General features: G+C 40.0%; 3 protein-coding genes and 1 pseudogene across 10 annotated transcripts; 2 read left to right on the forward strand and 2 right to left on the reverse strand.

Annotated features, from left to right (window-relative positions):
* The first annotated feature begins 182,674 nt into the window (after positions 1 to 182,674).
* ARHGAP28 (Rho GTPase activating protein 28) lies at positions 182,675 to 327,223 on the forward strand. Of its 7 annotated transcripts, none has more exons than XM_081149189.1 (19): positions 182,698 to 182,966; positions 234,472 to 234,563; positions 260,902 to 261,104; positions 265,263 to 265,480; positions 275,930 to 276,007; positions 282,763 to 282,852; positions 290,156 to 290,240; positions 290,941 to 291,083; positions 293,489 to 293,654; positions 293,760 to 293,851; positions 296,165 to 296,242; positions 301,930 to 302,092; positions 307,132 to 307,214; positions 309,532 to 309,729; positions 310,069 to 310,182; positions 314,368 to 314,424; positions 315,646 to 315,770; positions 320,573 to 320,637; positions 323,543 to 327,223. In XM_081149189.1, the coding sequence occupies exons 3-19, from the start codon at positions 260,936 to 260,938 to the stop codon at positions 323,635 to 323,637; spliced, it is 2,019 nt and encodes a 672-aa protein (XP_081005315.1). In that variant the 5' UTR covers positions 182,698 to 182,966; positions 234,472 to 234,563; positions 260,902 to 260,935; the 3' UTR covers positions 323,638 to 327,223. The 7 variants fall into 7 exon arrangements, with proteins under 7 accessions (XP_081005314.1, XP_081005318.1, XP_081005315.1 ...); XM_081149190.1 differs by lacking the exon at positions 182,698 to 182,966 and adding an exon at positions 225,733 to 225,978; XM_081149188.1 differs by lacking the exon at positions 234,472 to 234,563 and having other exon boundaries at positions 182,675 to 182,966.
* LOC308562722 (interferon-inducible double-stranded RNA-dependent protein kinase activator A pseudogene) lies at positions 219,887 to 220,837 on the reverse strand (annotated as a pseudogene). The gene has a single exon. The product of its transcript is annotated as an interferon-inducible double-stranded RNA-dependent protein kinase activator A pseudogene (transcript).
* A 24,652-nt stretch (positions 327,224 to 351,875) lies between the features above and the next one.
* On the reverse strand, positions 351,876 to 486,468 carry LAMA1 (laminin subunit alpha 1). The gene is made up of 63 exons (XM_081149847.1): positions 486,302 to 486,468; positions 462,647 to 462,817; positions 461,969 to 462,081; positions 439,575 to 439,817; positions 438,436 to 438,615; positions 435,892 to 435,981; positions 434,849 to 434,966; positions 433,757 to 433,935; positions 432,956 to 433,061; positions 430,819 to 430,979; positions 429,798 to 429,938; positions 428,814 to 428,987; positions 427,314 to 427,415; positions 426,085 to 426,296; positions 425,221 to 425,332; positions 422,846 to 422,956; positions 416,690 to 416,817; positions 415,190 to 415,276; positions 414,250 to 414,461; positions 410,652 to 410,758; positions 410,178 to 410,355; positions 409,443 to 409,579; positions 408,517 to 408,753; positions 407,353 to 407,496; positions 406,659 to 406,838; positions 405,361 to 405,546; positions 404,714 to 404,841; positions 403,715 to 403,835; positions 402,266 to 402,403; positions 397,858 to 397,979; positions 395,277 to 395,363; positions 394,791 to 394,984; positions 393,726 to 393,868; positions 391,725 to 391,814; positions 389,912 to 390,023; positions 388,168 to 388,330; positions 386,286 to 386,496; positions 385,997 to 386,113; positions 385,711 to 385,874; positions 383,656 to 383,791; positions 382,895 to 382,988; positions 381,194 to 381,310; positions 379,700 to 379,882; positions 379,227 to 379,381; positions 377,486 to 377,629; positions 376,200 to 376,333; positions 374,975 to 375,125; positions 374,049 to 374,173; positions 370,843 to 370,993; positions 370,044 to 370,188; positions 369,407 to 369,548; positions 367,292 to 367,406; positions 366,937 to 367,098; positions 363,938 to 364,098; positions 363,045 to 363,230; positions 362,068 to 362,203; positions 360,597 to 360,709; positions 359,053 to 359,242; positions 358,352 to 358,510; positions 357,699 to 357,852; positions 355,823 to 355,956; positions 353,215 to 353,437; positions 351,876 to 352,403 (listed from the first exon to the last, which is right to left on the reverse strand). The coding sequence occupies exons 1-63, from the start codon at positions 486,372 to 486,374 to the stop codon at positions 352,243 to 352,245; spliced, it is 9,243 nt and encodes a 3,080-aa protein (XP_081005973.1). The 5' UTR covers positions 486,375 to 486,468; the 3' UTR covers positions 351,876 to 352,242.
* Positions 486,469 to 525,867: 39,399 nt separating this feature from the next.
* Positions 525,868 to 528,411, forward strand: LRRC30 (leucine rich repeat containing 30). Its single transcript, XM_081149238.1, has one exon. The coding sequence runs from the start codon at positions 526,823 to 526,825 to the stop codon at positions 527,726 to 527,728; it is 906 nt and encodes a 301-aa protein (XP_081005364.1). The 5' UTR covers positions 525,868 to 526,822; the 3' UTR covers positions 527,729 to 528,411.
* The last annotated feature ends 27,958 nt before the right edge of the window (positions 528,412 to 556,369 follow it).

Here is a 556,369-nt window from a genome sequence, read left to right on the forward strand (position 1 = left end):
ATAAGAAACAAAAGCAACAACTGTTACCATTGTAAAATTTTAATATTGTTCAAACTGTCATATCTATTAGAAAAAAATGGTGTTTCCCAGCACATCATGTGATTACTTACCTAGAAGATGAACAATGTCAGTAAAGAAAGGTGCTTTCTAATCACACCACATGGCCACAGACACATCTGTTAATTTATAAAATAATTATGCTGCTGGTAAAATCCCTGTGGCCTTGTTTTATTAATGAATACAGGTCAACTTAGGTGATTTTAAAGGAAAGAATAATAATCTAATAAACCAGCTTAATTTATTATTTCCGTCCAAATTGTCTTTTATCTTTGCAAAATATTGTTGTTTTTCCATAGTGGAAATCAGGAAATTATGTGTTCTGCTCTTTCAAATTAATTTTAACTTATATTTCCATGTGTCAGCATGGTTTTCACAGTTGACATTTTTATAGCTCTGCTTTACAAAATTAATTTTATTTCATATTTTCATGTATCAGGATGAGCCACATCAAGTTGACATTTTTATAGTTCTGTGGTAATCTTTTATAATAATATTTGTTTTGCTTAGCTATCCTCTGTTCTTAGACATTTGGGTTTCTCTGTTAGGTTTTTGTTTTTGCAAACATAAATAGCTTTACTATAAATATTTCTAAGTAAACAACTTTTAAATAAGCTCATTTCCTTGGAGAATGTTTTATAGAGTAGGATTATTGTGCCAAATCATATCCAACAGCTTCATAGTTCATCATGTTCTTTTGCCCAGAAAAACTCAAACGATTGAAAATATGACCAGAAACACTTAAAATCTATGTCGTTTAGACATTTAAAATGTATAAACGTTTAAAATGTATATCATTCTCAGATCCAACAGATCCAAAAACTGACATTTTATAATTTCTATTTATTTACTAAAATAGGTATATATTGATAGCTTAATGTTGCTAAAATTTATATTTACTACATAATGATAGATATGGGTTACTCTGTGTCATGATTTCTTATTTGTCGTTCCCTGTCATTGAATCCTCAGTTCAGTCCTTTAACCAATTATCAAGGAATTTGAGTGTTAGCTGTTATGAATTTCTCTAAATTATTTACATATTTTAGAAAGCAAGCTTTTTAAAAAGTTTATCAAATGTATCAAACACACAGAAATGTATTAAAAATATATAAAACATTCCTTAGAAACACCACATGGGGAAGAAATAAAATATAACTTATGCAGCCCTGGCTGGTATTGCTCGGTTGGTTGGCGCACCATCCCAGGAACCGAAAGGTGGTGGGTTCGATTTCCACCTTCCAGGGCATGTACCCAGATTGTGGGTTCCCAGTAGGGGCGTGTGAGGGAGGCAACTAATTAATATCTCTCTCTCTCTCTCTTTCTCTTTCCTCCCCTTCCACTCTTTCTGAAAAGCAATGGGAAAAAATATCCTCTGGTAAGGATTAAAAAAAAAAAAAAGCTTTAGGTGGCATTTTTGCATATATTATGTTTTAATTTTTCTTTGTTTAATGTTAAAATATGCTATTTAAATTTTATTCACTTTGAAACATGTATATCTAGTGTATTTATTTTAGCAGTTGTATATTATTCCAAATTACTTAGTTTTATCTCATTAAAGATTATGTCAATTTCTAATTATTTTAGATTACAAACCATAACTCAATGAAAATGTTCTTGCATCTTTTTTCATACATATATGTTTGTGTGTGTATACACACAAACTCACACTATGTATATACCTAAAATATAAATGTATATGTATGTACCTAGAAGTCACATGGTTGAGTTTCTATTATCTAATTGCTCTGCAAAATAGTGATATTTTTTCACCAATCTGTGAATTTTAATTTCCACAATTGCAATGATGCTGATTATCTTCCTGTCATTTGTCAGAACCCTTCCTTTATCACCAGCCTGCGATTTCTGTCATCTCTGACTTCCATATATATGGTTGTACTTTGGGACTCTTTCTTCTGGTTCACTGGTATAATGTTCTTTCACCAAGCTTTAGCTTTATTATAAGTCTGATACTTGATAGGATTCCCCCCTTCCCCTTTTGTTCTACTTCAAAAGTTTGATGTCAGTTCTTGGCCCTTGCTCGTCTGTGTGTGTGTAGATACTCACACACACGCACACATACTTTAGAATAAGTCTATCAAGTTCTAAAACAAAACTGTATTTATTTCATGCATCAGTCAGCCACCTTTCCCATTCTGAGTCCTTAGAGTGTCTTGGAGATTTGGGGAATGGCTCATGTCCTAAAGCCGGCAGGCGGCACGGTTCAGTTCTCAGATGCCAGGCTGTGTGTGTCCTGCTACCTGTCCAGGCCCTTCGCTCGCTACAATTCACAGATCGAGGGCAGGGCAGCCACCTTTTCTTCAGCCTCCTTTTGGGACGTGGGAGTCCCCCAGCCTGTGCTGGTCCCACTGCCTGCGAGAGCTCTCGGCCCTTCCCATACTCTCAGAAGCTGGACTCCTGGCCTAGCGCCACCTCCATCCAGACCTGGAACGAATTCAGTTTTCCTTCCTACGAGCCACTCCGAGTTGCTCTCAAAGTTTTGATGCGCTGCAGGTTTTTACTTGCTTATGAACCTGGATTTTCTTTGGTATTTTTTGAATTTTTTAATGTGTATGTTTTTTATCCACTTGTTGCTAAGCCTTTGAAATTAAGGGAATAATTCAGAGTATGAACTCAGTGCACTGTTGTGGAGACGGATAAAATTTTTGTTTTAATTGGGATATAAACGTATCAGTTTACTTATTTTGTTACATTTTACTTTATAATTTAATTTATCCAACAGGTTTTTCATCTTTGATGTTAAGCTCTGTTTTTCGATGCTCACTTTTATATACATCTCAGAACCTGAATTAACAGTAACTGAATTTTTTGTTGGTTTTATTGAGAATTTAGTTGTGTTTTTGAGTGTGTGTGTGAATTTTAATAAAGAGATAGTTGTAGTGTGCATGTGACCTTGGGAATGTTGCTTTATTTCTCTGTATTTCAGTTTCCTTTCTGTAAAACATGTATTAGAATACTGTCTTCTTCACAGAGTTATTGAGCTAATGTGTATAACTGAGTTATGTTAAATATAATGAACAGTGTTAGACACCTCATAATTTCTCTACATGTTTGTTGTTGTTGCTAACTCTACTAGTTATCTTAATTTAGTCTTTTCAGTCAGAGGTATGGTATTTGTCTCATTTTTGTTCTTATATTTCTTTTCCAATGAAGATTTGATTTTTTAAAACAAAATCTTATGTTCAAGTTGAAAAAAAATGTTAAACATTTGCTATGAATAGAATATCTTTTATTTTCTAGCTTTGTGTTACTTAGATAAATGAATACAATCCTGTTGAACATGTTTATTTTAATTTTTTTTACTATTTTGGGGGGAGTTTACAAATCTATATTCATATCATGATAATGATATGTACAATTTATTAGACTCTATGGATAGATGCCATACTAGGATTATATAGTAAACTATATTATTCAGATACTAAAACTTCTGTGTCAGTTAGGATTAGGTTTAAATTGTTAAGGCCAAAAATTCAAAAGAACAATGGCCTAAACAAGAGAGAAATTAATTTCTTTCCCATGCAACTGAAGACCAGAGTTGGGCTGTCCGAGGTTGTATGACAGCCCCTGACTTATTAGGGATGAGGCTTCTTCAGGCACATTAGTCTGCTATCCTCAACACATGGTTTCTACCTCATGGTTCAAGGGGGGTGCTTGGGGTGGGGGCCAGCCATCACTTCCAAATCCTTGTTGGGAAATTATTTTATAACTGATGCCTTTGTAACTGATGGCTCAAATAGTATTCCCTGCCCAAGCACCAAGTTCATTACTAAACACCAATAGACTGTACTCCAGCTTGGCTGTATACTTAAACAAAGAGAACATTCCCTGAATTCCTACTACATTGCTTCATGTACATTGCTTCATCTCATCTTTTCAGAAGCCCTTTCAGGTAGAGATTATTATCCCCATTTTACAGACAAAGAAGTAGAATTTAAGAGATCCAGAGATCACAAAATTCTCATGTGGTTGATACAGGATTCAAGACAGGCCTTGTGAGTCAAGGTGAGAGCACTTGAACTTTTAAAATGTAATATTATACAGGAGTTAGCTCATAAATAATACAGTGGGATATTTAATAAATGCTTGGAAACAAAGGAATTAATTTAAAATAATTTTTAAAAATACTACAGGTGATTATTTATATATGTTTACTAACTAAATTGCTGACATAGGTGTATATGTTTACTTGTTATATACTGAATTGTTTCTCCATAAAATTCATATGTTGAAGTCTTAACCCCCAGTACCTCAGAATGTGACTGTATTTGAGGATAGGGCCTTTACAGAGATAATTAGGGTAAAATGAGTTCACATAGGTGGGTTCTAACCCAATATGACCATTGTCCTTATAAGAAGAGGAGCTCAGGAAACAAACACACAGACCAACTGGAAACTGTGTGAGGACCCAATGAGCCAATTTGCAAACCAAGAAGAGAGTCCTTGGGAGAAACCAACCCTGCCAATATCTTCTCTACCTGTTTTATGCTCCCTGAGTTGCATTATCTGATGGACTTCCAGCCTCCAGAACTGCGACAAAACAAATTTTTGTTATTTAAGTCACCCAGTCAGTGGTATTTTGTTATAGCAACCCTGACATACTCATACATTACTTTTCATTAAAGTATCAGTCCCACTGCAAGAGCTTGGTAAATTCTCATTGCCTATGACCTAGCTCTTAACTTTCTGAATTTCCAAGTTTTCTTGTAGTGGTTTTAAGAAAACTTCCTCTAAGAAAATTAGGAGAATAAACATTCACAAAATGCTTATTTTGTGCTAGATACTATTGAATTACCATTTAATGAGAACTTACTATGTTTCATACACCCAGCTAAGCACTTTACATGAATTATTTCATTAAATGCTTCACATAAATCTGCAAATAAAGTGATCTGCCCAAAGTCCCTCAGCTAGAAAGTGATGCAGATTAGAAACAAGACAGTCTGCCTGCGCTGCCTCTGTGCTATGCTGCCCCTCCCCACCTGGGCTCTTCTGCGAGGGCCCTGGAGAGTCGCATTGGTGAGCACAGGGCTTTACCACTTCTGCCTCCTCCTGTGCTGCAGAGTTGACATGTCCTTGCACTGTGCATGCTTTTATACTGGCTGTGCTCCTTGCTCTCTTCAATGTTTCTTCCAGGTTCCTTCTTTCACAAAGATTTTCTTTCACTGGCTGGGCAGGGGAAAATGGGCTTTGCTATTTTTAAAAAGATGCATCTTGCATTCAAACTGTTGTTTCCTTGGCAGGAAACAGCCTTTACAGCACTTGAAATCCTTGAACTCTCTTCTTTCTTGCTACATACGGGTTACAATTATTCAAAATTAATAGTCTTTTGGAAGAATTCTTACTATTCTTCACCATCCTTGGCTCCTTACAGCATCTCCTCTTTTCTAACATTTGAATAGAATCCTCCCTCCCCTTTTTTGCAAGTTAATTTATGCTCCCTGAATTACATTATCTGATATGCTAATAACTGTTCCAGAAATGATACTATAGTACATGGTCCACTCCTCAGCCTTCAGAGCTGCATCACATCACTGATTATTTTTGAAAGTGGATGAAAACATCAAATAGCTCAATCTAGTTTACTTCTATGTATGAGAAAAATGACTCAATTTTGTTTTACTATAAACTTTGTTTTTAAAAATACCATTAAATGCTGATCATATCTTTTATAACTTATATGGACTTGGAATGTGTCTCAGAAGTGCTGTGAACGACATTTCTGAGGAATTTTATGTCAGTAGAACAATATGTGGCTGGCAAAGCATGCTAACAAATTGGGTTCTGTCCCTATTTTAAGTTTTTTCACCCCCACTACTATTTTGCTAGATATACTCAGACATGCCTTAAGCAACATTTCCTCATAAATAACACTCTAAATCTGGTATAAGAGACAGCATGGTATAGTAAAAAGAAGGTTAGCCAGGGGAAACAGAAGATCTTGATTTCTGAATTACCCTGGGCAAGACATTTAAGTTCTCTGATCCTCAATTTATCCTACAAAATTATAATTAAAAATTTAAAGGCTTTTCTAACTCTGTAGTGGATTCAATGTAAACAAAGCTAAAATTTTAAAAGAAACGCTAATAAATTATATGCATTTTGAAGAATGAAATATATATTAGTACAGGAAGAAAATAAAGATTACTTAGTAATCATTTGTACTGGTTGTTCTACTGAATTTTAAGGCACACACTATAAGAAATTTAAAATGGAACTTTTTCTTCTGTGAAAATATTCAATTTAACATGCACACTTAATAATTAATCATTAATTGTATGTGTTCTTTCCTAAATAATCCCTCAGTAATACGAAAGAAGGCACAGTGTAATGACTACTTTTTCTAAACGTGCAAATTACCATGCTTTCTCAAGCACCCAGCTAGCTCAGAGGGTATGATGTGGACGTGGTGGAGAACAAAGGTTCTGTCAATAATAAAAATATTATAAAAGAAGTAAACCTATTTCTGCTAGAAGAGAGAACTAGGAATACACCATATCAAAATGAAAACATGTGGCAGACTAATATTTGATATATTAATTCCCTTTGGGGCATCACTGCATATCTGTTCTTGTGTTCCCAGGACCTCCTTGTTAACTGCTGAATGTAGGTCTTTTGTGTTCCTGAGACTAGAAAGATCAAAGGTCTTAGTTTTTAAGAGGTGCAAGATAAACAAAATACTTGGTGCAGGTGTCAGTTGACAGAGTGCTTGAAGAGCAGTTTTTGTGCATGGTGGAGAGAAGTGCTCTTGAGGCTGACCAGGTAGGCTAAGGGAGCCCTGTGCCCACTGCCCCCCACTGAAGCCAGTTCAGCTCCAGAAAGTGTGTGCACTGGGTGGGTCCAATGAAAGAGTCCCTAGAAAATTCTGTGAGCACAAAGTAGAAATGACTTGTAAGGCTCAGGCAAGTCACTAAAACCAGCCAAATTTGAGATTCTCCCTTCACTCTGCAGCAGCTGTAGAGTGGTGGGGGCAGATCTAGGCTAAGACAAGCTTGGGACAGTGCCATGAAGGGCATGGGGGAGATCCTAAAGCTTCCCACCCCCAACAAAGGGGAATGAATGATATAAGGGAAGGCTGGGGCACCCAAAGGAGCCTTGGGGTCAGGTGGTGGAAGACTGCACCATGGAACTCTGGCTTCCACAGCGGGCTACAGAGCATTAAGCAGGTATCAACAGTGGTAGGTGCCAGTGGAAGGAGCAGCCCCAGCGGCCCCGGGAGGCGTGGATGATGGCTCGGCAGATGCCAGCACAAGACCAGGCTGAGCACGGCTGAGGACTTGTGCTGCCCCCGCCTGGAGTCCCTTCACCAACCCCCGCCATGACTCCGCAGCCGACCTCAAACGAAACGCGCCTTCAGGAAGGAGGCAAAATCATGAACTAACTAAAGTTTAAATCTGAAAACCAGAGAAATAACCACAATTTATGTAATTAGGCAGAATGATGCCTGGAAATGTAGGTTAAGTGTCATTATAGAAAAATAATGAAAGCCATACATGTGTACATACCTGCAAATGTGGAACGTAAACATTGTGCACACTGTACAAAGACACTGTACACTGTCTACACATCTCTGGAAGCAAAACTTTAGAACCTGGCTGACTATGTTAAGAGCAGAGTTTTGTCCAATGGTCACAACATCCATGACATAAAGAACATCTTTTTTTTAAATTCTTCCAGAACCGTTAACTAGATAGTCATTTCTCTCTAATTATAAATTGATAAATTAGTTTTAAAATTAGATTGTATTAGTTTACTAAGGTTGCTGTGACAAAGTACCACACACTGGGTGATCTAAACAGCAGAAATGTATCATCTCACAGTTCTGGAGACTAGAAGTCTGACATCAAGGTGTCAGCAGCAGGGATGGTTCCTTCTGAGGGCTTTGGGGGAAGAGTCTGTTCCAGGCCCCCCTCTTTGACTTAGGGATGGCCATCTTCTTCTGGGCCTCTTCACATTCCCCTTTTTATGAAAACACCTGTCCTACTGGATTAGGGCCCACCTGCTGACCTCCTCCTAACTTAACTACATTTGCAAGGGCCCTATTTCAAATAAGGTCACATTCTAAGATACTGGGGTTTAGGACGTCAGCATATGAATTTCAAGAGGACATGATTCAACCCATAGCAAAGATGATCTAGCTGATGATAATCAGGCTATCAAAAAAGGGTTTGTTGTATTTCCATGATTTCTGATGTATATATTCCACAAGGATGCACCAAAATTAATATCACAGAAAGGAAGGAAAAGTGGTATTGGTTTCTGGCTTAATTAAATTTAAGTGAGAAGCATATGATTTCTAATTTAATTTGCCATGAAAATAAAAATAATCATCAGTATGAAGGTATTTGTGTGTATTTTGGTGACTCTAAGATACTATCAATTTTAGTTACACCATTATTTTGTATACTACTAAAAAACAAAGAACTCTGACATACTAGGCAGTTTCAATTTTCTGGAAAAATCTTCCCGTGTATTTTCAGAACTTCGTCCTGGTCAAATTGCCATCCTATAGAAAACAGCACCCTCCTCCCCTCTTCCCCATGTGATATATGACGTGGTTGTTTACTTATTTGTTCTCTCTCTTTCTCTCTCCACTAGGATGTAGGTTACAGAAGATCAAGGACTTGGCCAATTTTGTTCACCAGCCCTTGAAGAAGGCCTGACACATAGTGGGCATTCAATAATTATTTTCTGAAATTTTAAATAAATGTTATATTTCAAATAGAAGCACATGTATGTGTATATGTACATATAAATGTATTGTGTACATGCACATTTTATTATGTACACTATGAATTGTATTGTGTACATAAATCAGTATTTATGTTTATATGGTTTTCCATTTAGATAGAATAACTACTTCTCTTTGGGAAGTTCAAGTTCAGTAAAATCGTCAAAATAATCATATTTCTTTGCTCACTTGATATTAGGCCTGTCTGTAGAGGAGAGTGAATTTCAGTGATTAAGCCAGATACAAGCTGTTCTTTCTCCCCCATTTCTTTGCCCTTGAGATGCACCACTGTTCACTGTTCCAGGGAGAGATGAGAGACTAGATGTTCCTGTGCATTTCAAGCCAGGAACCGGGGCTACGAGGCTTCATTTGGCCCTCAGACTGTGCTTTCCAGAGCTAATTTCTCCTTCAAAGTCTGAAGCAGTCTTTAACCAATCTCTGCAAAAATGGATGGGAGGAGGGGACAGGTCATGTGATTCACCCCAGTTTGCTGTCTCGGGGGTGCTCCATTTGGCATCACTGCTAATTTTAAAAGAAATGTAAGGAAAGAGCCCCATTGGTGATTTCAAAGGGAAATTGACACCACTGGTACTGAATACATAGCAATAATAACAACAATTCACATATTCATGACATGCTTATCACAACCCCAGCACTGTACTAAGTGCTAACACAGATCCTCTCATGACTCCTCAGAGCCATCCTCTAGCAGGCTGGATAATGGTCACCTAAAGACATCACCTGAAGCCTGGAACCTGTAAATGCTACTTTTCTTTGAAAAAGGACTCTTTGCAGGTGTGATTGAATTAAGGGTCTTGAGGTAGGGAGATTATTCGGGATTATCAGAGTGGGCTCTAAATGCAATCACAAGTGTACTAATGAGGGGAAGACAGAGAAAGATTAGACAACAGGTGGAAGAGGTGAGGCAATGTGACCATGGAGGCAGAGAAAGGAATACCAGCAGCCACCAAAATTGGAAGAGGCAAGGAAAGGACCCTTCCCTGAAGCCTCTGGAGGGAGCGTGGCTCTGCCAACACTCTGATTTGGAACTAGTGATAGTGATTTCAGACTCCTGGCACCCAGAACTGTAGGAAAATAAATTTGTCCCTTCGGCCACCAAGTTTGTGGTAATTTGTTACAATCGCGATGGAAACTAATATTAAGTAATTCTGTTAGTCCTATGAAGTGAGGACTAACAGATCTTCATTTTAAAAGGATAACTGGCCCACAGAGTGAGAGAAAATATTTGCAACTCATATATTTAATAAGTCATTAGGATCCAGAATACCTCACTTAAAGTCATCAAAAAGGTTCTTGGAACTGCAGCAAAATGACATATAAAGAGACCAGTTTTACCGCAGGCTAACTGGCATAGGCAAGAGTTAATTCCTAAGGCATCTCATCAAGGTTACAACGAAACAATGTTGAACAGAAAGCATGATTCAAGGACTTGCTGTGCTAAGCAATTCCACTTAAGTAAGGTACCTAGAGATCAACCGCACAGATACATGACGTAAAATGGTGCTTACCAGGGGCTGAGGGAGTGGGGAATGGAGACTGGTTTCATGGCACCGAGTTTCAGTTTGGGAAGATAAAAAAAGTTCCGGAGATGGCTGGTCGTGGTGGTTGCACAACGGGAACGTGCTTACTGCCGCTGAACCGCACCACAGGTTAAAAAGAGGACTCCTGGGCACAGAGAGCTTCGGTGAATCTTTACAAAATTAATAAATTCTAGAGCCAAAATTAGAAACCAAGTTTTCTGGTTTTAAGATCTGTGCTCTTAATTTCTAGGTTGTGGTTTTGAGCCAGACCATGAAGAAAATTTTTACCTTTTAAATTTCACTTCTAAACAATACTGAGTAGCGGAATTTCAGAACTGGTGGTGAAATTCTCCTCCAAATATTGCTAAGAACCAAAATGCAATCTCCCAGCCACCTAACAATTCAGGAAACAAAGCAGTGAGACTTAGGCTACATAGTTTCATATGTTCATCCAGAATATATTATTTTTACAATATGACCATGTCCACTTAATCATTAATTATGAAAACTAGAGACTGAGTTAAAATATCTAACTCAGTGGTCTTATCCTTTTGGAAGCAGGGGATACACCAATTTTAAAATGTTTTGAAAACCACTAGCTATTTCCTCAAATAAATGCTTGACTGCATATGCACAACACAATTTGCATTTGATGTTAAGAGGGCCACAGAGCCCTCAATCCCTCCCTGCATGGGTCCCCTATAGTCCTATGAACACCATAGTAAGAACCTTTGGTCTTCTGGTTCTGCAGATAAAGGGACATTTTCAACAAAATATATATCTACAAAAACAAATCTTTTTTTGAAAGCTGTGACCCAATATACTGAATGGCTGCATTACATTATAAAGAGCACTGGATTTAGAAGAATAAAAGTTTTAAAATGAGGCTCAGCTCGATGGCCCTTATGCTGACCACTTAGCCCTGGGTTTGTGTCTAAGCAAAGTCATGTATGTGAAAGGTTTTGTGAGTTGTAAAGCATAATACAACCTTGGCACTGTATTTAACTGTGTTCTAGCTTCATTACCAAGAAGAGACATAAACATGTTCTGCTTCTGGGAAGCCATGGAACAAACTAGCTATCTGTTTCAGGTAACGTGAAAAATTCAGTCCAATAAATATACATGTATTGCATATTTCAAAAATATTTTTTCTGAATTAGGTACATATTTGATATAAAGTGAGTGTTTTGGATTTGAATTAAACAGGATATTGAACCAGTTTTCCACTTTATTTTTTATCTATTGTTTCAGTGGCAATCCCATATATTAGAAATGCATTAACATTTATGTGTGACTCTGACATACCCTAATTCATCCTCTGATACACATAGAGTTTGTTTTTCTGTATAAACACTCATACACATACATACCAACTCACAAATATTTACTGGCTTGTAAAATATTACTAAGGCTAGGATTCACCAAATGTCAAAAGTAGGCCCCAGTTTCATTGATTCTTAAAGGAAAGTAAAAAGGAAGAATGAATTCACAGATAAAGCCAATATCGTGATAAACATAATCAAATTTACTTATTGTTTATTAACAGTTATAAATTATTATACTAAGAAGCATATAAAATCTTAGGCTAAACATTTTTTATAGTATATATTTTGCATACTTTTAGCGTTTTGTGTATAGATTATTGTATTATATATAATATAAACTTATACATCAAGACGATTTAAATTCTCCAAGGTCACTTTTATTTTTAGAAAAAATGTATAATGAGCATCTATTACCTTATGTGTATTTTTTAGAAACTGCAAGGATTTACTAAAGAACCCAATTTATAAGAAGATAACAATGATTGTAGTATGTTGGTATAACCATGTCTGGAGCAGTGCTACACTCGTGTAAGGAAGTCTGCAAATATGGCTGAATAAGTGAACAAGCTCTATTTACTTGGAGGTAGGATAGAAAAATAGTCAAGATTTTGGATCCTGGAGTCAAATGGCTCTGGTTAAAATTCCACCTCTATTGGTATTAGTTATGTGAACTTGAGCAAATTACCTAACATCTCTGTATCTTAATTTTCCTCTCTGGAGAGTGGGGCTAATAGTAAACCTGACTCTATAAAAAATGGAGCTATTCTGCCTGAAGATATTTCTCTCCCTATGGTCTCACCACCCTCCAGTGGACTGCATACATTTTTAGGGGTCTTGCTGCCTTTACCAGCATTCTCTCCAGGAACTGCTGATCTTTCTCTTTCGTCCCATCAGGTCTAAGGAAATCACTTCCTAGTTTTAGGAGTGTCTGCTGTAACTACAGTTGACCCTTGAACAATGCAAGGGTTAGGGGTGCGAACCCCCACAGTCAAAAATCCATGTATAACTTTGATGCTCCAAAAATGAACTACTAACAGCCTACTGTTAGTAGCTACCTAAAGCCTTACCAATAACATAAACAGTCATTTAACACATATTTTGTATGTTATATGTACTATATACTATATTCTTACAATAGAGTAAGCTAGATAAAAGAAAGTGTTATTAAGAAAATCATGAGGAAAAGTAAATACATTTTCATATTTATTGAAAAAATTGTGTAAAAGTAGACAGTGCAGCTCAAGCCCCTGTGGTTCAAGGGTCCACTGTACTTCCTCCACCCTAGGGAATCTTTATCCCTTGAGGGTTTGTTTTTTTGTTTTACAAAAGCAGCTAGCTTTGGAGCCTCCTGGGTTTTCTTCCCTGCCCCGCCTCCCCTGAGGCCATGAGCAGAGCTGGGCTTCTAGCTTGGCTGAGAAAATAGAAGGTGAATGTGGGGCTCCAAGCAGGAGGACACCATCAAGATATCTAGTCAAGTAGTTTTCTGCTTATTGGGAGGTGATTTGATGTTTTTTATCTGTCTGCCTCATTAGATTGTAAATTCCTTGAAGGCTGAACCCAAATCCATTTCCCCTTGGCCATTCATTGTAACCAGGCAGCGTGCACAGTAACAGGCAAGTGGTAGATACTCAATGAAGATTGAGAGAATAAATTAACTGCTAGAGCTGCACAGAGATCACTGTAAACCACTTATTTATCCAACTCTCTGCTAGAATGACACTTTAACCATCTGGAATTCATGCCCTCTCTCTAAATCTCATGAATTCTCCTATGTCCCTTTGCAGATTTTCCACAGGTTCTCTCTTAACTGTCAGGAAGTGTTATCTCAGAGCTTACCCTACCCTCCTTTTTAAAGATGCCTATTTCTTCTAATATGCCTTCTAGAAAAGGCTAATCACTAGTCAAAAACCTTTCTTATAGCTCTTTGTATACTTGAAAACACTCAGGTCATTCCTCTACCGACTTTTCCATACATCAAATAATTCAAACTCTAAATAATATTTTTTTCACAAACCTAAATTTTTATTACTTTGTCATTTGGCTGTTTTTTTTTTGTTTTTTGTGGTTTTTTTTTTCTGGTTTTGTAACAGGGTAGTAAGAAGCTAGGAAAATTCCAGGGCAGGAGGAATAGGGAAGCTGAGACAAGAAAATTAAACAAGGCCAAGTTTGGGCAGCTTGCAGCCAGTTTGCAGCAAGATCTTATGTTTCCCGACCAAGGACCCTTGAGAACAAATGGCTAATGTCTCTCCTCTCTAACCAGAGAATACATAGCTTAAATCACCCTGGAACTGCTAAGGCAGGAGGGGGGAAGGGGAAAGAAGGGAGAGTTTTATCTCACCTACTGAACAAAGAAGAAAGCTGTTTTGGGGAAGGGGGAGGGGGAGTTTTATCTTGCTCCTTAAACAGAGAAGCCAGCAGTCTAGGGGCTTGTCAAGATAAAAATCACCAAATGTTTCTCATAAATTCTGAGAAAGCCATAAACAAAGAAAAAGGGAAACCTTGAAAGCTAGTCTGTACCAAGATATCTGGCAGAGGAATTTAAAAACCTGTAGACAGAAAAGTGTAAAAAGGCAAACCTCTACCAGGAGGCTCTTCTCAGATTAGTTGAAAAGCCCATCTGTGCTTCATAAGCCAGATGTGTTTCGATAGATTTTCTTGCCTTGCTTCTTTGATGAATTTACTTGCTTTACTTCTTTAATAAATTCATTTTACTACCACCCTGCTGTCTAGAGTCACTCATTCGAAGTCTTTCTTACGAGACTGACAAGAACCGATGAGGGGACAGCATTCTCCCTTCAACTCAGGGGGCTGGCCTATAACACCTTTTCTGGTGTTTCTGGTCCCTTTAACAGTGTAAGTCAGTTTCTTCATGTTTCTCCCTAAATGCAGAGTCCAGAAGTGAACACAGCATCACTGCTGTCTGGCTGCACAACCTTTGCTCTGCATTCCTTCCATAAAGCGTACCAGCAGGTACTTAAAGCTGATGGTCTGGCTCAGGGGCTGTTAGATAGAAAAACCAAGACCGAATTCAAAGCCCAGCTCTGATACTTCCTTTCGTGTGAACTTGAGCAAGTGACTTAATGCTGTTCAGTAATCATAGCACTGACTTCAATGGGTTGTTGGGAGTCAATGAATTAATGCATTTAGAACAGTGGCTGGCCCAAAGTATGGGTTCAATAAATATTAATGATTATTTATTTTGTTGTCATTATTACTACTATAGCCTTTCAGTAACGGTGTACTCAAAAGAATTTTAAATATAATGAGTCATAGGAAGACTGCAGGAGGGGAGAAAGGAAGAGGTGGGTATGAAAAGAACACAAAGGTGAGTGCAGACTTTAAAGATTCTCACCTGCTTCGTTAGAGCGACTTTTATCACCAAGTCCAGCATGGTTCTGGTTCATGTGAGCTGTTCAGTACATATTCATTGGACTGGATTAATCTAACTTATCCTTTCACCATTTATATAACTTTATTCTCAGAAAGCAACTTTCTTTTTAATGCAAGTTTTCCCACTTACTAACCATGTGATTAAAGAAAATGTAATTGACACATCTGAGTTTCTGAGTCATTTATCAATTGGTTATAAAATTATAGAATCATGGGTTGAAGTGAAATTAAACTAGATAATGTTCTTGATATTTTGTATATGTTCAATAACATTCCTTGATATTATTGTTACACAAAACATGGCAGAGATATAGTGATGTCCCCAGGAAATGAACTTAGGCTGAGAGGGTAGCTCTCCAAAGAGCCTAGTAAGAACAGTTTATATATTCCTTAGCTGCACTGGCCTTAGTATTGAACAAATAATTTCAGGAGCCACTGAGAAATTCCAATTTGAGGAAAATGGTTCCTTCCTCCCTTCTTTCCTTCTTTTAGCAAGCAACAATTTTTAACCTATTAAATGACCACAGAATAAACTGTCTTCTTGGAGGGACTATTTCAGAGAAAGTTTCCTGGCGCATCCCCCAAGGGCAGCATTTTCTAGGCAATTTTGGGAAACTCCAGAATTGTTGCTAAAAGAATCATAACTCACAGTCCATCCGCAGGGGCTGCAGAGGCTGCAGGCTCCTGTTTGGTTGACGTCTATCTCCACGTGCACTCAGAGCTCAGCTCTCTGGAGTTAAATCTTCAGAAGCTGCATCCTGCCAGAGCACGACTGATTACAACATCGAGTGCCCAGGCCGCACAAAACCCCACAACTGATCACAGAGTGGCTGCAGGAGCCGGAGAGCAGCCTCCGGGGTTGTCGGCACCGTCCTCTCATGCTCTGCTGCAGAGAGCGTGGCAGGGCCACATGCCCGAGATCTGACATCGCAGCACCTGACCCAGGCTCCAGGGGAGCACAGGCCCGGGGCTCCTGGGGCCACTCAGAATCAGATGTTTCTTCCTGCAACACAGTGGAGATGCCCTTCATTTATGCTGTTTCTGTCTTATGTTAACTAGTTTGGGGTCCTGAAAAAATCCCACTTGTTTACTACTCTGCTCATATCCCTGGTTCAGAAAGAAAGCTACAGCATGAACACAGATGAGAGTGTCTGACGTGAAATACCAGCGACTAATGCAACACCACATCATAAGCTCCTTAATGACCAAAATCATCTCAAGAATAGAAGGAAAGTTCCATTTTAGAAGATGCTTAAATATTGGCACATCACATCAATGGAGTGAGCTTTTAAAAATAATAATCTAAATAGATACTGAAAAAGGAATTTGATCAATATCAGTACCTATTCCTAAAAAAGTCATGGATGATTAAGACTATGTAGTTTAAATCGTACTTGAAGGTAACCACTAGAACAGTCCCATACGTATCTGGAATGAATATCATGATTACTGTGTAATATTTTAGGTAGTTTTTGTTAATAACAAGAGGTCATGAAACAAAAATTAGATGCATAGGTGTAGAAAAGAAAAAGATAGAGTTCTTACACCTTGTAGATGTTGTAATTTTAAGCTTAGAAGTAGCAGAAGAATCAACTGAAAAATTATGAGAATTTTACAAATCCAAAGAAGTGATTACACCCAAAGTAAACATACTAAAATTAGTAGTGTTCATATATATCAGCAACGACCAATTTTTAAGAAATTGTAATTAAAAAAAATTTCCATTTAGAGTAGACCCTGACTAGCAGTATGCCTGAGCACAAAGTCTTAACAAAAATTGTTGCCCTAACATGGAGGTTTAGAGAGATGAGAATAAGTAAAGTGATATACATGAGGATGGGGCTCCTGGGTCACTACGAAAGCCTGGGAGACAAGACACTGGGAATCCCCAAGCCTGCAGGTAGTGTCGGAGCCCCTCAAACTTCCCAGCAGCTTCCCCTCAGGGCTTTGGCAATCTTGGGTTCCTCTATCCGGGCCTTTGATCAATCCAGATATCCTTGCTGCTGATGCCTCACCCCCCACTGTCTTCCTGCCTCTGCTCAGAGGTCACCTTTTCACTGAGCCTCACTCTGATCATTCCATTAAAATTACACAGCACCCCTCTTTTCATTTCCTCCATTGTACTTACCACCTACAAACACATTTACATAATTTAGTTATGTATTTGCTGTCTCCCCTTACAAATGTAAGCTCCACAGGGGGCAGGGATTATTTTAGTCCATATTGGTCACTGCTGCACAAATGAATCAAAATATGCATCCATTTAAAAGACAGAAAGAAAAACACTAAAATAACACATGCACTATGCCATGGTAATGAGGTTATGAGTGATTTTTTTTTTTTAACTTTCCAAACTTTTTGCAGTTTGGGTTATTGCCTTTTTTACTAAAATAAATTTTAATTTATTTTAAAAGGATTATTGTTCTGCCTAGCTAGCTCATTTCCCAAGTTGTTTTCTAGGGAAAAGAAATATGCAGGGAACAAACAGGCTCATTATACAGGTTAACAACAAAAACAAGCATACAATCTATTTTCATTAGGCCTCCTTTTTATTTCATTGTTTTAAATCAAATTACATGTTCTTAACTATGGCTGTCATCTGTGTGTTGAGACCATCTTTTTATCTTCATCTCTTAATTACCATCATTTTTTCAAATGGATCAAACTTTTCCATCATTTTTTCAAATGGATCAAACTTTTCCTATCTGAATTGAACACCTCCAGCTAATCCCAAACTGAAATTAGTTAATAAGATTAATTGCATTTCATCAAAATGTTTTTAAATGTATGCTCTTTTATTTCAAATTGAATCCCTTTTTACTATGACTATTAATGCCCAGTGAATTTTCTGTTTTAGTTTTATCACAGCTGCATGACCTATTGTTGTTATAAAGCTGACTCACTCTTACCACTTACACACATTTTTGAACTATTATATTTTTTAAATTGAGCTACTAACATTAAAATTATTTATTAAGTGGTAGTTTTAAGAAACCTTTGGGGTTTAGATCAGGTGCGACAGTTGATGATGACTACTAGTAACTCCTGAAGAAAAAGATCTAATCTTTGTGTGTATGAGGGTCAGTTCGGAACCCAGTCACCTAGTTGCTTGGAGGAATTCTTAATATTTACGGCATACTCTGGAATCCCTTTTTAAATGTGAGGACCCTTAACCTTATAGGTATTCCCATGAAAAGAGCCTTGAGGTCTATTTCTAGCCACCCTCCATCCTCAGTAAATATCAAGGCATTCCTAAGAAGGCAAATATTGACTACAGTGTGGTTCCCAAGAAAGACCCTAGAGAGTCTAAGTTTTTATTATAATTTGATGATTATGGCCTGGGAATAAACATTTACATGATACTACATTTAATTTTATTAAAATGCCCACGTATTCTCATTTCCACGTTTTCTAGAATTGTGTAAGATTTACTGCTAGGCAAAGCCTAAGCACTTTTCGAACTAGTGATCTCATAGCCTTCAGGAAAGGGCTTCTTAACCTTTCAGAAACACCAAACAATCCAAGTGGCAGGAAGCCCTTGAAGCCGTCAATTCCTGGACGATTGTTTGCACATTTCCATTCAGTGACCCAAACAAGCCTCACCAAGGCCATTTTGCAAGGTCTTAACTCCTTTCTGTGTTCTCTTCGCCCCCAAGAGCTCATGATGTGATTATCTGGCTAAGCAAGTTTGTCAAGAGATGCTCGCTTGGCTGCATTCCCACCAGCGAAGCTATCACACACTTATCCTAAAGCAACATCTAAACGTCCAAGATAGAAATGTCAGAGCACATGTGAAGATATTCTGCGTGATTAGGCCATGCCCTGATATCAGCGACCCACTATTACATTCTATGTCCGGACTAGACCTGTCGGCCCTGATTATACCTGTTACAGACTCTATGTGAGGGAGTACACAGGTGCGGGAAGTCTCCAAAGGGAGCTTTCATTGGAAATAGGCATCCATCTAGAAACTGCTCCTAAAAAATAGTTATTAGTGAACCCGGGAGATGGAATCTGTGGTTAAGGCTGCTAGTGTCTCCAGTTGTCCATTCTCTCTTCCTTTAGCCTCAATTTAAGCTGGGCCTGTGGCTACCAGCTAAAGACTACATTTCCTAGTTCCCTTGCAGACATGTGTGGCCGTGCAGCTAAATCCTGGCCAATGCAATGTGAGTTGAAGTGATGCCTGTGCACAGAAGTAGGAGCAAGGACACCACCGTGGACTATGAGTTCGAAGCCGTGTGTTGAGGAGAACAGAACAGCAAGGACTCTCGCTCCCCAATACCACAGAGGCACTTTTTATGATCTGGGTTATTTGCACTCACACTGTTACGTCAGCTAGACATACAGTCGTATCTTGTTGAAACCACTGTTGTTTTAGCCTTTGTCATAGCAGTCAGACTTGTATTCCAACTAGAACAAATTGAAGGCAAGGCCTGGAAAGGTAGAAAATTAGTCTTTCGAGCTGTTTTAGTTATGTAGACAAAAGAATAGAAGATAAACTAAGGTTAAAAATTAGAATTAAAAAAAAGTAAGGGAAGATCTCTTAGCTCAGGCTGCTATAACAAAATGCCACACACTGGGTGGCTTATTGACAACAGAAATTTATTTCTCACAGTTCTGGAGGCTGGGAAATCCAAAATCAAGGTCTTGGCTGTTTTAGTGTCTGGGGAGAGTCTTCTTTCTGATTTACATATTGCCATCTTCCTGCTGTATCCTCACATGAGAGAGAAAGAGAGAGAGAGAAAGAGAAAGGGGGGGGGGGAGAGTCAGCTCCCTGACCTCTTCTTATAAAGGGCACTAATCCCACTCATGAGGGCTCTACCTTTATGACCTAATTACTTCCCAAAAGTCCATCGTAAATACCAACGCATTTGAGGTTAGATTGGACATATAAATTGGCAGTTGTGGAGGGACACAAACATTCAGCCCATAGTAGATGATCAAGTTTAGAAAAATGTCAGAGCCAATTTTGTGAACACTGAAGATCTATTAGGGTGCTTTTTAAATACCCATCCAGGGACAACCACTTAATGGGACTGAGGTAAGATCTATGTCGTAGCTGGTGTCCCTTAGCTCTTGCCTCATGGAGTAGGACTATGGGTTTGTACGTTGGAATAAACTTAAATTCTTTTGTGTGTCATATGAGAACAAAGATGAATGGAGCTGAGTTATTAAGTCTATGGCTAAATAAAATATACAAGTCTTTAATCTTAATATTTAATAATGTGGATGATCTCAAGTCACTAGACTGCTGACTCACAATTGTACATGTTCTGTAAATAACACCCTCTTTGAATACTACACTAACACTCAAGTTTTGCATTTATTTTTGATTTACACAACCAGATCAGAAAAACTAATCAATGGATAGGGAACCCTAAACTTTAGTCACAGCAAAACATAAGTTATTTTCAGTTGTATTTTATGGGGGAGCTAATAATAATTTGTTAATTATCTTTCTAACTAGTTATATGATAAGATCTTCAGTGTGTAATCACAATCAATCTTTTTTTTTCCCTTCAATCTTTGTACTCTTGTAGAATCCTGTGGTGTTTACTTGTGAGTCATGTAAAGACTAAGAAAAAAGGTATTTTGTATCCCAATCAAAATGTTAATGAAAAAATTAATTAGAATAGAATGATAGCCAGATTCTTATTAGAATTGAGTCACTATACTAACCTTTGTGAAAATTAGAAACATAAGGTATATTCTCTTGAAATATCTTTCATAGAATAAAAAAGACTGACTTCTGAGCATATATTGTATTATTAAAATACGTGCTCTAGTTTTAGCTTTTTCTCTGTATTAAAGTTTCTCCTCCCTCAATTAAAAAATACTTTGTGTGCTAGTTCTATCGTTATATAGTTAACTCATATGATGGAGAAGAAAACTGATAGCACTTTTGGTCTCAAATGGGCATCATGACAATAAGTAGTGTGAAATCATTAAGCTCTGATCAAATTCCAATAAGTCTAATGTATAAAAAGGTAGTAACTAAGCACCCTTTTAGATCCTGAGAAGACAATGTGCCCAGAACTATTATTCCTAGAAAATGACAAAGTGTAGTATCTGCTCAGGGCAAGCTCTTCAGGACATCTACGGGTAAAACCTGTCATGTAAAGACATAAACCCAGAAAATCCTCATGAAACTGTAAGCAAGGAATTTTAAAAATTAAGTTCTACAGTAACGAGGTGAATGTTAGACAGACATAGGAAGCAGACATAGTGGAAGGACATCTGAGAACTTGAAGGCAGGGGAAATCTTCAAGATGGCACTGAAACTTGAAGGTGATAGCCTCTTAACTCTAGAGAGAACTATAACCCCACACTCCCCAGTCTGGCTAAGGAAGCAGTTTTGTAAAAATAATTCAGTGACAGCAGGCATTTTGCAGAAGGCATCTGCAGAGGGCATTCATATTTAGATAAAGTCACACCTCTTGAGCTGTATATATCGTATGACGTGTAAAACGCCATGGGAACTGAAACACTATGGTTATAGAAATTCTATGATAAAATCTGTATAGCTGGCCCAAATGTCTCTGAACTTTGGTGACTTAAATTGAAATAACTAAAGCCAGAGGGTAAACACAGTTTGTACTAAGAGGTGGTAGTCATTCAATGTGGACTAGATTGAGATGGATGTCAACCAGTAGGAGACAAGAAAGGAGACCAATAAACTCTACAGATCCAGGAAAGGGGAAAAGAAGTCCTGAACAGGTATTTCCCTGCCCATGTTGGCCTGAGGCTTTAGCAGTGCCCTAATAAGATGGAATGGGTGGCTCCAGGACAACACTGCCATGTTTACACATTTTACATACGTTATGATATCTCCCTCTATGTGTTTGTTACACATTGTAGATTAAGCTCAATTAATCCTTTAGTTTGCCCAAGGCTGTCTCACTTCAGGGGATGCCCTTTCCGATTTTATTAGGGTTGAATTTCTGTAGGAGGTAAAGCCATCCTTTTTATTTACTCAAAGATATCTTTACAGCAAATCCTTCTTCCCCCTCTGATGTCATCTACTCTCTGATGAATAATTCTTATCAGCAAAGAAATAGACTTAAATTTTTTTTCATCTTAAAACAAAAGAAAATAAAACCTTCCATTGACCCCAACTTCTCACACTACCTACAATTTCACTTCTTTATTCCCATCCAGCAAAACTCCATAAAAGTTTTCTAAATTCACTACCTCCAGCTTTTTCTCTCTATTCTCTCTCTCCTTTATTTTATAGAAGTTAAAGTTACATAACATAAACTTAACCATTTTAAATTGAAAAATTAAATGGCATTTGGTACATTCACAGTGTTGTGCAACCACCACTTCTATCTAGTTCCAAACTCTTTCATCACCAAAAAAACCCACCAAAAAACTGGTATCTTTTAAGGAGTCCTCCTCATCCTGAGTTACCCACTTCGCCATCTAGACCAGGAGCCCCTGTTTTCTTGCACAACTCCTGGAACCATTAGTGCTACTTCTGCTTCCCTGAGAGACAAATACCAAAATGAGATTAGATGTATAAAATACTTACTGAGTGGCGAGGGAGAAAGAGAAGGTGGCGAGCTGTCCAACCGTGGTACCAACCTGAGCCCTGTGAAGGAGAGAGGGAAGGAAGAAATTGAGAAGTATAATCACAGAATACAGTGCAAAGTTCCTGCTGGGCTGATGATGGAGAGCCCTCAGACAGAAGCTGCGTGGCAGAGAAATCATGCATTTCATAAGAATGGCCTGCACTAGAACCCCAGGCATGCTATTGGCAAGTGGGGTGCGGGAAGGGGAGGCAGCTATGCAGGCGGATCCAGAAGCCCTCAGTAAACCACACCCCCTGTAGCAGGAGATCTGAGCCTCACATCGCACAGCAGCCACACCTGTGCTTCCTGGAAATTGTATCTAAGTTACATGTAAATGGAAAGTTTATCTAAAGACTTAATAGATTGAATTTAAGAGTTTTGGTTTAGAATGGACCATTGGCAATGTTGTGGAACTGATATTCCATTAGTTTTGAAGGCTCATGACATCTGATGTATCTGCAATTAGTGTTGCTCATAACTGACTCTTGGGTTCAGGCAGTTACAGTCTCATCACTAAAGCACTGTCATCCTTGATCACAGTCTTTCTCACCAGTCACCTTCTACCCCCACCATCTCAGCCACCCATGACCACCATTTTAATATGAAATCTGTCATTTCTGAAACCGTGCCATCTTCAAAACACTTACTCAAATGATCATTCCCAGCCTCATGTATCCATTCATCAAGCACATTTCACAAGTGTTCTGCCTGGTTTGCTCCAGTGTCAATAATGTAACTGTTTTCAATCTCATCAAGAAATAAGTTGGGTGGAAAATGGTGCATGTTTCTCTAGCATTCACTATCTTTCAGGTTCTATTCTTGACATTGCAAATCTTATTTAATTTTTACAAAATCCTCTGAGGCAGGTGTGATTATCCTGATTGTACAGATAGTAAGTGCCAGAGCTAGATTTGAAACTGTGACTACTGACCCTGGAACTCATACCCAGCTAATAGAGACAGCCTGTCAAGGCAAGCAGAGGAATTTATACTAAATGCTGTAAGTTAAAAAAGGGACCAATGGGGATTTTTTTAAATGGGGAACTATTGTAATTCAAGTAGTATATTTTTAAAATTAGTCTGATGGTTAATGCAGGTAGGATTAAAGGAGGGGAGAACATAAGTCAGAGAGATCACTGAGAAGGCAAGCATAATTATCTGGAGGCTCATAATGGGGGCATGTGTAGCAGAGAACAAAAAGAAAGTTGCAGAATTTGGAAGGGGAAATTGATGTGAAGTTTTTTGCCTGACATACCAAGGCTATTGCAAGGGTTAACAGGTTCAAGAATGATTCCAGATTTTGAGGCTGGGAGACTGGGAGAACTGAGTTGACATAGAAAGGATGGTAAGAGGGTGGCCTGGGACACACGGGTTTTTAGTGGAGTCATGAATGTGAAGAGTGCTTCAGAAGCGGCTGCGGGAGAAGGCAGAGGGCCAGCAGCAAAGCTTCGGGGGGCTCCTCATTCGGAGGGCAGAGGGAGAAAGAGCTGAGCTGCCAAAGCAACACAAAGAGCCAACAGGGAGGACGGGAAGAGACAGACAGCGAAGGACCTAGAAGCTGAGTGTGTGGGGTTGAAGATTTTTACATCCTCTGGAGTATTTGAAATTAAGGACAGCATAGGCCATATTCAATTTAGCATGTTTGGCTGAATAATATCATTAATAATAGGGCTTTTTAAATGGAAATTTTTGAAATTAAGACATGTCCCACAGAAAGAAGGACTAGATGTGGTTCCACAATTAAGATAAAAAGGCCAGTAATTATAGAACAGCCAAATGGGTCTGCAGACAAAGGGAAGTCCTGCTCTGAAGAAAGGTGTTTGGAGTCCAGCCATACATTTTCTCTCATTCCTGAATGTATGGATACTTTTAGAACATCCTGTCCTCAGCCAGCAACCTTGACTCCCACCCACTTCCCTAAAATTGCAACTCTGGTGATAGCTACCTCTGAAATACTGGCTTTACTCCAGGACTGTGGCAAGCAAATATCTCTTGGTTTCTTTCCTTTGAAAATTGTAAGCTTTTATTTTTTTTAAGGTCTTAAAGCTCACACAATCCTTGCTGGTGTTTAAGCTGTCTCTACCGATGTTGTACTTTACAAATGTTTAGGCAAGAGCTCACTGGAGTTAAAAATCAGCTAAATGGATGTGCCAAGCACATTAAATATAATAAATAAGAAAAATGAAAACTTCACAGAACTGGAAATCGTTCATTAAGCAAGCTAATTGCCTAGAGCACAGTCAGCCAAAGGCCTCTGTGCTGCAAGAGCAGGCACTCTGTGATATTGTGACTTAAATGTGGTCTTTGTCCCCATGTCTGGCAGGGATCCTAAAACCCTTGGAATGTTGTAAATGATGAGAGCAATAAAGGTGTCTTAATATTCATAAAACACCCCTTTTAACCACACTTGAGCATTTCAGGGAGGTGACTTTGGAAAGCCCCTAAGGATGAGGGCTGGTTGCCAGGGGATCTAATGTGATTGGTGGGTTGGAACTTTAGTCCCGCCACCTGACCTTAGGGGAGGGAAGCAGAGATGGAAGTTGAGTCCAATGACCAATAATTTAATGAGGCATGTCTATGTAATGGAGCCTCCATAAAACCCCAAAAGGATGGATTTCAGAGAACTTCTGGGTTGGTGACCACATGGAGATCCAGTAAGAGTGACAGCTGAGAGAAGGCCTGGTCTTATCCATCTTTTCCATCTGGCTGTTTCTGAGTTATATCCTTTTATAGTAAACTAGTAATCTAGTAAGTAATGTTTCTCTGAATTTTGTAAACCACTCTAACAAATTAATTGACACTAAGAAAGGGGTGGTTGGAACCCATGATCTATAGCCAGTTGGTTAGAAGCACAGGTGACAACCTAGGCTTTCAACTGGTGTCTGAAGGTGGAAGGGGTATTTGGCAATCTTGTAGGACTGCACCCTTAACCTGAGGGATCTGACACTGTCTCCGAGTAGATAGTGTCAGAATGGAATTGAATTATAGAACGCCCACTTGGTGTCTGAGAATCGCTTGGTGGTATGGGACCAACCCCCAAACACACACTTTGGAATTGGGCGCAGAATTCATACTCAAAGACCAAGTCTCAAAGGCCACGCATGTCAACAATCCTATCACTATTTCTTGCACTGTGTTCTAATGCAAGGCACACAGTTATGGGTTTTACTCTTCTTGTAGTTTTACAGACAAGTATTTCCCAATCCACAATAAATTGGAAGTAGTTGCTTTTGTGTGTGTGGCTTTGGTTGACTGTGGGCAGGGTGGAGGCCTTTAGAGTCAGAAGCAAGAAAAAGACAGAGAAGCAGGGAAAAGCAGAGCAGACAGTGTGATAGTGAAGGGGAGATGAAAAACTCAAAGCGGAAACAGACCTAAAATAAGTAAGGCGGCCAGAGTCCTTTATGTCAGAACAGCCAAGGTGGACTGCCAGACAGGACCTCTGTTGCCCTGGAAGGTATTATTGCACAGGGCAAGACTAAAACTCAGCCTTAAAGACTCATTTAGGTTACATGCTATAATTTTCCTGACAAAAAAGATATACTATATTTAAGAAAGCTACCTGTTTAAAATGGTCAGCATTTTCCAAAAATATTTTGAGGCATAATTAAGTAGAATTTGGTGGCTAAATTTTTAATTAGCTTATCGTACCACCGCTAATATTGGATAAATGAAATTTTATTCTCATACAATTTCCCTGCTGTTTATAATAATGCTACACTGGGTAATTTGAAATAGATAAAAACTGAAGTTTTTGAACCTTGACATGAAAATTTCTTTTTAAATTAAATATGGCATATATATATTAATAAACAGATTATGCCTCTTAGGTCAATTTCTCTGCACATGGAATCAAAATTTCTCATTGATTTAGATATTGAGTTTATATGCTCAAAAGCATTTTTAAATATTTCATAAATAATAATAAAATAAAGAGAATAATCCAGCGTTTCTCAGAATTGGCAGCCAGGTGGTGTGGAACAACAGAGGGGACTTTAGGGGCTCTGGATCTAGTTTGGAGCTAGTCAAGGGCTGTTGCTGTGGCCTGGAAGAAGCCGCTTTGCCCCTCAGACTCTTGGCTTACTCGCTTATGAATGATTCATCTAGGTAGCTGCTTTGTTCATTTAGGAAGCATTTTGAGAGCTGCTAGGTCTCAGCCACGAAAAGCTAAGGTAAGGTCTTTAGCTTAATAGGTTATTGAAGAACCTTAGGACTATTTAGAACTTTTGGGATCAATAAAGCCAGAAATGAGTTCAAGACAAATGACCTGCAGATTTTAGTTGCAAAACGCTAAGGATTACAAAATTCACGCACTGCTTAACATCTACAGAAGAATCACATTTCATTTCTCCTACCTAAAATGCTAAGCTTAATTTAGCCTGGGGTCCATGCTGCCTCAGCACCACCTACTGGCTCTGGGGGGAATGGCCCACCAACCCCAGCCCAGCCTGGCGCATCACCTCACCAGGGGAGCCTCTTCCATCAGAGGCTCTGGTGGAAACGGAGCTGGAAGGTAGGGCCATTATGTTGTGGAAAGCTGGGAGGAACTCGAAGCCTGAAGGGTTAACACAGTTTCCCAGTCTGTCGGGACCTCACACAAACAAAACAATATGATTGCTCTAAGTATGAGAAGAATCATTGCTTTGTTGTGCATGTAATGTAGGTAACAACAATAAGATCACATACCCTAGAGGTGAAACTCCAACCCAGGCCTGTGACCCCACATCCTATAGATGTTTCCTCTAAGGAGATGCCTGGTAGAGGGTGTCTGAGGCTGGCACCAGCCCATACTCCCCTGTGTACCTGACATGGCAGAGAGCCCAGTATTGGCAAATGCCCAAAGAGTGCATGATTACCAGACAAACTAGGGCCCGGCCTGTGGGCCCCTCTTTTCTAATTCCTGAGGCCCTTCTTAGCACTTTACCAGGCTGTATATTAGCTTAGTGAATTTCTATCAGGACTGTATTTGGTTTGGCTTTGAAGAGAAAATGAAATACTTGTTCCCCCAGAAAGACATAAACTAAATAGTATTGTGTTGCCTGGGTTCCCCCAGGAAATAGAGCCTGAAACAAAGGCTTATGTGTGGGTGGTTTATTTCATGGGAAGGAGTGTGGTACAAGTCACAGAAAGCAGGGGCAGAGGGAAAGCTACTACAAAAACATGCTCTCCAACAGCTTCTCTGACTGCCACTGCTGCTCTGTCCAGCCAGGTCTTCTGAAACGCATTATAAAATGCATCTCAGAACTGTCTTCTGTAGGAAATTGAGGCTAGATCCCATGCTGCATCTCCTGCCATCTGGGTTGTGCAGGTACAAATACAGCGTGGGCCCTTTCCTCCATCCTGTACCACAGCCTCTGGCAGGCCCCAGGCAAGAAAGATGAGGTATGCACAGGTGTGAGACTGCACCTGCAAGAGGCAGCCAGGACTCTCAGAGAGGCGGCTTGGGAAGATCATGAAATGTATGCAAGAAGTGCCCAGTTCAAGTATGATCCTGTTTTGGGTCTGGAATAAAATATTTTGGACATGTCACAGATGATTTACAACCACCATCTAAGTTATTAAAACATTATTGATTGATTGGGTAGGTGGAAAAATGTAGAAGCTTAGCTGGGGCTGGAAATATGGGTGGGCCACATTTCAACTTGTATAGCTTAGAGGATCTCCAGTCACTTCTCATGATTGGTGTGCCACCGGATTCTGACGTTAGCAGTCTTGCTGAGAATAATCATATTATATTTAGAAATCCATTCTGGAAACAAAGGCTATGCATGAATGGTTCCTAAAAAACAGAGATTTATCACTTATTTGGCTAATTCTGTCTAAGGATCTGAAGAACATTTTACAATGGAGAGGGATTAATTAAATAATTAATAGTCTTCTCCATTTAGCATGAATAATTAAGAAGTCCAAAGGAAGTACAAGCTGAATTCCATTACAATGAAAGAATTCTAGGACAAACCCATGCCACATCAAAAGCAATATTCAATACAACCAAATTGTAGAATATGCAAACTATGTGAACATTCTTTTAGAATTTGTGATAACATGTTTTAACCCTATGCAAAAGTCACTGGATTTTTCAATATTGCCATTGAAGGGTACACTCTGTGACCTATTAATTTCTTTTTTTCTTTTTTTTTTTAATCCTCACCTGAGGATATTTTTTCCATTGCTTTTCCAGAGAGAGTGGAAGGGAGAGAGAGAGAAAGAGAAAGAGAAAGAAAGAGAGAAACATCAATGTGAGAGACACATCGATTGGGATTGGCTGCCTCCCGTGGGCCGGGGATTGAGTCTGCAACCGAGGTACGAGCCCTTGACCAGAATAGAACCCAAGACCCTTCAGTCTGTGGGCCAATGCTCTAATCACTGAGCAAAAACAGCTAGGGCTATTAATTTCTTGTCCAGGTGGAGAAGGTGTGTTATTCCAGGAGCAAATCAATCGCTTAATTGTTAGTGTTGCATATGGTGGGGAGGGAAATTCAAATTTACTGGCTTACTGGCTTATTTATCACACTCATTTCTGGAGATTATCACACTGGTCTTAAATGCGAATAAGACATTATAAATACAAAATACACTGAGATTTTTTTTATAATGAGCATCACCCCCCCCCCCCCCCGCTCCGTACAAGTTCTTCTTTGTAATTTAGTATCAAAAACTCCCTTCTACCTGAAAATATCACTTTAAATTGATATGCTGGAGGTGAAACACCACGAGAATGTTACTGGCAATTGGACTTTGGTTAAGCAACCTTGATATTGAGTTTTGGCTATGAAAGAATTCAGAGCCAAGACTCAAATACAAGCAAAAGTTTATTTAGAAAGTCACAGAGATAGAAGAAGTGAGCCATAGAAGAAATGGGCTTAGGAAACAAGTTACAAAGGCAAAAGAAGGACCCTTGGAGCTTAAGAGGAAAAGAAAGGCAAGAAGAACATACCTGGGGGAAGGAGGTGAGGAAAGGCATAGTCATGCTCCATAGAGTGAGAGAACCGCCCTGGGTCTTCCATCATGAGGGTTTTTATTTGGAGGACTTAGGGGAGGATTCCAATAGAATGTTCATTAGCTTTCCCGGTGTGTCCTTTCAGGGTTGTGATCTCTACTGATTGGTTAGGGCCAGGTCAGGGGTCATTAGTCAATGCAGCTGGTCCTGATGTCAGCTGTGGCATTGCTTGTCTGGTTTTGCTTCTTTTCGGGGCCTGGAGCTGAACACAACTGAGGCCTAGGTGTATTTGATACAGGTCAGAACCTCATTGTCCTGGGGGCTTAATGCTTAAGGGCTATTCTCTGGCCCCCTCTTTCGTTCTCCCTCTAAGGGGATCTAACGCGCATGACTAGCAACATACCAGGGGAGGAAAGGTCAGGGAAGGGTCTGAACCGCATGACCAGCAATATGGAAGGTCAGGGAGTCTAAACTGCATAACCAATCATATGCTAGGAGTGGAAATGTTAACCTGGGGGTGAGGTGCTTGTTTTCCCAATTTTGCCCCTTGCTAGGCATTCAGGGCTTTCTGCCTTTATGACTTTCTGTACCTGGCCCATCATTGTTCTGCTCATGTCTGTCTAATTGCCTACCATAGATATAGTGGGGGTCATGCATAGTCATTTGATTGCACCTCAGGACTTCAACATCTGCTATTAGCCCTCTATGAGTTTTCACATAAAGCACTAAGGCTGTCTCTCTCTCCTCAAGCACTTTTTCCTATAATGACTGTTTACTGCCTGTAGGCAACAAGAGTTTCTGGTGCATGGAATTCCAAGGCAAGTGCTTTGGCTAAAATCCAAATTAAAATCATGGTTTCTCTACAAATCACCTATAAAGATACAATTTAAATAGTTTCCTTTAATGTGTCTTAAATTAAGATGCATCTTAGATTTGAGGTGAATATTTAATATCATATTGTCTGGTGAACTTTGCAATTAATTCTATTATACAATCAAGAAAATACTGTACTAGGATAGAGCAACAACACACAGGTTATTGCATTTCGGAGGGTGCATAGAGGGAGTTTAAAAACAATGACATTTAAGGTTGTGCTTCTCAATGTTTTTCCCTCCAGCACACCTGCAGGATGTGACCAAGACTGTGGATGTGGTGGAAATTTAAAAAGTCTCCTAGGCTGGGTATTGGCTTTTTCTCCCCACTCTCTCACACACTTGTTGAACAACTACACTGCTGCACATAGGGCCTTAAACATTACAGTTTGTTCAAATTGCAGTTGATGAACCCTAAAAGCCAATCCTGGTCTAGGCACACAGTAGGCTCAATAAATTTTTTGTGAATGAATAACCATTTGAATGGATAACTATTCTAATGGGGGAAAATGAACAAACAAATGAATGAGCCAAATGACTACAGGTTGTGACTATCACTGAGTGATGAGAAAGTAATTAGGGAGGCCCCTGGAGAGGAGGGGAATCTTTTGGGAGAGGTAACAAGCCGAAACCCAAGGATTAGTATGCCACGGAGTGGGACAGCAGGTGTGTTCCAGGCAAAGGCCACAGGGAGAGTGGGTCTTTGAGGACAAAATGTTGGGCTGTTGTTGAGGAGGAAGATAAACAGTGAGGTTCATTTCAGGCGACCGGTGAGAGGAGAAAGGTAAGAGATGAGGCCTGGAGGAAGGTTAGAACCAGCTCGTGCTTAGCCCTGGAGGCCAGGCTACGGATGTTGGATTTTATTTCTAAAGGGATAGAAAATCACTGAAGGATTTTTAAGTCACTCCATGAACTACATGGCTGAAACTTTTTGACTTTCCCACCAGGGGTAATACACATATCACCACTTGAAAATCTCTGGTCTAAGCCAAAACTTGGTACCTAGCTCACTACTCACTAATGCTTAAGTATTATGATTCCTTTTTTTCCCCGCTCCTTTATGGCTTCAAAAAGAGATATCCTTAGCAACATCTTCCAGGCCTTAGCAACAACCCCTATATTTCCTCATAGCTCCAGGCTCTGTGATTTCATGTGATATCAAAACCCCTGTCTCCCTGTGCTTAAGGAGGGGGTTGCCTTCTTTTCTGAAAGATCATGATCCTCTCTCTCTCCCCCTTTGCCCACAACCCTCTCTCCATTCTCTTTTAAATGACTACTGAGCTAATCTGGAAAATCTGGAAAAGCAATTTCAATTTGCTTTACTAACTTCTTGGCTCTCTGCTCTATCTAGACCCCTATTCTCAAATGTGAAGCAGGGGGCCACCACTCGAGGGTCTCTATGCTAAATGCAATTCCACACCTCTCTTTCCCCAGACAGAATTTGCATTCCCGCCTTACTCTAGCCCTCACCTTTTGGGAGAACTCACAGCCACTTTTTGAAGACTGGACTGTCAAGACCTCCCTTAGCATCTCCATAGCAACGGCTATGCTGCACCTGCAATTTTTGAAATTGCCCTGGCTTAAAGTTCCCCCAAAGAGTTTTCTGAGAAAGCCTGGATCTCATCTCATGAAAAGAAACAAACAATCTTTTAGCAAGGCTTTCTGAATGTAGGTTTGCTTTCATATCATTCTCTTAATAGAATTAGGGTTAGTCCTACAGTGATTAATTTTAGCCTATCACAGTAAGTGTGATTAAAGCCAATGGCCAAGAAATAATGAAAAAGTTCTCATTCCATCTGAAAACATAGACTCTTTTCCTGGGTAGTACACAGGAGATTATATAAAAACTTTATTTCTTCTCCTCCAGTGAGGAAAGAGCTTCTCCAATACAAATAATGAAGAAATGAGTCGATCATACATGTGAAGTGTATGGCCTTTCGTGTTGTAACAAATCTTAAAAAACTGGGAGGCCAATGCAATGCTAGAAGTCAAAATTCTAATGACAGCAATGTTTCTGCATGTTGTTCAGTCACACTGAAATATCTCCACTTTGGTTTTCAAATGAAATGAGTTTCATCCCTTGAACTCCTATATATATACATCTCGTCCGACTGCCCATCTTTCAGCCATTCACTGTGATTCTTGTTGAGTAATCCTGGGTCACGTGCTCATCTCTGGTAAAAGACCCTGTTTGATTCTGAAGAAATCACATGGGCTGAGATCGAGCATGACTCAAAGGAAAATTGAAGTGCTGTTACTGGAAGGAGGGTTTAAAGCTGAGTTAAACAAACAACAGACATATACTACAGTACAACATCCAAAGACCAGTTTAGATAATTGCAGCTATTTTCTTTTAAAATATGTTTTTATTGATTTTAGAGAGAGAGGAAAGGAGAGGGAGAGAGGGATAGAAACATCGATTAGAGTGAAACATAGATCGGCTGCCTCCTGTATGTCCCTCACTGGGAACTGAGCCCGCAACCCAGGCATGTGCCTTGACCAGGAATCAATTCAGTGACCTCTTGGTTCATGGGTCGATGTTCAACCACTGAGCCACACCGGCTGGGCTGCTGCTGTTTTTATTGAGTGCCTCCTACATGCCAGGCATTGTCTAGGTATGGCATTTTAAACAAAAACTTTCATAACTGAAAGCTTTTCTGAAAGAAAAGATTTATTGAGCCATGCGCTAGCCAGGAAAGGACCAGGTCCCAGGGCATGCAGTCTGCACCACCAGCAGTGCTGGATGGGAAAGACAAACATGTTCACTGTCCTGGGGCTGAGGGGCCTTTCTTATACAATCAGTTTAGAAAGAAAGATGTAAGTAAGTTGTTTTGAAAGAATTTACATTGTCTATAGATAAGGTGAAGGGAATGAGGGGAGAGGAAGTGAAACGGGGCAAGTTCTGGGATAGGTGAATAGTCCATAAAGATGTGTTTGCTACTTTTAGATTGGCTGTGGGCAGCAGTACAGAAAGTTCTTGTGTAAGCAAGATCCTGTTTAAGCAAGATACGGAGGTGTCTGATGTTTGGCTATTTCCTCTAGATAAAAACTGAAATAGCCCCCTAAAGTTGATTCAAAGTTTCAACATACATTCAGGATTGTAAGCAGTCTTTAGTTTCTGCCAACAACTGTTAACTGCTTAACCTCCCTTGTCTCTCTCTCACATTATCTGGCCTGCTGTAATTAGAACAGCTCAGAATATTTCCCTTATCAAATATATATGTATCTTTATTTTATACTTTATCTATTTGATCATCTCTGGATACGTAATTCAGTAACACAAATATCTTCCTATTTTCCAAATATTCTAGATTACTACCTATTTGACCTAAAAACTTCATTACAGTAATTCAAAGAAGATCAAAACATCATATGATTAAGGGGAGAAAAAATGAGATAATTTAACTTAGAGTCTTACCTATCTCAAACCATCAAGTGATTAATCCAATGTTATAAAACTCCTGGACAATTTATATTCTTTTCTGGCATTGCCCATAAGGAAGTGCTTCCAAATGAATACTCAGTCCTACAAATTGCAGTACCGTAGATGTGCTGTGACCTGAATGTTTGTGTGCAAGATGATGGTATTAGGAGATAAGGCCTTTGGGAAGTGATTAGGTCATCAATGTAAATCCCTTATTAATGGGATTAGTTAATGAAAGAAGCCCCAGAAAGATTCCTAGCTACAGCAAAAAGACAGATGTCTAGGAAGTGGACCCTCATCAGTGAATCTGTCAACACCATGTTCTTGGACTTCCAGCCTCCAGAACTATGAGAAATAAATGCTTGTTGTTTACAAGCCACCCAGTCTGTGATATTTGGTAATTGTACCCTGAATGGACTAAGACAATGTGTTTTGTCTTCTTCAGGAGAAACTCCACAATTCATCAACCATGATGAGGTTTCTTTCATCTGCTTAGAGGATTCACGTTAAGCTCTCATATTCTTAAGCCAGTCTACCTCAAGCAGGTCACAGCCTTGCCTTTAATCACCAGGTCAATTTAGGATATTTTACCTCTCAGTTTCAGTCCCCCATCTATAAAATGAGAATAATTAATAGTAACTATTCCATGGGGCTGTAAAGCTTAACTGAATTAACAAAGCTAAATAATTTACAGTCATGCTTAGCACATAGTAAGTTGTCAATAAATATTATTATTTGTACAGTGAAGATGCTAGTAAGCTAATTTTGAAAGACCAGAGAGAATTTGTAATATATTGGAATGTAAAATTATGTCCAGAAGATGTGAATTCTAGACTTGCTTCTGCCCTGAATAATAATATCTCCTCTAGTTATATCATAGGTTCATTTTTAATCTATAAAAAATAATAAATTGAAAGAATTTTATAATATTTGTACTGCCAAGCAGCTGTATCTGTTAGAATTTGGTTTTGCTACAAATAAGAGAAACCTCCCCCAATAGTAACTAAAGTAAGAGGAAAATTAATTTCTTTCTCATGCAAAAGAAGTTTTGCAAATAAGCAGCCCTGGGCTGGTAAGATAGCTCTAAAGCACCAGGAACTGAGAAATGGCAGCTTTTAAAATCTTGATGCCACTGTGCAGGTGTAACCAAAACCAAGGTTTGGCTGCCTGCTGCCACAAAAGCCAAACTCATGAGACAGGTGTTGGTAAAAAAGGAAAGAGGTTTATTCAAGTGTCGGTCACCTGAGAAGATGGAGGACTCTTGTCCAAAGCCGTCTCTCCACCTCAGTACAGGCAGAAGTTTTTATAAGGAGGGAGAGGGAAAGCAGAACAAAGAAATCAAGAAGAGGGGATTGAAAAGTTCTCTATGTGCAGGCTAACACAGTCTATTCTGATAAGGACCTTGAAACTGGACAAATGATGGTTTGGTGTGCATCATTCTGGTCTTTGTCCTTCTGGTTTTATGTTATCCTGATTCCATGGTTGATGGTCAGCAAATCTCCTGGAACTGAAACGACTGAAGGTTGAAGTCTGCATCTTCTGTAGTTACTAGGATCCTTATACAAACATGCTGTTTATCTACAAGCTACATATTAGTCAGAGTCAACATTTACAGAAACAATGTTAAAAGAGTGGTGTGGTGGGTTACAATTCCCTGCTATTACACAGGAAGTGGCCCTTATCTTCATGTGCCAAGATGTGTGGAAGCCCCATATGACACATCTACTTATATCTTATTGTTGCAAAGGAAGATTAGACAGATAGTCTTGCAGTTAGATGGCAATATGCCCAGCTAAAAATCAAGACCCATTAATGAAAGACGAGATATAATTGTATTGCAGGCAATTGGCAGTCTCTGCCATAGCAGCTTTATTGTGTCCATATCTTTTACATACATGAGATTTTCCTCAAGAGTGAGTTTGTGTCCTCTTTCTTCTTTCTTCCCTTTCCTCCTTCTCCTCTTCCTCCTCCTTCATCTTCCCTAAACATTTTTAAAAAATATCATACGGTTATAAATTAGTTGGTCAGTGTTAGGGTGATAGTTTAGGGTGTAATCTATATTTTTAAAATCTTTTTCTTCTTGGAAACAAATGAGCTATTTCAGGATCAAAATCACTATTTTAATTTTATTAGAATTGTCTCTTTTGAAAAATCAAACCAACTGGCAGCAACTAAAGGTTTCAAATTTCAACTGATCACTTAAAAAACTCCCACTATTGGTCTCCACAGGGTCTAGGGGAACAGAGTTAATCAGAGCAAAATCCTCGCTGTTTCTGGCAAAGCAACTCAGTGGCATCGTCCTTACAGATCCAAGACAGCACACATTGCACCCAGAGTTTGCACAATTTCTCTTTTTGTATACTTTCTTAAAAAAAGGCCAAAGAAAAATGACATCATGTTTCAATAACCAAAAGAAAAAAAAGCAAAACAAAGACTTCCTGTCAAATGGTGATGCCAGCACAATGTGAATATACTTAATGCCACTGACTTTTACACACAAAAATAATTAAGATGGTACATTTTATATTAGGTGTTATTTTACCGCAATTTAAAAATTTTTAATTTTTTATTAAAATGTACGATTTTTAATTGAAGAAATTACTTTGCACTTCATCAAGCCTTATTCCTTTCTGGATTCCGATGTAATATTGTCATATAACTATTTGTGTGTGTGTTTGTCATATTTACACTCTGACTTAGTTCTGAAAGGATTGCTGGTGGCTCCATCACACTATGTAATAAATAACCAAAATATACCACACACAGAAGATGAATATGTGAAATTAAATAATTCAAAGGGTTCCAAATGACATCAAACTAAGCTTCATTTGACTTGTTAATGAGATAGACATGTAAGCCAAACTCTTAAAGGCTTACTATCTTCAAAATGTCAGTGTTCTACATCTTTATAGAGGTCACTAGCTCTTAGTCATAGTCCTAAGGTCTTCTAGAAGGCTAGTTTTCATTATATGAATGCACTGTGGGAAATCATGTCATTGAAGATGCATGCATTTAGTATTGTTGGTCACTTTCTAACCACAGATGAGTGGGTACAGTTACATATGTGTTTCTTGTCTCCCTCGACAAATTCCATGGATGAATAATTTTTTCTCATTAGAAAGTTAGACTGTTGATTATATCAGTGACATGAACTAAAATAAGAAAGAGATGAGAGTAAAAATGTGGTTTCATTATTGACCTAAAACATATTCATCCCAATATGGGATAGATGCATATTATAAAGGTTGTGCACATAGAAATGTTAACAGCACTATCAAAGTGTATGTACTAAATAAACACAGCTTCTACAAAAAAAACCAAAAAAACAAAAATCGCTGCCGGAAAAACAAGACAAGTTTCAAACCTGTGACATATTGCTGATAAAGTAAGAACAGCTTTATCCCAATGAAGCTTTTGACAATGTTTAAATCCTTGGAATTTTACAAAGAAATCTATTTTTAAGGTCTAAAAACTTGTCAAACCATAGCTGGATTCAAAATGTCATAAGGACACCTGGAGAGTGTGGCTCAGTAGTTGAGTGTTGACCCATGAACCTGGAGATCACGGTTCGATTCCATGGTCAGGGCAAATGCCTGGGGTTCTGGCTTGATCGCCAGTAGGGGGTGTGCAGGAGGCAGCCAATCAATGATTCTCTCTCATCCTTGATGTTTCTATCTCTCTCTCCTTCTCCCTCTCTCTCTGAAATCAATCAAAACATATTTTTTTAAAAATGTCGTAAGGAATAGTAAGCAATGTGTCATATTTTGCTTGAAATTTTTATTCTTACAATAAGGTTCTATGGAGAGCAGCCTTAAATAAAGAAAACTAAGAATGCCTATTAAGTCGTTCAATTTAGTGTATCTGCTGAAAGGATTATGTACTCCTGATATTTTATAGAATACTTCAGAGACATATTTGTTTATTTTATTTTGTTTTTCAGGGATATTTTTAAAGTGATAAAATAATTTTTAATGAAGAGTAATCTAATGCTCTACATATGATGAAACAAAAATATCTATGTAAGTTTTATATCAAACCTTACCTGGAAAAACTTAATAGCAGATAATTTGGGGGCTAAATCTTTTACTTTTCCAGGTACACACATTATTAGACGTTTTCCCCAGGCAATGCAATAATCCTTTAAAGATCTTCCTTAGTGACGACTGTGACAGGGCCTGGAATGCCTCCTTCTAAGATGAAATGTTTGTATCTTGTTACTTAATCAGGGAGAGCCTTTTTTTCAAAAAAAAAAAAATCATCCAGTCAAATAATTCTTACAAGTTATACACAATATGAAATCACTTCTAAGTAATAACCAGGATTTTAACTTGTCTTTAAGCTGCTGTTTCTGTGCTGATTTGGAAGATAATTCTGAACGGAGAATTATGTTAAAAAATCACAGTCTCTACACTTGTTTTACAGTTGAATTCCATTATGTTGGGACTCTTAAATATGACTACTTATAAACTAGTTACAAAATAGCAAAAACAACCATTCTTGTCTCCTGAGGTTCCTGTGAGGATTACATGAGATAATCCATGGAACACATTCCTGGCATGAGATAAATCTTCAACAATGTCCTGGCTTTTAGTATTGTTAAAGGTAGCACAGCCCCAATTCTTTGGTCCAGAACAACTACACATTCTGCACAAAAGACATAGATCAATGTTTTAAATTGTATTGAGGAGCCATCATGAGTGAAGGAATCCTGAGCTAAACACTGAATGAAAGTGGGACCTAGAGGGGTAAGCAGAACAAGGAATTAGGCTTTTGTGTTGAGGGCACGTGTGCTTTGTTTTACTTCGTTTGCTTTGTTTTTGTTTTTGTTTTTGTGGAGGCTTATGGATACAGTAGTCAAAGACCTGGCCCTATCTTGGGGGATAGATGGAGGAGTATAAGATTAAACCCCCTGCCCACGGCTCCTGTGTGGTGTAACAGATGACGAGGAAATTTTTCTCAGTTCTGACTGGGGACCTGGAGGTCAGCTAAGGACAGGACCATAGTCCATACAGTACGTGTCTCAAAATGGAACCGCGGGTACCAGCAGGGGCTCAGGATGCCAGAGATTGGCTATCCAGCAGCCAGGTGGGGACAGAGTTTTGCAAAAGGACAGTGTTGAACTCTGCCAAAGGGAACTACTGAAATCATCTATGCACAGAACAACTTAGTCTGCTGCGGATTCTACATGAGACCAACCCCGAAGGAGAAAGCAGATTTTCCCACTTCTTACCACCACCCAGCACTGAGAGTTCAGGGTCAGGGACTGAAACAACTTCAACTTGAAATAAGGAAGAGTGCATTTTTTGCCTACTCAACCTTATTACTGTAAAGTTTATATCTGTTGAACTAATAATTATTGAGCACTTACTTTGTGTCAAGAAAATGGGCTAGGCCATTATATATTATCTCATTTAGTCCTCACTAGCGCTATATAAGGTATACACTCTCACCCTCATTTATAGATGAGGACATTGAGGCCTAGAGATTTAAAAATTTGAGGGTGTTACACAGCTGGGAAGTAGCCCATCCGGAATTTAAACCTAGGCAGCCTCATGTTCTTAGCCCCTATAATTTTGTTTGCTCTTGCAGGCTTTTCAGGGAATCTGTATTAAAATAAACAAACACATAAACAAACAAACTGCCTAAATCTGACACCCTAAAGGGTTAAATCTTCAATGTGAAGGTGAATCAGAAATATATCTTCCCTTTCCTCCCCAGCACCCACTAAGGAAATTTGTCTCTTTCAAGTCTTGGTAGTTACTGAGAAGAAAAAACTCTTTCCACCCCACCTCCATATTTTATAGCTACAAATGGGACCTCCCACGTTTCCAGTCTGAGTTCATAGTATTGGTTTGGATCAACAAATCTCAAACCAGGAACTTGAAATTCAAGGGACTCAGAATTGGAAAAGAACCCAGACAATCAGCAGATAAACATAAACCCTCCGGAGGAGTTATCTTCATCCCAGTCTCCAAAGAACTTTGACACATAAAGATCTGAAAAACAGGAGCTCTAGCTCTTATCTAGCTATCTAACCAAAAACAAAGACATGAGGAAGATCACAGAAATAAACACAATCAAATCTGCAAAGATTTCAGGTATTATAATTAATAGATATAGAGTATTAAATGTGTTTAGTATGATAAAATATTAAACAAGGGTTTAAAATGTGTAAAGGGTACAGCAATCTTTGTATATCTGTCTATCTGTATGTATCTAAAACCCACACGAGTCCATGTTGATACTTTCGATTCTAGTCTTACACCCCAGGTTCATTCTAACCTTCTCCCCACTTCCCTTATTTGTAACTCATTTCTCTGACAGTGAGACACCAGGCTCTCATAGTCCACATTCTATTCACTTATTTTCTCAATTCCAGTATAGCCCTGAAATTGCTTTAGAATCTCTAACTCATACCCCAGTGAGAGAAAAGTGTTCTATCTTGAGGACAAGATTTGCATCCAACTCTTTAGTAAGGCTAAGCTTACAGTATACAGCCAGATACTCCTTTCCAAAGCGATTTAGTTTTCCCTCCACCTCTCAGTATGGTTCTTAATAATTTGTATTACTGTTAGGCTCAGTTGTCAGTTTGTATTCATTTGAGCTCTCGCACAGCCTGGTAGGGTTTAATTCCTTGCTTATTTTGGTACTACGTGAAACATTACCACGAACAAATTTTGTTCAAACCACAAACAAGGCAAAATTGACATTTCTCACCATTTTGTTCAACATTGTACTAGAGGTTTTAGCTGATATAATAAGGCCAGAAAAAGAAAGTTTATAAGGATTGTTAAAGAAAGAAAAAATGCTCATTAGTTTCAAATTATATTACTGTCTATGTGGAAAACTCAAAAGAATCTATAGATAGATTTTTACAGTTAATAAAAGTTTAATAGGATTATTGGCCAAAAAACCAAAATCGCCACAATATAAAAGCCAATGGTACGTCGAGACAAATGTTAACTAGATTTTTTATGATGATCATTTTGCAACATATACAAATATTGAATCATTATGTTGTACACCTGAAACTAATATAATGTTTTCTGTCAATTATACCTTAATTAAAAAACATACAATGGCCTGTCTATATTTTAGGGACAAATATGAAATATAATAAAAGTACCATTTCAAAACTATTAAAAATTAAACTACATAGAAATAAACCTAACAAAAGATTTGAAAGAACTTTATGAAAACTGTTTAAAACATTATTGAGACATGTAAAAGCAGATCCAAATAAATGGAGCTACAGTCTCTGTCAATAAATTGGTATACCTAACAGCATAAGCATATCAGTTCTGTCTAATATGACCTACAGATCCAATGTACTCCAGTCAAATTCCCAGTTTTTTTGAGGGGGCAGCAGTTCTTTGATGGAATTTGATGAGATGATTCTAAAGTAGACAATAAACAAAATTATAAAACACTTCTGAGAGAGAAGAGTAAAATGGGGGATTCGCCCTCCTACATATCAGCCTGTGATTTAAATCTAAAACTATTAAGAGTTTTGTATTTGCACAGGAAAAATCATCAAATGGAACAAAATATCAGCCTCAGAAACATACCCACATGTGTATAAAAACTTGAGTTATAGCAGAGCTGGCTTTGTGAATCAATCGGACAAGAATGGACTTTTTAATAAATGAAGCAGTGTCAAGTTATTATCCACATGGAAACAATGAAAACTGAATGTTATTTTTCATCAGACTCTAGGTAGATTAAAAACTTAAATGTGAAAGGCAAAACCATAAATTCATGGAAGACAGAAAGGCGTCTCCTTTTATAATCTCAGGGGAAGGAGTTTTAAAAATAGACAAAATATGATAAATCGTAAAGGGAAATATTGATGCATTTGACTACTTTATAATTTAAGAACTTCTGTTTATCACAAGACATCAAAAGAAAGTAAAAAGATAAGCCAAAGGAGAAGGGAGCCAAAGGGAAGATAGTTGCAATACATATAACCAACAAGGGGTTAGTATGACGGTCATACAAAGAACTCCTACAACCCTGTCACCAAAAGACAAATAAGCATCTAGTAAAATGAACCCAAAATGTGAGTCAGCTGTTCATAGAAGAGGACAAGCTGACCAACCACATTAGCAGTCAGGGAAATAAAAATGAAAACAATGAGGTGCTATTTCACAGCCACCTGATTGCCACAAATTTAAAAATTCAATAATGTCGGGTGTTAGGCCGGATGTGGAGCAACTAGAACCCTATCCCTGCCTGTAGGAGTATGGCTTGGCACGACCAATCTGGAAAACAACCTATCTTTTAAGTAAAAAATGTGCATCCCCATTGGCCAGGCCAGTCCTAGGTATATGCCCGTTAACTTTTGTACATATACTTCAAGGGCTACGTACAAGGAAATGTATAGCAAAAATATTCACAGTAATCTAAATCGTGGACAGTAATAGAATGTATGCATCAATGGTGGTTTAATCACCCAAGGGGATATCATAAAGCTGTGCAAATGAATGAGTTACAGCTACACACACACACACACCCCACACATGCATGGATTTGCTTTCATTTACATCAAGTGCTATAACATGTAAAATTATAAAACAGATTTTTTAAGGGATGAGTTGCATGAAAAAACTATAAAGAAAGTTAAAGCAATGATCAACACAAAATTCATGGGAGTGCTTATCTCTGAAGGAGGAGGGTAGGAGGTGAGACTACAGGAGCTTCTAAATCAAAGGCCAGGTTCTGGTTCCTACACGGTGCTAAATGCAGAGGTGTTCGCGGCACTGTTGCTCTGTGTACCGCACACGCACTGCAGAGTCATTTACATCCGCTGAGACTTAACACAGCATTAAAGTAAGTCTTTAGAGCCACATTGCGGAATGTCGCAGCAGCCTAGCACCCCTTGAAGGGACGGGCTCCCACTGCCGAGGGGGCTGGGAGGCTGCGCGCTGAGGGCGGCGACCGCGGGGGAACGGGGTAGGGGGGCTGCTCCCCTGGCGGACAGCGGGGGTACCGCGTCTGCATACAGTTTTGTTCCTGAGTTTTCTACAATGACAGTATGTTTTAACACTAATGTATGATTAAAATGCATTTTATACATTTGGGGAGAAGAAATTTGAGGACAATTTGAAAGAAAGAGAAAAAAGAGAGGGCGGGAGGAAGAAGAGAAAGGGGGAGGAAGGAAAAGGGGGAGCGAGGGAGGAAGGCAAGGAAACAAAAGGAGAAGGCAGGCCCGCGTGTCCCCAAGATGGGGACGGCGCGGGGGGCGCGGGAGGCGCGGGAGGCGCGGGAGGCGCGGGAGGCGCGGGAGGCGCGGGAGGCGCGGGAGGCGCGGGAGGCGCGGCAGGCGCCGCTGCTCCGCGGGGCGGCCGAGTCCCGGCCCTGCTGCGGGGATGGGGGACGCGGCGGTTTGCGCGGTGCCTGCGGGTAGCCGCCGGGAAGGGACCCCCAGAGGCCAGCTTCTCAGCCGAGCCACCTTTTTTACTTTCAAGGCGTTTCTTCAAAAAGTATGCTAATAAGCTGCTATGGCAAAAAAAAAAAAAAAAAAAGTGGAAACTTCCCCCTCTGTTATTAATTATTCACACGGTACGTTTTCCCAGAAACCGCGTCCTGGAGAGAGCGACCCGATCTGCCCCAGGGGCGCGGTGAAGCCGGCGTCCGCTTTCCTCCGCAGGCCTTCCCTCCTTGCGGAACGTCAGGCTCCGTCCCTTCTTCCTTCTCCTTGGCTGGCGAGGGTTCTCCCCTAAGGCAGTGATCAAATTCCCGAAGGAAATAAGTTTTAAAGGGACTTAAAAATGCAATGAACGTACAGTTTGGGTTTCAAGGCAGGGGAGACATCAATAAAGGCAGAAAGCCCATCTGTAGTCCGAACACTTTCATAAATAAAGAGAACAGCGTTGGAAGAGCAGAGACGCGCTGACCTTTCCCAAGGCGGTGTGAATGCGGGTCGTTCACCGCACGCAGACCTGGAACGCAGCGCCGCGCGGGCTCCTAGGCTTGGCGGCCATCGGCCCGCGGAGCCGGTTCCATTCGGCTGACTTCAGGACAGCGATCCAGCTTTGGAACAGTCACATCTGTTACGCAGTTATGACAGCTAATACGTTACTGCATGGGCTCTGCCTTTAATTTTTTCATAAGTCAAATTATGTGTGCTTTGTAAATTAAGTAATATGTAGTAGACATTTTAAGAATGCAAGTGGGGGGAAGGGACCATAAAGAGAGAAAAAAGAAAGAGGGATGGATACTGAGAAGGAAATCAAACATTCTGATTAAGTTTAAAACTGAAGCCTAGACTTTAACATAGCAAATAATTTTTGCTTAGCGATGCATCACTATTAAGCAACACACAAACACCTCTTGCTTCCCATTGGTCTCCAACTTGGGTTTCATATTAGAGTCAAAATAGAACAATTAAAGTGTGAAAAGAACTGTCTCATCGTTATTCACCATTGCACCTTGCATGAGCTCTTCCCTTGACCCATCTGTCATCCATCCATCCATCCATCCATCCATCCATCCATCCATCCATCCATCAGTTCATTCATTCGCTAAGTATTTATTGAGCACCTACTATGTGCCAGGTACTGTGCAAGCACTACATGTATAGTGGAGAGAGAGCAGCCTCATGTCTTGAATGTTTCTCTCCTTCCTCTTTCACCTCTTTACCAATCTCATACCCATTTTTCCCCAAGACCTTATCAAATACCTTTCCTGACCTGTGTTCCAACCTCCGCTCTCATCTACCAGCCCGCCAATATCACAACCCACATAATACCCAGCCCGAAATGTTCCACAGCAGTGCTCTGAGATACTGTTGCCTGGGAAGTTTTGGGGCACAGCACAAATGAGGGCTATATGTGCATTTCCACTGCCAAGGTAGAAGAAAAGCTTAAAGGCTTAAAGCTATTCCCCGCGGCCACAGCAGACAGAGAACACAGCCATTAGGATGGCTGACTGCACATGCCACAGATGGAAGGGGGGGTGGCCAATAGTTCTCGGCATGTGCTCACAGCAGAGACACAGCTGCAGCCTTCAATATGCAGCCCTTTCTGGGTTAAAAAGAAAGAACTGAAAACCGCCTGTGGTCAACCCTGAGTGCCCCGAAGTAAGATGCAGACATACCAGTGTCGGGCCTCACAGAGGGGATGCCAGTGGATGATTAGCACCCTGGAGAAGGGCTTCCACCAGTTCTAGTGACAGCAGCCTGGAGACAAGACACCAGCATTATCCATTATAACTCCCTGTGCATAAGGGTGTGTTGGTTTGCATTACAGATTATAGGTTTATTTATTCTAAGCAACCCCCTCTTCCATTTGCAGTAAGTCCCAAATTTAAAGAACATTTCTGGGTGTTAGACACCTGAACTGGAGGGACCCTTTGACTATTAAGAGTCAAAGTTCTGATACCCAGAGTGAGGATATCAGGTGAGCAATCTCCCTTACATAATTTTGTCTAAATGAACCAGGGTTCCATATCTGAGTGCTCTGGTCACTGTCAGGGGAATTTCCCATATGGAGCTTTGCATTATAGTTATTTATATATTTAGTATATTTCCCTGCAAACCTGCCAAACCCCACGTGGGCAGAACTACTTCAACTTCCTATCTTCCGTAGAGCTCAGTGCCCTAGTAATGGTGGTGATGATGATGATGGTGGTGGTGGTGCTGAAAGTCAATATATATAGTGCTCACTACTTACCAGGCATTGTTCTAAGTGTTTTACATTTTTTAATTCATTTAATCCTCATGATGACCTTCTGAGATAGATACTATAATTATCCCATTTTACAGATAAAGGAAGCTGAAGCATGAAGAGGTTAAATGCAGTACCCAGTTCCTGGTATGTTTTTGCTAGGTTGAATTAAATTTTACCCTTTTGAAATAGGCTGAGTGATAAGAGTCTTTATCTGATTTTGACATATGTAAAAATACATCCCTATATTAATTTTTACTGGTCTCAGACTTTAAATGGTTTTCTTCAGTGTGTCTCTGAATGCTGGCACTTGATGGTCTCAAAAGAATATGAAATAAAACTCTTGTACTACATATTTAGCTATGTTTGAGTACCTTTAATGGCTTTGGTTTATCATAATTAATAATGAAACTTCACTTTTGCTTTTCCATACTCTAAGCACATTTTATCTTGTGTTAGATGGCAGTTGTATTTTAACAAAAACCCTTAGTCTTTTTTCTATAATCTCTTCTTTCTTTTCTTTTTTCCCAGGGGCTGAGATTGCTAAATTGCTGTTCTTAAAATTGTCTGCATCTGTCACTTCCTAGTGTAATGCCATGAAAGGGGCCTCATATCACCTGTGAAGGTGAAAGCCAGGTTTGAATGCTCCAGCAACTTTGGGGAGGCCAAGTTGGTGGCTGCTGTAGATTAACTTGTCTTTGTGAGATAAATATGCAATGTGCCACAAGTTGATATATGATTCTGAGAAAATGTTAAGCCAGGTGGGGTGTTGAGTATGTACTCACATGTGTGTTTGTCTCTGCCATTATGTTTTCTCAGGTGTATAAAATTTGTACAGGACAAGGCAACTGGCCAAATAATGTTAGTAGATTTTTCATAAAGTTTTGTGATTTCTTTGTGCTACAGTCACAGGAGCTGCTAAGAAATGCATTTCTTTACTGTCCTGTGCATAAAAAATAGAAATAGCATATCAGCAGCCTTTTTATGCAGCTTGGTTTTGATTCAAGAGTTCAAAATGTCCTTATTTCAAACTAGCCTGAGGGAAGTCTGGCTAAAATCAAGACTTGGGAGACAAGTAACATGACACTAAACAAATTCTGAAGCTCACTGTTTATCTTTTTTCCATTTTGGATCCCATATGTGTACTTTTTTCTAGACTGTCTAGAATCAAGTTGATGATTTTTTGCCTTCAAGGATATTCTGTGAGCACGGTGCTTGCTGGCAACGCCACCCCAGAGAGCACGGGGCACTTTGACAGGAGCCAGGGCTGTGCAGAGCCAGCCTGATGGGGCTTATTAACCCAGTGCTCTTCAACTTGGCTGGAGGTGAGCCTTGAACTTTATACCAGAAAGCTTCCTATAATCCCAGGTGTAGAAAAATATTAGACTCCATTTTTAGAAATTAAAATATAAAGTAAATGTCTCAAAAAGAAAATTTAAAACAAACTTCTCTGTTTACCCTGATTTCATTTCTAGCATCCATAGATAGAGATGGAATGGTGGGGACGTGGGGACTTTTATTGGTTCCAAACAAACGGAGATCATCCTTTGGTAAATATCTTAGTGGCCCATATACACAGCAAGCAGGTTTTCTAAACCAGAAGATGTGACATATAGTGTGGGATGGAATTTACAAAACTGAAACTATGTTTAAAAGTCTAAGTAATGTGGTTTTTTGGCTTAGGTTCCCTTAGAGGCAGACCCTGAGACAAGGATTTAAACACAGTTATTTCAGAGGTGAAGCCAGGAAACACTGGTGGGGGAAGGGAGAAATGAAAGGAGGAAGGGAAGGGAGCCCATAAAGTTCTCAAGCCACTAGGAGGCAGCATAGAGCACGCACTGAAGTTGACCCAGCTGAGGGGCAAGACAGTGAAGGTTATTGATCCACCAGCTGCTGATCATCATTGGTTGAGGGTTATTTCAGGAGTTTATCTTCCCAGCACTCTGGCTTGCCCTGTGAGGAAGCTAAGAGCCGGTGTGTCCCTGCACTTAGGAAAAAAGTGCCTCGGGCATCATCACAGGTGTTTGCAGCAAGCAGCTTCGCTGAGCAGAGGTGAGCGAGGGGGTGAGGGCAGGGCACTGACCGTGGAGCTACCTGTGGTTACTGCACCCATAAGGCAAGCCATTGACCAGGTGAGAAAACTGTGCTTCATGAGGTTTTTCTTTTTTCTTCATTTACCTCCATGTGCTTTGTTTTTACTACATAAACAGCTCCTTAACCATGTCTGGTATTTAGATCAAACCAAGTTGTTGAATAAAAGAATTAATGAAAAAATTATTTCTGTGTAAGCTGAGATGACTTGACTTTGTTCTCTTGGTTTTCCCCTTTATTTCTACACGCAACTCAGAGGCGATACTGTGATGCACCTGCCTAACTGCTACCATGATAAGTATTTTGAAGCTCTCAGGGCCCTCTAAGTGAGCAGTGCCTTCTCATTCTGTGATAGTTGTAGAGGTACAGGAGGTGGCAGGACCTTCCTTCTTCAGGTCCTTGGAAAACCTGGTGCCACAGAGGAATCTATATCTCTTTGGCAGATTAGCATTTTGACAGATTAGCATTTCTCGCACCGAAGTTCAGGGCATATTATGCTCAGAACAGCTTTTTGGTGATGACTTTCAGATCTCATACAAACCTTTACTGGGAACCTACCGTGCACTGAGCCATGTTCCAGGTGCCTGCACGTTGGTAACAGTATCTGACCTTCGAGGGTGCCCTGGAATTTCTGTTCATGGGAGGGAGCATCATTCTCAGGGCCTCCCGATGCTGGCTGATAGTTTGGAGGGGTTTATGGAGACCTGAATCCAACAGGGCCCAAAGATGGGTAGTCCCAAAACATAATTTGTTTGTTTAGCACAGACTTTTAAAAAAATTGAATGACGTTGGGCAGAGCATGGTGCCTCCAATTTGCCACATTTCTTACCTCCATAGTGGGTGGGAGCCCAACACTTCACTTACTGAGCGTTCTGATCTGGCCTTGGGGCAGCTTCAGTTTGAACTCCCTGAATGACAGCTTCCCACAGCAGTATGTCCACCGCAATCTACAGAGGGATGGGCCCTGTTTGGGCCTCTGTCTCACACCATGAACACCCTCTTTCTCTGCTGAGAGTAAAGATGGGGAAACCTAGAGGATGGGTGGTAACGGGCCGGGTGGTGATGGGGAGAACCCTCTATTGCAGCTTCCTAGCTTCAGGACCCTGTGGTTCCAAGTTTCACATTTTTCACATTTTTTCTAAATCTTATAACTTCCGTCTTTCTTCCTCCCGTCATCCCCACACATAACTAATCTCCAGATGTACCTCTCAACCTCTAGTTCCTGAAATTCTCCCCTTTCTTTGGTCCTAAAATTTAACACCCAGTCTTTATAATGCTCGTGACTAGCACCCAAGCAGTAGATTTCCAATCACAAGCAAGAGGGCACTGGAGCATTCGTTTCTCTAATGTAGCCAACAGAGGAGGGGAGAAGTCACGTCTGGCTCTCTCTGTGTTGGAGAGTCAGGGATGGGAGACCTTTCTAAGGGAGTGTACCCCTCAGGGATGGGGGTTGGGGCATGGGAACAGAGCTGCCCTTCTTATCACTGGAATAAGACATACAGCTGTACCTTCATGCCAGGACCTTCACATCTCTTAGCAAAAGTATAACTGGTTGTGAAGCTGAGAAGTGAGAGGCAGCCGATAGGCAGTAGCAGCAACTAGAAGATAATTGTATGTGTGGCTGTCTGTGTTTAATGGAGTTGGATGTGAAGGAAGAGAAATGATTAATATAGGGGATATAGAGTTATAAGATGAAAATATGGTGCACACTTCATCTGAAAGTAGCAGGAAGTCACGCAAACCTGTGCTGATTGGATCCTGAATAGGGGGTGTTATTTATGCCTGCATAATAAGGAATAGTTTACTCTACACTTGAAACTTTCTAACCAGCAGGAGCTCGTCCCCAAATCTGCTAAGACAGCATTTCTTTTGGAGGGGAATATAAACCCCAGGATGGTGTCGTTAGAAGAGTGAGGATATTGAAACCCAATCCCCCCAGGACCTGTAACTGGGGAAAGCAATGATTGGGGCAAGCAATCCAAGTGGCACACACTGGTGCTTGAACAAATTGCCCAGAAACTGACTTGACTGCGTTTACTGCAGGCTAATTTAATCTCCTCAGAATTTCGCCTTCTTGGCAAAGCTGCCCCTCCCCTGAGGAAGAAAAGTGAATTTAAACAGCAGTTTCCACCAGGTTCACCAGCCTACCCACTCCAGGAAAAGCTGATTATCAGAAGTAGAGGGATTCGGTTTACATACTTGGCAAAGGGCTTGGTGCTTGGGTTGGCTCCCCTAACGCAGCCTTAGAGGAGACGGCCGCAGCAGAGAAAATGACAACCGGCTGCAGGCCGCCACCCACCCACCCTTGGGGAACTGAAGATGGTTCCTCAGACACTCAGCATGCTCCTCCAAGCTCTGCCAGCTGGGGGTGGCCAGGACCCTCTGTGGATGGTCACCTGAAGCAAGGTGGACCCCAGGCCCATCTGTAATCCTTCCAAGGTAACAGCTGCCTTTGTTTTCTTTATACACATAAGACGTCCAGAATTAACAGGCTCTGTCACATTCTCCCAGAAACTGACACAAAATTGTGAAGTGGCTGAGGGCTGTGAGCTGGAGTGTGGAAGCTGAGCTGATGATGGGTGATCCCCAAAGGCGCAGAAACTGAAGAACGGCAGTTGAAAAACGGTCGGGAGCTGATAAACTAGTTGAACACAGAGTTGTTTTAGAGAACACCTGCCTGCCTTCCTGTTTGCTTTCCAAAGAGAAACTATAAACCAATGGTAGTTCCTTGAAGATACATAGCTGCTTTGGAATATTATCTTTATTTTTTATTTTTGTTGAGGTATTATTGATAGTAGTTTCAATTGTACAACATAGCTAATATTCAATATTTGTATACACTGCAAAATGATCACCGCAATAAATCCAGTCAATAGCCATTCATAGCAATATTATTTTCCTTAGGATGAGAACTTTCAAGGTCCATTCTCCTAGCTACTTTCAAATATACAATAGCGTCATTAACTGTAGTCACTGTGCTGTACATTTCATCCCCATGACTTGTTCATTTTACAAGTGAAAATGTGTATCTTTTGACCCCCTTGACCCATTTGTTGCTAACTTGGTGTCTCTGGGGGATAGAAGTGTGGCGAGGGGAGCCCAGGAGCTTACTAGTCCACCATCTTGTTGACATCAATTCTGGATTTTTAAGAAATGTGCATTTTAGCAACAATAGATTCCCCTGACCAAAACCATCCCCTCTTTCACTAGAGAAAAGACATCTGATGAATTTCTTTGCCAGTCCCACCTGTCTCCAACAACAGACCAAGGAAGCAGGTAGCTCATCCTTCAAAGGTGCCTACCCAAACATGTCCCTTTCTTCCCATGCTACCTAAAATCACCATTATTATTTCCATACACATTTGTGAATGGGGAAAGAAACAAATTATTAGAGATGACACCAGCTAGGTAAAATATGAGCTACTCATTCTTTATGTATATATATCCCAATTATAGCAGATATTATTTACAAAATAAATCTTTTTTTTCCTGCTGAATAGACTCTCACCAACAGTACACTAATCATGTTCTTTCCCTTGCTCTTCCCACAGGAGGACAGTACAGTCCTGTCTTTCTTGACTTCTGCCCTGAACCTCCCCCTTAGGCCTTTTTTTGAAAGACTGGATTACAGTGGAGGGGGAGGACTTGAAGTTTGTAAGGGGGATTGTGACCTCACCCCAGAAGGTTGTTGGATCAGAACACAGAGGAAAAACTAAATGTGAAGTCCTAGGAGGGATGGAGGTCTGGGCCTCACCCCTAGGCCACTTGGTCAGGAGGTGCTGATGTGGAGGTCTGCAGTGGCCAGGCACTGACCACAGGACCCAGGGCCCATCTGTTCCTGAGGGTATATGGTCAGCATCACCAGCTCCTGCTTTGATGAACTACTTGGAGCCAAATGAGGGGCCTTTGAGCACTGACCGGATTGACAGGTAACCATCATTATTCTGGACCACTTGAATTCCCTGGCACCACAGGAGTGGAAAGGGAGCCACAAAATGATGAATATGTATTTTTCATCACCTTGGCAAGCAGAGGCTCACTGCTTACTATGATTTAATGTAGAAAATAAATTGTTCCTCGAGAATTGTGGAGCAATATATATGTAGATTTTTTTCAAAATGGAGCTATAAATATTGCTTTTTCATTTAATGCTATATTAAGATTATCATTTCATGACATTAAATATTATTTCAAAAGATTTTTATGACTACATAGTAGTTTATTGATAAATTGTCTTTTGAGAGAAGAATTTGATTATGCTATTTAAGAAGTGTGGGTGGAAAAGAGACTTCTCCAGCCTGAGAGAGCTTGTTGTGCAGTAACGTGGTGAATATATTAGAAGGATGACACTTGGTGCCATATTTGAGGCCCACACAGTCCACCTGTGTCTAAAGCTCTGGCTGTTTTTGTTACATCAGAGAATAGAATGTTTCGACCATATCTACACTAAAAAATCCCCACATCTATATAGCTATCTAGTGTATTCATTCACCCATTGGTGCATTCAAATTCATTAGTATTGTTGAAGCCTACAATATACCAAGCACTGAACACTAGATACAGCAGTGAACAAAAGAGAAAAATTCCTGCCTCATGAAGATTACATTAAGTGGGCAAGACCCATGAGGAAAACAAACCTGAAAATAAATCTACAGAGTGTTTAGATAGTAAAGAATGCTAAGGAGAAGGGGGTATAAAATGTGTGTGTGTGTGTGTGTGTGTGTGTGTGTGTGTGTGTGTGTGTGTGTGTGAAACTTAGATTGGGTGTCCAGGGAAGGCATCTCTGAGATGGTAGATTGAGTCAGGACTGGGAGCAGCAAGTTGGTCAGCTCTCTGACGGTGGGTATTCCAGGCAGAGGGAAAGCAAGTGCGAATCTCCTGCAAGAGGAGCCTGGTGGGTTTAGGGGGCAGGGAGAAGGGCAGTGTGGGCGCAGTTGGCAGAACAGAATGAGAGTTGTGGGCAATGAAGTTGCACCAGGGGTGGGTGGCCGGGGGCTGATTGTGTAGGACCTAGTTTAGGTTACTGTTAAAATGTTGACTTTAACACTGAATGACATGAGAAGTCAATGGAGGATTTTAAGCAAATGATATAGCTGTGATGTTGAGAATGACAGCAGGGGGACGACTGGGGTAGCGGGCGAGGGCAGAAGCAAAGAGATCAGTTAAGAAACAGTGCAATAACACTGCAGGGAAAGAGGCGGCTGGACCAGAGCGACAGCAGTGGCGGGCAAGGGGAGAGAGTGAACCACCATGTCCAGAGCCACTGGTCAGCTAAGCGAGATGAGAGCTGAGGACTTACCATTGAATTTGGAACCCTGGTCATCTTTGGTGACTTTAACTGTAGGAGGTCCGCTGGAGTGGTGGGCTCGAAATACTTAGGGAAGGGCAGTCAAGATAGACTGGATGAGGGGAATAAGAAAGGGCAGATGCCACTTTCGGGAAATTTGCTTTAAAGGGGAGGAATGAATTGGGGCAGTAATCAAGATAATTAGTGGGGTCAGGAGAGGTTTTGTTTTAAAATGAAATAAATGCATGTTTGTAATAATGGGAAGATTCAAAACTGATGATGAGAGAGAAAAAAACTGACGATGCAGGAGATTTTATATTAAGAAAAAGGTCTTCCCCAAACAATACTTACCCTTGTGACATACCATGCGATTCATTATGGCACTTCCCATGCGTCTCTAATTTGTTCTGTTCTATTCGGGTGTATGCTGGTCATGCCATACACACTTGGTTTCACAACTCAACGTGTTGTTTTAAAAAAAACATTGTATCCCACCATGCTGCCTAATTTAAGTTCTCTCCATCTTTTTTTGTGTGTGGCAATGTGTACCACATATGTACAGAGAAGCCTTTGCTTAGAAAAGTCAGGCTAGGACAGTTTACAGACACTTTGAGAAATTCAAGAATATTTTGTTTTACAGATTGTGTTTACACCCAAAACTCTGTAGCCCGTGTTACTCAAGCAGGACTTTTCAGTCCATGAAAGTGCGATCGTCCCTGCACTGAGTCCATTCATCCAAAGTCAACCATGTACACAGACTCAGGCTGATCTAAAAGAATAAGAAAATAATAAGAATTGATGAAATATTCATCTTTCTGGTAATATTGTTTGTGCTGTGCAGCCTTGATGTTTGCTTTCACCCTCCTAATATGAGTCTTTGACATTTTAACACACTAAAGTGACATTTAAAAATGAGTGGTCGAGTGAAGCTTCTTTTCCAGCAGTATGAGGTTTTCTTCATTTCATATGTGTGGGGATGTTAAGAAAGTTATTCCTAGAGTTAAAACAATAAAGAATGATGCACACATGAGACTATTAAATGACAGGTATGTTAAAAATTAAAAGCATTTTTAGAATACATCTTGCTTATACACACACGCACACCCCCCCCCCCCCAAATTATTCATAACTGGAGCCTGGCACATATACTGGAGGCACTCAGAGAAATGAATGGATGAAGAAACAGATGTATGAGTGAATCGGTGAAGCCAACATAACTTACCATCGTGGGACATTTGACTTAACTTTGTTAGCTTAGGTTTTCTTCCTTTTCTCCCCTTGAATATTTAAAAAAAATAATTTTCACCATTTGCAAATAGGGATATGATATGAATATATATTATGAAAATTAGCATAAACTTTAAATGAGAATAAGGTGTTTTTACAATGATAATGCTACCTTGCTACCTGTCTGCTTGGCTCCAAATCATCTGGTAAGCTTGCCTTGCGATAAGAACATTGTACGGGAACTCTTATCTGGGAGAAGACATAAAACATTCTTATTTAAATGGAGTTGAATATGGAAATGCAAAGATGTTAAACTTGAATAAACCAGGTTATCAAATGTGCATCAGCACTGTCATTCTTATTCTCATTCCTCCTCGTGTTGAAACATCAAGGTGATATTGCTTCAGAACAGAAAACGAAGTACAAAAATAAATATTGCATTTCTATGGGAATTCAAGGCTGCTAGCTAAGGGCTGATGAGATGTGCAGAGTGAACTTGCTTCTGATGTTTCAGAAGGTTTGGGTTGATGCCAACGGCCCATCATTGGTTGAGCACCTTAAATAATTTTCAAGTAAGGTCACATTCATAAGTTCTGGGGGTCAGGATGTGAACATACCTTTTTGGGGGCCACCATTCAACCCATTATATGTCTCAGGTAATAAGAAGTCTCCCTCTTTTATTCCTTCCTCCCTGACAGAGTGCAAAGATTTTCATCTTCAGACTGTGTAGCCTCATTATTGCATGATGTCTGGGTACCTCTAGGCAACATGCCCACGTCCCAGGCAGGAAGAATGGACAGGGATCGAGAAGACCAAAGGAAGCTGGCAAATGGAGATTATCCGTTTCATGGACGCTTTCCTGGAAGTCGTGACCAGTGACTCCAACTTCCATTTCATCCACTAGAGCTGGATCATATGGCCACCCCTTCCTATCGATGGTCTGGGAAATTTTACCTTCCCAGCCCCAGCAAGAGAGGAAGGCAAGGATACAAGCAATTGTGAATGGCTTGTGGATGGTCAGTCCTTCCTGGCTGCTGGCACTGTTAAATGGAGAACACCTATTGGCTCAAGACCTAGATTTTTTTAGGAACTGACCAAATGACATGCTGGAACTGGACTGGAACGCCCCCTTCCATATGTCAGCACTGTTTGGGTGTGACTATCCTACACTGATGCAGGGTTGTTGTGTAATATTTTCTGAATGTTGATGATACATGTCCTGAGTCTTTAGATTAAGGGGCACTAAAAGGGTTGGCAGATTTACAAATAATATGTAAGATGCCCAATTACATTTGAATTTCAGATAAATGATCAGTAAATTTTTAACAGAAATATGTCCCAAATGCTGCATCGCACATATTTGTACTAAACAATTATTCACTGTTAATCTGAAATTCAAATTTAACTGAACAGCTTACATTTTATCTGGCAACCATAGGTGTAAACTTCTATTCTGGTCCAGAGCACTCACCCAGGCACTGACTCCTCAAGGGTGGGATTATTGATTATGCTTATCATTGTAAAAGATAAACTTTAAAGTTGTCAACATTGATAGAAGCCTGTATGAGGCCTGTGCTTAGGTAGCAAGAGAGAAAAACCTAATCCTTTAACACAGAAATATTTAGAATTCAGAGATATGCCTATATAAATATATATATATATACATTTTTTTTATTGATTTCAGAGAGAGAAAGGGAGAGGGAGAGAGAGAGATAGAAACATCAATGATGAGTCATTGATTGACTGCCTCCTACACCCCCCTGCTGGGAATCAAGCCCCAAACCCGGGCATATGTCCTGACTGGGAATAGAACCATGATCTCCTGGATCATAGGTTGATGCTCAACTGCTAAGCCACACTGGCTGGGCCAGAGATATGCCTTTTAAACATTAGTCTTGTCCTTTGAGGGACCCTCCACAGCTGTCTGAGAAAGTTTATTCCATAAGGAAGATGATCTGTTCATCCATCCTATTTAAATATTCTTAGGCTGTGGCAGAAGGTTCAGGCTTATAGGTTTCTAGACTGTGAGCATAGTGTACGGGTGCTAAAGGCTCTCAGAATAGACCATTATAATTAATCTGTTCTAATTTTGCAACATCTTTAAAATCTTCTACTGGGAATTAAGGGCTGACCTTCAGGGTAAATAATTGTACAGAACTGCAGGCAAGCCTATTCTAATTGTTGTCATCCTTGGTCTTGGGACTCATTTTATCTAAAATACATTATTGGCATTTGTGGTGCTTTGCTACTGAAGAATGACTTTAACCCTGGCAGAGAAAGCCCCTGGAAAGAAGTATGAACTAATTTCATCTGCCGTGGGGCTCATTTAACAAATTAACTGTCTCCCCCTCACCCGTATGGGCTTTCACAGAGAGAGATGAGAAAAATGGGATAATCAATATTACTAGAAAGAAAAAATATATAAAATAAGACAAGAGCATTGTCTCACTAATTTGTGTGCTACATCAGGAGAAGGGAGCAATAAATCCTTCTCATTGATTTTAGAAAGTATGTAATTGAGGCCAGTGTTGATCATGAAATTGGCTTAAAAAAAAAGGAACCTGGGAAAAAGCACTTGCCTTGAAAATGAACTTGGGCAACTGTCAGTGTCAAGTCACTGCACAATTATAGGTCAGGAAGTGGGTACAAAATTGGATAGGAAATGAGAGATTTAACCTGCAGATATTGAATGTTCTGAAGGAAAAGATCACTTTGTATGTAAAATTACTGGCCCACAAATTTGACACTGATTGGATCAGATTTATATATCTGCTTCAAAACCCATATAAATTCCAGAGATGATTTCAAGAGTACACACTTCTACTTTCCAAATAATTTCTTTGTATTTTTATTAATTTTCATGTCACTCTTGCCCATTGATGTACTCTATAATGGCATTTACCTTTATCACCAAAATAGGACCTCCTCCAAATCTCTTCCTCAATGGATTTGTGTGCATTTACACTCTGTGACAACACTAGCTCTATTTGTGCTTGGAAAAGCCTCAACATAATAATGGCAGAGTGGGCAATCCATCTGTCATTGCTGCTCACCATGTCTGCCTACTAAAGGGTCATTTGACTTTTTTTCTCATTGCAGTGGCCACTGAAAAACTCCAGCTACTTAAACGTGGGATTTTTTTCATTGTAAGAAAAAAATGCATAAAAACTTCAAATGCAATTAGTTTAATACAGGCTTTTAGCTTTGAAATGTAATTCACAAAGAATATCATTGACTTTAAGAAGGGTACCTTTTTTTGTTTATTTCTATATTTTGTCAGTAATTGTATGTATTTTTTAGGTCATAATGAGTCTTCAACTTATTTTCATTTTGAAAATTTAATGCTAATCGTGAGCTAGCAGGGACTGGTCAACAGAGGCCCATTGAATATGCCACATCTAGTCGAAACTCATTGATTTTGAGGTTTTAAAATTCTCTCCAACATAGTAGACAGAAAAATATTTTGGGCTAGATATTTTTCTTTTTCCTCTAGCATCAGTCTAAATTCTTGGAAAGGGCAATAATCGACTAAGCTAGGGCAGCCAGCTAGGAGATTGTGACTTCAGAAAAAGCCCTTAGCTGAATGGCAAAAACAAACAAAATATTAATGCAGAAATAGTGAGGACTTTGACTGTAGTGACTGATTTCCTGGTGTGTGAGGGGCTCTACCTACTTTAAGGTCTTGGGTGTGCCAGACACAAGGGACAGCCAAATGTCTTACTCCATCTCATTTGCTTTGTGGCATGGTTTATAAAGGAGGGGATGGCAGGATCTAGAAGGGTGACCAGAGGAAGCTGAGGTGAGTAATCAATTATGTGTCAGAGCAGTCTTCTCATTACAACAACAACAGCAGTAGCAATGGTGGTGACTATTTATTGACTACCCAAAATGGGCCAGCCATTTTTAGACAGCGAAACTCAGGCTTTTAGAAGTAAAGTAACTTGACCAAGGTCATAGAGTCATTAACCTCCTGGTCTCTCTGACTTCATGTCAGTGTCAGGGGCATGAGCAGAAAGTTAACCAGTTTTAAAATACGATTCTGACCATTTCATCAGTGTTTCTGTTTGCTGTCCTCTCTACTACCACATATTCTTCACAGCATGTCCCCTGAACCTGGAGGGACATTAAGAGCACTCTCAATGGCTTAGTAGGTGTGCAGCTTGAATCCCCCATTGCATAAGATTGCGGCACATTCAGTAGTGTTATAGAAATAGTGTGACATTTGGATTTTGGAGATCCGGGTTTGAGACTTGGATATTGTTCAGTCCTTCTTCACTTTATTCAACAGATATTTATTGAGTGTCAAAAGCTAATTTATTATAAAGCTAATGAAAAGTTAACCTCTAGGACTCTTCATTTGTACAGGTCCTTTTCAAAGTCTTGGGAGAGACTCTGTCAAATGCATTCATGTTGTCATATATTTTTGTAAAAATTGCAATATGAAGATATTTTCACCATAATCAATTAAGACCACTGTTACTTTCTACTCAGATTTTCCCTTGTATTTTATAGGAATGCATTTCTTGAAATCTGGTTAAGGGAAAACTGATGGAAGATACACTTAGCTTGAGTTTCACGACTGTAAGTATGTAGTCCGCAGTCACTTCTGTGTGTGGTCAGGCTACTACTAACCATTCTAGGGCAGAAGGGTTTTTAGGAACAACCTTACTACATACTTCATCAATCTGTCCAAGGTTTTGGTATAAAAGTGCAAGACCAGAGGTTATCTTGAACTTGTCCCACAGTGCTTAACACCATAAGCATGTGGATAATAGAGGAGAAACCAGCCAGAGCTAGACTTTGGAGAATTCTTTTAATCACCAGATATGTAAAGTTGAAAGTAGAAATTCAGTTCTCATTTACTTCTAGTCAAAATGGAAGTCCTCTCTGGTCAGAAATATACTAAAAAAAAAAAATTAAAAAAAAAACGTGACAAATAAAATTATAAACACACAAACAATTTCTTCTTTTGATGAGAATTACATATACTAGATTTTATCAGAATCCTAGTTTTGTAGGATGCAAACCTCTACACTAAAGACAGTGAATTTGTGTGTGACATTGCAAGTTTTATGTCCATGAAATACGTTAAAAAGATGACATGAAAGTTCCTATCAGGCCATGATGATGAGGACATCAATGACAAACTTGAGTTTCATCAGCTCAAATAATATTTAAAATTTCCAAATTGACAACAATCCTAGTAACTTATGTGACATTGCCAGTAATGTGTTGTAAAGCTGAACTATCAATATAATCTAAACAATGAATCAATCACACAATCAATAACAAAAAAACAAAACTTTAATCAACTATGCCAGAGAAAAGACTGAATTACCTTTCAATTTTCTCTATAGAAAATATCATAAAATTATTGTCATAAAAGGAGATATTAAAGAAGATAGAGTCAAAATGTAAAGAAAACATAGATATGAGTAGTTAATAAATACATTATGTCACTTTTCTGAACTTGGTGATTTTTATGCTAGTTTTTGACTCTTTAAAAAATAATTTATTGTGATTTCTAATTCTAATTAAATATTCATTTTTATACCTAATATAGTATTTTTTTTTTTTTTTTAAAGAGGATCCTTCAGGATGTATATATAAGCTTTCAACTTCATGAACCTGGATCTAACCCTGTTGATCCGTCACTAAGACCATGAGTGACAGACACTGGGAATACAAAAATTATCTTCCCTTGCCCCCTTTCTGGAACTACATTCTGACAGGGTCCACTGTCAGACAGGGACAACTAAGTAAAATAGAACACTTGATAAGTTAGAAGATGATAAATGCTTAAGAGAAAAGTAAAGGAAGAAAAGAGAATGAAAGGGTATGGGGGTGGGCTTTACAATTTTTAGATACCAGGAGGAAAGACTTCACTAAGAAGGCAAAGACACCAAGAAAGGAGGGGGGAGAGGAAGGGCTATCAGGCAAAGTGGGTGTCAAGGCAGAGGAAAGGGCCAGGACAAACTCTGAGAAGTGAACTGGTGTGTTATAGTGCAGAGTATCTGGAAGACAGAGGTAGAGGGAGAGAGAGAGAGAGACAGACAGACAGACAGAAGCTGGAGAAATTATTTCAGAGAACCAAGGAGCAGGGACCCACAGACAGTGCAAGCAGGGCCTTTGGGCATTCTAGGGATCCTCGCTATTACTTAGAAAGGAAAATCATTGAAAGGTTTCAGACAACAGGTTGACATAATCTGTCATAAAATTTTAACAGAATCACTCTAGCTGCTGTTTTGAAAACAGACCAAAGACAATAAGTGAGGAAGACAAGTTGGAAACTATTGCAGTGACCTGGTGGGGAAAGATAATGGTGACACAGACCAGGGTGGCTGTGAAGCTGGAAAGAGATGACCAGACTCTGAATAGATTTGGAAGACAGAACTGATGGGGTTTGCTGACATAATAGCAAGGACTTGAGAGAAAGAAAGAAACCAAGGATGATTCCAGAATGTTTTGTCTGAGCAATTGGAAGCATAACATTGCCATTTATTGGAATGGGTAAGACTATGACAAAAGTAGGTTGCTCGGTTCTTATGTAAATTTTGAAGTGCTGTCAAGTGGGTGGTTGAATACCTAAGTTCAGGAGAGCCATGTGGGCTGGAGATATGAAAGGAAGCTTTCTACGTGTGTGTGTGGGAACCCTCTTGGTCAAGTTTGGAGAGGGACTAAAACAACAACAACAAAACTGAGCAGAATGCTAATTTTAGTTTCTGTCATTTCTCTAGTGCTCACCAAAGTTCTAAACATTTAACAAACATTAACTCTTTCATCATACTTTCCAAGTGACAATTAGTCCATTGTTTGTGTACTGTCTCAGGTTTCCAATAAACCAGTGAACTATTTGGAACTTCTCACACATTGTTGATTTCATCATCTTAAAATATTTCCAGACACATATGGTGTATGGAACTGCATGGAAGCCCAAACCTGAAATTGTTGTTATTGGTTGTCTTTTTAAATTTTTGTCTCTTCATTTCCTATACACACTGGAGGTTGGGAGTTTTATTTTTATGACTTTTCCTTTGCACAGTTGGTGTATACTAGCATTTAAAAAATATTTTTTAACAAAAAAAAATTGCAGAAGTTACACTGAATCTCTAACAGGATTATAACTTAGTTCTCTAGTACTTTTGCTGTTTTCCTAGAGCTCAATGCTAAATTGATTACTGACTAGCTCCTGAAGAAATCCCAGTCAAGAATTTGATATATGAGGAGAAATTTTCCAAAGTATGTGTCCTTGAAATAAGTTAGAACTCATGAATACGATACTTACATCTATATGTCATTATATAGCTCTACCTCTGGAAATATTTTAAGTAAGGTGGATTTCAGCAAGGGACATTTACCAAAAAAAAATAAAAATAAAAAATCAATTACTCAAAGAACTGTTTTGTTTTGTTTTTTCCATAATACAGTACTGCATTTGAGAATATTGCCTATTAAAATTTTCAGTAAGTACTTATGAATTCCTTTTAGGTTTTGACCCCCTAGTTGTTACTCTTTTTCTGATGAAATAGTATAATTCCTTTAAAAAAAGAAATCCATCAATCCTGCTTCTATTTTTATCTTGGATTCCAAGAAGCTAAGAGGAGAGTTAATGCCCAACTGCTTTTTTAACAACTAAACTTGGCTTTGAGATATAGTAGAAAATACCCATGCTTTGGAATCAGATATACCTGGCTTTGAATTCCATTCTAATGCTATTGTATGACATATTATTTAACTTTTCTAAGTCTCTATTTCTTACCTGTGAAATGGGAATGAAGTATCTTCCCCAGAGAATATTAAATTAATTAAAATATGTAAAGTATTTCCCATGGTATTTTACTAATTATTGTTCATTTCTCTTTCCATATAGATAACATCAATCTTTTCTTTTTATGTGAAGTTTATTTTACTATTTGTTGCATGTAATAGCCACTTGATAAATAGTTTTATACTAAATTATTTAAAGCTAACTCAAAACTTTATTGTACATAAGTAATAAATACAGCTCACGTTTATTGAGAGATTTCTCTGTTCCAGGCACTACACCAAGTACCTTATACGCATTCATTCATTCCATCCTTGGAATAACCCTGTGAGGTAAGTTCTATCACTTTCCCACTTTACAGATAATGGAATCTAGATCCAAAGCGTTGAGGAAGTAGCCCAGGGTCGTGGAAGCTGGTCAGGTTTGACGCCAAGCAGGCTGGCTTTGGAGATGGTGGCTGCCGTTACACACGATTCTACGACTGCCTTCCAATAGAGCGCATGCTGCCAATAAACACACTGTGAAGTTTTACACCTCATAAAAAACTTCACTTGTTTAAAGGCTCCGATGACGTTTATACATAGATTAGAAACTCTGGAAATCATTTTGGTAATTTCATTACTTTAATTTTCCAAATGGACAGGACTCTGCATTCCATGCTGGCCTACCCTAAACGAGAACCTTTGCTTCTCTGGATTTCAGGAATAAATGGGGCGTGTACTGGGGCTTCATTACAAGCAGGGCAATCAAGGGCTGCCCGGGTCCCTCGTCCCCTCCTCTCTGCTCTCAGCCACACGCTGCCTCTGAGCAGTTTCAGACGCCCCTCGCCAGCGTGACAGCCCCTCCATCTTCCGTGTCGCAAATCGAGTTCCGCTTGCCCTTTATTGCCTTTGGTCTTATTGAGTCATCACACACCCAGAGACAAAATACAAAAAGCACATTACTGCTGCATTTTTACTTGGATGGAATGAAATCCGTGAACAGGACTCCATAAATAAACATTTGTAACAAAGCCAGACACTGTCACAATTCAGAATCTACAGACCAAGGAACACGGGAGGGACGTGCCGAAGGGGAAAAAGCAGCGACCGATGGCACCAGGCTACGACTTAGTTGTGATAAGGGTTGTTGGGTTTCAAACAAGAAACTACCCTGACTGGTGGCTCCTCAGTATATCCTTGCACTTACAGCAAGTAAATCCTTCTTTTTTTTTCCCTTTCAAGCCACATAAAGAAGAATAATAAAGTGAATTTTTGGAATATGCTTCATTAAAAATTCATTGTTTAACCTGCAGGCAACGTGCACTGGAGAAGACTCACTCGATGTCAGAATCAGGATTGGGCTGGAAGAGCAAGTAGAAGGTTGTGCATTGGTCACCAAAGGTACACATTTTTAACCCCAAAGCAACTGTAACTCTCTTGGCCTATTCATCAGACAGTTAAGGTTGATCTCAATTTATCTGAGAACATTTTAGTGTTATGAAGTTCCCAGCCCTGGCCTCTGAAAGCAGCAAGCTAATGAGTGTCTTCAGGATTTTAATCCTGTACTGTTTCAATTTTCAAGTATATTGGACAAATTCTCTCATATCACCCGCAGAAGGGTGCAGAATCTGTATTGCCTCTTAATTATGCGCTTGCCGATCTCCCTAATCGAGATTCTAAGTAACTTGAGGCCAAGAAACTGCTGAGCCAATATTCGAATCTATTTCAGGACTTTCCTGAGCTCAATACATATCATTAGACTAAAATGCACTAAATAACTATTTACAATGCCTAAAAAGTTTTCTTTTGATGGGAAATATTATGATTTCCTTGACCCTCCTTCAAATTTATAAATGGTATCATTGTTACCAAAAGTAAGCTAGAATTTCTGTCTTGAACAGGAATGTATGCAAATGAGAATACGAATGACTTTTTAATTTCATGAAAAAAATGCACATTGCAACCATCAATTTGCATTGTAATTACAACAGAGACAATCCCTGGCAATGTAGAGAAAGGCTGATGAAACGGTTTTAGAGAAGGCTTTTATTTCCCTAAGCAGCCTATGTGGAGATTTAATCTGATTATTTAGGTTAGTTCTTACAGATGAGATTTTATAAAGACTTAGCAAAACCCATCCATCTTGCTATCCTTTACCTAAAGAATGTGAAAATAAAAATTTATTGCAGTTTAAAAATATTTTTTTTTAACTGCAAATCTTTTTTTTCTTTTTTTTAACAACACCCAAGGACCAAATCGCCTGTCTGTTAGAAATGATGCTACATCATCCTAATACTTTATGTAAAACTGATCTTAAAAATAACCACTAGATGGCAATGAATCAGCATAAAAATGTAGGTCTTGCAAGAAGACACCCATTAATAGTCCAAAGAAGCGAGAAGATAAATTGTTCATAGATGCTTAACACCGTCCCCTCCCTCAGCATCTGCACAGCCCTGAAGGACCCCAGACACCGTGGCTCAGCACATGGGCCTAGTGCATAGGGACGTGTGACAAGGGAGCAGCAGAGAGCCCCAGGCAGGGCGAAGTGAACACGAGCTCCGGAATCTCAAAGACCTGAGTTCGAATCTTTGCTCTATCACTTGCTAGGTATGGGATCTTGGATGAGTTGCTTGACTTTGCCGGGCCTCAGTTCCCCATCAATAAAACAGTAATATCAACACCTTATCATAGGGCATCATGAGGATCAAATGAGATGATCTACGTACAGCACCTTGTATGTGAAAAGTGCTTAATAAATGGCTATTACAGGGCCGTGATATGTTGAAACCCCTGGGGTAAGATTTATTTCAAAGTTAAGAATTTTAGCATTTTAAAAAAATAAAATAAAGCATAAATTATATTTGTGTTCAGTGGGTGATGGGCAACATTCTATGATCAAACACATTTATATTTCTGTAGAAAAATATGTTTATACTAAATGAACTAAATAATATATCTAATTATCAGTCCAGGCCAGGTTTTGTCACCAGTGAGTTAGAAAAATGCTTGATTTTCAGGGCTTTGGGAGTTTGGAAATTGTGGATAAGGGATTGTGGGTCTGAACTATTCTTTTATAAACCATTTCTTTGTGGTCCTAGATGCATGCTACAGAGTTTATTAGCATGAAGCCCCGAGTGAGGGGTGGTGGGAATGTTGAGCTGATCTCATTTGTTTCCATTGTAGTCCCCATCATTCCGGGTAAACTATGATGTCAACCACTCTCTCCTCAGGATTTTGTTTTCAGAACTTGCACCTGACAAAATGACTACAAAAAAACTGGGGAAATATATCATTTCTGTCCCCAAGCACGAGAACTCTTGATGTAGAAAAAGGCTTCTATTGGAGCAGGCATTACAAGCTCAAAATTGGAATGATAATATTTACCAAGTAAAGATATATTTTAAATTTTTCTTCCTGTCAAACTTTATTTTAAAAGCATTGATAGAAGTGTAGTGACATGTTCTGGGAAGGATATCACTTAAAGATATTGAAATCTTTTGGGGGGGAGATTGAAGTATGTAACATTTAAATTTCTCCTTAATATATTTTTAACAAAACCTTTTCAGGCAATCATTTTATTGGTGCTTATGCAGCCTCTCAGTGAATTGTCAACCCTCAAGGACAGAAACCAGCCTTTCTCTCATTTGTCTTTCTTTGTCATCGCCAGGAGGCTTTTAACTTGTGTAGAACTGTATTTGAAGATGTTAAATACATGAAGGCTTTCTTAGCTCTAAGTAAGAAAGATTCCTCCATCGTAGTTCAGATATTCTCAGGAAATAAGTTAGACACATTTGGGAGTTACATTAACTCTTTCAGAAAGCAAATATATCATATTCAGCCCAAGGAAATAAATTTATCTCCATGGCTTGAAAGCACTGGATGCACAGCTTATAAAATGAGCAAATCTGCCTAAATATGATCTGGAGGAAGATTTCTCCTGCATTCTGTGTACATATGATCTAAAACGAAAATTGATCCTAAATGGCAGTAGTGGGGGAAATTGTGTTCACAGGGCTGTATGTAAAGCTGCCTATGATGTTTCTGAATAAACAAAATTGGGCCATGTTGGCACTGTCCCTTTGGTACCCAATTCCACTCAACTTTCAGATGAGCAGAGTGGGACCAGCTCGAGGTTCCGCAGCTAATCCGTACGAAGGTCTTGGCCCTGTATCAAGTATCCAACTGCCAGTCCAGTGTGCTTTCCACGGCTCTGCCTCCTACAGATGAAAAGGCACAAAGACCGCTTCACTCCAGCTTGTCGGCATCCCCATGTGGTACCACTTAATGGCTTTGCAAGTGACTCTGCGGAGAATGTAAAATATGGTATGCTCTTGTTTCTTCTTTCTCTCAACTGGGTAAGTTAATATTCCAGAGGGAATTATTCAGGCATATGGAAGAATTATTAAAGGAAGTCTAGTTTGCTAAATCTCAGTGGGGATGGACTGTTTCAGAGGTTTTGCTTTATATGCTTCATGCAATTCCCGTGGCCACTTTTCAAGAGATTGGCTGACATTGGACGGGCGAATCAATGAACTCCTTATATCTGCAGACACACAGGACTTCCCTTGACCGTGACAACACACTTATGTTAGGGGTTCTTATTTAAGTTTGTCTGGTTTTTTACCATTAATTTGAAATTAAACTGTACAAATAAATATATCTTTTCGAAAAATTTTTTTGACTGTGCAAATACAACACAAAATGTCACATTTCTCACCCATTTGAGTGACTGGGTTAATTTTCCAGCATGAGCTACAGTAAAGATTGTGTGTCATGTCTAACTTGGTAAAATTCCGACTTGGTAGTTTGTCACAGTTTTTGCCATATTCAATTTTCTAGTTACTTTGTGAGGATTTTTCTAAATGACTTTTTTTAAAAAGTCAGTCAATGAGCATACAGTTAACATAAACAAAGATTTCATTGTCTTTCTTAGATGGGTAAATTTTGTTCACCATGTGGTTTGTTATTCTCAAAACAATTATCCTGAAAATCCATAATATTTTCTCCTATGGCTATTCTAAAGGCTTTTATCTTTTAGTTAACAACTGAAAATTTCTTTTTAAAATGCGTTTTGTGCAATATTTTTGTTTTCATACATTTAACATTTTCATTATGGAAAATTTCAACTATGTTCAATCGTGGAAACAATAAGCCATCATGTATTCATCATCTAGCTTCAATCATTATCAACTCCTGGCCAAGCTTTTTCCTCTGTGTTCCTCCCCAGTACCTGCCCCTCTGGATTATTTTAAAGCAAATTTCAGATGTCATATCATATCATCTGTGAATATTTCTCTATGTATCTTTTAAAAACAACAAGAACTTTCCTTTTTAAACATAAGCACAGTATCAATAACCACCACCTCTCCCCACCCCCACCAAAGAGGAATTCCATAATATTGTCAAATATCCAGTTAGTTTTCATATTTCCCTAATTGTACTATAAATGGTTTTTTGGTACTATAAATAGTTTGTTTCTTTGAATCAGGATCCAGCGAAGGTTCGTGCATAACAGTTGATGAATTGGTTATTGAAGTTTCTTTTTATTTTTAGGCTCTCCAAGTCTTCTCACCCACCCATTCTCTCATAAACAGGACTGCTTGTCCTCTACAGTTGTTCACAGTGTGCATTTGTCATTTAACATGTTTGTTCCTCTGTCACCTGTACTTTCTCTAAAATGGTAATTATATCTAGATGCTTGATTATATTCTAGTTTCTTTCTTTCTTTTTTTTATCCCCAGGAGTTCTTCACAGAGAGAACTTCCATGAGGAGACTGATACTGTCTGGTTGACTTTCTTTATATAATGTTAACTGCGTTGATGATCATTGCCTGGATACTTGGAAAGACAGGATGAATGCCTGATTCTTTGCTTTTGATTACTAGTGCATGAGTTGCTCCACTGTCCTCTAAACACCTACCAAACACTAAACATAGTTGATATGCTTCAGTCCTCTGTGTTATTAATCTCACTGATGCCCTATACTTAGCCAGTGTGGGAGCTTAGTTAATGTGGATCCTGAGTCCTTTTGATATGATCCTAGTGATACTTGATAGGTTCTTTTATATCTCGTTTGAACAGATGTTGGAAGACCTGATTCTTTTAGTGAGCTATGGTATTTAGAGACTACAATCTAGGTTCTGTGTGGACTCATTGCTACTGGATTAGTCATTGTTTCTAGGCTTTTCCGTAAACAGAACTAGGAAATATGTATTGTTTTTTTTGTTTTTGTTTTTTTTTTTAATTCTCACCAGAGAATATGTTTTATTAGAGAGGGGAAGGGAGAGAGAAAGGCAGAGAAAAGCATTGATGTGAGAGAGAAACATTGGCCGTTTGCCTACAGTACCCACCCTGATGACTGGGGACGAACCTGAAACCCAGGTATGTGCCCTGACTGGGAATCAAACCCATGAACTTTTGGTGAGGATGAAGATCCAACCAACTGAGCCACCCGGCCAGGCCTGTATTGCTTTCAAAGGCAAAATACATCAGGGGTTCATACTGATGTTTCAACTTTAAAGTCGGTAATGAATCAACCCTATGTCTTTATCTCATTTTTCCCACACCTAAAATCTCGGTGTTCAAGAATAGAATTACTCATTTACTTTATCTCACATTACACACAATCATCTCAATATCAATACCAATGCTCCCATCAACATTATGGTGACTAGAATGAGGTTTAATATTAAATTATTATTATTATTAGTTATTTTTCTTTTACTTGAAGTATAGCCAGCCCACTAGAGTCGCTCAAAGTAAATTATGTCACCAACTAAGCTCAGTTTAATGTCATATTATTTTAAGACTTACATTTATTGCTTTGAGCTAAATTTTGTTTAATCGCATTTATAAAATATCTACATGTTTCCTAGGTATATTTAAAGAAATCTAGCATCATTCTCTTCCCCTCCATCCTATTCCCCCCTTCCTAGAGGTAATCACTTAAACTGTTTTTGTTTTATTTGATAACTGTTTATTCTTTGTTTTTAAAATATAAGCAAACACTATATTTTATGTCAAATGTAAATATATCTCTTTCATGTTTTATTCACATTCACTCTTTAGTATATTTTTTTCCCCTAAATACTACAAATTAGAGCTTTTCTCCCTCCCCCACCCCTACCCCAATAAATAATCTTTTTTTTTAAAAAAAAAACCTCTATTGATTTCAGAGAGGAATGGAGAGGGAGAGAGAGAGAAACATCAATGATGAGAGAGTCATTGATCAACTGCCTCCTGCACAGCCCCCACTGGGGATCCAGCCCGCAACCTGGGCATCTGCCCTGACCAGGAATCGAACCACAATCTCCCAGATCCTAGGTCAATGCTCAACCGCTGAGCCACACCCGGCCGGGCTTTAGTGTATTTTTGATATTTAGAAAGGGGTGCATTTTTTTAAATCCTCACCTGAGGATGTTTTTCCATTGGTTTTTAGAGAGAGTGGAAAGGAGGGAGAGAGAGAAACATCAGTGTGAGAGAAACACATCAATTGGTTGCCTTCCCCACGGGCCCTGTCCAGGGATCGAGCCTGCAACCTAGGTACGTGCCCTTGACCAGAATCGAACGAGGTGCCCTTCAGTCTGAGGGTCGACAGTCTAACCACTGAGCCAAACCAGCTAGGAGTGCATTTTTTAAATGGGTGCCTCATACCTTTAATCTTTCTTTTGACTGTGGGTAAATTCTGAACAAAACCATTTTCCCATAATTCTCATGGCAGATGTATTAGTAGTTATTAATTACTGTAGGATTAATGTATGCTTTTCTGAAGAAATGTATCCATCCTATTAAGACAGTTCACTTAACAGCATGCCTTTCCTTCTGATGGGACAGCAAAAGTGAAACCAGTGGAAACATCTGGTACTTGCATCTGCATATTATTGAGGATTAAATAAGAGTTACTAGACTTAAAGGGAAAGCTACTGGATTTAAAGAAAAGCTGCTAATTTGTTTTCTCTATCATGCTTGTCACTGGCATACTTTTCTACTATTAACTGAAAAATGTACCATTTCCAGGAATCTTTTGGATGCTGCTTTCCTATTCCATCTTATCTTTACAACGTCCACTTTGATAATTTGCAAGGCAGAATTAATTTTTAATTGGTAATGTTGGTTACACGTAGGCCGCTTCATGAGGTCTTCAGCAGGCCACTGATGTATTCTCTTAGGATCACAACAACTATTAGAAAATAAGATTGGTAAAAGATTCACTGATGTAGCATCAGTTTGATGCATCATCTACAACCTTTTAGTCTTATTTAAATAGAGATTTTTTTTCCACCTTAAAAAATTGAGATGAAATTCATATAACATCAAATTAACCATTTAAAAGTATAAAATTCAGTGGTATTTTGTATATGGACACTGTTGCACAACTACCACATCTCTCTACTTCCAAATATTTTCATCACCCCCAAGGACATTCTATATCGGTTTAGCAGTCACTCTCCATCCCTCATAACCACCAGACCATTCTTATCTCTATGGATTTACCTATTCTGGATATTCCAGATAAGTGGAATCATACAATATGTGAACTTTATGCCTGGCTTTTTTCACTTAGCATAATGTTTTTGAGGTTGATCTAGGCCACAGCATGTATCATTACTTCATTTCTTTCTATGGCTGAATAATGATTCTTTGTATGGATATACCACATCTTGTTTATCCATTCATCCATTGATGACTTTGTTTCTACCTTTTGGCTATTGTGAATAGTGGTGCTGTAAACATCTGTGTACAAGTATTTATTTGAATACATATTTTCAGTCCTTCTGAGTAAAATTGCTGGATCATATGACAATTCTGTTTAACTTTTAGAGAAACTACCAAAATGTTTTCCACAGTAGTTACACCATTTTACACTCCCACCAGCTATGTATAAGGGTTCCAATTTCTTCACACCCTTGCCAACACTTGTAATTTTTATTGTTTTTAAAATATATAGCTACTTTAGTGGGTGTGAAAAAATAGATTTAAAAAATTTATTTACATTTCACATGCAAATACAAATATACACATAAAAATGAAAAATAACTGAAGTAAGAGTTTCGTAAAATAGTATAACATTCTGATATTTTTTATTCTCTCCTGGTATAATCTATCCTATTTCATTTTTATTAAAAAATGCTGGTTGCAACTCACTAAACTGATTTCATTACCCACTTCAGGGTCACAGTCCACTGATGAAAATCATTACACTGCTAGGTGCACAAATTTTTCCAGGAGCATTTTTTGTATTTACATAAAAAATAGGAGTAATTTTCTTTTGTGAGTACTAGAAGCAAATAAAATTTCCAGCAAATAAAATTCATAATTATAATTTATGCTATCAGCAAAGTATGTCTAGTAACTCAATATTATTGGAAGAGTCCTGGTCCAAAGGTTAGAAAGTTGGGGTTAATTCTGACTCTGAAACTTAATTGGCATCCTGGGACAAACAACTTCCCTGAAGTTCATTTTCTGCAGCTGATAAATGAAGATCACAATGAGCGGCACATCCAGCAGAGGCTTGTGATGAGGATTGGATATTAACATAATGGATGTGGTTATAGTTTGAAAGCAGTGAAATGCTATGAACAGTGGGTTGTTAGTTGTCAACCCAGGAGCCTGCTTGTAGAGCACTAGTCAATAACAATCAATAAATAGCACCAGCCAGGACAGCCACATTCATTGGCTACTTACTATTGCCAGGCATAGTCCTAAACTTTGTCTACATTAACTCATTTAGCCCTCATAACAGCCCTAGAAGGTAAGTACTGTTAACATTAGCCCATTTAACAAATGAGAAAATCAAGGTAACTTCAAATCCTCTAATAAGTGGCCGAATTAGGTTTGAACCCAGAAAGTCTGCTTCTTGTGCCTGAATGCTCAACCACTAATACTATACTCCCTATTTAATTAAGGCAAAAATCAGTTTATATTAGCATGTCCGAGCACTTATAAAGTTTCCTGTAGCATTAAGTATCTTTGCAAATTAAATGTTTACTTGAGAATGACCAGTGAAGAAAATAATGTACTCTTTTGGAACATTTTTGTGGAAACAAGAATGTAATCATCAAGTCACTGCAAGGAAGGATCGGATATCAGCTTTGATGCTCATAGATTAATGGAAGGTTTGTGTATATATATGTGTAGGGGTGTGTGTGTGTGTGTGTGTGTGTGTGCGCATTCACTCAGGCAGGCTTCAAAAAGACATGACCATCTCTCTAGTGGGGCTAAAGTGTGATCGTTCAGGAAGGTAAAGGAAACCCAAGGAGAGATGAGACTAGTGGCTTTGCTGTCACCGAGCCATGGCCTCTGAGTCCTGCCACACTGACCCCATGCTGACATTAAACATCCCATCCCCGGGAATGCTCCCCCTCGCCTGGCATCACGACAGGCTGCTCAGTCTGCCCGGCAGAGATAAGGTGAACTCAAGCCTTTGATCCCGGACACTGGCTAAGGGGCCCATCAGCTGAAGAGACTGATAATTCTCAGCTGGAGTGACCGGGGACACGGGGAAGCGCTTGCTTTGATTTACGTCAGATCGGTTTGATTTCCAGGTTCAGGTGAGTGAGGATAGATGTCGGAGGGAACATTCTGAGAGGTGAGCCACTAATCCGTGTCTTTCGGGCCAAAGCACGCGTCATCCCAAGGAGGTGCCCTCTCCTGGGTCCTCCCCGTGGCTGGACCTCACTGCTGGAGACCTTTCCGCGGAGTGCAGCCCGGGATGCTGTCCAAAATCTGTTTCTAATGAACTGTGCTGCCGGATTGAGCGCCAGCCAGGCTTCACTTAAGAACTGGGTGAACTGGGCTAATCAGAAACAGGCCCAGCGGCTCTGTCCGGCTGTTCGCAGCAAGGCGAGGGGAGCCCTGGCCTCGGGCTCCCGCGCTGCCTGGCGATGGCCGGGCTATGCTTGGCTCCGCCGCGGCTGGCAAAGGCCGCTGCTGCTGCACAGCTGGCCAAGGTTCTGTTGGTTTACGAATCGCCGTCTCTGTATTGTGTTGCTGAATTAAGAGGAACGGGTGGTTTTTAAAGGTTCATCGCTTTCATTATTAATGCGGGATGCCTTCCTGCTGACGAATCCAGATTTCTGTGAGTGCTCTTTGCAGATGCCGCCTTCCCTGCCATCCACGCTCAAGTGCAGCATGCGTCCGCTTTGCTGCAGGGCCCTCCGTGACCCAGCTGCCAGTGGGTGTTCTCTGAGTGCAGAGAGAAGCCACTGCCTTCATTGGCTTCCACCTGTGAACCTCTCTGTAGGTTGCAGAATACCTGGGTCTGAACAGAGAAGGTTCAGAATACCTTTTCTAGCTGGAAAACCCTCTCACAGTGGGGGGAGAAGAGTTCCCAGTCTCACTTCACAGACACCTGGAATTCATAAAGTCTGAGGACTTTTCTCATCTACTTTCCACTAAAAGCACAAGCATAAAAACCAAGGCTCTCAGAGAGATCAGGAGCTGGCCCTATGCACCAGGAATCCCTCCTGGACCTCTATCCCCTACCATGTCTCTTACAGCCCATTGGATATTTGGTCTGTGTTCTGTGCTTAATACTCATAGACTACACTGCATAAATTCTCAGATTGTTCAAAGATGAATGAAAAGTGGGCCGCCTTATGTGAACAGTTCATTCTGGATCCCTCCTTTTTTTCAGTATTTCTTTCTGTTTTTTTCCTCTCAAGCATATCTGCTTCAGGAAGTGTGCAGAGAAAAGAGCCTGGTGGGAAAATTGTACCAAGTGATAATGACATGTCCTGATGGAAAAAATTCTGGGGCAAGCAGATTTGGGGTTTTACTGTTAAGCTAACATTAGATTTCCTATCCTAACAAGATTTAAGCATCTTGTTTTTCTAAATGCTCTTTCATTTGTGTTACAACAAGGGAAAAAAATGACATCTAACCCTTTTATTCCTAAGAAAATAATCACCATCCTCCATGCTTTGCCAACAAGCCTTTTCTGTCCCATTTATTACAGGAGCTGCAGTATCTACAGTTTGGGAAAAGTACATCCTTAGCTGCAGTATTTGTTTTATTTTGCCTTGGACACTGTATGTGTGTGTTGTGTGCATGTGTGTCAGTTTAAGGTGAGGACATTATCAGAGAAGTAAGAAATCATCTCAACTGTTTGTAGGGAATGAGTTCTTCATTTTTATTCCCCAGACCTTTGATAATTTTGTGTTCATTTTGCATTAAAGTAGCAACAACCTACTATCTTTTAAATGTCTTCTGGATTAATTAATAGAAGATGAGATCTATTTAGGACTTAGTAGTAAATAGTTTTCTCTTAACTTAATCATCTTATAACCCTTTGACGGGTAGATCTGCTCACTTCAGTTGTGATTTTCCAAAGGGCATTTTTAGTTTATCTGTTAAAAACAAACAGAAAGAAAATAGGTAGAGGGAGGGGATGGGGTAGAAATGGAACAGAAGACGAGAGAGAAGCCTGCTTTTTTAACATATTCTGAAATAAAAGACAGAAAAACCATGCAAACCATCATTGTTTTCTGGGGCTGCATTTTCATGCTATCATAGGAAACAGCACACTGCAGGGAGGGCTCTGGTTTCTGTGGCTAAAGTCTCTATCTGCTACTTCTAGAAGTAGAAACACAAATGAGGTCTGATGTCCTTCTGGTTGAAAACTTAATGGAAAAAATATACATATAATTTTTGTGCATAGAAATAAACATCAACACAAACAACTGACTACACGTAAAACTGAGGTGATCTGAATAAGGTCGGTGGGTTGTATCAGGGTCAGTTCCCTGGTTGTGACATTGTGCCATGGTTTTAGCATTGGGGAAACTGCTTAATAAATACATGAGATCTTGCTGCGTTGTTTCTGATGGTTGCATGGGAATCTATAATTATCTCAAAATAAAAAGTTTAATTTTTAAAAATTTAGAAAAGTAAAGGAGAAAATACCATATGTTACTTTAAAATTAAAAAATTAACATTTGTATTTTGAAAATAATGTAATTAAAAGCTTTTAAAAGACAAAATGTACTTTTTTGCTGATTTTTAAATAAATTATTGGTATGTTATCATAGCACCTAAAAAAGTAAAGGAAACAGACACAGTATACTTCAATTTGTAAGTTCAGAGGCTGTTTTAGGTGGCTTAAACCAACAACCTAATGATAGAAATAGGAAGATAAGTGGTTACCTATTTTTATGTAATTTATGTTGAAGATGTATTTTTCCCTGATTGGCCACATCTAGGTAGAACTAAAAATTTGTAATTGTAGAATTAGATAAATCCGTTAGCCTTAATGGCTACAAAGAAGACCTTTGCCAATACAGAGAATGTGTTTGCTTTTCAGGGATGAGAAAGAACCCTAAGAGTAACTGTTAAGACTTCAGAATGCAATGTGGTGTGAGATGAAAGACAATCGTTACACATTTAACTGACCTTGTGGGCTACTGCAGTGGATGGAGTTTTTATAGGTACCTGCATATATAGTTATATAAAATAATTCAATTATCTCAAAGCAAAAAGTTTAAAAAGTATCATCTGAATAAGGCAATAAAGAGTCTGATAGTTTGTGGGATCTTTTTAAAAAATTCTCATCTGAGGATATGCTTATTGATTTTAGAGAGGGGGGAGAGTGAGAGAGAGAGAGAGAGAGATCAGTGTGAGAGAGAAACATCAACTGATTGCCCCTCATAAGTGCACAGACCAGTAACAAACCCACAGCCCTGACTGGGAATTGAACCCCAAACCCTTTGGTGCATGAGATGATGCTCCAACCAACTGAGCCACACTGGCCAGGGCTACAGCAATAGTTTCTAACCTTGATTGTATATTAGAACCACCTGTGGAGAATTTTAAAATTCTGATGCCCTGGCTTCCTTCAATTATAATTAAATCAGAACTTTGGTAAGGTAGAACCCAGGCACCTGTATTTTTAAAAACTACACAGGTAAGTCCAGTGTGCAGGCAAACCAGTGTATTGAATGTGTTTTTAAATCACCAAGGTACTTGTTAAAATGCAGATTCTGATTTAGAGATCTGGAGAGGGGCCCAAGACCGAATTTCTAATAAGCTCCATGGTGGTGGTGGTGGTGGTGGTGGTGCTGCTGCTGCTTTGTGGAGCTCCCATACATCCAAATAGGAGTGTTCTAGAAGAGAAAGAGATAGATGTGGAGAGGGCCTAACCCAAGAGAAGAGATGGAATGCCATGCACTGCTGGGGGATTGGCCTTGAGTAGGAGGAGGGACATTGGAACTGGACAAGAGAAGGTCGGGTTTGTATATTTGCTGGTCAAAAAGATTACAGAGTTCTGGCCTAGTGGTTTTGAACTGTCATAGTTTCCTTACACACATTTTTCTGGGTTTTTTTTAGAACTCTGCCATCTCAGAACAATCTCCTTCATAGTTCCTTCATAGGGACATCACCCTCCTTTGTAAAGGTTAAGGTCATGCACATGGGGGTTGGCAGGACCCTGGTAGATCATTTAGCCCGGATAGGCCCCATGTTACAGATGAGGCCCAGAGGGTCATCTTGTCACATGAGGGCAGGGTGAAACTGCTTATAAGGTTGGGGATTCTCTGAGCAGCTTTTTTTTTTTTTTAATATATCTTTATTGATTTCAGAGAGAGGAAAGGAGAGGGAGAGAAAGAGAGAGAGACAGAAACATCAATGATGAGAGAGTCATTGATCGGCTGTAGCCCACAGCCTGGGCATGTGCCCTGACCGGGAATCGAACCCTGATCTCCTGGATCCTAGGTTGATGCTCAACTGCTGAGCCACGCGTGGCTGGACTGAGCAACTTTTTTTTTTATTGTTGATTTTGAGAGAGATTAAAAACAATAGAGGGCGACACGGAGGAGAAAGAGTGTGGGCATCTTCCCTATGCGTGCCTAAAATAAGGCAGTCATGGCGGTCATCAATGGGATTTAAACAAGTCATCTAAACCTTGTGTAGATTTTGTCTACCAGTTTTGACGTTTTCTATGGCACATTCTAATACTGAAATTTGGAAAAGAATATCCTGGGTTAAGGAATGAGCCTAGTTCTTCCACCTCTGATGGGCCTTTCCTTCAGTGTTTACCACTACCTTTCAGAAACAATAGAGATCTCAAATAAGATAAGACTAACTCACCTGAGAAGATCTGAAAAGGAGCCTCTTTATGAAGCAGGTTAGTGCAAGTTCCATTGTTCTAACTGTGTAGGCAGAAGAAACCACTGAGATACAGTTGTTTTTTTCACTTTTGCCAGACAGGACCACATTGATATGCTGCAATATCAATAATTCACTCTTCTTGTGGATTAGGGAAGGGTGACTTCCATATCCTTTCTCAGTCTATTGTGAAACCTCAGTTTCTTTCTTGCTACCAGAGATAGCAAAGGTGATTCAATCACAGTCTGTAAGACTGACATTGTCTTCAATGACATCATGGGAACCTGGTAGATGGTGTTGTTGGCAACATTTGGACTTAACTGGTCAAGAAAAAGTACTTTTAGGTTGCTTACCTTTGGATGGCTTTCCTGTGTCTAAAGAAAGCCAGCTTTTGACACCCAAGTAAAATAAACTGTCCTAGTTCACACAGCAGCCATTTCACATGACAAAACTGTCTTCACAAAATGAAGTCTACTGACCTGTAGTTTTTCTGAGTGGTAGGATGAGATAAAGGAAAGAATTGAACTGGGGTCAGGTGAGGCAAGATTTAATTTCACCTGTGCCACTTGATAGTTTTAGACTCTTTTCCTGCTCATATCAACTTCCTCTATGGTTCACAGTTTACTCATTTGCCAAACTAAAAGAATAAATTGAGTTCTAAAATTATGTTTCTTTGTGGACTCTAGTTAAGCATGCTTTTTGATTCCTAGATTTAGGAATGCCTTTTGCATCTAAGGAAATTCATAATCCAAGCACCAGAAATGTAATAAAGAAAATGACCTTGCTAAGACAGAAGTCATCTATTTTCATTTTCTTTTTTATATTTGCAACTGGATAGACACAAAGTTCTGTGGATTCTTAGGTAGGGATACATCTGGTAATGAATTTGAGATTAATCTCTTTCAAGAAAACTCTGCCTTACAACATTTTACGTATATCTATACCCTCTTTCACTCTAGACTCAACTTTGAGTAAACACTGTGCTCTCAGCCAAGGATGAGTAAATCCAGCATTAGTCATAACTGTCTTACTTCACCCCTACAGAGGAAGCCCACGTCCTTTCTCCTCCAGGTTGCCTTATACTAATTTTAATCTTTTTGTTTTAGGGAGATTCTACCCAGCTTCAAAGGCTGCCAAAGTATCCCTGACCACACCCCAGAATAGCCAGAAAGGCTATTTCTTTAACAAGTTTCTGAAGAATCTATCTCTAAAGAGTATTGACTCCAAGAGCAATCAGGTATCAAATAACTCTGCTTGGAATTTTCTATAGCTGCAATCCAAGCCTGACTGTAATCAATCCATCCTAGACGTCCAGACAGACAGGCAACATCTCCATTTATCTATAGCCATGGAATGACATGTATTGAGGCCTCTTCATGTTCTGGCCATTGTATCAGGCATTTCATGTACATTTTATTGCTTAGTTCCTATAACAACATGGTGAATTAGGTGACATTACCACCTTCATCTTCTAGAAAGTTTAGGTAACTTGCCCAAGGCTCCTGAAGCATTTGCCTCTGGTTGCAGATGCTGTAGGCTTAACTACTTGGCACATGGTTATTTGCATTGAGGATTCACTGGTTAAGAGGATCTCAATGCTTTTACCTTAGAAGAAGGCGGTGAATGGTCTGCTTGCTTCATGCAGCTCCCAGAAAAAGGCACAAGAACACCCAAGGTGAAACTCAAGCTGAGCAACAAAGAGGAAAGAAATTAGAAGAAATGATTCCAGAAAGATATCTGATCATCATTGCAAACTTGTTCTGGCCTTTTGCTTTAAAAAACCATCTTTTTCAGAACACTTTTATGTTTGCAAGTTCCATGGTTGTTTGGTGACAAAACATTTTTTAAAAAGTCTTTGTAATGAAAAAATTTTAAAATATGTTCAAGACCTAGAAGGCAAACCTTCCATGTTCTGTTTAGTTTCTAGCATACTTGTTTGCAAAACAAGCTTCAGTCTGCACATACCTAATTTGGGCAGCCAGTCTTAGAAAACATTCTAAACTGAGCTGTCCCAGCTGCTTGTTTATAATTCTGCAAGAATCATGTTTGTGGATCACAACTTGCCAGGGGAACATGATATCACACATGGTATGAAAAGCAGGAAACCTTGAAAATAAAAATTTTAAAAACCTCATTTTCCCCCCTTTTTAAGTGTTTCTAAAAGATGAAAAATAGAAACAGAAAATATTTACTATTATCTCATTTGATTCTTCAACAATCTTAAGAATATTATTATCTCCATCCCCCAAGAACAAAAAGGTTTGGAGGCGCAGGGAAGAAGAGGCCCATGCTCTCTTCACCCGTGATTCTGGGTGCAGGCTGGGACCCAGTGCTGGCTCGCCCACACCACAGAGACGCAGGAGAACAACTGCTCTTTAAAACTCATGTGTGTTGGACACCTTAAAATATCCTTTTAAATTACTTAAATTATTTTGGCATAATAATTCCCAATTCTGTTGAAAACAAAAACTTTAAAATCTCTACACATGGCTGGATTACAGATAATCTACCTTTTTTTCTCAGTCCTTGGTAAAAATAAAATTAGAAATCTTGACTATGTGGGAGAGCATTGGTGCCTTATATACTTGCTTTAAACTTAGCATCTTTTTTGTTTTTAAATAGAATTTATAATTAAATTTATTGGGGTGACATTGGCTAATAGAATTATATAGGTTTCAAGTATAAAATTCTATGATACATCTTCTGTGTACTGCCTTATGTGTTTACCACCCAAAGTCAAACCTTCTTCTATCACCATATATATGTGTGTGTGTGTGTGTGTGTGTGTGTGTGTGTGTGTGTGTATCATCCTCACCTGAAGATATACTTTTTATTGATTTTAGAGAGCAGAAGGGAAGGAGGGAGGGAGAAAGAGAGAGAGATTAATATGAGAGAGAAAACATTAATCAGTTGCTTCCTATATGTGCCCTGACTGGGATTCGAACCTGCCACCTTTTGGTGTATGGGATGACATACAACCAATTGAACCACACTAGCCAGGGCCACCATATATATTTTTAGAGCAGTTTTAGGTTCACAACAAAGCTGAGCAGGATGTACGGAGTTCCCATGTACCCCCTCCATCCACACATGCACAGCCTCCATTATCAACATCCCCAACCAGAGTGGTACATTTGTTACAATAAACGAGCCTGCACTGACACATCGTTATCACCCAAAGTCCATAATTTACATTAGAGTTCACTCTTGGTGTTGTCCATTCTATGGGTTTGGACAAATGTGCAATGATGTGTCCACCATTAAAGTATCATACAGAGTAGTTCCACTGCCCTAAAAGTCCTCTGTACTCTGCGTACTCATCCACCCCACCCCTTACTCCTAGCAACCATGGATCTTTTTACTGTCTCCATAGTTTTGCCTTTTCAGAATGTCATATAGTTAGAATCATATGTTTTGTAGCATCCAAATTGATTTCTTCCACTAGTAACATGCATTTAAAGTCCCTCCATGGCTTTTCATGGAGCTCGGTAGCTCATCTCCTTTTAGTGCTGAATAATACTGCATTGTCTGGATGTACCACAGGTTCTCTATCCAGTCACCTACGAAAGGACATCTTGGTTGCTTCCTAATTTTAGCAATCATGAATGAAGTCGCTATAAACATCCATGTGCAGGTTTTTGTGTGGACACAATTTTTCAACTCATTTGAGTATATACCAAGGAGCACAATTGATGGATCATAGGGCAAGAACATGCTTAATTTTGTAAGAAACCACCAAACTGCCTTCCAGAGTGGCTGTCCATTTCACATTCTTATCAGCAATGAATGAAAATCCCAGCTGCTCCACAGCCTCACTGGCATTTGGTGGTGTCATTGTTCTGGATTTGGGCCATTCTAATAAGTATGTAATGGTGTCTCGTTGTTATTTTAATTTGCATTTTCTTTTTTATTGACTTTATTAGTGACATTGGTTAATAAAATTATGTATATTCCAGGTGTACAGTTCTATAAAACATCATCTGTATATTGTATTGTGTTTATCACCCCAGGTCAAGTTCCCACCCATGACCATTTATCCCCCTTGTGCCCTTTACCATTTTCTACTTCCCCACCTCCCTTCCTCCCTGGTAGTCACCGGGCTGTTGTCTGTGTCTAAGAGTTTTAGTTTTTGTTTTGGCTTAATCCCTTAACCTTTTCCATGCAACCCTGCCACCGCCCTCCCCTCTGACAGCTGTCAGTCTATTCTCTCTCTATGAGTCTGTTTCTGTTTTGTTTGTTAGCTTATTTTGTTCATTAGATTCCACATGTAAGTGAAATCATATGGTACTTTCTTTCTCTGACTGGCTTGTTTCACTTAGTGTAATACTCTCCAGGTCCATCCATGCTGTCTCAAAGTGTAAGATTTCCTTTTTTACGAGAGTAGTATTCCATTGTGTAGTCCACAGCTTTTTTATGCATTTCCCTGAGGGCATATGATGTGGAGCATCTTTTCATATGCTTATTTGTCAGTTGTCTATGTTTTGGGTGAGGTGACTTGTTCAGGACTTTTGCCCATTTTCGAATCAGGCCGTTAATTTTCTTATTGTTGAGTTTTACGAGCCTTTGTATATTTTGCATAATAATCCTTCATCAGATGTCTTTTGAAAATACTTTCTCCCAGTCTGTGGCTTGTCTTCTCCTTCTCCTGACAGTGTCCTTCGCAGAGCAGAAGTTTCAAACTTTAATATAATCTACCTTATCAATTGTTTCTTTCATGGATGGTGCCCTTGGTGTGGCATCTAAAAAGGTTAGGATTATTTTTTTAAACAACAAAATATGTATTTGTGATAGTCAAAATATATTCACGCAGCAGTCCATAAGCAGATTAGATTTAGAAATCATAATTTAAAATGTTTTCAGGCCCTCATAGTAAATTGGTTTTAATTTCAATAAGACATTAAATATGAATTGGCGGAAAGTGAATATTTATAACCCCTCTTTTGTGAGTTTCAGAAACTTGGCAGCAATGCCTCCTAATTCACTAGCTTTCTGAGTCTGAAGGTAAAGGTACTTTGAATTACCTAGCAGATGATCATATGAGGATGTGAAGTTGTGTCATACTTCACTAAGCCAGGAGCAGCAGCAGGAAGGCCACACAACAACTTGTCTAAATGTCTGACAGATTTGGAATTTTTCTTGCCACGGACATTTAAACATGTAATAGGTTCATTGTCTTAGTATCTGTCATACAGAAAGGCCCCTCGCTGCACTCCTGATGGTTATGCTGCAGAGAATGAGTCACATTCAGGGACGAGATGCCACAGAAGTTTTTCCACAGCACAATCTTCTGAAGCAGAGAGAGAGGTCCCCGGGGACCTGCCCATAAAGTTTGACTTTGTCTTCCCTCCATAACCCACTATCGCTGTTCTAGAGAATACCTCATAAATTGAGGGCAGTGTTAGGAAACTACTACAAAATAGAGCCAACAAACTAAATCCTTAGGGGTATGAAATATTAATGTGACAGGAATTTCTGTAATAAGAAACAATTTAATATTCCTTGTATTACATAAGCTAGGCTTTTACATAAATAACTCCGAGTTCCAGGCCTCCCCTCCCTACTCCCTTGTTGGAAAACTGCCCTGAGTTCTTTCCTATCAGCTCAGTCAAATTGCACAGGTCCTGGGTGAAATATATTTTTAAGGCAAGTTACAGCTTAGTTGGCCAAACTGCTTCAGAAGGGGGAAAAAAAATGGCGATTTGAAAGATTTCTGCCTGGGGGACCACCAAGCAGTTATTTCCCACTTATCACACAAATGCAATGGCAAACAAGTCAATATGTGTACCCAAAGTAAGACGGTGACCCTTGCCTTGGAGAGGGACATGTTTTCCAACTCCAGAATGACAATTTCCCTGTGGGATTAAATAAAAGTTGGGGAGACTCAGACTGTCAGAGTTTCCGTTAAGATTATTTTGACTGCAAATCTGACTTAAAATGGCTTAAATAAGGAAAGGTGTTTACTCAACTGGAAGTCCAGGATAGGATGGCTTCAAGGTCGTTTCATCCAGGGTCTGTGTCTTTTCAGTGGTTCCCTCCCTCTGGTGTTGCCTTCGGCTGGCTTCACTCACTGGGGGCAGAAATTGCTGTAATCGCCCCGGGCGTCATATCCATATACTACAGCATTCTGGGGGAGAGGCTTGTGCAAACTCTAGTGCCAGTTAGGTGACACACAGTGGGTCTGTCATGCACCAACTGACTTCAGCCTGAATTTCTTGAACCAGTCTTTGTCAAAAGGAGCCTAAGATGACCTTGCTTGAGCTAAAATAATGAGGGCCCCATCTCTAGTTCGGAGGATGGGTCAGTTTCCCTCTATCCACTGTCGTCTGTGTCCATGGGTTATGCATCTATGTTCTCTGGCTAATCCTTCTTCTTTCATCCAGTCCCAGAACACCATGTATATTTTTTTGGATTTGAAAGGCTTCTCAGAGGAATTGACTTCAGGAAGAGTAAAGCCAGCGTTGTCGGCAACTTTAGGCTTTAAGCGTAATTAGGAATATGTGTGTTCTGCCTGGCCGGCATGGCTCAGCTGTTGAGCATCAACCTATATGATCCAGGAGACCCTGGTTCAATTCCCAGTCAGGGCACGCGCCCGGGTTGCGGGCCCGACCCCCAGTAGGAGATGTGCGAAGGCAGCCAATCAATGACTCGATCATCATTGATGTTTCTCTCTCCCTCTCCCTTCCTCTATCTGAAATCAATAAAGATATACTTTAAAAAAACACACGTGTTCTGCTTCTCCTGTGCTACCTTTTTATTTGTGTACTACGACAAAGTCCTCTTCCTCCCCCCCCCCCCCCCCCGCAGCCAGTGCTGAAGTGACCTGCTCCACACAGGCACTGACCAGCTTGGAGCAGGTGGAACTGCCAACTCCTTGCCCAAGGCCCACTGTCTACGCCTCTTGCTTCCTCCTTGGGGTTTCTCAATGGATGCCTATGGCAACCTGCTGGGCAGTGTAGGGGAGTCAACTGCCAAGGGCCACAGTTCACCAATGGGGGATGGCAACCGAGCGCCATTCCCTTCTTGTTTATTCTCTGGGCGGACAGTTCAGAGCACATTTCATGAGGATCCTCAAAAAGTTGGAAGGGTTAAGCCCTATAGGTGTCCTGTATTACTTCCCCTGCTCCCCACTTTCACTCCCCTGCCCCTCACTTATGCTCCCTGGGGACCCTAAAGCCCAATAGCAATAAATAAATAATCTATATAAATATAGATGGTGTGGCAAAAGTAGGTTTATAGTGGTTCACATGGAAAATAATGCAATCATTAATAAATAATAATACAAGAATAAGCTCTGTTTCACATACTTACAACTATAAACCTACTTTTGCCCCACCCAGTATTGTTAATATACAGAGAAAGATTATTCATTAGCTTCTCTTCCAGTAAGCTTGCATGCAGTTTTTGTTCAACTAATTGTTTAGTAATTTTATTTACACTATTTATAAAAATAAATGATGCATGGTTGTTGTTGTTTTATGTTGTAATAAACTATTTCCTGAACACCTTTGAAATCTGGCAGAAAATATGAGCAAAGTTTGAGCTGTTGCAGTTACAGGTCCAAGAAAGACCCATTCTATTTCATCTGTATGGAAAAAACTGTGAGCAGAATTTTCCTTTATTTATAATTCATTTGTGGTTATTCCTTGGCCTTAGAAGCAACTCATTTGTTTTCAAAGCCTCTCTCAAGTCTAACATTTTGAGTGAGTACAGAAAGCATCTAGGCACATGGGAAAAAAGCTCCTTATCTTGAATGGTCATTAATGGAATCAAAACAGTGCCTAAAGTCTCCTTTATTAGAGCAAACAGTCATGAGCCACAATGATGGCAAACCAGCCTTGTTAGTCAGACTTTGTATTTCTCACTCTTGAGTCTTAGGAAATGTGAGCTAGTAAACACACAGAGGGAAATAATGATTCATTGTTGTTATTTCCATCATTCAAAACAGAAAAGTACTAACATTTAATGTTTCGTTAGATGCTTTTCTTTATTTTCCTGTTTGATAAATTAATAGAATGAAACAGTAATCAGGAGTGTCTCTACGGAGACAAGATCGCCCAGTAGTGATGAGAAGGGGCCTTTAACAGGAAGGTGGTACTCCTTTCAGAAGCAACTCTAGTAGACTCGTTGGATAGTCTCGTTCGGTTAGTGGCAACTTATAAAAAGCGTTAGTAGTTGCTGGGTCCTCTCAGGTTATGTTCTTCTCCTGGTCACCATCACCAGTACTGAGTTGGGATGGCAACTTAGGCTATAGCATAAGAGTGTAGAAAATTAAGCCTTAGGAGTGGATGGGAAGAAATTCTAGGGGTCAATGTTTTATAAAGTAAAATGTTTTGGTGTGACAAAGCAAAGTAGCATGTAATACATTCTCTACAATCAAATGTCAAATAGCAACCAAATAGTCAACCAATGGGAAGAACAAAAAGAAACTTCAGTATATGTTAAGTATTAACATTTTAATCCTAAAATCTTGCAACTTTACCTTGTCTTCTCCCAGCTTGCACAGTTGAATATATATCTTAAGTGTAGTTGATTTGTGGGAAAAAGCCAAAATCCACCGAAAATTCTGAAATTCTTATTTATTCATGAAGATCATCTATTCATATAATCTATTAACATCCGCATAATGAAACATACCTCTAGTCTACTTCCTTTTGACACTCGGTAATTTTGGCCGTCTCTTTCTGAAATAATCACGGAGTCAATTCTTTGCAAGCACCCTCCCTTCCCGTTTTCCCCTGAACCACCATGTTTATTTCATTTATGCTCCCTTTCCTGGGCCAGTACCTCTGCTTGCAGTCCCCAGGCAGCCTAGGTTCCACGCCATTGCAAGTTACTAATGCTCTCTGGGCCTTAGTTCCCTCATCTATAAAATGGAGCTAATAACAATAACAATAATAGCTACTTCATGGGTTATTAGGATTAACAGACATATAATAGCTCACATTTACTGAACATCTACTGTGTCAGGCATAGTCCTAAGTGCTTTACCTACATCACCTAGTTTATTCCTCATAACTATAGCATTTACCTCTAAAATAAAAGCCATTATTATCCCATTTAACACATGGGAAAATTGGCATTTAGAGAAGTGAACTAACTTACCCCCAATACGCGCAGCTAGAAGATGCTGCAGCTGAGATAATAATTCAGAAAATCTGACTCACAGGCCTTCCATCCTAATTATTATATTCCTATCATGAAACTATATTAAATTTGTAGCAGAGTAGTTTACACAGCACTTGCTCAGTAAATGCTTCATATTTATCTTCTTTCATAACTTTATCACATTTTTTAGACTTCAGTCTAGGCAGCAAGCAGGGAGGGCCACCTAAACGCTGCAGGCTATTCCAGGCCACCGTCTGGCCCTGATGGCACCCTGGCCATTCCTGGGGTAAGGCCTCTCCCTCTGTTCTCTTCGTTCATTGAGACGGGGGGCATCTCTCCGCTCTGCGCCCTGACTGCCTAGGAATTCAGTAGGAGCCTGGTGAAGAGGGAACTATGACTGTCTGGGTAAAGAAAACAGCTTTGATCTTTCTCTGTAGCAGTAGTTTTGTCCACATTTCTCTTTGAAGTAAGCCTCTGCCTGAGCATTTTCTGCCATGACCTTGTCAAGATCGGTGGTGATATTAGACGTAATAAAGACAATGGAGAGCTGTGGTAATATTTTTTTCTAACTAACTACAAACTCCTCAATATTTAACTAGTAAAGCGCTGTCAGATTCATTTCATTAAAAAACCCCACCCAACTGATATTTTAATAAATGTTTTCATAATGTTAATAAAAACAAAATTGATCTCGTCAAATATTTTATCTAAAATGCAAACGAATACATTTCTGAAAGTTCACATCTTTATCTACTTGGGGTCAGGATACTTCTTCAATGAGATCAGGATAATTTGTTTTAGGTGTTTTGCAGTTTCTGGTAATGATCCTTCCATGTTCTAACAGTTGTATTTTATACCCCATCTTAAAAAGAGCTGGGGGGCCCTGGCCAGTTTTGCCCAGTGGTTAGCGCGTCGGCCCATGGACTGAAGGGTCCGGGGTTCAGTTCTGGCCTAGGGCAGGTACCTCAGTTGCAGCCCTGGTGGGGCGTGAGCGGGAGGCAGTCACATGTGTCTCTCTCACATCGCTGTTTCTCTCTCTCTGTCTCCCTTCCACTGTCTGAAAAGCAATGTAAGAAAATATCCTTGGGTGAGGATTCAAAAAAAAAAAAAAAGAGCTGGGGGAACTGTGTCACTAGCAGGCAGAGTTGAGTACTGTCCTGTCCTCCCAGCTTCTTTCAGTTTGGTTGGAATAATTCAGAGGTACGGATAACTTGATAGATTTATTATTAACTCAGCCATTAGTCATTCTGATGCGTGACTCCACTGAGCTTCCTGGGAGCTGGGATTATCAAAAATGACTCAGAATAAATCTGGATGCAGTCAAGTCACAAAACCCGATCTCAGTTAGTGCACTTTTGCCTCCTTTCAGTCGGAAGGCGTGCACCATGTCCCCTCTCTCACCTCCATCATCTCCTGGCTCTGGGGTCAGCATCCAACTCAGTGGTCCTCAAAGTCAGCTGTTCGGATCCCAGTTGGAGTGCAAGAAAAAAATTACAACTGCTATTTATGATAACCTTAATCCTTTTAAAGTTTCATTTTTGTGTATATTTAACAATGTATATAATGTATTTTGAGAGTAATATATATTTACAGCATAGAAATAAATGTACATGTATTAAAGATGCTCAAAACATTTTTACCAAGGGGCGCATCCCCAATTAAAAAAACAAAGCAAAAACAAGACATGTTTTAAGCAATAGAGGATGTGTGAGAAGCTAGTGGTCAGCCAGAGAAAGCCAGAGGATTTTGACTGGCGAGATGTCGTATGTATTCCCCCCACCCCTGGGCTCAGACCTTTGCAAGTGAAAGCACTGAGGTATGGCAAGGGGACCCTGCGACCAGAAGCTGGGTCTGGGCACTTTAAGGAGTGAGGAGACTTCAGGGAAGAAAAAGGGCAATCCACCCAGTTTTTATCTTTTGAAAATGTAGCTGTGCTTCCATTTAATTTCCTCAAACAGAAGAAGGATGATATCTTTAGAGCAAATCTCCATCTTAGTACCATTGTTTTTATAAAAATTCTGAAATGGGTCAAATTCCCAAGCTTAATCTTTCCAGAAAGTCTCCCATGTTAGCATCACACTGTGGAGCATGCCTGGGAGGGGAGTGAAGAAACTGGAGACACCAAATCATTCTGTAATAATAATTTCGAAGCTTTTTTCTCTATATTTGATGCTAAGGGGAGGGGTGCCGACCACTTCCGAGGAAGACCTGGGGAGATGAGATCCCACGGGGTGTTCTCAGGTTCCCTTCTGCTAATCCTCCGTGAAGGTGTCTCTGTCTTCTGTATGTGGGGGAGGGCTCAGTGTGGCATGTGGAGTGGGATGGAGTGAGCTAGAGCAGGGTGTCCTTGGATGCACTGGCTTCTCCATATCTGTACAGATAAGTAGTTAATTGGCATACCCATTATTTCCCCAAGACACAGACTCTGAGCCACTTTTGCATTCCCTTCTTTCTATCCAGTCTCTTAACTTGCCCCAAATTTTATTACCCAAGACAAAATTGACTAAAAATCCTTACTTTATCTTTATTTTTCAATTAAAGTAAGATAACCTAAATACAATTCTTTCAAGGAAAAGATTTCTGTCCAAAGTGGAATTACCCAAGGTATATGAAACTGGCTTTTTTTTTTTAAGGATGGTTCAGTGTCCCAAGGCCAGATATTTTGAACCTTATTTCCAGTATCAAGCAGGAAGGAAATCTGCAGTTTAACCCTGAGTGAGAGGAAGGTTACGCAGTCTCAGAAGTTTTGAATTGGGATCGGGGCTATAATAATACAAATTACAAGCTATAGAAACACTTGCTTCAATTGTAAGGGGGAAATCCCAAGAGAAGAAGAGAGAGATGGGCTAGAATAGAGTGAAGAACGATTTCCTCCCGATTTGTTAGGCTATCAAAGCTCTCTAACATGAAATGGCAGGCACCCGATCGCAATTAGAGCCATTCACTGCTAGGAAGCTTGTATTATAGTTCAGGACATGAAGAAATGAATCTTGGTATAATACCATGCAAAGAAAAATTTAGAAGGCCTGCCAGCATTTCCAGACCATTAAATTTACATCTTACAAATGGACAAAGGGGAAAATGCTAATACAGAAAAGGCCATGGCTATAAACTTACTACTTGGGTTCACTGAGCCTCCTGCTTATTAAAGACACTTTTCATTTGGGAAGGATGATGGTCAGCTGATATTACTTCAAGTAAAGGAAGATTTATTATTGGGGTTCTGATCAATGCCTTTGAAATGCACTGGAAAACATACAATTCAAAAACAAAAACCCAATGCATGTGGCTTGGTATGACAGGGTGAGAAGACTCCGCCTGTTTAAACCTTCAGGTGCTCTGCCTGTAAGAGTGCAGGGAGTGTCTCATGGCCTTGGGAATGTGGAGGCTACGTGGCGAATTGGCTAGAGATGATTAAGTCAGGAGACAGTCCACGTGCCCTTTGCCTGTGGTGTAGATTTTATGTTCCTCCAACTCCTAAGGCTTTGATCTTTCTTCCATAGCTCCTGAAAATCATTCAGTATGTTTTGGGGAAACAGCCACCTTCTTTGGACAAAGACAGACTGGCTGAAGGGCAGAGTGATGATAGAATCTCCTCCCAGAAGTGGCTCTGTGCTTTCTGAGCCCCGCGTGGACCCCCTGAATAAGAAGGGCGCTGTCCATGAGAGGACAAGTCTCGAGGCAGGAGAAGATTTTACTCACCCTGTTCCATAATGTATGGCTGACTTCATAGCCATAAACTACGTTTAAAATTTCTAAGCTTCTTTCTCCATCAGTGGTTAGAAGTCCCATTATTTGGCCACATCTAGAAATAGGTATTTTGTTGTCCCTCACAACTATAAACAGGCCAGCCTGGGCCGGGGTGAACGCCAGGACGGGGTGGCCCTCTGTGAGTCACTATAGTGTAGAACAAAAGAAAGCAGCCATTGGAGCCACGCCCCTAGGAACCACGTCAATATTCCTCCCACATTCAACCTTTGCAGAAACGCAATCTGCCTGCTGACAAGCTAAGCAACTTAGCTGTGTGTCTTTACTGAACTTCTCTGTTCAGAACCTCCGAGCCATCCCTGATTCCTTCCTTCCTCACTGAAAAAGGATTTCTTGAGAGCATATAGGGTGGGGCAAAAGTTGGTCTATAATTGTTCATATGGAAAATAACACAACAGTAAATAAATAATAATACAAAAATAAACTGTGTTTCACGTACTCACAGCTGTAAACCTACTTTTACCCACCCTGTATTATGTAGGAAGCAACGTGCCAGTTGCAGGAAAGGCCACGTGCCCTAACACCAAGTGAATGGGACCATGTTACAGCTCATCCTATTGCCATCTGAGGCTCCAGATTACCAGGTGAGATGGGCAGGTCCTTGTTCCATGGGACACAGCCACAGCTGTATGGCTGAAAGTCATGGAGTGGTAAGAGCCCTAAAGCCTGGGCTCTTTCTATGCACACTGCCTGCTTTATCCCCACCTCCCATCAAGTCAGGCATCCAAGGTTGTCTAGTCACACAGCCTGAGTCTTCTTCGAGTCCATTCTCTCCCCGCTGCCAGTATTTAGTCTGGTCTCTCATAACTGATTCCATGGACTATTTCAGCACCTGCACCCTGTTCTCCTCCCTCTCCTTTCCTCCAACTCCCTGCACGCTGCTACTAAAGCAATCTTCCATCAGCACAGATTGAGAAGGCATTTCCTTTCTGCTTCCCTAATTTCTCCTGACTAAGGCCCAATTTATCATTCCAGCAGTAGCTGTGACTACCACGAGGTTCGCCACCCTGCCTCGTCAATTTTTAACCACATTCTATTTTTTCCCTTTCCCATGCCTTTCTTCATGCTGATCTTTATCCTGGAAATTCCAGCCTCTCATTTTTGGAAAAGCCTGCCTACTCTGTGTTAATGTGTAACCTCTGGTCTCCCAGAGTCCTTTGTACAGACCTCGAGTGCAGAGCTTAGCACACTGAATTGTAACTGTTGCTCACATTTCTGTTTCCCTGCTAGTACACTGCGAGAGCCCTAATATGAAGAACTTTCTATTACCAGCCCATGACAGAGCCCCTGGCATAGAGCGATGAGTATTCAGTGGGTGTTGGCCTGGTAAAGAATCTTCCAATGTGCTAACTATGAAGTCAAAACTCAGTCAAAACAGACAGTTTGCTGTTTTTATAACAAAGAGTGTTTTAAATGAGACTATTTCTTTTAAAAGCTTACCCTTTCCCAGTAACTGAGAAAAAGAGTGGTATGCAGCATAGAAAATCAACAGCGTATTTCCAGAAGAAGTAGAGTTATCCATCCTAGCACTTACACTATAAATATCACTTGAGTTTGGGCTTAATAAATTTATCTTTAATCAATAAAAAGCTGTTAGAAAAAATGGGATAAGTGACAGTATAAAATTTTAATTGCTTGAGATGTTTACCTTCTCTAGAATGGAAGCGAAATAATGAACGGAACAGAAGTGAATTCACTGGCCAGACAGTCAAGCTGTTTGTGGATATCAACACCAGAAGCCTCCAGGCAGTGGTGATAACCAGCTCTCCAGGAAAAAAAAGGAGCCCCGATTTGTAATAGCTGCCGGTTTCCATAGTGTAAATACTCCCACCATGGTCAACTTCAAGCTACCAAAGTGAAGTCACTGAAAACAGGGAGCTGGTGCGAGCCTACGCCAGCCCCAGGCCAATAGTGTATGGATTGGGAGGCACTCAGAGGAGGCAAATAAAAATGCCCAGAAGTCCTGCCTTTCTGAGTGCTGTTGTTATTTGTTTGTTTTGGTTAAGAAGATGGAGTTTAGTGTCAGACCAACCTCTGCCATAGAGGTTCGGTACTGGTCAAGTAGCGTGAACTCTCTAAACCTCAGTCTCTTCACCCACAGAGGAGACTGGTAACACTAGTAACGACCTTGTAGGGTTGTTGGAGAAATCATACTACATGAAAAGGGCTTTAAGTAGCATCTGGCACATGGTGGGCACTTAAGCAAATATCATCAGTTGATGTTGGTGATGATGTCAGTAACAGTCCTTTGTTCTCAGATGTGAGTGAGGAGAGCCATTTCCTTGGGATTCGGGTGCTTAGTTTTGGTGTTAGTGTCATTTACCAATTTCCTGGCTTATCCCTCTGGCTTCTGCAGACCCCAGTTCCTGTTTCTCAGACGGGTCCTTTGACCTCTGTGCTTCATTCTTCATCTTCACCTCATGGGTCTCTAGGGGCTGGTCAGTTGCAGACTTTGTATAACTCAGCGTCTTGCTGGACATGTTGTCTTAGTTTTCATTTTCACTTGGTTTTCAGGAGTATTCTAAGCACTTTATCAAAAATAAATAGATGATCATTTTTAATAATATAATTCTTGATTGTTGTTATCATTTTTAACAATATCTAATCTGATATAAAGTATGAAATTGTCCCCAAGGGTGAATTTAAGACCAAGTGCCATGTAACAAAGAACAGATCCCAACTATGAGTTTCTTTTGAACTTATAATAATGATGTTAAAAAATCAACCACTATTTTCTTAGTGCACAGCAGTTTATGTGTCATCAGATTTAATCTTTAAAACAACTCTATAAGGTAGGTATAATTACTCTCAGTTTATAGATAAGGGCACTGAGGCACACAGAGGTTAAGTATTTACTCTAAGTCACAAAACTTGTGGGAAGTTTAAAAGTTCAAAATGAGATCAGGACCCAGATGAATTTGCTTCCACAGCCCGAGCTCATGTCATCACTGTTCTACTTAGTCTCAATTTACAACTTTGTTTAACTAAATTTTTCTGAAATATGCTTAACATTATATTGATTCAGTTAATTACAGCTTGATGTAACACTAAAATCTTCTATCAGGATATTTTCCACTGAGTTTCAGTTTGTTCCCTAGCATTTTATTGCAGACAGAATTATCAAATAGCTCATTAATGATCTAAGGAATGACTAAGTGGCCAACGAGCTGTGAGCGAAAACTATAAAGGGTTTTAAACCATGTGCTCTATTGTCAAAAGACACCGGAGGTCTATGTCTTATCCATGACTTGGGTTGAAGATGCTGCAGGAGTGTTAGCCACGGTAGAAATGTAGGTTGCCTGAACGAGATGCTCCTGTGTTATGTAAACGATGCTTCATTAATTTGGGGCTGGAAGAGAGCATGGAAACTCAGAAATTGCCTGATGAAAGCACAGCAAGTCAGGTGTGAAGAGTCCGTTTGCGTTGCTGAAGGCAGCAGAACACAGCTATTGGCAACACTCTCCTGCCTTTGTCCAAGCCCCTGGGGAAAGGCCGGGGCAGCAGGAGGCCGGGGGCGACGTGCGCAGAGTCTGTGTCTTCTCCTGGCAAACGACAGAAAAGAGCCTCGGCTAGGAAACCTTAGCGGAAAAAAGAGCAGCTGTCCAACTAACCAGGTTTTTTTCTTTTATGTAAATTAAGCCATGCAGTCACATTTTTACCCATCTCTGACGGTTGGGGTGTCTGTGTCCGTCTGCCCGAGGACTTTGCGATCGCTGAGCTCCAGCTGCTCCTGCCTTCCCCTTGACTCTGCAGCCAAGCCCCTAATTAGAAATCCCTTCCCCGGTCTGCCTTGTTCCAGAAAACTCGGAGCTACTGCGTTCCCGACCCCACAGTGTTGTCTCATCATTTTGCTGTGTTGTCTCCTCTAGCCCTCTCAATAACCCAGTGAAGTAAGTATAATATCCCCTTGTACTCTGGGGAGAGATGAGATGCCAAGGGATTAAGGAGCTTGCTTCAGGCCGAGGAGCCAGTACCTGGCAGAGCTGAGACTTCGATCTCTGGAACGGAGCACCTGTGCACTTGTGTTTATAGGGATGCTCACTGCCTCCCACCAATTTTTTTTTTTACCTGACCACAGGCCAAAGGAGGCATTTCTCTTTATTTTATGACTTGCACAGAGTCCACATTCAATTTCATTTTTTGAATAATATTTTTGAGATTTATTATTTTGTTTTAAGATTTTTATTATTTATTTTCCAATTATAATTGGCAGTTGATATCATTATATATTAGTTTCAGATGTAGAGTATAGTGGTTAGACATTTATATAATTTACAATGTGATCCGTTTTATAAGTCTAGTACCCACCTGACACCATGCATAGTTATTATAATATTAATGACTATATTCAATCTTAATTTTTAAAACCCAACAATTTAGGATTTTATACCAATTTTTTCCTTTATTACCCTTTTCTATTATTTAATCTTTTTCTTTTCTTCTTTTTTAAACAAAAAATAAAACAGCATTATTTCATAGGTTTGACATTTTAATCAGTCTTTGATGATTGAGGTATTTGCATCTGTCCTAAGACTCTCAGCCCCAACTACTTACTACCAAGGAGAATTTGATAAAAAAGCAACGGGGATAAATCTCAAACTGAGAAAACATTCATAGTCCTTTAGTCACTTTCTGCATACATAGTTACTCCTGGAAAAGCCATCTTTTCGAATCTACTTCTCTCCAGATGTGGAGTTCATCCAGAAAAGAAGTTTTGGCCCTGCACACACAGAGGAGAGGTAACGGTGCAGCAACACAGAAACATTCTTGGAACTATCAAAGCTCACTGTTACTGTAGAGTACACATTGTTTCATACAAAGAAAACACACACGAGCCAGAAGAAAAAGAAAAAAGGTCATTATTGTACACGCATGAAAGGTAGTCAAAGCAGAAGGGGATTCTGCTGCATTTTCTACAGATTTCTATTGGCCACAAATGTAACTTCAAGGGTGGGTTGACTCAGTCTCGTTCTTTAATTTTAATTGGACTCTGATTTTTAAAGCTGAAGGGTTCAGCTGGATCCAGTTGAAAGAGGATACTGTAGACTAACGCCTTTATGGCAAAGGATTATTTGTACTGTATACAGCTTTATAAATGGACAATGTTATCAAAGCATAACGGATGCTTACTGTGACCTTTTTTGTTTAATCTTATACTGCTAAGCTCACAAGGATCTCTTTCTGCCCCCATGTTAAAGGAGAGGTCGAGACTCGCAGATAAGTTACTGGGGAGGTTCTCTACTTTTGTTTGCATTTTCTAAATGCCAGCAGTGTGCCCAATTCCAGGCTCAGAATGCTACTCAGAACTGAATGCTCCACAGCACTTGATGTCTGTGAATAACAAGACGGCCTCCAGTTGCTCGTGGCCAGTGAAAGTGGAGGCCAAGGACGGAGCCAAAGGATTCTAGAAGAATTATTCACTACCTGGGTGGAATTATACTTGGGTGACCTACTCGCTGTGGTACTCTGTCTGGTAGGTGTCCTACAAAGAGAAATTAAGTAAATCCAGTCCCTGCCACAGACAAAGTCATCATCTTCTTGTAACCCCAGTTGCTCACACTGCGTTTTGTTTGCTTCCTTTCTTGTGTTTCCATGTTGTACAATTTACAAGTTGGACCATGCATTCCTTTATTTATTTAACAAGCAGGTGTTGGGAACCTGATGTTGTATACCTCTTATAATCTCCCAGGGTTAAGTCCAAGGTCCCCATGATTTTCCATGCATCTGTGCATGCGTGTGAGTGCGTGCAGGGATGTGCATGTGGTGTTCACACAAATATTGGCAGTGCAAAGACAGCTTTGGAGCAGCTAAAGAGAGTGTTCAAGGCCACTAAACTCCTATCTTCAGGAAAGTGGATTTCCTCTACAAATAGGTAAGCAAAACAAATCTGAACTTCCAGAGCCTGAAGTGGGAGACAGCAACTTAGTTAAAAATTCAACCAGTTACCGTGTGCTTGTTTCCTAAGGGATGTGTGTTCCGGAAGAGAAAACATTAGCATCCTATCCATCAAAGTAGGGAACACATTGTTTTATCTCTTTCTCTAGAAGTTTCAGGAATTTCCATTATATCCTGTCGTAATTGAAACATCCTTCAAAGATAACCTGCCATGTGTTTCATCCTCTGTCTTATCTAGCATACATTCCTTATGCATATGCTTATATCAAGGAAGAAATATTTATTTAAAAATGATATTGTTTGGCAATCAACAATTTGGCATCAGTTGACAAATGCTCTCACTTAAAATATTTATAGCCAGAAAACCCCCCAATATTTCATAGCATCTACTTGGACTTCTGATAAATCTTAAGTACATGATTGCTACATGGCTGGTTGCCGAACCTAACGGACAGTGATCTGGTTTAACACACAGATTTCACAGTGATGATTGGAACTCCCCCAATCATGTGTACATCTGAGTTATGCTCTTTTGGGTGCCTCGTCAATATTTAGCCATCAGAAGCAAATTGAAGGATTTCAAGATGTCGGAGGCTTTGTAAGGCAAAAAAGTGACAAAATATCTATCCTATGCGAGGCAGAGTGACAAGTGCTATGGGATATCCAAAGTAACATGATGTGGTCCTTGCTCTCCAGGGATATTTAGTCTGTGTGGAAGCAAAAAGTACTAAGAAGGCGACAGGATCAAATGTGTTGTATGGACAATGAGTGCTTACAGGAGATCAGATAAAACAAGCCAAGGAGGACCTCTTTGGGGGTTGCAGGGGAGGGTCCATGTCCGTGGGATGGGAGGTTCCTAATGTTAAGGGATATTTTTTTAAAAGGTAAAACCATAACTCTCTTAAAAATATTTTATGAACACATATCCAATATTTTATTTCAATTATTAATGAGGGAATCATTAAAATGTAAAACAAACAAACAAACAAAAAAACAGAGTTCCCAGAGAGGATCCAAAGAACACATATAGGCAATAAAGAATGCTGAAATAAATCTGCTAGTAGATGCAAAATGTGTCCCTTCCCCAGGTGTAAAATCAATTGCATCTCCACCTGGGCAAAATTCCCTTGAATCATCTCTATGGGGGAAAAAAAAATCACCGTAATTACTATTAGTTTTGTATAATTTATAGTTATAAAGCAGCTCAAAGACCATGAAAGGCACAGACCCTACAGAATCAGATAACCCTGAGGAGTGTGCCTTGCCTTCCACTGGAGGGTTAACCAGTGTGACCATTAATTTTACGTGGCAACTTGAGCGGGCCATCAGGCTCCCAGGCATTTGATCAAACATTATTTTAGCTGTGTATGTTAAAGTGGTTCTGGATGGATTTGCATTTGATAGGAAGACAGTAAAGCAGATTGCCCTCCCTGATATGGGTGGGCCTCATCTCATCAGACCAGAATAGAACAATGGCTGAGTAAGATGAAACTCCTCCCACCTGACTGCTTCAAACTGGGTCATCACTCTCTCCCTGCCTCCAGACTTAACTGAAATGTCAGCTCTTCATTTGAACTGGAGCTGTACCTTGGACTCTCCTGGGTCTCCAGCTTGCCCGCTGACTGCAGATCCTGGATCTTTTCAGTGTTCATAGTTGCATGATTCAATTCCTTACTGTACTTGTATAATTTATGTTTCTCCGCAACCCTGACTAATACACCCCATAATCTTTTGTACCCATTTTGAAGTCTGATAATTTTCCCTGACCCTTGTACACTAATGAATGAGCAGGGAGGTGTGGAGGAGAGGCCCCTCCAATGTCACCATGGACACTAAGGGGAGAGGGAGATTCAGAGGCGTAGTTGGCATCCATTGCCTGGACTTCTCTTTTAGACAGTGGGCAGCCACCAGGAGACAGAGGCAGCCCAGGACCTCCGCTTTAGTGCTTCAGGATGAGAGAACCAGCTCTTTCTGCTAAAGGGCACAAACAGCTTCTGGTTATTTGAACACATTAAGCTTTATCACTTATTTGCACCTTGCCCAAGGTCAAACAGGCCCCTGAGTTCTTTTATCGGAGTCATTTCCTATTTAATAAAAGCTGAAGGCAAGACAATGAAGTGGGATTTGATGGGGGAGGGGAGTAGCTGCTTAGTATTTATCTACAAGGTTATAGGAAATTCTCTCACTTCATTTCTTGTGGCTGTCACAGCCACCCTACAGGGTTAGCAGCATTAGCCCCCATTTCAGAGGAGGAAGCAGATATAAAGTTCTTTTCCAAGGGCAAAGCTTGGAGAGTCAGGGATTGAACTCTGGGTTTTGTACTCAGACAAGGAGCCAGGATAGGAGAGCTGTTTGGGCCTCAGGCCAAGGCTGAGGAAGGCTCTGGGTGTTGGGGCTGCAGGTGGGGAATGATGAGGAAAGGCGGCGTGGCAGGTGCTGAGGACTTTACTCTGGCCTTGGCTTTGGTGCAAAGACACTGGGTGGCGCATGTAAGTGTGACTTCATCACTGGGGTGGCAGAGGGGCCAGTGGATCCATCAAAAGGCCCAAGAACTATTGTTGCTGCTTCCAGCTGCAGGGCAAGTTGCTTCATTTCTGAGCTTCTGTTACCTTATCTATGGAAGTACAGGTTTGGGCAGGAATACTTCTCAGGTATTTCCCTCAGTGGTGCTGTGCGACTAAGAAACTCAGAAGGTATTTGAGGACAGAAATGTGCAAATGAGACCAGCTTGTTACAAGCACTGGGGGAAATTTTTTTTTTAACATAAAATAAAAGTGTTGTAGATGGCAGGGACGGCACTAGGTGTTAGACCAGTGGGGTCAGACAAAACTTAGGTTCAGAAACCTCGGTACTTGAGTTCTGGCTAGGAAAAAATTTAAAGCCAAGACTCCAGCTATAAAAGAATATTTATTTATAGAATTATAGAGGTAGAAAAAGTAATCCCTAGATGAAATGGGCTTAGGAAATTAGTACTAGAGGTAAAGGAAGGGCCCTTGGAGCTTGGGTGTGAGGAAGCCAATGGTAATGTGCTTGCAGGGTGGGGAGGGGGGAGCTGGAAAGGGAAAGCCGCTGGAATGCTTCCAGGAGGGAGAGCTCACTGGGTCCTGGGTCCTAAAGGCTTTAAAGGTAGAGATTTGGGTGGAGGTCCCAGGGGAAGATCACAATAGAGTATTCAGCAGTTTTCCAGATGCATTTGTTAAGGGTTGTGGTCTCCTCCACTAGTTGATTGGCTGGCACCAGGGCAGGGGGTCATTATCTAATGCAGCTGGTCCTGAGGTCAGCTGTGGCTGGTTTTGTCACTTTTCTGGGTCTGGAGCTGAAATACAACTGAGGCCTACATGTTATCTCTAGCGAGGAAAGGTCAGGGGTTCAGCGATATGCTAGGGGAAGAAAGGCCACCCTGGGGGCAGGTGCCACCTTATAATTGTCCTTTGCTAGGCACCTGAGGCTTTCCACCCTGATGACCATCTATACCTAGCCCCTGGTCATCGCTCTGCTCATTCCTGGTCTAACTGCCTACCACAAAAGCAAGTTCCATCCAAAGAGAAACTCAGCTCACAGGTAAGTTTGCCAATTATCTCTGCCTGGTTAAATGCAATCCCTCCTTCAACTGCCCACTCTGGTTAATAAACATCAAATGTTATTATGCTTTTAGGTTGCAATTTGTTGTAAAACTTTTTAAGGGCATTTTTGACATTGGTCCTTTGTGTGACTGAGTCAAAGAGGCTGTGTCCCTCCTCTCTGGATGCCACCAATCTGGAGTATTTACTGTCCAGTTGTCTCCTCTCTGACCTGTGGGCAGCCCTGGTGTCACTAACTTGCCTTTGCTGTCACTGTAGGTTTGCTTAGACTTTTCCCTTTCATTGTTGATTACAAAACTCAGCTGGAGGCTGCTGAATGCAAACCTGTAGCTGAGCATAAAATGAAAGGAAAATGAGCCAGGAGGTGAGGTAAGCGCTTGAGGAAGCCAGGAGGTGAGGAAGCGCTTGGATCTGGGCTAGGTTAGAACCACACGTTCAGTAGTAAACCCTCCAGTCAGGCCAGGCCAGTGTCACATCATGTATGTTCCAGCCATCTCCCCTCCTTAATCAGCATTGGGTCTCTGTTCCCTCACTTCAGTGCTTATGGTATTGAGGCAGGATAGGCAGTGAATGTGTGGTAGGCAGTTTAATTTAGACATGTTAAGTTAGAGATGTCTGTTAGGAATCCCAGTAAGCATTTGGGAATATAATTCCAGAATTCAGAGGCAAAGTCTGGGCTTGAGATAAAAATTTAAGAATCGCCAGGGCCCTGGATTGATCACCTAGTTGGTTAGAGTATTGTTCCAATATGCTAAAGTTGCAGGTTCGATCCCCAGTCAGGGCCCATACATGAAACAACCAATGAATGCATAATACGTGGAACAACAAACCGATGTCTCTTTCTCTCTCTCTTTCTCCTCCCTTTCTCCCTTCCTTTCTCTCAAAATCAATAGATTTTTTTAAAAAGAATCACCAGCTTGTAGTTCATATTTAAAACCCTGGGGCTGGACAAGGTCACAGAGGGCATGAATGTAGATAGAGGAGAACACTGAGGACTGAGTTTGGGGTGCTCCAGAGTTTGGAATTTAGGAAGATGGGGAGGCTTCAGTAGGTGTCTGAGAAGTAACATTCAGTGAGGGCGGTCAGGAGATGAGAGAGCTTTCTGGAAGACAAATGAACAAAGTGTTTCAAGATAGGTACTCATCACCCCCAACCAATGCTGCTGGTAGATCAATAAATGGGGACTGAGAAGGGACCATTGGATTTTGCAATATGGAAACCACCAGCGGCCTTGATGAGAGCAGTCAGTGGTGTGGTGGGGGGAAAAGCCTGATTAAAGTTGGTTCAATAGAGAGAACGGGAAGGCTAGAAGTACAGGCAGAATACTGACAATTCTTTAAATCTATTTTGCTGTAAAGTGGAACAGAGAAACTGGGCATCAGTTGGAGAGAGATTTTTAAAATAATAGTATGCTGTTATGCTGATGGGGATAATTTTGGAAATGATGTCCTGGAGTAGATGAAAGGGTGGGGCCACAGTTGAGCACATGGGCCATTCTGTCATAGTATCAGAACAGAGGTGAGGGGTGTCAGAACAAGTGCTGTACATGGTAGATTTGGTCACAGAAGCATGTAGAAATTCTGTTCTAATTCTTTGTTTTGTTTTTCTGTTTGTTTTTCAAATAAAAAGCTGAGAGTGAGCAGTGGCCAGGAAATGGGACCAAAGTTCAGTAAAATAAGGTCCGTGTTCCCGTAGGATTACCATTGCACATGTGAGGCAAATCTGCAAACAGACTATTGCAATAGGGTGTGCAGAAGAGAAGCACTGGGTGCCCCGAGATTGTGTGGGGGTCGGCTAAAACCAGGGCACGTAGGGGAAAGCCCACCAGCCATGGTGGCATTGAATTCAATGGGGTTGGCTATGTTGGGGTTGAGTGGGGCATGGAGTTCCTGGAAGAGGGACCTGCTGAGGCTGAGCAAGCTCAGCGCTTCTAGAACCCAGCTGGTCCACCAAAGTCATGTTCCCACTAAACGAGAAAAACCAGGACTGTCACCATGGGGGTGCATTCTTTGCTACAAAAGGAACCAGCAGAGGGGGACTGTGGGGGCAGAAGCCCAGCACCTGGGATGTTAGCCTGGCTCTGTGTCTATGAGGCTGCATTTGTCCCAAATGGGGCACATGTTTCTAATTTGTCCACTCAGAGGGGAGCCTCTAATTGGTATGAAGTTGCTTCATAAGCTGGGAGAACCCAGCTGCATGTCATTAGCTCTTCAGTATACTTCAGCTTATTTCCTCTAAGAGCTGCAAACAGTTTTACTGAATACTGTATAAAACAAACAACATACTAAGCTCATTTAATCTGTGTAGCCAAGGTCTTAAGTGAGCCTAGCAAACCTTGGGCTGGGTTCTGCCTCCACAGCAGCTCAGGGTTTAGAATAGAGGGGAGCAAGGTCCTGAGCTGGAAATGGGAAGGCAGCCTGGCTCCCTCGGGACTGAAGGCCATGCCACCGTCTCCCGGTTCCTGCCTGGGCTGCAGGACGGGGAGTGTGAGCTAGCAAGGGACCCGAGCCTGCAGACGCGGTGTTTCAGGCCCGAAGCAGCAAGGCCAGGTCAACCCTCTCCCTGACCAGTGAAGACTGCGCAGGGTCCTTCAGGCCTGGGAATGGACACAGAGCGGGGGAGCTGAGCAGCCACCAGGAGGGAAGATTTAAGAGGGCCAGCACTGCACTGTAAATTTTCTGAGGTCAGGGACCAGGCAGTGGCACACAGTGGGTGCTCAAGAAATGTCTGTTGAGTGAATGAGTAAGTAAATGAATGGTGGCAGGAGTGGATAACAGATGGTCCCTAAGGAGAAGGCCTGAGCCTCCACAGGACACAGAGAGGGAGGGAGTGTGAGGTGTGGGAGCAGGAGGACGGGGACTGCCGCTTAGGGTGGGAAGTGTAAGGCTCCAGAAATTCTGACAGGCTGCTTACTGTCGTCTTCACCACCCGCGCCTTCTCTCTCAGGGTGGTATTGCTGGCAATGCAGTTATTACACTGCCAGCCAGCAAATAATTGAGTTGGTCAGAGCTTGAAAAGTTTGTTCTCTTACTAATTAAACTTTATGTATCTAGCTGTTCACTGAACATTATCCTAATATTGCTGCATGAACATTACCACCTTGTGTACTGTAAGTACCATTACATTGGCATTAGTACCTGCTAGGGGATATTTTGTGGTGTGTGCTGATAAACTCCCCAAACAGATGAACATGAGACATATGTGAGCACCCCATAAAACAAACCCTATTGGGTTTTCATTGAGCATTTGACATTCACAATTAAAATGATAATGTAACACCCTTTTGCACAACACATAAAGCTTGACAAGCACTATGAGAACTCCAACTTTTTATCTGCATCTGATGTAACTAGCAAAATATAACTATAATGTATTCAGTGTGGAAGTTAAAGTAAATTCCAGCTGTGGGATACCCTGCAGCTGAAATCCCGGGACAATCCTAGAAACTTCAAATATCAGTTTGTCGATATCACTTAAGAAAGAATATCTCAGGATTTACATTTATTTAGAGAGCTGAAAATCACCAGATAAGGTATGAGAGTAATAACAGTCCTTTAGAGGGGGAAAAAAGAAAAAAGAAAAAAAAAAAGCCAAACAAAATGCTCTGTATACTTGTAAATGTCAAGCATACACTATAAAATTTAATAATAATATCTATACAAACATGAACAAATGACATGTATCTTCAGAACACACTGAGAAGACAAGCTATTTCCTGTCTCTACTGTTAGAAATGGCTACAATACATGCCATACTAGCAGCTCTCTTCTCCACATAGACAGTTCCTTGGCTTGCTTGCTGGAGAGGCACCAAAAAGCAAGATTAGAAGGTTGCACAAAACTCCTCACCTGTCCAAAGCCCCAGCCCAACAGCCCCTTTAGGCAAAAAACCATTAATTATTTTCCAATCCATCAAATTTTCTGTTCTGCATTATAAAAAAATAATTAGGTGGTTACTTTCATATGGTTGAGGTTACTAAGGAATTTGGAATCACCAAATAATAATGTAATTTATAAAATATAATGAGGAGTCAACAGAAACTGCTTGTAATTTTTTCCAGCTAAAGGCTGGAAATTAAAGAAGCTTCCTTAGAATGGGCTCACACCCTGGAGAGCAGCAGCGTGAGCGTCAGATGGTGGACACCACACCGGCTCTCCCTGGCAGCCTGGAGAGGGTGGATAGAGTGGTTGGGTTTACAGTCCTCGCCTACACTTCAGTGGCACTATCTGTTCCCTGAAATCTCCAAAGGGGCTAAACATTTCCTGAAAGCATGATTTATTTTTCAAATATCAGACATGCAGCTAGAAAATAGTTTCTGGATGTATAATACAGTAGTTTGGGTTGGACAGAATCTTGTCTTCCTATTAAAAAATCATTTCTGAAATACAAGCTAACATAAAAATGGATAGTGCTCAGTAAACATGGTATATTGAAATCTGGGAAACTGGGTCTCCTGACTGCCTGCAAAGCACAGAAACTTCCCTCTGTGCCACCCAGTGCCTCTTTAATCCGCATGCTGTAGAGAAGCCAGAGTCATTTGGGGCAGCTGGCGGTTTAAAGCTCCAGCAGGAAAAGCAACAATTACCAAAACCCAATCTCCCACAAGAGGGCAAGTGAAACTGAGGATGGGAAGGAATCACCAGATAGAACAAAAGAGAGGAAATGGAGCATTTGTTGAGTTCTTACTGTGCGCCAGGGGCCTTACGTGCCTTTGTCTCATTTATCTCATAATAACTCTATGTGCTAGGTCTCATTACTCTCAATTTACTGATGGGGAAGATAGCTAGGAAAAGTTGAATATGTTGCCCAAAGTTATTCCTGCAGCTAGGTGAGTGGCTAGGTCTGGGGGTTTACTTTTATTAGTTACCCACAGGGTAGCCCATTCTGTCACCCATGTCAGCAGGGAAGAAAACCCTTTGCATATTTGGGGTTAGTGAGTACCTCCTCAGTACCAGGTATTGTGTTAGGCATCCAGTCTAAACAGGGAAGGCCCAGTCCCTGAAGAGGACAGGGGATTGCACAACTCTTTTCATCACAGCTGGGAACCTCTGAATAAGCCTCAGCTTTCCTCCTATAACTAGAACCATGTCCAAAGTCATCCAAACCTCATAGAAAGACAGCTGCCATATAGTGAGTCTAATTTGTATCAAGTATTATGAATCAAAAAAAAAATATATATATATGACTCTGAAAGAACAAATGCATGCAAAGATTGAACCACAGGACCATTTGGAATTTGCTACAGTACAGCAAAAATAACTCAGCATACCTTCACCCCGCACCTCAATACGCAGCACATGAATGTTCACAAGTTAATCTGCACCCCAGGACCTAACTTCCCGCCCAGCGTGGAAGCTTGGGAAAGCCAGAACCCAAAAAGTGGCACCATAAAAAGCTGGTTGTCTACATACGATATGGCAGAGAAAAGAAAACAGCTTCTGAAGTTACCACAGATACGGCCCAATTTCTGTTTTGGATAGCAGATTTGGTGATATGTGATATACTCAACACATTTCTCAATGATTTCTGGAGTTTTCTGCTGGCTGCCCTTAAAGCTCTGATTTCAAAGGGGAAAATCATTTCACCTTTTCAATTTTGTTTGTTCAGCCAGGCTAGGCAAGGGGATTGGTAGGTAACTTGACATTTACATTTTAACTGCTCATTATGCTAACAATTCCCCCATTGTTTTCCAGAATTACTGCAACCGCTTAGTTTCTAATCAATGTTTTTCCTCCAGGACTGTTTTCTCTTCCTATCTACTGAGAACTGATGTTGGTTTCTCTCAAGAAGATTCTGTTACCTCAGAGTCACCAAGGGCAATCCAGAGTTGTTCTTTTATGAGGCCTTTAGAAATGTTTTGATGATATTGCAATGGTTTCCTCCGATCAAAAGAATGAGGAGATGTGGTTGATGTGAAGTAAATATAAGACTGAAACCTGAAGATAGTTGTGTCTCTGAGCAGAGGCAGCCCTGCTGGGCCAGAGCCACTGCACACATGAGTATTCTGTTAGCTAAGGATTGTCATCCGAAGACTCCCCCCTCCCTGGCCTGTTTGGTTAACTGAGATGTCACTTACTTCCCCAAAAATGGGTCACCAAGGGAATCAGCAACAAGCAGTGTTATATTTCTTTTAGACAATGAGAAATGCCAGGAAGGAGAAGGCCACTTACATACACAGCATTCCTGTGGGGCCGAGTCCCCTCCTTCTCGGGCCCTGCCTGGCACAGGCACTTCCTGGCAGGCCTCCTGGGCAGCAGCTGCTCAGCCACCTGACAGCTGAGGGCTTAACTAGCAGCTACTTGTTTCCGCTACATCCAGAGGTGACAAGGACAACAATTCCCAAGGGCCAAGCGCCAAAGTAGAAAGAAAAGTGAATGAGAGCCACAGTTCTTGGGACAGCTAAGGCCTCCCTGGATCTCCAGAGCTGTCGACACCTCTTGAAGGGCACCAGACTGTTGGTTACCTGAGCTACTTGTTGGGGTCATAGAGTCTTGTCTTACCCCACCTGTCATATTTCAAGCAACTTGTGGGTATCATGCCATTTGTTTAACAACTATGTGTTGACTCCTTGTGCCTATACTGGGCTAGTGACACAAAGGAATAAGAAATAGTCCTTGTCCCAAAGAATATTCAGGTGGGTGAAGTCAATGCCAGAAGCTGGTAAACCATATACTGCAATGGCAGTTGGGGCGAGTACGAAGTGCTTAAAAACAGAGAGGGGTGTAGGAATCCTTGTGCCTTGGCCTTCACGGGGTTTGAGCAATGCGGGTGAGGCTGCTGCCAGCCGGGCATGGACCCAGGGCTGTCCTGGGGTGGGAGGAAGGCCAGCTGTGCCGTCACGTGGATGATGAGAGATGAGTTTTCATCTTAGCCACTGTGTGATCGACCTTGGGTGGCACTCGACAATTTGGTCTCCACTCTCTTACAAATGGAAACTTTTGTAACCTTGTAATCCCTCCCAGCTAAAAATGTTATGTTTTCATAAAACAGTTTTGTCTGTGTGGTATGTACAAATAATGTTGACATTTGTGTGGCTAGTGAGGGTGTGAGTGTAGTCTGAAAAGGGTCACAGTGTCACTTAGAGGTCCTTTCCTCACTTTTTGTTAATGACAGTAATGGTCACTGAGATCTTCCACTGAGATAGGGATTATACTAGCACTTGTTCACATGAAACACCTCTAATCCCCCCGTGATTCTGTGGGAAAGGCTCTATGACTATAATCCAGAGACCTGGATAGGTCAGCTCACTTGCCCAAGGTCACACAGCCACTGAGTGGCAGAGCTGGACTGGAGATGGAAGCAGCCAGAGCCTGGAGCCTCTCTTCTCACCCATCGCTTCCTGTGGCTTCCCAGGTTCATGTCTGCAGCCATGGATGGATGCTAATTCCCTGCACAATAAGCTTCACTCTGAAATAACATAAGAAGAAAGTTACTAATAGAGTTCCTTATAGGAGCTGAAATAAGGAACTAAAGAAAAGATGGAATCAGAGATCAGAAGACTGCTGGAGGGCATGAAGTCTTACTAGAATCAGTGAAGCAGTCCTGGGACTGCGCTGTGGCTTCAGATCTCAATTTGGAACAGCCATCTTGGTAGTGATGGGACGGGAGATTCAGGGATACTATAAAAGTCTGCATCCAGCTCTCCCCAAGTACTTATAGGCCTAAGAAAAGCATCCATCATCACTAACAACACTAAACAGGTGTGACTGCTGCAAGGCGTCACTAAGCATTCTGAAGGGATGTGAACTTCTTGGGTAAATCATTTTGCCTCAATTCAATTTATTAAATTTATTAAACATCTGTTGAGAATATAATATATTTTGGGTACTGTGATATGATTTCATATGTGCCATTTTATCCCCAAGTTAAATGGGAACTGAAGCATCAGTTTGAGTAGAATTTAGCTGACTCATATCTCTATTATCATGTGAATTATAATTACTACTGTTTAACATTTTTTTGAAGGAACTTTAGATATATTATGTCATCTTATCCCCAAGATAACTCTGTGAGGCCTGAATAATTATTCTCCTGTAGACGAGAAAACAAATAACCAACAATTAATTACTAATTAAATAAGTATTATTAATCTAATTATTTAATTATTCTTGATTTTTAATTATGAATAAAGTAAACTAAGTTCTTTTCCAAGGTCTTAACCCCAGTGAAGTGAAAAAGAGGGACTTTAAAACAAAAAACAGCCCTAGCCAGTTTTCTCAATGGTTAGAGCATTGGCCCACAGAGTTTGGTCAGTTTTAGCCTATCTAAGCATTTGGATGCAGCCACATGAGAGTATGCAACACAGAATTTGGAGGCTTAGAGAATTTATTTTTAAAAATCTGACAAGTTATTCCATCTGCAGACTGCATTCATTTTGGAAGTCACAGGGATGCTGCAGGTATTTGTTTTGTGTGTGCAACAAGACCTGCAGTCAGGACTGCTTGGGAGAGGAACAGTCCTGTGAGCTGACAGCGAGCCCTAGCAGATTAAAACCCATTCTAGTTAAAGATTTTTTTTTATTAGAAACAGAGAACTAAATTCAGCTATTTCATCAGCACTCTGTCCAGTAATGCTCACCAAGAAGCAGAAAACAAAATCGAGGAGGAAAATCTGTAAGTCATTATTTCATTTTGTCAGAATTTGAACATAGCACAAAGTTTCCGCATTAAGCTCAGTGACACTGTGGTGGTCTCTATGTCCTAAACAGCAGAGGGGCAAAGCTACACCACACACACACCATCCTTCCCAACAAAGAAATTCTGAGTCTAGTCTGTTCACCAGCATTGGAGTGAGGTTGTCACCACATAGTCTCAGGAGGTGAAAGCAGTTATATTTGGTGGGAACTGAAGCACAATATTCACCATGAGGACATGTGGGACATCAGAACATTGCAATACCCTCCTGAAATGGTCCCAATCCTTCAGTAAAGAAGAGCAACCTCAGTTCACAATCTAACAGGCAGTACTGGGCGGACCAAGGAGACTAGATTTAAGTAGAGATGCTTAACCTTGGGTGCACATCATAATAACCTAAGGTTTAAAAAATACGAATGCCTGAGTTTCACTCCTAGGGCCTCAGTTATCTGCCTTGTGTAATTAAGGTTCCAGACGGAAGCCGCCCATGTAACTGAGCAGATGGGAAGTCATGGTGACTGTCAAACTTTGGGAGCAAAACTGTCACAATATGCCAGTTAGACCGACAGGTGAATGAACCAGTCTCTGAGGGAGGTGTTCTGCCTTCATCCTTTCTATCAATACCCGTTAATATCATGATGGTTGTTGACTGTGCTGTTCAAGAAAATTATGGACAAAAGTAGCATTTTAAAAAATAATTTTCTTCTACCGAGCAAAGAATAAATGGAAACGGCAAAGGAAGGTGTGATGTAGTTACACAGAGTTTGAAGAAAACATTTGCTGAGCACTTGCTATGCACGAAAGCACCGGGAAAAGGCATCGGCAGGGCGCTGCCTCTGTCAGAGGGGCTCGTGGTTTATGAGAGGTGACGGACATCGACACACACACTTCCCACCTCATGCTCACCAGTGATCCAGGCTGGTGTGTGAAGATGGGTTGGTGGAAGTCTTCCAGATGGAGCAGATGCCCGAGCTAGGGCACAGAGGGGGAGCCAGCCGGGTGCAGGGCGCAAAAACACGGTCGGAGCCGTGGGACGGTGTGAACAGGAGAGGTGTGGCGTCGAGAAAGAGCTGGGGGACGTTTTCAGAAGTCCTAACAGTTCTCCAGATCTGTCGTGCACATGTTACTACTGGATCATCACTTGTGTGCTAACTAATGCCCAGAGAACATTAGGGCCAAGGTTGGTAGCCAAGCGCCCCCTCTTCTTACCATTCCCCACCGTCTCCCACCACCCTCCTAGACTGCACCCCTGGGGGCGCCCTTTTCTTCTCCCTGCTGCGAGAGCTGCACACCCCATGGCTGGCTCTGGGGACACAAAGTACACTCTCGGCAGGACGTCATAATTTAGCACGCTGTCACCAAGTCCACCTTGAGTGGGATTTTTGCAGCTTTCTTCTCTCTCTCTTTTCTGCTGTGGAGTAGAAGGGACAAGATCAAGGCCAGACAGTCCTGGGTTTGAGTTTCTCCTCCCCCACTTGTCCGCCTGGAGACTGTCCTCCCGGTACCCTGACTGTTCCGAGGCAGCGTGAGGGTGGCCCGGGCAGAGTGCACGGGGAGGGCCCGCAGTGACTCTGAGCTTGCCCTCCGTTCTCTTTGCTGCTCTCCAAGCCAGAGCCCATTCTCAGATGCCCCGGTCATTGTGCAGATAAAGTGTCCTGGGTCTAGCTTGTCCACACTTCTCCTTAGAATTCCCACTGAGGTACACGCCAGGCAGTGCAGCCTCAGTGACTTCACGCAAAGGAATTGCTCTGAGTCGGCCCCTTCTCATCAACACAATGTTCCCCCCACATTCGTTAAACTTTCAGCTGAAATGTGCCCTCCCTGGGAACTGCGTGTGTTCTTACTGACTGCATGAGCTTTCGGTCCAGTCTAAAGCAAATCACCCATTTTGTTCCCCCTGCTTTCTCTCAGAACTCCCTCCCTTCCCAGCTCTTGCCCTTGCCCCACTCGCCTTCACTAACTGGCTTAAACATCGTTCCTTTATACACCTTCCCCCCCCCACCGGTCCTCCCCCCCAACAGGAGCACCATCACTTTCCTTCCCCCAGGGCACCCGTGTGCCCCACGCTCCTTCCTCAGACGCGTGAGGGGAGAGATCCCGCAAGGCCTGCATGGAGGCAGACAATACCACCTCGGTTTCCCCATCCTTAGTCCTGGCACAATATCTGCCCCCCCTCCCCAGCAGAGGAGACCAGGGAAATCAATCTAGACAAATAAAACATCGTAACTGACTTGTTGAACTCACTTTATCCTTGGTCCTACTCTGTCATCTATTCTTAAAAGATTTTGCCATTCTGTGTCAAAAGATTTAGTGACTTTGGGCTAATTACTTGGGTCTAGGTAATTTCTTTTACAGTAAAGACAATAACATTCAATATAGTGAATCAAAATAATCTTAATACCCTTTCACTTGGCAGCTACAGGGCCATCACCATGATCTATGTGCTTTCCGTGTAAGTAAATAATGATAGGAAAACATTAGGAGTGTAGCTGGCAGCAATCATTCTGAGTGCTTATCCTGGAGCAATTTTTCACACGGAATAGTCAATTAGATTTCCAAAGGAAATGAGAAAATAGCGTTCTTCGTATTTGAAACTAAAGGCGTTGTATAATGGCTTTTTTCTTAATATTTTTCGAGTCACTTTCTCTTATCTTTTTAGGAAGGGAATAAGCAAGCCCCACCCCCACCCCAAAGGGAGAAAGCGCAAAAAGAGCCCATCTGTACATTTGTTTGTGGCAGACTTCATGATTTCCCAGGAGGCGATGACTTAGTGGCAGGCTATTGGCCTTCCTTGCATTTCTCTTCTGCCCGGCTCAAACTCTTTCTCCATGTTTCTGAGCCCCCAGCAGAGCTAGTTTCTTGAACAAACACTGTCTTCTTTCTTGTCCTTTCCCTCAGCCTCATCCTGTCCTCACCTTCCCATGCCCCCACCCTACTCACGAGCTCCCATCAGAAGCACTTAACCTCTCAATAAACACTGAGCAAAACTTAGGCTATGGCAGTGACTTTATTCCTCAGACTTCGATAGGGCCATTGTCTTTGTTTTGGTCCCCCCAGAAGCTTACCCTAAGACCGCCATGGTACAAGTAATTTATCTGGGAGATGATTCCAGGAAACACCATCAGAGGGACGGAGTAGTAAGATAGGAAAGAAATGGAACCAAGTAAAGGTTCATTATCAAGCAAATTATTATTGCAAGTCCACAGTCACAGATGTGATAGCTATTTATGCGGCTCCCAGAGCACCCCTAAAGAAAGAGTTATATTTGAGGCGTGAGGGGCAGAGATATTTATACAATAATTTTCACCAGCTATGCAGCCATTTATTGTTAATTCCCAACATTTCTAGCCTCTTTGTGGAGGTGGGAAAGTGGATTCCATTAGCTGTAGAAGACCCTCAGGCAATGGAATCCAGATGCTTGCAGCTGGAAGTCCAGCAAGTCTGCATTGAAACTGTAAAAACAGGAATGCATGGGCAGGCATGGCAGGGTCTGCTACAGCCACTGATGCCATTGGCCAGCCAGCGATGGCAAATGTTTTTCATTTGGAGTGTTAACTCCAGTCAACTGCTAGTGGCTTTGTTGAGGAAGATTCTGAGGTTGTGTTGAAGGACAGCAGGAGAGGGAGAGAGAGAGAGAGAGAGAGAGAGAGAGAGAGAGAGAGAGAGGGAGAAACCTATGGTCGACCAGAGGTCTCTGACAGGAAAGAGTTGGACAAAGACTGGTGATATCTTGCCTGATATTTGTTGTCCTGAATACTGCAGTTACTCCTGGAAGGGGTGGACAGAATCAGATCCCCTTAGGGCCACAGAAAAATGAAAATGCCAAAGGGGAAGTGATTTAGGACTCTCTTGAAAGAACCCCTGAAATCAATGCTCCTGCTGTCCTCAGAAAGCCTCGATTCTTCTTAGTGCCAGTGTTACTTATTACCGAGCTTCCTGACATTATCTGGGCTTTTGATATCATGCCTGGGCAGAAGTGGGAAAACTCTCCTAAGAAAGAAACCAAATGAATTAGCTTAAGTAATTGCAAATTTTAGATGAAGATGGAATATTTTGTGCAATTTTTTAAAGTTTAAATCTACATTTTTTCCTAGAGTGAGTATTAATTAATGTATTTATTTAAGAAGTTCCTTGCAAGTATCTGTTATAGGCTAGCCATTATTATATGCTCTTTGGAAAATAAAAAGATGGGTGAAGCATAGTCCAGGCCTCAGAAATCCCATAATCTAGGGAAAGGGCGATACACATCTTATCAGGATAGCCTAAGAGAGCATGGTAGTTAAGAGCACAGAATCTCTGGGCCCTAATCTTGAGCCTGACACTTACCACCTGGGGGACCTGGAGGCATTTATTTAATCTCTTTATGCCTCAGTGTCCTCATTGCTACCTACCTCATGGGGCTGTTTCAGAAACTGTATCTGGTAATACCTGTAAAATTAGAATAGCGTCTGATGCATGGCCAATCTGTGTCCACTCTGCTGTTCCTATGAGAGCACAGGTTAGGAGTATTTCATTTCCTGTCCTGGAGAATCAAGAAGACTCGAGAGAGGGGCTGGTACTTAACTGGGCACTGCTAGCTGAACAGGACCTCACCAATGGGAAGGGGCAAGGGCTCCTCCAGGCAAAAGGAAGCCACTTGCAAAGGGCAGAGGAGGAAAGTAGGGAGTCAGGGAGCAGCTGCCACTATCGGCCACACAGAGGGAGGGAGGAGAGAAAGTCACACTTTCTTTTTCTGCCAAGCAATGAACACGATCAAAACTATATTTAAAAATTTTACTCTGACAAAAGAATCTATGAGTATGTATGAATTGCTATAAAATTCCCTCACCCCTTTCTCTCTAGGTTTACCAAATAAGCATTCAATGTAAAATAAAATCATACCAGCTCAAATTTCCTGAGTGCCTTAGCCCAGCCTGATTCCATGCAGCAGCAGTGCAGGCATCCGTCCATAATATCTCAGACCGGCTGGGAGCCACTCTGGACCCAGCTCCTCTGGGAGGCCACTCGCAGCTTAGAGCTCATGCAGCCAGATGGGGCAAAATGCCACATGAGAGTGAGGACTCCAGATGCTTTTTGTCTACAAATGTGTGCAGAAAAATCAGCAGTTTCCACTAAGGCAGCTCTGGAAAGCCAACTAAACCCACCTCTTTGAGCCTGATTAACAAATTATTGCTTGCACCAACTTTGGATACATTGAGTCCAGGAAAACAAAAGTTTTGTTGAAATTGATCTTTAACTTTGCATAGCACAGCTTGCAGGGGGCATTTGAAGGACAAGGTGAGGGAAGGGAGCAAGGGTTTGTAAAATATGTATATCAATCCCACAGGAAGATTTCTCTGCTGTCCTAACCTAAAATAAGCAATTAATGCCAGAATTCTACACTATTCTGTTCCAGCTGAAAGGATTCTTTGACATGGTCTAGTTCAGTTCCTGCACTGTCATGTGGGGGAACTGGGGACCCCTGAGGGAAGGCAACTCAGCTCCCATCTGGCAGCAAGTTATTGGCAGATCCAGACTAGAGTCTGGTTGGTAAATATGGGGAAGAAGTTACTCTTTTAATTGATTAAACAACACTGAGAGGTAACAAACCGACTTCATCATTATTCTCACAAAGTTATAGATCAGCATTGGCAAATGGAAAATACTGCGAGCCACTTAGGTGACTTTGTTTTCTAGAAGCCACAATGAAGAAGTAAAAAGAACAGGTAAAATTAATTTTAATATTATAGTCTACATTTCATTAACTCGATATGTCTAAGACGTTACTTAAATATGTAATCAATCTAAAATTATTAATGAGATATTTTACACACTTTTTTGTGCTAAGTCTTTGAAGTTGGGGGTATTTGACACTTATGGCACATTTCAGTTTGGATGAGCTACATCTCAAGTGCCCACTAGCCACCTGTGGCTGGTGGTTTCCACCGTGGACAGCACAGGTAGAGACAATGTAGCTTCAGCTATTCCCTTGTGAGAGGTTTACAGATATTTATTCATTTATTCACTGAATACAGGGTGTGGTCCTACTTTGTGTTTCTCTCTGGATATGAAACAAACACACATTTCTTGCTTTCGGGGACCTAAGAGTTCAGTGAAGGAATCCGACAATAAATTGGCAAACATATATATGCAAGGTATGCACATATACAAAATTAGTTTTGCACTGAGGGAGATACTGAAAAGGAAATGAGCAGGGTGGTATTAGACATCAATAAACAAGCAGGGTGCTCCTTTAGATCATGAAGTCTGGGATCACTGCCCTAAGGATACAACAGCTAAGCCCCAACCTGAGGGAGAAGAAGCCCGTTGTTTGAAGAGCCATCCAGGGGAAAGCATTCCAGCCTGAGCCAAGGATCTTAAGGAGAGAACTAGAAAAAGACCAATATGGCTAGCGTGAAGTGAGGGGGAAGCACAGGTGTTTTCAACTAGGCTTGTTTACATGTTAGAGACAATTATTCTATTTCATGCATTGTTCATTTTTCTGCTGAAAATAGGAAATAGTTATGCCTTGATGGAAGTGTGAGGTCTGATTAGGAGGAGCAGAACAATGGCACAAGGCCAGGGGCAATTCCAAAGGAGAGTGGGCAGCTTGGCCCAGTCCAAGACTAAAGCTATCCTTAAAAGTATCAAGGATCTAAACATAAAGAGGTGAACATCAATCGTGCGGTGCTCTACTGGGGCATGCCTCCTCCCCCTATGAGAAGCCCCACCTTTCAGCACTAGAGTAAAACACCAGGGAAGTAATGCTTTGGGGTTGCCTGGGAAAGCACTCCCCAGATCTTTGCTCCTATTAGTCCAGAATCCTCTCCTCTCAGGACCAGGAAAGGCTGTAGGCAAACTTCTAGGGCAGTTGCTTATCATTAGGAACAACCACAATGAGGTCATTTCAGAGAAATGAATTGTCCTAACCTCCAGAGAAAAAGATCTCACATTTCTTTGAATAATGGCTTCTAGTAGTTTAAGTCTTTTCCAGGAAACCACCCTTGTCTGATCACTCCCTCCCACCTGAGTTTAGCAGCACTACTGAGTGCTCTGAAGGCAGAGTAGGTGCTTTAAAGGGATCTGGGAGTGGGCGGACACACAAGGCCACAGTATAAGCCCCTCTGCTTGTTCTCAGTAGAACCAGTGGAAATGCATATTAAGTGACTTTCACTTTCTCTAGAGAAGCGTTCACATTTTCTCTCTTCTTTTAGCCCTTCTATGACTCTCTGTGGAATTGTCTAACTGTCTTTATGTTCTCCTTAACTTCTTCAGCTGTGGAGAGCAGAACACACTGCTGGAAATTCCCATCAGCAGAGGCAAAACACTGGGAGGTGGACGGACTTCACTATTGAACAACACAAAAGGGTCATGCCTTCAAAATATCCCCTGTAACCTCCCAGACACTAAAATGACACAGGATGAAATATACATTAGGCCATGATTAGGTATAGGACTTAAGTTTGATTCAGGCAATCAGATTACCCAGTAGGACTCCAGAAGGTGAGGGTAGTCAGCTGAAAGGACAGGCAAGTTTTCACAGGGGGCGAGAGGTGAAGGAAGAAAAGGGGATGCCAAGAGCAGATGCAAGGCCTCCAACAGAGAGCCAGGAGGGGCAGCCCTGTGAAGAATACAGAATGGGGTATTTAGGAAGCATGAAGGCTGAGAGAATCTAAGGTAAATTGCCAAAAAGAGCCAAAAGTCAGCAAGATTTTATAGAGTTAAGGCAAACCTCACCCACTTCACAGTTTTCCCTAAAGCCAGCCTGCAAGAAATGCAAACCTCTTGTTATGTCTGAGATGCAGCCTCGTTTGCATCAATGCATTGCCCATCCATCACTCACATGTACTTATGAGCATCCACCATCAAGTGCTGGGGATGTCACCATGTCTTGACTTACACTTTTGGATGTATCTGGTTAATTTAGACCATCTTTCAACATGCCTTATCTTTTACCATTTTCGTTTCCATTCACTAAGCTAACTCCTGCTTTCCATGTTGCATGATCCTGTTCTGATGTCTCAATATTTTTTTGAAGATTGAGGTGAAAACCAAACATGATATTGAAAGCTTGAGTTTATTTAGCGTCTATTTTCAGCTTTTTCATCTAGTCTAAAGGATGGGGAATTGACCCCTTGCTCTTCTCATGCTGCTTATCAGAATGGTGATCAGAGAAGATGCAGGGACTAACATTGATTCAGCATCTGCTACTGTGCCGAGCACTTTACTTAAATTATTTTGTTTGTATCTTATAACAACTCAATTTTATTTTATGGGTAGAGAGACTCAAGTTCAGAGAGCTAAAGTCACTTATCTAATTAAGCATGGACAGCTGATAAGGAAAAGAGTCAAAACTAGACCCAAATCTTCCTTACCCACGAAACCAAGTTCTTCCCACCAATGTGCAGGGGTTTTCTACTAATTTTAAAACATGATGCTGGTTAAGAATACACATTGTGGGTCTGGACAGCATGGGTTTGAATTCCGACCCTGCCATTTACTAGCTGTATAAACTTGTGCAAGTAACTTCATTCTTCTGTGTCTCGGTGGCATTATCTATAAAATGGGGTTGCAAATAGTGCCTTTCTTACATAGGCTGTGGGTAAAATAAATGAGCTAATATTGTAAAGCCCTTAGACTGCCACCTGGTACATAGGAAATGATCAATAAGCATTAACTGCTATAATTTCTAGTAGCACATTAATGAAAACAGTGGTTAATGTAGAAGTATCCCATGATTTTATTTTCAAAAGCATTTCTATATTAACTATCTACAATAGTCAGTTTTTTGCCTTGTGCCTTAAAGTCATCATGTATTTATTTTATGCCAAAATTCTTATTAATCAAAATGTGCTTCACCACTTAATTCCCAATATAAAAGGATAGTTAAGAAAAATATGCTGTAGTTACTTAGTGGTATATTAAGCAATTTAAAATGATGACAAAAGGACTATACGCCCAAATGAAGACATACCTTTAAAATAATAAGTGAAAAAAAGGAAGAGTGTAAAATTATGCAAATACTATGACGATATGCCTATAAAAAATAGACTGAAGGAAAATACCAAGATTATAATAGACTTTATATTAGTAACCTGAAACTACAGGTGTTTTTCCTTTTTTCTAACATTTTTGTTATCTGGTTTGATTACTTTATACATTATAATAAAATAATGTGCCATTCCAGTGCTTTCCAAAATATGTGAAAAAGAGATCAAAACATCTGTATATAACCTGTTATAATAATTTTAATTTCACGTGTATGTGAGAGGGTGAGTTTTGTATTAAGCATGTTCAGGAACATCACATAAAATGAATACAAACCTTTTAGAAAGAATAAGAATCTAAGTCTTTCATAAAAAAATAAATTTCCTTTAATGGCTAAAATTGACTGTCTGTGCTAAGAAAACACTAGAGGAGCCAGGAGGAAATCTGAGGCTTCTCACATTTCCACTGTGGAAGTATTTCTGACAGATAGAGGCTTCCTCTCCTTTCCCCTTTCAAGCCTGCAGGAACTTTGCCCAAATCAGGGCCAATGTGCTGATGTGACCCCTCAGCCTACTCCCTTTCCCCACAGTGGGGTCTCTTTGGCTGTATTTGCCCCTAGTGCTTCAGCAGTGTCCCCAGCTGGTCCCAAGATCTGGGCAGGCTCTCACTTCTGCGGTTCCCTCCCCTCCCCTCACTCTCCCCTGTCCTGACATTAGTAGATCAGTTCACGGTTGTTATTGGAAACTGGTGAAAATGTCTACTGCCATTGCTGGGCCAACCAGTCACAGAGAAACTTAAGGCAACTCACGGTGGCCGGTCATTGCCCAGCGTGGTGCCAGCAGGAGCTCCAGCATCTGGTTGTCCAGCTTGAATTCACAGCTTCCCTGCTTAGCAGCTGGCTGATCTGAGGTGTCAGTTCAGCTCCTTAAACCTCAGTCCCTTGTCCGTGAAGCTGGGATGATGACACCTGTCTTATGGAGTTCCTGCGAGGAACCATCAACTACCATACAAAGTACTGGTGTGGTCAGTGCTCAATGTAAGTCAGCTACAGTTAGTACTTTTTAATGAAAGTTTTGCCTCAAGTGTTGCCCTGAGGTATTTGCCTCAGTAACTCTTTTCTGAATCCCTCTTTAGCCTTGAAGCCAGTTGCAGCCCTTCCTTCCCTCCCACCCTCTTCTTTCCCTCCACTTCCACTAGACAGTGTTATTCTATAAAGGCAGGAGAAAGTGGGCCTGATAAACTTCAGAACTTTAATATCTAGAGAAGGGCACAGCCACCTACCCAGAGCCTAGAGAGAGCCACCATCGGGTCCCGAGTCTCCATTTTCATCCTGCGAGACCCAGAGGAATTTCTCTGCAACAAAGTGGTGGACCTGAGACACAAACCATACTGTTCAACAGCACCAAGTCCACATGTATCCCAAATACACACACACACACACACACACATTTCATTCTTTTTTCTTTCCCTCTCTTTTTAAGAGGATTGACGGATGTGCCAAAGAATGGATTAGGTATCAGTAAGGGAGAAATGAGGGTCACGCCAGTTGCTCCTGAATCCCAGTGCCTCTCGATCAGTCACCACCTGAGACATCTGTGGCTGCCCAGGGCAGAGTCTCCTTGTTCCTTTGTCGTCCGTGCAGCTCCCACTTCTGAGGTGCAAGGAGCACCCACACTCCTGTGTGAGAGCAGGAGGGCAAAGTCCTCTCTGGATCTTCTAGAAGGAAATTTCTTAAGAAATTCACTATAAATCATTGTAAACTGTATTATATTTTCAATTTAATTTCAGCTACCTGTTCCACAAAGGGAAAAGAAATGTTAAACACATGCAATTCAGTGAAATAATGTGATAAAAATAGAACAGAGACCACCAGGCACTGTATAAAGAGGAAAAAGGCTCACTTCATTGGAGCGGCTCTTGGGATTTGCGGGTGTATATTTTTTCTTCTCACACCAGAATTACCCTCAAAGGTCTTTCCTGCCAACAACTCTTCTCCCCTGACAGTTCTCCATGGCCCCTCTCGCTTACTGGCCTCTTTGAAAACACAGCTCTTCCAGCCTTGAGCTCTGTCCCAGCCTTCCAGATGCTCTGTGTGGCTCAATCCTAGCAAACATGAGCACATAGAAAAGCAAGCCCCTGGAAGTTATTTGTTTTAGTAAAATAGGTGGATAGGAAGGAACTTTTCTGTCCAGTATGGAATCTAAGAGGTATCTGACGACTGGGAGGGGAGCTGGGGGCCATGGGGAAGCGAGCCTGCTGCCTTCTGTTCCTTCCCCACCTCTCCTCTCACCTTGAAAGGTACCTCACACTAGAGCCTGTGTTCACCAATTTGGACAGGTCATGCGGGAGAAGGTAATGTTTTCCGAGAATGGGGAGAGTTAAGCAACCCAGAAGGGGACATTGAATGAAGAGGTTGCATTCCAAAACGTCATTGTGATTTCCGAGCATTGTGCTATAAATGGTATTTAGGGCCTGGCTAAACTACTTAACTCTTATTACTGGGAATTAGGTCTTATCACTCAAATGTGTGGACCTGCGAATAAAGGACAGAAAAAAGAAATTTCAGCACATGGGATATCACAGAATATTCGAACCCATCCACTCCTGTGCAGTTTCCTGAATCAGGACCAACTCTGCTCAAAATGTGAATGTACCTGAAGTTCCTCATTGGGATCCATCTGCCTCTATTTCTGAGCCGATTTCTACCTGTCTCCATTTTTGCCCACAGTCTGCAGAGCCTGAGTCCCACAGAACAGCCCCTCCCCCAGAACCAGCTCCCCCAGGGTGGGCCATGCCACACCTCACACTTGAGTGATCCATTTCTCAAAAGTCCACTAATTTCATCCCGGTGTTTGAGGAAAAACAGCTGATTAATTCAATCCATCCAAATATACAAATGACTGACAACTACTTAACGCTTCAAAGACTACATGCACTTTTGGGCAGTTTGATTACTGGCCGGTGAAACCCTTTTGGTATGGATCGAGAGGGGAAATGTGTCACCAGGAAGCTAACTCGATGGCAGGCCTGCTGTGGCTGGAAATACCTCGGACCTCTTCTGTTGTCCTCCCTTCCTCCACTGTTGAGTCTGCAGCTTCTTCCCCAACTCCAGGTTGTTCCCAACCTGGTTCTGCTGGTACGTGGCCATGGGTACAGTTGCTATTATGGCCATTATTTTGTAAGCACCACCTGTCATCTCCCTGAGCTTCAGTTTCTTCCTCTGTAAAATGCAGTTTAATATTGTTTACCAAAGTAGGCGGTAGATAAATGTTAGTTCCATTCTGCAATAAGCCCTGTGTTATCAAGCCAAGGAATTACTTTCACCACATGGGAGGTACTCAGAGCTCTTAGGCGAAACATGCCTTTGTAAAATAATCTTAGTGGACTAACATGGTTTTTGCCTGACAGCATCTATTCCCACTTTTTCTGAACCCACCATAAGTTCCCTTCTCCCCCCACCTACCCATGCTCACATGTACCACAGTCTACTGTGGTTTGCATAGAACTGGCCTTCCCATTCCTTTCTAAAGATGAGCGTATGATCCAAGCAGCGTATTCTATGCCTCTGGGCATATTTTTGCTAAAGCCAACTATCAAACAGAAGAGAGCCAATGCTTCTGAGGTTTGCAAGGCCCTTAAATGTCAAATTGTGTAGGCTTGTGTTCTATCAAGGCAAGTGGAAATTTTGCATTCCACTTAAAAATATAACCATGGTGTTTTTAATTATAAAAACATTTTAAGTTATATTGCCTTAATTTCTCCACCCTCCCACATTTTTGAGGAAAGTTGATGCCATTTATCCTGCGGATTGCTTCATATCCCGGAGGTGCATGTAACTAAATTTGAGAAGCACACACTAAAAGAAAGCAAAACAAGACAACAGGCAGTGATCTCAGCCCCGGGAATGTCAACCATCAGAGAATTCTGTCCTGCTGCTGCTACGTAGCAGTCAATGTAAATGTGCAAATTTACTTTAAAAGGGATACATTTAAAGCCACATCCTGTAGCTATGGCCCCTGCAATGACATCAGTGTGGACATGCAGGCCCTGTACATAGAGCACCTGTTCTGAGACAGTGATGGCAGAGAGAGAGAGCAGAGTCCATGTTCCAGGAGGGAATGCTGGGGATTGTCATTAGAAATACAGAATTGCTTAAGAAAATATTTCTTTTAGTCTGTTTTAATCTTTCCAGTGTTCAAAACAAAAAAAGGAGCAATACATAAATGAGGACAAAGAATGATTAATTTTAAAAGTTAGAGCTCTGCCTTTTTCTAGCAGTCATCTCATTTCTTGGGTAGTTGCCTACTTGGCCTCCATCCCTCTTTTTGGTTTGTTTTCAGTCTTCTCTCCCTAATCTGCCCCTTCTCTGTGGGGAGTTCATGCCTTGACTAGCCAAACACAAGGAAGAGGAGGTGGAGGTGGAGGAAGTCATGTTCCTCTCTAGAAGGGTCCATGAATTTAACTTCCTTTTGCATTTTAAAAACTACGGCTGGATTTGCAAACCTTTGTAAGGTTGGGAAGTTTTCCACTGGCAATCACAATATTTGATTGCCATGCAGTAAACACACACCAGTAGCAAATGTTAACAACCAAATGTAATTCTATTAACTGTGATGTTTCAACTAAATAAATTAAAAAGTAGGGGAAGATGGAGTTAGAAAGAGTTTTGGGGGATCATTAATTACATGATAACCCTAAGAAGAGGCTTGCTTACATCTAAGAATCATTCAAGAGAGAGCTATAGTTTTGGCCAAAAGACAGAAAGATTTGGAAAAAATATATTAACTTCAAATCCTTTATTTAAAATGGAATAAATCATACTTGACATTTGGAAACTGCTGCTCTGGCAAAAAACAAAGGTACTAAGGTCTCAAAAATGTAAGGTTGAGATAAATGTGAAGACTTCCTATGAATGTGAAGCATCATTTAGAAACTTGGAGCAAAAACTCAGCTTCTTGGAAGATGCTTGGTAAAAAAAATATTTTTCTTGGCATGATGTGTTTCATTTTTCTTAGGGAAAAATTAGAAAAAAAGAAAAGAAAAGGCTGAGAAGGGCCAGTTTGGAGCAGAGGCTGAAATAAAAAATAATAAACATTCCAAGCACTTTTCTTTTTCATTTCAACCAAGTGGGAGGGAGTAAGCAAAGAAAAATGAAACAATAATTTAATCAGAAATTATTTGGTTTAAAGCAGAAGCCCTATGGATGCTAAGCAAAGGGCTTCAGATTGTGGAGTAACCTTCATGAACGATAGAGTGAGCATGACACTGAGTACTGGGGACGATATCAAAAGCCTAAGCTGCCCAAATCCTGAACTGAAGAATAAAGATGTACCAATTTCTAAATCAGCAAAAGGGCTCCGAGAGGCAGCTGAGCCTAAATTCCCTAATGTCTGGTTTACAGGGTAATCTTCTCCAGAATTTCTCTGGAAGGAGGTGGGGGTGAAAACCCTACGCCAGTCACGTATCTGCTTGCTTATATGCAAACACAAATACCCCAGTATTCCTAGATAGAATCAAAGAAACTACAAAATGTCTACAAAATCACGGCCGGCTGTTTCCCCTTCAAGTTTTCCGTTTCCACAGAAGTCAGAGCCTGTCAGGTTTGGGCCACAGCAAGTTTCTAGAATGAAACTGTAAACCTAACAATGGAAGTTAGTAACAGAAGCTCTGACAGAACTCCAACTATCGTGCTCAGAACCAGCAGTTCTGGTAAAGCCCACAGACGGTTTCAGGATAAAGCCTTGTTTTTAACATCTTTTCATTTGACTTGAGACTGAATGTTCATCCATTCCTTATTAAATTGAAAAATGAAATGATTTCAAATAGCAGTATTATAGATATCATCGGGTGTTAAATTTTCTCAGACAAATCTCTCTCTTCAGTTTAAACCTGGATCCCAACATGCTTATTACTTTAATTTAAGGAGTCTCCAAATGCCAGTGATTTTCTGAGCTCCACTTAGACTGCCACACCCTCTGAAGAGCCAGGAATGGCTTTGTCTGACCACAACATCCATCTAGTCTGTAGCATGCTTCAAAAACACGCGTTTGATGTTCCTAAACACGGAGCCATCAAATAAAACATCATGCAGCAGGGAACCTAATGTCTGTCTTTCCAGACGAATAGACGGATGTATAAAACTTTGATTATCTGGAGTCTAAGTAACAAGAAAGTGCAAATAACTGAACACTTTTCTGTGTACAGAGTAAAAAGCCAAGGGCAATAAAACACAAGAATTTGAGGTGTTAGTCAAAAGACTATTTGTAGTTCATGTTTCAGGCTTGGCAAACATTCAGGTCATCTTCCAGGTCTCCTTGCTCACCTCTATTTACCCACAGATGTCAGGCCCTGCACAGGGCATTTTCACAAATGCTCTCTCAGTTATCACTCCCAAATAACTCTATAAACTAAGTACAATCATTGTGGGGTCCAAACTCCAGTTTGTTTCCCAGGTCAGTGCTGTGACTGGGAGCCTTACTTCTCAGGTAATGTGCTCTGTGAGGGTATGGACTACTTCAAGGGTATGGACTACATCAAGGTTTTCATTTTTAAAAAGCTTTTTCTTTTAATGTAAAAATATCACTATCTTCAACATATCTCCCATTTATCTATCAAGACAATTTGTTAAGCTATATTTTCTGAAGTTTATATGAAAATAATGACATCAAATTTGCACCCAATGTTAAAAAGAAAAAATATATTCAATATAAAGCAAATCCAATAACTTTCTTTTTTTTAATGATTGATTTGAGAGAGAGAGAGAGAGAGAGAGAGAGAACATCGATTTGTTGTTCCACTTATATAAGCATTCATTGGTTGATTCTTGTATGTGCCCTGACCGGGGGTTCGAACCCTATAATGTTAGTGTATTGGGAGGATGCTTTAACCAAATGAGCTACCCAGCCAGGGCTTCTATTATAATTTTCTATCTGAAACAATGAAACCTATTACGACTGTGCCCTGAAACTCTGTACCACAAAAGAAATATGCGGTCGTCACCAATCAACCAGACTAGAAGATAAACAGAAGAAAAGAAGAAATTTTAAAAAAAAAAAAGAAAGGGAAAGAAGTTTGTACTAAAGTAGGATGTATTTACAGATCCCCTCTTGCCAAAATATCAAGTATGGCAGGTCTTCGAATAATACCATTTTGTTCAACGTTATTTCATTATAAATTTGATGAAATGTATAAGAATTTAACTCTTTATATCAATTACACTTAGCTTATTATGGTAAAAGTACTTTCATTATATGTTGTTTGACTTAAAATTGCAGAACCTATCTATGACATAGGTGAATACTTAATGTATTCATCTCTTCAGGAATATATCATCTATTAATCCCCCCAATCCGTGTGGAGCTCCTTATGGTGTATTTAGGCAGGTTAAATATTGAGATGAGAATTTAGAGGCACACTGCACTAAGATTTTCTGCCCCGACTCATTGATTGGAGGGTTGAGAATCTAGTAACAAGAGACATAATGTCAGCAGATATTCCAACGGACCTCAGCATATCCTTTCTGGAAGCTTCGAACTGCCAGGAGAAATTCATGGCAGAGATGGCTAAGGAAATCAGGGGTTTTTAGAGTCATAGTTAACATGAATGCGGCTGTACAAAAGTAGATGGGAAGGTGTCAGGGTAAGTCATTGGAAATCCTGTTAGAGCTGCCCTGTGACAAGGGTTCTTCATGGCACCTGTTCTGCACCGCACCTGCCACCACTCAGCAGTTAGAAGGGAAACGCTCCTGAGCAGCGAACATGCTACTAAAGCTCGTGATGAAGTAGATCCTTTCGGGGGTTCTAGGCTGCGTCCTGTGGCTTTCTCAGTTGTTAGGGTGCTCTGGTTTCATCACTTGAGTGCCATTTTATTAAAGATCTTGTGAAGAAAATCCTTTCTTTGAAATGTTTCCATCACATATTGAATTAGTATTGAGGACTGCCCTGGAGCGAGCACAGCGCTGACTTTACGGCGGGCTTGGCTGTGCCGCCCCGGCCCGCATGCTGCGGGGCCCGGTGAGCGTGGGAAGTGCTGTTTATCTGACCTGTTGTGGGGTGTAAAAGAGGGTTGAGGGGTCTCCTTGTGAGAGCAAGCTTTTAACTGCGGTAATTCAAGTAAGATAACTCTTGAAACTCCTTTGGTCTAAAGGTCAAGTTCAGTCTGCTGTATTGTTTCTTTCAATAAAACGCTTGAAAAGTCCGTCCTGCAGCGGACTGTGAGCTGTACATTAAGTTGTCTTTAGACTTTGGGATTCCTAATGAATAAGATACTAAGAACAATGCTCATATATCAAGTTTTCTCAAAATATTCAATAGATTTAGCCTACTTAGCCTTTGCTTTAGTAGGATGGCCCCAGGAATCAAAATCACTCCGTATGAAGCCATGATGAAAAGTCGGCTCCTCTGTCTGTAGTGTCACTGAATTCCCACGAAAGCTGCGTTCATTTTCTCTGCTTGGGGCAGTTATGACACCGCTCGTGGCTGAAGAAAGTCTCATAATGGAGCTGTGAAGGCCCTGTTTAAAGAGCACCCTTTTCAACAGGGACTCTGAACACTGTCAGTCACAGTATTCATCCAGTGTGACCAAAAATCTCAATTTTCTTTTATAAGGATCTTCAGTTTTTCCCTATAAAATGTCTTCCTCTTCCTCAAAAAGATAAAAACTATTTGCCTGCCTTCTATGCACCAAATGTTTTACTTTCATCATCTCTGTTATCTTCTTACAAAGACTATGAGTTGTCATTACTGTTAATTTACACATTCTAAGAATGAGAAAAGGTTACAATGCCAGTTCTTTGTAATTCTGTTTTCTGGCATATTGTCCTTTTTACATAGTAAAATATGGTATTTGGGGGGATACCATTACTTTGTGCATCAATCTGAATTTAGAATCATTTCTATTTAAGGTAAATTTGATTTAATTATATATATATATAAAAAAAAGGTGTGTGGTCTGCGAGTGCGGACAGGACACAGCCTGCATGATTCCCATTCAGTCTGGCATTGTGGTGTGGCAAAGTTTCTAGTGCAAGTATAAACTCTAGTTCAAAGACTACCAAAGAATTGAATCACTGTGCGACGATGTTGAAAATGCTACAGGTAAAGCTGCATTGGAAATTCCTTTTTGAAAAAATTGAGATATAATTGACATACAACATCATATTAGTTTAGGTATACAACATAATGATTTGATATTTGTATGTGTTGTGAAATGATCACCAGGATAAGTCTACTTAACATCTGTCACATTACATAGTTATAAAAATTTTTTTCTTGTGAAAAGTTTTGAGATTTACTCTCTTAGCAACTTTCAAATGTGCAACATGGTATTATTAATTATAGTCACCATACTGTACATTATATCCTTCTGGCATTTATTTTGTAACTGGAAGTGTATCCCTTTTGACTCCCTTCACTCATTTCTCCCACCCTGCCTTTGGCAACCACCAATCTGTTCTCTGTATCAATGAGCTTGGTATTGTGTATGTGTTAGATTTTACATATAAGTGAGCTCATATGTAATTTTCCTTTCTCTGTCTGACATTTCACTTAGTGGAGTGCCCCTGAGGTCCATCCAAGTTGTTGCAAATGGCATGATTTCATTCTTTTTTATAGCAGAATAATATTCCATTGTGCATATACACCACAATTTATTTACTGATATATATTTAGGTTGTTTCTACATCTTGGCTACTGTAAATAACGCTGCAATGAACATGGGGGTGATCAATCTTTTTGAGTTAGTGTTTTGCTTATTTATTTACTTTTAATATAAAGACCCAGAAGTGAAGTGCTGGATCATATGGTAGTTTTATTTTTAATTTTTTTGCAGTAACTCCATACTGTTTTCTATAGAGGCTACACCAATTTACATTCCCACCAAAAGTGCACAAGAGTTTTTCTCTCTCTACATTCTCTCCAAAATAGCTCAGCCTTAATATTACTGGCAAGGAGTGACCCATCTGGGGTCTTTACTGAGTGTCTTGAGTGATCACTGAATACTCTATGCTCTGGCTATTTAGATCGAGAACTGCTCTCCAACATGAGTGAGATCTGTTCAATTTACCTAGTTATTTTTTGCCCACCTTTGTAGAGAATCGTTCTATGCAGGCACGACCCAGTATTCAGCAAAGACTCTGGAGTACATCTGTGCAGATTTGTGAAACTGTTTTTATGTAGCTCTACCCTTTTGGGGGGCTCTGCCCTTCAACCCCAGCTGTCCCAGGCTCCCAAGACTCTGACTTCATCTCATCAGCTCAGTGGGCCACCATGAACCCTGTGTTTGGGAAATTGATTCTAGACAGAAATATGGGGCGATTTCAGGGCTTACTTTGTTTGTTTGCCTACTCTCAGGGATCATAGTCCTGAGCTGGCTTTTGTCCAATGTCTGAAAACAATTATTTCACATACTTTGTGCAGCTTTTAATTGTTGTAAGTTTGGTCCTGGTTATTTTGTTTTGCCTGGCTCTGAAAGTTTAAGATATTCTTATACTGTTGAGATTTAAATTTGTAATCATAATTAGATCTTTCACATTTTGTCTTAAGGTTGAATCTAAAAAGTGATAAACCAAATGTTATTTAGCATATTAAAAATTATATAAACTTTATTCACTGTAGAATTAGAATGTGGTTATATCCATGCATCATATAGAAAACGAAGTGTAAATGCAGTGCTGTGCAACTTAAGTTTCACAGGTCAAAAGAGAATCTTCCAAGCAGTTCATAATAATCACATTTGAATTTCTTTCTAGCATTATCCGTTTCTGCTGGTCATAGTCATCTACGGCTTTTATAGGGGTATATCCCACATTGTCCTCTTTTTTGGATTCTTTCTTTATCTTGCTGGAGTTCTGTTGGGGGACCACCTGCTGTGACATTTGTACATGCCTTGTTATAGCCTTTGACCGAGACTGTCTCTTCAAGGACATTTGTGCAGTAACATGAGTGCCTTCCTCTGAGGCAGAGGGCAGACTTGTTTCCTGATGGGGCAGGCACGGCCCAGTATTCAGCAAAGGCTCAGGAGCACATCCATGCATCTTTGTGAATTATTTAGTCTATGACTTGTTCTCAGTTTTACTCAGAGATCTGATTTTTCTTTGTAGTGAATTATTCTTAAGCTACATATTCCTCTTCTCCCTTCTCTATTAATTTTGTTCCATTCAGTTATATCTTTCACATATTTCTTAATATTTCTGGATCACTGTTGGTAAACTTATGGTTGCATAGCTTTACAAATATCTTATTAGTAATTTCAGAGGAACGCTGGGTGGGCTTAGATATGAGCACTCTGTCTGCCATCTGTAGTGGGAAGCCTCCGCTGTCATTCTCAAAGCTGATCAATTTATTCTTAATGGTTCCTATTTGTCTACTTGGCTCTTTATTTAAGAATATCTTAATGTAATAAATGTTGTTGAGGGATTGTTGGGTAGAATCTGTTTCCCTTCATAAATATTCTTGCCTCCTTTCCTGGGATTTCAGGATGAACCAGAAAAAAAAAAGAAGAAGAAGAAGAAGAAAAAGACACAAACAGCAAAGGAATACTTTTGTTAATTGACCATCTGTCTTTGTGTCTTGAGGCACATGTTTTTAAACTGTCACATCAGTATTCTATGGGTGCATCTTCCACTTTTAAACATCATTTAAGCTTTTTAATTTTAACTACTTGAGTGTGTTTTCTGCTTTTGTCTTATCTTTTCATCCTAAATATGAGAAAAACACCAAGTGACATGTGAAGAAAACCATGACCAGTTTATAAGAGGAATATATAGGATCATTTTATGTGCATTTATTTTCTATTTCCTTGTATTTATCTTATTTTGATGTTCTTTGAAGCTGGATTAACTATGTCCTCTGAACTTGGGGATTTCTACCAGATGAGCTATTTAACTAATCCACAATCCTGTATAGAACATTTTGAATGAATAAATCATCCCAGAAGTTAACCTGGCAAATTAAAAGAGATTTTTGTTATCAGGAGCTTGTGCCTAAAATTATCTTTAGTTGATAAATAACATTCCAAAATAGCTAAACCTGCAGTTGGTTATCTGAGCCTTTATAGTCTCCCGAAGTAGCAAACATGATCCAAAAAGGAAGGCAGGAATTGGAGAGAAGCCTCATGCTTGATAAACAATATTTGGAATAACTCTGTACTCTTTTAAGTGATTCAAAAACAATGTTACAGGAATTCACTCTCTGAATATATTTGGGCAGTTATTTAAAGAATAAATTTTAAAGAATACATTTTATTTCCAATACATATGTTCTTGATTTTGTGTTGGTGTGTGGTTTTTTTTTTATCTCTATAGGTCTAAATGAGATGGTACATTCTGAATTAGAATGACCCACTTTGGATTACTGTTGAATATGTGGAGACGCCAAAACTTCTTCATAAGTTCTAAATGATGGCATAGTACAGAATTCCACTACGGAGCTATCATACTTAAGAAATCATTTCCATTTCTCTTTCCTTCATCTCTGTGAATTATTTTTCTGCATGAATGCATTATTCCCTAATTAAGGACATTTCCATTTTTCTCTTTTCTTACCTAAAGGCTGTTAAAATCAACTGAGCTACTTAATTATTTAGTTAAGAGAAAATACCCTAATTGGAAAGCATCGTTCTTCTGCCGCCAATTTTAGAATTTAGAATTTCATAGCTGTGGCTTAGGAGAAATTTAGCAGAAGAACCTCAAGGTGCTAATTATAAGGTTATATAATTTACATAGATTTACATATACATTCCAATTTCTTGAAACTTGATCTAGTGCAAACTGAAGAGGGCAATTACAGGGGTACTTTAGGATTTTCCTCGTGTGATCAATCCGAGCATATCTTTTTTTTCAAAATGTGTATAAGTTTGTTCTAATGAAAAATATCTCAAAAGGACATGAATATTATTATTATTTAGCATTCATGAGACTACATGGGATAAGTCTTTAGTGGTAAGAATTGGAGTCCAGTGGTTTTACATTTGTCGGGGCAAGGAATCTTTGGGAAACACAGAGGCCTGAGCCTGCCCTCCAGGCTTCGGGTTTAGTTATTTTAGAGTAGGGTCTAGGCCTCTGTTCTTTCAAAGCTGCCTGCATCATTCTTCTGAGCAGTCAGGTGGAGTCAACAATAGGGCACTGATGTGATGCATATCGCATTTTAAAAACCACTGCAACCACAATATAGTAATTGAGCTATTATAAACAAATTTCAGCAAGGGAAATATTGTAAGCATTTTTAAAATTAATGAGCCCCTTGGAAAATCCTTATTATAACAAAGATGAAATCCAAATTGCCACTATATCTTTTTCCTTCCTTCCTTCTCTTTCTCCCTCCCTCCCTCCCTCCCTCCCTCCCTCCCTCCCTCCCTCCCTCCCTCCCTTCTACCTTCCTCCTTCCCTCCCTTTCTGTCATCTTTTGGTAGTATTCAAAATGATGTCGTCTTCTTAGCTATCCTAGGTCATTAGGAAGAAATGTCCGTAGTTTTTAATGTTTTTATTTTTTATATGTCTTTATGCAAAAATCTAAGTAAATCCTCCTACGTTCTCACATATACTAAATGGATGCAATGTTATTTCTATACACAAAAGTTAAAGTCTATAATACTTAGTATCGAGCCGATGAAACCCTGGAATGCTAAGGGATTCCTAAATTTGTGTCTTTTCATCATTCTCATTAAATTGATTTTTCATGAATAGAGTGGTCTGAGATCTGTAGTAATGTCTGGTGTTAGTCACAATCACATAGTCATTTTTTAATATTAATACTTCTAATCACTAATTAATAAACTATATCAAATACCAGTTTATACTTGGCTCAATCCCAGGACAACTGGGAGTTCTGAGTGCCACCAGGGCACATGTCCAATGTCCTGAATTTCTGGAAATCAAATTTGCCCATTTTTAATTTGGTTATATAGATATAGATGTATCTAGATTTAATAAAGGAAAAAGCACTAAGTTTATCACACTTGCACTTATATTAAATCTTCATACTCAGGTGATTACAGCACAGTTCCTTTACTGACTTGATGTACATGTGTGATAGAAAGCCACTGGTATGAGTCCACTGCTGATTGCAATGAACTGATCTTCAAATTAAACACATCCAGATAAAAAGAAATCATAAAGTTAGATTTAAGTACCCTTTACCAAGATTAAGTATCTAGCCCTTTCACATAGATAAGAAGAAACTGTATATTCTTCTGAATGAGAAGAATGGAAAATTATGGAGACGGCATGTACAGTGAATGTGTTATTTGAACTTTTATAAGTTTTAAAAATGGCTTATGTCAAAATAAGCTTCTGCAGTCATTAAAAACTTATTCTAGAATAGTAACCTTCAGGAGAGTTTTAACATTCTTCTAACATTTCTAGTTTTTCTCTTAAAAATTATGCCTAAAAAAAATTTCCTCTACAAATGTTATCAGGGAAAAAAACAGTAAAATAATTCTAGCCTCCACTTGAAAGCATGCCAGTTAGTCCACTGTGTCTATTGAATGCCAGGTGGCTAATTGTACTCAGAGTAGTTTATTTTGCCAGCACTGGACTGCTTTTCTACATGATCATTTTGCTACCAAATTTTGCATTTGCTAATGGACAAATTATGAATATAAATTGGAAATTTATGCTGTGTCAAATTAACCCTAAATGTAAAACTACATGTTTTTATTTGGATGTACATCCATATCTTACTTTCATAGATATAAAATTATTGAATTAAGACAAAATGTGTACATAAAGTCTATCTCAGTGTGTCATCATTTCTCACATATGACACCAGTGTACCAGTGGCCTTTGAAGAATGCACCTATAGCAATTAAACCAACTCTTCATTCTATGTTACATTTCCTGAAGTGTGTTTCATGGAATTTTAAAATGTCCTATGTAGCAAACAAAAGATAAAGGAGAAAAGGAGGATCTGGCCATGTAAGTTTGGGAAATATTGTCTTAGAGTTTTAAAATACAGTGGTTTTTAACTCCTTTGATGGGAAAAATATTCTTTGTGAATTTCCAAGGGGGCATCAAAATATGTAGCATTTCCCAAATGTATTTGACCATGTGGGACCTACGAAAAATACCGATTAATGAACCAAACTACACATTTGTTAAGATAATGTTCATCCCCATCTCCATGTTATCATAATTATTATTTTTAACTTATACCATAAGCTTGCCTGCATTCCAGTAGTGATAGAGATTTTTACTTATCTCCTAAGTATATATGCGAAGACAGTCTCAGCTGTTTAAAGCAGACAGCTAACTTTCCAGAGACTTTTCTGGAAGTTGGTACAACCCCAACTTGGACACACCACACAGAGTCTAGCAGTGAGCTGGTTATATGAGGTGGGTCTCATTAAGTCTATGGAGCCATCAAGGCTACAGAGTTGAGCCCATTTACATATTTTCGTTCAAGCCACTTCTATGCCACAACATATTATAATCTATTGATAACTCTTACTAGATACAGCTTGAGGAAGCAGCTATAACCATGCATATAGCCCTTTGAATAGGACCTACTTAGAAATTAATTTTTAGGCAGATATAATTTTCCATTATATCAGCCAAAGGATATTTCTGAGATTTTTCTGGGATTTTTCTGCCCCATTAACCACTCTCAAATACAACTTACCAAATCCAGGTTTTATCTGTACTGCTTCCAGCTCCTGATGAAGATAAGGTTCTTCTCCCCCTGAGCAATCCAGGACCCTTGGGCTGATAGGGTTCCTGTGGTCCCAGGGGTGGGCACAGAGGGCCTTTCTCACATCAGGCTTTCCAGAGATAAATGGGTGACTGTTTTCAAGGCTTATCTTGATGCCTTTTTTAAAGTCAACTTTATTGAGATATAATTTATATACAGTAAATGCACCCACTTCTATGGGTTTTGACAACTCATACAGCCATGTGATCACCATCACAATTAAGATCTAGAACATTTCTATCACACTTGTTCCCCATTGTCATCAGTCTTCTCAACCCCTGGCCCATTGTAACAACTGTTTTCTCTTCCTATAATTTAGCCTTTTCCAGAAAATTCTATAAATAAAATAATACAGTACGTACTCTTCTGGGTCTGATTTCTTTTACTCAGCATATTTTTAAAAATTTGAGGATCACCGATGTTGTTGCATATTTCAACAGTTCATTTATTCTTTAGTGCTGAGTAGTTTTCCATTGCGTGGATGCACTACAATTTGTTTACCCATTTACTTGATGGACATTTGAGACTTTTCCAGTTTAGAGCTGTTATTAACAACACTGCTGTGAACATCAGTGTTCAAACCTCAGTGTTGCCCTATGTTTTCACTTCTTTGGAGTGAGTGGATAGCAGTGGTGAAATTGCAGGTTTGTATGGTTAAGAGTGAATTTAATGTTTTTTAAAATTGCCACATTTCCAAAATGACATACCCCTTTCTATTCCCATTAGCAATGTATATTGCTCCACTGGAGCAAGTATTAATAAATAATTTTTATTAATACTTATTATTTTCAATATTTTTCATTTAAACTTGTATTTCTGGATGACTAATTTAGCATTTTTCATTGCTTTAACATTATTTTTATTTTATGTTGACCAAAATTTACTTTTAAATGTTCAGTGCTAAAGAACATTAGGAGGAAAACATCATGAGCTCAAATGTATTTTAGTTTAAAAAAAAAAGTGACCCTTAAATATGTAGAATTATTAAAAAGCTCAGCTCTCACCTTTTGCTAGCTATTTTGGCCTTGTCACTAGATGGAATTTCTAACCTCCTGCTATGAAGTGCAGGGTCCCTCCCCAGTCAGGAGGGGGGAATGCTGTTTGAGGAGAATAACATTTTATTTCACCAAAGCCTATCTGTCTCCAGTGGGCAAGTCTGGGAGACTGGCAAGTGCCTGTCCAATATTCAGCCTCTTCTTGCTTTATAAGAGAATTCTACTTTTGTTCAGTCTGGGGAAGTGTCCAATGAAAAGACTACATTTCCCAGACTTCCTTGTGGCAAGGTGCAGCCAATTGGTTGGCTCTGGCCCACAAGAGGTACCATGAAATGTTGGATGGGACCTCCAGGGGGCTGCTGAAAGGAAGCTGATCTTTTTGCCTTCCTGCCTCCCGCCTTCTCATTGCCTGGCTGGCAGAAGTGATGCCTAAAGCTTCAGCAGCCTGGTGAGGCTCTTGAGGATAGAAGTGATAAGGTAAAGATGCAGATAGAAGCAGAAAGAAGAAACCTGTGGAGATGCCTTCCTGACCCGATTTGCTTAACTTAACCTCCATGATGTGAGGACAGTTTTATGATGGAATAATGCTTATACACTACAATTTGGGATTTTCTCTTTTCTTCAGCCTGAACTAATCCTAAGTGCTACTGCCAGCAGAGCAGAGGCATAAGCCCTGCTGCCAGCTACAATGCCCCTCTACCTCCCCAAGAAGTATGGCCAACAGTGACGAAAGCCGGCCAGAGCAGCTGGAAGCAGCAACTAGCAATATCCACTTAGAGCATAGTAAGTAGGTCCTGGCCTGTTGGCTAATCTAGTTTATTCTAGCAGAGAGCTTTTTTTCAGACAATATGTTCAAGAGCATTCTGGCCATCTGAAAAATAATTAAGTCTTAGACTTATTTCATTGGATCCTTCTCTTGTCTCCAGTGACAACTTAATTGTCACTCTAGGTGAAGGTGAATGGAACGATAGTGGTAAAGTAAAGTAAGGTAAAATCATAAAAAGATGGCAAAATAAGTTAAAAGTACTATTTTATATAATATCCTATGCCTATAATAGATAATTTTATATACTGTTGTTTGCTAAGATGACTTGAGGCTAGTGAAAACACACACAAGTACGCTTATTTTGGAATTGATTCTGTTCCAGTAGAATAGCCATAAGTAGCCACGATTTCTGTCTTCTTTTCCACCTTCAGCACTTTTTGATCTTACGTGGGCAGAGCATCCTATCTGCATTAGACTGTGAGAACGGGCACAGTTCTTCACCTCTCCTTATATGCAGGCCCTGGCTGCCTGCTGTTGCGCCTGGGGCCCCGGTGGCAGCCAGCCAGCCTCTGGAAGCGAGCTGCCTACCTCGCAGCTGACTTCAGACACATGAGGAACCATCCAGATGAGCCCACAGGGCTGACTCACAGAATCACGATCTACATAAACGGTGATTGTTTTAAGCCACTGACTTCTGGGGTTGTTATTCCGAGAAGCTAACTGATACTTATTCCTGCGAATATTTGAAATGGAATTTTCCATGTGCCCCTTTTTCTTCTCTAAATGTGAAAGGAAAAAAAAGGAGTCTTTGCAGAACAAAATTTCTTCCCACTAAGGCATCATGTTTGGGCAACAAAACAATGGCAGGGATGAAGGGTCTTTTCTGTGTTCACCTTAAGGCCATCAGACTAACTGCATTTTAATTTTATTGTGCTGAAGCAAATGCCTGGCTATCACTGTATTTCTCCTTTCTTTATAAATGAGGTTTTATCGTTTTTTTAATGCCCTGGTAGGCTTTGCCATGAGCACACAAATCCAAAGTGAACTGCCAGTGCTTTAGGCACCTGGCCTATGAGGCCTCAGAGTAAATCACTCATTATCCCCCATCACCACCCCGTGGAAACTGATTATCTCCAGCCGCCCATTTAACAGCCACAGGCTCAGATGTGGGCTCACTCCCAACGCAGAAAGAGAGCGACTGCCTTTATTTTCAAGCTTCAAAGTCGGTTTTTGAAACGTGCTTGTCTTCATGAAATTCTTGAGGTTTTTGTGGGTAAGTGCAGGTATAGGCTCATTAAATTATTTGTTTTCTGCTGTCTCACCTCCTCATGCAGAGAACTGACTGGCTGTGGAGGGCGTATTACATGTAGGCAGATTAGGGGCCTCTGCAGGAGGCACATTTAATGGTGCTATGAAAACTTCTCTCTCAAGTAGCTGTCTCTTGCTGGCACCATGCCTGGATTCGCTCCATCAGCTCATTATTTCTTCTGATCGGAGAGGGTTTTTGTAGTGTTTAAGAGTTCCTCACTGGAGTAAATCTCCCTGCTATAACTTAGCGCATCAGCAGGAATTAGCTGAGAGCTAGTCAGGAGACAGACCCTTGAAGAGTAGGATGGAGGATGGGTCCTGAGAGAGGCAGGTGGTGCCATGGCATGTATCTCACTGTGTTTGGGGTACCCCGTTCTACACCGTAGAGCTATTCTCTGGAAGGCTCTGCCAGCTACTAGCTGCTGCCTCTGGGTCTCACATTCAGCAGATGACTGTTTTTGTTCTTCGAGATCTTAGTGTTCCCCCATCATGACTTTGGAAACAGCTTTATTTCATTCCGGAGTTTGTGTTCCAGTCGTAGGATTGCGTAAGGATTCTTAGAGGTCATCTCTTTTGATGCGGCCTCCATCCTGATGTTACAAACCAGGAGTGGGGGTCATAGAGCAGAAGTGAGTCCCCCAGAGTCTGAGCCTCCCCACCAGCTACCTTGCTCCTTTCCTTAAACACACACAGAACACACACATGGAGAATCCTGGGGTTGGGAGGAATCCAGTTTGGGATTTAGAGGAAAAGAAAGAAAGGGGGGGGGGGAGAGAAAGGAGAGAAAAGGAGGGAAGGAGAAAAGAAATGAAAAATGGACAGAAAGAAGGAAGGAAAACACACGATTCAATGGGTGAAAGGCCTTAGGAGTAAAGATATTTGCCAGATCCTCAGATCCTCAAATCCGGTGGAGGCCGCTGCTCTGGGTCATGGCAACAGCCCACCAGCAGGTCAGGATGGGGTGGGGTTTGCACTCTAGCTGCAGGCTTGTCAGGCTACGACAAATGGAGCCATAGTCTCCATTTCCTTTCCCTTATATTAGGAATGGAAATCTCAGGGGCCACGGTGGAAAATGATGTGATTCTCCCCACTGGAACCTACGAACCTTAGACTCCTGTCGTTGGCTATTGTGGGGGCCCGCGCAGCCCGTGGCAGGTAACGAAGGACACTCTGGAAGGAGGAACTCAATGGGATATAAAGAAACTGCCTCAGTTTGGATTTTCTGAAGCAGGGCCTGAGATGGGGGCAGGCTGCAGGCGGTTCATGCAGAGAAGTGTCAGGAGAGGAAGAGCCAATGATCAGCTACGCTCAGTCCCTGGACCAGGAGCTGCAGAAAGCACCTCAAATTTCCCATCTGAAGGCCCTGAAGGGGGCACTTACACACCCAGGTAGGCCCCCACCCCATACGCACACACACTGCCAGGCAGCCCTTGAAAAAAAGCCTAGAATCCAAGGCCTTAAGGCAAGAAGCAGTGAGTTTTACAGTAAGTGGTGGAGCTGGAAGCTTCCATCCGCCACAGAGCAGGTAAGGCCGGCGGGCCAAGTGGAAGGGGCGCCTGAGGCCTGGAAGCGGACTGAACCTCAGCCAGGGGATGAGTGCAGGCTCTTCCCTGCACCTAGGCGGGCTCTGGTCGCAGACACATCTTAACTCCCCATCCTTCCTCCAGTATGAAAGCTATAAAGCAGGCTGTACATTGGTGTGGAATAGGCAAGAGGGCAATTAGGATCTTGAAAACTTACAAACAAACGCCTAGTTAGAAAATGACTGTCCCCAGGAATGTTCTTTGGGTTTGACTGTATTGACAGATGCTGATTCTAGAATGTAGAGTCTAGCCAGGCCTGGGAATGCCCTGCCACCCCGCACTCATACCCACTGCCCCTCCGGTGCCAGGCCCAGCGAGAGTGGCCTCTGCTAGTGTGGCCTGTGCCTGGAGAATTCCCACTCATCTCACAGGTCACCCTATGAGCCTCATATGAAATTTAGTTTTTCCTTAAGAGACAAAACAATGAAGTTAAACATCCAGGCTTGATGCCAGACTGTCAGCTTCGGCTCCTACCTCTGCTGGGTTGCTTTGCCAGCCCTGCGAACTGGCAAAGCAACCTGTTTCCAATTCAGCATCCACAAAACAGGGATAACAATACAGGAAAACCTACCTAGGGTTGTTGAGAGGTTCAATGAATAAGTATGTACATATAGCACAACAGTTCCCAGCACTCATAAAAAATTTGCTAAGCAGTTGTGATGATGCCCTAATTTTTTAGGCAGACTTAGTCTTATCTCTGTAATCCACCAGTATTCCCACTTCTTTCTTAGCATTTAACTTACTGTATTGAGGTTGTTTGCCTGCCTCTCTCCCTGCCATACTCTGCACCCTTGAGAGAAGACTGTTCTTTCTCTTTCTTTCAATCTTCAGAAGCTAACACAGTACAGTTCTGCACCATTGAACCATGAAGATACATTTTAAGAAATACATCATTGAGTGATTTTTGTCATGTGAACGTCATAGGGTGACTGACAGGAACCTAGATGGGATAGCCTACTACACACCTAGGCTACATGGTTTAGCCTATCGCTCCTAGGATATAACACTGTACAGCATGTACTGAATACTGAATGCAATTGTAACACAGCGGTAAGCATTTGTGTCATCTATTGTGCTATGATGTTAGGATGGCTATGATGTTGCTGGAGATCAGCGAGAGTTTCCACGGGTGTGCAGCAAGAATTTTGAAAACATGCAAAGGAGGCACTGACCACTTTTCCCTTAGATTGTCAAATTAGAAAATGACAACAGCCAACACAACAATAGCTGTACAGTGTGAATGAATCAGAATTATACTTATTTTTGTCAGATCAGCAAAAAATATGTTGTTTTGGTGTACCGCAGAATTTTAGTAATTAGCTTATGAGTGCCATGAGAGGAAAGGTTCGAAATTGCTGTGCTAGGTGATAGAATTTTTTTAAGCTCCATTATAATCTTATGAGACCACCGTCATATATGCAGCCTGCCGTTTACTGAAATGTCCTTTTGCTGCGCATGACTATACTTAACACATAATAGGTCCTGTAGAATGTTTGAGTAAATAAGTGATTCAGCAGTTTCATAGTACTTATCTCTAGCGTAAAGTCCAATTTTTAAACATGCATTCAGACTCCTTCAGAATATGACTGTAACATCACTTTTTAGTCCCCTTTGCAACCTACCCACCTCCACATTTTATATTCCATCTGTAAAAATGTCATGTGCTATTCGGTACCGTAATTTGCACATGCTGTTCCCACTCTCGTATAAAATATCTTTCCCCTCTTGCTCTGGTGGTGAATTTCTTTACTTCCTAAGGCCTTCCTTGAATGTCACCACTCCTGTGAGTTCTACCACAAGACTCCAAGTCCCCAGTCCGAATATATTGCTTTTTTAATGTGTTCTTCTAGTCCTTTGTTCTTTAGCCCACCACTTGTGAAAATAAATTGTGGTTGGTCACATGCACGTCTCTCTCCCTCCTTTGGTTCCTCCTGGGATGAGAGCATCTAGACTGCCAGCTATTTTATAAATATTTGTTGAAGGTTAATGCCTGTGACTTTGCTGCTTTGGGTGATGTTTAGATTTCTGTCTGCCACATCTACTCAGGGTCCTGCAGGTTATTTCTCCAGCCAAGCTAATCAAAAGCATTCAATGGTACTAACTAGGTGGTCTGTGCCTGGTGGAGTCACAGATCATTAAACTTCACCCTGGTATCCCGTGAGCTGTTTAATAGGCCAGGCCTTTGCAGGGAGCTCCTTTTGTTGTTCGTCTCTGTTCTGTCTCCTCAAACTTGAGCCAATGGATCTGAAACATACTTACTCATAGGGCTGATATGTGCTGGAAACACGTGTAACATCCTTATTGAAGTTCTCTTTAACTTAACCCAACTATTTTTATTTATTTATTTTGGGGTGGGAAAAATAGTAACTTTATTTTCACTAACCTCAAACTAAAATTTATAACTTTATTCAAATTTGAATGCAGACAACAAAGCACTGTAATATTAGAAGTTCCTGCGATGTTACCAAGATAAATCACAGATATTTTCATATCACATCACACATGTGGCAGATGTACGCTTATCACTACCTCAAAATTATATAAGGTAGTTAATTGGCCCCATTTATTTGTATATGTTGTTCTTCCTCATTTATTTTCACAGAGGAGAAGATTGTGACATTTGTTAAGAAAATGTAGGTTCTTGTAGATAATTCTGTTTTTGATTTCTGGATGGATCCTAACACTGCCTTGAAAAAATAAGTAGATTTTAGTGGATTGATATTAATCTGAGATGTTTTGTCTTTGTGCGTACATGGGCGCTGATATTTAGAGCCAGGATTGAGGATAGAGAAAGAGGAGGAGCAGTGAATAAACACCCCCTAATGCAGGGCAGGAACCCCAACATGCCCACTGAGCTCTGCTAGCTGCCTGTTCTGCTCAGTCATCGTGTGTGAGAGGCCAGAACACCCAACAGGTCCCAGCAACTCGGTTCTCCAGCAGCTGTTTCTCTTGACTTTTGGGTGTCCCCCTCCTCCCTCCAAGCCTAAATTCTGCATCGAAGTATCTTCTGGGTTATTATTTTCTTGATTGAGCTTAGTCGTGTGAAACCAAAGAAGAAACAGGCAATCCTCTCCCACGGTCTCTGAGGCCCAAGACTTTCAGACGTGTCTTAGATCTAATCACTAAAGCCACATACATTCACATAAGCACGTGAAGAAATGGCTTTACCTAAGACGCGAATGTAAGCACCACTTAGTGCCTGGCATTTCAAAACTAGGTTTTTAAGTGTTAAAGCTTTGTACTAAGAAATATGTGGATTTAAGCATTACTTTGCATTGATATCGATGTTAAAATGAGTTGGTAAGTCTTAACTTCAAGTATAAAAATGAGGAACATACCATAATTTAAAATTAATATCTACAACATGAGACAGATGGATGCAATATGTTTGTTTTATAACAACTTGCATAACTTGCAACCAGGATACATCACGCTGCAGTTCCTGAGCTCTATAGTTACAGATAATCTTAGAGGCATCATTATTATGTGAAATGACAGAAACATGACCTTTTAAATGGTCATAGCAACAACAGATTGCTTTTCTAGAGAGCTGGCTGTCTAGAGAGATAGCTTCTGTGCAGTCTCCTTCAGATCCTACCTTAACACCACTGGGTGGATATTATTAGTCCTAAATTACAAATGAGGAAATGGAGCTTCAGAGAACAATTAAGTAACTGTCCAAGTTCACTAGCCGGTAAACAAATTAAAACTCAGATGTGTCTGGTTCCAAACCTTATGTAGGCACAAATATTTTACAATACCATCTTCTCTAGTAATTGCTCTCTGTTATTTATCACCTTGCTGCTAATTTCTAACCCCTCTGAGCAGTTAGACCAGTGTGTAAAGAGAGATAGCTGACTCAAAGGATATTCGGTTGTGTATGGACTCAATTAGCTAAACATACTTTGTCTTTGGTACTATTTCTTAAAGAAAATGTCTAAAGAGACGAACTTAAATGGGTGAACCCAAAAACATGGATTGTCAAGATTTATACTAAGCCATTCTCTCCTCATGCGTGGACTATTTTACTATAATCTCCTAATTGATTTATGTTTCTCCATGACCTCATCTCTGATCTGCTTTGTATTCTGCCTCCAGGTAACACTTCACAGAGCATGATGCTCTTCTCTTAAAAAACCTGTGGTTTAAAATTCAAAGTTCAGATCTCTCCCCCTCTGAATAACTAGAGTATGTTGTTTATACTACTCATGTGATACTTAACTTACACCATCTTGTGATTATGTACACAATTTATATTCCTTTACAGAATGTAAGCCCTTTAAGGACTGAGCCCTTAAGTATGTGGCCAAAGTAAACACTTCATACATAATTTATCAAACTTGGAACTTTCCACTAGGCAGCAGAAAATGCAGGATTTTTGTTCTGTGGCTGGCTTTTCAAATGAAATCAGCTCAGCCGTGCTGTACATTCCTGAATGCTGCAAATGCTTCTCATCACCTCATCCCGGTTACCACCCAGATCTCCCTCCCCTCCTCCCTTATTCCAACCCCCTATTCCTTGGGCTTTCCTTCCACAATCCCTTGACCCTCCCACTAAACCCTACATCTGGCCTTGCTAGATTTGATGGCACATTTGACCTCCATTTATGATTCTCCAACTCAGATTAGTGGCATCCTTGGAACCAGTCATTATAAACTGTCTTGTAACTTGTGCCAATAATTACAATCTGGTGACCATCACCTGAGCCAGCCCACCGACTCCCTGCCATGGAACATGAATCTAATATATTGTCCAAAACACTTAAGGTACTTTGAATTCACTATCCATTGATTACCAAGCTGCATTTTCTCATTATACGCACATATTTTCCTTAGAAAAAATACTTGGTGGCAAAATATGAATTCACAACTAAGAATTTAACCAATAATCACTCAGTTTTAAAAAGCTATGATATTTTCATTAAGATGACAGGACTCAAATCTAATTGTCAACTACACACATTTGCATGCTCTTTAGAGGAGCAGTTTAATTGAATAAAGGGCACTCAGAGAATACGTTAGGTAATGTCTAAAAGATTCCCAGGCCAATATTTTACATTTTAGAGCATGCAACCGTTAGTTATTCACACTTTGTTTCTTAGCATTTTTGAAGGAGTCCTTGTACTTTTAGAAATAAAAAAGAGAGAAGAAAAGAGGCAATGCCAATGGCATCCAGGACTTCAAGAGCATGGGGACCACAAGAGCTGCTGCGGGGGCTACGAGCAATTCTCAACACTCTAGATTCCCTGGTTGGTTCACATAGAGAATAGAAATTACAGGGAGGCACGCAAAGCCTGGTGTGAAAGGGTTACATAGCAAAGCCTCAGGTTGCCAGGCCCAGGGTCTATATCTGGTAGTGGGACTCAAAAAGTACTAGGACCAAGGAGTTTGTTTATTTGTTTTTAGGATTAATGAGTATATTTTTATTTACCTTTTTACAATAAGTATTTATTACACTTAATTTTTTTATTGTTCATCAGGAGCATATACATTGTCATTTGCTCTCTTGTTTTCTTGCTCTCTTTTAAATATTAATTAATTTTTAATTGAGATATAATTGGCACATAATATTTTATTAGTTTTTGTTTGCTTTGTTTTTTAGTTTTTAAACATTTGTATTAGTTTTAGGTGTACAACATAATTTTATATAGGTCAAATATTATTTAGTATAACTAAACTTACCACAGTAACTTTAGTTAGTTAACATCCATCACCACACATGGTTACAATTGTTTTCCCTTTGTAATGAGAACTTTTAAGGTCTACTCTCCTAGCAACTGTCAGATATACAATACAGTATTAAGTGGTCACCATGCTGTTCATTTCATCCCAGGACTTATTTATCTTATAACTAGAAGTTTTATACCGTTGACCATCTTCACCCATTTACTTTACTCAGAAAGTATTAGGACCAAAGAGTTTTACAGCAGAATCCAACTGGAAGATAGAGAATCTATCCTTGGGCGACACACAGCTCCTGCTAACGTTTTGCAGAGAGCAATTTGTTGGAAACAGATGCAACTAGGTTGGGATTTGCAGGGATTTGTGTAATCGCTTGTAGAGTCTTAGACAGCTGAAACTATATGAATGGTTGATGAAGTGCCTGTACCTCAAGTCTGAAGTCTGAGAAACTGCAGCAGGGGTGGAGAGATGTTTTTCTATCCCAAGACGCCAAGCAGGAGAGTATTCAGAGCAAGGTTGTTTGTAGAAACTCGCAGCTGGAGCTGATGAGGAAGGGGGAGGAAGCACTCAGGACAAAGGTAGGTCAGGTGACCAAGGTATAAGACACAGCGAGCAGATTGCCCAAGTGGGAATCGCTTCACAAAGAGCCAGTCGGGCTGAGCCACCGAGCACCTTTTTGTATACATACAACCCAGAAGATGATTCACAGCAGAAAGCTGGGGTCCATTTGATCAGGATGGTGGCAGCGTGCAGGGTGGAGGGTGTCCCAGTGGACATTATCTGGCAGGGTGCTTCTGTGACAGCTCACATTTCCCATCTCTGTGGATGTATCTTCATTCTTTAAAGAGCACCTTATGTGGAATCTGGCACCCAGTTCTCAGTAAGTAGCATCCCTACGGAATGGTGCTCACATAAGGCTGTTTAGATTTCAAGTCCCTCTAATTACATATATAGAATCAGGTTTCTGATTTATCTGTTAGCAAATCTGGCTATTGGAATCCACTCAGCCTCCACACCTTACATCCTGAGCTTTGGGCTGGTGAAGCAGACCTCTCTACCCTTACTTAGGTGGTGCTGTTGACTGAGAGGGGGGCTTTCCAGGGTAGGGCCTCTCTGCAGAGCCCATGCCCATATCCAGAGCAGGAGGCTCATTCAGTGGCAATTTCTTAACTGCCATCTGTGGGAGACAGTTGATGGGGTTTACTGGGCAGTGAGGCAACAAATAGGGGGAAAAGGAACTAAAAATTAGGAGTAGGGATTCAAGGACAGGGTTATAGCTGGGAAAGGGGGCAGAGCCTGGTCTGGTGCTCAGGCTGCTCTGGGGCAGGAGTGAGGGTGAGAGGCCTCTCTGGTGGAGGCACCGAGTCAGGCTAAGGACAGAGTAGAGTGGGGACTGTTCTCCAGAGCTCGTGCCGAGAGGTTGCACCAGGTATGGCATCATAGCCACCCTCTGCCTGACAGGACACATCCCAAAGTCATCAACGGTTCATCTCTACAACATCCTTGCTTACAAAAGTGGTAGCAGATTCACAGAATAAAAACGCTACTAAAAAAAGTGGGAGGCAGTGTAAAATTGCAAATAGAAACATTTCCTTCCCTTCTCCACTGGCTTGGAGGTTATTTGTTTTTAGACCAAAAGTCAGGAACATATAAATGACTCTTGAACATCTCCTATGTGTTGCTTCTTAGCTGATGTTAATACATTTCTACACCACTCCCCATTATATGAGATGCGGCGCCTCTTCCTTGCCATGTGTGTTTCCATCTGGTGACGGCAGGGCTCTGGCGGTGCCTGTGTGCACCAATTACCTTCCTAGTAGAAGATCTTGAGCAGCATTCTTGTCTCTGCTCCTAAGCTAAGCTTGGCAAAAATTTACATTGCTTTTTCCATCTTTCCCTCCCAATAATGAGGTTCCATAGGTCTGATCATTCAAATTAATAAACATCTCAAACTTCTATGGACCAGTCTCTCCCTAAACCATGAATTTTCCATGATAGGAGGGATTGAGAATAGAAGGGTGAAAAGTCAGATTTCTTAATGTGAATTTATTTTGCCCTGGTTTGGGTGAAATATCAAAACACCTGGTGGCAACAATATAGATTATTTATTTGCTTTATCTGATTTTTATAGGCTAATTTTAAAAGGGGGCATTTCTTCAATAATAATATGCATAATTCTTTGAAAGCAGGTTAGAAATTCAAGAGTACAAAGGAAATGTTTTAACCAATTCTCTTCCTAAAGAGTGAGGGACCAAAAGGAAAACTGAAACACAGCACCACAGGATCATAATCCTGGAAAGGAATCTAAACCTCGTGACCTGTCTGAGTTGGAGGTTCACTAGTAGCCTATATACCAATCCCCGGCCATCAGGTTGGAATCTATACCGAACAATGTTCTGTAGGAAGTCATCTGAATATAGGCAGGTGACTTCCACATCTTACTTCCTGAGCACCAGGTCTGCAGGTTTATCTACCCACTGGACAGCCCCACCTGGGGATCGCACATGCAGGTAGAACACACCATGCCCTCCATTGCAGTTAGTCTCCAAGGTCTAAGCCTGAAGCGAGTTATTTCTTTGCAAGCACATTTCCAGCCTCAAAAAGCCAGAGGAACCATTTACTAAGGGAGATATTGCAGGGAGTGGGTTGCATCCTCTAAATTTTGTCTTGACCTGCCCTTCAGTTTGTTGGTAGCTGGTCTCATCTGCCCGTCTCCACCCCTGCCTTCATTACCTCTCCAAGGCACATGCCCCATTTGCCCTGCCTACTGGCTCTCTATCTTATTTCATGACGTTTGGACCATATCCTTCCCCACAGAGAACCTGAATAGACTGGCAAACTGTCAATAGGATGCTCTTTGGTTTGATCCACAGCATCAGCCTCTATGTCATGTCCTTATGAACAGACTTTTTCCTTCATCTGTGCTTGGGATTGTGCCTAGTGACCTGGACCTGGAGAACTGGCTCATAAATGGTTGTCTTTTCCTTTCCTTCTCCCTCATGAGGGAATCCCAGTTCACTGGGGCACACAGCATGTTCTCAGTGAAACATCTGGTGAATAAACAAATGAGTGATCAAGCAAGTCAATGAAAGATAAGCCAGGGAGAAAAAAATTAATTTTCAGCAATAATGCATTCTGCAATTCATCCTTGCTACCTTTCAGCTCATTTGCTTTAACCTGAAATAACCAGAAAGCCTGGTTTTGCAGACAATGAACATCTTACTTTAAAGATATGTGAAGCTACGTTTGCAGGGAACATAGGAAAGTTGCTGGCTCTCAGAAGCTCATTCGCATACCTACAGACTAACACTTTCCTTTGAGAATTTGAAGCCCTTGAAGACTCAGTCCCCAGTGACTAGGAGCACGAGTTTATGGTGTGCCGTGTCCACTTTGTTTCCGCTGCCAGGAGCGCAGAGCCAAATTTGATTCAACTACAGCCACCATTATGAAGCAATTATTCTAACCATACGCAAAACCTCTTTCTTTGGCTTTGATTATTCAGTCCTCTATTATTAACTCTCTCATATATGTTTTTGTTTTGATCTTCCTCATTGTATTCAAAGAGATACACATTCAAATACGTTACCCAAGGACTTGCTTCAAAAGCGCTGAGGTCTGCACTCCTCCATGGCATTGTGCCATGGGATGGAATTAGACTCTGGGTTTTTGTCATTCTGTAATGCAGTCAGCCTTGAACACCAAAACTCCCCATGCTTACAAAACTCAATTCCCGACACTATCAAGTCTCATTTGGGGAGCAGGGACCACTTAGGAAACAACTTTCTCAGTCCGGGCAAGTCCCCAGAAAATAAATCATTAACATTAAAATGTTTTATATTAAATTGCTATATTACAAACAACCCATTAACAAGTAGAGCAAAAAGAAAGTCCAAAGTAACAAGCTAGTTAGTATGCCCTCTCTTCCTTTATTTCTAATTATCTCGACAAATTGCTGAGTCCTTAGAAACTCTCACTATCATTGTCTACACACTACGGAAAAGAGAAAACTTGTGGTTAGAACAATGTAGCCCTAGTTTAAAGCTAATGTAAACCAGAAGTTTAAAACTCCAATCATTTTAACAGTACTGAACTAATAAAGAGTTCTAACTTGGAATTGTACATCCCTCTAGGGAGCCATGGATTTCAGATGCTATTCCAAAGCCGAATTAGGTCTCATCACCATAGTCTCTCTACTCCCCTTTTCAGGTATGTGTTACCTAGGGCGTCTAGAGGCACATTAATGGTCCCCGAACAGATGGGCTTTCCCTTTATGTGTTCCTCTCCTCTTGGGCAAGAAAAGCACAACTGCATTGAACAATTTTGTGTAAGAGGTTCTTAAACACACCCGTAGCTTTCACCTGCTCTTCAGCAGGGAGCTGGAACCTAGAAGCAGCAGGCGTCTAGCCCATTAAGGACTAAGCACTGTTATTCAGACCCTTATCCATTCTGTGGTGCAGACATGCTCACTTATTAGCAATCATTACTATCTTTAGGAATATCTTACTTCACCCATTTCCTAGTTGGCTTTCCAGTCAGGAGTAGGTTAACTATTTTAACAAATATCCCCCTCCCCCCTAAAATATCAGCATTTCAAAGGAATACAAATGCTTATTTCCCACTCAAGTCGCAGGTCAATATGGAGAGGGAATGGGGTGTGTGGAATTGGCCTGGGGGTGTTTCCAGACTCTTTTCATCTCCCATCCTCTTCTAGGTCCTTGGTGTCCTCTCCTTTTGGTTGGAGGTTGGAGACTAAGACACAGCATGGAAACTTGTGTGGGAAGATTTTCTGGGTCAGGTCTGTAGGTGACATCCTTCATTCTGCCCAAGTACTCGGTCATGTGGACACATCCATGGGCAGCTAAGGCTGAGATAAGTCATCTGTTCTGAAGAAAAAGGAACTGGGGCTTGGGGAGAACACACAGCAGTCTCCCCCTCATATTTTATTACCCCCAATTTTCTGTCTTTGTTATATTAGCAATTTTTGGTGAATAGGTTATTTGCCAGGAATTTACCTTAGTAAGGAACAAGCTGTTCAGTTTGTTCTTTGATTCTGGTTTAAACCATGTTTCCAAAGTCTCTACCTTTGCCATCAATACCTACCAGGACCTGGGATTCACTTCAAGTTTTGTTTGCTTGTCTCTCTCACCCAGGTTCAAAGTGTCTTAATCAGAGGAACAACTCATATGCCTCTAGGAGTCAAGACGACAGAATGTAGTCGGATGAATGTAAGAAAAAACTAATTGCTGAGGCTGCTAAAAACAGGGAGTGCATCTCCCAGGGAAGGGAAGGGTGCTGAGCGGCTCCTGCCAAGTGTTCCCACGAAAGAGGTAGCCTGAGGTTGTAAGAGCTTCTACTAGTTTAAGAGACCCTGCAGTCCAGATTTTAAGTAAAATGCCTTCATTTGTAAGTGATGACCACTAATTAAACTACCTTTAAACCTCTGAGCAGGCCATTCAGAATATATCATTGAAGGGCCAGACTCAGCTATTTGGCTACCATTTTGCAATTTCCCTGTTAACTTTTCTGCCCCGTGAGTAAAGGTGAGGATTCAGGCGAACTCAGCACTGCCACAGGCCTTTACACGGAGCAGCAGTGAAGGACGCCTTCTGCTTCCTCACAGGCCCGGTATTAGGGGGAGGAGGGCACTCATCTCTGTAAGGGTGATTGAGGCTCAGAATTCTACATGTTGAACACTCTTGTTATTTCCTTGTAAAAGTTACAAATACCAGATGAACTTGAAAAAGTCAAAGGTCTTTTTCATGCACAAAAAGGAAAGGGATGGTGGATCAGACTTGGATGCTACTGAGTGGAAACTGATCTTTATGTGTGTGCGTAGGTGGGACATTCCTGTTCGTGCACAGTTAGAAAGCATGGCTATGCATCCATCATGTGTGAAAAGTGGTGGAAACTCTCCGGCCCCTGGGGGGAGAACTTGGTATTATACTGAGGGTATAATGAGGACAGCTCACGAGGAGACCGGTATAGAGGCCTCCAGGCTGCTTCAGCCAGCAGCTGGTGCTGGGCAGCTTAAGCCAGGTTAACCCCTGGGTCCCCGGACAATCCTGGGCTTCTCCCTGGAAAGAGTTCCGGCATCATCAGGGTCAGGGATGGCACAGGTAGGGAAGGAAGTTTAACTAAGTCCCAGCCCTCCTGTTTAACTCTGCAAATTACAGGACATGGTTATACAAACCTTACAACATCCAGGGTGATCTATGTAGGGTTACAAGTTAATCTAAGCTAACTTGTGAATTCTAAATAAAAGTTAGTTTGTATATTATATATATGTTATATATATACACACACATATATTCTATAAAAGTTAGTATCTCTCTCCCTCTCTACATATATATATATATATATAATATCTTTCTCTACATAAAAAAAATATATATGTATGGTTTAGGTTACAGTGTGTAGTGTGGTATGTGTGGTGTGTGGTGTGGTGTGTGTATGGGATAGTGTGGTGTGTGTGATGTGTGTGGTGTGGTGTGTGTGTGTATGTGTGTGCTCACATAGTCAACGGAGGTTGTCTATATATAAGGTGGCATACTTTTAACCAAATTAGCAAGAGTGCCTGGGAGACATACATAATTTTATACTATTTTGTTTTTATAATCATGTTAGGTGATGGTGAAAAATGAAAGGAAAGGAGGGTGGAAGAAAGGAACATCATCATCAATATAATGAAAAATATTACCTTAGAAACCACTTACTAGCCACAGAAAGACTAATAATAGAAATGAAAAAGGGAGAGGTGGGCGCACACCGTGAGGACTTCCCAGCAGTGATCTGGGTAGGCCTGTCATGGAAGGAGTTTCCACTTCTCTAAGCAACAAAGCAGTCCCAATGCCCTTCTTTAGGGATAGAAGGAGCCAGGAATCCCTCACCAAGCAGGAGGTTGGTGGAAATAACTTAATGAGCCCTTGCAGCACTGAGATTCTGGGACCACCGGGAGAGAATTTGCAGAAAGAGAAAAGGTTCAGTTACCGCATAAAGCAAGTCCCAAATTAAAAGGACATAGGAAAATATTCAAATAAACACATAAACCCGTAAAGGGAAGGATATGAATTAAGAGAGTGATAACAGATAGCAATTAATAGAAACTTGAGGTTAAAGGACACCAAAGGCTTTAAAGCTATAGAAGGAAAAGTCATAAAGTGTGTGTGTGTGTGTGTGTGTGTGTGTGTGTGAGGGAGGAGGAGGATTGCTTCTAGAAGCCCTTGCTATGTACAATAAGACTTTGCCGGAGGTCTGACCTTTGCACACTTTCAGCCGTATCCCTTCTTGCTCAGGGCCCACATCTGTTATTCCTACTTACTGTCCACAGCTCAGGTTTCCAGCCTAAGGCACGCTATATGCATTCAGTAACAGATGCAGTATTATGTGAATTCATTTGCTTAAAAGTTATTTCGTTTTTAACTCCTTGCTAGCACTTTCTTTTAAACATCATTTCTCATAAATTAAGTTTTGCACATACCTTATGTACCACGAACAAGTCTAATTCTGTAAATGTCTTCTCAATGACACAACTCCAATTTTAGAAATCCTTCCTTTTGTAAGAGATTAGTCTTAACAACAAAACAATAAAACTGCATTTTGTAACTAGCCACTTTCCAGAGCAAGTCTTTGAAATAGTGTTTTCAGTTTCTTCAACCTTATTATTTTTTTTCTATACTTAATTTTTTAAAGTATATTGTGAAATTTAGCGTAGGCCTGGCCCATGATGAAGTGAACCCTCAATAATTAAAATGTAAGTCATTAATCATAGTTTATTTATCTAATTTTGACCAACTACATTTTATTTTTTGTAAATAAAAATCTAAATATTTTAAATATCTATATATTTCTGAAGACTTTGAAAATTGCTTAACTTTCATTAGCTAATGATACAGATTTCTGGTAAATATATAAGAACATCATAATGGCAGAGATATTTCCTCTAAAACCCTCTGCAAGTAAAAGACAGGACTTTCCATGAACTCAGTAAGTTTGAAACAAAATCCCACTGACTTTTCTTTCAGAAGTTCTATTAACTTCATTTTTTGAGGCACTGGAAGGAGCCAAAAAAAACAAAGATAAACTAAAATTTAAGGTAAATCTTACATTCCTTTAGTTATATGCCAAATTTGATTAAGGCTAGTGAACTCTTCTAAAGGAATAGACAAATATAAAATGCCAAAGAACTGATTTGAAACAGAGAGTTCACTTTTTGTGCCCCATTAACACTACAATACACTTAGCACTGGGGGCCAGTCTCTGCTTATGGTTCTGAATATTCTACATGAACAATGAAAACGATCTGGAGAAGGACTCTCCTAAAGTACCCATGGTCCTCACACACAGGTGGAGTCCTTTTCAGTTGCCATTTAGGATCAAGAAGCCAAAGGAGAAAGCCAAGAACTGCGTATTCTCCCAGACCAAACCACCACCAGCAGCCACAACAATACAGTAGAAGCACATCAAAAAGAGGGGGGAGAGAGGGGACTAAGGGGCAAGGAGGGATAAGCAAAGCCTAGTTGAAACCGACCAAGGTGACCACACTTCCTCACGCTCTCCCCAGTGTGTGTGCTTCTGCTCACCTCTGAACCAGGGCATGTTTCCAGCCTACACAGGGACACACAAGCACAGGCAGAATGAACAATATTATGTCCATTGATTACAGAATGAAACAAGTTTTGTAAATTCCTTTTGGAGCAGTGGAAAACACATAGCAGTGAAATTCCTGCTTTATAGAAAATCCCTCCTGACGGGTCACCCCTGTCCAGTGCTGCAGATGTCACTGCCAGATCCCCTCAGTGAATAAAGAGGAAAATATAGGGCTAAGACACGTGGAAGACTGATGCGCATCTTCCAGTGAAATGCCCCTGCTCCTTCATCCACTCCCTCAAGCATTCCTTATTCCTTCATTCGGGAGATGTGCACGGATGTCTACGATATGTCCATCTCTTCTCAGAGCTGCAGGCATTATTCTGAAGAGTAAGGAGAAAACAAAAAGGGAAGGAAGAAGAGGAGAAGGAGAGGAATAAGAAGAAATGGCAGCGGACAAATAATTATTGAGCGCTTATTATATGTCAAGTACTATGCTGAGTGAATTGTCTGTATCGAACTGTCTGCTAGATGCATTATCTCATTGAATCCTCTCAACTCCTTCGACTAAATACTGTCATTTATTGCCACTTTTCAGATAAAACACGCTGGCTTTCACGCAGAGTAAATCACTCCAGGTCGGACGGCCAGTAGGTGACTGATGGTGTTTTCGAACCAGCGGCTGATGCAAGAGGCAACACCTTACTATATGGTACAGGGCACGGTCTCTGGGAACAACTGCCAGGGCTCAGGTTCTGGATCTGCTTCTCGCTGGCGGTGTGACCTTGGGGAAGATAACCGGCCTCTGGCCCAGTCTCCTATGGAGTTGTTCTAAGATTAGATTCGCTAGTGTGAGTAAAGCGCTCAGAATAGCACTTGGCACGTAGTATGCGCTACAGAGTGTTTTTCTTATTTCAAAGCCCATACTCATAACTGTCACTTTCCTGTGTCTAGCAGAGAATCGAGACCCCTGGATAAGCCATTACAATGCTGTGCGTTAAGGGCTCAGACGGGAGAAGTGCGGGCGCTAATGTAGCCTGGGAGCCACCCTCGGAGCCTCAGGGAATGCTCCCCAGAGCAGGTGGGATCTGAACGAAATTCCCGAAGAAGAGGGAACGAGCTGACTGAGGGTTCAGGGAGCTGGCATCTGTGATCAGGGAAGACTCATCGTTTCTGAGAAACACGAGATTTAAAAAAATCGATTCAAGGAATTATTGCAAGTCTTTACTAATATTTTCCTGGGTATTAAAGCAGAAAATAGCACACTTGACAAATATAGTGTAAATGACATTTACAAATATATTCTAATTATTGAATCTGGAATTAGCATCTCAGACATTGAGAATTTTATTTTATTTTTATTTATTTATTTTTTTAAATATATCTTTATTGATTTCAGAGAGAGGAAGGGAGAGGGAGAGAGAGAGATAGAAACATCAGTGATGAGAGAGTCATTGATCGGCTGCAGCCTGCAACCCGGGCACGTGCCCTGACCGGGAATCGAACCCTGATCGCCTGGATCCTACGTCGATGCTCAACTGCTGAGCCACGCCCGGCTGGACGACATCGAGAATTTTAAAAGTACTTCTGATAACTGTTGATTGGTATTAAACACTTAATACCCACCCTGTGTGTGCAGAATACACAGAAGTGTCCGCTTCTCCTTTTTCTGCTGCCTGCTAGTCCTTTTGTGTCCTTCCCGGTTTCTGACCCCTCTGCTCCCCACTGGCATTCCCCAGGGACCATATTTTTATTAGGTTTCAGTGATTGCATAAGCCTCTTTGTTATCTCAGTGTGTCTAGCAGCCTCAGTGATGCCCCCCGGGGAGGAAACACAGCTAAAAAAAGGAAAGCAAGAGGGAAAAATGCATATTCAGGAGAACATACCACAGCCTAGTTATCTTCTGTCCCATCCTGATGTGTGGTGAGATGTACTCAGCACTCCTGCCTGCTCTACACTCACCATTTTCTTACCTTCTATAAAAATGCCTCAATATTCAAAAGGTAGTATTTCCCTCCAAAACAAAACTAATTATATAATAAAATTAAAATAGAGTATGATGCCAATGAAGGCTATTTATGGACTCCAGCCTGGTCCTAGATGTAAAAACCCAGGCATGTGGAACCCATATTTTCTCACCTCTTAGCAAGAGAGGGCATTGTACCTAATCACTCAATTTGGGATTAGGCAATCCACAGACAAGCAAAGGGCGAAAGATAATGCTTGTGTTAGCCCTGGCCATAAATTCCCAACTGCTATAGGGGAAAAAATGAGGCATCTTCTCCCCTGTAACAGAAGAAAAGCAAATGCTAAGCATTTTTGTTACAAAATTTCAACTACACAAAATAAATTTTTAAGTTAAATTTAATTTTTTTCTTATAAAAAGACTTGTGCTTTTAAAAAATTCCTCAAGGAAAGAGAATTCCTTATGGATGCTGCCTAATTTTCTGTAAATTTAATTTACCAGTTCACCTGTGCTCTTGCTTTCTTATTTGTGGCAAGGCAGCAAGGCCAGAGGTGCACAATGTCATATTCAAGAGGACACTCCTGCTACCTGTGAGGTCTTTTAAGTGTGATCATGGTCATAATAGGTTGTGTGTTTTTTAAATTTCTACTTTCTATGGTTGCAGAGAAAAGCTTGTTTGCAAAGTCTGGACAGAGTCTCTGTTTCTTTTTCATGATCTTTCTATCCTTTTGCTCATTAGAACAGAAACTCATCTGAATCTCCCTTCTTTTGTTGGAACCTAGTAGTACACCTGCAAAATCACAGTATAATTTTGTGAGCTATATTTAAAAGCTAATTGCATCCTACTTGACTGATATTTTTTCCATTAGAAAACTAGAAATATCTCACAATATAAATATGAAAATGCTCCAGACCAAAATATATCATTGTTTTGGCCATATTTTTACTTGCAAGGCACTGTGCACTGAAATTGTATTCTTGATGTTTCCATCCTATTAATTCATGTCAGTACGAGCACTGAGGATAAAACCAGTATAACTGAGGAGGGTGGATAACGCATGATCCTTCCCTGCTCCGAACACCTTCAGAGTTGCTGCCCATATACTTGGTGAGTGTGTCACAGCCAATTCATGGGAGAACTGGGTGCCATATGTGGCCCAATCCAAGAAGCACAACTGGAAGATGTATATTCGGGGAGCAAATAATCAGTATCATTAAAATATCCATTATTATCTTTTGTGATCTACATTGCTGCTCTTAAAGAGTGCACTGATCCTATCTGAAATGGCCCCAGACTTCAATTTTCTGATTATGATACCTGCTTTGCAGCTTTGCTATTTCCTCTTGGGCTATCACAATGTCAACAGTCACTACTTTGTACTACTTTCAGTTTGACTTTTAAGAGTCTTTCTGAACCTGAGGTTCTTAATCTATTGGAGACTTTTAAGAGAAGGGCTGGTGTGCTGAGGATTTGTGACTTCTATTTTGATGCTCAGGAGCCTCTTTCACTTTGTTCCTGATTCTCAGTGGTCATCTGGATAGTTGAGGTTTTCAGATAAATGAGGAATTTGCTATACTAAACTGTAGTGTTTGAAATGGAAACTTTATGCCTCAGAGTAAGCAATTCTGAATATGAAATATGTTTCCTATTAAAATAATCTGGCTGTCTATATCTTAGACATACCACGGTTGAAATTAATTCTAATTCTTCTTTGACCAAAATCAAATGTTTTCACTATGAAAGCATCTCCCCAAAATAGCTTTCTTTTCACTTGATGCCAAGTGATTATTACCTTATTTCTAAAACCTTTTACAGTTCTCATGTTACAAGAATATGGCCATAGCAATATATAGCTCTTTATTTTTCAACACATCTGAACTTGATTTTAGCTAAAAACAAAGCACATATTTCAAGCAAATGAGCAAAACACTGACGCATATGAACAAAAGAACACTAAAATTATCATGGATATTCAATCAGTTTGTGATTATGGCAAAACATTTCCAGTATAATACATTTGTTGAACACATGCTTGGCAGTTTTCCAAAATAGTTTCATAGAAAATCAAGAGGGTAAGAACTCAAAGTGCTTTTTTACATAAGTTTCTGCTAAGCTACAACATGGAAATAATATAGTTGTAGAAATAGCAAGTAATAATTAGATATTTTATTTTCATTTCATTTTTTACCTTTAATGTAAATTTTAAAACTTTTGGTAGAAGTACCCAAATCAAAATTTACTGTAAAATATTCCTGGGCAAAGTGAAGTACAGGTACATCTCTGAGACATTATACATAGTCCATGCTGAAGACAATTCTTTCATTAAATCTCTTACTTTCTAGCAAGTTTGGTAATCCTGAACAAAATGAAGAACTAAATCAATTAGCCAGATATTTTTTCTGAAATAAAGGTAAATTTACTTTTTTCTGATTTCAACTATAATATATACTCATGGAGAAAATTCAAGCAATATAGTTAGTGTTCTGTAGATTAATAGTTTGATAAAATCCATGTCACAAAACAATCAACTGATTTTAAACTTGAGGAAGTTAGGCCACTCAGAGTTAAGCATCCTAAACATTTAGAACATCCTTCTAACCATCTCTCTATACGCATACATACATGGATAGAAGCACAGAAATAATTTCAAATGAATAGAATTATATGTGTTATTTCATAATCTGCTTTTAAATCAAGATGATATAGAGATCTTTCTCTGTCTATGAATGTAGATATAGGTCATCTATCAGAGTTACACAGTATTCTTATATACACTAGACCATAGTTTAATTAATTCTGAATTAATGAATTTTTAGCAAACTTCTAGGATTTATTATTTAAAAAACAAATACTGTGGTGAACATCTTGCAAATCTGACAACTTATTTTATGTGACATGTTCATAAAATTCCTTTTATGTGTTGAAAACCCATGGAGAGATCCAAGCAATGGTTTTTCGTTTCTCCTGAGAAGTGGATTGACTTTGTCCGTTGCCTATGATCTTTAACAACAACTGCAAGGATCTATGTTGTCCTTTCCAAAGTAGAAAATACATTTTTATTCCAAGAAACAGCATATAATGTTTCAAATTTCCCTCTGAAAAGCCCTTTTTTGTCTAGATGGATATTATTTTCCTTTTGTGTATGGTATTAAAATGATCTTGGAGAGAAGAAAAAGATACATTTTAGCCGATATAGTTCAGCTAAATAATGACGGCTTTGACTGTGCTTGTCTCCTAAGAAAGGACAGTCTTATATTTTAAGGAATTATGTTTGAAGCAGTAATGTTATCATCAGATAAACCTTTACTTCTCAGGAAGAAAAGGTTTTTCCTCTGGGTCTTGTTGTTAATAAAAATAAATCAAATATTTGGACTGTTTGCTTTTACTTGCTTTAAAAATAAAGAGTCAACAAAAATGTGAAGAAACATTTCTAAGATCATTGAGTGGTTTTAAGGACTAGAATGAAGGCTTTATGCTAAAGGAGTAAGTAGACACAATTATGCTGAATTGTTTTAAGAAGCTCCAAAGGGGAAAGAAAGACATTACTCTGAGACTGATGTAGAGAAGCCAAGAAGCATTTAGAGCTTCCAGCAAACAGGGACAAAATCAATAGGAAAAAGGGGTCTTTGTTTATAATGGAATTTGAAATTCAGAAGTAAAGATTAGTCAGTCTCTAGAGCTCCCCGAAGAATTGCTCAGTGAGTGAGTGAGTCAGATTTGGGGAGGCAGAGGAGAAGAGAGGGAGGAAGGAGGTGTCATAAATCACAGACAGTTTGAGTGAGAGAGGAAGCCGTGAGTAATTCCTTCAAGCAACTGCACTTTATGGTGGGAGACACTCATGAATATTATATAAGGATTTTTCAAGGTTTTTTCTCTTCCTTCAGGTCAGCTAAGTATTGCCTAATGCTCAGTGAAAATCCTTAGCCTTCACTTTACTGTAGCTCTCTCTTATTACATTAGACACCTACACAGAGGGCTTGAGTATGGACCTATTGTTTTGAGCTTATTCCTGAACGGTAGGAATAAGGGGATCTCTAAAATTCACCCAGACCTTCCATTTATGGAAATGGCCAGCTAGATTATTTAGATCAATCTTCCTGCAGAAAACAATGAGAATGGGGCTAGTGGACAGATTTTTCCATGGGAGAATAAGGGGGTGCTATATTGGGATGGTGCACACAGAGGCTTCTGGGGTTGTGGCAATGTTCTCTTTCTTGATCTAAAGTTTCCCAGGTAATAATTACATCTCTTGATGAATCTGGGTGGTGTTACTTGTTTTTGCTCTGTGCTGCATGTAATTCAGATGTCACAATGAAAATTAATTACCTAATTCAGCCATCAACCTTCAGGCAGGTAGCTGTTGCCCAATCAAGAAGCATTTTCCTTCTCTGTGAACAACAGTTTTGTCTTCCTTTAGGATCCAAACAGCACTCTCAAATCCCACTTCCTAGTGGCTTTAGAAATATTACATATTGAGTTGAAAGCTGTGGGGCCCAAGCTAAAATATTGAAAGGATTTCCATGAAAATTTTTGTCTAGAGCTTTAAAATTATGAGGGAGCCCATTAAAATCATTTGTAATAGGTATAGCCTCCAATTTTTCTACTACAACAATTTTGTTTTAGCAAAATTACTATTCCTCCAATACAACTGCTTTAAATTCTGCATTAGGAAGTTCTACTTTCTGAAAATTTCCCAAAAATCAAAAAGTAATGACATGTTTTGTTTTGTTTTAATTTTTTGTTTCAGTCCTCACCAGAGGATATTTTTCCATTGCTTTTATTTTTACTTATTTATTTTTACTTGATTAACCATATAGTGCCACTATTTGTATTTACATTTCAGTTAAAAATGCACAAGTCAAATAAATGTATAATGTGAATCCACAGTATTCATGGGGGAAAGATCAGAAAAAAATACAATTTTTGAAAAAAGTCTATAAACTCTGGAAAGTGAGAACTGGGTAATTTTATTTTTTATTATACTTTTTAGTAATTTTCAAATTTTCTATAACAAGCATGCATTTTAAAAAAACATTTCTTTTTTATTATAAAACAATACCTAATCATTGTAAAAAAAAAAAAAAAAATTGGAAAATGCAAGTAAGTATATGGAAAAAAGTAAAAATCATATCACCACCCCATCACCTTTCCTAGAGAAAACAGCTGTTAACACTTTGGTATATTTCATTTTCTTTTTTTCTGTGCACCCAGATGTGAATGTACGTGTGTTAAATGTGAGTTGATGTTGGGTGTTCAGTCATGTGTGCTGTTTTCTTCTCACTTGGTGAGCTTTCTAACTTATCCTTAATTTTAAAAACACCATGTTTAACGAAGACAGGATATTATAGCACATTCCTCTACTGCTAAACATTAAGTTTATCTTCAGGGTTTTTTTTGTTATAAATAATGATGTGATGAATAAAGTTGTATCTAAAGATTTAACCACGTATCAGATTCTTTCCCTGGGATAGATTACAGGAAGTGGGACATTTTTGGAAATAAGCCATCTTTGCCTTTTCCCAAACATCACAGTCCAGCACAAGCCTGCCTGTGTTTAAGGAAAGAAGCCAATGCCTGAGACAGGTGACTATCTAAGCCATCTTCCTCTTTCTGGGAGCAGGAAGGTGGCAGGCTGAGGACATCTTTCTCGGTAGCAGGAAAAGAAACACATGCAATGGTTATTTGGAATATGGGGAGAGTCCCAGGAGAGCGCTGTTTTTGCCCTTTTTGCTGAGAGAGGTATTCTGCTCTCCCTAGAGGGAGGGCACAGTGCAGTAGATGGAGCACCCTTAGAAAGAGAAGCCGCTTTATGGGTGTAATGTCAAAACAAAGCAGCAGCCCCCAGGGGAAGAGCATCTGAGCTGGTCCCACCTCCTGGCTGGGCCTAGAGGGAATGACCCCAGGCACCCTATGCCAAGGGACCTTATCACTCCTCCATCCCACCCTCCCACCTCATGCCGCCTCCACCCCAATCAGCACACTATCCGTAAGAAGAAGCTTCTTTCAAACTGTGGTGGATGCTGTGCTTTGATCATTCACACCAGTTTGCTAAAATAGCGGAGAAAACGGTTGGCTCTACTGAGAGCGCAGCTGCGGCGGGAAGGGATGGGCTAAGGGTGGGGAAGCCAACCTGTATCCAGGAGTACCTGACATGCCTCTCAAACTCATGTCCTCCTTTGTGTTTGGTACATTTCACACTGGAGGAAACAGTTCAGACCACATGCAAAGAAAAACGGAGAAACAGGGATCTTTCTTTATTTGGAATAAAAAAATTAAATAATTCTAACAAATCATTTAGAAAGTTTTGAGATTACCTTTCAACTTTCTGTCTGCAGTAAGATAGAAATCTATATGAAAGTCCTTTTAACTAATGAAGGGAGAAAATAAGATAATTTTTAAACACCCTTGAAATAAAATACTCAGTAACTAATCTTATTGAACATTATAGTTTATAAATGTATGCATGTTTGGATAATTTTCCTTTAATAAGCAGTTGCAAAATATTATATAAAATAAGTGCTTTCCAGTTTAGGCAAACTTCGCTCCCTGTAGAAACAGCAGCACTAAACTTTAGCATTAGACCATGTCATCAATTATAATAATAGATGTTGTAGATTTGTGAAAAAATGGCTTTTCTTTGAAGAGAGTGACAGATGTGCCAAATCATTGCAGGTTCTCTCTACACAGCTAAATTAAGAGACTGTCATCAATCATGTCCAATTTGTTGAAATGCTTTTTATGTCAGATTGGTATAGTACTAGCTTATTACAGTTACTGTCGGGATCTTCATTTTTAAAAAAAAATCAGATGTTCTTAGTAGAGAGCAGAGTAGCATTTGATATGAAAAGAATGAGTTTATCAGGCTAGCTGTGACAAATGAGCCACATTTAAATATATAAAAATTGGGAGGGGGGGGTGAAGCTTAAAATATGTCCAGAAGTAGGAAATGAGTTACAAATAATGAGCACCAAAAGAGAAAGAAAATTATTCACATTACTGTCCTATGGAGGAATATTATTCAGCCTTAAAAAGGAAAAAAATTCTGACACATGATACAATACGGATGAACCTTGAGGACATTATGCTAAATGAAGTAAGCCAGTCATGAAAAGACAGATATTGTATGATTCCACTTAGATGAGGTACCTGGAGTAGTCAGATTCACAGAAACAAAAAGTAAAACAGTGGTTGCCAGGAGCTGAGTTGAGAGGCAGGTGGGGAGTTTTATTTAATGGGCACAGGGTTTGTTTTGCAAGATACAAATGTTCTCTTGATTGGTTGTACAACAGTGTGAATGTACTCAACACTGCAGACTGTACATTTAGAAATGATTGAGATGGTAAAGTTTGTTATGTATATTTTACAACAATTAAATAAAAATATGCTATTGGTACTAATTACTAACTGTATTTTTTAAGAGGAAATCATAAACTGTTCATTCATGTATTTGATTTTCAAAATAATGCCATAAATTGGGAATTTATTATCTGTATTCTTTAGCTGAAAACTAAAGAGAAGCAGGGTTAACTGATTTGTTTAAAGTACAGAACTAGTTAGTGTCAGAACTGGGACTGGACCATACAGCATTTGCTTCTAAATCTGTAGCTCTGGTTGTATAATTAATTAATTAATTAATTAATTAATGCTATTCATATATGTGTATATCATGCATATCCATCAATTGTTACCACAGTGAATCATTCAGTTGAATTCAAAGAATATTTATTGATCTCTTAATAAACTTTATAGTTTTGTTTCTCTCTCTTAAACTCATTTCCCCCCTACAATGCTTGTAAATCTTATCTCTATGTTCTTAACAAAATGTACTACACAAGAAGTCAAAATTCTATTGCCTTCATTTATTGGCTGAGAATGCAGACAGATTCACTGACATGCCTAAAGTCGAGTGAGATAAAAGACAGCGGAAAGTGGAGAAGAGTTTAGTTCTGATTCTGTCCTCGGTTCTACGCACTATGTCCTTGGAAAGCTGAGTGGTTCAGGCTGTGAAAATGTGAAAAGCCAACATTCTTTTTCTCACGGAGTCCAAATAACCCATGACGATTTGTAACGTGGACTTGGGTTTGAGTGAATCCTCTAGTGTTGTCTCATGCTCACCCCTTGTGATCGTGTCACTTCTGTTTCCACTACACTGGCTGCCTGCGCTGTGCCTGTCTCTCCCTCAGGTCTGGCCCATGGTGGGGCTAAGATGGGCATAGTCCAGTACTTGCAGATGGGCTAAGCATGGAACTTCCCTTTGGTGGCCTGTCCTGCTACTTTATGCCAAATACCTTCTTGAGCATGCCCTGTGTGCCAGGCACTATGCTAAGTGTTTTGTATGTATCTCCTCACTATCCTTCATCATAATGTAATTATAATCCCTATTAAATAGGTTGACATTCACTTGCCCAGTTTGTCAAGTTGGGACGTGACAAGGCCAGGATCCAAACCCAGGCGGTATCACTCCTGAGTCCTGACACTTAACCATTGTGTGACTTGCTTTAAATTTCTGCCTGGAAGCCGTGTGATAATCACATCTTGTCAACCTCTAATAAGAATGCTGCTCTTTCTTCTGGTGCACACCTTTCTCCTTCTGCATCAATCATTGCTGGATAATGTTTAACCTGAGGCACAACTCAGGGACAGCTGCCATTTTCTAAGAAACCTCACAAACCTGGAACAATATTATAAACTGGTATTTGACCTCAGCCTTTGCAAGGCTCACTGTCAGCACCCAATGCTGTGCAGACTCGGCAAAGCAGTGAGAGAGAAATTGCCTGCATTTCAGCTCCTTTGCTTTAAGAACACAGTCACCTGTTTACATCCCACAATCTCTGTGTCTTTGAAAATGATGTCTGATAACGTTTGTAATCTGCTAAGGTGAAAGAGTCTCCCCGGTGTCAAAATATACAGGTGACACAGCTTTCTAAATCCCTTACTATGTTCTCAAACACACGGCATAGAAAAAGTTGAACAGGACCAAATATAATACAGAATGGGGCAAAAGTAGGTTTTCAGTTGTGAGTTGCAAAACACAGACTTTATTCTTGTATTATTATTTAACTATTGTATTATTTTCCGTATGAACAACTGTAAACCTACTTTTGCTCCAACCTGTACTATGCTCAGGTCTAGAGGGACGTATTTGAAAGTCACAACATAAGTGGGATTTAAGGCCATGGGACTGGGTGGCATCTCTTAAACATGGAGATACAGAAAAGTGAAGGACCTAGGATCAGACACTGGGGCTCCAATATTAAGAAGTCGAGCAAAAGAAGAAAAGCCAGCAAGGAAGGCGGCGAAGGTGAGCCAAGAGGCTGTTTCCAGCTTTTTAAAGAGGAAGGGGGGGGGGGGGATCAGCAGCATGAATGCCAGGGGAAGATTTAATGAGACCACAGAGAAGTGCTTGTTGAGTTTACGATATGGGGGTCATTGCCAACTTGACCAGTTTGGGTGGAATGGTGGAAATGGAAACCTAAATGGAGCGTGTTCAAGAGAGAAACTGGCTATTACAGACATTCTCCCAAGTCCTAAGAGGTGCTATGCTCCATCCCAGTTTGAGGCCTGGATCTACCTGGATCTCTTTCCTCTTTACTGTGCCCCCCCCCCACACACACACCATTGGTCCTTGGTAACTCATTCACATACTTTGTCCTGAACTCACACCACTTCCTCAGGAGAGGCTTTCTGGGTCATCCCACTGTATCTGCATGGAAAAGGTCTTCCTGTCACAATTTTCTTTCATAGTACATTTCACATTTTATAACTATGTAGTTATGGGGCCCCCCCTCCCCCACCATACGCACACTACACACATGCCTGACAGTAAGCTCCACGGAGATGGGATGATTTCACTTTGGCTCCTTATTGTATCCCTAGTGAGTAGCCCAAGGTCTAGCACATAGTATTTGCTCAACATCCAGCTCATTTATTTAACTCATTCGTTGAATCAATGAATAAATTAATATTACCTTTTAATACTGTGGATGAATGATATAGGCTTGTGGTATTTTTCTGTAGCTCATGTTTACATGTGATGTTTGGCAGCCAGCACAAAGCTCTATCAGGAACACTTTGGTTAACAGCTAATAAACATTTTCGTCTGAAAACCATTCAGCATCTTTTGCAAAACATTCTTGGTGAGGAGCTTCATAAGCCAATTCAGTTTGACATTGAGGAGGCACAGGCCCTTCCCAAGGGCTAGCGATCCAAAAGGCCAACCAAAAGCTCTTCTGAAGGTCCAGAATACATTCTTTGTGTTTCTTATTATTTATGAGTTGGGAGACCACTTAAATGCTTGTGAGCCTCAGGATTTTTATCTATAAAATGGAGACCATTGTCCTTATTTTGCCCACCAGAGTTTTTTAGTCAAATGAAATAAAACATGTGAGAACACTGAAAAATTCTAAAGCACTCTGACTATCTAAAATGTTATTACCATTATGATCCCTTTTCAATACAACTTCTATTACCCAAACGGAAAGATGCAAAGACCCTCCCTTGCTTTCCTCCCTTTTAAACTTGGTATCCTCTTAATGGCACTTACCATAAGAGTAGATGGCAATAATAACTTTTATCACTTGTTCAGGAGCCAAGCTCTCTAATATTTTTATGTGGTTCCTGTTCGTACGGTAATGCATGATCTGTTTCCTTTGTTCATTTACTTCTCGTGGGGAAAAAACAAGTCGTCTATGGACTTGGAATCTGTAAGCATGAAATGTGCCCTTCTTGCCAAATCTAAAAACATGAAACTTAAGGTGTTTCTTAAAATTACTTTGGGATTTGAAGTGAAGAATTTGAGCAAGACCAATATTTTACCTAACAAAAATCTGTAAATATGAAAAGCCTTTCTTTGAGCTACAAGAAATCTTTCTAGCTTATCTACATAATATCTAGAGTAAATAAAAAGTGATTTTCACAAACTATGCAGAAGGATCTATTTTATTATTATACATCTATCAATTTTCAAATGTGTCTATACAGGGTGTCCCAAAAAATGTACACACACTTTGAATGATTATAAAGTCAGTGTTTATTAACATAGAGTTCATTTTCAAAATTTAAACGAATCTACAGAAATGAATAATTTTGTTTGTTAATGCCTGTTTGCAAACTGATGACCATTCTGGTCCAGGCACTGCTGATGAGGCGAAGCAGTAGAACCACAAACATCAAGGATCATTTCATTCTGTATTTGCTCGCCCTCAATTAGTCAACTGTTGCGGGCTTTGTACCGTAAACTTTATCTTTTATGTATCCCCATAAAAAAAGTCTAGGGACACTTTAGGATAAAATTTCTTTGCTCAAAGCTTAGTCTGGCTTCACCCATTATTTCAAATCAGTTACACCTGAAAAGGAATGAAAATTAAGTGAGTTGTCAGCTGTTAAAGCATGTATATATTTTAGGGGGGGCACCCTACATATTAGCACCATACTTAGTGCAATGATTAGAGCATAGAGTATAGAGTATAGAGATCTTGGTGCGACTTTCTACTTTGCTGCTGTAAACGTGTGGCTATGTGCAAGTTATTAAATCTCAGCCTCCTCACCTTTAAATGTGAATGTTCTCTTAGAATGTTGTGAGGAGTAAATGAAATAAGATAGAAAAAATAATTTAGCTCATAGCAGTGATCAGTAAAGGTTTGTTATGATATCTATATTACATATTTAATTATAACATATTTATAATTTATTTAGTATTAATATATTAGTTATATAATTGTATCAATTAATATGCACATATCTTTTAGTGTTAATTAGTAATAGAATTAATATAATATTCACATATTATTATATGTTTTTAGTATCTCCCTCTTAGGGTTGAATTGTGTCCCCACTACCTAATTCATATGTTTAAGTCCTAACACTCAATACATTAGAATGTGACCTTATTTGGCAATATGATATTTACAGATGTAGACTAATTAAAATAAGGTCATTAGGATGGGCCCCAACCCAATATAACTGGTATCTTTATAAAAAGGGGCAATTTGAAGAATGACATGCTCACCGGAGAAAATCCATAGGAAGGAAGAGATCAGGGTGCTTTTTGTACAAACTAAGATTACTAGGAAACTACCAGAAGCTAAGCGAAAGGCATGAACATATCTCCCTCATAAACCCCAGAAGGAACCAATCCTGCTAGGAAACTTAATCTAGGGATTCTGGCCTCAGGAACCAACTATAAGAAAATGCATTTCTATTGTTTAATCTACTCAGTTTGTGGTACTTTGTTATGGCCGCCCTCGCAAACTAATATACTTCCCCACTGGAAAATGAGTAATCAGATAGACTTTAGGGGGCAACTACGTAGGCAGGGACACCAAGAGCATTCTCCTGCACTCCCTCCCATTGTCGGCTACCGAAATCCTACCGATCCTTCCAGGTCTAGGCCCAACCATTACCATGACAAAGACCTTCCCATTCTTCTTGTCAGAAGCAATTGCTTCCCCTTCTGTGCTCACAAAAGAGAGAGGCAAGTATTTTTCTCTAGTTCATCCTTTCCCCATACAATTCATTCTGCCAATGAAGCTACGTTATCTCACTTAGGAATCACCCTTATATCCTAATTAATCTTTCACCCCTGCCCCCTACCCGTTCAATTGTAAGGCTTTTGAGCACAAGGATGCTTAATTTATTCCGGGTGTGCCAGTTCCATTCCCTGCCAGCTAGTGCAGAGCACAATGCTTGCATGGGACATATAGTAGATGCTCAGTAAATATTTGAGAAACTGCACTGTGAGGGAACCTTTCAGAGAGAGAGGAACTAAAGTTATCTGGATCACCAAAGGTAAGTACCTAAAATATGTTTTTTTGTTGAGGTTTGTGGAAAGGGAACTTGTGGCCAAAAAGCAGCCAGGGGATATCAGGGAGTTCAGGGCACAGGGCCAAGCAAAGTCATTTTACCCAGTTGAGGTAGGGGATGGGATTGAATGTATAACGTTGGACAAATTATTTAACCTCTCTGTGCCTCAGTTTCTTTTTTAATGAAACTATGGTAATAGTAACTACCTTATAGGTTCATGATGTTAAATTAGTTAATATTTACAAAGTAATGAGAATAGTGCCTAGCTCACAGTAGGTATAAAATGTGTTAAGTAAAATTCTTCCCATAATTAACAATAAAAATATATTTGATGTAATTTCAGCTGTTCATTTTTTGGATAAGTATTAAATAGCTACATTATCATGTGGTTCTTGTTTTAGGGCCTGGTCTACTGGAAATTATGAAAATAACTAAACTCATTTGGTCTGAAAAGCTCTTTACATTCCCCAGCTCGGGTCTCAGAAAGGGCTGAGTGCTGCAGACCCTGGTTGCCTGAGAAGTTTCTGAGTATAACTAGGAAAACTCAATGAGGGGCAGTCGGAGAACACTGCACGTCTGCTTTAGTGACTCCAAGTGAACGGAGGCGGTGAGCCCCACCTCCCCTGAAGGCACGTGCTGTAGTTGGCTTGTGTGTCTATATGGCAGCGGGGTGGATACAGGAAAGCCAACTGTTTTGGAAAAATGGCAGGCACATGCCATAGGCATTTTCTCCACGCTGCTGTTTGCAGATATCAATATGTTATGGACATCTCTCCTTAGGAGGGTGTAGAGGAATTCTTTCTCCTTTTGTAGCTGCATAGTTCTCCATAGTGGTCTCAACCAGTCTGCTTTTGATGAACACTTGGGTTTTTCCTGTCTTTTTCTATTACAAATAGTGGTATAAATAATCGAGTTCTGCATATACCCTTTCATGCTTTTGCCAGTGTATCTTGGTTAGATTGTTAGACATTAAACTGCTCAGTTAGAAGATAAATGCATATGCAGTTTTGCTAGGAATTGCCATATTCCCCTCATCAGGATTGTACCATTTTGAATACATGTATGCCTGTTACCCCAAGGTCTCATTATCGTATTTCAGACGTTTTAATTTTTATTTTATTTATTTAATCCTCACCTGAGGATATTTTTTCCATTGCTTTTCAGAGAGAATGGAAAGGAGCGGGGGGAGAGAGAGAGAAACATCAATGTGAGAGAGACACATCAATTGGTTGCTTCCTGAACTCGCCCTGGCCAGGGCTGAGGATCGAGCCTGCGACGGAGGTATGTGCCCTTGGCTGGAATCGCACCCGGGGCCCTCCAGTTGGAGGGCCGACGCTCTAACCACTGAGCCAAACCAGCTGGGGTAGATTTCAGACTTTTTAATTGTTGTCAATCTGTGAGGCAAGAAATATCTGATCATAGTTTAATTTGTATTTCTCTTATGAGTGAGGTTCAACATTTTCTTGTATAGTTAAGAACTATTTGCAGTTCTGTGATTTACCTGTTAATATCTTTAGCTCATTTTTTTCTAATGGGTGTTGGCTTATTTCTTTTCTATTTTAGAAACTCTTTATAATCAGAATATTATCTTTTTTTGAGAGAAATTGCATATATTTTCCTCTCAGTTTGTCATTTGTTCTTTTGCTTTATTCATGGCACCTTTCCTATGTAAAAGTTTTTATTTTTAATATTTCATGTAAGAAAATTTATCAAGGTTTTCTCCTACTTTCTCTGAATTTTGAGTTATAGTTAGAAAATTTTTTACTACTACCAAATTACAAAGAAATTCATCCATGGTTTTTTCCAAGTACTTGTGTGTGGTGTAATTTTTTACACTTAATCTCTGATCCTTTTGGAATTTATCTTACACTATAAGCTAGGCACTGTGCTTTGGGCTAGTTGGAGAGTGACAGGGGTGGATTGGGGGAGGGGCTTGGGGGCAATGAAATAAGTACAAAGAAATATAAGATACCATTGCTGAATCAAAGTACTAATACTAGAAGAAGAATCAAAACAGTTCTTAAAAAGAATCAAATAAATGGATACCATGAGTCTGTGTGGTAAGAGAATATAGTAGGAAAAAAAAAATAGATTCTCTTCAAATAAGTGTATTGATTTACTTGAGGACACAAAGATATTCTTAAAAGAGAATGAGATAAAGTCTGACAAATACATTTATTGGATAAGATGATACAAAAGAGTTTTATTTCATGGGAGAGTCAAGAAAAGAATCTCATTCTAGAACTGCACTAGACCTGGGCTTTGAAGGATGAGTAGGAGCCCAGTGAAGCGAAGATAAAGAAGGAGGGTATTTCTAGCAAAGGGAGCGTTTACATGGCATAAAAGTACTTGCCAGAGTCCTGAAAAAGTGAAAGAGTTCCTTGACTTGGTGATTCATCATGTGTGGTGAGGTGGAAAGGATGAAAAAGAGAGAGGACTCAGTGATCCTGCTAGACCAAAGGTCGGAAAATGTTTTCTTAAATGTGTGGTGGGTGGGGAGAGATTAACCAAAGAATTTATATGCATATATGCATAACCCATGGACACAGACAGTACTGCGGTGAAGGCCTGGGCAGGGTGTGGGGAATAAAAAGGAGGACATCTGTAATACTTTCAGCAATAAAAGGGCTAAATCATAATATTTTAGGCTTGAAGGCCATATGATCTCTGCCACAATAACTCAGTTCTCTTGTAGCATGAAAGCAGCCACAGACAATCCTTAAACAATTGAGTGGGGTTGTGTTCCAGGAGGATTTATTTACAAAAAGAGGGGGCAGCCTGGATTTGGGCCCCATGCCATAGTTTGCCTGGCCCGGATTGGGATTGGAGAGCAGGTAGGGATATGGGGTGTTGGAAAAGCACCAAAGTCTAGGAAGTATGAGAAAAAGAGTGAAAGCAATATCCTTGTTTCTACATTTTAGCATCCTCAAAGTTCTAAAATGTCTAGCGTGGCGGTTTCCACTATGTTATTTTACAAAACCAGTATGTAAATTTGAGATCAGAATCCTCTCGACCTTCTATATTGAAAAACATGAGTTGTGGAAATCAGGTAAGAATGATCTCATTTTGCCTTGCCCTAGTGGGAGCAGTGAAAGCTATGTCTTCCAGAAACTTGGGTAATCTTATTTCAGTTACAAGGAAGTACCACCCTGTGCCAGAACTTTCTCAAAGTGGGGAATTTTGACATTAGAAATCAGCTGCTTAGTGTGGTAACTACCCAGGGGTGTCATTTTTTTTAAAGTTTCTTTATTTTTATTGTTGAAAATATTACATATATCCCCTTTTTACCCCCATTGATCCCTTCCACCCTGCATCCATCCCACCCCCAAGCCTTCTCCAGACCAGTGTCTGTGTCCATGGGTTATGCTTATAAACATATAAGTTCTTTGATGAATCTCTCCCCACCCACTCCCCCCTCCTCACCTGCCCTCTGAGATCCCTCAGTCTGTTCCATGCTTCTATGTCTCTGGATCCATTTTGTTCATCAGTTTATTTTGTTTATTGTATTCTACATATAAGTGAGATCATGTGGTACTTGACTTTCTCTGACTGGCTTATTTCACTTAGCATAATACTTTCTAGTTCCCTCCATGATGTCCCAAATGATAAAAGATCCTTCTTTTTTATAGCTGCATAGTATTCCATGGTGCAAATGAACCACGGCTTTTTTATCCACTCATCTACTGGTGTGCACTTGGGCTGTTTCCAGATCTTAGCTATTATAAATAATGCTGCTATGAACATAGGGGTGCATAAATTCTTTGTGATTGGTTTTTCGGGTTTCTTAGGATATATTCCTAGAAGTGGGTTCGCTGGGTCAAGTTGCAGGTCAATTTTTAATCTTTTGATGAAACTCCATACTGTTTTCCACAGTGGCTGCACCAGTCTGCAGTCCCACCAGCAGTGTACTAGGGTTCCCCTTTCTCCACACCTTCACCAGCACTTGTAGTTTGTTGATTTATTGACAGTAGCCATTCTGACAGGTGTGAAGTGATACCTCATTGTGGTTTTAATTTGCATCTCTCTGATGCTTAGCGACATTGAGCATTTTTTCTTATGTCTCTTGGCCATCTGCATGTCCTCTTTGGAGAAGTGTCTATTTAGATCCTTTGCCCATCTTTTAATTGGCTTGTTTGTCTTCCTTCTGTTAAGTTGTGTGAGTTCCTTATGTATTTTGGATATTAACCCTTTATCTGATGGGTCATTGGCAAATATGTTCTCCCATACGGTGGGCTCTCTTCATTTTGTTGATGGTTTCTTTTGCTGAGCAGAGGGTTTTTATTTTGATGCAGTCTCTGTTTATTTTCTCCTTCCTTTCTCTTGCCCTAGGAGATGTATCAGCAAACATATTGCTATGAGAGATGTCTGAGATTTTGCTGCCTATGTTTTCCTCTAGGATTTTTATGGTTTCATGTCTTACATTTAAATATTTTATCCATGTTGAATTTACTTTTGTGTATGGTATAACTTGGTGGTCTAGTTTCATTTTTTTGCATGTGCCCGTCCAATTTTCCCAGCACCATTTATTGAAGAGACTGTCTTTACTCCATTGTATGTTCTTGCCTCTTTGTCAAATATTAATTGACCATAATAGCATGGGTCAATTTCTGGGTTCTCTGTTCCGTTCCACTGGTCTATATGTCTGTTCTTGTGCCAGTACCAGGCTGTTTTGATTACTGTGGCTTTGTAGTATAACTTTATATCTGGTATTGTGATCCCTCCAACTTTGTTCTTCTTCCTCAAGGTTGCTGTGGCTATTTGGGTTGCTTTTTGGTTCCATATAAATTTTTGAAGTGTTTGTTCTAGATCTGGGAAATATGCTGATGGTATTTTAATCTGTATCATGAACAGTTTCTCCTTTACTTTTTAAATTTGAGAAATCAATAAAACAACCAAGGCCCATTTGTAATAGTGTGCTGATTACCCTGCTGTAAATACCCCCACCATGGCTAATTTTAAGCTACTGACATGATGTCATTGAATTCAGAGTTGGGAAGAGATTCACAGTAGCACACCATTATATTTTATTACCACTATACAGGAACAATAGATGTAAATCGCATCAAAGGCATAAAAATAGTAAAATGGAATAATTTATTTAATTGTAAGTTTATATAACTCAATGTTAGTGAATGCTCCAACAACTGGCTCACAAAGTTCCTAAAAATTTAATAACAACTTTTATGAGTCAGTACAAATCAGCTCCTGCACACCACCAGCACAAGTATGAGGACCTTATAGGCTGACTTAAAAAGGAGTGGGGAAGGGGCTGGGTGGAGGGGGGCAGAGAGGGGAAAATGGGGACATCTGTAATAGTGTCAACAATTAAAAAAGGAAGAAAAAAGGAGTGCATGGAATAAATCATATCATCCAGCCTAACTACACTGAGGTTCAAAACTAACATGAGATTGTGCAGCTTGGATAAATGATAAGAGAGAGGAACGGTAGAGACTTAAGTAAGTATAGCCCACTTAGCATACTCATCAAAAAAAAATTCTTGCCCCTCTTTACCAGAATCTTGATTTTAATAACCAGTCAGAATCCATGCAGAGGGGCATATTTAACTTGGATTTTTATGGAAACATCAAAAGCATTTCTTGAGAATGACTAAACCCACACTTTGTAATAAGATCCCTGTATCATTTAGAACATGTAGGAGGAAGCAGAGTGCATTTTTATACAGGTGTCTGGTTGTTCCTCGCTGAGGGATTGATGACAGTGCTTTATCTATTATGATTGAATGATCTTGCTGGCCCCAGTCACCTTTTCTGCTACATGCCCCAAATTGTTGCCCTAACTCAAAATCTTCTGTGTTTTGAGATGTCTGCTTCTTCCTTCAAAGTCCTGGGTACAGTCATTTCTTATGCATTTGCCTAAAGCCCACACTGAGCTGTGAGACTTGTCTTGTCTGCCCTGGGAGGGACTGAGCAAGTCTGCAGCTCTTTGAGACTTTCCCCAGGGTGTTTCATGCGGACAATGTCTCTGAGTCTGAGATTTTACTGGGGAAGGAGCAGTGTTCTACATTGCATCTGGGTTTTCTCAGTGTCTGGTTTTAAAGTATTTTGGTGGAAAATCTCTTCTTGATTGAGGTCTGTTCTGAAAACAGATCCTCCATAGCGGGACCATTTCCTGGGCAACACTAATAAACATACTATATAAACTTTGCTCATCTCCCTAGCATATGCATATAAAATACAAGTGCCTGGGATCATGTCACTTCTGATATTATGTGGGATTTACTGAGTCAAAACAAATGCCACAGAGAATCGGACCTCAGAGTTATCCAATTCATTTTTAATTTTTTTATAGTGGGGTAAAAGAATGGCTTATGATGATAGACTTCAGTCTGTGCCCCCTCAACATTTTCATTTCTTGACTGGTTTATCATCTTAATATTTCTTTCCATAAGACATTTTCCTCAACTTGGTAATTATTTAGACTGTCCTTTACTGGGCTTCCACCCAGCTCTATCGTGTTTCTCTCATTAGACGTCATGTTTCTGAGGTCGAACACTAGCTCTTCTGGTTCTAGGCTATCTAGTTTCATTTTAGCACCCATAGGCCTCATTTATAAGCATGGCATGTTTTTCTGCATAAAATGTTAAGACTAATCATGTGCAAAATTATAAGGCAGAAAACTCCTGGCTTCCATGCCTCACCATATAACATACCTTTAGACTATAAGCTTTTTAAGACAGAAATTTTATTTCATTTATCTTCATGCGGTGGGGTTTGCATTTCGAATACAGTCATAAGTCGAATCTACAAAAAAATGTACCTTTATTCATCTATCCTTGAACTCATCTTAGCTCTACCCTACCACATCAAGGATACATAGCATCTTCTTATTTAAAGAAATCTTTTTCAGGAAATCACTATATTCAGGATTTAAGCCTAGTCAATCAAAGTTTCAGCTTCCCTTCATGGTTCTTCTCCTCTGTGGTGGGTTCTTGTGTTCTGCTTGGTATCCAGAGGTTGTGTCTGAGCCCAGGAAATGTTATGTAACAGTGGGGCTGGTGCTGTCCTCCAATTGCTCATCTGCTTTACTCTTTGGTGGCAGTGGGGGTGGTTGTCTTCATTGTCCCCACTGCTAGTGGAACTCCTTATTCACTCTGCCAGCATAGGTAACGCTCCTTGGGGACTCTGACATTCCCCCCCCCCACCCCGCTCATCAGGTCCCCACCTCAGAACTCGCTGGCCCCCGGGATCCCCTATCGCCTGGCTAGATTCACTCTTTTACTCCTCAGCTTGGGCTATCAACTCTGAGACCCTCTGCCACCAGGTCATTTCCTCTGAGAGCTTGCCAGTCACTTCCTGCTGGGGCACCTGGGGAATTGGTGATCCCTTCCGTGCTCTCCACGACACTTTCTGGGAGGTGTGGGCCGTCTGAGATCCTCTGCAGGACTGCCTCATCCAGAGTTTCAGGTAAGGGATGGCACATAAGCTTCTCTGTCCTCAAATACTCAAGCCTAGCACTCATATCACCCTGTGTCCGAGATTTAACCCAGGAAGGGGCAGATTGCATAGCCCCTCTTGAATATAACTGTCTTCCCCATTTGCCGTCTCTCCCAAGCTCAGAGTTCTCAAGTCGCCTCTATTTGGAAGCAATGCTGCCCCTCTGTTTACATTACCATCTGCAGCTTTGCTTGTCATGGTTAAAAAATCTCCGCCTTCAGTCTTCCAAACTTTGGTTTTGATATTAATGGGAAATTTTTGAAATTTAGGAAACTCAAGTGCTGAACTCTAGTCATAGAAAACCTAGTTTTCCTGATTGATATAGCTGAAATGTCCTTCAAGAGCCAATCTCGAAAGTGAAAATCTGACACTTAAAGCTTTCCCATTTCTCTATTCTAACTATAACAACCTCTACCAGTTTCTGTATCTGCAATTATAAAATGTAACCTTACTGTGACTTCCTCTAAAAAGTAGAACTAAAAGTCATAGGAGAGCAGTGCCCATGACTCTCAAAAATATGATGCTATGTAATATGTTCTGGAGCTCTGCAGTGCAGCCTTGTTAGCGTGGCTTTGAAGACAGGAGTGTAAGGCTGCATTAAACAACAGTTGTTGTAATAAAACTTGCGTTGGAGGGAGAGGACAATTCTGATCTGCGCTCTGCCGCCTGCCAGCAATGAGACCTTGTTGCATTTCCTTTGGACGTTCGGTATGCTCCAATGGAGAATCCACTCTAAAGCAGTCGTAACCTTTGGCTGAAGAGAAAGAATATCATACTGGGAAATACAGAAAAGAAAGCATAGGGATGAATTTCATAATGTAATTTCACTATGTTTGTATCCTCAGACCCCAGAATGATGTCTGGCATATATGGTCTCAAGAAATGTATAAATTCATAAACATGTTTAATAAGTGAATCAGGAAATAAATAAGTACATGCATGAATAGAAGAATCACAACTATAGATAGTTTTTAACCCACCCCCAATACTGTAGTTGTACAGGTTGGAAGATAATTGGGGTGGTTTTTCCCTTCAGTGGCTACAGTGGGTGACCCCACCCAGGACTGCCCCGCACCGAGCATTCCTTTCCCCCAGGGGCTCCTAGAGGAGCAAAGCGGCCCAGAAGAGGGAAGTGGCTTGTTTGTCCGGTGTCTACAGAGGAGAACAGGTCCAAAGAAAAATGAGGAAGCTGCAGGGGAATAAATCATAAAAGAAACAGATTTCAGATGACTGCAGTTACCCGAAGGTTAGTTGCTATTAATCAAGTTACCTTTAGAATTACATTTCATTTGGGTCAGATTTGTGATCTGTAGATAACAGGAGCTCATCCGATTTAGGAAATATACCCCTTTTCCACCATTAGCAATTGAAATGAATTCAGAACAAAGGGCTTCTAAATTTTGTGAAGCACTGCGATTAAGGGTATAATCATTCTTTCTCAAGCATCTCATCATCTTCAGCCTCTTTTCACTCACTTGGAGGGGATCTTTCTAAAATCAGCCATGCCTCGAGTGACCATTTATTCCTGCATGTGATGGTGACGGGGCAGACACAATCAAGTCCATTCTTTCTCTGTGGAAAAGAACAAAACTCTTACTTGTTTTTAGGGAACAGACTAGCATGATTCTTAGAACCTAGTTTTCATTCCAAGTCCTCCAACTTGTTTGTAACCATAAACTCATTTATTCCCACCCACCAAGCACCACTCAGAATGAAGAAAATGGAATGAAGTAGTGAAAGAATTACTTTAAAATTAACAAGGGGACATCTGTAATACTTTCAACAATAAAGATAAATTAAAAAATAAAATAAATGTATACATTCAGTTATACGTCTCCAGACTTAGTTCAGGTCATGCAAGTCTATGGAATGGTGTAGTCCGGGCCCTATTTGAGGACCGATTAGCCAACATGGATTAGTGCCTTATTTTCATCACAAAACCACAGGTCCACTTGACTTGTAAACTTCAGGAAACAAGAACCTCCCTGTTCAGGGCCACATATCTGCAAAACCACAAGGTGGGCAAGTGCATTCTTTCTCTGGGCATTACTTCCTCTCACTGGTTGGGAGCCCTGCGTTTCTCCCCAGGCGGCTTACTGCCTTGTTCTTCTGTCATTAGGGAAAATCTTATGTGATTCCGTTCCTCTGCAGGTCAGGTGGGCCTCAATGCCTGGAATGACTGTCAACAAAGCAGGTAACTCATCTGTAGTAATGAGCTAGTGACACAGAGAGGGATTGATAGGATCTTGTTCTAAGCCCCCCCTTTCTCTAGAGTACCCTTCTTCTCATTCCCCACCAACTTTGGACACCTACTCGGGAGCTGGCCAGTTGTTACTCATTTTTTAAGACCCATCTCTAGCATTACCTCCTCTGGGAAGTGTTCTTTGATGACCTCCTACTCTGGCGCCAACCCCAGCCCCTGCAGGGAGCATGCTTTCAGGTTCTTATTAATTTCTATAGTCCCGGTGCTTAACATTGTGGGCACTAATGATGATTGTAGGTTCTTAGAATGGATGGATGAATAAATAAAGCCCTGGCGTAACTGCAGATTGTGGCACTGCAGAAAGTACCCCATAATGCAAGGCTTGATAGGCCAAGCTTCGTGTCCATGGCTGATCTGTTCCCTTCCCCCACTCTGCTCGGTCTATTAGTAGTGATTCACTTCCAATCAATACTGATTCAATTTACTTGTAGAAGTCACATATGTCACTAAGTTAAGTCACTTAAGTGACTCAGTTATGCTCATCACATAAATAACAAAAGTCTTGACCTGGCTGATAGGGTCTCATGGAGACAGTCTGCATAACCTGATTACCAAATTGATCATAGAGCACAGACAAGTTACTGAAGAAAAACAGGCCCTGATAGCTCTTTAAAAATAGATGCTTAGAAAGCAATAGGAACTCAGAGTTGTCTAAAAATTATGTGTCATGATGAGAGCATTTAGAAAATAAATATGTAGAATTTAATTAGTACAAATAGGTTTAAAAATATTTTAGGGTAGCAAGTCAAGATTTACACGTTACCTTTTTATGTACTTTTAAAATACTTGTCTCACTGAAGTATTTCCTCTTTATATTAAATCCAATTTTGCATTCATTCCCCCTCATTTTACCCAATCTTTCTAGAGGAATTGGGGGAAGCAGTGAATGTATTTAAGGTGGAGTTTTGATAGAATTAACACGTTCCCCTATGTAAGAACTGTGTTTTCATTTCCTGCAAGATGGGGCCAGTGACTATGGAACTTCAAACCCTCTTGCTGAGCGAATGGCAGTCAGAGGCTGCAAAGATTCCAGCCGCTGCAGCTGTTTTCCTGTTCTGGTATTAAACGATTTTCCTAGAAGCAATTTTGCCAGAGAAGCAGCCAAGGCAGAAGGGGCACTTTTCTTTGTCCATGGTAAGGTTTTGCATAAATGCTCTGTTTTCTTGCCTTTCTTCATGGAATTGAATTTGTTGGAATATTCCACACTTCATGATACTCACTGCCATGTCACTTACACTCTTGGCCAGAGTTTTCGAGGCCTTCTTAGGTCAGTTTATTTGAATTGAGTCTGACTCATTTCTCAATAAAGATTATGAAACACCTTTGGAATTCCTAAGATCAGGTTGTTTACTCCTGAGGGTTGAACTTAAATGATGCTTCCGGAAAGATCGAGGTAGAAGATGGGTGACAGAGGATAGTAAAAGAGAGAGAAGAGAACCAGCATCTATTGGGCATCTGTGGTATGCTTATCACTCTGACCGGTGTTTCAAAGATGCTACCTCATTTTACCTTCCAACAGCTATTTGAGGATGTTCCCCACTTTTCAAATTAGGATATTGAAACAGAGAGAAATTAAAGTAATGCAGACAAGTAGTAGCAAATTCATAATTCAAACTCCTACTCAACTCTGTCTGACCCTGTTTGGTGGTCTGTCATTCTGCCTCCTCTGTTTATTTGGAAAGAAACGAGTTTTTGTGCACCTGTAGTTCACATATGTTTACTACTCTCCAATGACTTATTTATGTGTATCTACTGACAAAATTACAAGGCAGATGAAATACTACTACATTAACCTTCAGCACATTCTAAGAGCAGGTGGTGAACTGCTCTCAGAGGTTAATGAAATAGATATACATTTTGAATAACTATAGTATTGTGCATTGAAAATACATGTAATTCTTTCAGTTACTACTATTTTCATCATTATTATATGCTAGTGATATCTATCCTTCAATATGCTAATTAGCTTTATGGAAAGCTGCCACATAAATCCTACCCATTTCATTACATTATAATGGAGGAATATATTTTGAATCTCAGCAAACCTTTCAGGAAAGAGAAATATAATACTTAAAAGCCTGGATCCAGGGAGCCAGTCTGCCTGGGTTTGAATCCCAGCTTTGCCATGTCCTAGGTGGGAAGGTTACAGCCGGTTTCTTCAACTGTAAAAGGAAGATGCTAACAGTAATGCTTGTCTGAGAAGGCTGCTGGGAGCATTGCATGAATTGGGGTTCTGATGCCTAGAACAGAACCAGGCACATGGTACATATTCAACGGGCATGGGCTGTTTTCTTTCTTTAACATGTGGAGAAACAAGTGTGTAGTTGAGCGACTAGCTCCCGTGTTGTCGGTGCAGTTGGTGTTCTCAGGTCTCCCATTCTCACTCCGGTGGTGGGCAGCGCAGTGACATCCAGAGCAGCACAGGGCAGGAAACTAGAATGTTCCTTCTACTCTAGCCCTACTCCAGCTGAACTGGAAATGCTACTTCTGTGCCTGAACGTCCACCGTCCATACAGGGGCAATTTCCAGATAAAGAATCTTTCCCAGCGGCCCGGTTACTCTGCCGCTGAACCAGCTGTCACAGTGTCGTGCTCTCATCCCCAGTCCAGCGGTTCCCAGCATGCCAACAATGTTCACAGACCACCAGAGCCACAGTCCACATCCATAATTCTGAAATCTAAAGAGCTCTTAAATTTGGACGCTTTTTTATAACTCATTTGACTGCAAAACTTGTTCAGACCTCAACTTACTTGGTGCCAAAACACCTGGACTGACATGAGTGTTTGTTGTATGTATTCACCCCTCAGTTCACTGCAGACATTCTGACGTTTCTGCCTATGGGATCTTGTGGGATACGCGTCAGTGAGGGTCTTGGCAGGAAGAGATGGGGCGCTCAGTAAAGGAACTATCCCGAAAGTTGTGGGTGGGGTGAGGGACCAATTAGGGATTTTGCAGGAGGGAAGATGGAGGGATTACTTGATGAACCCAGAGCTGTTACCACCCTAGATCTGAAGGGCCCGGCAGAGGTAGTATTACCGGAGTCTAGAGAGACCAGTATGGGAGAGAGGGCAGTCAGGAGCTATGGCCTCAGGGAAAAGGAACCAGCCAAGAGCAAAAGAGCAGAGAAGCAGCCCGGAAAATAAACACCAACCCTGGTTTTCTCTCCTCCCTCTAGATCCTCTGGCGGCACCTCTCTTTGGTTGCTGCCTTCCTGAAGCTAGAAGCAAGGGAGCTCATAATGCAGACAAGTAAGGTAGGGCACCAGGCCCGAGCAGGGTAGTGAGGGGGCAAGTGGGTCTGGAGGGCAAAAGGAGAATATTTTGCTCAGCGTAGTCTATAACATGTAATATATGCACTCTGCCATCTTTATGAAACCTGAGAACGAAGAATGCTTACAGAGTTGTATTTTATTAAGTTGTATTTTATTTAGCATATATCCACATTTAAAACATGTTAATACATACATGTGAAACACATTTTTTAAAGAATATATCTTTATTGATTTCAGAGAGAGGAAAGGAGAGGGAGAGAGAGATAGAAACATCAATGATGAGAGAGTCATTGATTGAGCCCACAACCCAGGCATGTGCCCTGACTGGGAATCGAACCCCGATCGCCTGGATCCTAGGTCGATGCTCAACCGCTGAGCCACGCCCGGCCGGGCAACATGTTTTGTTTTGTTTTTAGTTTGCAGCGCCATGTAGACTCATGAACCATGCATAATTCCTTGGCTACTCTGAAAGAACAGAAATATTGCACTAGAGAGTGCCATTTCATCCACTGATTCATTATTAGATTCATGTGCTCATTCATTCAACAAATATGCATTGTTGATTGCCTACTCTGCAAAACACCACGGGCTCTGGGGTATAATGACAAAAATATGACACTAGCCTTCCAATAGCTCACGATGTAGGGAAAGGCACTAATTTGTTGGAAAATAGTAGTACAATCCTGGGTTAGCAAATAGTTTTATCTCAAAGTTATCTTGCTCTGGGGGACTCTGTTTTGAGAAGGACTTTGTGGGCACATCTGGGCTCAGTGGAAAAAACCAGTCTGATCTAATCACTACGTGTGACATGGACAAGGAACAGAGTGTGTATGCACTGCACAGTTTTGGTGACTGCTTTAACCACATGGCAGAATGAGATTATTCCCACAACAGAGTAAGAGAAATTTCCACAGGAGGTCGGAGGGAGGGCTTACCTTGAATTAGGAATACCTAAAATGGCTTTATGGGGTTAGGTAGAGGGTTTTTAAGGATTTCCAGACAGGAAAATGACAGGTAGGAGCAAAGGAAAAGTAGTGCAGGACAGGCTAGTGTAAATGGGCCACAGGGCCCTGGTAGTGAACATTAATGAGAAGCTATTCTAATGAGTTCCCACTTTATTTTGTAGTAAGTGGGCTATACCTGAGGACTTTTGAGAAGGGGAGGTCCTACGTTTTAGGAAAATCACTACCAGCACTGTGAATAGGGGGAGGGTTTAAGGCCGAGGTGATTGAAAGTAACCTATGTAAAGGAAGGCTTGCCCTCACCAGGCAAGAGATGGTGATGTGAGAATAGAAACGGTAGCAGTGGGAATAGGAGGAATGGTTGGTAGTCATTTTGAGAAATGACAGATTTGATAATCCATTGGAGGGAGGAGTCAAAGTGACTCCAGGGTATGTAAAATGTGAATATACAAGAGAAAGAGGAGGGTTATTGAAGCTGGTGTGAGGGAGCACTGCTGTGGTGTTGGGTATCTTAAGGCAGAGTTATGCCAAAGTATTTTCAAGGAAGTACCCTGCAGGTATTTAAAATTGTGAGTCTGTAGTTCAGAAAGAAAAAAAAAATGCCAAGGAGAAATCCCATAGCCAGAAAATGTTCCACTACTATAATTCCTTATAGTAATTCCAAATTTCAAAAAGCTGTAAAAAGTACACATTTTTTAAAAAAAGTTTGGTGCCAAAACTTATTTGGTGACAAACTTGAGCTGAATAGACTTTATTCCCACTTAGGGTCAATTCTTTTTGCTAAAGAAATAATATGTTTAAACACAGGGTGCTGTCCCAAGTTATACCAGATGAAGGGTGTTCTATGTTAAATAGTGCATGCATCAAGTTACTTTTTTTTTTTTAAATGTATCTTTATTGATTTCAGAGAGAGGAAAGTAGAGGGAGAGAGAGAGAGAGATAGAAACATCAATGATGAGAGAGCCATTGATCAAGCCCACAACCCGGGCATGTGCCCTGACCGGGAATCGAACCCCGATCGCCTGGATCCTAGGTCAACGCTCAACAGCTGAGCCACGCCCGGCTGGGCAGGTTACTTTTTTAAATTAAAAAAATTATAAATTCTGAATTATATCTGGCCCCAAGGTTTTAGATGTGGCATTGTGGGACATGTGTCAATATTACACTATTACTTTATTTCACATTTTAAGAAAGTATTATCTTAGTTTTGATGTATTTGGCATTAGACACAGTAGGTAAACAGATGTCTCTTGGTGTCTTCAAGTTTTGGAGAATGAAGCGTTCTTTTCTGTGCCTTTTCCATACACTGATGCTTGGTAAGTTTCTTTATTCATAAAATTGAGATAATAATACCACCTACCTCACAGAGTTGTTTAAAGAGCTAATATACAGGACCCAAGACATGAGTATTTTGGTAAATGTTAGTTATTATCCCACCCTTTCTTTAATCAACAAAACATTTTCTAAAAAGCATTTTGGATGAAAAATGTTTTGCCTTCCTAACCTCTGAATTTGCAGTGAAAACAAATGTTCTCCTTGTTGGCTGTAAAGGAAGTAGCAGAGAGAGCCCTATTTCTTGAGAACCTAGGTGTAGTTGGTGCTCTTAACCCCATGAGAAGAATATGATTTTCCCCTTTCACAGACGCAGAAACAGATTCTGAGATGTGAAGTAGCATAACTGAGGTCATCCCTCAGTAAGGGGTAAACTAACCTCTCTTTCCACTCCCCTAGCTCCCAGGGGAGTGTAAGAGACTGCGGGTAACACACCTGTCAGCTGTGAAAGAGTTACCTGGGGCCTCTTTCTAGCCAGCTCCCCCCGTCCCCCCAAGGCCTCTGGAAATAAGCATTCAGCCCATCATAATTAAGTCTAATTTTCAGACCAGCTGAAAGCCCTTCTGTTAATTTGATCAGATTGGGAGGGGAAGGGATGTGGGAGTGAGGTCAGAGCCTGGTTGTGGCACTGCGGGCGAGGGAGGGACACGCTCTGCTTGCTGGAAGAGGGAATTACCTGCCCCAAAGGAAATCAGTTTATTGGAACTTGACTAATCCGGTTCTTCACTTTTTGATGTGGATGCTTTAAATGAGAGTCACATTTTCTTCCTGCCTTCCCCAGACCACAGCGGTCGCCCGGGCTCTCCCGGGCACGGCTCCTGTCCCTCGATCACCCCCAGCCACCCGGCAGGAAATGTTCCCGGCTACGGGCTAAGCCTCCCGCCGGAGAGGGGGCAGAGGTGGGGGAGGCGAGGAAAGGAAAAGAAACAAAGCACGAACAAACTTTCCTAGAGCCGCTAGCCGGAGCCCCGAAGGCTCCCGCCGGCTCCCAGTTTCCTAGACGGGCCCCCGCCCCGCCCCCGCGCCCGCGCCCGAGCGCCCCCACCCGCGGGGCTCCGGGGCGTGTTTCCAGCCTCAGCGGATCGCGCCGCGGCGGGCGGGGCCGGCCTCCCCGACGGCGAGCGACCCCCGGCGCGGCGCGGCGCGGAGCGGGCGCGGGGCCGGCCCTGCCTCCCCGCGGTGACGGGGTCGGGCGCCGGTCCCTGCTGGTCCCCGCCTTTGTTCTCGGGCGGGAGCTGAGACATGCGCGGCTGACGATGGAAGTGGAGGACTCGGGCGGCGTGGTGCTGACCGCCTACCACTCGTACGCTCGCTCGCAGCCGCCCAGCGCCGAGCCGCGCCGCGCGCCCCGCGCCGCCGCCAGCCACCCGGGCAGCAGGTACCGACGGCGCCGCGGAGGGAGCGGGCTTCCCTGGGCGCGGGGTTGGGGCGCGCGGCCGGGTTTCCTGCCGGGGCACAGCGCCGCCGCCGCTTGATTGCTGTGTCAAGTTTTGGGGGACGGGACGCGTGCGCCCGCTGTTTTATATTGTTCTCGACTGGAAGTGGGAAATGCAGTGTCGCCCGCAGAGGCTGAGGTCCTCGCCGAGCAGAGGTTAGCAGCGGAGCCCTGTTCTTAATGCAACTTGGTGAGAGCAGGCATATGCCTCACTTCTGCCAGCTTCGCCCACTGAGCTATCGGAGACTTTTAAAAAAAAGTCATTTAAAATGTAACACAAGCAGAAAGTGGGAAAAAAATTAAAATACATTATCCTGAATCCTCGAATACTATCCTGATCTTCAGTTATTCCATGCCACCTGGGCTAAAACGTACCAGAGGGAGAGATTCCAAAAAGTAAATCTCAGTAGACTTCTACAACAATTTTATTTACAGATTTTAAAAAAAGTTTAAATTGTATAAATGCATTGGTATCGTTATTTTATTATTGCTAATGTCGACTTTATTCTCTAAGTGCAATTATAACATTTCTTTAGGGTCAGAAGAGGCCTGTAACCATCTCATTATGTGCATTTTAGGCTTAATAAATCAGGAATCTGTGTTAAATTATTCTATCAGTCTCCATCTACTTGATGCAAGATCAAGGCCAATGAGACTTCCATTAACTAAACCAAAGATGTTAGACTTTTCCGAAGTTTCCGTAGGTAGACAAAAGCCGTACACTAATAAGTGAGATGGTTTGATATCTGACACCTAGTTAGGGGAAGTTTTACTTAATTTAGATGTGACTATTTGGCTGCTATGGATCCACTGATGGTTTTCTTTACAAGTAGGGAGTTTGAGTGGTGTGCTTTTTTTGCATATTTATTTTCAGTCATTATTTTTTCTCATACTTTTTAGTTATGTAATAATAATTACTTGTTTCCTGATTTAATTGACTTGGGAGGCTTTCAACAGATTGCGAGTTTTATTTCAAGGAATATCCTTTTGGCTAGTATCCTCGGCAAGAACAGAATACATTGGCATGAAACCTGTTTTGGGCTTGGCGAACAAAGAAAATATTGTTTCTTCCAAAAAGAGCAGGTTGAGTAAAATCTAATTTTTATATAAAGACAATGAGAAAATAACATTTTCCTTCCAGCTGTAGGGGTTGTGCACATTGTTTTAAAGGCTGTTTGAACATACAAACTTGTATTTGTCCTTAGGGTGTTTTCTAAGCATATTCATTGATTAATTACTCAAATTATGAGTACTACATAGATATAAGTGATTTGATGAGAAGCAGGGGGCCATATTTGTGCAGTTTTAGATGGTTCTGGTATGGCTGTCCTGTCTATAACTCCCAGCAGCTGTCTAGGAGCAATAGGCAGATTGTGCCATTTGGGCTATCTGAAACTACATCCGTTTCCAAAGCAAACTGGAGGGGAAGTTCCATTAACTCACCATGTGGTCTGTGGAATGATAATACGTGAGAGCAGAAGAGTTGTGTGGCCTTAGCTAGCTGGCGTTTTACCATACATGTTGCCAATTAGATTTATGTTGCTCCAAGTTTGCATTTCTGGTGACTGCCCTGCACCCTCTCTATAGGGACCTTTGTGCCACTCACCCTCTGATGCATGACATAGACGACCCCTGCCCCTGCTGCAACTAAATCACCAGAGAATAGCTTAATTCCTTGGTTCCCAGTAACAGTAATCAGAAAGAGGTTCCTGTATTTAGTGGAGCCAGAGGACACCATCAATCATGAGTCTGATAACAGAAATAATCAAGCCCAAGTTATTAACCTTTGACTCACTAACTACTGATCAATACTTCCTTTCAAGCCAAGGAGCAAGATCGTATTGTCCCACTTATGAAGAAAGCACTCTCTTTCAAGAACACCCTTTTCTTTAAATTGCTTACACATGTGTGTCATACTTGTGGAGTAGTGACCAGTATGGCACTAGGAAGCATGGACTAGTGTATCTAACTTTCTAAGTATCATTCTTTAGTCCTGAGTAGCATGGATTCAATTCAAAGCAAACCATCTCCTTGTTTTCCAATCTTCCACTCCATCTAACTTTATGTGCTTTCGGGGATTTTTTGGCCTATTTCTCCCACTAAAATATTCTCTCTCTCTTTCTTCTCTCTTCCTCTCTTTCTTGCTCTCCCTGTCTTCACTGTTCTCCTCTTCACTGTTGTATTGCACATGCCTAGAGCAGTGTCTGGCACATTGTAGTAGTTCAGTAAATATTTGTTGAATAAATGAATGAATTCCTACCAAGATTATAAAATGGCAAGATAAAATGGCAGGTTTTTGTTTTTTTTTAACAGCAGAAGGCAACCTTTTTGCATCTACTATGTGCCAGCAGCACATTAGGCATTAGGCCACAAAGGTAAATGAGACAAAGTCCCTGCCATGAGAATATGGCTCTTTACCTTTCAGACCAATGGAATTTTTAGAAAAAGATTGAAATAAGCAGCAACATTTCAAAATAAGCCTCAGCGGGGAGGGGGGCGAGGGGAGAGAAATGAAATGAAATGAAAGAAGAGAAAAGAAAGAAAATCAGAGGATCCAGCAATCCAGGCCTCTGCTGCTGCTGCTGAAGCTGAGTAATGGCTGCTCAGGTGCACGCTTCTCCCAGTTAATCTTCAACACTGAAGCAGGGTGTCCCTTGCAGTTTCTTTTGGGCCTGCCCATTTTTTTGATTAAAGTAAGTAGCCTATATAAAGCATACTTGCCAGTTACTCAGGCTTGGACTTAGACTTCACACATCACCTACACTATTTACTGCCATGTGGCCTTGGGCAACTTGCTTCAGCTGCTTATATAGTGTCTGACACCAAGGGAGCATCTGATAGTTGCTAACTGTATTACAACTCTCATTTTCGCCACAGTTGTTGATAGAAGGAGAGTACAACAGTTTTGGTACCAACCCTGCAAAGTTACTCATGCAGGAAAGAGACTCAAGAGTACTAATCATTTGTTGGGAGGAGAAATAATTCCTTTTTATCACAAACATCCTCTCCTTTACATTTTATCCTGCAAAGGAAAATGAGAATAAGAGATTATAAATTCTCAGTTCTGTTAAAACAAATGGTTGGGACTGTCTTTGGAATCATGTGATTTTTATATTGGCTAAGCTTCTACACCCTTATTCAGAATCCATAGTGAACATGTCCACATACATACAGAATAATTTCACTTACAAAATGAAACGTAGCTGAAGATAAAGCTGGACATCTTGTTTCAAAGATTTTCTAACTTATGTACGAATAATATTTACATTTTTCTGTGAAGGTATAGTGTTAATGGCCATGGATACTTATTGTGTTTATCTCATTATGCCATAAACTTCCTGAGAGAGGACAGAAATAGAAGCAAAGAACCAACTCTTCCTCAAAAACAAACACAGAAGCTACCAAGGTTATCCTAGGGATTCTAATTCGACAACAATGTGAAAACTTTTGTAAAGGGGATATTGCTTCCTCATACCGTAACTGTAATGAGAATGGTTATATTAAAATGGAAATGATGATTGGAAAGTAACTATTTTGCAGAAAAGACTAAATTTAGGAACTTTTAATGACATATCCATTGGTACTTTGAGCTTATGGACAGATATATATAATAAGCACACCAAATTCTGGGCACAGTAGTACTTTTTCTACAGGATTGAGGAATAATAAGGGACATAGGAGTCTTCAGAGAGAATAATATTTATCGGTCCCTCTGTGTTACGGTTGAAATCAGAGTTTGTGTCTCTGGTTTCTCTTTACAGTGGGCCCCCGCTGAGTGTAGGTGCCTCCCTGCGTAGCTCCTGGAAAACATCTGGCACACTTCCTTTGATCCTGTCATTTGGCCAAACATTTGGCCAGTTGCTTTGTCCATTTTTAACCTACTCAGTCCTCCTTGATCATTAATCCTTCATGTATCCACAAAATCGAGAGAACTTAGGGTGTTATAGAGTCACTTTCACGTGGATAAAGATGACAGCCTTTTCTTAACTTTTGATATAATATTAGACTTATGGAAAACTTGCAAAAGCAGCAGAGCGAGTTCAGTGTATCCTCTCCCAGCTTCTCCATAACCATAGTTCCATTATAAAACTGAAAAGTTAACACTATTACAATGCTGTTAACTAAACTATAGACTTTACCCTGGTTTCACCAGTTTTTCCACCGTCACCGGCATTTTTCTGTTGTAGGACTGAAGGTGGGATCCCACTCATGCTTCCCAAACCTCCTCCAATCTGTGACCGTCTGTCCTTGTCTTTTATGACCTTGGCACTTTTGGAGTACTGATTGGTCATTTCAAAGGAAGTCTCTCAATTTGGATTGGTCTGAGATCTTCTCAGGATTAAACTGAAGTTACGCATTTTGTGTGAGAACCCTGCAGAATGATGTTGGCTCTCAGTACATCATATGGGGGTACGTGATGTTGGAATGTCTCCCTAATGTTGATGTTCACTCTGATCACCTGGTTAAGGTGGTATCTGCCAGCTTTCCCTATTGAAAAACTACTATTTTCCCCTGTGTAATTAATACATGTCATGGGGGAGTGCTGTACACCTTTTAAAAGTCAACCGAATAAATATAAAAAGGCATCAATAGTCATTTAACCTACGTTTTATTTTTCACAGTTTTGCCACAAAGTACAATTAAATGGTTTGTTTATTTATTATTTATTTATTTATTTATTTCAGTTCTGAGTTCATGAAACCTATAAAAGTAAATTCTCTTAATTTTCAAAGTTTCATGATTTTTTTGGAAGGAAAATTTTATTATTGGATTAAGAGAAAAATAATCGCAAAGCCGCTAAGTGAAATTCTGCATTAAGGGGACAGTTGTTAAATCTCACTTTGCTGGGGACTGTTCCTGAGGCTTTCTGTTTTCTTAGAACTGTGTTTCTACCCAGTGGAAAACATTTTCCCCTCCTAGTGTTCCTAAGATGTTACTTGAACTTTTGCAAATGTGTTATAGTGAAAGCAAACATTCTCATTTGCATATAATCAAAATTTCTTCTCATTCCATTCTTAAACCAAACTTATTTCCTTTCTACAGTAATTTCCGTTCTGTTTCCTCAGTCGATGGTCTCTAGATATCAGTTCCAGCAAAGAATGGAAGTAAAATGTTATGTAGCAAAGGAAGGGAATAAAATGTTTCTCCAACAAACATTTTGGAAATAAAGTTTATCCATTTAAGCAATAGACTTTGTTTTCCTTTTAAGCCTCTTTGGATGAAAAGTCAGACATATCCTTAAATAGTGTAGAAAGGAACCTTTTCTTAATGCTCTTATTATTAAGGCACTGTGACTTATTGTGCTGTGGTAAAGGCACCTATTGAGATGTGTAAGCTTGCTTGCCTTACTAGTAAGGAGCTTATATTGGTGCATTGTTTTATTTCATATATAATTTAAATATTATCTATCATTGTTGTTTCTCTCCCCTTATTTTCAGGCAGCCCTGAAAGCCTGTGGCAGTACTCTGTTCTTTCTGATATGCTTATTTTTAACATGCTTTGTAATTTACTTTTGATTAGATAATCAAGCTTGTTAGAGCTGTTTAAAGAAAATGCTGTTCAAATGACTACAGTGTATAACCTAACAAAAGATTTTGACAGCATTTATTTCGGTTTCTTTGAGGGTTTTTTGGTTTGCTTGTTTGCTTTCAGTTTCTTGCTATCCTCTGGTTACTTGAGTTAGTGAGTTTTAGATAATGTATCATTCTTCACCTCATGAAGTGTCACGGATCCATTTCTTTGTGCATCAAAACAAAATAATAAAGTCGCTTTATTCTCCAAACTGAGAACGAAAGAAAGCGGTAGATTGTTTTACTATGCATTCATCTTCTTAAATATCTGGGGTTTATGACACATTCTTTATCAAATGTGTTAAATCACTCCTCACTAAATGAATGTTATTGATAACACTACCCTTTTGACAGGCAGTAAGTGCCAAGTAATTCCAAGGGTGGGAGAACATATTCTTAGTGTCCCTTGGAGAACCAGCTGATGTGTCTCATGTTACTCTTAAAACTAATTAAACCTGTGCATTCCATTTCTGATCCCTCGGATGAATAGATGACGGCTGCACACACACACAATCCAAAGTCAGGAAAGAGAAAGGAAATCAAAGACGGAGTAGCATGCAGTCGTTTTTAAAGTGTCAGACACTTGAGATTTATTTGTACTATTTTGGTAATTCTGAGTTGTGGTACTGATTATCTTCTGTGTGTAAGAGATAAATCTTTACATCTTTATTTGTACATCTGTAATGCATAAGGAAGATAATTCCTTTGAAATTTCCTGTTCAGTATTCATGTATGAAAATCAATTTAGAAAACACTGGCCAGTGAATTTACCTTTTTACAAAGATCCTTCAAAGGATTTTATCTTTACATATCAGTAGAGAAATCCGATAGGTGTTTAGGAAAAATGTTAAACGTACTAAAATGACATTATAACAAATAATATGACATTTGATCTCTTTCCTTCCCACTTTTCCCTACCTCATTACCACACTGAAAAACCCCACACACTAGTGAATTTAGCATGTCATTGGTTGGGACTCAGCCCATATTTAAGTGGCAGGAGGTGAAAAGCAAAACGAAAGAGAATAACCATAGTCAGAGAAGTAAGGACTGAACTTCTGAAGATTTCCTTAATCACAGCAGCCAGAAGAGTTTTCACCTGCCGTAACGGCAATCATTTGGTAGTTAATCATGCACTGTCCTGTGGTGTCAGTGCTTAAAAAAAAAAGGACCTAGTTTGATTGATAGCACACTGAGCTTGACATGAAGTATTTCATTTAGTCCTACAACAGTCCTGTGCCAGGAAGAAACTTGAGGCACGGGGAAGGAACCACAATCACACAGTGAGGTAACGACAGAGCCAGGATTCCCACCCAGCCCTTCCCAAACTGGTGCTTTTTAAACCACTTATTTAAATCTTGAAACATTATTTAATATATTATGTATTTAGTGTTTTTCTGCCTGAATTTGGTTGTAGGTTTATTGAGAGCAGGGGCAGTATTATTGTATCCCCCTTAGCAACCAGCATCAGCAACTTCCACATAGTAGATGTTATAAATAGTTTTGACTTAGTCTTTCCTTTTGCAATTATTTCTACTTTGTTTTGGTGGAATAATCATGGAGTAGGTTAAATATGAATACATATCAATTGTTTCTTTGAAAAATTTTATCACTTGAAAGAAGTGCAATAACAAAGTTTTTTAAAATTAAAAAAAATTTTCTTCCTCTTCATACAGTCTTATTTAGGTAAGAATATTTTAAAATAGAAAAGATATGCTAGAAAAGTCATTCAATTTGACCAAGAAAGTGGGATCCAAAGAATCAGTAACAGGAAATCTTTCTGTGGCTTTTTTTTTTTGGGCAGAAGGGGGAGGGCAGTTTTTAATCCTTTAATCCTTAGGTTCATGTTCTTAGTAACTAGCTCTTAGAATTTTTCATTTTAGTTTTATTAATTGCTTTCTTTAGCTACTAAGGTAGATTTCTGTGGTTAAAAATATATTTTATATTCCATTCCTTGCTATATGATTTATAGCATAAGAATTCTTAATGTATGTTGAGAAAACACTCCATAAGAATTAATGAATTAATGGGGCCTTCTTTTTTTTTTGGTTAATCCTCACCTGAGGATATTTTTTCCATTGCTTTCAGAGAGTAGAAGGGAGGGGGAGAGGCAGAGAAGAGAGAAGTATGAATGTGAGACACACATCAACTGGTTGCCTCCTGCATGCACCCCAACCAGTGGTAGGGAGCGAACCCCCAACCCAGGTACATGCCCTTGGCTGGGAATCAAACCTGTCACCCTTCAGTGTGAGGGCTGATGGTCTACCACTGAACCACACTGGGACCTTCTTTTGTCTCCCAGTATTCAGTCAGGTTTTCAGCTTATCTTGATTTGAAACCAACTGAAGGACCAAGCCAGGTCCTGGACTATAAACTTTGTGAAGATCAGTTCTGTTCTAAATCTTGCTTAAAAATTTAGGATAAGATAAGATGGGTTGTGGCAATCCAGACCCATGAGCCATCTCTAGTCTCCCATAAGCCTGAGTACAGTCCTTATCCATCAGTGACCTTGGAGCCATGGCTGATGCTGAGCTAGACTAGGCTTCAAGGGTTTCTGTTTAGAAAATAAATCCAGGGCCCATCATTGTCTGGACTTGAATCTTCTGGAGAAGTCAGAATCAGGATGGCCTCTAGGCTCTGGGCACTTGTTTGTTTTTTAAGGCATTCATTTGGATGAATGAATGAATACCTTAAACATACTTTAGTTCTTAGGACTCCAGAACTACAGAGATTGGACAGTCGTTTTAGTTCTATATAAAGAGTGGTCTGGGCTCCTCTGCTAAGTGCCATATCTTTAGAAGTCTTCTCTAACTATTCTTAACCAGCCAGGTTGCCCAGAGTGTGTTATTAATGGGAACTGGGCATTGTGAAGATCCAGTCATGAGCGAGGACTGCAGGAACAATCTCTGCTAAGCAGCTGGGAGGCAGAGTAGGGAAAAGTGTCTCGGGAGCCTCAGAAGAAATAACCAGCTAGTGGAGCCAGGCTCTGAATCCCTTCTGCTGACCCCTGGTCACCAGCTGCCGTGACCAGGGGCCTGAGGCCCACAACATGGTCCAGTGTGTTCTGGGAGCAGCCAGGCGAACAACAAGGAAACCATGAGTGAGGGGAACACTGGCTTTCTAACTGGGAAACAGTGAGAGCGTAGAACCAGAGAAAAGGTGGTGATGGTGAGAACGGCATTTCCTTAGCTTCCTTTCAAACACTATTACAACTACCCGTGCACGTTATCTCAGTAAATTTAACTTGGAGAGTCTCAAAAACACACGCTGCAACTTTTCATTGGAATCTTAAAGAAAAACATTTGCTGACCTCAATAGAGTAAGCAATTAAATGGGGAAAAAGCTGACTGTAAGTTTCCGCACATTCTGTTTTGCAAAACAGAGAATGGCTGGCCCCTGTGATTTTTAACATACCACAACTTAGCTTCTTTCCCTCCTCATTTATAAAGCTCAGTGATTACAAGGTTGACTTGGCAACTGTTTTTGTAAAATCTGAATTGTGCTTAGTTGCAGAAAGATCCACTCTGGAGAACTCCCACCTCTTCCAGTTGCTGGAAGCACGTAGCTGGAAGAAGCAGGCCGTGCTCCGCCTATTTAAAGCTGTGTCATCCTTTGTGGGGCAGTGAGTCAACACCAGCTAAAACAACATGAGTCATTGCTTAGAAGCCCAAGTGAAGCTGATTTTGATTATACCAACCCTAAACAAACATGATTGTCCTTTTATCCAGACTGGAAAAGGCCTTATTGCGGGAGTTAAAAATTTAGCACCAGTTCTCCTTAGAGTTCATGGAAGTGGCTACTCAGAGGACTTACCTTATGTTTCTTAAGAAGAAGCTCTCTTCAATTCACCAAATTTTACCCAGGTTTATTCTCTGTTGTGTCTCTTCCACTCCCCACCCCTACCCTGCTCATACTGGATTCAGATCCCTGCTATTTTAATCTGGTTTCAGCACTGTTGGGTTCAAATCTATAAAATAAAATTGTAATGTTATAACTTAGCTCATTCTGTTCCAGGATCCCCTAATCTCTAGAGTATAAAAGATGGTTTTAAGGAGGATCATGACTGGGGGTAGAGAAGTAATTTAGAGGGCTGATGCCGTTCTTCAAGGAGAGGTGATAAGGAACTGGGATCCTGGGAGTATGGGCGAAAGGGAATAAAAGATTCTGTGGGAGAAACAAGCAATGGCATTGGCTTGATCTGGTGATGAAATGTACACTAGGGACTAGGAAAATAACTTGAGTTTCTGTTTTGGAGTGTTATTAATTGAAGTTGAGAATTCTAGTGACTGAGACATAGAGAGGTTAAGTAACTTATGCAGCATTGCAATCAGTTTAGTAACTGGCAGAGCCAGGATTCAGTAAAATCAGGTCATCCCAGCCTGAATAGAAAAGAGTGATGCTATTTGGTTCATTCATTCATTTCTTAATTCAGCAGGTGATCTAGTATGGCCTAGATCAGTGGTCACAAACTCAAGCATCTGCAGTTGCCAGACAAAGAGCATATTGCCTGAAGTCAGCCAGGTACAGGACACTGGGAGTGGTAGGGACTGTGAACCACAGGAGCCACAGGCTTCATTTAAAGGAGGCAGCTACTCCTTACCTCCACCAGCTGTTTTCATATGGGTTCAGTATTATCAGATTTTCCAGTTTTTCAAGAGAAGTTGACTTTTATATGAAATCCTTCAGTTTGGGAGAAGTATATAAAATAAGTTGAGTTCCAGACATGCTGTGTTTGAGATAGTGTGATACCTCCAGCAGTTAGGAATTTGAATGTGCAGCTTCAGGAGAATAATATTGGGAGGCAGTATGGATGGATTTAGAAGTCTTCAGTGCAAGTAGTGTAGATGAGGGTGCCCTTGGAAAAGGAAAGAAGAAAACAAGAGGACCAGGAACTCCAGCATTTAACAAGTTGGCAGAAGCATCAGCAAGGACGAGCCGGAGGAAAACAAAAGGCAGAGGAGAGGAATGTCTGAGACACCAGAGGAGGAAGGCGAATGGGCAGGGTTTATCTGTCTGTTCTTGCCATGAGTAGATGTACTGATTTCCTCCGGTGGAAGAGTTCCCAGACTCAGTAATAAGAGTTATAACAAGTTCAAAGAATAATTTTTGAAAGTCCAAGTGGGCTGTGACTTTTCTGTATGAAAAATTAGCACTAGAGGAGAATGCTAGCCCTTTCCTACTGCTAATCACTTTAATGGCTCTAATTTAAAAGGAAGAAAGAAGTATTTTACTTCCATTTTCCCAACTTCAGTGATATTTTATTAGCATACTAATTCTTCCACTCCTTCAAGTGTGTGTTTTTAATATTCAGTTTGCTCTTATGACATTTTGAAGCTTCTGAAATATTTATCAAATTTTATCAGAACCACCAATAACAAACACTGATTTTTGTGGGAAAGCGATACCCATTTAGATTTATAATCACATAAAAGCATTTTTCACACCTACAAGTTAAAGCTGGGTTCACATATCAAAAATTATTTATAACTTTGCTCAGATACAGTTTTTTCAGTGAATTTAGGCACCTCCTATGAACAAGGAAGGAAAAGGAATCTATTTATTTGGTGGGTTCTAAATAAAACCTATTTTCCCTGCCTAAGTTTAGAATCAATTAAAAGGAGGCAGGCAAGTGGAAATCAGAACAGCACCTCTCTTACAGCCCAGCTAGGTTGGAGAACATGGCTTTCTGTTCACAGTAGACTTCATCTCTGACTAACAACAGAAGCCTTCCCCCAGATCCCCACCCCCCTGTACCCACAGTGAGGCAGAATGCAGACCTGGATAGATGGGTTCTCCCAGTTCTTTCTCCCAAATGCCCAATCAGACACATCACTCCTTCTGAATGGGGGATAAGCAATCCAGATGGAAAGAGTAAAGCAGGTTTTTCTGGTGGAGGTTCTTCCACCCAGAAGCCTATGGTCAGGGAAATGGAGGCCCTTCTGTGATATTCTCTACTGCCTTATCTCCTTTCCAGTTCATCCCACAAGGCAGGTGCTGTTACCCTATGTAGCTAAACCTGGACTCAGACCCAGGTTTAGGATTTCAGAACAGCGACCTTCATACTACCCCGCGAGGCTGTGCCCCAGAGGTCTGTGGTTAAATGAAATAATCCTATTTAAATTCATTAGGTGGGCAGTTAGGGAAGAATCGATAATGAAATAGCCAAAATAAGGCATCTTTCTGGGATTCAGGAGACCTAGACAAGGTTGTGGCGGTGTTTCCACCGGTTGCTTGGCCATGGTCAAGTCATTAAATTGTTACTTAGTTTCTTGTCTGTAAAACCAGTTTAGCAAATCCTGTCATTCTACCTAGAGGATCAGATGAGCTGATTCATAAAAGCGCTCTGAACCAGCATCATGTTATAGTAAACAATGACAGTCATTATTACGATAAAAGTATTATTTCAATGATCTTAAATGAAATAGGGAAACCATGCTGTTTTTCTGCATGTTTACATTTAAAAAGCAGATGCTTTAGAGCCTAGCAGAGGTGGATTTAAATCCCAGAGTCCTCCACTCACTACCTGAGTAAACCTGGACAAATATTTAATCTTTAGACCCTTGAAGAGGATCAGAATATGCCACCCCAGAATGTGCCACTTTGGCAGAAAGGTTATTTTGAGGTGAAGGCAGTTGGAAGTCAACAGATGCAGGAAGAGTTCTCTGCCCTCCCCTCATTTCCTAAAAGCAGGATATAAATTTCCCTTTGAGGAAGGTCCCTCCCTCCCCCCCATTAGGGGGAAAGAGTGACTCCCATCATCAAAGCCCGGCTAGAGGAGCTTTGGTAAACAGGCCTTACTAAAATAGCCCTGAGCTCCCATTAGTTTCTCCCACATATTTCCTAACCATTTCCCCACACTTTGTCATCCCTTGAAGCCAAAATTCCCTCCCTTATTTTAGAAGGGTATAAAAGCTCCTAAGTATAACTGCTTCTTTGAATTTCTCTAAACTCCTGTGCATGTAAGCATTAATAAAAATTATGTGCCTTAAAAAACACAGAGAATTCTGGTGGATGAACAAATTGTGGATGGAGAGATGAATTTAACGTGTGGAATTTTGAGCTAAGTGTGTATGCCCAGCAGATAGTTGGCTGTACAATTAGAAACCTGGGAGGGAGATCAAGCCTGAAAGTTCTTTTTTTTTTTTTTTTTTTTAATATATCTCTATTGATTTCAGAGAGAGGAAAGGAGGGGGAGAGAGAGAGATAGAAACATCAATGATGAGAGAGTCATTGATCGGCTGCAGCCTGCAACCCGGGCATGTGCCACGACCGGGAACCGAACCCCGATCGCCTGGATCCTAGGTTGACGCTCAACCTATGAATAAAGTTCTAAGCTCTTTATTCATAGAGAGTTCAGCATGTGGGAGATAGATACAACTGGGACCCAGTAAGATCTGGCAGAAGGGCATACAGCATCTATTAAGGCAGCAGGAACAAAGATAGAAACCTGGAGCAGGAGCAGTGCCGGTTAGGTTAGGGAAGAGCTCTGATGGAGACCCAAAGGACAGCAGCTGGAAGCCAAGGCCTTGGATTCAGAATGCGTGGACAGCCATATCAAGAGTAGCTAAATGACCAATAAGGTGAGGACTGAAAACTGCCCACTGGATTTGTGGCGTGGATAGCAGTGAAGATGTTTGATAGCGCGTCTCTAATAGAGTTGTAGAGGTGGAAGCCAGTTTGCTGCAGGCTGAGGAGTGAATGTGAGATAAGGAAACAGAGGCAGCAAGTAGAACCTCTTATAAAATTTTAGCTTTTGGGAAGGTGGGGAGAGAGAAAAGGCAGACTGAAGGGGGGAGATTTAAAAACTTATCCAGAACTATAAATCTGGTAAAGTCAGGAAAGAAACCTGTCATTTTTAAAATGCAAGACTTAAACACATTTAGTCTCCTACTTAGATCCTTTGATAACAACACTCTTGCCTATAGGATGAAACTCTTCCGCTAGCCACACAGCAGTATGTGAGCACTGCTAGGACAAAAACACTGCCGATATCCTTCATTGCTGTATCCTTAACCATCTTCCCCCTCCCCTCCTCAATAGTCTCAATAAATGGTGGCTTAATCAATACAGTGGTGGCTGAAATGTGGAAATGCGACCTCTCCTTGGGTTGAGAAGCTATCAGGGAAGTCTTCAAAATCTGAGCATCACTTCCTTTGTGAAATCTTCCCTGACTGCCCCCCACTTCGATCTAAGTTTGCACCTTCCACCGTTGGGCTTCTCTGCCTCATACATTCTTCTGGTATTGTACTTATCTCACTATTGTATTTATATAGCTGACTTCCCTATAGACCGGGGATTTGTTGATGCCTAGACCATGGCTTATTCATATCAGTATCCCTGTATTCCTGGCCTAATTTAATGCCAGGTACATATGCTTATTGAGTAAATGAACAATTCATTAAATGTTAGTGAAGGTAATAATCCTACTACATATATTATGAAATGTGCATAATTTTATATTATTTTGACCCTAGAAGCACTAGAAATCTTGGATTGGTATTCTGTTAGAGAATATACTGTTGTGATCTTACATACAACCTGCTTTCCCAGAATCCACTAACGTAGTCTTTATTCATAGGATAACATAAACTCTTGGTAATATGTTATAAAGTGAAGAGTAACTAATAAAAATCAAAGCTGTCAGCAATTATAAATGAGCATGTCTTAACATGTAAAACTGAGAGCAGCGTGGGAAATGAATAGGTATATATACCCTTCATTGTTAAAGATTAAATTTTGCTTAAGGGTTATTTCACTCATTAAAATAACAATTCAGATTCATTCGTACAATAACAGTGAACTTGAACAAACATCTATTGAGCCTGTGTATGCCATATACTATATCAGGTTCTGGGCCAGAGATGGTCATAGTCAGTCCTTCGATGAGAATAGATGAACTTGTTAACAGGCAATTTCAGCTGCTCCTGAAGTGTGGCTCCTTGAGGGCAGCAACGGTGCCTCTCTCTCTCTGTATCCCTAGCATTAGCCCACTGGCCAAGACCAAGAGTGGACACTCAGTATTTGAGTGGTTGAAAGAATGACTGAGGAAAAATGCATGAGGTGCTCTAGGAGAGCGGAGAAGATGTATCTAACACTCAGGGGTTCTGTTGGTGAGAGTGAGAGGAGTTAAGAAAACTCCTGGGAGGAGTTGATAACTAAGTTAAGTCTTAAAAAGTTAGTAGGGTGAATGAGAATGGGAATAAGTTCCTGGCAGAAGAACCAGTTTGAGGAAAAGGGAGGGCAGCAGGCAGCCGCAGTTGCTAATAGGACTGATGCAAGGTAATGTGAAACTAGGAGGGAGTAGAGGCCACTGACTGTGCACTTGGGTAATGGTTAGGGCCAGACTGAACTTGGTGACATGTCTGGTTTCTTCATTTGGATAAGGAAGGGGTTCCATTAGTGGACCTCTAAGTTCTCTTCTAACACTTAAATTTTATTTTCTCTATTATTAAGTTGGAAATGAAGATAATTAGATAATCCTAGATATTTAACCAAAACATGGTTTGAGACCTGTACAAATTTTGTAACACACCCTTCCCGTTCTCATTTAACTTTGCTTATTTAATCTCTTGGGTACTTATACTGTCTGTGTAGTAAGCATAAGTTGTTGTCTAATTTTAGTGCCTTCAATTACTATAAGTAGAGTTTGGCTTATTTTAATCAAGCTACCCAAGTCAGGATCATATATTAGTAAGATGTTTGTCTTTCAGCTTTTCTTTGAAAAATATTGCCTGTCCAATAAGTAGAACTGATTTTTAGATGACTGTAAGTTGGTAGGCCATTTAAGAGAAATGTTGGTACTATTTAAGAATTCCGTAATTTTATTTATTTTTTGTTCCAGTTTAAAGAGAATAAGGGGATTGGGACGAGATTAACCAAAGAATTTATACGCATATATGCATAGCCCATGGACACAGACTATAGACAGGTGAAGGCCTGGGGTGGGGTAGGGGCTGGGCTGAGGGGGGGAAAGGGGAGGGAAATAGGGGGCATTTGTAGTACTGTCAACAATAAAAAATAAACTTAAAAATTTTTTATTTTTTGAAAGGTAAATTTTATCAATATCAAACATGCTAAATTTAATACTTTTATTAACATTGGTACAAAATTAGAATAAATATTTAATACAATTTAAATAAAATAGAGAAACATGAGCATGTTGTTGAATATTTTCTCTGTATTTTTTAATAGTCGAACAAACACACACAATTTAAGGAAAAAACTATTTCACTTGTTTCCTCATTTTCTCCTTTTAAGTTTTTATGAGATACCAGGTCCCCAAACTGAGATATCTGTGACATGTTGCAAGAATGTGCCTGTGAGGGAAATGGGCTAGAGGCTTAGGAAATCCCCCTCCTCTTTTTCTGCAGTCTTCTCCTTTCACTTGTCGCCTCACCCTCTTATCTATAATGCAGGGAAAATTATATAATGGTAGTGATCCTAAAGCTCTCCAAGATTTCTGAATGCATATTCCCAAACAAACAGAAAGATCCTTTATTTAGTGATAACAGTTACTATATTAAAAATTGAAGTATACTCAACATACAGTAAAATGCCCAGTTAAGTGTTCAGTTAGATTGCTTTCACCCATGTAACTACCATCCAGAACAAGATCTAGAACATTTTCATCACCCCGGAGATTTCCTTCCTGCCTCTTTTTCTTTAATTACCCCCTGCCTACCAGTTTCTGACTTCTGTCATCATAGATTAGTATTGCCTGTTCCTGGAAGTCAACGTAAACAGAATAATACTGTCTATATTATTTTGTGTCTGCCTTCTTTTATTCAGAGTAATGGTGTCTGAGATTCAAACACATCACTTCATGAGAGCCTGAAAGTGGTAAAAGTGTACATAGACCCTTTTGGTGGTTTTATTTTTTCTTGTACCTGATTGTCATCCAGCTGTCCTACAGGTATTGGCTGTTGCACATAAGAGAGGCTAGGCGAGGGAGCATGTTTAGATTAAAACCCGTCACTGTCAGAATCAAAAGACTCATCTCTGCATGGTGGAGCCAGGCAAAATTGAGGTGTAAGCACATCTATTTTTGATACCCGTTCAGTTTGCTTTAACTTCTGGAGCCTTTCCACTTTCTCTCTAGTGCACCAGCTAGGGATCATTTGTTTCTTAGCTGCTCAGTACTTAGGTGTTTTGCCTTTCCAACGCATATGTACAGTTTTTTTAATCTCTAATGCTGAAATTTCAGGTCTGATTCAGGAAACAGAGGAGAGTTCTTTAGGCAGGAAGTCACATATCTCGTGAATATCATTTAGACCAGGGACTGGAAACGTGTTTTTTTTTAGTTTTTTTAAAAAATATATATCTTTATTGATTTCAGAGAGAGGAAAGGAGAGGGAGAGAGAGATAGAAACATCAATGATGAGAGAATCATCGATCGGCTGCCTCCTGCACACCCCTGACTGGGGATCGAGCCTGCAACCCGGGCATGTGCCCTGACCGGGAATCAAACCCTGATCGCCTGGATACTAGGTCGACGCTCAACTGCTGAGCCACGCCTGGCTGGGCTGGAAAAGTTTTTAAAAAAAAGTAATTTGGACTTTGCTGGTCATATAGACTCTGTTGCAGCCTTGCTATTGTTAGCATGAAAGCAGCAATAGATAAGCCAGTAACTATAACTGCGTTATAATAAAACTTTATTTACAAAAACATTCAGTGGGCCAAATGTGGTCCTTGGACCCTAGAACTCAGTCCCCTGATGTAGATAGCTGCTGCTTCTGCCCACTCATGAAGTCTGTATAGTAAGCTTAGAGCGAAATACCGACAATTAGTTCTCTAGAATACATAAAGCTAAGGAACTGGAGATTTCACTTATTACAACCTCTCATTTTTCAGTGAGGACTCTGAATCTCAGAGCAGTAACTTCCGAAGATCACAAAAAGTCAGTGGAAGAGCCCAGACAATTGAGAGCTCCCGAGTCTTTAACCAGGGTTCTTTGCCCTATTCAGATTGTGATGGATGTGAGTCACAGTACCTCAGTACCTCAAATATACTGTCTGATTGACATTCGGGGAGACTGTCTTAAACTGTCTTAGCGCACGTATTTTAAAAGAATAAGAGAGAGAGAGAGAGAGAGAGACAAAAATATGAATTCAAAAGGTGGCATTCTGGAAACTGAACCAAGGGTTGGCCAAGACAGAATGAGAGTTACACATTTAGCAACCAGATTAATTAATGAAAATAAACAGTATATTGCACACTTTATACAAATAATTGTTTTAACATTGTAAGTGTGTGAGAAAAAAATACAAATTTTAACTGATTCTCTGTTATTCTGTTCATCCATTCTTTTTTAAAGTTTCTTTTTAGCTAACATTCATTGAGTGTCTTATCTTGAAGGCACTGTGAAGGATCAAAGCTAAATAAGATGGGGTTCTTGTGCTTAAGGGCTTATACTGGAACCCAAGATAATTTGGAACCATGCCTTGTTTAGCTTTGTAGCCTCTGGAGAGAAGACAGGATTTGCTTCATAGAGAAAATGGTATTCGAGTTGGGATGTGGGTATATTGGTATATGGATGGGGTGTGGGGCAAAAAGAGGTTGTAAGAAGGGGCTAATAATTCAGCTTAAATGTATTAAAAATTGGTGAGGGAAGTAGTAGTAGATCCTATGTACATATCTTTCGTGTTTTATTTGCGAGCTGGGGTTGGCTCAGTGAACAAGTTGTCAAAGAGATATCAATTGTTCAGGCAAAGCAATGAAAATAAATTAATAAAAGTACCTCACTTTGGGAGGATGTCTTCAACTCTTTATAGATATAATATAGTCTATTGAAGTAAAGCATTAATTTTAAAAGACATAGAATCAAGCAAAAACTTAATTATTTTGGAACTCTCAAACAGTTTATGCCCCCCGCCCCCCCCCCAAGTAACTGATACAAATTAGCTTACACATTGGAAGTAGCTGGCTTAATAGTAATCACAAACACATGCTGAAATCCTAGTGATTCGGCCAAAATCCCAGTCTTCAGACTTCACATTAAGCAGAGACATATATAGCTCTTACCCCCAGTTAACTTGGCCTGCGATTGCATGACACAGCTGGGTATTGTGGGTGACAGTTTTCCTGGTGTGTGCACCAGAGGGATACAGGGCAGGCAGAGGGAGAAGACTTTGGGTCAACTCTAATGAAACCCTGACCCCCATAGGCATTTTGATAATTCCATGAAGGCAAGGATGTTACTAATAACAGAGCATATTTGGAGGTCATCTCAGACTTGGTCAGCTGCAGTTAAGCCTGTGGCTGCTGCTGTTATGGAATGCACCCCTATGTGTTTGGGAAAAGTGGTGAAAGAGATTCAGTTACAGGTTTTCTGCCTTCCTGGAATGATGCCACTCCTAGAATAGAATTCTCCACATATCTCCACATATCCAAACATGATTGGATTTCAAATTCAGCAAGTATTCAATTAAATGATCCATTTACTGCATCAGCACTTATTTTGGGGAACAGTTTTACATTTAGCATAGCTCTCTTTTTCTGGTGTTAGGATGAATTTATTCAAAGCCAAATTACAAATTATATTGTCAAAATTATTTGATGAACTATTGAAGCAAAGTAATTTTTCAGAAACTGAACATGTATGGCAGATACTGTATTTTAATTTGGAATTTACATTCATTACTCAGAGATACTCAAATGAAAGCAAAAAGTGATGTATTTATGTTTTCATGTTACTCCTAGCTTGGGGACTCGAGTTGTGTTTCTATACTGAAATAAAAAAGATTATTATTTTTATCATTATTAATTATTATTAATTTTTCAAGTCATAGAACTCTTTGAGAATCTAACAAAATCCTTAGGTTCCTATGAAAAGTATACATATTATGCTATGCAAATTTGCATATGCATTTTCAGGTGATTTCATGGATTACAGGTTAAGATGTTGGTTAAATTAGTATTTAAATTTCCTTCTTTTTTTCTCATCCAGGATATCTTTACACATTTAGCTGTGATGACCATTTTATGTACCCCTAAAAACCTCTCATAGTATTAAGAGTGTTTCCCTAGTACCTAGAGATTAGCGTTGAACAAGTGTGAAACAAGTTCAATATAAATATAGCACATGGCTGCTAGAATGTCTGCTGCGTCCAAGGTTGCCATTCTGTGTTATGTCCCTGTAATCGGGACGCTTCTAGGTGGCTTTGCAATGGATGGACAACATCTGTGGCTTGGGCATTTCTGGCTGATATGAGAAGGCTGACAGGGCAGAGTCTGGGAGCGCCCTGGGCTCACGAGATAGTACCTGTATGAATAGGATATTTATGCTCTCAGGCGTGAGAAAATGTTGGCAATCAACACGTAATGAGATCATGGTGCAAGAGGGTACTGAGTTTTACCACTTCTCAGGGAAGTGGTAGAGGAAGCAGAAGCCTTTCCGTATTTCCCACATGAGGGGTGGGCATTGTGTTGTTGTTGGCTAATAGGAGATAAGGGAAAATAATCCTTTTGGTTTTGGCTCTCACACCTACAGTCCATGGCCTGCTTCCTCAGTGGGAGTCTGCTTGGGGTTTCTGGTACTTTCCTCCTTGGATACCTAGGCAGGAGTGTGATCTGCGTGTGAGAGCACCAGCTTCTGCTGTTACGTGCTAAGACAGGGAGAAAAATGTTTGTCTATGCAAATGAAGCATTCTGAGATGAAGCTTAAAGCTTCTAGCACATGTCTGACCAAAAATGTGTGCACTAGAAGTCAGGCAGAGCAAACACCTGATCGGTTCTGTTTGCGCGCCATCCACGTAGCAGCCACAGGCCACAGTACACTGAAAACAGACAGGAAAGGTTAGCTGAAGTCTTGACGAGCAAATTAGTAGCATATCTTTATAGGAAAGTTAGAAACGTAAGTGCCGAACAAATATGACTGTGCTCTCTCCTGCAAACAGTCCCTGGTAGCGTTGTCTGACGAATTTCTGGACTGGATGTATGTTTCTCCTTACCCAGGGGTTCGGATCCTGCCTTGATTCCATATAGTCCGTTCATCAGTCAGTTCATAGGACGTTCAAGGTTCCAGGCATCCTTAGACAACATCTAGCCTTGTTTGTCCAGTGAGGAAACTAAGACATTAAGCATCTCAAGCTTCCACTATTCTGACATTTCTATACCATTTTTTAAATGGGAAAGACTGACTCGTCGTATTTTCTCATATTGTTGTTTTGTCATTATAATGTGTGGCATCATAACAAACATTTCTCTCTCCAGGCTGTCAAGTGGTGCTGTGTAACAACATGGTTTTGGGGATGTTTGGCATCCATAGACTTAGGTCTGTGCTCCTTCTCAGGCCTTGGATAGAAGGTATATATAAGCAGTAGGATCAGTCTGCCCTGCAAAAGGACCGTTGTAATGCTCAAGATGTAATTATTTTGCATCGACATGTTATTCTCAAGTAGGAAAGTGTAGTAGGTAGTAGCTTCAAGGATATGTCCTCGGCGTACAGTCAGAGTTAAGTGAGGACCTCAGGGAGGTAAAAGTGATATCTTCAAAACTTCCTTCCTCCCGTCCTTCCTTCCTTTTTTCTATCATCTATCTATCTATCTATCTATCTATCTATCTATCTATCTATCTATCTATCTATCTATCTATCTATCTATCTATCATCTATCTATCATCTATCTATCTATCTATCATCTATCTATCCATCTATCATCTATCTATCTATCTATCATCTATCTATCTATCTATCTATCTATCTATCTATCTATCTATCTATCTATCATCTATCATCTATCTATCATCTATCTATTATCTATCTATCTGTCTGCCTGTCTATCTATCATCTATCTATCATCTATCTATCTATTATCTATCTGTCTGTCTGTCTGTCTGTCTGTCTATCATCTATCTATCTATCATCTATCTATCATCTATCTATCTATCTATCTATCTGTCTGTCTATCTATCTATCTATCTATCTATCTATCTATCTATCTATCTATCATCTATCATCTATCTATCTATCTATCATCTACCTATCTCTATCATCTGTCTATCATCTATCATCTATCTATCTATCTATCTAGCTATCTATCATCTACCTATCATCATCTATCTATCATCTATCATCTATCATCTATCTATCTATCTATCTATCTATCTATCTATCTATCTATCATCTATCTATCTATCATCTATCTAATCTATGTATCTATATCTATCTATCATCTATTATAATTTTTCCAGTTTTCTGAGATATAATTGATGTATATTGTATAAGTTTAAGATGCACAGCATAATGATTTGACTTATACATATTGTAAAATGATTACTGTATCCATTATCTTCTATAGATACAAAACAAAAAGAAAAAAGTCTTTTTAAAAATGTCATTTCTGATAACCTTCAGCTCAGTTGTCTTTTCTGGGTTTCTTCTTATGTCTCCCGGAATTTTCCTTTTGGAGATGGGAACTAAAGCTCACCATGCTCTTGAAGGTACCCTGCCCTCACTCCTCTCTGGGTCTGTATACACAGGACTAAATGCTAACATTTATTTAGTGCTTCCTCGAATGCCTGCAGGGTCCAGGTGCTTTGCAGTGTGTTAAAGCCCTCAGAGTTTTACTCCTAGGACATAGGGACTCTACTGCTTCTCATTTTAAAGATTTAGCGACGCAGAATGGAAGTAACTTGCCTGAGGGAAATATAATGGCCTCATTTCAAATCCCAAACTGCTGCTTCTTTTAAAAAAAAAAAAATTGTGGTAAAATATGCATAACATACAGAGCCTGTCATTCTTAACCACCACACTCTGCCCCCTTTCTACACATCCTGCTGTCCTTGTGTGAAGAGCCAGTCTTCATCCTGTTAGGTTCTATTGTCTTGGGGATTGGGTCACAGCTTACTTTGCCTAGAAAGGCTTTTCTAGTACTTTTCCTCTTCTCTTCCAGTCTGTGCTCCCTGTGCAGCCTGGGCCAATGACAATTGTGATGTTATTCTGTCGCTGCCTCCTGCTCCCACACTGGACGGCAGCTCCCTGAGAGCAGAGCCATGGCCTGTCTTTACGACCTCATCGCCCAGTAACATGCTCTGAGAATGTTTATGGCACCAAGGGAAAAGGGGCAGTGTATGAATTTTCTTTTCCAAAGTTGAAAAACAAATTTTCTTTTCCAAATTTGACTCTGGCTAAAATTTGTCACAGAAGACAGTTTCTTACAATAAGCAATGGAAATTAAAATGCTGATGAAACACACAGAAATGCTAATCAGGGTCAGGTTCCACCAGGCCAGTTGCTTATATTTTCACTTTGTCAGATTTTATCTCATGTAAAGAAAAAGAAAAATCACTGGAGGCGAAAGAGAAAGGAAATGCTTTTGTTTTTCAATCTGTAAAACTAGAGTTTCCATGACCTCATTGTGAGGCAATCCCTCTTGTTGGAGATAATATGTCTCCTGTTTAAGTGCAGCATCTAATTTAGGGCTCAGCAACTTGTGATGATTCATAGAATGTCAGAGACTGTAATTTTAAAGACTGGAAAATGATGGCTGTGAGGAATATACATAGAAATTGATTGTTGGGGCTGGAGCATAGAAAGGCAAAATGAGCTATGCCAACTGAGTCAACAAGAAGAAATATCATCCAACTGGTGGGCACACACATACTCTATGGGGTGTTTGGAGTATGTACTGATTCTCTACTGGGGTGTTCCATCCTCAGATGGCACTGCCAGACCCAGTAAGAGCAGCTGCAGCAGCGTCATACATTACAAATTACTATTGTGCTGTCTCTCTGTAACTGTGTAGACTGTAAGATTTGCTATTTAATTTTCCTTCCTGATTTTAGTTTGATTTCCAGTCCTTGAAATTCTCTAGAGTCATGAAGGTAATTGGCAATTGCTAAGACAAGAAGCCAATTTTCCTGTTATAAGAAATAGGAAAGTCCCTTGCATTTTGAAGACATGCCTACAAAACTTTTAAAAAATTGCAGAGGTCTGGGAAATGGAACTTCATAAAATAGTGCTTAATTAGAAAGGAAGGAGAGCTACATTTGTAGAACAGACTAATTTGATTATATTTTAACTATTAAACAGATTAATTTTCAGGGTGGTCATTCTTTATTATATACATTTAATTGACATTCAGTTATATTAAGAATTTAATTTTAGCTCCCTTTACAAATTGGCCAATGCCCATTCACCCTTGGTAGACTAATAAGATTGCTACTCAGCCATGCTTTTTATTAATTCTCGTTACTCTGTCGGAGGGGAACCATGAGTGGGCCAAGTGGAATCCTTTCCCCTAGTGAGTTCAGCAACCACAGTTTCTGGAATTGTTTTAAGAGAATGTGAGCATAACCATAAATTATTGGGTCTTCAGACCCAAATTCAAACAGTGAAGCAAAACAGATCCTTTTTCCTATCCTGACTGTATCACTGGCATCACAAGTCAATCAAGGACTAGTGCTTCACTTTAAAATTCCCTTATGCCTGTCTCTTGATTCTCTCTCCCTGATTTGGCCTCTCACAATCCTTTCTGTCTTTATTTGAGGCCATTTGTTAACACAGACCTCAGGCAGTGCAACAAAGGTTCCAGGCTCAGCAACACCAATTGCTAAGCCACTTCAGCCCCTGCACAAAGAGGATGGTGTCCAAACAGAAAGGACTGCTGTGAAATGGGCTCTGGAAGCTTCTCTTCGGTGCAAGGTTAATTCTTAGCCTGGGATTGCTGTGCGATGATACAACAGGCTTTGCTTCTACTCTGCTAAAGAACATAGACAGGTAACAATGAGCTTGCTTGTTCCTCTCAACACTTCTTTATCATCTCTGGTCACAGTTCAGGAATGCAGAGGTTGGGTTCCTAAGCAATGCTCAGTGTCATTGCACCAAGTTATTTTTTTCCTCTTTGTATGCTCATAATCATTCTATTTACTCTTGTCTTTGGCCCACTGGTTGACCACGATTTCTTTTCTGTTGTTGCTGTAAAAACTATATGTAGGAGTAATAGATAAGCTGAAAATGGTGCTTCAAACCATTTCCTAATGATTCAATAGCTTTTGAGTCTTACAGAAATGCCACTTAGTCAAGTGATTCTGTGATTAGGCTATTATTTGGGAGGCCATAGAGATAAGGGACTTGTGATAGCTAGATGCTCTGCTTGTAATGGTAGTCAGTGGGCTTATTTTGTAGTTTTCTTAAGAGTCTTTGAAAGATACTATTAAATATTTCCTACTTATTTTTAGTACAATATTGCAATTGTAAAAGCTTAAAGTAAAAACATTAATTTGACATGAGAGCCACTTGTCTAATGAAAAAGAAATTCCTTCAAATCAGCCTTTTAAAATGTTTTTCTTAGATATTTCTATTTTATCTAACACCAAGTGACAATAGAACAAGTATTACATCTTCAGTGAGACCAAATGGAGATCAACTCTTTTTTTCTTCTCTGTCCCCTATCTGTATCTGTGATTCATGGGGTTAATGCAATCTTATGACTTACTCTATATCATATAATAAAGTCTCAGCTTAGTCTATAACTGCAGACCATAGTTGGAAGAATGTAATATACAAAACTTCACATAGCATAAGGGTTGGTTTAAGATTGACTTTTAAAAGTTATTGTTAATAAAGTGGATATTTTCTAAATTAAATGAAAGGATGATATTTGGAGCAATGGGATTGAATGAGTTTAGACATCTTATTTTTGTTTCTGTTTTAAAGTTTGAGGTCTGATGGTCTTCCCAGAGGCATGGCTTTTGCATGCTTCTGACTGTTTAATAGAGTTTCATCTAGAAGCATTTCACCCCAAGCATAGTGATTTTTGTCTTAGTAAATATGGTCTGTGCTCCTAAAAGACAAAGAGGTTGCTGAAAGCTGACACAGAATCATGTTCGCTATTTGTGATTAAGATTTGGTCAAATTCTGGTCTACCTTAAGGGAATATGTGCTTATCTTCAGTATCACATCAATAGCTCTAAAATGTGAGATACAATTGATTCTCTGTGTGCAATAATTATACCTTTTTTCTTGATGTCTACTTATCTTAAATAAGACCATTTTCATGAAGGAATAAGGTAACAGGTAATTAGGAAGAAATGACTGTTTAAAAGATGATTATAGAATGGAATATATAATTTATTTTTGGCCATGTTACTCTGAAGCTATAATTACTTTTCTTACTTCTTTAATAAAATATCCACTTCTTTCTATTAAATGTGATTTTCAGACCTTGTTGCAGTTTCTCTCCAAGCAACTTCTATAGAGAACCTTTTAATGACATGTCATTATTGAGGTTAAACCTATCTTTGGAGAACTGAGGCCATTTAGTGGTGCTATATCGTGGTAGGATAAGGTGTATTTCAGGGAAATTAAAGATGAATATAGTTCTGTATTGGGTATTATAATCAGGATAAGTTTAAATACTAACATCTTAAAAACCCATGCTGGCTAAGAAAGAGAGAACATTGTCAAATGTCAAAACTTTCAAATAACTATGCAGGATACAATGGGCACTTGTTTCTCATATATAACTTACTACTGGCATGGAGCAACTTTCCAGAACTACTAGTTGACTGTACCCTCCAACATGTATAGCTATGTAGTCTGAGATATAAGGGTAAAGAAATGAAACCCAGTGCTTCAGAGCATAGATAAACTGATCTTCCACAGCAGGAAGGCAGTGATTTCCTCCCTTCCTAGGTCAGTTTCCCAAAGATCTTCATAAGCAATATGGTGACTAAAGCCCAGGATCTGGGCAGCTTAATTCGCCAGCTGTTTCCCAAGTAGACTATACATCTGGTAGATGATATTTGATGGATGATGAATTTGATCCAAGGGTAAGAAGTGCAGGGAATTTATGTAAGGGGACCAAAAGTAATTTTTCAGAAGAATTATAAAGTGATACAGAGAAAGTGTAGGCCTACTAAGGCAATTGCTGAGCTGGAGGCACTGTGGGAAGCATAGTGTGAGAGAATGAAACTATTCAGTGGCTTATTTCCAAAAAGTGACAGTGGATCCCTTAAGGATAGAAATGTTATTAGGGTGGTTATTATAGACTAGAAAGTGCTGGAGGAAGAGAACCAGTGGTAATATAAAGAAACTGCTCAAATGTTGTCCAGAAATGATATTCATTTAGAAAACATGGAATACGTTTTATGATATTTGGACTCAGGGATAGGATGACCATTGCTGGTTTGATTAGAAAAATCCCATTATACCTGTTATCCAGGCATGATTGTTAACAGCACCATCTTTCACTTTCAGAAGTGTCCCAATTTGGACAATGAAATAGTCATCCTACTTATGCACAACCAGTGTAACTGGCACATGTCAACTTATATTAAATTCAGATCTGATCTCTTTATCATATTATTTTCATATCATTATCATTTTTTGTAACAACTTCAGAAACTGTAGTCTGTCCAGCACTTACTCTGTTATCTTTATGTATTTTTTTCTTGCTATGTGGTCCCATCCCCAAGCTTTCTATTTAACAAGAATCTTTCACTTAGTTTTTTCTACCCTGGGGAAATGAAATCCACACAGATTTGGTGAAGGAACCCTTAAGTGGTGGTCAGTGTTCCACCTGCCTGTCCCATTGAATTAAGAATTAAGCAATAGCAAGGACATAGGAATTTTCCAAAATTTTGGGACCTCCCTGTTTGTATCCGTCTCTCCATCATTCCAGAGATAATGGGACTTGAGACATCAGAGATGTTGGAACAGACTGACTGTCCAGCATTTTTAGCAACTTTGCTAAATCCTTTAAAAACCAGTGTCAAGGGTCTTTTCAGAGTTCAGGAGACTAGCCCGTGAACGCAGTTGACCCTACACAAGCAGGATTAGATAACGAAGCTCGCACGCATACTTGCCCCAGAGGAAAATGAATGCGCTCTGCCCTTAGGTTGCCTGCCCAGTCCAGAGGCTTGGAGGGTGGTGCCAGGACCAGGCCTCAGCATTTCAGTGCGAAGCTGTACATTTTTGCCTTTGAGGGACATTTTCCAAGTGCCTGTGAGTCCTTTCTTTGTGCTGTTAAATAGCTATTTCCCAAGTTTGGGAGGAGGGGGCTGGGGGAAAAAGTGAAGCTTATGTCGTCTTCTTTTTACATATCACTGCATGGAAGTGTAGGTTTGCTAGAAATATTATTTAGAAGATTCAAAGTAAGGAATTCCTGTGGCAAACATACTAATTACAGATGTGAAGTGGGGAGGTGGAGCTTAAAATCCATACAGCATAAATAAGATTGTTCTTTCCTGCTTTGGTTGAGGGCGTAGGCTCTGCCCTAGAGTCTGTTGCTTGCTTGCCTTTTAACATTGCACTGGAAAGCAAAGGAAAGGAAGGGAAATGCAAATGATCCAATTTTCCTTCTAGTTGGTTGGTCAGTTAAAAATTTGTAGGTAGCTAGACCAGATACTGAGGTTTTATGGTATTTGTGATTTTTTTTTTTTAGTTTATATCTGTTCACTTATTGTCTTAGATAAATGAGAATTGTGGTTTTTAATAAGAGAAGATCAAAGGCAAAATAGGAAATAATGATTTATTTATAGTAAGAGTCCAATAAGGACATAGGACTGCTTTAGATTTGTTCTAAAATAATACGGAACTTACCATTTTGTTAAACAGGTTTTTATTAATGAAGTATTTTTTTATCCTAATGATTGCACATGAGACTATATAATATAAGTTTGAATAAGATACTGGTTAAAATCAATTAAAATTTAATATTTGCAAGCTTTTCCTTTTAAACAGTTACTTAGTTTTCTTCTAATAATTTCACCACTGATGCCTTATATAGGAATGGAAAGGAGGCAGATTCAGATGTCCTGGTAGATGGGGATTTAATTCTGACTCTAATCCTTTTAGATGAAATTAATTACTCAAGTTTCAGAAAGTTTTATTAAAGAGTTGGTAGGCAAATTTGGAACAAATCCAATTTTTCAGAAAGTAAAGCTTAGAAACCAATAAGGAAATTCTGCTTCTCATTTAGAACATCCTATGATTATTAAAAAACTCAGTTTGGGTATAGTTTTTATCATTTTATATCTTTACCAAACTATATATAAAGTTGCAGTTACTCTCTTCCTTTATGTAATTCTCTCATTTATTATTAAAATGTTACTAATTTTTACCCAATTATTCTTCATAAAGTATAGTTGGTTAATTAAAAAATATATATTTCTAGGTTGAGCTCTGCACCTACTGTATTTAAGAATTTTAAATAAGCCATAGACACTTATGGAACATCAATCATAAATGAATGAAGGCACTGAAATCTACAACTCATGCATGACAGGAAATAAATATGGAAATTACAAAAATGAGAAAGAAAAGTAGAAAGTAACTAAAATTTGAGCACTCTCACAGAATGCTCCTGGCTAAAAAATAATCTGACTTTAAATTTCACCCAGGAGTTTCTGCTTTCCACTGTGTCTAATGGCGTAGTGTCCTGCAGTCAACATTTTGGTCACAGGTGGTTGATTATGTTCTCAAAAGGGGATTCATTAAGATTGTAATGAGAACCGTGTTTGGTTCAACAAGAGGGCTATGCTAATTGTGGGCTGTTTTCTAGGAGAGGGATATCAAAATATAGTCAGGAATTTTGGGGGGTTTAAGAGGAACTTGTGATCAAAAGATTTGCAGTAGGAGTTCATACAAAGCATCCACTATGGTAAAAAATGATGTGAATCTTCTCTGAAATGGAGTTATACCTTAAGTATGTATACCTATACAAGTTCAAACCAACCAACCAACCTACCAAACTACCTGTTTTGGAGAACTGCAGTGAATAAATCAGGTTTTTTTTTTCCTCCTTTTTAAAACATTGGGCAAATTTAGAAGTTTGATGGCTATAAATTTGCAAATATGATTTTTCATCTTCCAAGTTAAATATTTTTTACAGTTTTTTATACTGCAATTAAAAGCAAAAGTAATATAATTCAGAGGAGAACTATCAGGGCCAAGATCCTCTTATCCTAAAAATAAGACTATAATCCTTACCCCACCAAGAAATTCTTAGGTCCAGGTGAGAAACAAAGTCAGAATTCAGCAAGTACAATGTAGTTTTATTGTATAATGAACATACAGTAAAATGTTGAAAAGTTACATACACAACTTCTATGAAATTGTTTTAGAAAAGAAATTTTAAAACTAGTAAAAGCTTATTTTCTGCTGACATTTCTATTGTTTTTATAGCACATTCAAACACTTTCTAAAGTCACTTGCCACTTGCAGTTCCTTATCAGGATAAAAGGTTCATAACTAGAAAAAAGGATTAATTTGATAAAGCAACAATTAGAGTTGATTTCATATTTATTATATAAGGCTTATCTCAATTTACTTTAAGCTACTGCAATAGAACTTTCCTTTAAGACCTCTCTCACCGTTACTATTACTTTACATTCTAATCTTTAATTCATATGAAGGGATTTGTTACAGCTAGTCGGAGTCAGAGACCCAATCTCTTCCAAAGGATACAACACTGAAATGGGCCTTGTCCTTCCCTGGGATTCATTTCACATTACTGATTTTACCTGGGTGTAATTCAGAATACAAATGTGTAGGTACTATATATTCATGACAGGGCTCCTTAGAATATAAGAAAATGAAATCACGAGATTATACTTATGTCTATCTACAATAACCCCCCCCCCAAGTTAAATTGAAGACTTTAAAAACATGTAGACATACAGAGAAAAATGACATACACTGTATGATTCTATTCATATACCATACAAAAGTTGGCAAAATTAATCTCTGGTATCAGAGCTCGATAGTGGTGCCCCTAGGGGTGGGAGTGGGGGCAGAGTGTACAAGGAACCTGGGGCTGTGGCCAAGTTATATTATGTCCTGAAGGTTCAGCTTCTTCATCTGTAGAAAGGTGTGTGTATAGAGTTCTTGGCACACTATGTGGTGTATAATTAGGGTTTAATAAGCAGTAGGTACTATTAATAACCAATGGTCTACTGGTAATCCCACAGGTGACTGACTGTATTTGGACATAGAGCAATTAAAGAGGCAATTGAGTTAAAATTGGGTCTTTAGAGAGGGCCCTACTCCAGTCTGATTGACCTGATAAGAAGTTAGGTCACATACTGGCACACAGAGAAGACCAAGTGAAGACAGTGAGAAGACAACAAGCAGACACTTTGATCTTTACTTCTAGCCTTCAGAGCTGTGAGAAAATAAATTTCTCTGTTTAAGCCACTCAGCTGATGAAATATTGTTGGGGCAGCCCTAGCAAACTAATATATCCACAATGAATCTATTTCATTCTTCAGGTCTGAGCTTAGAAGTCACTTCGTCTTTTGGGTCGGACCAGGTGCCCTTTCATATGACATCAAACATGCATTGACCATTCACTATGGGCTGGGCCTGTTCACAGTGTTTTGCCTTGTGTCATCCACTTAATTCTCAAAAGACCTTTATGATGGGAAGGCAGTTTTATCACCCTAAATTTACTGATCAGAAACTGGGGAAAAGAGATTTCCAACCAATGTGATTGTGTACAAATGACTCAGTCTCTTTCTTCAGTTCTTATTTGTCAAGGTAGAATATTCTTACACAAGTATTAGAGTTGGACTCCAGACTAGCCTTATTTACCTTATCATAGCATTCCTCCAGTGTTTTGCAAATACTTATTTAATTTTCTTCTCCAGGAACACAGAGTCTGTATATTTTCCACCTGTCTGTCGGCCAGTGTCCAGCACAGTGTGTGGCCCACAAATATTTGTTTGATGCTCCCAGCTCCGGCGCAGATGAACTGCCATAAGCACCCCTGTCAGCCTGCAAGTGGGGAAGGAGGACAGCAGCAGTGCTCGCGAAGTGGAGGGGATGAAAGAGCAGAAGTGTGGCCGACAGGGCTCAAGTGAGCACAGCATCTCTTAGCATCTCCCTCTTCTTTCCCCACAGTGTTTGCAGGTCTGTTCATTTGTAGTCAGGGAAGGAAAGTATGAAAGCAGGAAAGTAATTATCAATAAGTATTATATAACCAATCTATATCCCTATATCTGGTCGGCCCTTTCTTGGCTATTTTGTTCTATCAAAACATTAAATAAAAATTCTTTTTCTTTAGAAATTTAGGAATGGATGATAAAACATAATTCTACAATTGTACAATTTAATTTATACATGGGAAGAATCGTCATAGAATAAAATAATAAGACTGAGTAATTTCAGTGAAGGACAAATAGCTCAATTATTGAATTATTTGATGTTAAAAAATAATGCAAGTTGGCACATTTTCTAGAATTTCACAGGTACTTTCTACAATCCAAGGTCCATTAACACTGGTACACTGGCCCGTGTCCAGATCTGGGTACCCAATGAAAGCTGGGCCAGGCTAGTTCAGAATTATAATTTTAAACTTAGAGAAGTTTTTAATGGATTTAATTTTTTAGTGAGCATTGATGAAGTACTTAGTGTGTGCCAGACATCAGGGACATGAAGGTGAGACAGTCTCTGCCCTCAAAGAGTTTTCTGTCTAGTGGAAGAGACAAACGTGAGAGAGACAGTTGATGAGGGAGACGTGCAATGAGGGAGACAGTCTGGGATGGAAATATGTTCAAGACCAAGGACACAAAGGAGGCCGCAGCTATTACAGCCTGGAGAGACCGGAGAGTTTTATAGTGGCCTTTATACTGGGTTCTGAGGGGGAAATCCTTGAAACACATATAGTGCCACTTAGAAATAAAACCAGTTATTTCAGACAATTCTTTTGGCACATGACATAAAACTCTTCTAAGTATAGGATCATCATCAAAAATTATTTTCAAAAAATGGACATAGCCATAATCCAAGTATATCTACTTTCTACTCTAGAGTTTTTTATTTTATACTTGGTATGACTTATTTTATTAATTACATTTATTTTGAATCTACCTTAAGTAACTGAATTCAACATGTATTGAACACTTACATATGCCAGGTACTGTTCTAAGCTCTGGTACACACAGTTGAATTTTTTGCTCTTCAGTTCACAATCTCATAGGAAGATCCATATGTTAATAAGTATTTTAGAATGCAAGTGTTAACTGCACCCAATAATGTGTTTAACTCTGATTAGTGAAGGAGTCTGGTAAGATTTCTTGGATGTTATAACAGCTGGATAGGATTTTGAAAGCTGAATAGGATTTGGAATTTTAAAAGAAAGCAAAAAACCCCACCCACCCAAAAAACAGCATTAACTTTTTAAAAAATTGATTTGAGAGAGAGAGAGAGAGAGAAACATCAATGCATGTATAGTAACAGATGTAGCAGGAGGGGAAAGTGAAGGGTGAATGTATGTTACTAAAGCAGTAGTGCCTGCATAAAATTAGGGAAAATTATTATTAACTAATAACCTTAATTACAAGCAAGGTTTAAAATAGGTTTTAATATGCATCAAGATCTCAACCCAGCTCTTTTTTTGGAATAAAAGAGTCTGGAGATGAAAATGTAGCTTCCTTGAAAGCACAGAAGGTCCCAAAATGATTACTGGGAACAAAAGAAGCAAAATGATTGTCAGGAGGAAATGTGCTCTGAATCCAGGATAGCAAATGGTTCTTGTTTACAATAAGCTGTGAACAGCCAGCTTTGACTATTAGTGGTTATGTGCCAATGATTATTAACTGCATAGCAAAGGCATTAAGTCACAGGATGACTGTGGCTTTTATGCTGTACTTCTACTAAATCTTGATTTTATAGCCCGTTTTCAACAGCTCTTGGGCTTGGATTGGAAATAACAGCCTTTGGTAATTTTACAGGAAACAAACTGAGTGAAGCCTTTGTTATTTAATCACATTCAACAAAGAAGAACAAATAACAAAATCGAGTGTGCTTCTCCATTTTTAAGTCAAACAAGCTATTTGCCTTACCTAATAGGTTGTCTTTAATTTTGATCATTAGTGATCATTAATAAGGGAAAAGATTTTTAGTATTTTCAAGTGCTTATGTTTCTTATATAGGAAGCCAAACCATAGTCTAGACTTTAACCGGGAGACATGAACAATGAAGATGTCATGCCAGGCTTAAAATAATGATAATAAAACATTGTATTTCATGCTGATTAATGTTGTATGTGCTTTAGATATACTAACTAATAATCTCACTACTCTAGAAGATTGTACTATCACTACCAACATTTTACAGATAAAGAAATGGAGGTACAGAGAGATTAATTATTTGTCCAGGATTACACAGCTGGCCTCTGATGCTGCACAAACTGAGGAGTAATTCCCCAGTGTGCAGTCACTCCCTCAGCTTTCACAATGCAAGAATTTACATTTTTACAAGTCTTCTACTTCTGGGAATGACTTTTTGGGGTCTCTCCGGGTATAATAAGCTGAATCAGGAAGATACAGCATGAGGATAATAATCTGGTCCTTCAGTGAGCTTTTCAGCAGCTGGTCAACTTGCTGGGATGAAAAGCATTTTCAAGAATCCAGCAGCACATTCCCAAGGCTCCAAGAGCATCTGCAAACAGTGTAGTAACAGCGTGTGAGAAGGTGTCATATTGAAAGGTAAGCAGGGTAGCGCCGTGCACGGCAGAGATGCCAGGCGCCCCCTGAGCCAGAGCAAAAAGAAATCGGTTCAGGGCTGAACACAAAACTCAGCTGACCCGTGCGTGATGGAGCAAGAAAAGGATGCTACAGTTTTATGGAACTTTGTGAACCTGTGAGACAAGAAAAATCATACTCACTCAAGTATTTCTCTTTGTGTAGAAGGACCTGCAAGGCAAATGTATTCACTGGGCGATGTTTACATGACTGTGGAAAGGGAAGGGGGAAAAAACGAAATGTTTACTGAGTACCCAGGTTGGGCCAAACACTGCGCTATGTTGTTACCATTCCATCCACAGTTGACCCTTGAACAAGTGCATGGGTAAGGGGTGTCAACCTCCCACACAGGTGAAAATCATGTATAACTTTTGACTCCCCCAAAACTTAACTATTAATAGCCTACTGTTGACCGGAAGCCTTACCCATAACATAAACAGTCTGTTAACACGTATTTAGTACGTTATACGTATTATAGACTGTATTCTTACAATAAAGTTATCTAGAGGCAGAATGTTGTTAAGAAAACCATAAGGAGGAGGAGATATATTTACTGTATTTATGTAAAAATTCCACATATAAGTGGGCCCATGCAGTTCAAACTTAAATTGATATACTACGAGGTATCTTTTGTTTTGTTTTGTTTTGTTTACCATTACTGGCATAAGGACTTTTGAAAATGAAAACCTCTGAGCATTTTCCAGCTAAAAGAAGCTACAGTTGTAACACTGGTGAGGCTAGTTTTCTTTTGTCTACTAATGAATTACTGCCATATGGAAAGTACAATAAAATCATCAGTCAGTATTTAAAATGTTGTTAAAAGAAGAACCATTACAAGAAGACTGAAAATACAGAAGCAGTAAATTTTGAACAATAGCTAATAATCCCTTTGATATTTGTCTCAGACATTAAACTTGAAGTGTGTTTAGAAGTGGCACTAGAATAATTCTTTTACTTCAGTAGAAACTGTCAAAGTTTGATAAACAACCAAAATTGTATAAATTTCATATTCCAAGAGAGTCCTTGATAACTGTTTCCTCTAAGACCCAAACTGACACAGAAGTCTGCTTTGTCTGAATTAATACCGCCATGCGAGCTTTCTTATTATTAATGTTTACATGGTAAATTTAGTCCATCCTTTTACTTTTACTCTGTCTTTGTAATTGAAGTGTGTTTCTTGTAGGCAGCTTATAGAGCTGGGTTTAGTCTACTACCTTGCGGTATGTTTTCTATTTGTTCCATATGTTTTCTTCACCACTGCCCCTTTTTCTTGGCCTTTTGCATTGCTTATGTTTTTTTGTTTTTGTTTTTGTTTTTAGTATTCCATTTTATCTCTACTCTTGTATTATGATATAGCTCTTTGTTGATTATTTTTAGTGGTCACTCAAGAGTTTACAATATGGCACTTTATCTTATCACATCCTACCTTCAAATTATATTATATTACTTCATGTATAATGTAAGAACCTTATGACTTTATGCTTTTATTTTCTTCTTCCTGACTTTTGTGATATTGTTGACATACATTTTATTTATTACATATGTCAGAAACTTACAATACCTCATTATTATTTTTGTTTTAAATGGTCAATTTTATTTTAAAGAAATAAAAATATAAGGAAGTACTTTTTTATGTGCCTACATATTTACAAATTCCCACACTTTTATTTTTTTTGTACCTCCAAGTTCCCATCTGGTATTATTTTCTTTCTTCTTGAGAAACTTACTAACATTTCTTGTAGTGCAGATCTGCTGGATATGAATTCTCTGTACTTTTGTTTGTCTAAGATTGTATTTATTTTGGCTTTGTTTTTGAAGGATATTTTCACTGGATATAGAGTTCTAGGTTGACCCTTTTTTCTTTCATTATGTGAAAGGTGTCATTCTACTGCTTTTTGCTTGTGTTGTTTCTAATGAGGAGTTTGTGGTCACTCTTATCTGTGTTCTTCTGTACATAATATGTCTGTTTTTCCCCCACTCTACTGCTTTTGCTTTTTCTCTTCATCTCTGTTTTCAGCAGTTGCATCATGATATGCCTGGCTGTGGTTTTCTTTTTTTATCTTTGTTGGGGTTCATTGAGTTTCTTGGAGCTCTGGTTTGTAGTTTTCACTGAATTTGGACACATTTCAGCCATTATTTCTTTATATCGTTTTTATCCCCCAGTTCCCATCCCAGGACTCCAATAACACATATGTTAGATTACTTCATGTTGTCCCACAGATCACTGAGACTCTGTTCATTTTTTCAGCCTTTTTTCTCTGTGTTTTTCAGTTTGGGTCTTTTCTTTTTATTATTGACATATAATTCTTAATTAACGAATTAATTTTTATTTTTATAACAACAGCTCTTTATTACCTGCATATTACATGGATTCAAATACACAGCAGACCAATGATGTTCCCTGACATTTAACAGTCATTCCTCAACACTGTAATTCTAAGGAGTTTCCTTCAGGTTCCCTTTATAAAGCCTTGCACAGAGAAGTTAAGCACCAGTAAGAAAGACTGTTGTTAACAGTTTTACTTCATCATCTTCATCATCATCAATAAACATACAGTTTCTTTCTTTTATGTACATGGCATTATGAAATGGGTACTATCCTTTGCCTATGATACAAAGTGTATAAGTACAGTATACCAATACAAAGTAGAAGCCATTAAAAAGAGCTTAATAACAACTACTTGGAGATGATTAAATCTGGAATGTTGATGGGATCTATGAAGAGATTTAGAAATGATACACATACTCAAACATTACAGTAAACATTTTGCTTGGGAAGGGGTGAAAGGGTGTTTTATTTTTAAGTGGGTTTTCTAAGTTGCTCTAAGTTTATTTTCTTTCTGCCATTATCTTTAAATATTACAAAGCATTGTGAGCTGCATCTCTCTGTGCATTGCCACAAGGGATCCCAGAGCTATGATAGACTGTGATGGGATTGGTGGATACTTCAGTGAGGCACTGATACTGTCCGTTGGCCCTCAATTTTTCTATATCGAAATACATTGTATTAAAATCTTGTTCCTTGGTGATTCCCCTAAGCAGCTGGGTGTAATCTGTACTGGAATACTGAGGCAGCTTCTTTTCAGTAAGTTGATCTTTTCACCAGGAGACTTCCTCAAGGAATGCCAAGTACATCCTAAAGAATGCCCTACTATGTTTGTTAAAGAAATGTGGTTCTCTGAAGAAATATTACTGAATTTTGCAAGAAATTTCTCAGCAGCACTTCTTTTGGCCTGTTTTTTTGATGTCCCCTTTCCAGTTTCCATAAATGACTCAAGCCTGCAAATTCTAGTATATTCTCTATTATGGGCAGTTCCTCCTTTTGGGGAAAGGGTATATGCAAGAGGTCTCCAGCCATGATGAATAGCCAATTCCTGTAATGAGCAAATAGGATTAGGTTGTTTCTTTGGTTGCTTGGAAGGATCAGGCATTAACGGATCAGGAACTACTAAGCAAATTCTTGCATTGGCTTTCAAAATGTTTGTGGTAGCTTCTGCAGCTCTGTGTTTCACCAGCTTCTTACTTGTACCTTCATCTGCGCAGGTTATGTCACCAGTGGTTGCTCTGAAGGTGAAAGTGGGCACGTACATTTGCACATCAGATCTTTCACGTTCATAAACCATCTGGGATGTCCTTGGTCTTCATGCCATATTTGTGTAACACCTGAATTGGTGTTTTCCCTGGCTTAGCTGTAATCATATTCCCCAAACTGAAGGTCCTACTGTCCTTGTGCTCCAGTGGCTGGGCCACCATGTGGTGCCTGCTCTGGGACATGGTAAGAAGGGAGGACTCAGTGGCAGTAGGAAAGATGGTGCAGTGTTGGGGGCATGTCCTCACTCCCAGGGTCAGCAGGTCCTTGAGAGGAGTGCTGCAGCACCTGTACCACTGCTACTGTCTAATATTTTAATTTTTTAAAAAATTGAGATATAATGGACATGTAAGATATTTTCTATATTGTTTTGCCTTTGAATTTCCTGATCTCTTTTTTTGCACTTAATGTTATGATAATTCCATCTGGTATATTTTCAATTTTAAAAATCTCTATCGAGTTTCATTCTTTCTAATCTTCCATTTATCTCCTCATACTTTTCTTTGAAATCCTAAAGGAAATTGAGTATGTTTATAATTGTCCTTTTGTGCTAATTCTTCAGCTCTGTCATTTCTGAGTCTGTTTCTATGTGTCATTTTCCTGTTTCTTTGCATGTGTCATAGTGTTTTATTGAATGATGGACTTGTGATTTTTTGTTTGTTTTGTTTAGTGTCAAGTTTTGTTGTCTTTCTCTTAAAAAGTTTGATAGGGCAGGTCTAGAATAGCCTTTGCTCTAGGGCTTAGTTAGCCATACCACTAAACTGATATTTCAAAGTATCATACTACTAAAGAATTTTCTGGTGTTGTGACCTTAAGCCCCAGATACTCAACAAAGACTTCCTATTGTGGCTGGTAACAACTCAAGTGTCTCCTAGCTCTCTGGCAGATTTGGGAACTGTTTACCTGTAGATCTTGCATTTGGCTTTTGCCCATAATTACGAAGTTGACCTTATGTATGTATGACTTAATATTCAGCAGCAAACTCAAGGAAACCCCTATATTGATTTCTTGAACTCTTCGTCTGCATAGATCCTTCCTGTATGGTGCTTTTCCTAACAAATTCCATCTGCCTTAGCCTCCATGAACTCTGTTCTGTGTCCCCTTAACTCCCTGAGACTCCAGTGTTAGGTTTTCTCTCACTGCAGTGGCAGTCTGACATGTACTTCTAGGCCAGCCAAAAGGTGGGATGACTGTGGAATTCATGGCAGATGTTCCCCTTCTCTCAGAGATCACATTTTATGCTTCCTTTAATCTAACATCTATAAACAGTTTTTTGAATATTTTACCCAGTCCCCCAGTTATTTATAGTCGGAAGACTGATTCAGTCCCACTTAATCTATCATGGCCAGAAAGAGACGTTTTCATTTTTATGAATATTCTGGATGTTTTCTTCTACATACTAAAGAAACTTTGAGACCATCTCTGGTGTTGAGGGAGAAGAAATTTTGCAGGAGAGAGAGAAGAAACTCCAAGGCCATTTGCTGTGCTGTGGATTAGCACAGGCTGAGATTAGACACAGGATCATGGTTGGGCATCCCAGAAAAGAAGGGAGTATGGCAACTGGGAGATTAGGGCTGACTGTGGCCCCTCTTCTTTCCCAGTACTCTTTTCCCAATCATCTTCCAAACTCCAGTGATGTAAGTCAAGGATAGCCTCTACATTTAAACTATTCCAAGGGAGCAGTTTCCTGGCTGGAAAATTCTCGCTCTTATTTTAGTTATGGATAGAATTTTTTTTCTCCATGGAATGTCCATGGCAATTTAAGTGTTTCTTTTAATAGTTGTCTTCTGCATAAATGCTATTTATTGAGGACTTTCAAAACCCAGGCACTCTGTTAAGGATTTGCATTTATAAATTTATTTAATTTTCCCCATGCCCCTATGAGGCAGATCTAGTATTTTCTCTGTTTTACCCATGAGGAAAGCAAGGCTTAGAGGGATTAAGAAATTTGCCCAGGATCACATAGCGTGGGTGTAGCAAAGCCAGAATTTAAGTCTATGTCCTTCTTACCTTATGCCTGCACTCTTGATGTTAGGCTGTACTTCCCCCTTCACTATAACCTTTGTGCTATAGTTATCTCTGTGCCTGTCTTACCAGATCATGAGTTGATTGAAAATAGGAACGTGTACTTACACATCTTGTGTCTTCAAAGCATCTAGAATTGCCCTTGTCCACAGCAAGTTGAAAGGGAGAAAAGGAGGGAGAAATATTATCCCCTTTATTTCCCATTTTGGAAAAGAAATAGCCCTAAACTCTTAGAATGAACTTGCTATCACAGAACTTCCTTATCAATAAAAGTAATCTTTCACTGTAACTTTGTTTTACTTATTTTATTCCTAAAAGCATAGTTACTAGAGTCAGCTGACAGGAAATCAGCTCTCCTATAAAACAACAGATGGCAAAAAGGAGGAATTCATCATTGCTCTGCTGTGCAGTGCACATATCCAGTAATGCAGACTTTGGGATAATGTGTCCTGTATTTGCTCCTTTTAGTCTTGCCTGTAAATTGTCTTCTCTTACAGGATTGATTATTTTATTTTCTGTTGTATTAGGTAAATGTTTATTAAAATCGGATGTATGGTCTCAAATAATAATAGAAATAGCACAAGAAGACTCTGTAATCAGTAACTTGAAGTTATCTTTTTATTTGCTAACCAAGTAACACAGTGATATCTTGATTAAGTCTGTCAGTAGCCAGGGCAGTAAGGCTATTAATCCAGGAAAGAGCCAGCAGGTTCGTCAGAATCCCCAGGAGAGGGTGTCAGAGCCTCTGGGTGAGTGCTTACAAGAGCTCTTACATTAGAGGAAGAAGCAGCTTGACTATTGGGTGACAGTTTCCACAATTCATCTCCTTCCCCAGGGTCAAATGTGCATGTTCCCGGAGGCATTTAAGCCACATCCGATAACCCTGGTAGTTGAACTCACAAGCTCCATGTAGACTGGTATTTGTTAGGCCAGAGGCTATGTGTAAGGTGAGAAAGCCTTGCTGCTGAAAGATGTCAAAAATCCATTTCAGAACTTCTTTAGAATCTTTAATTACTCAGTTAAAAATGCCTCAGGCAGTAGAGAAACTGCTTGAGAGGAGAAGGAGGAGAAGGGATGGGGCGAAAAACATCTTCCCAGTGTCTGAAACTTGAGCTTAGAAAAACAGAGGATAGATACTTGCTAAGGGCAGTAAATTCTGTTTTTATTTGACCACCACTCTCTGCTCTTCAGATTCTTTTTCATCGGCCAAGAGCCATAGAACTTTCAGATTTTATGATTAGGAAGTGCCTCCTCATAGTGTGGAACTAAAACAACTTCATTCAGAGTGAGCATCTTTAAATCTTGTTTCCATGTTTAATGCCTGCTAAAGGTCTGTAACAGGAGGGCTTTTGTTCTGTCCATCTAGTGGGAGCCCGGAGAGAGCAGAGAGGAGTGGAAGAGAGACACATGCAAGTTCCTATTTCTCAAGCAAAGCAAGAGAAATCCTTAGAAGCAAGAGGGAATTATGTTTCACATGATCTTTGAGATTTAGGACCCTTCCTCTCTTGGTAATTTGGTGACGTGGACAAATATCCACTAAAGTCCTTATCTTTTACCTAATCGATTAATGAAGAGCTATCATAGAATTGAATTTAGTCTTTTAGTGGCCTGAACTGGGCCAAACTGGATTCAGACAGCAATGTGAGGGCTCAGAACAAAATCTATTGTTTCAGATCCCGGAGACTCGTGTCTCCTGGCATGTTATGTTGTATTAAACATTAGTAGTTGTGTCATAAGAATCACAAAGGACCACACATCTTTGTCCGTCTTGTCTGGGTAATGCTTTTAAAGAAATCAATGAGTCCTTATCAAATCCCACTGCCACCAAGCTAGGACTTAAAGGGCACCAGAAGAAAATTTCTATTTTTAACAGAAATAGGCCTGAGGAATGATTTTAGCTATATTCTAAACTGAGCTAAAATGCTTTCCAGTGACTTAATTCATATTGAATATTGTTCCTAATATTCATGATGTAAGTAAGATGTTTGTTCGCAGACCATCTTAATAATATATTTGAACAGAGTGATCTAACAAAACATACAGTCATATTTATCTCAAATGTTTATAAGAGCTCCAACTTGTTTTAAAATCTATTATTGCATTTTCCTGGGATGTTTCTCTATAGAAAAAAGTTGTGGTTCATTCACTAATTCAATACGTATTTGTTGCAGACTTACTATGTGGAGAGCATTGTGCTTGATTTTGTATGAAAGCATACTTTTATCTATTCGTTTATTTAACCAGATTTCTTGCATATTGCATGGTAATATATGCCAAGAGCTGTTCTTGGTACTGGTAATATGGTAAATCAGCATTACCAATGAGGTCTCTGGCCCTCCTACAACCTTGGTGCCAATGGGGAAGTCAGACAATACACAGGCAAACAAATGCATACATATTGTGCAGAGAAGAAAAGAAATATATTTGCACTTTTTATCTAGTTTCTAATGCCTGATATTATGTAACAGCAGCAGAAAAATTAGTTCAATGTAATGACAGCATAGTCTGACTTTTATATAAGGCAAAGTATAGGATTGTTTACAGTCATTTTATGCAGGTCTCAGAACACACATGTAAATTACATGTTATTAGTCCCATTTATTCAGACAAAGAAACAGAGGCCCAGAGAGGCTGGGTAAATTTCTTTAATTAAAGCTAGTAAATGGCAAAGGTTTTTCTAATCAAATCCTTGCCTCTGACTATAAGTCACATTTTCCCCCTGCATTATTATGTAATATGTATATTGCTTAATCATCCACAAATTTTTTCCTTTCTATATTTCAGGTTAAAAATCTTTACCAAACCACAACAGATAGTTTTTGCTTTTGACTTTTAAAGTACTTTCAAAGCCTCATATCTTCTTGTGGAGAAAAGAAGGAAAGGGAAAAACTATTTCTAAATATTGCCTCACACACTTTCCATAAATCTCAGCCTTCTCAAGGCTTATTATGTTCGCTCTGTAGTCTTCCTTAGGAAATGGATGAAAATTTGAGCAAGGACACAAACAGGAAAGCTCAGAGGCCGCATTTGTCCTGCAGGCCCCACCTCTTTAAATAACTACAGTGCAGTGGGAATTTGTTCTGCACTTAGGCGAGGAACTCCGCTGTCCTGTTTCACTGGCCTGCAGGGTGGGAGGCAGCCAGCTGCCCTGTCTTCAACGTGGAGGCAGCACTCAGTGGTGCGAGGTGGGGAATGTGGGCTGGAGGATGGGCCACCCCCTCTGGGCCCTGAGGACACATGGTTGCCGAGATGTTTCGTGTTTCTCCCTTAAGCATATCATCCCTGGAGACTTTTAACCTGCAAAGAGGTAAGGTTCAGAGAACTTCCTAAATCAGTAACTTGGGCTACAGACTTCTTTCTGCAGTTTGGTTCTGTCTTTATTTAAGAGAAAAGAAGCGAGCAAATACTTGCTACAGCTTTTTAAATAAAATCAATTTTAAGTGAATGCATAGGCGGGGCTTATAGTTTTATTAGTAGATTACTGGTTTATACTGTTAAGTTTAGTAAAGTGTAATTTCTTAACCTTTAAAGAAGATTTTTGTTACGGTGCGAATGTAAATTTCTCAAGGTCAGATATAGAGGGAAGGTAGATAAATCCTGTTGCTAATTTGGGGAGACTAGTTAAAATAGGATCTTAATAGATGCATAAAGAGGAAGAGCTTAGAAGTCTTTTGATTCCAATTCCTGTTTTTGAGCTAGAGCTTTTAAACTATCTAACTCAGTCATTCCATATAATTATTAAATTTTAGAAACAGCTACTGAGGTGGACTCTATTACCCAAGCCAGCTCTTCCACTTGATAACAGAATTAATGTATTTCTCTGGTCAGGCTGCCAGGCTCTTCCTCTTGTTTTCAGTGCTGGGACCAAGGGCACCCACCAGAAGTGGCTGCGCTTGTTGCCCTGGTCCTAGAGAAGACAGGTGAGTGGGGAGCGTGTTCTCATTGTGCACCTGCCCTACAGAAAAGTATTCTGCCTGGGGACTTGTGTGACCTGCATCTGTCCATTTCTTCTGCTCTTTTCCTGGCCTCTTTTCATTTTCTTTAAGTTAGATTAGAATCAGTTGCATTCGAGCATTCTGGGTTCTTCTTAGTTAAGTAGCATCATTCTTACATTTTACAGTTGTGTTTATAGTTTCTTTATTGTTTTAAAATTGTTTCACCAGTGTATTTTATAATCAAAGGTGATGTCTACTTTGGCCCCAGAGTCTCTCTGCCCACTCTCCCCTGTGCGCCTTCTTTGAGAAACTGGCACCTGTCTAGAGTGTACTGTCGAAGCCATGGTTAGCCTGTTTAACAGCAAGCCCAGGGTCTACCTCAGGAAGCACAGATGGCCTGCTCTCCCCAGACAGGTTTCCATAATATCAATTAACCTTTCTTGTTTAACTTTTAGAATACCGTTATCCATACAGCCACTTTGTCAATAACTTATTTGTCTTTATTTTCTTTTCATTGTTTTTCAGGTCCTTTGTATTGTCTTTCAGAGAAAAGGAGAAGGGTTAGGAAGGATGGTTTTGGTTGTTTATTTAAATTTCATTTTCTTTAAGTTAGATTAGAAAAAGTTGGTTTCGAGCATTCTGGGTTCTTCTTAGTTAAGTAGCATCATCTTATATTTTACAGTTGTGTTTATAGTTTCTTTATTGTTTTAAAATTGTTTCACCAGTGTATTTTATAATCAAAGGTGATGCCTACTTTGGCCCCAGAGTCTCTTTTTAAATTAGTGTGTGGTAAGAAAGCCTTCTTAGATGAAGTATTGCTTTTTTGTATAGTTGGGGGGGGAGGAGGAGATAAGAGTTTTTGTTTGTCTGTCTGTTCTTTAAGTTTTACCCCAGATTTCAGGAGGTGGTAAGCAAAACCAAGGCCCATGATAGGGTATCCATTTCCAGCATGGTATCTAGGTGTGGCAATATCTTAATGTGCTCATTTGTGAAAATAATTTCACATTCATGAGCTTTGATGATTATAACCAAATGGGGAGTTTCTTTAATTTTAAATCTTGTAAGTAATGAGGAAATTGCTTTATATTTGGAAATTGTTTTTAAGTTTCACATTCTACAGCTTCATTTTAATGGTCCCTATAGTTCTGCATGTAATCACTGCCCTGCCCCCTTTGCATATGCCCCTTGTTTTATAAATTTTGTAAGGCTCTTGTTAAATACTAACCAAGGGATTAATTGAATAGCAACTGTAATCAAAGTCACCTTTAATAAGATAAGACTTGTGTTTACATTTGAAAATGCAAACAAAAGACTTTATGGTCCTAAAGCTAAAGAAAAAAATCAGATGGAAAGAACACAGTTTAGCTTGCCTAAGTAAGCAGAATCTTAAAGGTAAGGAATTCTGAAGGCAACAGCCATAATAATGCAGGGGACTGCTAGCCAAGGTTCTGGCAAAAATTTTAGGAAAAAAATAACAAAATGGCTTGTGAGATGATCTAAAAGAAAATCAGAGCCCCTGAGCAATAAGAAGGACAGAGCAAAGTAACAGGTTTACTGGAGGCCTTCTGCTGACCCCAGCTGGGCTGAGCACACAGTGCCTTTCAAGGCCTGTTTAAAACCCTGGAGATGGTATTTCAATCAGTCTTGCTGACGTAAACACAGACCCTGCCTGGAGATTTTCCAAAAGCAGAGAGTGAAAGCAGTTCAGTCAAGATGCATTGTATTATTATAGTAAACGTGCGGGGAAGCAGCTCTCCAGTGCCTTGGGAGACGGAGTAAACTAGCTTGGCAGCACTCTGCATGTAGTGTGACCTGTGCGACAGGGCCATTTGCAGAGATTGCACCAAGGACAGCCACACCCAGTGCGTATATAAACAGAAGGGAGGAAAGATTGAGAGAGGGAATTGTTTCTTGGTGATAGGGAAGCCTGTGGATTATTTTCGTGGGCGGGGGGGACTATTGAGAGGAGTGTTTGGACAATGTAAGTGCTGATTAGATGGCCGTTCATTGCTGGGTGACTTTAGTGATAGGTAAATGATAGGTTTACAGAGCTCAGGCACCACACACGCTTGGGGTTTGTAAGTGAGCAGAGTAGACAAGTCTTGTCTCTGGGAGCTATGACTGAAGTAATTCTCTATTAGGTGTATTTAATTAAATGAACATGAAGATTTAAACTTTTTTCTTTCTCTTAAGAATATACATAGTAAAATTAGAGCCAGGTATGTAAAAGATAGTTTCACTTAGCTGTAGATTAACCTAGTTTAGACTTTCTAAGAAGCCAACCTGGTGCTTCACAAAAATCACAATATTTTGGTTTTTTGTACACTTAACTACCTGAAACTTCTGGAATTAGTAGATGTTATCAAGATACTTCACCTTCTTTTTCTTCTTGGTCCACAGTTTGTGGAGCTCATTGCAAATAGTGCTTTCTTAAACTTCAAAAGGGACGCTGGAGAAAGGGAGGCAGTAACCACATGCCAGTCCTGACTGCTGGAGGAATTGTATGTGTAGTCAAGACAGGGTGCCTTCCAGACGTTTAAATAAAATGGAAGCAAAAAGTTCACTTCCACAGATTCTTTTTAAATAACAGCATATTAAACATTAATTGTCTTTCATTTCATTCTTTGCCAACCTCAAATTATTCAGTAGGTCTGAATCTTTTAGTATATTTTAGTTAAAATATTACAGGACTTATCACTTGATCTAGCCCTAGAAGTGGCAGCTCCTCCTCTTCCTCCCCCTCACCCTGCCCTCCAGCCCCCCTCACTCCTCCCACAGCCCCTCTACCTCTTCTTCCTTACCGAGCAAAACACCCTAAAGCATAAGCTCATTTTGCAAAATGGTAAATTCATAGAAATTCCTTGCCAATAAGGTTGCAATCCCTTCAGAACTGCTTTCTAATTTATGAACTTAAAGAAATCAGAAAGCGATATTAGATAAACTCAGAATTATACAATGTGTGCAGGCATTTTAGGAATACTCTTTCATTCATCTTCACAAAAACTCCATGCAGAACTGGCTATCCACAGTGTACAGAGAAGGAAACTGAGGCACAATGAGGTCACGTGGGTTGATCAAGTCTATACAGCTGATAAGAGTCAGGGCAAGAATGTGAGAGTTTGACTCGAGGCCTGGGCATTTTCCCCCACACAATGCTGAGTGAATGACAAATTCCTTATCTGTCTGTGTTTTTCAGTCTGGAGATAGTAGGGAAACTCTGAGGTTTCCATGGAAGTAGCTGCAGGACTTTGAACAATTCAGAGAGGCTGTTTCTCCTCATTAGTGGGGCCCCCTTTTTCCCTATTTTCTGACCATTTTGCCTTCTTTTCCTATCTACTCTCTTTAAGAAGATAGTACCCATTTCTTTTCCCTAGTAAGCTTCAATCTTGTCACTGTGCTCTTGTGTGTGTGTGTGTTGGGGTGGGGGTGGGTGTACTGTTGTGAGAAAAGAAGGGGAGGAAATCCCATTACCTCTTAGGAACTGTTTGAGAAGTGGTGTATCACAGAGAATTACTGTGTGTTCTTACACCCTAAGTGGGCTCACTGAGCATTTTCAATAATCTGTTTGCAATTTTGTTTGCTGAAGATTTGGCTTTGGGGTGGTGACTTGACCACTTTAGATTTATAAACTGATTTATCTGTCAGACTCCAGCTCAAATTCTCCTTAAAGAGGGGAATGGCCTCCTTCCCCCTCTTAAAACACTATCTCACCACTTCCCTCAAATTTGTAAAGACTACGTTATCAATATGTTTCCGTTAATGTTTATGTACTCTCTACTCGGTGAGATGGGGATTGTTTTTCAAAGCATTGTCTTGGCGAGATCTCTGGCTAGCATGTAGGCCCCGTAGGATACAGATTACTTCTTTCACCTCAGTAACGTCCCTCCTCCCCCATAGCTAATATAGTGTTGGCATTAATATTAGTTCATTTAATGGGTCTAGTATCCTCCCCTTGGTTCTATTTTTATATCGTGAGCACATCTACACAGATTGTTCTTTCCAAGACAGTTCTTGAAATATTTGAAGACAGTGATTATGCTTCCTCGGAGCCTTCTAGGTTTCTCCAGTGCTTCCAACATTTCCTTCATGTGTGGTATGGCTTTTTGCTGGTCTCTCTTCTTCCGTTCTGCTCTGAATTCAGTCGTGGTTGTCAACATCCTTAACGTTGCCCGCAGCTGAATTCCAGTTCTGCTGCATTTAGGATAATTGTCTCTCCTTTCTGTATGATAGGCTTCTATGCCACTTAGGGTCCAGTTAGTTTGCTTGGCATTCACGTAATGCTGTTGGCTTGAACTGACCTTCCTTTGGCCAGATTGCCTTCATCTTTTTCACAGGAGCTGTACTCATGCCAGGAAGCAATCATCCTAAACATGTGCAGCTGAAGTTTCTGAACTTCACCCTCATTCCTACTGTTTCATCCTGTTATTTCAGTCCATTAATCCCCCCAATGGAAAATTCCTTGATGTTTGGATTATAATTCAATAGTCTATTAGACTAGTAGGTTGTCATGCCTATTCCATCTCTGCCGATCAGAATCCTGCACATTCCTCTCCTTGAGGTCTTTCCTGAACTTCAGTAGGAAGTACTTTCTTCTTCCTTTGAGTTACCAAAGCATTGGCTAAAGCTCTTAGCACCTATTGAATTCCACTTTATGTGAACAGCGTGGCTTGGTGGTTGAGAGCAGGGGCTCTGGGAATGGACAGACTGTGTGCAAACCCAGGCTGTACCACTTAGTAATGGCATAATCATGGATGTGTGAGTTTTTCTCCCTGAACCTCACTTGTCACATCTGTAAAATGTAGCTAGTAATACCCACCAGTTAGTATGTGAGAAGTGCTTAGAATGGTGCTTGGTACATAGTAACTGCTAATAATTGTTAGCTATCTCCATAGGTACTCAATAAGTGTAAATTTTAGTGAAGCTCAGAATAACTTTATGGACATGATTTTTTGAATTCTCAAAACATGGCTATCCAGAGAAACATTTATAAATTTTTGGAGACAGCATATTGGAGAGGAACAACATTTTCCCAAGGAGGCACTGTAAGATGGACTCCAACTAAAGGCCAGACTTACAGACGTGTTCACTTCGGTCAAATATTAGCTGACATTTTTATAAGCATTGTGCATATTTACTGGTATCAAGTCGGGCGGGTGACCTAGAGAAATATTGCTTCCATGTAATGAACTGTGTGTATCAACATTGTAATTAAAATAGTTTTAATTGCTCAAAACCTAATTTTAACTTCTGTGCCCATGGGCTCATGCTAATTTATATTTTGCTTTGTACAGCATGACAAAAATTGTAAAATATTTTTTTTCTTTTATGAAGTATAATGTTTATTCTGTTGGAAAAAACATCATGGTGCGCCAACATCAGAAACTCATGAAATTAATTTTTGACATACCGTGGGGATGAGCAGTCTTTAGCGTGATAACTCACTCTGACCTCAACATTTATTGATAGTCTACCAAGAATCTTGTGTTGGGCTATGTAGTGCTGAGATGTTGAGAAATATAAGGTAAAATTTCTATACTCAGGTTTATTTGGAGATACAACACATAGTAAATAAAATATATAAGTCATATCACATGGAAGTTCTGTACTCAGTGAATTACTAAGTCAATGGTATAGAAAAGTGGGTATAATCAGAGCCTCAACAGGATAGTTCTTAATTGCTACAAACCTATTTCAATGTTTTTCCCACACTATCACTTCAAGAAGCTCTAGAGGCCAAAGAATACAAGCCTTGAGGACATCATCAATTAAACAGCAATAACATACTTGCACAAAGTGTTTCTTTGAAAATTTGTCTACATTAAATAATAGTTTTAGATATACCTGATTATGAGGATTATAATAGTTAACACATTCACTTAATAAATTCTGATCATGACCTTATGTTATCCCATTTTTGAGACACGGGAAATAAGTGTCAGAGTGGATACATAGGTTATTCCATCAGGAAGAGGTAAATCTGTGGGTCAGTGCACATCAGCGCAACTGAAAAGCCCTCTTTCTTAACCACTAGAATATCTTGTCTCCATTGACTCTTAATGAGCAGCTTACTTAAGGGAGCCATGATTAGTTCATTATGAACAAACTTTGGAGTGGGGGATAGAGATGAGCTGGAAAAGGTAAGTTAAGGCAGGTTATAAAGAAACTTCTCTACAAACTAATGAGTTTGGAATATACTGCCAACAATTAGGGAAACCACATCAACTGATTATTAACAAGAGAATGGCATTATATAATTTTTGTTTTAGCAACATAATCCTTTCAAGTGTATGTAAAGGGTATTAAAATGGGAGAAGACAAGATACTGAGAGTCAAGTTAGGTGGTACAATGCCCTAAGTATATCATAAATTTGTACACTGGACATACAACAAAATAAAAAAAAGATGGATTTGAGAGATGTGTCTGAGGTAGACTTGCCCAGATTTGTGGACCGGTCCAATACGGGGGGCAGTAAAAATGGCAGGGTGTTTAATGACACCATTCCTGAGGCTGGGAAAAAGGAGTGATTGCAGTTAGGAGGGGGCTGAGCTTTCAGGTGATGAGTTTCAGGTGAAGGAGAACATACTGAGGGCAATTGGACATCTTGAAGAGTCAGAGCTCAAGAGCAATCGGACGGAAGATTTGTGAATCTTCAGCCTGTAAATGTAACCATGGCAATGGATGAGGTCAAGGTGAGGGGCTAGGGTGCTGCAAGTAGAGAGAGATGGAAAGAGGTTAAAGGACTAAACCCAGGAAAGCCCCAAATACTGAAGGTATGACCCTCTCTATCAGTGTTTCAGTCTGCTTGGTACAGTGAGGACTCTTGGATTGGATGTAGGTGTTTCTCAAGCCTCTGTCAACATGATTACAAGCTGTCTTTTAGAGTAGCTTCTGTAGTAGCTAAGCCATTACCTGTTGATTTTTACTAGTATCACTCTCAGAAGATTGACTGCAAACTTGGGAAATGGTTTGTGCTCTACAAATTGACTAAGGATTGGTATAGTCTGAAGATATGTATAACTCACTCACAAATCAGTTGTTAGATGCCCTAGCTTTTCTTTAGGATTTTTTTTTCCATATAGTTTGCATGTTGCATTTCTAGTTTTAAAGTAAATTAGTGCAGTGATGGAGTCTATATGAAATGATTGGCAACCCCTTAATGAGCTCCAGGTTTCTTGTGAAGTGTCTTGGAAACTTTATTGGCAGCGTCCTAGGTCCTAAAAATGTATGAGTGTTTTGATTCTACTGTGGTGGTCTCTTTCCGTCATGAACAGAAGCTTCTCTAAAAATGGGTTGTATTGTCCATTCATAGGCAATGACCATTCCATGAGAAGTAACAACACTGCAAGTAGCCTAGGGGAAAAGTACGTAAGGTACAGGTCAAAGAGTTCTGGCCTGAGGTTCTACTGCTGGAGCTCGAATCCTAGGTCTTCCTCTTACCAGCTATATATATCCTTGGGCTATTGATTGTCTTCTTTAAGCCTTTGTTTCTTTATCTGTAAAAATAAATTATGATAGTACAGATAGTAGTTCTCATAGAATTGTTGAGGATTTTCAACAGGTTTTCTACCCAGTGTTGGACACTAGGGAGTGTTGCATGTAATTACTGAGTATTAATGCACAGTGACTAGAGTCACTTTCTCTCTTTAATTCTGTTTTATATACCTTTGTGCGTGCTGTACCATCTGGAAATGTTTTTAAATGACTTCCCTGAATGTGATCTAGTTCCTAGATCTAAGATCTGGCTAGATGGTACTATGAATAATAGATTATCTGATGCTAGGGTATATTGAACTATCACAGCAGGTCATTCTAATGGATTTGGAAGACTATATTTTTTCAGGGTATCCCTCCCTTCCTCTTACAGAATCACCACTTCACATCTGTAAGCAGAGCGCTGGCCTAACTCTGCAGCTTAAGCAGGGGTCAGAACATCTGAAGCAATCTGCTGATATTCTGGTATGTTCATTTCTTTTGTTCTCCAGACCAGGTCTCAAAGAACACTGCCTGAGTATTGAAGAAGTTTTTCCTCTAATGTCCTTGACATAGACTCATGCAGACATAAGAGTCCAGGCCTTTCCATAGGCCATTATACAAATCAGATTTCACTTGGGCCCAGGCATTATTGCAGTATGCACTGTGTCCTGCATATAAAAACAATCCTGTATCATGTTGTTGGGTAAATTTCCCCAAACTGCAATATTAAGATATAGAAGCTCTGCAAAGTTAAGCAGACCTGTCCTCTTGGGGCTTCTGATCAGGGTTGTGGAATTAACATGATAGAAAATGAGTAATATTGCTTGCAAAACAGTCACTTTTAAATGTTGCAAACATTTATCACATTTCGTTAGGTAGAACAAGATTGTGAGATGGCTTTACCATTACTCCTACTTGGTTTCATAAACTGAATATGAAGACCGTGTTTATATAAAGTGTGTCTCCATGTTGTTTTTATCAGAATTCTACATTTAAAGTTTCAGTACATAGCTCCCAGGCTACAGGTATCACATGATCCCCTAAACAGCCATTTTATGAACATCCAACCTGTTTCTAGAGCAGAGTTCACATTCAGTTGCTCCTCGATCCTTATGAAAAGCAAAAACATCTGCCTAATCTTGTATAGTATTTAAACATCTCTATCATTTTCAAGAAAAGATGTGTTAGTTAATGGTGAAAATCCAGTTGCCAAGGTGTGGATAGGCCTCCAACAATTTTTTATTGCTTCAAAATAACTCTGGTCAATGTGTGTCTTTCTAACAAACCTCTGGCAGGAATTCAACCATCCTGCTGTAAAAGTAAATTGAAGAGGCCCTGCTGGTGTGACTCAGTGGTTGAGCAAATGTCAGGGCACATGCCTGGGTTGCCAACTTGATCCCCAGTAGGGGGCTTGCAGGAGGCAGGTCAGTGACTCTCATCATTTATGTTTCTCTCTCTCCCCCCCCCCTTCCTCTCTCGGAAATCAATAAAGACATATTTTTTTTTAAAAAAAGTAAATTGAAGAGAACGCAACACTTCACTGACATGAAACCTGAGGCCCTAAGTTATGTAAGAGAGAGCCCTAGGAACTGAAATAGTTTAGAAAATTCAGGGGAAATATGAGGATGTAACAAAACATTAGAAAGGATAGGTGAGCAGAAGGGTCAGGTCCTGCTTGTGAGCAGTAGGATTGCACATGACAACTGTCTTGTCATGTGTGAGCAGGGCTTGACTGCACATTTCACCTCTTAGGCAGGACCAAGGACCTGGATAGGCCCAGGTGCTTCCAGGTAGGGTTGCCAATTCTTAAGTGTGGGCTGTACCAGGAAGGCCGTCCCAGTTCTAAATCTGACCTCAGATAAGATCAAGGTCAAGGCCAGATGGCCAACCAGAATCAGCTTCTTCGTCCTTTGCAGAAGCTAGACCATGAGGCTGCTGCTTCTGGAGAGAATTTGAGCTTAATTGAATATTCACATATAACATTTAAGCAATGGGAACTGAGAAAAATCTATCAGTCTTGTAATGTGCATGAATTTCACAGTCACAGAATATAATTTTTATTTATTTTTTTAAATATATCTTTATTGATTTCAGAGAGAGGAAAGGAGAGGCAGAGAGAGAGATAGAAACATCAATGATGAGAGAGTCATTGATCAAGCCCGCAACCGGGCATGTGCCCTGACCGGGAATCGAACCCCGATCGCCTGGATCCTAGGTCGACGCTCAACCGCTGAGCCACACCCGGCCGGGCCAGAATATAATATTTAAAAAACTTCCGGCAATACATTTATATTCTAACTCTAATCCCCTATTTCTGACAGACAGCAAAAAAACTTGGTCTAGTAACATCCACAGCCAGCCGGCTTCATCCCGTTTAGCACTTTCTAAATTGCTCTTGGTTAAAAATCAGGAACATTCAGGATCTTGCCCTCCATCCCTCTCCTTTTACTCCATGTTGTTGCTTCAATCCAGTGGCTCCAAAGAGGCAGTCATGGGGCCCAAGTTCTGCACTCAGCCTCCCCTCCCTGACTTCTCTGAGCCCTGAACTGACCCCCTCACCTCAGTGCAATTAGACTAAGGGCTCCAGGGATGCAAATGTGGATCTGTGGGCATGGGCATGGCTCCCACTTGGCTGCCTTTTATGAACTACCCTCTTAGCAACCCCTGCCATCAGGACCCTTATCTCCAGCCAGGAGTGTCAGACTGAGAATACATCAATCTGCCTTTTACACGTTCTCTTACAGCTGAAGCGAGCACCCCTTAGGCAATGCAGGGAATGCCTGACCCCATCTACCTTAGCTCACCAAGCTCATCTCTACCTGCTATCGGTGGGATAACCTCCGTGTCTCTACCTGTTGCTGGTAGAAGTGAGCTTCTTGGGGTGCCGCAGGAATAAGAAATTCTCTAGGCCCCCACAGGAAGATGAGATGGAAAGCTTTATTAACAATACACCATTAAGGGAGTTCCCTTCCAAGGTCCCATCTCCATCTGTCCCACCATGGAAAAGTCCAACAGGGCTAAGATCAAAGCACTGCCCAGAGTCTTTGTTCCATACTAAAGTCCAGTCCAGCATCTGGCTAGCTTAGCTTGTGTTCCCAGCTATAGTCCATTGCATGTGGGGTCTGCATGGCCATAGGCCATGCAGCTTCTAAGGCCGCACGTCAGGCTAGCACGGGTCACGGAGTGAGTGCAAGGGCAAGCCAGCAAGAGGAACAAGAGAGTGAGAACTATTTGTTTTGGGCTTATAACCAGGAGCTTAACCAATTAATACTTTAGGATCTCATGCACTTGCAGTGGCTCCAAACCCTAGCCAATAACCTTTGTTCCCCAGTTAGACTGACAGGCAAGCACCTTTCCCATGTCGTGTTCACCTTGACCTCACTGTGCATATTTTGTTGGACCCCTTCCCTGATTTGCAGGGAATGGACCTGTGGTTCCCTGGGGAGTGTAAACTTGCAGTTTTTTGGTGAAGCTGTCTAGATGGCCATGCTTACAATGTCTGGCCTCCCCATTGCTTTCTTCCTATTACTGCTAATAACTAGCTAATTATGATGGTAACATACCCATTCTTCTTGTCCTTGTGACATGGGATGTCTCCGCAGTAGCCTCCTTTAGTCATTAAAGAAGAGAAGCAGAAAGCTAGCCTCCTCCTAGATCCTTCCAAACTTCCTAGGGAAACTTGTAAGGACCCCCACTCCCAGCCTTATTCTGAGGGTGGAGCATTGAGTGCAGGGCCTCTAATTGCTTATAATGCTCTTTTTTTCTGTTCAGGTTTCTTCCTTCTTCACAGTTTGGAATGGGGCGGTGAAACACAAAACCAAAAACCAAACCAAAACCAAACAAAAACTTGTTCTGCCCGTTTATGTCTTTTCAAAACTAATTTGTCTCTCCGTTGAACTAGAGCCAAGAATTTAAAATCTGTGTTTGCCGTGTTTTATGTTTGTTCGTTTTGTTTTGTTTTGTTTTCTCTTGGTAATTCCCCTGAAGTCAGTGGTGAACTCCCCGTGCCTTATCTATCTCTTGGAATATGGGCTTAAATAAGGAAGGGGATTGGAAGTAGTGAAGCATATATCATGTCCTGTTGGCAAAGGACACCCAAATCTGACTTATCAGTCAGGGTCCAGATTGGGGTCTTACTTTCTTGAGATTCCCGACATTTTGGCTGCCCGCCACACCTGGGGAGGACTGCTGTGCTTAGCACTGTCCCCACTGTTACTATGAGGAGTGTGATACATCCATCACAGATGGGAGATGACACTGTTTCTTTAGAATAAGAGACACTGGTTTTTAACATGTTGAAAATCCAAATAGGATGATTTTGCTTTTTCCATTTTTTAATGTTTTCCCAAGAGCCTTGATTAGAGCTCTAATGAGAAATCCATATATACGTCCACACACACATACATTTATAATTACAATCATCTTTCTCTAGCAAACTTTGGTTGGATTTTTTTTAGGAGCTGACTATTTAGTCATGGCGGTTACTGTTTCTAATTTTCCTTGGGTCTGCTTTCTTCCCCAAATCTTGGAAATCCACCAGTGATATTGCGTCTAAATTTAAAAAAGGAGTCGGAAGGTTTTAGGCAGAGGGAAGGCTGGTTTTCTTGCCTGCCCCCAGCCCCAACCTGCCAGTCCTTTTTCTCTAAGAGAACCCTATAGGGGCCACTCTATTCTTAACTTCCTGAGCTAGTCTTTTAATGGCTTTCTTCACTACCTTTATGCCTTTGCCTCAGGCATTCAGCTTGTTTTTCTTTTATCCTTAAAGCTGCCCCTACTTACCAAGCCACTTGTGGTTCTTTTCTTCCTAAAGATTGCCTAGAGGAACAGCACAGACCCACTGAAGTCTTTTTGTGTAGCCCCCATAGGTAAGTCCATACTCTTTCAGGTTTAAAGGTATTCACTTTTAACTAGAGGAAATTGTGAATTGCCAGTTGGTCCAAAGTTCCTGTATTGGATAGCTCCCTGTGTCCTTCGTCCACTCTCCATGCCGCTGCGCTGCTCTGCTCTGGGCAGCTGCGAGGAGCTCAGCAAGCCCCTTGCCCTCTGGGTCCCCGTTGGGCCTGGCCAGTGGGAGGCACAGGAAGGGATGGGAAAGTAGGAAGGGAGTAAGACTGGGTTATTCTCCCTCCACCCTCGGAAGTGCCTTTGTTCCTTTACTCCAGATACCTAGAACTGAGCTCTATTCATGGCTCCATCCTGCCGTTCCTGTTCCGGCTTTGAACTTCTTTGGTTCTGGTAACCTCTTCTTCCTTTTGGCCCTTTCGGTCTGGGGATGGTTACAGCTCATCCCCCTAGTTGCTAGCCATAGGCCTTCATTGTGTTCTTCCCGGCATCCTTTAGTGCTTCTCACATCATAGTGAAGTCTCCTCGCTCACCTGGCTTGAGTTCACTGTCTGCTTCTTCCCAGGGCCCCAAGTGAATAGTTACAGGTTCTTAGAGTACAGGTCCCAGGGCTGCCTTGCTCCTTGAGCTATGTGTAAACTGTGGACCAGCAGTATTTGTAACCCCTGGGAGCTTTGTCGGAAATGCAGACTCTTGGGTTCTGCCCCAGACTTCCTGAATCAGAAGCTGCATTTTAACAAGATTTCCAGGTGATGTAACTATACCTTAAAGATTGGGATGCCCCGCTCTAGAGATAAGCTTCCTTTTCAGGGAGTGAGTGGCCAGTAATCCTGTTGGGTTGAAGCTTGCCTCTCTCCATGCAGTCTCTCATTTCTGGGGAAAGACCACAACTCTCCTTTCTTCTCCTGTCCTGCCTCCACCTCCCTCTACCCTCCACCCTGGAGCACAGCTCACATCCCACTTACCCCTCCCATTATTTGTTTATGTAAGGGGTTATTGAACCCATTCTAAACTCCAGGTGCTGTCCTAGGTGTTAGGGATACAAAGAAGAGTAAGACACACATCCCTGCCCTCAACTGGAGTTAGTGAAGAAATGAAGACATGTTCATATGTTACCAGCACCCCAGTTGTTTTTAATGAATGTCTGCCTGTGCACACTGGCCCAAAGAAATGCATGAGCAGGAGTTTGTAGTATGGAAAGAAAAATGGTTTAATATTGAATTGAGAAAGATGGAGATGGGAGCTAGTGCTAAAACCCAACTCTCCAATGGCCTGTAGGTTTATACAGGGTTAAATCACAAGGCACCGTGGGTTAAGGGTTTGGGGTCCTGTTGAGAGTTGATTGTTCAGAGGTGAGGTCAGGATAATAAATCATTTCTTCAGGTCTGAGCTCAGGTCTTTTCCAGCATCCTTCTGTTCGCTCTAATGGGAAAGTAGCCAGGGGTCATTCCATCTTAGGCATCAGGAACTGAAACATAATTTAGGTGAAGATGTTATCTTTAGCCTGCCAGAGATTCAGACTATGGGACTAGGATCAGGTCCTGGCTACTCTCTTCTGCTGCCTAGAGTAAGAGTAAGAATGAGAGTGAGATGGAAACAAAGACCAAATTTATCAAAATTAAAGTTACTTCGCTTGATGAATGTGAGGAAGTCCCTCTATAAAATCCTGTGAGTGTTTTCTCATTTTAGTCACATTTAAAAATCTTGAGTAAAGATATCTGATTGTAATCCTCCATCCTCCAACTTCATCCTAATGTCAGCTTTGACAAATAGCAATATCTCTCCCAGGAACAGCTAGCGATCTGTGGCGTCAGAATTGTTTGTATTGTGGCAGATGCTGAATAGCCAGAGCCCTGAGAAGAAATTAAGGAGCTGATCTTTTCCAAAAGGAAATTTATGGAGAAAACAACCAACTGATTACCTCATAAGCTGTCCTTGGAATTAATTTCAGTGCTTGTTAAAGAATCTGAATCGCCCTTTATAAAGATTCTCATAGGATTTCCAAATTAGGTCCCCCATCTTTTGTCACCTGTAAGCAACGCTCCAAGTCTCTGCATAATTCATTTAAATGAAATTACACAGATTTTAAATTACCCAAGCAAAATGAGAGGACAATTTTTTATACCATTAGGAATTTTTAAAAACAAATATTGGCTTAGAGCTATGCATATTGATTGATTCATTCATTTATTCACCCATCCATTCATTCATCATTCAGGGGAACCAGATGTATCACTCAAAATGTGTTCTTTACCCGCAGTTTTACTACCTTTTCCTGGCACTAGAACTGAGTGATAGAGAAAAGATGTCTTCATCATTCTGGATTCTTGAGCTTCAGCTCTTTCTTCTTTGTTCCAGATGAGACCTTCAACCAGCACAAGTTGCTCCCTCCTCTCTGCTTGCAAGCAGCTAGAACTTAGATTAACTTCTGTGACTAATACTAGTTGATGCTCTGATTGGGACTCTGTTATTCTTACACCCCTGTTATTGTCAGTCCTTACTGTATGGGAAATGACTGAATCAATCAGCAGGTCCTGGGAATTTTAAAGAAGCAGACAGAGTTGAGAGACTGAGAAAGGAGTGTTATTGTGCCCATGACCTATAAATGAGCTTCCATGGACCTGTGAGTGCTAGCCTAAGATGGATATCTGCTACTGATACCATCCAGTAGTAGATTATAAAATCAATTTATTAGGTCATTATTAGTATTTGAAAAAATGGAATAGAAGAGGAAATGGAATAGAAATACATCACAATATATGACATAATGGGACTCATGAAATTTGTACTTGTTGCAAGTAATGATATGTGTGTCCTGGATAAAGATATAAATTATATTTCTTGATATGGGTTGAAGTTAAACATTTTTCAAAAATACTCCCCTAAGAGATTTACAATGTTTGAAATAAGTTTTATTGAGGGTGTGGGTTGAATTGGGAGTAAGGCACTTATCTTTAAATAGAGCAGACGTCAGTTAAACAAAACAGCATTTTGAGATCAAGTGACCAAGATAAATAATTTCTAGAGTTATTAATTTATACCAGCCAAATTGCACTATTAGCCATTTTTGGTCACAAATTTATGTATTATAAATTTCCCATTATTTTTTTTACTATTTTTATTTTCCCCTTCTTTCTTTAGTTTTTAGTAAAGAATTTTTGAAAAAGTATCCCGTCATATATACTTAAAGAAAAATTAAAGAGTTTAAATGGGGCAAATGTATACCCAAGTCAGGATAAATTGGTGACAATTAGGGTAAAGATGTGAGAACCCAAAGGAGAAAAGAAGCCCTCAGGAAGGGAGGGCTGGAACCCAGTGTCACCACCCCTATCCCACTGTGACCTTCTCATCAGTACATGCCTGCAGGATGCTGTCTCAGATTGACTGACCACATAGTTCTCTGAAATCATTATTGCTATTAAGTGAATCTCTGAAAAATGATACAAGATTGTACCATTTAAAATTTGATTAAAAGGATTAAAACAATTTTTTCCCACAGCAATAACTGCCATTCAAGGCTATTAAAATATTGCTTTGGGGGTGGGGATCCCCAAAATAGCAAATTTTCATTTTACATCTCAGTTTCTTACAAAACTTTTTATTCTCCAGACTTTTTTTCCTTTGGCCTGAAAACACCAAAATGTTCCCATATGATAATTTATTCAGATTTGAATTTTGTGTTGAAAATGTATTTTCAAAATAGGAAAAAAAATCAACTGAAATAAATATCAGCATCCTTGGAGTGAAAAAAGATCTTTAAACTGCACTGTGTTATTTACCTTTCTTTGATAGTAAGAATATACAATTTGCTCTCACTTTTTAAGAATGAGATTAATAATGAAGATAATTATGAAGACACACATTTCCTTCCAGGGACATGGTCTATAATTGGGGAAAACTTTTCATGTAGATTAGTGGTTCTCAACAGTGGGAGCTTTAAAATAATGCTGATATCTGGGCTCCAGGCCCTGGAATTCTGATTCAGTTGACCTAGAATGTGGCCCAGGCATTAAGATTTTTAAAAATCTTAATGTGAAGTCAGAGTGATAGTACCTTGAATATGAATCTGGTATCTTGGCTTCTCATTAGTTTTCCATGGGTGTTTTGTTTTACTTTTCAAAAACACAGTTTTAAGCACAGTTAGGATTTTTTATTAAAATAGTAGGCACAACACTGGCATTCTCAGAATTCCTGAGTCAAAGGACGTGATTATTATAATCGTCTATACCCACTAATGCATTCCTCTTCAGAAATGTGTGCTGTTTACCTGTGTCATCCAACGTGGTGTGTTATTTTTAGGTTTTGTTTTTTGTTAAATATAAATTGAATTTGTATTAAAGACAAAGAAATTTTACTAAGAATTCTTAGTCAGTTCTTTAAACATGTCAATCTTATTAAACTTTTAAGAGTTTGACAGTGGAGTCCATGACCCCGGGGGGGGGGGGGGAGGGAGTATTAGGCACCACTCTCAAAGACTGCTATATTTTAAATACATAGGCATAAGAGATTATTTTAATGTAAAAGTTTAATTCATCTTTTTTAACAATCTCTAACAGTTATCAATCGCTCCTTAATCCAACTGTCATTTCCTCTTTAGCTTCAGTAGTTCTGCTTCTTTCAATACATTTTGGTTCCTTCTGCCACAGCTGGGCTTCAATTTCTCTTCACCAAATGGGTATCTGAGGTACTTGCTGATTTTCTTCCTACAGGCTTTCGCTGCATACATTAATTTGCTCGTTCATCAGATACTTTCTGAGTGCCTGTTGTGTGCCCGATTTTGTATCAGGGCTCAGGATACAAAGATTACAGAGACACAGTATTTTCCCAGGAAGAGGAATCTTGGGGCTATATCTCTCTTATACCAAGAGAAATGCGGGAGTATCCACAGCAGTGTCTAGGAGGAGAGTGCAGGTGGCTCCTGACTGTCGCAAACGCTTCAGGGAGCTATGGCAACTGGCGGGAGTCTTAAGGATAAAGTGTTACTTGACCTGGCAGCAAAGTGGGGAAGGACATTCCTGACCAAGAAAACAGCCTTGACGAATGCCACAGTCCATGGCTGGTTCAAGCAAAGGTGGCACAGGATCTGCTTGTTGGCGAGGAATTAAAGGGCATGAGACTGAAGAAACACACTTGGGAGACAAGGTGTGCGACCCTTCTATGACATGCCTACGTGTCTGCGCCTTGGCCTTTGCCTGGTAGGGAGCCAGTGGAAAGGGACCTCCGTGAACACGTAACATCTTGAAAAATTCATCTAATTGCAGCACGGAGGATCCACTGAAGGGAAAGGATCCAGGAAGCAAAGAAGGCTGAACTGTATGGGCACCATTGGCGAGACTCGAAAAGGACCTGAAATAATTATTTATAGGAAGGCCATGAGCGCTGCGGAAAATCTGGAAAATGAAAAAAAAACAACACTAGGAAGAAAATACAAATAATCTATAATCCTTTCACCAGAGATAACCATCATTAATGATTCATTCCAGTCATTTTCCCCTGCACATTTCATAAGGTTAAGATAATTTTAGATCCTGATGTTTTATTTAACACTATGACAGGCATTTCTTATTATAATAAAGACACTCCATTAGCACATTTTAATGGCTACAAAATAACTTTGTGTAGATGTACAAAAAAAATACCAAACTGTTCCCTTAGTTGGTTGTTTCCAAATTTTCATAAAAACCCTATATTTAACACCTTTTTGCCTACAGTTGTCTAAAATTATGATTTCCACAGGCTATATAACAAGCGAAATGAATGAGTTAAACTGCACTTAACATTAAGACTTCAATACTGCTGTACTGTATTTCAGAACAAGTGTAGACACTTGTGCTTTACATAGATTTTAGAAATATTCAAGATATAGGATAGTTTGGTTGGATTTGGTGAACAATTGCTTTGGGAAAGTAAAAAATGATGAATTAGTCTAAAATGATTTCAGTTTTCTAATTCTGCAGACTTGTTAAGTTGTATCGTCACTAACCAGGAAAAATAAGAATATAGGTGGAGCAGGCTTTGCAGGGAAGATAATGAGTTCTGTTTGGGACTTGCTTTGTCTGAGATACTGCACTGGTAGGATATCTAAGTACTACAATACAGGGAGCAAATGAAAATGTGTGTGACATTCAGCAAAAGGTGGGAACCACAAAGTCTAGATTTGAGAGCAATTTGGCAAGCAAGTGTTAGCCCAAGTCCGGGAAGTAAGAGGGAGAGATAAATCAGTAAGAAGAGAGAGGTGGGGATGAAACTGTGGGGAACACGGCTGCTTTGAAGAATCGGGTACAAGTGAAATAAGCAGAGTGTTCAGGAAAACCAGGAGATAGCGTAGTTACCTCTGCCAGGAGTGAGAGGTTGTCCAGGAAAAAAAAAGGTGTACAGCCCTGGCTCTCAGTCCTGTCAGACACATGGTCTTTTTTACTATCCCCAAATAAAATTTATAGATAGTATAACCTGCCAATGCACATGATTTAAAAAAAAAAAAATCAATATAATGCCCCAACTTTAATATAAGATAAAGGAAAAAAATGAAAGTGTATAGAATAAGTATTTTAATATGTAAATGTTGGGAAATGACTAAAGGAGATGACAGGGTGAAGGAGTCAGGTAGTTTCTCTGATGTGCGTATTTACCACGAATGGGGATGCTGCCAATGGAGGCTGGTCCAAAAGAGCTGTATTGCAGTATTGCTGCATGTGATCTGAATTTCCAGAACGGTAAATATTCTAACAAAACAAAGTATAGTTTTCTCTCAACTTGCATTATAATTGTGTTGCTGGAAGATTCTGTGCATAAAAAGTACTTTATGTTAAGTGTAAAACTGAATCAGGCTCTAGGTCTCAAGAATTATAAACAAGTTTTTCACCTGTGGTGCATGTCCACCAGGGTATTTGAAAGTCATGTGTGACACAGGACAATCCTTTCTTGATGCAGGACTATCCACTGCAGTGTAGGACTCTTAGCATTCCTGGCCCTGCCAATTAAATACCAGCAAGGTCCCTAGTCATTCCAACAATCAAAAAGCTCTCCCACAGCATTCCAGAGCACTCCCTGTAGAGTGACACAGTCCAAGAGAGAAGCATGGGTTCACAGTGTCAAATGCCTATCCTTGGGTTCTTTAGTCTTTAGTCTTTAGGCAAGAAATGGAGGGAGACTAACATAATGGTGCAGTAATGGTGACCTTTGTGGAACTCTGTGTTTCTCTTTCCCTAATCAGATAGAGTTTTCCCACTGTTTTTACATAAATTGCTACCATCCCTTTCTTCCTCTTTCAACTATACATTCTTCGGTTAATTCATTAGATACACAAATGTTGCAATGGCTCTCATCTAGCCAGTGTTCAGCCCACTTGTAAACAAAATCTGTTCCTTATAATTACGTGGTTCTAACTTGTATTTTAAACATTAAGCAGAACATAAAGAAGACCTTGAAAGAAACGCCTCAGTTAGTCTGGGTGATTTGTGTGGCATTTATACTGATCATTTGGATGCAAAAGCTTTCCACATTTCTTTCCAAAAGGACCATTCTACTTTAAGTCATGTGACCTTGGGCAAGTTAGTTAACACCTAGAGCTTCCATTTCTTCCCAAATAAAATATTTATGAGACATGATAAATGTGAAATCTAAAATGCTATAAAGTATAAGGTCCATAATTGTTGTGGATCATGATTAACATAGAAGACCTTGGCATGTAAGAGTAGGTAAGGTCTTTTTATATTCCAAATAAAGACAAATGAGGAAAGTTGCTCCTCTAGTTGTTGCTGATGGGGTGCCCTCTCTTTCCCCATCTGTTACTGGTGGAAGTGGAATTCTTGTGATGTCACAAGGAAAAGACTTTCCTGATACTCACATGGGAGGATGAGTGATCTTTATTTTTGTGCTATTAAACTCCTAGGTTACCAATGTCCCATTCCCCTCCATCCTGCTATGGAAAGTCCAGTCTTGTCTACAGCAGGTCAAGAATTAAGGCCACTGCCCATAGTCTCCATTCCAGCATTCTGCATGTGGAGTCCAAGGCCACATGGCTATGGAGAGAGAACAGGTGAATACATTGGGCAAGTGCATGTCATGGAGCAAGAATGCTAGAGCACAAGAGCAGAACAAGAGAGAGAGAGAGAACTCTTTGTCTGGGGTTATAACCAGGAGCTTAACAAATTAACCCTTCATGATTTCGCACATTTGCAGTGGCTTCACCCACCCTTAGCCAATTATCTTTCCCAGGTTAGACTGACAGGCAAGCACCTTCCCTACATCACCCCAGCTTCTCTGCACATATACCCGTCTTCCCCTTTGTTTGATCTCTTCCCCCAGTGATCTTCAGGGAATGAACCTGTGGTTCCCTGGGGAGTGTGAAGCTGAAGCTTTCTGTCTAGATGATCATGCTTATGATGTCTGGCCTCCTCTCTGCTCTCTTCCTATTATTAATATTAACTAGCTAATTATGATAATAACATTATTTCTTTCAACTGTTATTTTAGGTATTCAGAACATGGATGCTCTTTTTATATATATCATTAATGCCATTTCATGTTTATTTATTCCCCTCTTTCTAGCCTCCCATGCTCAAAGGAAATGAGCAAATTTGGGGTGGATAGAAATGATGTGGAAGAAAATTAAATTTAGAGCTCCGGAAGTTACATTCTGAGTGAAAAAGGATAAGGAATTGCAGCCAATTTTTCAGGAAACTGTTTAAATGCCTTTTTATACTCTCCCTCCTTCCCCCACTTCAGTTCTATGTGAAGCCACATTGTGAATTATAAAACACAGTATGTGTTTCTGGGCAGTGACATTGAAAAGATGATAAATTTGTTTGTTTTCAACAGTGAAGAATATATATTGGCTTCCAAATGAGGATTTGATTTAGACTTGTCATTTGTTCAGGGTGACCCACTAAGGTTAAGGGTAATCAAGAAGGATATCAGAAAATACAATTCACAATATGAATGGGAAATTTTACACTCAAACTCATTCATCAATATGAGAGTGTGTTGGATTACTTGCCCAAACCTCTGTTCGATCATTCATGCAAAGGCTATGGAGGGGAGAGAGAGGTTTTACTTTGTAAATTCTGTACAATGATAAAACTAATATTCTTTATTCATTTTCAGTTAGGAAAAATAATAAATATTAGATAAACACTGTTAAACTGATTTTCCACTTAGTGTTCAATAATATTTCTCTTTGAGAGAATGTGCATGATGTGTAATTCTAGACTTATGGTGTTGTAAAATACACAGAAAATTGTGCTTAAAATAGCTGCCAAGTTTGTTCTATGTTCAACAGCATTCTCACTACACGTGATGGACAGTCTTCTTGCAATTCTGTCTGGTCCTCCCCACAAACTCAGTTTTATAATAGACTAGCAAGTTTTGTTCGAATCCATTTTTTCCCTTCCTAATGCAGTAAGTAAACTGCTGCAGTGGTTTTTGATTAACGTTTTATACTGACTTCAGAAATATTAGAGAAGCTGTCACTTTTTAAAATAAGCTCATTGACCTTTGACATGTAATAGGAAAATGGGTCAACAGTCCTGTGAATTGCGAGGGGTCTAGGAACTGACCTGTCCCTGCAGGAGGAACCTGGTCCTTCCCAGGCTATTGACATCATGTTGCTGATCTGTGTCTCCCAGGATATAGCAATGCTCCAATAATTTTGTTTCAGAGTGCATTGTCTTCTTAACTTGCAATACTAAAAACTCACTGGTTTTCAGTTTTTCTTGTACATTGTTTAGCTTCACTAAAGGGTCTAAAGCCTTTATTTCGGATCCTGCTTTTTGTTCACTCGACAGATATTGAACCTTGGAATTTTAAAATCACATGACTGATTTAATTTCTCAATTACAATTTTTCCTAGGTGCAGGAAGGAAGATTAAATACATTTAAATTTTCTAGAGAAGTCAACCGAGACATTGAAATTTTATTTTCACAGGTTGCCATTATTTTCCTGCATATTGGCTTTATTAAAAGCTAATTTTCTAAGCCCAGGAGTGGACCTCAGCATTGTTCTCTCTAGATGAGTGACCTTTATACAGAGATTCAGACCAGAGTATGAAAATAGCACAAACAATTGTGAATGAGCCTCCCATTCTTCCTGAGGTCCAGCAAGGAGAGTTGTCTTAGAGCTTCCTAGTGCTCCGGGAGGGCGCAGCCTGTGGTCCTGGTGGAGGAATGGGGAGGGTATTGTCTGACAGCCTTGGCTCCTCAGGAAACAGTCCGTCCCCTTAATCTGCAGGAGGGAGAGGATTTCTCTAGACCTGTCCTAGGCAGGTGACAGCAGCAGCCCGCTCCTGCACACGTTCTTTTTCTGTGGGTCAGGAGTCAGCAGACTTCCTGTAAAAGGCCATTGTGAATGCTTTCTGCTTTGTGGTCCATGAGATCTGTTACATCTATTCAGCTCGGCCGCTGCGACACGAATGCGCCCATAGACTACACTTAAACACGTGGAAGTGGCTCTGTGTCAGTAAAGCCGACTTTTCAAAAAGCCAGCGGCAGACTGGACTTGTCCACATGTTCACTGACTCCAGCTCCAGGTCACATGCCTCCTTCTCACTGGGCTAGTTTGCTATAGCCCAGCCCTTAAAGTGAAAGCAGGCACTTGGGGGCCTAGTTCCCATTTACAAAACAGGGGACAAGGTATTTAGAGGCTATACCTCCCTAAGCACTGGTGATACCCAGGCCGCTGCCTGGGCCATTCCAAGAAAAGTTGGAAAACATGAAGCAAAGGAACAGTTATACCATTACATTTCATATGTAAAGTTGGAATCTAAATTCAAACTATAGCAGGTGGCAAAGCCGGATTGTTATATCAATGGCCTATAGGCTTTTCCTACATTTGGAGACAGTCTGGTAAATGGATGGATAGAAATGCTTAACAAACTGTATAGCAGCATGCAAGGGTGAAGTTACAAATATTTAATAACTCTTAGAAAGGCCCAGGTGCCCACCAAGAGCAGCAGGCCCCAGTAGTAGATAGCCAGCAAGGTTCTACGGGCGAGCGCTTGCTGGAAAGAAATCCTTGGAAGATGGTAGCAGAGTGTACACACACACATGCATACCTATGTTTTCAGAGAATATTGAGATCATGTGGCGCTTGCCTTCCTCCATTACAAATCTTCATCTTCCCTGTCTTTATTTCTCACTGAGAAAAATGAGACTTCTGCTAAGCCTGAATCTATACCTTCCTGCCTCCTTGGCAGCCCTGCTGGGTACCCCCCACCTCACCCCCCCAAATCAGTCTCTCCTTTTCAAAAAGCTTCCTGCCCTTTGCCTCCAAAGATACTCAGATCTTTCTTATTCTAAATCAGTAACCACTTACTTGAGTGCAACATTTTATATTCAACATGTTAGTCATTTCATTAGAAAAAGCTAAGTGTTCATGCTGCCTAAGAAATTCGGTGGTATCCAATTTGCTGCACTCTTTTTAAAGTTAATCTCTCTCTCTTTTTCTCTTCTGAATTCTGTTAAGTTCAACTTTGTTGTCTTTTTTCAAAAATACCTCATTACAAAATCCGATAGGCCTTATAAATAATGAGATTGGCAAGTTAATTTATTTAACAAAAGTCATATCAGACCTTTGGAAATAAAATTGGCAAAGTCCCCTGTCAGTAAACCTACCTGTGCTTCCGTCTCCTTTTCATGTGTATACACACACTCTCACACACACACTTCTGTGATTTCATATTTCATTCAAAATTAATTTAAAAGTTTAAATTAAATGACAAATGGAAAATGAGAAACGAACATTAGCCAGGGTGGCTGGTTGGTAGAGTTGTGGAAACTAGTGATGGCAATAAGATAAGGTTTATCTAGGCAGACTTAAGATTTCACCAGAGGGGAAAAAGTTTTATATGTCTATGCCCAATAAATATTTATTGAAAGTAAACAGGCTTTGGGTGCCGAACCGTCTCTGCCTGTTTGTTTGCTTCCCTTAAGGTGTTGTGTAAGGTTAATTTTCGGTGGGAAGCTGTATCCACTTTCAAAATCTGCCCTCCTCTGTGGAAGACAGCCCTTTTTCCCCTTTGGCATCAGTGTGCCCCACCTGAAGCAAGGCTTTAGAAATGGAAAATAACCTAGATCACTTTGATGCTTTTTGGAGTTTGTTCTGTGTTGTTTTGAGAAAAGGTGGAAAAGAAAAGATGACCGTCATCTCACAGATCCCTGCCTTGCGATGCTCTCCTTGGGCATCTATCTTCCTGCACATTAGAGTGCTGCTTGAGGCCAGAAGGCCCTGGCAGTTGTCTCTGGGACAATGCATACAACTTAAGGACTCTGGACTTCCATGAAAGTTTGTGTGGCATTTGTTCCCCTCCCTCTCTCCCTCTCTCTGGTCTTCTGTTTCCTTTTCTTTTCCAAAATAGCATACCTTTGTTATCTTTTTTGAGCTGGCACTGCCTGGAACTGATTTCCACAATTTGGAGGTCTGTGAGAGAAAGGAAATTGGAGAACAGTGATTAACTTCAGGTTTTTAAAAACAAGCTGTTGGCTTTTTTTTTTTTTAAGTGAAAACTTGAGTTTAAAGGAAAATCATTAAATTTGGAAGGAGGAAGAAGATAGGTTTTTATTTTGTTTAGTAAAATTTAAAATTTTTTGTAACACATAAAGAAAATTATTAAACCTATAAAATAATTCTCTGAAACATGTTTCTTCAATACGGCAGTCCCTTAAAAAAGGATCTATCTGTACCTACAATTCATCCATCTTTACACATTTAGTATTTACTCATATGAAGCAGGCATCATACCAGGAACTTTGATAGTCTGAGAGATGTCAAAATAAACCTCCTGTAATTTCTAATTTCAGATAGTTTAAAACGTAATAGTTGAGGTGAGTCGTATCTTCAAGTCATTGTTATAGATGACGCTAAGTGGCATACATTGGCAGGTAATGTTCATGTATTATGAACAGCGAAAGTGGTACTTACTTTCATTCTTGGTTTATACATCATCTCTTTTTCTCTCTCAACAATGTGTATAGTTTTCTGTTTTGGTGGAGTAAAAGTTTGAAGCTTTATTCTTTTTTTGGTGAGCAATTAAAGAGCATAAAGTATAAATGAATCAGAAGACTGGTGATCAGGGGGAAAAGATCATGGGATTAGGTATCAGGACACCAAGTTTGTAGTTCTGGTTCTTAATAATTAGCAGTGTGATCTTGGATGAATTACTTGACCTCTCTGAGTTTCATTTTTCTTATCCATAAAACGTGTTGATTTATTTGGGGCATTTCTCAAATTCCCTCTCTGCTCTCCAATTCTATGATCCCCTGTTTCATTGGAAACCCTAGTTACGGCTTTACCGTTTAAAGCTGTTTGTACAGAAGGTAAGGAGTAGCTGTCTTAATGTTAGCCAATGACAACAAATGGAACACAAGATGGTTGTTGCTCAACTAGACATTATAGAATTAAAACCATCATGGAGTGAGTCTGAATGTGGAAAAATTATATTGTGAAAGAAGTGGAATCAAGGGATGTTGATAAATATTTATTCAAAGGACCAACACACTCCTGCCAGAATTTAGTAAGTTGAATTTATATTTCGCTTTGGATTTTCCTTGTACCACCTGCCCCAACGCATGCATAGCCTCTCCCGTTAAGCAGCCTCCCCCATCAGAGCGGTGCATTTGTTACGATTGAGGAACCTGAACTGACACACCACACTCACCCATAATTCTGTAGTTTATATAATGGCTCATTCTTGGTATTGAACATTTCTGTGGGTTTGGATAGTTATATAATGACATGTATCAAACAGAATGGTTTAATTGCCCTAAAATCCCTCTTTACTCCACCTGTTCACCTTTCCCTCTCCTTTCTTCCCACTTTCTTCCTGGCAACCATTGATATTCTTACTGTCTCCATGGTTTTGCTTTTTCCACGAAGTCATATAGTTGGAATCATACAGTATGCAACCATTTTACAATGGCTTCTTTCACTTAGTAAATATGAGTTTAAGTTTCCTCCATGCCTTGTCATGGCTTGATAGCTCATTTCTTTTTAGCTCTGAATAATATTCCTTTGTTGGGATGTACCATAGTTTATTCATTCACCTACTTTAGAACATCTTAGTTATGAATAAAGCTGCCAATTATGAATAAAGCTGCTTTAAACGTGTGCAGATTTTTCACGTGGACCTAAGTTTTTAAATTCTTTGGATATATTCCAAGGAGAGTGATTGCTGAAGTGTATGGCAAGAGTATGTTTAGTTTTGTAGGAAATCTCCAAACTGTCTTCAAAAGTGGCTGTACTACTTTGCATTCCCAACAGCAATGATTGAGAATTCCTGTTGTTCTGCATCCTTACTGCTGTTTGTATTGTCAGTATCAAAGCACTTTTAATTATCAAAATCTTTTAAAAAATTAAAGAAAGGTAATTTTTCTGATATGGTATTTTTATTGAGATATAATTCACATAACATAAAGTTCACCCTTTTAAAGTGTACAACTCAGCGGGTTTTTATTAGTATATTCACAAAGTTGTGATACCATCGCCACTAATTCCAGAATATGTTAATCTCCACAAAGAAACTCCATACTCATTCACATTCACTTTCCTTTTCCCCCTCCCTTGAGCCAAAGTAGGGAGAATTTAAGAAACATTATATTTTGATTTTTTATTTGTATATATATGCCCATATAATTAATATATTTTAATTATGTGGCAACTATACAAACATTAATTTTATTTAATTGCCTTCTCTTTGGTAGATCAGTAGACAGAACATAGCATAGATTACTTTGAGTCAAGCACATGGAGTTGCTTCACTTTCATAGCTAGAAGTCCAGGGAAACCTGCTGCCCCCCCCAGCCCCGGGAAAAGATTCTGTCATTCTCTTTTACGGAACAGCTTGTCCCATTTGAGCCTCCTCTGGAATCCACTGGGATGGGGTGTATAAGGGTTTGAAGTTGTTCTTTCCTTCATCGCCACATTCCCCATTTCTAGCAAAGTGCTTACACTCAGGGGTGACTCATAGATGCGTAAGAATTTAATTGTTGATGTGAATTTCAATTGGTGAAAAAAAAAATTCCAGCTTTTAAAACCATTTAAAATATTCCTTGTTGAGTGACTGAGATTTGTTGGCTGTTTTAAGCCTCCCCCTAATCTACAAACACATTTTTTGTATCCTTTACTGGCAACAGAGAGGTTCAGGCATACCTGTTTACCTTTTGATGGAACAGCTGCTTCAGCTTTGGCCTTGTCCAGGAAGAGGGGTGATGCGGGCCAGGAAAGGAACAGAAAACTGGGATGGCGGGCGGCAGGATGAGTGTGAGAGGATGCCAGAGTGACTTTGAAAAATAGAATCGGGGAGCCTGAGAAAGAAAGTGGGAACCTCCTCTCTGTTCTGGCTTCTATTACTCTGCATCTATAGCTTCCTTTTATCACCGTTGCCTTTCAAGTGCTTTTTGCAAGACATCCAAGTTGAGCTTGTTTATATGCATGTTAGAATCCAAAGATTACTGAGAAGCCAGAGCATAAAAACAAGGGATTTGTCCTCTTACTTTATCTGAATGGCCTCCTGAGGAAGCTAAGAGGGCAAACAGCTGCATTACTGGGACTGTGCCCAGGGCCTTTCCCAGAGAGCAAGTGATTTGTCTTGCAAGAGCCCTGCTGTAAATTCCCACTGTGGTCGGTACCCAAGCCCATTCCTCTGCATGGCCACACTATGCTGGCACCAGCGTCATTCAGACACTGACAGTGAACAATTAAGTCCTCTCTTTTCAGAAGGGGAAGGGGAAATCTTTAATTATCTTCCTAAAACTCTTCAAACATGTTAGACTGGAGAGCAATGTGAATCTATTCCCTGTATATTTAGGCAGGGATGGCTTCAGCATAAAGTTTAACTCCCTAGTATACGGATCAATACCAGACCAAGACATGGGTTAGGCTAGAAAATTGAAAATCATTACATTAGACCCCACCTCCCTTTAGGAAGCAGGTTATTACTGTTTATTTTTACTCAAATATTACTCTTAGTGTGGTGGAGAGGGTGTCTTATGTCACCCTTCCCCAAATGACCTATTGAAATATTTTTCCCAGTTATATCAGTTCAGAATGATTTTAGCTGCAAGTAACAATAGCAACAACAAAGATTAGTTTTTAAAAATAGGAGTTTATTTTTCTCACATTTCTGGAAGTCCAGAGATAGGCAGCATTTCACATCATTTCTGGGACTCAAGGCTGACGACTACTGTTCTTGACTTTTCTCTCGTGATTACAACATGGCTGCTGACCCGCCAGTCATTCTGTCCACATTTTAATAAGGGAGAAGGAGGGAAAGAAGGAAATAGCACCTATATAAAAAAAAAAAAATGATTTTACTGAAACCATGGAGAGGAATGTTTCTTGTGTGACTGTGGCCAGAATTGTGTCAGATGTCCACATTGGACCTAAGGGAGGGAAACAAGCCTTGAGAATGATGTTGAGTCAGCGAGCAGTTCTGATTGATTGATCTTGTTTTATTTATCTCATTACATTTCTAGTGATATTTTAGTGCCCCTGTGATATTCTAGCACCTGTTATAACCTGATCCTAAATCTAGCTATGAGCATGCTAGCAAGTTAGTTAAATTATAGCAACCACTTAACACACGGGCTTGCTATGTGCCATGCATTTTAAATATATTAACTCACTTAATCCTTATAATAACTCCATGAAATGTATATGATTAATATTTCTGTTATATAGGACAAGGGTCTCAAGATCTGATCAGTTCTAAATGTTATTACTAAATGCTATTCTTGCTAAACATTAAAATGTAGCCCAGTATTTTGTAGATGCAGATGTAAACAGGATGAGCTAGACAGGAACTCAATGAAGTAAGTGTAGTCAGCTGTGAAGAAGAAATCAATATGTAATTGACTAAACAGTGTTTGTAAGCAATGGCTCCCTTTGGGGAGACTGAGTTTTGAATATGTATCCTTGCTGCAAGTAAATAAAACTACCTTGCAAGAACCATGTCTCATTCTTGCATGGAACACCCAACGGGTGAACCCCTCCAGTTTGGTAACATTCTTATTTTATAGATTAGGAAATGGAGGCACAGAGGTTCAATAGCTTGTTCAAGGTCATAGATCTCGGAGGTGGCAGAGTCTACATTTAAGCCTGGGCCAGCTGGCTTCAGAGTTTTCCCTCTAAATCCCTGTTATATTTTTTCTCTGGTATAAAAATATGTATAGCTATAAGCAGATATACAAATATCTGAGGGGACATAAGATCACACCTGCATAGGTAGAGGGACTCTCTTGAGGTGAGGAGGCACCAGTGGAGTTGTTAATAGCTGCCTACACTGGCTCAACAGATTGGAATTTGTAGAAGTGCCAAAGGCAGAGCTAGTTCTCCACACATGATAGTTCTCCCGTTAGGATTTTTGCGAAGAGCACAGCAACACAGGAGGTTGGGGGCTGAGCTCTAAAGCAGAAAGAGATTTCTGTTGTCCCATGGTGTTTACCCCAAAGTCCTCCTACAGGGAGTGACCTGTAATACAGACAGAACAGATCTCCCCCTTGAAGCGTCTGAAACTGAAGGAGACCTAAAACTTATTAAAGTTGCAACCCAGCCCAGACCCAGCTCAACTCCTGATTGGATTGAAGAGATCTATACCTCACTTCAACGATCAGAACAAAGGAAAAAACTTGTGCATCTGGAGGTAATTATTATTTACTCCAGTTTTCTAGAGCTCTTTTAAAATCAATGTCTGCCATACAACACAAAGTTAGGAGATTTGTAAAGGAAAATAAAAATGTGACCTATGAACAACTGATTGATTGTGCTTCAATATTAGCAGACACACAAATATTGATGATTAGCAGACACTAATATAGACACATGAATATAGATGGCACAGATGTTGACATTAAGAGACAGAACTTTCAAATAATAATAAATATGTTAAGGAAATTAGAGGAAAGTGGATAAGAAGATGAATAATGCCAACATAGAAGTAGAATCTCTCAAAAGCACTGATTGGACGTTCTTGATATGAAAAAACACAAAGTCAGATTTGAAGCATTCATTGGATGGACTTAGCAGACTAGACACACAGAAGAAAGGAAGAGTGAGCCAGAAGACAGGGCAATAGAAATCTAAGCTGAAGCACAGAAAATGGGTGGGGAAAAAGGCAAAGTCAGTTGTGAGGAATATTTGGGACAAATGGCCCAACAGTCATGTTTCTGGAGTTCCAGAGAAAGAGAAGAGAGAGAATAGGATGGAAGAAATATTTGAAGAGAAATGGATAAGAATATGCCAAAATTGCCTGGCTGGCGTGGCTCAGCGGTTGAGCATCGACCTAGGATCCAGGAGATAGCGGTTGGATTCCTGGTCAGGGCACATGCCCAGGTTTTGGGCTCGATCCCCAGTTGGGGGTATGCAGGAGGCAGCTGATCAGTGACTCTCATCATTGATGTTTCTATCTCTCTCTCACCTCCCTCTCTCTGAAATCAATAAAGATATATTAAAAATAATAAAGATTAAAAAAAAGAATATGCCAAAATTGGTGAAAGATTCTAGAATCTCAGTAAACCGAAAGCAGAATAAATGAAAGAAAACTACAATCTAGGCATATCATACTTAAACTGCTAAAAACAAAAGATAAAGAGAAAATGTTTAAAGCAGCTACAGAAGAAAAACATTATAGTTAGAAGAACATCAATAAGAATTTTAATTGATTCCTTATCAGTATCGAGTCAAGAAGACAATGGACTGACATCTTTAAAAGCGTTTTACAAACAACAAAAAAACTGTCAGCCTGAATTTCTGTGCCCAGTGAACATATTCATTAAAAGTAAAAATGAATTAAAGACTTATTGGAAAGAAACCTGAAGGAATTGGTTGCCAGCAGACTCACAGTCTAAGAAAGGGTAAGGAAAGAGAAGAAATGTTATAGGAAGTTCTCAAAGCTTAACGGAAGTGACCTGTTAGGGGTACACGGACGTGACGGAAGGAATAAAGAGCACAAGAAAGACGGCTTATTAAGTTTTAAAAAGATTTTTAACTTTTTTAAAAAAACTAACTATTGTGGAATATAGACATGCGAAGAAGCAACATTGTCACCATAGTAATATGAAGAGGAAAGAGAATTAGACTCTTGATATTTACATTGTTATGAAATTGTAAACTAGTAATTCAAGGTAGACAGTTATCAGTTACAGATCTCTAGTAATCATTAAAATACAATATAATTTATTTCTTAAAAGGTAATTGAGGAAAACACAATAATAAAATGTATTTTTAAAATGCCACTTGGAATTTATGGTAATTACCATGAACTTAAAATCTAATCTTAAACCTAATGGTGTTTCCAAAAAAAGAAAGTCACTATGTAATACAATTGCATTCTGTTTTTCGTGTAATGTTTTCCTGGTATTGTTTTGAAATTTAAAAAATACAAACAGCTGATGAAGCTTAAGGTCTGTTTATCCTAATATGGTGAGGTATGCAGCTACACATTAAGGCTCATCGAAGTGTTGCATGAGCCTGAGGATCACAATTATGTGATGCTTCAAGAATGGAAGGTCATGGTCCCTACTCCACCCTGCGACGAAGGGGGAAATATTTGGATTCCTGACTAAAAAAGAGAGAGAGCTTCTAAATGTGCTTATCCCAAAAATGCTGTCTATTTTGCCAAAAAAGAATAGTTGATCATTGCAATTCAAGCATACTTTAGGTGGATTGTGTCAGACAAAACCAGTGTGTGACTCAGACGCTCATGATCTGTGTTTCACATCTGATCCCCCTGCCCTCAGCAGTTTTATGATGTCTTCTCTGAGATTCATCAGGATACCCTTTGCATGAGTAAGAAACTATATACTGTAACTAAAATTGTCATTATTAGCCCTAAATGTATCTGCGCCTTATCTTCTAAGATTTACTTATTTCAAATCTGTCACTTCTTCAAACATTTGCAGTACATGGGTACATCTGCATTTTGCTTAATTTCTAAGATAAATTATGCTATTCCATGCAGCCATTAAGATGACATCTTTGTATTGGAGTAGAAAATATGACTATGACTTTTTTTTGAGTGGGGAAAAGAAAGCAGCATGTAGAGCAATATTGATATGATACAGATGGGAGGAGAATTTCTGCTTTATACAATTGTATATAATTTAAACTTTTACACTTATTAATATACTGTATTATAATTTTTTAAAACTTTGTCCATGTCTGCTGTTAAGACTGTGTATTTATTCAAGTCAAGCATATTAATTTTTTTAAAGAAAGAAACCTAAAAAGTCAAGAACAAGAGAGACTTTGGGGCATCTATAAACTTTTTCTGAATGTGGTATATGAAGGGCAGTAGGCTGTATGAGCACTCATAATTGATTACAGTTGTATAAGAAGTATTTATATACTAGAGCTCTATGAATTTGTTAGCAGCCTTTAGTATTAGTCTTGTTGCAAAAGGGGAAAGGCTTAAATGCCTAAGAATAATAAAGAGCTGTAACTGCCTTGGTACCTATGTCGATTTCATCTGTTTTTCACTCACCAGAATGTGTCTTGTCAAACTATAATTTAGTGAAAAACTTTTATCACCTAATTATAAAAAAAAGCGGCCTAAAATTGTTTTTATCACACAGCACAACATATACAATAAAAGAGGATATTTCATATTTTCCTGAAATGCTTTGATTTTTAAAAGTAAATTGACTACCTTGCTCCAGTTAATGTTCAAAACTAGAATGCCTTTCAGCCTGGAACCATGAAAGGATCAATGATAAAATTCCAGAAATGTTTATAAGGGTGATTTAGAAATCTAGGATTCCTAGAGGTATGGACAATATGAGCAAATGGATGTTTTTCTTATCTCCCTTTCTTTTTGTACCTTCGTGAATATCAGTGTGCTTTACATATGCTGATGTCATACTTCCCATCCTAATAAAGGATTTTCCATTGAATGTTATAGATTATTTTCTCTCACTTTCTCATTATCTCAAAAACTAACTTAAAAATGTTTTTTCAATTAAAAAAATATGATAAAATACACATCAGATAAAATTTACCATCTTAACCATTTTAAGCAGGTATTAAGTATTAAGCACATATTAAGTATTAAGTACATTTACATTGTTGCACAGCCATCTCCACCATCCAGGTCCAGAACTCATATCATCTTGAGAAAATAAAACTCAGTACTCATTAAACAACTACCCATTCCCTCCTCCACCCAGCCCCTAGAAACTACTTTCTGTTTCTGAATTTGACTACCCTTGGTTCCTCATGTGAGCGGAATCGTTCAGTGTTTGTCTTCTTATGCCCGGCTTATTTCACTTAGCATAATATCTTCACGTTTCATCCATGTGTAGCATATATCAGAATTCCTTTCATTTTTAAGGCTGAATACTATTTCATTGTATGTATTATGTACCATATTTTGTTTATCCATTCATTGGTTGACAGATATTTGTTTTGTTTCTATGAACATGGTTGTATAAAAATCTTTTTGAGACCCTTCTTTCAATTCTTTGGGGTATTTACCCAGAAGTAGAATTGCAGGATCATACGTTCAATCTTTTAAGGAACGTCAGTACTGTTTTCTGCAACAGCTGTACCATTTTACATTCCTACCAGTGATGCACAAGGGGTCCAGTTTCTCCACATTCTCATCAACATTTGTTGTTTTCTGTGTTTTGTGGGGGTTTTGTGTGTGTGTGGCAACCCTAATGGGTGTGAGCTGCCAGCTTTTTACACCTCTGTCATCATCTTAGCTACTTTACAGAGACAGACTATAAATGTTTTGACTAATACAAATAACCTCCTACCCTGTGAGTGTGTGAAATTATAAAAGTGCTTTTGTGGTAAGTCCTAAATGGCCACAGAGTCATTATGAATTATAGAGAGTAAACAAAAGGGCCACCCCTGAGTGGAGATTATCCTCTCAAACCCCTCTCACCCACACTAGCTTCATTTCTCCATGGATTTTAAACCTAAATTGGAGTTTGTGATTTAGGAAATAGAAGACACAAATTTTAATTCACAAATATTATTCTATCCTCAGAAAATCCATTCCTCGCTGCAGAAGAATTAACAGGATGCTGTCCAATGAATCCCTACATCCTCCTGCTTTCAACCGCTCCAACTCACAGGCCTCCGTAGACAGCGCCTCCATGGAGGACTTCTGGAGGGAAACAGAAAGTATTAAAGAGAACAGCATGGGAGGGCAGGAAGAGCAGGCGCCAGCTGAGGTCAAGCCTGTGGATGGTAAGGTGCAAGATTCCTTTTTCTGTGTGTGGACTTACTTTTTGTGCTCTCTCCTGTTCTGTCAGCAGGTAGAACTCATCCCATTAGTAGTTTAACAAGTGAATTTAGTAGAATTCAGCATATCAGCTACCTGTTCCCACTGGTTTATATCTACTGGACTGGCTCAGGGTGGCTTCTATGCAAAGTGTTATGACCTGAAGGAGGGGTGTCAACAAAGTTCAAATCGATCCCTTACATATCGCTGCTTAGGATGCTGTGCCTATCATGATTCATTATGATCTATCAGACTAAGTGTTCTAACTTTGATGGCCTTTATCTCTGTATACTTGACTATTAATTAGAGAGAGAGAGAGAAATGGAAGAAATTGCCAGTATAATTTTAAAGAAAAAAGTCTTTGACTTTGAAGCATTTACTGTTATTAATGTATTTAAAGAATGTATTCTTTTGTATCACCCAAAATAAAAGCCATATAAAATATACTAGCTTAGTAAAACTAAACAGAGGAAGGCTGAGAACCAAAATAAAAAATAATAAAAGAGTATAATTGTCTTTAGTTTTCAAAGGGGGCAAAGTTACTCTAGGTCCTACCTATCAACAAATAAATACATTAGACATCCAAGAAAGACTGAAGGTAGTTCAGTTAGAAAGTATACAGGTATTCCCATAAGAATGTTTTTATTAGGCAATAATATATATATATCTCACATATCTCTCTCACATATATACACATCTACACATATATGTGTATACATATCACATATATACACATCTATATATATATGTATACACACACCCCTACACATATATGTGTATGTCATGTACTTATATGTATTTATACAATGTGTATGTATATGTATTCCATACATATACACATTTATATCTATATGTCTTTAATTAAATACATTGAAATATATGAGTTCACAGCTATACCTTCAATTTTAATATAAGACCATTAGGTTCATTGTACTTTTCTCCCTTAACATATTTGTGACTTCCTTCTTAGTGAGAAAATTCGCTTCCATTATCTTAAATATATATACTTGTTTATACTTATTTGATCCATCCCTCTGTACATTACCAATTTTTCTTTACCTTTCAAGGTTGCCCTTCTCATCTCAGGCTCCAACATCCCTAGCTTACTCCTCTACATAGACACCTGCCTTGCTCTGTTCCAACTAATGGCTTTAGTCTTTAGGACTTAATTTAAGAAGAGAAAGTGGCCTTCTGTCTTTTAAAGAAATTAATATCCACATACTTAACATTTCTACTACTTCTTTTTTTATATATCCATTATCATCTCATGTCTTTTCCTTTATCCTAAAAAGAGCTTTCTTTAGCATATCTTACAGAGCAAGTTGGCTGGTGATAAAATCTCTTGATTTTTATTTGCCTGAAAATGACTTTATACCACTTTCATTCTTGAAGGGTATTTTTGTTGTTGTTAATCCCCACCCAAAAATATTTTTCCATTGACTTTTTTTTTAGAGAGAGAGTGGAAGAAAGGGAGGGAGGGAGAGAGAGAGAGAGAGAGAAATATCAATGTGAGAGAGGCACATTGATTGGTTGCCTCCCGCACACGCCCTGACTGGGGCCGGGCATCAAACCTGCAACCCAGGTACGTGCCCTTAACTGGGAATCCTACTCACAGCCCTTCGGTGCATGGCCCACACTCTAACCACTGAGCCATATCAGCCAGGGGTTGAAGGGTATTTTTGCTGGATAGCTAATTATTGTTTGACAGGGTTTTTTTCCTTTCAGGATTTTAAAGATGATATCTTACTGTCTTTTGACCTCCATTGTTTCTCCTTCATTGATAAGGAGTCAGTCAATGTATTCATATTGTTTTTCCCTGTATGTAATGTATTGTCTTTGCATTCAAATTTTCATTCTATCTTAGGTTTTCTATTAGTTAGACTTTAAGATGCCTAAGTGCACTTTCTTTTGTTTTTGCCTACTTTCTGAACTAGTTGGTTTTCAGCATATTTTGGAAACTTTTGGATATTATTTCTTTAAATATTTTTTTCTGCACTATTCTCTCTCTTCTCTGAAACTTCAGCTACACATATATTACACAACTTAACATTTCCCTAAGGTTGCTGGGGTATGTTTAAAAATATTTTTCTATTTTTCACATAGGATAACTTCTATTGATTATTTCAAGTTTACTGGCCCTGTCTTTTAAGGTCTCTAATACACTGTTGAGCCCTATCAGCCAATTTTTTATTTAATATATGTTAATTTCCAGTTCTATAATCTAAATTTTAGTTTTTTTAGTTTTTATATTTTTCATTTTCTGCTGACATTTTCTGTACATTCATCACGAGCATCTTTTCCTTTATGGCTGCTTTAAAGCCCTTGTCCAACATCAATCACCTCAGAGTCACTTTCTGTTGACTACCTTTTCTCTTGATAAATTAATACATTTTTTCTTTGGATTATATCCTAGATATATTGTAACATTTTTGATAATGTAATGATATGGTGACATTATTAATATGTTTTAGAGACTGTATTCCATTATCTTTCTCTAAAGGGGGTCAACTTTAGGTCTAGCAGTTAACTTGACCAGGCTCATCTCCCCATGTCTGTCTTCCCTGCTCTATGCAGCATCTGTAATCTCGATTGTTCCTTCAGGCTTCTTGCTGCTATTTTCAGTAGCTTGATGTCTCTCATACACCTTTTTAGTTTAAGGTTCAGTCAAGGATTTGGTTAGAGTTTATGCATAGATTTTGAAGCTTTTTCCTGTGTGGCTTTCTTTACAGGGATATATCTCTCACTTTCCAGCTGTTCTGGTAATCCCATGCTTTATCCTCTGACTTCTCAAATAACTAAGACTCGTTTCTATTTGAGTTCTAGCCACACAGTACTGTAGGAGTTGGAAAATGGCCTCAATTGTAAAGTTGTATAAATGTGAATCTCACCCAGGGCATTCGCTTTTATCAAAGTTTGTTTTCGTTTCCTGTCTGCTCTTGGTTCCTCTCCATTACCTTCAAATAGTTATTTTTATGTACTTAGTTCAAAGTTCATAATTGTACACGGGACTGTTATTTCTATACAGGTTACGGTACCTCTTCTGAAAGATTTTATTCCCTTGTTCCCCAACAAACTTACTAAGGTGGTGGATTAGTAAAGAGTGGTACAGAATTAGTACAACTTAGGTTCACCTTTGCATTTTCTGTTATGAAGCAAATGAGCAGTAAAAACAAGGAAGTAACTGAAGGATTTGCCTAGCTAAGAAATGGGAACTGTGAAGCACATTCGAGGGTTTTGTTCACATACCGATGATGCAATAATGTAAGCATAGTCTGACTCCTAGGCTGACATTTTGACAGGCTACTTACAAGGCAGTCCAATCTGCTCCTCAGACAAAACGTCGTTCAGGAATGCCTGTTCAGCATAGCTCCCAGAATTTATGTGGAGTGGATTTTCTGTTAAAGATGTTGTTATTCTGGATTCTTTATTATTTCTGTACCTCTCATTTACAGTAGCAACTGTTCTTATTATGACTAATTTTACATTTTTAATTGCCTTATGAAAAATGGAAAGATTACCTAATGTTTAGAATAAGGAGAAAAGTAAGAAAACAAGTATCTATTGAACATATACTCTGCTCCAGGTTTTTTGTCATTGTCATAACTACACTGATGAAACAATCCTCATAAGCCACATAAAAAGGCTATGATTTCCTCCATTTTGCCAAGAGATATCTTAAAACTTTCAAAGCCATTCATCTAGTAAATGATTGCATTGGGATTTGAACCTGCCTTCGAGTAATTGAAAGCCTTTTTGGATGCTATTAAACCCCTCTTTTCCTATTATGGTTTTAGCTTAAATATTCCAATTTTCTCGTTTTTTGAATTGATAGTCCAGATATAGCATATATTTAACTGTCTGACAAGGGAAAAAACCTTGCCCAATCTGCCAGTCAACCTTACTATACTAGAAAATACTTAAAAATTAGGTTATTTAAAAAATACAATACAGACTTTTATTTTAATAAAAGGCCTTTTCCATAATTTGAAAAAGAGGTCAGTCTTAATCTATTTAATACTGTATTGATATTTCTCATTCACTGATATGCACGGACCTACAGATACGCGTGTCATCCAGCCAGCCAGAGAGAGCTCTAACCTCCTCTTGGTCATGTTATTTCACAGAAGGAGAACTTGAAGCAGAGTGGTTGCAAGATGTGGGTTTATCAACCCTGATCTCAGGTGATGAAGAGGAGGATGGCAAAGCCTTGCTCTCCACATTGACTCGAACCCAGGCAGCTGCGGTGAAAAAGAGATATAATACTTACACTCAAACCATGAGAAAAAAGAACAAGCAGTCTGTCAGGGATGTCAGAGACATCTTTGGAGTCAGCGAATCTCCTGTAAGTAATGAAGGTCGCTCAAAAGGTTTGGTTTGGTTGGGGGTGGAGGAGATGGAGAGGAACATGCAAAAAGCATCACTCTCTAGGTTTTAGAGAAAACTGAAGCAGACAGCACAGTCCACAATTTTACAGATTTGAAACTTAAGCTGTCATTCCTTATCTTCCATTCAGCAGTCTCCCTCAACACTAAATTCATTCCTTTCTTCTTTGAAGTTGTAGAATAACTTTTTGGCAATGGGGCAGGTCTTTGTGGATTGGATACACAAAGGCTTTACTTAAATCTGTTGAATGGAAACAGGTATAGGAGTCCTGGGAAAGTGGCCCCAGGATTATAAGCAAGTCTGGGTGGTTTGTTTTAAATGGGGACAGGGGTGGGAGAGTGAGAAGGGTAGCCTTTATGGTCAAATAAGTTAAAAAGGTAAAAAAATTGATAGGAGCATTAATTACGTAAGAGAGAGAATGATTCATAAAAAGCATAGGGGAAGCATAACATGCTTTATGAGGAATGGCTGGTTGAAATTCCAGCTTACCCTGAGCGGTGCCATGCCACACTTTTACCTCTGAGGCTGTTAGTCATGTTCTCTTAATTCTGTTTGTTTTACTCTAAGCTCTGCCTTACAACTCATTCATTCATTCATTGCATCATTGCAGTGTTGTATTGAATCATTGCATCATTGGTGTAACAAATACTTATTGGACACATTATCTGTGCAAGGTCCTATATTAGGTTCTATGAAGATAGGATTCTTGGAACTTTGAGTGTAATTAGTATGTAGATAAAAGGAAACTTGATATTCTGCTGAAGTTACAAGTTTAGTTGCAAGGGGCAAGTCAGTTAATCAATCTGATTTAGGCTTTTCATCTGTTTAATTGTAATTCAATAATGACTTAAGTTAAAACACCAAGGATATTGGCTAGCAAGCAGAGCTGAAGACAGTTTCCATTTGAGTTACTTTAGGTTGTCTGTAAGTCATATCTTCTCTTAGATATATTAATCACATTGAGTAGTTGCCAGGGCAGCTCACGCATACTTAGTTAACCTTTGCATTTTTGCTAATAATGTCCTAGAATAGCACTATCCTCTAGAACTTGCTACAGTGATAGAAATGATCTATTTCTGCGTTGGCCAATAATGGTAGGCACAGACGCTTGTGGCTCTAGCATTTGATATATTGCTGGTGTGAATAAGGAACTCAAATTTTAATTTTATTAAATCTTAATTCATTTAAATTTAAGTAGTTACATGTGGCCTGTAGCTAATTAATTGAATAGCACATTTCTAGAATCTTCTGCCGTATATAATGATATACCTAGGAGTAAGTGCGCTTTGAGTTCTGTGCTCTTTGAACTTTCAAACTACTTGAAACCTGTCTTTCTGGATGGTGAGATTTCCTACAGCTGTAATTAATAAATAAAGGTGATGCTCACAACCACAAGGGCTCCAGCCACAGGTTCCTGTCTATCAAGGTGTCAATCAAGGAGAAGGTTGACCCTGCTGGTTTAAATTCCCTGGGTCATTTTTCCGTTATCCCCCAGATCATGTTGAGAGTCTTGAGAACTCGGGCTACAACCTTTCTTTCCCACTTCTACTTCCAGCTACTTCAGACCACGGTTGTCACTCTTCCCTAGCAAACCACAAAATCGGGCAGGGCCTATAGATGCCTCCCAGATCCTCCAGTTACTAAAGAAAATGCGTGACTAACCTGTTTAGGGTCCCTAAAACTTTGGACATCTAGTAACAGAAACAAGGAGGGAAAGAGATATTTTTGGGCTCCTCCCTCTTTTACTTCGATCCTGAAGGAAAACATAAAGTGGGCACTTACCCATTGGAGCTTTAAGTTTAAAAAGAAATGAAGGGTCTTTTACGTTTCCGTTAATGCACAGGTGCAATGAACTGTTGGGTGTTTAGCTCCTCCCCCTTGTCCCCCCTCCTCCCCCTCCTTCCCCCCTCCTCCCTCTCTTTCTGTCTCCCTCCTATGTCCCCTACTACTCTATTTCTTTTACCTACATTAATAGAATACCTAAAATTTCCCATTTCACTTCCTTAATGAAGATTTAACATCATAATTTTCATAAGGTAATTTTGCATTAATCTTACACATATGAATTTGACCCAGCAGACTTTCAGATATAAACTCAATGATTTGACAGATAGATACGTAGATTATACTAGTTGTTTTCTTAATTTTATGCACATAGAAGCCCATGCTCAAAATCATTTTCCCTCAGAATTTTGAAGATATTTGTCCATTACCTTCTCTCTTGTATCATTGCAGCAATGTCTGTATCAATTTCATTTCTTTATATGCAGATGGGGAAGTTTTTTAAATTTTATATTTATCATTGGAACCTGGAACTTAAAACTGTTTCACCCTTTTTGAAAAATTCATCCTGGTCACTATTAAGTGGGCTCTTGCAATCTGAGAGCTCATTCATGCGTCAGTCTTCTACATATTTTCTTCTAACATTTAAAACAAGTATTCATTCCGTTCATTTTCTCAGTTATCTCCTTCTGGAATTTTGTTAGATGGTTGCTGTATTGTTTGGATTGAACTTCTGTTTTTTTAAATGCTCTCATATAGTCCAAGCTTTGTCTGTGTGTATGTTTGGTCTGCATTCTTGGATATCCCTTCAACTTCACTTTTTATATTAGTAATTTGCCATGGTTGTATTAATACTTCTTTCATTTATTTAAAAATTTTTGTCAGTCATATTGTTAATTTGCCATAGACTCTCCTTACCCCTGACTTCCCCCTTTTTTCAGCCATCTGTCCTTGTTTCCTGACTGCAGTAACCTGTCAGTACTCTGAAGGTACTAAATTTAACCTTAAAGTCCAGGGTTCTTTTATTTTCCTTAACTTATCTGTTTGCTTCAGGCTTAAGAGTTTCTTTTGGCATCATTGTTTTCTTTTCCTTTGCTATCCAATTGATTTTGATCCTGGGTGTTGACTCATGCTTATTAAAGGACTAGAGGACTAGATTGATTAGTATGGGGAATGGCTGTATATTTCCTGTGCGCTTATGTAGACCTGTTTTCTCCCCAAAACTCCCCTGTGAATAGGAGTCTGGGCCCCTGTGAGTGATGACATGTGTCAGTGTCAACTACCACACTTCACTTTAAGAATTATCAATATTACATATATGCCAAAGTAACAAGAGTTCTGCAGAATCCTAATTAATTTTCATATCAGGCAAACCTAACTTCTCTTTTTATACTCCTGTCCTCGTCCTTTAGAAGGCTCCAATGAAGTGCAATTCAACTTTCTTTTTGTCCAGGACCACACACATGCTAGGACAGTCACCACTATCCCCAGGGCAAGTGGTTGCTGTGTCCCAAGAGGACTTCTTGGGTTTTATCCTATAATCACATTTAGCTGTTATCTATTGTTCATTGTTGTTCAGAAAAACATTCTTTAATTACTTTGTTCATTGTTTTCTAAATTGGTGGATGCTTTTGTGCTCTCTTGTTTTTTTTTTCATTCTTGATAACGTGCTTTTTTTTCTGGATCAGAATTTACCTTCTACACATTTTTCTCTCGTACCTTTTTTCAGGCTGAGGTTTTCCTCTATCCTTACCACACCATTCTTGCTTTTTATCTCCTAGGAACATTCAACAATTCCTCTTCTGCTAATGAAAATGTTTAGTGGTTTCTAGATCTACTCTTTGAAAAAGGTCTCTCTCTTGACACTTTGAGTGATTTGTAGGGGGAGGAAAAAATGGTGTATGTATTTTGCTATCTTGATCCAATTTTCTTATGCTAATTCTTCAGGAGCATTTGTTCCTTTCCAAAAATTCCCCCCCCCCCCTTATTCTAAAGTAATACATAATCTTTACTGGAAACTTAGAAAATATAGACAAGCAAGGTAAAAAATGACTATTTCTATGGGCCCAAATAAAATTTTATGATTTCATTAAATATCTAGTAAATTTTCTTTTTTTTAATGGAGTTCTTACCATAAGGGATAGAATAGTTAACCCTTGTTTTAGTAGAGCCATTATACACTAAGTTGCAAATATTAAATCAGCCTCTGTGTACATAACACAGTGTCTATAGTTTTGTTCATTGTGAATAGAATTCCAGGGCCCAGGTACATTTTAATAATATGCAGAAGATGTGAACCAAATATTTCTTTCAATAACACATTTAATTGAGCAAAATAGTCTAATTTATTTCCACTTTCATAACTGATAAATAACTGTTACAGGTGGTAATGACTTATTATTGACAGTATAAGTGTGGTCATAGATTCTGTTTTTAAAAATGTGATCATATCACTAATATATACATTTGACTACATGTAACAGAAAGCCCAAGAAATCATGAGCTGTACAAATACAGACTTGTTTTTCTCTCTTTAAGAAGCTAAAGGTAGGTGTTACTTTTTCTGAGCATTGATCCAGTCCAGCTTCCTTCTAAGTTTCTATTTTGCCTTTCATATGTCGGCTTCACCCTTTTGCTTACAAGTTGGTTTGGCCACTCCAGGCACCATGTTCATGTTCCTGACAGTTCCTGGAACTTGTACCGATGGCTTCTGTCCCTCTGACCTTACTTTCCTGGAAATCTGATGAGGTAGAATTCCATTTACCACCTGTTGTCCAGAACTGTTACATGATCATCTTTAGTTGCAAGGGAACCTGGGAAATAATTTTTTTTTAGCTGGACACAAAAGTTCCTGGAAAAAAAAATCAGAATTCTTTAAAGGAAGATAAGTGCCTAGGTTAGGAGTAGGCAGTTGACAGTATCTGGTCTCCACAGAGACTGGTGCCTGTCATCATCCTGGCAAGTATTGGCTGATAAATGGCTAAATGCAATGATCAGCGCAAGGCAGTCATATGTATTATAGCTCCACAGATATGTAAGATTGTGCACATATTGTGCATAACACATAGCTGAATGCACAATGAGCTTTGGGAGGATATGCCTGAATAAAAACATGCTTTCATTATTTTTTAATAGCCAGATGATTTTTGTTGTATCTCAACTCCTCTTTTGGATGCAAGCCTGGATGAGGAAGGGATATCAGCAATTCCCTCCAGAAATGGTCTACTGGTAAGATAAAGCAAGGGGAATTAAGAGTAAGGAAGTTAGAACAAAGTAATTATTTCAAGGCAATCAGGAACACTTGAGAAAAATGCCTGCTTGCAACAAGATAAAGGAGACTCTTAAACTCAGGAATGAATAATTAAATAGTTAAAACCACAAGTAACTGCATGGCCTGCCTGAACCTACAATATCAAAAGTCAAAAACAACCACAGCTGCAGCCACAGCTGTAAGTCAAAACGTGGGGAGGTCGTCAGCCAAACTTCTCTTCTTGTTGCTGAGCGCATAATGGAACATCTTACGTTACCCTCCATGTAGCTTTGAATATTAATGTAATTCTCACCATAAGACATATTTTGACACTTCAGTTATTTTCTAAATGTAAATATTTGAGGGGAGCAGCATGGCAGCATCTTAAACGTATAGCAGTAAGTGGGAAAGAGCACTGTCTAGCAAGGAGGTAGCCATCTTCCATTATGTCACAGGACGTGAGACCTTCCATTAGAGAGCACCTTGCTCGTTCTAGTTGAGTTTTAAGGAGAGCTAATCTGCATTCATAACTGCCAGTAAAGCTGTCTCAGTAGAAGGCTTATTTTTGTGAGATGAATCCATGCCATGATGTGTACCACTTGGCATGAGGCCTGGTCCACTTACTGAACTGGAGGGAAAACTAGAAGGTCATGGGTTTGCTGATATCTTTCTCCGCTTGGACTCATGGCTGCAGAGAATTTGCAGTGGGAGACTTTCCTCTATTATACTGCAGTATGTTTCCTTCTCTTTAGCTCTGCCTTCTTTCCTTCCTAGCAGCAGAAGAGGGATTCTTTACTATTCTAAGAATGACCCCTCTACCACCTTAAGAAGATGATGATAATAATGTTTAGTTTCTATATAGTTTATTTTCATCTTATGCATATTTTGCACGGGGCACTCTATCGTGGGTTACTCTTGGTCCCTTCTGAAATTCTGCTGCAGGGTTTGGATGTGGCCAGTTTGGCTGCCCTTCTGTTACTGAGGGTGAGCTGAGGTCTGGAGGTGCAGTCTGGTCAACTGGGGCTGTGAGCTCTCGTGTTTTGCAGATTTTGTCTCTAATTTTTTTTTCTAGTTTTATTGTATTTCTCATAAGAGTGCTAACTCTTTCTGGTCAGAGGTTTTTATATTTTCTGTTGAGTTGGAAGCAGGTGTCCTCTGGTTTCATGTGCTCTAAGCACAAGGAGTCCTATATACCTCACTTCCAGCCAGGAACTTGGCTCAAGGTGTTTGTTCTCTGCCTGCCCCGTTTTCCCTCACAGCGGCACTGCCTCTCCCCTCAGCCGGGGGGGGGGGGGCAAGTCAGAGAAGACCCGTGTGTTTCCGAATAATGGGTTTCTGGGAGCTTTACCCCACCTGACCCTACCTACATTTGGATTGCCTCCCCTCCACCTCCTAGGTGAGGGAGGGACTCCTACCCCTGAGTAACAGGGGTGGCCAAATGCATGACACCTGACACTGGACAGATAAGATCGACAGCAACTTATTAGTCCCATGTTCCAGAGCCTGGAGGGGAGGACGCGGAGCCATGTGTGGGGCACACTGGGGAGCAGAGTGAACAAGCAGGGGCTGCAGCAGGTGGTTCCCATGGGACGATGTGATTGGCTTGTTTGTATAATTTCACGGGCTGGCAAGGAACTGAAACCTACCACTTATAACGAGGAACTGGTCCCTGGCTAAGGGCACTGGCCGGCTGGGGCGCCTATCTGGCAGAGCAGATTGGGAGGAGCTTGCGGCTAGGCCCCTCGCGGGTTCCTGATTTCCCAGAGGTCAGGGCAGCAGACAGTGGGCTTCAAGTTGCCTCTTACGCCGCACTCCCACTCCCTCCCTGGCCATGGACTCTCATGGTTACTCTGGATTTATTTTATTTCTTTTCTCTTTTATCATTTTTATCTATCTCCTTTTATTTCAATCTCTTGAAGGTCTTATCCCCTTTTACATACTAATCAGGGGTTAGGTGTGGTGCCAGACACGTGAAGAAACTCTCACTAAGATGGAAGGGACATTTGAGCTTCACTCCAGCCACCCCCTGAACTGCTCACAGGTGATGAATGAGGGAGCCTGTAGAAATGACCCTGGGCCCTAGAAGTGCCCCCGAGCAGCTCAAGCTCCTGCCGGCCAAGGGTCGGTTGCACTGTTCTTCCTCACAGGACAAGGGCTAGCTTACAGAGTGACTACAGAGGATAGTAACAATATTAATTGGCATAATCACATGTATTACAAAATGTTACATCTTTTTAGCAAAATGCATCTTTTATCCTTTGAGAAAATGTGGCAAGAAATATCTCTGGGTACTAAATTTTTATATCCAAAAAGCTTAAATCCTAACTTGGTGAGTGTCAAAATGCTAGGCCCTAAATCAGTTTCTTTCAGATATTTGTAAATATTAATCTATTTGCTTTTACATGTTGTGTTAATGTTGGGGAGTCTGATGCCTCTCTACACCCATTCCCTTATTTATATCCTGCTCTCATTTTCACATTTCTGGGAGTTTTTTAGGTTTATCATTATTGTTGGAGACCTGAACTGTCATCAGGATATGAAATCATTTTTTCCCCCATCCTGATCAGTACTCAGATTTTTGTTTCTGAAAAATGTTCCTTTCAGTTCTGAACATTATCTTCCCATTATTTCTCCAATTATTTTATTTTTCTCATTTTCTCTTGTTTTTCATTTCATTGCTTGCTTTAAACTCACATGTTTCTTAAATTTTCTTTTATATTTTATGTCTTTTTTTTCTGTTTGTTTTGTATGCTAGTAAAGATTTGCCCAGCCGGGCGTGGCTCAGCGATTGAGCGTTGACCTAAGATCCAGGCGTTCGGGGTTCGATTCCCAGTCAGGGCACATTCCCGCGTTGCAGGCTTGATCCCCAGTCGGGGGCGTGCAGGAGGCAGCCCATCAATGCCTCTCATCATTGATGTTTCTCTCCCTCTCTCCCTCTCCCTTCCTCTCTCTGAAATCAATAAAGATATATTTAAAAAAAAAAAAAAGATTTTATCTACTTCATTTTGTATACCCCTAATTCTAGTATTTGCCCTGAGTGGTTATAATTAAAGTGCTATTAATTTTTTAATTTAGCAATTATTCTATTAATTCAAAAGAGCTCTTCCTTTTTACTGATTTCCTCTTTATTGTTATAGTTAGTTCCAGATTTATGGATACAGTAGCCTCTCAAATCCCTCTGAAATTAATAAATTATAAGCTGTCTTCTTTCAATTATCTTTCTCCCAGAATGTTTATCACTATATATCTTTTTCAGGATGTTAATTTTCTCCATGGCTGACTTTTTTATGTTGATTTTGTCCAATGACTGATGATCTTTGGTGATTAGCTTATATTTATTAATGAACTGGGCTGCTTAATTAATGACTTAGGATATGTCATTGCTATAGGATTTCTTGCCATGATATAGATATTTTCCCAGTAACCCTTTTTTGAATAAGAGGGAAAACTTTGGGTCCTGTAGAAGCCAATAAAGTATGAGAACAGTGCATGAGTGAAAGTTAAACAGCACACATACATTAGTACACACACACTCATACCTCACACACACACACACGCACATCCCTCATACACACCTCACACACACACAGACACAGACACACACACATACCCCTCACACAAACAAGCACACATCTTCAGTGTCAAAGGGAAAACAGTGACTTTATTTTCTGTCCTAAACAAAGCTGATGTTTTCCTTTTTTTCTCCCACCCATGTCTTTTGTGGGGGTTCAGAGCGACCTGATTAAATGAAAGTCTTTTTGGTCCCAGCGCTGGACATCTTACCAAGGCAGGTAGCTCACTTCATTCAGAGTGTCTTTCTTGGGTTCATACATAGCTGCTGCCTGCTGTTCAGTATAAAGGGGCTGTTGGGAGGTGAGCCTTGCCCCTCTGTGGAGAAAACACTTTACAATAAGTCATCCTGGCCATTACCCTGGGCCCCCTTGCTGCCCTTTGAAATTTGCCTTCTGAGCTTTGTTGTTTTGTCTGTTTGCTTTTCGTGGATCTGTTCTTTCCTTGCCCGCAAAGTTGTCATATGCTGTTCTTAGTCTGAGAATTTCTCTATAGTTATGAAATAAATTATGTACTTTTTCTCTTCAGGAATTTCTAACAACTTCTGATCTGTTATAAGAACACTTTGTTGGTTTCCAGTGCTGTTTGCAGTTCTTATAAAAATACACACTTTCTCTAATTTTGAGTGATTGGGAGTGGTGTACCCTCAGCCTTCCATCTGTACCTAAGTTTTCTTGTAGTGCCTCCTTAGCATTGTTTCCACTTCAAAATAGGTGTGTGCTTTTGTTACTAATATAATACATATACTTTTAGAGAAAGACAATACAGAAAAGCAAGATGAAAATAAAAGTTTTTAAGCTCTCACGTAAATGTTTATGATTTTATTAATATTCATCATATTTAATTTTGCAAAAAGTTGCTTTAATCAGGGAATAGAATATTTTCATCTTATTTTGGGAATGCTATTGTATTGCAAATGCTGCTAAAAATCTTAGAGCGTATGCAAGAGACCTACAGTGCAGCCCATCATTGTCAGAATAGTCTCCAAATACACTTCCTGCTTAATGAAAACCAGAGCGTTTCCAGTGTTCTGTGACTGAGCAAGAAATATTTGTTTCGGTCATATATGTTTGACAATCTAATGCATTTCCAGTTTCATAATTGAAAAAAACTGACTATTCTTTCTATTCATTTATAAATCATTGCAAAATATAGTTATGATGTCTGATATTAAAGTAGCATAGTTTTATCAGTAATCTGCATGACTTAGACCTACAACTAGAAGTTTATTTTCCTTACAAAGTAAGAAATCAGGCTGGTATGGCTGATATTCTTCACATGGTTCTACCAACTTTTTCACTTTTCCACTCTGCTTAGCACATGGGGCTAATATTCACTGCTATAGAGTGTCTGGGCATCACAGGCACCATGCCCATGTTCTGGAAGAAGCATCACCCAGCTGATTCCATCCACTACAGCAGGTGTCGTTAGCTTTCACCAAGTACAATTCTAATCTTATCTCACTAGACGTAACCATCACATGACTACACTGAGTCTTTTTTAGTTAGACACACAGCATCTTGGAGCAAAATCATGATATTCATAAGTGACAGAAGAAGAGTGGATTTTGGCAGGCATTTAGCAGTGTCTGCTTTTGAGACCAATTTCTATTATAGTGTATATTTATGAGATCAATATAATGGACAAATTGGTGAATGGTGTTACCATTGCACAGGTAGTCATTAGCTCTGTATATTTCCACATGGCTGTACATTTTTACAGGTTCTAGTGTAATGCATAATTGAATAAACAATCATGCTGGGAAAGATATGTCTGGATAAAAATTACTTTCATTTCTCTCATTAGCCAGGTGATACCTGTGACAATCATACTACTCAGGAAGAAAAAGAGCTGCCTGTAGTTACCAAAACAAGTGGTTCTTCGGTAAGTTCTAGCAGGAGAACTGGGGGTAGGGATGAAAGAAGACAATCTTTTCGTCAAGACAATCATGTAAAACTTCAACACAATGCAGCACAATTACGATGGCTGGACAGCCACCACTGTCAGCCTACCTATCTGCCTATAACTGATTTGTAGGAGGACATTCAGTAGTAAATGAACCCATTAAATCCACAAATAACTGCATGCTCTATAAAAACAGATACACACCCAGGAAACCGATGACTGTAGGCATTTCTTTTTGACAAATCTAGTTTCTTTACATTTTTTCTTTCATTAAAAAAAATTCTCTTAGGACTGTTAGTTCTGTCAAGTCACAGGTTCACCGTTTGGTTTCTCCAGTAGTTTCCTCTTGTTTCTCTAGTGCAGGGTGAACTTCAGGCACCTTCTGCAGACAATACTTTTTATCCCAGGTGTCCAGGCCCCCCTCCCTTTCCATCTCCCCTGTGTTTGCTGAGAGCCACTTCTACTCCCCACTTACCCAAAGGAGGGCAAAGTCCAGCAGCTCAGGAGAATGATAAGGCTTCTATTAGTCTGCAAATGGGACCAGTTGCTTTATTTATGGTCTATCCTGGAGCCTTTTCTCATATTTGTTTCTGCTTGCATTGCTTTCATAAACTACCTTTTCTCTCCCTCAGTGGAGCTTCTGTAACCTATTTTCCCATCTTCATAGTCCCTCTTCTAACTTTCTCCTGGATAGAAAAAAGCAAAGTGGTGAATCCCAATAGGTCTACCCTCCCTGCTGAGATGGTGTTGGGGAGAGACTCGCTTTGAAAGGGCTGGAATATATTGAACCCACTGTGATGTGATTGCTCACACCTTCTGTCATGTTCCCTCATAATTAGGAGGAGATGATAGCTGTCTTTTTCAAAATTTCCTTCATTTGCTTTCTTCTTTGGGGCTGTTTGATGGGGAGAGAGTTGGATCTTGGAAAAGAGTTCACATTATTCCTGGAATATCTCTCTCCAGCCATCACTCGTGACTGCTGCTAGGATTTTGTTTTCCTATTTTTCAGGTATGTTTTGTTGACTCTACTATGTTTTAGGAGAGAGAGACTTGGTCATTTGACATAACTCTTCCATTTCATCCCAGAATATAATCCCTGTTGTTTACAGAAAACTCCTTCTTTTGATATTAGAAATTGTTCATAGTTTGTTCTATGCTGGTATTTCCAACCTCAAGTTCTCTTAACAACCACACAAATCGCCTAATTAAAAAAAAAAAAAATCAACTTTCACTTTCAGGAACATATCTTGAGTTTTCCAGTGGTAAAATTTTGTTGTCTTTTTAATGGGGGAAAAAAGGGGACATCTTTAATACTTTCACTAATAAAGATAAATTTAAAAAATAAATAAAATGAGCAAAAGATTTTAACAGACACTTCAATCAAGAAGATATATGGATGGGAAATAAGTTTATGAAAATGTGCTCAGTATCATTAATGATTATGGAAATAAAATTACAATGAGATACGTATACATACCCTGTAAAATGGCTAAAGTTGAAAAGATTGACCATACCACTGGTGCTAAGGATGCGGAGCAACTGGAACTCTGACATTGCTGGTGGGAATGTAAAATGGTCCATCTGCTTTGGAAAATAATTTGGCAGCTTCTAAAATGTTAAGCATGTACCTACTATAAACCCAGCCATTCTACTTATAGATGATATATATTTATACACAGACTATCCACAAATGTTTATAGCATAATAGCCCTAAACTGGAAATAACCCAGTTTTTTTTTTTTACAGATAAATAGATGAACAAATTGTGGTATATCCATACAATTGAACATAAGTCAGCAAAAAGCAATGAACTATTGATATACACAATAGAGATATACGGTGAACTGTGCATATTCACAGTAGAGATGGATGGATCTCAAAATAATTATGCCATGTGAAAGAAGCCAGAAAAAAAAAAAGATTTAGCCTATATAAAATTATAGAAAATGTAAACTAACCTATAATGATGGAAAGAAGATTAATGATTGCCTGGGGACTGGGTGTGAACAGGGAGGGGAGGGAAGGAGAGATAACAAAGAGACATGAGGACATTGGGGGTGGGGGTGCTTATTTTACTCACTGTCTTCATTGTAGTGGTTTCACAGGTCTGTATATTTGTCAAATTCATCAAATTGTATACTTTATGCTATTTAAATATGTGTAGTTAATGGTATGTCAGTTATACCACAACCTATTAAAAAGAGTCCATATAATGTTTTGTGATTTCAGTAATATTTAATGTGTTTATTTTGCAATAAGCTACTCACAGTAAAGGAATAGTCTATTCATGTATTACATGTCGTTGACCCTTGACTCTTAACTCACCAATGCCACTGAATCTAGGCATCTACAAAAGGCTTGCAATCCAACCTACAGTCATCACAAACCTACTCTGCAAATCAACTACTTGTATAGATAAAACATTTCCCATGTGTGCAGTTGACATAAATGAATTATTCAATTGAGGTGTTAGTTTATTTAAAAGGCAGTCAACCTAGTTTATTTCCAATGCCTTAAGGAAAAATCAAATAGCTGCACTTGCTATTGATTCAAAGTTCACTGCAAAATATAATCATACCATCTGTTAACAGTTACATCTGTGTTTGCTTCATAGAAATGAAAACCTAAGGAGCCTTGATTTAAACAAGTAGGAGTATATTTTAGTTGCAAAACAAAAGACTAACGGTATGTAGACCAAGGGGGATACAACTGCAATGCAATGCCGTGCCGCCTCTGGATGAGCTGGTAACCTCTTCCTTTCATGTGGATTTAATCCTTCTGCTTACGAGATGCTCAGCAAAATATGGATACCACGTTGATGTTCCTGTTAGGAACATGTGCCAGCTGACTGTTATTAACAGAAAACCTTAGTTCTGGAAAACCTGCACAGTAGAATTTCTCTTATCTTTCATGGAGTGACTGTCACACTTAGTATATTAATATTTTTTTCTCATTTTAGTTTCCCGAATCTCATTCCTTTATAAATAAGCTCCTTAAGTTATTTTTGTTTAGCTTCTCTTCCTCTTTTTTGATTTTATTTTGAATTTCTTGCTGTAGTTCTGAAGTTTCACAAGGACCTGCCCTTTATTTAATTCATCCTGGTCACAACTCAGTGTGTCCTTTCTATCTAAGAACTGTTTTCTTTCTTCAGGTTTTGAACATTGTGTTCTGTTATGACTTTAATTATTTTTCCCCATTTTCTATGCCCAACCCCTCTAGAACACATATTAAATGGTTTGCTTGCATTGGATTTCAGTATCTCACAATTTTTTTTTTTTCATGTTAGTTTATTTGCTTTGTGTTCCAGATTTCTTCAACTTTATGTTCAAATTAATAATTTCTTTCTTGGTCATTACTGTATTATATTTTAGCTTGTCTCACACTTTTTGTAAATTTTAGCAAACTTATTATTTCCCAAGAACAACATTTTTTTCTCTGATATACTCAGTAGTATGGCCATAGGTTCTTGATTCATAGCAATGATCCATAAATCACTGTGAAGATAAGAATTCAGTTATTTCTAAGGAATCAAATTATTCTGATGTATTCTTTTTATTGAGGTATAATTTACAGACAATAAATGCATACATTTTAGGTGTATAATTGAGTTAGTTTTAACAAATGTTTGCACCCAAGTAACCAGTTAATCAAAATACAGAACATTTCCATCACCCCAGAAATTTCTCTCAGAACCTTCCCAGTCTGTTGTCCTCCCACTCCTTAGAGGCAAGCCCTGTTGTGTTTTCTGACACCTTAAAGTGGGTTTCACCTTTCATATAAATGGAGAATTATGATATGTACTTTTGTATCTGGCTTCTTTTACTCAGAATAATAATTTTTAGATTCATCCATTTGTTGCTGGTATTAGAAGTTTGGTGTTTTTATTACTAGTATTACTTCATTGCATAAATATACTATATTGGTATATCTTTTCACCTGTTGATGAACATTTGGATTGCTTCCTGGTTTAAGCTATTATGAGTAATGCTTCCATGAATATTCATGTAATATAAAGGATTGTATATTCTCATTTCTCTTGGGTAAAAATACAACATCATTCATATTATTGGCAAACACAAATACCCACAGCCCCATCACTCATAGCTCTTAAAATCAACAAGAACTAATAAAAATTAACTAAATTCTCTTTTTTTTAAAAAAAAGCATCTACAGGCAGAAACAACAACAACAAACACAAATACTAGATTTTTTTTAAAAATGTGTATCCTAAGTGAAGGATGTTCTTAACTAAACCTTGGTCCTTGTGGGTGAGCTCATGAAAAATAACAGTCTATCATGTAAATATTTTTTTCAGTATTTCAGTATCAACTATAATATAAATATTTAGTTTGGTCCAGTTATTTTCCAAATGTAAACATTTTGTGTGGAGAACATGTTAGCTTTTGGAATGTGAGGCAGTAAGTGACGCAAACAGTGAGCTGTCTGCCTGCATGTGGGTACCGTCTGGTCAGGGACGTGCACTGTCTCCTCGGGCAGCAGCAGGTGTCCTCAGGTCTGAGGTTTTGCTGCAGTGCAGGGAGAGCTTCTGACCAAGGCTATAGATCCTGGTTGTTTTTTCTTGTTCATCTCCCAGTCTCTCCCTCCTGTATCAGAATCCTGTCAGAGCAAGAAAGTGAGACGATCCACCGAAGACACCATCCACGAAAACATAGGGTGGAAAGCGTTTTTTACAAGGCAGAAGATACCAGCACACTTCTAGGTGGAACTACAGCTCTCCAGGCGCCTAAAGTTCTCTGCAGAATTATTGACTTATGATTGATTAGTGTAGGAAATTGCTATGTGTTTCCTCTACAATAGATCAATTTTCCCTACAGGCGAAAATTGTTGATTGTATGTTCTCGTGGGCAAGTGGGATATACTTACATATCAGGTGCATGGAGGAGGCCGGTAGGTTAGTAAACACTCCCCTAATCAAAACCAATGAAGGGAATGAAGATCTCTAATTTATTATGTCCAGTCAAAGCTAATATTATTTTTCAGCCTCCCCTCCATGTCTTGTGGCCTCCTAAGTTCCCTCTCAGACCACTATCCTCATACTAAAAACCGACATAGCCCCAAGGCAGTTAGTTCATTTTATGTAGACTGCATTTTGGGGGGTTTCCCTAGGGTTATATTTAAAGACTGTCTACATATTTAAGAGGGGGGAGATCTACTTGGCTCCTCTTTTGTAAACATTTTCAACTATTTATCTGTAGCCCTTTCCTACTCTGTGTACACTCTGTTATTTGCTTGCTTTACTCTTCCCTCCCTACAGGTTTCCTTTTTTAAAATTTTCTTTTTTAAATTCTGCTTTTAGGTAGAGGTTTTTATTTTACCAAACCAATTCCATTTTCTTTTTATCTAGAAATTTCTATAACATGATCTGCTACAGAATTCTTTATTGGCTTAAAGTGCTGTTAAACAAATCTGTTCCTTTAAAAAATATGTTTTTGCCCTGTCTGGGTGGCTCAGTTGGTTGGAGCGTCATCCAGCACTGAACGGTTGTGGATTCTACTCCCTGTCAGGGCACGTACCCAGGTTTTGGGTTTGATCCGTGGTTGGCGTGCATGTGGGAGGCAACTGATGGATGTTTCTCTCTCTCCCCCCTCCCTTCTTCTCTTCCTGAAATCAATGAAAACATACTCTCGAGTGGGGATTTAAATATATATATAGTTTTCTATCACTTTTAGTGATCCGGGGTGGGAGGTGATATAGTGATTGTCAAGTTACCATCTTGACTTGAATTTCAGTTTCTTTTATTCTTGTGCTTTATTAGTTTCTTTTAAAAAAAAGGTTTCTTGTTCATTTTATAAAGTAATGCATGCTTTCTATAGAAAATTTAGAAATTACTGTCAGGCAAGATGAATGACAGTTTTTTAAAAGACAAAATAGTGTATGTTTTTATAAGTATAAATTATACCGAAATTTGTAATAGGCCCCTTTAGTAAAGGAAAGAATATTCGCAACTTAAATTTCAGTAGTCATTGTGCACTAAAGCAAAAATTTCTTCATTCCATCTTTATAAATGAAAAACAACTTGGTACTAGTGCTACTGAATTCTGATCTCTGATAAAGGTTGTTTTAGAGCCTGTTTAAAAAAATAAGATTAGGTGAGTTAAGTTTGTGTTTGGCTGCACGTAATAGAAAATGAGGAGTAGTTTTGCTTCCCCTGGAGACGTGGTCCAAGTCTCACGGAGCAGCTACGTGCTGCCGCTTAGCATGGACCAACCACACATGGTCTGTCTGTGGCCTTCTTCCCTGTGGCCGTCCTCATCATACAGGATGCGTGGCCATCCCAGGTTTTATCCATGTGCTGTCCTGAGTATCCATCAGCTGACCTTGCTCTTTCGTTCAGGAAAGCCATACCTTTTCTGGAAGCACTCTTCGTAAAATTACCCTTATGCCTTATTGGCCACACTTGTCACATGATCACTCTTAGCTACAAAAGAGCCTGGGGATCAAGTTCTGTAGTTTAATACCTAAATCCCTGGAACAAAACCAAGATACTGTTAAGGAAAATGGAGCTTGTTGCAGCCAGTAGAGGTGTTTGCCACAGAAGCCAGTGTCAGAGGGTGTTTCGGTGGCTGCCGTAATGACCCCTGCAGGGCTGGATGCCCAGGCATTTGTCACTTCATGGATTGCCACACGTGTCTGACTATGTACACATAGTAGAATGCACAAGCACTAGAACGTATCTGCCGGAATAAGAATGCTGCTCTCATTTCTCCATTCAGCCGGGTGATGCTTCTCTCAGCAGTCCTGCCTTGTCAGATGGGTCCCAGGATGAAGGAGGGAAGTTTGCACTTCCCCGGAGTGGCTCTGTGGTAAGTCACCCCATGCCAAGACTCTTGCATGTCAGGGCAAAATTGCCAGTTCGAGGCAAAAAAGAAGCAATTTCTGCAAAACAGATATGAAAAACTTGAACTAAGATTGCAAGAAAACCACAGCTGCCAGGAGACCCAGCAACCTTGTAATAATTAGGAGGAAGGAGACTGAAAACTGAGGAATGACTATATTTTAGTTTAAAAAAGGACTTCATAAATTAATACCACTGCAGGTGGAACCCAAAGGATGTTCTTTACGTCTATCAAGCATGGAGAGGTTTAACTTTGGTTCTTTTAGCTGAATTCACACATGTGATATGGTCTGATTCCTCCATCTTAATCCAGAGGTCCCTTTACCTGCAGAATTAATTAAAACTCCTCATTCTGACATTTAAAGGTTTCTACTCTTGTCTACATTTCCAGCCTTAGCTCTCAGCACTCATCCATGCAAACCCTCCACTCCATACACAGTCACTCACTTGGCCTTGAGTGACAGAACCTGTACATTTCTTCGTTAAAACTCTCATCACTCCTCCTCTCCCCCCTTCACTGGAAATCCCCACTTGGTGTCTCTGTGCAGATGCTCTGGCAGGGGAGGTGCAATGGGCCAGAAGAAGTGAGAAATCCTGTTAGATGAGGTAGCAGCTCTCTGATGGCAAGTTGATGGACAGCATCAGGTAGCACTTGAAACAGGCAGGTGCCGGGGGCACATTCAGATATCCCTGCAGGGCAATAGTTTCTCTGCTGTCCATTTTGAGACACAGGGTAGTTGACATTCACATGCACAGCACACTCCCAGTATATCCCCATTGTTCAGGGACATAATGCTATTAGCCCCATGAAAATTAGCTTCTCTGTTGTGTTTTTAGAATTTTGGTTATGGAGTTGTTTCGTTGCACAGTGATCACATAAGAAACCGAATAATGTGACTTTTGTCAATGAGTAACTTACCAATAACACTACAGGTGTTGGCATAGATAGGCTAAGAATGACCCGCAGTGTCTGCACAACTGGCTATGAATTCAGCCCTTTCCCATTTAAGACCACACATTGGAATGCAAGTGAGTATGTCTCAAATAGTGATCTCCAATGCACCCTACTTATTAAAACAGTAAGTCATTCACAAACTCTGGTAAGTACTGAAGTGAGTAGTTACCTGTAATAGACCTTAACACAATTGTGCTGTACCCCTGTGACTGGGGATTCCTGCTTTAGGTTCTTGCCCAGGGTCCTTTATTTTCTGCCTCAGCTGGTGGTACCCATGTGCCCAAGACCTAAATATTAGCCTCAATTTCACCTATCCTCTACATGCCTATCCTCAAGACCTGTGGATTTTATCATGTTAATAATTCTAGAATATTCCTACTCCCCTCTTTTCCTACAACTACTTCCGCAGTACAGAAACTGGTGAGTTTCTGTATTGCTGAAATAGGTCCTTAAATCATCTCCTGGGTGTTCATTTATACCCCTCAAATTCATCTTTCCAACAGCCACAAGCCCCTTAAAGCCCACAGTCATTCCCCCCCACCTTCTGGTTGATGTGAAAGCTCCTGGCATAGTCTGAGCCCTCGTCTGCCTCCCTAGCTGACTTTTCCACCCCAGGCGTTTTGTATAAGCCAACAACAAAGGCCTGCCTGTGGTTCCAGGCAGACACAGAGCAGAAATTGAAGGGATGTTTGCACAGTTGAGTTGCTAAAGAAGAGTTGGTTGGAAAGGCTTGTTTTGAGGCTTTCCCATAGCAGTTCCATGGGCACAGTTTTACTTCTAACGAGACCTGTGCTCGTCATGTTTTTTCATTTCTGTACCCTTTTCTGTTAGCTTCTCCGTATCACTGGTTGCTTGATTCAGTCAGTCATGCGGTCATTCATTCATTCAACAAGTCCTTACTGAGCACATATTTTCTACAAATAGGATTTTTGAAAATTGAGAGTGCAAGAGAAAGAAGTGATTTTTTTATGGGAATTATAGATAAGAGTTTCCTGGGGTAAGTGAATTACTCAGATTTTGGGTTTATTTTCATTTTGTTTTCTGAAAACTGAATGCTGATAATGAGATAAATCAAAGTTTCAGCAAAAAAATCTAAAATAAAATCTCATTGGCACCAGTCTCCAACATGACTGACTTTGGTTTGTTACTCAGAATATCTTTACTTAGAAATGTTAAACAATTGGTTATTTGCTAGAATGGCCCACAGATGCCAACTTAACTCTTAATCACCTATATTGAAAATCATTCTAGAACATCTTACCAAGAGGTAAATACATTTTGCTTCCCCTGCTTCTTGGTTATGGGAGCTACAGGGTACAGTCTTTTTAGCTGGTGGGATTTCCCGTAATTCAGTGAAATGGATTCGGGGGTCCTGGCCATGACATCTATAAAGGTGAATCTCACCTGCCTAGGTAAGTTCCCAGGGACATTTTACTGTCATCTCCAAAACTACAGAGACTCCTGATAGCTTGCACATTGGCATTTATATTGTGGAATGGTATAAAGTAGGTAACCTAACTTTATCTTTTCCAAAGGGGTAACCTTGGCTTGACCAATATTTTTTTCAATCTTTCATTTTTTTCTACACATTTGAAATGAACCTTTATGATACATGAACTCTCTATGAACACCTGGCTTATTTTAATTACTGTGACTTTATAGTTTGTTTTTAAAATCTGTTATAAGTTCACCCTCAGTATTCTGCATAAAAATTTTCTTTGCTCTTCTTAGAAATATTTTCTTTCAGATGAATTTAGAATAAGACTGTTACTACCCATTAAAAAGATACTTTGTTAGGACTCCACTGGGAATTTTATTGAATTTAAAAATTAATGCCAGGGAAAGAATTCACATCTTAAAATATTGAGTTTTCTTGTTGAGAAACAATGATTGTGTCTTTTCATCTGTCTTTCAAAAAACTTCACAGTTTTATTTTTTACATATTTTTCTCACACATCTTTTCACTGTTTAATTACTAGGAACTTAATAGTTTTATTTCATATTTTAAATGGTAGGGTTTTTATATCTACTAATTTGGTTTTGCAGATACATAAGGAAAGTAATTGTTTTGGTTTTTTACAAAAATATCTTACAGCTTCCTTTCTGAAATATTTTTTTCTAAAATTTTTTCATTTGATTTTATAATTTGTGCACATCACATCTGAAATACTGAAAATTTTATTTACCCAATTTATCTTATATACTTTCCTTGTCTTATTGACCACGATTACTTATAACATTGAATAATAATTATGGAGATCTTTAGATAAGTATAAATTTTCTCGTGAATTCTTCTAAGTTTCATCATTAACTAGAATATTTCTTCCAGGTTCTTGCTTTTATTAGGAATGGAGGTTGAATTTTATCAAATGATTATTCATCATCTATTAAAATGAATATAATAGTTTTCTCATTTAAGCAATTACTTCAGGAAATTACAGTGATATGTTTTCCTAATGCTGAACTATAATTTCTTTGCTTAGATAAACCCTACTTGTGTGTTATATTATTCTTTTATTACACTACAGAATAAGATTTGCTTCTATTTTAGCATTTTGAACCACTAGTCTAATAAGTGGGGTTAGTGTTTGTGTGTGTGTGTGTGTGTGTGTGCGCGCAGAATTTCTTTTTGTTACCAGAGCTATGCTAGTCTTGATACAAATAGGTTGAGAACTTCAAATCTTTTCCAGTATTTGGTGCCATTTATTAAACTTTGGTGTAAATGACCTGTAAAATCTATTAGATATAAATTTGTATTGTAATTTGTTTATGAAACATCCAAAGCCTGGCATCATTGTAGGCATAATGTTTTGGTTAATTTTTAAGTGGGTATGGTTTAGGGGTTCTAGTCCTTTTAATCCCAAGTTGTATGAATTTTGGTAATAGATATTTGTTCTAGAAAAACATCCAATTCATGTAGTTTCCAAATATGTTGTTATATATACACAAATAAAGCCACACATTTATTTAGGTGTATAATTTTTAAATTTTCTGTGAAGGTAGCTATTACTCTTTTTTTGTTCTTAAAAGTTATGTTTGTTTATTTCAATCAGAACTGTAAATAGTTACTTATATCACCAATTTTTTAAGAAGTCACTACCTTTAATTAATGAAGCCTAATTTTTTCTACTGTATTAAATTAATGTTTTCATCCATTCTTGACTCCCCTTAGATAATTTTGTCTAGTCTCTTAGGTTATAAACATATTTCATTTATTTATAATCTTTCCTATTTGCATTAGAATTAATCTCTTGAGTACGTTGGCTATTCTCATGGATTTTGGAATTTAATGTTCTCATTGTCTTTAACATTTAGTTTATAATTTCAGATGTGATTTAATTTTTAATCCAGTATGTCATTGAAATTTCTTTATGAATTCATAATTGGATAGATTATGTAATTGTTACTCTATTTTTATTTCTAAATTGATTGCATATTTTTCAGAGAATGTGGCTTATTTAAGTTCATCTCTGAGGAATTTGGCACAGTGGTTGCAGATGTGGGTTGATCAGTTCTGATCTCAGGTGCAGAAGGAGAAGATGGGGAACCTTGTTCTCTGTATGGACTCAAGCACAGGCTGCTTTAGCACGTAGAGTTTCACGCAGAGTTACAGTACAGAGACTCACACCGTGAGATAAAAACCAGGCAGCCCGCCAGGAAGGTCAGAAACCTCTCGAGTCAGTGAATTTCTCCTGTAAGTAATGAACATGAAAGATGTTTGGCCTGGTGTTTCTTTAATGTGAAGGAAATATCAAGACAGTCAAAGTGTAGTTTTAAGAGAACTCAAGCATTATAGAACCCCTTCTATAATTTGGAATTTAAACTAGAAATCCCCCTACTCTACTCTCCAGCCCCACTGCTGTATGATTTGGGCAGCTCACGCCGTGGTGGCTGGAAATGTTGCCTTTCTTTACCATTTGAAGCCCCAGTGTGAAACTTGTGGATGGGCACATAGGGAAACAGTAGGATCTGTTACAGACAGGCCAGAGGAGTCTGTTTTAAATGGAAGTGGCATGTATGCTTTAAATAGATTAAAATCACTAGTACATTTTTAAAATTATACTGCTGTTTAATGGGTGAATAGATGTTTTAAAACTGAATACCTAGCACCTAGCCTTTTCGCTCAATCTACTTCAAAACTCAGGGTCCATTTATTGGCAGGCTCTCTTCCTTTTTCATTTTCACCATGTATTCCGCCTGCTTTCACACAGACATTTTCTTTTATTTTGTTCTTGTTTTAACCCTTATGGCTCTAAGTCTCAACTCCTCTACCTGGCTTTCAGAGCTTTCCAGAATTTGAACAGACCCTCTTGACTAACGTATCTCTCATATTTTTTAACATCTCACCTCAACTCCTGGCAAACTAGTCTTTCCATGCTCCCTACCTGGAATTTACACCCCCATGTCTGGCCTGAATGCTACTGTCCCCTCTGCCTTTGTAAGCTCTTTTCATCTTTCCTGTGTCCTGCACAAGCTCAGCCTCTCCAGTAAAACCTTCTGGGCCAAGCCTTTCTCTCCAGTACTCTCCAATAAACAGTTGGATTATAGAAATTCCCTCTTAACAGTGGATTGACTCTCTTTTAATAATGTTCCATCAGTGTTACTTCATTCTCCTCATTATAAATAGTCAAGAGCAAGGGTCACAATTTAAACTTCTGCTTCCCCCAAGAAAGTCCCAGAATAATTTGCAAAGAACAGTCACTCATTCAGCACAATAGGCTAGCTTCTCCACTTTACAGATTAAGAAATGAGCATTTAGTGCGTTAAAGGACCCTAACCATCAACTTTAAGCCCTATATAAATGTCTTTCCATTTTTAAGAGCATTCTGTCCCAGTTATTTCAAACTTTGATACAACATTTCTTCTTTGGAAAACTTAAGGAAACCTCTGAAAAGTAGTTGAGGTCTTTTTAAGGATTTTAGTGTGTGCGTAACCTTTCATCTGTAGTGCTGGTTTTTAGAGCCGCCAATAATCTGACTGACAATGTAACTGTATGACATTAGGCCTCTTTTGTCTTTTTAGCCTTCTACCAGTTACCTAATAAGGCATCTACATTTTAATAATTAGCCATCTATTCACATGCTGTTTACTCAGTAAGTGTGTCATCACCTTTGAATTAAAATAGGAATAAAGCACAGGCTCAGAGTGTGAGACTCTTGTGTAATTTGTGGCACAGCAAAGCACCTTTCATGAAGCAGGGGTTGTTATTGCTAAATAAACGTAAGATTTTTACCCTTGCATATATTCACAGATAACTCCTACATTAAAATTTATATGGATAGAAACAGCAGGATTTGTGTGTAATTTTTTTGTTAGTACCCATCTAACCTGAGCAGTAACTCGCTTCACAGGGCTAGACAAAGAGATCCCCAGTCTGGCAGTATTGCAGGGGTGTGCAATGCTCCGGTAGATCTCAGTGAAGAAAGGAGCAAATTTATTAAGAGTGGAAACTGAACTAGAAAACACACTTAGTTTTTTGGTAGTTGTTATCACTCTATTTTATAGTGAAGGAATTAATATTTTAATTTAACAGTAGCTAACTCTTATATAGTACTATCTACCAGATTGTTTCATGTGATTTTATATAGGATAAGTCATTTACAATTCATAATAACTCTTTGAAATATGTTCTGCTATCATCTTCATTTTACAGATTAGGAGACTAGGCAATAGAGAGTTCTAGTAACTAGCTTGAAGTCACACAGTAAATGGTAAAGCCAGATTAAAATTCAAGCAGTCTGGTTCTAGCATCCCTTTTAGTAACCACCTGGCTATGTCATGATTAGAGTTTATGAACAAAATGTATAACCAAGTACATCAAGAATAACAAATACTGTGCCCTCGCAGGTGTGGCTCTCTTGGTTGGAGGGGCATCCTGTACACCAAAAGGTGGCAGGTTCGATTCCCAGTCAGCACAGACCTAGATTGCCGGTTCGATATCCCTGGTGTCCGGGGTGTGTGGGAGGTGTTTCTCTCCCTCTCCTCCTCTCTAAAATCAATTTTTAAAAAACTATGATTGTCAAACTATGTGACATCAAGTATTGAATTTCTGTATGTTAGGAAAGATATGAGCAATAAATATTTAAGAGCTAAGAAGACGTGCTCATTTTAACCTTGACCTACTTCTCTTTTGAGATAATTGTGTGGGCTGTACAGGTCTGAACTGAATGAAGAAACAAAGGAAATTAGGTACAGGCTTTATGAAATCAAGAATTGCTGCTAATTCTTTTATACTACAGAACATCAATCAGACTGAAATGCAGGGTAGACTGTATTTATGGTAAATGTTTCATGTTTATCTTCCCTTGTTTCACAGTCTATCCTTGAGACTATTCCAGATGTGCCAGTTCATTCCAATGGGTCGGCAGCCCCTGGGCAGCCCGTTCAGAATTCAGTGAGTGGTGAGTGGCACAGCCTCCTGTCGAACTTAAGCTCTGTCTTCTCGCTTTTGTGCTGGTGCTCAAGAGTCAGCAGTGAATTTCTAAAAGGGGAATGAGTTACTCTTCCCATACTGATTCTCTCCAGCATGGCCTCCTTCCACCTGCAAAATGCCGTTCTGTCACACCGGACAAAATTACTAGAAGCCCAATGTTTCCCTCCTTCGCTCCTGCTGTATCGTTTAGAAACTACTCACTGGGTAGTGTCTTTGGCTTGGGGCCCCTTTCACAAATAGTCTGCATCTGCTTAATGTTGCAAACAAGCCGAGAGTAGCCACTCTGATTGTGCCTCCCCAGGCAGCCACATTAGGTCTAGGAGGTCTGAATTTTAATATCACAATAATATATAGAAGTATCCCATTTTGAGGCTTTCCTCCAGTTATCCTCAATGCCTTTCATGAGACATAAAAATCTAAAATTGAAAACATCACATTAAATAGAAAATTTGTTTAGACAACAGTATAGAAATTTATACATATGGAAGTCTGATGACACTACTTACTGTTTCACTGATATCATTCTGGGTGAGCCTGATGTCTTTTTCTGGACATAAACATTCTAACGTGCTTATGGATTGAATCATAAATAGTTTGTGCTTATTTTACAGTAAATGGTATTAATTGATTAAGTGGCATATTAAATATTCTAGATCCTTTTTTCTTAGATGATGATTATCTGGAAAGGAACATTCCGCCAGAAGCTGAAGAGCTGTCCTTTGAAGTATCTTACTCTGAAATGGTTACAGAAGCTCCAAAAAGAAATAAATTCAAGAAGTCAGATTTTAAGAAAGAAGACTATGTTTTTACTGTACGTAAAACCTCTTATCATTATCCCACTGGCTTCCTGTGACGTCTCCATGGCTCCAACTAGGATTTTAAAAAGATTTCACTGCACAGAGATGGGGAGAGGCCAGGCATCAGTGTTACGTAAACTCGGGGCATCATTTCTGTGCAGCGAGACCTGCCTGGCTGTTCCTGGCATCCCTGGCTTGAGGAAGAGTTGTAAGGGAGTGTGCTTGCGTATTATCATATGGATGAAGTAGGATTTCCACCGGGATCATGTGTTTTTATGTACTTTATATCCTTACTTATAGGTTAATGCAGATTCTAACTGTATATCTACTTGTGCCTCTAGAAGCACATATCGGAAGTATTGCAGAAATTCACAGTCATAACAACAAGAAATGAGAGCTTATAGGACAGACACTAAAATTAATCAAAAGCAAATTCAAGAATTTATAATATTAAGGATGAGCAAGTAGTGCTCCATACTTCATTATCCTGAGAGCCTCATTATATATACCTAGGATATTATGTCCTGAAAGCCCAATACAGAATCTGTATTACATTGATCTATTTGCTACTCAATAAATGAATTGGTGAAGAGTTCATGATATGGATCCCTGAATATTCTGTGTTGATCAGGGCAGACAGCATGGTGAGCAGGGCTCAGGTGCTGTCAGAGCTAAAAGAATGAGTCATCTAGAAACAGGCAGACTCTGCCCCAGGGGGCCTGGACCATTTCCAGACAAACACGCCGTGATGGAGAGGAAGAAGGGAGGCAGGGTAAGAACGTAAGACTCTCTGCATGCCTTCTATGGGCCTGACACTGCATTAGGTATTCAGCTGTAATCATTCCTGTGATTGGTTCCATTTTTCAGATGAGGAAACTGAGGCTCAAAGAAGCTAAGTAACCCATAGCTAGTAGATGGCAGAAACAGGATTTAAACCTATGTGTGTCTAACTCCAAGAGCCCTCTTGGTCCCTAAGCAGCCTCTATGTTGAAGGGCACAGTGGCATTCTGGAGCAAGAGAGGGCATCCAGTGGGACTCTGGTTCCTGGGGGAGTCCCTCTGAATCTTTAGAGAGATCTGTCCAAGGGAGGATGCTGGACCCTAGTCCCCAAGAGTATGCCTTCTCCTGAGGTTTGGCTCACCCAGGTTACAGGACAGCCTCTCTCTCATGAAGAACTTTGCATGGGGTTTAGCATGCAGTAATTGCTCAATAAATGATTGCATTTCTTGTTTATATTGTTGTTGTTAAGTGTTATTGTTATATGGGGCCTTGGTTTAAGAAAAAAGATAAAATAACTAAGAAACAATTGTTGATGAAAGAATGAGTGAATGAATGAGTGAATGAATTGGTAGATGGTTTTAAAACCCCAAGGAAGCTTTAATTTAAGGAACTCCTACGGACAGTGCATACTTAAAGCTTTGTAATTCAAATAACTATGGTATTTTTCTACTTTAATATTTTTTTTTCAATATCAGGTTTTCTGAGAGCAAAGTATTTGTTATGTGCTATGTGTGTGTGTGTATAGTACTTACATACAATACATATATATTTATATGTAATACTTATATATTAACATATATTCATATGTAATACTTTACTGTATTATACTTATTATATAACTATATCTTAACTATATATCTATTATATAATACCTATATTTTATTATTATTACTTACATATAATACTTATAGTAATACTTAAATATTAATAAGAACAACCTCTTGCTTTTAAAAGGTCTTATAGTCTTCACAGTATTTCTGGATTATTGAAGGGTTTTTTGTTGTTTTAGTATATTTTGCTTTCTAGTATGGAAATAGAGAATATATCATTGTCTTCAAATTGATAGATTACTTGGCACATTCTCTGTATTTTTCTCTTTTAAGACAATTGGGAATCATCTAGATTTGATTTTTAAGGTAGAACTACTGTCTCAGCGAACATGTGCAATCAGTTCCAATTTGGAAATTACTTAGTCTCTTAAACTTTGCAGAAGAGAATAGATGATGCTTGATTTAAGGACTGATGGTCCTTAAAATAAAAAATATCTTGAAAGCTCTCCCGGGAGTACCTAGATGTGCATGCCTGTCTCATGTGTGCCCATGATGTGTACATTTCATGCAATGCCTGGGATGTTTAATGTTGATGATATAGAATGATCCTTAGAAGAAAGCAGTTTTTACGGTTGTGATGGTAATGTTACATTATGCGCAGACCACTGGTGTGCTTCACATTCAGCGTAGTAGTAACCTGCAAATGTTCTAAAACCCATATTCATAATCTTTCTATGATGCCGCTTGCTCCTCAGAGATTTTTTATTTTGCAAATAGCAAATTGATTTAGAATGTTCAGGTAGCATTTGATGAAAGTATAATAATTTTCTTTTGCCATAAAAAATAAATGTCCTTAATATGTATTTTAGAAATTTATTGTGCAGAAAACCAGATTTGGCTTAACTGAAGCAGGAGATCTGTCTGCTGAAGACATGAAGAAAATCCGCCACCTCTCTCTGATTGAATTGACGGCCTTTTTTGATGCCTTTGGAATTCCACTGAAGAGAAACAAAACGGAGAAAGTAAAAGGAAGAGGTAATTAAGAGGACAGGTTTCTTCTGATTTTAACAGTGTGACACGTTGGAATAAGATTAGTGCTTTTCTGATTCTTTCTTCTTTCTCAACTATTTTACAATGAAGACAATGGGATTTTTGGAGTTCCACTTACGGTCCTGTTGGACAATGACCGAAAGAAGGACCCTGGAGTGAAAGTGCCCTTTGTGTTACAAAAAGTGAGTAGAATATAAATGGGAATTAATAGAGTCTCGTGTTTGCTATTTATAAACCTGCTAATGAATTTTCCTTTAGTTTTAAAGACACTAAAGCCAAGCCCTGTTAGGACTCAGGCCCTTGGTAATTTTCACTTTCTTCCATGAAGCCCCATGCCATCCCACAAGTACTTGGACATCCCACAGTTTGCCTTGCTGTGAACTTTTGGAGCCTGTTGCATTGTCTGACCATAAAGCATCAGGTGGATACAGATGCTCTGTCACATGGTTTCCTTTGGTTATATCTGTTTCCAATATTTAAAAAAAATATTATTTGTGTATATGCATATGTTTGTGTGTATTTGATTATTCTGTCTGGAATGAAAAGGACTAGTAATTATCAGCAATCTATTTACTGACCATACAAGTATTTCCTGAGATATCATAGGTTGGGTATTATAAAATGTGTATTTGTAATCATTTAGGTGAATTTTCCAAACAAAGCTTAATGAAGTCTAAAAATTAGCTTGTTATGATAGTTTTTAGGTATGACTAGGAAGATACGATACAGTTAGACGAAGAATTTTGGTTTGGGAAGTTTTAAAGGTGATATTATTTGAATTATGCTAATATCTCTCTATCATTGGCGAATGGCACATTTGCTTTTAAGTCGTGTATTTTTATACCCAATAATTTACACCAGTTCACCTAAGTAAGCATTTATTTAACAGTGACATCCAGTGGCACAATTAAAGTTCCAAGCATTAAACAAATCCTATTGAATTTTAACTTGAGTTTTTAAATGATATGTGGAAATATTGACTGAGGAAACATATGTTCACATTAGTCACAGTAGTTATTCTCCATCTCCTCACTATCTTTCTAAATTTTGCTACTGGTACCTCAAGTTGAGCTGCTCCTCAAATCCGGCTGCCAATGGGAGCAGGAAGGATGGCAGAGGATGCTGGTGACATGCCAGTGTGCACAGGGGGCTATCTGTAGGGTGCCTCTCCTGCACAGGGCTGCGCCAGTGCCTTCCACATCCTGTCACATCTCATCAGCTCTGCGCCGCCCAAGGAGCTGGCATTATCATCTCCCTTCTACCGGTGAGGCAACCGAGGCATAGTAGGGTAAGATCATTTACCCAGGAACACACAACTAGCAAGAGGTAGATGCGAAAAGGAGCACAGTATATATCCAAGGCAAAGTCCTGGTGACTAAGATTTTCTTTCCTTCCTTGAATTAGGACTAGAATTATGCCCTTTGTCCTCTGCGTACAGGATGGAGTTTAAAGAAAATGCATAAAAACCTAAGACTGAGAAGATTCACTACATGAATTTATATTATTATGTAAGTGCAGAGACCTAGTACAGGACGTAGCAAATGGAAGGTGCAGAATAAGTGCTACTTAAACTAAATCCCAATTTATATCGTATTAGCAACTCAAAAAATGTCAGCTATTATTCCTACTGATGTCAAGTGTTCCTCACTTAAGACAGCTTGAGGTATTACCTTTCCAATCCTATGGGAGAGTCTTTTCTTGTGGATGTGTTTCTTCCTCCAAATATCTATTTCTTCCGTACCTGCAAGAACTACCTTAGCTCCAGGCACTATCACATCTTGAAGGAAAAATAGCAAGAGATCCAGATCCTGCTTTTGTGTGAAGTTGGCAAGTACTTATCCTCAGCATGCCTCAGCCTCCTCAGCAGTAGAACGAGGATTCTAATGGTACCTTCCTCATAGGATTATTGTGAGGATTTAAATGAGTTGATAGATACAAAGTACTGAGAACAGTATCTAACACACAAAAAGTACACAATCAATGTTAGTAGTTATGATGATCATGATGATTTTAACACTATCACCATCACCATGAGAGATCCTGAGAGCTATAACCCTTTACAATTTTACCCCCTTGGTCATATTTCTAGACTTCCGATAGTTTCTTAGCCAGAGTGGTTGCAACTAATGATAGTGAAGTTAGAATCTTTTCTTTTTGGTCAATCTGCAGAAAGAGATGTAGTAAATCAGTTCTCAAAATAGTGAAGTGACAGCATACTTTAGTGGCCAAGAGCACAAGCTTGAGAGAGTCAGTGCCATTACTTTTACCGTTAATCTTGGGAAAGTGATATAACGGCTCTAAGCCTCCATTTCCTCGTTTGCAAATTGGAGCCTAATGTTGACCTCATGGAGTGGTTGTGAACACTTAAGGCATTCAAGTACCAGGCATGTATGTATACTTGGTAATTTGTCATTAGTTGTCATCAATAATATTATTTCAGATGTTTGCAATCATACTGGAGGTATTTATTTTTGTAATGTGTCATTGCTTTCTAGTTTTTTGAGAAGGTGGAGGAATCGGGTTTGGAATCTGAAGGAATTTTTCGACTTTCAGGATGTACAGCCAAAGTCAAGGTAACAAACATCTTCTCTCTTCCTAGTTAGAGGGCTAAGCTGGCTAGACCCGGTTCACACAAGCATCAGGTATCGAGTCCTTTGTTGTCTTGATGCTATCACTTGGCCCTACCTAGTCTTCCTCCTCACCTATGATGAGATGTTGTTCATGGTCCTGAGTCATGTATCCTTTTAAATTAAAACAATAAAAAACCACCAACAGTTCACCATCAGCACTGCTGCTTGTCTTTAGTTTGAAAAGTTGAAATGTCCCATCACTGCTTTGGGGGGTAAACACTTTAGTTTGCTGTGTTCCTCTCAGTCATTGAATTTATTAAGCCTATTATTATATAAGTCCTATTTCCATTATCACTTGCTTTATATTCAGAAATATTCTTTGGCTCTCCTTTTAATGAAAGTCCTTATAAGAATTTGTAGGAATGGCCATAACCACTACAATAATCACTCAGCAGTTCTAAAGCCCAGTTCCACTGAAAGTAATGTTAGTTTCTTCATATAAAAGCACCCGTGCAATGTGAATCCTTCTACTTTGCTTTCTTACTTCTATATGGTGGCAAACTCTACATTCACTAAGGAATCATTAGAAAAGAAAAGCTTTTTTCATAAATTTCCAGGAAGGTGTACCACTTCATCTACTGGTGGGCATACAGGATGAAGAATCTCCTCCTGCCCTCCATCACTGTCTGGCTGGTAGACATGGAAACATGAGCAGTTTGAAATGATGAATCCCCCAGACAAAGGTCTCGGGGAGAGGGAAAAGTAAACCTGGTTCTGTTTAGGACTATTAAAAGGAAATGTATTGAGGCGAAAAAGCATCTCTTCATTAATTCATTTTTGTACATGTTTTGAGAAATTCTATTTCTATCAGAAGTCTCCGAGTTTTTATATAGAAACCTGACAAGATATTTTTCTGAGTGGGAACTGAGGATAAATAGGCGGTGTCTATTGGGAGCCCCAGAGGGCAGATGCTGTGATGAAGGTAGAAGAGGATTATTGGGGGATTGCACTTCTGTAAGATCAGGGGATGGAGGTAGGATTAGGCAGGCTGAGCCTCAGCCCACAGTTCAGGCCTAACAGCTCCCCCCGTCCCCTGAAGCAGCCCCGACAGCACCCTTAGTCATTCTAGGGCTTTCTGTGGAGGAGGGGCTGAGGCCCATCAGAAAGTCCGAGCAGCTGGGGAGTCAGCTACCTGGACTTTGTCGGATAATCGGCAAGTTCTTTCTTGGAGGGAGCTCAGAGCAGTGCACTGTACTTTGTCAGTGGCAGAAAGAAGAGGGCATTTGGGGGAGTTGTGACTTCCCTGGCAGTAGAGATTACTAAATACCGCCACAGGTTCATTTGAAAGGCAGGAAAATCCCTAGTGGCTCCTGAAGGTTTATACTTCCTAAGTTGAACCTGCTTTCGTCTCAGGCTCTCATAGGTGTGGTTGTTATGTACTGCTGAGCAGACGTATCCTCAGTCCGAGGATGAAGGCTGTCACTAGTTTTGGTTAAATCTTTGGTTATATCTGTAGAGTCAGAGAATCAAAATGAAGCCAGAGAAGCAAATTTCCTAAAAGGGAATTAGACTGTATCCCTCAAAACATCCCTTCATGCTTGGAAAGCTCTATTTGAACAAATTCTTACTGGCTCCTGTGTGTGTGTTGTGTCTGTTTGTGTGAGAGAATGAGGAATACAGACAGACAGAGGGAGAGAGGAGCGTAATGAATAGCATTTAAAGTTCTCTTTTTAAGTCATCGAAAAGAGAAAACATTACAGGTCATTTCTTGGGTGCATGAATTTTAACATCATAGCAGAAGTTACTTTTCTTTGGCTAATCTTTGACTGAAAAATGCTTATCATAGGCTAGTAATTCCTTCAAAGTGTTCTTATAGGCACATGCATCTCTGAATCACATTTGGGTAGAGGTCCCTTCTCTCCCCTAATCAGTTTTATGTAGTTTCAGCCTTCTTATTCCATCTCTTATTAGTCCAAAAAATGTAATCCAGATGTTTTCATGGTTTGAGCTCCAGGAAAGCCAATGTGAAAAAAATCTGGGCCAGTGAACAAAAACGGGAACATTGCAGTTAGAAAGGCACTGTAACTTGATATAGTAAACGGGTCTTTATTTCTCTCCTTGTTCAAACTTTAAACTATTTTTTTTGTAATTTTATCTGTTAGACTATTTTTTTTCTGGAATATGCTTGAGGAAAGACTGTTTCAAAAAAAAAACCCCACTTCATTATAATTAGCCTCTAATTGTGCCAAGTGGATGACACTAACCTGAATGTATCAGGAACAGTCCAGCCCAGTCTTGTGCTTTCAGGGCCTGGTCAGACCAACAGGCACGGGTGCTGAAGGGGAGCTGCAGGTTTTAGCCACACAGGGGCCCACAGCAGCAGGGCCCCCTCCTGTATTTAAGGCCTCAGATCATTTGGAACCAGTTTAATACTTTGGTGTTTTCAATGACATTTTTTCCCAAAAGGACAGAAATTTGAGCCAAACACTGGGGAATATATTTTATGGAAGAAAGCAGGCTGTTGGACACGTGAGGTTTTCTTTTTGGACTCACTGGAATTATTCTGAGGCTTCTCTGCATGTTTTGTAATGAACTGGTCTGCTGGTTTCCCCTCCTGAATTGGTTTTTGAAGCTGAAGGCAGGTCACTTGCGTTGTTATAAAACTACCTCAGGGATGGAAGCAGGCTGCCTATTTGCCAGAGGAGATTTAAGGACATGGCTCTGACCCTGGCGTAGTGTTCTCATTAACACTGGGCAGAAAACATGACTTCTCCAACCTTTAAATGCTACCTGCCTTTGGCAAGGTAAACTCAACACCTGATTTATATGGTTTCACATTTATGACCAGAGAAATACCAGCTCTGCCCCTGTGCTCCACAGTTGGCTCAGCTTGAAACCAATAGAGGACATTCTTTCTCCCAGTTTTGTTTCACACTGGCCATCAGACAAGACAAAGTGATATTATTACCCAAATATCCACAACCACATGCACATGCATTTCCCATGGTAATAACACTAAAGGCTGTAACAAAGAGAACAGCACATAGCTGGCTGCTGACATTTATTGAGCAGTTACTGTGTGGCAGGCCCTGCCCCCTGAGCTTTACATTGTATCATCCGATTTACTCTCTTTGAGGTCACTTTAATATCCCTATTAAACAGTGAGAAACTTGAGGCACAGGCCGCACAACTAGTCAGTTGTGGAATTGGGATAAAAACCCAAAGAGCCTGGTTATAGAGCCTACTCTTGACACTGGAGCCATCATTCTAATCTGTCAGTGTTCCCTGCTTTTAGGTGACAGGGAACACTGGCAGCTTAGAGTGATGGTCACATGAGGTTTAGGTAGCTTCCTTTGGCAGAGGTATGTAGGAAATGAGTTCGAATTACTGTGCCCTGCCTGGTGCTTCCTGCCCACTTCGACACCGTTTCCCCTTTGCTTTGTAGCGGAGGCACCAGCTATGGATGAAAAGCATTTTTGCCTCCTGTATTTCCTGTTAACACCTCACTTGCCATTACTCCAGCTAGCAATCTGAGATCAGAGTCGTCTTGGACCGTTACTTTCCCTCTGAGTCTCATGTTCAATTCATCAATGATTTTTAAATTTTTTTCCTTTTTACCCTTTGACCCACTTCACCATTGCTCCCACCCTACATCCCCCCACCCCCATCCTGGCTTTGGCAACTGCCAGTCTACATCCATGGGCTTTTTTTTTTTGATACCACAATAAAAGTGAGGTCATATAGTAATTAGTAATTGACTTTCTCTGTCTGACTTATTTCACTTAGCATAATGCCTTCAAGGTCTATCCATGTTATTGCTAATGGCAAGATTTCCTTCTTTTTGCATCTGGATATAAGAAAAGATAAATGTCACCATGTCCTTCTCTCGCTTGGAAATGTTCCATGTTGCCTCACCGCCTACAAAATGAAGTCAGGTCACCTCTGGGCTGCTCCTCAGTCTCATCTTTCTCTTTACTCTCCTCCTTGCCCATGATGCGCCATCAACACTGAACTAATTGGGGTCCCCAGGCCCCCTGGGCCTCCTTGCATTTGTATTACTGTTTGAGCAGTTTCCTCTGTCCAGGGCACCCTTCTATGTCATCTTCTGGAAAGCTCCTCACTAGTCCTCAAGACTTTGCTCTGGCAGAATTCGATTCTCTTTCATGACTGCATAGCATTCGATACATGACCTTTCTTATAGTATTTAACACCCTAAATTAGCATTACGATTACATGAACGGGTTGTACCCACTGGACTATAAGATGCCTAAAGGCAAAGGACGGATCTCATATATCCTGCCTTGTCTCGGTCCCTGTCTACCCTGACTTTTATTCCAGGAAGAGTTAAATACGTATGCTTCAATGCTTTACCAAGTGTATTTATCAACAAAGGGGTCAGTGATTAGCTGTATGTTGAGAGCGTCTCAAGGACAAGAAGAAAAATCTTTTGATGTCATCAAAGGGTGGCTTGAAATCATGTCTGTCTCTCTATAAAAGATGTGTCCTGCCAGGGCACCCCTGTTTTGCATGTACTAGGAGCCATGAGAGCATTTATTTCTGGGGTGGTTAATGAGCTGCTCCTTGGGAGGAAAAAGTCAGATGTAAAAACTGACTCTGGCCCAGCCGGGCGTGGCTCAGCAGTTGAGCGTCGACCTAGGATCCAGGCGATCGGGGTTCGATTCCTGGTCAGGGCACATGCCCGGGTTGCGGGCTCAATCAATGACTTTCTTATCATTGATGTTTCTGTCTCTCTCTCTCTCCCTCTTCTTTCCTCTCTCTGAAATCAATAAAGATATATTTTAAAAAAACACCAAAAAAACCCACTGACTCTGGCTATGCATGTTTCAGGCTTGAAGAATTAGGCTTCTCATAGGAATAAAGTAGGAGCCTTAGAGAAATTGAGAGTTTTCAAACTTACCTTTCTAAGAACTGTTAGGGTCAGCCAGGGAACTGACTTAACTATCTGCTATTAATAGTAAAATCTGTAGTTCAAGGGAGCAATAGAAAGTGAATTTGACTTAAAGAAACATGAATTGGTGGCACTGATAATCACATGAATTGATAATGTAAAATCTATACCCAAGTAGAACTTACGGAGCCTTAGTGGTTGTTTTTTTTAAAGTATTTACACAGTGTTCCAAACCTTATGAAGAATTGGACAAGCATGCAAACATGTGGAAGACATGTGTATGTCTTGGCTTAAAACTTTGCCATAACTGCTCCAGGAAGATGTCATTGGTTTGCATGTTGCAGTGAGATCAGAGTGTCTTTATTCTGGATGGGAAGTAGCTGAGAGGTATACATTCATGATCTGATTTAGTAATTCTAGATGACCAGGATAGAAAAAGAAAGGGATAGTGGATAAGAGAGAAATAGAGGCTTTGTCAAAATCTAGCAGTGTTGTCATGTGGCATAGGTGGCATTCTGCCAAAACCACAGAAATGAAACTATGACCTGAGTAAAGAATTCTTTAATTTGTGTAGAATTAGCAAATAATTTCAAGATTAACATTGTTCTAAAAAGATTCCAGGAAACATTTTTAAAAATTAATTCAGAAAAAAGTATTTCACTTCTTTAATCATTTTGAAAAAAGTTAGGCTTTTTAATAGTTTGTGTAATGACAGTTTTCAAAGGGGGGCTGTCAGGTGGTAGAAGTACATTAAATATTGACTGTTTTCCTTGATTTTCAGCAATACCGTGAAGAACTGGATACCAAGTTTAACACTGACAAATTTAAATGGGACAAAATGTGCCATAGAGAAGCTGCAGTGATGTTGAAAGCCTTTTTCAGAGAATTACCCACTTCTCTCTTCCCTGTGGAATATATACCTGCCTTCATCACTCTGATGGAAAGTAGGTGGAATACGTTAAGTGTGAATGGGAGAAAGATGCACAATAAAATGTGGTTAGAAGTGTATATTTGCTCTTCCCTGGCAATGCTTGGTGAAATATTGTGTTTGATGGTAAACAGTCATCTTTTTACATATTTATATATCTAAGTCTGATAGATATGATTTAGAGGGTTTTATAATCATTCAAAGGCAGGGGGTTGCAGAAAGCATAGACTCCTGAGATTTAAATTCCTGCTCAACCATCTGTTAGCCAGGCAGTGAACCTTTCTGAGTTTCATTACTGTGCCTATAAATTACAGTTAATAGTTCTGTGTCAGAGTTGTTGTGACTATTGAATGAAAACATCTAGAATAGTGCCTGGTGTGTAATAGTCCTTGAAAAAATATAAGACCTCTCTCTTCTTTAAATCTGAGGTCCTGCTCTGATGGGTAGCATGTTACACAGAAGGTGTTTCCTCTCTGAAAATTATATCGCATAGTATTTCTGAAAATTACAAAGATACATAGATTAGGCCTTAAGTGAGGTACTTTGATAAAAGTGTAGTAATGGAAACTGTGTTGTATTTGGCAGTGAGGGAATGATTTGTCATGGTTTCAGCCGAAGGGTTGAAGATTTTTGAGGAGAGTTAAGTTCCTGGAGCATCTCATCAACATTATGACAAAACAATGTTGAATGAAATGAAGTTATTCAAGGACCTTCTGAACAAGCTTATTAAGTAAATGGTGATTCTACGTGGACAGAAAAGGGCTGTGGCAGATTGAGAGGACACACCCTAAATAATGAGGTGGCCACTGCTCAGCTCGGTTTTTCCCTGGGTGCAGCCGGTACACACTTCATTTAAGGGAGAGAATCTGGAAAGTATCCTGAAAAGGCTCACATAGTTTTATATGACTTTGAAAGTAAAAAATACTATATACAGTGATTGATTTGAAACCAGCCAACCCCACAGGAGGCCCAAAGTTCAGGGCTGCTACCAGCATGGAAAATAGCCTTCCTGCCCCATGGAGTAAGCTCTAGTTATAACGAGCATTTCGGAAGTGAAGCCGTAGACGTGGGTATGTGTTCAGGCTGCCCTTCTCTGTATTCTGGAACAGAGTATGAGGATACAGAGTCGCTTCCAAACTAGTGTAATCACTTTCTCTTTTCAAACTTGGCCCCAAAATTGCCCATAAAATTAAAAGACTAATAGTTCATCAATCAAACCTGAGATATTTTCATGAAAATTTCAATAGCTTTCTAAGGAAATCATGACCTCAGGACAAAAAGAAAACTAGGATGCAATAAATGAAATAAGTACAAAATAGTGTAGGGCCAGGTTTCCAAAGTAAAATGAAAATGGGTTATTTGCCAGTTTAGACTTTTTATCTTAACAGGAACTTTATAATTTCTCTGAAATTGATGGAAATACAGAGTCTGCATCTGCATCTGTTATCTCCCCCACCGGAGGTTTTTGGGGATTACATTGGAAGATTATAGACAGCCCTTAGCCTGCAGTGTACTCATTAAAATAATGCTTTCTCTGTCCCTAAATACTTGTACTGAGATGTGCTCCTGATAGATCCTATTATTCAGTCAGACTCATGTCATCATGCATTAGCTGTTTTCAGAAACATCCTGCACCTGTGTCATTTTTGTTTACAAATTTGACATAAATTTCTAGAAACCCACATGGGGAGTGTGCTGAGACAATATGATACAATCCTATAAATATTCCTTCCAACTGTTCCTTCATCCCGTGGTTATTTTTATTAGCCATCTACTCCTAACTGGGGTGCACACAGCCTCCTGTAGCAAGTACCTTGCCACAGGAGTGCTTCCAGTATTGTAAAGCTAAGTGACTTTATAAGCAGCCCACTGCCTTTCATCCATTGACTATAGATAGATAGCTTTTTCTTCAACTTGAGAACTCCCCAGGGATTCTAGAAGTAATGCTTCCTGCCAGGACTCCCCACTAAGAGCCCATTTGAGGAGAGTACTGAGAGACAAAGTAAAGCCCGGATGCCGGGTAAACTATTCTTCAGCACAGCTGGTTGAGGATTTTCCAGCTGTGGGTGGAACTGCTAAAATCCCGTCCCTGAAACGGGAGAGATGGCACTGAGAACACAAGTATAAATGCCAGACGTCTGGCGCCATCTTCTGTCATTGTCAAGAAATAAGATATCAACACTCTCCAGAGATTCAACTAGTCACCTTCCCTAAATGTCCATTTAAGATCTAGAATATGTGTCATTAATCATAACAAAAGCAAACACACATAGAGGTAACTACTTATGGGTATTGATGTGAACACTTTACACATATTAATTCATTTAATCTTTTTTTTTTTTTTTTTTTTTAATACCGGGCATTCTGCTTACAGAAGCTACCTTATTTAAAGGTTTAAGTTATCATCTTTGCTGGTAATGTGCCTTAGAAGTTGCTCGTGATTGAAGCTTTGTTGGGTTCCCCGGAAGCAGCACCTAAGACCGAGATTAGTTTGTGTAGAACATTTATTAGGGTTTATCCTTGGCTGCCACACCTCTGAAAGGGAAGGGAAAGGAAGCAGAACTGGGCAGAGGATAAGGCTGGGCATTGACGCAGTCACACAAGACCTCAGGCACCCCTTGGAGAGCTCTGAAGCTGGATGGCCTTCCAGGATTGTTTCCCATTGCAGTGGGAATGCTGGGCATTTTTATTCGGAATCATGGACGGCACCTGAGAAGACAGCATGACCTTAGGCAAAATAGCTGGAGAGCAATTTCTAGGAGGAGCTGACAGCTGAGGGACAAGGTCCTTCAGTCCTGAAGGTGGGATGCGGGCATCATGTCCCATGTGTTGCTACAGGCATGATATGAAAACAAAGAAATTTTCTGAGTTCCCGAGACACCCCACATAAAGAAGAAACAAGTGAGTTTTTAGAGGCAGTCCAACAGAAAAAGGAAATCTCAGGAAATAAAGCCCACATTTCTGAAGCCAAAGGGGTTACTCCATCCATAAACCGCTATGCACGAAAGCTCCCCTTATTTATTGTGTTACTTTCTGTGTTAAAAGGGTTCCTCTCTGATTTCATGAATCCATATTTGCATAAGAATTACTAATTCAACTATAACAGTCTGTCCCCACATAAAAGAAAAGATGTCTCAGCACTGCCTCTTACATAGCAATGGATTGGGACATGACTGAGACATTTACTCAGAGGCACCCAAGTGACTGTCCAGCACTTTAGTGCACATGCTACATGCAGCATCCAGCACAATAGCAAAGCAAAATCAGTCCAAACTTTTCAAAATTATTGGTGGGGAAATATCCCCTGAGTGATTTAACAGTTGCCAAGTCTTGCCATTTCTGTATTTATCACAACCCAAGGAAAACTATAGAGGTGGGGCATAACTCACAACCTCACTTCAAGGATAATTTGAGCATTTATGAATGGATTTTATATCATTGTCCAAATCACAGAGCCTTAACTAGGTTTCAGTAATGTGGTTTTTTTTTTCTAATCTGTCTTCTGTATCTATGAACTTGGTTTTGGGGTTTGGGGAGGGGTTGTTTTTTGGAGGGGTGTTTTGTAGATTTAGATCCTACAGATAAGAGAGATGAGATGATATTAATTTTTCTTTGATTTATTTCATTTAGCATAATGCCCTCAAGGTCCACCTGTGTTATTGCAAGTGGCAAGATTTCACTTTTTATGGCTGAATAATAGTCATGGAGGGGGGGGACATTTTCTTTTTCCATTCATCCATAAATGGACATTTGGGTTGTTTCCATATCTTGGCTATTGTAAATAATGCTGCAGTGAACACTGGGGTGCATATGTCTTTTCGAGTTAGTGTTTTCATTTTCTTAGGATAAATACCCAGCAGTGGAATTGCTGTATCATATGATAAATTCATTTTTAATTTTTTGAGGCACCTCCATACTGTTTTCCATAGTGGCTGCACCAACTTATATTCCCACCAACAATACACAAGGGTTTTCTTTTCTCCATATCCCTGCCAACACTTGTTACTGTCTTTTTGTCAGTAGCCATTCTAACAGGTGTGAGGTGATATTTCATTGTGGTTTTGATTTGCATTTCCCTGATGATGATGGGGAGCATCTTTTCATGTACCTCTTGGCCTGTATGTCTTCTTTGGAAAAATGTCTGTTCATATGTCTTTTCTTCTGCCCATTTTTAAATCAGGTTGTTTGGTGTTTTTTGCTATTGAGTTGTACGATTTCTTTATATGTTTTGGATATTAGCCCCTTATATTTAATGATTTGCAGATATAATGATTTGTAAATATTTCTCGCATTCAGCAGGTTGATTTTCATTTTGTCGATGGTATCCTTTCCCTTGCAGATGCTTTTCAGTTTGATGTAGTCCTAGTTAATTTTTCTTTCTGCTGCTTTTGCTTTTGGTGTCAGGTTTAGAAATTCATCACCAAGACCTATGTGAAGGACCTCACTGCCATGTTTTCTTCTAGAAGTTTTATGGTTCCAGCTCTTTCATATAAGTCTTTAATCCATTTTGAGTTCTAAGTCACTTAATTTTCGTAACAGCCCAGTGAGGTAGGTATAATGACTGCTTCCATTTTGCAAATAATAAAATAAGAGCAACGAGGGGTTAAATAGCCTGCCCATGGTCACTCAGTGACTAAGTAGTACCTGCAGGATTTGAATCTGGTTATAGAACCTGTGCTCCTAATAATTGCATTTTGTTGCTTCTTTATGTGGAAGCAAGATTTATTTTCTCTTGAATTGCGCTTTAAGTCTTTTGTTTATAGTATACGAGTAAAGCAAGGTCTGTGAAAGTACTTTGGAAAGGGAAATGTTATACAAATCCAGAATTATTTTGAGGGTCTCGTTGGCCACCTGCCTCTATTGGCATCATGAGATGTGAAAGGAGAGTTGATAGACAGTCCAAGAGAACAAATTTACATTGTTGGGCACAAAAACTAAGTCTTTACCAGCGAGAACTGTCAGGAGCCCTCCTATGCCACCAGATGTTAGCAAGAAATGCTGTCAGAATACATCAGTGGTGTTCCAAATATGTGGTTATTTCTGTTTTTTTGTTAGGAGGGCCTCACATCAAAGTACAGTTTCAAGCCTTACACCTCATGGTCATGGCACTGCCTGATGCCAACAGGGACACAGCTCAGGTATGTTGTATTGACCTCATGGTTTGTCATTGGCTCTTATTGGTCAGAGGAAATGGCTCAGGTAGAAAACTGAAAAGCAAGATGACAAATTACTAAGCCAGCTGAGCATGCTGCAGACTGGTTTCCCTTCCATGTCCCCTTCGCTATTCTCCTGAGGAAGACAAGAAAGAATGTAAATCCTGGAGTCTTCTTGAATATTTCAGTTTCATTCATTCAATCTATTAAGTTATATTAAATGTCTACCACATGCCAGGGTTAGGAGTAGGAAAAGCAAAGATGGAAGACTTAAATGGAATAATGTCAGAAGTAAATGAGAATATTATGTAAGTTGTAAAATATAAAACTCTATAATTGTTGGTCCTCAGCTGCCCACCTCAGTCTAGGGACAGAAGATCTGATGAGTGTCCTTGGGAAGGAAATTCGAAGACATTGATTTAAATTTTTTTTTTTAAATGTTCATGCCTTACAATTTCCAAATTCAATTCAGTTTAAAGAATTCTATGATCTCTGAACTTTAGAAATTACCTGATAGGATCTTGTTATTTTACAGATTAGAAAAATTAAGCTCAGAAAAGTGATTTCTCCATTAACATATAATAGAACATTTGGTAGAATCCTGTTTCATAGTTCTTCATCCCAAATATCCCTCCCTTTATTTCAAATTCATGTCTTTGCTATATGTTGGTCAAAATCAAAGTTGCTCTTGCTATTTTGATACTGATTCTGTATACAATAGGAAATGTGTTATAAGTACAAGAGGTGTTAAAGATCTTTGAAATGAGGTAAGGATGAGTTAGAAAGAGCCAATATTTTTGACGTCAGTAAACATAATGCTACAAACAAATATGATTCTTAATGCTACCTCTTATCAACATTTCAGTTTGGTGAGGACCTTTCCTCCTACATAGTGAAAACGCCTATGTTAATTATAGTAGATGTCAGTTATATCATATCCTCAACCCAAGGATGGGGTTGGCTATGGCAGAAGAATCTTTCTCTAATACAGTTTGGTCATTTTCCAAAATCTGGAATTTATTAGTTTGGTTTTGGCTTTGTCTAAACAATGATCTTTTATCAAAAAAAAATGCACCTGGTATCAAATTCTGGATCAAAGTGTCATCTACCTTTTCATATAACTGAGGATGCAGCAATTATCAAAAAATTCAATACATTTCTAATAAAAGATCCTCAAAAAACATTATGGAACTCGTGAGGAATCCCCCCCATTCTTCCTCCCTCCCATTCTCAATTGTGGCTGGAACTACCACTGCAGTTGGTGTGGTGTAGAGATCAAGAGCTCTGGCTCAAGAGTCAGGTTTCTTTAGTTCAAATCCTGGCTTTGCCACTTAATGAACTGACGCTTGACAGAGCTGTCGATCTTTCTCCACTTTAGTTCCCGCATCTGTAAAACGATGTTAATAACAGTACCTACCACGCAAGATTTAGAATGATGATGAAATTAGTGGATATATATAAAGTACTAAGAATAATGCCCGGCTCACAATAAATCATCAAATAATGGTAACTATAATTACTATTATGTGCTGTCCATTTTCTCCTTACAAATACTGTAGCAGAATTCAAACTTGGAAAACTAAAGAGCATCTCCTTTTAGGATTTCAGTCCTCTTGGGGAATGTCAGAAGGTCTGATAAGCATTTATACTTTGGTGGCTCAGCCAAACTATTAAGCTTTCTCAAAGCTTTTTAAAAAATATTTAAAACAGCTGCATGTAAGCATTTTCCTTTAGTCTACTGAAGATTCCAAAATGGAAAAAACAATAGAAAAATGATACCCAAAATGTAAAATTAACAAATTTTTCAGTTGTGTTCACATTTGGACTGAGGAATGAGATCCTCTTTTTTTTCTTTAAAATGGATTTTCCTTTCCTAAGAAAACAGTAAAATAGTTTTTAATAGTAATACCCTAAATTAAGATTGTTTTTTAGAATTACTTTTCTTCACAACAAAACTGCATGACATGTTTTGTGTGGGGTGTTTTTAGATGTAGGGTTTTCTCTTCCTAGTTTACTATTTAATTTTCATATTTGTCAAACTTGTTTAGGATAAAAGAAAATAATAAAATGAAAACTATTATTTATAGAGACTCCAATACAATGAACTCCATAAAAACTTCACATTTCTCATGAGCACTTTTAAGCAAGTAAAGGGGAATGTAACATTTAACCATTCTGTACTTCTGAGAATATTCTTACAATTTTCCAGAGGCACAGCAAGTGAGTATAGAAACAAGCGACAGCAACGATGGGTGGCTTTTGATAATTTACAGCAGTGTGACACAGTGCTGTATCTTTGTAGGCCCTCATGACATTCTTCAATAAAGTGATTGCCAATGAATCAAAGAACCGAATGAGTATATGGAACATTTCTACTGTGATGGCACCGAACCTTTTCTTCAGTAGAAGCAAACATTCTGATTATGAAGAATTACGGTTAGCAAACACTGCAGCCCACATCATCCGCCTCATGCTCAACTACCAGAAAATTCTGTGGAAGGTGAGTCACAAGGTGGTGCCTGTGACGCTCCTTTGAAGTCTCCCAGCGCCGGAAACATAAAGGCTCCGGGAGCAGGGAGCGCCCCGGGCACAGGGAGGAAATGCTCCTGTTGAGATTATGCTCCCGTTGCCCGTGGCATTTTTGTACATTCTTTAAAGGCTGAGCCTGAACATGTTCTCTCTTTTAAGTATGAATCCTAGTAGTTTTTTCTAATTTTTACTCCTGGCCACCGTTGCAAGGATACTGAGTGGCCAGGAGCTACCATAACTAAAGACAGAGTCTGCTGGGGAGGTGTGATTCCAGTGGTTTCCTTCCAGTCAAGCTATTTTCCTTCTCCAGGTCCCATGTTTCTTAATCAGTCAAGTCAGAAGGATGAATGAAGCCACGATGTTGTTAAAGAAGCAGCTGCCAAGTGTCAGGAAGTTGCTCAGGAGGAAGACCATAGAGCGGGAGGTAATCAACAGGGAGGCACATATCGTTACCACCAGGTTTTTATTTCTCATAGTGAGCCTCAGAGTGGCTTGTAAGTTAGAACCAAAACTTTTATATTCTCACAAAATGTCAATCTTATGACTATACACATTGTGGAAATTGTGTATAGTACTCTCCACGGCAGACGACTGTGGTCTTTTTATTGTGTTGTGCGTTTTGGTTAAAGTTTTGAAATATCACTGTCATGAAGATTACTTATTGTTTTATGTTGCCAAGTACTTAAAATGGTTCTCACAAAAGCTGTAAGTTGACGTTTTAGTCCCTATGAATTAGATTTCAGTATTTAATATATCTAATAAGTAGAGAAAGGGATTTCTTTAGTGATTGAATACTGAAAGAATATCTTATGCTCAAGTGGTTTTGTATAAATTCATTGCATCCTGAAGAATATTTGCATTAGCACAGCTGTTTGCGTGGAGGTACATAATGGAAACAGGTTTTGGAAGAATTCTCTTTGTTGCTTTCATTTAATTTGAGGATGATTATGAGTGTCAGACACAGCATTTGACTTAAGGAAGATGGAGAATTACATGCAACCCACTTTGCCCTTAAAGGAATTGACACCTAATGCAGGAGATAAGGGTGTACAAGAGCTGTGACTGTGCGTTAAGTGCCAGATCAGCTGTGCACACAATGTATGAGGACCGTGCACAGGAGAAAGAAATGTGCTCCTCATGGGGAAATGTGAACAGCTTCATGGAGGAAGTGTCATTTGAGCTGCACGCTGAAGGATGGATAGCATTTGGAAGGGAGAAGGGAAGGAAAGCTCATCCAGGGAGGGGAATGGTAAATGCCAAGGCGGTGAGGGGGAGTGCTGCTGGGTGATTTATCACAGTCATGATGAATGTGCAAAGTGACTTTACATCCAGTAGAACCAAGACATTTATCTATCTAAAAAATTTTTGTTTTGAGAAAAATTCACATAATAGAACATTCATCATTTTTATTATTTTAAAATTGCACAATTCGTTGGTTTTAGTATATTCACTATGCCATGCAACTATCACCACTATCTAATTCCATAATATTTTCACCATCCCGAAAAGAAATCCCATGCCAATTAAGCACTCAGTCCTCATTACCCCTCCCCACAGCCCCTGAAAAACATTAATCTACTTGTGGTCTCTAAATTTACCTGTTTGGGACATTCCATATGAACAGAATTATACAGTATATGGCCTTTTGTGTCTGACATCTTTCACTTAGAAAAATGTTTTCAAGGTTCATCATATTATCGCATATATTAGTACTTCATTTCTTTTTTATTTGATTTTATATTCTTTTTAAAAAACAACTTTGAGATATAATGCACATATACAGTTCATCTATTTAAAGTAAACAATTCAGTGGGTTTTAATATATTCACAGATATATGCAGTCAATAAAACAATTCTAGAATATCATCACCTCAGGAAAAAAATACACTCTTTGGCTATCATCTCTCTAACCCCATCTGTCCCATTTCCACCTACCAGCCCTAAACAATAACTAATTTTGCTACTGTATAGAGTTCCCTATTCTGGACTTTTAGTGAGTGAAAAATCATATAATATGTATTTTTTTGTGGCTGACTTATTTTACTTAGCATTATATTTTCATGGTTCATCAGACTTAAAGTATGCATTAATACTTTTCTTTTTTATAGCTGAATAATATTCCATTATATGGATATACCACATATTATTTATCCACTTATCCATTGATGGACATTTAGGTTAGTTGCACGTTTTAGCTAATATGAACGATGCTGTTGTAAACATTCATATACAAGTTTTTGTGTAAATATATGTTTCAACTCCATTGGGAATATGCCGGGTTACATGGCAACTGTATGTTGAAACATCTGAGGAATTGTCACTGTTTTTCAAAGTGGCTTCCTTTCACCATCAGTGTATGAGGATTCAGATTTCTCCATATCCTCACCAACACATATTACCAGAATTTTGTTATTCTAGCCACCTAAGGGGTAAAATGTGGTATCTCACTGTGGTTTTGATTTGTATTTCCCTGATGGCTAATGATGTTGAGCATGTATGTGTTATTGGCCATTTGTGTATCTTCCTTAAAGAAATGTCTACCCGATCCTTTCTCTTTTTTGTTTGGGGTATTTGCATTTTTATTACATTGTAAAAGTTCTTCATATATTCTAGATGCAAGTCCTTTATCAGATGTATAATTTGAGAATTTTTTCATTCTATGAGTTGTAGTTTCAATTCTTGGATATTGTCCTTTGATGCGCAAAGGTTTTTAATTATGATGAAGTGTACTTGTATCTGTTTATTTTTTGATCATGTTTTTGTTGTCATACCTAAGAATCCTTTGTCAAATCCAAGATCACAAAGATTTGACCCTATGTTTTCTATGCAGAGAGATAATTTTTCTTCTTCCTTTACAATCTGGGTGCCTTTTATTTATTTATATTTTCTTGTTGAATTGCCCTGGCTAGAACTTTCAGTAAAATATTAGGTAAGAAGGCTGGAGCAGGGATCCTTATAGCTCTGCCTGAACCTTCACTTTCTGCTTGGACAGAGCCTGAATGTCAGCTAGAGGTGAAAGTTTAAGTTCTTCGCAGGTCTTTCTTGAACATGTGCACAGCCTTGGACATGCACATGGCCTTCCAGATTCTCTGGAATATGTGGAAGCTTTTCAGAGCCCTTATTCTTCAAAGTATGTCCATCTCTAGGCTTGCCTCCAAAGCTTTTTAGTCTCTCATTTTCCCCAACTCTTACCCACTGCACCAGACAACAGTGACTAAAACATTTGCCTATAGATGTTTTCAACATAGCACTATTTTAGCACTGATCAAGTTCCAAGTTAGGCAAGCTAAAGGCAAACCCTTTGAGCCAGTCTTCCAGGGAACCACCAGACAGGTCAGAACAAATAGAATTCTTTGTGAGTGAGGTGTCTTTTACTCCCTCTAGTTTCTGTACCAGGAATGCAGGCTGTCATTTTCAAGGTTATCAATGAGCTAGGGAACAGAGACGGGGAAAGTGTAAGTTAAAAACCCACAAAGCTCACTGTTCTTACCAAGATTCAGCTGTTTTTCTTACTTTAGGCATTCCTTGGTTGCAACCTTTGGGTTAGTATCCCAAAGGGATACTGAGTTCTGAAAAAGTTGATACAAATTTTGCCAGTTTCTTTATTGCGTGAATGGAGGGACAAACTTTTGGACTCCTTACTCTGCCATTTTCACTCTGAAAAATTTTAATGGCAAAAGTATATGTTCAGAGCTGCTGAAACTAAGGTCAGGTCAGGCTTTGCCCTAGGAGCCTGGGAGAATTAAAGTCTTTATCTGAATCTCAACTTTACTATAAATCAGGGTAGGGGAGGAGGAAGTAATGTTTTCTAGCTCCCAGAGTTATCATTAGCATCAACTCGTGCTATATAAATGTCAATTATTTTAATGTTTTAATTGTAAATTAGAACCAAGGCCAAATTTAAAGTATCATGAAAACAACACTTAAAGATGAAGAAATAGTCTTTCTTCAGTTCAATTGAACTATACCATGTTTTTAATTCTTTGATTGGAATACATAGTTCATTGAAAGGTTAAAAAATTCAGTAAAATAAAAATTGGTTACCTTGACTTTCCCTCCCAGATACAAACAATGTTACCCATGGCAGGTTATGTGTACACAGGAACTTGCAAGTGTATATACTTCTAGAGAGGCACCAAGCACATACAAGCAAACATGAGTAAATGTCCTCCCCCTTTTTTTTTTAACATGAATGTTAACACATAAAACACTATCCTGCATCTTGCTTCACTGACTTAAGAAATGGTGATTCTTCCACATCGGTCCACAAGGCCTTCTTCTCTGCTTCTTTTGTGTGATATTCTACAGACACATCATAATTTATTTAAGCTGTCTCATATTATTGAACAGTTAGATGGTCTCCAGTCTTTTGCTATTAAGATTTTGCATCAGTGAATAAACTTGTTATATGTCATTTCTCACAAATGATGTATATTTGTAGGATAAATTTGTAGGTTTGGAATTGTTGGATCAAAGTACATACACGTTTTAAAATTTGGTAAATATTCCAAAATGTTTTCCATAAAGACTGCACCAGGTTTTATTTCCAGCAGTAGCATATGCTTGTCTTTCCAACATCAATGCTAAAAACTAAATGTGTTTTATTTAGGTAACAAGCCCCAAGACTTCAAAGGTACTACAAAAATCACCTTCTTTAAGAAGAATGGTAAGAAAACAAATAATTTCCATTCCTTCCTAATTATTAACTTCCTACATAGTATTCCCTGGCTACATCCAGAATATCTGTGTATAATTTTGGTCATGATATATTCTTCAAACTTGACATTTTTAGTGTGGCACAACAAGCTTATCAGTACTTTCCGTGTCTGCCTCTATCTTTATATGGCATTCACCCTATATATGTGTCGCTGTCTCTTTCTTGCCTCTGTCTCTTCTCTTAATCCAACCAGTCATATTGAATTAAGGGCCTACCCTGCTCCAATATGAGCTCCTCTTAGCTAATTATATTTGCAATGACTCTATTTCCAAATAAGGTCATATTCTCAGGTATTGGGTGTTAGGACTTCAACATATCTTTGTGGGGGATACAATTCAACACATAACATATTCCTCCTAGGGTACATATTGAATCAGTTCACATAAACCTGCATCAACAATACTCCCTTTTGTGAATAGAATATGCAGATTTAGAGTAATTACCTGAGGAGTAGCCAGACAAATAGAAATTTATTTCTTTTCATCTCTAATTAGAGAATTAATCTTTAAAACACTCAAAATTTTGAAACAAAGGAATTTTCCAGTCAATCCTAACAAAACAAATTTCTATTAATTAGAGAGCAACATTTTTTGAATATTTCATTTTGATGGGAGCTACAAAGTTCCCAAGCCAGTGATGTTACATGAAAGCAGGGACATTCTCTTCCCCAGTAGCAGCCCATGTTCTGCTCTTCACAGTGTTATTAGCACACTTTGAGGGATCAAGTTCAAGTGTCCATCTGGACTTAACTTTGGGCTGACTAAAGAAAAGGGATATTTAAAAAATTATATTTTCTAATTGATCCTTGAATTTTTCATGTTGATAATATATTGAAATATATAATTCTGCTTACAATAGGCTTTTTTAGAACATTGTTCAAGGAACAGTTTTTTGGGGTTTTTTTGGCATAACCCAATTCTACTCCTCTCATGACTTTTAAGGTTTTAAATAAGACTTAAGTGTGTTGTGACCGTAAAATCCCAGGTTAAGTTTTGTTTACTCTCCTGTTAAAAAGAAAATAGTGTTTCATTCTGGTTAAATACTAGTCATGTTTCCATGTTTCCCTAATTCAGAGTGCCATTGATTTTTATATCTCTTAAGTACAATCATTGAACTGATTGATGTTCATCCTAGTTTGACAGAATGTACTGAATTTTTCCTCATTGTCAGTCTGATGTGCCAGAAGGAGTCATAAGGGTCCATGCTCCACGTCTCTCGAAGGTGTCCATGGCCATTCAACTAAATAGTCAAACCAAAGCCAAAGACATACTTGCAAAATTTCAATATGAGAACAGGTGAGTAAAAGTGAATAAAGCTGTCTGTACAAAGACAATGAACTTGTGTCAGATGAGTGACTTTCCAGGAATTTACAAATTTGGCCATTTCAAAAAATTAGAACCTGTCACTTTGGGGACTTAACCAATAAATGAAAAGTTAAAAGTAGGGTAAGAAGTTAGTAGACCAGAGAATTGACAGTAACAGAAGTTTTCTTTTGTTTTAAAGGAATTTCTACAAGTGGGATTCTTATTTTTTATTTTTTTAATTGAGATATAATTGACATATAATATATCTGGTATACAGCATAATAACTTGATATTTGTATATATTGCAAAATGATCACCACAGTAAGTCTAGTTAATATTTGTCACCATACATAGTTACATTTTGTCTTGTGATGAGAACTTTTAAGGTCTACTCTTTAGCAATTTTCAAATATGCCATATAGTATTAACTGTAGTCATCATGCTGTACATTACATCACCATGACTTATTTATTTTATAAGTGGAAGTTTGTACCTTTAAACACCCTTCACCCATTTCTACAATCCCACTCCCTTACTTTAACAACTACCAGTCTTTTCTCTAAATCTGTGAGACTGGTTTTTGTTGTTTAGATTCCACATATAAGTGAGATTATATGGTATTTGTCTTTCTCTCTATGACTTATTTCACTTAGCATAATGCCCTCAAGCTCCATCCATGTTATTATTGCAAATTCCAAGGTATCATTTGTTTGCTCATTGAATACTATTCCATAAGATATATCATATTCTTTCTTTATCCATTTATTCATCAGTGAACACTTAGGTTGTTTCCATATTTTGGCTATTATAAATAATGCTGAAATGAATATGGGAGTACATATGTCTTTTCAAGTTAGTGTTTTTGTTTCCTTTGGATAAATACAGAGAAGTGGAATTGACAGATCATATGGTAGCTCTATTTTTAATTTTTGAGCCACTTCCATACTGTTTTTTTCTTATAGTGACTACACCAATTTACATTCCCATCAGCAGTGCACAAAGGTTCCCTTTTCTTCACAGCATTGACACTTGTTATTTTTTATCTTTTTGATAATAGCCATTCTAACAGATCTGGGGTTATATCTCGTGGTTTTTATTTGTATTTCCCTGATAATTTGTGATGCTGAACATTTTTTTATGTACCTGTTGGCTATCTGTATGTCTTCTTTGGAAAAACGTCTATTCAGATATTCTGCCCATTTTTAAATCAAATTGCTTTTTTGCTATTTAGTTGAATGAGTTCTTTATATATTTTGGATATTAATCCCTTGTTGGATATATGGTGTGCAAATATTATCTCCCATTCTGTGGGTTACCTTTTAATTTTTGATGGTTTTTCTTTGCTGTGCAGAATCTTTTTAGTTTGACAATCCCACTTGTTTATTTTTGCTTTTGTTGCCATTGCTTTTGGTATTAGAGTAAAAAAAAAAATCATTGCCAAGACCAGTGTCAAAGAGCTTACCACCTACATTTTTTTCTAGCTTTATACTTTTAGGTCTTACATTCATGTTTTAACCAACTTTGAGTTAATTTTTGTGTAAGATTACAAATGGGATTCTTAATAGGAAACCTATTCTATCTTGGTGTCTTCATTTACTCAATGAGTTTTACTTTTTATTAGAATAAAAATTATAGCAAGTTAGTTTTGTAGATCTCTTGATAGATTTCCAGGAATATCATTATTTCAGGCTCTCATGGGCTTTAATATGCCAATATCAGATAAAGTTTATATAGTTAAGTGAACATCATAGCTGTTGCTTTCCTTAAAATATATTTTCAATAAACCTTGGCATCAGAATGGTATTTACAAAAAAACAATTTTGCATATCAGCCATAAATTGCCTTAAAAGGGCATAAATAATCATTTTTGTCTAGGTATGCTTATTCAGGGATAAACATTTCCCTTGAGATTTTTAAAAGACGAGAAGCACTAGTTTAAATCTGTCCATTAGAGAGCAGGTATAATTTGATGGTCTGTAGTTAAGCTCTGATGGTATCCTTAAAAAGAAGCTTTCAAATCATATTAAAAAGGAGTATCCATGTTGAGCAAAAAGAGCCAGTTGTAAAAAATTACATACTTATATTTTTGAAATTACATAACTTTAGAAATGTAAAATAAATTAATGGATACCAGAGGTTGGGTAGGGTTGATTGTTGCGGTGGGGGGGATGGGGGGGATAGAATGGGTGTGGTTATAAAAGGACAACACCAAGTACCTTTGTGGTGGTGGAACTGATATCTTGACTCTGGTGGTTGATAAAGGAACCTCTAAATAATTATAGTGAACTTAATGCACACACAATGAAGTACAATTAAAATGGTAAATCCAAATAAGATGAGTTGGGTTGTATCAATGTCAACATCCTGATTGTGACATTATACCATAGTTTTGTAAAATCTTAATACTGGGGAGAACTAGGCAAAGAATAATCTCTCTGTATTATTTCTTACAAATACATGTGAATCTACAATTACCTCAATAGAAATTTCAGTTAAAAGAAAAACAGGAGTAGCCAATAAAAGTAATCCATGCTGTTAGAAATCAGGATGGTGGTTTTCTATGAGGGTGAAAGGTTAGTGACTCAGAAGGCATCACAGTGGCTTCTACAAAGTTCCTTTTTTGGATATGGGGGCCGGTTACATGGTGTATGCACTTTTTGTATCTTTTATACTTACTATGTAAGCTCATACATATAAAGCTTACATAAAAAAAGACGAGTAGACAGAGGCCAACAGGAACCCCAACATTTACTCTTTTCTGCCGCTGGCCCTGACACTAAAACACCAGTTAACCCTGGGCAGTAGTAGAGGGACTTGAAATTCCATTTGAGGGATTTGGGCATCCAATAGATTTCTACTTACAAAGTTGTCTCTGTATGCTCATGTAGACCTTTTGTAGAAAGAAAACCTTGGATATCCCTGAGCCAAAAAAATGACCCTTGATCTAAACCCCACATTTTATACAAAAATTAACCCAAAATGGATAACAGAATTAAATGTAAAATATAAAACTTTTAGAAAATTACTTACAATGAAACTTTTGTGATTTAAGGCTAGTGAAGAATTCTTAGACTTAACATTAAAAGCATGACCCATAAAGGATAAAAATTTATAAATTGGACTTTATCAAAATTGAAATATACATTTAAAGATCCCATTAAAAGGATGACAAGACAAGCTAAATATTTGAAGAAAATATTTACAAACCACATATTCAACAAAGATCTAGTATTTAGACTAGGTAAAGGACACTCATAACCCAGCAGTAAAAAGACAAACAATCTCCTTTGAAAATGGGCAAAAGACATGAACAGACATTTCATCAAAATGGATACAGTTGACAAACATGCACATGAAAAAATGGTCAGTATCTTTAATCATTAGACACCTATGAGAATGGCTAAAATAAAAAATAGTGATAACACCAAACAGTGGCAAAAACAGAGAAACTTGATTGCTCCTACATTGCCGATGGGAATGTAAAATGGTACAGTCACTCTGTAAAACACTTTGATAGTTTCTTATAAAACTAAATATGCAGTTACCATGTGAACCCAACATTTCTACTCCTGGGAATCTATCCCAAAAAAATTAAGACTGTTCCCACAAAATGCTCTGCACAAATGCTTATAGCAGCTTTATTTATAATAATCAAAAAGTGGAAAAAACCCAGGTGTCCTCTAACAGGTAAATGACTAAACAAACCATGGTACACAGCTATACCATGGCATGCTACTCAGGAATAAAAAATCAGCAACTTGGGTGATATCCAGGGATTTATGCTGATTGAAAAAATGCTAATACCAACGAGTTCCATACATTTCCATTTCCATAACATTTTGAAATGACAGATTTATAGAAATGTAGAATGGAGAGGTAAAGGGTGGGGGTATGAACAGGGACAGGGAGATGGGGTTGGGTGACTACGGAAGGGAAAGGAGGGCTCTCGTGCTGATGGAAATGTTCTGTGTCTTGACTGAATCACTCAGCATTCTGGTTGTGATATTGCACTAGTCTTTCAAGACTTTTCTGTTAGAGGAAACTGGGTAAAGGGGACACAGGATCTGTCTGTATTATTTCTTACAACTACATTCACAGTTACAATTATTTCAGACAGTTTAAACAAAGGTGAACACACATATTCTTCCTCACAAAAGAGAGGAAAAACAATCTTTTTGAAGAAACCAACCTTAAAGTCATTGGGGGTAGAGATCAGAAAGGGTCTTTCCAGACTCTTCTACCTCAGCATCCTAGTCTGGAATAGAAGAATTAAATTGGGAAATCATTTTCTCTGACTTGCTTTTATTATAGGGCAAAGACATGCAATAAAATCAGTGTTAGCAAAGCATTAGTCAAACTTAGAAATGTGACATAGGCTGAGGGGAGAATCCCATTCAGTTTTGGACAAATACGGAAATGAAACCTGACTTCTTTTGAACTGAGAGTGATGTGACCAATGACGGGAATATGAAGCGTCCGGCTCCTCGGCCAGCCGAGCTAAGTCAGAAGCGGTTGCCTCTCTAAACAGAGCTGGCAGCTGTGGGTAAATGGGCTCCAGGTTGCCGTGGAAGCACCGGGGCACCCATCTAGGTTTGGAAAAGTCCCCTCCTCTCTGTGCCTCAGATGCTCGTCTACGTCAAACAAACAAATGGTATCAGAACTTCAGTCATAATGATGATTTATGGGATGTATTTCACTCAAGGCAGAATGAATTATTTGTTACCATAGTTAATCTACAGGTTGACCTCAGATCATGAAAGGGTTAAAATTATATTGTTTTCTCCTTTTTTCAGTCACGGTTCTTCAGAATGCATTAAAATTCAGAACCAAAGACTATATGAAATCGGAGGAAATATAGGTAAGGATTCTTTAACAATTTTTACTCCTAAATTCTCTGGTTACTCTACAAGGAATGTGATGCCATTATTATAAAAGTATATTTTTTAAGTTTCTTAGATGTAAATTCAAAAGCAGTCAACTTCTGATTATTTTTAAAATCAGGTAAAAACAGTATGACCTTCCTAAAATATTTTCAAAATTTAAATGTGAATAGTTTAGTTTATATGGAATAGACTTTGGGTCTTTTAAATGTGACTCAAAGTTGGAAAATCTCTTCCTGGAAACTCATGAAAAACAAAAAAAGAACATCATTGAACTTTCTAAATCACGACACCCTTTTTATTTAACTTCCCTATTTCCACTCACAGCCCAAGTTCATTCTTCCTATTTCTCTGAGGCTGGAAAAGGAATCCAAAGAAAGCTCCCTCTTATTTCTTCCATGCCCATGTCTTCTGCTTGCCTTCCTCACAGTCCAGAGGAAATATCTGTGCTCCTGTGTAAGACCAGCGCTTCCATGCATGTCTCACTTCATATGTCCCCCTTTGCCCAGGGAGGAGATTGATCCAGTTACTCCCCCATTCTCTCTTTTACCATCAGCTTTTCCCTCCAACTGCATCATTTCTATCTGCATAAAAATTCTGGTAATGTCTCATTTTAAAAAATATTTTCTATTGATTTTAGAGAGAGAGGAAGGGAAAAAGAGAGAGAAACATTGATGTGAGAGAGAAGCATCAATCAGTTGCCTCCTGCATGCCCCCTACTGGGAACCGAGCCTGCAGCCCAGGCATGACCCTGACTGGGAATCGAACCGGCGACCTTTCAGTGCGTGGGAAGACGCCCAACCAACTGAGCCACACTGATCAGGGCATGTTTCTCATTTTTACAAAATTCTCTCTTGAACCCCTTCACGTCAACTCCTGTTTTTGTTATGCTTTACAGCAAAACCCCCTTGAATCAGTTGTCTCTACACCAGTTCTCTTCCTCTTGTTCTCTCTTGAAACCACTCCAGTCAAACTTTGCCTTTCAACACTTAATCAGAATTGCTCTCTCGTCTGGGTCACTGGAGAACTCTTATGTTGTGAAAGCCAACGATTCAGTCTGCCTCTGTAACTACCTGAGTTGATCTTTTCCTTCTTTAAAAAACATTTTCCTCACCTGGTCTCAAGGACAACCTAAGCTTCTGGCTTTCCTCCCACTACACTGGCTACTCAGGAGTATCATTTGCCTGTTATTTTCTCAACTTCTTAAGATTAGAGAGCAGTAGGACTCAGGCCTTCCAACTCTTCTCTATCTACACTTAACTTCCTTGGGGAGCTCAGTTCATCTCATTGCTTTGAATATACCTGTATGCTGATGCCTCTCACATTTATATCCAGACTTTCCCTCAAACACCAACCTTGTATTTTCAATCACTGGGCATATTCTGCCTTGGGTCGTTGCATTTGCTGACTTTTGCCTAGAATGCTCTCTTTTAGATGATTCATTTCTCATTCCCTTGCCTCATTCAGGTCTTTGATAAATATCACCTTCTCAATGAGGCCTTCCTGGATTATATCTTCTCTATGTTCCTTCCCTGCTAGGTTGTTCTCTAATGTTCTTACTACTGTCAGACTTGCTTTATATTACACTTGCTTCTTTGCTAGTTGCCTTTACCACTTTTAGAATGTAAGCACCCAGCGGGCAGGCATTTTTGACTATCTGATGCATTGCTGTAGCCCCAGGCCTAGAATAATTCCTGGAATATCATAACTTTCAATAAATATTTGGTAAGTGAATGAATCAAGCAAGCCATCAGATCTTGGTAATTTTGTTTCAGACTTTACATTTCGAACACACTGTATATAAATATTTTCAAATGTATTTGCCACATGGAATGATCTTTTTGTTATTTCCCGATCTCCTGCCTATGGGCATTGCCTCCATAGTAAAACTAAAATGAATTTGCTTTTAATCTTCTCTAGTCCTGGTCAGGTTACTATCTGTAAAACCACTAGAGGACAGGTATTATAATATAAATGATCAGTTTATACCCGAAACAAGTGCTTTCTATTTTTTTTCTAATTGAGGTGGTGAGTCTAGGGAACAATTTGCCTATGGTTGGTATGTCTGTTTTTCCACAATTTCACATGGGATTTACTTAAAGTACTTAACAGCCAGAAAGAAAGGAAGGAAGATAGGCAGGTTTTGCTAAGAAACTTTAAAATGTATCTACAGTCATGCTTTTTGTCAACAATGCATATATGGTCCCATAAGATTATAATGGAGCAGAAAAATTCCTTTTGCCTAGTGGCATTGTAGCTGTCATGATATTATAGAGCACAACACATTCCTCATGTATTTGTGGTGATGCTGGTGTAAACAAACCTACTGTGCTGCCAGTTGTATAAAAATACAGCCCACGTAGCCTGGCTGAGCATGGCTCAGCGGTTGAGGATCGACCTAGGATCCAGGAGATCACGGTTCGATTCCCAGTCAGGGCACATGCCGGTTGCAGGCTCGATCCCCAGTCAGGGGCGTGCAGGAGGCAGCCGATCAATGACTCTCTCGTCATTAATGTTTCTGTCTCTCTCTCCTTCTCCCTTCCTTTTTCTGAAATCAATAAAGATATATTTTTTTAAGAAAACAACACAGCACACATAATTACAGTAGTAGGCTATGACATCTAGATTGTGTAAGTACACTCTTATGTTCGCCATCTAAATTTTTTTGGTCTCATATTTTAATTGTTGATCACTTGTCGAGTGATTAGTAACGGTATGAAAGTACTTAATAACTAAAGTATTCAACTCTATAAACAATAAGGAAAGTACTCACTGTACCTACTTTTGGCTAAGAAAACTGTTTTGGCCTTATTCAAACCTTATACACACACAGGCAGAAGTGTTTACTCCTAAAAACATGCTCTGATTTTCTCTTTCTTTTAGGACAGCATTGCTTGGATCCAGATGCTTACATATTGGATGTATATCATGTAAATCCTCAAGCAGAATGGGTGATTAAACCCCAGTCGAGTTTTTGAAATACCCTCAAGATGGCAGCTATTATGTATTATATGCCAGGAAAATTCTACGTTAAGTAGGGGGCAAAAGACTGCTTTTGACATGTTTGTTCCTATAACCCTCTTGGTATTTCTCGGCCGAAGTGGTGTCTCCTGGCATTGTCAACATGAACTGTGTAAGAGGATATGGTCAACCACTTGAGCTAAAGCTTTCTCATGACGGTTCCTTGATAAGAGTGAAGGAAAGAGGTTGTGATCCCTCCTGAAGAAAGGCCAGCCTAGAATGGGAATTCTAATTCTTTCTAGTACTTTGACTTCAGCAGAAATAAACTTGGTCCTGTACCTAGGGACAGGAAACACTTCTTCATGGAGCAAATGCTACCAAACACAAGAGGTGGAATAAGACTTTTATACTTACGTTATATACATATATTGACCTTTTTGAGCAAGAATGCCAGAAATATCAGTAACTTTCACTCTATAAAATAATTCAGATCTACTTTCCAACGGGAATCAGTTTCTGAAGTTACACGTACAATATTTATGCTCTGACTTACTCCAGAATTGGAGAAGGGGGAATTTCTGTTTAAAGATACCGTATTGTTATGTATGTTGTACTGTATCATGACAATCAGCATTCTGGTGCAAATGAACATTTCTTTTTCTTGGGATGGTGAAAATTGATATTTTTCAAACTAGTTCCCTTATGGGTACAGGGCCCTTGAGGCAAGCTTAGTTTGACAAAGGGTACTCTTATGTTTTCATAACCTTCCATGTAGTCAAAAGTCACAGAGCCTCTCTTTTTCACATCATGATTATGGTGCTCAACGAATAGCTTTCCATGTGCCAGGCATTGATTTCCTTTTCTGACCAAACATATCATTTTTTATATTTTACAACTGTAGATAGTCATTTTTGCAGCCCCAGTTTAAAAATACAGAACTGCCTTTATCCAAGAGTGCTGAAAAATACTGTTACTTTCAGATTTTATATGCTGTAAAAGCAGGTTTTGTTTCTGTTCATCAATCATAGTCATGGCCAAGAACTGTGGATTAGCATCAGCCTTTAAAATCTGATGCATATTTTGTAAGCAGAAAACTGTATCTCTATCAAGATCCTGTGGAGCCAATTTTCCAGACCTGCAATTCTACAGTTGATAAGAACACACAGTCCCCCATGATTCTAATTGAAAGCAAATCTAAAATATGCGGGAGGGGAGGAGAGGAGGTCAGACAGCTCTGCCTTTCATCTTGAGAATGCAGATACAGCCCTTGTAGAGTTAGCTAGAAATGAGGCAGAGGTCTCATTTATCCCACATGCTTTGGATTAGAATCCACAGATTGATATTTTGATGACTTTGTATCAGTTTTAATGAGATTTAAACACTCAAATGATTCTCTCTTGCAGTTCAAACAAGAGACAAAGTTGCTCACAATTGCAGAAAACATTATCTGCTTACCAAGCCTTTAAACATAATGTGATAATAATTTAAGCCCATATATACAAGAGAATGTTTATATGCTGCATTATGCCTTGATGTTTATAAAAACATTACTTATATTCAACATGTAGATAATTCCATTTCTGGTCATTAAGATTTTGTTATATTTTTGTAGAAAACTCAAATATCTATTCATTTTATTTGTTTGAGAATTTTCATTTCCTTTTCCTGAAAACCCATTAGAAAACAAACATGTTCTGTAAGTTTATGCTTACATTTCATTAGTTTTCAATATGTGGGTAATTGATGGCGTATGAGTTTACATAATGAATTTCAAGAGTTTGAAAAAATGCTTTTATCATTTTTGCATTTCAAGCAGCAGGAGCAAACATTTCACTTTATGTAGTTGCTAAGTTCCAAGACATAAGATGGCAGTAATATATGCCTACCCACATGGAAGGAATTCTTCAAATTAGCTACCTTACACTTCTGTATATATGAAAATAAGGATTGGTTAATCCCATTGTATTTCTTATCATTTAGAATAAATTCTGTTGTTTATATAGAAAATTCATGAATCTACTCATTTAATTTTTTATTAGGAATTTTCATTTCTTTTGACTGAAAACATATCAGAACCTATAATAAGCTCTAAAGATTTCAAGATTTACTTAACTTGTGATCAGTTTTAAATAAATGGCTAACGGATGACAGGTAAAAACAGTAAGTTTCTGAATTCCTTAGACACTTGTGTGTGTTTTCATAGGTTAAAGACTTAACTGAGTCAGTGACTTTAATCACTTTAATGTATTTAAGGATGTGTGACAACTTTCTAATAACTGTATAATATGGAAGGCCATGCCAATACCAGTATCATTATCCAATGATACCTTTTATTCTCAGTCACAGGGTTAACTGATTAGAGAAGAACTTTCAGTAGATACACAGACAAATTTTTATGTGGATAAAGAGGTTCTTTTTACTAACTTTATCCTTAAAGAATAAACAAACCCTTGCAATTAAAATTCAAAAATGCCTGCCACGTATCTTTGCATTATCAAGAGTTGTTTTAAAATACCTATAACCTGTAAAAGTGAATAGTATATTTGGAAACAAAAGCAGAGTCAGATATTGGGCCTGTAAATTCTGTTTTTAATAGCTTCCACCTTGCCCCTAATGCCCTTGGTGTACTGTTAGGAAAATAATATCCAGGAAAATACTAGAGAAAATTAACATTTTAGGAACACTCGTTTAAAAAAAAAAAAAAAAAGGCCTAGAACTGGCTAATTTTTTCCTTTATTTTGCAAAAGAGAATCCTTTTGTTAAGCCACTCACTGGGGGATATAATTCTTGGAGTGAATGATCTTTGAACAAACTGGAATGTTAATTTCTTTATAACATATACACAGTATAAACTACCTCACTTGCCTTTCTTGGGAAAAAAAATTAATGGACTTTAACAATTTTTGTTACAAACTGTCCCTGAGTCTTATTGTCACTTCAGTTAGTTTCAGTGTACATTTAATAATATACATTTAATGATGTAAAATATTTTTAGCAAAAGCTTTAAAGCCAAAACACTCTGAAACTGTGATCTGTGGTATGCTCTGAGAGACTGCGTGTCCCTTAGTTACTGTCTTGTGTGTTTAACCTTATTGAGATGCAGGTTTTCAAATGTAGGGATTAATATTCATCTCTTCTTGCAGGCATTTTTCACCTGCTTTTCCTCTATTGCACGTGACTGAAAAGTAAGATGAGATTAACATGACCCTTCTATCAAACATATTTCAGCTGTTTTTCACAAATGCATCACACACCCGAAAAGACTATACATTATGGGGTTGAATAGTTCGTATTTCTGACAGGCATTTTCAATTCTTTTCCATAAATATGTCACTTAATGAAAAAGTTATATGACATGGATTAAAATGTTTCTTTCAAGCATTTTCAATAGTTTTACATACACACACCGTAACTTAAAAATAACACATGTTCCTTCAGGCATTTTTCAGCTATTTTCTAAAACTGATTTGGTTGAAAAATTGTATCATATCACAAGGAATGCCAGTGTTTTATGTTGCCTCCCATCTTAAAAATTAATAATGATCCTTTTGTCCCACCAGCTTTTATTGTTCAGTATAATATGTATGTTGCATTTTATTCATGAAAATAAAAATTAAAAAAAATAAAAGCATTGCCATGAGAATTCTTATACTTACTTAATTACTCTAAGGCTACCAAGGTGCTGATGAAAGAACAGGAGCTTGGAAATCAGAAGGCTCCTGTCTGAGCCCTGTAAGTCTCTGTCACTTACTAGCCAGATGGTGGTCTTGTGTGGAAGCCATGTGGCACCATGGTCATGGTGGATGGTTGTGGGTAAGGCACAGATTGAATAGGCAGACACTACTTCCTAGATTTGTTTGAGTTGGTGCTTTGGACAAGCTTTTAATAGGTGCTTTAAAAAAATTGTTTTAAAATATATATAGAAAAGACATTTGACATAATTCAATGCCCATTTATGAATTTTTATAAAATTCAACGTTTTACTATATATCTGTGCGAAATGCAAGAAAGAAAAGGCATAAAGATTAGAAAAGAAGAAACAAAGCAGTCTGTGTTTGCAAATTATAGAAAAGTCTAAGGTATCTTCAGCTATTAATATAATTTACAAGGTTATGTGTTACATAAAAATCAGTTATATTTTTTATTAGCAAACAATTGGAAAATAAAATTTTAACTGCCATTTACTATAGTATCAAGAAGCAAATACTCATGAATACATTTAACAAAAATATGCAAAACATGTATGCTAAAACTACAAAATATTTTTGGTAAAAACTAATGAATAGCTAAATAAATGTATAGATATACAATATTTCTGGATAGCAAGAGATGGGAGAGAAATGGTAAGATGTTAGTTCTCCACAAATAGATCTATAGATTCAATGCAATCTCAATCATAGTACCAGTAGGCTTTTTAGGTAGAAATTAATAAACTAATTATAAAGTATATATGGGAATATAAAGAATCTAGAGTATCTAAAGTAATCTTACAAAAAAAAAAAGAACAGAGTTGAATTTAGAATGAGCGGTGCCAAAGCAACCTGTGGGGAAAGGAAACTTTCAACAGATGATACTAGAACAATTGGATATCCACATGGGGAAAAAGTTGACCCCCTCACAGGATACACGAAAATTCATCCAAAATGGATTATGGAGCTACTTATATAACCTAAAACAAAGAGGCCTCCAGAAGAAAACAAAGGAGAAGCTTTGTGACTTGGGGTTAGGCACTGGTTACTTAGAAACAGAAAGCAATGCTTATAAAAGAGAATGATAAATTAAACTTCAACAAAATTTAAAACTGCTGTATATCCAAAGACATCATTAAGAAATCAAATAAGCAAACTACATATCAGGAAGTATATATATGTATTTGTAAAGCACATATTTGACAAAAGACTGAGGTTCAGGATATATAAGGAATTCACTAATTAAAAAGACAAACAGCCCAATTTTTTAAATGGACATAGACTTGAACAGATACTTCAAGAAAGATGTATGCATTTGTCAAAACTGAATGTTTGCTTAAGATTTCTGCATTTCATTATATGCAAATGTCTGAAAAGAAAAAAAATCTGTGAATAACAAATATTAAAATTTAGGTAATGATATGTATACTGAAATATTTAGGGGAAAGTACTGGTGTCTGTAACTTATTTTGAAATGTGTTTAAAAATAAGACAGATTGATGAATGGATAGAAACATTGATAGATGGATAGATATGCACCAGACCAATTATAGTATATTTATGGTAGAATGGTGGTAGGTATACCATTTCAATGTAATATTCTCTATGCTTGAAATTTTCAATAGTATAATTTTGAAAACAGAATTATAGTTAATATCATGCTGAATGGTGATACACTGAACATTTTCTTCCTAACAGAGGTTCTCAACTGGGGATAATTTTGTCCCCCAGGGGGTATTTGGTGATTTCTGGAGACAGGTTAGGTTGTCACTACTGGGGAGTGAGAGGATGCTACTATCCTGTAGTGTATGAGAAGCCAGGGATGCAGCTAAATATGCTATAATGCACAGGACAGCCTCCACAAAAAAGAGTCATCTTGCCCTAAATTTCAGTAGAGCTAAGCTTGAGAAACCCTGCCCTAAGATCACAGACAAGGAAAGCATGTCTGCTTTTGCTATTTCTGTTCAACACTGTACAGCAGATCCTAGCTAGCGTAGTAAAGAAAAAGGAAAGAATTTTTTGAAAGGACTGAATAATATTGTTTAATTTGCAGCCAATATTACTACATAATTATGTAAAGAAAATCCTAAGTCAGGAATCTATTATTAAAATTACTAGAATTAATAAGAACATTTAGCAAGGTCATGGTATCAAGGTCAATCACAAAGATCAATTGTGTTCTATATATTAGCCAAAGACAACTGGGAAATAAAATATAAAAGCAATACCATCTGTTCATGACTTTGGGGTAAGCAAAGATTTTTTTCACACAATGTGGTAGGACATTTTCTCAATTTCAAAGATCTTTTCAAAATATTTGACAGTAAAACATAAAAGCAGATTAAAGAGAATTGGGATTTTGAGCAATGCTGGGTTTCCCCCTAGATGTTTCTTTTATCTTCCCAACAGTAAAGTACACTTCTCTAAATATCTTCAGACAGAAGATGGGTGGGGGTGATGAGGAGTAGGGGGATGGGGAAGTGTGTGCTTTAGAAAGGATTTACCTGAGTTATATCAACTTGCAAGCATATGTGCACTATTACAATTTGTTCATGAACTTCAAGCTAACAATAATTCATTCTTACTGTTTGTGATCTCATCACATATTTCCTCACTGTGCAATTTATACAGAGGGATTAGCCTGAGGACGTATAGTTAACCCTAGAATAATACAGGTTTGAATTGTGCGGGTTCACTTATACGTGTACTAGTTTCTGGTTGGAAGTCCCCGGATCCAGAGGGCCAACTGTGTGCCATGATCTAGGCTACTTTATGTAAGGAAATTGAGTATCTGTGGATTTGGATGCTAGAACCAATCCTCTGAGGATACCTAGGAATAACCAAGTTTTAGGGGAGAGTTAAGTTATATGTGAATTTTGACTGCATGTGAGTCTGTGCCCCTTACCTTGTATATTTCAAGGATCAACTGTACTGTTTTCCATCTGAGGTTGATTGAATCTGCATATGCAAACCCAGGGGGAGCCGGGTCCAAGGCCAACTCTATACTTACTGAGAAAAATTCTGCCCCTAAGTGAACCCCTGAAGTTCAAACCCATGTTGTTCACTAGTTTGGCTTTCAGTTGCCACAGGCAGCTATACTCACTTGTTTAATTTTACCTTCTTAAAGCCTCCCATAACTCTCTACCCCACTGTTCAATTTAGCCCTTAATTTTATAGTGTTTTAGTGTGAATACACATATGCATTGTGATCCTAACAGGTAGAGCATTTTCTCCATTTTCACCTCAACACCAAGTTCAACCGCTAAGTTAGCAATTAATATTTGATTTTCAACTTTTAGTCATGTATCAATCCTAAATACCATGAACTGTGTCAGAGACAGCTGTACAGCAGACCAAATGTGAAGTTAATGCCTTATCATACATCTATTTGTTGGGCCCTATCCTCCAAGTCAAAGCAGCAGTCTCTTTTCAGAAGCTTTGACACAAAATGAAGTTTTATACCTGGCCTTCCAGTGGTATTCTTGGGACTCATTCAAGGGATTGACAATAGAAAGGCCTAAGAAAATTGTAATTGAATAAAACATCTTCCATTGCTCTGTTTCTTTCATTTGGCAATATGGGTGACTGCCACCTACTAGTATCCTTTCTTCATCTAGGACACATTTCCTCTCCAGGAGCTTGTAAGGAAACAACCAACTTGCTTTGTAATGTCAGGATAAAATGAGACTATCAACTATAGTTAAAACTGCAGGGAAACTGGAAGAAAAACTAGAAAAATGACCAAAGATTTAATGAAAAATGTAACACCTTGGAGAATAAAAAGGGGAATCTTTAGGGTGCAAAAAATTGCCCATATTTTCTTCCATAGTTGATTAATTCAATTAATCAGTATTTTATTGAGATTTTTCACATCTGGGTACAAAAGTAAAAATGGTCTGTAATTGTCTTATAATTTCCTCACATTGTTTTAGAGGCAAGGTTACATACCAGACTTGTTGAATGGGTGGAGTAGTTTTCTTACTTTTTGACTAACTTTGAAACAGTGTGTTAAGTATTTGAGGTTTGGGAGGGATTACCAAGGGACAGGAGGGAACTTTTGAGGGTGATGCTTATGTTCATTACCTTGAATGTGGTGATGGTTGCAGGGATGTATACATAAGCTAATCTCATCAAACTGTACATTTTAAATATGTGAAGTTTATTGTATGTCAATTATATCTCAATAAACTTAGGTTTGGCCTCTGTACTTGGCTCCAAAATGTGGTGGTAGTGCCCTGACTTCCCATATCAACTAGACCCTGGGAGAGAACCATGCTTTGCCTGCTGCCATTACCTGAAAAAGAACACCAGAAAGGGTTACCATGGGGAGAACAGTAAGATCATTAGATTGTCAGGAAGGACAATTAAGATTGATCTTCCTGTGCTCCTTCACAGTTCAAGTTTCCTCTAGCTAACAACTTCAAAGTTGGTTTGAAAAGGAAGCATGTTACCTCTACAGTGTTGCTTCAGCATGTATTGCCACAGTCATTGGAATTACAGGTGCCAGAATAGTTAACACTGGTTGGTAGTGACAAGAAAAGTGATTTTAGGAGGCTTATAGATTCCTCACACACACAGCCTGTTAGGACACGTGGGGGGAGGGGAGGAAACAGGGCTTTACTTCAGCCTTCCCTGGGGTTCCAGATGAATGTGTCATCATGACTAATGTTCATCCCTCTTATTAACTCTAAATGGGTCTGAAGTCACAACTTTGACATTCTTTAAGAAGGAATTACCAAAGCCAGTCTTTAAGATGGGAATGAAACTTGAAGCAGTAAACAAAAAGAACCCTAATGTGATATGCACTGCAACTATTGCACGTGTTGAAGATAGTTTAAATCACATTTGATGGTTAGAGAAGAGCTCTCTTACATCTCATCTTGTGTAAAGTTGCTAGACACAGCCACTGGCCTTCCAGTTGGTCAAGGATGACATTGCTGAGACAACCACGACAGTGATGTCTGCTGCTTGTGTCTCTGGAAACACAGAGGGAAACTCTAGTGCTCACCAGGATCAGAAGAGAGCCCCAAAGCTGCCCACACTTGCTGATAGGACCCCAGGGGTGGGGTGCTCTGGCAGGCCACACACACCCATGTGAACTGTGCCCTCCAAGATGGACTGTTCATGGATTCCTCCATAGAGGAGATGTGGCTGCTGCTTCCTCTGGTGGAGGGAAGTACTCTGTCCATCTTCCCTCAGTGAAAAACACTTTCTCAAGATAAAAATGACAAATCAGCAAAAGGAGACATATCAGGAAACAACTGCCAAATGACATTCTCAGAAGCCTCCACCTATGCTATTCCTCTCTCTCCTGAGCACCTCACAATAGCACTACTTGCACCAGATGCAGTACTACTCTCTCAGGAGGAAATGACATGCCCACATCCTGAAGAGCAAAGGCTTTCGGGAAAACCTACTAATTCAACCCACTACATTTTACCTTAAACATTTTACCTTTCTAAAGGGATTCTTTTCAGCCCCTATCAGCTACATCAAGCTCATCACCAGCTCTGAACACACTGTCATTGATTTCAACCAAGCATATTTCTCCAGTCAAGAAGTGTAATCAGAGACAAACGTGTCACCTCTTTCTGTTGTTAGTGGGAATGGGGTTCTTGGGGTACAACCTGAACAAGCATTTCAGGGAACCCCCATGGGAAGATGAGATATCTAGAAAGCTTTATTTCTGTGGAATGACATCCCTGGGTGTCCAAAGTCCCATTTCCTTAGTCATAGAAGAAATATACCTGGGGTTTCAGTAAAGCTAAAATCAGAGCCAGTGTCCAGAATTTCCTTTCCACATTGGAGCAGAGTCCAGTACAGCATCAGGCTAGTTGCACTCCATTAGGCCTTTGTGTGGGGGGTTTGGCATGGCTGTGGGCCACATGGGATGATGCCAAGAAGCTAAATGTGAGCCACAAGCTAAGGGTGCCCCGAGGAACCAAGAGCATAAGAGCCTAAGCTTCTTTGTTTAGGGGATTATATATCCCAAATTTCCACACGCTTGCAGTGGCCATGTCCAGTCTGGCCAACCATCTCTGTCCCCAGCTGTGACTGACAGGCAAGTGCCTTTCCTATGTCATCCCAACTTTACTGGGCATGTTTCTTCCTTTTGTCCAGTCCCCTCTCCCCAGTGTTTTACAGGGAACATGCATATAATATCCAACTTTCCCTTTGCTCCCTTCCTGTTATAACTAGTTAAATTACAAAGGTGTCAGGAGGACAATCAGGACTATCTCCAGTGCACTGGATTCCTGTGCTCCTTTCACAGTATTTAACAGTCCAAGATTCCTCTAGCTAACTTCAAAGTTGGTTCGAAAGGGAGGCATGTTACCTCTACGGTGCTGCTTCAGCATGTATTACCTCAGTCATTGGAATTACAGGTGCCAGATTATAGTTAACACTGGATGGTGGTGACAACAGAAATGAGTTTAGGAGGCTTATAGATTTTTCAGACACACAGCCTGTTAGGACATGTGGAGTGGAAAAAAGAGGGCTTTACTTCAGCCCTCCCTGGGGATTCTCCCTGAGGAAGATTGAAGTCCCAGGTTAACACTGGGGCTGACCTCAGAGTACTGAAACAGCTCCACTGAAGCCTGCACTGGTCTGTGGATGAAGAGATACAATCTGTGAAGGCAGCTCCTCAAACTTCGGCACTGCTCGAAAACTCTTCAGTAGACATGAAACTGATGCAGGTTCTGCTGACTGTGGGGTCGATATGATGATGAAATATGTGAGCCTGAAGCTAAGGCTGGCATAAAAGGTAGGTTACCACATCGAAAGACAAGAACTGTCTGTTCAGACTGCATGTACTTCTCAGTTGTACAGATGCCTTCTTAATTGAAAAGTGTGTTTGTTCCCCTGAACAGTCTTCTTTTAGCAGAAGGTTAACCTGAAAATTGTAAAACTAACATTACAATCTAGTTCTCTAAAAACTACTCAAAGTATGAGTATTAGCATACTCAAATTGGTAGTTCTATGTATCTTTTTTATTAAGCAGTTTACCAATATGCTTCATTCAGGAAACTGGAAAAGTTTCAGTTTTGGTAAATATTTACATATGGAACAGCTAATCCTCAAAGAGTAAAGAGCAATTTCTAGAAATCCACAAAAATGTTACCTTAGAAGAACACTTATAGATGTCACTAAATCATGCTTTCTCAACTGGACACTTGACATTTGGGACCAGATCATTCTTTGTTGTGGGGAGTGTTCTGGGCATGGTAGGATGTTTAGCAACATTCTTGGCCTCTACCCAGTGGATGCTGGTAGCACTTCCCCTTTCCCTGTTGTGACAACCAAAAATATTTCCAAACAGATGTCCCTAAGAGGGACATGTGGCACGAGCTGTGCACTTGTCTGGCATAGAAGGACGTCTTGCAAATGTGTGTCTTTTTAGGTTTGGCAGCTATAATCTAACATTGTATAATCTGTATGCATTTACGATTCACTTATATTGTTTTTATAATTATTCTGACTTTTAATTAAGACTTATAGTATAAATACACACACATATTTGGTAACTACATTAGGCAAGTGATTTGTATGGCAAAGTGATAAAACCAGAGTGTAATTTGTGAAAAAGCACTGACTAATGAAGTCATGAAACTGGTTTTTAAATTGGATTTACTCTCAAAGAATGTTTTGGCCTTGAATTTGGTGAGTTTTGAATAAAAAGGCTGACAGAAGCAGATGTTTAGTATTACATACATAAATATTAACACTTTGAGGGGTTCACATAGAATTGTTCTTTAGGTTGCTAAGACTAAAGAAAATTTCCAATTGCTGAGTCAAATAAAGCTACTCGTTTTTTTCACTGCAACTTGACAACTGCACAGATATTGCTCTCAATGACTATTTTTTTAGTATTATGTAATTAGAACATGATATATGTTGAAAAGATATATATTTTTCCAGCTTTATTATTGACAAACACAACTAGCTCGGAACCAAATAAAACTATGAAGGACTGATTACATTGTGACAAATGAGCTTTGGAATTTAAGTTTTGAGTAGGAATTTGTTCTGATGGCACAACAGCAGTGAGAGACATTTTTGGGTTACCCAGATTGAGAGCTTGCAACTGACTATAACCACTTTACACCTTCTGTCATGGAGAAGTCTTGCTCTGAAATATGTCAGCGGAACTAACAAGTATGCTTAGTGACGCAGCAAAACCCAATGTGGTAAATTTAAGATTCTTCCTTTTGTAATGTAATAACATGGATGTTGAGCCATAACTGGTAACTGCACGGTGTGTTAGGATCTTTATGGAGTGGAAACGTTGTGTCAAGAATGTCTGAACTACAAGACAAATTCTTCATGTTTCTGCAAAAGAAGAAGCTAGCTTGGTCCTAATTTTTTTAAGTGTAAACTGGATAGTCAGTCTTGCTCATTTGTCTATCGTCAACATCTTTAATGATGCTTATGTTTCCATGCCAAGAAGCATGGTGACATGTTTTGCCAAGGGATATATGACTAAAGGTCAAAACAAAAGTTAGAAGTTTGGAACAACCGTTTCACAGATTTTTGACATGTTCCACAATTTAACAATGACTATCCTGGAAGTTGGTGATTATCTTAATATTGCCAGTCCGAAAGTTGTAAATATCTTATGAATTTGACAGAATGCTTTAAAGGGTTTTTTTCACTTATAGAAGATCCATATGTAGGAAAATCATGACCCTGCCTTTTATTGAACGGTAATTTTGATAAAAGGTAAGTGAAATATAACTATAACTTTACAAGATAAGTTGTGGAACTAGGTATTGATGGACTGAAAATGAATTTTGAAAATATAGCACCGGCTGTTTTATTTTGGATCAAAGTTAAAAATGAATCATCTTGAACTTGCTGAAACTATTTTAGAATCCCCTCTTATACTGCAATTAATACAACTCTATGAGGCTAGTTTCTCCAATAGTTTTTAAAAAATATTGAAGTCATTTAGATATACCTTCCCCCTTAGAAAACGTTTACATTATAAACCCTAAATTTATATTTGATAAATTAACAAGAAGCACAATTGTGCAATGACAAAAAGTATAGCAGGAATTCTCTGTGTCACCTATATACTTTAAATGAATGTGTATTGATTTATTTTTTGTTTGTTATATTTATTCTAATGTTAATAAAATGCAGTTTCATTGAGCTGTTTTTAATTTTAAAAACTGGGTTTGTATAATGTCATGTCACTCTTCATATCATTTTTCTATGAAATAATTTGTGTAGTATTTTACAGAAATATCAGTCCACAGTAGATAGGAAATTTTTAAAAACACCGTGAAACTGGTCCTTCGCTATGGACACGTCAGAAGCACCAGCTGAGAGGCAAACTGCTTAGCATTACCTCACACAGCTCTCCTCCGCCTTTCTACTTAGGTCAAGTTTCCATCTGTGTTTGTTACAAGGCACCTTGTCTTAATCTTCCGACCATCCCAAGGGATGTCGACATGTTGACAGGACTCTCATAGGTAAAAAGACTATTGAAGGCTCAGGGTGGGTAGAGTTATTGGAATTAGCGAGTCTGAGGCCGGGCGGGGAAGAAACATAGCTGAGTGTCCTGTCCAAGTCTGGGGCTGGGGCTGGAATATCCCGAGAGCAGAGGAAACGCTGGGCTCGGCCCTCGGTTCAGGGCTGAGGGCAGGCCCGGAGTCCCCGTGCCCACATCCAAGCTTTGAGGCCGCAGCTGCCTGCGGAGGACCTGGGCAAAGCTCTCAAGTTCTCTAAGCCACGGCAGCCGTGACCGTCGTTTGTAAAGGGGGGGCAACAACATGTGCCACTGAGCTGATGCGAGGCTTGAGGCTGCCGACCGAAAGCCCCTCACGGGGGCGGGGACGGGGACGGTAACCGCCCTTGTCACGCTACCGTGCAAGGCCTCGGCGCGCTGCCACCAAACAGCCTCCACAGTTTCCGAGGCAGCAAGAACGCTCACCCACAGCTTAGAAACGAGGCCATGCAGGCTCAGAGTCAAACGACCGACGCAGACCCCCGAGCCGAGGCACCTCTCCTGCCCGAAGCCGAGCTCTTTCCTCAGGAACGCTCAGCCTTCCGGGGCACGGCCGCCTGAGGGCGGGAGCGGGTGTTCGCGCCCTGGCCGTCTAGTCCTTACCTTCGGTCCGGCCTAAACCGCCCTCCCTGCGGCTTCTGTCGGGTGGTCGGGCCGTGCCCTCCGCAGCGAGGGACTGAAAACGGTGACACCCTCAGTTCCAGAGAGCCCGCCGCGCCGACTGCGCGTCACTCAGCCGGAGCCCCCCGGGAGGGTCCATAGCCCAGGCCCCACCCTTCTTAACTGTCCTCATCTGAACATCACAAACCTGAGCTCCCTGTTGCGGCCACCACCTCTCCCCGTCCCCGAGTCCCAGAGGCGCTCCAGCCGGACCATCGCAGGCCTGTCAACCGTCCCATTCGTGCTGCCTGCACTAACAGCCCGCGCCCCCTACCCTCTTGCTCGGCTCATCGCCCCAAGTCCACTCTGGATGTAAGTTATTTTAGTCTGCTTTCCAACTGACTAAAAGGGATCGTAAGAGGAGGACACCCCGCTGCACTGGAAATACCCGCTGGCTCCCCCGCAATCACTTTCTACATGTCTAGGTGACAAGCCATGTTCCCAGCTTCTCTCTCTCCCCCACCTCTGCCGCCTCAGGGACCAGGCCTCCCTCCTTAGGGAAGCCCCGTCTCGGAGCAGAGGCTCCTTTCAGCCTCGGGTGGCTGCGGATGTCTGCTTGCCGCAGAGCCGCACGGCAGTTATACGAGTGACTCTGCCCGCAGGGCCGAGACCGGGAGACCCCGCCACCCAAACCGTCCCAACCCCTTCCCAACCGCCACGCCAACGGCCACCAACGGCCAAATTGAAGCCACAGGGCTGGCCCCGCCCCCTCCACTGCTTCCGGACCCCGCCCACTCTATCCAATCACCATGCCCACTGCTGGGCCAGCCCCGCCCCAATTGGCCTATCAACCCCCTCAGGTCACGCCCCCTAGAGCATAGCCCCGCCCCACCCCAGCCCCGCCTTTATTTCCGGGGGTGGTGGGGAGGCGCAGCCTTTCTGGCGGTTGCCTCACCACGTTGATCCAGAGGACGTGGCTTTGAGGCACTTTGCCGCCTGCTTTCCCTCTCTGTCTGCTTGAGAACTGGGAACAGGCTGAGAGAACCCCGAAACTGCCGAACCCACAGGCGCCAGACACTCAAAAGGCCAAGAAAGCCCACGCTGGGGTCCAAGCAGGGGAGGGCCTCCGAATGGTCAAGCACTCAGGCGATTCCTGTGGTTGGTTGAGCAGGCCAACGCGTGAGAGGGGCCTGGGTCCCGCTGTGAGAGGGGCCAACGGGGCCCTGGCCGGAGCTGAGTCCCAGACCAGCGGCCACTCCCAGCGCTGCCGGCTGGGCCAGATGTACTCCGCGCCACCCCTTCCCGCCCTCCCCAAATACTTGTACCATTTAAAGAGTAAACCGATACCTTCGTCCCCTCATAAACATGACTGGGAGTCGTGCCCACGGATCCAGGTCGGGGTGGTGGGGCCGGGAACCCAGGGTATGAAAGGGGCTGAAGGCCTGAGAGACAGATGAGGCAACAAGGCAGCAGAGGCTTTCAGGCGGGGTTCAAGGTCCGGGAATCCAACCGGGACCGAGGCAGGGGCTGCTCCCGGGCTGAGTGCGGCAGCTCCCGGGCAGCCCGGTCCTCGGGAGTCAAGAGGAAGTGCCCAGGGAGAGCCGTAGGTGCTCGCAGAGGGAGCTGGCGGGCGCGAGCTTGGCACACCGTCAGGGAAGACGGGCGAGGCCTCAGCAGCGTCTGCTCCAGAGTGACCAGCGGTGAGGGTGAAGTGACCGCTAGACTGGCATTATGCCCCTGCTGGTAACCTGCTCTTACATGGAGGCAGGAAAAGGCAAGGCAAGGTTGGGTTACAGGATAGTTAGGATGACGTGCTCTCTCGAGGGTGGTTGTGGCTTATTTCAAACCTGGATGCACAGAAACAATGGATAGGGCTTGCTTAAGGCAAAGATAAACCTTTTACTAAAAAATTACACGCCTGGGGTATGACTCCCCACCATGACCTGCCCAGTTAGGAATCTGTGATCAGATCACCCTGTGAGGTTACTTTTTATAGAACCCCTTTTTCCCCCCACATTACCATGGGATCCTACCCTCTAACACAGTGGCTGGCACCTGGTAGTTGCTCAATACATATTTATTGAATAAATGTCTTCAACAGCTTGAAAGTATACTAAGATCTTGTGATTGCTTTCTTTTTCTCCGTTGTTCATTATCTACATATGACCCCTGAGAGCCATTTATGTAATAACTAAAAATCCATCAGGATTATCTTGATTAGTAATTTGCCCTAAAAATGCCCCCGGATGGATTATTTTTAGTCTAAATTGTCCAAAAATAACTTCATTGGTGAGGTCAGTACTTCGATTCAGGAACTAGGTGGCTGTTTCCAAAGGATTTAGACCAATATTCAGATTACTTGTGCTCCCTGTTATTATGTGATGTTGTATGTACGATATTACACTCTGGGCCTCAGCTTCATCCTCTGTAAAATGAGGAATCACACATTTATTCTGCTTGCTGCATGAATCATTATGATAAAATGAGATCATTTCTGTAATAGTACTTTGAAAATTCTAGGACTCTTCCTAAAACTCTAAAACTATAGAAACTTAGTTATTTTTGTTATTTCTTTTCAGTAATTGATTCAGGCTCAGCCTCTCCACCTTATGATTTGTTTACAGTTCACAATACCCATATGGAATGATGAAAATACCCTCCCTTGCTCTCCCCCGTACTGAACTTGATTTCTTCTTAAAGATTTCTTCTTAAAGGTATTTACAGGTGCAATTAATCCTTTATTGTCTCTGCAGGAGCTAAACTCTCTAATACTTTATTTGCATCCTGTATTAGATCTAGCGCAACACACATTTCCTTTATCCAGTTCCCTCTCGATGGCAAGAAAACAAGACTACCTCTGGCGCACTGGATTCCTGTGCTCCTTTCACAGTATTTAACACAGTCCAAGATTCCTCTAGCTAATAATTTCAAAGTTGGTTTGAAAAGGAAGCATGTTACCTCTACAGTGTTGCTTCAGCATGTATGGCCACAGTCATTGGAATTACAGGTGCCAGATTATAGTTAACACTGGATGGTGGTGACAACAGAAATGCTTTTAAGAGGCTTATAGATTCCTCAGACACAGCCTGTTAGGACATGTTGGGGGAAAAAAGAGGGCTTTACTTCAGCCCTCCCTGGGGATTCTCCCTGAGGAAAACTGAAGTCCCAGGTTAACACTGGGGCTGACCTCAGAGTACTGAAACAGGGCTCCACCGCAGCCTCCGCTGGTCTGTGGATGAATCGATAAAATCTGTGAAGGCAGCTCCTCAAATTTTGGCACTGCTCGAAAACTCTTCAGTAGACATGAAACTGATGCAGGTTCTGTTGACTTGGGGTTGATATGATGATGAAATATGCAAGCCTGAAGCTAAGGCCAGCATTAAACAATTTGTGGATTGGAATCCTAGGTATAAAATGTGCCATTCTTCTAGTCAAACAATCTAAAAGCACATGAAACTTGAAGTGTTGGGGCAGAATACTGACCAATGCTTACCTGACAAAACCCATGAGAAAGTTTTCTAATCAGGAATAAGCATTGCATATATATTCCCATTGACAATGGTATATACAGTACCTATATGTTTTTCATAAGCCACACAGAAAACATCCATTTCACTACTTTATAATCTCCCATTGTAAATGAATATATGTATCAGTATCATACTTAGTGTGGTAATTAAGAGCGAGGAAGTGGGAAAAAATATATAGATGTAAAGCCCTTCATTCAAGTTTCACTCTTAAGTGTAAGTCAGCTAACTTCTATAGATGTCTCAATCCAAGGCTGGGAGGGTGAAGGCAGGTCAGGTGGAACATGCTGAGGTCCCAGAGAAAGGGGGGCAGGGAGGAATTACATTGCTTAAACAAGTTAGGACTGGGAGTTTTGTTTGCACGAGTGTGGAGGATGGGGAAGAGGGGTAAAAAGGTCAATGATGGGTTACTTTGGCTCACCATTTAGCAGGCGGGAGAAATGGAAACCAATAAGAATTAGACTGAGACTTGGGTAAAAATAGGTGAACAATTTTTCTTAACAAAAACATCGAAACTTGTGATTATGTACTATGGACCCTGAGAAAGAAGATACCTACTAAAAAGAGCTTCTGGTGGCTAACTGGGCTCAAATAAAATAAATAAATAAATAAATAAATAAATAAATAAATAAATAAATAAAATAACCCTTGAGTCTAGCAGCCATTTCTACACAGGGGCCTCTGTACTGAACTGCCTGCCTGCACTGTTTCTGCGGTCTGAACCAGCACTTATGAAGGAGAAATTCTATTTCAACCACTAGGACTGAGGCTTTCCCCATCCCATCTGCTCTGCACAGCTATATATCCCCATCAGCAGCTTTACCGACGCATTAGAGGGGCTCCATTCTGACCAATTAGGGTACTGCTTTTTGGACCAGTCAAACTTCGAAAATTTGGAGTCCTCATTTCCATGAGGACACACCAATCAAGGACCCAGGACAGTACCTTTGTCTATGTAAGTTAGCTCCCCTATAGCTCTAGGAGGACATTTTCTCTTTCCATTGAAGATTGTGTTTCCCTGGCTGGAGTTGAAACACTGAAGATGTCTTACCAGAGTGGAGCAGACCAGCAAGGAGCTGTGCTGTATCACCATTAAGCTGTTTTGCACTGAATAAAATTTCTTTCTTTACCAAACACCAAATTGGGGGTTCCTGTGGGCATTGAATTGGTGCCAATGACCATTGGTTGACAGTATAAACCCTCTAGAGGAGTTCACCTTCAACCCATTCTTCAAAGAACTTCCACACATAAAGATTTGAAAAACATAAACTCTATTACATATCATCTATTTATCATCTATCTGTCTATCTATTTATCATCTATTATCTGTCTATCCATTTTTTTCTCTCTCTAAACAAGAATTGATAAGGAAATAAAATATTAATAGCTTTTTTATCTTAGTGGGAAAATTGAATATTTTGCATTTTTCTTAAAATGTCAACCAACCTATGTGTATATACCCTCAATTGATATTTTCCCCTTTTATTTGATGTTTCCCCCTCCCTCACTCTTCTTTCTAACAAAATATAAATATCCTTGTCTTTTTCCTAATACCAAGAGCATGGGCATTCCCTTATATAACTTAGTGGCTCATGGAATTTTTCTCCTTCAGTCTTATAATGTCTAATGAAGTAGAACTTAGTATAACATCTTATTAAAAACCCCAAAGCAAGCTAGCTACTAAATAGTTTTTTTAAAAAATTTAAATTTAACTTTTCGTTGTATGCAGGCCTTCACAGATTTGATGAGGTACACCTAATTAAGGAGGGCAATTTTCTTTAATGACTCTACTGATTAAAAAATTTTTTTTAACAAACCAAACTTTTAATTTTCATGACTAATTATCACTTGTACTTGAAACTTGTATTTTAAATCCCTTTAACAGGTTCTAAGCTTTTGTTGCCTAAGGAATAAAAGCTGCAACTCTAATTTCCTAAGGTAAACCATGATTAAGCTACTCCCATGCACATAAGCATGAAACAGATGGCAACAGCACAAATAGAAATAAAAAGTTCGCCCAGCGATTGAGTACCAACTTAGGGTCCAGGAGACCTCAGTTCGATTCCTGGTCAGGGCACATACCCAGGCTGCGGGCTTGATCCCCAGTCAGGGGTGTGCAGGAGGCAGCCGATCAATGATGACTCTCTCATCATTGATGTTTCTCTCTCTCTCCCCTCTCCTTTCCTCTCTCTGAAATCAATAAAGATATATTTTTAAAAAATAAAAGAAAGAAATACAAAGTTCCACCATTCAACACAGTTCATGACAGTTTCTTTAGGGTTCAGTGGAAGAGGGAAAAAACTTCTTTTAAATTGAGGGTCATTTCCTTCCCCGCTATTTTATAATGTTGGTGGTTTTAGTCCATATTTCTTTGCAACTTCTGTCTGGGCATGGACAGCCTCAGGGATTGAATATAGTTGAGCCATCTCAATTTCTTAAAAGCAAGAGGTGAAATTCCCATGTGATTAATGTCCTCCCTTGTCAAAATAATTCTTTTCTTTCTGCTGGTTATGCAGACTGTAAGGAGTGGTAGATGGATGAGATGTACCCCCTTCAGGGCTTCCTGACTCCATTTTAATGAAGTTTCCTCTATTTTCACAGAGTACTGGTCTGTAGTTTTCTTCTAGTGTCTTTGTCTGTTTCAATATTAGCTATTTGATGTTAAATATTGTCTGTCTTTGATTAAGGATGGCCTCATAGAATTAATTAGGAAATGTTCCCTCCTCTTCTATTTTTTAAACCATGTGGTTGATTACAGGAACAGTAGAAATACTAAGAATATAACAGGTTACTGTGCTGACAATAATGATTCCTCAAAAAAGGAGTCATTTCAAATTCTTGCAATCAGATATATTGAATCTATTGTTAATTAAGGAGCACTGATTAAGATTGGGGAAAGACAGTTAAAAGATAAATAATGCAATTAATAAGGAGCTCTTTGCAATGCAAAAGATGCCCTAAGGTAAACCATGATTAATTGCCAGGTGTATGTGATGAACTAATTCAGAAATGGAAAAGAGATCCAGAGACATTGACCTATATTTCAGAAGGAAAGGGCAGGGGAAGAAAGAGATCAACCAAAGAACTTATATGCAATGGCATAAGCCATGGATACAGACAGTAGTGGAGTGAAGGCCTGGGGAGGGGACAGAAAGGGAGGAGGAAGGGGGTCAATGGGGAAAAAAGGGGGCCATTTGTAATAACTTTCAACATTAAATATAAATTTTTAAAAAAGAGATGCCTGTTAGTAGACGTGGTCTAGAAGAGTTCACAGAAAAGAGGGAATTTAGAATTTCACATGCAGAGAAAGGAAAGGAATAAATTATAGTTGGAAAAGTAGAAAAGCAAGAGTAATGAAGTGGGAATGAGCCAAGACATATTCATGGACAGCAAAGAGCCTGTTTGGGCTGGGACAGAGGGTTCAGGGAGGTAAGGAGTTTTAGATGGTTGTCTGAGGCTGTAGACGACTGGGGCTCCGGGGAGGTGAGTTTTAACTTATAGAACCCTCTGAGAGGCTAGAGGGGGTCTAGTGATATGATCAAGGGGGTATGTTAGCAGTGCAAGCTGGCTGCATTGAGCAGAGAGCCCGTAAGCTGAAAGAGACTGACACCAAGGAAGTAGGACAGATAAAGTCAGGAGGGCATGACTTGGTGTGTTTTCTTCACTGCCCTATCCTCAGGGCCAAGAATACTGCCTTTCATATAGTTTGTGCTCAATATTTATTAAATGAATGAAAAAAGACAAACTAGCAAATAGAGTTGGTAATACAAAAAACATTCTGAAAGAAAAACCAGTAGCACTGAGTGATTGGTTGGATATGAGTATCAAGATTATCCTAACATTTCTAACAATGGAAGAATTTATAACCTATTGAGAGAATGATGGTAGGACCAATAAAAATAGGGAAATTCAGATGTGAAGCTAATTGTGTGGGTTAGAGGGGGACAGGATATAGGCAAGGTAAGTTTGAGGTGCTGGGTGATACATCCTAGTGGAAATGTGTAGTAGACAATGGGAACGTATTTTGAAGAAGTCAGGACCATGAATATTAATTTTTGAATCTTTTGTAATACTTTGCACTTAATGTTATATTTTAAAGCTTAGATGTTGATAGGGTCTAAATTGAAGACCGGAAAAATAGGAAAACAAAGCCAACATTAGAAATTCAGTAAGAATCCACATTTAGGGCATTAGAAGTGAAATATATTGAAATTAATCTGAGAAAAACACGCCTGCAAATAAGTCACAGCAAAAAAGGAATTTTAGTATTTAAAGACTATTCTATTCATTATTTAAAAACAAAATATTAACTATTGTAAATAGCGCTGCTATGAACATAGGGGTGAATGTATTCTTTCTGATTGGTGTTTTCCAGATACTTAGGATATATTTCTAGAAATGGGATCACTGGGTCAAATCGCAGTCCTATTTTTAATTTTTTGAGGAACTTCCATACTATTTTCCACAGTGGCTGCACCAGTCTGCATTCCCACCAGCAGTGTACCAGGGTCCCCCTTTCTCCACACCCTCACCAGCACTTGTCATTTGATGATTTGTTGATGGAGCCATTCTGACAGGTGTGAGGTGATACCTCAGTGTGGTTTTAATTTGCATCTCTGATGATTAGTGATGTTGAGCATTTTCTCATGTGTCTCTTGGCCATCTGTGTGTCCTCTTTGGAGAAGCGTCTATTCAGGTCCTTTGCCCATTTTTAAATTGGATTGTTTGTCTTCCTTTTAATAAGTTGTATAAGTTCTTTATACATTTTGGAAATTAACCCCTGATCAGATGTATCATTGGCAAATATGTTCTCCCATACAGTGGGCTCCCTTTTCATTTTGTTGATGGTTTCTTTTGCTGTGCAGAAGCCTTTTATTTTGATGTAGTCCCGTTTGTTTATTTTCTCTCTTGTTTCTCTTGCCCTAGGAGATTTATTGGCAAACATATTGCTATGAGTAATGCCTGAGATTTTGCTGCCTATGGTTTCTTCTAGGATTTTTATGGTTTCACAACTTACATTTAAGTCCTTTATCCATTTCCGGTTTATTCTTGTGTATGGTGTAAGTTGGTGATCTAGTTGCATTTTTTTTTTTTGCATGTACCTGTCCAGTTTTCCCAGCACCGTTTATTGAAGACACTGTCTTTACTCCATTGTATGCTCTGCCTCCTTTGTCAAATATTGAGTGTAATGGCTTGGGTCAACGTCTGGGTCCTCTGTTCTGTTCCATTGATCTATATATGCCTGTCTTTGTGCCAGTACCAGGCTGTTTTGATTATAGTGGCTTTGTGGTATAAGTTGATATCAGGTATTGTGATCCTTCCAACTTTGTTCTTTCTCAAGATTGCTGCAGCTATTCAGGGTCTTTTTTGGTTCTGTGTAAATTTTTGGATTATTTGTTCTAGATCTGTGAAATATGCCATTGGTATTTTAATAGGGATTGCATTGAATCTATAAATTGCTTTGGGTAATATGGGCATTTTAATTATGTTAATTCTACCAATCCCTGAACACAGTATATTCTTCCTCCTGTTTATATCTTCCTCTATTTCTTTTTTCAGTGTCCTGTAGTTTTCTAAGTACAGATCTTTTACCTCCTTGGTTAAGTTTATTACTAAGTATCTTAATTTTTTTGTTGCAATGGTAAATGGGATTTTTTTTTTTTAGTTTCTCTTTCTGAGAGTTCATTATTGGTGTATAAAAATGCCATCAATTTCTGGGTATTAATTTTGTATCCTGCTACATTGCCAAATAAATTTATTAAATCTAGTAGTTTTTTGGTGGAGTCTTTAGGGTTTTCTATATACAATATAATGTCATCTATGAGATCTGGAAACAGCCCAACTGCCCATCAGTAGATGAGTGGATAAAAAAAAGCTGTGGGACATTTGCACCGTGGAATACTATGCAGCTGCATAAAAGAAGAATATCTTACCCTTTGAGACAGCATGAAGGAACCTGGAGAGTATTATGCTAAGTGAAATAAGTCAGTCAGAGAAAGACAAGATCACATAATCTCACTCATTTGTGGAATCTAATGAACAAAATAAAATGATAAAATAGATCAAGACACAGAAGCATGGAACAGACTGATGAATCTCAGAGGGAAAGAGGGGGTGGGGGAGTGGGGATGGGAAGAGATTAACCAAAGAACTTATATGCAGATATGCATAACCCATGGACACAGACAATAGTGTGGTGAAGGCCTGGGGGGTGGTGTGGGTGCAGGGTGAAGTGGGTCAATGAAGAAAGAAAGGGGGGACATCTGTAATACTTTCAACAATAAAGATAAATTTTAAAAAAACAAAACATTAAGAGTGATGGTGACTGATGACCTAAAATGACTGGAAGTATTTCTTAATGATTTAAGATCAGACTGGTAAAGAAAAATATATATAACTAAAGAACTGTATTTTCCTGTGGGAAAGTGCCAACATAGCAATAAACAGTGTCATAGCTAGCCCTGTATTCACTCCATTCAAACTTCACCCCTTCTAAAATTGTCAAGATTCATTCCCTGGCATATTCTCCTGGTTTCTAGATGGGCCTGTTAGAATTGTATTTATTTTTCAAAATTTCCTTCCAGAGTATTTTGAGTCAAATCACACAAGCCCTTGTATCTGTCCTTACCTGTTATTTGTAGAGGTTTAAAATGACTACATTGAAGCCTAACTAGGTTCCTTAGTCAATTAAAAATTCATTTCTCAAAAAAAAAAAAATTTCATTCTTCATCACGTGATAGAGAGTAAATTGGAAAAATCTGAAACACATAGAAATTTCTCAATACTGGCATAAACAGAAATTTCAATTACCTTGGCAGCACCCATTACAGAATATTTTGCTTAATGGAGAGCTGGTCCTTGGCCAAGCGTGTCATGTGAGAGCAGAGAGCAGAGAACATGCCTGTTCCCTGAAAGGATGTTCACAAACTGCTCTGCACGGCTTATCAGCATACTTTGAGGTATCAAATTCAAATGCCTATGTAGAATTTAAATTGGGCCTGCTATTAATAGCTATAGGACCAAAGAGAGAGGGTTTGGGGAAGTCACATTTTTTAATTGATTAGTTTTTATAACTTTATTGAGGTTATGTTAAGTATGCTTTATCTTCTTTTCATGGAATTCTCATTGCTCCAAGCTCTTTGCTGAGCCTTAATCCTTTACTGCTTAAAGCTAACATTGCTGGAGCCTCTAGCATTCTTATACTACTCTCTTGTCCCTTGTCATTGCCTTGGTTGTCAGTCACCTCTTAATAAGTCTTGCTCAGCTGGCTACTCAGACTGTACTCTCCAGTCAGCTTATGATTTCAGATGCACTGCTTTGTCACAACGCTGACTCCACTGATGGAAAACCCTGATGCTTCACAAGCATCGTGTCCTGTTTCCTTCCCACATGCTTGGCTTCTGGGGTCTCCATGATCAGGCCCCAACCACTCAGTTCTCTCTCCACCTACCTCTCCCCAACCTCCCAAGTACTACTTCCACAGTTAGTTTCCTTTCTTTTAGCTTGGTGGCTTAGACCCATGGGTCATGCTCCCACATCCCCTTCTCCAGACCCAAACATCCCTGTGCATGTGAAAGCACTTTGTAAACTGGACCACTTCCCACCAACGTTGCTATTGCGCATTCTGCAAACCCTAGTTACAGCTACCTCTTTAAGCCTTCTCATGGTACAATTAGCCCTTGATTTATAGTGTTCTATGGTGAAAATACATATGCCTCCTGACCCCAGAAATTTTAATAGAGCATTTTATCTATTTGCATCTCAAGATCTGATTTGGATGCTAAAGTAGCACTTAATTTATGAGCCTGTGTTGATCCATGCTTGTTTCATGTTCAGTAGTGTTGGGCATCATCTCTAATTACAATACAACACTTTAGAGATGGTTGTATAGACAGACTATACGGGAAAGTCAATAGTGGATTATATAGATTGGGCTTTAATGTCCAGGTTAAAAAAGAGCAGCCTTTGTTTTCAGGGCCTCTACTACATTAAAAAAAAAAAAAAATTGCTCTGGAGCCTCTGAGGTATTTTTTCTGGGTGAAATACTTCATTCAAGGAGCTGACAAATGCTAATGAAAAGGAAACTGGAAGAATTTGGCTTTCTTCATTGTTATATCCTTTTTACTTTGAAATCTGTGTGACTGCCAACACACCAGCATCCTTTCTTCATCCAGAACAAGTTTTAGCTCCAATAACTTACTTGAGAATAGCTAGCCCGCTTGTATGTCAGGATAAAATGAGAATTATCAGCCTAAGTTACAGCTTCAGAGAAAATGGAAGAAAAACTGGAAAGATGGACAAAAAAAACAGTTAAAAACTAACCACATGCTTCACAGCAAAGAAAACAACAGAATGAAAAGGCAACCTATGGACTGGGAGAAAATTTTGCAAACCACGTACCTCATAAAGGGTTAATATCCAAATTTTATAAGGAACTCTGCAACTCAATAGCAAAAAGCCAAATAATCTGATTTAAAAATGGAAAAAAGGGACTTGAAAAGACATTTTTCTAAAGAAAAAATATAAATGGCCAACAAATATATGAAAAGATACCCAATATAACTGATCATCAGGGATATAAAAATCAAAACCACAATGAGGTATCACCTCAACTTCTTAGGATGGCTCTTAACAAAAACAAGATGATTGTTGGTGAAGATGTGGAGAATTTGGAGCCCTTGTGTGCTGTTGGTGGGAATGTAAAATGGTGTAGCCACTATGGAAAATAATGTGGAGGTCCCTCAAAATTTAAAACTAATTGAAATCAAGAGATCTCAAAGAATATCTGCACTTCTATGTTCATTACAGTATTATTCACAATAGCCAAGATATAAAACAACCTAAATGTCCATCAATGGATGACTAAAGAAAATATATATAACAGAATATTACTCAGCCTTAAAAAATAAGAAAATCCTGCCATATTCAACAATATGGAAAACCTGTAGGGACATTATGTTAGTGAGATAAGCCAGTCATGGGCAAACACTGCATGATTCCATTTATTTGAAGTATCTAAAACAGTCAGACTCATAGAAACAGAAAGTAGAATGGTAATTGCTAGGGTGGGGGTGTGGGGAGGGACAGAGTTGCTTTTCAATGGGTATAGTGTCAGTTATGCAAGCTGCACAAGTTCTAGAGATGTGCTCTGCCCATAGTTAACATTCTGTCTCTAGCAAACAATGTGTATAGTGCACTTAAAACTTTGCTAAGAGGGTAGATCTCATGTTGTGTTCTTACCAGAATAATAATAAAAAAGAAAAATTACCACACATGATTTTCAATGGACTTTGTAGCATAATCTTTTAAGTTGTACATTGTTTATATTTTGAATCATTTGACAGTGAGGGAAGGGGTGTCATAATCTTTTTATGTCCTTGGGGCCTCTCAAGTGGGGTTGCCAGATTTAGCAAATAAAAATATAGGATGTTGTACAGTAGTTAGGACATATACTAAAAACATGTTGGTTGTGTATCTGAAATTCCTATTTAACTGGGTGTCCTCTATTTTATCTGGCAACCTTACTCTAAAGGCCTGGATCTTGCCTTGGTGAGAGAGGTTAAGGGACAAGTAGGAGGCCCAGCAGCGGGAGTGAGAGTCAGGTATTTGATCCGGAGCCCAGGAGCTTTACCCTCATGGAAAGACATCTAAACCCACGTTGCTCTTCTCTGCGCATCAAAGGCCAAAGATGAAAGCAGCGGCTGTTCCCTTGTGGGGATCTTCTAAGAGAGGCTTGTGAATAGGTATTACCATGAAAGGCCCAAACTCTGCTCTAGCTCTATTAGCAAGTGCACAGGGAGAGGGGGAAGGAGGGAGAAGTGGGAGGAGGAAGGAAGGGAGACAAAGTCCTGGCAACTCTACAGTCTGCTCACTCTCCTGGCCTGAATCACTTCCTCACCCAACGTGGTGGACCAAGGTCTAGAATGGCCAAGCTGCCATCTCCTGCTACAGGTGGTTTCCATAGAAATATGAACAGAAAGGCCACCGACAGTGCAGTGCCCCCCCCCCCCCCCCCCCCCCCCCCCCGCCGCCCCGTCCTTGCACCTCCCTCCTTGTGCGTTTTCACTGCTGAGATGCAAATGCTCCTTTCCTAACCCAGCTGCCCAAGTGGCCGCCTCTAGGCTGCAGGAGTCTGCACCCTTAAACTGCCAGGTGCTACGGAACTCAGGCTTCCCCAACAGGCTGCTACCTTCTCTAACAGCTTCATGCAGATATTTAACTGGGAAGGAGGTGCAGATCACCACGAGTTCGGAAACATGAGCAAGGCACCGAAGAGGGGCAGGGAACATGACCATGGCTGCCTCCTTCCTTGTTTATCAAATTAAAATCTCTCACACAAATAGAAAATGAATTTATCATCTTCCATATTGGAAAAGTAGGTCACTGCTAAGAGAGGTAGGGACCTCTTCTCTCTTCAAGTAAGCATTTGAAAAATGAAATCATTTTTCTAAAGATTATTGAATAACAGCCATTTTGACCCCAGCCATGGCCACAGAGCAAAACTAAATACATTTGGAGGGAATCAAATAAGACTTGAGAAATCTGTGTTTAAAACTGCTTAGTTCAATAAAATAATGGATGTGTGGCTTTTAAAATTTCCTTCTTTTGAAATTATACACATTCTCCCAGAAAAAGTAGCTGATTAAGGAAAACTGTCTCATTCCAAGGAGTGAAAATAAAATAACAATGAGAGAAGAGTTAAATAGATGCAATGCCTGTTTTTTTTTTTGTCCTGAAAAATGCTGTTATGTCCTTACTCAACAATGATCTATCTAAAGAAGGTTCTGACTCCCTCCTTTGCTCCCTTTACACCCCCATGACCCCCCCCCCCAGCCTGTTTAAACGCTTCTGTGGCAAACAGCTGGTGCCCTCTGCTGGAGCGTAACCAATAGCATTGCTTCCCTGTTGTAGAAATCAGAACTCAACATTTTGGTAAAGACAGGAAAGTATTCATTTTCTGCTGTAATCTATTATAGTCTATAATGACATTTGATTTTCTGTAAGTTTAAAAAGAAAACCGTGAAATATTGTCAAGTAATTAACAGAATATTCAATGTTCATAAAGATTCATTAAAAGAATTTTAACAAAAAGAAAGCCATGAATTCAATTTACATTTTAAACTATTTAATAGAGGTATTTGTTGTACATGTGGTTTTAGTTTAACATAAACAAAATTTCTCTATGGAAACACTTAACCTGAGTTGGAAATGAAATCTGAAGAAATTTTAATACACAAAAATAATTCTCTTCAAAATATAAGCAATGACAGATTCCCAATTTGAGGAGTTTCCTAAAATTCAGGATTCAGTCCCAGGACAGGAATGAGGGAAAACTCCTTGTAGGTCAAAAGCTCTGCTGAAGTCATAGGATTGTACGTGTGGGCCCTTGATCAGAGTGAGCTTTCTCAAACACCCCCGGAAGGAAGTCTGGCTGCTCAGGCAGTTTTGCTTTACATCAGCTGTTTAGGAAAGAAGAGCAGTCCTGCTTAATTTTGTTACATGACATGGACAGCACAATAAGAACGAAAATAAACTCAACTGGTTTCTACAACAGGATTAGAATAATATTCTTCCACATATGTGGCTTCTGTGATAAGTCAATGAAAACTTTTAATTTTAAGGCATAGTTGTGACTTAAAAAGTCTTAAGAGGTGTTTATTTTATCACCTGTAAATGCATAATTCTAACCCAAAACGGATGAGAGAGAGGATAAGACACATGTGCTTTTCCTTTAAAATGATTTCCCATGCCCAGCCGGGCGTGGCTCAGCGGTTGAGCATCAACCTGGGATCCAGGTGATCAGGGTTCGCTTCCCGGTCAGCGCACATGCCCAGGTTGCGGGCTTGATCAATGACTCATCATTGATGTTTCTGTCTCTCTCTCTCCCTCTCCTTTCCTCTCTCTGAAATCAATAAAGATATATTTTTAAAAAATAAATTAATTAATTAAATAAAATAAAATGATTACCCACTCAAAAATGATTCCTTATAATGGGAGTCATCTAAGATGACTTGCCTCAGTAAACTCAGACAGTTTACATCACATCTAGTGTTCTCCGAGTCTTATCTGATCATCAATTTAGATGTGTACATTATTTTAATTTTCCAAGAATTCCTAGATATTTGTAATAGCCTTTCTAAAATGTAAAGGATTTGTTACCCAAACCATGTATTTTTCTTAATCGCTATTCTGTATGCATCTGAACTAAGACTTCTCCTAGTGACAATGCCCCCTTGAAAGTGAATGAGCAGAGCAGACACCCACACATACCAGGATATCCACCGACATAAATGGGATTGTTGGTGTCCACCGAAGTGGACTGGACGTGTGGACTTTCAGCATGCACGGCGTTCCCATCGACGACCAGCACCACGCGGTGCTTGCTTTTGTTAGCATGCAGTGTGTGCCACTTTCCATCGCAGAGAGTACTGGTAGCTTTGGGCTCGTATGTGGCTGTTATCCTACCAGCACCATTGTTAACATGAAACAAGAGCTAAACAAACAACAGACACAAGCAAATATCTCAGTAAATTTTTCCATATTTAAGGAACACAGTCCATTTATATAAATCACTTGAAGTAGATAAAATCCCAGCATTTTGCCAAAGAGGAGAGCAAACTATGAAAAACACATTCATTTTTAAAAATAGCCTCTTAAAGGATTCAGATGCTATCTTATCCCTGGAATTTCAGAAAGGGCAATGGCCGCCTCCCATGGGAACAAGCTAGGACCACTCTCTTACTTAGAATCTCCTCCTCAAATCAATTCCTCCTTTTCAGTACAGCAGGAGCTGATGGGTGTATACTGGGGGTGTCAGTTCCCAGCAGTTGCTAGCACCTCTGGAGGAACATTTACTAAATCCCTTCTGACAAACTATAGATGCTCTACCACAGCGAGTGGTAACAGAAAATCTGAGACTTGCAAGAGATAGGCGGGAAAAACTGTAAGTTACTGTTGGAAGGTTCTTATGTTGTATGTGAAGGTCTACTCAGTATCATTTCAAGACATTGTGACAAATTAGAGATGTATATATTATACACTCTTGGGCAGCCACTAAAAATGTTTTAAAAGAACAATAAATAAGCCAATAATAGTGGTAAAATACAGAATACATCAGACATTACATTGTTTGTGACTATTACACTTCTGATAACATTTTTCAGGTGTCACATAAAAATGTGCAAGTGGATACACAATTTTTCAAAATTCTCTTGAAGCACAGATGAGGAAAAGGTTGGCTGTAAGCCACAGCATAGAGAGGCAGCCATATGATTAGAGGTGGTTTTGTTTTGACATGAAAATGAGGCGAGACGAAGAGGTGAAGGGCAAGAGGTCAGTGACTTTCTTACACTCTCCACCCTCACTCTAGGATCTCCTTGGGACCAAAACCCTGTGGGGAGTAAGCAGGAAATACTAGAAACAAGCTGTAAGTTTGGAGGAATCTAGAGCATAGAGACTTGCTCCTTGTTTGCCAGGAGGCAGTAAGAGTCAAGCATCTTAGTCCCACAGCAACCTGAGTTGACCACAGTGCAGTGGAAAGAGACCACCGCCCTGACTCCCCAGGTCTTAGGAGTGGCATGGCAGACGACTGCAAGTTCTCATATGGCCCTCTGAAGGACACAGAGGTTGTTGAAGAGGCTCAGTGCCCGTGACAGCTGGCATGGGGAGCCTGATCTGCAACGGACGTGGCCAAATCTCCAGGAACAGCACCCACGCACTGGCAATACAGAGACCTCACACTGCTCCTTATACCAGCCAGGGACAAGTGGCCAAGTGCGGAAAAGACAGACGCTGCGACTGAAGATGGGGAAAGTCGAGTTATACCTCATCTGCTGTCAGAAGAGAGCAGACAGAAAAGAAAAAGCGCAATTAAGACTCCTTTCCCCCGAATCCTGCAAATGAGGTGCACTCAGCTGAGCCTGAAGGGGAGAGGAAGAATGAGAACCAGCAGAAACTCTGAAGCAGGCAGTTTTAAAGCAAAAGAGACTAAAGTACTGTTAATTGTTGAGTTCATTTTGTTCCTAATACAGGGCCTGGAGCCTGAAAAGCAAGAGCAGAATAGTTATAGAAAAATTGCTTTTTGCATTAAAAAAATTAAATCATCCCATGGAATACTCTGCAATAAAAAGAAATGAACTAACAACCTGGACGAACCACCAGGAAATGAGGCTGAGCTGAAAAGACAACCTCAGGAGGACACAGGCGGCATGACTTCATTTCTCTAACAATCCTGAAGTAACAGAGATGGAGAACAGTTGCCAGGGGTTAAGGAAGCCAGGGGGAGAAAAACAGGGGGATAGCTGAGGGAGGCTTGTAGCTATAGTACAATGAACTGTTTTGATTGTGGCAGGGGTTATATGAAGCTACACATATGGTAAAACACTTGTGCATGTATAACTGGTGTAACTTAAACTCAGTGGATTGTGCCAATGTCAATTTCATGGGTTTGACAGAATTATGTAAGCTGAAATTCTGTTTTGTAGACTTATGCAAGATGCTACCACTGGAAGAGCCTAGGCAAAGTGTGAAAGAGGACCTCTCTGTATATTTCCTTGAAACTTCCTATGAATTTGTAATTATTTCCAAATAAAATCAGGAAAAATGGAGCATCAGTTTGGCCACTTAGTATCAAATTGTTCAGGAAAAGAAGTTGTTAGTATTATAGTTGCTGTTTTGCTTTAAATTCAATTTCAAAATTATAAAAGAAGTTATTTAAAAGTATTTTAGGATTATTTATTTTTTAATATTAAGTGAACCTTTTCTGCAGTCCATTAAAGTGGGTAATTGGAAATGTGGGTCTAGGTATTTCTACTGTTTCTCAACTGCTCTGTCTCTGACACTGGGGCAAGGGAGGACCTCATAGACATTAAGCACCGACCTTGCCATTCACAATCTCTAAGCCGATGGCGTCCACTTTGGCACTGCTGATCCCAAGGAGGACGCCGTTCTCTGAGGAGGTACGAAACTCAAGTGTGATGTTTACATCTGAGCGAACTTTGTAGCCTTCTTTGACTGAAAAACACAAAGACAGTCCCGAGTTATGGGTAAGTCCCGCCCAGCCCAAGAAGGCTCAGGCTTGGAGAGACTCCACCAGCCCGCAGTGGGCTGGACTGGCTGTACATTGGGAATCCTGCCTGAGGTTCAGGAGACCTGGCTCCAGCTCTTTCTCTGGATCCAGCTCCACCACTAGCAAGTCACCTCTCCCCTTGGAGTCCGCAGCCTGCACATCTGTAAGATGAAGTGACACCTTAAAGAAGACACACAATCAGCGGGGCTAAGCCAGACTGGAGCCAAGGCAGGCCCATCCTCTCATCTAAAGCCACACAGGGAAAAGCAAAGGGATTTGATCCAATATAATCTTCATCGTTTATACAAGAATAGTCCATTTTATTTTCCCAATATCTACACACTGGGTATGTCATCAATGACTGAGTGTATTAGTCCACATTAGGTCGTTTTTTTATTTTAATTAAAAAAAAATTTTTATTTATTGGTTAGACAGAGAAATGTCGATTTGTTATCCCACTTATTTATGCATTCATTGGTTGATTTTTAAAAAAGTTTCTTTATCTTTATTATTGAAAATATTACACATGTCCCCTTTTATCCTTCATTGAGCCTCTCCACCCTGCATCCACCCCACCCCCAGGCCTTCCCCATACCAATGTCCGTGTCAATGGGTTCTGCTTATAAACATATAAATTTGATTAATCTCTCCCCACTCACTCCCCCATCCCCACCTTCCCTCTGAGATCCCTCAGTCTGTTCCATGCTTCTATGTCTCTGGACATAGGGTGATTCTTGTGTGTGCCCTGACCGGGGATTGAACCTGCAATCTTGGAGTATAGGGACAATGGTCTAACCAACTTAGCTCCCTGGCCAGAGCCCCCATTAGTTTTTTTTTTTAAGTGGGGATTTAATTGAATAAATTTTTTATTCAGGTGCATAAAAAAGCTGAGATAAATTGAAGATATTAGCAATAGCAGGCAGTTGTTACCACACCCAGAGCTGAAGGAAAAATGGGGGAAGGTGGTGTTACCAGAGCTTGGGAGCTCAGAATGAAGGAGAGAAGTGTACTAGCTTTTCCCCTCCTCCCTCTTGCCCCAATGTTCCATCAGAGCCTTCCTGGAAGCCTGAGGAGCAAAGGAGCCAGAGAAATTAGTTCCCTGTGATACAAAGGAGAACTAGATGGGGAGGAGCATGGTTCTGAGAGCAGACAGGAAATTCACCAGAAAATTAAGTGTCTGAAATGATGAGGCAATGTCATAGTTCTTAAGCCTTGAGGAATTTACATTCTACAGCAATTTAGAGATTTAAATTCCTCTACTTCTAATTGATTAATATTTTCAACAGTCTAAATGGAGTCAATTTCTTCATCAAATCTGACTTGCATTTGGCTGGCTGGTCTAGATATCTTATGCTGCTGACTTTTAAATTCAAAGGCCTTTATGAACTTGGACAGTGAGAACATGTCTTATGTAAATGTGGGGAGGGTACAGATGAAACCAGGGCCACGTGTTGCCAGGAGCTGCACTGCCCCTGGGGGTGAGGGCCTTTGTCAGGTCAACTGGATGGCACAGGAAGTGAGAGGGCTTATACATTAGAAGTGGAGAAATCAGAATAAACTGGAACATTTAACTAAATGAGGTCTTGCTGCAGTGGGTCCTGCCCTATCATAGAATTCTTGGGTCCATATCATCTTAGAGTACAGGCAAATCCCAAAGATTTCTCTTGAGACTGTAGGTAATACGTACCAAGAGCTGCATAACCACTTCCTTCAAAGAAAGTTCCTTCTTGGGCCTCCGCATAGCACTGGGCCACTGCAAATGCAGACACAGGGCTGTCCTTGTCCAGCTGCTTGCTGTTCACTGTCACCTCCCCAATGCAAGCGGGGATGCTGTGGGTGATCTAAACCAAATGACGTGAGAGTGGATGGTGGTGACTATAATGAGGGCAAGGGCAAATTTTTCCCATACTTCCACAAAACACATTACAATATTAATGTGGTTTTTAAAAATCTAATTGCCACAACACCTCACATGTCTTACTTAAAGCTACTATTTAAATTCCCTTGCTAATAATACAGGAAATGTGTTTTCTATTATTTTGTGTAAATACTGCGGAAATCAAGAATGAGGAGTTTTATAATCTGCAAATACAAATTCCCTGGACTTTCCTGAATTGCACTGGGGCTAAGTGGCTGTGGAAAGAAAAATGTTCATTAACTAACAGGAGGGTTGGCTGGGCTTCAAGGGGAAACACACAATCTAGGGCTATGGTGTGAAAGGTTTGCATCTTGCAGCCAAACTCCAGGTCTAAAAAAAGAGTAAACATAAACACGTTCCTCTAAAAATAAACACAACAGCGATAAAGGCAAAATGGGCTCCATACAGAAAACGCTGCTTACATTTCCAATGTTCCTGGACCTGTAATCAGAGGGAAGGCCTCCTAGGTACAACTTCCCTTCCACATCCAACGTGGTGCCATCTCCCACTATATTCACCATGGGGGATTCCTGACCATCAACAGTCATGAAGCCCTTTCTTTTAAAGTACTCCGTCTTGACCTAGAGCAAAATGAAAACATCCATAATTTTTAAGGATGAGAAAACTTTAACAGATGTTTGTTTGCAACTCTGCTCATTATAGCTGTAATAACCTGACTGACATACTAAAGGATGGCTCAGAGTTTAACATAGCGGGCGCTGGGAAGAAGGCACAGGTAATGCATGCTTTAGAAAAGAAAGTGTTCCAGAGTCTTGCTGATAAGAAAGCAGGTGCCATGATCTCAGGTTTGGCCTATTCATACCATGGGTGGGTTTAATTTACTTCTTGTCAAGTTGAGAACATTTTTGGTACCTTTCATTTATTTCACCAATGATTGCTGAGTGCCTATGAGGTGTCAGACACTGAGCTAGGTCCTGGGGATATTTCAGGAATCAGAAAAGGTCCCAGCCTGCAAGGTTCTTACATTCTATAGGAGAGACTGCAAACACAAAGCAAACTAGAAATCCAAGGGAATGATTTCACTACAGTGAAATGGAGTGGACACAAGGGACAGATGTAGTAACACTTGGAAGGAGTGACCAGCAGCTTCCTGAGAGCATACCGTGTGCCACTTGCCATCACTGAGCAGCGCAGGGTGAGACACCTTTGTTCTTCCTTTGCCAAGGTCAAACATGAAGTGGAGGTGGCCCCCGTGCAGCTGGAGTGTGGCGTAATCCACTTGGTTCTGGTGAGCCATGTAGAAGATCAGCCCACTGGAGGCAAATGTGCGGATACTTAGCTGCACCGAGAGCCTGGAGGAAAACAAGAGCTCAGCTCTCACAAAGAAATAAGCTTTCACATTTACTTTGTAAAATAACTACAGAGTGCGATATATAGATCTTATAACATAGAAACCCACACCTGAAACCTATATGATATTAACCAATGTCACCCCAATAAATTTAATAAAATAATAAAAATAAGTAAATAAATGAAATAACCTCAAAGAGAGAACCCAATAATTATTCCAACATTTATACTTAGCATCTCAGGAGAGTCATTCATTCATATACCCACCCATTCATTCCATTAATGGTTACTACGTGACTATATCTGCCAGGCACTGTTCTAGGAGCTGAGGCTAAAGCAGTGAACAAAGGGAACTTCCCTTCTCCCATGAAACTAATGCCAGAAATATACCAGAGAACAAAGATTGGGTCGTGAGGAGGCCAGCGGTGGCTATATTAAATAGGTAGGCATCTCTGAAAGACAGTATTTCAGCGGAACTCTGAATGACAGACAGGAGCAAGCCCCACAAACCTCTGCAGGAATCCTCAGGAGGGCCACATGGGAGATGGCACCACAGGGGGGTGGGGAGAGGGAAAGGTTGTGTCTGGTGTCCTCCCACAGTAGGCAGCGTGATGTCACTGAAGCACATTGGGATAGGAAAGGGGGGCATGACTTCATCCTCATGAATGAGGGGCTCTGGGAGGCAGTATTTAGAGGACTGAAGGTGATGGGGGGTGATCACAGAGGGCGGCAACAGAGGTGCAAGGTATGGCAGAGTCTGGAGAGCTGAACTTCAGATCAGCCTGAGATTCGGAGGAGAGAGGAGGGATGTGGAGTTGGAGGATTCTCGGCCAGCCTCCGGCTTCGAGGTCTGTGGCCTGTGAGCCACTTCCCCTAAGAAGGGGAATATTGAAGGTGTGGACCAGTGTGGGCGCAGCCCTAGGAATTTCGAGGGGCACAGGAAAAGAGTTTGGGTAGACAATTTCATCAGATTAGTGAATGCTTACAGTAGAATGGGGCTGAAAGTCTGGATGATGATAGATCTAGGGGACTTGGGATTCCGGAATGAAGGGTGAGGAGTGATTTAGACAGATTCTTCCATGCTTTCCTATATACACACAGAGAGGGAAAACCAGCCACCAGCTACAAGGGGTGAAGACAAACCACAGGAACCCCACTTCCCCATACTGTACACATCTGTCTGCATGAAGGCTGCATTAGGATCTCCTTGCCCTCTCACTGCTGCTTTCTGGTTGCCAGTTGAGCACCCCATAATAAAGTACAAGAAGCTGCTTTGGGGTAAGACCTGTTACTAAAGAACGCTTCCCTATTCATCAGCAATAGGACAACTCATAAGGACTTTAGAACAAGGCCTACCTCTTTCTGACAGCCAACTGATTGAAAGGCAGCACGAAATGGCTGCTTTGTGTGAGGCCAAACTGGTGAGCGTTGGGGACAAACTCTGGGGCTCCATCCACGACACACTGTTGCTGTAAGAGACGCACAAGACTCTCAGCCAAGTGCCACCAGGACCCCCACTGACGCGTGCATATTTTTCCATGAAGAAAGCATCTCAGAAGCAAGCAATCAGAACACCAGCCACGACAAATACATGTTTGCATTGACTTAATATTTTTTGCTTTAAAGAGTTTATTTACCAGCCCTTTACCTCTCTGAGAAGGCAATTAGAGCTATCTTTCCCCTCAGTCCTACTCAAGTGGTGAGGCCTTGCTGCCCTGCCATCCCCCCAGCTCAGAAGGGCCTGGAGATGTCAGTCCTGCAGGAGCAATTGCAGCACAGGCCTGAAACACTGGAAGTGCTCACAGGTGACAGCAGGGCCTCCAAGTTCGATGTCTCTAATTCCTCATGGACAGGAGATGAAGCCAAGAGTAACCAGGCTAGAAGGGGCTCCTACATGCACAGGGCAGAATGTGAGGAGCCAGGGAAGATGCTCGGGCACCTGCAGGTGCCTGACAGTGCCCGCCACACACTGGCCCCAAACCAGGCGAGGCCTCAGACTCAGTTTCCCAGCTTGGGGTGGGCAGATGCTACCAGAGAACTGTTCTGAACTCAAAGACTGGCACTGCTCAAAAGGAACTACTTTTCATGTGACTATGCCATCATCTAAGTAATCAGAGTGTGTGCTTTCAACCAAGGAAATAAAGAAATCAAGAAAGGGAAGAGAAACTGAAAACTAATAATAACTGTAGTCAAAACTAGCTTTTCCTAGATGAATCAAATCCTTTTTCTAAAGCAACAATATGTACTATGGCTTACATGAAGTACTTATTTTCACTGTTTCTGATTAAATCCAAAGTGATCATGAGTCCCTACAGAAACTGTCAAAAAGCTAGCAGCATGGCAACTAAATGAAGGTGCCCAAGTGCTAGCTATACCCTACAATCCTTAAAGGCTGTGCTATGTCACCTGTGAGCTGGCTGAGGGCCATACCCCTCCCTGCCCCTGCACTGCTTTTTATCACAGGGATGACTCCTATAACTGTCCAGGCGCCTTTGAAAAGTGGCTTCCAGCTTGTTCTGCCAATGGAGGGCCATGCTGGGCGATTGCAAGGCAGGTGGATGGAAGAAGCTGAGCGTTTCTCCCTCCCTTAGGGCTCCCAGCGGCCTCCTTGCAGGGCCTGTCGTCTCTGTGCGTGTGTCCTCCAGAAGGCTCGCCCCTCCGCAGTCCCAGCTCCCAGGCTCAGGCGGCACCTCCTCCCCCCTTTCTATCAGTGTGCTCATTCAGCTTCCCCTACACTGGGAAATGAGGCCCCCATTTAATTTCCTCTGGGCTGTGCTCTTTTTTCTCACTGGACCTGCCCGATACAGTGGAATAAAGCCCCTCTTACCGGACTTGGTAAAGGATGTGGCTCTGGCGGGGGCTCACTGTCCTCTCCATGAAGAGCCAGCTTAGGCCGTTCTGAAAGCAAGCAGGTGTCCAAGTCCATGTGTTCATAGCCAACGGCATCAGTGAAATCCAAAAGTCTAGACACAAAGTGTTTTCAAAGTTAAGATACTATAAGCCAACACATAAAAACAATGTCACCTGATTACGGAACACTTAAAATCCATTAAAAAATCATTGATATATTTCTCTTAGAATAACCAATTTGGCCATCTTTCACAGTGACTAGAAGTCCAGATATCCTTACATATTCTCTTGTTTGATTTCTGCATGTCCCCCACTCCCTGCATGTTGTCCACCTGGCCATTGCTGAGCATCCTTCAAGAGTTGGCTAAATGCGGTGACCTCCTCCTGTAGCCATGGCTGGGCTGCCGCAAGGCAAGATTCTGTCTCTGGCTCTCACAGCACTGCACAGTAGCTTCAGTTAAACACTGATTCTTTCTTACAGGTTTCCCTTTGCCAGAAAGTCAGAAACTATACTTGTCATAAGTCTCTTTACCCTGCAGCCCTTGCAACATGTCTGCTGTCCACACATACCCTATTGGCACACTCCAAGGACATGGCTGTGAACAGCACAGAAACCTCTGTCCCACCAAGTTCCCAGCCTCAAAGCTTTCAGCAACATAAAGATGCTTAATTAATTAATAAGCAGACAAGTGGGCAAATAAATATATCGAGTGTATATTGATAGTCCTATGGAGCTAATGCTCAATGATTTTTTCATATGTGATGACCAGATCTATCCATCATTTTAATGCAACAAAATCCATTTGGGAGACTTTCATGATAGAACAATGGGGTTTGCTTCAGGAACTTGTAGAATTTTAAGCAATTTCAAACGACAAAATTAGATGGCAGATTAGTGTCAATGCTCAAAAGATACACAAGTCACAGACTTGCTGAGATAACAGTTACACTTACTCCATGTTAAAGATGAGGTTTCTGATACAGCCATGAAATGATCTTCTCATCTTGAGCATCGCTGCCCCCTCACCCTCTGGAATCCCTCCTATGTACAGGTTGGATACATTTATTGTCATGCTTTCCACTGATGGGCCCAAGTTCATTTCTACAGGTTTTGTCTCATCCAGTTGGATGGTGATAATTCTAAAAGGTCGAAGGAAAAAAAAATAGAGATATAATAAAAATTAACTACTTACTTTCATATGTAATTCCACAAGTACTTATTAAGTAATAAAAGTTCCCTGAAAATAAATTTTAACATGACATTGTGTGTGAACAAAAAGGTGGATCTTAAAACTTAAAACCTATAATTGAACATTCTCCAAAAATGAATGGAATGTTACTAAACATTATTAAATTCAATTGTTTTTGGAGAATATTTTTCTTTTACTTCTTTACCTATAAAAAAATGTCCAGTGTGCATTCAAAACATCTGGTCTATAGTTTTGAAGGGAAATATACAAGAATGCTGATATTACACTATCTACTATCTTGTTCTTTACATTTTACCATTTACTGTTTCACCATTTATTATTTAGTATTGATATAATGCTATTTACTAATACTATTTGCCACAGAATTAATCTAATGTAAAGATAATTTATAGTAGGCCTCAGAAAAGGGCAGAGTTAAGGTTCAATTATGAAAATTCTGCAAATATCTCATGACAAAGCACATAAAATAATTCCTAAGGTGTTCTAGCAAGGTTGTAGAATTATTTTGGAACTATAAAAACTCTGACTGCTAATGATGTCATACTAATCATCTCAGTCACTCATACAAAGAGGACCATAACAAGGTTCCTACTGGGGAGCCTTAGTGAGGTCACCATGCCCTAGTCACACAAATACCTCCCGCTCCTTATCAAGGAGATAGAATGCTCTTGTCCGTCGCCAAATGTGCCTGTGGGAGCATGCAGGAGAGCTCTTCTCAGGCTTGTCCCATCCCCCAAATTAACATGCACTTCAATGTGGCCTTCAGTCAGCATGACGGAAAAGAAGGGCTGGAAAGACTGCGTAGAGAATTCCACAGATGAAAACTTTACCATATGATTTTAAAAATTATCATCTTATGAAGATAATGTGTGAATATTAGCACCAAGTAAGCAATTTCTTTAAAATATCACCATCTAAAACAACCATTTTAAATTTTGTATATTACTTTCTAATCTGTATTCATATATTTTATATTCTGTATTGTGCTATTATCATACACCATATCAAAGACCTGCATTCCCACATAGTCTTCATACTTATGACTTATTGCCACATTGTGGACCAGTAAACAGATACATTGTAAGTCATTAATCTATTTCTCTTTTTTCAGTGTTATTGAGATATTACTCACATATAGCACTATATTAAAGGTATACAATATAATGATTTGACATATGTATACATAGCAAAATGATTACAATAAGTTTAGTTAACATACATGTCTTGGCCATTGTAAATAATGCTGCAATGAACATGGGGGTGCAGATATCGTTTCCAGATATCTTTTCACTTCCCTCGGATATATACCCAGAAGTGAAATTGCTGGATCATACTGTAATTCTATTTTCAACTTTTTGAGAAACCTCCTTACTGTTTTCCATAGTGGCTGCACCAATTTACATCCCCACCAAGAATGCAGAAGGGCTTCCTTTTCTCCACAGCCTTACTAACATTTGTTTTTTCTTACCTTTTGGATGATGACCACTCTAACAGGTGTGAGCTGCTATCACATTGTGGGATCAATTCATTTACTGTTAGAAATTTAAGTAGTTTATAATTTTTAATGACCACATATAATGAACATTTAACTATTTTTCCTGTGAAACTGTTTCTAATATTTGTCAAAATGGGATTAAAGAGCTGAAGGGCTTGAAAATGTTTAAAGCTCTTTAAACTTTTTGTGCTGTACTGAAAAGACATCCACCAGCAGAACTGCTAGCATTGGGTGACAGCGTTCCCTTCTGCTGGCTTAGTTGCAAACTTTGATTTGCAGGTGGTCCTGTTAAGACTGACAGAAGAAAACAGTCTCTCTCTGCCCCCCATCTCTCCCTCCCTTCCTCCCACTCTCTCTAAAAAGCAATGAAAAAATATCCTCGTGTGAGGATTAACAACAAAAAATTTGTAGTGAATATTCATAGCATCATTATTCATAACAGCCAAAAAGTAGCAAGAGCCCCAAATGTTCATCAATGAACTAATACGAACAAATTACGCTATGTACACACAGTAGAATGTTTAGTCATAAAAAGAAGTACTGATGCATGCTGCAATGTGAATGAACCTTGAAAACATGCTAAGTGAAAGACACTGAAGATCATGTTGTATGAGTCCATTTATATGAAACATACAGCTAGATAAATTCATTCGCAGATACAGAAAGAAGATTGGTGCTTCCCAGGGGCAGGGAGGGGGGAGTGGAAAGTGGCTGCTTAATGTCATAGGGTTTTTAAAAAATATATGTTTTTATTGATTTTTAGAGAATGGGAAGGGAGAGGGATAGATAGAAACATCATCCAGTGGTGCGTCCTGCATGCCCTCTACTGGAGATTGAGCCCACAACCTGGGCATGTGCCCTGACTGGGAATTGAACCAGTGATCTCTTGGTTCATGGGTCAATGCTCAACCATTGAACCACCCCAGCTGGGCATGTCATAGGCTTTTATTTTGGGTGATGAAAGTGTTTTGGAACTAGATAGAAGAGGTAGCCTCACAACATTGTGAGAGCTCCAAATGCCACTAAATCGTTCACTTTAAAATAGTTACTTTTATGTTATGTGAATTTCATCTCAACTAAAAATAAGAAAAAGATTGGTGGAGCCCAGAAAGCAGTCTGTCATTGTCAGCTTTTCATCAAGTGGCTTCAGACCGGTGCTTCAGTCTTAGCTCTGACACATGTAGAATAGCGTGCGAGCTCGGGCAGATTAACTAGGTTTGAATCAGCATTCACTCTGCCGAATGGTTGTGATAATTGCACAGCAATGTCTGTTAGTGTCTTCCACAGTAGAAGACAGTGCTTTGTAAGCTGTAGCTGCATGACCTCTGCCTCATTCCGGCTATACATAGCATTTTGTGAAGTTTCTTCAGATTATGTGGTATAGGCAGAGGAAAGGGTAAAGTGACCTATGCTACTGAAATGAAATATTAATATGGAAAACCATCAACTTTCCTCTCTTCTCCTACTGCTGGTCCACAGTGCTTGTCACAGGCCGTATTTCTCTTCCTGTTCCTTTCAACCCTATAATAATAGGTAAAATCCTGCTTCATGGAGCAGTATACTAAATAACTTCACAGAATTTGAGGACTTGTTGTTTTAGCCTTAGGATGAAGAGTAACAATCATAACATGTAGAAGAGAATGCAGTATATACTATCTGGGTGAGTTTAAAAAGAATTGGAGCCTAGTCCGGTGTGGCTCAGCGGTTGACCATCAACCTAGGATCCAGGAGATCGAGGTTCAATTCCCGGTCAGGGCACATGCTCGGGTTGTGGGCTCGATCCCCAGTCGGGGGTGTGCAGGAGGCAGCTGATCGATGACGATTCTCTCATCATTGATGTTTCTACCTCTCTCTCTCCCTTTTCCTTCCTTTCTCTGAAATCAATAAAGATATATTTAAAATAAATTAAAAAATAAAAAATAAATAAAAATAAAAAGAATTGGAGGCAGACAGCAAGTATCTTTCTTCACAGTAGCCAGACAAGGGTTCAAAAGGGAAGGACATTCTGCAGTAATCATGTTTACTTATTAAAAATGCATGGCTATCAACAATAAACTTCATGACTAAGTCACTTTCATCCAGTTGCTCTTGAAGCATTTCTTTCCTGAGCCTGTGGCTCGATGGTGTTAGAGCTACTCACCCCATGGGCCTGCCAGTTCTCCCCATGCTTGCCCAGGGCAGCCAGGATGACTCCACTGCTGTTCATGGTGGCAAATGTTGCCAACAGTTCCGATTTTGGTGACAAAGACTTGGGTGGCAACTCAATGTAGCCGCCTTTCAAGAAGCTAACACTCCGGATAGGCTGGTCACAAAGGAGAGGAAACAGCACTGTCAGGTCCACCACGCACTGAACCTCCCATGGTGGAGGTCACTGCAGACTTTCCCCACCTCTTTCCTGCTCACCTCCATTGCTTTAGATTTTATTACTTCATTATGTTGGTAAATCAGTGGGTGTTTATAGAAACTTATTCCAATATTAGTAAAATGCTTCTCACCTCCAGCATACAGCCTTTTCTCACTCCATAGGAATTTCTGAGTAAATCAAAGGTTGATCTGGATATTTCCAGGTGTCTGATACAGCCTACGTAGCTTTTGCTGGTGACACCTCTCCTGTAGGGAAGGACATGAGAACCACGAGGATAATAATTCCATTTTTGAAAGGAGTTAAAATGGACCTACAAATAAGGAAGATGTTTCCAAGTGTCCTTCTGCAGAAGTGTTTAGTCTTATCTCTAAGAGGGATATTGATGGTAAGAACTTCAGGTCGCAAACAAATGCTCTCCTCAGGACTAAAGAAAGGGAAAGAATTTTGTGTATTTGACTATTTAGATGGCTACCTAGATAAAAATACATTTAATATTTCAAGGAAAACTATTGTCATTACAATTTAAACAAAAACACAGGCCAATGATAACAAAGACAGAACACTCATGTTGGGTGGAGGGGATCAATGAGGGGGAAAAGGGGGGTCACCTGTAATACTTTCAACAATAAAGATAAATTTAAAAAAAAGAGAGACAGAGCACTGTCATGAGGAAATTATAGGGGCAGGGATTATAATCCAGTCTCCATGTAGATAGAACATTTGCTCCCATGGGGCAAGAGCAGCAGGCTATGTGATTTCCTAGGACTGCACAGCTAGAGAAGTCACTGGCTATTGTCCATACTGCATATCCATGAACTTTGTCCTGAAGGAAATAATTACATTTGGTGAAGTCTGGAATTAATCATGACCTTATTTGTAGACTCCAAGTCAATACCACATTTTTATAAACAGAAGTTGCCACACTGTGGTGATGAGTGGGTGAGTCTGTGATGTGGTCAGGTCCTCATTTTCAAAACAGAGACTACTGAAGAGCTCCAAGTTATCCTCGCAAACATCAGCTAGTAACACAGTTTCCTGTTACAGTCACATCTCATTTTTCTTTCTCTCTGTGTTGAGCAATGAGCTGCGACTCATTAAACAACATGATTTAGGGCAAATCTCAACTTTTTCTGGATCTCAGTTTCTTCCACTGTCGATGAGGAGGCTGGCCTTGATGATACCCAAGTCCCTTCTAGCATGGGTCTGTGATTTGGGATGTCTTCCTAGAAAGGGAGCTCTGCCCTTTTCTCCAGTGTCTATACTCTGTGTTATTCAGGCAGAGCACAGATGACTATGACACAGCTTGTTGCTCCAGGAGCACCTGGAGCACGCCATGTCAGGGAGTGATATCTGGAATCAGGGATTAAGAGACAGTCTTCCAGTCCTGGCTGTCTTGGCACAGAGGTAAGACCTACGGCACATGACTAATTCCCAGAAAGTTAGGTGTATTCATTTCTAAAATGGGGGTGGAGTGTGTGTGACTTCGGTTGTAAGCTATGTTCCTTGAAACTTGTAGAAACCTCTGGCAAAAAGAAGAGGGCTCGTGGGAAAGTGGATTCTGGGCTGCTCAACCCATAGCAACTGGAGTAGCTGGACTTCTGGGCCACATATTAGGATTGTGTACAAGGTGGGGTAGTGTTGCAAATACACCTTTGAAAAGCACTGGGCTGGGTGACTCAATTTGGACATTTAATGATCCCACTCCCTGGAAGCTATGTTGCCTTGACTGTGGGCCTTTCATATATGAATCATATATGATTTTTTTAAAAGTTAGAGCTTAATTTTCTAATCAAAAATTACAAAACTAAGGACAATGAACCACAGAAAGTTTATGTAAATTATTAAAGTCACAAAGTTAAACATGAATCAGTGTTATAAAAGGATTTCATTGCCTCTCTTTGCCATCTTTCATCCAATTTTCTGATGCTGGTTTTTCAACTTTCACATACGTTATTCATTTTAATCACACAAAGGGGGAATCCAGATAAGTCTGCAGAAACATGATTTTTTTTTTTCCACCTAGAAAGAAATTCTACTACACTAAAATGTCCAGAGAGGAGAGTGACTTGTAATGGAAAGTGGGATCTCCAGATATTATTATTGTACAGTAACTATTTCTAGATGTTCTAAAGACAATAAATATTTAAGCCACCCAGTTTGTGGTACCTTTTTATGGCAGTCCTAGGAAACTAGTATAGTTAGCTGGTAGTTAAGGATATAAATATTCTGCACTGTAGTATCATACCTTACAACTCTTGACCTAGGTAATCCACCCACATAAATTGGATCCTTATCGAGACGATTGAGGTCAGAAGATGCTCCTGGGGTTTCACCTTGTTTGGTCTCCTTATAACTGGTGTTATAAGCATCAGTAACTGCTAGGAGTCCTAAAAGAGATGAGAAGAATAGATACAAATCACTTCCTACACTAAAGTAAAACATGAATTTCTACTAACAACTTTCATTTACAAAGACATGTTCTTTTATATTCTGTCATTTTGACCAGTGAATGTTCTTGACTATTAACTGAAAATCCTCTGCACAAGTCAATAAACCAGAAAGAAAATAGAATGGCTTTGATTCTTGATTCCAACTGAGCATTTAATGTTAAATAATACATTTGGAAAGCAGTCTATGAATTAAATATTCCTCCAGCAAAATATGAACCCTGATGCTTAGTATCCCCCAAAAAACAATGATTTTTTAAATTAGAATATCATTTAAGAATACCCAGAAAGCTAAAGTAAAAGGCTACTGATTTTGGAAAGATTTCTGTTCCCATGAGGGCAACCAATATACCATCCATCCATCCACCCACCCACCCACCCACCCAGCCAGCCAGCCATCCACCCACCCACCCACCCAGCCATCCGTGCACTCACCTTGCTTCCGGTTTCGTTGGAAGGCGATTTTGTACCAGGTTCCATTGTTATAGCGTCGGTCTGTGACAAGGGCAAGAGGTCCTGAGCCCAAGTCAATTGTAACTTTAACTCTGCCATGGATCAGCTCAATGGATAAAAAGTCTTTCTGTAAAAAAGAAAAAGTAGTTACCCATGGCTACATCGTTATCACAAGATTTCCTTTCCCTTCAAGTCAGGGACGGCAGAAACCTTCTGAAGTCAAACTGAGAAAGCTGGACCTGGCGACAGCCAGAGGTCTATGCTATGAACTCAGTGTCCACAGAGGCTTTCTGAAAGACTACACAGATATGAGATAAACTCATATCATCAACATGGACACTTCAGTAAAAGAAGTGGAGTCTCTGTATCTTTTCCAATTGAGACTGACAAATGGACTAGTTCTAAATATAAAACTAGATGATTGAGAGAAATCACCAGTACATGAGAAAACAAATGGGAACATGAAATTCTAGTGAATGGGTTTCAAAAAACGCTACAGTGGTCAGAGTGAACATAGGACAAGACATATTATTTAAGCTAAACGTTTAACATGTTTGACTGATATCTATAATGATGGGAAAGCTACTTCTACTTGGTGCTCTTTCAAACATCTTCAATGAGTCTGTACTGATATAATAAATTCTTTAAAATGGAGACACAGTATGACATACATATGTATATATTCATATATGCTCATAAAATAGTCATTAAACATAAATATCCTCAGAGCAATCTAACTGTATATACACAGTGGGGCCAAGTGCCCCATGAAGATTCTTACGGTGCCATTTGAAGCGAGGTAGAGAAGAAGCCCGTTAGGTGAAAAGGTACTAAAAAGCATAATTATGTGCGTCACAGTAGCCCGGAGCGTCTTCTCTACGACAGAATACCCGCTCCCATCAAAATGAAAGGACGAGTCTTCATTCTGGGGGCTGCAAAGCAGAGCAGTGAAATACAGTCCGTTCTCAGGAAGGCAGTCCAAGAGAACAAATGATAGTTACCAAATTCTCCCTCACAAAGGAAAGGTTTCTTTTTCCCTATTTTGATGAGACCTCTTAGAATCAATGGTTTATTTTGTAATATCTTTTAAGAATTAAAGAGATTATTCATAATTATACACATATACTGACACCATGTAAAGAATTGCAAATACATTCAGAAAAAGAAAAAAAACAATATTTGTTTACTTGGTAATATAAAGTTAAAGGTAAATGCTCATATTGAGAATTTTTTTTTAAATAGAAAGAGCATTAATGGATCACACCAATGATTTAATAACGGTAAATTACGCATAATGAATTCAAATCACTGGCCTGTGAAAATGGAATCAGTTACTAGAATTAGATTATTTAGCTCTCTGAGCTAAAAGTTTTTAATAGATAGGGGCAATTACCTAAAATGAAGACAGTTAAATCAATTATAAACTGAGACATAAAGTACCAGTTTCTGCCTATATCAGCACTTGCCAAAGTATGTTCTTTGGGACATAAGCAACTACAGAATGATCCTTTTTTTTTTTAATGTGCCCGGTAGTTTTTATTTTTTTATTTTTATTTTTTAAAATTTATATTGTTGAAAGTATTACAGATATCCCCCTTTCTCCCCATTGATACCCTCAACCCCACATCCACTCCACTCCCAGGCCTTCCTCATACCAATGTCTGTGTCCATAGGCTATACTTATAAACATATAAGTTCTTTGATTAATCTCTCGCGACCCACTCCCCCACCCCTGCCTTCCCTCTGAGATTCCTCAGTCTGTTCCATGTCTCTGGATCTATTTTGTTCATCAGTTTATTTTGTTTATTATACAGAATGCTACTTTTTAAAAAGAATCTGGGTCAAATGAGGTTGTGAAATGCTGCAATTCTAGCTTCTCCCAGGACAGGGTTATAGTGCATAGCCTCACAGTAAAGCAATGTGCTTAATTTTTTAATTTAGTGTTTCCCAAACATTTATGATCAGGACACACCATCTACTGCCACTTTTTTAAAAAAGAAATATCTACTAATATCCTACCAAATTAATGTTATTTTTCAAAACATATTTCTGGAAATGTTGGTGAATATAATTCAAGAATAGCCAGCTGATTTGCACAGTAACCATAAACATATGTTTAATCAAATCTTAATTTGATTGAGCTAATGAGTCAATTTGGCCTTAAAACTCAGCTGGGTAGCCATACCTATACCTAAAAAAGCCAGTTTCCAGGATTAACATCTAGAGGATGGCAGCACCTGTTAATCCTTCCTCTCAGTAGAACCTTCATGTTTCAGTCAATGGTCTGGGTGGGTGGAAATCTGGTGGGAGGGCAGTTCTCAAAAAGAAGTAAGCCTGTGGCCACACAGAAAAAACTGGCTTCCTCATTCCAAAAAAGAGAAGAGCCAGCAATCATTAAATTCACCCATTGCTGCAGTTTGAGGTCACTGGTTTTAAGATAACCCTGAAATGACTGATGAAAACTGGGGATATTATAACAGCTAAAGGAGGAAGACATTGTCCATATTAGAAATATTCAATTTCTGTTAAGATTTTCCCTTCTACAAGCAAGATTAATGATTTGGGTCGGTGTAGGGGACAGAGCCCAGGGGTTGGAGCATTTTTCATGTTAGAATTTCTAAATTGCTGGGAAGACTTCCTTCCACACTGGAGAAACAGATGAGGACCAAGTGACGGATGAGAGCGCCTCAATGTGCGCTCGTGCTCCCGACCTTCAAGGGCAGATGCCATCGCCACACAGGGTCATATCATTTTGATGACATTCGCCAATTACAAAACCTTCATTTCTCACACATTTATTGTCAAGAAAATAATCCTGGGACATTTACCTGGAAAGCAACAGGCTATCACTACAGGGAGATCAGAGATGAACATTGGTGAACATTCAAATTTATAAAGTATTTTCACATAGATCATGCTTTGTGTTCATCAGCACAATTTGGGGAGGTAGGTAAGATAGGTATGATTATTATTTCCCTGTTCTGGAAGAAGAAACCAAACCTCCTTCCATAATGTGTAGTAACTTACACCTCATGCCACTGACAGATCCGGTAGGGGACCTGGGCCAGGAGCCTGAGCAATTAAGCTGCCAAGCCCAGTACTTTTTTTAGTCCTAAGGCTCTAATAACCACACTTTGGGTCATAACTTTTTAAGCAAGCTAAGGAAGGGGGAAGTAGCAAATAAAAGGCTTAAACTACAAAATCCCAAGCTAGGGGCCATAGGAGAAAGCAGACCTGACAATGATAAAGTGAAAATTCACCCAATAGAGTCTAAATGAAACTCAAGTTGCTTCTAACAGATCTTGTCACAGCTTACTGTTACAGATTTCTATCTGGACACAGCAGCCCATTAGATGGGAGAAATTATATCAGATGTTACATTTCTTTAATGGCAAAGGCAATCTATTTCCTTAATTGCTAAAGTGCTATAAAATAGGTCTTGTACACTTACAGGGTTGTAGTTATTTTATTAGAAAATAATAGATGGGGTGCTGAGCTTGGTGAGATTAAGTTATTAAATGCCCTCTGTTATATCAATATATGCAAAAAGATGTTAGGTAGTTTCCAATTCCATGTGCATTTTATTTCTAGAATTACAGAACTTAAGAATAAGAAAGTACTTATTTATAAAAATTGATGGCACACACAAAAATTCTCATCCTTGGAAGTATAAAAAATATATAGTGGTTTACCCAAGGCTTATTATGCCTCTTTGAGACAGAAGGTTATTTGAGCAGATGTCTGATGCTTCTTGATTTTATGATCCATGATCAAAGCATACAGTACAAGACAGAGCAATAAGAGTACTTTGTAAGGGTTAAAATGATACCCATGCTTCCATTTGTAAATCTACATTGTATCCTTTGCAATACGAAGGCTGACATCATGAACTCTATATCCATCCCTGATGTACGTGTAAGTTCTTTAAGCAGTTCTCAGGTGTTAATATACTAACACACAATGTGTTAAATCATGGGAGCGTATTACCTTCCGAAGCAGCCATGGCACTTGCCCTCCCTTTCAATATAGTTCCACAGGCCGATCGACTGTCCATTCAAGAAGGCTTCTCCCATGCAGCCTTTGAAATGAGTAACCTTCACAGCAGGAGACTTCTAATGTAGATGAACAAAGATAACCCATACATATTTGGCGAAAAGGAATAAATTCTCTAAATGCACGAAACTCCTCCCCGAAAGCTTAAATCTAACAGATCCAAATTTTGAGAAAACACTCCCCAAAATAGCCAGTTTGTAATCACTGGATTTCCTTCTAATTATGAAGTGGAATACTAGAATGAGTGAAAATTGGATGGGATCTTAGAGATGATCTCAGTTAGTAGGGTTGCTGGAGAGAAGCCTCTTTTATAGTGAGAAACAGAGGCCCAGAGAATGTGGTCAGTGGTAAGCGCCTGGCTGGCATGGAGACCCGTACTCCTGTGTGACAGCATGAACCAAGTCCACTTGACCCAATATGATTTGGTGAGAGGATAACTGATACAAAAAAATAAACACAATGGGCTCTTTCACTAAACATTAATCAGTACAAGTCTACACTAGAGCTAGAATAGTGATACAGGAACTTTACAGAAATTAGTATGAACTATTGAATTTCTTGTTTCATCATTGGAAGAGAAACCCAAATAGCAAAATGAACCACTGACCTCTTTCCCATTTATACTATTTATCAAGCATGATCCCTTGCCCTCCAAACCAACCCAACTCTGCAGATGAACTGTCATTAAGCAGAATAAGAGAAGCAAAAAACTCTTCATCTGCCTAGGTTATATTCAACAATTATATTATTTTTCATTGAAATATATTTGACATGTAACATTGTGTGAATTTATATATTACATTAATATACAAGTAAAATCAGCCAATCAGTTGTGTTCAGATGAACGTTCATAACGTTACCTTGACTTGTCCTCCAAGCCCTCCAACAAACATCAGTGTTGAGTTGTTTATATCTAGAACGTTAGCTGCTCCTAGGGATTTACTTGTTTTTGGTGGTGGCTTCTGAGTTGCGCTCATTTCCTTTACAGTCAATGAACCAATGTTTCCAAATCTTAGGGTCACAAAGATAGGCAGAACACTTTCAGAATTGCCAGTCAGCCCATGTATGTACATACATGTTTCACACCTAGTGTCCATCTGCTTCTTCCCACATCTACTGCAGCAGCCCCCAGATGGTCTCCCTGCTTTTAGTCTTTTCTAACCCCCACCCCTAGTTTCCTCTCCAACATCTTGTAGAGCAGTTCTTCCAAAATGTAAATTTCATCATGTAAAACAGTCATGGATAATGAGTTAAACTATATTTGAAACTGTTTACTGCCTTTAATATGACTTATTTATATTGATAAGAAAGCAAAAGACAAATATTCCTAAAAACATACCATCAACAATAAGCCATAATGTTACAGAAAAGTAAAAAGAAAGCTATACAGAAAGCTGCTAAAGAGTAGTTACCTTTGGAGAGAGGCTTGATAAAGAAGAATTTTGCTTTGTGTTTTTAAAAATTTTTTTTAAATATGTCTTTATTGATAGAGGAAGGGAGAGGGAGGGGGGGAGAGAGAGAGAGAGAGAGAGAGAGAGAGAGAGGGAAACATGAATGATGAGAGTCATTGGTTGGCTGCCTCCCACATGCCCCCTGCTGGGGATCGAGCCCACAACCCAGGCATGTGCCCTGACTGGGAATCGAACAACGATCTCCTAGATCCTAGGTCGATCCTCAACCGCTGAGCCAGGCTGGCTTTGTGTTTTAATGTTAAGAAAATTCATTCTCCACTTGTATCCTGTCTTCTGTCCTCTTCTGCTTGCATTCAACTGCCAGCCACAGGGAATTTCTCCAGACTGCATCTACTCCCATGTACTGGGCAGGAAACATTTTACTGGGCTGGCTGCCTCACACATACATTTACCATTCTAAAGGAAACATAAGCTTTTAACTCTTTTCTTCTTTTATTGTTGGTTTTGGTAACAATATTTATTTCTTCTGTAATAAGACAAAAATCCTGTTTCTAAGTATTCTTTCACTATAATCTAACTTCCTAGAAGTTTCAGACTATTATGATATTAGAAACATGTAATTATTTATACAGTTTTAGAAAGAGAGATGCTGGAAGAGAACTTTCTCTGCTACCTGGTTATGTAGATACTGTGCCATTTGTTGTCATTGATCGGGAAGTCTGGGAATTCCAACCGCGTTGACCCGGAGCCCATATCCCAGAGGAAGGCCACTTTCCCCCGCCGCATCTCCACTGCCAGGAAGTCAGACTGGGGTGCAAGGGCATGTGTTGGCATGAGTTTACTGGCCAGACTGCTTGTATGACTACTAAAACACTTTAAAGAATGATTTCCTACAGCATTTTTTCTATTCGTTAAATAAAAGCAAAAACCAAAATTATATCTTCTTTTGTCTTTAATTCTCCCCCCCCCGCCACTCCCTCCCAGCTGAAGCAAGACCCAGAGTACTAAAGGTGTTGACCACCCTAGGCCATTAGCACCCCACCATCCTGCACTGCATGGCCCTCCACAATGCCTCCCATAAAATCCTCCAGAAAAACTTGGTGTTTGGGGGGAGGGGGATCACCAGCAGTCTCCAGGGAGCATGAGGGATGGCATTGCACTTGTGTGTCTGCCTAGTCTGAGAAGGCAATGAATGAAATCAAAGTACACAGTAAGACAGAGCCATGAGTTTTCGTGCCTTAGTTCCTAAGAAGTAGTATCTGTGCTTGTCAGTATTTTCTGCTCTAACACAGACAAGGCTTCTGACCCATTCCCACCAGCACAGCAAAAATTATCAATGGTCTTCCATAGGGGACTTGCCCTCTGGGGACCACTGGAACTTGTTGGGTGGAAGAGCCTGGGTCAGCCCTGACAATTATGACAGGTCGTAGGGTGCACACCTCCACTCCTGGCAACCACCACCAAGATCGACGTTACAGACCCAAAGCTAACCTCAGTGGCTCCAGAGGTCACAGAAGGCATAAAGAGTTCATTGAAGCCAGTTTGTGATTAAGATAGCTGAAGGAAACACTTTTGCTTCCTCGATGTCATTGTCCTCACAGGTATTGAATTTTGTAATTTTCTTATTTTTAACCTAATGCTACTGGTTTAGCAAATGGAGGGCAGGAACAGATTAAACAAAGAACTTATAAGCATCTACGCATAGGCCATGGACACCGACAACAGGTGAAGGCCTGGGGTGGGGTGGGAGATGAGTGGAAGGGGGCAAAGGAAGAAAAACAGGGGACAGTTGTTAATACTCTTAACAATAAAATTAATTTTAAAAAAAAGGTTAGTTCCCTTAAAAGAAATTAGTGATTTCACCAAGATCCTATTGTTTTTTCATCCAAAAAGTGTCAGTTCAGAAAACATATGCATTCATAAGAGATTCACTGTTGCTTTCTGGGGGTCCATACTCACGCTAGTGCTGCTACCAAGGTAGAAGAGAAGGTTATCGGGTTCACTCGTCTTAACATTTAGTGTTAAGGTGTTATAGTTAGTTGAAGAGATAGGAGGCTGGTAGGCCCGGATACAATCTCTGTCTGAAGACATGGCAACTTTAATCTGTAGAAGGAAAAAAAGTGCTCCAATCATTTAGTGACACATTGGCAGTGGGCCAGGAATTCAAAAATACTATTCCAAGTCAGCCTTTCACTGTTAAGCAGGTTTCCTCTCCTGATACTACATAATGCTTCATAAAGTAAGAAACCAGATGGTGAAGGAGATAATTTTATTTGGTAAAGTATTTAAATATGAAAAAGTCAGTCTTGGGGTTTTAAAAGAGTATTTTATGTAGAAAACTGTCTTTGTCATGTGAGATTTAATTCCTTAAACACCAGGAGCTTATCCAAATCATCTTGGAATCTTTAGACCTGATACAGAGAGGATATTTGATGATCACTTGTCAAATAAATGGAGGGATAATCTATTTATTCTTTCAGCAAATATTTATAGAGCAAATACTACGGTGTTACATATTTCTCTAAGTAATTATTTGCATATATAGCTTATATTAACATTAAAGAGTATAAGTTTGGCCCTGCCGGGAGTGGCTGAGAGGTTGAGCATCAACCTAGGATCCAGGAGATCGCGGTTCGATTCCCAGTCAGGGCACATGCCCAAGTTGCGGGCTCAATCCCCAGTGGGGGTCATGCAGGAGGCAGCTGATCAATGACGACTCTCTCATCATTGATGTTTCTATCTCTCTCTCTCCCTCTCACCTTCCTCTCTCTGAAAATCAATAAAGACATGTTTAAAAAAAAAAAGAGTGTAAGTTTGTATTCACCAGAGCATCTGGAACCATCTGTTGGGCTTACATTTATTTGGCAACTATACCTAAAACAGATGGAAGCCAGGGCTCATGTAAACCTACAGCTCTTTTCCAATAATTAGGTCACTTATGGGGGGAGGGGAATGTCAAAGAGCTCAGAACTTCTTTATCTTGGCTAGAAAACTTTAGATGGATAAACATTAGACCAGAGGTCACATTTGTCCTCTATAAGGCCTCAGTAGGGTGACAATTGCATATTCTCTCGAACGTCTCATTTCCCTGAAATGCTTCTCAAGAGCACAGCAATGCCATGTGCTATGGATGGATGCCTAGAAAACATTTTCTCAAGTGTGTGCTTCTCTGGGTGTCAAGTGTCTTATGTATTTAGTGACCTGGGTGTGTGCAGCCTTTGTACATATACAAATTGTTAGGTCAGGTTCTTAGAGGACAGGTCGTGTACTGCACAAGCATTCTGAAGACCACTTGGATTATTAAAACCAACTTAGTAAATGATGGAAATAACACCATAGAACACCAATGAAATGCAGAGTGATGTTAGCCCTTCGACAACCATTAGCTAATAGCTATGAATCTATAAATCTAGGCTACAATTACAAATTTCTATAGAGACATGGAGATCTCCTTGCTAACAACATTTTGAAATGTATAAAAGCAGAAATAAAAGAAAATGAGACTAATTAAATATACTTAAGTAAGTATACTTAAAGCTGTGAGGAATCTGGGATTGCTGAGAGTTTGTCAGTAGACGTTCTAGGGGACCTGGTGTGACAGAAAGCCATTTCTACAGGAATTCTCTGGAACTTGGGGTTACCGAGAGCCTCAGCTAGGGGGTTGTGGGTGTTACTGACAGCAACAGGGCCCCACACTCACAGAAGCTGCTTGTTTCCGGGCCTGGCTGATCAGTAGTTTAATTTCTGACAGGTTTCTGCTCAGGTTCTCTTCTAATATCTTCAAAGGCTTCAACCGATCAAATAAAAGGTTGGCTTGTGTTTCCACATCTTTAACTTTTCTTCCAGCTAACAGACCTAACAAATACAAGGTAGTAAGAAAGTTGGTGGGGTTGGGGTGAAGGACACAGAGAAATGAGCTGGTCATTACTAACGCACTGGATAAAATTGAATACCCTAATGATCACATCCTTGAAATTTTGGTACATATGTAAAAAGTGCACTAGCAACATGCATTACTGAAGGCCCTTCTCTTTCTTTATAAATGCAAATACAGATGTTAAGAGTATTTTTATTTTTAGGAATGCTGTTTGTGAACAAGCACCACTGTGCACTTGGCAAGTTCAAAGTCGCAAGATGAAGACTTTCCTAATGGGAAGGGAGACATCGACATACTGGTCATTGAGGAGTCCCGTAGAAGTTCGTTTGCTTCTCGTAAGGTGGCATTGACCTTGGACACATCCGTCGATGTGTTTAACAGCTTCTGACTCAATCCCACAACGTTCTTCAGTGTGCTCTCAGCACTCTGGTTGGCAGATAGGGCCAATTCTTTGATTCTGGTTCCACTGTCTCTGATACCTGAAATAAATTCATGTGCAAGCATGCACACCATAAAATGGGGCTTTTTGTTTTTAATGGCACATGACATAACAAAAGCAGCTGCTAATTGCCATGCTCAGGATCTCATATATTAAGAAGCTAAACTTCTTCACTTGGTCTCTTTTCTATCATCCCCTTCTCATATTCATTAAACACCTTCAAGTCATTCCATGTCTGGATAAGATTTGGGGATTTAAATGTCTAGGTGGGACGAACCTGCCCCAGGCTAAAGGAAGTGGTGTTTTTCACCACATCATCTGGCTGCTAGATATAACAGAATAGACTAAATGGTCACTTAAGATAAACTGGAATTCAGTTTTTCTAGAAGATCTGGGTGATGATTTTTTTTTTTAAAAAAAGGCACTAGTATTCATTTTAAAAGTGTTTAATCATAAACAGGACAAACATCAACACAAGCTGAATAAAGAATGTAGGGGTATTGTTTTTACAACTTTTCGGCAAGTTTGAAATTACTTCCAAATAAAAAGTTATTTTTAAGTGTTTAATAAGCATACACTATGTGTCCTCAAAAAAAGAGAGAAAGAAACATCCAGATGAGAAAATGCTCTATTGATTTAAGGTAAGAAGTCCAAAGTGCCCCAAGCCCAGCTCCCCAAGGTAATTTGCGTGCTTATAAGGTGAATCAGTAGGAGGAAATTTAGAGATACTTGGGCATCTTGTAAGACCTAAAAAAAAATTCTTATTAATCAAAAAAGAGAAGGTTAAGGGGTTGTAAATAATGTACTACAGCACAATTCATTTGTATTACACTTTTAAAAAGTTATCTCATTTAAAATTTTAATGAATACTGCATTTCTAAGCCATCAATATTAAATGATCTATTTTAGGATGCTTTATTGCCTCAGGAAGGAAGATTACCAAGCAAGAACTTTTAAATTTCTTACATCTATAATGAACCTAACATTTTCCCTCAGAGCAGGAACATTCCAGCTTCTTAACTTGCTGACTTCTTTGAATGACACTTCTTTCATTTAAAGTATGTGACAAGCCCATTGTAAAAGTAAGCAATCAATATGGTAGCAGAAAATCTCTAAGGCTTTTGTTTTCAGAGTATAATTCTAGTATTTTAATTCAGGTGTTCTGAACTTATTAAAAAATAGTAATCTTCACTTCCAAATCATATTTCTTTGCAAGTAAAAACTATCAATCCTGGTCTCATTTGCATCGAGGGCTCTTATCAGACCTGAGGCAGGACTTCCTCATGTTCATGGATAATAGCTTTGCACCAAGAAGACATTCATTAAAATCAAGAACCCCCTTTCCACTTACCTTCCGGAATTGCTCTAAGTATTAAGAGTGATTCATTGGTCTGCCTAGTAATTTTATCAGCATTTTCTTGAAATGTGCTTGCCATAGTTTTCAATTCTCTCAGTTCCAATGTGATACCTATTTAAAGGGGGAAAAGTGTTCCCTTTTAGGTTAGCCTAATAAAAATTGCCTAAGCAAGTTTTCTTCATCACTTTGACTTACCTACAGATCGACAGCTTTCTACAGCGACCCTTCCCAACACTGACAGTTTTTCCAGTAAGACTTAGCACCCCTGATTATAGAAATTGTGTTTTTAGCTCCCTTGATCATTTCTTCTACTTTGCCTGTTGCCCTTCTCACTAATATTTCTTCTTAAATTGCATGCCCAATTTAATTAGAGCTCAGCTCAAGGTGGAGAACTGTGTTTCAATCACTCAGTCTTAATTAGACTCACTAATTTCCTATCCACACCTAAACTGTGGCCACCTTTCTCCTCTGGGTTGTAAAACTCCAAACTGTGCTCCTGCCTAGTATTGTCCCTCCCAGTCTCCCACCTGCTCCCTGGCCAGGGCGCCTCTGCTTCCTGTTCCCTTCTGACCCCCCAGCAGGTACTCAACCTCTTCCAAGTCTGATTAAACCTGTTGGATCAAAGATTTTGCTTTTAAAATTTCTGTTCATAATGCACAATTACACTGGATTCTGAACAAGTTAAAAAAATAAATTCTTGATAAAATCCTTGATGAACATGATGGTTCTGCCGAAAACTTTAATTGCCAGGAAGTTCAGTATTTCATGGCCTATGAAATACCTTTAGTTGTGTAAACTGAAACCGTAGCCTATCAACATTGATGCTAGAGTTTGTGTTTAATGCTTTATGGTTGAGAATTGTGTACTTTCTATAGGGTGAGATGACAAATTCTAAACTGTATGACTCATGGAGAAACAAAAAGATCTCCACATATCCACCCTCTTGGCTCAGGCAGCTGGGGAGGGTTCAGTACTGGATATGGACGTGTCTACAAGGTGGATGAGCTGTTCATAGACCACTATTTACTCTCTAGGAAAAGACTTGACATTTTTGATATATTAGAATATATTAAGGTGAAAAATATACTATATCGTATAAAACTTGTATGTATCTTTTACACAACAGATTCCTGCTGCCATTTCATTATGGATATGCCATTATGTTATTGGATAACTCTTACATATGCCAAATAATTGCTTACTGAAACTCTTAGGAAAAATAAAACTGCATAGGTATTTTCTGAAAAATTGATAAATCAATTATGACTTAATTCAACAACTGTTTAATGAGAACCTACCATAAATCTAACATTACTTTAACCCTGTGAAAAAGGTGAAAGAAGTATCATAGTACAACATTTCAGGAAACTGTAAAACCATGAGAGACAAATAAAGGAGCATGTGACATCAAAGATAACCTGACAAACACGATGAAGAACGGTAAAGCTCAGGAGCTGAAGCAGAGTGGAGGATTTGGTTAACAAGGAAGGCTTAATGAGTCTAGGGAAGATTAGACATGACTGAACATTAAAATAAGAAGTATCCATAAAGTAAAATTCAAAATTATGTAATGTTTATAGGATAGCAAATTGAAATATTATTGTGACAAAGAAATGTCAAGCTTCAGGTTGCTCTAGGAAAGGCAGTGTGCTCAGCGATGTGTTCTAACCAACACAGTCCATGCTGGAAACTGACCTTGGTGCTTTCTGCTCAGGCTCTTGCCTTCTTTTAGAAACGTGGAACTGCGCTGGAGAGCTGCTTTCCCATTAGACACCAGCGGTTCTGGGAACTAGAAACAGAACAATTTAAACATGGTGACTGGAGGGCAGGGTGGATCCTCCTGGAGATTTAAAAGCGACTCTATCAGAATAGCCTCCGTCTAGTTCCTAATGGGGAAGTCAGTTAGATAATAGGCAGTGAGAGTTTAAATTGTCCTAAGGTATGTTTAGTATATGTCCTAATTTATGGGAGAGGAGAAAGGATACAAGCTATTTTTAAATATATAAAGTTGAAAACCAACCAATAAATAAAGATCTTGACCACAAAAATTGGCAGGTACAAAATAGTCACTGGGATGGATATACAGTACAGCATAGGGAATATAGTCAATGATACTGTAATAAATATGTATGGTGCCAGGTGACTTATCGGTGGGGGCATAACTTCATAAGTTAAATAGATATCAAGTAGCATCATCATTTTTGTGATAAGAAATGACGAGATTTTTGTCATCTTTATATCACTAGTTCCCAAGTCTTTATAAAGAAGTATTTATGACCTTAAGAAATTAAAACATACCACATGATGACAGAAGCCATAAACACATCCCACCAGAAAGGAGCACTGACAAGCACAGATTTAAGCCACCGAGTTTTTGCTCAAGAACCTTAAGGAGCCATCCCCCACGGTGCCAGGAAAAGGGAGGTGCACAGCGCAGCCCAGGGGACTTTTCTTACCAGGCTCGCCTCAGTCACAGCCCTGAGAGCATCTTTTGCCAATTTTTCTGATTCTTCAATCAGGCTCCGAATGTTGGAATGGATGTGGGTTGCGCTGGTTGCATTCAGGGACACATGTCTAACGTTTCCAAAGCCACTGTGAAATCAGCATATTTAGAGGAGTTATGATAAACTAAAATTGGACTTGCCCACGCTTCTTAAAAGCCTCCCAGTTTCTTTCTGCTTAGAACAGTATCATCAACAAGGAATAGCAACACATGGATTCTCCTCTGATTCCAAAAGGAAACTTAAGAAGCAGTAACCACAATGTCACAATAACACTAAGAACTGCTGTTTAATTAATACCCAAAGAAGACAGGATGGCTGCTTCCCATCTCGTCACCATTCATCATTTCTTCCAGCTGCCCTCAACATCTTTTGATCTCTGTTCAAACCCCCTGCATGTGCCTGGGGTGCCATTGTGTGCTTGCATTCATTGCGATCTCTCCTGCTAGGCAATTGCTAATTCTCAGAAAGCTTTCCTAAGCATATATAAGGATTATGAAACTTATTCCCCAAATGGCACAGGGCAATTTGATGAAGTTCACTAGGGGTTTTGGAGGGGGATCAAATAGTATTTCAATCATCTGAACTTCACTCTTACAAGTGGGCAAATCACTTATGAACTTGCCAACTGGTAATGGTGCAATTTCATCCAGCCACTCTATCTTGAAAATAAAATCTGATAATTGACATGTCTTTGCCTGCTGAGTAACTCATTTCATTTCCTTCCCAAGGTTATTGACTTGGGTGATTCCCAAACCAGACATCAGCAGTTATTATGCCTTACTACTTGACTGGCAAAATTTGGTGATTTATAAATAAAAGATAATAATGTTATTTAATGTTGTGTATCATATCAAATTGCTTTTACTGTGCATGCTAAGTAATAAAGGCTTTGTTCTAGCTATGTATGTGGTCAGATACTGTTTTCTCTTTGGGAAATGATGAAAGATGATGAAAAGAGACCACTGAGTATCTAATTCCATTTCTATTCCCAATTCCTGAGACAGTAGTGCTCAATGCAGCACATAATTTATGCAATATTCTATCTTACATTTTTTTAAATCTTTTAGGGCAGCATTCCTCAAATTGGAAAGATACTTATTTTTCCCCTTCCACAAAACATACCCAACACACAAACACACACTCCCAGTGTGTCCAGACTTTTTCCATCCATGATTTATAACAAATTTCAAATAAATTTACCAATTAACTCATAATATTGTGCACATCACTGATAGGCCTAAAATATTGGTTACCTCATTTGCTATAATTAGGTCACTTGGGGGTCTTTTTAAAAAATAACAAAGCTGTGGTAACAACCCAGAAGAATTAAGTCACAATCTTTGAGGGGGGCGGGAACTAAGGGACAACTGCATCAGTATTTTTCAAACTCCCCAGGTTATTCCAACGTGTAGACAAGTTTGGGAACCACCAGCCTAACATTGTGTTTCTCATTTCAAGGCTTTTAACAAGTGAGGACACATATCCAAAAATATAAGTTGAAATTATTGGAATGCTATGGTAGACCTTCAGGCAGTAGAAAATAACTGAGGGTGATATCTTTCAGGAGTTGGGAGTGTCCCAGCACTTATATGGGTCCACTGTGGGCAACCACCGCCTCCATCACTGTATAAAGCCATTTAAAGCATAAGCTCCAAAGAGGTAAGATATGCAAAGAGGTTAACATCCTCTTTGGGTACACATGTAACCCAGCAAAGCCCTGAGCACTTAGCAGACGCGTAACAAGGCCTGGATGGCTTGATATTGTAGCATTATATTGCTCTAATGTCTGTTCAGTTCAGTTTGCATTTCTCCATCATCTCTTTATGCTGATGGTCAGCTATGTTATCAGACATGGGGGCAATCCTCCTTGCCATGTGAACAAAACAGTAATCTTACTTTTTAGACAAAAGAAGAAGAGTGACCCAACATTGTGACCAAAATAGCCACCCTTATTCTCTCCGATCAATGAATCGCAACCTCTGGAATTGCTGCAAAACGTGGTCTCACCTGTCCAGAGCGCCTGCTAGTCTCTGGAGCTCAGCTGCGTGGTCCTCAGCTCTGTAGACAAGGTCAAGCGCTCTCCGTTTGGACATCTGCATGACCAGATCATCCACATGGCGCCTGATTTTGGCAGTCCACCAAAGTAGCTCATCCCGGTGACGCTCTAATTGCTACATGGAGAAACCAATACCAGGAATATATATGCATCTGTTTAACAGCGCGTGTGTGCGCATATTTATGAGATGTGTGAAGCTCTCTGGAAGCTGCATTGTGACTGTGCTGTTTAACTTACCACTAGAGCACTCTGAGCAGCCTTTGCACGTGCCGTGGCAGCGTCCAGCGACCTTCTTTCTTTGGCGATTAGCACCGAGGTCAAGTTCTGTTCTTCTTGAACACGCAGCTTTTTATCCTGCAGCAAAAAGGATGCTTCATAAAGCAAGTCATCTTCCGAACACTGGTGCCTGATGCTATGTGCTCAGGTAGTACTTGGGGCTCATTTTTAAAGAAGCTCAAAATAGTATTATTTACATCGCAGAATTTGGTCAGTAGCTTTAACTGAGGCGAGAGCTGTTAGGACTCACACTGAACTCCCGCAGGTTGGCACTGACAATGTGCAGGAGGCGGCTGCTTTCCCGAGTCTTCGCCTCTGCCTCCCTCACGAGGTCTTCTGCTGCCTGCAGTTCACGGTTGTGTTTTGAAAGGAGGCTGCTTGCTGCTTCTTTTATTACCTTTGACTCTTCCTGTGGCTTCCGGTAATTTTTCTGAATTTGTGACAATAAATTTTCAGCAGTCCTGACAAATACAGATGGTTCGCATAGTAAGTAAATGAACACTGAAGCTCCTATCATTGAAATGGTAGCAGAAGGAATTTTTACACATCCATTCCTAGTTTTATAGTGTGCAGTAAAGGGTAACAGTGGGCAGAAGAAAGTCCTTAGAAAGACCTGCCTGCAAGGTCTGCAAAGGGCTCCCATTGTGCCCCACCTGACACAAGTAGCTCACTGCCTCCACTGTCTGTGCAAACAGTGTGGTTGATGCTGAACACTTGCTTTTCCTCTGGGAGTGTGGAATTTGGGCACATGTTAGGCAGAGGGTGCCCACAACACTAGCCCCCAGTAAAAACCACAGATGCTGAACTTCTAATGGGCTGGCTTCCTTGGGCAGAAACATCACCCACATGCTGCTGCATTTTTATAGCTGGGGGAATAGTGCACAGTCACACAGATTTAGGTTTGAGGTCAGGGTTCAGAATATCCTGGAGTTTGAAGAGTGGGCAAGTTACTTTTAGCCTCTGGGCCTCAGTTTCCCCAGCTGGATTCTCCCCTACCTCACAAGGTGTCTGAGGTCATAGGAAAGAACAGGAAAAGTGAAGGTGGCACCCTCGTTGCATGGAGGAGGAGCTCAATAGAAGGCAGCTCTGGTCCCCACCGCCTGGGCCCTCAGCCTCCACTAATGTCCCCTCAAGGCACTTAGTTCATGGCTCTCTGCTCTAATAATTAGGTTACTAGTTCTCCAGATCCCATCTGGAGCTTCTCCTTTTGTTTGTCACCTAACAAATCAACAACCATGTTAAAAACCATATTCTGTAATGAAAAAAGATATAAGGTTAAATCTCCTATGGGTTACCACTTGAACTGTACATTGTTTTAAACAATCTTTTAGAAAATAATTTGGAAATGCAAGTCAGAAATCATCAAAATGTAAATTCTTTGACTAAAATGATTTCATTTCTTAATATCTGCCCTAATAAGATAATAATGTGAAATACAGAAAAAGATTTTTGTCTAAGATATCCATTGCAACATTATTTAAAGTAGCAAAATAGATTAAAATAGTTTAAATATTACACTATAGAGAATAGAGTTCTGTGTAACTATTTAAGCTAGTTTTTAAGATATTTATCACAACCTGGAAAAAAGACAGCTTGTGCTATATTACATCAAGTAATAACCGTGAAAATACTGAGAGAAAAGCCTGAAAGAAAATGATGGGCTCCCAGTGACCATGCCTAACAATTCTTTATCATCTCTCACTTCACACTGTGGTTTTCAATTAGAGTTTGCATAGCTGAGCTAAATTATTTTGGCATAATGTCAATCTGTCTTAGAGTTTACAGTACAGGTAATAGCCACTGACTGTATTTTTTTCCATGAGAGATTATTACATTACACTTGACCTTCAATAAATACACTATCATGTTGTTCCAGAGACACAGAGAAACAAAACCTATGGCATGCAAGCACAAATATAACGATAGTGGCATTGATTAAAATTTTCTCTATTTGGAGGGTCTGGCACAGGTCTTCTCATTTATGTGACAATAGGGCCCCTCTTTTCTCTTACGACATTTGCCCTAAGTGAGAATTTTCTTTCTTGTGCCTCCTCCCACATGCCTTTTCCCCCCTCAGCACTGAAGTTCTTTCCTCTAAATGGCTGTGTCATGAACGGCATTTAGGGACTTACTTCAGTTCAATGGTGGCATTTTGATGCAGCTGCATGAAATGCCTCTTCTGTATGGTTTCCAACAAAGATGTCATGTTCTTTTGCATAATGTGAAGAGTAGAACTGGGTAGCTGGAAATCTTCACCCAAGGTCTGATTTAGAGTTGTTGCTTTTTCAATAATTTCTATAGAGAAAACTCATCAATCATTTAATACGTTGCTCAAAAGTGGACCAAAGAACTTATATGCATATATACATAACCCATGGACAGAGACAATATTGTGTTGAAGGCATGGGGAGAGGGTGTGGGGTAGAGGGGATCAATAGGGGAAAAGAGGGGGGCATCTGTAATACTTTGAACAATAAAGATAAATTTTCAAAAAAGTGGACACACTAAAAATGGAAGAACTTAGAACCTTCTTCAGTGAGGCTGCTCTGTTCACCTGAACTAGTTGAAAGTCCAAGTCAGGCCAGGCTCACAGTACATCCCAATGCACTCTGGGCGTCCCCTATCAAAACACTCATGGACTTGGGGTTGCTGGTTTACTTAATGTTTGTCTTCTGCAGTGCCCTTACACCTTGTAAGGGAGTGGGCCATGGTCTTACATTTACCTCAGCATTTCCTGCACTGGGCACAGACATTTACATATATAAGCTGTTCAACAAATACTGCATGAATGAATCACCCATACTTGATACTACTCTTCTTATGACAAATATTATTTGTTCTAATAATTTTCTTATCTTTTGCCTTATAAAGTCTGATTTGCATTGGATTCTGTACTCCATATGTCCTTATGCAATAATCCAAAAACAAAAGAATATATTTTTGTGGCCAGAAAGCTAAAAATAGCAATCTAAAAACCAGAACAGAAGGGACATCCCAATTGAGTAGTGACTAAATTACTCTAATATTGTGCACATACTTTGGGACCACATTGCATCAGCTTCTATTGTGGGCAAAGGAATGGTGCCAAGAGTTAGCGCAGCCACTCACGTGGCTTTGCTGCCTTGGCATCCATTTTGTTTGGCCAAGAGGCCTGCAGTGACCTTAACACTCGCCCCATCATACAAGCACATACCCCAGACAGCAGCCTCAAAGTCGGAAGCAAACAGAAGTTCCTGTTATAACAGCCCCTGTGATCAAATAGTCCCCCTGCTGGCCTCCCAGAGCCTTCCCCTGTGTGCCCCAAAGATAAGAACCCCATGGAGCTCACCAAAATTCTGCTTTCTTGGTTTGGATTGACCAATTTGGCCTTAGCTCATGAACTCCAAAGCACTGTACCCATAGGGCCTAATAATGCAGGTGGCGCAGGCCCTGTCTCTCTCTCAGTCTGCGCCCTGCCTTGACTTTTCCATGTGGCCCTTTGAGGAATGCTGGGTACTTTCTCCAGGACCCATGAGTAAAAACTTCTCTATTTCATTTTCTCCTGTGTTTTGTTGTTAGAACTTGGCTCATCATCTGTCACCTTGTGACACTTAATAAGTGTTCATTTAACAAATTCATAACAGATGGGGACACACCACATCTACTTGATACTTAGGGCCTAAGTGTAACACGTCATATAGAAAATAAAAAGATAAAACTCTCAATGAAAGACTATGGTCTGGACCCATCAGGATCCCCAAACTATGGAATATTCCAATCCTTTGGCTCTAGCAGTTGAGTGCAAGTCACATATCCATTCATACATTTTATAAAGTGAATGGGACTTTTCCTTCCAAATGAGCATAGATTCCCCAAACTAGACACTGAGCACACTACCTTCAATGCTTATCTTCAGCTTCTCAGTAAATGTTGTGAGATCTTGACTCTTGCTGAGGATTCTCTCCGTAGCCCTGGCCACCTGCTGGCTACTTGTTAACACTCTAGTGAGCTGATAGAAAAAAAAGGTCTCAGGTTAGTTTGACTTGAATGTTATGAAGCTTTGATGTTCAAATTGTCTCTTTTAAATAACAAAATACATTCCAGAATATAGATCAAAGATGTACACTACCATGTAAACCAAGGTTAATATTTCGGGATTGGAAATTGACCAAGTGGTTAATAAAATAATGTACTGCTCACTCTGTGTGAGAAAAGATGGCATATTTTTTAAAGCCGCCTAACTGGCTATTAAACCACAGACTCTCCCAGGGTCTCTATTGTGATGACTCTATATTCACTATAGGACCCAAGTATACAGAATATAGAAAGAAAAATCTTGCTAATTTTTACTGACCATGAGAACATAGTCGAGGAGTTTAGGCTCCAATTCTGCTAACCTGGAGATGTAGTCTCTAACATCTCCTAGCTTCATCGATAACATGGGGTAATAATAACACCTCATGGGACTTTATGAAGATTAAATTTGATGGTGTACATAAAGCTGGCAGCCCAGGGTGTGAGACTTAGCTGTCCTCGGCCGTTGTTTTTATTAGAAATGTTATAATTTGTAAAAGGAAAGGTTGTTTGTAATTTCCAGAAATGTAAAGTAACAGACTAGGTCTAAAAGTGTTTCATAGTCAAAATCCAAAGAGAATCTTCTTTAATGGATAGAGAGAATTCATTTAATCAGCTTATTACTTCCTACCAAATGTTTGCTCGTTTAGGTACTTAGAGCCCACACCTAAACCTTTAAACTTGTCCCAAATTATCTTTAATTCTAAATTAACAGGAACCAAACTAACACTTTTTGTAGGGTCCATCACTGTGTACATGTGTGGATGTTAAGGGACAAAGTAGGTACATATAGGATGTCCCAAAAAAACGTATACACACACTTTGAATAATTATAAAGGCAGTGTTTATTAAATATACTTCATTTTCAAAATTGAGCTATCAGCTATTAAAGTGTGTATACATTTTTTGGGACACCCTGTATATGTGTACATACACTACTGTATACACATATAAGTCTATATTTACATATAGATACACTATCATATACATACCTAAGTACACACATGCATATGCATGTGCACATGAAATTCGTAAGTGAAAATTATAAATTTGACACTAGGACCTCCTCACCATCTGCGAATGAGGAAATTCCATTCATCTGACATTAGATAAACTGATTAAATTCCCTGCTGACTTCAGAACAAGCTCACTTGCCATTCAAAGTCAGAAAATCAGAAGTGCACGGCCGGAAGCCTGAACGTTGCACAACCGCCACACAGTGAGCTCCGGGCTCTGCTGGCTCTGCCCAGGGAGCCGCAGCCAGTGCTCCTGGAGTTGGGTGAATTGCCTCTGACCGCTGTGTGCACCAAGTGCTCAGTTAATGCAGCCAATTTAGGAGAAGGAAGGAATCTCAGGGATCTTTCGGTCCCACCCCTTGATTCACAAGAGAAAATGATGGTCAAGTCGTAAGGTGACTGCCCAACTCAGCAGACATGACGATAAAAATTAAGTCAGGAGCCTTCCCCATTAACACATAAAAACTGGCAAGCTTAAGACCAATTTGATCATCAAGTACCCAGAGCACAGCTTCTGAGAGGAAGAGGTTGCCCTGACCTACCCAGAACCTTCCAGACAGCCCTGATGAAATCGTTACAAAAGCGGGGTGGGAAGTGAGTGCTGTATGTGAAGAATTTACCTCCCTTTGCAGGTCATCTCTTTGTTCTGTAACACCTTCAAGTTGAAATTCTAGAAGTTCCTTTCCTATATCTCCTTTTAATAAAGATTCCTACAAAGAATGAAGAGAATCAATCACAATGCTTCAAAATAAATGTTCTGATTCACTGGCTGTTAACTATTTTGTTCACAGAAAGAAGTTCTTCTTTCTTTGGAATTGGATTAAGAAAATAAAATGAATCACATTTACTTAAGTTTTGATTATAGCAACATGTTCCCATCTGCCATCTTTTGTATATTTCTTATACAGATATGAATTTAAAGTCTGGAGTGTTGTGCAGAATCCGATACTGCTGCTATTCTTAGATGAGTCTCGCTTAATTTCAATATCAGAGTCACATCAATTTTAACCATAATTGTTAACAACTTAAAAAACTTACTTTAAAATGCTTACGAGGCTAAAATACAAAAGTATTAAGTTAAAGTCTTCATAAATACCAACAATTAAGTGCTTAATTTATGTCAACATTCTCCTAATTTTTTACTTTTATAATTGTATTTAAGCCTGATAGTAATCCTATAAAGTGGCTATATTATTATTCAGGGTGAGGGGGTAGTTAAGTGACTTACCCAAGGTTGTTGTGTAGATAATGAAAACAATGAACAGTTAAGAGTTTACACTCTTAACCTACTGCATACTTTACATAAACATAAAAAGTTATTTAAAAAAATTGACAAGTGGTTTAAATGGGAGAAAATCATTCAAAAATAGTTAAAATTTGACAGATTCATAGATAGAAAGCAGGTAGGCTGACAGCTGTGGGGACTGTGGTGGGAGTGGAGGGATTGAGAAGGGGGGGAGGGAGAAAACCCATGACACTGACAATGGATGGTGACTGCCAGGGGTGGGAGCTTGGCGGAGGTGGAGGGGGGCATAGGGGGGATAAATGGTGATGGAGGGAGACTTGACTTGGTGTGGTGAACACACAATACAATATACAAATGATTTGTTGTAGAATGGTGCACCTGAAACCTACATAATTTTGTTAATGAGTGTCACCCCCAATAGATTCAATAAAAAGGAAAAAAATAAGTAAAATTTAAATCAAGTATTTATCTCAGTTGATAAATTTAGTTATATGCCTGGGGCCCAGAACGATAAAAGTATTTATTAACTGTGTCTATATTAAGTAGAAAATAAATTTCACTCTTCCTCCTTTTTTATTTTAAAAATAAACACACACACACACACACACACACACACACACACACACACACACAAGCAGACTGGCCTAAGGAAAGGTTTAGTCTAAGAAAAGCTTTTAATTAAAAAAGCACCCAGGAATGACTATCCTTGACACAGTGAATTAATTATCTCAAATTCTAATGTATAGGTTTTAAGCAAAATTAAGAATCATATTTTTTCCAACTAGCATTTAAATACTAGAGTAGAATGCTGTCCACTAACATTCTACCATTTTTTTGGGGGGGGGACACCCAGATCCTGTTTGACTAAACATAAAACTGTGATATACCCCCAGAGATTTTTATACAATCTTCCAGGTTAAAGAAACTTTTGTGACCTAAAATTCCAGTTAAGAATAATAAATTTATAGATAATAGTTATCTTTAGCATATTCTGATATTAAAGAAGATACCATCCAGATTTATTTCCTGTATTTGTAATAGGACAGCCACTTTCAAATATCCGAGGGTTTATCATAAAGAAGAGCGAGTGGACTTTGCCTTATTCTGAAAGGTGAAAAATGACCATGGGGAAGAATTTATAAAAAGGCATCTAATGAATAACTTAAATAATTAAAGCTGCCCCACAGCAAAACAGGTTACCTTTGGATAATGTGGTCCCTGGTCAGCTTCAGGGGAAGGCTGGGCACGTCCCAGCAGTATACGCTGGGAATAAGAGGAGGTGGGAGGACAGACAGAATGACTCCCACTGTCCAGAACAACTCTATATCTCTCAATGACACATGTTCCTTTCCATCTTTGTATTCCTGGTACCTACCCGGAGATCTTTAGTTGTATTTTCCAGGTTTGACAAAATTCCATGTGGAACACGGATAATGCTGGTGAGGTTCACAGAATGAATGGTATCGCCAACACTGTCTAAGTCATTCAGCAGCACACCTACACATTCGTCATCACAAGCTAAGTGGGAAAGAAAGCTAAAATTAATGCAAAATGATCTGCACATTTTCCCATGGCTGTGCATTAGCCATTTTTAAATAACAACATAAAATCATAACAAGGGCAAAGTGTACTACAAGGCTTTCAGGAACTGCGTTCTCACAGCCCCTGTGCCATGGGAGGTAAGCAGAAAATACTAAGTCCCTATTCTCAGATGGTGACGCTGGGACTCAGATAAAATCAGTGACTTCCCCAGGGTCACACAGGAAGAAACAGCTGATCTGAGTGGGTCCTAGGTCTGGTGCATGTTGCGTTACACTGCTCCTTGAGTTGGACCAATGGCAATGAATTCCAAATGTGGTTTCTTGCAGAGCCTGGTCTGTCATTTCCTCAGGTAGTTTGCAGACACACCTTCAGCAAATACAAATGAAGGAGACTGGGAAAAATAATGGGTGTGTTTTTGTTTAAAACGAACACATAAACAAAAGCAAAAAAGCTCTTGAACGCCATGATCCTGACATTACTTCCTCCCTTTCACCTTGAACCACTGACAAGACATCCACAGATGACTACTTCATGTACTTGCTATTAAAATAAATCAGAACTGGAAGAAATATCCACAACAGCCAAGAGCTGAAGCTGCCAGTAAAATCTGGGTAACACAAATGACAACCCACATAAGCATTCCCTCTCTGGGCTGACTGACACTCGGCTCCATTAGAGGGATATTAAGCAGATAAACTATGAGGCTGGAATTGCTGTGCTGCTGAGAGATAAACGCTCAGCTCCAAATGAACTGTGAAAAGTTCAGTTTGGCAGATACAATAGCAACTTATGCTTAGTTAAAATAGGACTTTATCCTGCTGACGCCAGAGGGCACAGTAATAGGAAAATATTTGAGAGGAAAAACCACCTTTAAACGTTTAGGAAAGAAAATACCCACCTATACAGTTGCTCTCCACCAGAACGTGCCTGGGTTCACATTGCTCGCATCGGAGCCCCGCGGCCCCTGGCCTGCAGACGCACTGCCCCGACCCGCGGTCACAGTCACGGTGAACGGAGCCACGCGGGCTGCAGTCACAGCTCTGGCAGGTGCCACCTGGCACTCGAGGGTTCCCGTGATAACCTGAGGAGCACCTACAGAAAGGAAAATATGCAGGTACACACAACAGTATCAACGCCAGTGAGTTAACGGAGAAACCGTTTCTGCCAAATGACATGCAAAGAGCACAGGTCCCCTTACCTCACCCCACATTTCACTTCCTAAGAGGGGGTGAGATGGCGCGGAAAGCGCCCGCACGTACTCCGCACAAGGGAGAGTCAGTTTTGGAGTATTGGTCCTGCACAACCAACTGAAAATGACTCCGGTCACTCCAGTAAAAGGAGCAGATGTGCCTAGCAATTTCCATGGGATAACTCCACAACGCACCTCTCACAATACTGGCCTTCATGGCCCGGAACACAGGCATCACAGCGGAAATCGCCGTCACCTTCCAGGACACACGTGGGACTAAAACTGAAAGAAAATATATTTTTTTGAATTTTCAGATATATGATTTCAACTCTGTCTTATGGTACTTGTTCATTACTCTTAGGGTACATGATACTGATCTAAAAGATACATGATTATTGCCCAGCCGGGAGCGGCACAGCGGTTGAGCATCGACCTAGGATCCAGGAGATCGCAGTTCAATTCCCGGTCAGGGCACATGCCCGGGTTGCGGGCTCGATCCCCAGTCGGGGGTGTGCAGGAGGCAGCCGATCAATGACTCTCTCATCATTGATGTTTCTCTCTCTCTCTCCCTCTCCTTTCCTCTCTGAAATCAATAAAGATATATTTAAAAAATAAATAAATAAAAGTTAAGTGATTATAGTGTACAGTTAAGGTTTTTAGGGCTTAAAATCTATTTGGGCAAAAAGAAGGACAATAAACACGTAATCAGTACACAAGTGTGCACCTCTTGTATCCAGGAGACACTCATCAGACACCAGCCCAGTGACAACCATGTGAGTGCTGAGGGGCAGGAGATGGATCTTACAGAGCTCCCCTAACTATTCACCAAAGAAGGAAGCTTCCCAGGTGAAGGGTCTTGTTCTGAAATTTAGGCGAAGAATTATCTGACTTATTTGATGAAAACGTGATTAGAGAGAGCTATATATAACCATGAGAAAGCACAAAGACCAGCAGGGAGAAAAGAGCCGGGAAAATGCTGGCGGATATGACGGGCTGTAATGAAAGGCAAGCAGGAAACAGTGAGGCAAAGAAAAGCGAAGAGTGGACCTAGAGGTAGGGAGGCACATGAAGAATCCATTTGAAGCAGAAGTATAAAGCCACTCAAGCTAATATCCACTCACAGACTGATCCCTCTCACTCATGGACTGCAGCTTTGGGCTTATTCCTTCCTTTCTTTTCAACAACCTCTGCCTCCACATTTTAAATTACCAATGCACCATGCACCATCTAGAGGCTCAGCTGGGGACTGCGAACCACTGAAGAACCACTAGGGTAGTCTGGGGTTTTGGGCCAGTTAAGAGAAGCTCCCAGAAGCAGTTACAAGGTTCTCGATCAGCCCCACCTCACTTCTGACTTTTCCCCTCCTTAAACAGTAAAGGGACAGACTTCAGAGGAAACAGAATGTGTAGAAAACAAAGCATGTATTTTAGTGCCCCTCAGGTGCATAGCACATATAAACCCTCCACAGCCTCACAGGCTCTTCCTAGTAGTGTAAACTTTAATTTATTAACATGAGCTCTGGGGATGGTTAGAAACTTTTTTGATTGAAAAAGTAAAATATTCAAATATCACAAAATATAAGGAGTAGAAGGGAGATATATTCTTCCAAATATTTCTCTGGATACATATAACCAGAGAGCTATGGCTATGAATATACATAAGTATAAATTTTTTCCAAAATGGCATCACATTATATAGTCACAATTATGAATTAATTGGATGTTTCTCCAATTTTGTACATATACATATACCTTATTCTTTTCTCAGTGTTAGTACAACATTTCACTCTAGGTATGTACCACAATGTCTGTATCAACCCCCTGTAGGCAGGCATCTCAGTTCCTCTTCAATTTCTCAGGAGTACCAGCAATGATAAACTGTATCCATCTTTACACACATATGCAAGTATTTCTATAGTTTAGATTACAGGAGTGGAACTGATGAGTCAGAATTTATATACAAATTTAATACAGAACATTAATAGTAACAGTGAATTTTAAGATGCTTGATAGTTTACAAGGGAAGTTCACACAGTGCCTCTCAGGTGGTACCATCAAGCATAGCTTTCTTGGATACAATAACAGATAGGAGATTCAAACAAATATCAAAAAGAAAACTTCATTTTAGTATATTAAATTTTGGTATTTGATCTATAGGTGTTCGATGCCTTATCAAATATTCTAAGCAATAATGAAGTGATATTTATGAATTACAATTTTCATTAAAACTAAAGAGGACCCACAGATATTCCAACTTCCACTTAAAAATCTCTGGTTCTTTTTGGTGCGCAGGTAATTCTACACAAGCATCATGAACACAAGGTAGAACCTGGTCTCCCTCTCATCACTATGTAGCATTTCCGCACTTCACTGGTTGTCAGCAAATATAAATTCTAACCCTGTTCCTGTATACTAAACAGGAACAGAATTCCTTATATCATTATTCATAAAACAAATAACAATTCACTTCTAGGCACACTGGATACATAGGTTGGAGGCTAAAATTAGTCTTTAAAAACCCCCACAGAAACTGAAAGTCCTTTCTTTAATTGGTCCTATCCTCACATCCCAATACCAACACAGATACTTTCCTTTTGAAAAGATTTTCTTCAAGGGCTTGTGAGAATTGACCACTTTTTCTTAAAAGTAGCCCTTCTGAACACATGGAGAATAGGAATTAAAATAGGCCGCATAGACCCTGGAAAATGGGGCTGAAAACTGAACCATCCCCAGCTTTGGCGGCGCAGGTGTGCCAGCGCCCACCTGCACAAGCTCACCTGGCAGGGTGGCCGCGAGGACAGGTGCACAGAGAGCAGTCGGTGGCTGAGCCAGTCACCTTCCCGTAGTACCCGGGAGCACACACATCACAGTGGTCTCCAGAGGTGTTATCGCTGCAGTTCTGCGGCCCCATGTTGCAGAAGAAGAAGGAAACAGTGGGAAATTGTTAGAAATCATCCTTATCTGGTAATAGCTAAGCACTACCACGTTTCATGTCAGTTTATTTTTAATTCTTAAGGGAGGCATTTTTTTTGGTGTTTGTTAAATCATGGAAACATTGCCAGCTCTGTGACCTTGCTCATTATAAAACTGCATTCATCCAATACAGCCTAGAAATTACTAATACATTCTTCTAATGGAAAATATCCATAGAGCAGCTAGCTTTTGATCCTTAAAATATGAAGCTAAAATGTACAGTGGCTTAAAAGTGATTTGAAGCACACCGGTTTTGCACATGGTCGGGATTCAATGACCACATGTAGGGAGTTGAAAGAGCAGAAGTGGGTGAATAAATGATTTAGGAAACAGACAGGGAAGGAAAAGCAGAGTTTTAAGCACCACCAATAGACTCCTTCAATTACCACATAATTTCTAGTTACATTTTACATCATCATTTGGATGTAAAATTATGCTATTTTTAAAAATTTAAGCTAAAAGTGCAAATAGTTCCTGACATTTGAGTCCAACACGAACTCTGCTTTTGTTTGGCCCTGGGCACTGAACTCTGTCTGATGCAGCAAACTCACAAACTGACTCAGGCTTTATTCTGGGAGCAAGCAAGGATGTAGAAAGAAACCTTTTTACATGTTTAAAAAACTATTTTTACTTTTTTAAAATAATTCCAGTATTTTTCATTTTAAAATTATATTCCTATTTCACCTGATGAAAATAGATATTACTGGGATCCACTTGGCTCCTAAAACTGACATCTCTTTAGAAGTAATATTTTCAACCTCTTTCTTAAAAAGAAAATGTGTTTAATAGTTGTTTTGATTATATATATATATGTGTGTGTGCGTGTGTGTGTGTATATATATTTTATACCAGGCTGATAAGGAATAAATATTAGATGGTGAAACAAGATTGAATCAGATTTTTTGGTTTTTGAATGCTAACTCCAACCGCAACATTAAAAATTCCCCCTAACATATGAACTCCCTGGTTTTCATGATCTTAGAGAATCAACGACAAGAAACCCCAAAGACCAAAGAATGGCAAACAGCCTGGCTGGGCGTAGCTCAGCGGTTGAGCATCGACCTAGGATCCAGGCGATTGGGGTTCGATTCCCGGTCAGGGCACATGCCCGGGTTGGGGGCTGCAGCCGATCAATGACTCTCTCATCATTGATGTTTCTATATTTCTCCATCTCCTTTCCTCTCTCTGAAATCAATAAAGATATGTTTATAAAAAAAAAGAAAAACCTGTTCATGCTTTGGTTGCTATGGGAAGTGCACAGAGAATTCCTGTCAATTTTTCTATGGAAAAGGGCCAAGTCCTATCTCCAGGAAGAGGGTATCTGGGGACAGGGATTCCCAGGGTACCTCTCTGCTCCTCGGTCTCCCCACCCTCTTGCAGGTCCCATTTCCAATCAATCAATTCTATGATAACGCCAAAGGCCCGGTGACATGAAGAGGGAGAAACATCCTATGTGCTGGATGACAAAATCAGATCCAGAAAGGTCCTGACGCCCACCTGTACTCTAACAAGTACATAGGGAGTGCTTAAGAGATTTTGTCAAATGGAAATGAATAGTTATACCAAATACACTACAAAGAGATCTACCAGATGAAGACTGAAGAGGAAGGTAATGTCCCAAGTTCAAAGAGCAAGGACCCAGGTGCTAAACTTGTGGAAAGAATGTAAGTGTCTTAGTGTCTGGTCAGTTTAAGAGATAACAGTGACTGGGCATGGGCTCTGGGCATGCTTTCAGTCAGATGCTAGCATTCACACCTCAGAATGGTGAACACTCAGAACTATCCCAGGTGACTACCATGTCCCTGTAAACTGAGGGTGTCTGACCGAGGGGCCTGGATATTCAGAGCCTTTGGGTATGTGAAAGAAGAATTTTATCAAATGTTTTTATAAGTTACTTGTTAAGATACTGCCACTTTTCACGCACAGATTTGAGCTGTGGCTTGTCTCAGTGACTCCAAATATTAAAACTATACCAACAGGTGGATGATCTGGGGGGGGGGGGGCACCAGTCTCAGGAATAATCAGGGTCACCCAAAGATGAGATGAGCTGCTGTGGGACCGAGCTCCCTGTTGCCAGAGGTGTGTAAACATACATTAAATAAGCATTTGGCATGGAAGTTGTAGTTTAGTCTTAGGATCTGAAGGGACTCGGACAAAAATAGAAGGTCTGTTGCAACTCTGAATTTCCAAGCTCTCAGCCCAGACACTATTTTCTGTTAGAGTGGGTTTTGGTTATAGTAATTAGCAAGACCTTGTAGGGACAAACATAGAACACAGGTCTTCCATAAAATGGGGAAAGAGCAAGAAGCAGAATGTGTTTTGCTCAACACCATGAGATTACAGAACAATCTAGTTTTACAATCTTTTGTCCAGTCTTCTGGTTTTATGTATATCCATTGTAGTTTTACTGCAAAATGTAATTAACAGACCCCAGGGAGTTCTCCGAGGGGTTCCAGGTCACATCTGGCCAACCATTCCCCAGGGAAGGGCGTTGTCTGGAAGCTATCCATCATTGTTTCTGCCGGGAAGACTCAGCCACGATCTTTCACGTACTTCCTAGTACAAATTGACAAGTCATCTGAAGATCTTGAACTTTGTTCTGGAAGATTTGGGCCAGGAAAGGCAGGGTCATAATTTAATGTCCCAGGAGTACATAATCTTGTTAAAGTAGTTAGCTGCAGATGCAGTCTGAAAGAACTGATCAACTTTTTAAAACTGTTCATGTGACCTTTGTCCCTTAGATTGGCCAAGGGACCTTCCGAGTTAATTACATCTCACTTTAAGTTGCCTGAAATCAATTCTCCTTAAATCCTTAAAGATATTTTCCCATTTTCTCTATTAACACTTTATTTTTGCCTAGAGCATCAGCTGATTAGAGTGAATAAATTTTTCTTAATAGTGTTGTAGCTAATTGCATCTTCATTAAGTCCATTTTACCTGGGATGACTGGAATAATGCTTTCACTCCACATATGTAATGGGGTCAGCAAAGGTTAACACATATCTTTTAATTGAGAAAAACATGAAGTACTTCAGTTTCTAAATTCACCTGTGCACTGCTGTAATTTAGCTATTTCTTTTGTAGAAATTGCTTTTAAATTTCACATATGAAAGATGTTTCTGAGTAAAAGAAGAGGGAGACGGATCTAGTGTCACTGGAGGCCAGGCAGTCCTAGTTCCTCTGTCCCATTCCTCGTGATTGGGCCACACCCGGGGCCTCTAAAGCTCCGAGGGTGTCTATCTTGGTGGGCAGTTCATTTTCCTTCAATTAGTTATTTTACCTGAGGCAAGTTAGCCCTGGCACAATTTATACAAGTTACCGATGTTTCCACATAAGTTACTGTAAAGGATGAGATTTTTAGGAGTAGGGAAAGAATATCTGATTATTCTAAGTTATCAATAAGGCCATGACAGCTTAAGCAAAATCATGAACACAAGAGTTTGTGCTCAGCCAGGGCCACAGGACTTCTGTCTGGGTCATGTGGTCCTTTTCAGTGATCAGAGTTCTCCTCATGTCCCCGAGACCTATCTTGGCCTAGAGAAAGGTGGTTGAAAAGCAAATGCAAACTAAGACAGCCACGAGAATAAAAAAATTGTTACAAATGCAAAAAGAGGGCAATACTTTACACAGAGAAATAAATTTTCAACACTGACATTAAATTATTTTAAAACTTCCAGCCTGGCCAGGCGTGGCTCAGCGGTTAAGCGTCGACCTAGGATCCAGGCGATCAGGGTTCAATTCCCAGTCAGGGCACATGCCCGGGTTGCGGGCTGCAGCGGATCAATGATTCTCTCATCACTGATGTTTCTATCTCTCTCTCTCCCTCTCCTTCCCTCTCTCTGAAATCAATAAAGATATATTTAAATTATTTTAAAACTTCCAGGTGACTCTTCAAATTCTATGATGTAAAGGTCTCACTTACTTTTGACTATAACCACCGGCACCATAAATAAAAACAACGTGCATTTAACCAATTCCCAAATGATGCCCACAAACAAATTCAAGGAAGCAAAATTTATAAAAGAATTTCCACGAGTGATCTCAGATCACTTAGCTAGGCCTTTCTGAAGGATACACATGTATATCTTATATTTAGTTAAATGTAAGCTCTCTCTAAACCAGGGACCGGTGTGACTTTGAGCTGGAAGTTTAAAGGTTCACTGTCTACCCTAATTCTAACCTTCAAGCAAGCACCCACACAAACGAGCATACCAGACACTTCCCCGTTTCAGGGTCACAGGTGTCACTGTGGTTGTTACAACTACAGGGCACACAAGGAGCAAGAAGAAGCCGAAGTTCCCTGTCACCACCTTCTGGAAGCTTCCCTCTGTAGTAACCAGGTGCGCAGTCCTGAGGAGATGCAGAAGGAAAGGAATAATCTGATTTTATTTTATTTATTTTTTGTTTAAAATATTACAAATGTCCCTTTATCTCCCCAATGACCCATTCCACCCCGTCCCACCCCCCTTCCCAATCCCTCTCCCCACCATTTTCTCTGTCCTTGGGTTGTGCATATATGCATATAAATTCTTTGGTTACTCTCTTCCCCTCCACCCACCCGCCCTCCTCCTTCCCTCTGACATTCATCAGTCTGATTTATGCTTCCATGTCATTGAATTTATTCTGTTCATCAGTTTATTAAGTTTTTTAGATTCCACATATAAGTGAGATCATGTGATGTTTGTCTTTCTCTGCCTGGCTTATTTTGCTCAGCATAATATTCTCCAGGTCCATCCATACTGTCTCAAAGGGTACGAGATACTTCTTCTTTATAGCTGCATAGTAAGGAATAATCTGATTTTAAAATGGGCAAAAACTTGAGTAGCCATTTCTCCAAAGAAGGTACATATATGGTCAATAAGCACACGAGAAGTTGCTCAACATTCCTAATCACTAGGGAAATGCAAATCAAAACCATAATGAGATACCACCTCATGCCCATTAGGATGGCTAATATCAAAACAAGGACAACAACACAGACAAAAACCAAGTTTTGTTGAGGATATGAAGCAACTGGACCCCTTGTGCTTTGCTGGAGGAAATATAAAATGCTTGTGTGCAGCACGCTGGAGAGCTGAATGGCAGCTCCTCAAAATTAAAAGCAGAATTATCACATGATCCAGCAATTCGACTTCTGGGTATAAGCCCCACAGAACTGAATCTATGCATATAATAGAATATTATTCAGCCTTGAAAAAGCAGTACATCCTGATGCATAGTACAACATGCATTAACCTTGAAGACATAATGCTAAGAGAAATAAGCCAGTCATAAGAAGACAAATACTGTCTTTTGGTTCCATTCGTACGAGGTACCTAGAGTAGTTACACTCATAGGTACAGAAAACAGAATGGTGGTTACCAGGGACTGGAGGGAGGGGAACGGGGAGCTAGTGTTTAATAAGCACAGAGTTTTCATTTTTCCAGGTGGATAATTCTAAAGATTGGTTGTACGACAATGTGAATGTACTTAATACTACAGAACTGTACACTTAAAAATGGTTAAGATGCTAAAGTTTATGTTTATGAATATTTTACCACATCAAAACTTCAAGGGAAACAGTATAATAGATATGCATAAGTTCTGTTCAGCACTTGGAGCTGCTGTAACAAGCATATTTCAACTCACAACCAGGACGGACTTTAGTCGCAGTCTCCCTACCTGGCATGAGAGTCCAGCCGTGCCAGGAGGGCAGACGCACTTCTCTAACAGGGAGGCTGCCTCCCTCCCCGGGTGCAGCTCGTCAGCCTTCCTGCCGATCTCCATGGAAATGTTGGAGATCCTGGGAACAGTTGTGTTAAGAAGGATAAAAGGAAACACTAATTTTTAGAAACACACTTTCTAGAAACAGCACATTACATAATGATATTTGCACATATACTAAGCCCAAGCTTCCTTGCCAGTGTGGGAGTAGTTCCTGCTCAGGATTATAAAGGAAATGTGTGAAAACACATTTATACTGTCATTATACAGTGAAGGTCCTCTGTGCACATTTTAGACTGAAAAATAGTTTTACAGCCCTGGTCCGGTGGCTCAGCTGGTTGGAGCATCGTCCTGTACACCAAAAGGTTGCAGGTTTGACTCCTGGTCAGGGCACATATTTAGGTTGTAGGTTCGATCCCCAGTTGGGGTGTGTACAGAAGGCAACTGATCGATGTTTCTCTCTCTCTCCCTCTTCCTTCTTCTCTCTCTAAAATCAATGAAAACATGCCCTAGGGTGAGGTTAAAAAAAACAATGTTACAGAAAGTATACCTGAAAGACCTCCTGAAGTACCAGTTTGCCCAAAGGTTAGTGGCTTCCTTTACTGGTGAAATACGAAATGAGCAGGTGTCAGCATTCTTGATGTTATTTACAAAGATAGGAACATTGCAGTTTAAGGGCAGAAAATAGCAGAACTTACAATTTCTTTTTTACATTTTATCCTCAATTATGTACTTATATTTTATATCCACATTAGTCTGGGAGATGGATGATCTATGTCATCCTTCATACATTTCACACTAATATTAAAATTTAATGAAGTTTTGGTGGAGAACAGAAATACATATATTAATAAAGATAGCAGGTAATGGGGGTGAAGTGAATCAAATCCCATCAAATCCCTTCACTTGCTTTCACATTAGAAAAATATTATTAAAATTCTAGACGTTTCCAAGTACCTGCTTTGCTGTAGCCCTTGACCGTAAGATGCTTTGATGAGAATGTACTCAATGTTGCTAAGAACAGACATAAAATCTGAGCGTGTGACAGGTTTTTCAGAAACAGAATTAAAATATTTCCAATAATTCTGTGGATGAGAAACACATGAAACAAAAAATTCAGAGTACAAATTCTCAGAAGCATATGAACTTACAAAGAAAGTGATTTGTTTATATATTTCTCCAGAAATGAGCCCAGTTGTGTGCATGATGCTAACTTTAACTGAGAAAGATCCGTCACCTCCCAGGGGCAGCATCAGTGCCAGTCTCATTTATCCACACACGCCACCCATGGCAGTCACACAGTGGCCAGCCAGTTAGTAGCCACTTGTGAATGAATATACACTGCCCAGAGTCCAGCAAGCCCAAAGACTCTACCATCAAGTCCACACAGGTGGAGACTTATGTACCAAGATAAAGGGTTTAAATGCAGTTCCAATTAACAAAAGTCTTACATCCGTGTCTTGAGAATAGGAATTTGGGTCATTTTTAGAATCTTGCTAAATCCATTGAAATTTTGATCCCAGGGTCTCCTAGATCACTCTCTTACTAACAGCTTAGTGACTTCACTACATCCTTTGTGGGGCTTATATGAAAAGGATGGTCACCTCTTTCATTTCCACTTCTTGCTCTTGTCTCACTCCATTCTCTGGTGCGGGTGCATCCATGTAAATGACTTGCTTTCTGGTCCGGCCTCCTCTGACGAGTACTTGAGGCTCAAGGTTGAAGGTTCCCATGCCATTGGAGGAATAGAAGGCCACGCTGTACTTCAGTTTGCCACCATAGGCCATGAGCTATCAAATAGTAAATTGTTGTTTACTTCTCTGACACAGCATCAATTTAAAAATATTTCATTACAAGCCTGCTGCCATTTGGAAATCTTGTATCTTAAATATACATCATGTGGGTGGAATATGTTGTCTAGAATTTGCTTCCTTCTAATTCTACTTAATTAATGGATTTTTAAGTTGACTCAAGCTATAGCCCTTTTATTAAGTGATTTTTACAAAGTTTTTTAAAATTAAATTTATTAGGGTAACATTGGTTAATAACATTATATAATTTTCAGGTCTCAACATTGTAATTCAACATCTGTGTACTCTGTTGTGTGCCTGCCACCCAAAGTCTAGTTTCCTTACTTTACTATGTAATATTTGACCCCTTTACCGACTTCACCCTTCCCCTCACCCCCTTTCCACTCATATGTGGACCATACTAGTTTTTTAAACCACTCTATTAAGGTATGATTGGCTGTAAAGAGCCGTATATATTTAATGTATACAACTTCATGAGGTTGGGGATAAGTATACACCTGTGAAACTCACCCGCGTCAAAGTCACAGACATACCCATCACCTCCCAGTTTCCTCTTGATGATGCTAACAAAGGTAAGCTCCACAGTAACCATCAATGTAGTAATGGTCCCAGTTACTGTCAAGCTCCTTTGAATTACAAATTATTTATGTCTGTAGGCTTAATGGATGTATATTTGCAAATTTTAAAGATGAGGGTGAATTCGCACATGATTCCCATGTTTATATAAACAAAAATGCAAGCAATGCCCTTTGAGATTCTTTCCCCCAGAATGGGTGACGATTTCTTGAGAAAGAGTCGATGGCACAGCACCCAAGCTTATTATATTGAGCTTATATCAGTAAAAACAATAAATGTTTTTGAGTGATTGCTTTAAGAAAGAAAAAATGAATATGATTTGAACTTTAAAAGACTTGAAAATTAATCCATACATGTAGGAGGATTTTTATAAGTGTTATACTTCTCCACCCCCACTCAGAAGAGGAAATTAATAACCTCTTCAGTTAATGATAGGCCAGCACAGGCTGTTATGATTCAAATGCTACCTGTATCCCCAGGAATGTGTAGGGTTTTAGGCTGGGTGTGGGCCTCACCTGGTCTCCCTGGAATTGCCCTGGCAGCCGCCAGTAAAATGGCTCTGCATGGATGTGCTTCCTGACTGTCACGGCGTCTAGGAGGACATCAGGGGCCTGGTAATACACCCCATGGGTCGTGCCCCTGAGGTTACTCTGAGAAACGACTCGCAGAAGAGGCTGATCTGAGCCCAGCGTTATCTAGTCATGGAAGGGGAGGGAAACGCACTTTAGAACATGAGTTAACTCCATACCTTTGATTTGTCAGAGTCTACCACTATTTCACAGAGAAGACAGCTTCATTATTAAAACAAGAATAGGAACTTTTCCTTTAAACTTAAACGTCTGCATTAGAATGAACTGAACATGTTTTAAGCCACCGCATTTAGGGTCAAACTGTTGCTCTACGGGGACAAGGTTCAGTTATATGAAGGAGACAGCTGAGATGTTGCACTTTATCTTCTCTCCAACTACTGCTTTTGATAGATCAGCTAAGGGGCAACACTGAATGCTTTTAGTTCCAGCCCCATATATTTCTTTGGACAGCAGAAGCAGAGTTCTAATTCATAACGAACCCAGATTAGTGTCTCAGCATTTCTGATGCCGTAAGAGCAAAAAATTTAACAGAAGTACTTGACGGTTTCTCCTCAGCACCACCGACTCCCCAGGGGAGAGGGGTTAAAAACAGAACATGTTAACTGCATGTCTAACTTACTGGCATCCTCACATAACCCTCCAGCTCTAAGCAGAGCTGGGACAGCCCAAAGCAGAAGCACGGGGTGCACCCCCGAGGGTTGTCAGCGTGGAGAGCGTAGGTGCCGATGCGACACTCACTGCACTGAAGGCCAAGGACATTTTCCTAAAGGGGGAAAAATAACAGACTCGTTTTTACCTGAAAAAAAGAGACATGATTTCTGAAAAAACAGAAATGAAATAAGCCAAACCATAAAAAGAATTTTGGATCAACAAACATCCCTGAACTAGCTGTTCCTTAGGCAAGCTCCTTAACCTCTCTGAAGATCAGTTCTCTCAAAAGCTCAATCAGTGACTCCTGAACACAGCTGATAATCAGAATCGTCTTGGAAGCTTTAGGAAAATACAGATTTGCTGATGAGAACCTCCTGGAGGGGCCCCAGAATCCTCCTAGGGGTCCAAGGCGACTCTGGTGATCAGTCAGCGTGGGGAAGCATGGACCAGGTCCCTCCAGTTCAGACCATCTGTAATGAGAACTGCTATCATAAATGTGGGAAGCCAAAAATATTCACTGGTGTTTCCACTACTCCCAGGCCATAGTGAGTATATGAGTTTTCCCTTTCTCATCCTGTCACTAATCAACCCACTACTGTCTGGCATCCATCTCACTAGACCCAGGAAAAAAACCAGAGAATGTGGCCAATGACCTCCTTCTAACAAAGCGCAACGGGAAAACTAATGTAAATACGTGGAATTAAGCATGCTGTTAAAATCTTACCTCGTGGGAAAATAGGCACAAATCTCCTTGAGTATGGCCAGCACATACAAAAGAACAATCACTTACCAGCTCTAAAATCACAAATTTCCTTAACCCTGTGATATCTATTTTTCCTGTATACCCAAGGCAAATTAGCTACTCAGCCAATTGGAACACATGATAGAAAACTCAGTGCTTCTCAAATCAGTTCCATTGTCTCACACTTTTAATAACCACTGAAGATCCCATTTAAGAATCATCCATAGTTCTAGAAAAGCATAGACAGACTTAAACTCAGACCTAGAAGGTAGTGTGAACTCATAATAAGAAGCGTCCCAAAAGCTAGCTGCTTATTTAAATAGTTGAAAGCCCAAAGGTCATAATGATGAGTGGGACAGAGGAAGAAACTGGAGCGCCAAGGAAACATACCTTGCAAGAGCAGGTACCAGTTTCTTGTGCACAGCTGCAAAGACCCTGTTCCTCATCACAGGTGTCCTCCAAGGTCCCTCTGAGGTCACAGTCACAGGCCACACAGTCTGGAAAGTCTCTGAAACCCAGGGAGCACTGATCGCAGCTCGGTCCACCAAATACGGGCTTACACTGGCAATGGCCAGTGCGCTCATCGCAGTGACGACTGGCTGATCCTGCACTACTGCAATTGCAGGCCTGAAAAAAAAACACTTAAGTAAGTAAAAAGGCAGCTTCTACATTTTCATGTACATACATTGGGATTACAGGAAAACACTGAATGTGGGGAAATTAAACAAACGAATGGGTCTCTCTCCCTATTGCTATGTGGATTTGCTTCATTCGCCACGTGCCAGCAGGAGGCAGGGACTGCATTGCTGGACATTTGTACATCTTTGCAGCACACGCACATTGGGCCAAGACAGTGACCTGAAATTCAATCTGCTTAATATGTCCAAACAGTCCAGCAACATTATTTTAGAAGCCAAGTAATTTTTCCACTTTCAAAACACAAACTATATCTAAGTTTAACTGAAAAAAGTTACATAGGAAATTGGAACCTTCAAAGACTGGACATTCTTCCACAATAAAATGATTTATGCCCTTGTCCTGAAAGACAGTATACACTGCAGAATATATTTAAAAGAAACTAAAATAAAATTTTGATCTTTTAACCATCAATTCCATAGCTAGATTCTTAAAGAAAATTTAGAATAATGTATTTTAAGGATGCTGCTTTCTTAACTTTGAGTCCTACAATCCACATTGAGTTTTAAATATAGCTATTCAATAGGTGAAAATCAAGCGAATAGATAAAAGAAGAGGCCTGAAACTTGCTATGGCAAAGTAATTCTCAGGTAAGAAGATGCGGAGATGAGAGCGCACACCTGGCATCCGAGCTCCAGGTCATAGCCCCAGTATCCGTCCTCACATTCTTCACAGGTGACACCTCGTGTGTGAGGAGGGCAGACACACTCCCCTGATTCTGGGTCACATGTATTCTGAGTGTGAGCGCAGTCACAGGCTACAGCAAAGACAGACAGTGGTGTTATATCAGGACACCTGGGGCAGCTGAAGGGGTAAGAGCTGATGCTACAAGTTATTTCCCTTTTATTACTAATCTAAGTCATTCTTCTCATTCCTAAAAGAGGCCACGTGATCCCCAAGACCCCTGTGTGACTCATGGGAGGTGGTTGCTCTTCCCAGTCAAGAGATGCTGCTGGGAGAGAGGTAATCAGGACACAGTGGGAGAAAGAAAAACCTGGGAAAAGCCTGGACGGGTGGGAGAACAGATAGAGCTGGTATTTTATTGGGCAATTTTTGCATGCCAAATGCTGTGTTAAAGACTACGCACAACCTTAAAAATACTCCTGGATGGAGATTATAATTAGCTTCTCCATTTTACAAATGAGGAAACTAAAGCTAAGCAAAGCTAGGTAATTAACCTCAGCTCACTCGATTAGTAGACCTGACCAGAATAGGGAAACAGAAAAAAGGAATAAAATCCTACATGTAAAAAAGAGAAAAAGTAAAGGAATTTCACAGGATTGAGAGTCAAAGGAGGACTCAAAGAAAAGTCTGGGCATTATGATAAAGCCTCAATAAGGAATTCAGAAGCTTACGTTTACAGCCACCATCCTGGAATGCATAGAAGCCACGCGCACACCGGTCGCACCTTTTCCCGGCGACACCTGGTACGCAGCGACACTGGCCTTCCTCAGCGCAGTCGTCTGACATGGAGCCCGGGCTGCAGTCACAGGGCAGGCAGCCGAGCCCCGTGTCCAACCCGTAATAGCCATGCTGTTTCAGAGAAGGGCAGAATTGTGGAAGCCAAAATGCGTCTTAACAACTGACTGGTAATATTAGGTTTTCCAAATCAAACATAAGATGTTTCATAGAATCATAAAGTGTTTGTGACCTTTGTAGACTGAATCGCCCTCTCTAGATAGAGATGCATAGCACAGCCTGTCGTGTTTGGGGTGCTAGCTCTTCCTAGCAGTCACGAATTCATTGCATTTGAACCAAGGATAAGGTGTTGATTATAGATACTGCTGGCAAATACTTTAATTGTGTGCAATGACTGGCAGGCATCTTACCAAGCACTGGTCACACTGCTGTCCGGTCACATGTGCTCTGCAGTCACACAGCCCAGTCTCTGGATGGCAGACGTCGGAGAGAGAGCCCTTTCCATGGCATTCACAGGCTAGCACACAAAAACATACTGTTCCTTCCCAGGTATGGTTAGAAGAGCCCTCAATCCCTCAATCCCCAAGGGAAAATTTGAAAACATTCATGTTTCAAATAAAAAAACTAAAAAACCCACAAAAACATATTGCTTTGCAATAACTTTAAATATTTAATGTTTTTCTGACGAGTAAACAAAATAAGGTTGGTAGAAGAGGCTATCACAAAGAAAAAAACTAGTGAAACTATTAAGATAATAATTAGCAAACTAACAACCGATTTCATAAATTCTTTGAAATTTTAAAAAATGACCCAATAATGTATATCCATAAATCTTCATTTAAAAAACATGCAATGGAGATTTTCAAATCAATTTAGCCATTTGCTCTCATTCCAATTATGTCTATGTTTATTGAATATTTTAAAGCTCAGTCATACCAATGTAGATAAATATGATATATCATATTAACGAAAAATATTTCCCTGTTCTAACTCATGAGTCATTTGTAGTTCTAATATACCTACCTTCAGGCTAGACTTTTCAGTCTTATCTAGTTACAATGTTGATGATTAAAGCTACAAAATCCCCCACCTTTTCAAAGTGATCCAATTTAATGGGTCCAAGAAATGTTTAATTGATATTCATCCCACAGCTGTCAACATGCACTTCACTTAAGGTATTTAATATGCTCGCCTGCCTGGCGTGGCTCAGTGGTTGAGCATCGACCTATGATTCAGGAGATCTAGGTTCGATTCCCAGTTAGGGCACATGCCCAGGTTGGGGGCTCAGTCCCCCAGTGGGGGGCATGCAGGAGGCAGCCAACCAATGACTCTCTCATCATTGATGTTTCTATTTCTTTCTCTCCCTCTCCCTTCCTCTCTCTGAAATAAAGATAATTTTTTTTAAAAAAAAGAAAGAAAATTAATGATTGAAAAAAAAAAATTTAATGTGCTCACTGACAAAATATCCCGGTGACAAAATATTCAAAATATACTTATGAATGCTTAGACTCAGAAGATGCACCATCTCTGTCACATGGGATAGTGATGTGAAGGAGAGAAGGAGAACGGCGCATTCTCTCAAGCCCAAGCACACTTGGTGGGCAGCGCACTGCGGTGGCAGGCAGAGCAGTGGGAGACACTGGAAACTGGAAGGCGAGAAGGTGGGGATTCTGCCTCCTTGACTCATTGGCCAAGCACCGGCCTCAGTCACCGGAGATTTCCTCTGCTCTAAGTGGGTTGATGCTAACAGCTCCTGTGGAGGCCAGTGAAGTGCTGTGGGCCCCACTCACTGCTGCCCATTTCTGCTCTGTCCATTCCCGTAGCCAAACTGTGAACACTTTACTGATGACTCTTTGTATTAAACGTGCCTTCTGATTTCCTGAATTTCTGATGCTTTGACTTCTGGGGCCTCATAGACCCTGGAGACACTATGTCTCCCAGGGCTGTTCAATTCCTAGAGACAGAAAACAGCTACAACACCTTTCATATGCAAACCAGCCAATCCAGAGCCCACACTGCCTCCTCTTTTGGGCTCTCAGATTCATCTGGGCTCTCACACCCCACTATCCACCTGCCCTAATCACCCCAGGACCATGCCTCAGACAACTAGGGGCAGCCCTTCTGACCCATAGCCTGCGGAAATTATTGAAACCAACTAATTCTAAACCTGTTTACCCAACCTCGCCCTTTCCTTCCTGTGGAAACCACAATAAACGCTTTAGTTCACATTTCCCCTCCTGACCAACCCGGTGCTTCCCCACATGGCAACCCCCCTGCCGGCATCTGTGAGTATCAAACAGTCTTCTCAGTGGTAGTTGTCTCCCAATCTGCTAGCCTTGTCATACCTAAATAATATTAAAACCTATATTTTATTTTATTTATTTATTATTTATTTATTTTTAAATATATCTTTATTGATTTCAGAGAGAAGAAAGGAGAGAGAGAGACAGAAACATCAATGATGAGAGAGTCATTGATCGAGCCCACAACTCAGGCATGTGCCCGGCCTGGGAATCGAACCCCGATCGGCCTGGATCCTAGGTCGAAGCTCAACTGCTGAGCCACTCCCGGCTAGGCTAAAACCTGTATTTTAAAACATTCTTTAGCATCCAACCATTCTTAGCTGTCTCCCACTGAAAACACACACACACATACTTACACATACACACACTCTCAACTTTCTCTCCAAGGTTCCATCTCCCTGGCAAGCCCATCCTCTCCCTCTCTCCCTTCCTGCCCCTTAGCAAGCTCTGTCCAGTGCTCTCTTGGCCCCTTATCTGCTAAAACAACTCCTAGAGCTTCCAGGGACTTCCCAGGTGCAAACTGGGTGAGCAGAGTCTCAGTCTTCATTTTGCCATGTCTTTCTGTGGGATGGGATCCTCTGGCCACTCTCTCTCTTTTGAAGCTCCCTCTTACCAAGGTTTCTGGATACCCACTCTTTGGTTTCTCCCTGTTTCTCACTTATTTCCCTCTGTGCCTCCCCCTCTGTGTCTCACTTATAGCTTCCCCTTCCTCTGGGGAAAATTCAAAGTTCACTGTGAGCATGATCATCACAAAACACTGATGATAATAATAACATATCATATTTATCACAGTATGTGCTGGTCAGTTTGTGCCTGTCATGTTACAGACAGTATTTCATTTAACCTTCATAACAACTGAGGAGGAAAGCACTATAATTTTCTCTATTTTTCAGTATAAAATCTAAACCTTAGAAATATATGTAACTTGCTATAGGTCACACAGCTTCTACATCCTTCTATAACAACAATTATAATAGCAATTATTAATAAAAGATTGTTCATTTATACAGACTGCCTGTAAAAACATATTTTCTGTATTGCTAGCACCCTCTTGTGTCTCCATGTTGTAATAGCATAATAGGCCTTCAGCATTTATAGTAAAATTTTCCAAAAATTTTATAATTGACATTTGATATCTTTCATCCCTTGAAAAACTATGCAAATATATATCTATATCTGAGGGCTGTATCAGCCCTTAGGCTTTAGTTCTGTTATCTGGGGCACAGGAAAATCTGTTTTTCTCAATGAGTGATTCTACCTGATCCATAATTTCAAGGGCCTAAGCAGAGCCCTGCAGAGCAATGTGGATCAGGCACAGATCACGAAGACATGCAGTTTCCAGGGCTGGAGTCTCCCTGTTTCCCACACCACATCTTGAAATTCCATCTGCTTCATGAAACCCCTTAGCATCTCCCTCACACATGTGACAGGCTTTGAACACCACTCTTCCGTCATCTCAGTCCCTGGGAGCAGTGCCCAGCACTTTGTCAAGTCCCACTTCTCCTCGCATAAAAAGGTGCATCTTTACTAGGCCGTCTGACCTTCATGTGGAGCAGCTGATCGAGCTAACATAAGGTGGGTGAGGACGGCTCAGGCCTTGGGTCTATACCCAGCATTAACACAAGAACCACTCAGCTAAATCTACCTCAGCACTTTTGGACGCCTGTAAGTAAATGGACGGAGACTTCAGAGCCCAGAAGCTCACCTCGGCAATTTTTGGCAGTCACAGCATCCCCATAGAACCCGTCAGCACACCTCTCACAGTGGGCACCATCCGTGTTCCCAATGCACCTCAGGCATTCTCCAGTGACAGAGTCACAGTGACCGGCCTCCAAGGGGTCAACATTCCCACTGCAGTTACAGGGAACACAGGATTCCCCAGGCACTGTTGGGTTTCCATAGTAACCGTCTGCACATCTGCGTAAAAGATAAAAAGAGGGATCCAAATAAATGCAGTTTCTCTAGACATTACCCCAGCATCCAGGGGCTCTCTGAATGGTTAATCAATCAGACTGACTCTGGTTACATAAGATTTACTGTGGAAGGAATGCAACTCCAAGTTCAGGCATTCACAGATTTCCTTCACTCACTGAGGACTGCGTCCAAAATGAGCCATAAATCCAAGAGGGTGTGCACCTGGCCCCAGGCCAGCTTGACCTGCATCCCAGCATTCAGGGGTATCACCCTCTCCTATGGACTATAACCAGACTCGGGACTGAGACCTACATGTGGGAACAGATAACATTGGCCTTCAGGCTCCAGAAGACAGCTATTAATCAAACCACCCCTCCCCTACGGAATTATTCAGAGTAATGGGATATTTAAATGTGTGAAATTCAGAGTAATGGGATATTTAAATGTGTGAACAATAAGTACTGACTCCACACTGATTCCTATTGTTATTGTTGAAAACTCAGATTAGCTCAAGGAGCTCAAATGCCCTTCTCAAAAAATTCCCAGGAAGTTTCAACATTAATTTTTTAATCAATATACTGGCCTTTCTCTATAGTTATATGAAATAATAATTACACACCCAAACTCTAAAACCACACTTAACTATGCATTTAAAAATAAACACATAGAATTTATATTAAAGCAATTTTTTTAATGCAGCTTTTGGAAAACATTTGAGCGACACAGTGTACCTCTCGCACCAAGTTCCTGAGTATCCCAGGGCACACTGGTCACAGACCACTTCATCTCCAGCATCTAGGTGGCAGGTGGGGCTGAAACTGTCAAAATATTAGAAGTGAATGCAATTTTCCAGTGGATAGTGTAGAATATCTAAAGAGTTTAAGTGCTTAATTTCTACCACTCCTGTCCTTACAAACTTTCATTGAGTCCTCAATTTTTAGCCCAGAACCCAAGGATCCTGGCCTGTGCCAAACCTATAGCACTGGACACTCTTTGCTCCCCGCACATGCTCATCCCCCCACCCAGAGTGTGCTTCTCCCCCTCTCTGCCTGGCTTCACACCGCTGATCCCCAATGTCCAACTTAGCTGTCACCTCCTCCAAAAAGGTCTGTTCTGAGTTCCTCTCCTCTGGGGTCCCCAGCACTGGTCAGCCTGCCTCAGAGACCAGTCCACACTGGTCAAGAGTGAACTAGCTTACACACTTCAGTAATCACATTTCCCAAAGGACCCCCTCTGCTGATCAGGGTCTTTCCTAACTATTCCTAAGTCTTGGGGAAGCCTGTGAAAGGAGGTGTGGGGGTGGATGGGATGGGAGTCCCTCACAATTTCATCACAGTAGCCCTGCTTGTATCTGTTTTATATACTCGAATTTCAAATAAAAATCCCCATGAGGCAATTCTCTGGGTGTGAGTGGAGGACGTTCTAAAGGGTAAACCAGAGACAGAGAGGGGGGCTTTCAAACGGCTGGCCTGCAGAAATCTCAGGCCTTACCCGAGATGTCTCCGCGCCCTCCCCGCACGCCCGTGCTCCGGCCCGCCTGCATTCCTCAAGCAGGACCTGCGGCTGCTGCTGCTTGCACACACTCAGTTTCTTCTGCCCAAGATGCCCCTCTCTGCTCCTTCAAATTCCTTCTCACCCTTCAAGGCTCAGATCAAGAGCTTCCTTAGAGTCATTCCTGGCCAATTCCCACCATACAGTGGCAGTCCTCCACTGTGGTCACGACCACATCTGTGGATTCCGGGGCTGGCAGCCACGGCTGAATAGTTTGGTACTCAGAGGAGCTACTAGGATACCCAGTATATAGCAGGCATGCAATAAATGCTTGTTGAATAAAGTAAACGAATTCAGCCCATTTCAATGAGCTGAATATTTTGGTCCTTATACCAAAAATGTTTAAAGTCCAGGAACATGTTTAATTCATCTTTGTGTCCCTATACCCCCTAGCTCAGTGGTAGGCACACAGTATATACTTGTGAAAGAACTGATGACCAGCTTTAGAACAAAAGGGGAAAAAGTACACAAATGTCTTTGCCAGCACACAACTTTCCTTACATGATTAAGTACACCAGACTTCTTTGTTTAAAAAGAATCCATTCCTCCATTTTTAACCCTAATCATTACTTATCACTGGGCAAAATTCACAGTTTTACTGCACACATAGTGTTGTTCTGAAGATATCAGCACACATCTGGCTGGAAATTCTGGCCACGTCAGGCTGGTGCCAGGCTTACTTGTTGGAGGCTGAGGAGAGGGGGCAGGCGCAAGGCTGGCAGTCCCCAGGAGTCCCTCGGGCAGGTCGCCCGTAAAAGCCGGGCAGGCACTGCTCACAGTGGTCCCCGGTGGTGTTGTGTTCGCACGCCTAGGACACATGCATGAAAAATTGACTCAGCTCTGGGTTTATAGAGGATTCATTTAAAAACAACTTGAAATACAAGTGGAAAAAAAAGACAAAATGCTAGAACAAGTCACCAAACTCTGTTACATGAGGAGGGGTTGCCTGTTGCCTGATTAATAAAATTTTAAATTTGTACAAATGGAAGCATAAGAGCTTTCATCTTCAACCACATCAGAGTAACTGGTACCATTGTTGCCCTTCTGTAGGAAACAATTAGAAAACTGGGACAAATCTATCAACCAACTGTTTTCAGGCGCTGGACAAGAGAGGCTGCAGGTCTGAGATTTGGTGAGAACCAAGACGGTGGGATGAGTCCTCCAACCGCATGTCTTTCTTCCTGGAGACACTTGCCAAGCAGTGTGTGTGTGTGGGGGGGGGGGGGACTGTTAAGGAGACAGAGGTCAGAGTTTGGAAAGGCCGTACCTGCTGGAATGTGAAGAGAGGACTTGAGTTTCTTAGAGCAAGAGCTCCAGAAATCTACATGGGAGACCCCTTCAAACAGCTACTGAATACTAAGCTGCTGTGCCTAGAGTACCACTCCTTGAGGCCAAAGAAAGACAGGTGACCTATAAGCTAAAAAATTCAGAACTCACGGAGAACTCAGAGACATTAGGATTCTAAGCAGTCAGTGTGGGAGACCCTGGAACGCACCCAGCACACTCAGTAGAGCCCCAGAAGGAAAATTAGTTCCTGGTAGTGGCAAACCTGCCACAGAGGAAAGGCTATCCAAGAACCGCCCCAGCAAAGCTTTTATAAAAAACCTTGAAATAATCATGCTGTCTACCAACACAAATTTCCAAGTTCTTTAAAAGAAAACAACACAATCTAAAAACTCAGCAACATAATAACATCCACCGAACAATATTCATCACACAATCGAAAACTACTGGATATGCTTACACTGGCCAAATCTGGGAGAATTTGGAATTCATGAGTCCAGATAGAAAGCAAGTAGGGAAATAAACAAACGGGGAAGGGAGAGGGTTCTTGCTTATAGAAAAATGCTGTGTGCTAACCAACAAGCATGGGGGGCAGGGCTGGAGTTGGAGAATCCTTCTTTGACAAACATCGGAGTAAGTACTGGCTGGGTGAGACCCGTCAATGACTGCAAAATCGAAGGGGGAGTTTGATGAGGAAGACGACACTTGCGTGGTCTTAAAGTGTCTCCCTCAGGCTGCTGATTAATTATAAAAGAAAAAAAAATGCTAACTATATAGTGGAGAAACTGAACAACACCCAGCCTGTGTAATCAGAGTTAACACCAGCAGCGAGGGCAGGCGGACAGTGGGCCTTGACGTGCATGCTCTGAGGACATACTAATGAAGCACTCCGGCTGGAAAAGTATAACCTGAGCCTATTCACGGGAAAATGAGAGAAGGCCCCCAAAGGAGAGACATGACATTCTATTTTTTTGGAAAATTATTATGTCCTTCAAGATGCCAATGTCCTGAAAGACAAAGAAATGCTGTGGAAATATTTTGAATTAAAGGAGATTAAAGAACATGACAATAAAAAGAAACACCCAATCCTAGATGGGGGCCTGTAAAGGAGGGGAAAATGCAATAAAGGTCATAACTGAGTCAGTTGACAACGTTGAAAAAAAGATGGTAGATTAGAAAAAGTAGAGTATTAATGTTAAATTTACTGAAGTTAATAACTGTGCTCTGATTACATAAGAGAATATCCTTATTCTCAGGACATACACACTGAAATATTTCGAGATAAATGGGCATAATGTATGCAACTTATTCTCAAGTAGTTTAGGGAAAAATCATGACTAGAGAGGTAAATAATAAGAAGAATAAAGTAAGAGGGGAAAATGTTGACGACAGGGGAATCTGGGTAAACGGTGGGTGTTCTAAGTACTATTCTTATTCCTACAACGTTTGCATAAATTTAGAATTATTTCCAAATAAAGTGTTTTTTAAAAAATGGAGGGAAGAAGTTACTAGATATGAGAATAAGAAAAAAATAATGTGATCCATCACCAGGAGAAAAATCTAAAAAGCAGGCTGAGGAAAGAAGACACAACACGCAGAGAATCACATAGAAAAGAATTACACTCGACTTTTCATGTGAAACACTGCGAGCCATAAGCAAACAGAACAACTCTCAAGTACTGAAAGAAAAATCTGTAAAAATATTTCAGTGGTGAAGGTAAAAGAAAGCCCTTTTCAGATAAACAAAAGAAGAGAATTTGTGGGCCATCAGACTCCCACTGGAGAAATGTGAAAGCAGTTTTCCCGGGGGCAGAAACACGATCCAGATGGTATCTGAATTTATGTCAAGGAGCAAAGAGCATTAGAAATAGGGAATACATGAATAAATATAAAAGACTTATTTTCCTCGTTTGAAACATCTCTTTCAAATGTAAAATCACCCTGAGCTAGGTATATAGGAGGTACATGAGAAAGGAGATGGCCCCACCGACCGAGGAGGCAGCGCTGAGCACCTGGGCAGTTCTATGGCTCAAGGGAACCTGCACCTGTTCTGCACACTTTCCTCCCCAGACCCCCCAGGACCCCCACCCCTGTGCAGGTGCCATTCAGAGCTGTCTCCTATGACCCCTGCCCACCCCTGCCTGTACTCATCCACTCTAGTCCCACCTGTGGGCCCTCTTCTCTCATTTCCTCTCCCCTGGTGTCCACCCTGCTCCACTTCCCTTCAAACTCCTCCTCTTAGAGCTACTCATTTTACAAACATTTATTGTATGTTCTTCATCCAACAATTTAAATAATATGTCCAGTTTCTAAACTGTATACTTTTCTATGATTACTGAGACTGTTAAAAGTCTTCCCATGTACTAAATTTAATTGGGGACTATAAACATTTGTATTACATCCTTTTGTACCAGGGTTTCATAAGTTTCATTTAAGGTTATCCTAGAGCAGAGCTTCTAAACTTGACTGTGTACACAGATCACCTGGGTTAATTACTGATTCTGACTCGGGAGGTCTGAGAGGGGCCTGAGGTTCTGCATGTCTGAGAAGCTCCTAGACAACACCCATGCTACTGGTCCTCAGATGGCATTTTGGTAACAACTAGTTTTATTCTCCCTACCCATCTTGGTTTTTATAATTAATACAAATCAATTAAAAATGCAACTGGTCTTGGTAAGCAGCTACGTGCTTGACCTGAAATTATTACCCAAAATAACCAGTTTCATTAAAATATATTCCATTATGTACAATTGCAAAATGTCTGTGATATGTTCTCTTTGCTCAAAGGGCCATGTGGGGTCTTCTTTCTCTTTGGGAAAACTATTATGTAGTTCTTTTAAAGAACCCACTGAGGGTTTGTTTCAATGTTTTCTCAGGTACGTGCCACCATCCCCCGCAAGGGACCATCTCTGTTGGCGGATCTGGTGTGTGAAGGATGGAAGGCTCATCATCTGAGAGGAAAAACATCTTCCCTTCATTGGGAAGGAAAAACATGAGGGTCCGAGACACGCACAACTGCACTTTATGCTCCTCTCTTTGCAAAACAAAGGAATTGGCTTCTCTTTGGGAGAAGAGCAGAGGGAGCGCAGAGAAAAGAGTACGGGCTAAGGTAAACAATGGATTTGGGGTAACTGTGACGTGTCAGTGTGGGTTCATCGACTGTAATAAAATGTACCACTCTGGGGGGGTGTTGATTACGGGGGAGAATGTGCGTGTGTGGAGGCAGGACGGATATGGGAAATCTCTGCACCTTCCTATTTTGCTGTAAACCTAAAATTGTTTTTTTAAAAAAAGCAAAGTCTTAAAAAAAAAAAAGAATAGGGCCCCACCAGGGTGGCCCAATGGTTGAGCACCATCCTATGATCCAGGAGATCACGGTTCAATTCCAGGTCAGGGCACACGCCTCGGTTTTGGGCTCAATCCCCAGTAGGGGATGTGCAGGAGGCAGCTGATCAATGACTCTCTCATTATTGTTTCTCTCTTTCTCTCCCTCTCCCTTCTTCTCTTTGAAATCAATAAAAACATATTTTAAAAATAAATAAATAAAATAAAAATAAAAATAGGAGCACTAAGGAGAAATGGAGATTTCTCTCTAATAAACTATAAATAAAAAGTTATATTCTGAACCCTAGATAGCTATGTACAACACCAAGGGCTATACACAGCCATACAGCAGGCAGAATTTAAAGGTTTCGTTTAAAAAGAGAATATAAAAAAGCCAAGTTAGATTAAACAGATAAATGATGCTACCAAGTTTGATGTACCTTAAATCTCGATCTAAATTTTTATTGTTTTTGCTCCTTCAAATATTAATTATTTAAAAAAGGAAAATATACTGGCAAATCCTGGCAGACACCACCTCATTCACATGACCCTGGCTAACATCCCCAGGAAGAAGATAGTGACAAAAGGGGTTCCGAGGGTATGTCACCTCCATACCTACCTACCCAAAATTCATAACCTCAACCTAATCATGAGAAAACAGCCCAGCCCCAGCTGAGGAACATCCCAGAGGATGTCCAGCACTCCTCACAAGTGCTACAGTCATAAAAGACAGGGAAAGACTAGACACTCACAGACCGAAGGAGGTGGGGTCACTGAATGCAATGTAGGACCCTGGGTTTGGAAGGAAAAGGAACATATGAGTGCAATTCATAGTTTAGTTGATGGGACTGTGCCAATGTTAATTTCTTAGTTTTGATAACTACTAGGTTATGCAAGATGTGAGTTTTAGGGGAAGCAGGGTAAAGGTTACACAGGAACTCTCTATTGTTGTAACCCTTTTGTAAATTTAAAACTATTTCCAAAAAAATTTGAAACTATAAAAATTACCATTTATGGTGATTAGAGCTTTAAGGACAGGTGCTATTTAGCATTTCCACTTAAATGCGAGTATACACTTTTGTAAATACATAGTACTAGAAACATGTGCAAGTACTCTTTCAGCCTACCTGTAGCTAGAGCCATAGGTGGCACAACCACGACCTGCTGGGCACCCCAGATGCTGGCAAAGGCCTCCAAAAGGCTGGCCTTGCAAACCCCAATGGCAAAGGGAGAGATGTTTCAAAGCAACAACCTCATCGAGCTGTGGGAAGCTGTATGCCTGAGCAAACTGATCCACGAGGACTGAGTCTGTGTGAAAACCATCATTTCATGCAATTCTATAGATGCTTTACTTACAGAACAAGGAAATGATCAAAGAACAAAATGAATGCTGCACTCACAGAATAAAAAATTAGGCTCTGGAGAGAAAAAACCACCCCTGGCATCTTGCCAAGATCTTCTCCATGGTTCTGATCATTTTCCCTAGCTCTGTGATTCAATCAATCTCTTTTGGAAAAAGTGTGAACATATCCCTAGGATGAATGGGGTTCAGCTAATTAACATACGCATTCACTCCATCTATGAGGAGCGAATCCATTAAAACTCAGGAGTGTGGCCTGGATTCCAGGCATGAGAGCCTAATAGAATTCCTCACTGAAGTTAAAAAACAAGTCATGCCCTGTATCTGCCCCAAAGTTCATTCTCAAGATTAATTACATATTTGTGAAGCCCTGTTTCAGCTCATAGTGCATGAAAGAAGTACTTGTTTAAAGAGTTGGTCCAAGCTAACAACTATAAAGTATTATCGATTGTACAAATGAGTATGATTTTTAGTTTTATTATCCCTCTTGTGATCTATTATGTAATATAATGTTTTTAAAAATCCTTGCATTTGCATTTAAACATCTGATCCTTTTTAATCAGTGGACATTTTCTACCTTTATATGGCTTTATAATCTTGCAAAGTAATAATTACTTTTCATTGTTCTAATAAAAACCTACAGTGAAGTTATATACTCCTTTTCTCCTATCACCAAAGTAACATGTTTTTCAAAAAAAGGGGGAGGGAAAGCAGGAAATATTTTATGACATGAACTTAAATCTGCAAATTTCCTTTGGGGTCTTCAAGGGCAGGGATATTCTCCTGTGGAAGAATCACTTTTTAAAAAAATCACTTCTGCACAGCAGATGACTTTGGGATGGGTGGGAGAGGTTTCGGTAAGACTCACAAAACAAGTGCCTTGAATATCACACTCAGCTGCATGGCCATGGCATTCACAGGGTTGACAAATTCCTCCAAAGAGTATTCCGTCCAGGCGGTAATAGCCAGAGAGGCAGGACTGCAAAAGAAGGATGGGCAACTGATGCTGCCGAAGGCAACTTTGTCCATGACCCAAATCATCTTCCCAATATGTGAGAAATCTATTTCTTTCCTTTTTTCTTACTTTCCCCAAACATCATCAAGGTATCATTCACGTGTCTATAAAATGTACCCATTTTAAGAGTACAATTCAAAGACTTTTTAGTAAATTTACCAAGTTGTGCAACCATCACCATATTCCAGCTCCTTATTTCTTTTTTAAAGGTAGAAGCAAAGGGACAAAAACTTAATGAGTTGGCATACACCTGCTTGGTATTCCACTGCAACATTCTTAGAAATCATGTCACAACACACAGCCATTTAACAGTGTTTCAACCGAGAGGATTCTTTCCCTCAACTTCATTTTTTTCTTTTGCTTAAAATTCATTCAATGTTGCTACCAAAATATTCAAATGCAGGTCTGAGTCAAACTGCATCAGTTTAACTGAGCAAACATTATAGATGTGCTTCGGGGGTCTCAGTGCTGGATAGACAGTGTGGGCATTCAAGGATACCACTCCCTGCCCATGAGGAGCAGAGAACCACTCCAGACACCGAAACTCATTTAGTCCTTGAGACAACCCTGAGAAATATCCCCTGTATATTATAGATGTGGAATCTGGAACACGGGGCAGTTAGATAATGTGCCCTTTGTGCCAGTGGATGATTCAAAGCCAGGTGTGCATACCTCCAGGACCCGCATCCACAGCCCGCCCAGGGCTACAGCAGACAGCAAACATGTTTAGACTACACTGGGGAATGATTCATTTGGAGGCCAGGACATGCCCACGGAGGCATGGTAAAAGGGGGTGCAGATTTGTTTTTATTATAAGAATTCTTAAAGGGTATTTTCATTCTACAAGTAATATATAAATGTATTCATTCAAACTGACCTTGGGAAAGTTCCCTACCACTTCTATACAGCCATGCTCTCCTTATCTGCAGATGAGCATTGAGCAGATAGCTGCCTGAAGCTCTGCCTGGTGGCTAGAAGCTGATTCTTTAAGTCAGCTTCTGAGTAAGAGTTTGATTAAATAGTGAGCTCTTCTGCTTAACAGAAACACTTGAAAACATGTATCGAGATTCTTGTTCTTACTTGAGCCACCATCCCATGCACATCAGCAACTTTCCCTCGAGAGCCCAGTGAACTGTTTTCCAGCAGCGGCCGCTCTCTGCTGCCCCCTCCTGGTGTAGCTGGCCTGGAGTTTCCACTCCCATGGTTCTCCCTGCCCGAGCTCCAGGCTCTCCTATGCCATGTGCCACATGCTATGAGGCAGCTTTAGAGCCGTTTACTCATGAAGCATTATGCACTCAGGGGACAGGACCTACAGATATCTTCTGGGCCTAAAAATAAATGTTTGAGATCTAAGTAAAAGTTCATTGGTTTAAAAAAACAGTCATCACTGGTTGGTGTGGCTCAGTTGGTTAGAGCGTTGTCTCATGCACCGAAGGGTTGAGGGTTGGTTCGATTCCCTGTCAGGGCACATGCCCAGGGTTGTGGGTTCGATCCCCGGTTGGGGATTGTACGGGTGCATACAGAAGGCAACTGGTCAATGTTTCTCACGTCGATGTCTGTCTCTCTTCTCCCTTTCTCTCGCTCTCAAATCAATAAAAAACATATCTTCAGGTGAGGATTAAAAAAATTTTTTTTAAGTCTGAAAAATATTTAAATCGAAATATTTTTTTTTTTAAATGGAAATATTTAAATATTCACACCATGAAGCATTAGACCAACTTTACTAATTGCAAAGTTTATAATTAATAAAGAGTCATAAAAACAATTAAGGGTTAACTGTCCTCACTCTGTAGAAAATGACTGCCAAGAAATCACAACCAATGACAAATGTTCATGATCATAATCAATCAGAAACAACGAAAGGCAGGATCACGTGGTGCTTAACAGATGGATGAAGTTCAAATCCTGATCTGACCACCTCAGTTTCTTAATCTGCCTCAGTTTCTTAATCTGCAGAACAGAAAATATGTGAAGTACCTACCTGAAATGGTTGTTGCCAGGATTAAATGAGGCAACATACAGAAAGAGCTCAGAAGAGTGTCCCTGGCAGAGGAACCAGACTTCTTTAAACACGTGGTTTCCAATATTCCTATAGTCCCCAAAAGTCTAAAGTTTAGAAACACTAGGTTTCTAAAGTTAAAATTCAAAAGTACATCATTACATCACCTTCAAGGCATGTTTCCCCCTTAAGAAAGAGAAAAAGAAAGAAGACAGGACAGGAGTGTTACCTCACAGGAGATCCCTGCATAGCCTTGGGGACATTCGCAGTGCTCCACTTCGGTGGCCAGTGCCAGGTCTATAACGTTAGGGCTGGCTGTGTCCAGAGAGACAGAATCCAACCTACACATAGAGACAGGGGTCATTATATGACTTATTTACAAACAACATTTAACATGAAGACAGATTCTTAAAAAAAGGCAAATTCAAACAAAACAGTAATGTGATTTTTTTGTTAAATAATTGAAGATTTTCATAATACACTTTCTGGAGCTATCATTATTACCCGAAATACCTTCAATATTTGGTGCAAAGACATGCTGCTACCTATAGACAGCTGTGTCACCCATTCTGAGTTGAAGTGCTTCAGAAAAATTAATCCATTCAATTGTCTCATCTCTGATACAGAGAAATTGTCCTTAAATGTGTGATTCTACATTTGTTTTAGCTGCAGCCAATGTTTATGCTTAGCCTAGCATTGCCAGAAATTGACTCAAAGTAATAAAATGACTAAGGATAGGCATGTTAGCTTAAATGGACTGTGCAAAATCTAAGACCATTAACATCAGGAGGGTAAAAACCAGATGCCATGTGGTCCAGACAACTGTTATCTCATCAGGCATTTCTCAGAAAACCACCCTGAAAATTTCTGATCCTGATGTCCAGTCTAGCTCCTACAAGATACATTTGCATGGACAAGTATTCTGACATCGTCAATAAAATTACAGTACTAAAAATAACTTTAAGATAGCCAATTCTATTAGCTGTGTCCTTAAAATAATTGAGTAAAATATATCAAGCTTACAATATATAACAATAAACAGACAAGAGTGAAGTACCCTTACCATAAGGTTTCCCTCCCTTTCAATACGCACCTGTAAAGAGCCATTTTCGCAGAATTGTAGTTGGCTCTGATCAAAAGATGTGTCACATTGGCAAGGACCGTCAGCAGCTGATCTCGATCTATCTCCCTTTTGTTATTAAAGTCTCGGAAGTTCTCAGGCACAAGCCTAACCACGTTGAAGTACTCCTCGTAGGGCTGCAATGACAGGCCCTCAGCCTGGGTGCTTAAAGTGAGGCCATTTCCCTAATATTTTGAAACAAGAGGAAGTATATTTGTAATTCAATTTCCTGATCAAAAAGTGAAAGCAAATTTTACATTCAATAGCATGGCTTTTCATTTGTGTGTAGGTGCTTGGGTAATGGGGTTTGTAACTCTTGGTCCAGAACTATCAGAGATGTTTCATTGTATTCCTCTCAGAGGGATTTGCGTAATAAATCTAAAAACTGTGTCCTTTGCTGGGATGTCAGAAAAGAACCGAAATCATGCATTTGTCCACAGTTTTCCTCAAAGCAACCAGTCCGACACCCTTAATCGTTAGCTGAAGAACAAAAGTAGAAAAAGTAAATAAATATACTTCCAGCTTTTCATAAAATAGCTGTTGAATTTTTTGTTAAAAATTAAAAATTGCTGTTAACAAAATGGGTGTTTGGCTCATAGTTTCCAAGTGCTGCAGGTTGGAGATGGAGGGACAGGGCATTAAAGGTAATGGGAGAGGTGCAGACACTGCAGACAAAAACCTGAAATGGTTTCTGACCACCCTGGGAATCCTGGGCGAGGCCGAGCTGGGGCTTTTTATGATGGGGAAGAGGAGGGGTGGGGAAAAAGGGACAAGGGACAGGAAGGGTGAGGACTGAGGACACAAATGGTAGCACAATTCCTGTCTCCATTTGGCACTGCTGCCGAATCACTCGTGTGGGGGGCAATGTAGCAGGAGGGGAGGGAGACCAAAGGGGCCGAAAAGTTAGTTCCAACATCGCAACAAAAACTCATCTCCCTTTAAACTGTGATAAGATGGGTCGTCTGTGGGGATCAAGGGAAGAGTGACAGGTGCTGGCTGCCCGGAGGCAATTCCGGAAATGGGCCCAAAGACAGAATTCTCACACTCAGTCTCCTGGTATCCAGAGGAGGCAAATCACTGCTAAATGGCCACTTGGCTATGAGCTCCTTGCTACCAAGGCCTCACTTGGTCACTTCATGTCATAAAACTGTCACCCCACTAAGCTCTTCAATTCTATGGCAAAGTGATGTAAAAGCAATTACCTTAATGATAACGTCAGCATAAGACACGAGGGCACTGTCCACTGTCTCCACTGGAAATTCATAAGACACCGTGTACTTCAGGAATCCCCCGAATGCGGTCAGCTGGAATGTTTAAGCGAGAGTGAACCCCAAGGGGAGACATGACCATGGCCTCCCAGCAAGAGGAAGTGGTTGCTAGAGGCCATCTGGAAACCACCAGGCTTTCAGGTGTCTGAGTGGCCATGACATGGAGGAAGTTCACATTAAAGGCGGTGAAAAGAAAGCATAGTGTATGAATATTGTGTTTAATCGATATTACCAGAATGCAGGACATTGTTTAAATGCATGGAAGAAAAACATACTCCTTCTTAGAGGCCCCAAGGTAAATCACTAAGAACACCTGCTAATCATGTAACAGACATTTATTTCACATAAATACTCTAGGGGGTGGGGAGTTTGATCCACAGCTACAATCTCAAAATGCTGATCTCACTGCCCTGTTTGGAGGAGAACAGTAAGACGCCTGTTTGATCAGCTAAAGAAAGAACTAGAGGTTTTTCTTCCTGATCAGATATCCTTTGATGTAAAATAGAGATTTTATTTTTGCCAGGTGCATTACAACAATGTAATGTTCAGAATTCATATACCAATCTTTACACCATAAAATTGGAGAGGTGATCTCAAGAGACAAAAAAAAACAAACCCAAAAACCTTCCACAAAAACACAAAACTACTGACCTTTGGTGATATGCTCATATTATAAATAGAAAACATCTTTTATGATTATATGATGGGGAAAATAATAAAAAATAAACACCACATAAGCATATATAAAACAAAATTTCCCAAGCTACAAGACCTACGCTACTATGCAAACATACCATTACGTTACAGCAAACCAAACTCATGGGAAAGGTGAGCAGAGAGCTATAGTTATTGAGAGAGATTCCACTGAACATACTTTCAGATTAATCAGAATCTGGAGAGCAGTGTTCTAACTGGGGGGAATGGGACTAGGTCACTGAAGGGAAAGGTTAAATCATATTAACCAGCTTTCCACTTTATAGTCTCACCCTTTAGCATTTTCTTTAAATGGAAAGGATTCTATCTGTTCTTAAATGTGAACTTTATGTGAGCCACCATCACCATGATAAAGAAGCCAGAGGCAGTGCAACAGTCCCCGCACACAACCTTTCTTAGTGTCTTCCATATGTCAGACTAAGATAAACACACAGCTAATCAAATAGGAATGTCACTTCACTAAGGCCCAAGTGACCCAGGAGAAGGGACAAGACTTCACACAACAGACTGCCTGTGACGGGCCAAGAAGAACAAGGTTCTTATTTTCACCATGTAACAAAAAGTCAAACACGGATAAAAAAGACTGTGAGTCAGGTGCAGGTAAAAGCTGTGTGATTTTCTGTCAAACGCTCAAGTGGCCAATAAGACCACTTAAAATGCCAACAGTTCTTTCTTAATGTGCTCTGAGATCTTTGTCCGAGACACTGTCACTAGCAGTACCTTATTTCCGAGGTAGGCCTTCGGCGCTGACCAGTAATACTTGGAAGTGAGCCGCTGCATGGCCGCGGTGTTGTTGACGCTGATCTGATGGCGCCCACCCAGTGCGTCCTGCTGAGATGGGATCTTATTCGGACTGATCAAGTCGGTGACCAGCCACCCGGACATATCTTTCACCTTAAAAAGAGTGATCCAAGAATTTTAGAATTAGAAGTAGAGGTCACCTTCGATTTAACCCAGGCTAGAGCTAGTATGTTCACAATGAAGGGACAGACCCAGAAAGCTTAGCTAGGGACGCGGTTAATACAAGGTGCCCATAAAGCTTCAGGGCCTGTGACCCTTTTACTTACCAAAGTACCAGAAAACCTGAGAACAAGCCACACATCCTCCAAATCCAGATCAAGTATAAGCAAATAGGTGAGCAAAGTTGTGAAGGTCACAGATATATTTTTTACATTTAAAAATTAGCAAAAAACTTAATAAATGTATTGAATAAAATGTCTTTTGCTAACTATGACTTCTCCTTTGCTGTTGCCCCTGCTCTTCAGCCAAATGCTGAAAAGTGCATAAAAATAGCCTCCAGATCCCATCCTCCCAATGTGTCACCTACATAGAAATGACAAGGGATCACATACAGGAACTCACCTCATTCTCAGGTACTGTTAGAAGTTTCTCCTCCCTCCCCCCAGGCTGCCCTGTTCCTCATCAGCCTGATGGTAGGTAAGGGAGGGAGGGAAAGGGGGTTCAGTGAATAGCACCCCACCCCCACCTGATCCTGAATGCAGGTCTCCTGAGATGGGCACGGGGAGGAGAGGTGGTTATCATGGGTAAGTCAGGGGATCGAACTCGCAACCTAGGTATGTGTCCTGACCAGGAATCAAACCCTCAACCTTTTTGGTGTAAGGGACGACACTCCAAGCAACTGGGCGACCTGGCCAGGGCAGAGGGGCACACTTATTAAGTCCCAGCTCCTGGACAGTGCCTCACCTGACTGATGGGCCAAGAAAGACTGTCGCAGACATCGGAAACGCCAAAGCAGAAACACTCAGAGCAGCCCTGGGGGTTTCTTTCCTTCAAGTTATAAAATCCTGGCTTGCAGCGATCACAGTTTTCCCCCTCAACATTTTCCTGCAAGTTAGGGTAAAAAATTAGCTTTTGAAACCAGTAGGTGGACAGAATAAAAATCACATTAACAGGGCATTAAAAAGAAAGGTGTTTGGCGATTCAGAAAAACATGTAAATAAAAAGATGCTCTTAGTACATGTGAAGCCTCATGACAGCAATATTTCCAGAACAGATACTTCGAAATGTCACTTGATTTTATAGTCAAGAACAAGGCTAAGGCTCTCAGAGCGAGGTCGTTGTATAGCAGTGGCTTTTTTGTCCTGTTTTGTTTTAAATCTTCCATCTTTGCTGATCTTTCAAACATTTCAATACCTGAACATGGCTATATGATTGTTCGTCTTATTTATAAATGCTCAAGATTATTTTCAGTCACATGTGCCTAAGACTCTGCTTACATGGGAATGAGCACATAGGATATAATCAGAAGTCCTTAGAATTTCAGGGGAAATGGTTATTAATATCAGAGAGCCAAATAAAACACCTCCCAGACCGTGTGCCTTTAACAAGTATTCCTAGAAATTCAGTGTTTTCCTGGTTCTCCTCCAAACATAAAACGGAAAAACAATGTCACAGGAGGTGACAGTCAAGGCCCAAGAACTGCAGTGTTTGGTCTCACCCAGGAAGCAACAGAAACGCCTCTGGAACATATGGCCATTGCCCAGAAGGCTCCGAAAAAGAAACCCGGGCGCCCATCTAAGTCCAAGGACATTCCCTGGGGCCAACTCAGTGTGACAACGTCGTGCTTCGCAGGAAGTGAAGAACGTGGGAGGCTCCGCGTCAACCTCGCTGCTTTGCTCAGGAACTGATCCCCTGAGCAATGGGATGTTTCCCTTTTTCCGGAAGCCCCAAAGGAAACTCAGGGGCAGCTTTACCCTCCACGTACCTTACAGAGACAAGGCTCTGAGCACGGGTCCTCGTTCACGCTGCCAGCTGGACTGCAGTCACAGGGGACGCAGGCTGGGTAACCCCTGTAGCCAAATTGGCAGCGATCACATTTTTGTCCTGTGTAGCCTCCCCTGCATGGACACTGACCTGGCCATTTTCCTGGGAAGAAAAGAATGGCAGTGACCCAACAGGAAGTAAAGGTGTTTAAAGCAGGGGTCAGCAAACTCTATCTGCAAAGGGCCAGAGAGGAAATAGTTCAGGCTTTTTGGCCAGAGTCTCTGTTGTGCTCAGCTCCGCCATTATTGTTTGAAAGCAACCATAGAGAATGCATACACAGATGGGCACAGCTCTCTTCCAATACAAGTTTATTTACAAAAACAGGCGCTGTCAGGTACGCTCCATGGACCATAGATTGTCAACCCCTGGTTTAAAGAAAAAACCAGAGATGAAAGCACAGAGGCTGGTGGGAATGTAAAACAGTGCAGTAGCTTTGGAAAACCGTTGGGCACTTTTTAAAATGTTAAGCATATAGTTACTATACGATCCAGCAATCCCACTCCTATGTATTTACCCAAGAAAAATGGAAACACATCCACCAAAACACTGTGTGTGAATGTTTGAAGCAGCATTATTTGTAATAGCCAATAAGTCTAAACACCCAAATGTTCATTAACTGACGAATGGATATATAAAATGTGATATATACACATAATGGAATATCTATCATTCAGCAACAACAAGGATTGAAGGGCTGATTCATGCTACAACATGGATGAACCTCGAAAACATTACGCTAAGTGAAAGAAGCCACTCACAAAAAAACACGTACTGTGTGGTTCTATTTATATGAAATGTTCAGAATAAGCAGCTCTGTAGAGAGAAAGTAAATCGGTGGTTGCCTAGGACCCGGAGGAAGGATGGAGGGAAATGAGAGATGGGTAAGGGGTTTCTTTATGGGGTGGTGAAAATGCACCAATATTATATTGCAGTGATGGTTGCACCCACAAACATGCCAAAAAACACTACACATTAAATGGGTGTGCTCTGCTGTATGGCAGTGAACTATATCACAATATAAAGTTTTGGTGGTTTTGGGGGGGGGCGTTGTTTGTTTTTTAAACAGAGGCAAATAGTAGAGGACAATAAGCACTATCTTTGCTTTTAATGCCAACTCTGAAACTTTGTGGTTGTGTAACCTCAGCCAAGTTTCTTAACTGCTCTGAGATAGTTTCCTTGCCTGTAGAATGGGTTAAATGATTTCTATCTGTTCTGGTTGAAAGTTAAAATGATATATATTTTTTAAGTGAACCCAACCAAGAGAAATTGTCCTTATCATTGTCATCATCCTCTCATTAACGGCAGTTAAGAATCAATTCAAATGTGCAATGTACCCTCCACATTGCCAGCGGGCTCCACAATTGGCACTTCCTTTCCTGCTGGTCAATGTCCATGTTAACTGCTAGTGAATGAGAATTTGATGGGGTCACAGAAGTCTCTAAACAGATGCAACCTATTCAGGAGACATGCATTTGCAAGTCCATTGGCCAGGTTTTGAAACAAAAGAGAACACTGACATTTACAAAGTTAACTGGAGGATTTGCTTGCTTTGTGAGATTAGATGCATGGGAAAGCCCGGTGTCCTCTAAGAGCTAAATAAAGTGATTGCTATTTACTGTGTTCCACATACGACTTTAAATAAGCCTTATTGCTTCTTTCATCAGATGCTCAATTAACCTCTCAAACATCACTTTTTCCCTCTGGCATTGTCATCTCCACACTCTCTTTATCTCCCTTCAATCACGATTCCTGATTTTGCTTTATGCTGTGGCCCTTAACCCTGCCTAGCATTATACTACACATGCACGTGTTTGTTTAGAGTTTGCCTGTGAGCAGGAACCCTGATCATCATGTTCAAGCATGTGTTCCTAGGTCCTAGAAAACTGCCTGGCACATAGTAGGTACTTGATAAGTATTTGGTGAACAAAAGAATCAATAGCAAATCATGTCACCAAACTATTACACAATAGTAATAGTCTCACTAGTTATAAATCTTCGAAAGAAAGAAAAGAAAAGAAAAGGAAAACGAAAAGAAAAGGAAAGGAAAAGAAAAGAAATTAATTACAAGCACAACTTACCTTTGTGTAAATCAGAATGGAGATCATCCTTAATACAGACAGAACTGAGGGACCCCAAAGGGTCACAGTCACAGGGATGGCAAGGGTTGTCTTCATACGGAGACACCTGAAAGGCATGGGTTGTCTTGAATTATCTTACTAGAAATAATAGCAATAATATCAATGACAAGGTGTCGATTTTTTTATCCAAGACATGACTATTACAATGATCTCTGTATCCAAGAGGTGTAGGTCTCAGGAAGATAAGGTGAGCTCAAGCTAGAAAGCCTCAAACATCTTTTTGTTGGTGACAGCAGCTAGTTTCATTAGCAAAGTGTCGTCCTTTCCCATTATCAATACTACCCACCACCTCCCTACCCCACTATCTCTCAGAGACATATATATATAAACCTCACTTACATATACGTCTGGTCACCTATGACCAGACCCTCACAGGGACTCATGTGACAACTACTTATGAAGTCAATTGAGGATTGACTGAGCACTTCCTATGGGCAAGACAGAGCTGCTTTAGTTACTGGCTGACTCTTCGCATGACAGTATTATAAAACTCAGAGATTATACAGCCAAGGGGCCCTGAATTCAAGTTAAATAACAATGAGTGGACATCCTAATCTGAGCCAAAAAACAGGACTGATAGAGTAGGAAATCGATATCTGAAAAACACTACTAGCATAATAAGAACATAAAAGAAATATTACAAAAGGAAATGAGTCTCCAATACTGAGGTTCCCACTTGGCGAAGTCTCTTTTCCCCTTTAGGAAGACAATGGAGCTTAGTTATGGCAAAGAAACTCTTACGTTGTGTGGTCTATAATATCCATCGATGCAGGTTTCACAATTGATTCCCATGGTGTTCTGCAGGCAATTTATGCAAACCCCTCCTCCTCTATACTGTCCAGCAGTATTCAAACTTTTCTTCTGATTTGCAACACTTTCATCATAATAACAGTCTTTCGCTTTTTTGTGGCAATTACATTCTAGAAGAATATTTAAACATCTCAATTAATATATATATTTTGTCCTATATAAGGAAAACCCTAGGTAAGTTTCTATGACTAAATTAACTTAAAATTATAGAATAAACAATTTTAATAGGATATGGGCAAACTTATGCAGGGCAATTGGAAATAGTTACCAGAATTATAAATGTGCATTGCCATTTGACCCATCAATCTATCTCCTGGGGTTATATCTTGCAGAAGTCCTTGCACACTTAGTGGCATATTATTAGTTAATCATTGCACCATCCCTTATGTTAACAAAAGACTGGTAACAACCAAAATACCCACGAATAGGTAGCTGTTTTAATTATGTGACATCCATATAATGGAATTCAGTGCTACTGTTTTTAAAAACAGCATTTCATATTGTTAACATGGAAAGATTTTCTTTTAAGATGTATTGTTAAGTATAAAAGCAGTGCATAGAATGGCATGCATAGTACGTCAGGTTCTGTGTATAAACTGTGTGTGGTTCAAGAGTATGTCACTATATGCTTTATTTGCATAAAAATTTCAGGAATAACGTACTAGGAAATAATAAAAAGTGGAAACAATGGATAAAGAAAGTAATGCTTTTACTATATACTTTTATATATTGTTAGATGTTGGAATCTTATGACTATATTGCCTACTTAAAAATTAAATCCAAATTAATAAAGGGTACATTAATCTATGGGAAGGAGGCTCTTAGATAAAATAGTAAGCCCATAAATATAAATTTAGGCCTCAATAATTTAAATTTTATTAAAGTAATCTGCGGTTTGGGGAACTACTTAAATACCTGAAAAAAAGTTATTTGTTAATTACAAATATTGTTAAGTCACCATAAACTTAAGCATACTAAGAGGCGAAAAAATCTCTACATTCTTCCAATTTTCAGAGGACTTACCTTCACACATGTTACCAGAAGAAATGGTCCCGGGTCTCCAGGGCTGCTGATGGTACCCAGGACAACACCTACTGCAGCTCTCCCCACAGGTGTTATGTTCGCATTGACACCGTAGTTTCTAGACAATAGGGAAACGAAATTGCATCTGAAAACTTACTTGTATATTTTTCTTAATTTTATTTTAAAAGGAATCTCAGTCAAATACATAGCAAAGTTTTACAATCAAGGATACATGGCTATCCCAAAGCTTCTTGCATTTAACTGCCAGTACGAGCAAAACTACATGCATGACCCAGTTACAAGCAGAAAGTGGGGAGGAACAAAGCAAACCCGAAATACAGGGTTAACTAACAAAAGTTTTTCAAAAAAGGGATAGTGACTTTAAGGGTTTGAAAGCTCCTATTAATAACTTCTTGAGATTCATCTACATATTTTTAGCATCAATAAGAGAATAATCCTATTTAAGAGTTAAATTAATATAAAGATTGGAAAAAACTAAGAAGCTACTTGATGTAAGTTGTTTAAAGTAAGGAGAGAGGATGCCATCTTATTCACTGAATATTATGCTAAAACAGGTAAACTTGATCTTGTACCACAAAAATGGAGAGGACAATATGGGAGGAGGGAAATCCTTTTAAAAAATGTGAACATAATTTATAACTGCACGTGTTTATCGCTTGCCTGTCTTAAAGAAAGAACAGCTTTAGAATTCATAAGGTCACTGAATGGCATACTTTAAAATTATTAAAATGGTAAATTTTATGTTATGTATATTTTATCACAAAAAATCATAGTAAGTATTTAATTAGAAATATATTCTCCAGAGAAAGCAAAATAAAATTTAAAATAACTGAAAGTTTATGGGGACCTAACAAAAACACAAACAAAAAAATAAAGAAACCAATTAAATTATCAGAAAATCTTCTTTGCAGTATGATTTTATATCTTTCAACATTTGCCTTGAATAAAAAAAGCACAATGCAAGCACTATAGCTACAACTCCTGCTTTGATGTTTTAACAAACATGAAATACTAGAATTCACCTTTGTAGTTTCATCCCATGGGCAGCTACTGGCATGGCCATAACAAATACACATTCCTCCAACAGAAATGTCTTTGATTGAATAGTAATACTAAGGAAAAAGAAAGTTACAAATAAAAATTAAAACCTTGTTAATTTCAGTGAAAAGAAAATGTTGGCACTCCAACAAATATCCCAGTTGTTATTGGTAATCTAAAAAATATTTAGATATACATTTTAAAATATATCATGCACAAAGAATTTTTGTGTTCATTAAAATAAATAATGTTCAATCAGCTCATCAACAGAAACCAAAAAGCGAAGATAACTTCTCAACTTGGCTGCATCTTAAACCAAGGAAGCCATATTCAAAGCCCATGCTACTGAAAACCCTAAAAATTACTGCTAAATTGAATATAGCACTATATAAAAAGTATAACAACTGATGACCAAGTAGAATTTATCTCAGGAATGCAGTTAATTTAACACACAAAAATCAATAAAAGTATGTCACCACATTGACAGAATAAAAGATAGAAATCACATGATCATTTTATTATACTGGTAAAAAAGGATTTTAAAGAATTCAAAACGATTCATTCAAAAAAACCTCAGCAAACTAGAAGTAGAAGAAAAATCCTTCAGCCTAATACAGGGCATCCATGGAAAACCTAGAGCTAACAGTAAAAGATTAAATGCTTTCTTCTTAAATTCTGTTCTCACCATTTCTATTCAGCATTCTGTGGGAGATGCCAGCCAGTTCAATAACACAAGAAAAAAGAAAAGGCATACAGAGTGCACAGTAAGACTAAAGTGTCATTATTTGTAGATGACATTACTGTGTACATAGAAAACTACCCCAAAACTAGTAGAAGTAATATATGAATTTGGCAATGTCTCAACACACAAAATAAATAAACAAAAATGAATTGCATTTCTATGTGCTAGCAATGAACAAATGGAAAATGAACTTAGAAAGCAAACTATTAACACTAACATTTAAAAACATAAAACACTTAAGAGTAAACTGAATTTAAGATGCACAAAAAAAGCCCACCAAATAATAAAACAATGCCAAGGGGATTAAAGAAGCCCTAGATAAGTAGATATAACACGTTCATGGACTGGATGATCCAATATTGTTAAAATGTCTTCCAAAGGTCTTCTTAAATTGATCTATAGAATGAATGGAATCCCAAGTGAAAATCTTAACAGTTTTTTTTCTTTTTTCTTTCTTTTGGTAGAAATTAACAAACTGATTCTGAATTTAGAATAGCCAAACAATCTTGAAAAAGAACTGAGTTCAAGATTTATACTAATAAAGCTATACTAATCGAGAAAGTTTGTTACTGGCATAAAGACAGTCAAATAGATCAATGAAATAGTACAGAGTCCAGAAACAGACCCACAATAATAAGATCAAATAATTTTCAACAGGGCACCAAAACAATTTAATGGGGGAAAAGAAAGTATTTTTCCACAAATGGTGCTGGAAAAATTGTCTATGCATAAAAGAACTTTGACTCCTACCTCACACCAAATATAAGAATTAATTTGAAATGATAACAGATGTAAAAGTTAAAACTTATAGAAGGTAAAACTAGAAGTGTAAGATAATATCTTTATAAACTTGGGATAGACAAATATTTTCAGAGACGAGATAAAAGGCACTAGCTATAAAAGAAAAAATTATGAATTGGACTTCACCAAAATTAAACTTCTACTCATCAAAAGTCACAGTTAGGAAAGGTAATAAGCAGGCTCCAGGCAAAGAGAAGAAATCTGCAATGTAGACATATCTGACAAAGGACTTGTGCACAACACATAGAGATCCTCTAAAACTCAGTAATGAGGAACACATAGCCCATCTAAAAAGAAATAAAAATATGATCAGATACCAATACATGCTCAACATTATCAGGGAAATACAAATTATCACAGGAGATGCCACCGTATGCACATTAGAATGGCTGACATGAAAATCACTCACAACCCAAATATGTGAAAACGGGTGGTGCAGCCAGAGCTCTCTCACATTGCTGGTCTGCAAAACAGTGCAATTACTTTTGACAACACTTAGCAAATTCTTAAAAATTAAACATGCAGATACCCTGTAACTCAGTAACTCAACTCCTAGATTTTGAAATCCAAAGGATTCGAAAATGTTTGTCTACACAAGTCTTGTACACTCAACTATACACTTAAAATCTGTAAGTTTTCTTGAATGAACATTATATCTCAAACTTAAAATTTTTCTTTTAAGTATACAAACAAACAGCTCTCACTTTCAGAAGATCAGATGTGGAGCCAGACTAGACTGTAAAGAACAATGACCACTTATAATCGCTCCATCATGGCCTTACGGGGTGCAGTGGAGTTGAGGGGTCCTGATGTCAGAACCATCACCTAGTTTAAAGGTGGCGCTTTTAACAAAGCATATATAATGATCTTTGATAAAATAAGAAAAAGGCCAACCTGGGAAGTAAAGGCCGACCAAAAAGAAGACGATATTCCCTTTAAACAAGATAAACTTTTCACATGGTCAGGAGCTTTTCAACGGACTTACTCGTCTTGTAACAATGGGATCAAGGTCCTTCGGGTCACGGTGGCTGAGGGTCATAAGATCCGCATTGAGGGTTCGAATGCGTTGTAAGCGAAGGCGGATGTATCGTGCAGAAGTAAATTCCAACAACTTGGGGGAAAGATCATCAGCGCTGGGTCTCCCATTGATTAGTGATGTATGGATCTAAAGGCATCAAAGTAAACAAATTCCAGTTTTAAGCATGCAAAAATATTGCCCTGGTTGTTTAATTTCAGGACAAAATCTTTTAGATACTATCTAAGATCAAGCCAAACAACTAGGTTTTTGCAGAAGTGTAGCATTTGTTAACTATTTGTGAACATCATGAGCACAATACGTCTTCAATTAAATTGAAGTTTTCCATTCCAAGTTTCAGAGACTGCTGGAAATCTTCAAACAGGAGCACCTCTCCCAGTGTGGTGAGCGTATTGTTATAGGCATCAGTAGGCTATGACTTCTCTGAAACAAATTCTAGGTGTCATGCACAGGCCTGGGAGAGAGAAAAAGTGCCCAAAACTTCGTCATGCCCACTCTCTTAAACAATCTCTGCTCTGGAAACAATGCAGGGCTTGCTGCAGGGTTCCTGCTGGGCAGAGCACTTAGGAGAGCTTTTACAGTTTTATCTCATCAAGCCAGGGGCTAGAAAAGAACGGTTTGTTTGGGTTACACTCTGACTTTAATGAAATGTGTACAGTCTAGGTGTGCTGAGCACTGAGCTGAAACACCTCACCAGCCATCTCCAGTCCTCAAAGAGAAGAAGCAGAACTTCATGGAGAAAATCGGAAACTGTATCTTTTACAGGCACTTTAGCTCTCTAATTAAATTCAGCAAATGTTATTGCCTCGGTGATATGGGAAAGGCGCTCTGAGAACAATCTGATGGAGTTATTAAATCAGAGCAGAGTAAAGACAGAAATCTCCTTGAAGGGAAGAAATGAATGAGGGGAAATGTATCGCTTATGAAATTATCAGTCAACACCAGTCAATGACACGTTAAATACAGGTAGACAGTTATATTAAAGGTCTCTGTAATCTGTACCAGCTCTTGTGGCAGCTATGTTAACAGTTGCAGTGGGGGTGGGGGGGCCTGATGTGAAGCAGATGTCACCGCAGCGGGTACAGTACCTCTCCATGCTCCAGTGGCACCAGCCTAGAGTAATACGAGGTGCAGATCACTTCATCATCCGCCCTGTAAGTGGGTGGCCCCCGTCTCGGGGTTATATTGTAACGAGTCAAACACTCCGTGTCGCTAACGGCATAGTACTGCCAGGGACTGAACGTGGTGCCATCCAGAGAACGCTCCAAAACCCAGTTTCCCGGTCGAGGGGCGTTAGCAGCTTTGATGATGATGTAGGCGACCTGAAAGACCTGAAACAGGGACACTGAAAAACCTCAGTCAAGAATCAGGGGCAACTGCTCAAAAACCAAAGTTCTCTCGAGAGAACTGTTAAACGATGACTGCCAACGTCTCTAATGCTTTTAAGGACAGCTGCTTATGACTAAGTACGTCAGAAATATGACTTGTGAATGTTCTCCTGGTGGTATCTGTTTTCAAAGTAAACTAAAAAAATACAAATAAATCTGTATAACTATTAATAGTATTAATATTAACACAGTGCTTGCTTTCTTGTTTCCAACATTTTTTTCCACCTGGATTCTGAATGATAATAGTTGTATTATATTACAGCAATAGTAGTGTTGAATATATTTTTATAGTTATTTGGAGATTACACATCTGAATATGAGGGGGGGAAAGTGAGTGCACTACACATGTGTCTCTTAGAAAGGCCAACGTTCAAAACACACCCCACCAAATGCCGGCGAGGATGTGAGCAGCAGGAACTCTCAGTTCGGTCGTTTCTTACAAAGCCAAGCATGCTCTTACCATACAACCCAGAAATCGCACTCCTTGGTATTTACCCAAATAAATCAAAAACCTCCACAGGTGAATAAATAAAGTGTGATACATCCAAACAATGAAACATTCTTCAGAGATAAAAAGGAGTGAGCTCACATACAACAAAAGGCCACCGAAGAACTTTAAAGGCGTATTGCTAAGTGAAAGAGGCTGATCTGATGCGGCCCTGTGCTGTGTGACGCCGACAAGAGGACGCTCCGGGAAAGGCAAAACTAACGAGGCAGTGAAAAGACCAGCGTCGGTGTTGGACGTTATTCAGTTTTCTGCGTCTTACTCCCTCCAGGCTCTTTATTTTTTGTTTCCCCCCATCTTAGCCCTCACCAATTCCAGAATCTCAAGAGCTCCTTGAACTTTACCCACCACAAATCAAGGAACTTTATGTCCATCTACCGAATCATTCCCTGGGAAGGACAATTTTATCTTAATATAATTACTTTGCTCGTCTACAAGAAATGTCCCCCAACTGAGTTTCATTTGCAAGTGATGTTAAATGTGGTATTTTGACCATCCATGTCCATGTGCCATTTTCTTCCAGAGCACAGCCACTGCTTCTAAAGCATATTAGAAGCAGGATAATGTTCTCAGTTAAACAAGGAGGAAAATCAGGAACTGTGTATTTGTAATTAATGCTTGAACCTGTAATTGAGTGTCCAATGTTTAAGACTCTACAACCATCTTTAGCAATTAAAGTCACTTTTAAAAATTAAAATAATGCACATGCTATTTTGTCCTAGCATAAGCAACTCCAGAAAATTCTCCAGTGATTATAATAATATGGTTTTTCTTTTCAACATTTTTTTTTTAAAGAAATCTTTCTCCTGATTTTATAATTCACAGATTCCATAATTTGTTTGTTTCCCTGATTTACTATTGTAAATAGTGTTTGTTTATTTATTTATTTAATCACCACCTGAGGATGTGTTGTTACTGATTTTAGAGAAAGGGGAAAAGAGAAAGAGACTTCTGTGTGAGAGAGAAACTTTGATCCGTTGCCTCCCATATGCGCCCCCCACTGGGGATCGAACCCACAACCTAGGCATGTGCCCTGACCTAGAATCGGACCGGCAACCTTTTGGTGCGTAGGCCAACACTCCACCCAACTGAGCCACACTGCCCAGGGCTCTGACTTACTGTATGTTAACATTACTGAGATCCCCAAGCCTCTCTGAAGTATGTAGCAGTTAGTTCTATTGTCGCCTCCGAAACTGGTCCCAAAGCACATGGTTTGTTCTACAAGTTGACGGCGGTTCTTTCACTTTCGCTAAGACCCAGAGCTTTCCTGGGACACCACAGTGGAATCGTCCTTAATAGCGTCCCATCAGGTTTTCATACTGACACCCAGACTAACTGAAGGGAGAAGACCTCATCTTTATTCGTCACTGTCCACTGGCTTTGACAATATTTTCATCATAGAGGAGAGCTCTGTGAGCACTCGGCCCATGGCTGCTGACCACTGTCAAATGTGTTAAACCAGACTTTGCAAAATGGAGGTGCCAAGTGGGACAGTGGGACTGGCAGCCCATTGAGAGGGACAGAAGGAAAAGTCATTTACAAATGAAATGAAATGTGTTTGCCTTCAGTTTTCCAGTTTCATATTTGCAAATAGAAAGAACTAAGCATTTACCTCATGCGTGCTAAGAGCTTTATGTGGCCAATCTTATTTAATCCAAGAACCCAGTGAGTTTCAAGCGACTGCTCCCCTTCCACATATTTGGACACTGATGTACAGAGAGGCTGAAAGACAGACTACTGAGTTGCAGGTCCCAGAAAGAAATAGGAGGGCTCTCTCCAGAGTCCTTAGCTACCACGCATATTCCACAGAACTGTCCCCAAATGTCCACACACACACACCACACCTAAAGTTACTGAAGTTTCTTTCCATAATACCAGAAAAATAGAAGTCTCCTCCCTTCACTTGGACATAGGGCAGCCCTGGAAGCGCATCGAGAGGGGAAGGACACTGTACAAGAAACAACGAATCGTGGCTAATATTTATGTAGCCTTACTGTGCCCAGGGACAGTGCTAAGTGCTTCGTAAGAATTATTAGCTCTTCTTGGAGCTACATTCTTCTTATGAATTACATATTGTTATTTCCTCCACTTTACCGATAAGGAAACTGAGGCATGGAAAGATTAAGTAATCTTCCCAGGATCTCACATACTAAAATGGACCCCACAGATACTGAACACAGGCAGACTGTTCTCCTAACCCCTGCGCCACACTTCTGTAGACTGCAAGGAAAAGGAGGAATGGATTCCGAGGCAACTGGTGAGAGCTAACCCAGTGTTTCGGACCCCTTACCTCAACCAGGAGCAATTATTTCAATACCATGTTCTTGTCCTGTCAGCTTTTATATGAATTGTTTAGTCATATGTATTGAAATGATACGAAACAGACGAACAAGCATTGTGGAAAAACTTCAGGACAATCCCTCAAGGAGGAATTGTTTAGCCCTGATCAGCTATGAACCTGGGCATTGTTCTCCCAACCTCTCGGTTACTCTCTAAGTTCCCAAATCGCAGACCAGGAGACAAACCAAGAAAGGGACTGTGGGCTGTAAATTTGCAAAAGAAGAAAAAGATGCTATGCAGCATTTAAACACAATCTGTCTTCACTGAGGCCACGTTACTGGCTGAACTGCGTTTCCCCAGAAGGTATATGCTAAGGTCCTAACTCCTAGTACTTAAGAACGTCAAGATACCTGAAGATAGTCTTTAGGGAGGTAATTAAAGTTAAATGAGGGGCTATGGGTGGTCCCTAACCCAATATGACAGATGTCTTTATAAGAAGAGAATAGGACACAGACACACAGACCAAGGGTGACCCTGTGAGGACACAGCAAGAAGGGGGCCACCTGCAAGCCAGCAAGAGGCCCCAGAAGAAATCAACCCTGCCAATATCTTGATCTTGGACTTCCAGCTTCCAACACTATGAGTAAATTTCTGTTCTTTCAACAGCCCTAGAAAGTTAATACAAGCTCTAATTCACATCTGTGATATTGACAAACAGGTCTTACACATAATATTTTAAAAAGTGAGGGATGCTCTGTTGATATATAGAATTTTAAACCTTTGTGCATGTGAAGTCCATGATATTTCTGTTGCTCCTTTATTTTTATTATTTTTTCATGGTTGACTAAACTGCCTTTTCCCCTCAATACAAGGTTGGCTGAACACAAATTGATGACACAGGGTTTTCAATAAATTTAGAGTCACTGCAGTCTTGCCCAACCTGCAGCTGATACAGCCATTTAAAAATGCACGTTCATCAAGGTTTTCCACCGAGAGGCCTCTGTTAATGATCCCTGAAATGCACACAAACGGTGTCACAGAAATAAGTAAACACACACCAAACACCAGCTTCCACAGAGGAATCCAGACAGGAATTTTCACATGGGCCTCATTCTTCACTTAGATATATTAAATCCACCTCAGGTACACAGGTCTAAAAAATACAGATAGCCAAATTCTCCAATGTCCAAGGTCAATTTCAGATGTACATGGGAAAACGAAGTCTCTCCCCTCCAGAGAAAGTCCAGCTGCTCTCTGCAGAACCTCTGTGCATGACTGCAGGGGGCCCAGGTATGAGGACTCCCCTTTAGAAATCCTCCATGCACACTTACCTTCCTTTGTGGCAGTAATGAAACAGTGAATAGAAGAATGTTTTCTTCCTTACAAAATGAAAATGAACTTTTCAGAGACAAAAGAGATTTAGGTTAAAAGTCAAATTACATTAAAAAAGAGTTAAATGTACTTGAAAAGTAATATTGCTCAATTATCCCTATAAATGTGGTGAATTTGTGCTTTGTAAGCTTTATATTTTATGACATCATTAGAAAATAACATTCAAAATGATCGTTTGATTTAAAATCTCTTACTCAATAACAAAGAAGTAATTATTTATTAGAAGTCTGATCACTAATGTCAGGTATGGATCACTTTTGGTTTTACAGAGTATTGATGACTAAGATATGTAATCAATTGATAATCATGTGAAATGGCAACAATCAACCCGAATAAGAGAAGTTTGGGGCTTGGATGCTTACTTGGCATGTGGGATACATGCAAAACACATTTTAGTAAATCTTTTACAGGCAATTACCTTAAAGTGTTATTTCTATTATATTTTTGTTGGCTGTTTAACTGTTACCTCCTCATTTTAGGGCGCGTATACAATATTAACAAACAAAAGAAAATAGCTTCATGAATAAAAATTTTGGAATAATATAGATTTGTTTTTCTTTAAACTTGGTGTCGTCATTAAAAGTGCATGGCGAAGTAAGTGCATTCTCTTTACCCCCCTTTTTTTCTTCTCACTTTTTCTTTTTTCGGGGGAATGAGGACTGGCTACCAGTAGTGACAAACTGAGATCAAGTCGGCTTCTCTCCTTAAAATTCTTAAGATTTATGTCTCAGAATATCAAGGAATGCTCACTTTGGAACCACACTCAGAAACCAAACAGACATGGAGGAAAAGCCAGAGTAAGGAAAATTATCTCCAACAAATGGAGGGCACAGAGATATGAAGTCACCTAGAAGTAAACAGTAACCTATACCTAGTAATCTGAAGATGGGAAAGGGATGTTGAAAACACCTGTCAGAGTAGTTCTGTTTTTCATCATCTAGAAAAGCTATTTCAAAAAGAGCCACCAATAAGCTGTCCCAGGCCCACATGCCATTGTTTCCATTTAACAATGACAAGTAGTATATTTCAAAGAACAAATGTCAACCACTTTAAGAAGTCAAAACTGAAAAGACTAAAGAGGGGGGAAAAATGAGTGGATCTTAAAGAGTTTTCTGAAAAGTCAAATATGAGTGAGAAAGAAAACACAAAGAGGCCAAGCAGGGCTTTCCAACCTCGGCCAGACCCTCTTTCCACCCTCAGGAAGATGGGACAGGTCTCTCCCATGTGGCCCCAAAGCCCGCACTTCCCCTTTCTTTCCTCAGTCCCAGAGAATGCCTGGCTGAAAACGTGAAAATTCAACTTCTTTTCACTTATCTCCTAGTGTTCACTCTGACCTCTCATGCCCCAGTAGACCCAGCAATGGTGAGGAGCTTACAGTCTCACATCCCTTCTCGACCTTTATCATGAGAAAACACAGTGTCATCGCACCCTATGGAAGTTAAAGGGGGCCCTGATCATTAAGCCTCGAAAATCCAACTGGCGACACAATCTGGAAAAGCTGTGCAAATCTGTGCTTGACTAACTCCATTAAACAGTAACCTATTAGTTATACATTTACAACACCTAGAAACAATGTGTTTTTTTCCTTTGGTCATTAAATCCAGCTGAATCATTTATACTTTTAGCATTACAGACTAGAAAGCATTTTTTGTTTTTGTAAGATTTAATTCTTTGTAAAGAACCTTGGTCTTCTTTAGATATATCTAATTTCAAGGAGCATCTATGATTTGTCAGGCATCAAACTGACATATAATCACATTTAAAGCTTATTAAAAAGACATATCAATAATGGTCTTATACAGAAAGGCCTTTGTTTATTTAAAAAGATATGGTGGGAATGTAAAATGGGACAGCCACTGTGGAAAAACAGAATGGTGGTTCCTCAAAAAAATTATAGAATTACTGTATGAGCCAGCAATTCCACTTCTGGGTAAATGTCCAAAGAATTGAAAGCAGGAACTCAGATATTTGTACACCAATACCACTAGCAGCACTATTCACAATAGCCCAAAAATGGAAACAACCCAAATATCTGTCAACCGCTAAACTGCTAAACAAACTGGGATATCCACATATTGGAATATTTCTCAGCCTTAAAAAGGGATGAAGTCCTGATATATCCTATACCATGGATAAACGTGGAGTACATTATGCTAAGTGAAATAAGCCAGTCACCAAAGGACAAATATTATGTGGTTTCACTTATATGAGTTACTTAGAGGCGTCAAATTCATAGAGGTAGAAAGCAGAATGGTGGTTGCCAGGGCTGGTGGGAGGGGAAAATGGGAAGTTCATGTCCACTGGGTTCAGAGGTTCAGTTTGGGAAGATGAAACAGTTCTGGAGATGGAAGGTGGTGATGGTTGCACAAGAATGTGAATATACTTAATGCCACTGAGCAGTACACTTAACACATGGTTAAGTCCTGGCTGGTGTGGCTCAGTGGTTAGAGCACTGGCCCGATTCCAAGTCAAGAGCACATACCTGGGTTGCAGGGCCTCCTTTCCATACCTGGCACCAGTCAGGGTGCATGTGGGAGGCAACCAATCGATATGTCTCTCTTACATCAATATTTCTCTCTCTCTCTCTCTCTCTCTCTCTCTCTCTCTCTCTCTTCCTTTCCCTCCCTCCCTTCCACTCTCTCTAAAAATCAATGGAAAAAGTATCCTTGGGTGAGGATTAACCAATAAATAAGTAAATAAATAAAATAAAATATGGTTTAAATAATAAATTTTATGCTATGTATATTTTGTCATAAGAGAAAAATGCAAAAATAGGGAGAAAGGTGAATGGTACAAAGACTCAGCTTTTGTGGAAGACAGAGATTTCTAAATAGAATGTGAGTAGGAATGTGGTATTTTCAGTCAGGGACTAACTCTGGAGAAGCCAATGAAACCATCTGGAGGTCAAGCAGCCAGCCCAGAGGGGACATTTGAAATCTAATCTTTCCCATGACCCTATTTCTCTCACGTTGTTACTTAGCTCTGATAAGGCACGATGATGCTTCAGAAATAAAATCAGAGCCCCAAACCATGAGGGTTTGAAAATGAAAGGAGGCCCTGTGATGACATGACTAAAGAGACACAGTTCAGATAGATTGTTTTCTTGTTCGGTGCCATTTCCTAAACAGTGGGCAAGCTGGCCTCTGGGAGCCCCACTTCGTGCCTGGCCCTTGTGTAAGTCTGGTATAAAGTTATAAATGATCCCAGATGATGGCCGTCTCAGTGCAGGCCTACTAGATGGTTATTTCACCGGCTTTCTCGTGCTTCTATCATGCAAAGAATGGAAGTAGATATCCTCTGATTACATGGTGTAAAATACTAGAGGAAACAACATTTTAAATTATAAGACTGACACCTGGGTGGGTGGCTCAGCTGGTTGGAGTGCTGTCCCGCACTCCGCAAGGCTTGGCTCAGTCCCTGGTCAGGGCACAGACCTAGCTTGTGGTTTTGATCCCTGATTGGGGTGCGTACGGGAGGCAACCAATCAATGTTTCTCTCTCACATCAAGATTTCTCTCTGTCTCTCTCTCTAAAAAAATAAAATATAAAATAAAACAAAATAAAATAAAATAAAATAAAATAAAATAAAATAAAATAAAATAAAAATAAAAACATACCATTGGGTGAGAACTAAAAAAAGAGACTGACATTTCTTACGGTCCCCTTCTAAATATTGAGGGAAAAGTTCAGAGAAACTATCGAAACTGCCCTAGATCAGTCACTTTATGATTACATTGGAAAAGATGATTAAGAATAGCCTAAATTTGATCAAAAAAAACTACTATAGAGGGGACATATGGAAACTCTGTATTTCCCATTCAATTTTTCATAAATCTAAAACTTCTCCACAACATAAAGGCTATTAATTAAAAAAAACACACACAAAAAACAAATCTATTTCCACATATTCTAGTAGTTATTTGTTAATGTATTAAAGCTTAAACCGCCCCAGTTGGCTAATGAGTGGTTTTAAGGCTTCACCAGATTTCTCAGGCTGTCTCAGTTTGGACAGCTGTGGCTCCCAGCTAATTATCTGCAGGCTTTAATTTGGTCTCACAGCTTCTCCAGGCCTCATTTCCGTACCTCATGGTGCATAAAGGGCAGGGTAGAGTGAGTCGGCGCCCTCTAAGCATCTGCACAAATGTCACAGGGATCCCAGGTCTGCAGAGATGCGCTGGCATAACAGGCGGCGGTGCCGGTCACTAAAGAGGGTCCACCTTTATCTTGACTTTGGCAGCTCTGTCCTCTCACCAAGACTAATGCTTACAAAATTAGGCTTCCAGAACCACTCTCCCCCTTCGTTCCCCCAAAACAACAAGTGATAGCCAATTAATATATTTTTAATTTCTTACAATCTAGAAAATTATAAAACCAAGTTTAATGTTTTTTATGATTCAGGCTTAAAATGAGAAATGCAGAGGGTGTTTTCTCTACATTACTTTCACTGCGTCATTCAAATGAATAATGGGAATACATATTGCTATGTTCCATGGATTTCTCACATCATTAGTAGGGAATAATGATTAAGAAACATTTATAAAATTCATAAATCAGATATAAGGTATTACTATTAGATGTTTAGTCACTTTCCCCAGGTGCCGTAGCTTTTCTTCTGATAACTCACAGCTCTCAAAATGATATTCGGAGTTAATTCAAATTTTATCTCTTTTGTTATAATATGACTGGAAAATTCTGTCCTGCTATTCAAATATCTAAAACCATGTTACAGAGCAACAGAACTGCCTTAGTAGAGATTAACAATCACGACATAATTTATACATGTGAAGAAATTAACAAGACCAAACATTGTGTAAGCATCTGAATTCTACCCAGTGAACCCAAATATATAAACAACATAGTGACAAAATGTAAATAAGTAATATATATTATATCTGAATAAATGACTGACTGACTGACTGAATTCTCTGCTATTCAATGGGCAGAGATCTAAAAATGAAAGAAAATTTTAATCTCCATGCTGCTGAGGGGTTTGGTTGTGAGACACACATTTTCACTTACTATTACGAGTATATAAATTAAACAATACAGGGGGGCAGAAGTAGGTTCATAATAATAATAAATAATACAATAATTAATAAATAATACAAAAACTCTGTGGTCTATGTACCCACAACCATAAACCTACTTCTGCCAAACCCTGTATTTTTGAGAAAAAGGAAAAGAAGACAGTAAAGATCATATTTGAAAAATGTTTAAGCTCTTTGACCCAATAGTCCCAAGTCTTGGAATCTACACTAAAAAAATAATCAGCACTGCAGCCACAAAAGCTTTCAAGTGTTTGTAGCTGCATGATTTTATCATATTGGAAACACCTTAAAAGTCCAACAATGGGAGCAGGTTAAATCAATTTTGTGTACCCAGATGATGACACGTTATTCTTCCATTAAAATTCATTACAGGAACTTAGATGCTGGTCATGATAAAGAAATTGGTACTGCCTGGCCCTCCTACAGCAGCCAACTAGAAAACTTGACAAAGTATATAATGAGTGATTCTAAAATGCTGGACAGCAGGCAGACAGGGCAGTGGCTCCTGGAAGAAGAGCTTTCTGCTTGGAGGCACTCTCTGGACAGGGGTTTGTCAATGTCTTATAAAGTTAAATACACATATCCTTTGATCAGCCAATTCCATTTCTAGAGAAATAAAAGCATGTGACCAGAAAAAGACTTTTATAAGAATGTTCATGGCACCTTTATTTTTATTGATTGACTGACTGATCTGCGAGAGAGACAGGGATCAATTTGTTGTCCCACTTATTTATGCATTCATTGGGTGATTCTTGCTTTAACCAACTAAGCTACCCCACTAGGGCCTGTGGCACCTTTATTTACAAAAGACCAAAAACAACCCAAAACTGTAGCAACTAGTGGATAAGTAAGTTCTGGAGATCCAATGCGTAATACACTCAAAAATACTGTATCAGAAACCTCAAAGATGCTAAGAGACTAGACCTTAATTATTCTCAACTCCAAAAAGAAATGATAATTATGTGGCATGATAGCGGTGTTAGCTAGCGCTACTGTAGTAATCATATTGTAATATATAAATGCATCAAACGAAGAAGTTGTACACTATAGACTTACACAATATTACATGGCAATTATATCTCAATAAAAAATAAATAAAATAGGCACTGGAAAAAGAACTGAAATAACCCAAACAACCTAACAAGGGTATGGATAAATAAATTAGATATATTCATGAAGTGACATACTATTCAGAAATAAAAGAACAAACCACCAATAAAATTAACAATGGATGATTCTCATAGACATAACGCTGAGAGAAAGAAGTCAGATACAAAAAAGGCAAAGCTAATCTAAAGTGATAAAAAATTCAGAACAGTGGCTCATCTTGCAAAGGGGAACATTCTGGAGTGATAGAAATGTTCTGTATCTTAACAAGGGTGTGGTTTACACCCGTCTGTATTTGCCCAAACTCATCCAACTATACCCTTAAGATGGATGAATTTCACTGTATGTAAATTGTACCTCAATCAAAAGGAAAAATGAAGGAAACATTTTTTACAGGACTGAATGCACTATTTTAGCTCCACAAACATGCCTTTCTCATGCTGATCTCTCCTGTGCATCTTTCCTCATGCTCTGCTCCCTTCCTTCACCGAGTCCTTCCTTTGGGGTGTCTCCCGGCCCCTAAGCTGCTCTTCTTGTATGTTCTCCATCCATGCATCCTCAACCCCTGCGCATCCTATGGCACCGAGACTAGGCAGTCTGCTTACCTGCCTATTCCCCCCACGAGACCAGAGCCCTGAGGGCCAGGGTCAGCCTTAAATGACAACTGAAGTGACGGTGATAAAAACCAACACATAGCCCTAGCCGGTGTGACTCGGTTGGTTAAAGCACTGTCCCATGAACCAGAAGGTAGCAGGTTCTATTCCCAGTCAGGACACATACCTAGGTTGGGGGTTTGTTCCCCAGTCGGGGCACATTCAAGAGGCAACCAATGGACGCCTCCTTCACATGGATGTTTCTCTCTCTCTCTCCCTTCTTCCCTCTCGGGAATCAATTAAAAGAAATAAAATAAAATAAAAATAAAAATAAGCCATTATCTATGAGGAACATGTGTATTTTCTGTGCTAAGGGCCTTCCCTGGATGTCATCAGCGTCTTGTTCATCAGCGAATCCTAAGACTCCAGAATCAAGAATCAGAGACCATGAGTTACTAATACAGGCAGTGTTCTCAGATATGATGGAATGCATCCAAAGGCAATTTCTGGACTTTAGAATTGCAAGTGATTTTTTAAGAACCTTTTCCTTATATTTTTTTGTATTTTAAAAAATTTCTACTTTCATATCAGAACAAAGGAATTTTCTATATAGAAAAAGGTCAATTGAAGACATTGAAAACAAAGAGCTTTTGAGGTATAGCTGAGGTAATCGTGAGCTACTTTTTTTATTTGTTACAGCTTTCTTTTTAAAGATGAAGTTGTTACACTTTGAGTAGATTACTAAGTAAAAAGAAAAAAAAAAGAAAATGCTGGAATGAATTCCAACAGCACTGTAATTCTATTATTATCAAAGAAATATTTCTTTGGAAATTAAAGCATCTCTTTTTTAGCTTCAATATAACAGGAAGAAATAATGATTTCAGAATGGACCACCCCTTCTTTCCATAAATACACAAAAAGCTTTATTTTGAAGCCAAAACAGTTGGGGATCTGAAAGTATATTTTGACAGTGTCTTAAAAACTATTTTCCCTAATTCCCCAGAATTCTTTCCAAGGCCCAATCTAAGAAGCACTGTTTAGTAAAATATACTGTAATAGGATGTCCATTCAAAACAAAAAGAGAAAAAAGGGGGAAGGTTTGGTAAACTAAACTGTATTAAATGGAAAACTGGTTTGGCTAACCACCACTGATAAGATACAACGATAAGGTTTTAAAATAGGTCTTGTCAAGAAATGAAACTCCATGTAATTCTTAAAGCCTGGTCTCAGTTATTTTCATTTATTCGGCTCACTTTTCATTAACACTGAACAATTTAAGGTACAATATTCGTATGCCCATCTATGACCCCCATTTGATCCTATAGCTCTGTATGTCACCTCAAGATGTTGCACTTAGAAGATAAGCTATGGAAGGTGCCAGAAGAGGCCCCCTTCCTTCATCGAGTCCTTCCTTTGGGGTGTAAAGACTTACTTCTGAAAGACCTATTCGGAAGTAGGAGGCAGTGGTAGCTTTAGAACAGGTCTCAAATTCTTTTTAAAAAAAATTTTTTTAATTGATTTCAGAGAGAGGAAGGGAGTGGGAGAAAGAGATAGAAAACATCAATGATGAAAGAATCATTGATTGCCTCCTGCACGCCCCCTACTGGGCATCAAGCCCAAAACCCAAGCATGTGCCCTGACCTGGAATTGAACCGTGACGTCCTGGTTCATAGGTTGACACTCAACCACTGAGCCACATCGGCTGGCCAGGTCTCAAATTCTTTACCCTTCTCCCATCAACAGGCTGGGGTTGTTTCATGTTTCCTCCACTTGAATCTCTGCTGACTTCAGTAACTGGGTGGCCCACAGAGCATAGGAAAAGTGATACTGTGTGACCCTGGAAGACAACTCTACAGGGGAGCACAACTTCTGCCTCTTTCTCTGCAACATTCACGCTGGAGCCCTGAATTGCCATAGAAGCCATCTATCTTAAGGCTGCCATGCCATGAGGAGGCCAGTAGCCCACATGGAGGGACCACACAGAGTAATCCTGAGACCACATGAAGAGAGAGCCTGACCAGTCCCCAGCTGCCCAAGCCCCTGCTGCCTAGACCACCCCTCTCCAGCTTCACCAGTGCCCTCACCCCAACTACCCCTTGGCCCCTCCCCAGCTACCCCAGCACCCCTCCCCAGCTGCTCCACCTCCAGCCCCCATGGACTGCAGCCTTAGACGTGACCACTCAATCAAGCCTCTCTTAAAACCCTGACCCACAGAAACCTAGATAGGTACACAATGAATGTTGTTGTTTTGAGCAATGAAAGTTTGCAGTGATTTCTTACACAAAAATAAACAACTGGAAGCGAAGCTGTGTACGAGAAAATAAAATGAGGCAATAAGAATGTGAAAACAAAAGAAATACGTATCTATGAGAATAGCAGCTTCACAGAGAATAGGACAAAACAGGTAAAATTGTCTGAAGGACAAGAATTTAGCATCGCTTACTTCCAAATCGTAACGAAGAGCTTAAGATGTCTCCAGCCTATTCATTTTGCCACACAAATTCAAGGAAAACTTAATATTTTAAATTGGTTGAGGCCAGTATAAAATAATAGAAAATTGGAAGAGAATCATTTTGAATAAATACGTGTAAGCACTAAGAGTAATTTCTACCACCGTTTCCAGGAAGGGTCTCTGCCTGACCTCGTTTAAGAAACAGCCAAGACTCAGTTGTAATGAGAAGCTCCAATTTACATGCAATTCTTGTTCTAAAAAACTTCCAAGATTTCCAGCCTTAAGAATGTGAAATTTGCCTGTTCTTTTCTTATTTACCCTGTCAATATGCTTAGCAAAACACTGTCTATTTGGATAGTACAATAATAAACCTCAACCTAGTTCTGGTCAGTTTTTAAGAAATTTTGGAGAAAAAACAACAGACATCCAAATTAATGAGGTTTTATAAAACCCAGCAAACAAGCAGCTCTTGTCTAAAGGTTTGCATAAAACAAAGGCCCTTCTGTGGTTATGTTCCCACAACAAAGTGCTACTTCCTAATTAAACCTACACAGAAAACAAAGCAGTTCTTCAAAAGGCAGCTTTATTTTCAACACCATAGGAAATGTTTCCTTTTTTGCAAAATATATTTAGTCTTCTAAAGGAGCATTACAAATTCTTACTCACAAATCTGACCACTCCCAGTCAAATTTTCACTCAGGTTTAAACATTTTTTAAAAGAGAATGCAAAGCACTGATTAATTTTCCTGTTTCTTGGCCAAAAAACACATTAGGTAGCACCCAGATCTACCAGTCACAGCAAAAGCATGAACAAGTGTTAAAACTCTGCCTTGACAGAGGAGGAAAGGACGCTTTGAGCCACAATGCAACCTGGGCAAAGAGGATAAGGGGAGGGGTTTAGGAAGAATCTGAACACTCCCACATCAGGAGAAAATTGTAAGAGCTCCTGCCAGTCTTCCTATAAAACCATAATGCAAGGGAAAACAACGATCAGAGACCAGGAATAAATGAGGTGAGACTGTCACATAGTGTAGAGGGAACCAGAAGCCCTCGCTTCCAATCCCAGATGCAGCACATGGAGCCACGTAACGCTGGGAAGCCAGTGAATGGCTTAGTGCTGCAATTTTCTTTCCTCCAAGGAGGAGAGCATCTGTATCCCGGAGCTGGTGGGGAAAGCAGATGAAATCATATGGATATGAGGGAAAATGCTATGTATCATCTATAACCTATATTTATGTACATATATGCGTAGATTCCTATATACATGCTCCTCAACTTACGATGGGGTTTTGTCATGACAAACCATTGTAAGCTGAAAATATCATTAAGTGGAAAATGAGTTTAATACACTTAACCTACCAAACATCATAGGTTAGCTAGCATATCTTAAACAAGCTCAGAACAAATACCTCAGCCCACAGTTGGGCAAAGTCATGTAACACAAAGTTTATTTTATAACAAAGTGTTGAATATCTCGTGTGATTTATTATGAGTATCTCACACCACTGTAAAGTTGAAATATTATAAGTCAAATAATCATAAGTGTGGGACCATCTATCTATATGAATTGTATATGAATATACAATACATAGATTGTGTATTCATATACATATATTCTATATACTATATATACTTCTATAAAACTGTATTATCAAATTCTATATTATTCTAAATTCTATACTACTAAATTCTAAATACCACATATAATCTATATACTTTATACAGATCTCTATTCATATACATACACATTGTATTTACATATTTGTAAACAATGTGTATGTATAGATTCCTATACAATACAGGCAATAAACATTCCTTTTTAAAGAGATACTCAAAATAAAAAACTAACCACAAACTTACAGTATAAAATTAATATGTACTCACTGCCTTACTTCACTGACATACCTATGAGATCAATTTTTTTTTACTGTCAAGTTATCACCCATAACAGAAAAACAACCAAAATGCCCAGCATGGGAACTCTTATGCAAGTGATAGGTAAGCCATATAGAAGAATACTGCTGCAACCTTAAAAATTATTAATAATGCATTTTAATTATATTGGGAAACGCTTATGCTATGAAGTTAAATAAAACATCAGGACAGAAGCACATACGTCACAAGTCTCAGCTGAAGGGATGGTCTCGCCCAGTGATGCAGACAGAGCCCAGGCTCTTGAGCCTCAGTAAGTCCTTACCCTTGAGCAAGTTCCCTAACTCGGTTTCAGTTTTGTCATTTGTCAAAAGGAGATAATAACAGGACCAGATTCATAGGGTGAGTATGACGATTCAATGACACCACCACCAGGCGCTGAGCACAGGGTCTGGCCCACGTTAAGTATGCAATAAATGGCACTGCAGCATTACTGAATGCACAGAAACATATCCAAAGTCTAAAAGTAATATGCCCATGTTGTTAGTGGTTGCTTCAGAATGAAGTGAAGGGATTGTAAGTGTTTCTGCCTCTTTACACTTACACGTACCTTCTACATATTTCTCTACAATGAGCCCATTTTACTTTTCTAACCAATAAAAAATAGAATTGACTTATGAATTCATTTTCTCGAAATCTGCTTAATTGCACTCCTTAGCTAATCCTATTAGTTAACTTCAATTAGATTGCATCAAGGCCTTATTTAAAGTTTCCCTTGGTGATAGCTGAAGGTCTTTGGGACTTCAAAGTCATCTGTGGATTGCAAACATGACAGAAAGAAACATTTGTTTAGCATGAGGAATTTGTCAGGTGCTCGACTAGAAGCCACCCTTCATTCCTAATGCTATGGCATGCTACTTTGTAAATTAGGAAAACGTATCACCCAGCTACACTTTGCACACCACACCATACAACCCAAAGGAATAATGCATACATACATAAATACATACATACATAGAACTGCTAACACTTTTTCTCCATCACCCTCCTTCTTAAAGTCACAGTACCAAGGTCTCACCCTATGGCAGTCTCTCAGCAGAGACCCAAGGACACCTAGTCTGACACCTGTATCAGAAGGCAGTCCATGATCTCAACATAAGAATTCTAAATTTTGCATTTTCATCCCAAAGTTTATCTAAAAACTTAATATAAGCATATTCAAGATCTGTATATATATATATATATATATGTATATATACACACACACACACACACACACAGAGTTCAGTGGTATTAAGTAATTCACATTGTTATGCAACCATATATATATATGAAAGTCCTTCATAACAAAATTCTGCTCCAGGATTTTAAAGCTGCGTCTTTGTGTTTATGTCATTGCCCAGGTACAAGTGATCACCTACTGAGAAGGCAGTATTTGTGTGGATTGCAAAGCAACTGCAGATCTACTTTTTTATACTCTGTTTTGTGGGGCTTTGAGTGGAGGACTAGCAGGAGGCTGAAAGGCTGGAGGAGGGAGGCAGGGGCTGGAGGAGGGATTGCTCCTCTCTGTACCTGCTGTTCCTGACCTGGCCATTCACACGCGACAGCAAATGGTGCAGTGCCCGGCCCCCCAGCACCCCCAAGGGAGCCTCCCCATCTCTGCTCAGGGGGGGCATTCCCTTCCAAGCCACTAGGTGCAAAGAACCCCAGTCACCTCCCCTAGCCCCTCCCCAGCCCTTGGTATCTCAGGGTGACCTTGGCGCAACCGTTTCCATGTTTCCCACACTGTAACCAGTTCTACGAGCTAGATACGTCCCTTTAAAATGTGCGGTGTGGTTTCTGCTTTCCTGACTGGACTCTGGCTGATACACAACAGCGTGTATTTCACAATATATTAACTTTTAAAAACTGTGGTAAAATACACATAACACAGACATTACCATTCTAGCCATTTCCAAGCGCACAGTTCAGCGGCACTGAGTAATTCACCTTGCTGTGCAACCATCACCCCAGCCACCTGCAGAACTTTCTTATCTCCCCAAACTGGACCTCTGCACCATGAACCAGTAACTCTTCGTTCCCTGTCCCCTGGCCCCTGGCAGCTGCCACTCCAACTGCGGTCTCCACGGACAATGCTGTTCTAGGTGCTTCACGTAGTGGAGTCGCACAGCATTCGTCATTGTGCCTGCTTATCCCCCTGAGCATGTTTCCAAGGACTATCCATGAATGCCATGGATCAGAACTTGCTTCCTTTTTAAGGCAGAATCATGTCGCATTCTACGTGTATACCATATTTCGTTTATCCGTTCATGGTCGGACACTTGGGTTGCTTCTACCTTTCAGCTACTGTGAACAGTGCTGCTATGACACGGGTGTGCAAATATCTCTTCAGATTCCTGCTTCTTTGAGGATATACCTGGAAGTGGGAATGTTGGATCGCATGGAAATTCCACGTTTCCCTTTCTGAGGAATCACCATAGCACTGCATCACCTTACACTCCCACCAGCAAGGCATGAGGCCGCAACTTCTCCACATCCTCACCACCCCTTATTTTCTCTTTTTAAATTTTTTATAATAGCCATGCTAACGGGTGTGAAGTGGTATCCCATTGTGGTTTTGACTTTCATTTCCTTAATTATTAAAGATGTTGAGCATCTTGTCATCTGCCCAGTGTATTAACTTTTAAAATAGTGTGTCTCAAACTGGACATCCTTCGGGTCTTTTATTGAGAAACTCTATCATAAGACATATCTAGTAATATAATTATCAGGGCCTAAAAGAATGTTGACAATTATACAACTGAAGATCCATCAAACGTGCATGCTCTCTCTCTCAAAATGATTTCTCTAAAATTCTAAGTTGCCATGAAAGGTCCCTGACTCACTGTAGTGGTTGGTATATGCTCTACTACAGAAAAAGCTCTTAGGTCACCTGACAGTGAGAAATAGTTCATTATTGGAGACCACCCACATGTATGTTAGTTTTATGTTTGTTAAAGTGACTCTTCAGCTTTATTTTTCTGAAAACGAAAATACCACATTCATTCAATCCCCATAAATTTTTTATAGAAGTAAGATATTACTAAATACCTAACAGTGTTAATTCTAAAATGTTGTGAGTCAATGTAAGAAATGAGCAGCAGGCACTATTTGGAAGAAGTAGAGAAATAAATCTAATCATTCCTGCTGTAATATGTTACTAAAGCAAACACTCTGTAATTAAATCTTACTGCAAACCACACAACACTTAGGGGCTTTCTGATAACACCACTTTTTATCTTTCCTTCAGTTTATTTTTCTGAGCCAAACATTATACACAGAAGCCAAAAAATGGCATAATTTCAATGGTGTGATCAGCTAGAGAATCAAGAATGGGACCCATGTCTCCAGCATTTGCCAACACAGAATGAAAGTGACTAATTTGATCATAAACCTCAGGAGCTGACATATTATTAACACAGGAACACATTTACAACATGAAGTTGTTATGACTGCTAATTATATTAAAGTCTGTCTATAATTTTACTTTAGAATCTATACTTTAATTTTACATTTTTACATTTTACAAGCCAAAAGGCTTGTTTGTTGGTTGTCATCTTTTAATTAGGCTGTAAACAAAAAAGAGGAGGAGCATGTGAAAAAAAAGCATTTATTAACACTACAGTTATTCGCTCAGAGCCTCAACTCTGCGAGTGCCTGGGCAGGGAAGACAGAATAAAACCCGCAGTAAATGTGAACAGGGAGGGGGAGGACAGGGGAAGGAAGGGGAGGGGAGGGGGGGGCAGGGGAGGGCAGGGGATGGAAGGGGAGGGGAGGGGAGGGGAGGAGAAGAGAAGAGAAGGGAGGGGAGAGCAGGGGAGGAGAAGGCAGGGGAAGGGAAGGGAAGGGAGGGGAGGGCAAGGAAGGGGAAGAAGAGGAAGAGGAAGGCAGCTGTGGTCTCTGCTCTAGTGAAGTATATAATCTAGAAATTAACTAGTAGCTGGCTAATGGCTTAGTCTGTTCAAAAAGTCAGTATCATTAAAAAAAATTTGGAGGACAATTCAGATTAGAAGGAATTTAAGAAGCATAACAAGGAAATGCAATGCATGTTTCTTATCGGATCCTGGTTTGGAGAAAAAAAAGAAATCTATAAAATACATTGGTGGATAAATTAGTAAAACTGGATGTGAATGTAGAAATAGTTATTAGGAAACTACTGGAAATTTTGTTAGAGGCGCTGATGGCATGGTGCCTATTCAGAACAAATGTCCTATTTTTGGGAGATACAAAAAAATACTGTGTTGGTACAATGTCACAATGACTGCATTTAGCTTGAAAAGTGTTCAGCAAGATAAAAAAAACATAAAACAATGTTTAAAAATCCCTAAACCTCAGGGGAGGGTACATGCATACCACAATATGTAATACTCTTACTACACAATAAAAAATATCCATAATATAAAGGCTCAATAAATAAATACATCTGAGAAAGGTTTGCTAAGATGTAAGCATAATGCAATTGTTTTAAAAACTAAAAGCACAACAGAGATTTTACATTGTGTAAAAGGTAAAGAAATTACTGAGCATGAATTATTTTAAATAATCTTAATTTAGAAGCTTATCTTAAAAACTCTGGAAATTACCTAGAGGTTTTTTAACTATATGTACAGCTGACCCTTGAACAACATGGGTTTTAACTCAATAAATTCCTGTACTGTTTTTGATCCATGGTTGGAAATCTATAGATGCAGAGGGCCAACTGTATGCATTGTTCTAACATCATTTATATAAGGGAACTTGAGCAATTGTGGACTTCAGTTTCCAAGGGAGTCCTGGAACCAATCCCCTATGGATACTGAGGGTGGTTAAGTTTTTGTGAAGTCAAAAATTATATGCAGAGTTTCAACTGTATGGGGGTTGGTGCCCCTAACCCCTGCGTTGTTCAAGAGTCAACTGCACATGCCTGTTTTTAAAATATGCCTTAAAGACCTAAAACCGATGCCCTGTGGAATTTCTCAAGCTGACTCAGTTTCCCTGGAGGATGAAGTCAAGCATGACATGTTACAAGACAAAGGACAGTCTAACATGCATTTGGAGTCAATACATAAAATATCCAACTGTTACTTTGGCCAAACTCATATAATCACATTTCTAATAATCAAAATGGTTACACTTTTTCCCTTAAAAAAGGAAATGAAAATGTGATGGGAAAATCAAAATTTCCTGCAGAAGCATCCTTCCCACTGAAATAAAAACAAAGTCCAGCCCGGCTGGACATGGCTCAGCAGTTGACCATTGACCTAGGATCCAGGAGATCAAGGTTTGATTCCTGGTCGGGGCACATGCCCGGGTTGCGGGCTTGATCCCTGGTCGGGGCGTGCAAGAGGCAGCTGATCAATGACTCTCTCATAACTGATGTTTCAACTCTCTCTCTCCCTCTCCCTTCCTCTCTCTGAAATCAATAAAGATATATTAAAACAACAACAACAACAACAAAAACAAAGTCCAGGGTTGCCCTGGCCGATGTGGCTCAGTTGGTTGAGGGTCATCCCATGCACCACCGAGAGGTCACCGGTTCAATTCCAGTCAGGGCACATGCCCGGGCTGCAGGCTCAATCCCTAGTAAGCGGCATGAAGGATACAGGCGATCCATGTTTCTCTTTCTCTCCCTCTCCCTCTCTCTCTCTAAAATCAATAGAAATGTATTTAAAAAACAACAACAAAACAAAAAACAAAGGCCAGGGTAAAAAGGGCGTTCTTTCTTTTTCTCTAGGTGGGTTTGAAAATATTAAAGCATAACATTAATTCAGGACATATGGCTGAAAATCATCAGAAGTGTTATTTTACTTATGTAATACTATGAACCAAAGCTTGGAAAAATGTCTCCTGAGCTGCACATGTTGGTTCTTACCTTATTATAAGAGATCAAAAGTTCCTTGCGCATGAATATACACAGAATTGCCATGTCTTATCCTTAAAATCTTGCACATTTTAAACTATCAGTTATTCAAAGAATTATAATGATTTGTCATTAAATCCCCAAAATTCCTATTACAACTCTGTAGTGCACATTTCAACTATTTGTCTCAACTGACATTTCACGTGATATTGTGTTAACAAGAGAAACTGAATGGAAATAAATAAGAATATTATGCAATGATGTTTCTTGAAAATTGAAATCAGAAATTGTGACCCTAACTGCATCTCTCATTTTCATCCCCTCCACTCAGATATTTATTTCCTATTCCCAGGAATTTGGGGGCAACCAGGGCCCCTACCATATTTTTCTCCATTCTACTACGTGGTCTGGAAGCAAATCAAGAGGATGCAAGTGTGGCCTAAGCCAATTATACTTTGCCTTTCCCAACTCAAGCTGAAGGCTGGACAACTCCACCTTACTCACGGCCCTCACAGACAGCATGACAAGGGTGAGGCGTGGTCAAGAGATTTAACACTCTCCCCTTTTGTTTCCAAACCTTATTTTCAACAGTAACTTTGCACAATGATAATAGCAGGATAGTAAGCTTGAAAGGGAGAAAATGCATGGATTTTGTAGCCCCACACCACCCACAATGTGTCTGTCGACGTCTGGCACCCAGCCTGACATAGGATCTTGAATGAATGAGGGTACACTACTGATCCAGCTTTTAAGAACATCAAACCCCATTGAAAGAAGTTCACTCGTTTTCTCAGATTTCTGGGAGTGAGAAATGGACTACTTCTGTATATCACTTAACTTCACCTGGTGGGAAAACAGCGAGAACAGAATGTAAACATGGTTAAGGATCAAGGCAGACTTGCCCAAAGGTCATCAGAAGACAACTCAGCAACCCACAGACTTTCTTCAATGGTTCTTGCCTTACTTACCTGTCTTAAGTCCAGAGTGATTGTGACCCAGTGATATTCTCTCCCATTTTGAATACTGGGACTTTGCCACCAGTTGTTGGTACCATCTATCGCGTTTGATATTGGATGGCGTTCTGTTAAAAGAAAATAGAAACATAATGCCCTCTAGGTCCATCCATGTTGTCACGAATAGCATGATTTTACTCTTTTAATGGCTGAGTAATATTCCATTACATATGTACCATATCTTCTTTATCCATTCATCTATTGATGGGCACTCAGGTTACTTCCAAATCTTAACTATTGCAAATAATGCCGCAGTGAACGTAGGGGTGCATATTTCTTTTCCAATTAGTGTTTTGGGTTTCTTGAGATAAATACACAGAAGTGGAATTTCTAGGTCAGATGGTAGTTCTATTTTTAAATTTTTGAGGACTTTCCATACTGTTTTCCATAGTGGCTGAAACTAATATATTTCATGTCAACTGTAATTAAAAAATAAAATAATAAAGAAAATATAAACATGCATACCTCCCAGCTTTGGTTTTAAATTTTTTGACTTCTAAACTATATGCTAGAGGAAGTGAATAGCAGTGAAGGTGAACACAATGTTCATGGTTTTCTAATAAAAGTCTTCACAATCATTTCAAAAAGTATAAATCCCTATGGGTACTTCCAAATAGAAGGAGCAGCACTTGCCTTTGGGGTTGGCACTGTGGCCATCACAGATGCGGCACTGCGGGTTCCGCACAGGCCGGCCTGGCACGTGCTCCACAAGTTTGCAGAACATCTCAGGCCCCTTCTCACCACAGGTGGCATTGGTGATGATGTGAGCATTGCTGGCGAGATTGAGAATGGCAGGAAACAGGCCTGAAAGGAAAAATTCACCAAATCAGCTCAGCCACTTGAGCTCAAAAGGATAGGATTACTTCATCTCACTTTTCAGGTGAATCAAAAAGAGATTGTAAATCTATGTGCTGAGTGAAGGAAGTCTTACACTAAAGCAGTTTCGTTTATATGAAATTCTAGGACAAGAAAAACTCATCTATGAGAAATAACTCTGAACAGCAGAGGGTGGAGATTGACTGTGAAGGGACAAAGGGCACCTTCTGGGGTAATAAAATCATAGAGTGCAATTGTGAAAAATCATAGCATGCATGAGGTTTGGGTAGATTAGTACGTTCTGCTATATGTAAGTTTTACCTCAAACAATTAAAAATAGTCAAAAAATGTTGGTGTAAATGCTGAACAGTTTAGGAGCAAAGTGTACTTTGTCCTTCAACTCACTTTGAAATGTATCAAAAAATAAGCTGGAATGATGGATAGATAGAGACAGGAACAGGGACAGTCAGGTGATAAAGAAAGTGGAGTAAAATGTTCACTGTAGAATATCAGTAGGAAGGCAGATGTTCACTGTACAATTCTTTCTACTTTTCTGATAGAAACTTTTCATAATGAAATGTTGGGAAAATAGGTTTTAAGAAAAGTTTGAAATGATCCAATGCACATATATGCCAATGAAATCCAAACACCTTTCACTTAAAAGAAGAGCATCCATTTTCTACCCACTTAGTTCTGGTTGCCTCTGCTAGTACTTACAAGGTCTTCCCATCATTACCTAGGATATTTCTCTCTCCTCTTTCATTCTTGCCTATTTTCTTTGGTGAATAAAACTTGAGAGCACAAAGATCCGGTTTTCAAAATTATCTTCAATTCAGTATTAATCTTTGCCTTTGTACAGTCCTTTTGTCTCCAGTGAATTTTATCTTTAAGCAGCTAGGCCAAGTTATTCAGAAAACAATTTTTGGATGACTGTGAGAAAAATTATCCATCAGTTTCTTTAGAGATTTGGCTTTATCTTGGTACAAGAAGATAATAGCAGTGAGATTCTATGAAGATGCAAAAGTACAGTGTACTCGATGTTGAAGAGGCATTCTGCATGAAAGGGCATTGTGAACTGAGAGGGTATTAAGAGGAGGGGTCTTAGCTAAGTGGGGGGGTTTCTAATTTACTAGAACTTGATCTTCAAAGATCACAGAAGATAATCTTTTCTTTATAAAGAATATAGAGTCAATATTATTTCTGAAATATTTATTTTCCAGTGAAATATTTTAAAGCACAATACAATTTTAGTAATATAGAAGGAATTCATGTCTTCAATTTTGACTTTTTTAGGTACTGCTTAATCTTTTCAAAAATCTTTATTATAAATATTTTAATAATTTAATTTATAAAATAAAATTGATTTTTGTAAGAGTTGCTGCACTAAGAAACTTACCAGGCATCTAGCTAAAATTTAACTTATTAGGTAGTCTTTCAAAGCTGTTCCATATAAAACAGAGCTATCTATTAGTAGTTCTATCATAGTAGCATGACCCCATTAAAATCAATAGGCCCCTAGTCTCTCAATAAAAAAATAAATGAATATTTGTATTTTAGAACATTATTATTAATTTTGAAGCATAACACAGACACATCATATACTGTTTAATATGTTACATATATTTTCATTTTTAACTTAAAGTTTTTATTTTCATCATATTTCTTTAAAGGGATTTCTTTTTTAATCAAAAAGGTTTTATGAGAAAATAGACGAACCTTTACATTTAATTATACAGTTCCACAAATAATTTATTATTATTATTATTTTTGTTCATCCGCACCCTAGGATATTTTTTCCATTGATTTCTTAGAGAGAGTGGAAAAGTGGGGTGAGACACAGAGGGAGAGTCATCGATGCGAGTGAGACATTGATTGGTTGCCTCCCCACTGGGGCTGGGGATGGAGCCTGCAACCGAGGTACGTGCCCTTGACCGGAATCAAACCAGCGACTCTTCAGTCCAGAGGCTGGTGCTCTAACCACTGAGCAAACTGGCTAGGGCAGTATTGCTTTTACTCCTCAACTGAGGACATGCTTAGAAAGAGGAGGAGAAAGAGAGAGAAACATCCATCAGATGCCTTCCCTAGGTGCCCCTGACCAGGATCCAATCAGCAACCTTTTCAACACTCAACTGAACCGCTTGGGCTGGGCCCAAATTATTATTTTTATCAACCACTAGACACTTACACTTTATGGAATGATCTACGTCTGCTTTTGTTTCTTTAAATCCTCACCTGAGGATATTTTTTCTATTGCTTTTCAGAGAGCGTGGAAGAGAAAGAGAGAGAGAGAGAGAAACATCGATGTGAGAGAGACACATCGATTGGTTGCCTCCCACACGCGCCCAACTGGGGCTGAGGCTCAAGCCTGTAACCGACAATTGAACCTGGGACCCTTCAGTCCGTGGGCCGACGCTCTAGCCACTGAGCCAAGCCAGCTAGGGCGGAATGATCTACTTCTTGAAGTGACATGTAATACCTGGGAGTGATATTTACATGGCAGGAGGAGCTGATATTTATTCTGTTTGACACTGAGGTAAATATTCATTTTCGCCATCCTTTATGACCATAATATTTTAGTTATCCGGTTCGAACGTATCTTATGAGTTAATAACTGAAAATACAATATGCTTCTAAACTGTGGTGCTTTATCCAAATAGCTAAGTGACGTTTTCCTGGCTCTGTATCACATGTATAAATTTAGATTTGCAGTACAATCAACTCTCTCCATACCCTTCTCACAGGCTAGTCAAGCAGGGAAAATAAGTCAAGGTCGCAGGAACTGATTTAACAATGCATTTCCCTATCAAAAAATACCTTACCAGTTAACTTAACAAATGTTTCCACTTTTTCTCAATTCTCCCCCTCCAGTTGCTCCACATCAAGACAACTCCCTGCCTCCTGCCCAGGGCTCCCTCCCACCCAGGAGGCCTTGAGTGATGGGGCTGGAGCGGGAGGTGGAGGGGACAGGGCAGTCCTGAGGGCTACAAGCTCTCTGCACTCAGGAGTCTATGCTCTGAGTCGCTGAGGGAGAGGTTAAACCCTGTGAACGTAAAAACACAATTTTGGTGAATAATACCTTGATTATACGAATTGGCATCTGGTAGTTCCTGCACTAGAAAGGTTTTAAAGAACTTCCATATTTCCTTGCTAGTATTCTAAATATGCTTTTAATTGTTAAAAAAAACCACATAAATTCCTTTGTTAGCATGGCTGTGTAGAAAAAAAATCTTTAAATAATTTCAAAAATATATTATGGTTATCTTTTATTAAAACGAAATAAATCTTTCTTCTCAGATATACTAGTATTTCAATAAATACTTCACTAAAGATTATTCCTTACATATTACACTTACTCTTCATAGTTATAGAATAGTTACTATTCCTTGTGGCATATGACCACATCTGTTAGATGAAAGTAAGTTAGAAATATGTACTGGAGAAAACATGTCCTAAAAATAATTTTTTTAAAAGTTCCTCAGGTTGTGGAATCATTTCAAAGACAACTGGGATATTTCATTAAAGGAAAACTATGTGAGTTTCAAGTAGAAGGAAAGCTAGGAAATCAAAGGGTGAGAAAGGGCGCTGGGATCGAGAACCTACCAAGAAATTTTTTATATATTTAGGTGCCTATATTTTATATATTTAGGTGCATATATATTTATAAGGGTCATTTCCTCCTTTTGGATTGATCCCTTTAGAATTATGTAGTGACTTTCTTTGTCTCTTGTTATGGTCTTTATTTTGAAGTCTATTTTGTCAGAAATACGTATTGCTACCCCAGCTTTTTTTCATTTCCATTTGCATGGAATATTTTTTTCCATCCCTTCATTTTCAGCCTGTGTGAATCTTTTGCTCTCAGATGGGTCTCTTGTAAGCCAGGCAAGGAAAGACAAATATCACATGACCTCATTTATATGTGGAATCTAAAGAACATAATAAACTGATGAACAAAATAGATTCAGTGACATAGAAGCATGGATCAGACTCACAAATCTCAGAGGGAAGGTGGGGGTGGGGATAGATTAACCGAAGAATCTATTGCATATATGCGTAACCCATGGACACAGACAATAGTGTGGTGAAGGCCTGGAGAAGTGAGTGGGTGTAGGGGTGGGGGAAGGGGTCAATGGGGAAAAAAGGGGACACCTGTAATATTTTGGAAAAAAAAAAAAGGAACCTACCAAGAACAAAAGTTTGATTTTACACAAAAAAAATCAAAGGCAGAAGGAGGGCTGTTGCAGGACACATATGACAAATTTTACCATCACTTAGCTGTCACTTAATAAATTAGATTATACATTTTTGTTGAGAGACATTATTTACTTTAGTTAATGCTACTGTAATACTAATTTGTGCTTTCTCCCCCTTCAGGACACACAATGGAATCATTTTTCTATCCCTGTATTTAACCTGTAGGTAAGGACTTTATAAGGCCAAACTCCATCGAGCATGAAATAAATTCCTTCTCATTCACCAGTAGATTTTTTTTTTTTTTAAATCCTTTCTTCACAGCCTGAGCACATTTGTTTTTCTTAAATGCATTTCAGGGCCACATTAATCTGCTGGAAATTCCTTTATTACTGTTAGATGAAAAATTGCCATGAAGCTGACAAAAATGCTACTACACACAAATACCAAAGACTTCAGCTGTGAGACTTCCAGATAGTTGAATAACACATTTTTAGAGGTTTCTGGGTTTTTCACAGTAGAAAATATTTTCACCATCTTAAAAAGAGAGTATCTAAAATGCTGACTAGCGACTTCTTTATCAATATTTCTCAAATGATTCAGGGCCAATGGCTCAGGACCTTAATAATGCATTTGTATGCAAGAGAAGCAAAAGTTTTTCTCTAATGAGCTCTTTTCTATTTGGGAAAAAAACAAGTTCTACAAAATGTTATTTGCCTAATCCATAATCATTGTGATATTTTGGGGGGAAAAATGATTTGCAATTCTTAGTTAAAGGATCTGAGGTAAGCACAGCCAGCGTGTCTTAGTGGTTGGCACAGACCTATGATCTAGGAGATTGAAGTTCGATTCCCGGTCAGGGCACATGCCCGGGTTGTGGGCTCGCTCCCCAGCAGGGGGCGTGCAGGAGGCAGCTGGTCAATGACTCTCATCACTGATGTTTCTATCTCTCTCTCCCTCTTGCTTTCTCTCTCTCTAAAATCAATAAAAATATACATATTTTAAAAAAGGATCTGAGGTGACATTTCAGGTTATTTTTCACAGGATGAAATGAAAGATTATGAATATTTTATATGATTGAATAATAAAAGTGGCTTCTGGTATCAGGAGTCTTTGTTCTGATAAACAGTCAAAGCTACTTGTTCAATCAACGGAGAAATTTGAAAAATAGGAATTAAACTTTCCGAATTGAGAAATTTGTGATTTTTAAAAAACATTCATATTCTTTCTTTCTCCTCCTTATACCCAACTCTCACTTGCTTAATCCCACCCACTTGTCATATAAATATCTATAAATTGACTAGAGAAGACTGGTATTGCAAATAAATGATTCCAAGATAAAATATCAAAGTATTTTACTAACATAATTTTAAGATATTCTAATAATATTTAAGGTATTCTAATGACATGAATTTCAGGCGGATGCATGAATTCATATTTGTTAACATATCCATACGAGTCATGAAAAGCAGGTGAGAAAGTTGGATGAAGTTCAGTGAATTTTTAATGAGAAGCTCTTAGGTGCAGAGCACTATGCCAGGCCCCTCCCTGGGACACCAAGGTAAAGAAGCTGGTCTAGTCCTACCCAAAGGCTCTCACTATCAGGAGGGAAAGAGACATCTACTCACAGATTCTGAGGAGTATAATATTAAAAATGCAGCAATACTTAAAAATAGATTAGAGGAGAGAATCTAGAATAAGAAATTCAGTTAGGAATAAGCCAGGCAGAAGTATGATGGCATGTGCTCAGGCAAGAGCAGGTCTAAAATCCTTAAATGGCTCCTCATTGCTCCTCAAATCGATTTCAATTTCCTTCCTTTGCACCTTTCATATATCTGTTCGTTCCTTATTCATCCTTCAAGCTAAGCCCAGGTCTTTTCTGACCTCTATGCTAATATAAATGTTCTTTCGTCCTGCATGCCCTTTCCCTGCACTTACCATTTACACACAGACTGTTAATTTGCTGACCAGTCTCGCCCCAATTCTCCCCTTGCTATCCTTGTCCAAAAAATATAAACAACACTTGATTAACATGTGAGTCCCTTCAGGGCAGAATCCTGTCCTGTTTGCTCTAGGTCAGCCTCTGGCCCATGTGAATGCTGCATTTCTGAGGCCTGAATGAAAAAAGAGCAAATGAATGAAGAAATGTCCTCTCACAGTCCTAATTGCCAGCAAGTGCACAGAACCAGGAGCCTAAATCTAGACTCCCATCCTGGTTCCAACATTAACCAACAATGTGTCTGGGCAAGTCAGCCTCTAGGAGCCTCTAGGTCCTCAATTATTAAATGAGTACCTCTATGAGCTCATTTTTCTCAGATACTTTGATTCTAGAATTTTACTTTAATAGACTACCACGAAAATTTGCCCACCATTCTCTCTCTCACTATTTGGAAAATTAGTTAAAAATAGCTTTTCTCCATTTAATGAATGAACAGAATGGCAAAGAGAGTTAATTCATCAATTCTTTGACCTTCTTGGATAAAATAACCAAATAGAAATGTAAAGTGGCATTATTTTCTTTGCTTATTTGCAAGTCACTCTTCAGAACATCTACCTAAGAGGAGCAGAAGAAAAACAACTGATATTTCATACAACCTTGATCCTAGCTAAAGAACCCTTAGGATGGCTTTGCTCCCAATCTATGCTTGTGACAGTTGCCCTCCTTGATTCTTGCTTGCTCCTCAATGACAAATACAAGACAACAGGCCACAAACAGAGTTGCTCATGCTAAACCCCATGTCACCAAACCAAAACTTACTTACAGTTTCTGGCTCTCCCAGAAATGGAATCTTAAACCAGTCACTCAGTAAAAATCTAACACGGGAGGGTTTTAAATGAGGGTGACTGGAGTCTCCTGTAGATATGGAGCCCTTGCAGCCAGACAGAAGCACTAGCTAGAGAATGGCTGCCTTATCCCCTCGCCCCTGCTCCTAAAAGAAAAAGAAAGAAAGAAAGAGAGAGAGAGAGAGAGAGAGAGAGAGAGAGAAGGGAGGGAGGGAGGGAGGGAGGGAGGGAGGGAGGGAGGGAGGGAGGGAGGGAGGGAGGGAGGGAGGGAGGGAGGGAGGGAGGGGAAGGAAGGAAGGAAGGAAGGGAGGGAGGGAGGGAGGGAGGGAGGAAGGAAGGAAGAGAGAGAGAATACTTGGGTTTGGACTAAACCAATTTAATCATTGATGGCTGTTAGTAAAAGAAAAGCTTTCTAGAGATTCCAAGGTGCTTTCCAGCATAGTGAGAAAAGGGGACAAGAAGGGAGAGAAAAAGCCCCCCACAAACAGGAAGGTAAAAGCCAAATCCAAATTCCTGAGAGTCTGGCCTTTAACACAGTTGGTTTTATTTTTCTCACATGGAAAAATGAAGAGAAGATTAATCTCTGAAAAACCAGAAGGAGTGGCGAGTGAAAGTCCTTAGCGGGGTTTTGCTAGACTTTTATTTCCATAGCAATGGGCTCAAGGTGTCCTTGACAAGACAGGTTTTCACTGTGAGATAAAAAAGCCTAGGAGCCAGCGTGGCACAAACACTGTCTGCAGAAAACAGGGCTTATCAGGGCTCGCCTACTCCTCCCACAAAGGCTGTTAAATACTTATATTCCACAACACTGCAGTTTTTAATTCAGCGTAGAAGTGCTGTTGCAGAGACAAATATAATTCATTCATCATGAAGTGTTTTTCTCTTTTGTTGCCAAAAATTTAAATTGTTATTGAAGGGCAATGATTTAAATAATTTTACCTGATCAAAATCATAATTGCACATAGACAATCCACAAAGTCACCTTAAAGTTCACATGTATTTTAAAATTTTATATCCTTCCCATTGCCTGGAAGAACACTGCCCCTCCTCACTCCTTCTAAATCCTTACAGGAGTGAACTCCACTTAAAGGAAAGTCAAAAAGCAAGGACAGCCTTTAAACTGAGTATGACCAGCCCTGTTGAATTACAATGAAGTTTCATGATATGTTATCATTTATATGATATAAACGTTTGTACTGTTTATATCATTTTTTAAATACCTAAAAACATCAATTAATTCAACATTTTCATATTAGCCCAAACGCTTCCCCAAAACCAACTTTTTGACAAAACCTTCCAGGTCTTGGTTATTTCTTCCCCTTTCCTCTGCCACTTCTGGGCTCTGTGGTATAGATTTTACTTGCTTATGCTTTAAAAACTTTGGCATCCCCGTTCAGGAATGTGCCCAGGGCTGCTTCATGGGTGTGTGACCAGTACAGTCACTCTTGGTTTAATGCTCTGCTGAAACCGCTGTGAAATTTTTCAGAATTTAAACAAGGGGCCCCACATTTTCATTTTGCACCAGCGCTTCGGATCATGTAACTGGTCCTGGAAGTGCCTAGTGGTAGCTTCAACCGAGGATGGTTCTCACAAAGGTCTAAGTAGCTCTGATGAAATCACCTCGCATTCAAGCTGGCATCACAGCCTCTAACTGAACACCAGTACAATGACCCCATGGTGGCTGGGTCGACGACTACAGCTCCTTTTATTCCACTGCGTATCTAGAGGGACATTTTACAACAAAGAAATTATTCGAGCTATCTTTCACCTTAGAGACCAATAATAGACAGATATTTAACAACTAAACACTCCCATCAAAACTACAGAGTTAAATTATCTTGGTATCATTCTAACACTGGGATAAATAACACTGCATTTTCTCAGTTCCAGTAGCCTTGTCATTTTTTTCTAAAATTGGACTGCCTCTTTATATAGATACACACATTTAATATAATAGTTTTCCTTTTTTTAAAAAAAAAACCACAAAAAAAGCTGTTACTATGTCAAGGACATATATAATACTTGTATTCACTGTCTCCAGTTCCTTGCCTCACAATTGCCTTTCACTCAACTTCAGTTGGAATTCTGTTCCTTTAAATCACTAAAATTGCCATTTTCAAGGTCTCCATTAACTTCCATTTTGTCAAACCTAACATGCAGTTTACCTTCAGTTTACTTAACCTCACAATAGCTTTTGTCAAAAATAATCTTAATCTCTTTCTTAAACACTGTCTTCTTTTGGCCTCCATTGCACTATAGACTCACATGTTTTCCCTCTGTCACACAACTTGTCAGTCTCTGCTAGTAATGTGGTAGGCAGTTAGACAGACATGAGCAGAGCAAGGATGACGTGCCAGGTACAGGTGGTCACCAGAGTGGAAAGATCTGGGTGCCTAAAAGGAGCAAAACTGAGAAAGCAATGACCTCATCCCCAGGGTAACCTTTCCTTCCTCAGCATATCACTGGTCATGCAGTTTAGGGCCCCTGACCTTTCCTCTCTAGGGATAACTTCTAGGCCTCCATCGTATTTCAGTTCCAGGTCCAGAAAAGCAGCAAAACTGGGTAGGTGATGCCAGGACCAGCGTCACTGACTAATGACCCCACTGCTCTGGTGCCGACCAATCAGTGGAGACCAGGACCAAGAAAGAGCACACTTGGAAAGCTATGAAAATTCTATTGAGGTCCTCCCCTGAGACTTCCCCTAAGATTCCTGCCTACAAGAAATAAAAAAACCTCTGGACAAAGGACCCAGTGTGTACTGAGCCATTCCCTTCCCCCTCTTCTTCCCCCACAGGCTTGTATCTCCTAAACTCTAAGGGTCCCCATGAGACTTGCAACCACGGGAGCAGTGGGCAGTGGCAGCTCATCCCTGGCTAACCCCCTGAACCTGTCTCCGAGGCCCTCTTCTCTGACTTCCCAGTGAGCTAAAGCAGCTCAGCCTAGGCTCTCCTGTTAATTCTCTATGTTAAGCCTTTCCTTGTTTCGCTGTCCTGAGTGTGCTTTTGCTGCGGCCAATAAAAACTCATGCTTGCTTCACAGCACTTTGTCTCTTGACTGAAATCTTTCCTTCAAGAAGACAAGAACCGAGGTCTCGTCTTCACTCCAGTAACGGTTATCCTAGAGTTCTCCATCTGAACTGATTTCCTTGGAAAGCAGAAGACTGTCCATTCACCAAACAGGTGCATTCTCATGGGGAAAGTGGGAAGAAGTGTGCTTTCCCAAAAAGACACCTTCAAAAACTAGAGAAGCAACATAACATATATTGGGTTGAGGGCACACACTTGGGTTTCCCACCCCATGCACCCAACACTTCCTTCTTCTTTTTTTTTAAAATCCTCACCCGAGGATATTTTTTCCATTGCTTTTCAGAGAGAGTGGAAGAGAGAGAAAGAGACAGAGAAACATCGATGTGAGAGAGACATCAATTGGTTGCCTCCCCATGTGCCCCGACCGGGGCTGGGGATCCAGCCTGCAACCAAGGTACGTGCCCTTGGCCTAAATTGAATCAAGGACCCTTCAGTCTGCAGGTTGATGCTCTAACCACTGAGTCAAACTGGCCAGGGCTCTTCTTTAATATTAACAATTCTAATTTAGGTAATGATATAAAAAGGCATCATGCTTGTGGAAAGTGGATACACTGGCTCATGGACTTAGTGGAATCTCAACAGTGGCCAAAGTAAAACTAGCACAAATTTAATAAGGATAAATGCGAGACCTTTACTTTTCCCCCCAAACCGCTCTGCAAGCATAGCACAGTCTTGGCAAAGGTGGAAAAGACATTACAGTTCCTGGTGATAGAAACACACAGTATGAGAACAGTGTTATGAAAAATGTTGACTTGATCTAAGGTTGAATTAAAAATGCTGCACTATTAGAGAGAGAGGAAGATGACCCTTAGAGGCTACAAACTGAATAACTATGACTAAACTATGCACAAGACATTTGAATGTCATTCTGTGCTCTAGTTTGCAAAGAGGAAGTTGAGAATTCCAGCAGTGCTTTTCAGACTTCATTTATACAAGTCACCTGGAGATGTCATTAAAGTGCAGATTCTCATTCTGCAGGTCTGGGGGCAGGTGGGCTAAGAGAGTTCATGGCTAAGCTTCTTCCAGGGGTTGCTGCTTGAAGTTCAAGAGATTAAATGATCTCTTGGGTTTTTTTCCAGTTCTAACACTCTGGAGTCGGCCAATTCGGCCAAACCTTGGCACAAAGATCATCAGACTGATTAGTGAGATCATGCTTCCTCCAGCAGCTTTCAGTCACTATTTAACCAGAACTCCAGACTTTCCATCCTGCACTCGATTCTTGGAGACCCTCGACAACTATTTTTAGAGGGAATGTGGTGCTTCAGTTAAGACAAAGTTTTTTGGCTTACTGTAAAGAGGGAAAAATCCTTCAAGGGCTCCAAAATTAAAGACACAACATACAAGTCTACTGAACATCCAACAGGGAAATTTATTAAGCAAACCAGTGGATTGATTTTTCAGCCCTGTTCCCCTCGAATGCTGCCACCACTGGCCTGGTTCATTCATATTGAAAATGATACTTTTGAAGACATGGTGAAATGGTTATAATATAATGTTAAAATTTAAACAGAGGACATTTACATAGCATCATCTAATTTCTGACAGAGGGCCACCCCCTTAAGCCCAAGTGCTGCTCGTTACTAGTATTCTGACCTGTCTGATGTGGCAGGAAAGTAGGTGGCTTCCAGGTGTCTATTCACAGAGGCCCTGCAGGGAAGGCTTTGCACAAGGTGGGGAGAGGTGGGTCAGAGAAAACAGCGGGACATCTGTTCCCTGGCTGCCTCAGGACCTTGCATTTGAGCTTCCAGGAAAGGGTCTAGGTCTAGGTAACAGATGAAGAAGGAAGAGTTTTCAAGAGAGCCTCTCAGAGCAAAAGCAGGACCATTCATAGAAGGTGGGGCTGTCTCCCCATTCTGATGAAGAAAACAGATTGAGAGAGGTGAGGAAGGCCAAGGACATGCCACTCATCACCACAGCAGTACCCCTCAGTCACTTGCTCTCTCTCTTTTCTCCTTCCTCTCCCCCCTCTCTCCTCTCCTCCTCTTCTCTCCCCTCCTCTCCTCTCCCCACCTCTCTCCCACCTCCCCTTCCCTTTCTCCCTTCCTTTTATTTCCCTTCTCTCTTCTCTCTCCCCCTCTCATTAAAATAAAATTCTCAATATTATTTTCCTTTTATTTTCTAAGTTCTTCCCTATAATATATTTTTATTATGATATATAAGCAGAGAAGATGTACTTTATTTCACACATTAGTAATGAAGAAATCAGAACCCAGGTGAGACCACAATAATAGATTCCTCTCAGATAAACCACATTTACATACATCTTCTGTAACACATTTTCTTTGAGAATAAGCCACTAAAAACCAAATGGCCTTCCTTTACTACACACTCCACTACAGTTCACATACAGGTTTCCCATTTTGAGCAAGCTGCAAATCTTTAAATGATATGCTACTGAACAGTGAGGTTTTTCAGTTTAAGTTCTAAGTTGCACCTTGCATACTTACCACGTTTCTTCCTCCCCAGTTAGCACCTCAGCACAGACCTCTACCTGCTGTTTTCTCCAAACACATGGTTTCCACCCTAAATAAGTTGGCAAGTTTAGGGGCCTAATTGGTATACAGGAGAATTTCAGCCCTTCTTTCAACTTCTGGGACTATACTCCCAAGCTGCCAATATAGCACTTCTTTGAATGCAGGGACTGCATATCCCACAGAGTCCTTCACTACAGTGTGCTGACAAGTACTCACACCGAGGATATAAACTGAGGTTTGACTCAAGATGAACATCCAGTTACACATAAACGGCAACTAGTGCAACATATGAAATTAAGATACTTCAGTATAAATCACGCATGTGTGTGCACACCCGTGTGTGTGTTGTGTGTTACTCATGTTAAGCTACGCATTAGCAGCTAGCATTAAAATTGGTGATGCACCTTCCAGGGGTAGTCAGCCGGTATTCTGATCAGGAAGACTGCCCATATTCCAGAGGCGCCCACAATAGTGATCTGTTATCTATCAAATTAGCACTTTACTAATTAACAAGGGGAATATCAGAAATGGATTAATTGTAAAATTGGTGAATTGTTAACGGCATGATAAATAATAGAAACGGATTCTCATTAGAGAAATTCATGGTAGTCAAGATATCTATATAAATTAAAATATTTCAGAGGTACTTCCGGCAATGGCAGGGTAAAGAGGTTGGAAACCTTCCCCCCCAAAAAACAATAACATAACTAGACAAAATTTTCAAAAACAACCATTTCGGGACTCTGAAATCAAGGGAAGACTAACAAGAAATGGGGCAACTTTTCTTTACGAAAAGCTGCCAGCGTTTCAGGTGCAACCAGTAGAAGAGATCAGCCCTCTGCCCGGGACTGCCCACGCTCACCCAGCTCATCAGCGTGACATATTACCAGGGTAGGGCAAGCGCGGAACCAGCCATTTCTCTGCTGGAGACCTCAAAGCTAACTTGATTTGGAGCAGAGAGTGGAAACACATGCCCAGCCATAAACTCAGCAGAAAATGAATGGGGAAAACTTGTGGGACCCCTAGCCTGAGGTTGAGGTCCCAGCAGGAGCAAGCTGCGGACAGCGGGACCAGCCACACACTTCACAGGAAATCCTGGAAACAGGAGTGCCAAGGAAGGACACGAAGCGCTGTCCATTCACCCCAGGCTTTTTCATTGAAAAAGAATAAAATACTTAAGAAAAAAATTAGCGAATAAAATACTTAAGAAAAAAATTAGCAAAATAAATACAAGACCAACACACTGAAAACTATAAAACATTTCTGGGAGAAATTAAAGAATATGAATGAAGAGATGTTTCTTATTCATAGATAGGAACACTCAACATTGTTAGACAACAATTCTCCCCAAACTAACCTATGGATTCAATCTAATTCCTATAAAAATCCAAGTTGACATTTTGTAGAAATTAACAAGCTGATACTAATAAAAATGCAAAGGATCTAAAACTGTCAAATAAGTTAAAAGGAAATAAACAAAATGGAATGGCTTATACTATCTATTTCAGAACTTATTTAAAAAGCCAAAGGATCCCGACAGTGGGGTACTAGCATAAGAACAGACATATGGATTAATGAAACAAATCAGAGAATCTAGAAATATACACTTGCATTTATGGCCACTTGATGTTTGGCAAAAGGCCTAGGCAATTTTGTCTTTTCCATTAATGAAGTTATGATGCACAAAATTAACTCAAAATGGATCACAGACCTAAATGGAAAAGCTAAACAATAAAACTTCTAGGAAAAAAATATAGAAGAAAATCTTTGTGATCTTAGTTTGGGCAAAGAATTTTTAAATATAACACCAAAAAAATCCACAAAATAAAAATTTCATAAAATGAACAATCAAAAAAAATGTTTGAGACCTTAAACACACCATTAAGAAAATGAAAACACAAGCCATAGACTAAGAAAATATTTTAAGTCACATTTTTTTCTCTTTTTTTTAAGAATAGTTTATTGATATTGTTTATGGAGAGAGGAAGGGAGAGGAAGAGAAAGAGAGAAACATCAATCAGCTGTCCCCCCAAACGCCCCCTGCCAGGGATCTAGCACGTGCCCTGACGGGGAAACTAAACCTGCAACCCTTCGGTGCACAGGCCGACATCTAACTAACTAAGCCACACTGGTCAGGGCTCAAGTCACATTTCTGATAAAGGATTTGTATCCAGAAAATATGAAGAACTCTTCAACTCAATACTCAAAAGACAAATAACAACAAAAACACAGTAAAAATTAAAAAAAATACTTAGATTTTTCACTAAAGAAGGTATATGAATAACTAATAAGCATATGAAATATGCTCAATATCATTAATTATTAGAAAAATGCAAATTAAACCACAAGATATTACTCACAGTCACTAAAAAGTCTATAATCAGAAAAAGATAGTATGTAGTGTTAGTAAGGGTGAGGAGAAACTGGAATGCTCAGACACTGCTACATTTTACACTGTAAAATGGTGTAGCCACTTTGGAAAACAGTTTAATAGTTTCTTTTAAAAAGTAATATAAATTTACCATATGATTCCTATTCTACTCCTAGGAATTTCACTCTAGAAAAATGAAAACATTCCCACACAAAGACTTGTACGTGAATGTTTACAGCATTGCTTTTAATAGCTCCAAATGGAAACAATCATATAACATCCATCAACTGGTAACTGGACAAACAAAATGTAGTGTATCTGCAGATGGAATACTATTCAGCAATAAAGCAGAACAAACTACAGATATATGCTACAGGCACTCTGCTAGGTGTTAGAAATAAAACAAAAATCTTTGCCCTCAAGGAAAAACAGGCAAGTTAACAAATATTTACAAAGTGATGTGCTAGTTAGATGTACAGACAAATTGCTCTGGCCACAAGCAGGAGGAAAGCCTGTGACTGGGTGGACCTAAGTCAGAGTGCCGCTGGTGAAATAAAGGGCTTTCCATGTACTACAACAGTGTGTTCAAGGCTCACGGATATGACATGTGAGAACCACCATTATTGCAGAATGGCCAAACTAGGAGTAGCAGTGGATGAAGAAGCTGTGGAGAGGGCTGAGCAGGGTAGGATCACAGAGTACTTTGTAAGTCCTGCTCAGAAGAGAGTGAGAAACCATTAAAGCAATTCGACAGGAACGGGGTTGCGACTTCACAGCCCATTAACCGTGGGGAACTTCAGATGCCAGCGGCTTTCTAGGCCCCTAAAAAAGGTTTCATTGTCCATGTCAGACTTTATCCCAGCACCTGCAGCTGAGAGGACACCTCCAGCGAAACCTGCCCCACCCCAGGTCCAGATTCTGACTTTGTCAGTCTGGGGTCAGTCAGTACAATATCTCTTCAAGTGCCTTTAATTGGGGGCTGATCGGCAAGGTCAGTATAGATGGTGGTGGTGGGGTGTGTGTGTGTGTGTGTGTGTGTGTGTGTGTGTGTGTGTGTGTGTGTGTGTGTGGTATATGTGGTGGGGATGCTGGGGATACAGAAGGAAGAATGGTTTTTACTTTGTTGGGTGGAACCAGAAGGGAAATAATAAACTAAACATTGGTGGGGGGAAAACTTCCGAAGAAAGCCAGGAGAAATAAGTGCAGAATGGAGCATCAATTAAAGACAAAATCGGAGAAGGCTAGGGGCAGTAGGTGACCAAGGACACCAAGGCTTTGGAGACTCCAGACCTGAGAAGGTACAGGTTAAATCAGGAGAGAAGAAGGTAGGCCAGATAATAGCAGAGGCAAAGGTGCCTGTGGCTTGGGAAGGAGGGACACGGCACCAAATAATGCCTGCATTTGGAACATACTTAATACATTTTGGATGAATTGAAAAATGAAAAACTAATTCAATCAATCAACCACTCAAATCTGCAAGGGCACATCTTATCCCAAATATGAGGAATTCTAAATGCTATATTTGATCGGGAGTATGAAACCTAGGAGGCTGGAGGACCTCATGCCCAGAAGAGGCCAGGACTCGTCTGAGTTTGCAATCCAGGGACTAGATGAAGGTTGGATGGTTGTTAAAGCAGCCGTGCCACCTGGGGAGCATTAGTGGGTGTTCCTGCCCTCCCACTGCCAATGGCGCAGCTCTTAGTACTAGAACCCTGTGTCCTCGAGCTATTTGTGTATTGAAAGAAATATGCTGAGAGCTAAGGTTTTGACCTTTGAAGGAAAACTGCCCCTTCTTTTTGGCTTTGACAGTCAGCATTCAGGGCAAGCCATCTAAAAGAGGACCAGATGGCAACTCGGGCCAGGTGGGCACTCTGACTTATGAAGTACAGTGCAAACTCACAAACAGGACAGTGGATAAAGGCCATAACACCAAAGCTGTCCTAGGGCACTAAGCTGCAGGCTGTGCTTGGGTGGTTAGGCTAGGTTTTAGGTAAGGAATGGGGGTGCAATTCAGGAGAGGGAGTAATGCGAGCGAAGTGTGCAGCTGAAGTCAATACACCACTTGCAGTTAGATGTGCCAGCTAGGAGATGCTCAGGACAGAAAGTGAGGAGAAGGGCTAGCTGCCTGTGACTGAATTTGGAGGGATTACAGAGGGCGGTGGCCTGCGGGCAGGAGTGGGAACCCCATGAAGCAGAGGGGCTCAAGATGAAGGCAATGCTGTAGCAGCATTAGCCTAACTGCAGTGTGAGGCCAGATCACGGGGAAGAATGCCAGCATTATTCAGAGTGGCTTCTTGTAGCAATTTAGACAGCTGGTAATCATTTGCAGTGGTGACAGGGAAAAATAAAAGTAAATAAGGGAGTTCTTTAAAGGAAGAAGCAAAAATTCAGAGAGACAATGTGGATACGGAGATTAAAAAAGGAAAGGAAGATGAAGCCAAGGTAACCAAAAGAGTGTCACAGACTGGGAGAAATAGGGAGGGAGTCATCGCGGCAGGAAAGAATTCCTGTGCTGGGCCTTCGACAACAGATAATCAATTTTTGTGAGTAAAATTCTGTCATCACAAAAAGGCTGGAAGACGTTTAAATGTGTGGTGTATAACAATCAGTGTTTCATTGTGAGGTTCTTTTTCCTTTCTAAATATTCTCTCTTAACTAAAAATGATCTACTAAAGTTAAGCATCTTCTTTACTGTTGTAGAGAATGTCCTGGGATTCTGCAGGAAATTGTGCAGCAATGGAACAAAATGCAGGACATTCTTTAGAGGATGGGAAAAGATGGCACTTTCCATAAATACTGGTTTATCTAAATTTGACATTCCCACCAGCAATACAGGAGGTTGTCTGGCACAAGAATCTGAGTCATACTGCCTGCTGGGCCAACAGATCAGGCTAAAGATAACTTCAGGGATGAAAAGATTCAAACTTCAAATGGTGGATTCAGAAAAGAAAAATTAATGCACACACACTCTGAAATCAGGATTTCTACCCTGGGGTTTCTGGATTAGCACTCTGAGATAAATGCTAACCTAGGCGAGAATGTTATCCACCAAGCCAATCTGGAATTTCACTGCCTCCATTGTCTGCCTCTTGCCCTCAAGCAAGACACAGAACCGCCAGGAACAAGTTAACCAAAAGAAAGCTCCCCTGCTCCAGACCTGAGAAAACAAGGACTCAAATGGAAGGATTCTGTACTATTAAATGGGCACTCTGAGCACAGACCATCACCCTCTGTATGAAGGACATGAAAATGCAAGGAAGCCAGCTATAGTGTGGTGTTTCATGCCCAAAGAGCTGCCTGGCAGGCATGCACCAACAGAATCCAAGTTCATGACCTCAACTAAATTACTTCTATAAAAGATAGTTTTCTCTTCATTAATTTTGAAATGCATTTATTTACTCAGTTGTTCATGGATACATATTAGTATTTTAGAAATAAAATAATTATTTGCAAACATGTAAAAAGCTACATACATCTTTCACAGGAGACCACAGTTCTCTTGGTCATCCAAACATTTTGAGGAATGTAACTAAAAACTTTACCCTAGCTCTACCATCGAGAGTTTTCTCTGGTTGTCTCCAGTTAATTTGTGTATTCAAAGTACAGGCTTAACTTTATTCACTGGGAATTATTTAAAAAAATTAAATTTCTCTGTATCTCATAGGTTTTCCAATCATAAGTCATACTTATTGATAAAATAAATAACACGCTATCCTAAACTTCTAATAGAATTATTCTCAAACTTGACTTCTCTACATCATAAACCTCCTAAACTATGTTTAAAAAATTATCTACTGTTTAAGGAATAGCTTATTACTGCTATCGTAAACAATACTTTTAGAAGGAATGCAATGTCATGAAGTCAATCGGTGATCTTGTTTTTAAATTCCAAAAGATCTAGGAAACATGGGTCTAATAACTTTCTGTGAAAGACCATCTTGGAAGGGACAAGTCGGAAGGTGGAAATTTTACAAGTACATACATTCATTAAGTGACGTATTACTATCCTGCAATAGGTACATTGAAGGAGTAGGATGGGGGAGGGCAGTGGAGAGAGAAATATTGTTCCATGTTTTGTCAGGAAATAACCAGTATCTCCCTTACACTATTAGGGAAGTGGATTTCATGAAGGAGCTTGCCTTTGAGTTACAGGAAGAGACATCTATGGAAGGGTTCTCAGGAAAACGAAAGAAAATGGCAAAGTCAAGACTTATCCTTGCCCGGCCGGGCGTGGCTCAGCGGTTGAGCATCGACCTATGATCCAGGAGATAGTGGTTCGATTCTCAGTCAGGGCACATGCCTGGGTTGCAGGCTCGATCCCCAGTGTGGGGCGTGCAGGAGGCAGCCAATCAATGACTCTCTCATCATTGATGTTTCTATCTATCTCTCCCCCTCTCCCTTCCTCTCTCTGAAATCAATAAAGATATATTTAAAAAAAAAAAAAAAGACTTAAGGCTTAACCTTTTTCTCTAAAGCCCTTTGTACCTTTTAAATTTTGTACCATGGGCATGGATTGCCTACCCAAAAATATTTTTTAAATTACTTGATTCATAAGTACAAATATTAATTTCAATTTTCCTCAGTATAGATGGGTGGCTATTAACTTTCAGGAAAATTGCAAAGCAGTGAACACACAGATGTAAATAAACGGTCCCTGCCCTCAAGAAGCCCAAGCCAATGAGCGAGGCAGAGTAGCGAGCCAGTTGTTTACACCACCATGGAAACAGTAAATATGCCAGCAGCACTGGGTGGAGAGCACTGGGAAAGCAACCAGGGACCGGGAACGTTTCTCAGGGGGTTAGAACCCAAAAGGGAGACCTATCCTGCACTTAACTGCGTGTGCAGGCAAACACTGCTGAGCTACGAATGGGTGCAGGTGTGCACAAGAGTATGCCGGTCAGCTCTGGGACAAAAGGCGAGCTGTGGTCTCAGCCTCCTCGGTTTACCCCCAATGTGACCTGTGCCAGTGTCACTTTGTGTGTGCATGTTATGAAGTGAAGGGTTTGGGAGGTGTTGGTTCAATGTAAGGCGGTGTTTCTAGAAGAATCACAATGGTGGAAGTACTGAGGAAAGAGGGAGGCCTGGTGAGGGATCCATCACAATATTTCATGGGAAAAACAAACAACTGCTGAGCCTAGTCAGCAGTGGGGACAGAAAATGGGAGACAGACTGCAAAGATTTTCAGTTGGTTAAATCAACAAGTCTTAATGACCTAATGAATGTGGGCAATGAAAGAGGGAGGGGTGGCAGGATAGGGAGTATGTAGGACAGCCACCATCACGGATTGCATGCCTGTGACACTAGGACATGCCCAACACTGTAACAATGTTTTTTGTGGTTGCGGGTTTTTTTAATATGTTTTTATTGACTTTAGAGAGAGAGAGGGAGAGAGAGAAACATCATCTATCAGCTGCCTCCTGCACGCCCCCTACTGGGGATCTAGCCTGAAACCCGAGCATGTGCCTTGATGGGGAATCAAACCTGCAACCTCTTGGTGCATGGGTTGATGCTCAGCCACTGAGACACACCAGCTGGGCTGTAACAATGTTTTTCATGTGTTATTTAATCACATTAATCCCATCCATTTTATAAATAGGAAGACTGAGATATTAAGAATTCAGATATGTAAAGAAACTTAGCCAATGTCATACATGGCTCATCAAAGTGCCAAGTCTATTTGAGCACAAGACTATTTGATTCCTAATCCAGACTCCAAATTTCTAAACAATTATATATACCAGAGAATACAGCCTGGAAGAGGACCTCCCCAATAATTCTGTGCAGAGTAGTAATATTGTACTGATATCACAGCTAATATTTATTGAGGTCTAACCCTGTACTAGGCACTGTTAGAAGCACTTTTACTGCAATGTTTTATTTCATCATTAACAGCCTCTTCTAGGAAGGTACCATTATTATTCCCATTTTATAGATGGCGAAACTAAAGCACAGAGAAGCTAAGTAATTTGCCCAATTTCCCACAGCCAGTAAGGCCAGAGAATAAAACACCTCAAGCATCAAGACTTATCTTGCCATCTTCCCACAGAAGCTTTCTGTAGATGATAATAAATACCCATAGGACTTTATGAATAAATTATTATAAAATGGTAGGGTGTCTCAAGGATGATTACCTTGAAATAAAATATAAACATTTTATGACAGTGGGATATAAAGCAGTGCAGTTCTAAGAGGGGCACAAGACACTACAGAACAGTGTCTGTTTATTTCATATCCTTGTCACATGTGAATTCTCGATCACATTAGATTAACTACAGATGTAGGCTTTATATTTAATGTCTGGAAAAGAGGGAGGAAAAAGGGAGCGGGCCAAAGTCCAGGAGATGTAGGAGGTGGGCAGCAATGTTTTTATTACACATATCTTTGTTTCCAACTGCTAAAATCAGTATTATTTTTTTTATTGGCCCTTATTTGGGGAATACAGCTACAGAAAAGAAAAATGCACCTTTAAAATCCATACAGGCACATACACTTTATTACTGAGTACATTCATGCTAAATATAAATACTATGTCATCTATGAGAATGAAGTAAATTTTCTTTCATTCATAGAATAGATTTTTTCCCCCCTATACTTGGAATTGTCTATTTGTCACTTGGGGGAGAATGGGTAGTTTAAAATAGAAGAGTTGATAAGCCAACCTGTGAAGCAACTATAATTCTATGTACTTGTGAGCTGTGGATTTAACATACATTATTCTTAGAAACACACCACCTCTTATATGTAGCTTACTTTAAGCTGGCTACATTTCAAAGGAAAGTAAGCCATTGGGTTATATACTCTGAGTCATAAGGTAATCTGGAGAGACTGCAGAAATGATAGAGGATTGCTAATAATCTAAATGCTATTAGCTAAGCATTGCTTTCAAAAAATATAAGCTACCTCAGAGATGATATGGGTTAGGATTATTTTATTATTTTATTATGACTCTATTATACCACTTCACTAATTCATGCTATCTCCATGGGGAACAGATTTTTTTTTTTTTTTAAATAAAAACTCTCTCAAAGTTGCCCGTTAGGAAGGGTGATGGTTGATGGTGTGGGGACTAGAAGGGAGTTTGCAAGATTCAAAGGCTCCAGCTGTGGGAGGTTTTCCACAGCATCTTAAAGCAGGAAAGCCCCATGTGGTCCACTTTCTCCAAACACCATTCATAACCCCGCAGGCCAAGTGCTGAGCTCCTGGAGGGGCACGGAAAACATTCAGGGCATCTCCTCCGTCTAGGATTTTCAATTTCTTATAACAATAAAGCTGAGTCAAACTGCTCTCTCTCCACCCTGTGGGAAACCCGGCCGTGTTCACTTTCTGCAACCTGAGAGAAAAGAGTTCAGCTTGCAGAGTCCAAGCCTTCTCTCCCCCAGGCCGGCTCCTTTCTTTCAGGGGTAACTATGCAAATTCCCCTCTCTCCTGGCCTTAGCTCAGCGCGGAGCTGAGCTATTCAAAGCCGTGTTACCAGCTCCGGTCCAGTGCTTTCATCATGAATGCTTGAATGAATGAGATGGTCTCCTTTCTGCAGTTACTAACTCAGCACAATGCGAAAACACACACTTTTCCCACGACGGTATTTCGCATTCTGCCTATTTTTGACGTGTGCATTTTTTCTTAAAATTCATTTAATGCAATACGTATTTGTAGGCATATGCCCATGGTCATGTGTTGCATACATGATGACTTCAACGAATATTTGTAACTACTTAGCCAACGAGCAGCGACCCCGGGAAGACTTAGCTCTATGGGCAGAGCCCTATAAGCAGATTCTCTTTCTCTCTCGGCATTGACAGAAACGATGAATATTCGCTCAGGGCTTCTCTTCCTCCTAAACCTTGCCAGAGAGCCACTGTACCCGTGCAGCGAGGAACAGGCAAAGCCCTCCCTTCGCGCCGCGCGGTCCCTTACCCCAGAGTGACCATGGTCTGAACTTGCGCGGGGCACCGGCGGGTAGGCACAAAGAGCGCGGTTTTGGAGAGCGCATCTGCGCCCTGGACGCCGCCTGCGGGGACCGCCCGGACCGGTCCCCCTGCACCGGACAGCGGGCTGGGGGGCCCTTTTTATCGTGGTCTCTCCTCACATTGGCCGCGAGTGGCCCGGAGGAGCCTGCCCCTTCCCGACCGCGGAGCATCGGGCTTTCCCCCGCAGGACAATGAGGGGGGCCCTGGAGAACGCCTTCACCATTCATTCCCCGCGCGCCGCGCCGCGCCCGCCGGAGCCTGAGCCCGCGCGGGCTGGCGCACCCCCAGACGCCCCACTGCCTTCACCCCGCACTGCTCTCTCCAATGGCGCTCCGGTATCGCCAAAGTCAGTGAGTGGACCGCCAGAACCCCAGGAGTTTAAAGCCGAAGGTTAGGAGGGGGGGCTGCTTCCCTCAGGGGGGCGCCCCCAGACCTCTCGCTCCCCGCCGGGGAGACGTTTCCAGGGTCCTGGCGGGAAACGCACGTGTCCAGTCCCCCAGTCGGAGGTGAACGGGGATGCACGCACCGACCTCGGAAGAGACAAAGCGCTGGGCTTTGTGCCGCAGCCGCCCGGCTCGCAGGGGGACGGGAGCGGGGCTCACCTCTCTGATGGCACTGCACCGCGACCCAGAGCGCCGAGGCCAGGACCGCGACCCCCGCGCCGGCTGCGCGCATCTCGCCGCCGCCCGGTGGCCTGGGAAAGAAAGCCGCGACCGCGCGCGGGACTCTGCAGAGCGCGAGCCGCCGCCTCCCCGCGGGGCGCTCCCCCGGCTCCCCGCCTCGCCCGCACACCCGCGCCGACCTCCGCCACGCCCGGCCCCTCCCCGCCCGGCCGGCGCGGAAGACCCCTCCCCCGGGGAGGCCGGTGCTCTGCCTGCTGGGACCGGGACCGCCGCTCCCGGGCCACGCTCCGGCTGTCTGCAGACCCGGCGCGGCGCGGGGTCCCCCGATTCCAGATGGCCGGGGCCGGGGCGGGCGCGGGGGCTGACCTGCCGCGGCCGCCGGGGCCGAGTGGGGGGCGGGTGGAGAAAGTGAACTCGGAAGGGGGAAGCTGCCCAGGTTGCCGCGGAGGGGTGCATTCCGGGAAAGTATGTGCCCTGTTGACCCTTCCTGCCCCGCGGCGGCTCAGCAGCCCGCGCCGGGCTCCGGGTGCTCGGACCGCGCGCCCCTGCGGGGCCCCGAACACCGCCCCCCAGCCCGCGGGCCTGGACGCCGGCCCCCTCCCTCGGGGTGGGACCCGGGGCCCGGCTGACCAGAAGGTGGCCTGGGCCTGGCCTGGAGCCTTCCCTCTCCCGAGGAGAGTCCCGGCTTAGCTGACCAGCCGCCCCCTCGGCTGTTGGCACAGGATTTTGTGAAAATTTTTCTAAAAATGTGTTATAACTTGGTTCCCACTTTTTCTGGGGAAGGCACGGAAGGTCGCTTGGACTTTATTGTTAGCTTACCCTTACTGCTGCTCCAGAAAGGGGGCTCATACTTTTCTTAAGTTTAGTCCTAACACGAGATTTCAACTGCTATGTTGATTTTTTAAAAAACTACATATGGTCCTCGTTAAAAACATTTTAATTTTCTCTGATTTTTTTCTATTGAAATTATATTTATTACACTTTGCAGATTTCACTTTCTCACAATACAAATACATAGTAAAAAATCCCTTTTATAGTCTTACTCTCTCATTTTGACAATTTTTGGGGGGGCCTGGTAGGGAGATAATTTTGTCTCAGTTGTGTTAATCAACTTGACAACTCCACCAATTCCAGTTTTTCTAAAAACACTTCGCTAAGTCCTTAATGAATACATTATCATTATAATATTAGCAATAATTATTTTTTAAAAGTCAAAGAAGTACATAACAAATAGTAGAATTTGGAACTTTAAAAAGGATACAGTATAGTTGGCTGAGAAGGTACTTATTACAGTACCAAATTTAAAATACAGACGTATTTAACTAGCAAAATATTAAAGCATTAAATATTTATCAAATAAATGATTAGGTAAATTCAGTATTTAATAAGTAATCAAGTATTAAGCATCTAAATATTCAAATACAGAATTATAAATATTTCTGCACTGATATAACTTTGTACACATCTTTTAGAGTGTCTTAAATGCATTCACACAGATTATCTTATGTGATTTTCCCCCTTCTATAAAATGGGCAGATAGCCTTGTGTGAGACTTGAGGAAATGAGTTCAGGGGGTTAAGGTCCAGTCCAGAGCTAGACCTCTGATCAGATTTCTGGTCCATAGTTCTCTACGTTTCTGTCCTGAGATCACCAAGATGAGATCAAAGGCAGCAGGAGGAATCACAAAGGGTTATCTGTCTCTATATCCTGGGCTCCTGCAAATTCAATCTGAACTTCAGTTAGCCCTTATCTTTCAACTACAGACAGGGAACTCCCACTTGTGATTTCTAGGGAAGCAAAGGGTCAGCACATTTGGAGACTGAATAGGAAGTGGAAGTGTCAGAAGTTTCAAGTTGGCACAATTTATCACTGTTCAAGATTAAGTAGAAAGATTTCAGTATAAGAAGAATTTCAAAAGCAAGTGTAATGAACAAGCTTGTCACAGTAAAAATGTGACAATTCTATGTGTCTTACAAAACCCAGCAGTACCAATTTTCCTATTCTGTATCATGCTTGGATATATCTAAGTTACCTCCAGCACAATGAAAGTTCAGGGCTGGCCTGTTTAAGGTGAAAATGTTATAGGAATGTTCATTTTGTGAGAAAGTAGAATTTCAGCTCAACTAGGCCCACAAAGATGCTTGCTTCGAAGTCACCTTTATTATAAATAACCAACAATGAAAATGCTCAAATGCCAAACAGCAGTTAAATAGTTAAGTAATTACAGTAAATCAATGTGATATGCTATTTTGTAGCCATTTTTAAAATACAAGAGTCTAAATTTGCATAAAACACTGTGATATGTTAGGCAAGGAAAGCTGGAAGGCAGAGAACACTTGGAACAGTAAATCACTGGTTCATTTGTCTCCCATCTTGCCTGTATATTGGAAGTGATGGGAGAGTTTTAAAAAATACTGATGCTGGTCCATAACAGACTCAGACCCAGGGATTCTGATTCCTTTGAGATGGGGTGAAGCCTGGACATCAAGATGTTTTTAAGGCTCTAGGTAATTCTAACGAGCAATAAAATTTGAGAAACACCAGGCTAACTTGACCAGCTGCTGCGTGGAAAGCAATCTAGGTCTCTGGTGGCTGGGAGGCTGGTGGAGCCAGTCTCAGGAGGATGGTCACAGGCGCAGCCTGGCAAGTGTCTTTCCTGTATGCCTTACACCCACATCGCAGGAATCCAGCCATGATGCCCAGAGTATGGAGCAGGAGTGCTCTCTGGAGGCTTGGTGCAAGTAAGCTGTCCTGTAGTTCCAAAGGAATTGAGATTCTAGGCAGGGACTTGGGCATGGGAGCACCACCCCAGGATCCAGGTACTAGGCCTAGAGTATATAGCTGTGGGCTTGCTTACCAAGGAAAGAGGTGAGGTCAGTTACTAAAATTGGGTTATGGTGTCAGAGTCCGTCCAGGACAAAGCTAAAGAGGCTGTGTGTAGGCTAAGCTCCTTAAGGTCAGTGGCAAGAAATAAGATGATTAGGAGCCTAAGTCTTAGGCAGGAGGAGGAGACAAAGTAGGCAAATTAGAGGTGATAGGCTGTATAATGGTACGCCAAAGAGTACACATCCTAATGGCTAAAACCTGGGGATATATTATGCTACATGACAAAATGTGATTAAGTAAGGATTTTTCTCATAGCTTTATATATTATTCATTCATAGTCCCAAATTGGAAGAAAGCCATATGTCCATCAGCAGGAGAGTGGAATTAAAAACTGTGGCCTATTTTACAGTGAAATATTACTTGGCAATAAAACAGAATGAACCACTGATTCACATAAAAACATGAGCCTCAGTGTTCTCCCTCTGTAAAATCCGATAAACAACATTTCTTACTAGAAGTAGTAGTTACTACCTCTAATGACAGTAACAATGATAGCAGCTGTCATGTATTGAATCTTGAAAGTGTGCTTTATACTTGTTGTCTCACTCATTCTGCTCACATCTCCAACTTGACCTGTCTCGGGACTGCATCATGGAAGCTGAATGAGGCTGGAGACCCACGCTGACCAGCCTCTCTTCAACTCATGCCTACAGTCATGAAAGTTGGCCTTTAGAGTTGCCTGGCAATCGCATGGCCTGCTCTAAACTGTTCACTTGCCACTGAGCAACCCCATCCTTCCAGAGCTCAGACACCTTTCCCTCTGGCTAGGATGCCCATTCCCTTCTTTTTTCACCTGTCGAATTCCTGGTGATCCTCTAAGACCCAACTCAAACACCTCCTCCCCTAGGACTGACTGTGCCAGTACCCATGGGCTACTTGCCCTTTCCTGCTGCCAATGTACTTTGTAATATAGTCTCTCTTGTAACCTATTTACTAATTTTATTAACATATTTTTCACATTAAACAAAGAACTCATGCTCTTTTTCATTTTAATTTGTCTTAACATTTCCCACAGTGTCTAAAACTTGACAAGTATTTGTTGAATATGACAATAATGTTGTTGCATTCAACATATGTAATCATGTTGTTGCAATTCTTGGTTATGTGCTATGTTCCAAGCATTATGCTAAATGTGTAATATAGACTATTTCGAAGCACTATAAACGCCCCAAGGTGGCAGAAGGAAATGTAAGCTACTAAGCATAAACAGAGTTCTCAGTTACAAGCAACACAAACTAACTGGCCACCTTAAAAAAAGACAAATTAATTGGGGAGATATCAGGGGGCAGGAAGAATGGGGTTCACAGAATCCACAGGAGCCTGGAGAACACACAGAAACAGAGTTAAGATGCTAGGCAATGGGATCATGGCCAAGGTCACCCACAGAAACTGTACAGCTGAAGGAGACCGCAGCACAGTGAGCCAACTGACCTTCAGACACTCACTTCACCTGTTTTACTAGCTCAAGGTCCCAAACCTGGGGAACCAGTAACTGCTCAGCTGAGCTTAAATTGTGTGCCCAAGGTGAGGGTAGAAGAGGCAGTGACCCCTCTCTCCCATGGTAGGAACTGGGAATGAGAAAGAGGGAAAAAGATTTTACACAGCAGGAACCCTCCCTACCTGACAATGCAACCCACGGAGAGGACAGTGTGCTAACAGGAAGAGACAACCAAAATAGCAAATGTCTTCTGCTGGTGGTCAGAAAGAGCTTTACGGAAAGGGTGAGACTTGCGAAGTCAATAAAGAATCAGTATGACTCGGAAAGGCAGAAAGAAAAGTTTGTGGACGATAGCCTAAGCAAGGAAACAAAGCAAAAAAAAGGATGTGTTTGGACAGGTCAGGGCCACAGGCAGACAGAATGCAACATAGCTCATGGGCCTCCTCAGGTCCCTTCAGTGCTGGACCAACCTGGCACCTACCTGAGCTGTTGGGCCCTCTGCTCTGGCTTCTCCTGACAGCTTCTGGAGTCTCTCTCCTCCTTATACTTTTGGCCTTGCTGAAATACCCCATGCCACACTGCGTGAGATCTGGCACCTGAAGCAGCAACCAAACAGGACCCATGACAAAACCCATGAGAGGGGCGAGTTTATTCACTGTGGGGGGAATGTCGATCAATGAGAAACAGAAGACGAAGGGAGCCAGACTGAGAAATAGCTTCTGTTTCTGTCTACCACGTGCTGCTCGAAGGCCGGGGGTCTCCTTGAGCCTGCCCAGAGAAGCCCAGCGTGCAGACACTCTGGTCAGGCCCCTGGTGAGCTCCTGGTGGCCCACCCAGAAGCAGAAGCAGCGCCTAACGCCTCTCCCCGTTCAGCTTCCCGCCTCACCTTCCTTCGCCACATTCTCCTCTTCTCTGTTGCCATGGATTTTGCTTTTCAAATAAAACATCAGCATTTTAATTTTCACCTCGGTGTCTGCTTACAGAGACACTTAGCTAAGAACAGACACTCCTGAAGGGAGCAGTTCATTGAGAAGCAGGTTTAGATACTGCACCGAGGCCACCACGTGTAGGAAGAAAGCAGAGTGAGGAATTAGAACTTGAGACAGGGGTGATGGGAAATTATTATAGAGTCTTAAGCAGAGAAACAACAAGACCAAAGTCCTTCTAAAGAAAATCTGTTAGCAATAAACAGAAAGAATGAAATCAAGAGAAATGGAAGGTTGGTGGCCATGATAGTAACAGAGTGGAGGTGCAGAGGGCCTAGAAGAGAGTGGCAGTGGGCCTGGGGAGTAGAGAGAATAAAGTGGGATTTCAAAAGAGGAAACATGACTTAGAAACTAATTGGATACAGATGATAAAGGAAATTGGGAATTTAAAATTTCCTTTGTGAGAATGAAAAAATAGGTTAGAGGGGAAGGTGAGCCAATGGGAGAGGAAGTAATGAGTACAGTTGATTGTTGTGGTTCAGATGTTACCAGATAGTCAAATGGAGATGTTAGAAAAACAGCTGGGAATTCAAGGCAGATGGAGAGCTCAGTCTTCTCGGCATGATCACAAAGCCATGGTCATGAGAGAGCTCAGGAACAGCGGGGCTGCTCAGGGAGAGGGCGTGAGGAGCTCCAGTGAAGGCGAGGCAAGGAAACAGATCCCCGGGCAGATGGTAGACCACTTTCATGAAAAGAAGATGCAGAACTGGTCCAGCGAAGGTAAAAGTCAGTGTAAGGAAATTTGGAGGAGAAAGGACAAAGGGTGAAGTAATGGCTATGGTGAATACTCCAGAATGTTATGCAGAAGATAAGGGACACTCGCTCTAATGGGCATTCTGTATGTCAGCTGCTTAATTCTCGCCTGCAAGATAAACATTATTTCCAGGTTATGGGTAAAACAATAGAGGCTCAGAGGGGAAAACCAACTTGCTCAAAGTCACACGTCTATAAAGTGTATCAGTCAGTTTTGCTATGTCACAAATCAGCCCAAACTTAATGGATTAGAGCAAAATTATTTCTTTTTCTCAAGATGATTCTATGGGGTGATGGTTGGGCTGGCTCAGCTGGGTGCTTTTCCTGCTGGTCTTCCCTGGGCTCCTTCATGGGTCTGTAGTCAACTCCAGGTAAAGGAATTAGGTGATTTAGGGGGAGCTACAGCTGGGATGCATGGGGCAAAACCTCAGAATTCACCATTGTCAAAGGATGCTAATAGATTTAGTGAATTAGAAATTAGAAAGAAGTTAGAATTAGAACAAAATATCCCAAATAACAGGAATTCAGAGCAACTCTAATAATAGCAGTTGCCAACAGCTCATCATAATGACAACGATTATTAGAACTAACAGCTATTAAGCATTTGTAATGGGCCAGGGACTGCTCTAAGTGCTCCAAATAGATTATCTCATTTAATCCCCACAGCAACCCAGTGAGATAGGTGTGGTTGTCAGCTTTATTTTTCTGTGAGGAAACAGGCACAAAATGCCTAAGTAGTTTAACCAAGATGAATCTGGGAAGAGGGGTCAGGAGTTTGAAATTTTGAAGAAAGATTTAATTCAGGGATTTTAGTCTTGGTGTAGATGCTTTATAATGAGTTTTAGGATATGATCTGAATGGATTATAAAGATTAATATAAAGAAAAAAGTTCTAAATGTAAGGAGGGCAGAAACTATTAGTCTAAGATAATGAAGGTCATAAACACAGATGTGAAGCCCATAAGAATAATGATGAATAATAAGGCACAGACTAAAAAGCTATGCAAACCGAGTCCTGAAAACTCCAGTGAAGCTCAGGATGTGAAAAGGTTACACAATACTGTGAAACAAATGTAAAAGACAAGCACAGGAGAGGACATTTTGTCAGGAGAGGACAGATTATATTGCAGTAGCAAACGCTCCCAAATCTCAGAAGCTTAAAATAACAAGGGCACCTTTCTCGATCACTGTGGATTAGCAGTGGGCTCTGTTCACTCTGTACCTCAGGGGTCCAAGCTGATGGAGGCTTCATTTCAATACATGCTTCCATTATCACCGAGGCAGCAAAAGAAACAAATTACATGCTGGATCTTAAAGTTTCCATTTACATTTTATTGGTCAGGGCAAGTCACTTGGCCATCCCTGACCTCAGTGGAATCCTATCATGCGCTTATAAGTAGAGGAGAATCAGAAACATCTGGAGGAATAGTGCTAGTGACAGCCACAGAGAAATTCCTGTGGACTATGATAGGGCGTGATGGGCAGACAGATTAGCACAAGGACACAGATACAGGGATCCCGGCTGAGTGTATAGAAGTGTAGTGGGCAGTTAGATAGGCACGAGCGGAGCAAGAATGATGGGCCCAGTGCAGAGATCAACAGGGTGGAGAGCCCCAGCTGCCTAGCAATGGAAAAAACTACAAGTTCTTGCACCAGCGCTCCCTTAAGCATTAACTCCTGGAGGTGACATCTCCTGGAGATGTGTTTTAGCTCTAGGCTCGCAGAAGCAGAAAAACCAGGTGGAGCAACTCCATGGCTTATATCAGGACCAACTGTAATGACTAATGACACTCTCCCCTGGTGCCGACCAATCAGTAGAGGCCACGACCTTGAGGAGACACACCAAGAAAGCTGATGGGTATGCTATTGAGATCTTCCCCCAGCCTTCAGATAAAAGCCTTCAGGATGGGGAACCCAGGGCTGCCCTCTCTACGGAACAGGTGCCTTTCCCCACCTCCTCCTTTCCCCAGGGCATGCTTTCTTTCTCTCTTTCCTCCCTCAGGTGCATCTCTCTCTCCCTCTTTCTCCTAAGCTCCAAGGGCCCTTCTTTTGCTGTAACTTATTTCCTGAGTCCATTTCTTCTACAGCTCGTTTCTTCTACCTCTGTGACTTTCTAAGTAAACTTTCACTTATAGTTTGTCTTGGCTCTGAATTTTCTTAGCCAGAGCTCAGGAGCTGAGGTTGCTGGACCAAGGCTAACACCTGGTGCAGGTTTTCCACTGCTAACAGAAGAGGAAACGGAGAGCAAGAGAGAAAGATGGGTACTGAGGCCAGATTAGCAGGGAGTAAGATCAACCCAAGCTAAGATCAAAAGCACAATGAAGATTGCTGTCCGAAGGCAGTTGTGCAGATGGAGGATGCTGCAATCAGGGAAGCTTATTATTAGAGCAGCACGGGGCTTCTGCTGAGACCCTCCTCCAACCCAGAAAACTCTGTGCTGTGTTAGGATTGAGGTTTTTTTCCTTCTGATCCGGACATTCTTTAAGTCTGTCCTCAGACAACATTATCAATTCAAGGTGTGGAATGAGAACTTCACTAGGGACAAGAAAAGCCTTAAGTTACAGAAGTGAGCAGAGTCACGTTGTCTCCAGGGCCTGCGTCTCCATAGCTGAGCACCTTCCAGGGGCCCTGACCCAGACCATTTGAAAAACCAAATAGTTTAGCTATGAATCAGTATCCAGGTTAGGCTCCTCATTGCAATTCTTTCAAAGATTTAGCTTTTAGGTTTCCTAACAACTAAGGCAAAAATTCAAGTGCCAGTGGCTATATCGTTTTCATTTTTTAATAAAAGAAATCAGCAGGATGAGCATAAATAAATGGAAGAATGAATTCATTATTTGTGAATTATCAGCATAGTGGACAATATTTTCAGTTACACGTTTCCAAGAGACAGTGCTGTTCAAACAGATTCTTCTGTTAACCTTCTGGAGTGCCCAGGGCATAGCTTCACCTCTGTAACTCAGAGAGGGCTTTCAGGGAGAAGGGGACTATTGAGATAATGAGGCCAGGTTTGTTTGTTTTTTGATTACCTACATTCCTAAGGTATTTAGGGCCTAAGTAATCTAGAAGCATGCATCAATTAGATCGTCTTACTTAAATATCAGATGTTTCAAGTAAGCCTGTACCAGATCTCAGTCACTTTATGCTGAATTCTCTAACATCTACAGGAATGCATCGAGAGCAGAGAAGGTAAGTTATGCATAGCTCCATAACTCACAGGTGAAAAGCTATGGTCCTAAAATCTAGAAAGCAGCAGGCACCCGCCTAGGCCTATTTTAATGAGAACCATTGGTGCAAGGCAGACTTCTTAAATTTCAGCACAGACATCAGAGAAGAAAGCAAAACATGTAGTGGGGGAAAATAAACAGATTTCAAGAGCAAAGCAGCATATGTCTTTCCTCCCTGAGAGTTCAGCCAAAAATGTCCTCCCTTCAAAGTCAGAAGGACAAGCTAAGCAGCCAAGGATTTAAAACATAATAACCCATATGAAGAAAAGGAAAAGAGAGTTTAAAGAAGGTCACATACCACATGTGCTGGTCACAATGTTGTGACTGTTCAAGGGGGAGCTTAATCTACTCTTCTCTAAGTCACCAGCTCATTGAGCTGGAGGATTTTCTTGATATGTGTCTTAATTGAATTGCTACTTTTCACTAACATTCTACACAGTTTTGGTTGTCAGGAATGGTTCCATAGGCAGTTGCTATTCTTGAAAGGCTGAGGTTTAATTATGAGATGAAGATCATATATGATTAATTTTAATAAGGACAGTAGTGTTCACCAAAGCCTGTATATATGACCCTGGGTAGAAGACACTACGAGTTATAACCCCACCTCCCTTCTTGCTAACAAACCCTCAGTTTATCCAAGTTTAAGATTGTCGTGCTTGAGGGAAGGCCAGCTCTTTCTCACACCAGGGAGTGAAGTTGATAAATTCAGACTGATCAGGGTAATTCTATTCTGTTTGCCAGGATGGCTTAGATACAAGCTGGTGACTCAGCTCTTTTTTCTTAATCAGTATTATTGAGGTATATTTATGTATATATATATTAAAAATATAATATAATATATATTAACATAATTAACATAGATACGTAATAAAATCCATCAAATGTAATTGTTTGATTTGATAAGGTCGACAAATGTAAACTTGTAACTACTGCCACGTTCATGATATAAAACATTTTCCTAATCCCCAAAAGCTTCCTACTGTCTTTTTGCAGTCAGTTCCTTCCCCCACCTTCTATAAACAACTGTTCTGCTTCATGTCACTAAAGGTTAGCCTTATTGAAACTGTCACACAAATAAAAGTATCAGTATGTAGCCTTTGAGCCTATTCCCTTTGACTTAACATAATGCGTTTGCGATTCAGCCGCGTTGTGGAAGTCAGCAGTCCGTTCCTTTCATAGCTCAACAGCTTTCCTTATATGGCTATACGGAAACTTACTTATCAATGTGGGTGACTTAGATTTTAGCTCGTGCTAAAAGCTGTTGTAAACATTCAAGTACAAATCTTTGTGTGGGCAAGTCTTATCATTTCTCTTGAGTAAATACACAGGAGTGGGTTTTCTGAATCACGGGATAAGTCTATATAAACTTAAGAAGCTGCAGAAATGCTTTCCAAAGTAGGAGTCCCGCAAGGGTCGTAGTTGACACAGTGAGGATAACAAATGGAAATAGGCAAAGAATTTGGGTCCTTGATAATATTGCTGGGCTATTGAATTATACAATCTGGATCAAGCTACTTCCAAACTTCTTGTTATGTGAGAAATATTTTTTAAATTATTTAAACAAATTAAATTGTATTTTATGTTACTTGCAGCCAAAACCACCCTAATTGAGTCGTTCTTTTAAATACACATATTTTTGCCAGCTTTGTTATTCTAGGTTGCTTGGTCATTCCCCTTTTTAAAAAAAGTTGAATTGAATAAAAATTATTGAGTGAGACACTGTGCCAACAATTATGGGAAATGCAGAGATAAGTATTACCTACCTGATCCCTGACTTTGAGGCACTTATATTCTTGTATAGGAGAAAATAAAGTAACAATCTAACATCTATGCTAAAGGAGCAGTAAAATAAGTCATAGAAGGAAAAAAATAAGGTCAATAAACCCTTTTGAGTGAATAATTGAATGAATCCAGTTGAGTTTCCAGAATGTCTGCAAGGGTCAAAACATTAGGTGACATAAGTGACCTTACTCTTAACAAGGCCCTACTGTGTGTTATGTACATTAGATTTGCATAATATTAAGTATTATATATATATTTAAGTTAAATGAAGGAACAAAACGAAACAAAAGAGCAAAACCTTCCCAAATAATAAATTTAGCCATAATAATATATTTTCACTTTAAACATTGGCCTAATAAAAAAGATTGGAACATCTATGTAGATAAAGGAATACATGGAGCTGGCTTAAATTTACTTTCTTCTGTTGCTACTACCTGTTTTTTTTTAATTGAAAAATCCTAAAGAGATCTTCCACTTTTTGGAAACAAGTATTAAAAAAAATTATTTTGGAAATGATTATAGTTACTCTATTGTCTTTCAAATTAGGTATGGTCAAGAATATAATTAAATCTTTTTTTGGGGAAAAAATCTGCTTACAAAACATGAAGAAGGGTTTTACTTATCCTAAGAGCTTAACCTGAACAATGCTACTTCTTTTTCCATTATGTGTATAACTGGTTGAAACAAGTCTACAAATGTGCTTTAGATTATGTGAAAAATGTGATAGAAAAATCACCAGTGTCATGAATTAAGTGAGACCATCAACATCCAAGAGAAAGGAGAGAGAGTAACCAAAAGCCATGAAATCCAGGAAGACTTAGATTGAGATACAAGAATCCTCGGTGATGGCAGAAAGAGGGTATTTTAGCAATAATGCCAAAGAGAGTAAATGGCAGTGGAAGACCATTTCTCATACACAATTAAAAACACAGGGGATGGAACAACCTCCCTCCTACATTTTCTTGTGGGGTGAAGATAATTAAACATTTGAGAATTGTGTACTTTCCTCTGATGTGATTTACCTTCCAAATACCTAGAACTGTTTGCTGTTGGACAAGAGTGATAAAAACAAGAGGATTAGCTTTGTCTGCTGATAGTGCATTCCAATACAGTCTCAGGTACAGATTGTGAAGACCTCTCACCCGGCCAATGTCCCCCTCCTTGTCCCTCACCTCACAATGTCCACACTGCCACACACTTAATTGGAAAAAGTATTAACACCAGGTCACGTGCAACCACTGTGCCTTGGACTAGTTTATTGGTAGTTATGAAGGAGAGAAATTACCAGTGACTATCTCTCATTGGTCAAAGTGTACCCGATGGGGTGCTGACTTCGCTGACCTTGCAGGTAGGGAAGCTAGATCCCACGTCCAATATGCATCATCTGAGTCAGGAAACGAAGGGACAACCAGGGACTTCCTTTGGTTCAGTTGGGTTCCAGGATTGCTACAGAGCAATGAAGGCCATACCAGAGTCTGACGTTCACCACAGGGGACAGAAAGGCCATCTGTGATGCTAAGAGAGGAGGTCACTCTTGTGGCATCTGGAGCTTTCAGCGGAGCAAGGCATCAAGGGCCTGGGAGGCAGATGGGGGGAAGCAAAAATAAGGAAGTGAATCCGCAGCAGACACATGAGAGTAAGATCCGTCTTCCTCCATCTTTGCCAATGATAAATATTGTCAATCTTTTCTATCTTTGCAAGATAATAATATGAAGTAGGTACAGCTTTAGTTATTTTTTTTTTCATTTCTAATATCATAATATTTAAAATGTTAAATAATAAATGTATTGCTTATATGCCTTTCTTCTTTTTTGAATTGCTTATTTGGCTATTTTTCGATTAGGATATATGTTCTTTATTAACGTGCAGGGGTTATTGCATTAGTGATATTAATGCTTTGTCATTCGTGTGGTTGGAAGGGAAATAAGAATCATGAGTCCTGGACCTTGCTCTGGCCATATGAAAACACAATGTTCTACTGACCCTTTCCACTCAGATGTAAGAAGAATTCACCCGAGTATTTGATTTTGAATTTCAACCATCTTGCCAGCTCTTAATGTTGCTAAGGTGGAGATGTCCCTTTGTTTTGTAAAAGACCCCGTGGGCCTCTGGCTGTCGAGGGAGTCTAGATGGATGGGGATTGCAGCAATGAAAACTAGGCTTCCCTGATTACAGGAAAAAAATTTGAAAGTAATAATGCAAAATTTAAATCTTTCCCTGACTGAAAGGCTGGGTAGACAAAGTTTTGAGATGCCTGGGACTGGGCAGAAGAGTTGAGAGAGGCGAGCTGAGGGTCTTGGCAGGGGTCGGAGGGCCAAGCAGAATGGCAGTAGGTGGGGCCATGAGGGGACAGGTGTTGAATGAGAGTCTCCCATAATTAAAAGTGGAGAAATGGAACAGTGACATGTTCTACTACATTTTGAAATAGCACCCTGCTGAAATGGCCTTTCCATTAGAAAAGGACTGCTCCCCGCTGGCCCTGTGGTAGAGGAACCGAACAGAATGCGGGAAAAGAGGCGGTGCCCAGGGTGGGCAGGGGTGAGGACAGGGCAAAGCCGCCCGGCACTGGCACGCTGCGAGTTCCTCCGGAACGGTGATTCTGAACAGGGAGTGACAGCTGAGCCCCACCGAGCCCTTCAGAGGACGCGCGGGAGGCGGTGTCAGGGCACAGGCACCCCAATACACGTACATGGGGTGACGACGGATTCATTTCAATTTGATCTTAAAGGAACAATAAGGAGGATTTAGGAACCTCAGTGTGACAGACACCTGGTAAAATGCATGTGGAAAATGCTTCCCTCCTGCTCTGCGGGTGTGGCTAAGCGGGCGAGCGTTGACCCAGGAACCTGGAGACCACGGTTCGATTCCCGGTCAGGGCACGTACCCAGGTTTCCCCCTCGATCCCCAGCAGGGGGCGTGTAAGAGGCAGGCAATCAATGAGTCTCATCATTGATGTTTCTCTCTCTTCCCTTCCTCTCTCTGAAATCAATAATAAAATAAAATAAATCCCCCTCTTTATTGTCTGCCTTTTAACCAGGATCATGCTTTCAGTGCTTTGCTCTTTTGCAGTAGACAAACCTACCTTGTGGCCTCCCTTTTTTGTCATTTACTTTGTTCCATCTTATATCAATTCATATCACATTCCACTGCATATAACAAAAGGAGCACAGTAATCATGGCTTAAATGCGTAAACCTTTATTTTCCCACAAAGAACCTGGAGGAGCCAGTTCAGGACTAGTTTGGAGATTCCAGCAAATCTTCAGGAACCAGGATGTTTCTGCTTCATCACTCTCACCTTAAGGCTTCTTTCTTGAAGGTCACCTCATGGCCCAATAACTGCTGGAGCTTCATCCAGCAAGTCTGCGTTCCTGGCTGGTGCAACAAGCAGAAGAGTGAAAATGACCCAGCTCCTAGGTTCAGCTCCTGGCAAGTCAGCTTTCCTGGAAGTCCCCCACAGTTTTACTTATATCTCATTGTCTAGACACGGCCACACCTAGAAGGAAGGGAGGCTGGGAAATGTAGTCTTTTATGTGAGTAACGTTTTCGTCCCAAGGAAAATCAAAGTTCCTTAACTAAGCAATAACTTCCAATTATCAATTGCAAGGTAGCAAAAATTGTTGTCTGCCACACTCTATTACGTCATCCCATCCCTAAAAAAGACTTGTCTAAGGATCTTTCTCCAACCTTTCTTCCTTTTCTCGACACCCTTCTCTTCAGTAGTTTTGTCCAAGATAGATATCAGCAATTACCTCTTTGACATCTGTCTCCGATATCACTTTCAAACTCTCCTGTAAAGTACTGCCAAGTTCATCTCCCCAAAGCCCACACTACATGCTGTCCATTGCCTACCAGGCAAGTTCAAGCGCTCCAATGAGGCTCTGCCCCTCTACAAGCAGCCTGACCCCTTTCAGTGTCCTTTCCCAGTGCCTTCTGTGCATACAGTACTTTTAAAGTCAACTTCTACTTTCTCCAAACACAGTTTGCCTTTCTAGCCCATTTTGCTTTGTGTGGAAAGACCCTACAACTGATTCCATCCGGTGAAACCCTATCCATCTTTTTAAAGGAGGTGTAGTCACAGGAAGACACAGTTAATGTCAGAGACACGGTGCCAAAGAAGGGAGGGAGCAAGGAAGGAACAGCATGACCTCTCCCCTCCCCTTTCTCTCTCTGAATGATGTCTCTGATAGCTGAATCCTTTAGAGGCAGTCCGGACAGGGAGTTGGGTGTGGTCACTGGGATCAGCCACCTGAGGCATGGAGCTGGGCAGAGAAAGGCAGGGAATGGAGCTGGAAGCAAGTGGAGATTATCCAACCCAACATGTAATAATGATGAGTAAACTTAAATATATAATGATTGTTCATTTTTTCCCCTGTAATGCAAAAGTCTCTTGTCGTTAATTTTTTATCCTAATCTGGAATAAATTGATTGAACACAGGCAAATGGAGCAATAGAGTTTTTGATGTAGGAGGGGACACCGACTTCAGACTTCCGGACCACGAACAGTTTGTCCAGAGTGCCACTAGATGGCGCTGCTTATCCACGCTGCTGCATAAACCTGTACTCCACAGTTAGTTTCCAAACTTACTCAAATGGGACAAGTGTGAATTTCTGTATGAAATCACAGAGTGAGTGTACCGTGTCATTTGTTTTTGGTAATAGCCTATCACTAACCAAAAATACTACCTCCCGATAATGCCTAGCACACTTAGCACCTGTTTAACTATCAAACCCCATCCCTGCCTTGGGTCTTCCTAAGTTTTCACCAGAAAGGAGCCAAAAGAATGCCACTTCTCCTGCAATAGTAGACGCCTAGAATTTATTTCTCCTTCTTTCAGTTCTACCTCCATCTTCCTCACAACTCTATTGCTGTCCTAAAATAGCCAGAGCCCTTGATCTCCATGGCTTCTATTCCCAGGGGTATCAGGCCGGTCCCTAACACCTAACTTGCTGGCTGGGGGCCTCCATTGGAGTTTGGAGCCGGATTTCAGTGCCTCCTCTCTACCAGGTGGAGGGAGGTATTCCTGGCACCTCAAGTCTTCATGGGGACGAACACTAGCCAGTTGTCAAATGCAGCATTTTACTTCCACTAGACTAGGGATTAAAAGGGTTTTAGGGAGCTGGTGGAGAACCTAGCCACCAATCCTAACATTGTCATTTAAAGAGTGCAAAACTCAAAGGGGGTGATTGACAGAGTTAAACAGGAATCAAAGCTCATTAACAGTAGTGCATATTCAGTATCCCACACTGAATGCTGGAACAGGGCCCTGAAGAAAGTGCTGTGGGCATTCTTCCTGGTGGTGGCAGGCTGAAGGAAGGCTTGCAGAGGAGGTGGTGCTGAGCCTGAAATCTGAAGACTTCACTCAGTGGAGGGTGGAGAGGTATGGGGAAAGCCCACAGAGCCCACTGCATGCTGCTGGACTAAGGCGTTCACGAGGTTTGAGTGTAGACTGTAGGAGATTGGCCAAACACAAGACTGGAAGGCAGCTGAGGACAGACTCTGGGGACTGTGAATGTTCTGACATTTATATGTACCTGAAACACTAAACTATGAGAAGTCAGCAAAGGTTGCCCAGGTCTGTCTCCCTACGAAAAGATGTGGAGTCTTAACTCTAGTGCCTATAAATGTGACCTTATTTGGAAGGAAGGTCATTGCAGATGTAATTTGTTTAGGTAAGATGAGGTCATACTGGGGCATGTGGTCCCTAACATAACATGGCTGGTGTCCTCATAAAAGAAGACTCACAGGCACACAAGGAGAGAATGCCATGCGATGAGAGGCAGAGGCTGGAGTTACCCAGCTGCAAGCCACCAACTGTGGCAACCACCAGAAGCTGCAAGAGGTGAGGAAAGACCCCCTACACACTTCAGAGGGAGCATGGACCTACTGACACCTTGATTTAGACGTCTGGCCTGCATATCTTGAAGACAATACATTTCTGTTATTTTAAGCCCCGCAGTCTGTGGTGCCTTGTTGGAGTATCCTTGCCTCAAGGACCAACTCCAAGCTTATTTCATCACTGCTCCCTCTTGGGAGCGGCACTGTCAGACGCCCCCAGCTGTGTGTGTACCTGAAGAACCCACAAGAGCGATCATCATGGGACCACTGTCTCCTGGAGGGAGGGCACTGACACCAGATAATGACTAAACACTAGTAATTCCTTTCACCTGTCCACCTCCACCCTGCCCCTCACAGCTGCCCGGGTGATGCCAGCTCCACATCAGGCCTGAGCTATGGGAAGCTGTGATTTGAATGAGAGACTTACATTTTGAGTCATAAAGGGTCTGAACTTTTTAAGGTCTAAAAACGAGACTGTTCTAATCCTTGAAAGTGACAATGAAAGCCTCCGGACATCTTTCAGGCCTTGGAAACAGAGATCAGACTGAGCAGATGTTACAACAGTAGGGGGAGAAAAAAGTTCCTTTTTTCTTGTTTCCAACAAGGTGAGTTCATCCAAAAATGAGTTAAGTATGTGGAATGCTTTCTTTCTACTGACTTTATTACCTTCAGTTTTTGAAGAGTTGGCATTTTAAATGATCCTAATGACATCAAATCTATCTTAATTACAACCTTTCCTCTCAGGGTACAGAGTTGCCTATGGAAGAATTTTCTAAATTTCTTAATTAACCTGAAGTGAATTTATTTTGCCAAAGATTGTGCTCTGAAACCATTACAAGATATTCTTGACATGCTATCCAGAGTAGTTAAAAATAAAAATAAAATAACTACATCAAAAAGCAAAAATCCTATAACAAAAAACTACTCAATGATAAAAAGTCATAAAGACTAAAGGAAATAGGCAGCAACTAGATTAAAAATGTATAGTTCCAAAGTTGCAGAGGTCCGCATTCACATTCTGACCACATCATTTCAAAGAGAATATTTAAGGATAAATTCTATTGTTTTTACCTGTTTCAAATCTAATTTTCGATGAGGAGGGTTTTTTAAGCAAGCTTAAATTCATTAATATATGGCTTTTTACTATCTACTTTATCTTTCAAAGAAAGTAGTTAATCCTTCCACTAAACAGAGCCGTATCTTGAGTTTAATAGGATTGAGCAGAGACGTGACTGGGAGGAAAACATATCTTCCTTGTTTCTCTCGGTGCTCTTATCCCTTCCAGCTGCAGAAGGCTTACCTGGAGACTAATGAAACGTCAGTATCCTCCTCAGGTCTGTTGTAGGCCTGAGAGGGACTCAGGACCCAACAATATCTTCACCTGGTCATTATGGTACATCCCAATGACAAATTTAAGATGATTTAACTGCAAACGATCAAGAGCACCTTATCTTTCCACTCCAGCTTGCCCTTTCCAGAACTTACTTTGGGTTGCGTGGCATTGGGGTGGCTGTGGGCATTTTGGGGACTCGACTAAGGCAAAATTGAGCTAATATGGATTCAGGGTACAGAGATATGAGGTGTAGATGGAGAATCCCTGGCATCAGGCTGGTTCTTGATGGGTGCTGCCCCTCAGATACTGTCCCGGGTTGCTGGGGACTCAGCAATATTCCAAAATACAACTAGGATTTACACTTTTCCCAAAGCTTTCTAAACCTGAGAAATGCTAAGCTGTAGCTTTATTTTCCTCCTGAAAGCTTACATGCCTCTCCCCTTCCCGTCCACAAGAGGCATCTCCAGAAGGTGTGGCTTTTTCTCTTCAGCAAGACTAGAGGCTTGAAGCCAGGCTCTGTCTTGAGACAGGAATTCCCAGATTCCTCCAGTCGCATCTTAGTGCAGAACCAGCAAGGAGCTGTACAGCTTAGAGCACACCCTGTCTCTAAGAACCGGGAAACTGTCAGGGAGCCCTCTGGAATTGCCGGCCAGTTTGGGGTGAATGGTGGGACGTGTAAGTTCTATGCAAAATGTTTGGTTCAGCAGATGACGTCATAATGTTCATAATCAGGTGCTGACCTTTTGGATACTCTGGTTGAGGAGGGGAGAGCTCTTAGAAGTAATTTCAGCTCATGTGAGATACACGTCCCACCATTCACCCCAAACTGGCCTGCAATTCCAGAGGGCTCCCTGACAGTTTCCCTCCCCGTGCGATGGACAGTGGATTTTGTGTGTGTGTGATTGCCAAGTTTTTACCACTAAAGATTCACCTTGGGGGTAAAAAATAAAACCAAATGGTAACACACAGGGCCCCTCAGGGCGCTCATCAGACCATCTGCAGCCTCACACCTGGAGGAGGGCAGCTCTGTAGGAAGCCACAGGAGTAATTTTGAATTTGTGGACTGTGGACAGGCACCTGCATAAGTTGGGGCAATATGGGTGCGAGGAGGGAAGAGCAGTAGGGAGTGGGGCAGGGCGAGGGGGGCTGGGGTCCCCAAGGTTGGCATCAGTGCAGATGGGTGGGCGCTCAGGCACAGGGACTCTCTCTTTTTCTTAAGGGAAATTATTTTATTTCTCTTTAAAAATGGGCAGGTGATGTTTTACTGAGTTGTACGTTTGAAATCTATAAGGTTTTGCAAACCAATGTCACCCCAATAAATTCAATAAAAGAAAAATATAAATAAGACAAATTTTATTTTATAAAAGCACATATATACATATTAGAAACATATATAAAAATATTTCTAATATATATGTAAGAAAACAGATACACAGAAATAAAACACCAAGTTCATACCAATCTAACAGTAGATTTCTACTGTTAACCCTTTCGTGTATATCCTTTCCACAGACATAAATACTTTATCCAAATGAGATGGTTCTGTCCATGCCAGTGTGTGACCTGCTTTTGTCAATGAATGGTCTCCAACTCTCCATGGATTTTCATCCCATCCATCGTCCATTCTGTATTCAAATTTCCCAAATAGTCCCCAAATGTGTTTCACAGTCAGTTCATCCTGACCTGGATCCAATCTGAGCACGCTTGCTGTGCCTGGTTCATATGTCCTTAGGTCTAGAATATTGAGGGGTCCTGCCAGGGGTCCTACCAGGGTTCCTGCAGAACATAGCTGCCAAATGTGTTTACTCCATGGAGATATTTTGCTCTTCACCTCTGGCGTTTCCAGTAACTGAGAGTTGTATCTGAAGGCTTTGTAAACCAGTTGAGCAAGAACACATGGTTTCCTCACATAAGCCTGAGACCCAAAACCCCTGCATGGCCCCCTATGGACTAGGACTGGCTCCTGAACTCAGGCCCTTTGTCTTTTTAAATTTTATGTTGTACATATGCATGAACACATGTATGCATGTAGGTATTATTACTGCAGATGGGAGAACTGAGAAGTACAAACATCTCTTCAGGCCAGGCATGAGGAAATTGCAGCCTGGAGCCTAACATCTGACCTGGTTCCTATCTTCTGTGATGTGCTGCGAATCTCTCCAATCCCTCCACAAGTCAGAGACATTTATATTGGCAGTTAAATGACAACAGCAATATGGATCTCCTACATGACAGGGACGTTTTGAAACCCAGGCAGGGTAGAAGTTGTATTAAAATGACTTGTACAGTTTAAGTTTCTATACAAACACAAGTTCTTCATGATGGATGGGATGTGAGAAAATAGAGAAAAGGCATAAAAATCACTTTGTGGCTGTTGTGGCTGTTGTGGCTGTTTGTTTGTGGTGCAAAATATCCCCAATTCAACTAATTCATCGCACAGTGCTGCTCATATTCACGATGCCAGCTTTTTGTTGTTTGTTTTCCAATAGTAAAGGTCCACTGGTCCTCCTGTGCCCCCGCCTCCCTGCTAAGCACACGGACAGACCTCATGCTTTATCTACTCCTATGCTTCCCAAACGACTTGTTTCCATATGCAGTTTCACCTTTGCTTGTTTCTCTTATTTTCTGTAGCTGAATTGATTATCTTGAAGTCATACAACAAACATGCCCTGCAAACCCACCTCGGTCCGCGTCCACCCTGTCCTGAGCCACAGGCCCCTCCTCCCCCACTATGCCTCCCAGGGCTCCTCAGCTGAAGGCCTTTCCCTCCCCCTTTCTCAGAGGGTGCTCTCCAGTACCGCCCACGGCCCACAGCGCTGCCCACCTAAGCCTCTGCAGCAGGTTCACTTGTTGGGGCGGAAAGACTCTGTGCCATCTGAGAATTTGCTCCCTGATTCTGTCACCAGCTGGACTCCTGTAAAAGACAAAACTGTAAGAGAGGGAGACGTGTCCTCAACGGGAGATACTCCCTGGGGCTCTCAGAGATTCTAGAACTGGGGAGGACTTCTCCATGGGGCCAAGATTCTGCAGTGACAAAATGGGTTTAGCAAGCTAACAAAAATTCAGGTCTCAGGGATATTGTGACCTGTTTTGTACCCTCGGGCCGTGGGGGCTAGCAATATCCAGTGTCTTTGAACTGGATTGAAAAAAAAATTTTTTTTAAAGGGCGCCTGGTTAATTGACAAGGTTTTCATGGCCATTTCTTCTTTAATAAGCAGGTTTAAGACCACTTACCACATAACTTTTGACCTACTATTCCTTTCAACATTAATGAAATGTGTTTCTTATATGCATTTTTTATAATTTTACTCTATATTAGAGTAGTTAGCATTTGATGATGAACATGCAGCCAGCTGAACTTTCTTTAGACTTTCAAGGTAGCTGATTGAGTTTATCAGCTTTTTTCTCACAGCATCGTTACTGCCTCTCTGAATGATTAGAGAGTGCTTTCGTAATTGTGGCAAGCCTGAAGTGATCATGAAACACTCCTAATCAGAAAGCGGCTGAACAGACATGCAAAATGATAGCTGATTTACTGAGTAATGAAGGGCTAACAGCTCCCCCTAGTGCAATTACAGGGGTATAAATGTTTATGCCAGCTAAATTAGGAACCCCATTAAATCAGCACAAACTCACGTTTAAAACACATTTTACTCCAGGTTTTCACAAGTAGAATAAAAAACTCTAAGTGAAAATTCTAATTGTCAGTTAGAAATAAGTTAAACACTATGTCAATTATTCTTTTTGTAACTGAAAGACTATAATAGCATGCATTTATTTAAATTGCCATAAATCTGAAAAGACACAGACAAAAGCTAATTCAATTATCTCAGGACAATCATTCATATTGACTTATCAAAACATAATCATAAGGATTTATTAGAACATCAAATATTGATATACTACTGGTAAGACCAAAGTATTTTTGACTAGATTTTTATAAATTTGAAATATAGTTAAGTAACTGCCACTAATAAATTTGGGGAAAATTATAAAATACTAAGAAAGAAACACATATTCAATTTTTCTTTTCAAAATTTTCCCCAAGTATGAACAATGCTTAGTAGAGATTGGCGACATTTTCCCTTAATTGCTTCATTTATCTAAATAGAAAATGATTCTAAATAATTCTACATTAATATGCAACAAGAGAGAAGAGATTCCTAGGAGACTTTAAAAATTAAACTGAAAAGACCCAAAGGCTAAAATTATATGGAGCCACAAATTGCACAGGAAAATCAAATCAATAAGGTTTTATCATCTGATGGAAAAGACTTGATAGAGAAGAAATCATTTTTTTCAGACTCTTCTAGTCATTTAATATGAACATGTGTTAATGGTATTTATTCATAATTTAATTGAATTCACTTATCAAATTAGAGGCAAGCTACTATTAAATTAAATTGAAAAATGTAGGCCATATAGAGTTGATTAAATTTAATATTAACTCACTATTATTTTGTAGTCAATAAAGTGCACGAAGAAAAGGTCACGCATAAAACTAGGCAGTGAGACATTCAAAGTTGTTTTGGGTTTCAGACAGAAATATAAATCTAACAATCCATGATTAGCTACAGAGTTTCTGATATAAACATCCAGAAAAATGAGTTTCAAAGCAATTAGTTTTCATTAACTAAACCTGATGGATCAAAAAAAAAATCAAACCAACACCTTAATGTGTGTAATTTCTGGAACGGAATCTAAATTTGGAGCCCTGGGTATGCCCAGCAGTGGTTATCTGGGCCTATCCATCCTGACCGAGCCTGTTCAAAAGCACCTGTCCTGATCACAGAGATGCGAGAGTGTGAGCAGAGCTCACTGTTTCTGGCTCAGGACTTAGCGTAGCCTCCCGCCCATTTGCTTGCTTTTAAAACCCTCTGTGCGTCCTTGATGACCTTGGTTCTTTAATTCTATTTTTTCTTCTCTACCTACATATACGCTCTCAAAAACTTAGCTATGAGGACAAAACAAGGAAGCATGTTTTCCAAAAGTAGCATCTTTTCAATATTCTCAACTAGACTATGTTGCCATATTATGACAATTGTTAAGGTTAAGATGAAAATACAAGAGTACTTGAAAATACAACAGTATGGGTATAGACGTGTTGACTAATTCTTCTGCTTACCTGAACTAAATATGCTAGGCAACAAAATAATTAGAACATACCGATAAATTAACATGAAATTAACATATGCATACAGGCTGAAAGCTAAGTGAAAGGAGAACCTGAAATAGAAAGTAAGTAGGAGGCAAGTTTTAACCTTGAGTACATTTGCCAAACCTGGCGCTTTGGTCTTTGGTTTTTATGGCCGGTCCAAGAAGACTTTAATAGGAGACCCCCTTGCATTAAGCTGGAACTTCACATGATTTCCCACTTGATGTCAGGGTGGACTAAAGATACTGAGCTCCCATCCCCAGACGACTATAAAGGAAAGAAATCTTTAAAAACGTATTACTACCAGGTGGCCTCTTGCAGGTTTGCACCTTGAATTCACTCAGATTTGGTAGTCCAGAACTTTTTTGAACTATAATTTAGCTTACAGTAGTCCAGGGTTGTTGGAGCCCTGAGATAACTGGCAAAAACAGACCAACGTTATCTTTGGAGGCATTTACCTTCAATTGAGCCCTCAAATAATTTCTTTATATAAAATCCAAAAATATGAACTCAATGTTAAAAATAACAAAATGCACAAGGAATCAAGGCACCATGATTGAGAGCCAGCAAAAACTAGGTCAACAGAATCATACTTACAAAATTGCAGGTATTGGGGTTGTCAGATACAGAACATAAAAGAAGAATGTTTAATATGTTTTAAAGAAATAAAAGTGAGAGCTTAAAATAATAAAATAGAAAGCAGGTTTTGCAAATAATTTCTAGATAAGACGTGTAATAACTGACATTAAAACAGTTGGAAGGTTTAGCAGCAGTTTATAAATAGAGAAGTATGTACAAATGAAAGCTAATTCTGAAGAAATTATCTAGAGTTAGCCCCTGAGGACAACAGATAGAACATATAACAGAGATGTGGCAGCTAGAGGGAAAGAGCACCAACAGAATGGGTCAAAGGCAATATTTAAGGAGATAACTGCGGATTCTCCAAAACTATTAAAAACTTCCATTTCACAGAATAAACCTCAAAATTTCCAAATACGATTAAAAGAAAATAAGAAACTCCCATTTAATTATATCATAATGAGACAAAGTGATCTTTTCAAAAACTAGAAAGAAAGCGGGTTAATAACTGAATGACATTTAGTTGGGGACTTGATTTCTTACTGGCAGCTGGGAGGCCAGGGCAGTGAAACAGGATTTTTAGTGTGCTTGGATGAAATAAATGTCAGCTTAGAATCGTATTCTTAACAAAAAACATCTATCAAAAATGAAAGTAAAATAAAATCATTTTCAAAACAATAAAAACATTTCTAGCCATCAACTTTTATTATTTAGGAAATTCTGAAGGATGTATTTCATGAAAAGGAAAGTGATTCTAAATGTGGATCTGAGGTGGAGGAGAAGTGCTGAGGAAGAATAAATCTATGTAAGCACCGACTCTATAAAATATCAATAAATCCTACAGAATTAAATAAAACAAGGAAGAAAAATGTACTACAAAAGAAGTAATCGCAACAAGGCATGAGTTTCCTTTTTTGTGCATCTTCGCCAACACATGTTATTTGTTAACTTTTTGTTAATAAAAATTCTCACAGGTGTGAGTTGATAGCTTACTGTGGTTTTGATTGGCAGTTCCCTGAAGGGTAGTGATGTTGAGCATCTTTTCATTGTTTCATATGTCTGCTGGCCATCTGTATGTCTTCTTTGGAGAAATGCCTTTTTACGTGGGCATCTACTATGGAAAACAGTATGGAGATTTTTTAAAAATCTAAAAATACCCAGCAATTCCACTTCTGGGTATTTATCTGAAGAAAACAAAAACACTAATTCAAAAAGATGTATGCACCCTTATATTCATTACAGCATTATTTACAATAACCAAGATATAGAAGCAACCTGAGAATCTGTCAATAGACAAATGAATAAAGAAGAAGTGGTATATACATGAAGGAATATTATACAGCAATAAAAAAGGAATAAAATCTTACCTTTTCAACTACATGGATGGACCTAGAGGGTATGATGCTAACTGAAATAAGTCAGACAGAGAAAGACAAATACTGTATGATGTCACTATATGTGAAATCTAAAAAACAAACAAACAAGTGTACAAACAAAACAAAAACAGACTTATGGAAATAGAGACCAAATGGATGGTTACTAGACTGGAGGGAAATGGAGGATGGGTTAAAAGGTGAACGGGGAACATAGTCAATAATATTGTGATAAGTTTGCGCAGTGACAATGATTACTAGAATTAGTGGGATGATGATATTGTAAAGTATCAAAATGTTGAATCACTATATTGTACACCTGAAACTAATAAACTAATATTATATATCGACTACACTTAAAGATAAAAGAAGAAACAATTTTTTTAAAAAGGGGGAGTAATCAAACTTATAATGTTCCAGATTTCTTACAGAAAGTTGTAAAGGTATTAACTCTAACCTTGGTTAAGGTAAATAATATTGATACCAGACACAAAACAGGTCCATTACTGCCTGTCACCACTAAGCCAATAAGCAGAGACAAGGTTGAATCTTTTATGAGCATTTATTAATCAGATAGTTGGCAATCTAAGAGAGCAGCAGGTATAGAACCTTGAAAAAACACAAACTCATATAAGGTTAGTGGGTGTGAAAAAAATCTAAAGTTAGTGAGTTCCCAGGGTCTGCCTTGTTTCATTGTCTTTGCAAAGATTAGCCCGGAATGCTCTCTCCCTTCAGATAGGTCCAGCCCTTGATCTGGGCTCCAGGCTGCGTTATCTCCAGGGCGTTCTTCTTCTTGTAACAAGTCCTTCAGTTTCCCAGGGTCTGTAAGAAAATCTCTTCTTTATAGTGATTAGCTATTAAACAAATGTGATTTTATTTCTATTAGGTGCTTCTCCCCTATCAATATGTCAAAATTTGGGGAGTTACTATATGCCACTTAAATGCCAAAGGCTCCAAAATTTATATCTTCAGTCCAGATCTCTGCTTTGAACTCCAGATTCATATATCAAACTGTTTTCTTGACATCTCCACTTGGTTGTCTATTAGACAATTCAATCTTACCACGTCCAAAAGCTAATTCCTTATCTGCCCTCCTCCCACCAACAAAACAAAACAAAAACCCTGTTCTAACTACAGGCTTCCCAGTCTCGTCATTGAAACTCTTTCCAGTTGTTCAATAAAAAAAAAAAAAAAAAAAAGTCTCTTTCTCAATCCATCAGGAAGTGTGGGTGACTCTATGTTAAAACTATTTCCAGACCACATCCCACCACTTACCACTGGTAACATCCTGCTCTGAGAAAAACTTGCTGAGATGTTTGTCTAGATTTATCAAATTACAGATCATTTGGAGGACAATTGACATTTAACAATGTTGAGTCCTTCAATTAATGAAAATCTTTTCCTCTTAGCAGTGTTTTGTGGTTTTTAATGCACAATTCTTATACATCTTTTATCAAATTTATCCTTAAATATTTTATATTCTTGATGCTGTATAATTGGTATCTTTTGTTTAATTTAAATGTATAATTGTTTGTTGGTAGGATATAGAAATAAACCAATTTTTGTACATTGACATTGTATCCTGAAACTTCTGTAAACTCACTCATTAGTTATTTTAGGTATTTATATATTCTGTAGAATTTTCTAAAGGTCATTTGTGAATAAGCACTGTTTCCCTTCTTCCTTTCTGATCTAGAAGATTTTTCTTTCTTTTCCCTCTTTTATTGCATTGGCTATGACCTCTAGTTCAATGTTGAATGTAAGTGGTGACAGTGGACATCTTTTCCTTCTTATTGATCTTAGGAGGAAATAATTTAGTCTTTAACCATTGAGTAGAATGTTAGCTATAGGTGTTTTGTAGATGCTCTTGATCAGTTTAAGGAAGTTTCCTTCTATTTCTAGTTTGTACAGTTTTGTTTTGTTTTATCAGGAATGAATGTTGAATTTTGTCAAATGATTTTTCTGCATCTATCGAGATGATCATATAGGTTTTCTTTTTTAGTTTGTTAATATATTAATCACACTGATTAATTTTCAAATGTTACATTAACCTTGCATTTCTGCAATAGGCACACTGTATAATTCTTTTTATATATTGCTTAATTAAATTTGTTACACTTTGTTAAGAATTTTTACATCTATGTTCTTGAGGGATATTGATCTATAGTTTCCTTTCCTATAATACTTTTGTCTTGATTGGTATCTGAGTAATGCTGGCCTCACAGATGAGTGGTTAAGTATTCCCTCCTCTACAATTTTATTGAAGAGTTTATGTAGAATTGGTAATATTTGTTCCTTAAATGTTTTTTTAAATTTTTTATAATTTTAAAAAATTTTATTGACTTGAGAGAGAGATTGATGTGAGAGAGAAACACCCATCAATCAGTTAACTCCAGCATGAGCCCCAACTGGGGATGGAAGCCACAACTTGGGTATGTGCCCTGACAGGGAATCAAACTCACCACCTTTTGGTGTACTGCCCAATGCTCCAACCAACTGAGTCACACCGGCCAGGGCTGTTCCTTACGTGTTTGATGAATTTTAACCAGAGAGGTGAGTGCTACATAAAGAAAGGGCTCTGAAGATCTGCTAGGTCAAACTGAATAGTTCCATCTAAGTATATGCTTGATAAGAGGCAAGAACCAGAGTGACCAGTTTTTGAAAAAGTACAATTAATAACTTAAATCTGTATAGTAAAGCATGATTTACAATGAGTCATCAAATCTGTTATCCCGCTGAATCACTTTCAAGACCTGTTGTAGATGATGGCTTGTCTCAATTTTTAATGAAGAACCTGAAATGCAGAGGCAGAAGGAGAGGCATGTCGCTCAGGCAATCAGTGAAAGAGCTGGATCTCAAAGCCAAGTCTCCTCACTGCAAAGTGAACCCTCCATTCAGCACCCAACATAATGATGACACATTTCCTCCAGTGTCTCCTTTATATTCCTGTGAGGGAAGGAAGGTTTAGAGGCTCCACATTGACACCCAGTGTTCTGCATGCCCACCCAAATTCTCCCTTTCCTCTCCCAAAGCTCATTTTAATTGGAGGGAGAAAAGGCAGGCACACATTCTCTTCAGGGGGTATCTTAGATGTGCAAGGCAGTCCATACCAGTGACCAGAATATTTCTATCTATTGACTAAGGCTTGGAAAGTCAACCAATCAAAGCCTCATTCTATTTATTTTGAAGATTTAATTCTTCTTAGAATACAGTATCACTGAGAAGGGTAGTCAGGATTCAAATTCAGCCTTGGCTTTGCCATAAGCTATGTAGACCTATGTGCATTACTCAACAGCACCAGATCTCAGTTCAATTATCCATACATTCAGGGACAGTAAACCAGAGACCTGGAATTCCTCCCAGCTTTTGCATGCTAGGTTTTCGTTAAGCTTTATTGTAGTGTGTTGATGTTTAGACTTTTCAATTGTTTTGAATTATGAGATTAGAATCAACAGTCGAAGAATATAAACCTCTGATGACATACTTGAGAGAGGCTTTAGTGTCCACCGTTTAGAAAGAATTTGTTTGGCTCCTAAGAGATAGTTGTGAAGCGTTTGGCAGAACGTTATATAGAAGAACTTGACTATAGCCAGCCTATTTCAAATGATGCTTGTTGAAGTTGCTGAAAACAAAATCTTTCTTGAATACTGTTCTAGGAAAAGATGCTGCTATATCAACTTAATTTTGAGTGCCATTATGTTCCTACAATTACTTTCAAAAATGATCACCTTTCCAAGTCCCTCCAAGCACTTACCCTCAGTTGTCATCACACCCTGTTTCTTTACATATTTACTACATGCACTTTATTTTCTTTTCACTTCTCTCTTTTACTCTCCATATATTTTCTATTTCATCCACTTTAACTGTCTATTTTGGAAAAATGCCTGGGGCTCAGTGTTTCATAGACTTAGAATAAACACAAGAGTTTTATTGCATCATTGGGGCTAATCTAGTTAGTTGGTAGAATTGCTGAATCTGTTAAATCTGCAAAATGCCGTTCTTGGGATTATGCTTAACCTTGCAATTAATTAATAAAAATCATTACACTGCAAAAAGTCTGTTCAGCTTTCCGATTGAAGCTTCAATTTTCCACCTGTCTTCCCCCATCATCTACTCTTCTTCTGGCTGCTGCTCAAAGGCAGTGTCCGTATCTTGGTGCCTCCCCACAGCAGATGCCATAGTGTCTGATACATAGCAGTGATGTTGGGTTGAATAAGAGATAGAGAAATAGAAACACTAGGTACATAGTGTAGTAAATACACACAAACAGATTGGGAAGCAAGGAGTAAGAGAGGGCCAAACAGATTTCATTCTGCCTAGTTTTCCCAGTGTACTTCTTGATTCCCATTTTGCCTGCCCTGATTTCTTTTAGATAAGTCACCTCTGTACTTTTATATGGGAGGGAAGAAGTAAGACAATGAAAATGATAGCTGCCTTTATTTATTGAGCTTGTCCTGTGAGCCAGACTCTGTGCTGAGGCACACTCAGTCCTTACAACAGCTCTCCAATATGCAGAGAGGGACCTGAGGCTCCAGGAATGCAGAGACAGTGCCGTAAAGGCAAAGGTGCTTCTCTCCCACTCATTTTGAAAAGAGGTAACTTTTTTGAACTAGGAATCAATTTTTGGGGAAGTAATTCTCAAAAGTAAGGGTAGAAAACACAAGCATTTGTACAAATTTCAAAAGAATCAGGGTCTTGAAAAAGTAAAAGGAACAGAAATGTGATTCTCAAGCTACGGCAAGAAAAGACTAGAATCTCCAGGCTGAAAAGTTAGATGTGAAATATATTCTCCCACTTATCCTCAGTGCTTCCATTTCCACCTCTCCCACATACTTTTTACTAAAAGTCAGCATAACTCCTTCGAAGACAAACATGGCCAGAGGGAGGTGGTGCATGAGAAAGAAGCTTACATAGTGATGGCAAGTCACCGTTCATAAGAGACCTCTGCCTCCATGCTGCTTTATAGGAGGTCATGTGGCAATTTGTCCTGGACATAAGTGATGAAATAATGCAAGTTGCTGTGCTGGGAAACAAAAATCCCTTCCACCCTTCCACAGTCTAACCTGCAGCCTGTCAGTAACATCATCCCAAAGAGGCGGGCGGGGTGGGTGGGTGCTCGGTGCTGGATGGGTTGTGCTCTCTGGGTCTGCTGCTGCCCCATCTCAGCCTTCCTGAGCTTTTACATGTAAGCTTTTCTACTTAGCAACAGATTCCCCGCTGAGCAATGCTTCCAAATTACAGAGGAGAAGTGTGGCCCAGATTTTGAAGTTCCTAAAACAGCCATCCTCCCCCCCTTCCTCTCTGTTCTTTCCTCTCCTCCCCTCCGCTCCATCCCCTCTTCCCTCCTTTCACCCTCCCTCTTCTTACCCTTTTCCTCCTTTTCTAGGCTCTGTTGAGTCACTTCAAATCTTTTCTCTAGGCTTTTATATCTTTCCTTTTTTCTTATTTGTTTTTTTTCCTCTTAAGAACATCTCTGCATGCATTGCAGAATGGGTGCCGAATCCATACACTGAAATAACACTATATTCAATGCAGCATGCGAGAAGGCTTTTAGAAATATCTTTATTACAAGTGCTCTCCCTTTTAACTGAGATATAATAGACATGTAACATTGTGTAAGTGTGAGGTGTACAACCAGTTGGTTTGATACTTTTACATATTGCATGTCATTACTCCAGGGAGTTGGCTAACACCTTTGTCACTTCACATAATTATCATTATTTGAGTGTTGAGTACAATTAGAATCTAACCTCTTAGCAAATCCAAAGCTTATAACACAGTATTGTTGACCATAATCACCATGTTTATTAGATCTCCACAACTTATTTATCTACTAGTCTCAAGTTTATACATGCAAATAAAATAATAAATAGGGGAAAAATTGGAACCAAATGTTCCTGTAGCTGACTGTGCATTTCCTATGAAAAGACAGCTATAGAACTCTAAAGGAAGAGCTTCTTTGAAAGGAAGAAAATTAAAAGCACTAACAAAGACCATTCAAAGCAAGGAGGAGAAGGTGATTTTCCTTGCCATGTGGAGACAGTTTCTGTACCCTCTCTTCCTGTAGCCACTCTGCTTTCCTTATTTCCCCTAGATTCCCAATAAGTTTGTAAGAGTGAGACTTGTGCATTGAACAAGCTGAGCTGGGGCACAGAAAAGAAAGTTTTATTTTCTCCAACTGCTGCCTTCAACTATATTTTCCTTTCCCTAAACATACCTTGGAAAAGTTCCCCAGTTCTTTTGTTCACTTTAGGTATTAAAAATGTCCATTCCAATTTAAAACTTGAATGTACTATCCTCTTGCCTCCTCACTACTGTGTGATTCTTACAATTTGCTTCTCACAGAGTAATCTCAACCAATTTAATTGTTCATCTTCATCACTTTTGTTTCACATTCCATTTCCTTAAGAAACCTTTTAAACAATTTAATTTGAATTAATTTTAGACTTAGAGAAAAGTTGCAAAATGATACAGAGTTCCTACATATACTTAAAACAGAATCTTCAAATAATATTTTACCTCATTTACTTTATTATTGTTTTATATTTATAGTATTCAATAAATATATTTATATACATCTATTTTTAAAGCATTTTTAAAATATATATCTTTATTAATTTCGGAGTGAGGAAGGGAGAGAGAGAGAGAGACAGAAACATCAATGATGAGAGAGTTGTCATTGATCGGCTGCCTCCTACACGCCCCTAAATGGGGATCGAGCCCACAATCTGGGCATGTGCCCTGACCAGGAATGGAACCACAATCTCCTGGATCCTAGGCTGATGCTCAACTGCTGAGTCACGTCCGGCTGGGCTACATCTATTTTTACTCATTTGAGAGACAGTTGTAGACATAATGCCTCTTTGCTCCTAAATACTTCAGCATGCATTTCAATTAAAAAAGATGACATTCTGAATATAACCATAGGATGATTTTCAAAGCATAAAATTAACATTGATGCAATCCTATTATCTAATCTACAAACCATATCAAAATTTCAGAATCATTCTACTAATGTTCTTATATTAAGTTAAAAAATTAATTTTTCCTGATTCAAGATCCAATCAGGGATCACACATTTTATGTTGCTATCATTTCTCTTTAAGATCCTTTTATCTGGAACAATCCCTTAGTTGTTTTTTTTTAACTTACATGATCTTGACATTTTTGGAGAGTATAGGCCATCTTCATTGTAGAATGGTGCTCAATTAGGATTTGCTATTTTATTTATTCTTTTAACTGAATTTTCTGTGTTTTTTAATTTTTATTTTTAGTAAATAAAGTTAAAGATGACAAAAGAAGGTACTCTTCCTATACATTCAATTCATGAGTCCATGATTTCTTTCTTGTTATATTGAAACTTTCCAAAATATATTTCCAAATGCTATTTCCAAAAGCTATTTCCAAAGGCTTATTCATGCTTTATCATTATTCCCATGAAAAAAAAAAGAAGGAAGGAAGGAAGGAAGGAAGGAAGGAAGGAAGGAAGGAAGGAAGGAAGGAAGGGAGGAAAGAAAGAAGGAAGGGAGAAAGGAAGGAAGGAAGGACATAAAGGAAAATGTATAACTCATTTATGATTTTATACAATGTATTGTTGAGTACATTTCTGACAAAAGAGAAGTATTTTCGCTAGGCATGGTTGAGAACCAAACCCACTTTCTATAACTTTACATTGCTGCATAACAAACCACTCCCAAATTAATGGCTTTAAGCAATGACTATTTTATTTGCTCCCGATTCTTTGGATCAGCAAGTTGGATTGGGTTGGGCTCAGCTGGGTGGTTCTGCTAATCTGACTTGTAATCATTCATGAAGATGCGGCCATCTGATGCTTTAACTTGGCTGGCTGGGCTCAGACGACCTCACTCACACACCGGGTAGCTAGTGCTGGCTATCAGCTGGGTGTCTCTTTTCTTATGGACTTCTAGCCTCAAGGGAGCTAGCCTGGGCTTCTTCACGTGGTAGAAATAGGGTGAGAGTGGAAGCTGAATGCAGACCTACACAACTTACTGAACTGCAGAAAACAGAATCTACCACTTCTATTATATTCTTTTGGTCAAACTAAGTCCCAGAATGGCCCAGATTAAAGGCACTGGGAAATAGACTCCACCTCTTAATGAGACATGCAGGAAAGACACATAGTAAAAGTAGATATACAGAGTGGGAAGAGCTATTACAGCCAACTTTGCAAACAAAGCACCACAATGTCTGACAACTGAAAAAAAACTTTCCACAAATTAGCTTCTGGTTCCAGGAGCCACAGGACACTAGTATCTCAACATGACCTCCGGTTTTCACCTTCATGTCATGACATCAATTGAAATACACAGTGGATGATAAAAGTTGTCCTAGAAGCTATTTTGACTCCAGGATAGCTAGCAATAATTTAATTAACCATGGAAGTAACAGAGAACCATATAGATACATTCCACTAAGCCCAAACGAGATGTGCTGCTTGTATAAATTTCTTTCATCTGAATCCCCAAAATGTTTAGATACTTCAATGCCATCTGAACCAAGAGGCAGTGCAATAGAGGGGAAGACAAGTGGTCCATAGCTGAAATGCCTCGCTTTTATACATTTTATTTTTTAAATGCCACAACATGAACATATCACTAGGGTCTCACCTGGTGTTATGAGAGCATCTGGGACAAGTGGGGGGCCCTGGAATTTAAGCTGCACCAGCTTCACAGTAAATCTGCCTCTGCCGGGGAGTTCCTCAGAGCACCTTACAGTGAGTACAGATTGGGCTCTTCTAAAACCACAAGTCCAGGTACATGGAGCCAGAAGTCTCTGAAAGAAAATTTGACTCTAGGGCTGGATATTTCATATGCTTACAGACTGATAGGGAAGATTTTGAGTGGCATAAGGTACCATTCTAGACTTACTCTTTTGGAGCATATTTCCTTCTGAAAGGGCAAATATACAGGGATGTGAGCTGAACGAAAAGCCAAAACAAACTGCTCCAATTTACTGAACTGCAGAACAAATTGAATCCAAATATACAAATCTTTACAGAGCCATGAACCATGGAAAGGTTGATTTTCTTTTCCTTTCAAAAAAACATGTTTTGCTTTCTTTCCCATAATGTTTTCATAAATTTAGTTTTTGAATTTTAAAAAACTCTGTAGATAGAGTATGCATGATTTTCAGTCAAACTGAGCTGTGCAAAAAGTAAATTTCTTGTTTTCTTATAACCAAACTGAAGTCTATCTCAAGCTCTCACAGCTTACTGGAAGCTAAAAACCCATACAAAATCATCCACACAAATGCAATTAAAATCAGAGATTTTGCAATAATTTTGGGTTTAAACTCAATCAAATTTAAAAATTTCTCCTTCCCTGCCCCTTGGTTGGTTCTGAGCTCTCTGCTGGACTTACCATCCTGTAGAACAACCAGACAGGAGGTTGGGAAACCACTCTGTGGTTTACAGCCTCCAAAGAGGGTCGTCAACATCCTCTGAATTCTCAGTCCCCTAGGCAAGCCCCACCATCAGGAACTTAGCTGGGGTTCTAGGCAGTGCACAGGGATTTGCAAAGATGTGAGCTCCACGCTGGGGAATGCAGGTCCTGGTGTAGGACCCAGTCTAGTGCCCTTCAGAAAGAGGCCTGCATGCCTCGGGGGAGTTTGCAAGGGGAAAAGCATAGAAGGTGAGAATATGTGACCCTAGGACATGTGTTAACGTGGAAATAAAGTTTACTTAGCTGGACATAATATATAACTGAGAAATTTTAAGCCTTTTCAGTACTTAAGACTTCTTTCCATTTTTTTGAATTATTTTAAGAGTTATTTAAAATCCATTACAATATTAAATAATTAAATCTTGTGAAGGCCTAAATGCACAGTCATTAAACCCTTGGGGAGACTCAACGCGAAACCTTGGCATATAGGGACGATGCTATAACCAACTGAGCTACCTGGTCAGGGCCCAAGTGCCTTCTGCATTGTTCTTTTCTCAGATCAAACTTTCATTGGGGCCCAAATGTTTGTTCTTTCAGGAATCATTTATTGGGCACTTACTGTGTCCTGAGAATTGTTCGAGGGCTCTAGGGGAGACAAGGAGCTTGAAATCTAACTGAGCCAGCAGCAAATGTGAGCTGAATGAACAGAGTGAGACAGTAAACAAACCTGAGGAGAAAGGATTTGGGAAGAGGAGTTTGACATACAGAGAAAAGCAGTTCAGTTTAACTCTGCCTGACAACCTGCCCCCGAACCTCTCACCTCCAAAGCATGTCTTTCCCTAGGAAGAGTAGATTGCCTGCTGATTGACTAAGGAAGTTTTCAGGAAAGAAAAGAGCCAGGCCCACCCTGTGCTGATGAAGATCCTTGCACTTGAGCTCTTGGAGTGGAATTGGCTGTCTTCCCAGTGAGCCATCAGGTATCCATTCATGAGCTACCTATGGGGACTGTTCTGTTCATTACAGAGACATGTTTTATGCATTTTATGTGTATTAAGTCATTTAAGCCTCACAACTGCCTCATAAGGTACTACGATGATCTCCATTTTACATATGAAGAAATGGAAATACAGACAAGTCACACAGCCTTTCAGTAATAAACTCAGGATGAAAACCTAAGATGGTCAGACACAGCAACCTGGGCTAATGGCATTGACCGCCAGGCTGTTGCTACCTTTCAATATGGATGCTGTGAGCTGGAAGGCTGGGACATGTTCTAATCAGAGTAATAATAAGCCGCGTTACTAAGAAAATAATCTGTGCAGAGCAAAGCCAGTTATTCACATGGTAGAAGGAGAACAGGAGTTAGATCACAAGACCAGGTTTTGATAATAATGCTGATACTAACTAGTTTTGTAATTGGAGCATAAGTCAACCCCACTGAAGGTTGGCTTCGCCGTATTTAACATGAGGTTAATAATATTGACCTTATGAGTCTTATGAAAGTCAGGTAGACCAAATAACACTGTCTAAAATAGCTCTTGACACTCAGTAAATACTCTGTAAATGTAAGGTGAGTGAAAGATAAATAAGAGTGCTTCACGAATACAGTATTAATTGGCCCTGAAGAGAGTGTAAAGTTCATGTACAAGGACAAAATAAAATCCAACACTTGGAGAATGTTCAGTAAATGCAGCCAGGGGCATGTGTATGTGTGTGGGGTTTTCGTGTATAATATCTACCATTCATGTAAAATATATCATTTACCATCACTGTACTGTGGGTCACATACCACCAATAACCATGGTTTAGGGGATTTTGTTATATACTTTGGATTTTGTCATTACATGCAACTTACAGATGCTTAACCATGGGCTATTCTGAGACATGGTGGTTTAACAGAGCCTCTCTGCAGATGTCTGCAAAACCTGGCAACAGACTGTGTTTGATGCAAAGATGAGGCCAGTTCAGGATGCATGGCCCTTATCTCTTCTACCTCCTTGTCTGATTTTCCAGTCTCCTTACTTTTACTTGCCTGGATTGTACTAGCCCCGTAGCTTTTGCCTCAAGCTCTGCTTTTGAGGAAATCTGGACTAAGACAAGTGAAAAAAAATTTGTGTTTGTATGTGAAAGAAAATACATTGACAAAGATAGGCATAGGAAAAATATCTAGATTTATATATGCAAAATGTTAACTGGATTATCTTTCTTCATATTTTTCTATATTTTCTATTTAAGAAATTTTAAATCAGTAAAATGGTTATTTTAATAAATTTTTTAAACACACACATTTCTTTCTTCCAAAAGTAACAGATATGACATGTCTGTTAAACTGAAAAGCCATTGCAATAATAAAAGGAATTGTTTTCAATAGATATTCCATTAGTGTGAATTCAGGAGCAGCTTTGGATGTTTTTAAAACCTACCATTTTATACTCTCATATACTCATTATTTTAGTTTTATTTTACTTAGGATTAAAAAATAATAAATGTCAATTTTTATATGTTGGAATTATCATTAATTGGAATATACAAAAATGTAGTAAATGCATGGAGCGCACCAAATACACTTCAATTATTACATAGCTTCCTTAGGTTTTAAAGACAGCCGCAGTACACACCATGCCCTGGAATTTCAAACCTCCGTCCAGCAGTGCCTCACTCTGAGACTCATGCCAAACTGAAGTCCACTCAGAGAGTCTTGAAAAGCCTCTTTGAGGAAAAGTCTGATGTGTGGTCTCCATAGTGAATCCTAAAACCAACAGCATTTCCTGGTACAGTTTTGGGTTTTTTTTAAATAAAAAGTTTATTTAAAAAGAAAGGAAAGAAGGAAGGAAGGGAGGAAAGGAGAGAGGTAGGGAGCCCTGTTACTATTTATTCCCCAGGGATCAATATCAATGTAAGCAAAATAAAAGCTGCCTTGGATTTTGCATGCTTTCACCAGAAAAGAGGTTAAATGTGACTTACACTTCCCTACAGTGGTTCCATGTGTAGTGAGAAGCCAACTTGCAGAGTGAGAAGGGGCCCTGGGAAATCATCTCCCCCGAAAGGCCTGTTTCATAGATGAGGACAGGGACTGAGAGACCAGGACAGTCTTCTAGGTGACCCGTGCTCCGACTGCACAACCATGATAAACTAAGTGGACAGTATCTGCATTTCAAAAAATTAGAAGAAATAAAGTCAGCGATTCACACACTTGTCCGTTTGATATATGAGAACCTCACTAGAGAAGAACTGAACTATTTCTGGAGGGGATTAAATCCATTAAGTCAAGGTCTTCTGGAATGATATTTTAACTTTTGCTTTCCCTAGCTGTGATGGGGCAGAGAAAGCAGGGTTAATGCCTACCTATGTAGTTATGCAGTCATTTCTTTACCTATGGTCTTTCCAGACCTAACCTTTAGCAACTTGAAAAGGAAAAAACATAATCTAGCCATAGTTATTCCATCTTTCTACAGAGCTAAGCCCAGAGTCTTCTTATGGTTCCAGCAGGCTGTAGAGCCCGACTCACTGGGTTCGAATTCTGTTTCTGCTATATGACTAGACAGGTACTTGAACTTGGGCTAGTGACTTGATCTTGCTTAAGTTACTTGACCTCTTCCTATCTTTGCTTCCTTATCTGTAAAATAAAGATAATTTTAATAGTTCCACCCTGCATGTAAAGTGCCTAGCGCAATGCCTTTCACATAGTAAACATTCAATAAATGTTGGCTATTGATAAATGCTCAAAAAGTTGTTATTGGAGAAAATGTCTTAAGAGGAAAAGAGGGAACTGCCACAAAGAAGAAAGCTGTCGATCCTTGTTCAAACCATTCTAGCTCCTACTATTTTCCACATTTCAGGAGCTCTAGCATAATTTCTCATGTTCATGAAAGAAACAAGGGAAAGAAGCCTAGTTAACTTTTTCTAAAACATCAGAACTTTACTGTCATATGCATATATAAGGCATGGTTTGTTCCAAAAACTTAAGGTACAAATTTAGCTACATTACCCCCTCTCCAATTAACAGAACATTCAAGTATTCCATTAAAAAAATCCAAAGTCTCCACCTTTGCCCAAGATTTCCAGGGGCTTACTCAGTCCAAAGGGGTCAGACCTCTTTCAAATCCTAAATGGAGTGAGAAATGGCCTTCATTGCTTTACACCTCCTGCTGCGGCTCCTGCCCAAACACTGGCCACTCAGTGGATGGGCCCGCAGATTCCCCAGGCAGTGCCCAGTCAGGGCCCAGCTCCAGCTTCTGGCTTGGTGATTAGATTCTGAGACCATGGTCACTGGACCAGCATCTCTCTCCAGGATACACAACTGCTGTGCCGGGGTTTGAGCACAAGGCTGCTGCCTGCAAAAGCCACAGACTTCCTGGCCAACTCAGACCTCACTTCAGGCTGCAAACCCCTTTCTCAGAACCTGAGTCACCAGCCCTGATATCGCTTCTCTCCTTAATCACTGCCTATTTTTATAATTTTTTACCTAAGCCTGTCCCTGCCTCCTCCCAGCCGTATCAGGGCTGCTGGGACAAAGCACCACAGACTGAGTGGTTTAAAGAACAGAAATCCACAGGGTACACATCCAAGTTCAAGGTGTCAGTAGGACTGGTTGCTTCTGAGACTTCTGTCCTTGGCTTGCAAATGGTGGTTTTCTCCCCATGTTCTCACAGGGCTCAATCTCCTAACAGTCACATCCTGAAGTACTGGGGGTTAGGAATTCAACATTTGAAATTTGGAGGAAACACAAGCCCACAACACCAACTATTTATGCTATTTACTTAGGGTATAAGTTAACTTTTTTTTTTTTTAAATTCAAGAGTGGGGCAGGTGGAGAGGGAGAGAAGGAGAGAGGGAAAGAGAGAGAGGTACATACCCAGGGAGGTCTCTCTATACTATTTTTTCAGATCAGTGGGCACCCTGTGCTCACTTACTAAGGCAGCCACTTTAGAGGTGGTTCGGGCATTTAAAGTGCACGCACCCTACTAAACTCAGAACCCCTGTAAAACAGAAGACCCCAGAGCTTTTCTGGTTGGAATGGGAGTGGAGGTACAGACCCCTCCCTTCTCTCCTCACTGAGTCACCTCTGACAAGCACTGTGTACAACTGTGGCCTGGAGGGTTCTAGGTGTCCAGGCCACTTCCATCTATTTCCCACAACTACACAATTCACCCAAATATGAAATGAGTGAGTATAATATCGTCTGATGATCCTTAGTTTTGGAAACGAAAACTCTGTCACTAGGATATAGTCCAGTTTCGCTGTGGAGTCCGGATGAGTCTGGGAGCCATGTAGACTAATGTTTGCATGACCCGCTTTATTTTTCCACTTGGCTTTTTGGAGGTGGGCTTGTTAATCGCCCTGCTCAGCTGTGGTACCCAAGAGAAGCTGAGAGGGGAGAGTTACATAAGGCCTCCCTGCGACCTGTTTGCACACAGCAGCCTGGTAAACCGGGCAGAATGACAGTGACAGCTGCCTTGCAGCAAACAGAGGGACTGAAGCGGTTCAGTTCCACAGCCCAGGGACAAGTATATCATTACAGCCCGGCTGCCCAGAGGGAAACCATCTGAACTCGCTGCCTGTCCCGTGGCCTCGGCGAGGCGCCTTGGACATCTGACCCAGGCCCCGCGAGCTTCCTCGGGCCTGGCCTGCCTGGCCGCCTCCTGTTCTCGCCGCCACCTGCGCTCCCTGACTGCGACAGCCAGGCTTTCAGCTGGGGTAGGCCCCGTCCCAACCCTCGGGCAGCAGGGGAAGAGGGTGGAGAGGAAAGTAATGGGGGCCAGACAGTCGAGTGCCGGTTCCAAGGACAAAGGCCCCGGGGGGATGGCGTGCCTGCGGAGGAGGCAGAAATTGTCCCCATGGGATGATGCCCTCCTCTCGGGAAAGGACCCCCGGTCCCTGCTGAAGCGGGGCATGCGCCACATCAGCTTCAGCCTGGTCACCAAGGGAATGACAGACATCCCCGACTTTCTGTGGGGCTTGTCCGAGGTCCAGAAGCTCAATCTGTCTCACAACCAGCTGCGGGTCCTGCCGCCCGAGGTGGGGAGGCTGACCAGGCTGGTGGTGCTGAACCTGTGCGGGAACCACCTGAAGAGCCTGCCCCAGGAAATCAGCCTCCTCAGGGGCCTGAAGGTGCTGTTCGCCAACATGAACTGCCTGGCCGAGCTGCCGGCCGAGCTGGGCGCCTGCAGGGGCCTGGAAGTCCTGAGCCTGTCGCACAACCGCCTGTCGCAGCTGCCCGCCAGCCTCGCCGACCTCTCCAGGCTGAGGAAGCTGAACCTCAGCAACAACTGCTTTGCCCACATCCCCATCTGCGTGTTTGCGCTGAAGGAGCTGGATTTCCTGCACGTGGGCTCCAATCGCCTGGAAAACATCGCCGAGAGCATCCAGTGCCTGAGCAGCCTTCAGATCTTCATCGCGGAGAACAACAACATCCACTCCTTCCCGCGGTCGCTCTGCCGGCTCGCCAGCCTCGAGCTGCTGAACCTCAATGACAATGACATCCAGACCCTCCCCGATGAGCTCTACCTGCTGTGCAGACTGCCGAGGATTGCTTGGAATCCCATGGACAAAGGGCTCCACATTTCCCACAACCCTTTAGCCAAGCCTCTGCCCGAGCTGGTGGAGGGGGGCCTGGAGATGCTGGTCAGCTACCTGAAGGAAAAAAAACACAACTGACTGGCCGCCGGAGGCAGGAACAGTAGCCAGCCCACCGGGACTCTGCCAGCTGGGTACTTCTCTAGTCTAAACTTTCTCCTCTTACTGTTTGTTCTTTGGGTTGGTCAAGGCTCGTGTAAATATTTGCTAAATCGTAGTTGAACACCATTCTAGGCAGGGGTTTGTTTTAACTCTGTATGTCTCCAGGAACCCCCATAATATGTTCATCTCATTTTCAACATAAATTGAAACAGGACTTTGGTTTTTTCCAAAGAGAAATGATTGCTCTAGTTTTCCTGAGGAGCAGTGGGCTTTGACCCTTGGAATAATGGTCTGCAGGTCTGATTCAATGGGATCCAAAAGTTAAATATTTACTAAGTATGTGCCAGGTATGGTATGAGGCCTTGATAACATCTGGTTTCAACCCTTGAATTGGCAACCTGTAGCCAGGTAGCAACAGCAAGACATGCTCCTGCACCAGCCTGGACCAAGCATTACTTGGGACCAAAGAGCAAGCTGGAGCCTGCTCTCCTGGCAATGACCAAATCAGGCAGATTTTCCCCTCGAGTTCTGGGGGAACAATCAGAGGAAATTTGTCTCTAAAATGACTGTAGAGTAACAATCAAGCTGCTCATGTTTATGTGTGGTGGTGAGTGATTGAAACAGCATGATGGCTTTCAGATAATAAATACAAACTGATTTTTAAGTGCGGTTTCAGCCTTCTTTCCCAATCCTCTTGCAACCATCGTCATATCCCTGAGCTTTTCTAAAGATGCCAGCCAACGCTTGTCATCTTTTACTAACTTCATGTCTCCTGCCTTACTGCATTTGCCCTCTCAGAGATGAGATAATTATTGAGAAAAAAATGGCCAAATGGCAGGAAAGGAGGTAAGGCATGGACAAACCACATAAAACATGTAATTACCCTTCTAACATTCAGAGAAGGGTAATATTCGCCACTTGGCTTTCACATGTGGACATTTAAAAAGGCTGTAAAATATTAAATTTGTTTTGTTTTTAATTATAAAAGCACACAACTGTTACCTTAATGTGACATCAGGATGAGCAATTTTAGAGTTCCTGCCACAAGGGTCATTGGGTCTTACTGCTGTCACAGTAGCCAGCAGCCCCTAAGACATCTACTATTTATTGAGAATTAAACAATTAGAATGAAGTGGTGGCAGTGAAGGAAGTACAGCACCTACAGATCAGTGGAGAGCCCACTGTTCATGTGTCTTGGCACTTTTGTCTACAGAATGTGGCCAACAGTATCGACAGAATTTGGGTTGGCTGCCAAGACTTGTCTAACTTCTTAATACCCTTGGATTAATTCAGTTAAATTTATGTTTTTTAGCACCTCTCTCTACTCCACTGGGCTGGGAATCTGAGAGGAATAAAGCCCTGCTCCTTCTCCCAAGGAGCTCAGTGTGGTGAAAGGGACAGAGACCCACCTGGGTTCCTGCAATGTGTAGCAAGTCGAGATCCCTCTCAAGAGAAATGTAAGTGATGGGCTGGAGTAAGGGTAACACGCTGGATGGTGTAGACTAGACGGAGCCCCAAGGTTTCAGTAAACAAAGAACGGTAACCAAAGAACAGGACTGGGAGAAATCCGTCAAACCCTTATTCACTGCAGCCATTGTGCCTTAATTCCTCCACCTCTTACCTTCACCCCATGTGGGAAAGAGCAGCAAAGTGCTGGAACAGTGGGTCTGAGCACAGGCAGGTTTTATGCGGAGCTGCCATCTTCTTCTAAGAGCTGTTCAAAGAGGGTCCCTATAATTTATTAATAGGTCAGGTGATTTCCCAAATAGACCTCAAAGTGAATTTTCCACTCATAAAAGATGAAAGCCAATTCCTGCTCTCATCATTAGATACTATAGTTCGTTAGCACAGTTGTGCATGCGCTTTCATTACAAATAGATCTTACCAGTGTCACTGGGCCGCAGCTGAAGTTCCCCCTTCATTCCCTCTTCAGTAGCAACCAGAGACCTCCCCCTCCCTGCCAGGCACACACAGGCACGCTCCAGTGTCCTCACCCACATTAGCTTGCCAGAGCCACGACTATTTAAAGACATCAGTGGGGTTTTGACTTGACCTCATGACTCAGTGGGAAACTGCAGGGCGAGCCCTCCTCTGCAGAGCAGAGCTGGGCAGATCACTTACTGAGCGCTGGCTGAAGCACATGCAGCCGTCAGACAAACGCGGCGGGTGCCAGGGTCACGCCTGTTCGTGCCTGCTGCTGAAGAACCTCCTGGGCTCCCGCTGATTTCCATGACCTTGCTGTGGGCAGAGAGGCCGGCCCGGACGGCAGCACCACGCTTTTCCTGCCGAGCAATCAGTTTCTTTCCTCTCCTCCCTTTTTCAGTCACTTGATCCCACAGTAACTCCGCTCCAGGAAAGGAACCTAACCGTATTTTAAAGGTGGCCCAAGGGCTCATTACACTTTTTATGTGAAAAAAAAGTGGTATGAACTTGGTCACGGGCTTCCATAGGTGCCTTTTAAAAGTGTAGTAACAAGGTTCTTTGTTAACACTTAGCATTGAAGAAATCATAGACGTAATAGTAGTTGCCTAATGTGCTTTAGATATTAATTCTTTGTGAATGCTCCTTTTTATTGATAAAGGGAAGTGCTGACTAAAATACTGGTTAATGTGCTCAGTTATTCAAAACAGTAACGTGGGGGGAGTTTGATACAACCTTCTGTGTTTTGCTGTCGAACTCTACAGTTTGCTGATTGACTCTGAAATGCTTCTTCCCTACCTTTTTGCAGTTCTAATCCTGCCACATTCAAATAACTCCCAGGTATTTCTAAGGCTTCTGAATTCAAAGCACTGCATTGGCTGCGAAGTATATTCAGCCGAAGAATATGAGCTAATTGGGTGCTCGATGTGGAAGCTGGCTGCTCACATTCTTGATGATATTGTGGTCTTCGTGTCACCTGGCACGGTGATGGAGCAATCTCAGTGGTGTGTTCAGAGCACCATTTGAAGCAGTTGCATCTTACAAGTACACAATTAAGAAGGAATCCTCTGTTCCTAGGCAAGAAAGACGACTTTGAAAAGACACATCTGTTCCAGGAATAATACTGCTAAATGCATAAAACTGCTGCATATTAGAAAGGAATATGTAGTCATTACTTAGCTTGTTGACTTAATAAATGGTTAATAGAAGAAATGCACTCCATTCTCAGGCTTTAGTTAAAAGACTGCCTTTCTGTACTAACCAAAGATAAAATGACTCCAGCACTCTGCACCTGTACTTCACAATGATATCCTGTCTACGCTGAAGAGGGATAAAGAGGGGATGCTGTCGTTATTTGCAGGGATGCATTAAACTAAACCCTTTTCTTTTGGTGATGGATTAGTGCTCTTTAAAATTCATATGCCTCAAAGCACATACCAAATATGCATTTGATAGCTATGCATTAAAAACAGAGGGGGTAGGGTAGAGGGAAAGAGCAAAAAAGAGAGAAGTCATGGACAGGTTACAACGGTGTGGTTATTGCATGGGGGAAGGTAAAGGGGGGGGAAGAGAGGTGTAGAGGGGATAAATGGTGATAAAAATAAAATTAATAAATTAAAAAATAAATAAAAACAGAGGAAGATTAAAGGACTGTGGGCTTGGTCACTGGAAGACACATGGAGGTATCAACATGGACCGGGTTGATTCATTTCAGTAATATACAGACAGTAGGCAGAGTCTGGATGGAGTCATTGAGATTCTGTTACAAATGGTGACAAATAGAAGGTGAGTTCAGGAAATGGTCTAAAAAGAGAAAAAAATACAAAAAATTTGAGCTGTTAGATTTAGCCAATATGAAGATACTAAATACTCAATTATTACACTTAAGTAACCACATGTGCTCTATCTTCTTACTCCACCAAAGAATGATTTTCAGTTCTGTGTAAGATATACAGTTGAGAAACACAAAATATCCAGCCTAGATTAAATGTGCAACTAAGTACCAGTAGCTTTGATGATGCAACTAAGTACCAGTATTAGTTAGAATTCATCCAATAACAACAGCAAAATACAACCCCATCATATATTTTAAGAAAGCAAAATAAAATATAGAGAAATAGTAAAGCTATTATAAACAATAATGGGAACAATCTTGACCTTGTTGAGAAAAGAACTTCTTACAAATGTTTCTTTTAATTTACCTGTCAGGTTACATGTTGATTCCAAAGCATTACTAATTTAAAAAAGAAGAAAAGGACAGCATAGTAATAAAAGGGAAGCAAAGAGGGCTCATAACAAATCTGTAGGAGCATGGGTGTCATTACGCAAGCATAACTGAAAGCTATTAGCATGAAGCTTGCTATGCAGATTTTTTTAGTAGTGTCATAGGAATCTACTTGCAAGCGGAGAGCTTTTTTTCTACTGCGTCTAGGTTCACTCCTTATTTCAACACAGGACAAAAAATAAAAGATGAACTAGAGTCCACTTGAAAAGTGTCAAAGTATTTCCTGATCCCTTGAGAGAAACATGCATTATGAAAATTAGAAGACTATTGGCTTTGATAGTATGAGTTAGAGCTGCCAATGGAACACAACACAATCCCCCAGATTCTTTGCTCTTGAGTGATTTGAGTTTCCTAGAAGTCAGTGTGCCAGGACATGCCACTTGGGAAGTCTATTTTTTCCTGTCTCCAGAATATCATGCCCATCAACATATGCAAGCCTGAGATAAGAGGCCCTGTGGGTGGCAGGATAAGCCCTGGACCAAGAGCTGCCCATTGTTGGTTTCATAGCACTTACTGAGCATCTGTGCATCCTAAGACTGTGCAGGTGTTGGAAACTTAGCTTGGGGACATGCTCCCTGCCCTCTACAGGGTCCCAAATCCATGGACAAAGAAGATGAGGCTCAGCTAAACATAATGCAATCCTGTGATTACAACTGCCTTAACAGTTGCATAAATGTACAAAGGCATGTGGGTGAGATGGCAGGAGGGACAGAGGTGTGATGTGACTAAAATGGCATGAAGAACACACAATCTAACACAACAATTACTGATCCAACGGTTCCTTTGTTTTGCTTTGTCTTGATGGAAAATTTGTGAATCTCACTGTCCCAGAGTGGTCAGCTTTATAACACTTTGGTGTAATTTCCCCCCCCTACCTGAATCTAAGATGTTGAGCAGGCACATGGCTGGAAATACTGCATATTATGATAATGGCGACACCGTGTGTCATAGGCTCTGGTACCTCAGAGCCTCCCCTACTTCACTGTGCGGTAAGTTCTTTCCTGAGGGTTCTGAAAGGACCCAGGTTGGCAGTGGTCCCCAAAGCTGCTGCTCATCAAAATCCCCTTTGGGACTTTAAAAAAAGAGAGAGAGAGAGAGGGAAAGCCCTTGACCCCAATTTGAGGGATTCTGACATAGTTGGTCTGAGGCCAGGGCTTCTTTAATTTGTCTTTAAAGCTCAGTAGATAATTCTGTTGCTGACTCTGAACTGAGAAATGCTAATACAGGCTCCTACTTAAAAAGTCAGAATGCGACTTTTAAGCCAACTGGGTCAGGAGTTTACCAACTGAAAGAGGGCAGTAAAAGGTGAGAGGTCGCTGATCGTGGTTGGCCAGCAGCTGAAGCTTTGCTAGTGCCTCATGATTAGATTCATCTGGGCACTTGTTAAACATTTAGAGTCCCAGGTCCCTTTGGTATACTTTCAGATTCAGGAGGTCGAACCAACTGCCCAGGTGTTTCCTATCAAAATGCAGACTGGAGAAAGCCTGGGCTAGCAGAAGGTGCCCGCTGGAAAATGGTGAAGCACTGTATGTATTCTAGACTCAGCTGCTACCTGGTGGTGCTGCTTCTCCTGACTAGCTCTGTCCTAGACTTTGAACTCTGCTTTTATCTTTGCATCCAGCATAGGGAAGACATTCAATAATAATATATTCAATGAATGAGTAACTTGAATAAGTGAAAAAGTGAACCAGTTTGCGCAGATGACTTGATCTCTCTGGGCCTCAGTTTTCTATAAATTGAACTCATGTTAAGGTGAACTCTCTTTAAGTTTCTTTCAGATTTGAAATTCAGGCTGTATTATTATTATTATTTGCTTTGTCTTCCCCTCGTCAAATGCCTCAATAAATAGATACCTGAGATTATAATTATCATGATTACTCAAGAAAAGCAAAAAACATTGAGGAGACGAGACAAGTTCAGTATGAGTGTTTTAATATCCCCTTGCAGAACCATAAAAATATAATTTAATTTTGGTTGACTTTCAGAAGTATACAAGGAACTAAGCGTTTATTAAGGGTGAATCTAGAAGTTTGCAGACTTCCAAATTGTCTGGATTCCATCCCTAACTTTTTATTGGATTGGAGGCTCAGAGGGAACATTTCTATTTGCTTTGTTGATTGATTGATTTAAAACTCCTCCTATGTTTCTGGAAGAGAAGGAATTCCTAATTATCTGTTTTTTATTTTTTTTAAAAAGCCTCATTGGATTTGATTCAATATTATTATTTGGGCACTTAGAGCTGAAATCTTTCCTATTTAAAAAAGCATACTCTGTTCCAAAGAGTGAGTTGAGCTCTTGTAATAAAACTCATGCCTCCTCCACAGCACTTCCCTTCCATATACACTTGAGTCAAACTTGAATTTTGCTATGGATTTTCAAAAACAACTTCTGCAAATGAATACACATAAAGCTGTAAAATAACTCTTCCTTTGGTTTCTTTGGTTCTTAATAATACTCCTTCTCTCTGCCTCTGCTGTCTTAGTCAAAGTCACAAATTGATGTCTACATGATGAAAATCAGAAATTTATGACTTTAACTTGTTTTTTACTAACCTTCCTTATAAGAGTTGGTAAGTTACAATTGTGTTTGATAAGAATTCTTGAATTGTCATGACAAACATTATTTCTTCACTGCTGTTCCTGCCAGCTGTGCTATCTGGGCATACCCAGAACTTTAAACTAAACATGGCAAGGAGAAGAGCTTAAGAAGAATTTCTCCATATGTTTCTTTGGTTGCTGTCTAAAGTTCAAAAGAGAAACCTGGGGTTTGGTAGGTGTGCATAACGGGAGCAGATACCATAATAAGTCTGGAACATGTGAGTCCAGAACCCTGGCTTGTTATTTTAGCTCTCAGAGCTGGAACACTCAAATATAACTTCAAACTCTGCCTGTGAATAATTGATTTTGCGGTAAAGTCTATGATACCTTAATATTTTTGCAAGAGATTTTTCCTGAGCCATTAAACATAAAGCGGATGGAAGGTAAGATACAATAGTAACTCTGAGCCAACAGTCAGGAAATTGTTTAAATTTTACTGCTTCCATTTCTCTAGCATTTTTGTATGTATGTACATGTACATTGCCCAATATTTTTAATAGTGTTTTAAGAAGAAATTGTAAGTTACCTCTGAGACTCCTGGCAGTCTTCCTGCATTGTCTCTCTTTACTTCCTTTTGTTTGTACCTTGGAAAAGTCCCTCTTGGGTTTTTAATCAGAATGTGACTTTTCATTTGTAAAATAAAAACAAATTTGAAAACTCATAAAAAAAAAAAAGAATTCTTGAATAATTTTGTTTCCATAACTACTTTGAGGATTCAAAGTATAGTTCTGGTATTATCCTCTTCAGCCAAGACATATAAGAGAAGGTTAAGAAATATTTTCGTTCTGGAAATTACAGGAGTAGTATAAATAAAGAATCTAGCCAAGAAGGAGATAAATCTTCTTTATGTTTACTCTTTTATGCTTTCTTATTATGATGATTAAACTTCTATCATAAATAATCTAGAAATCTGGTTAATCTCCCAGAAATGTATATAATATGTTAGTTATAGATGAATCTAATTGTTCATTTGACCATATAATATGCTGGTTATAGAAAATTGAGTTTAGTCACTTAATTTGTAAATGAAATTTCCAGGCACTTATTATTAACTACTACCACAAATATCACTTTAGTTGACCTTCTCCTATAGCTTAAGAAGGAAAGCATTTCTGTTTCTGATAGAGCAGAATGAACAGGTTAATTTTTTTATGCCATGTGAGGTTGATTCCTTTATAGTCATCTATTGTGCAATGCCAAGGATGAATTTGAACAAATCACGTGGTATGTATGCAGTAAAGCATTGACTCAGCAGATCTGGGGTATTCAAACTCTGCACATTTCAAGGAATGGCCTTTGACCAACTCCTGGGAAATGACCTCTAATTCCTTGGATCCTCTTGCCTGATAATGATAAATATATAAAGAAAAATAAAGCAGTGAGGGGAAAATAGAGCTGGAGGGATATTTGTTATAGGCAGTCATGAAAGTTGCCCAGAAAATCATTTTGGAACAGAGACCTATAGAAGGTGAGGTAGAGAGCTAAGTACATACCATAGGAAAAAATAATCCCAAAGAAGAGAAAGCATGTGGAAAGGCAGAAATGTGCCTGGCTTGCCCATGGCATGGAGTGGGTGTAGAGGAGAGCACTGAAGTCATATTGATGTTGGGGATGACTCTTGTAAGGCTTTAGGCCATTGGGAGGACTTTGGCTTTTGCTCTTAGTGAGGTGGAAAGCCATTGGAGATTTTTCAGTAAGGAAGAAATACATGCTAACTTGCATTTTAGAGGAGTTACTTTGATTACTGGATTGAGAATAGGGGCAAAAGTAAAAGCATGGAGATTAGTTAGGAATCTGTTAAAATATTTCAAGTGATGAGTAATGGTGGCTTCAGCCATGGTTGAAGTGGTGGATGTGATCCGATTGTGGAAATATTTTGATGTTAGCTCCAGTGGAAATTGCTGATGGATTGGATGGGATAGAAAAGATGCAGACTAATTTTAATGTGTTTAACCAGTGCAAATGGGAAGATAAAGCCATGTATTATGAGAGGAAGAATTTAGGGAAAAAATATCAACATACTAATTTTGAGATGACAAATAGATTTTCAAATGGGTCTGCAGAGCAGGATTTGGATAAAGAATCTAGGGTTCTGGGGAGTAGTGTTGATTGGAGATATAAATTTGGAAATCACCAGTAAAATACATGGGAGGAAGTCATGAAGAGAAGTACCCATTGTGAAAGGTTTCAATAAAAAATAGTAATTCTTTTTCTTAAGTTTTGGTACTCAAAGTGCTATCTATGCTCAGTCACCTGGAAAATTCCCATATGTGATAATGCTTGTTTTTTCCAGAAGCTGGACAAATGGGATATTATTATATCTAAATCTCAGACCTGTATTTGTGAAAACCCTTGAAATTATTGGTTGATAGGAAGAGAGACATTCTCTAGTCACACAGAAGTTAGAAATTTGTAGAGTGGCTTTGTGTAGTAGGTGTACTGTAGCGTCCAGTGGCTCAGCCTCCCCAGTCACCTGAGCTGGGCCTTCTAGGTGCTCCCCTGTGTGGGCTGTGTGCACTGTCCTGTTGTAGTTGAGCCTTGGTTGCTGTTGGCATCCCTGGGAGGAACTGACCCCCAGGCCAATCAGCTGTGAGGACCAGCTGCAACTACAGCCAAAGAGCTGCTGTGCTGGAGACACCCCTATGGAGCAGGATTTACTTCAGTGGAGCTTTGGTGTTCACCAAGTGCGCCCCTTGAGTGTGTCACTTGTGGATGTGGTAGGGTTGTAATCCAGCGTGGTCAAGTCTGACCACCAGATGCACTGTCTCTGAGGCCTCCTGGGAGGTGAAAGTCAGCCTCTGTCAGTGCCTTGCCCAGGGCCACCCAACCTGAGCTACACAGCAATCCGTGGAAGGCTGCTACTTGTGCTGGGCTTGGAGGTGTCCAGGAGAGGCCAAGCTATGAGCCAATGCAGGCTGCCGCCAGTGCCAGGCCTGGGGCCACTTATCAAGGCATATGGGGCCCACTGCTGCTTGTTTGAGACATTTTAGGAAAGTCCTAAGCATGAGGCTCGAGAGGCCACTTGCACAGAAAAGCCCCTGGAAATGGCCTGAATGAGCTGCAGGTGGGGAGGGGCGGGGCCTCCGGGAATCACGGGGCGGGGCCAAAGGTGGGAGTCAGGTGCGATTCAAACATGGCGCCTGCCTGCCGGCTGCGTGCGGGGAGGACTCGCCAAAGGAGCCATGGCCTCCGCCAGCCCCTCTGCCTGGAGGAAGCCGCCCCTCCGCCTCTCGCCCGGATTCCAGGCAGGTTAGTTCCTCCCCGAGTGTCCCGGGTCCTTTCAGCTGCTGCCCGGCGCTGGGCTCAGAGGGAGCGTCCGAGTGAGTCCGTGCCGGGCCCTTTAGAGGAGCCGCTGGGGCTCCCGCAGCCTCCGCGACCCTCAGGGACAGTCCCCGCTGGTTTCACAGCCCGGAGTTGTGGGGACGTCTCTTCCCGGCCCTGGAGCCTTGGGCTGGGGGCCTGCTGTGGGGCTGGGACCCCTCCCTCCTCCGGGAAACCCCCACCGCCAAGATTTCCTCCCGGGTTTCAACCGCGACACCGGGTGTGGGCCCGTGGCCCCGTCTCCCAGATTCAGCCCGGATCCGCCCGCGTCTCCGCCCCTCTTACTGCTCTCGGTGCGTCTTCAGCTCCCTGGTTGTGGGGCTTCTGTGCAGCCAGGTCTCAGGAGGCTCTGAGTGATGGTGGTTCTGTATTTTAGTTGTAATTTTGATGTGGTTGCGGAGGCGGCGGGTGCAGCCGTTACCTACGCGCCCTCCTGTTTCCCCCCCGGACATCTTGATGGGCCCGTGAGGCAGGGGAAGCAGAGGGCTTTCTGCTGCTCCCTGCTGTAGCGGGCGTTCATTCCTCTGCTACTCTTGGTCTGAATTACTAATGTATCTCCTATTTAAGCAGAAGTGAACCTCTCTCTTTCGAAACTCTAAGTAAATTATATCCTTTATTTCGGCGGCGGCCCATATCCCTCCACAGGCATGGAAACACCATGAAGTCATGAACAAGGTGGAATTACGGCGGCTCGCATTCTCCGCCTTACATATGCGGAAGAAACCGCGCCCTTCACGGCGATGGGTTTGCACACAAGTCACCGAGAGAGGGGCTCTCTTTCTGGGATCAGTGCAGGATGTGATCCATTGTTTCTCCCCCCCCCCCCCAGCAGGATATTTGAAAGAAAGTAAAACACAATGCTGAATAGTTTTGGAAAACAAAGAAAAAGTTCCACGGGCCTGAATGCGCGCATTTCTCCCACATACTGGTGTAATGATCCGCTTGTCATTTGTATCCTGCTAATACAAGGGCTTTGGAATAGATTCTACACTCCTGCCTCAAAGTGCAGGCAGCTCACAGAATTTTATCTCCTCACTGGGAAATTATTTTCTCCACATGTGTTTTGATGATGACAGGCTTTTTCCATCTTGCAGTTCCTTCTCCTTGGGGGATAGAAATGGAAGAAATAATTTCTGATTTGATACTTGCCGTTCCACCCACGTATCGCTGCAGCTTAAGAACCGTCTACAAACTTGCTAACAACTTACTTTAAACCTTTGCTTTGGGACAATGAGAGACAAAGAGGAAGAGAAATAAGAACCTGTTAAAATAATACATTTGTGAATATATGTGAAATATATGGAGGAAAAGACGACTCACTAATCCTACTGGATGTACAGCATGTATAAAGCTACATCTATGGGGGCTGCGCAGGATCATTTCTAAAGTCCTATAGTTCTGCTACATAGGAAGCCTCTCTCTAAGTGAGGATATTTTCCTCTATACCTTTCTTAATTCAAAACTATCATTGTCCATCATTATTCAAGAAAAAAGTGATCAGTATTTCTGTTTACCAGCTAAAATGAAATGCAGTTATAGGAAAGTAACATAAACAGGATTCAAAATTCCCAGGATTTATCAGTTTTTGAATCACAATTTTTGATTTTTTAACTTAGGAGATTGTCATTATTTTGAATTTTGTACAAAAATAAGGCTTCATGATAATATTACCACATCATTTCACATAGTTTCAAAACTCCAATTTTCATATAATGTAACAATATTGTGCAATGCAGAGAAGCAGCAATTAATTTAATATTAAAGGCAATAAAAAATCACACGCTGTACCCAATTTCATAGGTCAAGTTGTGGTCAAACATTTCTTTTCCTTTTTTTCTTAGTATTATCAGGCTAACATCCATGCAATGGTTGAAAACTTTAGAATTAGAACAAACCGACCTTAAAATTCATCGAATCTAAATTTCCCCATACATATTTAAAAAAAAAAAAAAGTTTATGCTTAAATACTTTCAGTAAAAGGGACTCATCCATGTGAAAACGGTTCCAGTCCACTGATTTCTTGATAAATTTTCTCTTCGATATTATTCCCCTCCCTGTTTTCCATCTCAAAATGGGACCCCATCCACCCAGAAACCTGGGGTTCATTCTAGTCATCTTCTCATGTTTCTTTCATCTAATCTGTCACCCAGTTCTGAGATTCCCTCTACAATTCTTCCCATCTCTTCGATCAACCTGCCTAAGCCCCACCATGCCTCCCTCTGGCCTCCCTAATTCCTCCTCTCAATCCCTTTCCATCCATTCTCCACATAGGCACAAAGAGGGATTTTTAGAAATGCAAATTGATCATGTTAGATCCCTGCTTAAAGCTCCTCAATATTTACTTGCAATAAAATCCAAAATCCTTAACGTGCTCTACAAGGCCTTGCAAACTCGAGCTCTCTTTCTTCAGATCCATTGCCCAGCGCTCGGTTCTCTCCCAAATGAGCGCCCATACCAGCCGTCTTCAGTTCCTGAAGATTTTCTGAACACCACCCTATCTTAGGTCTTTCAAACACACTCCTCCCTTATCCTGGGATGACCTTGCATGCCCAAAGCCTACTCATCTTTTCGGGTTCAGTTCAAATATACTTCCTCAGAAAAACTTTCTCTGACCCTCCACATTTCCTTCCTAGTACTTACCATAACTTAAATTATATGCATATGATTGTGTACATGTATAATTAACGCATGTGTAATTACACAGAGTCATACAGATGTATAACTTGTATAATATCTATTTCCCACCCCATCACAGTAAGCAGCATAGCCACCTTATTTCAATGCTGCATTACCCTGCATGTAACTTTTTTTCTGGTCAACATTAGTACTTAATACATTAGTACAAAATGCATTCACTTCTAATTATTAGAAATCATTGATTTGGAAATTGTGCCGTAGTTGAAATTTTTTAATCAATCAACTGATACATTTGAATCCCTGATTAAGAAATACCTTTTAATATAAAACAAAGTTACATTCAATAAAATATATTGTACTTGAGAAGTAAATCAACATATGAAAGCACTCATCACTTATTTAGGTTAACTTTAACATTAACAGTGCATACATAATTAAACTCACAGTCCTGAGTCAAATAAATAAATGATTAGCCTGGGGACAGGATGGTTACCATGGGTAGTATCATCTCATTGACTGTTTGTCAGAGGACATTATCTAGTTGCTGCGATTTAGCTACTGTTTTCTAGTTGGTGGTACAGTGTATGTGGAGTAAATAAAAATAATGATTAAATATAATAACACAAATACAGATACCATTTATTGAGTACTTAGCATGAGTATTTAATTGTTACAAGATGCTATTATTACCCCATTTTACAGGTTGGAAAACTAGTTCTTGGAGAGCTTAAATTACTTATCAATCTAGTAATGGAAGGAGCTTGGCAATGACCATAGAGCTGTCAATTCCACTGTTCTATGTGATATCTCAGGTGTATTTCCCTGATCTACCCAGGGAGGGGAATGGGATCGTGATTGTGACTACAGGGGACCCCCTCATTTTGCTTAGATGTCTCCCCTTAGTACACAAAACTTCAACTCAAAACTTTATAAGAAAAGATTGAAGTAAAGAGAGTTATGTAGTTTATTGATGATTAAATTCAGTTTGTACATCTGAATGCATATCAAAGAAAGAGATCATTAATATTCACCATGACCATGGTAGTTTTTGGAATTACTAACAATCCCCCCAAAATTGGTACTGGTGAATCCTCATATAGGAACTGATCTACATTGAATAACTATATAGTGATTTATATCTCCCAATTAATCTTTGCAAGAACCCTTTTAATTGGTTATTTTCCATAAATGTGGAGAATGGGGCACAAAGGGTGCCCACAGTTATGTGTCAGGAACAGCGAGCCTGGAGGGAGCGATGCCTCTGTAGCCTGCAGGTGGCAGCACTGCATGCATCCCAGTTGCTGCACTGTGACAGTGCCACAGGAAAATTTCAGAAGCCACTTGAACAGGAGGCACCATCTAAGGCTGGGACCCTTTGGGAGAATCAGAAGTCAGTGTGGGTGAAAGCTGGAGAAAATAAGAGAAAGAGGGGATGGATGGGAGATGGTGAAAACTGAGGCAAGTCAGATTTCACAAGCTTCCAGGACAAGAGTCAGGGGCTGGTAAATGTCCAGGAGCCAGGGCAGTGGGCAGATCCCTGACTATCTTCACTCCTCTGCCACCCAGCCAAGAGCCTCTGGGGCGGGCTCTGTCCCACTTCTGGGCAGGCCTCTTTGTCATTCGACTTTGATTCTTCTTGCTTGTACCATCCCTGATGTCACTGTTGGAGTGGTTCCCTCCTGTAACAAAACCAGCATGTTCCTCTAAGAGAGCCCTTTGTTTTTGTGCCATGCAGTTCAATCCTCCAGGAACAGCCGACTTTGCACTGAGATGCATGGAGTGCACCTCTTCTGCTCATATTTCTCCCCATATGATCTTTGAGTTCCTAATGATGGATACCCAAACTCGTACCACTCTGGAATCAGGGTGACTCTGATGTGTGTGCCCCACCACAGGCTCCAGAGCCTCCACTGCTCTTGTGGGCACATTCTAAGACTTCGTTGTTGTTTACTGGGAAAGAAATTCTCATCTCGGGTGCGTGCTCACAGAGAGATCTCTGCCATTGACCAGGCAGTCTATCCTCTCCCTGCCTCCCTCTCACAGGCATCTTCCATCTGACTCTTTGGGCTGAGGCTGGAAGCCCATCTCTCCAGGTTAAACACTGTCTGTGATACCTGCCCAGTCCATAGTCCAGGCCAGACAGTGGTTAACTGCATTAAGCCCATAGCATTTCAGGCTCCAGAGCTTTGGACATGCCAACCTGTCCCGATTTAAATTCTATCATTTCTGACTCAAGCAGGTCTGCAAGCATTGTAGTTATACTTTACTGATTATCTTTCCCAATAAACAAATATACACATTTTTACACTCTGGTTTCAGTTGTAGCAACTGTGTTCAAATATTTAGCTGTGAAAATCGAAGACAGTTAAGAAGTGTTGTAGACATCAACTCAGCCCTTCAAGAATGCGTTCAATACTTCTAAAAGTGACAGTAAATCAAGGATGAAATGAAACAGTAAACAGAGCGAAGGCAAATTTCACATATGGTGGCAGCTCTGTCATTTCAAGCCTCGGACGGAACACTGGATCAAAATGACAAATGTGATGGATGATGTTTGCATGTCCCAGATGAATTGCTTTGGCTGGTGACAGAGAGCATGCTTTTTGCACTATGTATTCCAAGTAAAAAATAAAATAAAAATAAATGTAGAGCAAAGTTTATTTCATCCCATGGGAATCTCCGTGCCCTGGGATATCCTTGTAAGAGGTGCGGGTCCAGACACGCCATTCCGGAGTTTGCCCCTGGCTGGGAGGGGGCATCAATGAAGAAGGAAGGTCAACAGCTCTACCAGGGTGCCGGGGAGCGGCCCACCAGAACCCTCATGTGCCAACCCCAACTTTTAGAGGCAGATTCTACTCCTTACTGTTGTTTCACAGCCTCATTCACCAGCAGGAGTTTCAAGCTCAAGTCCCCTTTCTCCCAGGTCTTGCCTTCACATTTCCTAAAAGCCTCCTTATGCAGGGTCCATTTCCCCACTGCAGTGTCTCCTAGTTCTGTTTCTGGATCTGGTTTCTATTCGGATACCTCTAAAGTTATTCCACTCGGCTGTGTGAAACCTTTATTGTCGAGGTCCAAGTTAGCCACTGCCTGCTCAGATCCCAGGGCCCTACATAAGATTCCCTCACCCCCTTTTGGGGATGTGGTTCTGAGGCAACATATCCTCACATGTTGCAAGTTTGAAATGCTGTTCTGGCATTCCTTGTTAAGTGATTGACAGGAATTAATGTCACTTGCCTCTTACCCTCTTGCTGTGCCTCTAATTTCAAGAGCCATGATGTAGAGCCACCTGTCCTCCACTATATTTATCAATATATTTAGACAAGGCTAATCCCTCTACTCTACTGGGCTGTCCATAGCCTCTGGGGCTGACATCATAGCCACCGTTAAGCACTATTGTAGGTATGTGCCTGTGAGGGACTCGTGTCAAAAGATGGCATCTAATTGAGTGGCCATATCTTTTCATGCCTTCTGTTGATGATAGCAGTTTTGTGGCATCATGGATGCCATATGGCAAAGTGTGAATTTCCTGGCACAGCCCCACTATTGCTTAAAATAGTTCCTTACATGTGGTCAGCAGGGTTGGTTGTCACAGAGACCATGTTACAGGAGGGATTTTCCAAGTCTGTTTAGAAGCTGGAATTAATACTGTTAGATGAAGTAAAGTATCTCCTCTTATTGTTCCTTTTGAACTAAATGAGCTTCAGCAAATTACAGCCTGCACACCAAATCTGGCTCACTGCCTCTTTGTGTAAATAAAGTTTTATTGGAACGCTGCCATGCTCATTCTTTTATATGTTGTTTCTGACTGGGTCCACATTACAACAACAGAATTGAGTAGTTGCAACACAGACCCTTGGACTGTATCTTTGCTTCTGAGGTTTGTTCCTTTGTGAACACAGGACTTCCTCGGTGTTTGTGAATGTGTTCGGAGCATGTGACCTTTCCTTCAGTAGAGTTTCGATGATAGTGGGTCATGAAGAAGTGATTTGTCCCAAAGAGATAGACATTCCATCTATTGCAGTAGTGGTTTGAGAAAAGAAGCTTATCAAATTCTGATTTTTCCTTTTGCCTACATATCTAAGGTTAATGATCATGGTATTCCAGAACTGGTCCTCTAAATTCTATATGGAATTGAAATTACTGCTATTTAGTCCCATTTATCCTGCCATCTAAAGTTTCTTTTTTCCTTTCTTGCTCTCTTTTAGATTTAATTTTTTTCTCATTTTCCTTTCACCATACTAGTTGGAAAGTTATGCAATATAGTTTTCTAGTGCATACTTACCAAAGTCTAAATTTAATCAATGTCTCTATAGTCCTGTACAAGGTCTTTAAAATAATTGTGATTACCTCTTTCCCTACTACTTATTACACATTTTCCACATTTTAGTACACATATGCATTTTATATTTTGGGAATGTGTTCTCTTTCTTTTTAAAATAAATTAAGCAAGACAGTTTTATTATTGTTTACTAAAATTTATGTTTTAGTTTTACCCACACATTTAGCCCATTTTTGTCTTATCATTCTATCTTCTAGCTTAGACAGCCCATCTGGGAATAACATTTCTTTTTTAGCCAGCACAATCTGTTCAGATTCCCTTTGATTAAAGTATATTAGTTGTTATTGAAAAATATTACCAGTTTTTATTTAGCTAAACATATCTTTGTTTTGTCTTCATTACTGAATTATAATTTTTCCAGGAATATATCTCTGGGCTGACTTATTTTCTTTTAGCACATTGAAACCTTTTATCCACTGCATGTTGTTCTTCCATTGCTGTTTTTGAAAAATCAGCTGTCAGTCTAATTGCTATCTTTTTAGGCAACTCATTCTATCTGTGGCTGATTTCATGATGTTTTTCCCTTTGCTTGTGTTGTTCTTCACTTTCATGATGGTGTGTCTTACTGATTTATTTATCAGGCTTGACTGGGATTCAGTGCTTCTTAAATTTTCAGACTGATGTTTTTCCTCAGTTCTGTAAAATTCTCAGCAGTTACATGATTGTTTCTCTCAATTTTAGCCATACTTGGTCTAACTCCAAATCAGTGTTTGCTAGATTTTTCTCACTCTATCATAGATCTTAACCTCTTTTTTTCTTAATTTTAAAAATCACTTTCTCCTTTCTAGGCTGAATTCTAGAAAATTTCTTCAGGTATATCTCCTAGTTCAATAATTTCTCTTCAGTTAAGTTTTGATCCGTTCAACCACATTCATTGAATTTTTAATTTCAGTAGTTATGTTCTAATTTCTAAAAATTCTACTTGGTTCTTAGTCCAATCTCTTAGGCCTTTCTTTCTAATCCTTTTCTCATTACTATTTTCTATCCTTTTTCTTTCCATGTCTTTTAACTTATTAAACATACTTATTTTATAATCCATTGTCTGATGATTCCAGTATCTAATGTCTTATCCCTATTCTACTATTTTTGTTTCTATTGCCTCTTACAACAGAAATGATCATCATTGCTACAATTTTTTACTGTAGGGCTTTCCCTGAAGAAACTGAAGGAACCCTTTGACACCTAGGCTGAAGGTGAAGAGGCGATTTATCCAGAGAGGAAGTGCATCTGCTTCTGCTAGTTCGTGGAACCCTCACCTACATAGGATGGCTTTAAAGCTTTGGACTATCCATTTGGTGCAAATTTGGGCTGCACACCTGCTTGAAGCACAGCATGTTGTATAAATTCTAGGTGGGTATTTTTTTCTCTACCCAGCCCAAATCTTCAAGACTGGACATTTCTATAGCTGTCCCTTGAGGAGAGGAATGTAGGTTTATTCCCAATTCACATTTACCTTGATGGTTAGACATCTGGTTGCAGTTTGGTTTTTTGTTTTTTGTTTTTGTTTTTTGCAGGGCAAAGGACATCTCACCTTGGGCAGACCCCAGGCTTTGTGTCTTTTTCTTCATGCCCTGAAAAGCTATAGAAATTTAAGCTCAGGTTTATCTAGGTTTGGCAAATACTTGGGTTTGAAAAATAACTGCCTCATCTGTTCCCTTCCTTTTCTGAATTCCCACTTGCCACGTCACTGCTGCATACAGCTAAAATAATTTTTAGGCCCTGGCTAAGTAGCTCAGTTAGTTAGAGTGTCATTCAGATGTGCCATAGTTTCAGGTTCAATCCCCAGTCAGGGCACATAATCAACCAATGAATCAATAAATAAATGAAACAAATCAATCTTTCTCCCTCTCTCCCTCTCCCTCTCTCTCTCCCCTCCAAAATCAATCAATAAAAAATAAAAATAAAATAATTTTTAAAAAATGATACACTGATTTTTTATTTGTTGTATGTAGGATCATTACTCAGATTTTGCCATGGTGCTAGAGACAAAAGCCTGGAATTGAGACTTTATGAGAATGTCAACTTATATCTATCTTTTAAATAACTTCATGTGGGCATAACATACATTTAAATGGGAATTTTTTTTTTAAGTAACATTTCACATATTAAGATTTAATATAATGTTTATTGTGTTTGTTCTGATTGACACAATAAACATTACACTACAGACATTAAATGAAATAGAAAAGTATTAAGAAAGTGATACCATCCCTACGCCTCCCACCCAGAAGAAACCCTGACTCATATTTTGTTAATCTACTTTTATCCAGCTTTTTGTATGCTATCCTTTTAAAAAATAGTTCAGAACACATTGCTTTAAATAGATTTATTTAATCAAAAGATTACCTTTTTTGAGATGTAAATTATAGAATAGCATTGTTTCTCTCCCTTTCTATTCTGAAGTCATAGCAGATCAGTTAACTGCTTGTAAGTTATTCTACATTCCTCAGTGTAATCTATCCTGCTGGATCTAATCAAAAGAATTCACTCAGAAAACCATGAGGGAATAGTAATTGAAGAAACAGTGCACTCGGTGAGGGGTGGTAACATGTCTAGCTATAAAAAAACTAATGACATTGTCATTTAAATGCTGCTGCAGGCAGTGCTTGATCTCTATTTAACAGAAACGGGCTTATGATGATATTATGACTTGGATTGAAAGAATCATCTGTATTTTACAAATAAAAATACTTCAATATAATAACCCAATTACAATTACAAAGTTTCACATGAGCTCAGACCTCTGTGGGTTCATCTCTGAGATGGGGATAGAATTACACCCATTTCATACCCCATGCAAAGGCCTGAACATACCCATCTTGACTCCCTGTGGTAGATACGAGCTTTATGTCCAAGCTACCAAAATCTCTGAAAAATGACAAAAATGTCCAATTGATCTGAAATATTTTGGCCCATAACCATGCTTTTCTCTCCACTAAAGCCCGGAAGAGACCCAGTATCCTTATGGGTGGAGGTGTAAGGTATGCAGAATACAGTGGAAGAGGGTGCCAAATAAAGACCCTAGGACACAGCTGACAGCAAGGCAAGGAAGCCTCAGACCTTCCCTGTCGACCTCAATGAGCCAGAATATAAGGTGTCTTTTTTTTTTTTAAACTCCTTCAACAAGAAGTCTTGGTGGGTATGCACTACCCTTTGACTCTTTATGAGGGATAACAACCATTACACTTTATTTAGGGTGAGTGGGACCTACTATTACAAAAAGCACAGGCTCTAGTGTCACAAAGATGAGTCCAAGTGGTAGGTCAGCAACTTCCTGGCTGCATGAATCCACAAGAGGTATTTAGCATCTCAAACATAGTGATGATAATACCTATCATTGCAGGGCTGCTGGAAGGATTGAAAATGATCTCTCTAATGCACCTGGTGCAGGTAAAAGGCAGTGATTCCACCTGTAAGTCCATGATTTCTGGAACCATTCCTTGATCATCACTGCTTCTAAAATAGCTGTCCAGTAGTAGTTATTCTACAAATAGTCACTGAATGAGTGGATAAAGTAATCTAATATAGAATGAATCAATCTTGGAAGACAGAGGCAAAGTGTGCATTGCTGTCCTATTAGCAAGCTTTCAGTGGACCAACCTTGATCATTTCATACTGGATGTTCCAGCTGCTCCACGGATGAAAGTTGTCACTTCTCTGCCTGCTGCAGCCTCAGACATCTGGACGTGGTGGTGGCCCTTATTTCCTTGCTCGTTGCCTGACTCCTGACTCTGTCTAACAGACTGACCAGACATCCATCTATACCAGCTTTTGGTGCCCCCCCACCTTCCTTTGCCCCCTTCCCATTGACTTCTCAGCCTGCTCACCTGTTCTACTCATGTAGCCAGGATTCATCAGCTCCTACATGCCACTCAAGGGAAATAGGAAACAGATGGAGGCAGAAGGGGGGAAACGTGTTTGCAGGTACGGCAGAAGAGGACATTGAAAGTCGAACCCTGCTGTGAGAAACTATCAGATTGTGTTACTTGGAGGCAGATTTAATAAATTATAGCAGTGACTCAGAAGGGTGATGTCAGATAAATGAAATATTTAACATGATGTAATAATCCCACCAGTAATGCTAGATGCTTGCATCTATTAATCTAAAGCACCTGCTGATGAGACGGTTGAATGGTTGAACATGCTGGGAGGCTTCTTTCTACATCGTGGCATCCCCTAGAGTCAGGGAAGGGAGATCCTCTTTCCTGGTCTTCTCAGGGTGGTGGGATTTACCCTTTAATCCAGAAGGCTTTCCTCTGATTAACAAATAATGAGTTAAGGACACCTAGTAAAGTACTCTCTCCCTTGTGGACAGAATTTGCACATGCCCCCTGCATGCTTCTTGCTTAGATGGGAAAGGTTGGTAAAGTACTTCCGTTTATCTTCCACCTTGCAATTTAGTATTGAACTGAGGAGACAGACACACAACAGATACTCCCCAGGCTGGCAGCTGGTTTGCTTGTTCACAAAACTGAGATCAGCTGAGGCTTTGTCAACTTTCAGGTTTCTATTTATTGGCATAAAGAAAAAAAAAAAGAACAAACAAACAAACAAAAGCCTTTATTCAGAATCCCCAGGCTCACATACCACAGAGTTGTCATTTTAAGACCAAACTGCTTAGATACTTAATTCACAGCATGGTTATTAATTTATTTATTAAGTAGTTGGTATCCATTTCTGGATAATTTTCATTTGATAATTAAACTACTACCTCTAAGGGAGACAGACAATGACAACTGAATTGTCACTACGTCCCAGCGGACCCTTTGCTGCTGATAAATCCTTCCACAGTATAGTTGTGAACTCACGGAGGACTGATTGCTGCATGTGACAGGAGGAGTGCCACCTGCCAGTCACTCTTGGGTACCTCTGCTGGACCCCTATGGCCGCTCTGAACTCACTGCACATGCCTCCCACGTATCAGAGAAAGCTGGAAACCAAACGGGAGGCCAGAGAGATGGCTCTTGGCACAAACAATTCATTTCAGTTCTTTCAAGCCTGGGATGAATTTGGAGGTTATTGGTCAATGCATTTAGGTTATAAAAATTATCTAATTAACCAGACCCAGAAAGTAGATTATCTGCCTGTGTGGTAGTTCCAGAGCTTCATCTGTGGCATTTCTGGCTGATAGAAATAGGGGATGCCAATTAGATGTTTGGGGCAGTGGCCAAATATCTATCAAAGGCTGGAAAATAGTCAGCTCTGATATTTGCAAGCAAAGCAGGGTTTTGTAGCAGGATCCAGAGGTGAATGTCTGTTTTACTGGCTGCATAGCTGAAATGTTTCTGTTTTGACAAGGAGCTGGCAAGAACCATATTCCCTTACGTTGCAGAAGTGGCTAAAACAGCTGTTTTAAGATGTTCCTCTGGAATGGCAGATGATGGCAAACTACCGGCTGCCTTGTCACTTCTGGGACCCTCAAGGCATTCTGGAAGTGGGAAAGCTGTAAAACAAGTACATTTGTGCACAGGTGTCCACTTGGGAACTTGATTTTTTGTTTGTGTGTCTATTGGTTTGTTTCAAGATCCCCAAACAAAATAAAAATAGTTTATTGGTAGGTATCTTCTTTCTCAGGGTATACATCCTTTATGTTTCTTCCAGTATTTGATCTTGTCTCAACCACATCTCAAAAATATGTGGGAAATAGTCAAGGGAAATTCTAATGGGAAAAGTGAAAATTTTGAAATATTTCTATATCTAATAGCAATGAGGTGTTGATTTTTGAGAGGACTGTGTGTCTCTCAGGTAAGGGTCCAGTGAGCTCTTCTTCCTGGAGGCTGGTCTACAGAGATGAGCTGAGAGGCAGGGAGAGGAAGGGGCACCCTTGGTCTGCTCCAACAGGCCAAACAGAAAGAACTGTTACCAGATCCAGAGTCCCAAGACACCTTCAAAGTCCTTTATTAACCAGAGTCACCCACATAGGCCAACGGTAGCTGCTCAGCATGCTATTTGGGAAAGGAGATCTCTCAAAGGCACAATAATATCTCATTACCTTTCAAGCCCTCTAGTCACCAAAAACAATGAGGGGAGTAAAGTATCCAGAAGGCTGTGATTGGTGGCCACGTTTGATTGCTTTTCTTTTGCCAGAAGATCTTTGGGGCAGGGGAAAGAATGTGGTCATAATTTCTATCCACTTGGCCATTTGGCTGACTTGGAGACCTAGTTCTTAGGTCAAAAGCCAAGCAGAGAGGAAAAAATAGCAAAGCTGGCACTTCTACTCTGTGCAAGGCTAGTGGATGTTTTCTATTTTTTTTGCTAATTGTCACAATGATCCCCATTCATAGATGAGGAAATGGAGGCTGACAGTGGTTATATACTTTGCTGACTGTGAGAAAATGCCAGAACTGGAATTTTAACTCAGGATTGCTCTCTAAGGCCCAAAGTGTCAAGAATCCAGGTCCCAATGGCACAAGGCACAGTGAAAGAGACTTTGGTCATCACTGGGGTTTCAGTCATTCTGATGGCTGATCCAGGAGGGGTCGCCTCACAGACTGGAAAGAGCTGAGATGACAGGCCCATGCTTTCCTACAGGGACGGGCGTAGGGAGTCCGCCAGGAAGCCCCAGCTCCAGCCTCAGCTAGGGAAGGAAGTAGTGGTCAGGCAGAAGCTAAGGCCAACTGGACAGGACAACTAATATTTTGCTTTAAGTATTCAGAAGTTTAACAGACATTGCTGAAACTGGCAATAAAATCTTATTGATTTCTACATAGCTGGTTATTGTCACAACTGTTTCTCAGCAGTTTTTGTTCTGTTGTTGAAATAGTATATCTAATTCAAATTACAAATTGTTATTTTGCTAATTTTCATTTAACCTCCCTCCTCATCTAATATCCAGAAATGTTGAGTAACCGCAATTATGCTGGAGAGAAAAGGAATCTTTGATTTATGTTACTTCAGGCAGATGTTGTCCCCACTAAGCCTAGAATGGTGATGGTTCCAGCCCAGTGTCCAGAGCAGGCCTTTAATGGGGCGTTTGTGTGGTCTCTGGAACAGTGCTGGTGCTGGTGCTGGTAAGGATAGCAGGAGGGTCTCCTCACTGAGCGGATTTTCTGCATTCTGAGTGAGCCACCTTGGACCCCCCAGAGGGGTCAGGACCAAGAGGAGCAGCGCACATGGTTCCCTCCGGATCTGCTGGACAGTGGTGCCCCAGCCCCAGGCAGGCCAGGATGAGACGCCCCCAAGGTGCAGTGGGCACCTCGGCACATCGTCCTCATGCATTCCCTTTTATCCCTTTATTGATTAGACACTTAAAACTTACAATGTTAAGTTCTCTGGGAGTTAGTCAGTGATTCGGTGATTTTATTTTTATGTTGGTAGGGAAGGAAATGCAAAGAAGTTTTCTAATTTAAAAAGTCATCTGTCCAGCAGTTCCTAATTCAGTCTCCCTAAGCTCTCATGAAAATAACTGTCAACTTATAAGAAAAGAATACATTCCCAACTCCATCACCAAGACTGACAGTCAATCTCTTGCCAGAGTTTGGGAAGAATTTCCACAAACGGTGGGCCTAGCGGGACTCCCTAGCTGCCCCCCCCCCCCGCTGGTCCCCCAGGAGTGGTCCTGAGGGCTGGGAGAGGCAGGGACCCTTTCCTCCTCCCACCCTGCCTGGTTCAGAAGCTCCGAGTCTGTAACAGACAGGAAGCTTATGCCTTGACTCCCCAGGTGCTACTTTTTGACACAGTGGACTTCTGTCTTCCTCCCTGTGTAAGTACTTTTGTTGCTGGATCTAGTTGGGTAGGCTGGGTATCTAAGGCAGGGCGCTACGTTCTGGAGAAAATAGTGCCCTGAAAGAAGGCCCATTAAAGGTGAGAGCGTCTGGAAGAGCCCGACTGGCAATGCCTCCTGAGAATTGTTACTTGTCAGATCCTCAAATTTTACAAAAAGTCAGAAGGTCAGACAGTGAGGCTAGGAAAGACACACTTGAAGCAAGCTCCATAGACACGGGTAGCTGAGAGGAGTGCACACATCTCCTGCTCTTCCTAGGAGTGGCCATGTGCATAGGGTGGGGACAGGGACCTGGGGCATGCCCACTCTCCTTCTCTAGTGTTGGACAGAGCCCTGTGTTCATAGATGAGAAAACAGGAAAAAGGGGGAGTCTTTGAAAAACTCCTAGACCAAAGGAAGTGAACTTGGTGCTAAACTTTCACCAGAAGCAATTTTTTCTACCAAAACCACTACAATGTTTTAGAGAAAAATGATCATCCTTCATAAGATGAAAAGTTGTGTTGCCTTTTTGAAATAGGAACAAAATGTCTAAAGGAGAGTGGAATGGTATGGAACTAAGACAGAACGTGAAGAAAAGGGAGATAAAAGAAGGAAGTATTACAGGAAACTAAAAGTTCAACACTGAATTAATCCACCCGGATACAGTAAGGAGCAGAAATGACACCTTGGAAACCCGGATCAGTAGTGGGAAGACAGGCCTGAGACATTCTGCTAGAATGAAGAGAAAAGCACATCACATGTAAAAATGGGACAAAAGGTGGGACTGATTGACAGGAAGGGAAGAGAGCACAGTGGGGGGGTGTCAAAGGGCATGAGCTTCGGGCTCACAGACATAGACTTGAAGCTCAGGCCCAGCACTTGCTGTGATGTGGACTTGGATACATCTTCCATCTGCAAAACAGTGATAACATATCCACTCACAGCACTATGGGGAGAGAGCAAGCAAATCTGTGTGAGAAATTAGCATGACAAATGGCATATGTGAGCACTCACTGTGGTTAACAGGAGGGAGGGAAACAGAGAGAAGTCAGGGCTGCTCCCCCAGGACAAAGACAAAGCAAGTGGGACAGATACAATAATAATCAGACATGATGGGGGAGGGGAGGAGAACTTTCCTGAGCCTGAGCTGAAAAGAGGACCTGAGTATGCTATTAGAAAGAAGTCACTGAACTGAGGCATCAATGGCATGAGCTGCCACTCTAATATTTTTGAATTGCTAGGATCAAGAAAGAAAATTCAACAAGCATTCAGGCAGAAAAAAATAGGTTACCTACAGAAGTTCAGAAATTAGGTGGTCTCAAAGAATCATTCAATACCAGAGTCTGATGACAGAACATTTGCCATTTTGAAGCCAGGCAATTACAACCCTAATATATATGCCCAGTTGAGTTATTTTTTTATATGAAGACAACAGAAAGACATTCCAGAATATTTAAAGTTTAAGAAATAGGCATTAATGTACTATCCTAGTAAAAATTGCTTTAGATGTCCTTTAACCAACCAAGAAAACCACTGTTAGTGAATGGATAATTGTGATATAATCGGACCAATGCTGAACAATGAAATCTGCTTAAAATATAGCATAAAACCTATAAATTTGTTATAGATTTAACCTGAAAACATACTGAAAATTTTGAATTTGATGTAGGATTATATTTGATAGAAAAATAATTTATCAAGAGCAAATTGGTCTAAAACCCTAGATTTTATTAGCAAAGTTCAGCATATAGGAGGTGATGGTAAATTAAAGCAATGCTAAATACCTTCTCTTATGTGAGGTACATAAAAGCTACCATGTCATGGTTTTCCTCTGGTAGTTAGGGAAATATATGTGAAGTTATAGTTTTATAGCTTAAGATTTAATAGGTTTAAAATAGGATGTGACTTCCATATCTTTGGAAAAGATACAAGCAGGCAAAACCTAGTGTTTAACAAAAAACTTAAAATATAGCCTCAGTGAAGAGCCAGAAAAAACAGTGAGTTTTTAATGACAAGGGACAATATGCAGAACTTAATTTATATACACAGTATGATTTAAACTTTAATATTTGTGTGTGTACATGCATGTGAGAAGGGATGTTAGGAAAAAAGACCCCCAAAATGGGCCAAAATTTGTTGGCTTTTATAAAACATGTTGCTTTTATATTTAGAGAAAACAAGCAATATGACAACCTTAACAACACCCCTGATATGTAGACAACCATCCAGAATATCACTGGGCCAAACCCTTGGTCGACTGTAAGAAGCTGGCGGGTGTGGGGTATGAGGTCTTTCCCTAGAATTCCCTCAGCAGGCCCTCACTAAGCCCATTCACCTCTGCTCCCAGCATCTTATCAGAGAACGTGGACTCAGATATTTGCCCTTTTTCATTTAAATTTTATATAAGGTGCTAATTTAACATCTATTCTTCCAATGACATTTATACCTTAATAGATATACAGTTTAACCATTAATTTTCTAATGGTGGGAATTCAAGAAGCAGAAGAAATGCATTTGTGTGGGACACACTGCTTAACCCTCTGAACCAGGGCCAGCTTACCCATGTGGCAGGCACAGTGCCCTGGTCCATGATGGTTTTAGGGGTCCATTAAAATGATTAAATTATGATTTCTTTAAAAATCAGGAGAAAAACTGAACATAATAACAAACATATAATAATGAAGCCAGCTTGTATTATATTTGTCTTATGCCAATACAGTCAAATGATATAAATCTTAATATTTTTTATGGAATAAGGGACACAAAAATGCTTAGGGCACATGAAAGTCGTAGTGCAGTTCTGCTGTGAATTCACAGCACCCTGAGTTCATTGCACCCTGCATTGGTAGCACCTCTCGGCTCATAGACCACTAAACTTCTAGGATCCTGAGTTCATTGCACCCCTGAGCTCACAGGATCCTTGAAGCCACAGCTTTCTAAATCAGAACTCCTGATCTCATAACATCCCTGAACTCATCCGCTCTGTACTCATAGCACCCTGAATTCTTAGCACGTCTGAGTTCATAGCATCCCTGAGCTCATTTCACCTCTGAACTCATAGCACCCTTGAAATTATAGACCCCAGAGCTCATAGCACTTATGACCTCATAGCATCCCCTAAAGCTCCACCCTCATCTCAAAGCACCCTGCATTCATTGCACCCCTGAGCTTATGGCACCCATGAGCTTATAACACCCCTGACTTGTAGCACCCTACTGTATTCTTTCATGCTTGAATCACCCTAACTTATGAGGTGGCCCCTGTCATAACGTTATTATTCAAATACCTTATCAATGGCAGAAAATGTCACACTTATTGGCAAATCAGTGTTACTGATCTATACAAACAATGTTGTTTGTATTCTATTTTTATGTGAGAAAAGATTTTGACACTTTTTATTGTCCGTTGTCTGACACAAAACAAAGTACACATATGAGTGGCCATGGAAAAGCCTGGATTTGGAAGTTAGGATAGTTTGACCCAGGGTCTAACTTCTATTAGATGCTAAACCTGAGAGATATTACTAAACTGGCCTGAGGTTCAGTTTCCTATCTGCAAAATGAGGGTAGCTTTTATTTTTAGAGTTTTCATGTAGTTAATATGAAACATACGCAAAGTGCTGGCACTTCTCTGGATACGGTTTTACTCAATAAATGGTTGCATAACAGATCTTTAATAGCATGTCTGGGACCTGACCTGTTTCAAATTAATGATATTTCTAGAGTTTATCTATCTTAATGGGAAAGGCTGTAATGACTAGAAAGTAAAAGACTCCTGTCCAAAGGATGTGTTTAATAATGTGAGACTCATAGTTTGGTAG

Source organism: Miniopterus schreibersii (assembly GCF_964146895.1).
Source record: "Miniopterus schreibersii genome assembly, chromosome: 10".
NCBI lineage: Eukaryota > Metazoa > Chordata > Mammalia > Chiroptera > Miniopteridae > Miniopterus > Miniopterus schreibersii.

Coding starts and splice junctions, on each gene's coding strand:
- ARHGAP28 (XM_081149188.1), top strand. CDS start 182,845: ATGGAAGTGGAGGACTCGGGCGGCGTGGTGCTGACCGCCTACCACTCG. Junction 310,183..314,367: donor GGAAGACCATAGAGCGGGAG/GTAATCAACAGG, acceptor TGTTTTATTTAG/GTAACAAGCCCCAAGACTTC. Junction 315,771..320,572: donor AAATTTCAATATGAGAACAG/GTGAGTAAAAGT, acceptor TCCTTTTTTCAG/TCACGGTTCTTCAGAATGCA.
- LAMA1 (XM_081149847.1), bottom strand. CDS start 486,374: ATGCGCGCAGCCGGCGCGGGGGTCGCGGTCCTGGCCTCGGCGCTCTGG. Junction 376,334..377,485: donor ACCTTGGTAGCAGCACTAGC/GTGAGTATGGAC, acceptor CTTGCACCCCAG/TCTGACTTCCTGGCAGTGGA. Junction 362,204..363,044: donor AACCTCATCTTTAACATGGA/GTAAGTGTAACT, acceptor CTTTGTGTCTAG/ACTTTTGGATTTCACTGATG.
- LRRC30 (XM_081149238.1), top strand. CDS start 526,823: ATGGGGGCCAGACAGTCGAGTGCCGGTTCCAAGGACAAAGGCCCCGGG.